Source organism: Curcuma longa, chromosome 6 (genome assembly GCF_044706935.1).
Source record: "Curcuma longa cultivar G26 ecotype Majalengka, Jawa Barat chromosome 6, ITB_CL_G26_1.1, whole genome shotgun sequence".
Classification (NCBI taxonomy): domain Eukaryota; kingdom Viridiplantae; phylum Streptophyta; class Magnoliopsida; order Zingiberales; family Zingiberaceae; genus Curcuma; species Curcuma longa.
In genome coordinates, this window is record NC_133866.1 from 5,116,158 (window position 1) to 5,666,389 (window position 550,232).

At 38.2% G+C, this 550,232-nt stretch overlaps 86 protein-coding genes, 2 long non-coding RNA genes and 12 pseudogenes across 113 annotated transcripts in view; 48 read left to right on the forward strand and 52 right to left on the reverse strand.

Annotated features, from left to right (window-relative positions):
- The window catches only part of LOC141830412 (organelle RRM domain-containing protein 6, chloroplastic-like), a 2,985-nt gene extending 2,470 nt beyond the window's left edge, over positions 1–515 (reverse strand). Inside the window, exons 1-2 of the mRNA XM_074717844.1 lie at positions 340–515; positions 1–98 (exon numbers count right to left, since the gene is read on the reverse strand). The exon at positions 1–98 is cut by the window's left edge and continues 21 nt beyond it. Coding sequence (XP_074573945.1) covers positions 1–70 — 70 coding nt within the window. The 5' untranslated portion in view covers positions 71–98; positions 340–515. The remainder of the gene's footprint in view (positions 99–339) is intronic.
- A 1,220-nt stretch (positions 516–1,735) lies between these two features.
- On the forward strand, positions 1,736–2,599 carry LOC141830411 (myb-related protein MYBAS2-like). The gene is made up of 3 exons (XM_074717843.1): positions 1,736–1,860; positions 1,951–2,080; positions 2,160–2,599. The coding sequence occupies exons 1-3, from the start codon at positions 1,740–1,742 to the stop codon at positions 2,434–2,436; spliced, it is 528 nt and encodes a 175-aa protein (XP_074573944.1). The 5' UTR covers positions 1,736–1,739; the 3' UTR covers positions 2,437–2,599.
- A 1,646-nt stretch (positions 2,600–4,245) lies between these two features.
- On the forward strand, positions 4,246–8,531 carry LOC141830410 (serine/threonine-protein kinase AFC1-like). Its single transcript, XM_074717842.1, has 12 exons — positions 4,246–4,426; positions 4,711–4,885; positions 5,628–5,654; positions 5,848–6,001; positions 6,084–6,132; positions 6,222–6,336; positions 6,492–6,583; positions 6,711–6,867; positions 6,981–7,045; positions 7,770–7,867; positions 7,976–8,087; positions 8,203–8,531. Exons 1-12 carry the CDS (start codon positions 4,313–4,315, stop codon positions 8,362–8,364), a joined length of 1,320 nt encoding a protein of 439 aa, XP_074573943.1. The 5' UTR covers positions 4,246–4,312; the 3' UTR covers positions 8,365–8,531.
- Positions 8,532–9,979: 1,448 nt separating this feature from the next.
- Positions 9,980–12,316, reverse strand: LOC141830416 (caffeoylshikimate esterase-like). The gene is made up of 9 exons (XM_074717846.1): positions 12,253–12,316; positions 12,121–12,162; positions 11,926–12,022; positions 11,800–11,832; positions 11,583–11,729; positions 11,381–11,511; positions 10,895–11,032; positions 10,717–10,815; positions 9,980–10,381 (listed from the first exon to the last, which is right to left on the reverse strand). Exons 1-9 carry the CDS (start codon positions 12,253–12,255, stop codon positions 10,091–10,093), a joined length of 981 nt encoding a protein of 326 aa, XP_074573947.1. The 5' UTR covers positions 12,256–12,316; the 3' UTR covers positions 9,980–10,090.
- Positions 12,317–15,934: 3,618 nt separating this feature from the next.
- Positions 15,935–18,060, forward strand: LOC141830415 (exocyst complex component EXO70H1-like). The gene has a single exon (XM_074717845.1). It carries the CDS (start codon positions 16,091–16,093, stop codon positions 18,020–18,022), a length of 1,932 nt encoding a protein of 643 aa, XP_074573946.1. The 5' UTR covers positions 15,935–16,090; the 3' UTR covers positions 18,023–18,060.
- A 2,383-nt stretch (positions 18,061–20,443) lies between these two features.
- LOC141830689 (serine/threonine protein phosphatase 2A 57 kDa regulatory subunit B' kappa isoform-like) lies at positions 20,444–22,993 on the forward strand. Its single transcript, XM_074718108.1, has 3 exons — positions 20,444–20,664; positions 20,870–22,076; positions 22,454–22,993. Exons 2-3 carry the CDS (start codon positions 20,916–20,918, stop codon positions 22,820–22,822), a joined length of 1,530 nt encoding a protein of 509 aa, XP_074574209.1. The 5' UTR covers positions 20,444–20,664; positions 20,870–20,915; the 3' UTR covers positions 22,823–22,993.
- A 924-nt stretch (positions 22,994–23,917) lies between these two features.
- Positions 23,918–24,468, reverse strand: LOC141830692 (uncharacterized). Its single transcript, XM_074718109.1, has 3 exons — positions 24,365–24,468; positions 24,236–24,278; positions 23,918–24,153 (listed from the first exon to the last, which is right to left on the reverse strand). The coding sequence occupies exons 1-3, from the start codon at positions 24,434–24,436 to the stop codon at positions 24,014–24,016; spliced, it is 255 nt and encodes an 84-aa protein (XP_074574210.1). The 5' UTR covers positions 24,437–24,468; the 3' UTR covers positions 23,918–24,013.
- Positions 24,469–25,420: 952 nt separating this feature from the next.
- On the forward strand, positions 25,421–26,467 carry LOC141830962 (protein LURP-one-related 5-like). Its single transcript, XM_074718413.1, has 2 exons — positions 25,421–25,871; positions 25,943–26,467. The coding sequence occupies exons 1-2, from the start codon at positions 25,608–25,610 to the stop codon at positions 26,363–26,365; spliced, it is 687 nt and encodes a 228-aa protein (XP_074574514.1). The 5' UTR covers positions 25,421–25,607; the 3' UTR covers positions 26,366–26,467.
- A 1,807-nt stretch (positions 26,468–28,274) lies between these two features.
- Positions 28,275–31,859, forward strand: LOC141831149 (uncharacterized). 2 transcript variants are annotated; one of them, XM_074718569.1, is made up of 10 exons: positions 28,275–28,419; positions 28,632–28,798; positions 28,911–28,975; positions 29,269–29,309; positions 29,629–29,717; positions 29,793–29,906; positions 30,642–30,719; positions 30,918–30,983; positions 31,320–31,400; positions 31,503–31,859. In XM_074718569.1, the coding sequence occupies exons 1-10, from the start codon at positions 28,275–28,277 to the stop codon at positions 31,608–31,610; spliced, it is 954 nt and encodes a 317-aa protein (XP_074574670.1). In that variant the 3' UTR covers positions 31,611–31,859. The 2 variants fall into 2 exon arrangements, with proteins under 2 accessions (XP_074574670.1, XP_074574671.1); XM_074718570.1 differs by having other exon boundaries at positions 28,284–28,419; positions 31,323–31,400.
- A 599-nt stretch (positions 31,860–32,458) lies between these two features.
- Positions 32,459–37,644, forward strand: LOC141830831 (uncharacterized). 2 transcript variants are annotated; one of them, XM_074718272.1, is made up of 10 exons: positions 32,459–32,721; positions 32,972–33,063; positions 33,408–33,515; positions 33,612–33,694; positions 34,180–34,313; positions 35,396–35,445; positions 35,522–35,614; positions 36,361–36,452; positions 36,801–36,907; positions 37,446–37,644. In XM_074718272.1, exons 1-10 carry the CDS (start codon positions 32,476–32,478, stop codon positions 37,485–37,487), a joined length of 1,047 nt encoding a protein of 348 aa, XP_074574373.1. In that variant the 5' UTR covers positions 32,459–32,475; the 3' UTR covers positions 37,488–37,644. The 2 variants fall into 2 exon arrangements, with proteins under 2 accessions (XP_074574373.1, XP_074574374.1); XM_074718273.1 differs by lacking the exon at positions 35,522–35,614.
- A 2,083-nt stretch (positions 37,645–39,727) lies between these two features.
- On the forward strand, positions 39,728–42,523 carry LOC141831044 (uncharacterized). Its single transcript, XM_074718487.1, has 9 exons — positions 39,728–40,030; positions 40,118–40,305; positions 40,394–40,575; positions 40,651–40,935; positions 41,004–41,062; positions 41,142–41,178; positions 41,290–41,361; positions 41,569–41,893; positions 41,973–42,523. The coding sequence occupies exons 1-9, from the start codon at positions 39,934–39,936 to the stop codon at positions 42,357–42,359; spliced, it is 1,632 nt and encodes a 543-aa protein (XP_074574588.1). The 5' UTR covers positions 39,728–39,933; the 3' UTR covers positions 42,360–42,523.
- Positions 42,524–43,035: 512 nt separating this feature from the next.
- LOC141831215 (uncharacterized) lies at positions 43,036–43,810 on the reverse strand. The gene has a single exon (XM_074718627.1). The coding sequence runs from the start codon at positions 43,771–43,773 to the stop codon at positions 43,279–43,281; it is 495 nt and encodes a 164-aa protein (XP_074574728.1). The 5' UTR covers positions 43,774–43,810; the 3' UTR covers positions 43,036–43,278.
- A 2,645-nt stretch (positions 43,811–46,455) lies between these two features.
- Positions 46,456–49,964, reverse strand: LOC141830882 (putative monogalactosyldiacylglycerol synthase 3, chloroplastic). Its single transcript, XM_074718330.1, has 8 exons — positions 49,507–49,964; positions 48,995–49,167; positions 48,303–48,464; positions 48,074–48,215; positions 47,775–47,999; positions 47,615–47,677; positions 47,437–47,511; positions 46,456–46,991 (listed from the first exon to the last, which is right to left on the reverse strand). The coding sequence occupies exons 1-8, from the start codon at positions 49,825–49,827 to the stop codon at positions 46,722–46,724; spliced, it is 1,431 nt and encodes a 476-aa protein (XP_074574431.1). The 5' UTR covers positions 49,828–49,964; the 3' UTR covers positions 46,456–46,721.
- Positions 49,965–51,041: 1,077 nt separating this feature from the next.
- Positions 51,042–54,516, reverse strand: LOC141831162 (glycerol kinase-like). The gene is made up of 3 exons (XM_074718578.1): positions 54,234–54,516; positions 52,980–54,162; positions 51,042–51,404 (listed from the first exon to the last, which is right to left on the reverse strand). Exons 1-3 carry the CDS (start codon positions 54,368–54,370, stop codon positions 51,159–51,161), a joined length of 1,566 nt encoding a protein of 521 aa, XP_074574679.1. The 5' UTR covers positions 54,371–54,516; the 3' UTR covers positions 51,042–51,158.
- A 1,153-nt stretch (positions 54,517–55,669) lies between these two features.
- Positions 55,670–57,438, reverse strand: LOC141830486 (putative glycosyltransferase At5g25310). Its single transcript, XM_074717911.1, has 4 exons — positions 57,235–57,438; positions 56,956–57,170; positions 56,415–56,745; positions 55,670–56,347 (listed from the first exon to the last, which is right to left on the reverse strand). Exons 1-4 carry the CDS (start codon positions 57,436–57,438, stop codon positions 55,670–55,672), a joined length of 1,428 nt encoding a protein of 475 aa, XP_074574012.1.
- A 633-nt stretch (positions 57,439–58,071) lies between these two features.
- LOC141830773 (vesicle-associated membrane protein 711-like) lies at positions 58,072–62,355 on the forward strand. The gene is made up of 4 exons (XM_074718201.1): positions 58,072–58,381; positions 60,163–60,353; positions 61,483–61,646; positions 62,051–62,355. Exons 1-4 carry the CDS (start codon positions 58,165–58,167, stop codon positions 62,139–62,141), a joined length of 663 nt encoding a protein of 220 aa, XP_074574302.1. The 5' UTR covers positions 58,072–58,164; the 3' UTR covers positions 62,142–62,355.
- Positions 62,356–66,191: 3,836 nt separating this feature from the next.
- Positions 66,192–67,205, forward strand: LOC141830358 (calmodulin-like protein 6). Its single transcript, XM_074717798.1, has one exon. The coding sequence runs from the start codon at positions 66,305–66,307 to the stop codon at positions 66,968–66,970; it is 666 nt and encodes a 221-aa protein (XP_074573899.1). The 5' UTR covers positions 66,192–66,304; the 3' UTR covers positions 66,971–67,205.
- A 3,369-nt stretch (positions 67,206–70,574) lies between these two features.
- LOC141830614 (putative protein phosphatase 2C 55) lies at positions 70,575–74,320 on the forward strand. Its single transcript, XM_074718018.1, has 5 exons — positions 70,575–70,729; positions 70,997–71,699; positions 72,076–72,400; positions 72,991–73,140; positions 73,740–74,320. Exons 2-5 carry the CDS (start codon positions 71,095–71,097, stop codon positions 74,022–74,024), a joined length of 1,365 nt encoding a protein of 454 aa, XP_074574119.1. The 5' UTR covers positions 70,575–70,729; positions 70,997–71,094; the 3' UTR covers positions 74,025–74,320.
- Positions 74,321–75,636: 1,316 nt separating this feature from the next.
- LOC141830615 (nuclear transcription factor Y subunit B-3-like) lies at positions 75,637–76,277 on the reverse strand. Its single transcript, XM_074718019.1, has one exon. The coding sequence runs from the start codon at positions 76,126–76,128 to the stop codon at positions 75,637–75,639; it is 492 nt and encodes a 163-aa protein (XP_074574120.1). The 5' UTR covers positions 76,129–76,277.
- Positions 76,278–77,796: 1,519 nt separating this feature from the next.
- LOC141830658 (UDP-arabinopyranose mutase 1-like) lies at positions 77,797–80,230 on the reverse strand. The gene is made up of 4 exons (XM_074718073.1): positions 79,798–80,230; positions 78,726–78,976; positions 78,467–78,635; positions 77,797–78,335 (listed from the first exon to the last, which is right to left on the reverse strand). Exons 1-4 carry the CDS (start codon positions 80,131–80,133, stop codon positions 77,994–77,996), a joined length of 1,098 nt encoding a protein of 365 aa, XP_074574174.1. The 5' UTR covers positions 80,134–80,230; the 3' UTR covers positions 77,797–77,993.
- A 1,895-nt stretch (positions 80,231–82,125) lies between these two features.
- On the forward strand, positions 82,126–85,550 carry LOC141830659 (glycerophosphodiester phosphodiesterase GDPD6-like). The gene is made up of 8 exons (XM_074718074.1): positions 82,126–82,206; positions 82,444–82,622; positions 83,355–83,538; positions 83,889–83,963; positions 84,047–84,156; positions 84,258–84,476; positions 84,646–84,801; positions 85,104–85,550. Exons 1-8 carry the CDS (start codon positions 82,194–82,196, stop codon positions 85,344–85,346), a joined length of 1,179 nt encoding a protein of 392 aa, XP_074574175.1. The 5' UTR covers positions 82,126–82,193; the 3' UTR covers positions 85,347–85,550.
- Positions 85,551–87,425: 1,875 nt separating this feature from the next.
- Positions 87,426–88,568, forward strand: LOC141830660 (protein CHLORORESPIRATORY REDUCTION 7, chloroplastic). The gene is given in 4 exon segments (XM_074718075.1): positions 87,426–87,547; positions 87,715–87,777; positions 87,779–87,838; positions 88,238–88,568. Coding segments are annotated over 4 exon segments (456 nt in total). The 5' UTR covers positions 87,426–87,487; the 3' UTR covers positions 88,511–88,568.
- Positions 88,569–88,952: 384 nt separating this feature from the next.
- On the forward strand, positions 88,953–92,664 carry LOC141831007 (small ribosomal subunit protein eS19-like; annotated as a pseudogene).
- A 7,767-nt stretch (positions 92,665–100,431) lies between these two features.
- LOC141830487 (uncharacterized) lies at positions 100,432–102,524 on the forward strand. The gene is made up of 2 exons (XM_074717912.1): positions 100,432–100,812; positions 102,249–102,524. Exons 1-2 carry the CDS (start codon positions 100,432–100,434, stop codon positions 102,474–102,476), a joined length of 609 nt encoding a protein of 202 aa, XP_074574013.1. The 3' UTR covers positions 102,477–102,524.
- LOC141830437 (protein CANDIDATE G-PROTEIN COUPLED RECEPTOR 2-like) lies at positions 100,980–107,333 on the reverse strand. 3 transcript variants are annotated; one of them, XM_074717871.1, is made up of 6 exons: positions 106,834–107,333; positions 105,554–105,745; positions 103,273–103,622; positions 103,117–103,198; positions 102,928–103,022; positions 100,980–101,092 (listed from the first exon to the last, which is right to left on the reverse strand). In XM_074717871.1, exons 1-5 carry the CDS (start codon positions 107,125–107,127, stop codon positions 102,945–102,947), a joined length of 996 nt encoding a protein of 331 aa, XP_074573972.1. In that variant the 5' UTR covers positions 107,128–107,333; the 3' UTR covers positions 100,980–101,092; positions 102,928–102,944. The 3 variants fall into 3 exon arrangements, with proteins under 3 accessions (XP_074573972.1, XP_074573973.1, XP_074573971.1); XM_074717872.1 differs by lacking the exon at positions 100,980–101,092 and having other exon boundaries at positions 102,813–103,022; positions 103,273–103,375; positions 103,460–103,622; XM_074717870.1 differs by lacking the exon at positions 100,980–101,092 and having other exon boundaries at positions 102,813–103,022.
- Positions 107,334–108,963: 1,630 nt separating this feature from the next.
- Positions 108,964–117,524, forward strand: LOC141830436 (uncharacterized). Of its 3 annotated transcripts, XM_074717868.1 has the most exons (5): positions 108,964–109,054; positions 109,123–109,614; positions 113,263–113,376; positions 113,475–114,118; positions 117,045–117,524. In XM_074717868.1, exons 2-5 carry the CDS (start codon positions 109,123–109,125, stop codon positions 117,295–117,297), a joined length of 1,503 nt encoding a protein of 500 aa, XP_074573969.1. In that variant the 5' UTR covers positions 108,964–109,054; the 3' UTR covers positions 117,298–117,524. The 3 variants fall into 3 exon arrangements, with proteins under 3 accessions (XP_074573969.1, XP_074573970.1, XP_074573968.1); XM_074717869.1 differs by having other exon boundaries at positions 108,970–109,614; positions 117,057–117,524; XM_074717867.1 differs by having other exon boundaries at positions 108,973–109,614.
- Positions 117,525–118,437: 913 nt separating this feature from the next.
- LOC141830843 (small ribosomal subunit protein eS19-like) lies at positions 118,438–120,680 on the forward strand. The gene is made up of 4 exons (XM_074718288.1): positions 118,438–118,623; positions 119,582–119,672; positions 119,782–119,965; positions 120,356–120,680. Exons 1-4 carry the CDS (start codon positions 118,534–118,536, stop codon positions 120,414–120,416), a joined length of 426 nt encoding a protein of 141 aa, XP_074574389.1. The 5' UTR covers positions 118,438–118,533; the 3' UTR covers positions 120,417–120,680.
- Positions 120,681–121,834: 1,154 nt separating this feature from the next.
- Positions 121,835–125,049, forward strand: LOC141830948 (tyrosine-protein phosphatase RLPH2-like). The gene is made up of 4 exons (XM_074718398.1): positions 121,835–122,399; positions 122,645–122,712; positions 122,813–122,992; positions 124,764–125,049. Exons 1-4 carry the CDS (start codon positions 121,868–121,870, stop codon positions 124,947–124,949), a joined length of 966 nt encoding a protein of 321 aa, XP_074574499.1. The 5' UTR covers positions 121,835–121,867; the 3' UTR covers positions 124,950–125,049.
- Positions 125,050–125,593: 544 nt separating this feature from the next.
- LOC141830488 (flavin-containing monooxygenase FMO GS-OX-like 9) lies at positions 125,594–126,931 on the forward strand (annotated as a pseudogene).
- A 914-nt stretch (positions 126,932–127,845) lies between these two features.
- Positions 127,846–129,677, forward strand: LOC141831042 (flavin-containing monooxygenase FMO GS-OX-like 9; annotated as a pseudogene).
- Positions 129,678–132,736: 3,059 nt separating this feature from the next.
- On the forward strand, positions 132,737–134,734 carry LOC141830947 (flavin-containing monooxygenase FMO GS-OX-like 9). The gene is made up of 7 exons (XM_074718397.1): positions 132,737–133,277; positions 133,342–133,412; positions 133,503–133,661; positions 133,754–133,836; positions 133,905–134,040; positions 134,132–134,308; positions 134,461–134,734. The coding sequence occupies exons 1-7, from the start codon at positions 132,743–132,745 to the stop codon at positions 134,578–134,580; spliced, it is 1,281 nt and encodes a 426-aa protein (XP_074574498.1). The 5' UTR covers positions 132,737–132,742; the 3' UTR covers positions 134,581–134,734.
- Positions 134,735–136,408: 1,674 nt separating this feature from the next.
- On the forward strand, positions 136,409–138,513 carry LOC141830946 (flavin-containing monooxygenase FMO GS-OX-like 8). Its single transcript, XM_074718396.1, has 7 exons — positions 136,409–136,976; positions 137,040–137,110; positions 137,215–137,373; positions 137,549–137,631; positions 137,700–137,835; positions 137,936–138,109; positions 138,275–138,513. The coding sequence occupies exons 1-7, from the start codon at positions 136,454–136,456 to the stop codon at positions 138,392–138,394; spliced, it is 1,266 nt and encodes a 421-aa protein (XP_074574497.1). The 5' UTR covers positions 136,409–136,453; the 3' UTR covers positions 138,395–138,513.
- A 1,261-nt stretch (positions 138,514–139,774) lies between these two features.
- Positions 139,775–141,960, forward strand: LOC141830943 (flavin-containing monooxygenase FMO GS-OX-like 9). Its single transcript, XM_074718392.1, has 7 exons — positions 139,775–140,379; positions 140,444–140,514; positions 140,635–140,793; positions 141,034–141,116; positions 141,184–141,319; positions 141,439–141,615; positions 141,824–141,960. The coding sequence occupies exons 1-7, from the start codon at positions 139,803–139,805 to the stop codon at positions 141,941–141,943; spliced, it is 1,323 nt and encodes a 440-aa protein (XP_074574493.1). The 5' UTR covers positions 139,775–139,802; the 3' UTR covers positions 141,944–141,960.
- A 2,337-nt stretch (positions 141,961–144,297) lies between these two features.
- Positions 144,298–146,663, forward strand: LOC141830944 (flavin-containing monooxygenase FMO GS-OX-like 9). The gene is made up of 7 exons (XM_074718393.1): positions 144,298–144,993; positions 145,058–145,128; positions 145,248–145,406; positions 145,633–145,715; positions 145,783–145,918; positions 146,036–146,212; positions 146,410–146,663. Exons 1-7 carry the CDS (start codon positions 144,459–144,461, stop codon positions 146,527–146,529), a joined length of 1,281 nt encoding a protein of 426 aa, XP_074574494.1. The 5' UTR covers positions 144,298–144,458; the 3' UTR covers positions 146,530–146,663.
- A 2,183-nt stretch (positions 146,664–148,846) lies between these two features.
- Positions 148,847–150,746, forward strand: LOC141830490 (uncharacterized). Its single transcript, XM_074717913.1, has 6 exons — positions 148,847–149,205; positions 149,302–149,554; positions 149,639–149,702; positions 149,766–149,860; positions 149,979–150,054; positions 150,166–150,746. Exons 1-6 carry the CDS (start codon positions 148,847–148,849, stop codon positions 150,744–150,746), a joined length of 1,428 nt encoding a protein of 475 aa, XP_074574014.1.
- A 540-nt stretch (positions 150,747–151,286) lies between these two features.
- Positions 151,287–153,359, forward strand: LOC141830945 (flavin-containing monooxygenase FMO GS-OX-like 8). The gene is made up of 7 exons (XM_074718395.1): positions 151,287–151,821; positions 151,888–151,958; positions 152,081–152,239; positions 152,457–152,539; positions 152,609–152,744; positions 152,863–153,036; positions 153,210–153,359. Exons 1-7 carry the CDS (start codon positions 151,287–151,289, stop codon positions 153,327–153,329), a joined length of 1,278 nt encoding a protein of 425 aa, XP_074574496.1. The 3' UTR covers positions 153,330–153,359.
- Positions 153,360–155,686: 2,327 nt separating this feature from the next.
- LOC141831187 (mavicyanin-like) lies at positions 155,687–156,536 on the forward strand. Its single transcript, XM_074718604.1, has 2 exons — positions 155,687–155,962; positions 156,040–156,536. The coding sequence occupies exons 1-2, from the start codon at positions 155,752–155,754 to the stop codon at positions 156,387–156,389; spliced, it is 561 nt and encodes a 186-aa protein (XP_074574705.1). The 5' UTR covers positions 155,687–155,751; the 3' UTR covers positions 156,390–156,536.
- A 772-nt stretch (positions 156,537–157,308) lies between these two features.
- LOC141831154 (CSC1-like protein HYP1) lies at positions 157,309–166,229 on the reverse strand. Its single transcript, XM_074718573.1, has 10 exons — positions 165,862–166,229; positions 165,569–165,724; positions 164,267–164,330; positions 163,781–163,990; positions 162,713–162,901; positions 161,586–161,884; positions 159,555–159,831; positions 158,355–158,627; positions 157,886–158,119; positions 157,309–157,646 (listed from the first exon to the last, which is right to left on the reverse strand). Exons 1-10 carry the CDS (start codon positions 166,140–166,142, stop codon positions 157,497–157,499), a joined length of 2,133 nt encoding a protein of 710 aa, XP_074574674.1. The 5' UTR covers positions 166,143–166,229; the 3' UTR covers positions 157,309–157,496.
- A 544-nt stretch (positions 166,230–166,773) lies between these two features.
- Positions 166,774–169,214, reverse strand: LOC141830674 (subtilisin-like protease SBT1.7). Its single transcript, XM_074718092.1, is given in 2 exon segments — positions 166,774–167,500; positions 167,502–169,214. Coding segments are annotated over 2 exon segments (2,274 nt in total). The 3' UTR covers positions 166,774–166,939.
- A 665-nt stretch (positions 169,215–169,879) lies between these two features.
- On the forward strand, positions 169,880–171,103 carry LOC141831270 (uncharacterized). Its single transcript, XR_012602027.1, has 3 exons — positions 169,880–170,064; positions 170,441–170,539; positions 170,828–171,103. It is a non-coding gene; the product is annotated as an uncharacterized LOC141831270 (long non-coding RNA).
- A 2,101-nt stretch (positions 171,104–173,204) lies between these two features.
- LOC141830491 (uncharacterized) lies at positions 173,205–177,025 on the forward strand. Its single transcript, XM_074717914.1, has 4 exons — positions 173,205–173,324; positions 174,457–174,651; positions 174,745–174,917; positions 174,996–177,025. Exons 1-4 carry the CDS (start codon positions 173,205–173,207, stop codon positions 176,983–176,985), a joined length of 2,478 nt encoding a protein of 825 aa, XP_074574015.1. The 3' UTR covers positions 176,986–177,025.
- Positions 177,026–178,488: 1,463 nt separating this feature from the next.
- LOC141830912 (uncharacterized) lies at positions 178,489–180,428 on the reverse strand. Of its 4 annotated transcripts, XR_012602003.1 has the most exons (3): positions 180,388–180,428; positions 178,776–180,011; positions 178,489–178,504 (listed from the first exon to the last, which is right to left on the reverse strand). XR_012602003.1 is itself a non-coding variant. In XM_074718359.1 (2 exons), the coding sequence occupies exon 2, from the start codon at positions 179,988–179,990 to the stop codon at positions 178,926–178,928; it is 1,065 nt and encodes a 354-aa protein (XP_074574460.1). In that variant the 5' UTR covers positions 179,991–180,011; positions 180,388–180,428; the 3' UTR covers positions 178,556–178,925. The 4 variants fall into 4 exon arrangements, 3 of the variants coding, with proteins under 3 accessions (XP_074574460.1, XP_074574462.1, XP_074574461.1); XM_074718359.1 differs by lacking the exon at positions 178,489–178,504 and having other exon boundaries at positions 178,556–180,011; XM_074718361.1 differs by lacking the exons at positions 178,489–178,504; positions 180,388–180,428 and adding an exon at positions 180,276–180,289 and having other exon boundaries at positions 178,556–180,011.
- A 414-nt stretch (positions 180,429–180,842) lies between these two features.
- Positions 180,843–183,939, reverse strand: LOC141831220 (uncharacterized). The gene is made up of 14 exons (XM_074718633.1): positions 183,856–183,939; positions 183,667–183,744; positions 183,406–183,577; positions 183,143–183,223; positions 182,903–182,985; positions 182,705–182,817; positions 182,508–182,612; positions 182,296–182,405; positions 181,941–182,202; positions 181,776–181,859; positions 181,630–181,680; positions 181,472–181,543; positions 181,323–181,385; positions 180,843–181,042 (listed from the first exon to the last, which is right to left on the reverse strand). Exons 1-14 carry the CDS (start codon positions 183,863–183,865, stop codon positions 180,995–180,997), a joined length of 1,332 nt encoding a protein of 443 aa, XP_074574734.1. The 5' UTR covers positions 183,866–183,939; the 3' UTR covers positions 180,843–180,994.
- Positions 183,940–187,246: 3,307 nt separating this feature from the next.
- LOC141830642 (LOB domain-containing protein 25-like) lies at positions 187,247–188,439 on the reverse strand (annotated as a pseudogene).
- A 1,486-nt stretch (positions 188,440–189,925) lies between these two features.
- On the reverse strand, positions 189,926–191,660 carry LOC141830641 (myb family transcription factor EFM-like; annotated as a pseudogene).
- Positions 191,661–200,333: 8,673 nt separating this feature from the next.
- On the forward strand, positions 200,334–202,508 carry LOC141830617 (L-ascorbate oxidase homolog). The gene is made up of 5 exons (XM_074718021.1): positions 200,334–201,003; positions 201,072–201,420; positions 201,493–201,870; positions 201,983–202,061; positions 202,179–202,508. Exons 1-5 carry the CDS (start codon positions 200,397–200,399, stop codon positions 202,377–202,379), a joined length of 1,614 nt encoding a protein of 537 aa, XP_074574122.1. The 5' UTR covers positions 200,334–200,396; the 3' UTR covers positions 202,380–202,508.
- A 267-nt stretch (positions 202,509–202,775) lies between these two features.
- Positions 202,776–207,031, forward strand: LOC141830949 (uncharacterized). The gene is made up of 7 exons (XM_074718399.1): positions 202,776–202,923; positions 203,006–203,171; positions 203,523–203,581; positions 205,326–205,444; positions 205,533–205,770; positions 205,858–205,981; positions 206,718–207,031. The coding sequence occupies exons 1-7, from the start codon at positions 202,864–202,866 to the stop codon at positions 206,801–206,803; spliced, it is 852 nt and encodes a 283-aa protein (XP_074574500.1). The 5' UTR covers positions 202,776–202,863; the 3' UTR covers positions 206,804–207,031.
- A 1,207-nt stretch (positions 207,032–208,238) lies between these two features.
- Positions 208,239–209,275, reverse strand: LOC141831147 (transcription factor RAX3-like). Its single transcript, XM_074718567.1, has 3 exons — positions 209,080–209,275; positions 208,843–208,972; positions 208,239–208,766 (listed from the first exon to the last, which is right to left on the reverse strand). The coding sequence occupies exons 1-3, from the start codon at positions 209,213–209,215 to the stop codon at positions 208,397–208,399; spliced, it is 636 nt and encodes a 211-aa protein (XP_074574668.1). The 5' UTR covers positions 209,216–209,275; the 3' UTR covers positions 208,239–208,396.
- Positions 209,276–212,827: 3,552 nt separating this feature from the next.
- On the reverse strand, positions 212,828–219,510 carry LOC141830935 (nuclear matrix constituent protein 1b-like). The gene is made up of 8 exons (XM_074718385.1): positions 219,355–219,510; positions 218,243–218,452; positions 217,004–217,257; positions 216,397–216,667; positions 216,238–216,321; positions 214,197–216,103; positions 213,793–214,066; positions 212,828–213,134 (listed from the first exon to the last, which is right to left on the reverse strand). The coding sequence occupies exons 1-8, from the start codon at positions 219,508–219,510 to the stop codon at positions 212,985–212,987; spliced, it is 3,306 nt and encodes a 1,101-aa protein (XP_074574486.1). The 3' UTR covers positions 212,828–212,984.
- Positions 219,511–223,011: 3,501 nt separating this feature from the next.
- Positions 223,012–224,007, forward strand: LOC141831009 (putative BOI-related E3 ubiquitin-protein ligase 3). Its single transcript, XM_074718460.1, has 3 exons — positions 223,012–223,073; positions 223,150–223,402; positions 223,496–224,007. Exons 1-3 carry the CDS (start codon positions 223,018–223,020, stop codon positions 224,003–224,005), a joined length of 819 nt encoding a protein of 272 aa, XP_074574561.1. The 5' UTR covers positions 223,012–223,017; the 3' UTR covers positions 224,006–224,007.
- A 4,301-nt stretch (positions 224,008–228,308) lies between these two features.
- Positions 228,309–233,272, reverse strand: LOC141831194 (guanine nucleotide-binding protein subunit beta-like). The gene is made up of 6 exons (XM_074718607.1): positions 232,957–233,272; positions 232,774–232,868; positions 230,705–231,126; positions 229,726–230,089; positions 229,517–229,630; positions 228,309–228,831 (listed from the first exon to the last, which is right to left on the reverse strand). The coding sequence occupies exons 1-6, from the start codon at positions 233,060–233,062 to the stop codon at positions 228,796–228,798; spliced, it is 1,137 nt and encodes a 378-aa protein (XP_074574708.1). The 5' UTR covers positions 233,063–233,272; the 3' UTR covers positions 228,309–228,795.
- Positions 233,273–233,768: 496 nt separating this feature from the next.
- Positions 233,769–236,745, reverse strand: LOC141830648 (glucan endo-1,3-beta-glucosidase 7-like). The gene is made up of 4 exons (XM_074718057.1): positions 236,534–236,745; positions 235,234–236,255; positions 234,868–235,153; positions 233,769–233,929 (listed from the first exon to the last, which is right to left on the reverse strand). Exons 1-4 carry the CDS (start codon positions 236,598–236,600, stop codon positions 233,895–233,897), a joined length of 1,410 nt encoding a protein of 469 aa, XP_074574158.1. The 5' UTR covers positions 236,601–236,745; the 3' UTR covers positions 233,769–233,894.
- An 80-nt stretch (positions 236,746–236,825) lies between these two features.
- LOC141830649 (uncharacterized protein At1g01500-like) lies at positions 236,826–239,685 on the reverse strand. Of its 2 annotated transcripts, none has more exons than XM_074718059.1 (3): positions 239,470–239,685; positions 238,181–238,983; positions 236,826–237,484 (listed from the first exon to the last, which is right to left on the reverse strand). In XM_074718059.1, exons 2-3 carry the CDS (start codon positions 238,874–238,876, stop codon positions 237,251–237,253), a joined length of 930 nt encoding a protein of 309 aa, XP_074574160.1. In that variant the 5' UTR covers positions 238,877–238,983; positions 239,470–239,685; the 3' UTR covers positions 236,826–237,250. The 2 variants fall into 2 exon arrangements, with proteins under 2 accessions (XP_074574160.1, XP_074574159.1); XM_074718058.1 differs by having other exon boundaries at positions 238,181–239,017.
- A 4,058-nt stretch (positions 239,686–243,743) lies between these two features.
- LOC141830492 (L-type lectin-domain containing receptor kinase SIT2-like) lies at positions 243,744–244,658 on the reverse strand. Its single transcript, XM_074717915.1, has 2 exons — positions 244,529–244,658; positions 243,744–244,467 (listed from the first exon to the last, which is right to left on the reverse strand). The coding sequence occupies exons 1-2, from the start codon at positions 244,656–244,658 to the stop codon at positions 244,052–244,054; spliced, it is 546 nt and encodes a 181-aa protein (XP_074574016.1). The 3' UTR covers positions 243,744–244,051.
- Positions 244,659–245,790: 1,132 nt separating this feature from the next.
- LOC141831188 (putative disease resistance protein At1g61300) lies at positions 245,791–248,778 on the reverse strand (annotated as a pseudogene).
- A 4,804-nt stretch (positions 248,779–253,582) lies between these two features.
- Positions 253,583–254,538, reverse strand: LOC141830357 (serine/threonine protein kinase OSK1-like). The gene is made up of 4 exons (XM_074717797.1): positions 254,242–254,538; positions 254,006–254,166; positions 253,779–253,837; positions 253,583–253,682 (listed from the first exon to the last, which is right to left on the reverse strand). Exons 1-4 carry the CDS (start codon positions 254,389–254,391, stop codon positions 253,672–253,674), a joined length of 381 nt encoding a protein of 126 aa, XP_074573898.1. The 5' UTR covers positions 254,392–254,538; the 3' UTR covers positions 253,583–253,671.
- A 1,833-nt stretch (positions 254,539–256,371) lies between these two features.
- On the reverse strand, positions 256,372–257,896 carry LOC141831049 (putative disease resistance protein At5g43740). Its single transcript, XM_074718491.1, has 2 exons — positions 257,567–257,896; positions 256,372–257,399 (listed from the first exon to the last, which is right to left on the reverse strand). The coding sequence occupies exons 1-2, from the start codon at positions 257,838–257,840 to the stop codon at positions 256,372–256,374; spliced, it is 1,302 nt and encodes a 433-aa protein (XP_074574592.1). The 5' UTR covers positions 257,841–257,896.
- A 6,284-nt stretch (positions 257,897–264,180) lies between these two features.
- On the reverse strand, positions 264,181–267,226 carry LOC141830686 (disease resistance protein RPS2-like). The gene is made up of 2 exons (XM_074718105.1): positions 266,887–267,226; positions 264,181–266,714 (listed from the first exon to the last, which is right to left on the reverse strand). The coding sequence occupies exons 1-2, from the start codon at positions 267,158–267,160 to the stop codon at positions 264,181–264,183; spliced, it is 2,808 nt and encodes a 935-aa protein (XP_074574206.1). The 5' UTR covers positions 267,161–267,226.
- Positions 267,227–271,313: 4,087 nt separating this feature from the next.
- Positions 271,314–274,517, reverse strand: LOC141830685 (disease resistance protein RPS2-like; annotated as a pseudogene).
- Positions 274,518–279,078: 4,561 nt separating this feature from the next.
- LOC141830897 (disease resistance protein RPS2-like) lies at positions 279,079–282,095 on the reverse strand (annotated as a pseudogene).
- Positions 282,096–288,950: 6,855 nt separating this feature from the next.
- Positions 288,951–293,484, reverse strand: LOC141830989 (disease resistance protein RPS2-like). The gene is made up of 3 exons (XM_074718439.1): positions 292,339–293,484; positions 289,645–292,171; positions 288,951–289,086 (listed from the first exon to the last, which is right to left on the reverse strand). The coding sequence occupies exons 1-3, from the start codon at positions 292,610–292,612 to the stop codon at positions 289,071–289,073; spliced, it is 2,817 nt and encodes a 938-aa protein (XP_074574540.1). The 5' UTR covers positions 292,613–293,484; the 3' UTR covers positions 288,951–289,070.
- A 19,066-nt stretch (positions 293,485–312,550) lies between these two features.
- Positions 312,551–315,586, reverse strand: LOC141830837 (disease resistance protein SUMM2-like; annotated as a pseudogene).
- A 3,783-nt stretch (positions 315,587–319,369) lies between these two features.
- On the reverse strand, positions 319,370–322,465 carry LOC141830819 (putative disease resistance protein At1g61300; annotated as a pseudogene).
- A 2,942-nt stretch (positions 322,466–325,407) lies between these two features.
- LOC141830917 (uncharacterized) lies at positions 325,408–328,234 on the reverse strand. The gene is made up of 2 exons (XM_074718365.1): positions 326,215–328,234; positions 325,408–325,699 (listed from the first exon to the last, which is right to left on the reverse strand). The coding sequence occupies exon 1, from the start codon at positions 328,155–328,157 to the stop codon at positions 326,391–326,393; it is 1,767 nt and encodes a 588-aa protein (XP_074574466.1). The 5' UTR covers positions 328,158–328,234; the 3' UTR covers positions 325,408–325,699; positions 326,215–326,390.
- A 477-nt stretch (positions 328,235–328,711) lies between these two features.
- On the reverse strand, positions 328,712–329,095 carry LOC141830493 (auxin-responsive protein SAUR78-like). Its single transcript, XM_074717917.1, has one exon. It carries the CDS (start codon positions 329,093–329,095, stop codon positions 328,712–328,714), a length of 384 nt encoding a protein of 127 aa, XP_074574018.1.
- A 2,175-nt stretch (positions 329,096–331,270) lies between these two features.
- LOC141830904 (uncharacterized) lies at positions 331,271–340,618 on the forward strand. The gene is made up of 10 exons (XM_074718352.1): positions 331,271–331,584; positions 333,296–333,401; positions 334,055–334,128; positions 335,552–335,638; positions 337,167–337,221; positions 338,044–338,105; positions 338,240–338,332; positions 339,246–339,307; positions 339,615–340,029; positions 340,288–340,618. Exons 1-10 carry the CDS (start codon positions 331,420–331,422, stop codon positions 340,456–340,458), a joined length of 1,290 nt encoding a protein of 429 aa, XP_074574453.1. The 5' UTR covers positions 331,271–331,419; the 3' UTR covers positions 340,459–340,618.
- A 64-nt stretch (positions 340,619–340,682) lies between these two features.
- Positions 340,683–343,813, reverse strand: LOC141830905 (putative ribose-5-phosphate isomerase 4, chloroplastic). The gene is made up of 10 exons (XM_074718353.1): positions 343,633–343,813; positions 343,386–343,513; positions 342,525–342,594; positions 342,231–342,335; positions 342,050–342,145; positions 341,907–341,963; positions 341,453–341,570; positions 341,179–341,245; positions 340,926–341,011; positions 340,683–340,829 (listed from the first exon to the last, which is right to left on the reverse strand). The coding sequence occupies exons 1-9, from the start codon at positions 343,780–343,782 to the stop codon at positions 340,930–340,932; spliced, it is 873 nt and encodes a 290-aa protein (XP_074574454.1). The 5' UTR covers positions 343,783–343,813; the 3' UTR covers positions 340,683–340,829; positions 340,926–340,929.
- Positions 343,814–344,122: 309 nt separating this feature from the next.
- Positions 344,123–346,253, reverse strand: LOC141831211 (uncharacterized). The gene is made up of 2 exons (XR_012602019.1): positions 346,164–346,253; positions 344,123–344,398 (listed from the first exon to the last, which is right to left on the reverse strand). It is a non-coding gene; the product is annotated as an uncharacterized LOC141831211 (long non-coding RNA).
- A 386-nt stretch (positions 346,254–346,639) lies between these two features.
- On the reverse strand, positions 346,640–349,983 carry LOC141830964 (uncharacterized). Of its 2 annotated transcripts, none has more exons than XM_074718416.1 (5): positions 349,838–349,983; positions 348,928–349,692; positions 347,938–348,017; positions 347,504–347,768; positions 346,640–347,420 (listed from the first exon to the last, which is right to left on the reverse strand). In XM_074718416.1, the coding sequence occupies exons 2-5, from the start codon at positions 349,673–349,675 to the stop codon at positions 347,155–347,157; spliced, it is 1,359 nt and encodes a 452-aa protein (XP_074574517.1). In that variant the 5' UTR covers positions 349,676–349,692; positions 349,838–349,983; the 3' UTR covers positions 346,640–347,154. The 2 variants fall into 2 exon arrangements, with proteins under 2 accessions (XP_074574517.1, XP_074574516.1); XM_074718415.1 differs by having other exon boundaries at positions 348,928–349,715.
- A 1,293-nt stretch (positions 349,984–351,276) lies between these two features.
- Positions 351,277–353,474, forward strand: LOC141830811 (reticulon-like protein B8). 4 transcript variants are annotated; one of them, XM_074718242.1, is made up of 6 exons: positions 351,277–351,422; positions 352,052–352,237; positions 352,341–352,521; positions 352,590–352,731; positions 352,798–352,867; positions 352,971–353,474. In XM_074718242.1, the coding sequence occupies exons 2-6, from the start codon at positions 352,060–352,062 to the stop codon at positions 353,138–353,140; spliced, it is 741 nt and encodes a 246-aa protein (XP_074574343.1). In that variant the 5' UTR covers positions 351,277–351,422; positions 352,052–352,059; the 3' UTR covers positions 353,141–353,474. The 4 variants fall into 4 exon arrangements, with proteins under 4 accessions (XP_074574343.1, XP_074574340.1, XP_074574342.1 ...); XM_074718239.1 differs by having other exon boundaries at positions 351,279–351,437; XM_074718241.1 differs by having other exon boundaries at positions 351,279–351,428.
- A 3,503-nt stretch (positions 353,475–356,977) lies between these two features.
- LOC141830966 (uncharacterized) lies at positions 356,978–358,548 on the reverse strand. Its single transcript, XM_074718418.1, has 2 exons — positions 357,302–358,548; positions 356,978–357,116 (listed from the first exon to the last, which is right to left on the reverse strand). The coding sequence occupies exon 1, from the start codon at positions 358,489–358,491 to the stop codon at positions 357,319–357,321; it is 1,173 nt and encodes a 390-aa protein (XP_074574519.1). The 5' UTR covers positions 358,492–358,548; the 3' UTR covers positions 356,978–357,116; positions 357,302–357,318.
- A 1,412-nt stretch (positions 358,549–359,960) lies between these two features.
- LOC141830963 (WPP domain-associated protein-like) lies at positions 359,961–364,471 on the forward strand. Its single transcript, XM_074718414.1, has 5 exons — positions 359,961–360,044; positions 360,630–362,844; positions 363,365–363,491; positions 363,610–363,711; positions 364,049–364,471. Exons 2-5 carry the CDS (start codon positions 360,800–360,802, stop codon positions 364,100–364,102), a joined length of 2,328 nt encoding a protein of 775 aa, XP_074574515.1. The 5' UTR covers positions 359,961–360,044; positions 360,630–360,799; the 3' UTR covers positions 364,103–364,471.
- A 2,580-nt stretch (positions 364,472–367,051) lies between these two features.
- Positions 367,052–369,035, forward strand: LOC141830965 (patatin-like protein 3). Its single transcript, XM_074718417.1, has 3 exons — positions 367,052–367,922; positions 368,559–368,621; positions 368,726–369,035. The coding sequence occupies exons 1-3, from the start codon at positions 367,083–367,085 to the stop codon at positions 369,026–369,028; spliced, it is 1,206 nt and encodes a 401-aa protein (XP_074574518.1). The 5' UTR covers positions 367,052–367,082; the 3' UTR covers positions 369,029–369,035.
- A 147-nt stretch (positions 369,036–369,182) lies between these two features.
- LOC141830967 (uncharacterized) lies at positions 369,183–375,555 on the reverse strand. Of its 2 annotated transcripts, none has more exons than XM_074718420.1 (9): positions 374,687–375,555; positions 372,803–372,932; positions 372,233–372,720; positions 372,057–372,137; positions 371,842–371,943; positions 370,453–370,566; positions 370,291–370,371; positions 370,086–370,157; positions 369,183–369,710 (listed from the first exon to the last, which is right to left on the reverse strand). In XM_074718420.1, the coding sequence occupies exons 1-9, from the start codon at positions 375,014–375,016 to the stop codon at positions 369,450–369,452; spliced, it is 1,659 nt and encodes a 552-aa protein (XP_074574521.1). In that variant the 5' UTR covers positions 375,017–375,555; the 3' UTR covers positions 369,183–369,449. The 2 variants fall into 2 exon arrangements, with proteins under 2 accessions (XP_074574521.1, XP_074574522.1); XM_074718421.1 differs by having other exon boundaries at positions 371,842–371,979.
- Positions 375,556–380,698: 5,143 nt separating this feature from the next.
- On the forward strand, positions 380,699–402,899 carry LOC141830651 (187-kDa microtubule-associated protein AIR9). Of its 2 annotated transcripts, none has more exons than XM_074718067.1 (38): positions 380,699–380,778; positions 381,276–382,081; positions 382,240–382,305; positions 384,528–384,593; positions 384,713–384,784; positions 384,862–384,927; positions 385,023–385,085; positions 385,171–385,236; positions 385,980–386,079; positions 386,639–386,740; positions 387,157–387,380; positions 387,472–387,586; positions 388,134–388,254; positions 388,346–388,521; positions 389,928–390,063; positions 390,340–390,440; positions 390,535–390,582; positions 390,674–390,858; positions 390,970–391,087; positions 392,708–392,835; positions 393,009–393,177; positions 393,544–393,662; positions 393,784–393,952; positions 394,197–394,281; positions 394,357–394,430; positions 394,530–394,649; positions 395,729–395,924; positions 396,015–396,136; positions 396,232–396,436; positions 397,302–397,375; positions 398,626–398,764; positions 398,839–399,020; positions 399,453–399,608; positions 400,192–400,323; positions 401,389–401,447; positions 401,980–402,012; positions 402,093–402,224; positions 402,436–402,899. In XM_074718067.1, the coding sequence occupies exons 2-38, from the start codon at positions 381,281–381,283 to the stop codon at positions 402,610–402,612; spliced, it is 5,097 nt and encodes a 1,698-aa protein (XP_074574168.1). In that variant the 5' UTR covers positions 380,699–380,778; positions 381,276–381,280; the 3' UTR covers positions 402,613–402,899. The 2 variants fall into 2 exon arrangements, with proteins under 2 accessions (XP_074574168.1, XP_074574169.1); XM_074718068.1 differs by lacking the exon at positions 380,699–380,778 and adding an exon at positions 381,085–381,189.
- Positions 402,900–404,461: 1,562 nt separating this feature from the next.
- LOC141830619 (hydroxyproline O-galactosyltransferase GALT2-like) lies at positions 404,462–408,718 on the forward strand. The gene is made up of 7 exons (XM_074718022.1): positions 404,462–405,432; positions 406,221–406,453; positions 406,629–406,919; positions 407,625–407,753; positions 407,854–408,027; positions 408,192–408,299; positions 408,392–408,718. The coding sequence occupies exons 1-7, from the start codon at positions 404,559–404,561 to the stop codon at positions 408,596–408,598; spliced, it is 2,016 nt and encodes a 671-aa protein (XP_074574123.1). The 5' UTR covers positions 404,462–404,558; the 3' UTR covers positions 408,599–408,718.
- Positions 408,719–408,753: 35 nt separating this feature from the next.
- Positions 408,754–410,271, reverse strand: LOC141830494 (PAN domain-containing protein At5g03700-like; the record flags this gene model as incomplete). Its single annotated transcript, XM_074717918.1, has 1 exon — positions 408,754–410,271. A coding segment is annotated over one exon (1,422 nt), but the record flags the coding sequence as incomplete, so codon positions are not given.
- Positions 410,272–411,834: 1,563 nt separating this feature from the next.
- On the forward strand, positions 411,835–418,065 carry LOC141830745 (ubiquitin carboxyl-terminal hydrolase 25-like). 2 transcript variants are annotated; one of them, XM_074718169.1, is made up of 10 exons: positions 411,835–412,297; positions 412,415–412,916; positions 413,006–413,081; positions 413,167–413,259; positions 415,682–415,768; positions 415,866–416,280; positions 416,350–416,686; positions 416,956–417,084; positions 417,348–417,480; positions 417,602–418,065. In XM_074718169.1, exons 1-9 carry the CDS (start codon positions 412,132–412,134, stop codon positions 417,466–417,468), a joined length of 1,926 nt encoding a protein of 641 aa, XP_074574270.1. In that variant the 5' UTR covers positions 411,835–412,131; the 3' UTR covers positions 417,469–417,480; positions 417,602–418,065. The 2 variants fall into 2 exon arrangements, with proteins under 2 accessions (XP_074574270.1, XP_074574269.1); XM_074718168.1 differs by having other exon boundaries at positions 415,866–416,686.
- A 183-nt stretch (positions 418,066–418,248) lies between these two features.
- LOC141830820 (F-box/kelch-repeat protein At1g30090) lies at positions 418,249–419,923 on the reverse strand. Its single transcript, XM_074718253.1, has 2 exons — positions 419,804–419,923; positions 418,249–419,670 (listed from the first exon to the last, which is right to left on the reverse strand). The coding sequence occupies exon 2, from the start codon at positions 419,571–419,573 to the stop codon at positions 418,332–418,334; it is 1,242 nt and encodes a 413-aa protein (XP_074574354.1). The 5' UTR covers positions 419,574–419,670; positions 419,804–419,923; the 3' UTR covers positions 418,249–418,331.
- Positions 419,924–421,611: 1,688 nt separating this feature from the next.
- On the reverse strand, positions 421,612–424,870 carry LOC141831157 (uncharacterized; annotated as a pseudogene).
- A 125-nt stretch (positions 424,871–424,995) lies between these two features.
- Positions 424,996–429,098, forward strand: LOC141830768 (outer envelope protein 39, chloroplastic-like). Its single transcript, XM_074718193.1, has 11 exons — positions 424,996–425,219; positions 425,315–425,381; positions 425,450–425,485; positions 425,582–425,726; positions 426,151–426,309; positions 426,615–426,685; positions 426,764–426,842; positions 426,969–427,084; positions 427,173–427,320; positions 427,859–427,928; positions 428,450–429,098. The coding sequence occupies exons 1-11, from the start codon at positions 425,186–425,188 to the stop codon at positions 428,605–428,607; spliced, it is 1,083 nt and encodes a 360-aa protein (XP_074574294.1). The 5' UTR covers positions 424,996–425,185; the 3' UTR covers positions 428,608–429,098.
- A 1,531-nt stretch (positions 429,099–430,629) lies between these two features.
- Positions 430,630–434,464, forward strand: LOC141830816 (uncharacterized). Its single transcript, XM_074718248.1, has 9 exons — positions 430,630–430,769; positions 431,500–431,750; positions 432,308–432,422; positions 432,550–432,627; positions 432,718–432,838; positions 432,927–433,504; positions 433,650–433,771; positions 433,918–434,007; positions 434,111–434,464. Exons 1-9 carry the CDS (start codon positions 430,743–430,745, stop codon positions 434,214–434,216), a joined length of 1,488 nt encoding a protein of 495 aa, XP_074574349.1. The 5' UTR covers positions 430,630–430,742; the 3' UTR covers positions 434,217–434,464.
- Positions 434,465–435,301: 837 nt separating this feature from the next.
- On the reverse strand, positions 435,302–446,671 carry LOC141830643 (ubiquitin carboxyl-terminal hydrolase 8-like). Its single transcript, XM_074718048.1, has 13 exons — positions 446,560–446,671; positions 446,205–446,438; positions 444,023–444,164; positions 442,272–442,331; positions 442,075–442,170; positions 439,889–440,227; positions 439,580–439,720; positions 439,292–439,462; positions 438,687–438,944; positions 438,452–438,600; positions 436,910–437,446; positions 435,999–436,272; positions 435,302–435,805 (listed from the first exon to the last, which is right to left on the reverse strand). Exons 1-13 carry the CDS (start codon positions 446,649–446,651, stop codon positions 435,695–435,697), a joined length of 2,604 nt encoding a protein of 867 aa, XP_074574149.1. The 5' UTR covers positions 446,652–446,671; the 3' UTR covers positions 435,302–435,694.
- A 790-nt stretch (positions 446,672–447,461) lies between these two features.
- Positions 447,462–459,246, reverse strand: LOC141830725 (histone deacetylase 15-like). 6 transcript variants are annotated; one of them, XM_074718150.1, is made up of 18 exons: positions 459,128–459,246; positions 457,692–457,735; positions 456,288–456,868; positions 456,104–456,209; positions 454,607–454,668; positions 453,375–453,450; positions 453,160–453,224; positions 452,800–452,855; positions 452,284–452,407; positions 451,996–452,121; positions 451,806–451,856; positions 450,974–451,042; positions 450,560–450,668; positions 449,985–450,064; positions 449,353–449,435; positions 449,241–449,286; positions 448,373–448,538; positions 447,462–447,898 (listed from the first exon to the last, which is right to left on the reverse strand). In XM_074718150.1, the coding sequence occupies exons 3-18, from the start codon at positions 456,810–456,812 to the stop codon at positions 447,765–447,767; spliced, it is 1,878 nt and encodes a 625-aa protein (XP_074574251.1). In that variant the 5' UTR covers positions 456,813–456,868; positions 457,692–457,735; positions 459,128–459,246; the 3' UTR covers positions 447,462–447,764. The 6 variants fall into 6 exon arrangements, with proteins under 6 accessions (XP_074574251.1, XP_074574248.1, XP_074574250.1 ...); XM_074718147.1 differs by lacking the exon at positions 457,692–457,735 and having other exon boundaries at positions 456,288–456,589; positions 456,698–456,868; positions 458,970–459,246; XM_074718149.1 differs by lacking the exon at positions 459,128–459,246 and adding an exon at positions 458,970–458,997.
- Positions 459,247–459,518: 272 nt separating this feature from the next.
- On the forward strand, positions 459,519–462,783 carry LOC141830303 (proteasome subunit beta type-2-B-like). The gene is given in 4 exon segments (XM_074717753.1): positions 459,519–459,641; positions 459,643–459,761; positions 459,856–459,979; positions 462,296–462,783. Coding segments are annotated over 4 exon segments (615 nt in total). The 5' UTR covers positions 459,519–459,602; the 3' UTR covers positions 462,629–462,783.
- Positions 462,784–464,894: 2,111 nt separating this feature from the next.
- On the forward strand, positions 464,895–469,783 carry LOC141830841 (protein tesmin/TSO1-like CXC 2). Of its 2 annotated transcripts, none has more exons than XM_074718286.1 (10): positions 464,895–465,161; positions 466,324–466,493; positions 466,575–467,274; positions 467,611–468,056; positions 468,133–468,207; positions 468,349–468,529; positions 468,632–468,727; positions 468,803–468,869; positions 468,940–469,102; positions 469,175–469,783. In XM_074718286.1, the coding sequence occupies exons 1-10, from the start codon at positions 465,108–465,110 to the stop codon at positions 469,530–469,532; spliced, it is 2,310 nt and encodes a 769-aa protein (XP_074574387.1). In that variant the 5' UTR covers positions 464,895–465,107; the 3' UTR covers positions 469,533–469,783. The 2 variants fall into 2 exon arrangements, with proteins under 2 accessions (XP_074574387.1, XP_074574388.1); XM_074718287.1 differs by having other exon boundaries at positions 468,349–468,523.
- Positions 469,784–470,075: 292 nt separating this feature from the next.
- LOC141830495 (leucine-rich repeat extensin-like protein 6) lies at positions 470,076–471,211 on the reverse strand. The gene is made up of 2 exons (XM_074717919.1): positions 470,703–471,211; positions 470,076–470,640 (listed from the first exon to the last, which is right to left on the reverse strand). Exons 1-2 carry the CDS (start codon positions 471,209–471,211, stop codon positions 470,076–470,078), a joined length of 1,074 nt encoding a protein of 357 aa, XP_074574020.1.
- An 18,395-nt stretch (positions 471,212–489,606) lies between these two features.
- LOC141830496 (uncharacterized) lies at positions 489,607–492,470 on the reverse strand. The gene is made up of 3 exons (XM_074717920.1): positions 492,276–492,470; positions 490,403–492,217; positions 489,607–490,305 (listed from the first exon to the last, which is right to left on the reverse strand). The coding sequence occupies exons 1-3, from the start codon at positions 492,468–492,470 to the stop codon at positions 489,607–489,609; spliced, it is 2,709 nt and encodes a 902-aa protein (XP_074574021.1).
- Positions 492,471–493,043: 573 nt separating this feature from the next.
- LOC141830497 (uncharacterized) lies at positions 493,044–496,750 on the forward strand. Its single transcript, XM_074717921.1, has 4 exons — positions 493,044–493,112; positions 493,507–494,476; positions 494,577–494,635; positions 496,187–496,750. Exons 1-4 carry the CDS (start codon positions 493,044–493,046, stop codon positions 496,355–496,357), a joined length of 1,269 nt encoding a protein of 422 aa, XP_074574022.1. The 3' UTR covers positions 496,358–496,750.
- A 944-nt stretch (positions 496,751–497,694) lies between these two features.
- On the forward strand, positions 497,695–499,780 carry LOC141830343 (agmatine coumaroyltransferase-2-like). The gene is made up of 2 exons (XM_074717784.1): positions 497,695–498,591; positions 499,289–499,780. The coding sequence occupies exons 1-2, from the start codon at positions 497,695–497,697 to the stop codon at positions 499,778–499,780; spliced, it is 1,389 nt and encodes a 462-aa protein (XP_074573885.1).
- Positions 499,781–505,364: 5,584 nt separating this feature from the next.
- Positions 505,365–507,555, reverse strand: LOC141831041 (protein NUCLEAR FUSION DEFECTIVE 4-like). Its single transcript, XM_074718486.1, has one exon. The coding sequence runs from the start codon at positions 507,466–507,468 to the stop codon at positions 505,522–505,524; it is 1,947 nt and encodes a 648-aa protein (XP_074574587.1). The 5' UTR covers positions 507,469–507,555; the 3' UTR covers positions 505,365–505,521.
- A 2,333-nt stretch (positions 507,556–509,888) lies between these two features.
- On the reverse strand, positions 509,889–512,339 carry LOC141830859 (putative WRKY transcription factor 21). 3 transcript variants are annotated; one of them, XM_074718302.1, is made up of 4 exons: positions 512,240–512,339; positions 511,047–511,807; positions 510,834–510,959; positions 509,889–510,580 (listed from the first exon to the last, which is right to left on the reverse strand). In XM_074718302.1, exons 2-4 carry the CDS (start codon positions 511,790–511,792, stop codon positions 510,433–510,435), a joined length of 1,020 nt encoding a protein of 339 aa, XP_074574403.1. In that variant the 5' UTR covers positions 511,793–511,807; positions 512,240–512,339; the 3' UTR covers positions 509,889–510,432. The 3 variants fall into 3 exon arrangements, with proteins under 3 accessions (XP_074574403.1, XP_074574402.1, XP_074574401.1); XM_074718301.1 differs by having other exon boundaries at positions 511,047–511,818; XM_074718300.1 differs by having other exon boundaries at positions 511,047–511,866.
- Positions 512,340–513,991: 1,652 nt separating this feature from the next.
- On the reverse strand, positions 513,992–514,711 carry LOC141830498 (protein FAR1-RELATED SEQUENCE 5-like). Its single transcript, XM_074717922.1, has one exon. It carries the CDS (start codon positions 514,709–514,711, stop codon positions 513,992–513,994), a length of 720 nt encoding a protein of 239 aa, XP_074574023.1.
- Positions 514,712–516,059: 1,348 nt separating this feature from the next.
- LOC141830656 (putative WRKY transcription factor 74) lies at positions 516,060–517,938 on the forward strand. The gene is made up of 3 exons (XM_074718072.1): positions 516,060–516,809; positions 516,897–517,022; positions 517,255–517,938. The coding sequence occupies exons 1-3, from the start codon at positions 516,061–516,063 to the stop codon at positions 517,400–517,402; spliced, it is 1,023 nt and encodes a 340-aa protein (XP_074574173.1). The 5' UTR covers position 516,060; the 3' UTR covers positions 517,403–517,938.
- A 2,670-nt stretch (positions 517,939–520,608) lies between these two features.
- LOC141830908 (protein NUCLEAR FUSION DEFECTIVE 4-like) lies at positions 520,609–522,835 on the forward strand (annotated as a pseudogene).
- A 5,272-nt stretch (positions 522,836–528,107) lies between these two features.
- On the reverse strand, positions 528,108–529,973 carry LOC141830878 (agmatine coumaroyltransferase-2-like). The gene is made up of 3 exons (XM_074718325.1): positions 529,077–529,973; positions 528,264–528,773; positions 528,108–528,179 (listed from the first exon to the last, which is right to left on the reverse strand). Exons 1-2 carry the CDS (start codon positions 529,971–529,973, stop codon positions 528,282–528,284), a joined length of 1,389 nt encoding a protein of 462 aa, XP_074574426.1. The 3' UTR covers positions 528,108–528,179; positions 528,264–528,281.
- Positions 529,974–530,942: 969 nt separating this feature from the next.
- On the reverse strand, positions 530,943–534,026 carry LOC141830879 (uncharacterized). Its single transcript, XM_074718327.1, has 3 exons — positions 533,078–534,026; positions 532,919–532,977; positions 530,943–531,485 (listed from the first exon to the last, which is right to left on the reverse strand). Exons 1-3 carry the CDS (start codon positions 534,024–534,026, stop codon positions 531,315–531,317), a joined length of 1,179 nt encoding a protein of 392 aa, XP_074574428.1. The 3' UTR covers positions 530,943–531,314.
- Positions 534,027–534,429: 403 nt separating this feature from the next.
- On the forward strand, positions 534,430–539,344 carry LOC141830804 (uncharacterized). Its single transcript, XM_074718231.1, has 10 exons — positions 534,430–534,596; positions 535,042–535,171; positions 537,000–537,138; positions 537,211–537,423; positions 537,503–537,647; positions 538,211–538,361; positions 538,435–538,544; positions 538,627–538,724; positions 538,849–538,918; positions 539,083–539,344. Exons 1-10 carry the CDS (start codon positions 534,504–534,506, stop codon positions 539,167–539,169), a joined length of 1,236 nt encoding a protein of 411 aa, XP_074574332.1. The 5' UTR covers positions 534,430–534,503; the 3' UTR covers positions 539,170–539,344.
- A 320-nt stretch (positions 539,345–539,664) lies between these two features.
- LOC141830382 (1,4-dihydroxy-2-naphthoyl-CoA thioesterase 1-like) lies at positions 539,665–542,023 on the reverse strand. Its single transcript, XM_074717816.1, has 3 exons — positions 541,777–542,023; positions 541,514–541,705; positions 539,665–539,923 (listed from the first exon to the last, which is right to left on the reverse strand). Exons 1-3 carry the CDS (start codon positions 541,915–541,917, stop codon positions 539,768–539,770), a joined length of 489 nt encoding a protein of 162 aa, XP_074573917.1. The 5' UTR covers positions 541,918–542,023; the 3' UTR covers positions 539,665–539,767.
- A 347-nt stretch (positions 542,024–542,370) lies between these two features.
- Positions 542,371–549,298, reverse strand: LOC141830380 (serine/threonine-protein phosphatase PP2A catalytic subunit-like). The gene is made up of 11 exons (XM_074717815.1): positions 548,957–549,298; positions 547,893–547,949; positions 546,751–546,834; positions 546,573–546,644; positions 546,075–546,146; positions 545,785–545,825; positions 544,804–544,870; positions 543,229–543,420; positions 543,056–543,145; positions 542,866–542,973; positions 542,371–542,650 (listed from the first exon to the last, which is right to left on the reverse strand). Exons 1-11 carry the CDS (start codon positions 549,050–549,052, stop codon positions 542,585–542,587), a joined length of 945 nt encoding a protein of 314 aa, XP_074573916.1. The 5' UTR covers positions 549,053–549,298; the 3' UTR covers positions 542,371–542,584.
- Positions 549,299–550,232: the final 934 nt, after the last annotated feature.

Consider the following 550,232-nt stretch of genomic DNA (forward strand, 5'->3'; position numbering starts at 1 on the left):
TGTACTCTCGGTGGGAGAAAAATGTTCTTGCAGGATGGATAACTCTCCTCGAGATTGTATTACTCCACATAGTTTTTAACTTCCCACTTCACCACAACCTATTCCATCAGCAAAATGAATCCTAAATTAGGATTTGGAAAGAGCATAGTTATCAGAACCAAATCGGAAATCAACAAATCCAATCTTATCACATGAATAAAGATATCAAGCCACAAAGGTGGATGCGAGATTGCAGTTACAATCTATTGTAATGCACCCAAACCATCAATGTCTACGATTCATTTCATAGCAAATGGATGCGCAAGAAGTTCCATGAGAAGCCGGGTAAATGAAACTTACAAGAGCGATAATGTTCTATTGATTCTCCAGTGACGGCGGCGATCTCAATCGGAGGTAAGCTGCGTCGGAGTGGTTGCGAGATGAGCAACGGTTGGCGCTGCGAGCAATCCTCGGCGATGATCCGCCGAGTATGGACGACGGCGAGCGGCACGAGTCGAACTCTTCGAAGCGAGAGGGCGGCGCAGAAGGCCGACGGCTAGGGTTTATGGATTACATAACATCTCGATTAAATGGACATATTTGCCCTTCTTGTCGTGCGTCAAAGCAAATAAATAAAGGGGTACAAATGTAATTTGGTTTTATATTCATCTTTAATATAAAAATTAAAAGAATGTCTGTAATTATTTATTTAAATAAATAAACTAAACGCCCATAGGAAAATTTATAAGTGGATTGATATTTTAATATTTTTTTTAAAAAAAAACATCATTTTAACTATATAAATAATTAAATATGCTTTTTTTATTTTTCCTTTATTTTTAAATTGTTCAACTTACTTTTTAAAATTTACAGAATTTTTAAAAGCCGTATTTAATTTTTAAATGAGTTACGCCTTTAGATACAAATTCACTTTGTAATTCACAATTTAAAATAATTAAAAATAAAATAAAATAATTACCATCGTCTTCTACCTGGAGGCCACAGTACGGTCCGATGAGGAAGCAGAAGCAGAAGCAGAAGCTGCAGCAGCAGAGCACTCGTTGGTGCCGCCTGACAGCAATTCTCACTCTGTCCACTCATCCATGAAAGGTCCAGTGCAACTTACCACGCCCACGACCAAGTGGCCACTGCCACTGACCACGTTGATCTCCTTTTCCTTGCATTTCCTTTCCTCGTCGCCATTGATGACCAACCACGAACGCCAGCTGGTTCATGCCTCTGCACAAAACCCTCAAGCAAGCACCGAGCGTGATCAACATCAACAAACCACCTCCTGTAACTAGCTACCTAGCTAGCTAGCTACTTTCATGCTTGAATCGAAGAGGATGATGACACAGTGCCCTCCACGATATCTTATCACTGCTCCGTGTGTCTTCCGAGTGGAGACCAGGAATAGTTCGCCAAAAACTGATGATGATTAGTGCGCAAGATCTGCCAAGGAAGTCCACAAAGATGACAGTGACCACCTGATCAGTTTAGTGGAGTTGAATTAAGTTTTCTATCATTTACTGCGAGCTAGAAAGCTTTGGTGGGGTGCAACGTGAGTAGGGCTTGATGAGGATTCCATAAAGCCACCATGCTTCCAGAATCTAGCAAATCCGAAACATGCAAGATAACACAAAGGAGAAGAAGAAGCATCTGTTTTTCCGCGTAATGCCAGTCGCTAGAGGCCAAGAGAAGGCGGCTATAAGTAGGAGAGCCGTGACGCAGTGGCTGATGCAGCGGAGAGCTAACCGGCGATGGCGAAGGAGTCGGAGGAGATGAGGAAGGGGCCGTGGACCAAGGAGGAAGACCTGCGGCTCGCGTGCTTCGTGGCCTTCTTCGGCGAGCGTCGATGGGACTTCATAGCCCGAGTTTCAGGTCGGATCGATCGGAACGTTCATGGCTAGCTAGCTTTTGCAGACTGCACTGACCTTGTTCTTGAGCAGTCGCCTTGTCTGGTTTCTGCAGGTCTCAATCGAACTGGAAAGAGCTGCAGGATGAGATGGCTCAACTACCTCCACCCCAGCCTCAAACGAGGCCGCATGACGCCTCAGGAAGAGAGCCTCATCCTCGAGCTCCATTCTCGCTGGGGCAACAGGTTTAATTTCTTCTTCGTCCCGAGCGAGCTCGTCGGAGAGCTTCGACGTGGACTGACAACTCTCTCTGACTGTTTTCAGGTGGTCGCGGATCGCACGCAGGCTCCCCGGCCGCACCGACAACGAGATCAAGAACTACTGGAGAACTCACATGAGGAAGAAGGCGCAGGAACAGAGGAAAAGCCTCTCTGCTTTCGCTCCGTCAGCTTCTTTTCCGACGCCGGTCTCGCCGAGCGAGCCGCCGCCGGAATTCACAGATCAAGGCCGGCTCAGCGGCGCTTGTAGCTGCTCCATGGATCAGATATGGGATGAGATCGAGGTGTCGGAGGAAATCGCTGCACTGGTCTTCCATGGATGAAAGGATCGAGATCAAGAAATTGAAGTTAATAATGTATTATTTGACTCGAGCTTGATTTGTAGAACAGATTTGTTAGTTTTGAGCATGAGCAAACGTATGAGCCAGCTCAAAAGCCAAGATTTCTCTCCATCTTCTTCTTCTTTTTGTCACTATTAACGCTTTAAATTAGTGCATCTTTCAGTTCGCCTTTTGGCGTTTCTAAGGAAAGTGACTGAAACATCTTGTAGATAAAATAGAATTAAGTGGCTTGTAAACGTCTAGTTTTCACTTTGAGGATCTTAGATTTAGATTTAGATTTAGATTTCTGTCTTTGATAAATCCAATCATCGTTTTTTAGGATCAGAAAAGTCTCCTTAAACAGTTGATTCGTAGTGACTGAAATTCAAATCCACTTATGAAGCAATGGCAATTCTTGGGCAACAAGCGCGTATCAGTTTTGCTGGAGAGCACGAGAGTGAAAAGGCTCCACTCATCTTTTTAAGTATATGTCGCTGATTGAGGTTAAGTTCACAGAGACAATCACTGTCATGAATATATTGCAACGTTAACGTATCATCGTTCGTCATTATCAACTGTAATTTTTTGATTTACCTCTTTATAGATGATCGTGAAGAGTGCGTTTCACTAAAATGACAGATTATACTTTTACAGAAGAAAGTACCATCGCATCATAATTCTTGAATGATGTAACATCGTGATTGCAAGTTACACTATAAGCTCATTTAGAGCTGTCAAACGGGTCAATCCATAACGGGAGATCAATCTGTCAAAAACTCATCATATAGCGGAGCGAGACGGACCAGCCCGTCAACTTGACGGATTGAAAATTTTTTAACCCAACCCAATTTAAGATGGATTACGGGTGGGTTAGGCGGACCAATCCGCGGACCTATCAAAAAAATATAAAAAATATTAAAATTTTTAAATTTGGATTATAATTTAAATGTGTCATGTTTAAAATTTTAAATTTAGATTATGATTTAAACTAGTCAAGCCCATTAATTTATTAAATTTTCTCCTTTAATTTTAAATTAAAAAATAAATTTTCTCAATCTGCGGATCAATCCATCCAGGTCGCGGGCCTAAACGGGTTGACTCACCTAAACTTATCTTAAAATAGTTTGATAAAATTTTAACTTAATTTATTTAAATTATTCGACGGAGCTGACCGATCTGATAAATCTAACTTAAATTAACGGGTCTAAGTCCGTTGAAAATATTAAACTGACTTCAATAAAAGAGCAAAAAAATTATTATTTTTATCTAATTTGATCGAATAAAAAAATATCAAACAATTAGTCAGTCAAAAATAATTCATCTATTTTTATACAATAAATAGAGGTTTTTCATAGCTTTTATTTTCATCCTTTCAGGTTTTTATTTTTAAATATTAATTTTAACCAAAGCTGCTAATTATTCTAGAGTAAGTTTTGATCAAAATTATTTTAAAATGTCGTAGTAAAATATTTAGAAAAGTAATAAATAAAGTGTAGATGAAAGATGGCAAACTTGGATTATAAAAAAGAAATAGAAAAAGTAGTTTAAGTATTGGATTATAAATAAAGTGCTGATTTGATAATTTTGAAAAAGGGAGGCCAATAAAAAAGGCCTTTTTTAACGGATGCGAATCCGATAGATCTCGGATTTGGATCGCGAATGAAATCTAATAATCCGATCCATGTGACGGAGAACTACGGTTGAGAGCCCACGTCGAAGGTTATCTTAACTATAGTTAGGTTGGGAGCCGAGTAGGGTTTGGTTTAGTGGGAGTGGAGAATGGCAACGAGGGCATCCTCCAATCTTCTGCTCTTGATCTCTGTTCGCCTTGATTCCACCTCCGAAGTGGTCCGTTGTTGCTTTTGTGATTGGATCTGAGATGCAGATCCAATGGATCGCCGAGCTCCCACACGCGGCCGCGGACACGCGCCCGCGGAAGAGGCAGAGATTGGGCTGGGATGTACCAGTACCGCCTCCGATCCCCCCTCCCCAGGTCTTTTACCCTTTGCTGATTTCATGATTTCATATTTCAATCTGTCTTCTATTAAATCTAGCGATTTATTATGTAGTCCTGATCCCTGTTTGTTATATTCTTCAATCTGAATTAGTTTTTTCTTTGTTAGTGTAAATTTTTCCTTTTTTCTATCCTACTTGCTTACTGGATCACTGTATGCTGGCAGGAAAGTTTTTTTTTGTTTGTTTGAAGGTATTGTTTGTATATTTCTCTCTGAATTATCGGATTTGGAAATCAGCCATTTCAGTGGATTTGTTTTGCAGGTTTCTCTGTCATTCTACTGTTGGAAGGAAGCTATGCACACGGCCAATAGTACTGCTCAGTTCTGGCAATCCTTCTATAATAGTGGAGTTCCTCGATATGCATCTCCGCCCTGGAGGAGAGACAACAAAAATGGCCACTATATTTTTAGTGTTGGCGAGAATCTGACAGTGAGATGTAATTTTATGGAACTTTGCATTTATGCTCCTGACAACTTTGCATAATGAGGGATTTATCTTATTGTCAGATGTTTATTTTCTGCTTGGCATGAGCTTTTAAGTTGATTTTTTCTACTTTGAATCTATTTGTGCCTAAACCACAAATCAGGTTGTTGTTGGATGTTTATGATATAAGTTTTCAGTTCCCTTTGAAATTCCTTAACATATCATCACACAAGCTCTCCAAGCTACTTTCTCAATTTTTTGTGGGATCTCACTTGTTGATTCAATAAATTACCTTTTATGACAACAACTCTTTTGGAGAACATCAAAAACCAAAGCTCTGCTGACCTTTCTATCTATACAAGGATGGAACGGTAGAAGCCTTTTGTGTCCCTTCCAATCACGAATTGGGGCCTGACAATCACTAGCCATTTTGCTTTTCTTCCATGCATCCTTCCTTCATAGTTTGGTTCCATATTACGGTGTCCTAGGTGTAGAGTAACCACAATCAATCTATCTCGAACTTGGTGGTTAAACTCTACTGCATAGGGGAGGTTCTGCAGAAAGGTAGTTGAATGCTAAAGTGATAAAAAGAAGCTTAACACCCCTTTAACGAAGTCTTATAATTGTTTTCTTAATTTTTTACATAATCAATCTTATTTTAGATTTTTTTTCTTTCATTCTGAATGATTTATTTCTTTGTTTGTACTTGTTCAAATAAAAACTTGATATTAACATACATCTATTATCCTATGCAGACAGGATACTACGCAAAATGGGTGAAGGTGAGCAACTCTTTTGCTTTCTATCCTCGCTAACAAGAAAAGACACAAGATGGACAATCTTTTACTCTCTTTCTCATCCGGTTTAGATGTGCAAGAGATGTGAATGTGATTGTAGGGATGTAAACAGGAATTTGAGTTAAACTATTAAACTTTCTATTTATTTTCATTGTCTTATGCATTGTCTAAACTGCAGGAACATTTGGACAAGTTCTTGAATGTTTGGACTTGGAAAATCAAGAACCAGTTGCTATAAAAGTTGTGCGTTCACTTCAGAAGTACCGTGAGGCTGCAATGATTGAAATTGATGTGCTGCAGAGGCTTGCAAAAGCAGACAGAAGTGGCATTCGGTACGTCAAGCATTCGGTTGTTTAGCAATACGTTGAAGTAGGACTTTAAGATGTATGCATACATGTGGTTTTGTCCATGCAGTTGTGTGCAAATACGGAATTGGTTTGACTATCGTAATCATATATGTATAGTAAGTACATATGTATTTTTTAACTTAGATTTCTTCTGTCCCCTCAAATGTTTCTTCTGAACATTTGTTTATGCTTCTGATCACAACAGGTTTTTGAGAAGCTTGGACCAAGCTTATATGACTTTCTTCGGAAAAATAGCTACCGCTCTTTCCCCATTGATTTAGTCAGGGAACTTGGGAGACAACTTCTGGAGTCTGTAGCATGTAACTGTTTTGGTGCTTCAGTTGATTTTACTATTCAAATTTGAGGAGATACTAATTTGACCACAGTGTGGTGCTCAATTATATTTCCATACTTGTGGATTTGTTTAATTTAGGTACAGTTTTCTTAACATTTTCTTTTTTCGTTCGTGTTACAGTTATGCATGACTTACGGCTAATTCACACTGATTTGAAACCAGAGAACATTCTTCTTGTCTCCTCTGAATATATTAAGGTTCCTGATTACCAGGTGTTGTAGTCAGTCCTACGGAGGATACACATGCATTTTTTCCTTCACAAAATTTGTTTGTCTCAACACTATTGTTCTTTCATTATTTATTTTATTGAATTTCTGCCGATGTTTTTTGCTTATGCAGGTTTTATCACGGTCTCCTAAGGATGTTATGTTGTTCAAGAATCTTCCAAGATCGAGTGCCATTAAGTTGATTGACTTTGGAAGCACAACATTTGAACATCAGGATCATAGTTATGTGGTGTCAACTAGGCATTATCGTGCTCCTGAGGTTATTCTTGGTGAGAGCTAATGATTTTCCCTTTTTTGTCATTAGTTATTTGCTAATATTTATTGTTATATATTTGCAAATAATTAGTTAAGATATTGTCCTCCCCCTGATACTGTTTTTCAGGACTTGGTTGGAATTATCCCTGTGATATGTGGAGTGTGGGTTGCATTCTTGTTGAGCTTTGCTCGGTTAGTTTGTTGTCACTCATCGACTCTCCAGTTTCTCTTTCCTACTTGGTTTCACATATGCTTTTTTGAGAAAATTTTATTGATTGACACTAGAATTTGAAATGTGATCTCCAACCACTTGCATTAGTTATATTTGTCGCTAGCTAGTCTCTTCTTTTTAGCTTTCATTGAGGAGCATCTCTGTTTAAATTCATGTGACAATATTTGTCTTTTTCATCTCCGTGCACAGATTTCCTCAGAAGACATACTTCAGATTAATTATTATGACTTCTTCAACTCTATTTTGAAATTGAGCACGTATTTCATTCATGTAAACATCAAATTTTTTAGCTCAGCATACTCGGACACTACTGAATTTCTTTTTTCAAATTAATACAAAAAACACCAAGGTTATGCAAGATATGGCTTTCGATAGTCACAAAATCTTCACTTGCATTGTTCATGCATATGTTGTTTGACTCTAATTGTTATCAAACCCTAAAATTATGTTAATGCTGGAGCTTTTTAGACAGTAGATTGTGGGATTGCATTTCTGTTGTTTTCCAAATCTCATGAAATGGGTTGTGTGGTAAGAGTGAAACCACCACATTAGTATTATAACTGTGATTGAATGCCTTAACTCTGTTGTGTGGTTAATGCAGAATTATATGAAAATCACATATAAAGTTTGACTAAGTTTGTGTTTAAAGGCATCTAAAGTATGATGTTTGGTCCTGATAATCAGGGTGAAGCACTTTTTCAAACTCACGAAAACTTGGAGCATCTAGCTATGATGGAGAGGGTGTTAGGACCCCTTCCACAGCACATGGTTGTTAAAGCTCAGTAAGTATATAAATATGTTACTTTATGCAAATTTTGTTGCATGTTGGGATTTGAAGATGTAGTAAAATTTATGGGAATCATACTTTTTTGCCTACATTTTCTTTGTAGCCGGCATGGTGAGAAATATTTCAAGCAAAGTCGAGGATTACGATTAGACTGGCCTGAAGGGGCATCGTCTAGGGAAAGCATTAGAGCAGTTTGGAAATTGCCTCACCTTCAGGTGGGGTGTGGTTTGACCTATATCTGTTTGGAATAAGTTTGCGTCTTCAAATATTTTTCATTCCACGACATTGGGATGCATATTGTTTTGACTAATAACTGATAACTTATCACAGAATCTAGTCATGCAACATGTTGATCATTCTGCTGGTGATTTAATTGATCTTCTGCAAGGGCTTCTCCGTTATGATCCAACTGAGCGTCTAGGAGCACGAGAAGCCCTCAGACACCCCTTCTTTAATCGAGAATGGAGAAGATATGGTCATTCTTTGAACTAAGGATTTTGCCCTTATTTTCTAAATCTAGTTTGTACAAAAAAACTGTCAAAAGATTCAGGTTGAAGCTAAGTAAGTGGTAGCCAGCAATTAACTTCTGTGCAGGCAAAAGTTGTACAATGATTTTGTCTCGATTGAATTAATACAATTCAATTTCTCTCTGTTTGATCTATCACTGTCACTCAGTGAAGTGCAGATCATCGCTGCTTTCCATGCCAGAAATTAATCAAATATATACTGGATCAAGGTATGGCTATGGCCTCTAGTGTTTTATGGATGAAATTTTAGCTCTGTGCTCCTTTTATTGCGACCAGCCAGACATGGATGAACATTTGTATCTGGAGGCTGGAGTGATTTGTTTGTAGTATCCCTTTATTGCAAAATTGGCACAAGGTTGACCAAATATTTTATTGTGGCGTCATAACTACATTTGCAGCAAGCTATGGACCATTTACTTGATTGGTTGTGGCTACAAGATATGTTAAATGTCAATTTCAATGGAATAAATTAGCCTAAGGTGGATATGATATTTGTGCAAGGAAGCTGGAATTCTGATTCTTGGATTATCAGCTCATTTGAAGCAGGTATAGATCCATTTACTTAATCTTTTGTGGCTATTCCATGTGTTATTGTTGTTAATGACAATCGATGTTTGTTTTATTTATTTATTTATTTTCATGTAGTCTCCATTAAGCCCTTGTATTAACTCATGCGACAGAAAACTTTCTAGTTTGTTTGGAACCACCGTGTCCTATTGTTGTCTTTATACAATGATTCTTCCAAAGAAGAATTCATGTTCTTTCAAATTTTGAGAACAACTTCAGAACTTCTGTTTGTGGTAATGTAGGAGTCACAGCTTTGCTTATCATTAAGATCCTGAATATGTTTTGATGCATACGTTCAACAAAATGTCTCATCTGCTAATTTCACAGAACTTTTTTTTTGTGTAGATAAATTAAATATGTTCTTCAAACTTTGCTATTATTACTGTCTCTATAAACTGCCTTTTGTCACGGCGACAGTATCTATCGGTCAGAAACATTGTACAATAGAACAGATTTCTAGTGCATTACTCAATGTGCAAAACATGCGCTGCCCTTGGTCGGTTAGTCGCGTGAATCTTGCTCCTTGAGAGACAATTATGTAATGTGTCTTCAGTTTCTGGATTTAGTGCCAAACCTTGTGGAAGCAAAATCTCAAGATAGTAAGCAGAAAGAACAAGCTTATTATTGAGGTTTCGTTGAGTTGGCAGATCTTTCATCGTCCTATTGTGTTCCAGAAGAGTATGAGATTGTGTTTCAGTAGGAAGTTCTTGTGATATCAATCTTTCTGTAATTTGCTCATTTTACATTGAAGTTCATCTTTTTCTTTAGGTTCCTATCAGCCTAATGGTAATAAGCAGAGGAGCAAGTGGTATTGGAATTTTTTCGTTGCGAAGAACTGGACAAAAATGGATGATCTTTCTTCAGAATGTGATTTACTTAGGTATGTTTATCATCTTCTACAAGATTCAATCATGGAATCCAGAAACTGTTATGATTTTACTAAGTTATAGAACTCAGATGTTTAGTAGTGACATAAATGAGATTAAGAAGAGATCATCAACTTGCTGTAAATGAGATTGGAAGAAACATAAACAATGAGTGGAATTTGAAAAGAAAATGTTAGATGAACTTTTCATGTTATTCACTCTTTTTGAGCTTTTGATTGAAATAAATCATTTAACCAGTCAGATGTTCTTGCTCAACAACAGGCCGTCGTGCATCGCCTTCTGCTCCATCTCCGACGACCTCAAGTCCTCCGAGGAAGCCGATGTCCTCTCATCGAGCCAAGCAACGATGTCGGAGAAGACGAGGTCGATGCTCTCCGGCGGCTCCGCGGAGGTGAGGGCGTGCCACATGCCCGGGTAGAGCTTGAATGTCTTGTCCTCGCTCATTGCCGTATCGTAGAGCAGTTTGCTAACGGATGGATCAGTCACTGTATCGTCGCCACCATGGACGATCAAGAAGGGCAAAGAAACCTGCAAATTTATATTTTTCAAATTTAATATATTATTATTATTATTATTTTGATAGAATAGACAACATAAATTCTTAGCGTTGACAATAAATTTAATGAAAATGAAACAGAATTATGAACTATATCTTTGTTTGCCGCCCGGCGTTGACCAAATCAATCTTCTCATGAACGTATTAAATTCTCTGAGTCTTTCAAGATGCCGTGAGAAAATTCTCTTCTTTTATTTTTCTTGGCGTAATATACAATTCAAACTTCTATAGAATTTAATTTATGAAATTAAATATGAAATTAATTTATTTTTATTTTTGAAAAAAATAAGTAAAAATGAAAAATTACCTGGTTGAGGTTCTTCTCAATCTCCAAGCTCACCATGAGCAACTGATGAGCCGTCTTGAGCCTCGGCCTCCCTTTGTAGCAATACGGGTTCGCCCGAATCTAACCACAAGGTGCGACGATAGACTTCATCATATCTAAATATGTATATATCATCAAATTTGTAGATAATATCCTTTACCTCTTGTCTTTTTTCCATGGATTTGAATGCGACATCGATGATATCTTGCATAGGAACTATTCTCCATGTCGGAAATAGACTGCTCAGTCGACTCAAGATGCTAACCACCATCGGGTGAGGCTTCAACTCATCAGCAATCTATCGATAATTACGGTTAAATTTTAATATCATTGCATTATTTGATGATAATTGTAACAAAAAAGGACAATAAATAATTATCAAGATATTTTAACGATCAAGTTGTTCATAAATTGCGTACGAGTAAAGCTCCACTTGTGTTTGACTTTGACTAGTCAACAATTAATTAATTAATTAATTAGTAGTACTTTATCATAGATTAGTTGTAATTTTAGCATTAAGATATAGATTAGTTAACGTGTGATAATATTTAATTTGTCTTCTAGAGTTGGCACATTTAATGCTCAGACTTTGCTAATGAAAGTAATTAGCTAAAATTATTATTATTATTATTATTATTATTATTACCTTGCACATCGGAGCAACGAGAATAGCTCCGTTCCAAAAGGACGGCTGTTTTCTATGAAGTAGAAGAGCCACGGCTCCTCCCATAGACTCTCCGAGCAAGTATCGCGCCTTCTTCTTATTTTTACCTTTTTCTACGATAATTGTTGTAACTCAAAATCAAATTAAAACGATAAAAGATAATGTTTTTTTCACGAATTCATACCGCAAACGCTAACGAAATACTCGAAGCAATCGTCGACTACATCCTTAAAGCTCGGCACAAAGCCTTGCAGCCCAGACGACTTGCCATGCCCTTCATAATCTATGCCATGAACTTGATACCCTGCCTTTGCTAACCTCATTCCCGTGTCTAAAAAATAAATATTAAAACAAAATTAGTTAATTTTTTTAAAAATTAATTAATTAATTAATTAACCTACCTCTCATGGATATGCTGCACTCCATCGCATAACCTTCAAAAATATTTATATATTAATTTAAAAATATGAATAATAATAATAATAATAATAATAATAAATATGTTTATTTAATAATTATATATATACCGTGGCACATAAATATTAATGCTTTGGGGTCGTCTCCGTTCGCCGGCAGCCATCTGCAGGTGAAGAGCTTCAGGCCACGATGGTTTTTGATGAACTCCTGAAACCATAAATAATCACACAAACGATCGAGAAATTGAAATAAATCGAAGGAGAAAGAAGAAGAAGAAAGATGAATTATTAATTAGAATTTCTGACCTCTTCGTATTCGATGGCGGCCTGGTCGCTGCTGTGAGTCGCCTGCGAGAAGGAATTTTAGGGTTAGTTTTAGGGTTTAGGGCAGAAAAATAGAAAGGAGAGGAGGAGGAGAGGAGGAGGAGGAGGAGAAACCATGCGGAGGGCGATGAAGAAGAAGGGTTGAAGATTTGGGAGGGTTGCGGAATTTGAGGAAATATATTGGTGGAATGGAAGGTTCGTTTTATTTCTTTATTTATCTGGCTATTTATTTTTATTTTATTTTATTTTATTTTGTGCTTTTATTTATTTCCTTATAAATTAATTATTAAGTTTATTTTATTTATTTATAGAGAGAAATTAAGGAGGGACGAAATAAAAATAGTGGAAAGATTTAAAAGCTAATTTGTGGGATAAAAAATAAATGAGCTGGGAATTAATTTTGTTCCAAAAAAACTAAATAAATGTTTTTTCTAGTCAAAGGGCTCATCCTGTTGGAGACGTTGAATGGTTCGTGCCTTCGTGGGAACTTTAAACACAATTTTAATTAGAAAAATTGAATTCAACTAAAAAAAATTATTGGACATTTTAAAATGATTTTTTTATTTGATAATTTAAATATGTAATTCTTCGAATTGATTAATTTTGAAGATGATCAATTTGACACATAAAAATTTTTACATCGACCACCAGAACTGAAGAGTACACGTGTCAGACACATAACATTGAACATTCACCGTTCAAAACCCACCGTAAGCATAATTACTTTTTGGTGGAGATTCAAACCGTGATCCTTCAGTTTGTGCCACTTTTTATTTTAGAACTTTTAAATGAATAGTAATGAAATTATGCTATCCAATTCTTCTATGAGATCTCGTATCAACAGGAACTTCATTTATCGAAATGTCCTTTATCTATTAATTATTATTCATTTCAATCAGGAACGGTCGAACCGAGCTAGCTATTGGCGATAGCGATACCCCTCTCTTATTTCATTTTTTTAATATAAAAAATGTAAGAGTATAAAAATAAGAAGCGAATGAGAGGGTGAACGAAGAGCAACAATATAATACAACTATCCTCTTTGACATAAAGTCATAAACATAAATCTTTCGTCTCCCGATATGAAATTCCTGATTCCATCTTGGATTTCAACTTCTATTTAGGGTAAGTCTAAACAAAATCATAATAAATTAATATAAAGAAAAAAGCTAGGTTTTAAATCCTAAGGACACAAATATTCTAGAAATCGATTGCGTAAAAGAAGAATGATAATTTTAAATAATTTTTTTTTTTTAAAAAACATGTGGTGAGATTCGAAATGGAGGAGCTTACACGTTCAACAACATAAAACCACACAAAAATTTACATTAAAAATATTTTTAAAATATATAATTTAAAATTTTAGCCCCACTTAATAATTTTTAGCCTATCTAATTGTTCCATAAATTAATTTAATAAAATAATTTTCTTAATATCAATTGATGTACAAAGTAAACTTATTTGGGTCAGTCAACCTGCCCGAGCTAGTTTATCACCTTATAGATGAGAACATTCTTTTTGGGTCCCATCCGAACAACTCTTTCGATCTAGCACTTTCACAAAGGCACCCCGCCTTAGCAATTCTCTTCGATCTCAATCTCTACCCTGATGAGACAATTTGCAACAAAAATGACTCCTAACCAATTCTGCAAAAAAGTGGAATCCGTCATCTTAGCGGCCCCACACGGTCGGACCCACGACTATCTGTGAAGAGGTAAATCGAGAAACTGTAGTTGATCACGACGCAGGAGGGTATTGTCTAGCTTCATCAGGATTCGAACCCTTGTCCTCTTCTGCAAATCTGCTGCGTCGTAACCAACTCAGCTATGCCCCGGAGGCTAAAATGACTCCTAACCAACAACCATATCAAGTTAGGCGCATGACTCTGTTATCGTCCCCTCCTACATGGCTGATCCTTTTCTATCAATTGGCTCCCCGCTCGCATGGTAGCCCACATGGATCTCTCTCCCTTCTGGCTATATAAGGACTGATGGAAATGAGTAGATGCATGATTTTTTCTTCTCATGTAGAGCTTTTCTTCTTCCTCATTCGAGTTCTTTCATTCTTTTATCTTTTCTTTGTAAAATATTAACTTGATCGTCAGAGGAGTCATGCTAACGGTATCGACACCCACCAACGAGTGTTGATGGGTAAGATCACATGGTCGAAGGCAGTAATGAAAATGATTTAAGAAATGGAGAAGCCTCATGGTTTGACTTTTTTATTTGGCTAATTTGTGGATAAGAATAAATGAGCTGGGAATTAATTTAGTTCATAAACAAACTAAATAAATGTTTTTTTTCTGGTCAAAGGATCTTCTAGATTTTCTACTGCGCCGTTGACTTTGACTTTTCGTAGGCTCCTCGTGTCGGCAGGATTCGTTGAACTTTGAACACAATCTTAATTAGAAAAGTCCAATTAAACTAAAATCAACTATTGGACAACACGCTTAATAGTGAAATATTATTATTATTATTCATTAATTGTTGCATGTGATCTTCAATGACGTGTTTTAATTAAGAAAATAATCTTTTATAAAATATAAAATAAGATTATAATAGATATAATGTAGTTTGATTTTTTTTTTAGAATTTCGTATTAACGAGGGTTTCGTAAATCAGAATATCCGTTATCTATTAATTATTTTTCATTTCAACTCTATTATTGTAAGTCGACTCACAATCAAAATAAATTAATATAAAGAAAAAAAGCTAGGGTTTAAATCCTAGGCCCAATTTTTATTGGGCCCATTATTTTTAATATATATATAAGTGCATATTCTTAAGGCCCAAAATATCCTTATTGGGCTTTCTCGGCCCAATCTCTTTATAGTGAATCTTTGTAGATGTAAAATTTCATAGAAAAATAATGTGTGACTTTAAATTTAATAATTTTTTAACAATAAATTTTATTGTAATTCAAAGGCAAAAGTAATGTGAAATATACTTCTACTATATTTTGTTAAATTAATAAATAATGATATTTTGAATCAAGTTTATCGACTAAACTTTCAAATAAATAAATAAAAAGCATTTGGATATCCAAAGCTTCCACAATTTGTTCAAAAAAATAAATTCAAATTAGCATATAAACATCAACCAAAATAATAATTGTTATAAATTATAAAAATGATAATTCAAACTTTTTTCATGAAAAGAGTTTCATCAAAACTTAATTGAAAGTAGATTTTGTAAGTTGTCAATAGGATTGTGATACTATAGAGAATTAGATAGAATTGTACGATCCTATTAAAAACTATATGTTCATTCCATAAAAGGAATATCATAGTGAGAATCTAAAAAAGGATACGATATGTTCATGCCATAAAAGGTAGAAAACTCTCAGATGAATCTTTAAACGAAGACAATTTCGTCTTAACTACACATCTCCGCGGACTATATTGGATGTAAGATTATTTCACGTTCGAAATAAGAGAGTCAAACTATATGTTAACCACATGAGAGTGACACGAGCCACTTAGACCAAGTAGCTTGAACAGATCAATGGCTTCTAGTTACTTGAGACCTCAGGAATCATCCATGGAGGATCATCACAAAACACCAAAGTCCAAAACTATTGCCTCGATTTTCAATTCTCCATGAACAAGTCCAAAAAAAATACATTTTTAAGAGAAAAAAGACAAAAAAAAAAAGAAAAAGAAAAAGAAAAAGAAAACAGAGACGTTCACGAACTATTCTTGTGGTTCTTCTTTCAACGACGCTTCCTTCCTTCCTTCCTTCCCTTCTCTCGTGTTGTTTATAAATGGAGTCGCGGATTGACCGGTTGAGCTGCAGATGCTTGTCGATCTCTTCTTCCACTGCTTCGTCGCCCACCAAAGTTGTGATTTTTGAGCTCGATTTCGGGTTTTGAAGAAGAAAAGGAGAGATTTTTGAACGTTGTTCTGTCTTTTTGCGGTTTGATTTGTTCTCCGGCCGTCGGCAGTCGATCGGAGATGCCGCGGAAGGGAATGCGCGGATTCTTCTCGTCGTCGGGTCACTCGGAGCAGCGGCGGCGCGACGGCCGGCCAGCCGAGCGCTCCGTTTCGCCGTCACGCCGCACGTTCTCGGACACCATGATGGAGGACAGCATCGCCTCTGCGGAGGAGATCATTGGCCGCTGGGGCCAGGATGTGGCTGGCTCCCTCTTCTCCGCCGCCGGCCGGCCCGACTCCGTGCACTTCCTGCGCGCGGCGGCGGAACTTCACCGCTCCATGGTTTTCTTCTCCGCTCCCTCCTCCGCGGAGTCCGCCGCTTCGCCGGAGGAACGATCCGCAGCGTTGTTCCGCGCGCACGAACTCCTCGCGGCCGCCATGCGCCGCCTCGAGCGTGAGATGCATCTGCTCCTCTCGGCTCATCACTTCGTCATGAACCCCGTCGATTCCCTCCGCCTGCAATATGCCTCCTCTTCTGATGCGTCCGACGTCGAGGATGCCGAGGTGGACGGCAGCGCCGAGGCAGTGCGAGACATCCGAGCGGTGGCGAAGACGATGATCTCCGCCGGCTACGGCAAGGAGTGCGTAAGGATCTACGGTACGATGCGCAAATCCTTCGTTGAAGAATCCATCTATCGATTGGGATTCGACCGCAAGAAAGCTGACGTACACAAGCTCGATTGGGCGGTGATCGAGCCCAAAATCCAATCTTGGCTCGCCGTCTTCCCTGTCGCCTTCAGAACGCTCTTCTCCGGTGAGCGCTCCCTCTGCGACTACGTCTTCAAAGGCTCCGACGCAATTCGAGAGTCCTGCTTCGCGGACATCACTGGCGACGTTGCTGTCCGAATACTCTCCTTCCCCGAGTCGGTAGCGAGGTCGAAGAGATCGCCGGAGAAGATTTTTCGGCTCCTCGACCTCTACGACGCCGTCTCTGAGCACTGGCCGGATATAGAGACCTTATTCGCCTTCGAATCCACTGCTGCGGTTCGGTCGCAGGCGGTCGCGTCTCTCCTCCGGCTGGCGGAGGTGGTACGGGCGACGCTGGCGGACTTCGAGGCGGCGATTATGCGGGACGCTTCCAAGTCCGCCGTCCCCGGCGGAGACGTCCACCCCCTCACCCGCTACGTCATGAACTACGTCGCCTTCTTCTCCGACTACAAAACCGCGCTCGTCGACATCTTCGCTGACTTCCCCTTTCAGGCACCATATACTCTGCCCGAGTCCCTGTTCGACGCGACGGCCGTGGCGACGCCGCCAGTATCCGCGCCTTCGTCCCCCACCTCCACCGTGAATTCCTTTGATGAAAATCCATGGAGGTCCTCCCCCTCTTCTCCCACCGCCGCCGCAGCTGGATCGATTGCTGCACGAATAGCATGGCTCATTCTCGTTCTCCTCTGCAAGCTCAATGGCAAGGCGGAGCACTACCGAGAGGCGGCGATCTCGTACCTCTTCCTCGCCAACAACCTGCACTACATCGTACGGAAAGTAAAAGAGAACTCCCTGGGCGTTCTCCTCGGCGACGAGTGGGCGGTGCGGCACGCCGAAAAGGCGAGGCACTATCTGAGGAGCTACGAGAGGCTCGCGTGGGCGAAGCTGGCCGATGAAATTCCCACGGAGACGGCAGACATGACGGCGGATGAAGCGGAGAGACGGATGCGGCGGTTCGACGACGCGCTGGAGGCAGCGTGCAAAGGGCGCGCGGTGGTCTCAGACGCCGAGATGAGGGAGCAGGTGAGGCAGTCAGTAACGAATATGATCGTCCCGCCGTACCGAGTCTTCCACGAGAGGTGCAAGGCGGCGGCGAGGTTCTCGCCGGAGGACGTGAGGAAGAAGATCGACGGGGTCTTCGCCGGTTCGAATGGAAGCTCTTCGTCGCACGGTTCATCTGCTTCCGGTTCAGCCCATGGTTCGGCTGCTTCCGGTTCATTAGGGAGACCGCACCGGTCCGAATAGAATTAAATAAATTTATTAGACAAAAATTAAAATGTTAAAAAAAAAATCTTCAAATTCCTTCACGAAAAGGATCTGCTCAGTTCGTCGCTCGATCGATCATTCGATCGTTATCTGAGAAGCAGCGCGAAGGCATAGCGATCGGTGAGACGAGTTGGTAAAGTTCGATTCTTTCTCTCTCTGGTTGCTTCGATCGAATCAAACTATCCGTTCGCGAATTTAGGGTTTAAATGTCGTTCGTCTACTTCCTGTCTCGCTTTTTGTTCTGAAAGTTTGAAATTTTGGTGCGCAATGGTTGAATCAAGGATTGGGATCTGGGTTGATGTGCCCTAGCTAAGTTCATTCTTCTATGTTCTTCTGATTGTTCATCGCAAAGTGTGTCTGCGGTCCAAATCCGCATAAGAACTTGTTTTCCGGCGATGAATGCTTCAAAATCGTGGATTTAGGGTTTCACCCGTCGTTATTCTAAAAGTTTGATTTTGGTCCGCAATGCTTTTGAGATCTGGAATTGCTGTGCCCTAGCTAAATTCATTCGTCTCTGTTCTTCTGATTGCTCCAGATGAGGTCTTGTTTTCAAATCCGAAGGAGATTTCAAAATCGCGAATTTAGGGTTTCGTCGGCTGTGTGTTCTGAAAGTTCGATTTGTATAACGCTCAAGAATCGGGATTGCTTTGCCCTATAAAAGTTTAATTTTCTCTGTTCTTTCGATCTGTCATTTCCGAATTCTGTACTCCAATTCGCTAGGAGTTCTTGTTTTGCTACACTTTTTCGTCGTCAAAATTCGGAGATAACAACTTTTTCTAAGGATAAATCGAAAAATTATAGTCGATCACGATGGAAAAAATATTATCTTGATTTTGTTGAGATTCGAATCTTTGCCCTCTTTTATAACTCTATTTCATCGTAATTAACTCAATTATGTCTCGGGAGCTTAATCTCGAGTGATAAGCATAGAGACATGAGGTATTTGAGGTTTTAGGGTTGAGTCCTCTTAGCAACATGTAACTGTGTTATTTCGGCAGTAGACTCTTATCAACATAATGGTATCGTACTTCCATAAAATCCTTTAGGAGTTTTTTTGATATGGAGCCGTTTCAACGGTAGAACCGATCGCTCTTATCAACATAGTAGTACCGTGCCTTTAAAAAATTTCTTAGGGATTTTTTTTTGATATGGGGTCGTTTCGACGGTGAGACCGATCACTATAAAAAGTTTACTTAATACAATTTGAAGTCGAAGTGTCTTATTCAAAGTGGTAAGCATGGAGACATGTATTGTCTGAGATTTTGGATTCGAGTTCTTTTAGGTTGAGGTGTTATTTCGGTAGTAGGCTCTTATCAACATAGTGGTATCGTGTTTCCAAAAAATCCCTTAGAAGGTTTTCTGATATGGGATCATTTGACGGTGAGGTGGGTTACTATAAAAATTTATCCAATATAATTTTTAATCTGTCATTCTAATCTTATATGATCGATTTCATAATCATCTATAAAAAATAAATTAAAAAATTATAATAGACTACTAAAAAAAATATTATCTCAATTTTATTAAAATTTTTATCCACTTCAATCAATTCAATTATGTTTTGGAGCCAACCGTCCTTACCATTGGACCACAGCCATGGGCAAAATAGGCACGGTCACGAATCAAAAGCTCGGGGGCAAAATTAAAAAGTGACCGTATAGAACGGACAGGTCCGTATAAAAACGTAAGCAGACACTGCGTCCATGTGTACGTTTTCTGTGTCTTATCACATCATTAAGGTTCTTTGTACGGACAAATTTAACCCAAACAACAAAAAGTAAAAAAACTAGGAAAAAGGATCCATTTTTATTTATTATCAATATAGTATTTTATTATTATTTTAATTTATTTTTATAAAAAATATTTTTTATTTTAAATAAATATATATAACAATTATGATTGTTTTTAATAAACTAAGTACAAGCTCTCGAGATCCATCGACTAATTATGAGATAATCAATTTGGTTCAATAAAAAATTTATATGGACCATCAAGATAACATTAATAAAGATAAATTTTGAAAAAAAATTAAAATTAAAAATATGGTAAGATATTATTTTGATAATAATAATTTTAAGCGATTCCAATACGCTTTTTTTTTAATTTTTTACATTAAACTTAAATAATAATAATAATAATTTTTAGCAATATATTAATCGTTTTTTGATAATCTGCCACTCAATTTGGTTGAAAATTTAAAAGAAAAATATTTATTAATTATTTTGATCCTAAATCTAACAATTATATCCGCAATAGAGGGCGTTTTGAGATCTCTTGTTCAATATTTCAACGGACCAGATGCCTTTGATTGCGTACGAGATGCATCTCGGCCGTCCATTTGCTCACTTGTGTCTCACTCTTCTGCTGCTGCTGCTGCTTATTTCTGGCTCGCTTCGCCTCCGCGGATCCCGAAAGGAGAGCGGCGGGGGATCGAAGGCGGCTCCAGTCTCTCCGTTTGGAGTGGGAATCCGTCGCCGGATCTGCGAGCTATGCTTCGGATCGAGCTTTTCTCGACAGATCGGTGAACCTTTGCCCGGAAAATTCGTGGAGCCGCTTCCTCCGGCGATTCCTAGGGTTTGCTGGACTGTGATCTCGGCCGCTTTTTCCGGGCGTGCTTCCAGGTGCAGATCTGGATTCCAGTTTGCTGTCTCCGTTAGTAGGCTGGTGTTGATTGTGTTTATCTTTGATATTTATGCCTTTTCTGCTTCCCGATCTGGATTCTGCGTTCACTCGTAGTGTGATTATCCTGGTTTGATCTGAAATGCTAGTCGATGCACCTTTAATTCCGGGATTTTAGTGAAAACTTGTGGCTTTTCCTAGCGTCAGATTAGGTGTGGGTTCGGTAGCGGCGGTGAATCCCTATTCTGGCACAATGTGGAAGCAACTTCTCAGTAAAATACCTCGAAAGTCCTCCAAATCTGATGCTTCTTCAGGTTCTCTTCGTGGCCATGGCGGCGGCAATGGTGTGCCTCGGGGGGACGGGAACCAGATCCAGCGGACAAGCAGTGGTAATGTGCTTCCCTCCCGTGCAACCACAGTGAAGAGAACAGCTTCCGCTATCTTCCCTTCTAGCGTTGTCACCAGCATTGAACCTCTGCTCACATTCAAGGATGTTCCTGCTGCAGAAAAGCAGAACCTTTTCCTCAGCAAGTTGAGTCTCTGTAGTGTCATCTTCGATTTCTCAGATCCAAACAAGAACTCGGAGAAGGAAATGAAGCGGCAGGCGCTGGTAGACCTCATTGATTATGTTGATTCAGGGACCTCTAAGTTCACCGAACCGATTATCTCTTCTAGCTGCAAGATGTTTGCTGCTAACTTGTTCAGGGCCTTCCCTCCGAACACGCGAACCAGCACTAGTAGTGGGGAGACTGAGGAGGAAGAACCAATGTTTGATCCTGCATGGCCTCATTTGCAACTGGTTTATGATTTGTTGCTGAAGTTCATAGAGTCCTCATCGTTTGATGCTAAGATTGGTAAGAAATATGTAGATCATTCATTCATTGTGAAATTGCTCGACCTGTTTGATTCTGAGGACCCCAGGGAAAGGGATTGCTTGAAAACCATCTTGCACAGAATCTATGGAAAGTTCATGGTACATCGCCCGTTCATACGAAAATCGGTCAGCAATGTATTTTACCGGTTTGTGTTCGAGACGGATAAGCATAATGGGATTGCAGAATTGTTAGAGGTTTTCGGTAGCGTCATCAGCGGGTTTGCACTGCCACTGAAGGAGGAGCACAAAATATTTTTGACGAAAGCTCTGTTACCTCTTCATAAGCCAAAGACATTAGGTGTTTATCTTCAGCAGCTAACTTACTGTGTGACACAATTTGTGGAGAAGGAGCCTAAATTGGCAAATGTAGTGATAAAAGGGCTATTGAAGTACTGGCCGATAACGAGTAGTCAGAAGGAAGTCATGTTTTTGAGCGAGTTGGAGGAAGTATTGGAGGCTACCAACATGGTGGATCTCCAGGATTGTGTGGTTCCATTGTTCCAGAGAATTTCCTTATGTGTCACCAACTTGCACTTCCAGGTGATAAAAACTCTCTCCCTTATTCCTTTCGTTACTTCCCTTATGCATAGACTTATTTTTTCGACGCTCACTTTATGATTTCTTCATAGTTGATATGGAATGCAAATTGGGATCTCACATTTGCACTAGATTCATGTTCTTCGTACGAGCTTTAGAGCAAATTCTAGTGCTTCAGATAATGTGTCATTCATAATCTTGTAGTGTGGATTATATTGTTTTAGTTATAAGTTGCTCATAGACTCTCCTATGGTATGTTATCGTTAGTAACCTTCTCTTCACCCCTTTATGTTAGAGTGAAGTTTGTATCATCAGTGAAAACTATTCAGCACCTGCTTTTGAAGTTGTTTCGATTCTAATTGGTCGTGAACATTTTGTAGGTCGCGGAGAGAGCCCTATTCTTGTGGAACAATGACCATGTGGTTAGTCTGGTTTCGCAAAATCGACAAGCAATCATGCCATTGATTTTCCCAGCTCTAGAGAGGAACATCCAGTGTCACTGGAACCAAGCTGTTCTCAACCTAACACAAAACGTGAAGAAAATGTTATCAGAGATGGATCCAGAACTCTTTTCGGCTTGCGAAAGGCGGCACGAGGAGGATGAAGAGAAGCGGGAGGCAACGGAGGAGACACGGAGGATGGTCTGGGAGCGGTTGGAGACTATTGCATCGTTCCAGTCGGTAACTGGGAACACTCCTGTCCTAGTAAGACCCACAATTACCCCATCGATCACTGCTGTTCTTTCCTGAAAGTATTAGAAACCCTGACAGAAATGAGTGTAGTTTTCATGTATCCCAGTGCTGGGTTTCTTCTCATGTCACTATTTCTGAAATCCTTTCGTGGATGGTGATGATGCTTGTAAGTAATGCAACCATTTTGTGTGCTTGGTGTTGTCGAAGAGCACTTGTCAATTTGCTTTATCTTGTCGATCGATGCCTTGCTTTATCGTTTATTCGAACCAAGTTAAACTTGCGCTTACTATTTGTGAATAACAATGAACAAAAAAATAACATTCTCAAATTTGTGTGTCATTTTCTTTAGTAAAAAGTGGAATCCGTCATTTCAACAATTCTATATGGTCGGTTTTACTTCAATGATTCTATATGGTCGGTCTTACGATCATTTATGAGAAGATAAATCAAAAAATTATAATTAATTACGACGGAAAAAAAAATTATTTCGATTTGTCAAAATTTGATTTTGTTTACTTTAATAAATCTGTTCCATTGTAATCAACTTAATTATATCCCGAAGGTCATGTTTGTGTCCCAATTGCAATGAACTTGAAACAATGACTAAATAATAATCCATTAGAGAGGAGATCTAATAAGTTGCAATCCTTGAGTTAGCATGAAAACAATTCAAGAAAAATAAATGAAGTTATAAATAAGCAAACATGTATAAAATAAAAGCGCAATTCTATACATTACAAAATAAAAATCTTATCATACACTAGAAAAAGAAAGAATTTTCTTTACGTTTAATCTTCTACAAAAGGTGAAATCCGCCACCTTAGCGGTCCTATACGGTCGGCCCATGACCATTTGTCGAACTGTACAAGTCTGTTGCTCATAACCATCTATGCCCCGAGAACTCTTTATGTTTAATCGATAGAACATATAACAGTTAGATCAGGAAGATGAATTAAAATGAATGAGACTGCATTCTGCTCACTCTATCGAATGACTAAAGTATCCATCTTGGTTTTCTCCAGGTAATATCCTTCTGCGTCGTGATCAATTGTAATTTCTCGATTTATTTCCTTACAAATGATCGTGGAGTCGTGTGAGACCACTAAGATGTCGGATTTCAACTTTTTGCAGAAGAAGTATCCATAAATACTTACTGCTGTTTTAACTTTGCTCACACAGTGATCGTGAAGAAGTAGAGCTTCAAAACGACTGCAAGAGCCAGCTGGAGCAGAAATATTCCGGCGACGATTAGGAACCACCTCTCCCCAGATGACACAATGTGTGTGCGAAGATTAAGCGCGACAAAGGTTGCAGACATGAAGGGGGCCGGAAGACAGGGATCTTCCCCTGGGATTCCGAAGAAGGAGGAAAGGTCTGAAGGTTGGACTCTGCGGCAAAAGACCAAGCAAGAGGCTAGCGATTCGAGATAGCAATTCGACAGAATATTGCGTCCGTAGGGGTCGATCTAACCTTTGAACTTGAGGGCGACGTGATCAGCACCGGCGACAACGGCCTGGTCAAGAAGAACAAACGAGATCCCGTAAGATCTGAAAGGAGAAGAGAAGAGGGATCAACAGGAAAGAGGTACTGGCACCGTACCGGAACGGTTCCAGAGACGTTGGTGCCGTTGTTGTCGTCGCCGATGGAGGCGTAGCCGCCGCTCGACATCATCTTCGTTCTTCTTCCGGGGACTCGCCGTCGAAGGAAAGCTTTCCAGATCCAGTCCAGCAGCGAAGCGAAGAAGGGACCAGAACAAATAGACCGAACCGGAGTCGAACCCAACTTAGCCAGACCAAATGCTTCGCTCGTATCAGACCGAACACATGGCGGTTTAATCGAACCGCGATGACTAAACGGCTCATGCCTCGCTCGTATAGATCAGGCGGCCTAAAAGCTAGTCAGGTTCAGCCGGTTTGAACCAGTTGGTCCAATAATTATATTTTTCCCACGTGACGTCTCATCCGAAGTATGTTGCGGTCACGTTTCGTACTGTGGGTCCCATCAACTGGTGGATAAATATATCAAAAATATCAACAATATTTTTATATAAAAAATAAAAAAGCATCTTTTTATTAAAATTATGAAAAAAATGTCTTTTTTAGATTTATTATTAACATAATATTCTGTTTCAATATATTTTTATTTTAAACATACTTTTATTAGTCAATATTACAGCTGTCAACATTATATTAAAATTTCACTTATTAATTAAATTTAAAATCATTTTAAAAGCATTTAAGCATAATTATCAACCTGATAAATAAACAATTTTTTTAAATAATAAATAAATTTATATTATCTCATGATCAATTAAATAAATTTAAAATATAAAAAATTTAAATAATTAAATAAATTTAAATGGAGAGATAACGCTTAAACCAATAAAATTAAGTCAAATTTAAATTCATAAAAAACTTAAATTAAATTTAAATAATTATTTTAATGATTAGATTTGATTTGACTCATGGAATAAGCTTAAACACCACGTAATATGTTGCGTGCGTTTTTCGATTTATCTTGATGGTCGATAGAAAATTTTCGTGAGACCAAATCGATCCTCCAAAGATTAAGTCAATACGACTAATTGAAGTTTATCATTTTAAACACCACGTAATATGATTTGGCTTGACTAGTTTACGGCCCTACGTTGAAGTGGATTCTGCACCACACTACACTCGAAGACTAGCCACTGATTTCACAGCCTCATATTCCCCTACTGCGGCGGCGGAGGCGGAGGCGGCATCGTCCACTCTGCTTTCGATTGTGCTCTTGATCGGCGGCTCAAACTCCGTCTTGCTCTTCCTGCGATCATCCGATCCGCACACCTCTCTCCCCGCAGGCCATGGAGAAAGCTTCGGAAGCGTCCGAGGTGGCTGCGGGGGCGGTCGTCGGAGAGAGATTTTGCAGCGAGGCGGAGCGGGAGCTGACGGTCCGAAAGACCTCCGTCTTCTTCTACGGCGATGGCTTCGCTGCCTACGACCACGCCACCGGAGATCTGGTCTTCCGCGTCGACACCTACGCCCGCAGCGGCTCCCCTGCTTTCGCCGATCGCCAGATCCTGCTCATGGATCCCTCCGGCGATCCCATCCTCACCCTCCGCCGCAAGGTCCGATCCATCGATCGATTGCAATTCTAAGTTAGAATCGATCTGAATTTTTCCCCCCTTTTTCTTTTCAGTGGCCGAGCTTGCATCAGCGGTGGGAGGCGTTCCTGGGGGAGAGGAAAGAGGGGCAGCGGCCCCTTTTCACGGTGCGGAGGTCTTCCATCTTCGGCAGCGATCGGAGCGGGTTCGAGGTGGAGGTGGACTCGAACGGGTACCGGATTGAGGGGTGCTTCGCGAAGCGGTGTTGCCGGGTGATCTACGAGACCCGCGGTGGTGGCGGAGGAGGAGCGGCGGTGGTGGTGGCTGAGATCAAGCGTAAAGTGGATACTTTGTTGCACGTGGTGCTTGGGAGAGACGTGTTCTCGCTCTGCCTTCGTCCGCACTGCGATTCCGCCTTCGCGATGGGTCTCGTCGTCGTCCTCGACCAGATCACCGGCGACGAGGCCGAGGAAGAAGTGGAGCAGGTAGATTCTCCGATATCAGAGTCCGCTGGTTAATGTTGTAGATAATTATGGTAAATTACAGGGACTTAGTTGATAACTCCGACAATGTTTAATTATATTTGAAATTTGAGTGTTTTTTTTTAAAGTTTTTTTAAATGAATTTTTAAATCGTGTTTTAGGTTTTAAATTTTCGGATTTGGTACAAAATTAATTTGAGATAAATAAATAATTTTTTAGAGTAAAATTGATTAAGTTTTTGAAGTAGAGTTAGATATGTGTTTCACCCACCTATTGTCTATTGACTTACTCTTTACTTAAATAGGGATTTCAAGTTCAGAAATATTTTTTATTTTTTTCAATAATTTTACATAGTCGATTTCATGATCATTTATAAAAAAATAAATCAAGAAATTATAATTCATCGGAGAAGGATAAAAAAAAAAGAAATTCACGATCTTGAACAAGTGTGTGCAAATAAAATATTTTTTATTTTCAATCACTAGCAAAGTAATTAGAACTTTAAATGAATATGAGTAAATTTAATTTTCTATGTGATAAAAATTTATTTAGATTCATTTAATAAATATAATATAAAAAATTTTAATAATTTTTTAAATTAAATAAATAAATTTGAATATATTTATGTTTAATTTATTAATACTAATAAATAAAAATTATGAATAATTCATGAATAATATTTACGAGTAAAATTTATAAATTGTATTCCTCGATAAAATCTTTTTTAATATAATAAAAAATAATAAAAATTTTAAAATAAATAAATAAACTTATATTATTAAATTTAATGACTAATCAAATAAATTTAAAAATATAAAAATTTTAAATAATCAAATAAATTTGAACTAGGTGCTCAAGAATATATAAACTAATAAAGTTCAAATTAAACTTAAATTAAATTGATGATACTTTACCTGTTGTCCTATGCGTATTATTATTTATGATCAAGTGTACTTCAATGTGTCATTACTTTTGAATATTTCACATACTTTTTAATAAAAAGTAAAATTTATCGTCTTAACAGTTCCACGTGATCGATCACACGATTATATATATATACATACAGAGGTGATATTCTACACTACTCCCGTGCGCGACACAGCCATCCCCTCAGCTTCCGGCCACCGTCGCTGCGCCGTCCGATCACTGCCGGCCGCCAACCGTTAAACTGGGCCCGTTCGACGCGCCACTCGTCGGTACATCGTCCGGCGTCGGATTCCGATCTGATTGTGGCTAAAATCTGACGCAATTTGGCCGGAAACACGCCGGTAATGGCACGCAGCGTTTTCAGCGAAATCGCGATCGGATTCCGACCAAATCGCGGTCGGATTCCAGCCAAATCGCGATCGGAGATCGGCTGGGGAAGGACCGACGTGTGATGGCGGTCCTTCCCTGGCGGGTCTCTAATCGTGATTTGACCGGAATCCGATCGCGATTTGGCCGAGAACGCCGTGTGCCATTGTCGGCGTGTTTCCGGCCAAATTACGTTGGATTCCGACCACAATCCGGTCGGAATCCGACACCGACCGACGCGCCGACGAGTGGCGCATCGATCGGGTCCGATCCGACGGTCGGACGACGGGATGACAGTAGCGGGTCAGGCAGAGAGAGCACTGTGCATTCCCACATTTGGACGGTCAGATCTGCGTGATCACGCGTGATTGACGTTGATCAGCCTGGCGCGCACGATCATGCACGGGAGTGGCGTGCCGAATATCAATTCTGTATATATATAATATTTCACATAATGACGAGCCAAATAACATATAATATATCAAAATTATATATATATAATTTAATTTAATTTAATGAACGAAATATTCATTAATTTATTTAGCGTTTATTGATAAGCTGTCAGCGAACACGTGACGAAGGCTTGGTCCTCCATCGAGAAGCTCGAGGTATTTCTTTTCCCCTGCAGCAAACGGAAGTAAATCCCAATCGAATGCCGAGAGTTCTAAGTTTCTGCCGATCCAAATCCATCACAATCCTTATTTGGATCTTCACCGCCATTCTCTTCTACCTCACCCTTCGAATCTCCATGCAGAACTCCAATTCCTCAACGGCGCTCATCGCATCGTCTGATTCCGGTAACTACTCCCGATCATTTGTTCTCCGTTGGAGTAGAACTCATAAAATTTTGGGTTTTTATGGAGTATCTCACTTCTGTTTGAGTGAATTCTTGGAATCGTTTGTATAATCTTATTAGTTAGTGATCCGAAGCCGTCAAAGTCCTCGCTTTTCCTATTTTTACTAGGTTTCTTCGGGAGAATAATGGTACATTTTGGTGTGCATGGAGTAGGATCTAGGATGTCGATCGCGGAGCGGCGGAAGCTTTTGTACGATAAGATGGCTAAAGATTTGGACGAGCACGGCGCGGCATTTTTGAAGGGCGGAGAGACTTCGCAATCACTGTCGATTTCGGAATTGTTTGAGCTGAAGAATGGTTCTGTTACTCCGGTTTTGAAGGTGAAGCCTACATTTATGCCTTCGATGAACTGGCTTCTTGAAAACAGTATTGGTTTTTTTTTCACCATCTATCTCAACGCCCTTTCTCTTCGCATTCATTTTGTTTTAACAGAAGGCGGATCCACCAGTTCGAGCAACAGTGCTTTATCTCAGCAGTGAATACTCGATTCCGATCTCGTATGTACTTTTTTTTTTCTCATATCGATTCCCAATCAAACTTTCAAAAGAAATAATTTTTATCAAATTTGGAAAAATCAAGCAAGTCAATATGTTATGATCAATGATTAATGATGCAAGTTAAATTCTTTAGATTCTGGACTAGCGTTACCATTCTGTTTACTAACAAAGGGATTACTTGTCTTTATTTGAATTTTCTGTGCTTTGATTCTTGATTAAAGTGTGCCAATTTTAGTACAAACAGTAGGTTAGTTTCTTCCTAAACTAATTCTTTGGTGTCTTGCTTCTGGCAGGAAAACTGTCAGAGAAGTCTTTCTTCCATACTTCGACAGTGGTAATTAATCTAATTTACAACCATTTTGCAATGGTTAGAATTGATTTACGCAAGCTAAAAATATCCCTGAATTGTGTTCAATTTTTTCACTCGTTGATTCAATTGCTTGTATCTATAGTTGAAGTGTCATTAGAAGGCTATGTTTACACTATTCGACTCCAGAATTAATGCTGCGATCCATCTGAAACACCACACCAAAAGTTGCATGAGTTTGTAGTATATATGTTCCTAATGTCTTGTCAAAACTGAATGTTTGATATTTTATAAAATTTACATTTCTTGGTGTCATGTAACCAACAATTAACTTTAACTGTTTCAGTTATCTGGTTTCAAAATATGAGCATTTACCACTCGAGCATGTTTCATGCCTCTCATCATCTGATACCTATAATTGCAACAAATGACCAGGTACTTGAAACTTGTTATGATCCTTGTACATATCTGCAAAAATTCTTATATTGATATCATGCATATTTTCTTGAGATTGAAGCTGAGGCAAATAGTATTAAAAGTGTTGCGAAAGCTGTATGTCCCCTGAAAATTATCTTGGATAGAGTTGTGTTGACATCAACTGGCGTGCTACTGGGATGCTGGCAGGTCTGTCTCATCCTTTTTGTTCTTCGCCTTTCATTCTTAATCCTGATATAATTTAAAAATATTTTTGTACGGCTTAACTTTGCTGGACAATGTTAATGCAATTTTTTGTGAGCTATATAAACTTCATGATAATTCTGGTCATATGAATGTGGTGTTTCATCTAGAGCTGTTGCTTATACCGCTAGACATTGCTCCTTATAATTTAGTTTGGGCGTTGCTCTTCATCCTTAACGATCCACTCTCATCAAATACTGGTATTCCCATGCGATGTGTCTCAACCCATTCTACCTAGAGTGCTTAGGTCTCAATGAAGTTTACCAAAGAGTTTGTACTGCTTTATATCAAAGTCTGATAAAAGCATCTCAGTGTTATTGTTAACAGTATGCATGATTAAAAGAACAATCAAAACTAAAAGGTGCAAAGTAACTTCTGCTATAGATCATGTAAACTCCCTTTTGGCAAAATAATTCGCAATCAGTCTATCATTCAACCCTCTATAAGTTAGTGCTTGATCCATTTTTCTTCCCATTGGCAATCTCTATTTAATAGATTCTTAAAAGTGTCTATGAACGATCTTGATAGATCAAGTGATGGATGGGCAAATTACTAATGCCTTATCATTTTACTCATAAGATGGACTACTTAGTGTGGCTACAATTATTCCTTTTATTGCTTATGAGCTAACCTTTACCTTTGATTTATCTTATCTACCTTTCTGTTCTCGTAAACTGCTAGGTCGTCTCAGGTACTGATCCTACAGTCATTCGAGAAAAACTGAGAGCTGCTCTTCCACGTGCACCTGAGAAACAACTTGTAAGAAGATGCCTGTTTGTTGTAGTCTAATAATTGGTTCATTCATCCTTTATGTGATGATGCTATGAAGGATTGCATTGAACAGGAGCCAATCTGTCTGGGTTCTACTTAATGATAATAAATTCACACACGAGCCATGTTTTCTCAGTCTCATGCTATTGTGTCATTCCATCTTTTAACATTGTTTTCATCGTACAGTACGATTCTCTTCTACTTCACACTTCATTTGCAAGAATTCTTGGGCACCCCAAAATCTTATTTGAGGTAACACACTGTTGGTTTATGTATCAATCTTATGGAGTTACAGTGTTCTGTTCTTACCGTTCTCTGCTACATTCTATTCCAATGAAAGCCATCAGTCATAGTCGGTTACAGTGAAATATCCCTTGTACCATACCACGGCCAACACCGAACATGGCAAAAAATTAGACCAAACATAGATAGAATTGTTGGTTTGTTATAGAATACAGTGGTTGCCTCTGATTACAACTGCCTGATTTCATTTGGCCATGGGGATATTATCTCACAAAAATGTCTCATCTTAAACTCATTTCTTCAGTTGTATCTCCCCTGACAATCTACTCTTTCCCTTTTGCAAAGAAGCCTGAGAAGCCATCTGATAGCCTCCAGTTGTATCATGAGCTAGTGGATCAGCTCAACAAGAAACTTCAAGGTTTCGAGGTAAAGTTACTCTCGCATCGACAAAGATCCAGTGTGCTGAATTTGTTGTTTGCTACTTAAGTTTATGTTCACTTGCATCTCCACTTATTATTCTCTGTTCAGGCAACCGTTTCGGAGCTTTGGTTCGTCGAAGAACATGATGTGCTAGCCTTAGCATTGGATGGAAGAATGAAGATAAGGAAATTCCCTCTTGGTTGCAAACAGAATTAAGACGAAGAACTTCCCACATTCTATGAACTTGAGATTCTTAATGAGATGACAACCTCTCCTGCCATTACCCTACCTCAAAAGGGTGGAGCAAGTTGAAGCTGATGAGGAAAGAAGCATTCTTCAGTTAGAGGCATAGAGAATACCAATGTCAAAATATAGTGGCTTCACTGGGAGCTTAAACGAACTAAATCGAGTTGAGTCGAATAGTATAAAAATATTATTATTATTCAAGTTTGATCTTGAAAAGTATATGTGATATTCGAATTTGATTCGAAGTTTGAAAATGCAAATAATTGTGATTGGAGCTAATTTCACAATGAAATTTGAGCTTGAGTTAGGTTTGCATTGTTCAAATTGATTGGAACAAAATTAAATTTTAATTTGAAATAATTTAAATTTGAAGTTAGTTTGAGTTATTTTAATTTTAATTTGAGGGAACTAGTTCATAACTAAGCTAATAAAATATTTATTAGTTTAAATTTGACTTGAATATATTTGATTCGAATTTGATAATTTTAAATATAAATTAACTATTAGTTTGTTATAATCTATTGAGATATCAAGATTTTATTTTATTTTTGATAATTTAGATATTAAATTTTTATAAATTAATTAATTGATTTTATGAAATTAGATAATTTTATGAGTTTTTTAAATTCTCTAAATTAAATATCACGGGTTAAATTTAAATCGTCGTTATTTAGGGAGTCCGTGGTTATTTTTTTTGGATGGAATTTATATTTTCGAAAGTTTTAAGGAAATAAATATAATTTCCCCCCTAAATTAATTAATATATAAAATTTTGGACCCGGGGTCTGATCGAGACGATCGACGCCTCTTCCAGAGAGTTCCTTATCTCTTCTCCATGGCTTCACTTCTCTTCCGCTCACCTCCGCCCTCGGCGGCCCGGCCAAGGGTCGTCGCTGCGAGAAGCCGCACGCTGCTGCTGCTGCTCTTCGGTCCTTCTCGCACCGCGTTTCTACGTGAATCCAAATGGCTGCCGTTGTTTCGTAGCCGCGACAGCAGGAGACCTCTCTCGACTGCCATTACCACCACCTGCTTCTGTAACGCCGATGACAAGTTGAAGTCCGCATCTTCTGATGGCTATCAGGTCTGATTCTTCCTTTGCTGTAGAAGCCGGTTCTACTTGTTCTTCTTTGCCCCTTTTATTAGATCGTCTTTCGTTAGATTGTAATTTATAACTTATCGCACATTATGAAAAGGAGCTTGTTTGGAGATTGAATATTTGAAAATTGCAATTTGCAGTTAGACCTTTGCTGGCTACTTCTGCAATTGTCTGACTAGATTCGTGCAGTTGTATTATCCTTGTGCCTTAATGCAGTTTTTCTTAGTAATTGCAGGATTCAAATGTGAAATGGCCGGCCCTTCGCAGGTGGGATGTGCCATGGAGTTGGCAAACTATCACGCTTACAATGATGGCATGCGGACTAAGGTATGCTGCAGCTTAGTGTTCAGTGCCTGTTATGGCATTCATTTGTTGGCAATCTTCTGGTGTATATCATTGCTCAATGGATCCTTTTTACAAAATTATTCTAAAAATTGTCGTGCCACGATTTTGTTCTTGTAATAAAAAGGTAAAAAGGTTGTTTTTAATTGAATACCTGTTTATAGCATTTGTTTTTTCTAAAAAAATGCCGTGCCACAATTTCTCTTTTTGGATTGAAAAAGGACAAAAAATGGTTTAATTGCCTTCCACTTTGTCACCTTGAGTTGTATTTGTATCTACTGTTTGTTTGATATATGCCGACCGATAGAAGTTGAAAATGTTCCAGACAGCTTTGTCCTTACAGGGTTAGTGGAGGCATCACTATTGCCATATCTTGGTTTCCAAGGCAGGGAAGTTAGTTTGGATGAGAAAGCAGAACTTTTGTTTGCTGGGCAATTGTATGAGTGGATATCCTCCATCTGAGTTTCCATATACATTTTGTTTTGTTTCTGTTTGAGTTGTAGCTCTTATCATATATTTGTATTATTGGACAGCTCTGTGACAGCAGTTGTGCTAGGGGTGATGTATGGTATCACCAAGAGCTTTGAGCCACTTCCAGATGATCTCTTTTGTTATGGTGAGATCACATTAATCTCGTGTTTCTCAACATCATATGTGTGCTAAGATATACATCATTGTAATAAAGTCAATATGCACTAATATCCTCAATTGGTCTAACAATTGCATTGCAATAAATATAAAAAAATTTGAATTTTCTCCAAAAACAATGAAAAAGAAAAATTTGTTGCAGTTATATGTGAACTTGATAATTTTTTTTCTGTCCTTATTAGGTTTGATTGTTTTTCTTACTATATTATTGGCTTATGAGGATTATTTTCCACGTCTTAATTATTAGGACTGTTCTATCATTGCGACTTAATCCACAAAATAAGTTGATTATTATGGGTAGTGCATGCTTTTTATTTCAAACATTACAGCAGTTCTGGTCTTCACTTAAGTGATGTCCGAAATTGTTCTTCAAATAGTATGAAATTTATGAAAAAGGAATTGAAACATGCTCATCAACATAACTATCTGATGGGTATGTTATAAATTTCTCAGATCTCAGGAGACCATTTGAACTACGGGATGGTTGGCTCCTATGGGCAGGAATCGGTTTCATGGGTGCACTACTTGCTATTGCTCTTACAGGAGTTGCCTTGAATGCCTTTCATGGTGAAAATCTACAACGAGAGGTTAGATGTTGTATATGATCATCTGCTTTGAAGGATAATAAAAAATTATTTTCATTGTATTTTTCTAAATTTTGTTTGAAATATTTAATTTACTTGCTGGTTGTGCAAGCAAACTGTAGCAAAGGTAGGTGGGAAGAAGATCCACTTTCTTGACTTAGTAGGTACGTGAGACGAGTTCCCAAATAAATTTCCAACTCTACACTTTCATAACGCCAAAATCATCTCAAACATTTGAAGGAGACAGGATGAAACCTCTATCCCAGGATGAGCTCTAACTTAGACATCTTGGTCCTGATGTTGTTGGGAATAGAATGCTGGTATTTTGATAGGTTCTGAATCCCAACTGAACATGAATTCCATGGAAAATGAACAAGAGACAGAGAGAGGTAGGTGCTATGTTACCATATTTATAGATGGTTACCTCTCCAAATGTGGCTTGCCCACTTTGGACGTTGCAGAAGTCTGTGGGTACAATTGACAATCTCAAACAGAAATATGTCATTGAGCTATTACATCAAGTGGCACCGATATCATTCCTTGGTTTCCTTGCTTATTGCATCAACATTTCAATGCCAGCCTCATTGGAAGCCACAAATACAAAAAGGGCAGCTCGGTGCACGAAGCTCCCGCCATGCGGGGTCCGGGGAAAGGATCTATTGTACGCAGCCTTACCTTGCCTTTGGCAAGAGGTTGTTTCCAGGATTTGAACCCGTGACCTCTAGGTCACATGGCAGCAACCTTACCGTTGCGCCAAGGCTCCCCTTCATTGGAAGCCACAAATACATTCTTAAAAATTGCTTGCGATGGATTTCATTATGGATGAGAACTAGTAATAGCACGTAAATCTTCCTGTTAACAAACAATTGTAGCTGGTATTTAATAATATTAGCGATGTAGATCTTGATTTTAATGCCATACAATTCTTTTGTTATGTTTCTTGCAGTCGTCAATTTTTTGAATATTGTTCTATCGGTCTTAACATCTGGCTTTTATACAATTCTTTAATGTGCAATATTTGCACTAAAAATCAATTTAAATTTTTGTTCAAAATTTTCTAAACTTATTGCATAATTGTGTACCAGACTGATGCTTTAGTTCGCTTATTGCCATTGATTGGCTCTTCAGTTATCAGGTATGGCGTTCTGCATCTTACTTTTTCAATGAAGATCAAGTGAATGTCTGATTATGTAAAATCTGGTTTATGATAGCACTGCATGTCTGGTGGGTATTACTGGTGTTTTAGCCCCGGTTCTTGAGGAGACTGTCTTCCGGGGGTTTTTCATGGCGTCTCTAACTAAATAGTATATTCCTTGTTCCATTTTTTCCTTTCATAATACTTGTTAATTCCAACTCCCAATATGTTAGTGATTCAATTATTGTCATAAAGTTTGATCAACTGATTCATTGTTGACAGTTGTCACTGAGCTATTAGTTTATGCAAAATGTCCATAGATAACTATTCACCGTCGAATAATATGAACCTGACAGATCAGATCAATATCACCATCTGAAAGCATCACACAATAAGAGAGGAGGAGACATGTCCTACCCTGACTTGTTCCAAAATTTCCTTTGTTATTCACAACAGTTCACATTTTTCTAGCACTTCATATAGCATCATCAACTGATATTGTAAACTGCATTTTATCTAGAAACTAATGGTACATTTGTTTCACGGAAGGTATTGATAAATAATAAACTGGATTACAGGAATTGTCTATCATGCTTGCCCAGACCATTTTGCTAGATCATAATATATATTCTTTGGAGAATTGAACAAAGTAAGAATATGTATTTTTTGAAAAATGGAATGGAGTACGAATAGTTATTCCTTCGAATAACTAAGAAAGATAATTAGAGAATCACAATTCCAAGGGAATTGGTATTCCAGGTTTATTTTTGTAATTATAAATATATTATTCTAGAGTTCACAGGGAATAGAAGAGAGAATTCTATGAACCAAACACACCACAAAATACTTTTCTTTTTGTGTGTGTAAAATGTATACTAATTCTCAACTCATACTAATTTTTCATTTTGTATGCAGCCTGCCAACGCCAGTTTCTGTGATTATAAGTGCTGCAACATTCGCTCTCGCGCATCTAACTCCTGGAGAATTTCCTCAACTGTTCGTTTTAGGTTAGTAATTTAATTTAGTCGGGTATAGAACCACTTAAACTAAGTCAACAAGGGCTCGATGCCTGCATGTTTATCAGTATTTGCGTAAACCATGAGCGGCTTGCCAAAAAGATCTCAGTAGTCACAACTGGATAGTTTTGGTTATCCAAGTATTCCTATGTTTTCTGTGCAAAAACTTACCTGAAACTTCCTGATAAAACTTTCTCAATTTGTTGAGTTCCACATCAGCTTAATAGTCTGTATGCTAAAACCTTTTGATGAATTGATAACTGTATATGCGTACAAACTTAATTTTCTGTAAGATTCTTTGTTCTAAAAAATTAGTCTGCTTGTTATTGCATTGGGCAGGGGTGGCTTTAGGTTTTTCATATGCTCAAACTCATAATCTACTAACACCGATCACAATACATGCACTTTGGAACTCAGGGGTGATCTTATTGCTCACATTTCTTCAGGTACACCCTACAAGTGATTTGTTTTGTTGTTGACTCTTTGCACTGTATTCATTTTAATTATCATAGCTGTGTTAAAATCCTTTTCTCCTCTGTATAGTCCTTTTGAAAATTTGCAAATGAATGTTATAAAATATTTCTGTAATGCCTATCCCGTAGATTAAACAATAGGCGAAAAACCAAAAGTAGGTTCCTTTTTCTTTAGAATCATGGTTCCTCTTTAGGCAAAGTTTTATTCAAGTTCCCAACTAGATTAAAATAGATCAAACTGTGCTTATAATTCACTAGATGTTTCAAAGTTACCGAGTAGATGTTCGAACTGAAGCTTAAGTCCTTTTCAGAAAATGCACTACTGTGATCCTGTGTATGAAACAAAAACTTTCCTTTGATCTCATGTATGATAAACTCTGGCTGTCGAAGTGTGAACAAATATCCCCTTATGATAAATTTAGATAATAGATTGTAAAAGAAGAGATGTGTCGACTACTTTTGCTTCGAAAGATATCGAAGTTGTTTCCTAACTGGGTTCTTATTTGTACAGCTTCAAGGATACGATATACGAGAATTACTACAAGCACCTTGAAGCACTGCCTTTTTGGTAATGGTTTGGGCGTTTAAATTAAGTATAGTCGAGGAGTTAGGTACCTTAATTTGCTGAACAATAGCAACTCCAAAGAACATAGAATTTGTAAAGCAATGTACAGTAATGGCTAGTTCAATCATTTGTGAAACCATCAACTGCTTGCCAAGTGCAATCATTTGTGAAACCATCAACTGCTCGCCAATGTGTGTTGAATAAATTATCCCTGGTGTATGGTTGAATTGGTTACTATAAGATAGATTTATTGAAGCGGATAAGGATTGAATATTGATGAAGTTGAGACAATGTCTTCTCCTGTAATGGTCAACTGTAATTTTTTGATTTACTTTCTCACAGATGATCGTGAGACTATTGGATGGTGGATTTTATCGGTTGAAGTGCATTGAATAAATTGAATGGATAAAATATAAAATTAGGGGTTTAAAATTTTTAATTTTGATTCAAGTAGAGTCGAATTTAATTTAATCGAATTTGAATTTTTAAAATTGAGAGATCTAATTAAATAATTAATATTTTAAAATAAAAAAAATAAAATTTTAAATTAATTGAATTGAATTTTTAATGTTGATTGTTCATTCCGATGGAATTTATCATCTCAATGGTCTTACACATCATTTATAAAGAGGTAAATTAAAAAATTATAGTTGATCATGATAGAAGAGGATATTATTTTAATTTTATCGAGATTTAATTTTTATCTATTTCAATAAATTTGTTTTGTCTTACTTAATTTAATTATTTCTTGAAGATCGATTGTTCACTCCTAATCTTTTAAATATTTGTCTGATGAATCTTTGTACTCTTATTTCTCTATTATACATGTATATATATATTTTTGACTAAATAAATTATAAAATATTGTGGTAGCTCAGCGCCAGAGCGGCCAGACCACGTCACATGGATACAGCTGGAAATAATACACAAAATTAGAAAAGACTTAAGACTTACTTTAAATAATACTAATCGGTTTCTCCTCCGTTTCACACCTGGCCAGTGGTTGCATCAAACAAAAGGGCTCCATGTGGGTCCTCCAGTATACCCGTCATCTCGCCGAGACTTGCGTCTCTGAGGACGCTGTCGGCTGTTGTTTATAGGTAAACAACTGCGCCCACGAAGGCACCGCCACGCGTCCAGGTCACGTGTCGCTCGCATGAGGCCCGCAAAGCGGAGTACCTGTCGCACTCAGCAGTGGTATGAGAAACGGTGGGCTCCGCCTGGTTCGAACCGTACACGCGCCCACGTCGAAGGGACCCACCTCGCACCGTCCTTTTCCCAGCCTCCAATTCAGGCGGGCAAAATATTTAAAAAATATCAAGGGGCTAAGTGAACTTTTCTCTGCCGATAACGCTCATAATTAATTTTTCTGGGGTAAAAATCAAAACAGACACTTTTTTTATTTTCATTTCAAATATTTTTCAAAATATCTATTTTAACTGATCAATTAAATACTAATATAACATTTTTAATCAAAATTATTATATTTTAAAGTCGTTTTAATGAAAAATTACTATAATCTTAATGAACTCAAAAATAATTTACAAAGAAAATTTAAAATACCATGTCATTTTGATATTTTCAATTTAAAATCTTTTTATAATAATAATAAAACATTTATTTTTCTATCCATCCATCCACTATCCAAATCCTATCCGGGCCTTATAATTCGATTTCATTATCACAAAACCTATCCACATCACAACTCTCTTGATTCCCAAATATCACACATTTTATAAAATTAAAAAACAATTTTTTTAATCAAATTAATTTTGATCATTCAAGCTCATTCTAATTAAAATTTAATAATTTCTTCCTATCCTTTAACATTTATCCCTCTACTTATATTTTAAATATTTATCTCTCTTACAAATCTTGATTTATATTTTAAATATTTTTTTAAGTGCTTTTTGCCAACATAAAGCATCCCTTGCAGACTTAAATTAAAAAAATCTAAATATTTCACTAATAAAACAAGTAATTAATTAATAATTAATAGACACCATCTCGATATTTCACTGGCACGCGTTTATGTGATCGCGAAATTCCATTTCTGCCCCTCAAATCTGTTCGGCAGGTATCCATCCATTTTAAAATACAGTGGCAAAGAGGTAATTTAGTTAACACGCCAGTGGCCGACATGTAAAAGCACAAACCCCAAGCCACAAGGGTCTTTTCCGTAATTAAAGCGACTTTGCTCTCTCTCTCTCTCTCTCTATCGCTCTCTCTCTCTCGTGCTTTTCCCAAAAGCAACGGAAAGCAAGAAGAAGAAGAAGCCAAGCGAAGGAACCCTGGAAACCTGCTCCATTGCGGTGGTAGGATCGAGGACAGCCCCTCTCCCGGCCCCAAATCCGCTCTCCGCTTGCGGTTTCGCCGCCTCTGGGCTCAAAAAGGCGTCGTCTTGGACCGCCCAGCGGAGCTCCACACGTTGAGCATGGCGGCGCTTCCTAAACCTGCAGCAGCTCTTGTTCTTCTCTTGTTCTTCCTTCCTTTCGCTGCTTGCCATCTCGAGAAACTGACGTCCTTATCAGGTAGCAATCCTTTCTTGGAGGTAGAAAAGGAAAGTAAAAAAAGAAGGTTTTGAGCTTTCTGTTGCTAAGTGTGGAGGGTTCGCGTAGGTGGAGGGCTGCGAGATGGGATTTTTCTACCGAGGAGATCCGCCGCCGAGGCGCCTCCGGCCGACGACGTCGTCGTGGACAATAGCTCCTTCGTCTTGGCTGCTCCGAGGACGCACAGGAAAGATCCGTTGGACGGATTCAATCGCTACACTGGTGGTTGGAACATCAGTGAGCGGCACTACTGGGCCGTGAGCTTCTTGACATCTTCGTCTTGTTCTTTCGCTTCTTGATCGGTTTCTTCCACCGCATCTTTGTGTTTGTGTCTGTGATTGTCAGTCTGTTGGATACACGGCGGCTCCGCTGTTCGCCATCGCTTTGGTGTGGTTCGCCGGATTCGGGCTGGTCTTGCTGTTCATATGCTGCTGGTTTTTATGCTGCCGTCGCCGGAGCTACTCCTATTCCCGCGTCGCATACGCACTGTCCCTCATCCTGCTCATCTTGTTCACCTGCGCCGCAATGTAAGAACACTAGATCTCGCCTTAGATTCGCTTGGTTTTGGAAATTCATAAGCTGAGTGGTGATGTTCTGTACAGCATTGGATGTGCAGTTCTGTACACAGGACAGGGGAAGTTCCACAGAAGCACTTACAGAACTATGGACTACGTTGTCGGTCAGGCGAACTTCACAGTGGAGAACCTTCAGAACTTCTCAGACAGTTTGTCCGATGCCAAGAAGATCACAGTGGATCAGGTGCTCCTTCCCTCCAATGTCCGAGCTGACATTGATGTCATTGAAGCAAGGGTTAACAAGTCGGCAACCCAACTTGCTGATCGAACTTCAGACAACTCCAGGAAGATTCGGCGTGTGCTGGATGGAGTGTAATGATAATTGAACTTCTCTTTTAGTTCGAAAGAGCATGCCTAAGTTCTGTTCTTATGCATTGCAGGAGATTGGATTTGATCATAATTGCCGCAGTGATGCTTCTCTTGGCGTTTATAGGATTCTGTGAGTATCACATTTAGGGGAAGAATTTATACCTTTTTAGTTAGATTGCTTACCGATTTCGATTGGTTTTATCGTGCAGTGCTCTCCATATTTGGATTGCAGTACATTGTCTCCATGTATGTGATACAACTTACCAAAATCTACATGTTCTATAGTTGAATTGCTCATAATTTCTCAATCCAAGCATAACGGTCGTCGGTTTATTTGTCTTATGTTTATTCGTGCAGTTTAGTAGTCGTCGGGTGGATTCTAGTGACTGGTACATTCATTCTGTGTGGTGTCTTCCTCATATTACACAAGTAAGTTCATGTACTACTATACTTGTTTGATACATACACAAGTAACTTTGTTTATACAAGCTACAAGTATACGGTGATTGCTCGATAAATGTTTATCGTATGGTGATACTTAAATGGAAACTTAGGTCTAGAAAAGAAAGTACCAAGAGTATATCTTTTAGTCGTTAAGGCACTCTACATTAAGTGTTTCTATTGGGATCTTACCAGTGTGGTGGCTGATTCATGTGTTGCGATGAATGAGTGGGTCGAGCATCCACACGCTCATACGGCTCTCGACGATATTCTTCCTTGTGTCGATGTTGCCACTGCCGAAGAATCCTTGAATCGAAGCCGGGAAGTTACGTCCCAGCTAGTTAATGTTGTCAATCAGGTGATCACCAATGTTTCCAACCAGAACTTTCCTCCTCAAATGAAACCTTTGTACTATAATCAGACCGGCCCGTTGATGCCTCTTCTCTGCAACCCATACACACCCGACTTGAATAGCCGGCCATGCTTTATCGGAGAGGTCGACTTCAACAATGCAACACAGGTAAAAGCAATTGCAAACTAGAGAAGTAGCATATATGATTTCGAAATTGGAATGATACCAATGTATCTTTGTGATGTAGGTTTGGAAAGGCTATGTTTGCCAAACTAAAACCGAATCAGGTTCCGATGTTTGCACGACGGTTGGCCGTGTCACCCCGAGTATATACAACCAAATGGCAGCGGCGGTAAACGTCAGCCGAGGGTTACACTACTATGTGCCGTTCCTTACCCAGCTAGAAGACTGCACTTTCGTGCGTGATACCTTTTCAGGGATAAGCCAGAACAATTGCCCTGAGCTAGAGAAGAACAGCAAACTGGTGTACATAGGCCTGGTGATGGTTTCTGGCGCGGTGATGCTGTCCTTGATATTCTGGGTGATCTATGCGAGGGAGAGGCGCCACCGCAAGTACAACAAGCAGTTTGTCGTTCGATCGGGACCGCCGATTCCGCAAGAAAAGGCACCATAAGAAGGAATGTTTCTCTAAAATGTTTTCATGGCTAATGAATGTCTCATACAAAGCTTGGTAGCATTGTGATGATTAGAATAGGTTATGAGATTTCATGTATGTCTTAGATTCTATAGATATGCTCGGGAAGTGCTTAACCATTCGACGGTTCTTAGAGGTTTAAATGTTTCGTTTCGTTTACATTCGCTTTAGTTCGTTCGAAGAATCGATAATCGAAGTAGTTTGGCACTTAGGGTTTGGTGTGGTGATAAGAGTCTGAGTATATTTTCAGATAATTATGATTTATTTCTTATTATTGATGATGTTGGATCGTTATGCAAGACATATCTAAGAATTGAATATTAGTTTATAATTTTTTTTCAATAAAAGGTGAAATTTGTCATATGAACAGTTTCATGATCATTTATAATGAGGTAAATTGAGAAGTTGTAGTTGATTATGATGAAAGAGGATATTGTCTCGATTTCGAGATTTCTTGTCCACTTCAGTAATTCTAAAATATTTAATTATAACAAAAATAGTAGAAGTGGTTTGAATGATTTTTATTTTTTTTAGAAGAAAATAAAAATTCCATTTCAAATCTTCAAAGTTTATTTTCCTTTTTGAAGATGCCTTTTACGTTATTAAATTATTGAAATATCCTTAAAATGGTTTTACTTTCATCATTTCACCCCCTTAAAAATTATGTTATTTCATTCAATCTACAATTTACAATTCTTTGTCTCTTCTTCCTATAAAATTATACGAAAAGCCCCTAAGAGACGTATAAATTGCGCTGTGAGTCGTGGAGGGTCCTTTATGCGAAAATATGAACTATAAGGACTCGACTATGAAGGGCTTGTATGTGAAAATATGGAAAATAAGTGTACTAATGTGAAATATGTTCGTCATGGCCGGCCATCTGCAACGTCGCTGCTGGTCAATTTGGTTTGAGGTCCTGAAACATGGAGTCCCACCTGATCTCGGCGGCGTGCTTCACCGCCACCGCAGCAGTCGGACAAGCCACTCTAGCTCCGCCGCCGCTGCCGCCGTCCGCCACTACCATCTTCCTTTGCCTCTTCAGCATGTTCCCCCTGGCCGGCGCCGGCGGCGGCGCCGCCACGGCGACGATCGCGGAGGAATTCCGGCGGAGCAGGGAGTAGCTGAGATACTTGGCTATGGAGCTCCTGGCGGCGGCGAGGAACCTGGTGAAGCGGCGGAGGCCGGAGTGCTTCCTTTTCTTGGCGAGCTTCAGGATCTCCAGACGGTGCTTGGCGATGGAGATCCCCATGCTCTGCAGGAACTCATGGTCGAAGTGGGGGATGTCGTCTTCGCCGAGCTGGTTGCCGGAGAAGAGGAGGGAGAAGTGGTAGACGAGGTCGGGATCGAGGTCGGCGTCGGAGAGCCAAGAGTACCAATCCATGGATGGATTCATGGAGTGGTCGAAGGAGAGGCAGGTTGAAGAAGAAGAAGAAGCATGGCGGTAGAGTGGAGGAAGAAAGGTGGTTGATGGAATTCCAATAAAGAAAGGGGGGTAAGTGGCATTGGTTGACTTACTGTGTCGCCATCGATGATGCTTCTTTGCTCAACTAAAAAAATCTTTATTTTTTTAAATAAAATAAATATTCAAACAATTAGTTTAAGCTAATCGAGCCGTGTAAGTAAGTTTCTTATTATCATCGCCATCCGAACATAATTGAGTTGGTTATGATGGAACAAATTTATTAAAATGGACAAAGGTCGAATCTCGATGAAGTCGAGGCAATGCCCTTCACTGTTGTGGTCAACTGTAACTTCTTGATTTACCTCTTCACAAATGATTGTAAGACTGATCATGTGGGGTCGTTTGGGTGATAGATTCTACCTTTTATTAAAGTATTATCTAAATGATGTCTATCAATTTGATGGATCTAGAAAACTCTAAATCACTTCAAATCAAAATGAACGTACCATTGATAATCTTTTTAATGTATTTGGATCTGAATTCAATATTGTAAATTAGGAGTAGTAAATTTTTAAACTTATAAAAACTCGATAAAATTTATCACAAGCTCATTAAAAGTCCTATGACATTGATACTCATTAATCAACACTACTAATGAGTTTAAAAACTCTCTTAATTTGAAAATTCTTAAACTTTTAAATTTTCAAATAGTATAGGTCCATGAGTTAGTTTCTAACGACGGATGATTAAGAACAAAATTAATATACTTATAAAACCTCCTTAATATATCTATGCCTTTAAATCTGTATTCAATAGCATATATTAAGAACAATGGATTTTTTAATTTAGAGGAGTCCTCTCAATTTAATTCACTATTCTTAATTTACGCTATCGAAGACATAAATATATTAAGAATTTACTTATGAACCTATAGAGAAAGAGGAGTATTTCAAAAATATAATACATGATTTGAATTTTATGATAAAAATTGAGTACACGATTTAGATAATATCAAAACTTATACGATTCATCAATCATACCCAATTATTAAGATCATTTTATAGAATCCACTATCCAGCATGTCCATACAATTGGCTCCATGTCAATTATTAAGATCATGGACAATAAAAAAGTTGAGTTAATACTCAAGTTGGATCGATAAATACTTTTGAGTAATTTTCTTGTAAAAGAAATTTCTCCTTTGCTTTGAAATGAAGCTATAAATTCGGAAAAGATCAACAAATAAAATAATACTCAAATGAAGGTTTAAGCAATCCACTTGCGTACCGACTTGTTTACCTCTTGAAGACATCTTCGATTCGACTAGAGAGAAGAGCATGGCGTAAAAACAAAATTCTCCCTTGCTTGGATATGAAGATATAAATTAGAAAAACATTGACAATTAGTTTATGGATTACAAAGTTGAAATAAAATTAAAAAGTTAAAAAATCCTTTAATACTCTTACAGAATTGCTAAATCGTGCAGGCATCCCACTTTAATTTTTTAATAAAAAAGAACGTCCCATTTTATTATTCTATTATATATATTTACTTAAATATCCTCTAATATTATTCTGTTCAATACAATTATCTCTTATCTAAATCTCTTATAGATGGCACATGAAGAGTCATATTTTAACGGACCATAACTTTTAACTCAGCGCGGTTGGTATCTAATCTAAATTCTTTCAAAAACCTTTATTTAGTACGGGATAGAACTCATACTCACTTGTGGATCCATCAGATATCATTTAGTATTTTTTTAGAGGCTTCAAATATTTTTTTTACTATTTATAGTAATTTTTTATTTTAAAAATTTTAATATTTTTGATCATTTCAAGTTAAAGTTTGATTTAAAATCTATTTATACGCTTGTTTATCTATTTTGACTAATTTTTGATTATTAAATAATTTTTTTTTGACAAAAATTTTTCTTCATTTTTTCAATTTCTCGTGTTTATTTTCTCTACAATTCTTCTTTAATCTTTCGTCTTCAGAATAATCATTATTTTATCCGACGTCAATCTTCCATTATAATAGTTATGTTCATAATTGCTACAACATGATTCAACTCATTGCTATAGCAATTAAAAAATCATAATTACTACAATTATAAATAATTATAATTGTAATAACTACCAAATCGTAATTGTTATAATATGATTTTATTTTAATATACCAAAAGAATATTTATGTCATTTTATGCTCATTTGATAAAAAATAAAAATAGAACACAATGATTTGAAAATAAAGTACCTTTTTGATTTTTACCCAATAAAAAATAATATCATATGTTTATCACTACATTAAGTGAAACTTAATGTAAATAAATAAAAGGAAAAATTAGATAAAAATTCTTGATCACTAAAATTCAATTATTTGGTCAACTAATTTTGCTGAATGTTAGTTGTTGCATTAGGCCTGTAACATGTGTTAGGTGAAGAACATCAACAAAATAATAAAGGTGGATAATAAATTTATAAATAACAACAAAAAAATGACATCAACAATTTCTTCATACAACAGAAAGAATGCACCTAAATTCTAAAACCTCAACTAGAATTTTGCCTAAAATAGTTTAACAGCTAGCCTTGAATGAAATAATATAATGAAATGATCATATGAACAACATGAAACCTAATGTTTCAAGTTACCATGAATGAAATAATCAAATTAACAACATGAAACCCAATGATACATTTACATGAACATATTTGTCGATACATTTAAGGAAAAAAAACAGCATGCAATTCAGATAAAAGAAGAGAGAGTCTGTCCTAAACAACTAAAGGATAAACAATCTGGAAACTTAAAGCAGATTTAGCACAGGGCAAGCAAACCTGCTTTGAAGGCCAAAATATTTGACAATAACTGTACAAGCACAAGCAGCAGCAGCAGCAGCAGCAATTTGAACACAAGTCGATCGGCATGTATCCATATCACACCGGTTGCGAGAAGGAAGACGTCAGGGATTCGGAGATTTGGGATAATTGGGATAATGGCCCTTGCTGTTGGGCGAGCTCGTGGATGTCCCTTACAATGTCAAAAACTGCATCAGGTTGAGCCAGTTTCAGGGCATTTTCTGACATTTTCTTGAGCTCCTCAGAGTCAGAGCTGAACCAGCGAGCTACGAGAGTAGCTGTTTGCTTTGAGCTTTTGGAGAACACCCCGGCTCCATTTTCAACGACGTAAGGGACATTGCCAACCTCCTACAAGATAGAACATAGCTTTTGGAATGAATTCCTCGATCGTTAAAACAAAGATACTCTTCTAAAGATCGGCTTATATTGTTTACTAATGACTGTTGGCTAAGAATAAGGAATAGATCACACATCCTGTAGCTCTACACCGTGATGATCGCTTGGCTAGCATCTGAATCTGATGGGGAAGTGAATACTTCTCCAATTATTTAAACTTTGTGGTGCAAAAACTTAATGAATGCTGGAAGTAAAATGGCAGTTACACTTTTGCGCTGTTTGATTAAGCAAGGCCAAAATAGTAAATCAATTTCATGCCTTAGGATTTTATCTACATGAAAACTAGGGTTTCACTTCGTGTCATCATCGGATCCAAACCATTAATGCTACTATTTGATAACACTAGCCAGTCTATATCTAGGAACCTTTAGATGCAAACCACTAATTAGAAACAAACCTGTCCGGGAATGAAATCATTTAGGATAATAGGAAGACCCCTTATCAAAGCCTCTGCAATTGTACCAGGTCCAGCCTATGAAGGCGAGCAACAGGAAACATCAGCAACAGAACAGAGTGATTCTAAGAAGAAGAAGAAGAAAAAAAAAGTAGCTACAAAATGACAATAGATTTTATACCTTTGTTATAATGCAATCACAAGCTCCCATCCATTTCTCCATTTGGGTTACAAATCCATTTACCTGTCATCACCAATCAAGTTCTAAGTGAAATCCAAAAAAAAGAAGTTTTAAGCGAAGGCTAAATTAGATCCCTCTTGGTAAACAATTATTATAGTACCTTCACAGGTATCTTCCACTGAATATCCTGTAAAGTAGCCCTTAAAGTTTGATTTCGGCCACAGATGACAACAAGTTGCCCGATTGGTTTGCCATGCTCATTGTCAAATAGTGATTCACCAAGGGCCTTTGCTGTCTTCTTAACTGGTCCCATTCCCTCACCCCCTCCCATGAGTAAGACCGCAGGAAGGTCAGGATCCATCTCAAATTCTTTTCTCAAATCACTCTGTAAAGAAACAAGCCAACTAAATTTCTGCACATAATGGCACTAGGCAGGGGTAGAGAGATTTGACAACCAACCTTGACGAGAACTGCACGACAGAAAGAAGGTCGAATGGGCAAACCAAAAACCTGGATTTGTGAAGGTTCTAGGCCATCCAGAGAAGCCCTCTTTGCTACTTCCTCAGAAGGGCAATAGCATCTATTGACACCAACATGGAACCTGAATAGGTAACAGTGCACCAATTTGGTTAAGGATAATGATGCAGAGAGGTAGACCGATACCTTGACATGGACACTTAAGACTCACCAGGTGGGGTGGCAGGTGTTGAGGTCTGTAATGACGGTAACAAAAACAACTTTTTTCTGAAGGTTCTGCCATTTCAGCACCCACAAAGGGATGTGCTGCATGAGGGGATGGACACTAATAATTATATCAGGTTTATACTTCTTCAAACCAGCTTCCACCTTCCTTCAGTCAAAAAGTATAAATGATTTAGCATGCAGCATTTGTTTACTGGAATTATTCTGAACGTAGAGTATTCTACAGAAACTTAAATCCTAAATTAAGCTCTAAAGGCGTATCAATCAGATGATGTAAGACCCACAAAGAAGTGAAAAACCTACAAGAAACAACTTGGCTGACAAGGACAAGAATTAAAATATAAGCAATCTGAAGAACTAGCAGAAGCATCAAATATTTAACAATGGACGATCAACAGCGACAAGTTAAGCCCTCAAAGAAGATAAATGATGAACAAGTATAATTTGGTTTACAAAAGAAGATCCAAAACTCAATCCTAAAGTTTGATTCATCAAATGGTTTTGTTCTTTGGTTGACTTAATTTAGTAGACCAACTTGTTTATCTTTCAGAAAAGCATTAATTAGACTAAGTCGCTGACCACAAATATCCCGTGGTAGACGTGCGAGATGCATTTGCGTGCGTACAGCTGACTCAGGATCATTTTAAAGTCATAGGGGACACGAAAACAGTTGCTTACTTAGCATAGAAGGATCCAATGGCGGTGAGATAGAGATTATGAACCCAACGAGGAGATGTACTGTGGAAGGCCACCTTCCAAAGCTGCGCGTGCTTCACCAAGAACTTATAGGACCTTTCCATGTCATTTAGAGGCCATCCGGCGTGCTCCATAAACAAATCCTTCACGAGGACCTGCACCAAGGAAGGACACTCAAAATGAAATCTTCCTTGCAGATACACACATTGTTTGATCAAAGAAACTTGAAACAGGAAAACACAGTCTTGTCATCTCCCGTAAGCAAAGGCAAGAAGAAGGTAAAAAAAGTAAAAAGAGGACAATAACTAATGAATTGAACAAACTAATCAGGGAGAACCAGAATGCAGGACGGCAGAAGATATCGATCGAGCGAACAATTTCAATTTCTAAAATCGCTAGAACAAAAGTAAGCTAGCTATGACAGCAAATTGGACCTTCGTGAGGCAAAAATAAAAAATCGAACACCAGATCGCTACGAAGGGAGCGAGATCTACCTTGTACTCATCTCCGAATTCGATCCGAAACGCGTCGCGGATGGCCTCGGCGGAAGCCCGGTGCCCGCCGCCGGTGTCGCTCATCAGGATGAGCACGTTCTTGGTCCGATCTGCCCCGATCTGGGCCATCTCCATGGTGCCTTCCTCCTCCTCCCAGAACCCGACGTCTCCGTCGTCGCCGCGGCTACCGCCTCTATCGGCATCGCCCCACGCGAGGCTCTTCCGCTTCCGCCGCCGCCGCTGCTCGGCCTGGTAAGCGAGCATGGACTGGATCACCACCTCCCGGATCGTCCGCCGCGGCGACGCCACCGACGCCGCCATGGGCAAATCCTGAGCCGCAAAGGCGTCAGCACCACCGCACTCGAGATCGAGCGCACGCGTCGGTGGCAGCGGAGAAGATGGAGGATCCGCGGAAGGACTCGAGGGAGGAGATCGATCGTCGGATTTATCGCCGTTGAATCGAGATCGACAGAGGCCAAGCTGGAACAGCGAAGCGGATTCGAAGAAGATATCATTGAGCCGAAGGCATTTATTAGATTCTTTGGTTTATTCCTGGAATTTCTTCGGGAAATATTACAGATGCCCCCCTCAAATATCTGATATTTTCACTTCACTCTCTTTAAGTTCATCCTTTTTTCATCGTGCCCTTTAAAGTTTTGAAATTATAGAAAAAAAATTCAAAATTTTCACCTACTCATGAATAGTAATGGACTTAACTAAAATATGGAGCAGAGTTACAGAAGATGGCAAGGATTTGAATCTATACGAAGCCGAGACGATACCCTCTTCCGTTGTGATCAATTATAACTTTTTGATTTACCTCCTCACAAATGATTGTGGAACGATCGTGTGGGGTTGTTGGGATGAGTGACAGATTCCACCTTTTTGCAGAAGAAAAGAAAGCACATTATTTCTATTATTTTGAAATCGACTCCAAGTGGAGTCGACTAGCTTAGCAACAACATCGAAGAAGCATGAGAGAACAACATTACTTCCATGTCATACAAGTCGTAAAATCGACTTAGCAACAATATCGAAGAAGCAAGAGAGGACATTCTTGTGGTGTAGGGCAACCACTATTTGAGTTTATACGTATAGAACTTGTTAATTCATAATACAATCAGATCTACTACTACGATAATGTTACTAGATCTTGTGATTCTTTTCGAGTTCATAAAAAGGACAGCCCGGTGCACAAGGCTCCCGCCTTGCGGGGTCCGGGGAGGGAATCCAATGTATGCAGCCTTACCCTACCTTTGGCAAGAGGCTGTTTCCAGGATTTGAACCCGTGACCTTTAGGCCACACGGCAACAACCTTACCGTTGCGCCAAGGCTCCCCTTCTTTTCGAGTTCATATGGTTAGAATTTAGATATTAGAATTCAAGATTAAGAACATTTCTTCACTTGTCGGGCATTCGATACACCAATACCAAACAAGTATCTTACTTCAAGAACACAACATCAATTGATGCTATTTCTCACTTTTCAGGAAAAGAAAATTGAACTGATGTTGCATTATTATTATTTTTCTCCAAAATAAATAAAAACAAAAGACCAGTTCATAATGTATCAGATTCTCCAAGAACAGAAATTTGCAGAAGCCTCATGTTCATAGATCAACAGCTAAATGGAACCATGATTCTGGTGATAATTTATTCAGAATAGAGATCAGCCAAATCAAAAGTTCTAGACACAGCCTTGCACCAAGATTCATTCCTCTTCTTTCTGTTCTCTTCGGATAATTTCGGGGAGAAGATTGTCACCTTTTTTTCATGTCTAGAGGCAAATATCTGCTCTTTAGTCCACACACCGATAGCTAGTCCAGCTGCAAACGCAGCTCCGAGTGCTGAAGTTTCGATATCTGCATATCGAACAACTGGCATACCGGAAAGATCAGCCTACAGTAGAATTAGAGAAATCGTCATTGTTGATACAGGTGCAAAAACAGGTATATATTAGCCAAGTGAAAGCTAAAAATGGAAGGATATTGGTTTTGTTTTAGTACAATCGAAATCAAGAGATTTGAAGAACACAAAAGACTACTCTCCCTGCCCTGAAATAAAATGATGTAAAGACTATGCAAACATGAAACAATGCAGAATGAATTCTGAAAATGGTACTTCAAATGTTCTAAAAGTGTTATTGAAGTTATTTCATGAACAACTTTGTAAGACACAAAAGATCACATAGCGTTTTAATTTCTCATAAGCTGCAAATAAACAAGCTTGCATCAGCTATAAAGCAAAATGGTAATTTATGAGAGGATTGTCGTAGTGTATGGCTTGGACTATTTACAGAAGAGGGGTGAATACATGACACCTATAAATTAGAACTCTTTCTTGCAAATGCACAATTGATGTGTGTTTAATTGTTTGTGTCAAGTATAAAGACAGTGGAAACAAGAATAATACAATAAGAACGATATTAACATGCAAGTTAATGTGATTCGAAAGAGGTAATGAGATAACTCTCTTAGAATTAACAGGTGACTACTTTCCTGTCAAATATAACACATGATACATAAACTAAGTAAAAGAGAGTATCAAGAGTTTGAGTTGATACCTTCAACTTTGTCCAAGCCCTCCGGGAGCTTGGAGTAATGTAGGCATAGCAAAGGAAGAGATTCAAGTTCACTAAAAACCTCTAAGTCATCGAACAAAATCCAACCAAGTTGATTGCATCAAGTCATCATAACAACTTGATGACGATAAGTCAGCGGCTCATGTGCTGAGCCCGCAATAGGAAAGAGCCAAAAAAAAACAGTGAAACAATTTCAACTATTTAAAAGGGGTAAAAAGGCCAAAACATTTCAGTTTAGGGCATTTTAATTTTTAGCATAAATTACCAAAGGTCCCCTTTGATTTTTCCTATTTTGAAGTATTTTTATGATTTTTTGTATCATTTAAATTTTTATTGAATTCTTATTCTTTTTTGACCCAATGGGTTTGAACCCATGCCAAGCCATGTTGATGAATCATGCCATTTGACACATCTATATATCAATACCATTCAATAAAAATAAGTAACATTTACCAAATGCATCAAATAACATAGTGCAAACAAACCATTTGGGAGTATAGTTTCATTACCAACACAGCAACACTAGTTAAATCATCACAATAAGTATACATTTAGTTATTCCAAAAAGAGACATTTTGGAGAAAAAGAGAATTCTTATAGGTTCAAAACTTAGCGAATTATAAAGATCAAAGGTTTAAGAAAGTGCAAAATCAGGTCTTCTGATAATGATGATGCTTTGATGAAATGAAAGAAGGTAGTGATTTTTGTCTATTCTATGCAAAGTTACAACCTAAATAATTAGTTGGTAGCAGTTCAACAAATTACTAGGAATGGAAATAAGAATAAACATTTCAATGCTACTTCTAATTGAGATTAGAAAAAAAACAGATTTTTAGACAGAGTAACAGAAAGGAAAAGTGGCAAAATCTTTAGAGTGGGGCAAAGTATTGAACCTGGATTTGCATCAGCAGATTGTTCAAGGTGGCGATGCCATCGACGCGAAGCACTAATTTTCGTTCGTCAGTGTAGCCATTGGCTTGTGCATCCTTGCGCATCGAAGTGAGCACGTCGTTCACCTGAAAGCAGATGCTTTCAAGCACTGCCCGTGCTATGTGGCCTCTGTTGGTGAACCTGGTGATTCCCATGCACACACCGCGCGCGTCGTCGCGCCACCACGGCGCCAACAGCCCGTTGAACGCCGGCACGAAGTGCACACCTCCGGAGTTCTCCACGAGCTCCGCCATCGCCTCGACCTCCGCCGCTGTCCGGATGATGCCCAGTGCGTCTCTTAGCCACTGCACGGCCGCGCCAGCGACGGCTATAGAGCCCTCCAGGGCGTAGTCGGCGGCGGCCTCGGGACCCAGCTTGTAGGCAACGGTGGTGAGGAGGCCATGCGGGGATTTCACAATATGCTCGCCGGTGTTGAGAAGGATGAAGGCGCCGGTGCTGTAGGTGCACTTACCCTCCCACTTCCGGCACGCTTGGCCCAGCATCGCGGCGTGCTGGTCTCCGAGGCAACCGGAGATGGGGATCTTAGCAAGAGGCCAGCCGTTAGCGATAACGCCGACGGTCTCCGAGTTGCTGACGATTTTAGGGAGTATGCTGATGGGGATGCCTAGGGCGTCGAGCGTGGCGGCGTCCCATTCAAGAGTTTGGAGGTTCATCAGCATGGTCCGCGCCGCGTTGGAGCAGTCGGTGACGTGGACGCCCCCACTGCATCCGCCAGTGAGATTCCAAATCAACCAAGTATCGATCGTTCCGAACATGGCATCGTCGGAATCGACAGCATCCCTAACGGTGTCCACGTTCTCGAGGAGCCAGATGAACTTGAGGGCGCTGAAGCAATTGCTGATGGCGAGGCCGCAGGAGGGGACGAAGTGGGTGCGGCCGCCGGGGAGCTGGGAGATGAGGCGTTTGCATATGTCGTCGGTACGGCTGTCCATCCACACAACAGCATGGTAAAGGGGATGTCCGGTGGAGCGGCTCCACACCACCGTGGTCTCCCGCTGGTTAGTGATGCCGATGGCGCGGAGGCCGGCGTCGACGTTGCGACCGGCTGCCGTGGCCTTCTCAACCGCCTTCTCCATGCACACCCGCACGCTCTGCAGGATCTCCATCGGGTCCTGCTCCACCCATCTGCAAGCAATCATCCCACCTCCATGATCGACGGATCGACCCGTACAACAACGAGATCAGGAATCACATACCCGGTTTCGGGGTAGAACTGTGTGAACTCCATTTGGTGGCAGGCGACGGGCTTGACGTCACGGTCATAGATGATGAAGCGAGTGCTAGTGGTGCCCTGGTCGATGGCTCCTATGAAGACATCTTCGGCGCCGGCCATCTCCGTTGCTTCGATCTACCAATAATCCAATTTCTAAGAATCTGAGGACGATCGATCGCAACAAATCGATAGATTTGAGACTTCGATCTGTCTGCAAGATTCAAACCCTAATTTTTGTCGATGGAGAAAGACGAAGAGGAGATTCGAAAAAGGGGGATCAGAGTCGAGTGTGGTGGAGGCAAACGAGCAGCCGAGAGACCATTTAAATAGGAGGGGGAACAAATCATTTTTGCACTCAATAATTTAATTATATTTTTATTATATTTTAAAATATTATACTTTGTTATTTCCATTATCTCCAATAAACATGCATATTTTAAAAACCGATTTTGATATTATGCACGACTCGTGTGCGCCTCGAGCGCCACCCAATCCACCGTCCATCACGCAATCACGTGACAAATCTGACTGTCCAAATGTGAGAATGCACAGTGTTTCTCTTCGACCCCCACTGCTGCCGATCGCCCTCGCCGTGCCATCCGGCCAATGTCCACCGTTGGCCCGGCCACGATGGATGCGCCACTCGCTGGCGCATCGGCCGGCGTCGGATTCCAGTCAGATTGTGACCGAAATTCGACGCAATTTGGCCAGAAATGCGGCCGGCAGTGGTGCGTGTCGATTTTCGACTAAATCGCGATCGGATTTCGACCAAATTGCTCGCACGGCGGTCCTTCCTTGGCCAGTCTCCAACCATGATTTGGTTGGAATCTGATCGTGATTTGGCTGGAAACGTGCGCGTGCCAATGCTGATCGCATTCAGACCACAATCCGACGGAATCCGATGTCGTCCGACGCGCCGGCGAGTGGCGCATCGATCGTGCCCAGCCGGCGATCGGTGGTGGCCAGACGGCACGACAAGGGCGGCGGCAACGACAATGTGTCGGCTGTGTCATTCACGGGGTCACGCGTAGAATATCAAAACTCTTTTAAAAATACCAAAACTCTAAATTATTAAATATTTATAGGCAAAACTATTTTAATATTAATAAAAATTGATCAAAAATAGTTATGCTCAAAGTTGCTTTAACTTTAATCAAAGTTATTTCAATTTTTAAAATATGTGATGTCATTTTAATATTTTTTAAAAATGAAATTGATTTTATATTTTGTTATGGAATAAACTTTTATTTTTTAAATGGGAAAATTTTATAAAATTTTTCTTAATAAAAACTTCAGATAAGTCAAATGCTTTGAGACAGGAATTAAAATAAATTCTCAATCAAAAAACAAGAATTTTTAAAAAGAAAAGGAGAAAATAAGATAAATTGTGTTTTTAAAAAAAAATAAAGAAAATTTTTATTAGAGAATCTTGATGTTGAGTCGCCGGAGCCACACGGAGTGCAGGATCATATGGAACACGTCGAACCTCTTCGCCGGCGAGTTCAGGACGAAGTGCCGCTTGACGGCCTTCACCCCCTCCCTCAGCCTCCTCAGCTCGGCCACCGGAAGGGCCTCCAGTATCTCCCTTAGCCTCGGCAGCTCTTCCACCGCCACCGCCACCGAGAACGCCTCCCACCTCAGCACGTCGCTGAACGGCAGAACGTAGCTCTCCGACACGATCACCGGCACACACTCCGCGTACACTGCCTCCACCACGCGGGGGCTCGCCACCTCGTACCCGCTCGGGCACAGGCAGAATCGCGACTGCAGCAGGAAGGAGTAGTAGTCCTTGCCGGCAATGCCGCCTGGGAGGTACTCGAATACCGGCATCTCCGGGTCCTTCCCCTTCCACAGCCGGAGGAGCTCCTGGCGGATGGGCCCGTGGCGGCCGCCGGCGAAGAACGCTAGGTAGGGCCGGGCGGTGAGGCCGGGAGCCACCGGCTTCTGGAGCTCCACCGGGATGTAGCCGTAGTAGAGGTTGATCTCCGGGATGCTGACGTCTTTCCGTGGATTGAATCCTTCGGAAGTGTTCGCGTTGCAGAGCGCTCGTATCGAGTTCTCGTACAGCTCCCGGTTGCCTCTCGACGCCGACGGCCCCTGCAAATCATGCTTCATCATAATTCAAATTCCTCTGTTTCGATTCCTCAGTTGGAGTCGTACGCACCCAGTCGTGGCAGGAGAGCATGAAGTGGTCGGCGCCGGCTGAGCGGTTCCAGAAGGGGTGGTTGGAGGCGATCGAGCGGACGTATCCGGCGACGAAGCCCCTGAGCTTGGTTTCGTGGTGGAGGAAGTGGACCATGTTGGTGATGCTGAAGGGGAAGAAGAAGGCGTGGGCTCTAGCCGGATTCCTCGTCCGGACGCCGGAATATTCCATTTCGGATATGAACCGCCCCTCGGTGGTGTAGATGTTCTTGCAAGGGCCGTCGTGCACTAGCGGCGGCTCGCCTTCGTCGTACACGTACACCTTGAACCTCCTCTCCATCTCCTCGTAACTCCTGAAGAATTCGAATCATCATTCATCACAACATGAATCGAATCGACGTAAAGTCGAAGCATTTCTTTTAGGATCTTTCTCTTCTCGCGTGGGAAGTCATGAATCTTTCGTTTTCGAGTGGTTCTTCCTTTTGGAGAAAGAACTTTTCTTGCTTTTGAAAAGGGCAATGATTATTCTCAGAACAAGAACGAAAGAAACACAGTTGGCTCACCGGAGGAAAGCGATGGGATTCCGGTAGACGGCGGTTGAGAGCGGCGCGTCGTGGCCGGGAAAGCGTAGTAGACGAGACGACGACGAGTTTCCTCCGGAAATTACAACGCTTCTAATTGCGGCCCTCGCCATGACGAGCTCCTCCTCCACCCTCCCATCACCGCCGCTTCCAACGCCCAGCTTCTTCTTCTTCTTCCTCTTTCGAATTCTCTGCTCCTGTAGATTAAAGGACAAAGAATTGGATATACAAAAGACGATATAACAACCCAATACTACTCACAGCGTTGCGTCCGGCGATCGCCGGGGAAGGTGCGGGCGAGATGGTCCCATGATTGATTGCGATGCTTTTGTCTTGGAGATTCACGGAGATGAGGCCGTGGTTGATGGCGAAGAATGCGAGGATAGGGAAAGCGGCGACGAGGATGAGGAGGAGGGTGGGTCGCCGGAAGCCGCCATGGCGGGGGCCCTGCTCCAATCTCTCCATGGCGCGCGAGGTCCCCTGCTTCGTCTCTGTGGAATGTAATTTATATTAAGAAATAAATATTTGGAAATATTTCATTTTTAAGAAATTAAATATTGATTATATAATCTTGAATATTGACCATTTAGACCCTTATACTTACCTTAATTCAAAAAACTCCATATGATTTCAAGATTATAAAAATAGTTTTTTGGGAGATGAAAAACCGTTCTTTATCATTTTGCAAGAAGGATTTAAAATCTTTATATTAAGGAATAATATTAATTTTGTAATGTTGCATAAATATGATTTTTAATAATTTTTAATTTAAAACTCAAATAATTTTTTAAAATAAGTTTGATATTCATTGATTTTCTATGAAAATATTATTCTCCATTTGTGGGGACACACCTATCAATTAAATAAATAAATTTATAAAAATATAAAAATTTTAAATAAATTCAAATCATGTATTCATAAAAAAATAGCTAATTTTAAATAATTATTTTTAATAACTTAAAGTTGGTTGGTCGTTTACTGCCTTAATTAATATATTAATTTGGTAAGGGACGCTAAAGATGGGTATGTTTCGCCGCAGGCACATTATACCTTCTCGATCTCGCTGTGCCGCGCGAACCAGGAAACAGCTGTTCTATTTCTGTATTCTTGCTTTTGACTGTTTCCCTCCCTCTTCTTCCTCCTCTCCTCTGCTCGTCGACAACCAGATCGGAGAGGGGAAAGGGAGGAGACATGGCGATCCTATACGCTCTGGTGGCGCGGGGATCGGTCGTGCTGGCGGAGTTCAGCGCGGCGGCGCTGAACGCCGGCTCGGTGGCGCGGCAGATCCTCGAGCGGATCCCCGGCGCCGAGGACACGCACGTGTCCTACTCCCAGGACCGCTACATCTTCCACGTCAAGCGTACCGACGGCCTCACCGTACTCTGCGTTGCCGATGATGCCGCCGGCAGTGAGTCTTCCCTTTTCCTTGCCTCCTGTCCTTCGCTTGCGTCGATTCCATCTGTGGATGCTTCTCGATTGAATAATTATCGGGTTTATTACGTTTTTTAATTTAATTTGGAGGAGAAAAGATTCGTAGATTGAAGGGAAATCCATACAAATGTTCGCTGTCCATAAGGAAGTAAATTAAAGGAAAGCAAGTAAAACTTTTAATTTCTAAAGAGAAAGAGGTCTCCTTTTCTCCTTACCGAAGTTTAATTGGTGCCCTGTTGCCCTATTGCGTAGGATCATCTGTTGTCGTATGTGCAGCAAAAAAAGTGGTTTTTGGCATTATCAGCTAGCCAATTTGACATCCAGATTGAATCCATAGTTCTAGATTGAATCTAATGAATCAAAAGATATCTGTCAAATTAAGTTTCTGCGACTACTCTGATGTATCCTTGTGCAGGTTATTCTCTCTCTCTCTCTAAGCTCTTCCTCGACGATTAATTTATCTAATCTCACAATTTGAAAGTTTTAGATTGAAAAAGGGATCAGCACTTGACCACGAGAACATATTATTATTCTCACGCCACTGTTTGAATGAAGGTAAAATTCAAGTACAATAGGCGAACATTAACATAAGTAGGCTTCAAATATATCCCGTTTGTATCAACCTAGTAGTTGTGCCACACAGAATTGTCAACTTGTAATTGGGTAGGAAACCTCTACTCACATTAGAATGGATTGAGACTTCTTGCAGAAAACAGATATATGACCAGAAAAATTGTTTTACTATGTCTAATTTGATAGAAGCTGCAAGTGATTCAAATTGAAATTTTGAGTTCTCTACATAACATGAATGGTCATTGAGTAATATTTTAGACTTTCCTTAATAAGTTTAGGCATCTATCAGCCTTAATGCTTAGTTCAAGAAAAAAGAAGTTTGAGTAATCAGCCAGAATCCTACCAACTCACCTTAGCAACAGAACTCCTGTATGTCAGATTTGGACCAGCAAAGCTTTTCAGAGAATTCTCACCGGGACACATATAACATTGTTGTTGTGGAAAGCATTGCAGACTGATCCAGAAATTGTAGGCAAAAGATGCTGTCAATAGAATGGACACAAGTGGTGGTGCAATAGTGTCTAGAGGAATATGGGTATCTAAACTTGTTTTAAAAGGCATGACTGTTCACTGTCCCAAACCAAGATATTAGCTTAGAACTCATAGCTTCCTGTTATGCAAGAGACTAAAGCAGGAACTTTTCTTTTTTTTTTAATTGTCATAGTAAAATTTTCCAACTTACTCGAGAAAAAACTTGTTGATTTATTCTACCAGTGTGTCACTTGTACCAAATTACCAACCTTAGTTTAAGTTCGTGTGGGCTGTCTTTGTGTTGAATTTATTATACATATTTAACTTTCCTAGGATATTTAAATCTTAAGACTTGGTGTATATTACAATTACAACGACAACCAGTATCGATCAAGCTTTCATGGGATGGTTCGTTTACTGTAAAAAATACTAGATCAACTTTTCTTTGTAAATCATGGTTTGTGGTTGAACTCACATGAAGCTCATTACTCTTCTGCTAATTTTCTGCTAATTAAACCGAAAGGTCTGTGGATTAGTATCCATTTTGGTTTAAAATGTACAGAAAGTAGAAGTTTCCATGGTATATCTTATTTGCATGTTCAAGTGATATCAAATTTGGGTTGTGAGTATTTTTTGTCTTCAACTTAAATTGCATCTTTAAAGACAATATTTCAAGAGGAATATCACTTTCATCGAAGTGAATGGTTCATGTAGGAAGAATCCCATTTGCCTTTCTCGAGGATATTCATGGAAGATTCGTGAAGACATATGGTCGTGCTTGTCATACAGCACCTGCCTATGCAATGAATGATGAGTTCTCTAGGGTCTTGAGTCAACAGATTGACTACTATTCAAATGATCCTAATGCAGATAGGATGAATCGCATCAAGGGTGAAATGAGTCAGGTAGAGTATTTCATTAGAAATTGATACAATTTTAAGTGATGTTCTGAATTTTCCTTTATGCTTATATAAAGCAAAAATGATATTGTTACTTCTGTTTGTATCTAACATCAAACCATATCAATATATATTTTTTATTTTATTTTTCATATCTAATGTTTTCAGATTAAGATAAGATATTCTGTTTTGTGTGGTGACTAGTGAGATGATCTTAAGGCACTAGTAAATATCATTGTACTTGCCTGGTGTCAATTTAATGCTCATGGTATGAATGTCACAGTGCATAGAGGTTCATCAGTCTCTTTTCGATGTATGTTTAATTCTTAAATACCCGTGGTAGAGATGATCCAGCTTTGTCACCCATCTAATACATAAATATAATGTGATTTCAAGGGGATCAACAAGACATGTCATAAAAAATACAATATTCTGGCTCTGTTATCACTCCATTAGTTCAATACCGTTCAAGGTCTACAAGGTAATATTTGGTTGGTTACCACATAGTACATTTATGGTATACAACCATGGATGCTATCCTCACTTGAAAACCTGTTCAATTATTTTTTGTTAAGAACTAATCGAATTAAGAAATCAACCACAGATATGTCTTTTTTTTTTCCACAGTGAAGACTTTTCAGTAGAGTCTGAGAAGCTAAACAGGTAGTGTCAAATATCTTCATTATGATCAAGACTTGTTTGTCCTAACTCTTCGGGACGGCTACATGGTCTTATCCCTTAGTCGATCTGTAGAATTGAATAACACAGAGAAAAAAAAATAGTTCACAAACGGTTTCATTATCATCATTGCCATAATTATCAGAATCACCATTAAAGTCACAGGTTTTCACTCAATATCACTGAGACATGATTTTTGCTGATTCTTTCACAGGAAATTAATGAAAGAACGAGTTGGATTAAATCTTACGAAGAATGAGTGAACGAATGAATTGTATTGAATTATATGCTTTCACCATAATTTTGTAACTTTTGACTGTTAATAACTTAGTTTAGATCATCACAGTTTGTTTTTTTATATTTATTTAGCCCTGAAACATTAACAACTTTCTTTCAGTTGGACCTTTTCATCTTCTTGAATACTCTATGGTTCCTCTAATGGCTTAATGTGTCGTAGGTGCGCAATGTTATGATAGAGAACATTGACAAAGTGCTGGAAAGAGGGGAGCGATTGGAGTTGCTGGTTGACAAAACTGCAAACATGCAGGGGAACACAATCCGTTTCAGGAAACAAGCACGTCGATTCAGGAGCACTGTATGGTGGAGAAATATTAAGCTAACGTATGCAAGTTACAGTCTAACTTTTTTCAATTACCGTCTTTTGCGCATTCAAATTCTGTCATGTTTTCACTTTCACTGTTTCATTTAGAGGGAAATAGGAAGAGCTAGGCCCGGTGAGTTAGGGATATAGTTGGGCAATTGGTATTCAACTTGTCACTAATGGATTTCGAGTGTAATTGAGGAGCTATAGTTTTGTCTGAAGAACAAATATAAGATACATATTCATGGTGTTCCGGCGAGTTACCTGTATTCAATGTATCCAGACTTAATGTGATTGTGTGAGGTGTAGTCATCCAAATTCACCACCGTATCATAGAATTATGGAAAATTTGTGTTTCAAGAACTAGTTTTTTCAGTTTGTACTTTCTCGAAACTTCATCTTTTGCCTTGTATACATCTTGCAGGATTGCACTCATTCTACTCATCCTGGTCATCATCTACTTGGTGCTTGCATTTCTCTGCCATGGGATTACTTTGCCAACTTGCATCAGGTAGAGCTTGTTACATCTTCTTTCTTATGTATATCCGGTGGTAATGTGTAATTTGTAACCCGACGAACATGAATATCGGTTGCGATATAGCTCGATCGGTTTGAGTTTTCCCTACACTATTGGCATTGCTATGTCAACCTATTGACATATTGTTTGTGCAATTCCCTTGCGGGGAGGAAGACTTATATCTACAACATGTTGTACTATTTAGTGATGAACCATTGATGGACCTAGCAGAGCTCTATCGCGAAAGCGATGATGAAAGTGATATATATAATCTATAGACATTAGAAACTAATTAAAGTGATGATGAGTGAGTTGAAGATGCACAGGAACTGCAAGTCACAAACTAAACCTCGTACGTAATATTACTGTTTGTTTGCAGTGATTAATGAAGGAGAGCAAGTGCATGAGTGGGTGGTGGGTATAGATGAAGGGCCAGATAAGAAGATGGCGACTGCTCACTGCGTCGGCACTGTACCAGCTCCGGCATTGGCCACGATTCTCGCGTTGGCCATCGACGACCACAAAATCCACCCGGCCCCATCGCCATCCCCAGTAATGGACCAATCATTCAATTCATGCATGTCATCCTTCCCTATCCTCCATAGGAAACGCCATGCCACATTGCCATCTCCTCCTATATATATATATATAATTTTGATTAAATTAATAAATAATTTTTTGATATAAAATATTATATATATATATAGTATTTGTTTTATTATGTTAATTTACAGTAATTGAGAGTCCACCTAAAATTATGAAATTTTAAAGGCACATCTAATTTTCAGATTTCATTACTCAAGAATTTTATATTGAGGGGATAAAAGATATGTATTTAAATGGAGAGAACGGTTGTGTAGTCCCTTCATTCGTTCTTTATTTTTATATCCTAATATTTCTTGTATTAAAAAAATCTAGGGGAAGTAATTGTCACCATCACCTCCACCTTAGCTCCGTGCCTAGACGTACGCACTTGTTTTCATTTTATCTCTTTCGTCAACTACTGTAGTGTTGTTTAAAAAAAATGATAAATCTCCAGTGAACTCAGTCTAGTGGTCCAGTCCCATAGAAATTTTCCATTGACCACCAGGATAAACGGAAGTTTTCCACCGACCACATCATTACCCCGGGGGTAAATCGGGAAGCGCATACGGCAGCCAACCCGAATGTCCTACCCAGCATTACCTCGGGGACAAAATTGATAAATCTCTGATGATCCGGTCCCACAGAAGTTTTCCACCGACTACCAGGATAAATTCGCATAGGCCCGGGTCCCTGTGTCACAATCCGGATGTCCTACCATTGCATCATTGTCCCTGAGTCACAACTCGGATAAATCCCAATCAGTCTTGGACCATTGCTTTGGGGACTACAGAAATTTCCCACCGATGTAGGGAAATCAAACGCATACAGCGGTCAATCCAGATATGCTCAACATCCTTTAAAAATTAGTTACCACTTGGAAGAAAATTTCTACAAATACACCGTAGTTAGGATTTGAATATATCACTATTTTGGTATTGATTTTTAAAAATCAATATCACTCCGATGTTGTATTTTAAGAAAATACTATTACGATGTTGTATTTACAAAAAAAAAATTAATAGTATTGAATTTCAAAAAAACACTATTTTAGTGTTAATTTTTAAAAATTAACACTATTTGATGTTGGATAAATTTTAAAATCAATATCATTATGGTATTGTATTTTGAAAATCAAAATCACAATTATGTTATTCTTTAAAATTCAACACCATAATCATTGCCAAGAGGAGTAAAATGAAAAATAAGAGAAATCTAAAAGTTAAGATGCATTTTTTTTTTTGAGAATTACACAAATTGTAAAAAAAATATTCTTCTGACTATTCTAATAATTAGAGACTATTACTAGGAAATACTATTTCTCTTTTGTTTTTTTCTCTCTTTATAGAAAACAAGATCTAACAGTCAAAAGATCAAAATCTGGCGGAATCCAATCGCAAAAAAAAAAAAAAAAAAAAAAGAGAGAGAAAAAACTACAATAAAATTTATAATCTCGATCGAGAGCAAGCACAAGGAAGCAGAGTCGCATTCATGGGACCTATGAACAGGCTGTTCTTCCTAAATTATTTGGTAGGGAAGAGTACGTGCGTAGATCTGCTCGCTGGATCTACGTACTCAATTTCAATCTCCATTTCCACCCTTTTATCCATTTTTATCTCCACAGTTCCATGCACCATGCAAAAGGCCAACGTACCAGCTCCACCATGGCATCGCAATAATCATGAAGCTCGGTGGTGGTCAGTAATGGCGATCCATCTGTTTCCTTTCCAACAGGTGCTATAAATAAAATGCCAAAGAAGAAGAAGAAGATCAGAAACCTGGAAAGATCATAAAAAAATGATTGCAGCAGTTTGATTCCACGATCGAGCCTGCAGTCCCCCAGCCGCCTCTTCATTGGTTTCCACAGCTTTCTTGAACTGTGAGCGTGCGTCCTGTTCTGTTCTTGAGCAGTTTGGGAAGAGTACAGTTCAAGAAAACTGTGGGAATTCATGCAGAGGCTGCAAGAATCAAGCCATGGAATTCCACTAGGTATGTTTAATTTGTATGTATGTTCTTGATGTTCAGTTAATTCTTGATGGTGTTTCTGATTTAGATTTTTAATTTTCTTTCTTACAGAACGGATATGAGAGTTCTTAAGCTATTATTATATTTATTCCATTTAAAATACAATTAAATGCATGATGATTTTTTTACTCTGAGTATTTAATCAGTTTATGATGAATGCAAGTGTTAAGAAAAAATTATATTTGAAATTAGAGAATTTTTTTGTTCAATTATTTATTTATTTATTTATTTTTGGTAAAAATCAAATGTGCAAAATTAATTATTAGAATCGTGACATCTCATAAAAAAATAATAATAATAATAAGCACTCTATTATTTTGTTATATAGAAATATGTTTAAAAATAGATTATTTCATAAGGATCACTTCAAAATAGTAAAAAATAACCATAACATTATTATAGCATCACGATTATTTTAATTATGTTAAAATAATTTTGATTAAATTAAATTTTTTTAATTTTTCGATGTAAAAATTCTTTATATATAATATAAAAGTGTTATATATATATATATATTATGAAGTTGGCTAAAAAAAATAATTTAGTTTACTTTAACACACTATAGAAGTTATTCCTTTTGGGTCAAGGCACGAGCCAAGTCGCTCTTGAGATATAGTCTCAATTTACAAAAATTCATTCAAATTCGTTCGATTAAGTTAACAAACCAAACTTAAGTCTAATTTCGAGTTCGAAAATATTATCGAGCCAAACTCGAACTCAATAGTATTTGGTTCGTGAACTCATGAATATGTTTATTTAGAGACTCACAAACGTGTTCTTTAAAAGCTCGTTTATCTCACGAACATATTCGTTACAGAGATTTGTATATTATATATATAATAGCTAAGCTTGAACTAAGTTTCGTTTAACTTTTAAATAAATCATTTTCCCAAACTGAACTTGAACTAACCTCATTTAACTTTTAAATGAATCATTTTTTATCAAACTCGAGCCGTTTATAAACTATTTAATTTCATTACGAATTAAACTCAAACTTAAGGATTAAAACTTGAATCAAACTCGAGCCAAGCTCCAACCCTCTATTACCTTGGCTATTCAACTCGGCTCGGTTCGATTACACTCCTATGCAAAATTAGTCTGAGGTGTTCTTATAACTTTTTTTTTTTAAAAAAGAAAGACAATTCTAATAATTAGGAGGGCTTTTTTAATTATTGCCATATTTCAATTAACCGGCCCAACTAAAACCACTAATTGGGCCTCAACCCGCCCCATAAAGTACGGCTGCTGATCACCACCAGAATCCAGAAGGCACGAATCGCGATGGGAGGCAACGGCTGCCACACGTTCGGGCCATCGACGGCCGGATGCTGCCGTCCTCTCCCGCCACTGGATCGGCGGTTATTATGGTTTCACGCGGATTCGTGGTCCGCGCGCTTTTCCCACGACGCGGTATTCCTTACCCAAACAAGTCATAAAGTCGCTTTTATGATCCTCTTCCTCTTCCTCTTCCTCTCCTTCTTCCTCTTCCAATTAAAAATGCTCCCTTTCTCCCTATCTCGATAGATTCCTTGTTGAATTTCTGTTCCTGTCGCCATGGAGTTCCTCGTCTTGGTCGCCGTCTTCCTCTGCACCTGCGCCGTCATCCACTACCGCCGCTTCCTCGGCCGCCCCAAGCTCCTGCCGTGGCTCTCCTCCCTCCTTCCGGCGGCCGCGTCGCCAGAACTAGTAGAGAAGCAGCAGGCGGCCGAAGAGGAGGAGGAGGATGATGACGGCGATTCATCGATAGAGGATGATGGAGAGCGCGAGCTGGAGCGGATATTCTCGACCTTCGACAAGGACGGCGACGGATTCATCACGGCCGGCGAGCTCGAGGAGTCGCTCCGGCGGCTGGGCCTAGCCGTCACGGCCGAGGAGACGGCCGCCATGGTGGACCGGGTCGACGCCAACGGGGACGGGCTCATCGACCTGCAGGAGTTCCGCCAGCTGTGCGCGGAGATGATGCTCCAGGGAGAGGCGGCCGCCGGAGAGGACGACGAGAATCTGAGGGAGGCGTTCGGCGTCTTCGACGGGAACGGGGACGGGCTAATCACGGCGGAGGAGCTGGCCAAGGCGCTGACTTCGCTGGGGATGAAGCAGGGGGCGATGCTGGACGACTGCAGGGAGATGATTAAGAAGGTTGACCGGGACGGCGATGGCAAGGTTGACTTCGGCGAGTTCACGAAGATGATGAAGACGAAGGGCGGGAAGAAGCTCTTCTGATGCCTTCCTCTTTATTCCATGTCTATTCTGATATCTGACTTGTGCTGACCTTCCTTCTGATCTCTGTAACTGCATCAACTTCTTCAATCCTAACTCTTTCCATAGTCCTTCTGCTGCTTCTTCCTCAACTTCATCATGTACATTACTGCTGGTCGAAATCGATCTTCATGAGCAGTCTAGCAAACTTGTAATCGAAGGTAGTTGATGAGAAATTTATGGTGTGTTGCTGTCAGAATAGCCATTGCAGCATTTCAACAGCTCCTCCTTGCCTTGCAAATGCAAGATGGGACCTGGAGAAATTATTGGATGGGCCAGGGTTGGATTGTATCCATAATTTTCTTTTTCTTTTGCTTTAAGCAAAGAATTTATTCTCTGAACAACAAGCTTTATGCACGAAGAGAGACAGCTTTGCAAATTGGATCTCTTCTTAGAAGTAATCATAAAGTGTCTTAGTCACACAAAGAGACAAGATGATAAACTCAGGGAGCTATGAATCGATATCGTTTGCGTTTGCTCTAGAATCCTTTTTTTCGGATATGGAACTGCAGCTATCATCAGCTGTTTCAGGCTCAAACATATCATTCTCCAAACTAGATAGCTTCTCCTTTGGGATCCCCTTGAGAAGAGACTACTTCAGTCATTGTTGGTCTCTTCTATACTGCTCTGCCTACCAAGTTGTAGGCTATAAAATACCTATGTAAAATTTTTTTTGCTAGGCTAGAGCCCAGAACAGCCCTATCTTAGATCCGTCTCTACCGTTAGGTATCAAGAGATAGAAAAATCAAAGGAAAAGACATGATTCTGCAGCAAGAGATGAAGCTCCATAACTATAATCCTACCAATCTTGTCTAAAGAGCTCAACTAGTTGCCTTCAGCACAAAAACAACAAATATAGCATACATCTTGTGTTGGATTGAGGAACTAAATATTCCTAACTTATAGGATGTTACCATTTGAAGTTCAGTGCTGCGAAATTGCTACTTACTGAACCTTGTAGCTAACAAAGTTAGTTGCAGATCATTATTTTCTGGTCAATTGCAAATATTCTTGAAGTTAGAAATCCAATTAATAGACAACAGTTATGGATCACACTACCTATCTACCTAGTTGGCATGGTTAGTAGCATCGAAGTTAATCTGAATCATGCACATTGGAAGGTAGAGTACCCATTGTGATATCAAGGAGGTAGTGGATATCACATTTGGAATTCAGATGCCAACTAGGGATGTGAGAAAGTCTATCTCAGATTATGTCCCTTACTTTGAGAAGGTGTCATCTCACAAGTAGCAAGATGGAAGTTTTTACAACATTATTTACAATGAAAGGTGAATTTGTGATACAAGAGAGTCTATAAGATGGTTCAAGTAAAAGAAAGTTGTTCAGAAATGTATTTCATTTTTCCAATCTTAAGAATGCCCTCTACATGCTCATTCCTGTTATCTCACATCATCTCCCTGAGCCTTGTTTCCTTGGAAAGATGGGAAACTGAAAGGAAATGTAAATACAAAAGGCGGAAAAATGGAGGGGAGGGATGATAAGAAAATTATGGTTCGATCGAGTTGTCTCCTTGAACAAATGAAGAGGGTGGATAATTTCTATATGATCAGCAAGTGTGAATTAGCTCTTTGTTCCATTTTGGGTGAATGAGTTATGAAGAATAGATGCTCCCTCTTCCCTCTTTGTTTGTCAATGGACATAAGCAATAAAGGATTCATCCTTCGACTTAACTATTGCTCTTTATCCTTCCTTCCAGTTATCCCTTCCTAATGAAACAGACCCTAAATCTTGAGAAACATGTACCAACAGCTATAAATTGATCATCTACTCCTGCAAATGTAATTTTTGTAGAAAGATTTTAATTCAAACAGGTCTTGCTCACTGTAACAGGAGAACACTTCAGAATCACTGAAACTAAAATTTGGGCAATATTCAGAAAGAAAGAAGAAGAAAAAAAATCAAGGAAGAGAAACAATGGGATGATCTATAGTACCGGAGAACCATCCCAGAGCTGCCCCCAATACACACTGCCAAACCCCCCTCCCCGATCTTGTTATCGTAGTTGAAGTTGTTGGTGGCAGACTGCAGCTCTTTCAATGAGAAAACTCTCCAACCTGTGGAGTTCTTCTTCCCCGGGTCCTGCTTCACACCAAAGTAACAGTTTTAGGTCATGAAATCAACGAAAGCCTCCAAAGAAGCACCAATGGCGGCCCCTTTTCAGCGGTACCCACATAAAGTGGCAAAATACCTCTCAGCAAATCTGCCGCAGCAGAAAAGGGAGTGGAAATCCATCCCTTAACCTCCCGAAACGCCGACTCAGAAACAAATTCCAATCTTGCCAACTTTCCAGGTTCTTTCACGAGGCAAGTCCCAAACTGGAGCGTTATGCGCGGCAGCATTGCAGCGGAAGCCATGGCGAGCGAACAGCAGCTGCCAAACTCAACAAAATGGAGGAGATGCGAAGAACAAGAGGGATGGCAATCGCGAGAGGAAGAAGAAGAAGAAGAAGAAGAAGAAAAAGGACGAAGCCGACCAATTGGCTTAAAGAACTGCAGAAGCAACAGCGACAATTTCCACGGAGACACGTGGCACTCGAAAACAAAGAACTCAAAATTATACCCGATTTTTGTTTTTTAAAATATTCGATTAGTTTAAAATATATATTAAATCTTTGAGAAAAATTGAAAGACTATCCTAAATTATACGAATAGTCAAAGACATTCATAAGATATTTTATATAAAAAATAACTCTTATTTCAAAATTATTATAATAATTATGCAATAATTATTTTAATATGTAATAATTAGTCATTAACTGCTGCAAATATATAATAGTTAATTAAAATTATTATATATAAAATATTACTCTATCAACTTAATCAAAATTATAAAATCAATTCAAATAGATATTACATATACTTGAACTTAAATTTTAAAATTTTAAACTCTAAAACTTAAATATTATTATATTAAAATATTTTTTAATCAATTTAAATAAAATTATTTAAATTTTATCAAAATTATTTTAAAATTAATATTTATTAATAATTATTATCATACTGTTATAGTAGTTATCATTATATATTATAATAATTAATCACAGTTATTTTAATAGTGAAAATAAAGATTATTATAACGTTTATAATAAATTATAATATTATATTAATTATTATATAAAGTATTTTAAATGCATTGACACTAAAAATTATTATAATAGTTATTCTGTGTGATAGCTATTTATGGGTAAAATATACAATCTGAGGTATCGATTTAACTAGGATGTTTTTTTATTTTGATTTTTGAAGTTATTAATTTTTTAAAATCTAATTTAAAATAATTAATAAATTAGGAAAAGTAATTATTGGCATATAACTTTAGGTTATGATGTCATCGACGCGTACGTTAAGTCCTACTCGGTGGATGTTAGCCTGAATGTCACCAGATACTTCATTGGCTTAAAGCTTGGCCCCCACGAACTCATGCGCATTCACGTCCAGGTAAATTTTAATTCGTTTTGGTCCGAATGGCGTTAGGGTTTCCGGAACGGAAGGTGCTAGTCATGTCAGCGCTGCGGAAGGGTCAAAGGCGGCCATTAATTGCATCGCATTCTTCTCGCCATCCGTTCCTCTGGCTCTGGCCACTGCGCCTCCACCTCAAATCCCTTCGACGCCATCCGTTCCTCTCTCTCTCTTGCCCTCTTCCCTCGGATACAGGGAGGCGAAAGTAGCAGAGGAGGAGCTAAGGAAGTAGTCAAGTTGGCAGGTGCTTTTTTAACCTCCAATTTCCGAATTTGTTGAAGTTTCTTATCGTTATCGAGGTAGAAGGTTCTATGATTTAGCTGCAATCTATATCTAGATGGAGGAGTCTGTTCATTTTCCATATTTTGAAGAAAACACATTTGTCGTTTTTTTTTTCCGTAGTGTTCGCAGTCAATCTTTCTCAACAATGATATGTTTTCTCCAATTTAATGGGAAAGATTGATTTTTTTCTTTTGTTGCATTGTAAAGCTACAATCTTTTCTTTCTGCAGCTGGTTATTCGATCCAATTTTAGGTCACTCGAAGTTTCCGGTTATGCGAGATTTCCTGCTTTGTTGTTCTGCTCTGCCTGTGGCTAGGGCGGGGTAAGATGCCATCGACATACCTGTCGAAGCACAAAGGCTTGCAGACCTCGTCGGAACTCCTACGTGGATGTGGCCGAAGCTTCTTGTTCGGAAACACCCGTTTTGTCCTCTCTGAGCCTTTCTCCACCCTTGGCCGCCGCCCACCTCAGATATTTTCTTCACCTGCTGTTTCCGGACAGAATTTCACCAATCATATTTCACAGCCTGTGCGGAGGTTTCCTTTTTGGTGGAATATCATGTCTGCCCGCAGTGCCTTTTTGAGAGGATCCGAGTTGGGCTCCCTCCCTATAGCAAATGGTAATTCAAGACCTAACCACAGCTTGAACAGCATGATGAGGTTCAGTGTCTGTTCTCCTAATAAGAGCCTCAACTTCTCATGGAGAGCAAGTGGGAACTTAAAGAATCAGGAACCTTGGGTTGCTAATATTGCCTACAGATATTTCTGGTCAAATACACATGACATGAATTGGAGATATAATTCTTCAGTGGAACCCAAACATCAAAAATTTTTGACTTCATGTTCAGCACCATACTCAGCTGGTGCAGCTCCGGATTTGTGTGCGGCTGTGCAGGAGGAACAGATTCAGAGTTCTGTTGATTCATCTGAACAGTATGTTATTATTGTCATATTTTTTTGTTCTTTCATTTTTCATCATTTAGTGAAGCGCTTTTTAACTGCAAATGCTCATTATCTTACATTGAGCTCTATGCAAAGCTATATTTTTCTAGTAGTAATATCTTACATCTTCCACTCTAATGAGTTCGATTTTTCTATGTGATTTAGTTATTGTCATTGAAGATCTCTATATGATTTCAACTTATTTTCTCTTATTTTGTCATCTATTAGATTTAGCCCCTCCAACTAGAGACATAGAGTTGAAGAGTGAGAGAGAGCTAACAAAGATTTTCGTTGTGAAATTTGTCTCTCTTCTGCATTAACTTGGCTTCTAGGTACTTGCTTGAAATTCTACTACTTTCTGTTACAGAAAGAATCAAGACGATAAATCCTTGAAGCTGCTTTCTGGATCTTGTTATTTACCTCACCCGGCCAAGGAAGATACTGGAGGAGAGGATGCTCATTTTATTTGTAATAACGAGCAAGCCATTGGTGTGGCAGATGGTGTTGGTGGATGGGCTGATCTTGGTGTTGATGCTGGACAGTATGCTAGAGAACTCATGTCTAACTCAGTGAATGCAATTCGGGATGAGCCAAAGGGTTCAATTGATCCCTTAAGGGTTCTTGAAAAAGCTTACTCAATAACAAAAGCTAGGGGCTCATCCACTGCATGCATTATTGCACTCACTGACCAGGTACACTAAACACTTTGCAAAATATTTTTTTTTTTGAAATTGTTTTGTTGTGCACTTTTCTCAGCATAACTCTTTGAGATGCATTTTGCACCTAAATTAAAGAAAAATAGTAATACACCTACCTTCTGATGTTTAACATGATCTTTGGCACGGTATCATTGGGATTGTAGACTCTATATTTATAACTCTTTGGTTCCCCAACATTTTTCTTTTTTCTTTAAATCTTTGTTATATAGATTTTATATTGATTGTTTTCTCCTTTGGTGCTCATATAATTGAATGAGTTCAACCTGTAAGATATTCTTAAGATTTGGATACCCAAACTGGATCAAATTGAGATTGGACCAAGCATTTTGGTACCTCTAATTGTTGTGGTTTTTATCAAGATGATCTTATTGTTCATTAGTTTGTACTAAGCGACTTGATTTCCTAGACAAGTTTTACAAGGAAATTACATGACAGAGTATCCTATTTCTCTATAGAAGATCCATTCGATACATAGCGGCCTGTTTGACACCCATTATTATACGTGACAGAGTATCCTATTTAACAAGACCATTATTATGAAGCTTCTGCTTTTTGATTTACAGGGCATTCATGCTCTCAATCTAGGAGACAGTGGATTCATAGTTGTGAGAGACGGCTCCACGCTCTTCAGATCACCCGTTCAACAGCATGATTTCAATTTTACTTATCAGCTGGAAAGTGATAATGGCAGTGACCTTCCCAGCTCTGCACAGGTAAGTTTTGGTGCCCAGTTATTGCAACTATTTACCGGGTTCTACGGTTATTATAAATAGGTACTGAGCACTTTGTGTTCAAAATGTTTTGATCTTGTTGTTTTCTTTGATTAGCATATGAAAAGCTTTACCTAGGATATCAAATTGAACAGCTAGATTTTAGATTTGACTGAACATTTGGACCATGGTATTAAAAACCCTTTCATGCCAAATCGCGCAGGAGAAATTTATCGTTCTGCTTGCTGACTAGCATGTGAAATAGGCTCAAGACCTGGAGCATGAAGAGAGTGTCATGCTTCCATGATAGAGCTTTTGCGAGCTACCCTCTTGACTTGAAACTGTCAACTCGCGTTGTAGATATTTACAATTTTCTCTTGGTAGTTTGTTATCTCAAATCATAGTGTGACGATGTATGGTTAAATGTGACCTTCTGAACTAACCTACCAGTTGTCTTTTAAACTGGCCTTGTTACACATTTAGTAACTATTTCGATGTATTGTTGGTCTCAAATGAAAAAGACAATGAGGGATTCTAACTCATTCATTCTAGACATATAACTCAAATCAAAGCTAACTGTTCTATTGTTTACATGTTATCAGATATTCAACTTTCCAGTTGCATCCGGTGACATAGTGATTGCTGGAACCGACGGCCTGTTTGATAACTTGTACAACAACGAAATCACTGCAGTCGTCGTCCAGGCCACTAGAGCTGGCTTTGGCCCTCAAGTAACAGCTCGGAAGATTGCTGAGCTTGCACGCCAGAGAGCGCAAGATAGGAACCGGCAGACTCCGTTCTCGGCAGCTGCTCAGGATGCCGGTTATCGTTACTATGGAGGGAAACTCGATGACATTACCGTGGTCGTTTCCTATATCACTGGCTGATGCTCGACTTAGGACACTTGCGTCTTGCAAACTGTACAGGGAGCTCCTGGTGTTGGAGTTGAATTATAGTAAGTTTTTTTTCTTAGTCGATCACAATCCTTCACAAAAATGTGCCAAAAACTAGCTGGTTGTCGTTATGTTTCGACTAGTTGAAGATTTTGAACGATGAGGTTTCACAAGTTGAAGACACAATTAGTAAGTTAAGGTCATGGACATAAACAAACATCACTTATATTTTAAATGTATCTAATAGATAAATTATATATAGGGTAAAAGTCAAAAAGAGGTTTTTTTTATCGAATCGTCAAAGGGTTGTCCTATCTTGATTTTTTTTATCAAAGGAATATCCTTCAGCAAAAGGTGGAATCCGCCATCCAGCGACTTTACACGGTCGGTCTTACGATCATCTGTGAGGAAGTAAGTCGAGAAGTTGCAGTTGACCACGATGATCAAAAGAATATCCTATCACTTTGTAAAGTGATACAACTGTCTTTTAGTATATTTATCTCTTATGTAAATTTTGAATTGTTTGGGCACATTGTAGTAGTTACGAAGTCATTGCTAAATAGTTATAGCAGTATGTTATAACATAGAAAAAAAAATTTAGATAAAAGTAAAAAGAGCTTCCTTTTTTATTAAAATTATTCAAAATTTTTGAAAATGATTTAAATAATATTTTTTGAGTTTGAAATTAAGTTGATTTGATATATATAGACCTTTCAAAATTTAGAATTTCAATTGGAGTAGTTATTAAATTATAATTACTATATATATATATATATATATATATATATATATATATATATATATATATATATATATATATATATATATGATTTTACTTATTTTTTATTATTATTACTTTCATTTAGTTTGACTTTAAACTCTAAATGGTTTGAGGGAATGGGGCCCAATTCTGAGAGCCAACCATCTTCTCATAGTGCCAATGTCTACCCCTCCCACTTGACCCACTTGAGTGCTTGCACTAATTAAGGTTAAGTGGGGGTTGGGCACTTCAAATTGGACAGTTCTTCCCACTCTCAACCATCATTTGTTGCTACAAGTTGAGTCGATCAATCGCCAAGGATAACAAAAGTCTTATACGATTCCTATCGATATAGGTTTCATTGAGTTTTCTACTTATCGATCTGATTCAACACGCTTTTGAACAAAATTCTCATTCGATCGGTTGAACCGAAAAGCCTTATACGATTCCTATCGGTATAGGTTTCATCGAGTTCTCTACTTATCAATCCGATTCGACATTACAAGTGCTTCCGAACGAAATTCTCATTCGATTGGTTGAACCAAAACTCCTTATGGCTTCCGGTTCATACACCCAATTCGGGCATGACCAAATGAATTATGATATTTATTTATTTATTATTATTTTTTAAAAATAAATATTTATGACGACGGCCGGCCTCCAACTTGAAGTTGTGGGTCAACGTTTCTTTTTCCTCGTGATTTTTGGTAATTTAGGGGGTTAAATGGAAAATGTCTTACCCCATCTAAGTAATTAATTAGTAAACTTAATTAATGCGTAATTTTTTTTAAACTCAAATGATAACACTTCATTAGTTTGAAGATTAAGGATAAACACAGTTACAAATCATATTTTACCGTGTCTTCCACCATCATTAGCACCTGCCATGTGTTGGAACGGCGCCGCCGAGCCGTACATCTGCCGGCCACCGCCGGCCACCGCCACCATTCCGCCATTGCCGGAGGAGGAGGAGGAGGCGGCGGATTTGTCGCCCTCCGTCTCTCGGAATCGCCGGAGATAGGCCCTGAGGGGCTCGACGTAGTCGTCGAAGCCGAGGGTGGTCATGGCCCAGAGGAGGTCGTCGCCGTTGATGGTCTTGCGCTTCTCGCGCTGGCACTTGTCGGAGGCCTCGCCAGTGACGAAGCTGATGAACTCCGACACGCACTCCTGCACCGTCTCCTTCGCCTCCTTCGACACCTTCGCGTTCGCCGGCAGCGCCTTCTTCATGATCCGGCTCACGTTCGCGATCGGGAGGAGCCGGTCATGCTCCCGCCCCGCCGCCGATAATCCGCCGCCACCGCCGCCCTTTCCGCCGGACTCGTTGTCGGAATCCGCCATACAAGTGATTAATTATAACAGAGGAAGCAGCACTGATCGAGCTCCTTCAACGATCAAGGACAGGATTAATTTAAAGGAACCGAGTGAAGAAAACGAAGCTTTATAAAATTAGATGAGGAATCCGTGGAAGCGATCAAGATTTGATCGGGTCGTCGTCCGTCCGTCGTGAAGAATTCTTCCTCCACCTCCTCCGCCACAGCGGCCGTCTGCGTGCAAAAAGAACAGAGCGAGGAAGAAATAAGCGGCGTCGTATCAGAGAAAACTTCACTATAGCCCTGAAATTTTATTAATTTGATATCTATCACCTCAGTTGGCCTATAGGGGTGTAATCGAACCAAACCGAGTCGAATATTAAAAGGCTCGAGCTCAAGCTCGGTTCATTTTTTCCTAAGCTCGAGTTCGATTCAAGTTTTAATTTTTAAGCTCAAGCTCGGCTCGTAATGAAATTAAATAGTTCGCGAATGGCTCAAGTTCGGTTCAAAAAAGGTTCGTTTTAAAGTTAAACGAATTTAGTACGAGCTTAGTTCGAAAATAGTTTGTTTAAAAGTTAAACGAGCTTAGTTTGAACTTGCCTCATTAATATATATATATTCGTGAGTCTCTTAACAAATACGTTCATAAGCCTTTAAATGAACATGTTTACGAACACGTTCGTGAGCTTTTAAATGAATATGTTCACGAGTTCACGAACCAAATACTATTAAGCTCGAGCTCGACTTGATAATATTTTCAAGCTCGAAATGAAGCTCGAGCTCGACTCGTTAATTTAATCGAACGAACTCAAACGAATTTTTTTTCGAACTGAGACTCAAATAACTCGTGAGCAACTTGGCTGGTTTACACCCTTGGCCGAGCTCTTGACGCATGAAAAAGATCATCAAAATTGCAGGAGTATAATGCACTTTCGAAACTCTGAGGGGCTATTGAAAATATTTAAATTCAAGGGGGGCGCAACGTCAAATTCTGTCTACGTAATAATTTATAGGCTCGTGGAACCACGAGAACCGTTCGTTCCGCGAGAAGAGACGACCGCGAAGAGCCTCCTCAGCCGTCGATCGAAAAGGTGATCCGAACCGCCCAACGGGGGTGGGCCCAGAAAGTCGGTGAGGAAGCAGAACGAGACAACGCCGGACACCTGAGCGACGTAGACCTGATTTTTCTAATATTTATTGGAAAATATATTTTAAAAAATACTAGTTTTTATATACAAAATATTTTTAAACAATTTATTAAAACGCACTTACTTAATGAAAATGACTGATATACAAAAATAAATAAACACCATTTACTTAGATTAACAAATCGCTTTTGTAAAAGGTAGAATCCGCCATTCAACACGGCTCCACACAGTCGGCTTCATGATCATCTATGAGAAAATAAATCAAGAAGCTGAAGAACATTATCTCAACTTCATCAAGATTCAAATCTCTTATCCATTTCTGCCACTCTATTCCATCGTAACTAACTCAGGTATATCCCAAGAGCTTAGATTAACAAATCGCATAAGTGAAATCAAAGATTATTGATAAGATAGCAAAAGTGAAATATCTAGATTAACAAAAATAAATAAATAAGAGTGATAAAATAGCCATGCAAAAAATAGCAATTTTCAACCTCATTATCATCAATTTTTCATTGATGTTCTTGATGAATACAACACCATTTACATAATCTAAAACAACAGATCTTTTTATTGCCAACTCAAGTGTGAATAATAATACAATAACCCACCTGTAAAAAATTCTGAAGCTTCAACTTTAACATGATCAAAGGAAAGTATTATAGATTAGAGTTGCACATGCCAAGCATGGATCAAAGACACTACCAAGGTTGCAAATGTTTGGTGAGGCTAGAGTTTGCCTATCCTACTTCTTGGCCGTGCCATTGGCGGCCGGGGCTGGAGCTCCGGCAGGGTTAAGCTCGTCCCAGGCTTCGATCCATGTGACCATAGCATCTGCGAGCTTGGTGAAGTAAGGGTCGATCTTTCCGAGCTTCTCCTTTACCTGTTTGGAGAGCTCAATGTAGCACTTCTGGACTGTGGTGCAATCCTTTGGGAGGGAAGCAGACTGGAAGAAGGGGATCAACTCTTCTTGCCAAAAGATCCCTTTGTACTCCTTTTTCAAGTTGACAAATGGGTTGCTGGCCTTGCTGTGCCAAATGTAGGGTAAGCCAGTCTTCACTCCCAGCCCCAAGTGATCGCAGATCACCTAGAGTGCCGTCAAGTATGCATATGTTAGATTGCTCGAGCAGATAGGTTTGCGCAAGTGATTCACATATTGATGAAACTGATTCATGATGAAATAGAACAGGAATGCTCAAACTAATGAAGAAAACTGACCTTGATGCACCATCCAGCCCACATATCATCGTAGCGTCCGATAGGTTGGCCATCGCCCATAAGGCCAAAGTACATGGCAGGGCCAATGAGCTGTCGATCAAAAGCCAGATTCATCCCACACATGGGGAACAAGGTTCCCTTGGGGATGGTAAGAACAGCATCCACATACCTAATAAAACACCACATTGTTGCAGACTAAGTTTATGTGACAAATGGAATCCTCTGGCTGTGAGACAATAAGATCAAGGGAGTTTGCTACCTGGAGTTCCTCTCGCGAGGCTTTACGAGCTGAGTGGGAGCGTCATAGTCAGGAATGTTGAGCCAAAGGCCATGAGAAACAGCTGTGGGAGCACCTTCCCTGAGGCTGAAAGGATATCCACGAACAAAGTCTGCACCTTCTCGGTAAGGGTCATACAAGGTGTTGAAGAAGTAAGGAGTAGAAGGGCTTAGAAGATTCTTGATGTGCTGTTCCAGTGCATTGATGTCTTTGCCAGAGGGATCTTTAGCAACCTATTTAAGATGATAGACAAAAGATAAATAATGTTTTAGATACAAGAAGCAAGGATTGCCAAAAAAACAACTAGAAGTAGTCTGCAACAGTTGTATCTTCGAAAAACATAAACTTTTTATGCAACAAGCTAACTGTGGATTATACAGCATTCAGCTATCAGATTAGATAACAGTTATTCAAAGTGTAGGTACATCTTCCAAAATCGAGCTTTGCAATCCAGGATAAGAAGGAACACAAAGAATACAGATCTCCTGATGATATATGATCAGGAAATTATGATTAAGTAAAAGAGACTAAAGATAACACCCTCCTAGCTCACATGATTTTGCCAGACTTGAACATTTTTTCCCATTCTTTATTTACTACTCCCACTCTTGCACAAATTGTTGCACGAATAGATAGATCTATCTCAGATTAAGCATTCAACACAGAATCGATACTTATTTGGCATAACCTCCACATAGAATTTTAGAAAATTAAATTACATAAAATCAGATCTATGTGTTTTAGTACTACCTAATGCTGTCTGCAAGCCATTGTTCAGCCAATCAAATCATATAAATGACAAAGAAAAGCATAAACAAGTTGAAAATCGTCTCTTTTCTCAAACATAGCTATGCTATCTGAATTATTTAGAAATATAGTGAACAACACTAGATCTAACTGAAGCATCGCCATCTAATTAGGTCCCAGGTTGTTTAGAATGAGAAACAAATTTGAAATAAAAAAATAGGGAAAAAATACATGTCGCGAAAACTCAGATCTATAAGCAAAATAAAACGAGAATCAAAATCCGTTGATGGATCTAGTGTTAACTTACAAAGCAGTCGTCGTCGATGGTGTAGATGTACTTCTTCTTGGAGACCATGTAGCCGAAGCAGCGGCATGCGGAATCCTTGAAGGAGATGCAGTTGGCCTTGGGGCCCAAGATGCGATTGATGTCGTTGCGGTTGTAGAGCTCGTAGTCGAACCCCTCCGGCACGTTGATCGTCTTGCTCGGGTCGCCGTCCTGCACGATGATCAGGTGGTAGGGCTGGAAGAAGGGCCGCCACATTTCCAAGAAATCCAGGTTCCGGATGGTCGGGATCACGATGTCGAGCTCGTCCTTCAGCAGAGGCGTGCTCGGCACCGACGCTGCTGCCTCCTTCGGCGCCATCTCCGCCGCGCGCTCTCTCCTCCTTGACAGATCGAAGAGGAGAACAGAAGGATCAAACGAGAAATCGAATCGAAAGAGGGAGATAAAAAATGCGATCTTTCTTTTGCCCTTCCGATACTCCGCCCGTAGAACGGATTATATAGAACCCCTGGCACGTGACGCCACGTGACATACCTTAGGATGAATCGCCGGTGTTGTCGGAGACAGAAGCTACGACACGAGAAACGACTTGAGCCGCGTTTCAAGGGAAAACGGTGCGCGTGGGTCACGAATCTGCAGCCACGTGTGAAGTCGTAACTCAAATCATGGGAAAAGTCGGGATAGGGTCAATGTAAGCTACCTAATAATAGAAGAAAAGTTTTATTAAATCAAAACCATTAAAAAAATATATATACAATTTTAATAATTAAGAAAAAGCAATAAATACACTTTTATATTTAAATTAAAATAAATATTACTAAATTCCCCTTTATATAATATTAATTTCTTTTCCACTAGAAGCGTACCTAACGTTGACTTGGTATTTTGGTAGGATGCAAACCACTAGTAATCCATAAAGTCAACTACAAGCCAAATTGATGTGAAATATGGACAACCAATTCATGATTATTTTCAAACTAGTTTGGCAAGAACAATACTTATTTGAATTCCATTTGTAAGTGATTATCAAACATAAAATGAAGAAAGAAAAACTTTCAACTCTAAGCATACTAATATTCTTGCAAGTTTGAATGGTAATTAAAAAATTCTATAGAAAAAAAAATAAAGAAATAGCTTAGTAGTTTATTAACTTAGTAGTTTATTAACTAACTATTTTAAAATAAAGAGAAAGTAATTTTAAGTTTTTAAATATATTTTTCATAAAATAAATATTTAAATTTATTAAAGGTGGATAATAAAAAAATATTCTGTTTAATTTATATTAATTTAATTTAGTAGGGAAAGTTAAGTAAAAATTAAAATGACATCCCAAATTATATAAATCTTCAAAATGATATCTCTGTTTTAAAAAGAAAAATTAAAAGGGCGCTCCATTGTATATTTTATCTCAAGATTATCTTTAGCTTTAACTCTATTATAGTAGTCACAACTAACTATTATAATATATAGCAACTAGTTTAATAACATTATAGTAACTATTAAATAATTATTACAATTATGTAATAGTTACTCATTAGTTTTTATAATTATTTTAAAATGATCTTGATCAATTTAAAATAATTTTAATAAAATTTAAATAATTTTTATCAAATTGATAAAAAATATTTTTAATATAATAATGTTCAAAGTTTAAAATTTAATTATAATTATTATTTTGACCCACTTAAAATATTTTTGATAAAATTTAAATAATTTTTTAAATATAATAATATTTTATGTATAATATTTTTTTATCAAAGTAAAATAGTCCATTTTTAATATTATAATAATATTAACATAACAGATATTTTTAAAGATTTTTTTAGAAAAAATGCTTTTTTGATTATTTATTTAATTTTTGCCCACGAAAATTTGTATTTTGTTTCTTCTCTGGTCGGTGCTGGCCAGCTAATTCGAAGTTGCAAATAAAAAAGTTTTATTTTATTATTTAGCAATATCAAAATTGACGCTTCTTTTTTAAAAATATCCATTTTATTTTTTAAAACTTAATTAAAATTAAATCAACTTAATTAAAATTGATTAAACACTATTGGAAATACAAAACTATTAATCTTTTATTATTTTTCCAAAATAAAATATCTTTTTAACAAAAAAAAGGGACACTTTTTTAATTTTTGTCCAATATTATTTATTTTGTACTACTGAAAGAGTTTATTTTGTTAAAAACGAGATTTTATAAAAATATCTTATAATTTAAAAATAAATATTTTTTTTTTATAATTCATGATGCGCCGCATTCGTGATCACGAAAAGTTGAGCGCCATGATGACGGCGCCCAATTATTTGAACCCATGCCGAATCTCCAATGGGGAACGTCGTCCAAGTTGGGGGTCGCCCTCGATCGGAGACGACAAGGGAAGAGCGGCCAGGGAGGACGATAGAGGAGGAACGACGTCGAAATGAGTCCTCTCTGTAAGCTCTCGATTCGCCTTCTTCATCTTCTTCGACGAGATTTTTTGTGGAAATTTGTACGGAAGCTCAAGCAAAATCGGGATTTTCGTTGTTGTTGGGCTAAAAGATTTCTTCTTGAGGGTTCCAGGAGTTTCTTTCGATCGATTGTGTGTTCTTATTTCTTCGAAATGCAGACGACCAAAGTTACCTGTTTTTTTTCTGAAAAAGAAGATTTACTACATTCTCTACGTTCTACAGGGGCTTCCAGCTTGATTTTCTTCTCCTTGTTCGTGGGATCTCACGGGCGGGCACTCTATCCGCTACCAAGCAAACAACAGCACAAAGCAAAAAGTCCCTTGCAGACATCGAGGCCTTACAACATTGCTCATCGTGGATCGAATGGAGAGATTCCTGAAGAAACAGCTGCTGCTTATATGGTAATTTCTATCCGACTTGAGCTAATAAGAGTCCAGAAGAATAGAATGTAAATTTCGCAAGTTACGGAATCGATCTTAGATTATACTTGGAAGTTTTCAGGATCTATAGATAGATAGATAATTTGTTATAAGATCATCTAATTATCCTTACCCATATAACAGTTGAATATAAATTCTTTTTGAATATCTACTTATTTGGAGTTCTATGGCATTGGCTCGAGCAGTATAGTTTGGAATAAGTAGAAGAGACTGGATCAGGCAAATAACTAAGAAAATGTGGGTGATTCGTAGCTAAGTCATCAAGCATCTGAATTTATCCTTTATCAGCATTTGCTCTATGTTGGCTGTCATACTATTTTACAGATGAGAATGTTTTTTTAGTCAAGCAAACATTTCAGTAAAAACAAAGGCAACGATATGTTAATATGTAGCTCACGTATTTGACAGTGCAAACAACTCTAGACAACAAGATACTTGGATCATTTTTGCAAACATATGTAGCTCTAAGATGTCAACAAAAGTATGTGTTTTATTTTGAAAACCAAATGTAGCTCAAACATGCTAAAGAACTAAGTGAAGTTATTTTTGAGTAATAATTGCAATACTTGGTCAACCTGAATTTAGTTTGATAGCAAATAAGATTCGTATAACTAGATTTTTGTAATCGATGTTGTTCAGTTGATTAATTTGAGTTCACCAATTATTTGGTTCTCAAGTGACGTTTACTTGCAGAGAGCTATCGCAGAAGGTGCTGACTTCATAGAATCAGATATTCTTGCGACTAAAGATGGTCAATTGATATGCTTTCATGATATGACACTCGATGCTACAACTGATATTGCCAATCATTCGAAGTTTGCTAATCGCAAAAGAACCTATGAAGTTGAAGGGTCTAATATGACTGCTTATTTTGTGGGCAAGTGTTCCTACATTTCTTCTACTTCTGCTTTAATTACAAATTTATTTTTTTGCGTATAATATCTAGCTGTTATGATCTTTGTTTAGATTTCTTGTATGGTAATACTGGAACTGATGAAATTTTATGATAAACTCAACTACTTAAACTTTTTAAGCTTGTTATACTAATTGTTGTCAGAAACCGTTATGTAATGAAGCCCTTAGATGCTAAAATTTGCCTTTTATGTACTCCAGTTAGATCTTATTCAACAGAACTACTGAAGTAATTCTGTGGTTTGTTATACTTGTGTCACATGAAGCATATAAACAACTGCAATAAGTGACATTATCTCTTTGACTTATTTGCAGTGGATTTCACCCTTGCTGAACTTAAATCACTAGGGGTGAAACAGAGGTATCCATTCCGAGATCAACAATACAATGGTAGGCTTACTAGATTATTGCGAACTCTAGAGATTTTCTATTGTCATATCTGTGTCACTAACATTATCCATTATGTTTACCAGGAAAATTCTCAATTATCACATTTGACGAGTTTATTGCCATTGCGCTTGATGCCAACAGAATTGTTGGGATATACCCAGAGATAAAGGATCCAGTTTTCATCAACCAGCGAGTCAGTACTTTTTTTACTGTGTGGTTTCGACGGCACCTTGTTTCATAAATATGAGATTTTCAGCTAAATATGGTATTCATCTTCATTCACCAATTTTATAGGTCAAATGGCCCAAGGAAAAGAAATTTGAGGACAAGTTCGTAGAGACTCTACAGAAGTATGGATATAGAGGTGCATACATGTCAACTGAATGGCTAAAGCAACCAGTGTTCATTCAATCTTTTGCTCCAACTTCTCTAGTATACATTTCGAACCTGACGGACTCTCCAAAAATATTCCTCATTGATGATTTCGACACACGAACAAAAGATACAAATCAGGTTACTTCCATCTGAATAAGGACACATTTCCCATATTTTAATTGGTCATTGCTCATCTTTTAATTGTTTGACATCATCCATGTTTGGATAATGTTGGCTGCATTCTTACACCTCAAAAGGGTGAGAGTTCAAATTAAAATAATGACAAATCTTTTGGATTCTTTTGTAGTCATTCTGGGAAATTACTTCAGACAGCTATCTCGAATATATCAGAAACTACGTCGTCGGTATCGGGCCTTGGAAAGACACAATCGTTCCTACACAAAACAAATATTTGACTACACCCACTGATCTTGTTGAAAGAGCCCATGCACACAACCTTCAGGTATAAGTTTTACTTTTCCCATAACATAAACACCAGTGTTTATGCTTGATATCTGCCTGAAATCTGCTTGTCTAGTTTCTCTTCTTCGATATGGATTCTGCCTAGACATGTTCTTTGGAATATACAAAAATGTTTTTAGAATAACCCAATGAATATTCAATAATGTTTTCCATTGGATCTTGCTGATTGCAATCTTTCAACAAATGCTTTTTTCCTATCCTTGGGATGCATTCGTATTGTTTAGATGATTTGTAACTTCCTACCATAAATCATAACGTTTTATGTTATGTATGCACTTGTAGGTACACACATACACTTACAGGAATGAAAACTCTTACTTGCACTTCGATTTCCATCAAGATCCTTATGCCGAGTATCAGTACTGGATCGACAAGATTGGAGTGGATGGATTGTTTACCGACTTCACTGGGAGTCTCCATCAATACCAAGAGTGGGCATCTGCATTTGCGACAAACGAAGCAAGTGCATATGGCTTATTGCATAAGATTTCACTCATGATCTCCTCATTCAAAGGAAAAGAATGAAGATGAGTCATGTTCTATCATGCATCAAGCTTTACCCTGGACTCGTTCTATGATTTTCTTAGAAGTAAAGTTCATTCCAAGATGTGTCTGTGAAACAAGTGCCAGAAAGTTGATTTAGATTTGGCTGAATTTTTCGACAAAAGTGTGTTGTGTGGTTGGCTGCGAGTGCAAGTAAAGCAATCAGAGATGCTCAAGTATTGATTTACAAAGGAAGAATCAGGTAACATAAGACACTATCCTAACTGTTTGGTATTCATTCAACACTTATCAAAGGATGCACTTGCCATTTATGGATTTCCTAAAATACTCCTGTTAAATCTGCCTAAACCATTAGCTGACTAAAGGTGATTAGTCGATCGATTAGTCGATTGAGAAGTGACTCCAATTGATTGGAATCATATTTAGGCAGCTAATTGTGAACAAATACTTGACCATAATGCTTGGCCATCGAACACTTTGGGCAAAAGTGCTCGACGGTCTTGAAGAAGACCTTGGATTTGCGCAAGCATTCAACTGTGCAGTTGTCGATAGACACAACTATTTTGGATCAAAAGTGGTTTATGATCTTAGAGGTCTTAGATTATTATCAAATAGGCATTGTTGCACTCATAAGGTTTCTTTAAGTTTGCCAATGTTTTTTTTTTAAAAAATTTGAAGCCCTTTATCTTTGGTCAAAATTATAATCATTAAACTTTTAGTAAAAATATATAGGGTAAAAATAAAGAAGGCATCCTAATTTATCAAATCGCCATATGGATATCTTTAAAAAAAAAAGTTAAAAAGACGCTACAGTTTTTTAGGGTGTGTTTGATTTTAGGAGTATTGTTAATAATCTTAATTATCTATCTAAAATTATTAAAGATAATTTTGTTTGATTTAGATTATGATCGATTTTTAAATAATGTAGCATTATTGAATGCGATTACCTTGACAATATAAGGTTTTTTATGATTTTAGAAATTAACAAAAAAAAATATAATTATTTTTTAATTTTAAAATTGAGTTAATTGAAATGTACTCTGAAACTTAATTGAAATTAAATTAATTAATTTAATAAATTTTAATTTAAATATTTATAAATTTAAAAAAGATAATTTATTTTAAATTTAAAAAATAAAATTAATGAATTATATTTATTAAAATACATATAAATTTATTTTAAATTTTAAAAAATTATAAATAAATTATATCTATTTTTTAATATTATCAATTTATTATCCTCATTAATATTAATATTATTAATTTAATTTATTTTAAAAAAAATTAAATTAAAGATAATATAGTAAATATTAAATTGGTTATATTTTATTCCTTCCAAATAAATAAGTTAAATCAAACAATATTAAATTATATTTTATGCCCCATAATTTTGATTATATGATTATTTGATAATCATATAATCAAGGTTATACATGATAATTTAAATCAAAGCATACCCTTATTTTTAATATTATTGTAGTAGTTACGATTAGCAATAATTGTAAGAGTACTTACTCAATAGCTATTATAATATAAAAAATTAATTATTTCAATTAACCAAAATTATTATACACAAATAATATTATATCAAAATATTTTTTTATAAACTTGATTAAAATTATTTAAACTTTATTAAAATCATTTTAAATTAATAAAAATTATTTTACATTAGTTAAAATTAATTTAAAATAATTATAAAAACTACTTAAGTATCTGTTACACAGTTACACAAGTTACTAAATAACTATTACACAATTATAACTAAATCTTAAATCTTTAATTTAAAAAATCTTAAATTTTAAACACTATTATATCAAAATACTCTTTATCAATTTGGTCAAAATTATTTTAAATGGATCAAAATCGCTTTAAGTTCCACAATTGTATACATTATTAAGTAGTTGTTATAATGCTATAATAATATTATATTAATTATTAACTATTATATAGTTACAGTATAATAGTAGAGTATCTTTTTAATTTTTAATTTTTTTTAAAAAAAGGCATATATACCATTTAACAAATTTGAGATACCTTTTTAATTTTTTTCATATATATATATAAACTTTATCTTCCTCTTTCCTTTCAGGGCCTCTCATTATTCCACAGATCAGACAGCTTGCGGCTTGCCTGCAAAGCTGGGCGAACACAAGATCAGCACCATGGAAACTCTGATGGAAACCAAGATCATCACCAACATTTTCCCAAAAATTTCCAGTAATTCTTTTTATTCTCTCTCTCATTATAATCTTCCCTTTCTGCTAGCTGCAGTTCTTCTCATGAAGCTTGTCCTTCTTTTCAAATTTCAATTATACTGTTAAAAAACTTAAATAAATTTCTTCCTGAGTTGAAGTTCTTCTTCCTAATTATCATGCTGCATGAACTTCGATCTTCTGCAGGTAAACAGGCTTTGAGATTGTGCAGACAATCTTCAAACGTGTTTACTTCGGTTACTTTCATTGCAAGTGCCACAAGCATCGTCATCGTCATCACATGAGAAGCTTCATGTAAAGGTCTCTTCTTGTTACAAGTCCCTAGCTAATTCTGATCTGATTTCGTATTCCTAACAAGTAACTATGTATTATGAATGACAAAAACAAACCGAATCATGACTCGAACCAACCGATTCAGTTAGTCGGATTGAGCCACTCGATTAGACCACTCAAGTCGAGTGATGTGGACAAATAAGTTAATCGAGCCAAGAAAGTTGGAGAAGAACAAAATGATCATGCTAACTAGTTTGGATGGATCAAGTGGACTTGGTGAATCAGGTGGACCATTCGAACTAGACGAGTCGAACAAGTCAATAGTCTAGTCCAATTGATCGATCGAACCAAACAAAAATTTTTCAAATATATATGTCATTATTACCGTAACATTTTGATCAACTAAACTTAGAAGTACTTGACCAGGTTTGTGCGGTGAGGAGGAGAAGAGCTTATCGACAATCTGATACTTATGTTCTAATGGAACCCGGCAAGGGTGAAGAATTTGTTTCAGAGGATGAACTGCGAGTGAGGCTGAAGGGCTGGCTTCAAAATTGGCCTTGCAAGGCTTTGCCACCTGATCTTGCTAGGTTCGACTCGATTGATGATGCGGTTTCGCACCTCGTGAGGTCTGTTTGCGAGCTAGAGATCGACGGTGAGGTTGGCTCGATACAGTGGTACCAAGTACAACTAGAATGAAGCGCATTCGATGCACTAGTATCATGTAATCTGAACAAAGGGTTATAATAAATGTGGATCATAGTTTACGAAGTCGATAACCTTGGCACTTACCACTTTTGAACAAAGGGTTTTTTCGATTCGAATTCGTAATCATAAGATTATACAATAATAATTTTACTATTACATCAAAACTCGACTTCCTTATAACAAATAATGGTCACAATAATTTTCCAATTAATATACTTGCTTAATTCAAACTAATTTTATATGACTATTTTACCCTTCAAATGGATCTATATAAGCGAGGGTATTGAGGTAATTGTGGCTCAATCCTCGCTAACTGTAACGGTCAACTCGCCCTAGGTTCATTTTCGAGCGTCGCCACGCCGCTTGTCCCTTTCACGGTCGCGCTTCCGGAGCAGAGGCAGTCGGCGGAGACGACGCCAGCAGCAGCAGCGTCATGGAGAATCCGGTGTCTAAGACTGTGAAGGACGTTTCGCCCAACTAATTCGTCAAGGTCTATGCAGCGCGCCTCAAGAGATCCGGCAAGGTTGGATGCGTCTTTATTTTCTTGTCTTAGTCTGGTGGCAAAGATCGTGTTTTTGTGTGATTTATCCTTAGTTTTAGGGTTCTAAATATACACTTCTTGTCAAAATCGTGCTTTATCCTTGATTGCTGCATCCTTAACTTGCATATAGTTCATGTTTTCTGTTTTTCCTGGTCAAAAAGATCTTTTTTTGGTTCATCTGTGTAGGAACTCGATTATTAGTACGTTGTTTGGGATGTGTCAACTGTTCGCAATGCCATTCCCTAGCTATTCGTTGAATTGTTCAGGATGAGATGGTAAGGAAAGTTGAGAAGTCTGGAATTATTGGTTTTGTGCTTCAGATAGCAGAAACAGAATTCTTAGGCACATTGTAGGATTGACAAACAAGAATCCATCATATATTTCTGGTCAGTAAATTGTTAAATAAAAAACAATTTAGAATTATATATCTAACCAATACTATCTGATGGTAAGTTGGTTGAAGTGAAACAACTAAATCCTATCTCGAAAGTCAGAACAAATTCATCATTTGCTTTGCTATGTATGCTAATAGTGTTCTCTAATGTTGTGTTTCTTGGCGAAGTTGAACAGAAGTAATTTAAGTGAGGTGAAATATGAGATGTTCTTTCGACTTCAACACTTTGGTTTGATTTTTGGCTGAATAAGATGGAGAATTTGGAGCTGATTAAGTTCCTTGTCTTCCTCCGGAGTGTACTTTGTTTCACTTGTCTTCAATTTTTTTTCTTTAACCTCTTCCTATCCAAATGAAACATCAAGAAGACAACAAAATGTGTTTATTCTACTTCTTAGATAAATATGTCATTATTGATTTGAGTTTCTCACTTTATATGAATTAAAATTCAATGTTATTTTGGTTCGTTACTCTTGGATACACTTTCTAACTTTTCTGCTGATTCCACTTGCTTACTCTGTTTATTGATAGCTGGAGCTTCCTGAGTGGGCAGACATTGTAAAGACTGGAAGATTCAAGGAACTCGCGCCGTATGATCCTGATTGGTTTTATATCAGAGCTGGTAAGAAATATCACACAAGGAAGACTACTTCATCCACATTATTTTCCATCTTTGGGTGAATTCACTGTCTTATATACTTAATGTCTCTATTTTTTTATTGTTGCAGCTTCAATGGCAAGGAAGATCTAATTGAGGCGGGCATTGGAGTAGGTGGTTTTCAGAAAATTTATGGAGGCCGCAAGAGGAACGGAAGTCGCCCTCCCCATTTCTGCAACATTCTGCAACAGTGGTAAACAATCAATATCATTGAGATTGATCCTAAATGGTAAGCAATCTCATGCCTTCTCATTGCTTTCATTTTATTAGGACTTTGCTCATCAAGTTCACAATGTTTTGGCCATCTTCTCGACCTTGAACTTGATTTTACTCGAGCGAATGCTGAGGGAGAGGAAATTGAGTCAAAAAATGTAATCCTCCTACACAATCTAGTGAAATATAGTTTGTGCCATCAATTGAAGTTCATCTTCAAGGATTCAGGTGATGTGATTGTGAGCAACTGCATCATTCCATCTTAAGAAAAACTAATTGAATCAGAGTTTACCATCTGTGCTGTGTTCTATAATATCAATATATATGTTTCTATAACTTGTTTTACACTGCAGTGGACGAAAAATTACTTCGCAATGGTTGCGAGATCTCGATCAGGTTGCTGGCCGTGTGTAGCTGCTACTTTACAGTTCCAATCAAGTGAAGCTATTTTTGCTTCAGCTTTATGCTCCAGGTCTGTGTACTCTTCCATAGCTGAGATACTTGATTTTTGCATATTTGACTCGATCTGTTTCTTTGGTTTGGACTGGTTTTTGCAAATTTTTATTAAAATATCTCGATTGTTTTTAGATTATTAAAGTAAAGAAATTAAGGGCATGAATATTCTATGGGTTTAGTGATATGGAGAAGAAGGTGAACTAACTAGCACATAAAACGAACAATATTAAAATAGATCTCTAATTTTCAAACCAAACATGGCGCATAGAATTCTAGGAAGCCAACCAACTATCTCTACCCCATAAATCTCCCCTATAAATCTCCTCAATTGTTCCACTTCTTATCAAGCTCACAACCTCAACTCCCTTCCACTACTCCATGGCTTTCCGGTTTGGCCTCTTCACCATGGCAATTTTGGTTGCCAACCTCGGCGGATGCTACGCGGCTCGGCGTCTCCTTGACACGACGGTGGCACCCCCCGTCTCAGCCATCCCGACACTACCAGCAGTGCCACCTGTGCCAGCCGTTCCACAACTATGCCACCAATGCCTATCAGCCGCCGATGCCGGCAATGCCAACCATTCCAACGCCATTGATGCCGACAGTTCCTCAACTACAGACACCGGCACAACCGATGCCAACGATTCCAATGGTGGGAGTGCCACCTTTGGCTTCAATGCCTACCATCCCAATGGTTTCATCGCCGCCAATTCCAACAATCCCTTCCATTCCTCTCCTCGCCCCACCACCGGCGACCACCACAACCCCATGACATCCTATCGAGCAAACTACTTCGAGCATGATTATGTATCTTCGCTAGTTTGTTTTACGAGTGTTTACATTGTCGGTAGGATTGTGACGACATTATGAAATCTTGTTCATGGATCTTATTTACTTGTATGGCATAAGAATAAATACCAACTACTCTTTTCTCCTAACTATTGTTCTACATCGTTATCTTTTTAAGAAAGGGTTAGCTAAGTGAACATATATAGATTTCGATCGAAAGCATGAAACAAGCAAAGCCGGTTTCGCCTTTCTTGTGAAACTAGAAACAGATGAAATGAAATGAGCCATTCCTTAAAGTTATAAGGACCAATAATCTCATGTTCACATAATTGTCGTCTCAATCTCCCCCGAACCGTTTAGTCATTTCAACTCTCGCCCATCCGATTTGGCTCATATCAGTCCCATTGTCCGACCCATCTGACTCGCCTGTTCGATCGACTTTATCGAAATGGAAAGAAAGTGTACTGAAATAGACATTCAAATTGTTACATCTAGTCAAGTGTGAGCAAACAAGAAAACACTGACTAAAACAACCAGAATTCTGGTCCAGATTCTACTGAAAGACAAATGAGAATGTAGGTGACTTCTGAACTACTTGTTATCGATCGATATCGTCTTTTGACCTCCGTAAACTCGGATACAACGTTAAGCTAATTTGACCAAACATTTCGTCAAACATGCCATTTTGAATCTACAAACTTTCCCACCAAACCTCCATCTGCAATTGCACAATTCATCTTGGAAGCCAACCAACAATCTCTACCCTTGCAACCTTTCTCGCGATATAAACACAATCACTTTGCTCTGATCCATGGTTTCCTTTTTCAGGCTCCTTGCCATGGCACTTCTGATAGCTAACCTCATCCCCTGCCACGCGGCTAGGCACCTCCTCGACACAATGCCAACTGCTGCTCCTCCGGTTGTCTTGGTGCCAATGCTTCCAGTCGTGCCGCCGATACCAGCCATTACGATGCCAATGCCTGCGGCGGCTCCATGATTCAGAGAGACTTTGAGCTTGATGTATGCAGTGAACTTTAGTAGCATTCCAGTTTGTGGTAGATACATTTGTGAAAGCTAATTCTAAATAAGAGAGAATGTTTCTTCACTAGTTTGCAAAGAGTTAATTGGAGTCGATACCGTGCAGTTTATGATGTGTTATCGCGGTATCTTATACACTATCCGAACTGAAATCTGTTCACAATCGATCGAGCAGTCAGAGCTTCATTCATTTTCCGGTGTCTGAGCCACCCTTGCTTGAACTGAGCTAGGAGACTACACCGAACTACGAATTGATAAGGTGATGGATGTCAAGGCCCCTAACTCTACTGCATCTTTGCTAGATCCACTAAATAGAACAATCGTGAGTTGTCATGGATACCGCTAGGCGATAAAATCCCACAATCCAACTCATCTGATTTGTGTAGTCCAATCTGTTAGTATCTCAAATAGTCGAGGGGGATATTGTTGGAACTCCAAGTGGTGTGTATCACAGTTTTAATGTTTGGTCAAGTAAGTTTAAGTTAGGCCTTGCTGTGTTTCTGATATGCATTTGAGCGTGCAGAGACTTAAGAGAACACATAGATATCCGATGACTCGGGATCCAGTGGAGTACGATGAAGGGTGGTATGAGGCACACGATAGATTAAAAAGGACAAGGAGTATCAGAGACAAGTAGACTTGAAGCAAAAATTGCAAGCTAGAAGGATGACATGGGAAGGGAGCCGACGGATTTGGTGCATCTGAGGTACGAGGAGCTTGACGGAAGAGTACATTTGTGAAGCGAGAACAGTGCACAGGAAGTGAGCCAGAAGAGCTTAGTGCATCTGAGGGATGAGAAATCGAGAGGAAGTCTATACAAGGTAAGCTGGTGAGCCGAGTCGAGTCAATTGTATTTGGGACGAAGGTAGAGATTCAACTTAGGCGAATTTGATTGTAGTCGACTTGAGTCAAGGTTCCAAGTGATCGGAAATGGTTTCGAGAGACCTAAAACCCGAGCGACCATATTTGATCTGAATGACCCTATGCATGTACACTTATCCTTTGAACATGTTTGAGATTCGGTTGGTCCGAGTCGACTGAAAAGACCTCTAGACGACTGAAAGCACATATGGAGTACAAGGTCAAGACAGACGGTTAGAGATCCGAATTGATCGGGTGTCTAAGCAACTTGAGATGGTTTGGACGACCAAAAGGGTGTCAAGTCAACCAGATCAGATAAGGGCGACCTATTCGTGAATGAGGTCGAGGTGTTGACTGAGCAAGGTCTGAGAGACCAGACGAACTTCTAGGCGATTAGAGCAGTGTCAAGTCATCAAATCTACAGTTAATTAGAGACCAGAGGCTATAAACTAAGCTTGAGGCTTGAAGGCAAAATACCACACAACTATACTCCGAATTTATACTCTGTATACTATTTTATCAAAAGACTCCTCCTAGTGTTTTATTGTTTCAAATTTGTATAAGAGATTTTTCCACCTTCGCCACTTTACAGAAGACGAGAAAATTAATAGATGACATTATGCATAAACTTTGAGAGTTATGAATCAAGTAAAATATTTCATTCCTTTGTGTACATGTTTTATATTATTTCTAATGCGGATATCTTTGCTAAGTAATTTTTTTAAAAAAAAAGATAAAATATTTTTAAATTACAGGCACGTTCCTAAATGCTCAACTACACTATCACAATCAACTCCCTTTAATGTCTTTCAACATATTCACTCATCTTAACTAGTTGGCCTACCCTACCAGTCAAGAATGACCAAGTTGCCCATCTTCTGACTAAATCTCTAAGACTTCAAATTGACAACCAATATTAGTATTCAATAATGACACAGTAAGTTCTATCCTCTATAACTTTAAACCATCAAAGATCTTGTCTAGGATTCAATGAAGGGCAAATGGCAATGTAGGTGACCTTTTGAACTACTAGTAAACAATCAATATCCATTGTTGACCTTCAATCAAATCTTCACTCTTTCCTACCAAACCATGCCTTGTAATTGCACAGCTCATTTTGGAAGACAACCAACAATCTCTACCCTTAGCAACCTCTCCAATCCTTCCCTCTATATAAACACCATGACTATGCTTAACCCTCACAGCATCTCACTGTCTTAGCTCTTCTTTAGATCATCTAAGGATCTAATCTACTTTACGTGACTCTCTCGTTCATGGCTTCCTTTTTCGGCCTCTTTGCCATGGCAATTATGGTAGCAAACCTCGGGCCCTGCCATGCGGCTCGGCATCTACTTGATACAACACCCGCTGCTGCACCACCGCCTGTCGTCTCGGCGGTCCCAACTTTGCCTATGCCAACACTTCCAGCAGTGCCACCGGTACCTGCCATGACGATACCGATGCCTACGATGCCAACTTCAGTGCCGGGGGTGCCAACTATTCCGATGCCCACCATTCCAGCAATACCAACAGCAGGAGTGCCACTTTCAGCTCCCATTATTCCAGCCATCCCCAATGTTCCTTCGATTCCGGCCATCCCTTCCATCAGCACTCCACCTCCTGCAGCAGCTCCATGATTCATAGCGACTTCGAGCTTAACGTATGCTGTGTCTTTTAGTTTATTACAGTGTCGTAGATTTTATATGCCTTTGTGACGAATCTAGTCATTACTATGTCGATTTGGTGGTGGTATTGTTTGTGTATCCGCGTGAATTTGTGTACTGATCTTCATTATGCAATAATACTCTTCCTTATGAGCTTGCAAAGAGAGAACGTGTTATCTCCCTATCTTATCCCTGGATGAATGAACAGCTTCTAGTTTATCTGAACTGAAATCTGTTTGCGGTCAATCGAGCAACCAGAGCTTCTTTCATTTTGAGGCGTAAACGGCTCTTGACACGATAGCCCAACTGTCTTAATAGTTCGAGCACTGCGACCGTAAGATGCCCTATATGGAATTGAACCTTGGGTGCTGAATAATCCACTGTGGCTCTTACCTTGGGTGTTTGAACCATCCTTGCTTGCTCTGTTCTAGGAGGCACCTTGCGTGGGCTAATCCACAAACATTATTATCTAAGTTTACTAGACTACACCGAACTATTAATTGATAAGGTCTAACTAGGGTACTAGCATCCCATGATGGATGTCGAACCCCCTAACTCAACTTTGTTTTCACTCAAACCGCATCTTTGCCAGATCCACTAAATAGAACAATTGCGAGTTACTATGGATATCACCGGGCAACGAAATCCCACAATCCAACTCATTTTGCCTGTGTAGTCCAATCGGTTAGTACCTCGAATGGTCAAGGGGGGATCGCTAGAACCTCAAGTGATGTGTACCACAGTTTTGATGTTTGATCAAGTAAGTTTAAGTTAGACTTTGCTGTGTTTCTGATGTGTTTGAGTATGTAAGGATTTAGGATAACACAACGGTGTCCGATGATTCAAGATTTGATGGAGTACGGGAAAGAGTGGTATGAGACACCTAAGAGACTGGAAAGGATAAGGAGTATCAGAGACAGTTAGACTTGGAATAGAAGACATAAACGAGCGAGAAGGATAATACAGGAAGGGAACCAACGGGTACATGGAGCTTGGTCGGAAGAGTACACCTGTGAAGCGAGAATGACGTACGAGGAGTGAGCCGGAAGAACTCAATACATTCGAGGGATGAGAAACCAAGAGGAAATTAACACAAGATAAGTTGGGGAATTGAGTTCTATTTGAGACGAGGGTAGAGACTCAACTTAGGCGGACTCAATTCTAGTCGACTTGAGTCAGGGTTCCAAGCGATCGGAATTGATTCTAGGCGATTGAAACTCGGGTGATCGTATTTGATCCGAGTGACCCTATGCATGTATACTTATCCTTTGAACATATCTGAGATCCAAGCGATTTGGGTGGCCTGAGATGATTTGGGCGATTAGAAGGGTGTTAAGTCAATCAGATCGGATAAAAACAACTTATTAGTGGATGAGACCGAGGTGTTGAATGAGCAAGGTCCGAGCGACTGAAAGAGCTTCCAGGCGATTAGAACAGTGCCACGTCAACAAATCGACAGTTAGAGACCATAGGCTTTAAAAGTAAGCTTGAGGCTCGAAGGTAGAATACTACACAACTATACACTGAACTATAGGCTCTAAAAGTAATGTAGAATACCACACAACTATATTTATGAATTTTATACTCTATATACTAGTTTCAATTTTGTATAAGTGATTTTTCCATCTCCAACACTTTACTGAAAAGGAAAAGGAGAAAATTAATGGACTGCGCCGTGCATAAGTTTTGGAGTAGCAAATCGTGAGGATTGCGAATCAAGTAAAATATTGTGTCCCTATTGTGTGCATATTTTATATTATTTCTAATATGTGCATATTTACTAAGTAATTAGCAAAAAAAAGATAAAATATTATTAAATTACAAGTAGGATATTCACCTATTCCTTCTAACGATCCTAAGTGCTTAGCTACATTATCACAATCGACTCCCTTTAATCTCTTTCAACACATTCACTCATCTTACCTAGTTGGCCTACCCTACCAGTCAAGAATGGCCAAGTTGCCCATCTTCTGACTAAATCTCAAAGACTTCAAATTGACAACCAATATTAGAATTCAATAATGACAGAGTAAGTTCTCTCCTCTAGGAGTCCATGAAATCAAACACAATCAAATCGTAGTCCTACTAAGATGAAACAAAAAGCAGAACAAAGTATGTGTGATAATTTCAGATTTACTTGAATGTTGTAACTTTAAACCATCCAAGATCTTGTCTAGGATTCAATGAAGGACAAATGGCAATGTAGGTGACCTTTTGAACTACTAGTAAACAATCAATATCCATTGTTGACCTTCAATCAAATCTTCACTATTTCCTACCAAACCATGCCTTGTAATTGCACAGCTCATTTTGGAAGACAACCAACAATCTCTACCCTTAGCAAAGTCTCCAATCCTTCCCTCTATATAAACACCATGACTATGCTTAACCCTCACAGCATCTCACTGCCTTAGCTCTTCTTTAGATCATCTAAGGATCTAATCTACTTTACGTGACTCTCTCGTTCATGGCTTCCTTTTTCGGCCTCTTTGCCATGGCAATTATGGTAGCAAACCTCGGGCCCTGCCATGCGGCTCGGCATCTACTTGATACAACACCCGCTGCTGCACCACCACCTGTCGTCTCGGCGGTCCCAACTTTGCCTATGCCAACGCTTCCAGCAGTGCCACCGGTACCTGCCATGACGATACCGATGCCTACGATGCCAACTTCAGTGCCGGGGGTGCCAACTATTCCGATGCCCACCATTCCAGCAATACCAACAGCAGGAGTGCCACTTTCGGCTCCCATTATTCCAGCCATCCCCAATGTTCCTTCGATTCCGGCCATCCCTTCCATCAGCACTCCACCTCCTGCAGCAGCTCCATGATTCATAGCGACTTTGAGCATAACGTATGCTGTGTCTTTTAGTTTATTACAGTGTCGTAGATTTTATATGCCTTTGTGACGAATCTAGTCATTACTATGTCGATTTGGTGGTGGTATTGTTTGTGTATTCGCGTGAATTTGTGTACTGATCTTCATTATGCAATAATACTCTTCCTTATGAGCTTGCAAAGAGAGAACGTGTTATCTCCCTATCTTATACCTGGATGAATGAACAGCTTCTAGTTTATCTGAACTGAAATCTGTTTGCGGTCAATCGAGCAACCAGAGCTTCTTTCATTTTGAAGCGTAAACGGCTCTTGACACGATAGCCCAACTGTCTTAATAGTTCGAGCACTGCGAGCGTAGGGTGCTCTATATGGAATTGAACCTTGGGTGCTGAATAATCCACTGTGTCTCTTACCTTGGGTGTTTGAACCATCCTTGCTCGCTCTGTTCTAGGAGGCACCTTGCGCGGGCTAATCCACAAACATTATTATCTAAGTACTAGACTACACCGAACTATTAAGTGATAAGGTCTAACTAGGGTACTAGCATCCCATGATGGATGTCAAACCCCTAACTCAACTTAGTTTTCACTCAAACCGCATCTTTGCCGGATCCACTGAATAGAACAATCGCGAGTTACCATGGATATCGCCGGGCAATGAAATCCCACAATCCAACTCATCTTGCTTGTGTAGTCCAATCGGTTAGTATCTCGAATGGTCGAGGGGGAGATCGGTAGAACCTCAAGTGGTGTGTACCACAGTTTTGATGTTTGATCAAGTAAGTTTAAGTTAGACTTTGCTGTGTTTTTGATATGTGTCTGAGTGTGTAAGGACTTAGGAGAACACAACGGTATCCGATGACTCAAGATTTGATGGAGTACGGGAAAGAGTGGTATGAGACACCCGAGAGATTGGAAAGGATAAGGAGTATCAAAGACTGTTAGACTTGGAGTAGAAGACACAAGCGAGCGAGAAAGATGATATGGGAAGGGAACTAACGGGTACAAGGAGCTTGGTGGAAGAGTACACCTATGGAGCGAGAATGACGTACGAGGAGTGAGCCGGAAGGACTCAATACATCCGAGGGACGAGAAGGAGGAAATTAACACAAGATAAGTTGGGGAAGTGAATTGTATTTAAGACGAGGGTAGAGACTCAACTTAGGCGGACTCAATTCTAGTTGACTTGAATCAGGGTTCTGAGCGATCGGAATTGATTCTAGGCGATTGAAACTCGGGTGACCATATTTAATCTGAGCGACCCTATGCATGTATACTTATCCTTTGAACATGTCTGAGATCCAAGCGATTTGGGTGGCCTGAGATGGTCTGGGCAATTAAAGGGTGTTGTCGTGTTAAGTCAACTAGATCGGATAAGAACAACTTATTAGTGGATGAGGCCGAGGCGTTGACTGAGCAAGGTCCGAGCGATCAAAAGAGCTTTCAAGTGATTAGAGCAGTGCCACATCAGCAAATCGATAGTTGGAGATCAGAGGCTTTAAAAATAAGTTTGAGACTCAAAGGTAGAATACCACACAACTATTCTAAATTTATACTCTATATAATATTTTATAAAGGCTCTCTTAGTGTTTTATTGTTTCAATTTTGTATATGTGATTTTTCCATCTCCAACACTTTACTGAAAAGGAGAAAGTTAGTGGACGACGCCATGCATAAGTTTTGGAGTAGCAAATTATGAGGATTGTGAATCAAGTAAAATATTGTCTCCCTATTATGTGCATATTTTATATTATTTCTAATATGTGTATATTTACCAAGTAATTAGCAAGAAAAATATAAAATATTATTAAATTACAGGTATGTTATTCACCTATTCCCTGTAACGATCCTAAGTGCTTAGCTACATTATCACAAGTCGACTCCCTTTAATCTCTTTCAACACATTCACTCATCTTACCTAGTTGGCCTACCCTACCAGTCAAGAATGGCCAAGTTGCCCATCTTCTGACTAAATCTCAAAGACTTCAAATTGACAACCAATATTAGTATTCAATAATAACACAGTAAGTTCTCTCCTCTAGGAGTCCATGAAATCAAACACAATCAAATCGTAGTCCTACTAAGATGAAACAAAAAGCAGAACAAACTAATATGTGTGATAATTTCAGATTTACTTGAATGTTGCAACTTCAAACCATCCAAGATCTTGTCCAGGTTTCAATGAAGGACAAATGGCACTGTAGGTGACCTATTGAACTACTAGTAAACAATCAATATCCATTGTTGACCTTCAATCAAATCTTCACTGTTTCCTACCAAACCATGCCTTGTAATTGCACAGCTCATTTTGGAAGACAACCAACAATCTCTACCCTTAGCAACCTCTCCAATCCTTCCATCTATATAAACACCATGACTATGCTTAACCCTCACAGCATCTCACTGTCTTAGCTCTTCTTTAGATCATCTAAGGATCTAATCTACTTTACGTGACTCTCTAGTTCATGGCTTCCTTTTTCGGCCTCTTTGTCATGGCAATTATGGTAGCAAACCTTGGGCCCTGCCATGCAGCTCGGCGTCTACTTGATACAACACCCGCTGCTGCACCACCCCCTGTCGTCTCGGCGGTCCCAACTTTGCCTATGCCAACACTTCCAGCAGTGCCGCCGGTACCTGCCATTACGATACCGATGCCTACGATGCCAACTTCAGTGCCGGGGGTGCCAACTATTCCGATGCCCACCATTCCAGCAATACCAACAGCAGGAGTGCCACTTTCGGCTCCCATTATTCCAGCCATACCCAAAGTTTCGCTGCCTCCTATTTCGATTCCGACCATCCCTTCCATTCCCGTCCTCAGCACTCCACCTCCTGCAGCAGCTCCATGATTCATAGCAATCAGTTGATATCTATGTTATGATTACTACTTAAATGTGTCATCTTGCTCATCATAATGTTATATTTGGTTCAGGAATGAAATTGATAAAGAAATAGAATAACTACAGAATGGAAATAGATCAAGGTGTGTATTCCTTTAATCACAACTTTCACTTACTTAGCTCCATCAAAACTACTAGTAGCTTGTTCAGATGGTATCTCCTATCCATGGTTCGTTCGAGCAGCTGGAGCTTCATTCATGATGCAGGTGTTGGAGTCCATTACCCTCTGCATTGTAACTTCATTACTAGTCAATCCTTGTCGACTAGTCAAGCATGGTCGACTTGCCGAACTTACCAATTATAATTGAAGAATAAATATTGATATTTGATAAAAATGGAGAATTTCATTCTCCTCTTTACCACTAGAGATCAAATACAATGGAATCTTCATCCCACTGAAAGAATTATTACATTTTAGATTGGCTTGGAGCAAGAGAATGAAATGGAATGATTCATTCTATTTCATAAACTTTACCTTTCTTAAGGCCCTGTTTACTCATAGGTGGTGGAATGGGAGGACAAAAAGAATTTGAAAGGACAGGATTGAAGAGTGATTTGGTGTTCGTAGATGTTGTTTACTTGCAGCTAATGAAGGAGCTGAGAATCCACTCCCTTCTTTGTTTACTCGAGTGAATCTTTAACTGATGAAATTGCCAAAGATAATGCTACCTTCATCAGCAAAAACATCAACATCTTGATCCCTTTTTTTTCTCATTTCACATGTTTTTTCTCATTCCATAAGACAGCAGGTGACACCCAGCAAGAGAAGTAACCACCTTCTTGGAGGCCTATGAGCTCTGTCCTATGCAACGCCGAGGTCACTGCCAGTTTTTCTCTGGCAGCTTCAAGCTCTACTAGTTCTCCAGGTCCAGATTTAACTTCATTTTTCCTGCAGATTCTCACTGTCTCGTCCCATGTAAATAAACCGTAAAGGAATAAAAAGAAAAACAAAGTAAACTTGAATCTGTTTAAGATTCAGTAATTTCCCTAACCATAATACATGATCCAACTTAAAGCACAGTTAATTACATAAATGCTGTTAAAACTTTAATTTCAAACCATCCAAGATCTTGTCCAGATTTATTGAAGAATAGTAATGTCGGTGACCATTTGAACTACCTGTAATCAATCAGCCATCAATAATCTCCATTGACCTTCCATGAAATTGTAATATCAAGATCTACTCGACTTACCTTTTTTATTCATGGGTTCTGACCTCTAACCTTGGGCCCTGCCATGAAGCTCGGAATCTCCTTCACACGATACTGACTGCTGCACCCCCTGTCATCTTGGCGGTCCCAACTTTGCCTATGCCAATGCTTTCAGTGGCAGTGCCACTGATGTTGGCCTTTCACAACTTTCTACGCCCCCAATATCAACAGTGCCAACAGTTCCCACAAGTTTCAGCTCCATCAATGCCACTGGTGCCTACTACTCCAATGCCCACTGTTCCAACAATACCAACCGCAGGAGTGCCACTGTCAGCTCCCATTATTCCAGCCACACCCAAAGTTTCACAGCCTCCCATTCCTTCAATCCCAACCATCCCTTCCATTCCCTTCCTCACTCCACCTCCTGCAGCAGCTGATTTAGAGACACTTTGTGTTTGATGTGTGTGTATGTCTTAACACTATAACAGAGTCTACTAGGTTAAGTGAGTATGATTGTAGTCATGATGGTGATGATTATTGGGTGATGGTTTTGTTCATGTGTTCGACGACTTGTGTATTAATTTTATGTTATGTACTAATAAAACAATTTATCAATATTATATTGGTAAGAACTTTACATGCCCATTTACTTTATTATTAAAATAACAAAAGCAACTTAAAACTAAGAGAACTTTCCCACATACTCTACTTACTAGCTTGGCCACCGACCTTGAAAGAATAATAGAGAAGTAGAAAAGGAGAACAAGAGAATTAAGAAAAGGACAACAGTTTTAGGAAGATAATATTGGAATGTTAAATGTGTCGTACAAATGCTTAAATTTATGAAATTTTGGGTTTTGTATTATGCTATCCGACGAATTTACAAAAGTAGAGTAAGTGGGCATAGAACCTATTTGTCTGATGTATTTAATCCCAATCATCATCAAAGAAACCTGCATCCTTCATTTCAGAGTAGTACACATTCTCCAAGCGCATATCTTCTTCCTGTAAAGCAAAAAGGAGAATATAATACCAGATATAAAATTACCAAAATAATCAGCTCAGATCGATGCAATAGAAAGGAATGTGAAAGAAAGACCTGGAAAAAATCTGCAAGGAAGACTACATATAGAAGTGGAAGATAAAGAGAGTGGTAGCATACGGTTGTTAGATTGAACAACCTACAAGAAACACAAGTCGCATTTGGCATCACATATTATAATAGACAAGGTTTTGAATAGGATATAATCAATACCATATTCCAAATCCAGATCCATTTGCAGCAAGCAGGCAGCCGAACAGGGACATTGTATTCAGCAACAACATAGCACAAACATAGTTGTAGAATGATGGTCTTGCTGCCAATGTGTACAATATTAATAACTGACAGTGAAGAAGCAACAAGTGTTTATGGTAGAACCCCAAAAGGAAACTAGAATTACCAGGTAATCTTTCTCTCCACTTTGAGTGATGCATAAAGAAAATGAAGCCATAGACTGCACTGAGAAGCAGCTTGTGGACAATCCACAAACCCCATCTTGCACGGTTTTCTTTATTATTGCTGTTTGCGAATAGAGGAACCCCAAAGCCAAATATGTAGATAGTCTGCAGAGAGAAGACCAGTCAAATTTTCCTTCTTTTTTGTATTTGGTGATGTAAGCACCATAATGAAGGCCTATGGATGACTAAGTAAACTACTACTGAAGATCACTGGACATTATTTTCTTGTTTACTTAGTTCAAGAACCTAACATAGAGCAGATGTGGTTCGTCCAAACCAACATGATCCTCCATGCATTATGAAGTCAGATCAAAATCAATACTCTCTTCAGTCTTAGCTAATGCTAGAGACTAACATTAATTGTAGTAGGCAGTGAATGGGAAAATACATGATACTTCTGAGCCAACCTAAGGCCAATTTATCTGTGGCATAAAGATGATTACAAAAAATGCTTCACAGGTAGTTGTGTGAAGTGAAATTGCTTTTGTGGGACTATACACGACATATACATGTCACAAAACATCAATATATAACACAACTACAAGCACTAGCACTTAGATAGTAGTAGAACATAAACACACTGTACACTACGGAACGAATAGGGAAAGATGCAATTCTGATATCTACCCATCTCAAATTAAGCAAGCAGATTCCACAGGAATAAGACAATGGCTTTGACTCAATAGAAGCAATCTGCTCAAAGGCACCAATTGGTTGAATTCATGGTTTTAAAGAACGGGTTAGATGGCCACTAGGCAGAATCGTACATGGACCACTTTGCCTAGGAGATAAGCAGAAGCAGATTTTTTAAAAGGTGGGCCAGGCGGCCCACCCAGGCAATGATCTAGTTTAGTGGGAAGAAAAAAAAATGGCTTTTTGAAATATTTGCTTCACTTAATAAGCCAAGCCTAAAACCTCTCCCTTCTCTTCTCCTCGGTTTTTCTATAGCCCAGCCACAATGAACTACATAAGCATACCTACTCTGCTGCATCCGAACTGACAGCCCTCCTCCCGGTGAAGATATCTGGCCATCTTCCTCCCCTTCTTATTCCTCACATTAGCTGCTCCCAACCCAATGCCCCTTCTTATGCCACAACAGCTAATTTTTGCATGTGTTTAGTAATTTTATTGTTTTTATATGTTTAGTATTTTTTGCATGTGTTCTTGCACTGCAAAATATGATTAAAAACTTACAATTATAAACTTGAATGCACAAGCCTATGTTACTAATATTTTAATGCCATCCACCAAGGAACTAGGCAGTTGGCCAACCGCCTTTAATACCTTAGTTGAATTCTCAGAAATTATCTGAAGTTGGCTAAGACATCAACAAGACTTTATAGAGTAGGCTTGACCATCCATTACTAGCCTATGTTTGATCACTTATAAAATGAATAACCTCATCTTATGGACAAGTAAGCAGTAAAATTTGTTAATTATCACAAGACAATGTTTCTTATCATTTGCAATATTCTATAATGTTAAAATTTTGCATCATTAGAAATTTCATGCATTTCATATTCCATTTTTCCTCATGTCCACCAATCATGGCAGACATGCTTCCCACATAGTTTTCTTCATCTTCATCCTCTTTACATATTTTATCTATTTCTCCTGCTATTAAGATTGTTTTGCTCATGAGCCAACATGAACCTTATTTCTAAGATCTTGATAGATATGCCAATTGGACATCCTTGAGCAGAGTTGGATTAGTTATTTGTGATCATGCATTCATTGCCTGACAGATAAGACATTTTTGTACATTTTCAAGAATACTAAAAATCTCAAAGCCTGACAGATCGTACATACAAAGTCATGGATTTAATTTTTCTATCCCAAATTCAACAATCAAATCTGTTGACTAACACAAAGATCCATCAGTAGTCACTTCCAAGCAATACTGTAATCCAAAAAATGGAAGTAATAACTTTGTCAAAATATATTCTAGCAGAACGTTTTTACCTAAAAATTATTATGTGGAGGGATTGGACAATGAGCACTACAGAGGAAACTTACTGAATAGAAAATTTGATTACCTTTAGTAGTGTATCAGTGGCAACAATTACTCCAGACACGACAAATGTACGTGTTAAAACATCCAATCCACCAGCATGACTTCCTTGAAGCAGAAACGCCAACAAGCTTATTTCCATGAATAACAACCCAGTTTCTGTAAACAAAGATAACATATTCCATGCAGATTCCTTTGCAGCAGTACACTGCCACACCTGCTTCCAAATTAAAAAAATGAAATAATGGTGAACATTAGTTACATGATATATAATGGCCGAGGTGAACAAACATGATGCTGATTGTCAGCTGCAAGTGATAACTGGAAATAGAAAACAAGGAATAAAGCCAATTTGCAGCAGAATGACCTAACAAATAAAAGCAGCTGCTTCACAACAATAACATACTATGCCTTTTTTGAGTCTCAAGTATGATAGATCTCAATTAGATTCTTAGTAGGCCATCAATTTTATCAGGAATTTCCAATTTACTTCATTTGCATAATTAGTATCTTTTTTAGGATTGTTCAATCAATAAATTGAAAATGTAACAGTGGATAATATATATTGTGATTACAGCTAAAATCAAGAATAAAGACTAGCATATCCCATATGGTGATGTATTATTCTCTCTCTATGTTCAATAACATATTAAGCTATGATAACAACATTGACTTAAGCATGGCATGTCATGTAACCCAAATATAACTTAATTAAGACAATCAGACCAATTGTATTCCATAACATGGAAAAATCAATTCCTATCCTTTCTCGGATACTTATGAATCAAATTCCTACATTATCTAACTTGCAGTAACAACTGACTTGTATGGAAATCTTGTATAAACCTAAGTATCTGGAAACTTTTCATTTCTTCCAACCAGGGCACAACATGGGCAAAAGATCACAGTCCAGCATACTGTATTTCCTTTGCAAAATAAAAATCACAGACAAGCATACTGTAGTTCACAGCCCATTTGAAAGTTCTCCTTTCACCAATGCTATAGCAACTGAATCATGATAAACAATATGCTTAAATAAGGTAACTGCAAAAAGTGCGGGTTTTGTTTCCATCGACCAATTAATGCAGTTAGGTGGCCTCAAATATATTTCATTGTCAATAAGTTCCTAGTCCTAATTTTGAAAACAAGCATCCGTGTTAGTATCTATTTAAAATTGTCATACACAAACACAAAGTAGGGGAAATACGTTAAAGAATGATATTTACATGATCATGCTGATTCCGAATAAAAGAAAGAAAAAAAACAAGTATGTGGCAGAAGTAACAGCAGCGATAGGTACCGCACCTGGACTAGGCACCAGAAGAGATTGAGGAGGCTGACAAGCCACAGGAGAGCATAGTAGGAAACCATCAGATAAGACTGACCGGACATGAGCTTAGCGAAGCTCTTCCGGGCCAGCGAAGCGAGGTAAGCGACGAATAGAACGGAGGGGACGATCAACGCGAGGTTGTACAGAGGACCATGGCAACCCACGAACCACGAGGGGGAGGGCGCCGGACTCTGGTCGGTGACCATTGGAAGACCAGACGCCGCGGCGGTGAGGGACATCTCAGCGAGCAGTTGCTCCAGCGCTCTCATATCTGAGAACCTGAGCCCGAGAACATCAGCGCCGAGACCTCTACTCTACCCTCGGATCGAAGATGGTCGCTGGACGGAGGAGAGGTGGCGGAGAATGGAGGGATCGGAAACCCTAATGCCGGATCCTTTCTTGTAATCGGCGGCGGAGGAGAAAGGGGCACGGGCACCTTTTTCTTCAACTTCGCCGACGAAAACGAAAACCAGTGAAACAAAAATGCTCTGAACTCGATGGGCGTGCCGACTGGCAATCAAGTTCGTACCCGTCTCCTGGATGGTCGGCGTAAGTGGTGCCCACGTAAGACTGTCCTAGAAGCTATCAACACGTGGGATGTTTACTTTTATACCCTTTTTATATTGTTTAGTCGGATACGCGGATAAAGGACGAAAAGGTGAAAAACAAACAAAAGTGGGGAGAAATAGAGAAGCTCCGCCGGGGTTAGATATATCTAATTAATCGGTAGTGTCAAATAATTTAAATTAATTAATTAAAATTTTATTATTTTCAGACGGAACCACGGTCCACGGCAGATTTGAATTATTTGATAAAATTTATTTTAAAAAAAATTAAAATTAAAATTAAATCACAATTAAAAATTTTAATTTAATACGTTTAAACTGTAATTTAAATTTAAAATTTTTAATATTTTATATATATATATTTTACATGTCCATGAGTTGGCCCGCCTAATTATTATTAGATTGGATTGGATTATAGATTTTTAATCCACCAAGTTAGTGACCCAACTCATCCTACCCTATCATATGAGTTTTTTTGGCTTATCACGGCTCTATTTTTCATTGTCTCGCTTTCTTTGAACCATATACATCTGCGCACGTCAGGGTGATCAATTAAGTTAGGCTCGTTAGGTTGTCAGATAATTTAAGTGAATTGTATTTAAATTTTATCAACTCATTTGAATATGAATTCAAACGAATTAATTTGTTTAGACCTGCGACATGCACAGGTTGACCTATGTTTACGTGAATCCACCTGTAGTGGGCTTTAGTTGACACGTGAGTTGAGAATTTTTTCTAGATTTAAAATTAAAATGAAAACCTTAATTAGTTTGTGAGTTTAACCTGCTTAATTCCCAGCCCAAATTTAAAATTATCAATTTGTTAATATTTTTTAGTGAGCTTATAGGCTTAGCCATTTAATCCGTGATCTAAATGTAACCTTTTATATAATTTCTATTTTTTGATTAGATCGTTAATGGATTCCTTTAATCCGTAATTTGTCTTAATTTAGATTGAATTTGAGATTTCTTAATCAATTGACCATTAATGGATTAAGATAGCGAGCAGGCCTCCAAGACATAGCTAAGTTGGTTATGACACAGTAAATTTGTAGAAGAGGACAAGGGTTCGAATCTTGACGAAGTCAGGCAATATCCTTCTGCGTCCCAAATATAATACATTTAAGAATAATTTTAAAAAGAATTGTACTACACTTCTAGAAAAAAAATATTACTTAAAATAATATAATTTTATTAAAATTATTTTAAAGTAGTATAATTTTAATCAAAATAACTCATGATTAAAATTATTTTAAGATGGAATATCGAGGAGTATTATAAGTGAGAGATTATTTTAATAATTTTGAAAGAAGAGTGTTTTTTTTAATTACATGAATAATTATGAATTTTTTATTCTGTAAAAAAAATTAAAATAAAGTTATTTTCTCAATATTTCAATAATGCTAAATAAGATTTTAAAAGATATTTAAAAAAAAAAGTGAAGGGAACTGAACGCTGTTTCTCCACGTGACATCCATTGGACTGCACGATGATCTCAGCCGTTACTGACTCATCCATGCGCACCCGTTTATTCGTCCAGTGGCCGGCCACTGCCATTCGATTTGGTTAGGGTTTCCTTTCTCCGTCGTCGTCTCCTCGATTCCCTCTCGATCTTCGCCGGGCCTTCTCTGGTTCCTTCGCTGCACCATTCTCTCCCTTCGTATCCGATCGGATCTTCCTGATCTGACTTTTTTGCCAGATGGTGAAGCTCCAGAAACCAAAGAAGAAGAAGCAGGGAGCCGCGTCCCTGACCCCGTCGAAGAAGATCAAGAAGAAGGAGAAGAAGAACGAGGAGCAGAAGCCGAAGGAGAATAATCGCCCAGAACCCTCGCCGGCGGACGCGGCAGGGACTTCCGTTGCCAACGCCAGCAGGGCGGCGGGGACTTCCGTTGCCAACGCCAGCAGGGCGGCGGGCAATGGGAAGAACAAAGAACCCTCCGCCGCGACGCCGGCCGAGAAGAGCTCGGGATTTATCTTCATGTGCAGCGGGAAGACGAAACCCGAGTGCTTCAGCTTCCAGGTATTTGGACTTCCCGCTGGAAAGAAAGAGGCTGTCGAGAAGATCAAGCCTGGCACCAAACTGTTCCTCTATGATTTCCAACTGAAGCTTCTGTATGGGGTTTATAAAGCTACCTGTCAGGGCGGAATGAACCTGTCTCCCGAAGCTTTTAGAGGAGCCTTCCCAGCACAGGTGACTAAAGTCGTGGAATTCTTAGCTGCATTTCCTCTTGATTAATTATTTTTTTCGCAGCACTGTTTATCAGCTAAATGCATGCTTATTGCTATACAACACTGATTAGCAGAATATTGATGACGATGAACTTGCTTATCAGATAATGAAGATGAATATCATTGCGCTGAACTATTTTTGTCCATTAAAATTTTATGGTTAGTATAAGATGAGACCTGTAAGCATGATATAATCAATGGAAACCATAGATTCATCCTTTAAAATAAGTAGATAGCAACGTTAGGATATAGAAATAACACAGTGGCATGCCTGTTGCTAAAATTCCTTTTATAAATGTGTTTTTTTGCTAGAGGTTGGCAGGCTTTCTGTTTTTTTCCCCCCCAGCATGTTGGTGATTAAAAAAAAGAAACAACACCTTTGATTTGCATAATTTTTAGCAGTAGAGTTTAAGGTTAATAATACATTTGATTTTTGGTCTGCATTGTCTATAGCCGTCAAGTTGGGTTAGGTCCGCCGGGTTGGCCCGCCCCGCCAAGAAATTTAGGTGGGTTGGGTTGAAATTTTATCAACCCATTTTAAGATGGGTTGAGGTGGGTTGGCCCGCCTAGGCCTGTGACCTGCGTGGGTTGGCCCGCGGCGGGCTTGGGTTGGCCCGCGGGTTGAGAAAGTTTATTTATTTATTTTAAAATTTAAAATTAAAGTATAAAACTTAATGAATTAGTGTGTTTCATCTATTTAAAATACAATTTACACTTAAAAATTATAATTCAAACTTAAAACTTTCAATTTAATCAATTTAAATTATACTTCAAACTTAAATTTTTTAATATTTTTAATATTTTTTTATTTTTTAACAGGCCCGCGGGTTGGCCTGCTTAACCTGCGGCCCGCCTTGAGTTGGGTTGGGTTGGAGATTTTTCAACCCGCTAAATTAGTGGGTTAGCCCGCCCCGCCTCGCCATATGATGGGCCTGCCATGGGTTAGTCCGTCCCGCCATGAGTTAGCCCGTTTGACAGTTCTAGCATTGTCTGATGGAGTTGAAGCTACACTTATTAGTGATCAACAAACTTTTAAGCATATGCATGCCTATAATGTTGAACCATTGCATAATTCATATGCAGTCTGCTAACACATGCTGGTTTACTTAAAAAGATAGTGTTAGTTATGTTGACAGTAATGCAAATGTGTCAAACAGAAAACATGAGTTTGCCTTTACTATATAGTCATCCACTTATTTAATTTAAGCAACAATGTAATGAGAACTTACTTATCTCACTTAGAATTATTGTCACTTAATCATTCTAACCAATTCATAAAAATATATTATATATGAATCCAAGCAAAACAATTGTTACAATCATAATATAAAAGTCACATGTTGACCTATGCATGATTAATATAATAATTGGGATTATAATAAATTTAAGATGGCTTTAGTTATATGATCCTTTTGTAGTCATAAGCAAATCTCATGCATCCTCATCGCAGAAGGTTATTTGGGCAGATAAAAGGCTTAAGTGAATGCTTTATAAAACTACTTTAGTTAATCTATTAATTCAGGAGTGTCTTTGTTTATAGTTTTAGTAGGTTTCACTAACAACATAACTGCGGACTAAAGAGGCCTTTATGTGAGGGACTCTCTGGAGTTTATGGGTTTAGTGGCAGTGTTTGTACCATGCCTATTTACAGAATCTTAACTAATATAGCAATTTGTATGCTAACATGAATTGTATTTCTTATTCCTTTTGCACCTCTTCCATTTATTTGTTAGTTTTTCATCAGGTGATATAAGTGCCTTAATTTTACCCCATCCCTTATTTACCTCTTTCTCTTCTCTCTTGAGCTGTTGATTTGTACCCAATTCCTCTGCAAGTAGCCACACTAATTTCACTCATAGAACATCATGTTCATGAATATCAAACATCACAACCCCTTCAAAAAGTCTTAACAATATTTGTGAACAAGCTTTATCAATTATGGTGTTGACCTTGCTATCTTGTTTATCACTCGGTTGATTTCAATTTCAAAAGATGAGTTTGTCGTTGTCTATCTTGAGCTATCTCCTTTTTTTGCTTCAGGCAGATGACAGAAGCTGCAAAATCTTAATAAATTTCTTCTCTATCATCTACATTTAGACTTTTTGAGTAATATCAAATTCTACTAATGTCTTCCCATTCTTAATTCACTGTCAGACTAGGCACTCAAAAATCTTACTCTCTCTTTTTTCTATGTAGCCCTTCTTAATTTGTCACTTAATCTTTACAAACTTCTGTGTCATATTGTATGTAGCTAAGGAAGAATACAATATCTACTCTTTTGAAAATTGGATCATCTAACAAAAGCTCTTGTTAAATTATCAAGTTCAATCAAATATGTTGCAACATATAAGTTTCTCAGTCATTGCATCAATTTTGTATCATTTCCATCCTTGTTGAGATTTGTTTGTATCACCTTATGATTTTGTTTTGTGGGAACTTCTTTTGGATAAGAAGTTGGACATCGGCTAATAGTTATGCTCTATCTTAAGGGGGGGGGGGGGGGGGGGGGGGGGGGGGGGGGGGAGTGTTAGAGTTGATAGCTTTATGAATATAGGTTTAGTTCTCTATCAGTGTTCTACAAAAAAGTGGTCCAACTGGTTGCATTTATGGATATCATAATGTATGCAATAAACATGATTAAAATAATAGTGCATGATTAAATGACAATAATTTTTATATACAAATAGTTTTGAAAGTATTGCTTTTCTATGTTAAAGGAAAATTAATTATTCCAAAATGAGTTTCCAATTATGTATATTCAAGACTTGGATGTAAAGCTACTTTCTTTGAAATTGTTTCATGGGGAAATATTTTCCTATCAATGTATAAATGCATGAATTGTACTAAGCCCTTTTTCCCAATTTCAAACTCATGCAAGAATGAAGATTTAGGGAAAAGAGAGATGAATGGGCTGAAATCTTGTGGAGCTGAGAGTATACCAATGAATGACAGGGAGTGGTGGGGGACCTGGAATGCCTTAATATCTATAAAAGGTAGAAAAAAAGGTCAATTGCAGTTTTTATCTCGCAGTAGGGTAAATCTTCAAAGATTTTTTTCCTGGATGCACTACCCAATATGAGACAGTCAACAAAACCCACTTGAAAATGAGTGATCCACGTATTGGGCCACCTATCATTCCTTATATCACCCAATGGTCCTTCTAAGAGTTAGCAGTTATCTCTGGAACTTTTTGATATAACCACTGCAGTAGTTGATGTGTTAATACATGCTGACATCTCAATTTCAGTCTTGCTATAATTGTCTTTCTTGGCTCAATTTTATGAGGTATTCAGTTCTTATTATGTTTGGATGTTATCAATTGATATTATAGTTTGTTACCACACGTTGTCTGTTTGCTTTGTTCGTGTTTCTTTGTTAAGGTAGTCTATGAAGCTTTAGTTTTCATGCTTGCAATTTCTAGCAGATGGTCATGGAAGACCTTGAAATCACTAACATTAAGCTCTCTGTGAACAATCAATTTTTATTGTTATATAACCTTTTCTCTATCATGATATTGCCAACTTAATGACCTCTTGTGGAACATTTAGTTGATGCATCACCATCCATCTAATGAGCGCATATCTATTGTGTCATAACTTCTTTGACATAGGTGAAGTTCAAGGTTTATAGGGACTGCGTACCACTTCCTGAGGTTACATTTAAACCAGCTATTATAGAAAATTATGACAAGGGAAAATTTACTCCTGAGCTTAATTCAAAACAGGTACTTGGAGTTCTTAGCTTCGTTTCAGTCATATCACCAAGATTACTTTTTTTTATATTTAAATTTATCATCTTCATATCATGCCAATCAAAATGTAGGTTCATAAATTGCTATCATTGTTTTATCCTGCAAATGAGACATCGCAGCCAGTACCTCTCCAGAATGTGTCATCATCCACCAAACATGGGGGTGGTGGGCATATCATGTCAACCAAATATAACAAAGATCGTCTGCATCAACCTCATTTGCTCCTTGAGGATCAACATAGGTTGGGCCATGTGCCACAAATTGCATCTATCACACCACATTTGCCTCCTGAAAATACCCATAGGTTGGGTCAGCTACCGCTTGTCACACCTCATTTGTCGCTTGAGGATCCACATCGGTTGGCTCATTTGACACATGGGCCACCTCATTTGCCCACAGAGGATCCATTAAGGTTGGGTCATTTGACACATGGGCCACCTCATTTGCCCACGGAGGATCCATTAAGGTTGGGTCATTTGACACATGACTCACCTCATTTACCTGTGGAGGATCCATTAAGGTTGGGTCATCTGCCACATGTAACTCCGGTGGAGTTGAGATATATTCGACAAGCACATGCAAATGATTCCTATGCTTATTCTGTAGAAGCTCCCTCTCTAATACCTCCAGCCACTCAACAAATACCTCTAGGCACTCAACATCCAGTTGAAGCTGCACGAGCTTACTATGTTGAAAATCCTAGTCGGGGTGAACGGTATGTAATTTCCATTATTTCTTTCTGCTTCTGTAGGTCCACTGCAATTCATAATGTCTATATGTGTATTGTTGGTGTGTTTGATTTGCAGGACTAGCTATTTTGCTTATGAAATCTTATGGACTGACCGAGTACAAATTGAATATGGACTCTCTCTCTCTCTCTAGTTATATTTGTTTTTCTTTTCAGCATTCCTAAGGATACATATTGATAGTATATTTTATTTTCCATTGAATACATATTTCGAACTAACTGGAGCTAGGCGATTAAGCAGGTCTAATGAACCAAGCAGGACTAGATGGGTGTTTTGAGTGAGTTGGACGGGTCGACAACCTGAGTGGATTGGGCAGGTTAGGCAAATAAAATGGCTTGGATGTGCTAGCTGGATTGAATAGGATGGATGAGGGAATGGATAGATCAAGCAAACTTGGTCAAGCGAATTGGGCAAGACAACTGAGTGGTGTGGGTGATGCAACCTAGGGGTGGACAAAAAATTGACACCTAATTTGGGTTCTTATCGAGTTTTTTGAGTTTTGATATAAACTCGGAAACATCAACTTAATCTACTTTTAATTATTAGTATTATGTAGGATGGAAGGTGGGCTTGCTAGATTAGGCATTTAGATAGGCTGGACAAGTCAGGTAGAACAATAGATTGAATGGGAACACAACTGAGCAATTTAGGTGGATTGGGCATGTTGAGCAATTTAGGTGGATCGAGTGGGTCAGGCTGAATATTTCTGATAAGGATAATTTACTATTGTGGAAATTAGTACTTATCTATTATTTGCAAAATTAACCAGACCTGTGGCTGGTAATAAATCATCTATTCTATTTTATTTTATGAACTGAACTAATAACTTTCATACTTATTTTCCATTCTTTCTCTTTCATTTCCTAGGAATAATTGTTCAATTCTTTGTCAATTATTCCATGAACCATACTTGTTCTATGTGCTTTTGATGCAACACCAAAATATAACTTTCACATAGCATTGACATCGAAATTGGCACGCATGGGGATAATTTTTTTATAAAACTGAAAAATCAAATTGTATGAAGGATCCCAACCTCTTTTGTAAACAAAATAAAACCAATACGTTAAACTTTTAAAAACTTAAATAACCTTTCAACAGTTTAACAAACCTATGAAATTTTAAAACCAAAAAGTTTTAAAATAAACCCTACGATTAAGCCCTAACTTTTAAACCACATCTTTTTCCCAAAAGGAGGATTCAATTTCATGTGAGTTACTAGTCTCTTTCTTCGCATATCATTTGCAAGTATAAAGAATAATTGCCTCCATCAACTTTGTTACACCATTTATTTGTTATCTTTGCTTGGTCAACCCTTCTAATTAAGTGAGGAACTAGTGTATTTTCTTTTCATTTTGATCCTTTGCCCTTTCTAATAAGGAAACAGTGGAATTGGTCATAAATACTCTCTGTGGCCCTTCTATAAAAAAATAACAGTAGGATTGGAGACTTAACTGTCTCTCTGAAAATCTGTGTATCTAATTCCAAAATTAAACTGTTCAAATAAGCGAACAAGTTAAATAAACAGATAAAGATTTTAAATGTAATTTAAGTAAGGGTGTCTATTATTTGGTTTAATCCAAAAAAAAAACAAATTGGACCGTATTTAAAATTTTGATTTGGTTTGACTTTTTTTTATTAATTTGGTTTGGTTTCATTTGATTTGATGTATTAATTATATAATTTGCTTAGGTTTCAATTTCTTTTTTTTTTAAAAAAAAATCAGTTTGAACTCAACAACTACAATATAATTCATAATGTTTTCATATTTCTATTCATGAAAAATTAATATATAGCATTTTTTTAATTCTAACTTAAAAGTAGGTTATAAATTTATTCCTTTAATTTCTTCATTACCATATGTGATGAATAGCTTCAATTATATATCAATTATTCTTCATTACCAATATTGGATGTGTCTAATACTTATATAGATAAAGCTACATGAATTTTATAGCCTTAACATTATATAAGATTTTTCAGATTGTATGCTGATTCAGTTTAAACTGAACTAAACCGAAGTGTTTGTAACCTTTTTTGGTTTAAAAAATATATATATATATATATATATAGATTATCCTTATTTGGCGCCATTCAATTCGAACCGAATGGACACTAATAAATTTATATATCCTCTTATTAAAAATTGAAATGCTTAAATAAGTGGACAAGTTCGATACAACAGGATAAGAATCAATGTTTCTCTCAATATGACTAAATAAGAAGGCTCAAATCATAAATTGTTTTTTATTTGCAGAATCACTTGATACAAATACTAAATGAATTCTCATGGCAACTTACATTTTGACCGTTGTTTTCTAATAGGCCTACCTGCATATTTGTTTAAACACCATTGTCGTGTTTATCGACATGAAAGAAATCATGAAACCTATTGCTATCCTATAATGGTAACCTTTAAAATCTTTATAGTAAAATTAAATGCTCTTGAATTTTATTAAACTAGACCAATTAAAGTAGGAATTTATATGTGAAGGTTATATTTTGAAATACTTGATTATGATTGACAATATTTTGGCTTTGGTAATAATATCAAATTAAAACCATCCCAGTTACATCAATTTTGTTTTATCATATTGAACGTTCATTAATTGCTCAACATCATCTATTTCCTATCACAAGCAGAATCATGCATGCAGGAATTTCCTGGAATAAGATTGTGTATTTTGTGGTTTGGTACTTGGAAGCAAGAATACACTATAGTTTGTTTTAGCACTAGATTGCTTTGATGCTTATTTACTAGCAGTGAAATACTCATTCTGGTATCTGAGTTGTGTTATCTTCGAGCCCAGTGACATTGTTCTAAGTATCTTTACCTGCCGACTACCGAGTTGCTATTTGTATTGAAACTTGTCTAACATTTTTCGATGCCAGTCTTGTTTACAGGTTAGTTCCTGAGAGAATTCCGGCTGATCCACACCCGCCAAGGGACTACCACACTGTATCCGCTAGAGATGGTGCAGCCATTTCTAGTTCTGATCTGAGGATCTATGAACGAGCTGTAAGCCACCGAGTGGCAGGATATGAAGATCCAAATGTGCCAACCAGGGCTACTACTACAGTGCCAACTGCACCCGTTTCTTCACGCTACTCGTTTGCGGGGGCAACAACAGTGCATCGCTCGTAGTCGTCTCGCAGTGTACTGTTAATGTGCTTGTTGTAATAGCGATGGCGCGAAGAACATCATTTTGAATATCTGCAATGTAGAGACCATGGCGTTTTAAACACTCTGGCATTTGGAAGTCAATTAGGTCTGATGCTTTAACAGCTACTCTCTCGTACCAGCTAACTGTTATTTGTTCTCAGTTTGCTATTGGCACTTAATCTAATACCCTACCCTTTTCTGCTTGTTAATTTTACAAATAGAATCTGTTGAATGAAATAAAAATTTATGAGAGTTCCAGATAGATTGAAGTGTTCTGTGTTGTTCTATATTATAACAGGATTATATCAGTTTTTTTTTTGATAATTTAGATATTTAATTTTTTTGACTGTTTAATGTTGGAGATGGTCAATTCCATTCTATAGAGGTTTGTTATCCGATATTAGACTAAATAGGTAAGTACAAAGTTAGTGTTTTTAAGATTGTCTTTCTAGGGCATAATACGAGGAATTGTGAATCTTGATCTAAATTTATGATTGAATTATTATTGTTTTCTTCTGTGAAAAAAAATCTGTTATTTTAGTGGTCTTTACGATCAGTTTCACTTCTTCTGCAAAAAAAAAAAGGTGGATCCGTCACCTTAGCGGCTCCACCCGGTTAAGTCCCATGACCATCTATGAGGAGGTAAATCGAGAAAGTACAGTTGATTACGATGCAGGAGAGTATTGTCTATACGATCAGTTTCATGATTATATGTGAGGAAGTAAATTGAGAAATTACAATTGATCACAACGGAGAAGAATTATTATTGCTCCTGTCATAATTGAGTTAGTTAATATGGAGCAGATTTGTTGAAATGAATAAGGGTTGAATTTTGACGAAATTGAGATAATATCTTTTTATGTGATAATTAATTATAATTTTTTTATTTATTTTATCATATGATTGTGGGATCAGAAAACGGTGGAGATTTTTTTTTTAATAATTAAATTATTATTTTATTTTAAATAAAAATTTTGAAAATAGGAAAAATATGAATATATTACCCTTTATTTGGATGGGCCCCACGTGGGTAACATTTATATGACTATTTTACCCATTCGAACTAAGAACGTGAGGGTATTAAAGTAATTGTGACTCAATACTCGCTACCCGTACTGATCTCTCCGCCCTAGTTTTGTTTTCGGGCGGCGCCGCTTCTCTCTTTCACGTTCGCGCTTCCGAAGCTGCGGCGGAAACGACGCCAACAACAGCGGCGTCATGGAGAATCCGGTGTCGAAGACCGTGAAGGACGTTTCGCCCCACGAGTTCGTCAAGGCCTATGCGGCGCACCTCAAGCGATCCGGCAAGGTCGGATACATCTTTATGTTCTTGTCTTATACACTTCTTGTCGTAATCGTGATTTTTTTTTGTATAATATTTTACTGTGGTGTGCTTTATTCCCTATTGTTGCTTACTTACTTGCATATAATTCATTTTTTTCTTTTCCTGGTCAAAAGATCTGCTTTTTAGTTGATCTGTGTAGGAACTCGATTGTTAGCATGTCGTTGCAGAAGTGTCAACTGTTCGCAATGCCATTTGCTAGTTATTCGTTGAATTTTCCTTTTTGTTTTTCTATTGAGTTTAATGGATTGTAGTGTTTCCTCGGATGAGATGTCTGGAGATTTTTCTCTATGTTTTCTCATTATAAATAGCGGAAACAGAATTCTTAGGCACATTGCAGGATTGACAAACAAGAATCCATCATATATTGCTGGTCGGTTAATTGCTAAACAAAGAGTAATTTAGAATTACATATCTAACTAGTACTATCTGAAGCTAAGTTGGTTGAAGTGAAACTACTAAATTTGACTAACCTGAGCTAATGATGGTACAAGTGCAATCACTTTCACTTTCTGTGTGTATGCACCACCAATCGACAAAATTGAATAACCGCAATCCTATCTTCAAACTTAGGACAATTTTTTCATTTTCTTTTAAGTTAATTGTTGCCCTTAGATTTAGGCTATGTATACTAGTAGTTCTCCAATGTTGTGCTTACTTGGTGGAGTTTAAGTGAGGTGAAATGTGAGACGTTCTTTCTACTTCAACACTTTGGCTTGATTTTTGGCTGAATAAGGTGGAGAATTTGGAGCAAATTAAATTCCTTGTCTTCTTCCGGCACTTCTTAGATAAATGTGTTGCTATTGATTTGAGTTTCTCACTTTTAACGACTTAAAATTCAATGTTATTTTGGTTCTTTATTCTTTCATAGACTTTCTTACTTTTCTGCTGATTTTTTCTACTTTCTTACTCCGTTTTTTGATAGCTGGAGCTTCCCGAATGGGCAGACATCGTAAAGACTGGAAGGTTCAAAGAACTCGCGCCGTATGATCCTGATTGGTTTTATATCAGATCTGGTAAGAAATATCACACCAGACAGAGCTACTTCATGCATACTGTTTTCCATCTTTGGCTGAATTCATATTCTCATATATATTTAATGTCTCTATTTATCCTTTGTGGCAGCTTCAATGGCGAGGAAGATCTATTTGAGGCAGGGCATTGGAGTAGGTGGCTTTCAGAAAATTTATGGAGGCCGCAAGAGGAACGGAAGTCGCCCTCCTCATTTCTGCAAGAGCAGTGGGGCTATCGCCCGCAACATTTTGCAGCAGTTGCAGACAATGAATATCATCGAGATTGATCCTAAAGGGTAAGCATCTCTTGCCTTTCCATTGCTTTCATCTTATCAAGACTCTTGCTGCTTGTCTTTGCCCATCAAGTTCACATTGTTTTAGCCATCTTTTTGACTTTGAACCTGATTTTGAGTAAAACACTCAGACGAGTAATAAAAGGACTAAGATTTGAATCTCAAATGAGATAAATATTTTGAAAGGTCGGGTTTTGAGCGTGCACAAGTTGTATTCTGAATTTATCCAGTAGACGAATCAGGATAAGATTTGTCATTATCTGTTTGCATATAATCTTAATACTAAATATCAAAAATACAAAGCTTGATCCAGAGTAGACTCAGTTTAACATCTATGCTGTATCCTATGATATTGATATCTATCCTAAAACCTTTTTTTTTTCTACACTGCAGTGGAAGAAAAATCACTTCCCAAGGGCTGCGAGATCTTGATCAGGTTGCTGGCCGTGTCTAGCTGCCACTTTTCAGTTCCAATTAAGAACACTATTTTGCTTCAGAATGATGCTCAAGGTTTGTACTCATCTATAGTCCAGATACTGTTTTTTTTCCTTCTTTTTTTGTGGCAGTTGATTTGGTGTGTTTCTTTGGTCTGGACGATCTCTCTTCTTTTTATAAATGCACTACTTAAATTTCTGATATTTTGTTTCAATCTACTTGAAACTTAAAAGGTCAATTCTGGAGCATCAGGGCACGATACAATGCCAGGGCTATTAGTGGATTCTTCATTGCATTATTCGATAAAGTATGTATATTCTCCATTTGATTATGAAGTATGATTATTTAGATCGATCGAGTTATTATATGATGGAGTGGTCGTGTTGTGATTTACAGTTCTAATATTCAGATGGAGCATGATATTTTATAATGATGGATCGATTGTGGAGGTTGGTTATCAGTTGGAAGAAAATTTGGATTATAAAAAAAAATTAATTGTTAGTCCGGCAGCATAGATAATATTAATTATTTGTTTTAGGATAATTTGAAAGTTTATATTAAATAGAGTCCAAAGCTCCAGTTCATATTAGTTTTCTTTTTTATGCCCAAAAAAATTAATTATTCAAATATTTTTGAATTATATCAGAGTTCTCTCTTCTTCAAGAGAATTGTTAGGAATTAATATTTCACTTTTACAAAAATGTAAAAAAATAAAGATGGAATTACTATAATTATATTATCTTATTTTATTTCTTATTTTTTATATTTAAGATATATTTGAAATTGATAACAGCTTTTAAATTAGTTTAATTATTATAATATCAAATGTACAGAAGAATGGGTAAAAATTAAATGGGCATTTATCATTTATAATTTATAAAATTGTCAAATGACTATTTTATTTTTAATTAAAGTCAAATAAACACTCCTATAATCTTTTAATGATTTTATTTTAAAAATACTTCTTAACCCAACTTTATTATAGTAATCATTCAGTAAAGTTACAATGTATTTACGATGATTTTAAAATTTATAATTTAGAATTCATATTCAAGTAATTGCTATATTATGTAAAAGTTATTGAGTAGTTATTATGATTTATTTAGGATGAATTTAAAGTTTACATAAAAGAAACTACTCCGTAATTGTTATAATATATATAAGTTACTAAATAAATACTATAATATATGTAGGATTTAAAATTTTAAAATAATATTATATTGAAATCATTTAAATATAGTTATTAATTTATTAAAATTATTTAAATTTTATGAAATCATTTAAAGCTTAAATATATTGGATAGAAATTTTTACATTTTATTTATTATAATCTTAAACATAAAATCTCTGATTTGAGTGTTTTTTTTAAATATATTATTAATAATTAATGGATAATTTTTATATATTATAATAAGTTATTCCCAATCCCAACGTAAAGGCCAAGAGTATCCCTAATTTCCCACCGCGAAGATGGCCGATACGGCCGCATCCGATGCCGCCGGCGACCGGACGGTGATCTGCATCGGGGACATCCACGGCTACATATCCAAGCTGCGCGACGTGTGGTCCAACCTCGAGGCCCTGGTCTCCCCGGACTCCTTCTCCACTTCCCTCGTCATCTTCCTCGGCGACTACTGCGACCGCGGCCCCCACACCTGCGAGGTCATCGACTTCCTCCTATCGCTCCCCTCCCGCTACCCCCTTCAGCGCCACGTCTTCCTCTGCGGCAACCACGACTTCGCCTTCGCGGCCTTCGTCGGCGCCCTCCCGCCCCCTCCCGACGGCTCCCCCTTTTCCGCCACCTGGGAGGAGTTCGCGCAGAGCGAGGAGCGGGAGCGGTGGTTCAAGGGGGAGGGATACGAGGCGATGCACGTGCAAGGCAGGCGGTGGGGCGGCGACATGGGCGGCCGGTTTAACCCTAAGAAAGGCATGGCGTACAAGGGCTCCATCTACGACGCTGGGCCGACCTTTGAGTCCTATGGTGTAGCTCACGGATCAGCAGGTCGATTGCTCGATTTTGAGTTCCTTCATCATTCCGAATTAAGCTTCAAATTGCAGTGCAACTTTTTTCTTTTTCTTCTTTCAATTTCTCTGACCAATGATTTTTTTTTTCCAATTCCAAGTTCAAAACTGCTTTCTTTGAATCTGCACTTGGCAAACTGACACAACAAAATCTGCTCTTTGAATCTACTTTTTTCTCCATTGACACGTATGATTCTTTCTGTCTCATTTGAACTTGTTTCACAGACTTGATCAAGGCAGTCCCTGATGCTCACAAAAAGTTCCTTTCAGAATTGGTTTGGGTTCACGAGGAGGTATTATAACTGTGATTCAAGTGAATAATTTGTCGCTAGATTTAACTTGTTCTTGTCGGGAATAAAAGGATTAGTTCTGGTCTTCTTCTTCGTTGCTTAGGATGGCATTCCAATTGACAGTCCCGAAGGGAGGATTTCATGCAAGTTGATAGCAGTTCATGCTGGATTACAGAAAACAAAACCTGTGGAGGAACAGCTAAAACTTTTGAGAGCAAGGGACACAAGGATACCAAAGGTGTCACAACTTAGTGGGAGGCATGATGTGTGGGAAATACCAGAGGTTTGCTAGCTTAAGTTGTTTTATTATTTTCTTCCATTCTTGCTTGGTCTGATGAACTAATTTGTCTGAGGGAATCCCTTTGATATCTACCAAAAGAATCGCAAACATGTTTACGATAGCAAATTCAGACAGTTCATTCTTCACATTTCAATCAAGTAATTCGTTGTGAGCATAAGAACTAAATAACGATTAATCTCTATTTGTTACAAGTAGAGTGAATTTCAACTCCAGAGGGAAAAGGTAGAAAAAACTTGAGAGACTAGGAACCTTGCCAATGTGCCTAATACAAGTTCCATTCCCCAGTCAAGTTGAACAACTAATTGGAAGATCTAAGTATCCTTATGGTAAAGAGTTGATGCCATGAGAGGAAACAGTTGAAAAGTCATTCTTGTATTTGATTTTTGTTAAGATTTTTAGGATTGTGATGCCACTGAGATATCAGTTGCTAAGGATGCGATATTTCTTCTGCAATTGGTTGCTAGAAACATCAGCACAACCACCTAAATTACACAATAGCAAGCAAATTATAGAACATGAAGAAAAGATCACAAAAAAAGGAAAAACTAGATTGAATAAGAATCACAAGTTTAACATATTCAAAAGCTTGTTTACATTCATGGTTGTAGGAAGAGGATTCTATTATGTCATCATCATTATCTCACATCAGTTGTATTCAAATGCTACATAACACCTTATGAGAGATGGTTTATCACTTCTTTTATGAAACATGAAGTTCGGAGCATTGTTACATAATAGATGTTGCATCAACCAGTTTGTTCTAAGGTAAAGATTCAGCTTGTGGAAGTACAGTATTGATTATATTAGGTTACTTGTGTCAACATGAATTCTCCTTGGATCGGTGGCATTGCCCTTTCGCCTCCCAACAGTCGTACGCCACCCTCTAAATCCCACATAATTACAAGTAAAATCTATCTTTATTTTCATATGCTTCTTATGAAACAAGTTTCAGAATTTGATATGTGAAGTTTGTAATGTTTATGGAGCATTATTGTGATTCAATTACCTTGCATAAATTTCAATGGAGGGATACCCCAAATAATTGGGTTAAACACAACTTGATGACACTAATTACCATCTAATTCCTGATATCATCAAAATGCTCAATTATCAGTTTCATTAAGTTTTACTGTGAGATACATGTGAATTTAGATTAGAATTTCTTGGTTGAGAATCTTGAAATAGTTCATTAGCTTTAGAAGCTTTGCATCTAGATCTTGCATCAAGCTCTATCCAGGTTGATATCATTATTCTAAACCATCAAATAAGCACCCCTTGGCACTTACTACAAGGATTTTAGCCAAGGAAAATATCTTTCCTTCTCACCTTGTGTACTTATGTGGAAAAATAAACAAAGATTACATTCTTATTATAATGTATAATTTATTCCTAAACAAGATATTAAATTGGGTCGAACTAGCAAACCAAATACTAGTTAACTAGAATGTATCTTTTTAAAGGTTTGATGGGGAGCTCATTGGGCTGAGCAATGTGTTTTTCATCAAATTTTGGCTAATCAAATGCCAGTAAATTGATAAAATGACAGCGTAAGTAACTCAATAAACAAAATAGAGATGCATTTTATATCTTGTATCATAATTTCACATATCTATGTTGATGATTCAATCTGTAGCTAATACATGCAACATTGGCTTACTTCCTTCTATGATTCCTTCTCATCTGTTGACTTACTTCCTAGTCTTCTTTCCTTTTGCTGCTATATCATTAGTTCTTGTTTCCAACTCAATTTCAGGAGATATCTGAGAAGCCAATTCTAGTGGTGAGTGGCCATCACGCAAAAATCCACATCGAAGGCACTCGATTCATCATCGACGAAAGTGGAGGGTTGGAGCAGTTGCCTGTGGCTGCTATAATATTCCCTTCGAAGATGATCGTCCGCGACACTGATAATCTTGTGTCCAGAATGAAGGATACCTAGAGGCCCCTTAAGAAATATCACAAGTTTGATAAGTAGAGCTGTCGATTCTATCGAACAACTACAATTTTGATAAGAAAAACTCACAATCTCCCTCTTTCTATTTATATATTTAAAAATTCTAAACCTTTTAGAATTATTTGTTTAAGATTGATAATTTTATGATCGAAAAGGTAAATTAAAAAGTTACAATTCTTATCTATTATAATAAATTTATTTTGTGATAATCGACTCAATTATCTTTTCGAGTTTGAATTATTTGTTTGAAAAAATAATAATAAATCTTAGTCAGTCGTATTGACTCAATCTCTGTGGGTGATTGATTCAATTCCACAGAAGTTTTCCATCGGTCATCAGGATAAATCGAGAAGCGCACGTAGTGGGGTGATCTTCAGTCCTATGGAAGTTTTCCATCGGCCATCAGGATAAATCGGGAAGCGCATTAGTTTTCAATTCAGAAGGAAAATTTTTATAAATACGATCCATATTTAGAGGAAAATTTTTATACTGTGAGTGTCTGATAACAATCTGGATATCCTTCCGTGGCCTTGGGGCTTGAATTATTCATTTGAGCGTGCAGCTCGAGGTGCTATTTGTTAATAATAGTAAAAAAAAGTTTACTGATCAGTTGGCCATCCACGACATGCATGCGACAATTTAAGGCACGTTTGCTTCGTCACCGGAGCAGAGGATCGATGCCCATGGCTTCAGACACAGTGCAGTCGTCCAAGCAGGTCTGCCGTGGTGGTCGTTGGTGGTTCGATCAGTGGACCAGAGATTGCTTGGAGCTTGTTCATGTAGCCAAAGAACTCCATATAAGTACTAAGCACGACGAAATCCATGAGAAATTAGTGAAGCCTGTTTCCAAGTATGCACATCTGCACTGGCATCAAGAGGTAATTGTAGGAGTTCTTTGATCGATAACACGAAGATAATGATCATTAGTACAAAATAAAGAATACAAACATGGTATTATATTAAGTGAAATCTGAAAGAAATGAGACCAAATTGAGTAAGGATAATCTATTTCCTTCAACAGTAAGGGTATGAATCATATCAGCTGTGATTTTGTTTCAGATTTGTGAATGACTGCATGCACATGTTGCAGATTGAGTTGCTTTGTGAAGATGGAACTGTTCTATTTGCTGATGGTTGAAGTGCAGTCGCCGATACCATTCTCTACTGTACTGGGTAATTAAGATCCACACTCGATTCAGAATTTGATAGGAATTGTTGCGTAACTTCTCTTTTGATTGTAGGTATTCATATTCATTCCCATTTCTGGACACCGAAGGAATCATCAATGTGGATGAGAAAAATATTGGACCTTTGTATGAACACACATTTCCTCCCTCTCTTGCTCCATCTCTTTCTTTTGTTGGGATTCCAAACAAGGTGACATTTTTGCTCCGAAGTTAATCCATCAAAAGATCATTTTTGTGTTTGAAGTTGATGCTCTTTGACTGATCAATGATGCAGTTTGCCTTGTTTCGATTTTTGGAGTCACAAGGGCGATGGATAGCTCAAGTGCTCTCCGGGAAGAGGAAGCTGCCGGCGGCAGATGAGATGATGAAGGCAATCAAAGAAGTCGAACGCCATCAAGAGCTCGAGGAACCAAAAAATATCATACAAGAAACTGCTGAAATATTGGAGGTAATGACTTCTCTACAAGTTTCAAACAACTCGTAGGTGAGACTGAAAACTGGACTGACCAAGAAAGTTGCAAGAACTAGCAAAAGGAAAGTTTTGAAAGAGGAAATTTGCAAATGATAAGCAATAGCTTGAATTTTGGTAATGTTCTTCTTGCGTTCTTCAATCATTATACAGTTTGTTTCTCTTGATTTTGTTTTCTTTTATTGTGATAGGATTATGATAGGTACGGAGATCAATGTGATTTTCCACACTTGGAAGATTGGAGAAAAGAGATCATTATGAAGTCCTTCGAAGATTCTATCAACCATATTGAAACATTCAGGGATGAGTAGCGAGGATGGTAATTTGCTTCGAGTGGTTCTTCTTTCATCTTTGAATTTTTCTTGTATCATGATGCCTTTTGGATTCCTTCATTATTTATTATTAGGCTATGTTTTTTTTATTATATCCTCTATAAAAAAAGATAACTTTATAAAAAAAATAATTATATATATATATATATATATTAATATTCTCTCACTTTCTTTGTCCTTATAAAAAAGATAATTTTATAAAAAATGTTAATAAAAGGGCATCAACTTTCTCCTATTTAGTGCTCTCAAATGGATCAATCCGTAATGGTTTAAAAATTTATCATACTATGGGATGGGGTGGGTTAAGGAATTCCTAAATGAATCTAAGATAGATTTTGGATTAGACTGCTCAATCCATAAGTTTGTTAAAAATAAAATTTTAGAAAAGATTTAAAAATTTAAGTTTGGATTATGATTTAGACGGATAAAATTTATTAAGTTTTTTATTTTAATTTTAAGTTTTGAAAGAAAAAAATCTCAATCCGTAAGCCAATCAAAGGTCGAATTGAGTATGACTAGCTTTAGTGATGAATAAATTATGAAAGGGAGTTATTTAGGGTCGAATTTCGATAAAGTCTAGGTAATATTTTTTTTTATCGTGCTCAATTATAATTTTTCAATTTATCTCACAAATGACGTGAGATTGATCAATCCAAATCATTGGAACAAATTTTATTTTTTACTAAAGTGGAAAGTAGTTATTTGAAGAACTGAATATTTTATTAGAAAATAATAATAAATATTTAAATAGGAGCCTTAGTACGAGAATTTAGTATTGTTTGTTGGCATGTGTTAATTAGTGGCAGATGGAACAGTAGGAAATCAGCGTCCACGGTCCATCATGACAAATTGAAGCACGTCTGCTGCGTCCCCGGAGCAGACGATCGATGCCCATGGCTGTCGACACATTGCAGTCGTCCAAGCACGTCTGTGTCGTCGGCGCTGGGGCCTCCGGCCTCGTCTCCGCCCGTGAGCTCCTCAAGGAAGGCCACTCCGTCGTCGTGCTGGAGCAGAACCACGACCTCGGCGGCCAGTGAGTGGCTCTACCAAGACGCCGACGCCACTGCCACAGTTCACAGGCACAGCAGCGTCTACGCCTCGTTGCGCCTCAACGGGCCCAGAGCCTCCGTGGAGTTCAGCGACTTCATGTTCACTCCCGTCGATGGAAGAGACATCAGGAACTTCCCCGGCCACCGCGAGCTCTTCCTCTACGTCAAAGATTTCGCCCGGTGTTTCGGTTTACCCGAGCTCGTCGATGACGGTGAGTTCTTGGAAGAGATTTTTTATGCGGTTGTCGTCGCCACCGGTCATTTCTCCCTGCCCAGGCTTCCAAAATCAGGGGTAAAGTATTCACTAAGTTCTTTAGGTGATTTCTCCACCCTGTTACCTTCTTCTGTGTTCAGGAATGGAGGAGTGGAAGAGGAAGCAGCTTCACAGCCATGTCTACAGAATCCCAGATCCATTCCAAGATGAGGTTGTTCTTCGATCTATTGCAGAGAAATAGTTAAAACAGAAGAGGATTAAGAACAATCCCTCTTTTTTAAACACATTTCTCCTCTGAAATAGAATTCACTATTTGTTGTAAATTTTTGCAGGTGGTTGTGGTCGTTGGTGGTTCAATCAGTGGACCAGAGATTGCTCTGGAGCTTGTTCATGTAGCCAAAGAAGTTCATATAAGTACCAAAAACGTCGAAATCCCTGAGAGATTAGTGAAGCCTGTGTCCAAGTATGCACTGGCACCGAGAGGTAATTGTAGAAGTTCGGGAGAAAATGTTGTCTTCGATCGATAACACCCACGAAGATAATCATAATTAGTACAAAATAAAAATCTGAAAGAAATCAGAACAAATTGAGTAGGAGGTTAAGGATAATCTATCTTTCCTCCGACAGTAATGGTATGAATCATATCACTGCATATGTTGCAGATTGAGTTGCTTTGTGAAGATGGAACTGTTCTATTTGCTGATGGTTCAAGTGTAGTTGCAGACACTATTCTCTACTGTACTGGGTAACTAAGATCCACACTTGATTCTGAATTCCATAAGAATTGTTGCCTAACTTCTCTTTTGATTCTAGGTATTCATATTCATTCCCATTTCTGGACACTGAAGGAATCATCAATGTGGATGAGAAAAAAATTGGACCTTTGTATGAGCACACATTTCCTCCCTACTTCGCACCATCCCTTTCGTTCGTCGGGATTCCGAACAAGGTGACATTTTTGCTCCAAAGTTAATCAGCCAAAAGATCATTTTGTATTTTGAAGTTGATGTTCTTTGATACCATATACCAGTGTCATTGGCTAATGTTATATTAACTAATTAATGGTGCAGTTTACCATCTTTCGGTTTTTCGAGTCACAAGCGAAATGGATAGCTCAGGTGCTCTCCGGGAAGAGGAAGCTGCCGTCGGCAGATGAGATGATGAAGACAATCGAAGAAGTCGAGCGCCATCAAGAGCTTGAGGAACCAAAGAATTTCATACAAGTAGTTGCTGAAATATTGGAGGTAATGGCTTTCTTTCATATTTCAAAAGGAAATTTGCAATTGACAAGCGTTAGTTTGATCACTGATAATGTTCTTATTGTGTTCTTCAATCATTATACAGTTTTCTTGATTTTGTTTTGTTTTCTTGTGATAGTATTATGATAGGAATGGAGAAAAGAGATCATACTGAAGTACTTGGAAAATTGTTTAACAATATTGAAACATTCAGGGATGAATAGCAAGGATGGTACTCTGCTTCCTTGAAGTGGTTCTTGCAAATTTTAGAACTCAGTTTGTGATCTCTGTGAACTTTCTTGTATTGTTGTTATGTACATAGTCATCGATCCATTGTGGCTTGTGAGAATAAAAAAGATAATGATGCCTTTTATTCCTTAACTTTTTATTATTAGACTATTTTTTATCAATTGGGATCCTTGTCGCAATAGACTCCCGTCATAAATTTATGACAGAAATCTGGACCGTTCGATTTTAAAATCAACGGCCGATCGCTAAACCCTTAAACCCTAAACCCTAAATCTTAAATCCTAAATTCTAAACCCTAAATCCTAAACCCTAAACCCTAAAGTAAATCACCCATTCAATCTACGGCTTGGATTTAATCTTAATTTTAAAATCGAACGGTGCAGATTCCCGTCACAAATTTGTGACGGGAGTCTATTGTGACAAGCAACATTTTTTATTTTTTATTATATCCTCTATAAAAAGATAATTATATATATATATATATATATAAGTTAATAACAGCATTTTCTCACATTCTTTATCCTCTATAAAAAGATAATTTTATAAAAAAGTAAATAAAATATATCTTATCAGGTAGCCATCAATTTCTCTCCTGCCATCAATAAAATATATAAAAAGAACACTATGTTTGGATGGAGTGAGGGTTATTAACGGAAGGGAAAGGAAAGAGAAGAAAGGAAAAGCGAGGCGAGGGGAAATAGAATATTTATGTTCCCTTTGTTTGGAAGAGATGGAAAAGTTTATTTGGAAAGAAAGTAAAGGAAATAAAGATTAAATATATAAAGTTACAAATATACCCTCACTTTTTAAAAATAAAACGTATGTAGAGAAAGGATGAGAAACTATAAAATTCTGTCAATATTGCATATAAAAGTTGGGATATAGAAGGTTTTAAAATAGATAACGTATGCTTTTTGAATAAGTTTCCTGTCATTAGAGGAGGAGGAGAAAAAGAAAAATATTAAGATTATCTATCTTTGTCCTCTGGAGTCTTGTCCTCGAAAAGATTTGCGATGAGGGTCAACACTGACGCTGACATCGTAGAGTGAGAGCGATTGAATACTGGATTATGACGGTGTGTGTTGTGTGAGGAGCGATGATGCAAAGATGAGATATTTACATATATGAATTAATTTAAAAATTAATATTTTAAAATAGAGATAAAATTGAAATAAAATAGTTTTGAGTTTCCTTTCCCCTTTTTTACATCCCAATCAGAGTATAAAAAATTCTAACGATTCATAAGCATAGAAGAGTGAGCTTTATCCTTCTCTCCCCATCCTCTCCTTAGCTCAATCCATCCCAAACAAGGGTTAAAATTCTCTTTATCCTTATTTACCCTCCCCTTGCCTTTCTTCCCCTCACCTCCTCAGCGTAATCCCACATAATTACAAGGAAAATCTATGTTTATTTTCATTTGGTTCTTATGAAACAAGTTTCAGAATACTTTATGACACTAATTACTATCTAATTACTGATATAATCAAAATGCTCAATCAGCGGTTTCATTAAGTTTAACTATGAGATAGACACACGTGAATTTAGATTAAAATTTCTTGGTTGAGAATCTTTAGATCGTTCAATAATCAAAACAGATTTGCATTTTACTTCTTGTATCATAATTTCACAAATCTATCTTGATGATCCAATCTGTAACAAACACATGCAACATTGGCTTGGCTCATTAGAAGGAGCCATTGTGATATATTTTTATTGTTGCAAACTCAGACTTCGTATTCTTCCTTTGACTGCTATGTCACTAGTTCTTGTTTTCAGCTTTAGTCAATTCTCGTGTCAAGCCTTTTGTGCTGATAAAATGGTTTTTCAGGAGATTTCTTGGAAGCCAATTCTAATGGTGAGTGGCCATAGCTACAAAATCCACATCGAAGGCACTCGATTCATCGTCGATGAATGTGGCTGCTATAATGTTCTTGTTGAGATCGGCTCTCGAACGAGCAGCCGAACATTTGGTTAGGAAGTTGATCAAAGTGGTATCCACGGGCAACGAAAGATAAAGCTGGGGGATTCTAAGGCGCTGCTAAGACTTGTACAACAAGAGAGAAGAGGGTGAGAACGGAAGCCAAAGGTGCCCTGGCTCAATCGTTCCGACACTCAAGTCAGTTTTCTCCCCGGAGAAGCAAGAGGAGTGAATCTATGAGTGTGCGTGTGCGGGCGTACCTGTCTCCCCCAAAAGGAGGGGAAATATATGGATTATGTAATAGAATGACAGAAACATGTTTTATCTTCATTAAGAAGAATATTTCTAAGTGGAGATTTATTCAAAGGAGATGTTTCATCATGGTAAGGAAAATATCTTATCACTGCCGCAATAGCGAAAAGACTTATTACTCATGCTAATTAATGGGATGATAAGTTACCTACGATATCACAGGATTGTCGGTGTCCTTCTGGCGATGGCAGGCCCCGCTAAATGAGGAACTGAACAGAAAGGAGTTGGTTGAGCGTCAAATAGGGCACCAAGAGAGTGGAGCATGGTTAGCAAAGGGAGCCCGAGCCGAGGTCGACTGGGGCCAAGACAGAATATGATCCGGAGGAGCCTAGGTGGAGTAGTCTAGAATCGGAACTCGGAGTCGGATGTCGAACCAGAGTTAAACTTTGAGAGAGGTCGAGTGTGAGATCTCGAGCTAAGCCGAACGCCGAATCGGGTATTTGACCCGACCTGAGCTACATCCCGAGTCAAGCTCGTGAGCCTAATTAACGGAATACTGAATCGAAGTGGCCAAGTCGGGGCATGAAACAAACCCAGTCAATCCTCAAATCATATTTTCCTTCTAACGTGTCATCGCATCAAATTAAATCTTGATCTTTTTTGACCCAGTCCTGCCGATCCATAACATATAATATTCCCTTTGAAGACGATCGTCCGTGATTCTAAACCTTTTAGAATGATTGGTTAAGTGGAATAAAAAAAAATTGTTAATTAATAGAATAAAAAAGTTTATAGAGCAGGTGGAAATCACACACATGGGGCAAATTAAAGCACGTCTGCTTCGTGGAGGAGGCAGACCGCAGACGATCGATGGCCATGGCTTTTGACTCATTGCAGTCGTCTAAGCACGTCTGCGTCGTCGGCGCTGGGCCCTCCGGCCTCGTCTCCGCCCGTGAGCTCCTCAGGGAAGGCCACTCCGTCGTCGTGCTGGAGCAGAACCACGACCTCGGCGGCCAGTGGCTCTACCAAGACGCCGGCGCCGGCGCCGGCGCCGCCACAGTCCACAGCAGCGTCTACGCCTCCTTGCGCCTCAACGCCCCCAGAATTTACATGGATTTCACCGACTTCATGTTCGCTCCCGTCGAAGGAAGAGACACCAGGAACTTCCCCGGCCACCGCGAGCTCTTCCTCTACCTCAAAGACTTCGCCCGGTGTTTCGGGTTAACCGAACTCATCAGCTTCAACACGGAAGTAGTCCACGTCGGCACGGCGGCAGCGACTGGCAAATGGATTGTGAGATCGAGGGACAGGAGAACTGAGGACGGTGAGTTCATGGAAGAGATCTTCGATGCGGTTGTCATCGCCACCGGCCATTTCTCCCTGCCCAGGCTCCCAAAAATCAAGGGTAAACTATTCACTAAGCTTTTTACGTGATTTCGCCACTCTGTCACCTTCTCTTCCGTGCTCAGGAATGGAGGAGTGGAAGAGGAAGCAGCTTCACAGCCATGTCTACAGAGTCCCAGAGCCATTCCAAGATGAGGTTGCTCTTTGATCTATCGCAGAAACAACAGAGGATTAAGTATAATCTCCTTTCTTTGAAAATGAATCCATTACTTGCAAATTTTTGCAGGTGGTGGTGGTCGTTGGTGGTTTACTCAGTGGATCAGAGATTGCTCTGGAGCTTGTTCGTGTAGCCAAAGAAGTCCATATAAGTACTAAAGATGTCGAAATCCCTCATAAATTTGTGAAGCCTGTGGCCAAGTATCCACATCTGCTCTGGCACCAAGAGGTAATTGTAGGAGTTCAGGAGATAATCTAGTTCCTTCAACATTAGCTGTGATTCTGTTTCAGATTTGTGAATGACTGCATTACATGTTGCAGATCGAGTTGCTTTGTGAAGATGGAACTGTTGTGTTTGCTGATGGTTCAAGTGTAGTTGCCGATACCATTCTCTACTGTACTGGGTAATTAAGATCGACACTCGATTCAGAATTTGATAGGAATTGTTGAGTAACTTCTCTTTTGATTGTAGGTATTCATATTCAGTCCCATTCCTGGACACCAAAGGAGTCATCAACGTGGATGAGAAGAGAATTGGACCTTTGTATGAACACACATTTCCTCCCTCTCTCGCTCCATCCCTTTCTTTCGTTGGGATTCCATTCAAGGTGACATTTTTGCTCCCAAGTTAATCCATCAAACGATCATTTGTGTGTTTTGAAGTTGATGTTCTTCGATACTGTATCTGTAATGCTGCAGTTTATCATCTTTCGATTTTTTGAGTCACAAGCGAGATGGATAGCTCAGGTGCTCTCTGGGAAGAGGAAGCTGCCGTCTGCAGAGGAGATGATGATGAAGGTGATCGAAGAAGACGAACGCCATCAAGAACTTGAGGAACCAAAAAATATCATACAAGTAATTGCTGAAAAATTCGAGGTAATAGCTTCCTTACAAGTTTCAAACAACTCATAAGTGAAACTAAAAATGAGATAGGAAATTTGAGTTTGAATATTGGTGATGTTCTTCTTGTGTTCTTCGATCGCTATACAACTTTCTTGATTTTCTTTTCTTTTCTTTCCTTGTGATAGTACTATGATAGGTATGGAGATCAATGTGATTTTCCACACATGGAAGATTGGAGAAGAGAGATCATTCTGAAGTCCTTCGAAAATAGCTTTAACAATATTGAAACATTCAGGGATGAATGACATGTTGAGAATCAACCCCAACCTATCAATGGATAAATTTTATGGATAAAAATATTTTTCTATCTAATGGATACGGATGACGACTTGATAAGAGATCGAAATAAATGTATGGTAGGGAGTGTTTCTCTCATTCAATGAATAAGAATGAGACTTTTCTATGACTAGGATTTATTTTTATTGAACGATGTAGATTGTATGGTGAGTACTCTCTTGCATTTAGTTTTCATTCATCAAAAAAATATCAACTTATGAGTTAAAGTGTGAGTTGTTCTTTTTCTTCTTTGTCTTAAAATTGTAAGTGATCCACAAAAGTGTGCGGTGTAATACAAGTAATTTATTTACTTGTTTAATTGTCCAATTCTCTACCTAGCAAGGATTGCATGTTGAAAAATTGGAAATGAAAGAAGACCTCCATATCCAAGCTTAGCTTAGATGTAACTCGTTTCTTTTGGGATGTGAAGCAGTGTTAAACCAAAATACTCAACAAGCATAAGCATTAGCTCTCCCTAAAAGGGAGATGATCCAGCCGCACCTTCCAATATGGCTACCTTGTTACGATTTCACTCCAGTCACTAGCCTCGCCTTCGGCATCCATCTCTGCGAATTTCTCTTGTACTTTTGGTATTTACGTTGTCATCGATCAATGAAGTTAGAATAATACATAGATAATTATGCCTTTGGAGTCCTTAAGTACTTATAATTAGGTTATTATGTTCTGTATGGGATATTTTTGATATTTTCATTTTAAATTTTATATATATATATATATTTCATTTGTTGTCTATAAATAAAATTTTGAGATGATTATTAACCAACAAATAAAAATATATCAACGAACACTTTGGTAGATTAATATAAGTGTAAGTAAATAATTTTAAACATTTTATGGATCTAATGTTGCTTAAAATTAGTTTTCATATTTATTAAAATGATAATAATTCACAATTAAGATGAAATGAGTCGGATTTGGTTTAGATTGGACGATTTTAAAAAGGGTATTGCTCGACTTCTTTTCGAAATTCGAACCTTGCCCACATTTCTACAACTCTGCTAAATCGAAAAACTAACCAACTTAGCTATGTTTGGGGGCTTCATCTCTCTAATTTTATACCTAGGATGATTAGCTATCTTTATCTTCATACTTATCAAAAGTTTAAATATCTTTTATATTAATAATTAATTTTATTTTATTTAACTATCAATTTATTTCTCATTTAATAATCAACTTTTGAAAAAATCTTCATATCTAATCGCGAGAAGATACAGTGCTCACGATTTCGAAAGAAGAAAACCTAATCGCGCTTTTGCCGAGCCCCCCTCCCCCCCACTTCATCTGCACTGAACCGAACTGAACCTGAACCAAATCTAAACCAGAACCCAAGCTTGAACTGAATCCAGACTTGAACCAGAATCTGAACCAGACTTGAACCAAATCGGATTTCTTTCAAATTAGGTTTTTCTTGAACTATTGAATTGATTTTCTTAGCTCAATTTCAATTTTTTATAATTGAGCTTGATTGCGATTATCCAAAAAATTATTATCTTTAAAATTTCTTCAAATATAACAAATTAATACTTATTAATTATCTTAAATTAATAAGAAATAAGATAAAAATTTTAAATTAATCCAAGTTAAAAAAATAAACTAATATGATCAAAATACTATAATATAATTTTAATTTATCCTATCCAAAAGTGGTATAGTTTGGTAATTTCCCTCTCTCTATATATTTAAAAATTCTAAACCTTTTAGAATTGTTTGTTCTAGTGGCGTGCACAGCGAGCTGCTATTTGTCCATTAATGGAATAAAAAAGTTTATAGATCAGGTGGAAATCACGTCTGCTTCGTCATCGGAGCAGACGATCGGTGCCCATGGCTTTTGACTCATTGCAGTCGTCTAAGCACGTCTGCGTCGTCGGCGCTGGGGCCTCCGGCCTCGTCTCCGCCCGTGAGCTCCTCAGGGAAGGCCACTCCGTCGTCGTGCTGGAGCAGAACCACGACCTCGGCGGCCAGTGGCTCTACCAAGACGTCGGCGCCGCCACCGCCACAGTCCACAGCAGCGTCTACGCCTCCTTGCGCCTCAACGCGCCCAGAGCCTCCATGGAGTTCACCGACTTCATGTTCACTCCCGTCGAAGGAAGAGACGCCAGGGACTTCCCGGGCCACCGCGAGTTCTTCCTCTACCTCAAAGACTTCGCCCGGTGTTTCGGGTTAACCGAGCTCATCAGGTTCAACACAGAAGTAGTCCGAGTCGGCTTGGCGACGCCAACTCACAAATGGATTGTGAGATCAAGGGACAGGAGAACTGATGGTGGTGAATTCGTGGAAGAGATCTTTGATGCGGTTGTCGTCGCCACCGGCAATTTCTCCCTGCCCAGGCTTCCAAAAATCAGGGGTAAAGTATTCACTAAGCTTTTTACTTGATTTGCCACTCTCTTAGCTTCTCTTTTGTGCTCAGGAATGGAGGAGTGGAAGAGGAAGCAGCTTCACAGCCATGTCTACAGAGTCCCAGATCAATTCCAAGATGAGGTTGTTCTTTGGTCTATTGCAGAGAAGGATTAAGAATAATCTCCTTTCTTTAACACATTTCTCCTCTGAAATTGAATTCATTACTTGTTTGTAAATTTTTGCAGGTGGTGGTGGTCGTTGGGGGTTCAATCAGTGGACCAGAGATTGCTCTGGAGCTTGTTCATGTAGCCAAGGAAGTCCATATAAGTACTAGAAACGTTGAAATCCCTGAGAAATTAGTGAAGCCTGTGGCCAAGTATGAACATCTGCACTGGCACCAAGAGGTAATTGTAGGAGTTCAGGAGAAATTGTTGTCTTTGATCGATAACACGAAGACAATGATAATTAGTATATTAAAGGAAATTTGAAAGAAATCAGACCAAATTGAGTAGTGGTATGAATCATATCAGCTGTGATTTTGTTTCAGATTTGTGAATGACTGCATTACATATGTTGCAGATTGAGTTGCTTTGTGAAGATGGAACTGTTGTGTTTGCTGATGGTTCAAGTGTAGTTGCTGATACCATTCTCTACTGTACTGGGTGATTAAGATCAACACTTGATTCAGAATTAGATAGGAATTGTTGCATAACTTCTCTTTTGATTGTAGGTATTCATATTCATTTCCATTCCTGGACACCAAAGGAATCATCCATGTGGATGAGAACAGAATTGGACCTTTGTATGAACACACATTTCCTCCCTCTCTTGCTCCATCTCTTTCTTTTGTTGGGATTCCAAACAAGGTGACATTTTTGCTCCAAAGTTAATCCATCAAAAGATCATTTTATGTTTTGAAGTTGTTGTTCTTTGATACTGTATTATATTAACTAATTAATGCTGCAGTTTATCATCATTCGATTGTTTGAGTCGCAAGCGAGATGGATAGCTCAGGTGCTCTCTGGGAAGAGGAAGCTGCCGTCGGCAGATGAGATGATGAAGGCAATCGAAGAAGTCGAACACCATCAAGAGCTCGAGGAGCCAAAAAATTTCGTACAACTAGTTGCTGAAATATTGGAGGTAATGGTTTCCTTACAAGTTTCAAACAACTCATAGGTGAAACTAAAAACCAGATAGGGATCAAAAGTTACAAGATAAGCATTAGTTTGATTATCAGTAATGCTCTTCTTGTGTTCTTCAATCATGATACAATTTTCTTGATTTTGTTTTCCTTTCTTGTGATAGTATTATGATAGGTATGGAGATCATTGTGATTTTCCACACATAGAAGATTGGAGAAAAGAGACCATACTGAAGCACTTGGAGAATTCTTTAGACAATTTTGAAACATTCAGGGATGAATAGCAAGGATGGTAATTTGCTTCCTTCAAGTGGTTCTTCTTGCAAAGTTGACAACCCAATTAGCCATCTTTCTGAATGTTTCTTGTACTTTTGGTATTGTATTTATAACTAGACTATTCTGTATGGGATATTTTCGCTATTTTCATTTTAATTTTAATTTTAATATTATATATATATATATATATATATATATATATATTTCATTTGTTGTCTATAAATAATTTTAAACATGTTATGGATCTAATGTTGCTTAAAATTAATTTCCATATTTATTAAAATGATAATAATTCAACTATTGTGTGAAGAACTATGTGCTAAGTCTCAAAACCAAAACAAAATATAAATGTGATAAAAAAAATATTAAAGAGTCACACATAAATTTACTTAAATTATTAAATTAAAATTTAGAAATTGAAAAATGGAATATTCTCCTATTTCTTTGGATGGGCCCACATGGGTAAACATTTATATGACTATTTTACTCATTCGTATGTAAAAAGGTAGAATCCGCCATCCCACACGGTCGATTCCACGATCAACTATAAGGAGGTAAATCGAGAAGTTGCAGTTAACCACGACGGAGAAGAGTATTGTCTCGGCGAAACCCTTGTTCTCTTCTGCAACTCTGCTCCGTCATAAACAATACAGCTATGCCCTCGGGGCAAAAACTATCTGGGTAAATTTTTTATAGTGATCAATACCACCGCCAAAATGACCTCATATTCAGTCAACAGGCCCACTGCCGAAACACGATTCCATTGTGTTGAAGGTCCCACTGTCGAAGCAGCACCTTCAGTCAACAGGCCTATTGCCGAAACACGATTCCATTGTGTTGAAGGTCCCACTGTCGAAGCAGCACCTTCAGTCAACATGCCCCCTCAAGGGGATTTATTTATTGCTAGGGAAACTTAAATTCGAAATCTCACATTGAAATCTCACATGTCTCCATGCTTATCATTCGGGATTATTTTATCCATTCAAAAAGTTCCTTTCGGAATTGGTTTGGGTTCACGAGGAGGTATTATAACTGCGATTCAAGTGAATAATTTGTCGCTAGATTTAACTTGTTCTTGTCTGGAATAAATGGATCAGTTCTGGTCTTCTTCGTTGTCACTTAAAATGCTGTTCCAATTGACAGTCCTGAAGGGAGGATTTCATGCAAATTGATGGCAGTTCATGCTGGATTACAGAAAACAAAACCTGTGGAGGAACAACTGAAACTTTCGAGAGCTAGGGACGCAAGGAGAAGACGAACCCTGATATGCAGGAATTTGTGAAGATAATAAAATCAAATGTGTGGTTTTGTGATTCTTTCTTTCTCTCCATGTATTTAAAAAGTTTGAACCTTTCCAGAAGAAAAAAGTTTATCGATAAGGTGGAAATCAGGGCCCATGATCCATCCACCACGTGCATGCGACAAATTAAAGCAAGCCTGCTTCCTCACCAGAGCAGACAATCGATGGCCATGGATTTTGACACATTGAAATCGTCCAAGCACGTCTGCGTCGTCGGCGCTGGGGCCTCCGGCCTCGTCTCCGCCCGTGAGCTCCTCAGGGAAGGCCACTCCGTCGTCGTGCTGGAGCAGAACCACGACCTCGGCGGCCAGTGGCTCTACCAAGACGTCGGCGCCGCCACCGACACAGTCCACAGCAGCGTCTACGCCTCCTTGCGCCTCAACGCGCCCAGAGCCTCCATGGAGTTCACCGACTTCATGTTCACTCCCGTCGTAGGAAGAGACACCAGGGACTTCCCCGGCCACCGCGAGCTCTTCCTCTACCTCAAAGACTTCGCGCGGTGTTTCGGGTTAACCGAACTCATCAGGTTCAACACGGAAGTAGTTCACGTCGGCATGGCGGCAGCAACTGGCAAATGGAATGTGAGATCAAGGGACAAGAGAACTGAGGACGGTGAGTTCATGGAAGAGATCTTTGATGCGGTTGTCATCGCCACCGGCCATTTCTCCCTGCCCAGGCTCCCAAAAATCAAGGGTAAAGTATTCACTAAGCTTTTTACGTGATTTCACCACTCTGTTGCCTTCTCTTCCGTGCTCAGGAATGGAGGAGTGGAAGAGGAAGCAGCTTCACAGCCATGTCTACAGAGTCCCAGAGCCATTCCAAGATGAGGTGGTTCTTTGATCTATTGCAGAGATAGTTATAACAGAAGAGGATTAAGAGCAATCCCTCTTTTTTAAACACATTTCTCCTCTGAAATACAATTCATTATTTGTTTGTGAATTTTTGCAGGTGGTGGTGGTAGTTGGTGGCTCAATCAGTGGACCAGAGATTGCTATGGAGCTTGTTCATGTAGCCAAAGAAGTCCATATAAGTACTAAACATGTCGAAATCCCTCCGCAATTAGTGAAGCCTGTGGCCAAGTATGCACATCTGCTCTGGCACCAAGAGGTAATTGTAGGAGTTCAGGAGATATTGTTGTCTTTGATTGATAACATGAAGATAATGATAATTAGTACAACTATAAAAAATACAAAGATGATATTATTTTAAGTGAAATCTGAAAGAAATCAGACCAAATTGAGTAGGAGGTTAAGGATAATCTATTTTTCCTTCAACAGTAATGGTATGAATCATATCAGCTGTGATTTTGTTTCAGATTTGTGAATGACTGCAGTAAGTATGTTGCAGATTGAGTTGCTTTGTGAAGATGGAACTGTTCTATTTGCTGATGGTTCAAGTGTAGTCGCCGATACTATTCTCTACTGTACTGGGTAATTAAGATCGACACTTGATTTTGAATTCCATAAGAATTGTTGCCTAACTCTCTTTTGATTGCAGGTATTCATATTCATTCCCATTCCTGGACACCAAAGGAGTCATCAATGTGGATGAGAAAAGAATTGGACCTTTGTATGAACACACATTTCCTCCCTCTCTTTCTCCATCTCTTTCTTTTGTTGGGATTCCATACAAGGTGACATTTTTGCTCCAAAGCTAATCAGTCAAAAGATCATTTTGTATTTTGAAGTTGATGTTTTTTGATACTGTATCTGTGCCATTTACAGATGTTATATTAACTAATCAATGCTGCAGTTTGTCATCGCTCGATTTTTAGAGTCACAAGCGAGATGGATAGCTCAGGTGCTCTCTGGGAAGAGGAAGCTGCCGTCGGCAGCTGAGATGATGATGAAGGCAATCGAAGAAGTCGAACGCCATCAAGAGCTTGAGGAACCAAAAAATATCATACAAGCAGTTGCTGAAATGTTCGAGGTAATGACTTCCTTATAAGTTTCAAAACAACTCGTAGGTGAGACTGAAAACCAGACTGACCAAAAAAGTTGCAAGAACTAGCAAAAGAAAAGTTCTGACAAAGGAAATTTGCAAATGATAAGCAATAGCTTGAATTTTGGTAATGTTCTTCTTGTGTTCTTCAATCACTATACAATTTTCTTGATTTTCATTTCTTTTCTTTTGATAGTATTATGATAGGTACGGAGATCAATGTGATTTTCCACACTTGGAAGATTGGAGAAAAGAGATCCTCCTGCATTACTTGGAAAAAGGTATAAACAATATTGAAACTTTCAGGGATGAATAGCAAGGATGGTAATTTGCTTCAAGTGCTTCTTCTTGCAAAATTAGAAACCCAATCAGCCATCTCTATGAATTTTTCTTGTACTTTTGTTATTTATTCTTTATGGGATATTTTTCCTATTTTCATTTTATTTTTTTCATACATATATATTTATATATTGGTCGTTGTTTATTAAGAAAATTTTGAGATGTTCCATATGTTGAAAAGTGAGATTTAGTAGAGGGCTAAATTAGAAATGTTGACCATATATATATATATGGTCAACATTTCTAATTTAGCCCTCTACTAAATCTCACTTTTTAACAGATGGAACATCTCAAAATTCCGGCCGCTGGCTCAGGCGCAATCGACGTGCCGCTCGTCGGCACATCGATCGGTGTCGGATTCTGATCGAATTGAGACTGATCGCGATTTGGTCGGAATCCAACCACGATTTGGTCGGAAATGGCGCGCGTCATTGTCGGCCGCGTTTTCGATCAAATTGTATCGAATTCCGACCAAATCGCGGTCGGCGACCGACCAAGGAAGGATCGGTGCCGCAATTTGGTCGGAATCCGACCACAATCCGGTTGGAATCTGACGTCGGTCGAAGCGTCGGCGAGCAGCGCGTCGGTCGTGCTTGGGTCGATGGTGGGTCGATGGTGTCGCATAGCACAGGTCGTGCAGTATATCATTTCTCTATATATATATATACTATAAAATAATGTCATCATGAAAGCATAAAATATAAAAGTTGAATTCAACTATTACCATTTCTTAATGTAAAGATCGTTGATTGTGTTTTTGAATTTGCTCTGATGGTCGATAGGAAATTTTTGTGAGATCAGGTTCGTCACATCAGGATTACTCAGATTGTAAGATATGAATATCTAGATTATCAAAAAAAAGTTAATCTATCCAAGGCATGATGACTATTCAGATTGTAAGATATGAATATCTAGATTATAAAAAAAAGTTAATCTATCCCAGAATTTAAGATGTTGGTTGTTAGGTGAGAAACTACTCGTACTTTTGAATTTATTCAGTGGATGAATAAGAGAAAGTTGCCTATCTTCAAGATTAATTAGGTTCGTAAAGATTGGATTATAAAAATGATTAACTTATTATCCATTTTGGCTCCTTTGCATTTAGATGTGTCTATCAAACTAATCCTGTAAGACCTATTGTTGGATCACTAAGTATCCCGTTCATAGAATCAATTAATCTTGGACATGATTAATCCGATCTCATGAAAATTTTTCATCAATCATTAGAATAAATTCGAAAGTATTCATAGCGGACGACCCAACAATCTGATTTTTTTGCCCTAATCTCTTATCAAAGAAATTCATAGAGGTACTATAATTCCGCAGTTGAGATTCGAATCGTAAATATCTGAAAAACTAGAGAGGTACTATGGTTCTATCCTAGCTTTGGAGCTTGGATCAGCTCATCTTGTCTATGCTCTCTATGGTCGATTGCAATCAAAGAATGTTGGATATCTGGGTTAGTCGTTGCGTGCATTTTCTTATTTACCCTGCTAACCGATAGGAAACTTTCATGGGATCGGATCGGTCATCCTTAGGGATAGTCAATGAGATTAACTGTGATTTATCTTTTTTTTTTCTATGGTCGATCATTGGATCACTTTGAGTATGCTCCTCACGAAGTCGATATAAAAGGGCATCGACTTTCCTATCTCTCCCTCTAGAGCTGTCAAACGGGCCAACCTATGACGGACGGGCTAACCCATGGCGGACCCATCATATGCGGGGCGGGGCGGGCTAACCCACCAATTTGACGGGTTGGGAAATCTCCAACCCAACCCAACTCAAGGCGGGCCGCGGGTTAGGCGGGCCAACCCGCGGACCTGTTAAAAAATAAAAAAATATTAAAAATATTAAAAATTTTAAATTTGAAGTATAATTTAAATTGATTAAGTTGAAAGTTTTAAGTTTGAATTATAATTTTTAAGTTTAAATTGTATTTTAAATAGATGAAACCATTAATTGATTAAGTTTTATATTTTAATTTTAAAATTTAAAATAAATAAATAAACTTTCTCAACTCACGGGCCAATCCAAGTCCGTCGCGGATCAATCCACGCGGATCGCAGGCCTAAGCGGGCCAATCCACATCAACCCAAGCGGATCTAACCAAACTTAACGGCTATACCTCCGTCCCACTGCCCCCTTCAGCGGTCAATCACGACCTCGCCTTCGCCGCCTTCGTCGGCGCCCTCCCAACGGCTCCCTTTGTTCCGCCAGCATGCAACAAATTAGAGCAAGCCTGCTTCCTCACCAGAGCAGACAATCGATGGCCATGGATTTTGACACATTGAAATCGTCCAAGCACGTCTGACTTGTGCGGTGAGGATTTCTACCGCCGCCTCCCGCGGTGAGATTTTCGGACTGCGGTGAGATTCCCGCGGTGAGAACATAAAGTTTACAGAGCAGTTGGAAATCAGCGTCGACGATGCATCCACTACATGCATGCGACAAATTAAAGCACGTTGCTTCGTCACCAGAGCAGACAATCGATGGCCATGGATTTTGACACATTGAAATCGTCCAAGTACGTCTGCGTCGTGGGCGCTGGGCCCTCCGGCCTCGTCTCCGCCCGTGAGCTCCTCAGGGAAGGCCACTCCGTCGTCGTGCTGGAGCAGAACCACGACCTCGGTGGCCAGTGGCTCTACCAAGACGCCGGCGCCGGCGCCGGCGCCGCCACAGTTCATAGCAGCGTCTACGCTTCCCTGCGCCTCAACGCGCCCAGAACCTCCATGGAGTTCACCGACTTCATGTTCACTCCCGTCGAAGGAAGAGACACCAGGAATTTCCCCGGCCACCGCGAGTTCTTCCTCTACCTCAAAGACTTCGCCCGGTGTTTCGAGTTAACCGAGCTCATCAAGTTCAACACGGAAGTAGTTCACGTCGGCATGGCGGCAGCAACTGGTAAATGGAATGTGAGATCAAGGGACAGGAGAACTGATGATGGTGAGTTCGTGGAAGAGATCTTTGATGCGGTTGTCGTTGCCACCGGCCATTTCTCCCTGCCCAGGCTTCCAAAAATCAGGGGTAAAACATTCACTAAGTTCTTTAGGTGATTTCGCCACTCTATTGCCTTCTCTTCCGTGCTCAGGAATGGAGGAGTGGAAGAGGAAGCAGCTTCACTGCCATGTCTATAGAATCCCAGATCCATTCCAAGATGAGGTGGTTCTTTGATCTATTGCAGAGATAGTTATAACAGCAGAGGATTAAGAATAATCTCCTTTCTTTAACTCATTTCCTCTCTGAAATTGAATTCATTCCTTGTTTGTGAATTTTTGCAGGTGGTGGTGGTAGTTGGTGGCTCAATCAGTGGACCAGAGATTGCTATGGAGCTTGTTCATGTAGCCAAAGAAGTCCATATAAGCACTAAACACGTCGAAATCCCTCAGCCCTTACTGAAGCCTGCGTCCAAGTATGCACATCTGCACTGGCACCCACAGGTAATTGTACGAGTCCGGGAGAAATTGTTGTCTTCGATTGATAACATGAAGATAATGATAATTAGTACAACTAAAAAAATACAAAGATGATATTATTTTAAATGAAATCTGAAAGAAATCAGACCAAATTGAGTAGGAGGTTAAGGATAATCTATTTGTAATGGTATGAATCATATCAGCTGTGACTTTGTTTCAGATTTGTGAATGACTGCATTACATGTTGCAGATTGAGTTGCTTTGTGAAGATGGAACTGTTCTATTTGCTGATGGGTCAAGTGTAGTCGCCGATACTATTCTCTACTGTACTGGGTAATTAAGATCAACACTTGATTTTGAATTCCATAAGAATTGTTGCCTAACTCTCTTTTGATTGCAGGTATTCATATTCATTCCCATTCCTGGACACCAAAGGAGTCATCAATGTGGATGAGAACAGAATTGGACCTTTGTATGAACACACATTTCCTCCCTCCCTTGCGCCGTCCCTTTCTTTTGTTGGGATTCCACAGAAGGTGACATTTTTGCTCCAAAGTTAATCCATCAAAAGATCATTTTGTGTCTTTAAGTTGATGTTCTATGATACTGTATCTGTGCCATTTACGGATGTTATTAACTAATTAATGCTGCAGTTGATCATCTTTCGATTTTTTGAGTCACAAGCGAGATGGATAGCTCAGGTGCTCTCTGGGAAGAGGAAGCTGCCGTCTGCAGAGGAGATGATGATGAAGGCAATCGAAGAAGACGAACGCCATCAAGAACTTGAGGAACCAAAAAATATCATACAAGTAATTGCTGAAAAATTGGAGGTAATAGCTTCCTTACAAGTTTCAAACAACTCATAAGTGAAACTAAAAACCAGATAGGGATCAGAAGTTGCAAGAACTATGCAAAAGAAAAGTTTTGAAAAAAAAGGGAAATTTGAGTTTGAATATTGGTAATGTTCTTCTTGTGTTCTTCAATCACTATACAATTTTCTTGATTTTCATTTCTTTTCTTTTGATAGTATTATGATAGGTACGGAGATCAATGTGATTTTCCACACTTGGAAGATTGGAGAAAAGAGATCCTCCTGCATTTCTTTGAAAAATGTATAAACAATATTGAAACATTCAGGGATGAATAGCAAGGATGGTAATTTGCTTCAAGTGTTTCTTCTTGCAAAATTAAAAACCCAATCAGCCATCTCTATGATTTTTTCTTGTACTTTTGTCATTTACATTGTCAATGATCAATGAAGTGAGAATAAAAAATAGATAATGATGCCTTTATTATTAGGCTATTCTTTATGGGATATTTTTGCTATTTTTATTTTATTGTTTTCTTGATTATATATATATATATATATATATATATATATATTGTTTGTTATTTATTAAGAAAATTTTGTGATGTTCCATATGTTGAAAAGTGAGATTTAGTAGAGGTATATGGTTAAACCATTTAAGATTTTTTTTTTATGGTTTAGGGGTTGGATTATAGTATTAAATATAAAAAATTTTAAAATAAAAATTATTTTTTATTTTTTAAATTTATAATTAAGTCATTTAAGATTTTCCCTTTAGGGGTTGGATTATAATATTAAATATAAAAAAATTAAAATAAAAATAAAATATATATATTTACTATTTCATTCGGAATTTTTTTGGGCGTTTCGATTCTGATATCGTGCGCAGTCGTGTATTTTAAAACGCGTAGTATATATATATATATATATATATATATATATATATATATATATATATATATATATGGTGCACCATTTTCTGAACCTAAGAACAACAATGTCTTCAATCTCAATCGTTTGCACAATGTCCTGATTTGGTCTTCCTTTCCGAATAATTTCTTAGGATATATGGTGCATAAGCTCATCTTAGGCGCTCCCTGTGCCCTTAGGGTTTGAAATTCAAAGAGTGTAAGAAATTTAGTTCCCTCATTCAAACCACTAAGATCGTTCGACCATTATATAGGTCGTTGATTGTGGTTTCGAACTTACTCTAGTAGTTGGTAGGAAATTTTTATAGGATCGGATTGATCACGTCAGGATTACTCGGATCGTAAGATATGGATTTCTAGATTATTAAAAAAAATTATCTCCGATAGATGCAAGGCAAATTACAGGGTATTTTCCTCTAGTGGGATAAAAAATTTAAGATGTTGGTTGTTAGGTGAGGAACTACTCGTGCTTTTGAATTTGCTCGATGGGTGAATCAAGGGAAAGTCGTTCATCTCCGAAATTAATTAGGTTCATAAAGATCTGGATTATAAAAAAAATAACTTATTATCCATTTTTGCTCCTTTGCATTTAGATGTGTCTACCAAACTAATCCCATAAGACCTATTGTTCGATCAACAAGTATCCAACTCATAGAACCAATTAATCTTGGACATGATTAATCCGATCCCATGGAAATTTTTCATCAATCATCAAAGTAAATTTAGAAATATTCATAATGGACGACCCAATAATCTGATTTTCTTTAGCTCAATCTCCCATCAAAAGAAATTCATATATTCGTAGTTGAGATTCGAATCATAAATGTCTGGAAAACTAAAAAGGTACTATGGTTCCACCCTAGCCCTTGAGCTTGGATCAACTCAAATGCGGCGAGCAATGTGTTTTTCATCAAATGTTGTCTAATCAAATGCCAGTAAATTGACAAAATTGCTATGGTTCTTCTTAGCTGTTGTATTCCTTTTGCTGCTATATCGTTAGTTCTTGTTTTCAGCTTTGCTCGCAGTGGCGGAGCTACTAGTGGGCCAAGCTGGGCCATGGCCCAATCTTTGTTAGGACTCGGTAAAAAAAAACCCCGACGCCCTCTCCAACCACGAGCGCAATCGCAAGCGCCGCCTGCTCCAACCGCGACGCCCAGTCTGGTACGATTGAAGCAGTGGTGCTGCAATCGCAAGCGCCGCCTCCGCGCCCACAATGCCCTCTACTCCGCGACGTCGCTGCCGACGCGCGTGACGCTGCCGCATCCCACCACGACCCTTGCCAGTAGCGAACGCTGCCTGCCTTCGCCCGATTCCGCCTGCTAGGTTTTTCGTCGATCTCCTCCTTTAGTATTTTCTCCATTTTCTCCTTCCGACAGCAGTAAAAACCAAAACTCTTCCTCTGTTTTTCCTGTTCAGCTGTGCCCTCTTTTAACAAAAATTGCCTCTTCCAGCAGAAGTTGTGTCCTCTTCCAGCAGAAGCTGTGTTTTGGGCGAGCACAGCAGCTAGAGCCACTGTGGGTTATTGTTGGAGTAGCCCGAGGCTCTTTTCTCATTCCCCTTCCTTGTTTTTCTAATCGGAGGTATATTTCACCGATTTCTATTAGGATGGACAAATGGTTGATAATTATTGATTTGTAGGTAATTGATTGGGATTAATTATGATTTGTTGTATTTTGAGTTGTTTGTGTTTTATATTTCTTGCTTCTTTTCTTTTTCAGAATTAGATGATGGGGAAGAATAAAACTCTGCATTCATTTTTCAAGAGAAAAAGAGATGAGATGGACTCAGAAGAACAAGTAGATGCTTCTTTTCCTCAAGTGCACGAGTCTGATGAAGTTTCTCCCATTATTTCACCATCAAATATTGATACTAAGAGTCCAGAAAAACAAGAAGAAGTATCCAACAGAGGTGAAGTGATATTTAGAGGAATTGAATTTCTAGAAAGAGATCCTGGACTAAGACCACAAATTTGGGAATATCCAATAAATCAAAGGGATGAAGTTCGCAGGACTTACTTGAAATTAGGTCCTATGCAACCACAATTGGATGAGTATAAACCATCTGGTCCACCAGGGCATAAACACAGGTTTCAATATTCATGGTTTAAGCAATATCCATCTTGGTTGGAATATTCTGTGAGCAAAGATTGTGCCTATTGCTTTGTTTGCTTTCTTTTTAATAGCAATTTGAATAAGAGATCTGGATTTGATGTCTTCACTGTACAAGGTTATTCTGATTGGAAAAGAGTGCGTAATGGAAAGAAATGTGCATTTCTAACTCATGTTGGCTCTAGTCCTTGTTCTAATCATAACAATGCTTTGAGATCTTGTCAAGATTTGTTGAACCAATCTGGGCATGTGGAAAACATCATCAATGTGCACACCAATAAAGAAAGAGAAAAGAATCGCTTAAGGTTAAAAGTTTCAGTTGCTGCTGTCAGATGACTTACTTTTCAAGGTTGTGCTTTCCGAGGTCATAATGAGTCAATTCAGTCAAGGAATCGGGGGAATTTTCTGCAGTTAGTGAAACTTTTGGCTGAATTCAATCCTGAAGTTGAAAAGGTTGTCATGGAAAATACTCCAGGTAATTCTAAATACACTTCGCCTGATATTCAAAAAGAAATTTTGAGTATTTATGCTGTTGCAGTATGTAAGCATATCCGAGATGAAATTGGAGACTCTAAGTTCTCTATCATTGTTGATGAAACTTGTGATGTTGCAAAAAGAGAGCAAATGACTTTAGTACTTAGATTTGTTGATGGAGCTGGAGTTTTGCAGAAAAGGTTCAATTCGTGCTGATGGAGATACTGTTTTTGGTTATCTTGTGTCTTTTGAGTTTGTGTTTATCTTGCGCTTGAAGAAGGAAGTATTGGGAATTACAGATATGCTTTGTCAAGCATTACAAATGAAGGCACAGGATATAGTAAATGCTATTCGTATAGTAGCATCTACAAAGTAACTTCTCCAAAATATGAGGGAAGATGGATGAAACTATTTTTTCATGAAAATTAAAGAGTTCTGTGAAGAGCATGACATTGATGTTCCAGATATGGAACAAACTTACATTCTACGTGGTGGACATGCACGTCGGCAGCCTGATCATTTTACCAATGAACGATTCTTTCGAATTGAAGTTTTCTTGGTTACAATAGATACTCAGTTACAGGAATTGAATTACAAGTTCAATGAAAAAGTAATGGATCTTTTATCTATTATGGCTACTTTAGTTCCGAGAAATGAGTTTAGATCCTTTAATGCTGGAGAGATATGCAAAATGGTGGAAAAATACTATCCAGAGGATTTCAGCCTACAAGATAGGTATGTGCTAGAGAATCAGTTGAATCATTTTGTTTTGGATATTTCTCAAGATGCTGAGTTGAGAAAGATTGGGACAATTACAGAGTTGTGTCGATGTTTGGTTGAAACTAGTAGACATACTGCTTATAACTTCGTTGACAGATTGCTTCGTCTACTTGTTACTCTTCCAGTTTCCACAACTAATGCTAAGCAAGCATTTTCTACTTTGAAGATTATTAAGATAAGATTACGCAGTAAGATGGAAGATGAGTTTCTTAGCAATAGTTTGCTTGTATACATAGAAGGTGGAATTGCAGAGAAATATTTATGATGATATAATTCAAAACTTCAAGAATTTGAAGACACGAAGAGTTGATCTTTAAGCATTTCTTAAATAATTATTTACTTTTTATTATAATCTAAATATATTTATTATTTTTTATCAATTTGTTAAAAAAAATTTAGTCCACCCTTCGAAAGAATCCTGGCTCCGCCCCTGTTTACTCGATTCTTGTGTCACAACTTCAGTGCTGATAAAATGGTTTTCCAGGAGATATCTGAGAAGCATGACGCCAAATGTACTGGTGATGTGGAGGTAAAGTAGGGTCAACATAGATTCCACGGGGCGTGCCAAGTTCGATCGGTCAAGCCGAGCACTCCGACGCCGACCGCCGACCAATCGAGTCAATCTGACTTGTGCGGTGAAGATTTCTACCGCCGCCTCCCGCGGTGAGATTTTCGGACTGCGGTGAGATTCCCGCGGTGAGAACATAAAGTTGACAGAGCAGTTGGAAATCAGCGTCGACGATCCATCCACTACATGCATGCGACAAATTAAAGCACGTTGCATCGTCACCAGAGCCGCAAATCGATGTCCATGGCTTTCGACACATTGCAGTGGTCCAAGCACGTCTGCGTCGTCGGCGCTGGGGCCTCCGGCCTCGTCTCCGCCCGTGAGCTTCTCAGGGAAGGCCACTCCGTCGTCGTGTTGGAGCAGAACCACGACCTCGGTGGCCAGTGGCTCTACCAAGACGCCTGCGCCGGCGCCGGCGCCGCCACAGTTCACAGCAGCGTCTACGCTTCCCTGCGCCTCAACGCGCCCAGAGCCTCCATGGAGTTCACCGACTTCATGTTCACTCCCGTCGAAGGAAGAGACACCAGGGACTTCCCCGGCCACCGCGAGCTCTTCCTCTACCTCAAAGACTTCGCCCGGTGTTTCGGGTTAACCGAGCTCATCAAGTTCAACACGGAAGTAGTTCACGTCGGCATGGCGGCAGCAACTGGTAAATGGAATGTGAGATCGAGGGACAGGAGAACTGATGACGGTGAGTTCATGGAAGAGATCTTTGATGCGGTTGTCGTCGCCACCGGCAATTTCTCCTTGCCCAGGCTTCCAAAAATCAGGGGTAAAGTATTCACTAAGCTTTTTACTTGATTTCGCCACTCTGTTATACCTTCTCTTCCGTGCTCAGGAATGGAGGAGTGGAAGAGGAAGCAGCTTCACTGCCATGTCTACAGAGTCCCAGATCCATTTCAAGATGAGGTTGTTCTTTGATCTATTGCAGAGAAATAGTTAAAACAGCAGAGGATTGAAGAATGGTCCCCTTTTACTTAACACATTTCTCCTCTGAAATTGAATTCATTACTTGTTTGTAAATTTTGCAGGTGGTGGTGGTAGTTGGTGGTGCAATCAGTGGACCAGAGATTGCTCTGGAGCTTGTTCATGTAGCCAAGGAAGTACATATAAGTACTAAACATGTCGAAATCCCCGAGAAACTAGTGAAGCCTGTGGCCAAGCATGCACATCTGCACTGGCACCAAGAGGTAATTGTAGGAGTTCGGGAGAAATTGTTGTCTTTAATCAGTAACAGGAAGACAATGATAATTAGTACAAATAAAGAATACAAAAATGATATTATATCAAGGGAAAACTGACCAAATTGAGTAAGGATAATCTAGTTCCTTCAACAGTAATGGTATGAATCATATCAGCTGTGATTTTGTTTCAGATTTGTGAATGACTGCATTACATATGTTGCAGATCGAGTTGCTTTGTGAAGATGGAACTGTTGTGTTTGCTGATGGTTCAAGTGTAGTTGCCGATACTATTCTCTACTGTACTGGGTAACTAAGATCAACACTTGATTCGAAAATCCAATAGGAATTGTCGTGTAACTTCTCTTTTGATTGTAGGTATTCATATTCATTTCCATTCCTGGACACCAAAGGAATCATCCATGTGGATGAGAAAAGAATTGGGCCTTTGTATGAACACACATTTCCTCCCTCTCTTGCTCCATCTCTTTCTTTTGTTGGGATTCCAAACAAGGTGACATTTTTGCTCCAAAGTTAATCCATCAAAAGATCATTTTGTGTTTTGAAGTTGATGTTCTATGATACTGTATCTGTGCCATTTACAGATGTATATTAACTAATCAATGCTGCAGTTTGTCATCTTTCGATTTTTTGAGTCACAAGCGAGATGGATAGCTCAGGTGCTCTCTGGGAGGAGGAAGTTGCCGTCGGCAGATGAGATGATGAAGGCAATCGAAGAAGTCGAGCACCATCAAGAGCTTGAGGAACCTAAAAATATCATACAACTAGTTGCTGAAATATTGGAGGTAATGACTTCCATACAAGTTTCAAACAACTCATAGGTGAAACTAAAAACCAGATAGGGATCAAAAGTTACAAGATACCAAAACATTAGTTTGATTATTGATTATCAGTAATGTTCTTGTGTTCTTCAATCACTATACAATTTTATTGATTTTGTTTTCTTTTCTTGTGATAGTATTATGATAGGTATGGAGATCATTGTGATTTCCCACACATAGAAGATTGGAGAAAAGAGATCATACTGAAGTACTTGGAAAATTGCATAAACAATTTTGAAACATTCAGGGATGAGTAGCAAGGATGGTGATTTGCTTGTCGTGGTTCTTCTTGCAAATTTGAAAACCTAATTTGTCATCTCTGTGAATTTTTCTTCTACTTTTGGTATTTACATCGTCATTGATCAATGAAATGAGAATCAAAAATAGATAATGATGCCTTTTGAGTGCTGAAGTATTTATAACTAGGCTATTCTTTATGTGATTTTTTGCTATTTTCATTTTATTTTTTTACTCGATTATTTATATGTATTTATATTTCATGTTTGATGAACACTAATGTAACATTCACACCAAGGTTAACTATTCCACTTAGATATCTCAATCAGACTAATCCCACAAGAATTATTGTCACATCAACTAGCTACATTTACATTTTTATTTTTTAATTTTTGATAATTCATCTATTTTGAATTGATTAATTCTAGAGGTGATCGATTTAGTCCCATAGAAAATTTTCATTGATCACTCCAGTCGTACAGAAGTTATCTATCGATCATTAGGATAAATTTGAAAAGTGTAAAGTGATCAGACACTTACAGTTGGTTTTTTTAAGAATCAATCCCATTCAACAAATACTCTAGTTGAAAATTGATCTCCGCTTACATTGTGCTTAGGGGTGTTTCATCTTTGATTTTGCATTTCAATATAAGGTGAAATTTGTCATCTTAGTGGTACAACACAATCGACTTCACGATCATGTGTGAAGAAATAAATTAAGAAGTTGCAGCTGACCATTATAGGAGAAGACATTGTTTTGAATTTGTCGAGATTCAATCTTTGTTCACTTTTGTTCCATAATAACTAATTCAATCATACCTCAAGGACATCTTTGATTTTGCACAATACACTGTTCTTGCAAAAGATGGAATCCGCCGATTTTGCACAATACACTGGCATGGTTGGCAAGTGTCATAATTGGATTATAACATGTATCATAATATAATAATAATAAATGCTATAATTCAATAAAATTCCAAGAATTTGATTGGGGTGTCATAAGTCAGAATATAGCTGTATTGTACATTAATACATTAGGTAGGTGGCACAATTCAATGATAGTAGATCGTATAGCTCAATAATAATACATGTATTGGAGTAGACAAGTGCCATAGTGCAATATGTGAAATCAAACTTCTCTCCCCTTCATTTTCTTCTGCAAAAGGTGGAATCCGCCACCTTAGCGCCCCACACGATCGGCCCCACGACCATTTGTGAAGAGATAAATCGGGAAACTGCAGTTGGTCACAACGCAGAAAGGTAAGATAAAGTTTCAATTATTGGATCAATATCTTACTTAGTAGGGGTGAGCAAGATCTTGATTAAATTGAAATAATTTGATTATTTTTTTAAAAAAATCTTGATTATTTTAATTTAGTTGGTTCAATCATAGTTTTAAAATTTTAAATTCAATTAAACTAATTAAATTAAATCAGTATCAATCAACTATTATATTATAAGTAATCGATTGTTATATCTGAATCAAACAAATGATAGTGCAACTCAATTGATAAATCAAATTGATTCGATTATTCAATTTGAATCGACTGATGATATCATTAGTCAATTGATAAAAAAATTTAATTAATTAATTTTTATATCGATTTGGTTTGTATGATTTTAATAGTAAAGTTCGATCGATTTGATTTATTAAAAAATTTTGGTTAATTAGATTTTGATTTTTGAATTTGATCGGTTTGATCAATTTATTTTTAATCAAATTATTGACCCCTACTCACCATCGATCACAAATCCTATCGAGTTCATTACAAAAGGTGCTTCTGGGACGTAACTGAATTGGTTACGATGAAGTAGAGTTACAAAAGAAGGTATGAGTTTGAATGTCGACGAAATTGAGACAATACCCTTCTCCGTCATGGTCAATTGTAATTTCTCGATTTACTTTCTCATAGATGATCGTTGGACCAACCGTGTAGAGCCGCTGAGATAATTTCACCTTTTTACAAAAGAATTCATTACGAAAGGCCCCCTCTACGAGATTTAGGGTTTCAAATTGCCCCCCATTGGAAAACAACAAAGAAATCAGAGAGGAGCTAGAGCAAGCATCTAGTCACGTGACTCCCCTTTTAACCCCCCACTGCCATGCCACTGCACAAAGCAGGAGCCCCTGCAAGAGCCATGTGATCCATGTTACCCCCCTTCCTCCTCCTCCTCCTCCTCAAACCCTATCCCACACTCACTCACTTCACCACAACTACAAATTACCCTGCAAGACCCATGTGATCGGTCGGCTGCCGGAGCACTGTCATCGTGATCAATCGATCATCTTCAAAATTTAAAAAATTATTAAAAAAATAAAATAAAATAATAAATAAACACTCCATCTTTCTTTGTCTTCTGTCACTTTTAATTCCACTCTTTTCCTCTCTTCTCCGTCGCTCTCACTCAGACTACACAGAAGTGCAGTGAGCAGCGTGAGACATGGCCAAGATCTGCAGACCAACAGCCACAGCAGCCACAGCAGCAGCAGCAGCAGCTCCGTTGGTTCTCTTGGTCTTGCTCTGCCATCAGCTCCCCTGCATCGACGCGTTCAACCGCTTCACGGTCGGCGACGGGAAGGGCTGGATCCCCAACGTCAACTACACCGTCTGGGAGAAGAAGCACCGCCCCTTCCACGTCGGCGACTGGCTCGGTATGATCGTCGTCGTCGTCGTTATCAATCTTGTTTGTTGAAAATTAATGCTTAGGTTCGTCGTCGGTTGTTCCTAGTGTTTTACTACCAGCCGAAATCGGCGGACATTGTGCGGGTGGACGAGGACTCGTACGAGAAGTGCGACGCCTCGAACCCGATCTCCAACTACAGCAAGGGGCGGAGCTACGCCTTCGAGCTCAACCACACCGGCCGGTACTACTTCATCTGTAGCTACGGCTACTGCTACCAGGGCATGAAGCTCAGCATCAACGTCGAGCCCCTCTCGCCGCCCTCCTCCCCTTCCTCCTCCTCCTCCAAGAAATCCTCCGCCTCCTCCTCGTCCGCTGTTGCCGCCGCCGCCGCCTCTGCTCTTCCGGCGGCGGCCGCCGTCTCGCTGCTCCTGACGCTGCTGATCCGGCTAGTGTAGCTGAAATTGAGCGATATTGTGTGTGCAAACGTAAGGAACGAGCAAAATTGTTGATTTATTTGAAATTTTGTTGTTGATTTGTTGTGATGTGGTTTGTATCTTGATGGATTTTTGGATTTCGAAGTGTTTGTTAGATTTGATTTGGATGTGACAAGAGTTAAATTATTGCAGTTTGCTTTTCTTTACTTTTATAATATGAAATGTTTTATATAAATTTGTAGAAATTAGTTATGAACTGAAAATTTTAAAATTTTATTTTGATTTGATTTGCTTTACTTTACTTTACTTGCAGAGATCATTAATTAATTGTATATAAAAATATATAAATATATTCTGTGTTCATGTCAGAGAAGACAGCCTGGCACAGTTGCCAGGTGATCTGGAGCTGTCGGCCAGTAGGCCCCACAAGATTAGACCGGATTGGAATATTTTTGACCTTTATATTTTTAAATGAATATAAAAATCGCTCTTTTACTTTTTATTACGATTCAAAGGACATTTTATCTTGTTTTAAAAAAAACTTTTCGCATTTTAAAAATATCTTATACAAAACCTACAACTTTAAAAAAAATGCTCAAATATTAAATAAAAATGAACATAAAAGGCATCCTTTTATTTTTACCTATTTATATATTTACATTTTTTAAAATAAATATTAAAATATTTCATTATTTTTTTAAAAAAGTATATTAAATAAAAAAAACAAACAACATACTAAATTAGTTATAAAATTTTCAATAGAAATTCATTCTTTTATAAAATTGCCTTTTAATATTCTGGAACTTCTTATATATTTTTTAAAATAATTATTAATATTCTTTTGTTAATATATCTTGGACTAAACTCCTCTATCTAAAATCAAATATAATCTAATAAACAAGGAAAAAATCATCAATCTCCAAAATTAATCTGGCAAAATTTAAACACCTAACAATTGCAAGGCACAACTTATTGACACCTCTGCGATCAACAAAAATATGTTCACAAGAACATGATGATTATACACAATCGCCATCAGCCATGAACAGTAGGATTGCTTAGTACAATAATTCCCAAATGGAAAACATATACAAGCACCATTACAGCCTATTGAGTTCTTGAACTTTTTCATGAGAGTAAGGGAGAAGTATGCTCACCATCCGAGCTCAAATGACGAATAGGCATCAATGCTGGATCGCGGTACACAGTCACAAGCTCGTCGAAGAACTCAGCCATTGCGGGCTCGCTCAGATCTTCTCGATCTCTTTTTATCAAAGTCTAGAAGCAACAAGAGACCCAACACACTAAGTATGTTTTTATCAGTTAAAGAAGTTTACTTTAAAGGAAACAAAAACGACCGATGTGAGGACACTGCCCGCAAGACATTGAAAAGGGAAGATTTCTGCTTCGATCTTCAAATATTGTGGAGTAACATCATTTATGTAAATTTTATAGCCTGAAGTAGAACAAGAGCACACGTGGAACAAAGCAATAGATCTTGCGAAATACGAACATACCTCGGCGGAGAATTTGCGGAAAACAGGAAGAAATCGCTTTCGGCAGTAGTCATTAAACAAAAGGGTAAGCACTGGAAGAGGCACAATTAAGATTGCAGCAATGGGTAGCTTTTTAAGTCCAAATATACCAACTGCAATGATGTGCATGAGCACCAGAGAGAAGATGGTAGAATTATGCACCACAGGCCAAAACCTGCCGCCTGTGTCATATTTGGGTTGGTAAACATCTAACAGCTGCAAGAAATTCCAACTCCAGAAATCAATCATAATATTCATTGATCTCAAGAAGTTATAGAGATTGGCATTTATCACAAGAGTAACCATGGTTGATGTTGGCTGACTGCCTCTACGCGACAACTATGGTTTTATCTTGGTGTGGATTGGCACACAGAACTAAAATATAACAAAAAAAAATGGTAGAAGGGACATTATATTAAGAGAAAGTTTGGATATATAGTATGCCATTAACCTGATTCCTGTAGATAATGTAACCGATGCAGAAGAAGACCAAGATAAACGGCAGTATCATTGGAGCTAAAAGAAAGTAAGTGAGCCCAAGAAGCACAAATAATAATATCCTTGGTATTTCACTGTAGTATGGGATAGATGGTATCTCAAACTTGTCATCTTTGCTCCTGCAACAGTGCCTTGAAAAGAAATCACTGATAAGAGGGATTGTGCGATTGAGTTTCCAAGATAAACTAGTCCATGATGTTACCACATAAGCAATGAAAAATGAAGCCTGGAAAACAAGTAAACAATTTAGTAAGTTTAATTGTCAGCTAAATTCTCTTGATGCAACTGATACTGATGTGAAACTGCAATTAGCAAAAATTAAATCATTGTCATCAAATGGGAGGATAACTAGTTGTGCCTACCTACATAATCCATGCCTACAAATTTAGCCAAAAGGGTATATAAATGATGATCACGTAGAAGCTTCTCTCATTTCAACCATCCATTGTTTATATCTTAATCAGTTTGTCGGATCACATAGAAGCTTCTCTTGTTTTAACCATCCATTTTTTGTCTTATCAAAGTTTGTCTCGGCAATTCAAGATTCAAAGTTTAAATCTTGAATATGGTAAATAAGTTCATCTAGCACTAATGTAAAGAAAAGAAACTTAAATCAATGGCTAATACTTGATGTAAACCTATAATTATAGAAAATTTAATTATTATGCATTATCATACATGTATTTTTATCACATTGTTAAAAGTACCATATATTTTAATCTTTGAAATGCCTAAATAGATGTTTAGAACTCTACCTTAAACTTTTCAACGTCAACAGTTATTAAATAAATACCAATATAGCATCTATAGGTGAGCTTCTTGTCATAAAACTAAATTAGTTCTCAGAAATGTTTGTTCCATCTATTCTTCTTTCATTAACTCCTTTCCAAATTTTTGGAAGGAATTAATATGTTGCATAGATTAAGTTATCCAGCAATCATAGTATACTAGTTTGGTTGGAATTAATAGAAGAAGATTATATTATCAAGAGCGAATAGAAATCAGTCTAGATCTATATGACACTACTATGAATTTATGATATCAGAATGACACAATTATGGTCATTATTTTAGAAACAAATCTGAACCTTCTAACCAATGTAAAAATCATCACTACAAAATGGATGTTTGCAAGACAAATGTAGGGCTTTTACCTGTGCAGGCACTGCAACAGCTAACCTTGAAGGAATAGTTTTTGGATCAAATAATAACTCTATTTGGCTTGTAACTGATCCGGTGAGCACATTTGCAAAAAATAGGAACCATATTGTAAACAAAAGCATTTTTTTGCATGCACTTTTCTCAATCTGACTAACAGCAACATATCCTTGCATTGCAGAGAAAAGCTTCACAATAGGTGGTACAAGAGCTGACACCAGGTGAAGAATTAGGCTCGGTAGATAACCTGTTACAACCTGACTGATGACAGTTCTGCAAGTATACAATTTACACATATTAATATTCAAAGAAAAAAATAGATAGTTTCAATTTATAATATGGCTCAATCGACTAGAAAGCAGCAGTAACAGTTGATTAGTACTCCCTTTCAGTTTAACTGTATGATATACCCATCTAAAAGGTGTTACTATGTTAATTGAGAGAAATAAGCTTCATAAGGATTATTTAGTTAGCAACCCATTGATTAACAGTCATTGAGCTAGTAAAATGAGAAAAGATAAAGGGACAGAGGGTGGGTGCCTAATGTAATTTGTGTATTAAAAAAAAATTGTAGTTCAAAATTGCAACAGCCTATGCCACAGGATTTTTTTTTTTTTTTTAAAAAAAAACTAGCCTATAACCCCTGCTTTGTCGCCAATGATGGTCAAAATCAACATGGAAACAAGAAATTTATTGTAAGTTTAACACAGAAATTTGCAAAAAAATATCATCTAAGAAAGGTATGCTATCTTAACTATGCAAATATATCAGATGAGTTAAACCATATCAATAAACAAACAGTTAAAGGAAACTGAATCCTCAGCATTAATGCACAATTAGCAGCAGGTTTATCATGCCTGAGAGTCTAGAACAGAATTCAAGCCGCACAGAAAAAGCTCTCAGAATGTCCCACAAGATTTAAAGAAATCAGAATTAAACAAGGAGTTGAAGCTTAAATGAGATGAATAACACAATTGGGTGATTTGTCACAACTTACCTTCAAATAATTTTGATAAACTCTTTCTAGGTGTACGATTAAATTAAGTTAACCAGAAGCCTCATCATGCGTTTCAATACTACAGGAGCATGTAAGATGAAGAATTAAGACATCTTGGTTTCTACACAAGAAGCATGTAGTGGTAAGAAATCAAGTCAAACCTTTTTCAGTTTGGGTCATTGGCAGGACCGGAATGATCTCATGCTAACTTGTAAGTAGGAATGACAATTTCCTCCGAACCCGATGGAGGATCTAAATGGAGGGTATCGAGGGATTTTTTAGACCCGATTGAATAATTGAGTAATAAGATATGGGGAGATATGGGTATGGAGATAGGTCTAGTAAAATTCTCCTTGTCGGTTTCTCCCCTCGTAACCTATAGATACTTATTCTGTTTGTTGAATTATGTTTTTTTTGGATATAATATTAATTCTTACTTTTGTTGAATGATGGTAGTTGGATGGAATGAAGAAAAGTATTAGTATAGAGAATATCCGATCCTTTGATGGGTATGGGGATGGGGATGAAAATTGAATATCCAATAGGGATGGGGATGGGGGTGGAGGATATGGACTCCGACCCAAATCCGATCCATTGCCATCCCTACTTGTAAGGACCCTCATGGCCATTAATCCATGCATTTGCCATTGGAGCATTATAATCCATCATATCAGCATAACTAAATAAAGGAAATTTTCATGAACCATAGTGAGCCTCAATCTGCAAGGCATAGGATGTTACAGGAGATAACTTGTGGGCATGGACAGAAATATCAAGACAGATCTAGGCCATGTTTGTAATTATTGGATCCATATGGATCACTCATTCAGCATATCAGAGTGGGATTAAATTACATGCCCATCACTGACCAAAAAAATTACATGACTAGCAATCCAAGAAATAGTGTAAGAGCTAGCATAAGGATAGATATGCCGTTAACTTTTCTCACTAGAATGAAGAACATATATAGGTAAGCACAGAATCCAATAATAGCACTATAGCGAAAAGATGATTAGCTAGAATTACCTACATTTTCAATATCTTCCCCAAAAAAGGAAACAAAGCCTCCAATTCCTCCAAGTAAGTTAAACTTTGAACAAAAGCAACCACTACAAGGAACAAAATTACTAATAGAACTGATGCCACAAAGACGATCAACTTGGAAATCCATCTTTGCATGAACGATGTAGAGAAAAAGGGCCAGTACACATCGCGAGGCTCAGGAGCCCATTCTGTCACCCATTCAGTGGGATTGACAGATTGTTGGATGTGAAGAGCCTTAGCTGCACCATATCGAGATTTGAAGAAAACAAAGGCAGCAGGGACTTCCTAAATTTTTATTGTTAAGGAAAATAAAGTTAGAACAACATGAAGTAAGCAAAAAGTTACACTTGAAGATATTTGGACAGAATGTATAGTTGAATAAAGTCTCCATTTTTGTTAGGTCTTATAAATGCAAAAAAAAAAAGACTTAAAAGGGCATTAATCAAGCATTTCCTGCATGTCAGTTCAATCAATAGGCCTCCGTTAAAAGGACACACACAGAGGAAGACTCACCATGAACACACAAAATTTTAATTAGATGTTAGTAAATATTTTGCATGGATTACCATAGAGTAAGGTTCTGATTCAGTTAGAAGCAACTAATGCAACATGATTTGTATTTGTAGATCAAAGCCCCATCTTTGTTGACGACAATGGATATACTCTATTCATATAAGTCCAATGAAAACATACTTAGTGGTAGTGGTCAGTACCAGCTGCACTGCTGGACTGAAGAATAACCTTGATGTTTTCTATTCTGGGTAAAAGGGAAGAGTGGGTCTCTAAACTGCTTGCAATACCAGCAATATACCAGCACAACAAAGTGTAAAGACTGGTATGAGAACAGTACTTAAAACCTTGCATGTAACATCTCTGAGCTGACAGTAAAACTTAATGTGTAAACTAAATGAAATGAAAGTAAAACAACCTAAGAAAACTCGAGGGATAGCATTATTCAACTTAACCTAAGAAGAAAGACAAACATGCACTAGAAAATGTAGTAACACCAGGATGGGTTTAGCTAATTAAACAAACAGTTGTTAACCCTGCTTAAAAATGTGATTACAATCTTGATATGGTGGGTGCACTGAAATTCAGTAGAGAAGGCTGTACCTCTCTCCGTGAGTCCGACTGCACTAATCTGACATTCTGTTCTATATCTTCCAATTTCTTGGAATAATCACGCACAAGATCAGCATGTTTTCCAAACATCCCAAAGAAGCCACTACGATTTTGATTTTGTGAGGAACTGGAAATTGATTTCAGATGGGTGAGTTTCCTATAGACCTTCTCGGCATCTGTCTGCAAAGCAATTTGTACAATGTCATTACACTAGAAATATGAATAGTAGAGCTAAAGATAAGAAAATGAAACAAAAGGCTTGCAGATCACAATCAAAAATAGATGCAGAAGCAGAATCTAAAATGTATTCTAACATTCAGTAGCACAGTGAGTTTGGCAGTCTTAGGTCATCAAGCACATCCTTGCACGTAATAAAATTAAATGAATGAGCTTCAGCAGTTATCAGTCTATCATAACACTACCGATGAACATTTTTCAAGTTCTAGCATTGTTTAGAACTATAAGTTCCATGTATTGGTGGGCCTGAAATTGAAGGGATCATTGGCTACGTGCTCCCTTATGTTTTATTTAGCCTTCATGCAAATATTATATTTAGTTTTATTGTGATCATGCCTTTTATTCTACATTCCTAGTTAATATAATATGCTGGATTAGATGGTAATGGAGTTATTAACCTAGTGGGTTAGCCTCACATTAGAGTTTTATCACGAATCTATAAATTCTCATGTAATTATCTCAATAATGATGCAATGCATTGTTCCTTTTCCCCAACTTCTACAAAAATGACCAAGTATTGTGAAGTTCTCTATTTGATGAGTGTCCACATGATTAATAACTATTTTCTAATTTGAAATAGTCTAGCAACATATCTAGGTCATTCACCAAATTATATAACCTTAGATCTCATTCAACTAATACAAAAAAGGGGGGGCGCATAACTGAATCATTTTTCAAGAATTACAAACTACTAAAAAATTTAACAGTCTTCATTCATCATCATACAAATCTGTAGCATATTTAACAGAGTATCGTAGAAGAAAAAAAAAGGTAGGATTAACTCATTGATATCAATCAAATTTTTAACTTTTTTTTCCTTACTATGAGACCTTGAAGCTTGCTTGTTCGGCAAACCACAGTATTGGACAAGTAGTCTGATGGATGATACTCTGTAAAAAATGCTTGAACGGTGTCACTTATAGAATTCCCAGCATGCAAAGGAATATCACGAATAAGGACAGTAAAATGTTGTGGCTGTGGTTTTGAAGCATTAAAGTAAGCAATCCTCTTCTCTGCTATATATTTATACTCCTGCAGAAGAAAACAAAAGGGTACTGCACATGAGTATTTAGAGAAGGGTAACCCTTTACCAAGTAGCAGAAACATAAATATGAAGAACCTATCGACCACAGTTCCACCTTTAAGCCATCTATATATATATATATATCTATATATAGATAGATATATATATAGATAGATAGATAGATATTACATAGATAGATACATATATGTAATGGAGTTATCAGGAAAAATAACTTTAATAAGTGAAGAGGGTATGTGAAGCAATTCAGTGAAAGTGACACTTACAGCATACAGAAGGTAACACATAACGCCTGTTATTATGTATGCAGCAGAAAAATGACACCATAACCTGCCAACAAATTCTTAACTTTAACAAACATGGCTTCAACAAAGAATGAGAACAATACAAATGCTTCATATTGAGATGCCCAGAAAAAGATAAAAGTTAAAATCCATGGGAGTTTGCTGAGGAATTTTAAGATCTGATTGGAAAACCAGTTTCAACAAACATTAAGAATAAAAACTAATAATTTAGCCAGATAAAATTGTCACGTACAATGATACCATAATCTAAGATTTATCTGAGTTAAAAATAGAATCATAGAACAGAGTCACTCGGAATGTTGAAACATTGACAGATGTGCATTAATAATACAATTTTCCAAAATAAAGGGTAAAAGAAATTAAGAAGTATACTTTTTCACTCTATGGCAAATGGATTATCAACTACACGTGTATATTATGTAGTAAATCTTACTAGGAAACACAAAGTAAAGACAAGCAATACTTACAATCCAATTTAGAATAAGTGCAAAAACATCTGTTACATACATGATATAATCAAATTCATTATTTGGAAGGGGTTTTTTTTGGCCAACATTTGAAACATCTAACAAATGCGAGCGTACACTACTAGCTTATAATGAACCTATTGAGTTGCACACCAACTAAAATTCATTGTTTCAAAGCAACATGCCTAACATAATCAATTACAATGGAGTAGACTATAGATATTTTACATGGCTTAGCAGGTAGCATTTATCCACAAAATTCATCATAATAGACAGAATATTACTAGAAGTAAAGAAGACAAACACTGAATCCAGTGATCAAAACATTTTTGTAAATGGGAGTATTTAAATGTGCTACTACTATCAAGATAATAACAACAAACTGACCCATAATATTTGGGATTTTTTAAGTGTAAAGTATCCTTAGTCAAAAGCTCATAGCTTGGTGCTTTCCCCTTTAGGCTAATCTACTATTCAATCAAGGAGGCCCTAGCTTTAACCTAAAAATCTTTGGACCTTCATTTTCCATTCACATGCAGCTAAATTGAATGCACCTTTCTAAGTTCAGCACCCTATGGAATGGAGAGGATCCTAACTGAAGCTTCACATGAAGCTCATTTCCACCAATTATCCACTGAAATGCTCGTTCATCCTAGGATAAAGGTATCTCACTATTTCCATAGGAATTTGTATATTTGTACTTCTGCGTATGATTCTGCCCTTTAGTAGAAGAAATGTACCACAGATGTACAGCAAGAGGGAATCGAAAGAAAATTGTTATGTAAAAAGAGCTTACCAATTAGAGCCATCCTTCACATTTGAGATAGTGAACAAATCAAGAGACTTGTTGGGAAGATCAGAAAAGTCGATATCCCGAAGGTGATCCCCCAAGTAATTAACAGGAAGGAGAACAAATATTCCTATGATTGCAGCAAGAGAAAAAACCCTCAAGCTGCACCAAACTCAAAAAACAATAATTCAACAGAATTAAAACCAACCAACAAACCCAAAAATACACCTATTCAAAAGGGTTAGTCAAAGTTACAGCACCAAAACAAGATTCTGATGCAATATGAGAAGAAATTAAACCTGAACACGAATATGCGACTAAAGACGACTCCATCGAGGCCGCACGAGTTGTAGAGGTCTTCCTCGGTGGGCTGCCATGCCCTACGCACCCATCCGGCGGAAGGCAGCAAGGTTTCGATGCTGAACCGGCCGCGGAGTCTGGCGCGGCCCTCGGCGACGAGCCGCGGGGCGTAGACTTTGACGTTGCACGGCTGCTGCCGGAGCACAGAGTAGAGGGCGAAGAAGAGGACGCTGAGACCAAAATTGATCCCCACCGACGTCAGAAGCGCCGAGACGATCATCTCGATCCTCAACAGCAGATCTCGGACCCCTTCCCTTCCGCTCAACTCTCATCACCAGGCTACACCACGCCGAGGCTCCGAGCGGCGACACCTACAAGCCACGACTTAATTCACGAGAAGGACCAATCCGCTGACGTGGCCAGTTACGACTAGACGGAGGGAAGTAAGTAACTGCGTGGGCACGTGGCCCGCACCATTTGCCAAAATGCCCCTGTAAGTATCACTATCGGTAAAATACCCTCATTAATCACGTTAAATTATCAAACCGACAAAATTGACTATAGTCAACAGAAAAATAATAAGAATATTATTCTTATTTTTTTAATTAAAAAATTGTCCACATCGATACAGACAGTACCAAGGATAGAGTTTAATTACATCAGCGTCAGATGCACGTGATGCGCATGTGCTACCGGCCACTCTCGAACGGTGTGACAAGTTCACGCTGCCCCAAAACAAGTTTGAAGGGGTACAAATTATATTAAGATAAATAAACAAGGGGCGAAATGGAATTTTTAAAAGTGTGCGCCGTGGCACGTGGATGCTTTGTAATGATGAAACAAAGCTTTAACAAAGAAAGTTGAGCCTTCTCAATAAATAAATATCAGATAAATTTTTTGGAATTATTAAATAGATCTAAAATTAAGCATGTTAATAAAAACGCACACAAACATTAAAAACATTTTTCGTTTCTTGTTTTTATAAAGCACCGTAGCTTATTAATAGGCTTCGGTGCCGCGAGGCGCTCGGCCTATCGGGACCGTACATCACGGGTGGCTGCTTTTCGTCGCGAATCTTTAGGTCCACGTGAAGGCCAACGGGCTCGCGACGACGTGTTTCCCGTCGGTCCACTCGAGTCGGCCGAACGCGGCGGAGCCGGACGGTTGCGACGCCGCGGAGAAGCTCACCGTGTAGCTCTTCTTCTCCCCCGCCGCGGCGAAGCTCAACTCCTGCGGGTCCACCGCCACTTTCGCCTCCGACGGCGCTGTGACTGTCACCTTGTACGTCCCCGGTGAGCCAACGTTGGTCAGTGTGCGTGTGTGCTTTACCGTCGTCGTCGCCTGCGCCGCGGAGCTGCTCGCCGTGGAGAATGCGACGGAGAATGAGGGGTAGTTGAGGTTGGATACGGCGTAGGACTTGCCGGCGTCGCAGGTGACGTTGGGCCGACGGGAGACGCTCGCGATCTGGAGGGTCGTGTAGTTTAGGGCGCAGAGGAAGTCGATGTAGTCGTCCGGCGAGATGTCGTAGACGAGGCCGGGGTCGAGGGCCTTTGGCGGATCTACGTGGCCGGCGCCGAAATCGAAGGGCGTGGCCTCGTGGCCGGTGGCGACGTCGAGGATGCCGTCGCCGTTGGAGTAACGCGGCGTAGGCAGTTGTCATTAGGGCAGATTTGATGGCGCTAGGGCTCCAGTCCGGGTGCGCCCCCTTGAGAAGAGCCGCCAGGCCGCTGATGTGGGGGCACGACATGGAGGTCCCGGAGATGATGTTGAACTCCGTTCGCCGCGGATCTGCCGCCTGCCCCGTCGGGCCGACCTGCCCTGTCCAGGCTGCGAGGATGTTCACGCCCGGCGCGATGATGTCTGGCTTCAGGATGTCGGGAGTGACGGCGTTCGGGCCGCGGGAGGAGAACGCTGCCACCACCGGTGACGGCATGATTCCGACTTTGGTCCCTCCGAATGCGATCGTGGCTGACGGGCTCGGATCTGAGAATATGTAAGACTTGATGGCGTCTCCAGCCTTTTGCCCGACGGCGCAGGCAGGGAGGAGGTGAGCGTCGGCGACGAGCTCCTCTCCGTTGGCGGCGGTGTTAGCGAGGATCATACCGGCTCCGCCGGCGTCACGGACAACAAAGCCCTTCTGCACACGAGCATTGATGCCGCGGTCGCAGAGGACGATTTTTCCGGCGACTTTTTCAGGGATAAGTGTCCCCTGCATACAGAGGTTGCCGTTGGTGGCGTTGGTGGCGTTCCCGGCGTAGATGAAGGAGTAAGGCGAAGAGGAGAGCGGCTTCCCGCTGTAGAGTGAGACGCCGGTGAAGTTTTTGCCGTTGCCTAGCACGACGTATGCAGGGAAGTCGCGATCGAGCGTGCCGGCTCCGACGGTGGTGATCCACGGCGCCAAGTTGGAGAGTGTTGAAGCAGAGGGACCAGCATTGCCGGCGGAGCAGGAAACAACAACCCCTTTAGCCATGGCATTGAAAGCCCCGGTGGCGATGCTGTCACGGAAGTAGTCCGCCGTGCCGCCGCCCAGCGACATGGACAGAACGCCGCAACCGTCCTCAACGGACTTGTCGATAGCAGCGAGAATGTCGGAGCTAAAGCACCCACCGAGCCAGCAGACCTTGTACACGGCGACGCGTGCGCGAGTGGACATGCCGCGGGCGGTGCCGGCCGCGTATCCGAGCAGGTTGGCGCTAGGGACGGTGGATCCCGCCGCGGTGGAGGAGGTGTGCGTGCCGTGGCCATCGTTGTCCCGCGGCGACCTCGACTCCCTGGTCTCGTCGATGGGGCCAAGGGCGGCCTCGTACCCCCTGGAGAAGAACCGCGCGCCGACGAGCTTCCGGTTGCAAGCGGCGGCGGCCTTGAAGTCCTTCCCCTCTTCGCAGGCGCCCTTCCAGCTGACAGGAACGGGGCCGAACCCGTCGTCGTCGTAACTCTTCCGCTCGGGCCACACGCCGGTGTCGAGCACCCCGACGACGATGTCGCTGTTGACGTCGGACTGAGGGACGAACCCCTCTCCGTGGTCGATGCCGAGGAACTCCGGCGTGCGCGTGGTGTGGAGCTCGTAACGGACCTCAGGGTAGACGCCGAGCACACCAGGTAGGCCCTCCAGGCCGCTGGCCTCCGCGGCGGTGAGCCGAGCGGAGAAGCCATGCGCAACAGTGTCATAAGAATAAAGGATCTCAGCGGTGTCGGAGACAGCCCGTAGCGAGGCGTCGTACCAGTGACCGTGCTCCACGAAGGCCGCCGGCATCTGAGACTTCGCCATGTGGACTATGTAAGTCCGCTTCTCAGCCTCCGCCGCTGCGAAGCAGCAAAGCAACAAGAGCGCGAAGAGGCAGAAGGAATCCATGGCTCCTCGCATGAGCTTTGGACGAAGGAAGAAGAAGAGGCGTAGATAAAGGGAAGCCTCCTCACGCTTTTGTTACCGCTGGCACGGATAACCAGCGGTGGCCAAAGAGAGATTTTAAAAAATATATAATTAATTATTTAAAATAAATAAAAAAATGATAGTATTGCACACGCCTCTTTAGCCTGTCAGTGACAAAAGATAAAGGGGGCAAAGTAGCAGGCAACCTTTTGTGCATGAATAGAATCCTAATTTTACTGACCTTTTAACATTTTATTTGTGTTTACTAATATTTTTTTTTTCAGGGATTTTCAGAGAGCTCGACCATGAAGCATCATTATACTTGCAGGAAATACACAAGGTGAGTTCCATATTTCTTAAGTATGCTTTCTTGTCCTATAGGATCCCTACAAGAGACAACAATACTTGCAATCAGTTAGCCAACCTGTTCATTGCATATGCATTGATTGGAAGGTTGAAACTCTATTTTCAGTAGATTTCATATAAATTTCATTTTTACGACCTCACTGCCATGCACGGCACGTGCTGTCCATGTGAAGGCCAATCTGTTCATTTGTCGTATTGGGTGGGAAAGGTTTTGTGTGTATTATTGGACCGCTCGCTGCCGGCCTGCCGCTCCTCGCCTCGCGGCTCCGGGCTCTCTCCTCGCACCTCGCGGCTCGCCCCTCTGTCCTCACCTCGCGGCTCGCTCTTCGCCTCGCGGCTCCGGGCTCGCTCGAAGCCGTCGCTCATCCTCTGATCCTCTCCTCGCTCGCTGCCCGCTCCTCGCCTCGCTCGAGCCTCGAAGCCAGAGATCGCATCCTCGCTCTCTGCATCCTCGCTCTCTGCAAGGGTATTTGTAATAATGTTTGCTAAATGTGCTTCACAATCATCTTCTTGTTTTCTGTTGACTTCTTTAAAACTTGTTTAACTTCACACCAAAATGTAAACTAAACCATTTGCAAAAGCGACAAAGTAGCATGTACCTGTGCAGTATACCTCCTATTAGATTTTGTGATTGTGGATCAAAGAACACACTGAAGTTATCTATATTCAACAATTGGATTTCTATGCATTTATTTGCTTGCAGTTAGAAATGACTGGAAGTAGGTTAGTGCAAATGTTGTGATTGCAACTTCACGTGAAAATTTTATTTATAAATTCATCTTTTTATGTTATGCAATGATTGTTTAAAATGTTTTAATTGAGGATTTTATTTCTTCTAACAGTTCAAAGACCGTCCACAAATTTTGACTGAAGAGATACCTTTGTGAAGCAGTGAAGATCCCCAAGCCTCAGCCACCCGTGGAGCTGCGTCTCTATATTAGGTTTTATTGTTCTTTACTTATTGCTTATTACTTATTGCTTATTGCTTAGTGTTTATTGTTTAAAATTATTCTTCATCATGAAACAATTATTTGGTTATCAAAAAAGACAAAAAAAGAAAAAAGAGGACCCTATGCCAGTTTGGTAGTTCATAGAACTAGCAGAACTAGAAGATATGTAAGTTTCACAATGCAAAACTTGTTCATTCCATTCAGAATCCAGCAAGTTGAGTTTGCAACCAATGTTTAATCTCATTTCAAAACATTAAGGATGTGTCATGATCATTGCAGAGGGATACAATCCAAGCAGCCACAGGGTTTGCACAAAGAAATCAACTACCTGAGCGCTTACAAGAACAAATGATCTCATATCTTGGTTTGAAGTTCAGAACAAACTCAGAAGGGATCCAACAGCAAGAGACGCTGGATGCTCTTCCAAAAGCCATCAGATCCAGCATCACTCACTATCTTTTTTACTCACTTGTTCAAAGGGTGTACTTGTTCTATGGCGTTTCTAATGACCTGCTATTTCAACTGGTAACCTTCATAGTTTTCTAACTCCGGACTTTGCCTTATTATCAGAAGATAGATATAGATATATTGCTCTAGTATCTCATCTTTTACATATTTGAAGGTCTCTGAGATAAAAGCTGAGAATTTTTTTAAAGATGGAATTAGTTGTATTATGAAATTTTATTATGAAATTTAGGAAGGTTAAAATTTGTCCTCTATCAAATGGTATAAGAATTAAATTTGGTCATGTCTTTTTTGATTCGCTTAATCAGGGTCCAAAAATTATAGTTTCGCCCAGGGCCTTTGGACAACCAGGACCGGCTCTGATTATTGGGAGTGACTTGATTAGGAGGACAGTCAATGGAGTGTCGTTTGGATTTTGACTTGAAGGAGGTGATTGTGAAGTTTCTTGTGCTGGAGGAAGACATTACCCACACGAATTTCTTGAGAATATAAAATCAGTAAATTTGATCGATCTCCACGTGTTTTTACTAAGAGTTTGTGGAATGGGGTTGAAACATGTAGGGCTGGCTAACTCAATCATTGCAAAAAGTATGTTCCATCAATTGATCAATGTTATCTCTTTTGTTTTCTCTAGTATGAAATCTAGCTGTAATCCCAATGTGGCTGTGGAATGGACTCTATCAAACAAAGGAGAAGATTGAAAATTTCACAACTCGGTGAAGGTTATAATAATATATATACTCATCACCCTCAATTGAGTTGTGATTATTATGATTGAGTTGGTTAATCATGATCAATTATAGTTTTCCGATTTATCTCTTCACATATGATCGTGAGGGTGATCATGTGGAGCCTATAGAGTGGCAGATTTCATATTTGTTGAAGAAGAGTTAATTAATGTGGGACAAATTTACTGAAGTGTATAAAGGTTTAATCTCGATGAAGCTGAGGCAATACCTTTCTCAATTTACCTCCTCATAAATGATCGTGAGGCCGACCATGTGACACCGTTAGAGTGGCGGATTCTATCTTTTACTAAAGAGTTGTGATCAGTGTTGATACTCTGGGATCACATATATAAGGCCACGAGGATCGAAATTAGAGAGCATTCGAGAGTCAAGTTTGGAGTTGGGGATAGAGTTGGAGGTATTTGGCACTCAGAAATGGGAATCGGAGTCACTTGGTGTTTGGGAATGGTAGTAGGAGCTTGAAAGTACTTAAGAATTGGGTTCGGAGTTAAAAGGTGCTTGAAAATAGACAATCTTATGCTCACATTTTATTACTGTATTCTCTACGTATTTTATGCTACTTTTCTATTATTTTCTATTCTCATCTAACTTAAATATCGAAGGGCTTCATCGGGACTAGAGCGACATTCTCTCATTTCATATTGATTTTAGAGCATATCTAATAGTTAGAATTTTAAAGGGACTTTTTTATAATTTCCAATATACCACATAAATGTATAAAAATTTATTTTTTTCATAATACAAAAATCTTCTCTCAAATCTTATTATTAATTAATTACTGATCTCTTCCACATGATTAATTTGGAAAGAAAAAAAATAGATTTAAAATTTCAATTATTTCTCTTAACTAAAAATCTCAAATCACACCCGATAATAGTTAGAATTTTTTTGTTCAATTTTTTTAATTTCATAAATCTTTTAAAAATCTTTTTTATAGATAAGAAAAATTCTCTTATTGTGAATAAAAGTAAGTCTTCCTGGTGGTACCCAACTGCGGGTCCGTTGCTTTCTTCGAGCAGCCTGGCGAGTACAGGGCACGGGTATCAACGAACCGCCGAAGGGAAATGACTTTTATGGGCGTGTGGGCCCCGCTCGAACGGGTCCGTTGCTTCCTTCGTTAGCAAGGCGAGTACAGGGCACGGGTCAACAGGGAGGCGACGAAGTAAATGGCTTTTCGCCGTGTGGGTCCTTCGGTGGGGCCACGCAGCTTCTTCTCGTGTGACGTGGCGGTGCAAATTTGATTAAATACGGAATAGGGAAGGATCCAAATCCGTAACGGCTAGTTTTGATTTTTAAAAAAATAAAACAAAATCAACGGGCGTCTCCGCCGCCTCCGTTCAATCGGCGTCATTAATCCCCAATTTTGTTTCTAGGTTTTTAGCGGAAGAGCCTTGCGATTACGCGTCTGCTTGCTTCCGTTCGATTCGTGAGCTCGCTTGGTCATGGAATCCGGCGATGCATTCCCCCGTGATGGGGCGGCGATGAAGCCCTCCGTCGAGTCATCGGCGAAGGGCTCGGATCTCGAAGCGCCGGCGTCCACCGTCACCGGCAGCGGAAGAAAGGTCAGTATCGTCGACCCTAGTCCCTCTATTTGCCTTTTGATCTTAATCGGATTTTAAAGTCGATTAACGGAGTTGAATCACCGAGTTGCCCTCATTTTTCTTCTTGATTTCTTGGTCTCATCCCGCACCGATTGATAGGTCTCTTTTCACGGACAGATCTTTAGGATACAACCTAAATCTTTGTTGGAGCCTAGAATCTACAGGAGTAATAGGGTTTTATTGCAGATTTTGGCATTACCAATACCATTGACGATCATCGTGCCATTGTCAAGACCTAGTTGTTTGATAGCCTTTTTTCCCCGACAGAGACCAGATTTAGAAGAGTTGAAATGATACAGCACAAGAGAGCCTATGTTTGTTTTGTAGTTGTTGGAGTATCACTTAGTGTTGTTTGAGCCAGTTCATTCCCTCGACTGTCATCAGGATCATTAGTGAGTTCTACCAGTCTTTAGGAATGAAGCTGTACCAGTTTCTTCACGATGGAATCACTGGCATTCCAGTCCACAACTACGGCAGATTTAAAACTCTCCTTACATCTGTCCTTATTGCAATCTGTTTATCTCGTTGGCTACTCAGGGTCTTCTCTAAGACTGTAGATGGACCTTTAAGTTTGGTTTGATTTAACATCTTCTAGCGTTTTTTCCCCTGTTGGTTAATCTTTTCAACAAAACAAAAACAAAATATTTAGTGAATTCCAAGTCTCCTACTAAATATGTCTATTGTTGAAGGTGATAGCGTGTGGGACTTCCAGTAATAGGTCATTCCATTTTGCATCTGTGGCTTGGTCCCAAAGCCTTGCATTTGATAGTTGAGGAAGTCGTATTCATCTGATTTATGGTAAAAAACATTGTCATAGAAGCTAAGCTAACTCAAACTTCCTTCCAGAAGTTAACTGGTTTTCTTTTCCAAATCCAACAGGAAGGATGCTAGACAATTAGACAATATCCTTCCACATATAAGTGAATTTATCAGTATCTGTTGTTTATCAGTAAAATTTAGTTGTTCTAATTCTAATTCTCAGATTTGACACTCTTAATGACTACGACATCGAGTCGCCAAATCAACTGAGATTCATTATTCATGTTGTAGCGAAGAATGAAATAAGTCCTACACTAGCAATGTTTATATACAGCAGCAAGATGGTACTGACATCGTATTACTCGTGCAGAATGGTGGATCAAAAGACATTGGTTCAGTTCTCAATTCAATTAATAAATCTGCATCACAGATTAAGAAGCCTAATCACAGGAAAAATGTTTCACCATTGAATTGGTTTCCACGGAAAAGGGCAGATTCATTCCTGAAGAGAAAAATAAAGCATCTACAGGTACTGTTAATATTCATCGCTAATCTTTCCTACATAAATCACAAGGCAATATACTGTCAGATTGAGATAAAGAGTGTTTGTTTATTCACATAGGAGATTGCAGGAATGAATCTTTCCCTTGATGAAACTCTGGGAAATGCGAATCCTCATTATACTAGGATTGCAAGGGAAAAGATTGCAGCTCGAGAAGCAGCCCAAAAAGCCATGGAAGCTCGGAAAGCTGCATTGGTCGAAGCATCCTGGTGTAGAATACTTGGAGCAGCCAGGTAATATCTTAATCAAAATAGCATTGGCATGAACAATAGCTTAAGCTTAAGCAATTGAAGATGTGCATTCCTATCCAGGATTAATAGTAAAGAAGCAGAAGCGCGATTACAGAAAGCAGAGAAATGCGCGGAAGATGCCTTCGAGGCTGCCAGATCGATGGGAGTAATGATGTATGACAGGCCTGACTCCCAAAGGAGGCCATACGAAATAGAAACATCATTAGGTATTGGGGGAAAATCCACCCACAAGGTCACTGCTGCTTTTGAAACTGCCTTTGATGTAGATAAAGAGGTTGCTGCAGCAGTAAAAAGAGCATTCGTGATGCTTGCAAATTGTTCCTCTTCTTCAAGTAAAGAAGAATTTAGGAATTTGCTATGTAAAATCAGTCAAAATCCTGATACCAACCGTTCAACTGAAGGTCTATTGGATACATCTTCTGAGCTTGAAAGTCATCCTGTAGCAGAGAATGCGCAAGAGTCACATGGCAGTGATGATGCCACCAACCCTTCAACTGAAGGTCTACCAGATGCATCTTCTGAGCTTGAAAGTCATCCTATAGCAGAGAATGAGCAAGAGTCACATGGCAGTGATGATGCCAACAAGAAGAAGGCCACCGGGATGAAGCAAACGAAACGTAATACCAGTTTGCTTTCAACTAGTGATGGCAGCAGCAGTTCTATGTCACCAACAAAGCTCACAAATAGCATGTTTGACAGGCTAAAATGCTTACATGAAGATGAACTTTCTTCTCTAGCTGTTATAGTTGCAACTTGTGGACTAAATGCTGCTCTTCGTGAAATGAAAAGAACCAAAAGCAATGATGTTGAATCAGTTAGCACTGAAGTACCCAGTCTAGACAAGTTTCTGGTAAAGCACATCTCAAAACTCGAAAAGGAAGTTCAAGAAGCAAGGAAAAGTAATGCTGCACCAGAGGATAACAGAAAGTTTGGAACATTGGAAAAGCAAGGTGCTGCACTTGAGAACCCTGAACTAGTTAATACTGAGGTACCCAGTCTAGATAAGTTCTTGGTGAAGCACGTCTCAAAATTAGAACAAGAAGTTCAAGAAGCAAAGAAAAATAGTGCTTCACTAGAAGATCAAACAATGTTGGGAACATTGGCGAATGAAGATGTCAAAAGGAAGTTATTGGATCATGAATCAGTGATCACCGAAGTACCCAGTCTAGACAAGCTTCTGGTGAAGCACGTCTCAAAATTGGAAAGAGAAGTCCAAGAAGCAAAGAAAAATAATGCTGTGCTAAAGGATCATAGAATTTTAGCCAAATTGGAGAATGAGGATGTTGAAAGAAAGTTATCTGAAATACATGAAGAAGGGAAGAGTATGAAATCAAACCTCAATAGTGAAATCCAAACTGACATCATGAGAACTGAATCTATCAGTGTTGCACCATCATGTGACAACATCCTGACTCAAGAAGGAGAGGAATGCAACAAAGAGAACAGAAAGCAGATTCCTATCAAGCATTTGCACAAGACAGATAAATGCATGTCTCGAGTTGAGCGAGCTAAGATGGAGGTCTTGAAGGCCTTTTCTAAAGGTGATGATGACACACTCGGGACAATAGGCCTTGATAAGGTTCTGATCAAACCAATGCATAGGTTGGCAATGGAGAAAATACAAACTGTGGAATCAAAGAGGCATGACACTGTGTCCAAAGGCCCTGTTAAAGATGGAAACAACATTAGTTTGGATAAGATCTTGCTAAAGCACGTGTCTCGGCTTGAGAAGGAGAAACAGGCACTGAAAGCCACTGAAATTGTAAGAAAAGGCAACAAAACCAAACAACAAGCTGAAGAATTGCCCGGTTTAGATGAGATTCTGGTGAAACACCAATCAAAGCTGGAGATAGCCAAGCAATCTGCAACTCAAGAGCCAGCAGATTATGTCAAACATGAAACTCGTAGAGAAGCAAGGAAGAAAGAGTTGGAAGCAGCATGGGGTGGCTTGAGTTTGGGGAGTTCCATGCGGCCTCATCTATCACGGATCGAACAAGAAAAGGTAAGCTTAAACTCGTTTCATAAAAGCCTAGTTTCCACCCAATTATAACTTTGTTTTCCTGTAGGCTGCTTGGAGGAAGGCCGAGGAAGAAGAGGGGGTACACTAGAAATCGAGCTACAAGGGAAGAAAACTCACATGCCGATTTCACTGTGCATTCTTGTTCTGGAGTATCATTTGGTAATTGTTTCACTTAGTTGAAATCCATCAATTCTTCTGATGGTTTACCTAACCTTCTGTTAAACAATAGTGCAAACCTTTCTATGGCATTCTGATGACTTCCAGCAGAAGAATCTGATGAAGTATCACTTTTAGGTATCAAATGACCTCAATTGTAGACGATCAGATCTCATTCTGATAAACAATAGTGGAAACCTTTCTATTGCAAGTCATGTTACAAACTGTCGTATATACTCATGCATATACTCTTATGTACTCCTCTCAATAACAAGATGCTGCTTGATGGTAATATTTAGCTTCTTCGTAAGAACTTTATAGTGAAGCATGCTTATGATGTATGAAAAATTCTCATCAATGTAGGATTCTAGAAGGATCGAACCACATTAGATTTATTGTACGCAGTCTTATCCTATATTGTAAGAGATTATTTTCAAACTCATGATCATAAAGTCACATGATAGCAATTTTACTATTGCAGCAAGATTCTATTCTCATACATGTAAGCTCATGCTGTAGATAAAATTGTCTAATGGAAAGCAGCATGGTGAAAATAAATAACATCTTTATTAATCCATGATAGAAGATCTTGTTTCTGAATCTTGCCTGTATCAGCAAATGAAGAATAAAGAATATAACAACCTTGATTTGAAGTATTAAAGTTAAACAAGATATATAAGTATTACAGTAACTTATCAATGAAGCAAAAAAATTTTGTGTTGATCTCATTTGAGTGCAGCAAGAACTCCCACAACTAATATCAGCAGCCAAACTAAATTGTAGGAAATCAAAAGGGTGATACCAATTCAAAACTGCATCGGCATCTTTTAAACCCTGCCGAATCTGAATCTTGGCACTACTTTGCTCCGAGATAGTACTGACACTGCAACTAAAATTCCAAACCTTGATTGAAACAAGAATTCACAAAGTATGCGAAAGAGGTAAATGTGCTTCATCACTGTATATCATGGATGGTGTAAAGAAGCATACATATATTTTCTCCTCCACAAGAAACAATCACTAAATAGTTGTTGAGAACTTCAACAAGAGGAAAAAAAAGTCAGGTATTAGTTGTGGTTAAGCAGATTTAAGTTGGCTCAAACACAATAAACCGGCAGCTTTAAGTTGGTATCTCACTAGTTACATTTTTTGAATGATCCTCTGAAGTAGATCAATATGCAGGGTTTGGCTATTATTTCTCAAGGATTTTCTTGAAGAGCATAATAAGGTTAGGGAAGGCTAATTATTTCAATGAAGTAATGATAACTAAACTTTGACAGAATAAGACAACACAATTGAATGAGAAATGAATATTACCGCGCCGATGTTAGATTATTGGAATTCATATTACCTTTGTTTTAAATGGTCACTGCAGAAAGTACTCCATATCCAGCTACACAATAAGTAAATCAAGGGCAATTATGTTCCAAGAAGAATAGAAATGTAGTGAATATCCATCCTGATCTCATTAAATCAAAATAGAATGCCTCGTATAGTTTCAAAAATGAAACAACAGGTGAAAATTAACCTATCATTTACATGCATAGCTCATTCTCAGAAATCACTATGGACTTAAAATTTCTTGTGAAATGCTTTCGAATCGAAATTTTTACAGCCTAATTTGACAAGGATGTAAAGATCTATCACAAGAAATCAGCACAAACCTATAAGGAAGCAGGTGTATGTCATTATCCCTTATGCCATGTTCCATGAAGCTGGGTTTCAAAATTCAGATGCCTAGAATTTCCTTTTCACTCAAGAGGAATGGGATCCTCAACTTGTATTGTTCGGAATCACCGTGAAGAAGTCGGATTTCAACCTTCTGAAAAATGCAGGCGCATTCTCTCGAGCTGTAAGGGCCAATCGCCTCCGAGTAATTCAGGATCCATTTCCATTGCCAATTGGAAATCATGCGAAGAAGTATAATAGCGCCCGCTTAATGTTTGCGCTTGATCCACTTGCCATAAACCTTTCATGTTAGGCAAAATACTTCTATCTGCTCGATTCATCCTATTCGAACTACGCCTTGCTTTAGCAAGGTCCGCGCAAGGCTTGATCAACCTCCTCAAGAATGCATCCATTCCGTGATTTAATGCATTAGCACAATCAACTGACAAACCGAGGCCCTGAACCTCCAACTTCCGTTCCAACCAACCCCTCAAGGCCCTTGAGTCTGGTAGTTCTGAAGTACGATAACAGCTTTCGCGAATATTTGACTGATCAACTCGAAAGCTCGATGCCAAACCACCGCGAAAAGACTTGCAAGAACGATCACCGGCAGTTGCCGGAACGCCCAGTGGAGGTCTCAAAGGACTTCTACTTTGAACACTCGGGCTACATCGAAATTGATCGACCTCTTCCCCATCTTCGACAGATGTTAGTGCTTTGCTGCCGATAGATATCAACTCCGGGGCACTTTGCTGCTCTCTGGACCTCTGTAAATCACAAGAATTTGCTGCTTCTTGAACATGTCCTGGAGGAATTTTTCCGTAAGGCCCAAGAAGGCTAGAACGCTCAGCCAATCTTCGGTCCCTGCTGTTTATGGATCTTCCCCTCCGAGGAGATGGAGGGAAGGTTTCGCCGAAGCCGGAAATTTTCGACGTGCGCGAATTTCCTGTAAGAGTCTCTCTGCTAGGCGGAGCAAGCGCGAGACAAACATTGCTGAGGATCGATCTGATGAACAAATTATGGAGGGCAATATTTTCCTTCCCGATGATACTGTAGCATAATTTCTCAAACTCCAGCTTGCTGAGTCTCGAGGTGAGCAATCTCTTGAGGTTGTAGAAGTACTTCTCTGCTCTTTGGCGGCCGAGCTTCCTGAACAGCTGAGATTTGAGCTCGCAAGTATCAATTCGGGAGAACTGCTTGCAAGTCGCCATTTCAGAAGAATCGAAATGGGTCTGCACAGAATGTAGCAGAGATCAAATAAAACATATGAAAATCAGTCAGAAGAACAGAAACCAAGTCAAATTTGGCTGATCGAGAGCATGGAGCATAGTTTTCAAGATGGAGGCTGAGGGATCGGGAAAACAGCGATCGCCTTCGAGGTAAGAGATAAACGACATAAGCGAAATCTAGAACAACATAAACGGCTTCAAAACCCTAGATCAATCCAAATCGTTCCGAATTTCCGAGATGGAAGCCGGATTGCACAAGAACCCTACCGGGAAAAGAACAAAAAAAGGAACGAGCGCAGCAACCGGACGAAGAGCAATCAAAAAAAAGGAAAAACAACAGCAAACGAAGTGAAATCGAATGAGAGTAGAAAAATCTAACCTTGCAGACGAAGATCTCGCAGATTTCGCAGCCGATCGCCGAAATCGTGGTAAAAAAGTTACAGAATTTGGCCCCCTTTTCTTAATCATTTATAGGCCGTTTTTCAGAAAAATACCTAACTATTTTATAAATGTTAAAACCCTCCTCCTTTCACATTAGACTCCATTTAAAAACATATTTTAGCATTTCATAATTTATTTTAAAAAAACATTTTATTTTTTCCAATTTAAAATTTTATGTTTACATCATCAATCAATCTGTCTCTCTTGATCATTTTAATTGACAAATATAAGAAAAATAGTTTTTAAATATGATTCATAATTCAATATATTAGCAAATGATATGTTATATTTTCAATGTTCTTAGCTTTTTCATTATAGAAATTAATTGTAACAATTATAAAACCTCAACAAGTTAATTCTTTATAAAAATTTATCAATATGATTGTCCAATTTCTCACTACAACTATTAGAGCATACAAACTCACAACCTTTAAAAGTGTAAAAATAAAGGCAAGAAAGAATTGAAATAATTGACATTGAATATTAGAATTTTAGAAAGAATTTTTTGTTTGGAGATGTCTTCTTGTTCTTCTGAGTTTGCCTGCTCAATCCTCAATGTCATAGTTATCTTGAAACAACAAGGATTGTTTCCTCTGCACAAATTGTAGTTATCATAAGTTAGAATTGAGAAGATATCGACGATATGTCGCGAATTAACAACAATTCAGCATGATGAGGCTTTGTCTGAAAGTTGCAAAAAATAGACTGGAAATTGAATCAAAATGAACGGATCTATATAAAATATTTGTCGAATTCAACCAGTTCAAATGGTTACTCAATCTGTCCAGTTTTCATAACTATGTTTCTCCCTAAAGAAAAAGTATCCCTTTTCAAAGTTGTATATAGAGCTTAATTCTAATAAGTAAACTTTACCTGAGCAGACATTTTTCTCAACTGAGTTCTAGCCTTCTGGTCAAGATCAAATTCTCCAAAAACCTACATGTAAAATGAAATTTATTCTCAACTGAGTTCTAACAACATTGGTTGATGTGTAACAGATTTGAGTTTTGCAAATAGCTCACGGTTGGTCGAGGCAATGGCCTTTCTGTAATCGGTTGCTCAATCTTCATTGCATCGAGTAGCCGATGGTTTCTCTAATGGATATAGAAACAAGGCAGAAGGTTTTTTTTAAATAAAAACATAATTGAAAATTGGTTCCTGTTACACATCAAATACTCACCTTCATGTGTTTCGAAAAATTCCTTCCAAGAAGTTTTTCCACATATCTTAGCTATAAAATCGATAAAGGTCTTAATTAGAAAAAGAGTATATAAATGTGTGAGAGAGGTCAATTTAGAAAATATAAAGCAAAGACAGAAATCAAACCTGTAAAATTTGCTTCCAAGTTGACACCCTTGGAATTTGGTACTTCTTTGAAATCTTTGTGAAAACTTCTTCTGAAGCACCATTCTAGAGAGAAATATCATACTTGGTATCGCTTTATGAATCGTGTATAATAATTGACAAATCATAGAGCCGTAGAAGGATCACCTCAATATACAAGAGAATACCCTGAAGAAACTCTTCCTCACCATTTTTAGCATTTGTGTTGCTTCCATTGTTAGGCCCCTTGGGGAGTTTCTTGAATTTCTCAGACAATTGACTTTTTAGTGAGTCAATTGATGTACCAGAATTTTCTTCAGAGAATTTATATAGTCTGTCGATATCTAAAATAAGGGCTAAAACTTCTGCAATAGTCACACACACAGATTGATCCTCCTTTTCAATTAGGGTGTAGAGGAAGGAAATTAACCTGTGTGCCATTGAAAATGTTAAATTGTGCAAAAAACCACATGTAAATATATAACTCGATAAAAGAAGAATTGTTTGTTAATTATATATATACCCTTTCCAGTTCGTAGGATGAATTCTCCACTCATCGACAAATGTAAGGAGAAATGTCCAAGCAGATAGTGCTGCAGATAACACAGCAGGATGAGTTTCACCGAGTTGATCCTGCATTTAATGAATTAGAAATGGTATGGTTTGATGAACTAAATAAAACAAGCAATAAATTTATATCCAACTGTTTAGATAGACAATATTATTGCTACATACACTGGGTTTAGGACAAAAAATTTCCCATGAAAATTTCATAGAATCTTGCAGTTCATCTGGATCCGTCGCCCCAAAAGAGCATATCATAGCAACGCATTGTAATACCTACATAACATTGAAAAACTAAGATTAATATAAATTTAGATATTATGGAAAAAAAATTGGCGTATAAACATCAAAAGAGAGTACTTTCATACAAGTATCTTCACAGTCTTGCTTCCTGATTTATAGGCTTCACAAAGTGAAGGAATTGTTTCTTTCATCAATTCGTGTGAAGCATCCTCGCAGTCAATATTGACTGCCAGTAACCCTATATATATAAAAACATGATTTAATTTTATTCATAAATAAGAGAAAAAGAAATTAAAAAAAAAAAGATATGTATTAGCACTAACCAATGAGACGGCAAGCTAAATGAGATTCAGCTGTTGTGCCTTTTTTAATTAATTTTGAGGACCAATATGACATTGTAATGTATCTATTAACAAGAAAAAAAGAATAATTAGGTTGAACTGAAGAATCTCCATGAAAAAAAAGGCTAATGAATGATAAACAATTATGGAAGAAATAAATAGATAAACTCCATTAGCGCGGTTCTTAAAGATAGGATATATAAGAAACAAGGAAAATCTTACTTGTTTTTTGTAAACTCAGTGAGCACTTCAGTTTCATATGCCATAACAAGCTTTTCCAAAGCTTTCTTTCTATTTGAGACCCTAGATTTGGAAACATAAAAGTTAATAATCAGAAAAAATAAAATACATTAATTTTTAAAATTTTGAAGATAGAAGTAGCTAGTTATTTATAGTCGTCGTACATGTATAAGTAGAGAAAACACAATAGAATTCATCAATAAATTGGAGATTGATAGATATCTCATTGAGAAAATAAATCTTACTTATTGAGGCTTAGATCATCTATGTACTTGCTATAATGCGAGAAGCTGGTAGAGGAAGGAGAAGTATCAGCAGCAACAACAGGGCGATCAAAATAACCGTTTGCTTCAACAGGTGAATAAGGTTCACATGGATTGTCCCTCATCAAAAGCCTATGCTCTTGACCAATTGCCTCTGTTGGATCAAAGGCAAACAAGTACCAATAACATAATACAGCTGTTCCCAAGCAACACATAACAAAGAAGGATTGACAAATCACTCACCAAGCCTTTCTTGAGATTTATTTCCCCTAAAGAAAGCCTCTTGCCGCTTGAATGCATTGCTTTGTGGATTCAAATTTTCTGCCAAAGTGAAACAGACAATTGGATCATAACTGATGGAATTGAAATTTTCATGGAAAAGAAAAGGGAAATACAATCTGAAATATTCAAGTAGAACAAGGATATACTTACTTCTGCCCATCTCAACTGAGGACAACGAAAGAGAAAGATCAAGATCCTATGTTCCAATCTGAGACACAAACAAGTATAACTGACTGAGATCCCGATTATCCTGCAGATAATAATACCTAATATCAATTGACGTCGAACGAGATAACGATTATCCCGGACAATGCTCTAATACCAACTGACGCTGAACGAAATAGCGATTATCCTGCGGGCAATATTGAATCCGTTAGTTCGACTACGAACGAAAAAAATAATCTTCTAAAACCTGTTGATTTGAAAGAATACCTGGAGATAAGAAAATAAACCGTCAAAAATATTATTAAATCAAAAACTTCTTCTTTTAAACATAAACTCATAAGATGTTTATATAGACCTAACAATTCTAAAAATTTTAACATACAAAAACTTCTAAACGGACTTCAAATATAAAATCTAAAAGAAAATTTATAACAAATTCAAAATTCTAAAAATCCTAAACGGACTTAAATATCTTAAAAATAAAAAATTTCAAAACTAATAGAAATTTTCAAAACTATTGTAAATATCAAAAACTCTAAAAATTATTAAAAATAAAAATTATAAAAAATAATAATAAAATCTTCAAATTATCCCGCATCAATAACCCTTCTAAATAAATCTAATAAACAAAAGAATAAATTTTGATTGTGCAACTTGCAACAGAAAAGCATAAATCAAACGACAAGTTTTGAATTTTCGATCGCGAGAACTAGTATAAGTCGTCCAATGTCACCACAAGAAAAAAAAAATTGAGACGAAACGAGAACTACAGGCGAAGGGAAATCACCAAGAGAGGGACGGTGACACGTCGGTCGACGATACCCCCTCGGCTTCGAATGATAGACCCAGAATTAGGATGCCGGAGGTGGCGCGGGTGGCGGAGGGGAGCTGCGGCGGCCGCGGCGCGGAGTCGGCGCGGCCAGTGGAAATTTGCGATGCGGGCCGAGCGCAGAGAGACGGACGAGGGTTCCGCTTGTTTACTTGAACAGATTTGCTTAAAATGCCATAAATTTGTCTCTAAAATTAATTCCAAAATATTTAGGGTCATTGCCATAAAAAAACATTTAATTTTTATCTTTTTTATACAATTAAACTTTGACCAAATTTTATTTAAGTGAAAAAAAATAAATATAAAAATTTATGATAGTTTTAAAAATTATATAGCATATTTTAATTCAATTAAAACTTAATTGAATAATATTTAATAATATTAAAATTATTTAGCCACACTTTGACACTGTATTACTTCCCTATTAGAATAATATTTAGTAATTTTAATATCGATTAATTAGAATTTACACATGATTATCTTTATTTTAACACTTAATTAATTAAATTTTTATTGAATAGACAAGAAAGAAAAAGACTACAACTACAATAAACCCTAAAACACTCAAAAGAATTATATAAAATTAAAATTTTAAATAAGATAAATATTTTAAAAGATCGGTTGCTTCTTAATTAAATTTTTATTGAATAGAAGACAAGAGTATAACTATAATAAAATACACAATTTCAAAGAAAAAATATCCATAAAAAAGGATTTTAAGAAGTCTTCTCAAAGTGAAAAAAAAATAATCAAATAACTCTTTAAAATCAAAATTCTAAGACTAAAAAATATTCATAAAGGATTTTAATAACTTTTCTCAAAGTGAAAAAAATCAAAATTCTCTTCTTCTTCTTTGTGGTGATGATAATTTATAACTAAATAGAAAGATTTTTTTGACCCGATTAAATGATCAAATAGTCGGCTAGGAAGATTTTTGGATTTGAATATGGAGCTAGGAGTATGATAAAATTCTATCCATACTAAACTCGAATTATATATATATATATATATATATATATATATATATATATATTATTTATTTATGGTTAAGTCATTCAAGATTTTTCTTACGATTAAGTCATTTAAATTTAGTGGTTGAGTTATAGTATTAAGCAAAAAAAAATTCAAAGCAAAAAAAATTTTAAATGTTTATGGGGTGTGCAAAATTATTATCCTGCACTCTTTATCCCATACACCCCCCCCCCCCCCCCCCCCACCCCGCCGCCGCGTGAACAACTAAATTTTTATTGGTTTGAAAATTTTTTGTGTTTAATACTATAACCAACTTTTAAATCCTAAAAACAAAATCTTAAATGGTTTAACTAGAAGTAAAAAAATAAATTATAAAAAATTATAAAATGATACTACTCTTATTACAAGCGTCCGAAACACTTTCAGGTGCCCTGAATTTTATGTCGCGAATGTCGTGCACATATAGACGCATAGAATATCACCATATAAAATCATTAGGACCTACAATTTTACCAATAATAAAAAACATATTCAATTCTCTAATAGATATAAGGATGGGATATGGAGATGGAGATAAAAGTTGAATACCCAAGGATAATAAAAATAAAGATGGATATAATAAATGAGTACGAAGATAAAGGATATAAAATCCGACCCAAATGTAACCCATTATCATCCCTACTTCTTCATATATCTTCAAACTTCCATGGAGGCAAAAGATATAATATACCCTAATTCACCCCTACGGATGTGATGCTAAAGGAACTATAAAAAAATCAAGGAGTTAAAATTTTAAATAGGATAAATTACTTGAAAATATCTGTCAAATCAGCGTACTGACGATCATCTTCTTCGCTGAAACTGTTCAGTATTCTTATTTGTTCCTGAAGAAGAAACTCTCCATTCCTAGCTAGCTAGTTTCTGCCTTGTCCTCTCCATTTCTTTCAATTCTTGAATTAATATAATTAAATGTATTAATTAGAACTGAACTGATCATATATAATTACTATGATTGTAAAAAGCTACTGCGTCTGCAGTACTACTGTATCATCATCAGCAACCATGAATGATGATCATGATTTGTTTCTCTGATGAGTGACCTGATCAGTCAGTGCTTTGGAAGTCATCGATCGACTTTTATGAAAATCTATGTGAGTTAGCACGAAAAGGAAAAGGACAGATTAATTGCAACCAAAGTCAAAAGATTATGCTGACAAAAACCATGCATTCCACCTTCCAGTTCAAGTCCTTCATATCAACTGCTTCTTTCTGACTCAATATAATCTTAAACAAAAACCTTCAGTAATTATCATTTCAGTATCTTTTAATTTAACCCTAAAGCCATATTTACTTTGATTTAGGTTATTCTCGTTCCATGTATTTCACTCTTTACAACACAAATCTTTAATTATTATGTTAATGAAAGAAAAGGAAACAAAAAAAAATCTAGATTATGACATCTTATTTTCAAATGGAAATGGAATAAAAAACACAATAATTTGATTTGATTAAGGTGGCTCTAAAAACTTTGTTCTGATTAGAGAGACAATTTTGAGATGAAACCAACCATATTAATTGATCTTAACTAATTAATTAATCTCTCCAGTTACACAGGGAATTAATTAAATAATTATTGTACTAATCAACTAATTAACACCTTCCCTGACTCTCAATTGCTCAATTCCATAGCCATAGGGCCACTCGATCTGCTCGGAACCGGGGAAAGCAACCAGCTGCGGCGGCCCGGCGTCGCCTCCGGCCATCATGCGATCGTCGAACGCGTGGTGATGATGCTGCAGGAAGCCACCGGCGGCGGCGGCGGCGGTGGCGTTTCGGCATCTCGGCAAAGGGCACGACGGCGGGCGGGAGGGGGTGGTGCTGGAGGTGGTAGTGGTGGTGGAGGTGGTGAGGGAGGAAGACGGCGGCGGCGGCGGCGGGGCCGAGGAAGACGGCGAGTTCCTTCTTGGCCTCGGCGAGGCTGCGCTGGATCTCGGCGAGGCGGCGCTGGAGGAGGCAGATGTAGCCGACGCAGCCGTGGACGGGGTCTTCGAGGCGCGCCGCCGCCTCGTAGACCAGCGAGGCCACCGCCTCCTCGCGCCGCTCGGGGACGATCTCCTTCAGCAGCTTCCCGACGTTGCTGGCGCCGAACACGCGGTGCACGCTCGCGAACTTCTCCGGCTGCTCCGGCGGGAAATACGGCGCGAAGATGCACCCCGGCGTGCACTTCCGCCGCAGCAGCTTGCACGCCGCGCACGGAGACGACGACGAGCTCGACATTGCCCCGATCCGATCGACGACGACTCCACTGCCCAAAGAGAAGAAATTAATTAAAGAACTCGAAACATGAAGCTATACCTAGACTTAGGGTTTCCTAACATCATCTCTGTCAAAAAAATTGCTAATTTTGGAAAACAAAATCTATCCTGTGGAGCTAGAGATTTATATGGGATCTATAGCTAGGGTTAGGGTTTCATTAGTGGATATAGATTCGAGAAGATCTCAGAAAGAAGAAACAAAAAGAAAAAACATGATCCAAAACAAAATCTTTGCCTTAAAAATATAATCGAGATCTAACTCAGCCTCTTAGATCTATATATATATATATATCATAATTGACAATTGAAGAAAAAAAAATCTAAATATAAAAGAAGAAGAAGAAGAAAAAGAAGATTAGGGTTTAATTGTGACCTTGTTGGTTGGATGATTAGATCTCCAAGGAATCCGGCATTGTGAAGGAGATATTGGAGAGAGGTTGGCTTTCAGATCCCAACAGCTATTGAGAAATAAAACGGCGAGCTTGACCTTTTATTTTAGATTTTTTTTAAAAGATAATAATTACAAAAGAAATATCAAGAATAATATATAAATATTTTTATTTTTTTTGGTTTATCCACATTATATGATGTGGACTTGATAGAAGTGGGTATGGTTTGATCTATCGATTTGAAACCGATGGATCAATAATTGAAATACAATTAAATTTATTAAAATATTAAAATTCATATTATCATTAGCAAGGAATTCTATTTTTAAAGCTTAATCATTAAGTAATATGTATATTTGTTTAGATTTAAATTGATTTTTCTCAATTTAATTTTCTTAGATATATATTAAATTATAATATCACTTTCATATATGCTCCGACATAATCATGTATAGTTCATGCAGGTTCCTCTCATTTATTAAATGGGACAATTACAATTCCTAAAGCATGTCTCATATATTTATTTGTTTGTTTTTTTTTTTGTGCAAAGGAGATTCGAAATACACTCAATGATCATAGTCGAAGGCATATATTAGTCTTATACTTAATTTGATGGTGAAGGCTATACGATTTTCATCGAAATTAGGGTGAAGGAGAAGGCGAAATTTCGTTATGTCAATGGAGTTCTAAAAGAGCAATAGGGTGTAAAGTTGGATTGGTGACTTAGTTTCCTTCATTTCTCTCAACCGCTAGTTTTTCGATCTCTAGTGTTTAGTTAAGGTATGTTGTGTCAATCTCTACCACTAATCTTATTATCTCTTGATGTGCTTTTGTTAGCGAGGGAGATAACATGAACTATTGAAACTTGAAGCGAGTTTGTTCGCGAGTTGAGGGCTATATTAATGCCAAAGAAGTAGCACTCGTAGGAGTGAACAAAAGTTCGATTAAATCGAACAGACAGATCGAACTAATCGAATTTAAAAATTCAGTTTGATTATTTTAAAATTTTAATTTTTTTAAAAAAAAGTCAATTAATTCCATTTGATTTCAATTTTAAAATTATTTATTCGATTAAACTAAATTAATCAAAATAAAAAAATAATCGATAAATTTCTAAATAAATGAATTTATAAATTCCTAACTAATTGATAAATTTTTCATAATACTTAAAAAAATTTCATTATTTCAGTTAATTCGATTTTCGACCGAATTAACTGATATTTTATCGGTTCGATTTATTCAAATTTTATTTAAAAATTTAATTAGTTCAAAAAAATTCAATTCAATTTTGATTAATTCAATTTAGTTCAATTTTAACCGAATACTCAATTCTAAACACTCATGGCTATGTTGAATAAGTTTAAGGTAAGGATTGTTATAAGTATTGACGTTAGTTTAGCAAGATTTAGACTAATTTTTTTTTAATCTTTTTAGTTTCACGTTCTAAATCAAGAACAGCTTTGATCAGTTAATTAGATCCCAAAATTTGATCTCCAAAATTATAAGCATTTTATTCTTAGTAAAATGGCAAATATGTAAGATGTTCTTTTTCTTTCTTTCTTTCTTTTTTCTTTTCTTGTTTCCATGCAAAACAAAAGTTTGGGCAAAATTGTTCTCATTTTTTCCCATAATTTTGCTCCAAATCTATATCGGAGAGCCACAAAACATACTAGAACACCAACAACGATCCTCTCTTCCAACTACACCTCTCAGATTTCTAAGCTTCAGCTGTAAATTTTTGTTCAAGATCTCCAGTTAAAGCTTCTCTCGGACTTCCCGTCATCTTCCTCGCAGCTATCTCCGCCGGCGCCGCTGGAGATAGCCAAGTGAAGAGGACTTTGAGGAGAGCCAGATTGGGAAACACAAACAGTGCTCTGGTGTGTTGAGGAAATGCAGTTCTCAGGGTGACTCCAGAGATCTCTCATCGATAGAACTGCCTTATTGGTACCAGCTGATGAGGCATTAGGCATCTTTCTTATGTGTAATCTGTATTTCTGGAGAAAGAACAGGAATGAAGAATTAACTGAGAAAAAAATGGAAGTTTTGAGGAAAATGTGCAGAGATTGAAAGGTACCTGGAGGTGGCTTTTCACTTCGTCGTTGGTGAGATTATCAACGTTCATCAGTTCTCTGATGTGCTTTGGAGTTGCCACTGCATCATGAACAGTTGGTGATCAGATGGTGGAAGCTGTTTGATTGCTGCAGAAAGGGGGAAAAATGGAGCTTTTGATCATTAATTGTCTAAAAATCTTACCTTGAGGACCACCGAGTTGCTGGAGAGCTAGGACGAAGCGGCGATGCAGCTCCGGCGACCAGCACCGCCTCGTCTTCCTCGGAGCATGCTGCAACTGCAAGCTAAGGTGCGCGCCGCCGGTTGCCGGTGGGGCTCTGTCGGTGTGCTCGGAGTGTTCGTCGGCCGTCGAAGAGAAGGAGAAGGCAGCACCCTTGACGGCGGGGAATGATAGAAGAGAGAGATCACACGGCGTCGTCGAGGGCTTCGACGCCTCCTTTGAGCTCTTAAACGGCAAGAATCCCGCCGGAAAATGGTAGATTTTCGACTCCGAGCAATCGATCGCCTTCTCCTCCATGAGATCTGGCCTTCCATTTCTCTGCAACCAAAACCAAATTATTTATCTGCTAAAAAAAACATCAATCCGGAGAAAACGCCGCTCAAGATTCTTCCTTTGCACCTCATCCGCGATGCTTTTGCCATCATCATCGACCTTGTCGTCGGCGGTAGAATTAGGGCTCCAGAGCTGGGCGGAGCTCATCCAGTGTGTCTTATCCTTGCAATCTGCTTCAAGCTTCATCCCGTTCCCACCTTCCTCTTCGCAATCACTCCGAATGGATATGAATTCCTTGAAGCTGTGCCTCAGTCGCTCTCCCGGGCAGCGTTCGAGCTCCTTCCTCAACAGCTCAATCACTGCTTCCCAGCAAAAATCCGCATGAGAAACTACTGAAAAACTCCAAATTTCGAACCGAAATTACCGCCTAGGGTTCAAAACTCGAAAGGGGGAAAGAAGAGATTAAGCACCTTCGGTGAGGAGGAGCATGCAAAGGGGGAGCTCGCGCTTGAAAACCTCGATCTTTTTCCGCTCCTCCAGCAAGCTCCTCACCGACTCCTCCAACTTGGCCACCCCGCCGTCGACCGCAGCCGCTGCCTCCTTGAGGAACCCGCCGGCGCTCCTCGTGGCGATGAGCTTAAGATCCAGGCCGACCTCCGTCGCAGCCGACCCCATCGGCGTTCGCCTCCAGACTCTTCCCCCCTCCGCCGACCTCTCCGAGAACGAGGGCGACGACGGAGAGAGAAGGGGACGTGGTCCATTTTATACACAGGCGAGACTAGACAGACCGGTTCGAGCCAAGAAATGGACCGGAAAGAACCGGATGCGACGAGCCGTTTGCGTTCGTAACATGTTACAATGAGGCGAAACGAAACCGATACTTGCTCGGCGCCGAATATAACGATTTACACGAAAATTGTCAAATAAAAATCACGATAAAAAATAATATTATAAATAAAAATGAAGTACGTTTTTTGGGTGTAGGTGATTAATTTATGAAAAAAATATTATTAATTCAAATTTTAAACTAGAACTTTGAGGAATAAAAGAGAGAGATTCTTGGAGGAGCTGTAAGGATAAGTTCATCCTCATCATCAAAGATTCTCTTGTCCTTTTTTTCTTTCCTTTTTCAAATAATAATAAAATTATCATTTTTTATTCTTACTATAAAACATTTCAGTGAAAATTATAGACATTCAAATAATTAATAAAGTTTCAATGGGTTAGGAATTAGTCAAATAACATCAACAATTGATCTAGAAAACCAAATAATTTTCATTTATTTATTTATTTTTCAAATGACCATATTGCATACTATTCTACTCAAATATAATTGCAACTAGGTATGATATTGACAATCTTGGTTTTGGAAGGTGGATTCAAGATCTTGATAAAAATTTATTTAAATTTGTTCACAATATTTTAAGGATTATTAATTAATTCAAACACATACATAGAATGAATGGTCAATTTGTTCACCTTTTTGCCATTAAAAAAAAGACTTTCCACTTCAACTAAAAGGTTCTTTTTGATTGATGATGCTTCTTTATTAATTAATGATCAATAATTAAGATTTAATTCTGACTAAATCAACAACTAAAGAATAATCCTCCATATAAAATCCTACAATAGCCATGAGGGGCCCTCCACTCACAATGTTGGAGAAGAAACACAAACTTTGTAATCTTTCATATGATCTTCTTTGACTTTTTAACTTAATGCTCAATGGCTTTGTTGAAGTCCGGAATCTATTCTCTTAGAGTTCCTCCAACCATATTTTTTATGTATTTATTTAAAATATGCTCATAAGAATCCAAGGTCAAATCATATCTAGATAAGTGGGTCACCAAATCATGTCCAACTTAAACAACAAGCTCAACAAGAACATTGGTTTCTATGCTAAGGCCTATTCTTGTTGACCATTTCTATTGTGCTTAACTTTAGAAACTTGTGGGTCAACTCCAAGTTACATTTGGCTTTGCATGTGGTGAACCACATTAATATCTATAATTTAGTTGAATATAGATGGTTTATATATAATAAATGTATTAATATTTTTTTAACCTTATTTTGTCCTAATTATTTATTAGGAGAGTAAACCTAATGCACAACACCACCTTGCTACTTCTATAACTTTTTAGTGAAAAGGGGACATGAGCCATGTGGGTTATATATTGTTCTTGTGCAACAAAATAAAGAATATTCCACCAAGAGGTTGAGTGATTCTCCCATAACAATACTAAGAATACTTGTAGCAATAAAGAAAAAGTGAATCTAGAAAAATATGAATTGAAAAGTATTTAGAGTTGAGAGGCTCAAGTTTGAAAACACTTGCCCCTCATTTGTTGTAAGAAATTTGACTTTGGAATTGTGGATAGGACCTTAAACAAGTTAAGCCGAAGAACTAAACTTTGAGGTGTTTAAGCTTGTTTGATAAGGTAATTGAGCTAAATCAAATTGAGTCTAAAATGAATTAAGCCATTAAAATGACCATTCAAGTTAAATGTTATCAAATTCTCAATTCAAATTTATTTGATTATTTAAATTTTTATTTATTTGATTAGTTATTGAACTTGATAATTCAAATTTATTTATTTATTTTAATTTTTTTTATTTATTTAGCACGTTGATAAGAGTTTTATTAATAAACATAATTCATGAATATTGTTCACGAACATTAACAAGCTGAAAATATATATGTTAAGTTTATTTGTTTAGTTTAATGAGTTATTTAAACTTGTTTATTTAATTGATTTTGTATGTATTGAATGAATATAAACACTTATCCAATCGAATACCAAATTTATTTATGTATGTTTAATTTATTTACAACCCTAATATGGGAGACAAAGAAATGGTTCAAAACTTTAGTGGAGTTGAGGCTGTTAAAACTTGAAGGACCCGGCTAAAAGGTGTAGTCTTTTTTATCCAAAAAGATAAGTGAGATTCTTCCAAGACAACAAATATGTGTGGCCCCACTAAGAATATTGGAAATCAGTGAAGTAAATTTCATAAGTTGTGTAGAAATTTTTTACATGCAATGATACCAAGCTCCTCTTGTTCATGGGCTAAGATCCTTCATTTCAAAAAGATAAATGAAGTCAAGGTCAATTGTTAAGAAAACTAACATAAAATAAAATATTCAAGCAGATAAGATTGTTAATGACTCCATAAACTAATAGAGCAACACATGGATAAGAAGAAAAATTGGAAGTAATATTTTTTTAACATTGCTCAGACTATTAGATTTTAAGGCAAGCAAGAGATTAAGCCTCAAAGTCTATCTCTAACTTGCAGGTTTATGATTAATGATATCATATTTCTTTAATGGCATAGTATAATCAAACTTTAAATCTAACATCAATAAAAATGCAAATGCCCTTAAATTTAGTTGGTGCAGCTGCTACTGTTCATCAACTTTTGCTGTCAGACTTTAGAAGTGGGAACAGCATGCTACTATTTACATCAATCAAAAACTTACTAAATTCTTAAGAATTTTAGACAAAAATTAGAACTCATCAACTCCTATTGTCTTTTTTATGATCCATTATATTTTTACCAAATTATTTAATAGACATGGGTTCCAGGGACCATGCAATCAATTGCAGCACTAGAATCCACACTTGTCCTTCACTGAACAAAAGAATCCAAGACTTGTATGTCTCACAGAATATTGACTGATCCACTGTAATTATTTTTTCAAGGCAGCAGAGAGACATATAATGATACGGGAGCATGAAACTGAAGCAGGCGGAAGCAAAATATGCTGTTGAGTAATAATAACCTATTTGTCTACCTGTGAAACTTTGAGGCTTTCAGATTTCTGACTAGCTTCATCTTGGATCCATCAAAGGACAGCCATTAATGGCAGCTTGCTTTATCAAGCACCTTAGCCTTCTGCTGTCCAGAAAAAATATATTAAATGAAGAACAGAAAGGAAAGTTGAGCAAATGTAGTCACAGAGATTATAGTCTTACATGCAATGATCAATCACTTCAAAAGGTTCATTGGCTGAAGCCATTAGTGCTGCAAGTATATCTGCGATCTATCTATCCTTGGCTATTCACAGCTATCTCTGTAACAGTACTCGGCAATAAATTCATGCAGAAACTTACAATTGCAAACAGTAAATGTACATACCATCTTCTATAACTAGTCTGTTGGCTAAACACTTAGACAACTAAACTTACAAAGTCTCTCCTTTTTTTGGAATTAAATTATCATTTAATTCGAGTGAAAAGTGAGAATTAGATTGCATGCTTGCATAGAAACCTTACTTTTGTTTTGTTTCCAACCTATCAAGAACATTATAGTAATTGCAAAACACATGGAGGCTAACAAAACAAGAGTAACAAAACTGCAAATGAAGCACATTTTGGAAGGATCAAACTGGTAAAAAGGCTGGCCTTTCGGTCCTAGTTTAGTGACCCAGTTTTTAAAACATTATTTGTGAAAAAACGGGGACCAAACCTGGGCCTCGCACTAGAATCCTGTCCCAACAAAAGATGAGCTGTAGCAGTGGAGTTACTGAATAATTCACTTTTGACTTGTGCGAAGCTTTGTTTGGCCTTTGGAGAAAAGCAAAGCAAAGCACCATCAATGGTGTGAGGAACCGTAGCCTCAACCTTATCCACAATGCAGTTTTCTTTTTGACTTCTTTTCCATTGTGGTTTGCATAATCCTCCCGTCCTCCACCTCAACCTGCATGATCTTTGACATTGACAATCTTTTTAATCCCTACCCTACCATCATCAATCCTGTCTCCCAAGTATTTTTCTAGAGCAAAATAGGAAACTCAAGAGAGCCTTGTAGGTGGCAGCTAGCTAACAGGAAAAGGATGTCCACTCAAGGCCTTACTGTTCCCGCGCAGAAACGAGCTGTCTCTTATCCATCAAATTCAAGCAGTGCAGTGGATCAACTTCCACAGCCCTTGCATTCCGTGCATGGTCATGCATGCAACCAAAATATACGGCTTTCAAACCTCAAGTGGGACACCAATATCATATTCCTTTTCATATTAATAGTCTGTTTGGTTTATTTCTCATGCATTACACAGAATAAGGATTCATTGTTCGGTTATAAAAATAACCTTATAATATTAATTTTAGTAGAAATTTTATTTTTTCAATTCATAAAAAATAACTGTTCCTCTATTTTAGAATTCTTATCTTTTTTTTCTATAAGTTATAAATATTTTTAACATTTAATTTAATCTTTCAATAACTATATGTTATGAGTGTGTGACTTAGATTTATACTTATCATGTTAAGCTAATTGGTTGAGTCAAACAGACTAGTTGAGTCAATCGTGTTTGGTAGATCAAGCGAATTGAATAGGCTAGATGATGGATTGGTCTACCCAAGCAAATTGATTGGATCAAATACACTATAAGTTGAGTAGAGGGAGGTGGATTAGGCAAGCTAATTGTGTTGAGCTAGTTATGTAAGTTGAAGTGAAATGATTAGTCTAGTCATGTTGGGAAAAACTAAGGAAATCAAATTAGTTAATTAATTAGATCTGTCAAATGACATGGATCAATTAATAAGGAATAAGACAGAATTTTTTTATGTAGAAATAGGAAAATTAATTTTTTTTTATCTATTCTCTATAACATTCCTATAAGCCAAATATAAGATCATATATTTCGTTGCATTAGCCAAATTAAACAATACTATCTTGTTTGTTTCATTCAGAATAGCTGTTCCATCCATTTTCTATTTCATTGATGAACAAAAAATACCGGAAGCAAAAACTAATGAGATTCACCATCCTAATTAGAGAAAAGATAATACAAAAAAATAGTAACGATGGAAGATTTATTGACTCCTCAATCAAAGATAGATCTTAAATTCCATTCAGGACCCACTTCACGTGGAAAGGAATCTGCCTGTTTCACTCGTCAAATTCATTGCACTACCAAGCTAAAGATAAGAAACAACCAAATTGCAACTGAAAACATGTGCAGATTCTGTCTACCCATCTCCACAGGGATCTGATCGATCTTGTTCTGAATTATGAATGAGAAGAGAAGAATCTAATCTTAGTTGTGCTGCTATTGGTTATACCTACAGTGCAGAGGACAGGTCTGAAAGATACATTTCATGGTCGGTCATGTCATGTTAATATACTAAAATGAGAAAAAGTCAGAGAGAATCTAAAGCTAAAATCCAAGGAAAGATTCAAACGATTAAAACATGCTGTTTAAATCACAATGGAAGTGTACATCATGAATCAGGTGACTTTTGGTTCACTGACCATTCTATGGAGAGATTTTGGATGTGGGATTAGAAGATCGACAACTTTTGGATCACTAACCATTCTACGGAGAGATTTTGGATGTGGGATTAGAAGATCGACATTAGCAGCTAATTTTTAGATCTTGGGAGAATTTGTCAATGAGTTTAAAAATCTTGGAGGTTTGATGAGCTATACCTGTGTCAGATCTCTCTCCATATGAATGGTAGCCAGATGTGAAATTCAGAGGTGCATATGGATACCAGCGAGAACTGAACACAATGTCTGCACAAAAATAGAGAGATGTATAACACTTGTCTACAACATATGTACTTCCATTCAAACAACCACAAATAAGTTCCAGCATTTGTCAAAAGGAAGTTATATATATTTGATGCTATTTTTTGGTAATACAAACTTACAGATGCTTAAGAAGGGCGATGATTAAGCTATATAGGAATCTTTTACCAAACAAAAAGTGATGAAACTTCCACAGGTCATGACATTTTTGCATGAGTTCCAAACCTTGCTAAACTAGGAAAAACATCTACTGATATTTTCAGCCTAATAGACAATCAGCCAAGATTCAAGCATGACAATCTGTGGCTATTATCTAGCGACTATAATGATTAATCAGCAGTCTTTTTGTAACAACCACTCAACCTGTTTACCTTGGTCTGAGTTTGACTAAATTGTAGATGCTTGCATATACTACACATTTATCACATTCAATTATGTTTAGAGAAGGAAAAATAACTGGAGTACATTCGGGCAGTAGAAAAGTAGTGGCCTAACAGAAACCTTACCATTTGAAAATGGAAGACTATATGACCAACATATGCTGGAAAGTTTTATAATCCACAACAAAAAGGAAAAAAGAAGCTTCATCACTAAACTTCATCTACAATTTTGAATGAGAAACATCCTACCCACAAATTAAAGCATAGCAACTCCACCAGCAAATGACAGATTTTACCTTAACAACTTGACAAGGATCAGTCTGTGGTCAGTTAATAAATAAGTTTGAGCATATGCTCCAATACAGAGATGAAGAGGCGAGCGAATATGGATATTGTTAACCCGGTACATGCGCTCGAACTCCTTGAGGAACTGATCCAATCGCTACAAAAATAGATTTGGATTAATAGGAAAATTTTATTACATGCAATGAAACAACTAAAATTTATTGATTAAAGAGGTTGCTCACGCTTGCTCATTGACAGTATTATCTCCGTCTATTGTTTAGGTTTTGAATACATTTTCTGTATTGATATTACCAATGGTCCCTGCTGTTAATTGCTTGATAATCTGTTTTCTAAGATTTGAGTACAGAAGGTTATCTTCAGTCTAGATAGGAAATGGTCCGTACTGATAATCTAGATAACCTTCAGTATCTTGTCAGGAAATAAGATTTTCAGGCCATGACAGTATCTTGTCATCAAATGGCACAAAAAAATGGCACACCTGGTACAAATAAGACATGGATATGTGATTGTATCACAGTATAACAAACTTAGCAAGTTACAGAACATATCAAGATTATCCTGTTTGTAAACAAGATATAACCAAATTTTAATGAATAAAAAATACTGTACTATTGTATCTTAAGCACCATGGCAGGGATAACTCTAAAAACAAATATATTTTTCTTCAAATGTTTAACGTATTTAAAAAAGTGTTATAAATAGGTTAAACAGATCATCCTATAAAATAAACATGAACACAGGTCTATTAAATGGTTTAAGGTTCTTTCCAGTTTAAATAAACATCTCAACTTTTTGACACCATACATGTTTAGTTTTGCAATTTCTTTCCTGAATATGTTCATTTTTATTTTCTCATAGATTATTGCAATCATGCAAAGTGCAGATCACTTTTTGATTCAACAAGACATTAATTACTTTAATTCCTTCAAAGGGTGGAGTCTATTAGACTCAAGATTTTAACCATAAAACCTCACATTAGATCAGGACAGATTTTGCAAAAAAATTGTTTATTTTCATTAATCGGCCAATGACTTTTGGCAAATTAGCTACACTCCTAGGATAAAAATGACGAGAGATTCAATCTCAATATACTGTATAATTGAGTGCTTATCTTGATTTTGAAAGAAAAAGACAAAAAATATACAATGTAAATAGAGAGTTCCTATTTAAGATTTTAAATATGGGAAACACATAGAATGAGCATCTAGACAGTGTTTTAAACAAATATTGTGCTAAACACTCCAAAATTTAAATACTTGTATGGATCCTTGTGTTCAAATTATGATAGATAAGGATGATCTCTTTTATAACCGAAGCAGATAGCATAGGTTTGTTTGAAAGCTTAACTATCACAATAATTACTGCTGATAAGTCCAGAAACAAGATTAGTCCGGCTATTAGTAATTGTTGCCCACTCTCAGTTGCTTTGTTTTTTCAGAAATCTTTTTAGACAAGCGATAGTGCGAGAAGACATTAACACAAACATCAACAGTGCAGAACATCTATAATCACAAAACTTGGCAATTGATACTCGACTTAATAATGCTATGACCCTTGAACTTACTAATCCACTGGTTTTCACCAATTTATGAATTACCTCCAACAAATCATTTCACCCAGCAATCTCAGATTGGTATTCAGTAGCCACACATCAGAGAGAGAGAGAGGACAAACCCTAAGCAGTCGCAATCAACGTGCCGTCAGAATCAAACATGGCGACGAAATCCAAAGAGAAATCGAGGTTATTAACTCACCTTCTACTTCTTCTCGCTCTTCCTTGAGCATTGCTGCGGACGACGCCGAACTTCGTCGTGGAGAGATCGACGCGGGCGGAGCGGCGGCTCCTGGAAGCCCTCCGCTTCGAGCGCCATCGCGGCCCATTTTTTTGTAACGTTTAAAAAAGGGCAGGGATTTTAAAATATACAAAAATCTTGGGCTAAAGTGAAAAGTCCGCACGAAGGAAGCTTCTTCCTGTTTGGAGCCAGCTTCTTCTTCCTCCTCTGAGCTGTTCCTCATCACGCGATGATCGCGCCATGAATTCTAGCGGTGGAACTTCAATTCCCACATGGTTCCTGCCAGTCTTACAATTCCCAACGCCGCTAGTTTCGTCATGCACGGACTTCACCTCCTTCCCAACGCGTTAATCCAATCCTCTGCTCCGTATCTGTCGCCTCTGTTTTCTTCGCGAGCGCGCGAGCTTTAAAACCCCTACCAACCCCTCTCCTTTCTCCCATCACGATGAGTCTTCTTATCCTTTTTCTGGTTTCGGCCTTCCTTTCCGGCGCCAGCGCCGACGACCCCTACCGCTACTTCACCTGGACCGTCACCTACGGCACCATCACCCCACTAGGCGTCCCGCAGCAGGGCATCCTCATCAATGGCCAGTTCCCCGGCCCCCTCCTCGACTGCGTCACTAATGACAACCTCATCATCAACGTCGTCAACTACCTCGACGAGCCGCTCCTCCTGACTTGGAACGGCATCAAGCAGCGGAAGAACTCGTGGCAAGATGGCGTCTTGGGAACTAACTGCCCCATCCCTCCCCGTCGCAACTACACCTACAAGTTCCAAACCAAGGATCAAATTGGAAGCTACACTTACTTCCCCTCCACCGGAATGCAGAGGGCCGCCGGCGGCTTTGGCGCCTTGAACGTGCACCAGAGGCCGCAGATTCCGGTGCCGTACCCGAAGCCCGCCGGCGACTTCAGTGTCCTCGTCGGCGACTGGTACAAATCCGGCCATAAGGCGTTGCAGAGAACGCTGGATTCAGGGAGCCCATTGCCATTCCCGGATGGTCTCCTCATCAACGGAGCACAAAAACCCAGCACCTTTACTGGCGATCAAGGTAAGTTCTCTGGCTCAAATTAAGCACCAAAATTATTGAATTGATTCTAATTCGATCAAAATTTGCAGGGAAGACTTATCTTTTTAGGATTTCCAACGTCGGCTTGCAGAGCTCCATCAACTTCAGAATCCAAAACCACAAGATCAAGCTTGTGGAAGTCGAGGGATCGCACACGATTCAGAATATCTACGATTCACTCGACGTCCACATCGGGCAATCTTTGTCTGTCTTGGTGACGCTGGATCAAGATCCTAAAGACTACTACATCGTTGCTTCCACAAGGTTCACCGGCCGGAGAGTCCTCACAGCCACCAGCGTCCTCCATTACAGCGACTCCAAGTCCCCTGTTCACGGCCCGCTCCCCACCGGCCCGGCCTTCGGGTTGCATTGGTCCATGAAGCAAGCGAGAACATTTAGGTGAGAATCAATTCCCTCGATCGATTACAAGTGAGATTTCTTTCGACTGATAAAAGTCTCTTTTTTATGGAGGTGGAATCTGACGGCGAGCGCGGCGAGGCCGAATCCCCAAGGTTCCTACCACTACGGGAACATAACCAGGTCGAGATCAATCAAGTTACGGAACTCCGCGCCAGTGATCGCCGGGAAGCAGCGATACGCCGTCAACGGCGTCTCCTTCGTCGTTCCCGGCACGCCTCTGAAGCTAGCGGACACCTTCCACATCGCCGGCGTCTTCACCTGGGACAGCCTCCCGACCGCCACGGCGGCGAATGCCGGAGCCGAGCCGCCGGTCGCCGCCACGCCGGTGGTGCGGTTCCAGCTCCACGACTTCGTGGAGATCGTGTTCCAGAACACGGAGAACAGCATGCAGACGTGGCATCTCGACGGGTACGACTTCTGGGTCGTCGGGTGAGCTCTTTTCTAATAAAATTCTTAATAATTAAAAATAAATAAATCGAATTTATTTATTACTTTTTTTTAAAAAAAATTGATTTTAATTATTTTTTATTAATTGAAGCAGTTACGGAGCTGGAGACTGGACAGAGAGACTACGAAGACGATACAATCTAGTTGATGCTATCACTAGACACACTGTGCAGGTAAATAATAATAATAAATATAATATATTTCTGTTTTTTATTATGAATAATTAATTTGATTATCGTATTAAAATGTTAATTATGAATATTAATATATATATATATATATATTTATAGGTTTATCCAAAGGGGTGGTCTGCAATTTTGGTGTCATTGGACAACCAAGGGATGTGGAATTTGAGATCGGCAATGTGGGGAAGACAATACCTAGGCCAACAATTTTACATAAGAGTTTGGACTCCGGAGAAGAGCTACGCGAACGAATACGATATGCCTACGAATGCCCTCCGTTGCGGGAAGGCAATTGGTGTTTCTTGATCGCTAGCCGTAAGGAAGAGAGTAAAATTGTCGATGAGTCAAGGCTTGTATCTTTATTGTTTGAAGGTGTTGTGCAATTGGATATTTAGAAAAGAATTTTTTGTAATCTTGTCGAGCCTTTTGCTTTAATGGATGGTAATTGAGATTGAAATAGATTCAAACATATTTTAAAATTTTAAAAAATTTTTTTATTAAGTTTTCATAATTTTCACTAATTTATAAAGAGTATTTTAAAATAATTTTGATTAAATTAAGTTAATATTTAGAATGGAAAATGTGATGGCCTCTGTCTTGATATTATTATTGTTATTTTGAGAAAATGATAACAAGGCCCTTTTGATTTTGCCATTTATAGTTTGGTCCCTCTTAGCTGACCTTCTTGTCTCCCAAGCAAGAGATCGAAAACGAAGCAAGCGCGGTGAAGCTATAAAAGCTTTCGATCCGGCGAGCGAGGCCAAACCTCTCCTCTTCTCTCTCTTCCGCCATGGAATTCGCCCTCGAAGAAGGACGTCACATCTCCGCCGATTGCCCTGTTCTCCTCCTGGTACGCTATCCTCACTCACTTCCTACATCTCCTTCTCTGGATTTTTTGCTCCAATTAGGGCACCTTTGCTGTGATTTTTTAGCCAGGGCTGTCGATCGGCAACGTGGGGCAGTTGGCCATCGATCTCTTGATCTCGTCGACTGCGGCCGAAAGAGTTGGCTTCCTGGATGCGCTTTCCTTGCTCCCTTGCGTTGGAAATGATGCTTACGGTCCGGAACCTTCGGGGCTGCTCTCCCTTCCCCTTGAAGGTAATCGCTTCTTCCCAACCTTTTTTTTTTCCCCATCAAGTATTCTCTTTTCGTTGCGGCTACATGTTTGTGAGAATGCCTATTCATTTAATTATTTTGACATAGTCCTGAAAAGTATCAACGGCCGTTCTGTAGTTTCATTTCCTGTAATTAGTATCTACTAGATTTTTTTTTTACTGTGTCGTTCTGTTGCTGGTCTTATTTCTTCTTTCTCTGATTTCTATCAAATAATTGTATGCTGCCATTATTTAGATTCTGGTCAAAACAGTAAGTAAATTCAGTGAAACTGCGTTGATTTTACTTGGTCTCTGGATGTTTATACTGATCCTTCAAGCTATCTTCCTTTCACAGTTTATGAATCTACGCAGCATGCTTTATCTCTTATCCAGCAAAGGTCTCCAGTTGTCAAGGTGATTGGGCTTTTTAGTCAGTTTTTAGTTGTAATCACACTGAAGTAGTAGTGCGTAATAATTTGTTATTTTTTTCATACATGAAATATCAGAATTTGATTGTTTTTCTATATATTTGTAAGCACATATTAGCTAATCTGAACATTTTATAATTTATTACATCCAAATCTTACTATTAAGTCTCTTTTTCTTTTGAAGAATTTGCATATTGTAGGCTTTAATTGGAATCCTCACTTTTGATTTAAGAATTCTTTTCTTATTTATTTATTCAGTTTGTCTTCTAAAGTTTGGTATTAGCCGACCCCACCTAGTGGGATAAGATTTGATTGTTATTGTCGCCGTCATATTCTAAAGTTTGGTATAATTCTCAATGTAGTCCCTTCGCTTCTAGTTGTCTCTTTTTGTCCCTTGGTTAAAACTTTTTCATCCTAATTTCTTTACCCTTTTTATGTACTCTTCACAAGATCATTGAGAGTAATTTTTTTTTGCTGAAGTTATATTATGGCAGGCGCTCTAATGTTTCCTCACTATTATAGTGATATTGGATATTTTCATTGTAAATCTAACAACCTCTGTGTTGAATCAACATCAATTATTGTATGAGCTAATTTTAGGATCAAACAAATCTTTGGGGAAATTAAGCCTCTTGTATAGCTGTGTTAATAACAATAGCTGTGCTAGGAATATTGACACTGATATTGTAATAGTGACAGCACCAATTGGAGTTTTTTGGAGGCCTTCTAGTAATCACCCAAAAGAGGTTCTAAACTTTAAAGAAATCGTCATCAGTAGTGTAGTTTAGGAACAAGAGAGCTAGTACCTAGTGGTGTTGGAGATTTTTTCTTTTACCTAAATGTGGATGCTAATTTTATCATTTCATTAGCATTGTACACAACACAGCTTAGAAAGTTAAATATTTCCAAGATGAAGATCTTGTAGTAGCTCCATTGGCACTAGGTTCTGTGCCCAGTCCACTATGTAAGGATTTTTGAGGCATGAGGATTCATACCTCAATTATTTTGTTGGTAGATATCTAGAAAATTACATATTGTAAGGTTCTGTTATACTTCTCTTTTCCTTCAAATATTAGACTTGCTCACTCGCACTAGTGTTCATATAACAAACAAATTCTCTGCTACAATCATAAGGTTCTGTTCTGTCTGTTCTGTTATGCTATCAATTGCTATTCTGGTTGGCCTTTCCCACCTTTTTATTTTAAACTGCTGAGATGATATACGTCAGTTCTCTAGGTTGCCCTGTCTTCCAATATTCTCAATTGTCCTATATCAGCACACTATTTTTGCTCATTTTAGTTTAGTGTGAATGATTTAGATTAGTTAGTATGTATGAGTCTCATGTTGAGATTTCTAAACAGACTTTATTTTCTTCTCAATTGTAGTATATTGGGTATTTAGGAAATAGTCTGGTGTTTGTCCCAGTGTATGGTGAAAGTTATGTGAACTATAAAAAAATATACTTGAAGAATGTGAAAGCCTTCACATGATAGAATAATGCATAAATACATCATGAAGAAACATAATATAAAATTTTGCTTTAAGTCATGGTTTATATCTAGTATATATTTTGTTTATATTCAGCACGATAGATCTTATGCCAAAAATATTTCAGTAGCATGACTCTTCCTAAAATTGGATAAACTGAAGGGCACCTGCTGTGCAATGTGGCAGTCGTTGTTGCTATAGAATATATTGAGATGAACATCATCATTCTATGTCTTGGGCAGGGAATGATGGTTGAATTTTCTAAAGAAATGGCAGACTTTGTGTCAAGCATCGGAAAGAAACACATTGTTATTCTTTCAAGTTTAGATTCTGGTAGAATGAAGAAAATTGTTGCATCCAGGTACCTGATCTTTATCTTTATATCTGTTTACCCTTTTGGATTTCCAGCCTCCTTTATTTTTTCTTTTGTTACTTCTGTGTCCATTCAGTGATATGCAGGTATACTACATTTCAAGTGTGAACAGTGATGGAACTGATTCTGAGTGCGAGAGGTTAGGATTTAAGAGGCTGGAAGAATATGATTCAACTCAGAGACGATGGGCATATCTCAATGAACTGGCCGAAGGAAAACTGGTTCAGGATGATGAGATCAATCTTGAAGAGGAATTGTTTGATGACGACTATTATCCTGGCTTACCATTTGCTGCCTTATTATCTTGTTGCAAGGTGCTCCTTTTGCTAACCAATTAGATGACACTTTCTCCATAACAAGTTTTTTCTGGACTAACTTAATGTTTGGGATGTTGGACATAGGCTAAAGGTTTGAAAGTGACTTGTCTATTGTGCTACTGTTCCGAGGGGGACAATATTCCTGATTCCTTTCAATTAGCTGATGCAGCTTGCAAACTGCTGAACCTGAGCCCAGATAAATTCTCTGGTGAGTGTGCCAAATCAATATACAAATTTTCATATCGCTTTTCTTTCTTAGTGTCATGGTATGCATCTTGGATCAACTAGATCTGATTCAACTATTTGGGTGGATTCCAAGATCTTGGGTTGCCTCCATACCGTTTGTTGGTTGCATTTATATATGGTTTTATGAATACATTTGGTGTTGACTATTTGTACACCCCAGCATAGCCATCCTTCTATTGCTTATTGTGTTGATTTGATCAACATCTTTTACACCACCCATTACGGTCTCTCCTATTCTGTTAGGATCCATGATAAATTGGGAGCAATAGCAATATTAAGAGTCTTATCATGCGTAAAAAATGGAATCTGGTTTCGTGATCAAGTTCATCTTTAGATCGTGCGTTACTCTGATGCAGATTGGGTTGGTTCTCCTAGAAATGGTCAAATTGTGTTCTCTTGGGAGGTAATTTGGCTTCTTAGGAGGACAAGAAAAAATTTGTTATAGCTAGAACGAGTACTGAGGTAGAATATAAGGTCATGTCTCTATCAATATGTGGGCTTGTCCAAATTAAACAACCGAGATAGAATATGCCTCTAATCTGTTCCCCATTCAACTCGATCTATTCCCCTCTAGCCAATTCTCCAAACCTCGGTCCGAACTAACTGAAACAACTAACTTACTTTCATACATTAAGTTTCATCTTGTAAGAACGCACCCAATCTATTGATACTGAAGCTCTTATTGCTGTTTACTGCAGGTGATGCTAATGCACAGGGTGGATGGATTGTTCCTCTGTCATGGAAAACAGTTTACGGTCCTCCGCCCGATATGTCACTGTTTTAGACTGAATTCATCCACCACAGTTAGTCATTTGTTTTTCCTACAATGCTTTGCGGCACTAGAAATGGTTTAATCCCTGGGAGTGTTCCTTGTTTGTAATGAAAGTCGAGACACGAAAACCGTAGAATTAGTAGAAGGATGGATTTATGATGCATCCTTCTACGTTTAGGTTTACTAAACGTAGATTCGATGTTGTTCATAGCATATAAATTAGTAGCCATCAACAATGGAGCCGAAAGCCTTTCCTTCTGTATGATGTTCAATGGGAGCAGGAATGGGAGAGGTGGACAACAAAATGTTGAGCTTTCTAAAGGAGGTCAAGGTCGTGGTTGTGATCGGGGTCATGTTTGGCGAATGCTAGTGCCAAGATCACAAACAAGTGACAAGGTCAAGCTCATGGCAAATAAGATCATTGCGAAAATAAAATTGTAGCACAAGTGGGGCACAAATAGTATAGATCTTTTCTTATGAGTTTAAACATACTAGAAGATTAAAATTTACCCGTCTTTCTTTTGTAGGGTAACAAGAGTCGTCGATTAAAATTTATCATCGTGGGCTAAGTCATCACTAGTGACTAACTAACCAAAAGAGTATGGGCACTAAATTAAATTGATGAACAATCGAAGTCAATGTATTGAAAAGTCATGATCAGAAATTTGGGTAAACCACCAAGAAATTTTTTGAATGGCATGAGGGCATGCATTTTTCAAAAACACTGTGCTCGATACAACTAGTAGCCGCTAGATTTGATTTGTTTGCCATGAGCCATTTTTTTAAGGAATGTGGCTGATACGACTTCACGTAGCGCGATACGATAGAAGGCAGTGAGTTATCGCGACTAGAATTAATGGAAGGATACGATGTGTGATGTGGTCGATGCGATTGTCTAGCTTGAGTATGTTGTTACTTCGTTATGATGACATAGCAAATCATCTAAAGCATATAAAGAACATGCCATAACAAACTTGATGATATACGAGCATACGAAGGATTTTGGTCACACATTCTTCTTCGATACAACTTTCGAACATACTCTTTCAAAATGATTAAAAGAAAGAGTACAACATTGATGTTGTTCTTTGAAATCTAACACTACAGTGATATTGATGAAAAGAATAAAATGATAAATAAGTACACTCTTTGAAAATTTTAAAAATTAATACCGTCACACACATCAACATCCCTATCGACTACTCTACCATCGATATTCATTTAAATCAATCACATTACTCTATTATTATTGATGAATATTCCTTCCACATTAATTTTGTAGACTAGTGCAAAAACTTAGACTACTAATTTTCATGCCAAATTAATTAAGTTAATTTATTGTCTTACTTCACATAATCATGCATTTATTACTACAAGGAAGCAAGTTAAGCATATTTATACTCAACTAAGTAATATCAATATACCACTAATCAAAATCACTAATCACTCAAGGATAGAGCCACTCTAATATTGCAATTCTCTCCATGTATGAGTTTATTAACCCTAAACATCCACATAATTAATAAATTAACCATGTACTAATTACTATTTAAAACCTCCACTAATTAATTACCCTACCACATGCCCATTTGCAGTACTGGTCCCTCAGTTCATTGCCGCCGCCGGCGGCGGCGCCACCGCAGATGAACTCTCATCGCCGAAAAGCCAACCCATCTCCTCCAAGCTGAACTGGAGCAACTCGTCCAGCTCCGACATGAGTCCACTCGCAGAAGAACATCCTGATGAATAATTACCGACAGAGTCTTCGCCGCCGCCGGCGGCGGGAACCACTGCCGGAGATCTGGTCGTTTCTCCGTTATCCATCGAGGCAGGAGGAGAAGGTTTCACCTTCCGGGAGGCGGCGCCGCCGCCGCCGCCACCGCTCCCGAAGAGCCTTTTCTTCAACTTGGTGTTCCAGTAGTTCTTGATCTCGTTGTCGGTTCTTCCAGGCAATCTCGTCGCAATAACCGACCATCTGTTCAAATCAAACGAAATCACTATCAATTCCGAATAGTTCTTGATCTAGCAGTCGGTAATTAATCGCCGGTCACCTGCTGCCGATGCTGACGAAGAGGCTGCAGATGATGTTGTCTTCCTCCGCGGAGAAGTCGCCGCGCTTCAAGTTCGGCCGGAGATAGTTCAGCCACCGGAGCCGGCAGCTCTTCCCGCACCGTTTCAGTCCTAATTAAGCACCACCAATTAATTAATTAAGCAACAAACTAATTAATTGGGATGATTAACTAATAAAAGGAATGGATTAACAGGGAATTAAGCGACTAATCACTCACCGATCTTTTGAGGGAGGGCGATCCAGTTGCCGCCGGTGCCGTGCTGCTCGATGTAGGACTTCAGCTTCTCGTCCTCCTCCGGCGACCAGGGGCCTTTCTTCATGTTGGCCTTGTCGCAACAAGGGGCTCGACCCATCGTATCAAGTCGTGTTTGTCTCAACTATTTATCACCATCCGATAGGATAACAAACTCGTGTTTGTCTCGACTATTTAATATCAATCGATTGATAGCATAACGATATGATATGCTATCGAGTGATCACTTGGGTGGTTAGTGTTGGTGATCAACTAAGAGACTATATATATATATACAATGATATTTAAAATTTAAAGTCCTTTTAAAATTTAAAATTTATATTATTTTAGGATTTTTATTATTAATAATGTTGAATTAACTAAATGATGATATGCCAAGTTTGAAATTATGATAATATTATAAATTTTCTTTTTATGAAATTATTTAGGAATTTTTGTACTTGAAGTTGAAATGATGGGGACTTTACAAATAAACTAGGAATTGACTAATAAAAAAAGAGGATCAATTCGTTTTTTCAGACAAGACATTGATTGCTAAACTGATTGAACATGGAAACGTTTTCCTCATCGTCTAGAACATTAAAAGGACGTCTTAATTTTTTATTCCACTTCATTCATAATTTGTATATAATTATTCAATTTATTTTTAATATTATTTTTATTTAAAATTTTCATCTAAATTCTAAATTAATAAGACGTGGTATAACAGCTACGAAATCTTAACTGCTAAAATATGAATATTAGGATATCTCCAATAAGGAGTATTTGATGGGGGATATTTCTTCAAATATCCCTATATATGGAGGAGATATTTAGGAAGAGATAGGAAATCACTGGGCAACAAGTTTTACCCGATGATTTCTACTTATTTTATTATAAAAAATAATATAATAAATAGAATTAAATAAAATATTATTTCTAGTTAAATAAAATAATTTTATTAAAAATTAATTTTATTTAATATTAAATTAAAAAATTAGAAATTATAAGTAATTTTATTTAAATATAAATTAATAAAAATGACAGTGGGACCTATAAATATTTAGTTATTGAGATATTTAATTATGATATTTGAAAGTGAGATATTTGATAGATGGGACCATAAATATTTGGTTTGTAGTATATTTCATTGTAAAAGTTGGGATATTTGAGGAAAGGAATATTTGATTGATAATGTGGATGTGGGGACCATAAATATTTGGATGAAATATTCAGTAGTATTATGGATCCCCTAGATGAATAATATTGAATCCATATTGTAGCAACTATAAAATCATAACTGCTATAATATAAATATTTTTGAACAAATTAAGTATGTGCTGTAATAATTAGTGAAATCGTAACTACTACAACATGTATAATAGATACAAAATCGTATAACTATTATAATACGAAAAAAGATAATTAGATAATTAGATAGAAGATAATAATAAAAATAATATTAAAAGATAATTAGATAATTATACATTAATGATGAAATGAGATGAGATGTTTTTTTAATTAAAAAATCAAAATGTTAATGATTTTCAAAAAATGAAACGCTCTAACTTTTACCCATTTTATGTATCTTTAAATTATTATAAGAATTATTGAACATGAAATTAAAAAATGTTTTTCCTATTAATTTATTAACTGTACTTTAAGATTTAATAATAAATCTTGGATATTAAAAGAGGACAACTTCCAATTTACTTAGTTATCTACACTTATCACTGTCCAATGGAAGAAATATATATATATATATATATTAGCAAGTGATGTATTATTATTATTATTATTATATCAAGTTGTTTATAATCCTGACAATAAATATCCCTTGGCGTCCACGTAAATGAAATCCATGTGTCATTTTAATTAAGTTATATATCAAATTCTTAGAAGATTTTGTTCTTCCTTTGAAGTCAAGTTAAGCATAAACAAACACAAACAACCAAAATTTAACATAATCTAAGTATATGGGCCTAACTAATCTAACTATATGGGCCTAACTCTCTTATTCATTCATTTATTGATAAATTCAAAAATAAAACGACTTTTCATCCTACAATCAACTAAGGCTATGTTTGGGAGGAGGTGAGGGAAAGGGAGAGAAGGGTAAGGAAGGGGAAATAGAATCTTGACCCTTGTTTGGGATGAAGTGAGTTAAAGAGGGGAAGGGGAGAGAAGGGTAAGCTTTCCCCTTGCATGCTCATAAATGGGCATAATTCCTTACACCCCAAATCGGAGTGTAAGGAAGGGGAAGCAAAATTTAAAAGTCATTTATTCCAATTTTACCCTTATATTAAAATATTAAATCTTTGTCACAAATTTATTAGAAAAATATAACTCAAGAGCGTTAACAAATTACGTTACCCCAAATAAGGATATTTTTCTTGGAAATATTACGTAATATTTTTTTGGAATATTACGTTACCTTGTTTGTTTGGGAGCGAATAATTATTTTCAAATTACGTTATATCAAATTTGGGGTATTCCAAATTTGAGATAATTTTTTGGAATATTAAGTTACCTTGTTTGTTTGGGAATGTTAATTTGTTACCCCAAATTAATTTCTTGGAATAGTTATTTTCAAATTATTATAGATTTATTTTAACAAATAAGGATATTTTTGTAATTTTATATATTTAACCTTCATTTCCTTTCCATTCCTCCCAAATAAGGTACCACATGTTACGTTAATGAACCTTCCCTTCCTCCCAAACAAGGAAAACATAAATACTTCTCTTCCCTCATCCAAACAGAGTGTAAAGCATCTTAATTTTGGGAAAGAACTAGCCAACCGTGTTAGTTCACTAATGAACTTTGATAAAAACACTTTTCTTTTTCTCCAATCTTTTTCAACCCTAGAAAACCACTCTCCAAAGCCCACAGAAAGTTACCCATGGAATGATGTAACTCCATGAATAAAAATGATGGTTTGGTCTTGAGTAGTAAAAAAATATATATATATATTTTAAAAAAGTGATTAATAGATTTAAAAAATTTCAAATCACTTCAAATTAAATTAATATATTTCTTTTTTTTTTAATATAATGCCCTCATATCTTATCTAAATTCGACAGTTAAATTTTTAAACTTATAAAAATTTAATAAAATTTATCATAAACTCATTATAAGATCACTAACCAATACCATCAATGAGTTCCTAATACTCTCATAATTTAAAAAATATTAAAATTTTAAATTTTTAAATGATATAAATCCATCAATCAATTTCGTCTAAAAAGCTTCAAATTACTTCAAACAAAAATCAATATACTCATGTAAGTCTCTTTAACAGTATAAATTAAGAGTAGTAAATTTTTAAATGAATTTTAAAAAATTAAATATGAAAAGAAAAATTTTGACCAGAGAGGGATATAACATATAAGGGATATAACGAGAATGTGATTAGTGTTTTTGAAATGATGAAAGTCTTTGTCGGCTACTTTTCACGATTTAATTAAGTTGTAGAATTGCGTGGCCTACTTTGTAGAATTGATCCTAATTCAACCAAGTAAACAACTAAGTCTGCTTCGAATGAATAATCGTGAAGTGGACACCACCACTGCATTTATAGTGAAGAACTTGATGTCAACATGCATTTTGAGTAAGGTTTACGTGACATCGCAATCATTTGACAGGTCACCAACATGGAACAGTTGAGCAAGTAGCAAAAAAACATTCAAACTTTGTTATAGTCATTAAAAAGATTCTGAAACAAATAAGGGACTGTTAAATACATCCTAAACAACTAGGTTGTGATGCAAAGAAAAGCTAAGATATGCAGCATAATGACGACCATTTACAGGCTTTAAAAAGGTTTAAAAAAAAAGTTAACTGCAGAGTTTGTTAGCATCTAACCTCTACGATGAGCATGATCGAGGCCATCAGGTTATAAGGAAGTTCCAGAGTTTTTGTTTCGCAGATGATGGTGTTCCATCATCATCATCCTCTTCATCATCTAATTCATCAGCATCTTGGTCGATCTCTTGCTTGTTAAGCGTGTGATTATTCTTAACAACAAGATCGCTGGCAGGCTGAAATGCAAGAAAGAAATTTGTCACTTAACAGTAAGTCTTGGAACACAATTTCTTCTTTATCTAAGCATATAGTTTGGGCAAGATAAGCAATAAAAAGAATTATAAGCAAATTAAACGTATATTTTGACATGTGGTGAATGCTTCAATCATGAACATCATGAACAATGATGTTTACAGTAGCAAAGGATACTGTCCAAAAGTGATCGAATTCGAGTAATCCTTGCCAAATTAGTGAACATATGTTCAGTTGAGTTAGACTCCCTGTTCGTATAGACCATGAAAAACCATGCAGTCTGGATATACATCACCTGCTAGGTCAGATACTGAATTATAGTTTAGTCTCAATTGAGGTTTTTTCTATTAGGAATAATGTGTATATATTAGTGTAATTTTCGTCCCTCTTGCTGAATAATATTACTATATTATTATCGATTTGGTATCAGAATGACTGAATGAGTGAATCTAGGATAGCTTATGGCGAAGGTGCAGGTTTGATGAAACTGCAGCCCACCCTTCCATAGCACACACATTTTCTTCCTCCCTCCCTTTGTGTTTATCTTTCTCTAAAGACAGTCATTCCAACTCCCATCAATAAGGAATATCATAAACCACGAAAAGACAACTGAAGAAACAAAGGATAAAAAAGAGAAATTACCACATTAACCTCCTTAGATTCTCCTTCAGACGCATCCTTCCTCTCTGTATTAATTTTATTAGCATCTTTGATAGGCAAAACTGCTGCATCTCCAGAAAGTGAAGTGCGCTCAAATTCACAAGTTGTCCCATTTTCTACGACGTCAAATTTTGGCACTGTCATTTCAATCTGTGGCTCCTGATCTTTGGAAATTGCATATGGCTCTTCCGAAGTTGATTTCTGCTTGTGCAGCACTGATTCAAATTCCTTGCTTTCTAGTTGTGATTCAACCTGGCTTTTCAGTTGAACAAATCAATTTAGATTATGATGATGGTTTATAACATCAAAAAGAAACAAACAAATCCCTTTGATATGTGTATATGCTTAATCAACGTGGATAAAACATATGTAAAGAAAAGAAATACCGGTTAGAAGAATTTCCATTTTGCCTAGCTCTTTTCTGTGATTTCAGAATTTGTTCAGAATGAATATCTGCATTATTGTCAGATAACATGTTGCTCGGCCTTTTATGGCCTAACCATGAATTTACACTGCTCAAAATTGTTGATTTCTGTACAAAATTCTCAAGTGGTTGGTTAGATCTACCACTATTTGTTCCAATGACAAATGGGCTTTGAGCATCAAGAACTGGTCGTGCATCAGGCATTGGATTCTGCCCATCCAAAGCATATTTCACACCTTCAATCTCTCCTCCGTATGCCTTTGCATGCCCATTATACCTGGTCTTCTTGGGTGTAATAGATAAATCCTGAAGATTATCTACTTTTTGAGCATTTATTTGTTTATCGGCAACATTATTATTCAGATGAAAACTTACATCTGTTGATCTGAAATCCCTAAATTTCTCTTGCAGTTTGTTCTCCAGCTTCTCTGTATCCAAATCTTTATCAAATGAATGCTTGAATATCACCTCGGTGCATCTCCTGATCCAAGGTTTAGTATCAGGAGAGGTAGAAATATTTTGGGTACTCTGAGAAGCCAACTTCTTCATACAATCACCATTTCTAGTAATCTCTCCATGTGAAGCATCACAGCTTTGGTGTTTCTCTAGGACAGTAGTCTTGCATTTATCAATCTGCACATCAGATAATGCTCTATTTTCAGATTCAATTTGCAAGTCCTCCAAATATTTAAGGCGTTGAATTTTTTGATTAATTTCTTCTCGATCAGCATGCAGTAATTGTCTCTGTTTTTGCAGCTTCTGACATTGAACATCTAATGCTTCTGTAAAGCTCTTGATTTCAGCCCACTCTTTTTCTCTCTGTTCACGGTCCTGAATGATCTCCCTGTTCTCAGTGTTAAGTTTTTGCATCTCCAGTGCCACGTGTTCCAACCGCTTTGCAATAATTTCCTTTTGAGAATTTATATATTGAAGCTCTTTGGTCTTCTCTTGCTCAAATGCTTCTTCCCTTTCTCTCAAGTATGTCTCAATTTCTTCCCTCTTTTTCTTGATACTATTTTCTAATTCCTTCCTTTGAATATTGATATCTCTGACAAACTCATCCCTTTCATGCTGAATCTTAACAAACCAATCTGAATGTTGTCTATTCATTTCTTGGACAAATTCCTCCCTCTCACTAGACAAATGCTCACTCTCTCTCTTGAACTTATTATGAAGGTTGTCCTTCTCCAGCTTAATGCTTTCCTTTTCTTTCTTGAGGTACTGAGCTACTGCTTTTCTCTCTTCCTCAAGCCTTTCTGCTTCTTTTCTTAGGTCGTCTGTTTTTTCTTCAATAAGTTCCCAATCAGACTCAAATTTCTCCTTTTCAACTTTCAGTCTTTCAGTTTCAGCAAGAAGTATTAGTTTCTGGGCTCTGAGACTATCAATTTCTCCTTTAAGTTCATTTTCCAGAACATGCAACTTATTTCTCTCTCCTGTGGTGATTTCTAACCTTTCTTCCAAAAGAAGAGTCTCTTTCTTCTTATCTTCCAAACTAGCTTTGCTTTTCTCAAGATCTACCTTCAGCTCAAGGATACTTTCACTTTCCTTCTGCAGTTTTTGAACTGCAGCCTCTGCTTCTCTTTGTGAACAAATTAAACTCTGTTCTTTCTCCTCCTGCAATTTCAATTTGTTGGCAACATCTTCTTGCTTCTCAGCTAACTCAGAAAGCTGCAAATCAACAGCACGTTCTCTTTCACTAATAGCAACTTCTCTAGCAGAGAGATCAGCCTCCTTAGCCTCAACTGCAGATTTTTTAGCCTCCAGTTTGTTCTTCAACTTTAGGTACCGCTGTTCAATTTCATTTTCCAACTCACTTTTTCTCTTCTTCAAAAGAGCTTCATGCTCCACCTTAATTCTTTGAATTTCATCCTGCAAGCATAATAATAAAAGAATTCAACACCTAGTACTGAAAGAAACTAGTCATAATTGTTAAGGCTTTCTATACAATGCAACAGAAACTTTAAACAAAAAAGGGTTAAACCCCAGAACCAAGAATTCATCACCTGTTCTTTGCACAAAATATTTTCCTGTAAAACAAGCAACTCCTGCTCTTTTTTAGCAAGCTTTGTTTCACACTTAACAATGGCCTGCAAGAATGAACCAATAACACAATGAAGAGCTAAAGAAAATTAAAAAGATTATTTTATAAGAAACTAACAGACCTCTTCTCTAATTGCTAGTGCAGCAACTTCTAAATCAAAGTTGGATTTTTGTGCTTTTAGAGTTCGAGCTTCTTCCTCAAGATTAGTCTTTGCTTCCTCCAATTCTTTCTCAATGCAATTTAACTCTTTTGTCCTTTCAAAGATGAATTCCTCCCTCTGATTTAACAAGATCTGGCTTTCCAGTAATCTCTCTTGTTGTTGATGCAGAGCCTTTTGGCTCTCATATAAGGCTTGTCTTTGAAGATTCATCTCGTTTTCCTTAGTATCACACCTATAATATAGTTGAGTTGAGAATCAGAAAGACAAATAGAATCTGCTAAACTATACACAGAAAATTAACTAGATATTTTTGAAATTGAAATATCGATACACAGCAACATATTCAACCCAAAACTAACAGAGCATATGTTGCGAGTGGCACGACCAGAATAAAAACAACAAAAGTGAACACATCTTTGCAAGCAATTTTATTTTCCAGAAATATTGGATGAGAAAATGCCAATATGGGAAAACAGAATGTTATTGACGATTGGTTTTACAATGATGAACGCAAAGAAGCTCCTACATGAAAGATCATTACTGAAAAACAACCAGAAGAACAACTTACTCAAACTTAAAAGTAGCATGACGCCTCCTGAGATCATCTTCCCGAGCTGAAATATCATCTAATGTTCTTAATGTAGAATTGCGTGTTCGGGCTGATTCTCCTTCCAAAGATTCTGCTGCAAGTATCTTTCTTTCAGCCTCAGCCAATTTTTGTTGTGCTTCTTCCATCATTGTCTGAGCTTCGGCAATCTTGCATTCATAATCAACCTTTCTTTCAGCCGATTCCACTAGATTGTCATGCAAAGCCTTCTCAATCTACATAAGACCACATACACAAAATTCCAACTCTTTTACATCAAAAACCAGCATATTGTACATAATATTAGAGAGCAACAATCAAGGCGTCACATCTATAGATCAAACACTGATGAGTTGAAGGTGTAGTAGCCATGAAACTTTGGTTGGTGATCCTAGTCGAGCAGCTGAAGCACTACATCTATGTAAATAGTGGGGAAGAAGGGTTGCTAATATCTATGAACTGGGTCGACGAGAGCGAGTGATGGTGTACCTATGATCAGTGAAAGAGACATGGAGGACTAAGTGTCACAGTTGACACGGTCAGGGATTGACATTAATGTGCACTTCTTGTTGTGTGACTTCCGGGTGTTCAAGGTGCTAGTGAGCAGCTACCTAGGGCTCAAAGATCACAAAGATGTACCTGAAAGTGGAGGAGGTGTCCAAGGGCGGTGGAAGGATAAGCTTAATGAAGGTCAGCAAGCTCATGAAGGCAAAAGCCTTGAGTTTTGTAAATAAAATTACACAAAATTGACCTTTTCATATGGTGTGAAGAATCAAATTCAAAGTTTTCAAGTTGATGTAAATATGAACTTTGTCAAAAAATAATAACGATAAATAAATAAATAATAGTAAAGTGATGTTGCCATGCTACAATTCAAACTATTTAGCACAGTAACATCTATCAAGTAGATGGCTCCTTCACAAATTACTAAAAGATCAATATTGTAATTTTATAGAAGTCAATTAAGGAAAGTGATGATTAATAAGGAATCATTCCAAACCTTCTGAACCAAAGCATAGTCAGACTGTTGAATCACCAATCACAAGAACAACAAACACATGTATTTTAATTCTAAATGCATGTTTCTGTGGGATGTCACATAAGTGGTATAGTTTGAATAAGAGAGTGCAGAAGTGAAACAACAGAATTGCAAAGAAAATTGTGTTTCTTTTGTATACTAGTATAATCTCAAGCAATAGGCTTCAGTGAACATGTACTTACATTTGAAATGCACTCTTTCTGGATCCCCAAAAGCTTTTCAAGGCTTTTTTCTCGTTTCTGAGCTTCAGCTAAAGCAGATAACAGTTTAGCTTCCTCTCGCTTGTATACCATCTCAGTTGATTCTGAAGATGCTTTAACTTGCTCATATTTAGAAAGAAATTCCTTTCTCTCCAAAATAAGAAGCCCCATGTGGTGTTGATAGTCATAAATCTACCATATACAAACAAATAAAAAAGGAATATAAATAAAACAGTCTAACATAGAAAGAAATTGATGTTCCAAAACATAATGCAGCATAAGAAGTTAGAGACTCATGTCATCAGAATAATATGAAGCATTAACAAAAATGACATCTTACAGTTCAAAACTAAACTGAGAAAATGCTAACGAATTGCAGCAGCAATGGCCGCTTCTAGTGACAAATTCATTCTGTGACATATTAAATATGGCAGCATAGTTGCTGTGTGATAAATGCTTATGCAAGTTATCTGGTCTATAAGAAAAGAATTCAATCTCCTCAAAGAGAATCAAACATCTAACAGTGATTACCATCCAGATCATATATAAATATCTACAAACATATAGAAAAATCAGGCAAAGATTCTGGTGGTGAAAATAAAATAAAGGAAAATCAAACTTCGAGCAATGCATGATAACCATTGTGTAGTATTCAATAGTAATTCTCCTGATGTTGGATCTCTCCAATTAATAAGGAAATCATGTTATAGGGGTGGCTGAAACGATAGATAAAACTTCCATTCTTTACAAACGCATGACTATCAAGGTGGACAAGCTTGGCCAGATGATATTAGATTGAGATGGGAAACCAGAGGCTAAAATTGCACAGAAATTATAATTCAACACAAATTTGGGCAAAAAATAATACAAAAAAAAAAATCTGTTTGCAACTGGAAATCCTCATACACACGCAGACAACCCTACTCGAATACGCACAATGCATGCCATAGTTTTCCAAGATAACTAAATAAATGCCCACTCAAAACAGTGTAGTTCTAAACATTGTTCCAGAAAAAAGACCTTACTAACTCGTTAGCCTTTGCATAACTGAAACCTAGTGTACAACTCAAGAACAAAAGAGCGAGAGAAATCACCTCGGTTTCCAGCTTCGTGATATAAGCTATCAGTGCGGCCTTATCCCTCTTCTTCACGGATTCCTCGTCGAGGCCGGCATCCCTGAGCCTCTTCCAGATCGCGTCGTCCCCGAGAGGAGTCTTGGCGACATCGACGGCGACAGACGCCGGCGTCATCCCTGCCGACCGCGGGCTCGCCGTATCGACGTCCGACCGGCGCAGGAGTTAAACCCTAGATCGGAGCGCCGGCGAGTACATTTGGTCCAATGTTAGACATGCCTTAAGATTCGTGCAAGGACGTTAAAAAAAAATCTGATGGTTGAAGTGAAAAAATATAAAACTTTGTAAGGAAAATGTGAAGTTTTAGAGGGTGAAATGAAAAAAAACAAAAACTTCATGGGGACAAAGTAGAAAGTAATAAGAGTTTAAGGAGCAAAGAGACTTTTTAAAGAAAAGTGAAAACTTAAGAAGGCAAATAGAAATTTTGACAAATAATTTAAAATTAATTATAAAAAATATGAATAATTATAAGTTCATGCTACTACTATTTCCACAAACAATTTCATAAACAATAAGTTGTATTTGAATCAAAGTTTCAAATTGAAATACAATGTGTTATCTGTATTCTCGAAAATTTATTGAGATGGTGGTAGTAATTCTACTTGGGCTAGGGGAGTTTAAGGATCAAAATTGCATGAGAGAAGGGAAACCTATTTGAAAGCTCATAAAGCCTTTGCCAAAGGTTCTCCAATGCAGAGACACCTCACACGACTCAAATTAATGGATGGGTGGAGCCGCGAAGGAACTCGATTCGGGCATTCTCACTATAGGTGCCTGATTAGGGTATCTAACCTTAATACAATGGCAACAACAAGTGGAGAGTGGGCTGCACCATGGCAAATAAAGTTAGCAGTTGCATGATGAAAAGACTCAGATGACCACTACATATGTCACCAACTGAACTGATACCTTTCATAGTGCCATCAATTGCTTGAGGCCTTTGCTAGTCTTTGTAATATTCATAGAACCAACCTTTGACGAGTTTGATCTCCTGATCTCTCTGTTCTATGCAAAGTGGTTTTAATTGAGCATGAAGATGTATTACAGAATGTATCAGGTAGAACACTGTCTTCAATTTAAAGAATAAGTGCACCTGCAACAGAAGCATTAATCTTGGAAATGTTCAGGTAAGATGTTTCAGTTGATAACTCGCATTTGGGATGTAGCTTCTACTGGATTTGCAGGCAAATGATCTGATAGTAATATTAATTGCCACAGTTTGATTTGATGGATAACTGGCTGATTATGTTGATAGTTGACTCTACGGTGCAATAATTGCTCAAATCAAGCTGCTTCTTTGAGCAGTTGTGAAGTTGTAAATGAAAAGCAGTCTTTGTTATGATTGCAGCTCTGACAATGACTTGCAGCTTTCACTTTTCACCTTAGTTCATGTAAATAAGTTGATGATCAGTGTCAGAAATCACTGAATGGATGTCTCTGTAATGTTAGCACGAATCGATGAACGAATTTACATTAAAAAATTAGTTGTTTCAGTAATATGAATGGCTCTGTACTTCATATGCTTCAACAATTCTCAAACTAAATCAATTCTCTGTATCATCCTTCATTCAAAGAGAGGATCAACCAAGCATATCATGGAGCACTAGAAGCTGCAATATATGAGTAGATATCAACAGCAGTATGTTTCTTATCATAAACTGGGAATCATTTAGTGGCAGCTGATTCAGTATCCAAGTTGGAACGCACTGGAAGAAATGCCTGAGTGAAGTTTCAATAGTTTTCTCAGTCTTCTTTCCATATCTTCGGTACAGGGAACCCCTTGTTTTCGTTCTATCATTGGACAAACATTTCCATCAACTCTTGTGACTGATCTTGATTTCAATTGTTCAGTCGTCTCAATTACTCATAGTACTCCAACAGTGATGGATTCATTATTTTTCTACCAAGTTTAGACAGTTGAGTGAAACATAGGATATTGCTTCCATCTGCCAAGACTGTAACTTGTCATGTTGATAGGATAAGCATGTCAAACAGTGCCTTAACTCTTAACAGCTCTGTTTCTTTCAATCTGAAATGCAAGAACAGTGACTATTCAGACCTACCAGCTTGAATGAACATCATCTGTCATACCCATGAACCGTCCAGCCAACACTTTCTTGTTTTCTCAATGATGCAACAGGCATCGAAATTGTGCACACATGGTCATGATCAGGACTGCAACTTATCACTGTTGATGGAAGCTTGTGACGGAGATTGGGGAGCATGAGGGCCCCTCCGTACCATGCATCCACAGGCAGCTTCCATGTTCTCCACCTTCCAGTCTTCTGCCTTTTTTTATTTTCCTTTAGCCTGACCATCAATGACCACTAGAACATCATTCTTTACCTTTTGAGTTCAGCAATTACATGATATCTTTGATTTGCTTCTCGGATTGATTCTGCTTGCCTTTTCTATAAGAAAATAATGGTTTGCAAGCACAGCATGTTTCCATCGACCAAGGATTGAAGGTCTCTGAGGGAGGCAACAAGCTTGCTGTGGCCTCTTTCCATGCGCCTTTTGCTCAGAACATGGCACCACCTTGGCTCTCAGTACCTGCCAAAAGCCAGCGTCAAGGTGAGCACACATGGCTAAAGGAAGAAAAAGACTAGAGAAAACAATGGTAGGGTAGTAGAACAAAGGCAACATGGTAGGGCTGGGACACATTCGATTAGTGGCACTCATCTTTAGGCCTGATGGGTTGGGTTAAAGGAAGAGAGGTGTGCCCACATAGTCAAGGTGCTTCTAGTTGCCCCTCAAAGCCTGAGGCATCATCAGCCCACTTTTCATCAGCTTCTTTGGATGCTGAAGTTTGATGTGCACAATAAAGTAGATCAAATTCTGAAATCACTCTTAATGGCCTGTAATTGCTTTGAATCTTGGATGAAGAATTGAAATGGAAGGACCACTGAGTTGGAGCTTGGCATTGATGTTCAACTAAGTTTGGAGAATATTCTCCATGATGATGCTGCATGAGCTGCTCTGACAACCCTCGTAAGATAGTTCTTGAAGGGAAGGAACCGCCCTGCTGCTACCTAGCTGTAATACGCTTAAAACTTTCCTAAAGACCACCATTGGTAGGGTAATGACCACTGCAGTCTGCAGCATCTGATTCAAAGGAAACACGTACCCATGCAATCAACACAGTCAAAATTCAATTCTAAGTCCTCAGGAATCAGCAGCATTTGGGTCGATTCACTGTCCATCTTCTGAGTTGTTTCTTTGCGACGAAGGAGAAAGGAAATGAATTGAATGAGTGTGGATGTTGCAGGGTTGGTGTGAGCGTGACTCATCAGGGGGGTAGAAGTAAACGTAACTTGCCTCACGAGTTACTCGGCGGTGGTCAGGAGGGAGGGGTCCCCACGGGCGGCGCGGCCGCATTCACGGTGGCCACGGGAGGCAGGCGTCCCCTTGCGTCCGTCGCCAGCCACGCGTCTCCCGCCGGTGCAATGCACCTGGTGATTCCGGTCTCTCTTTTTTCCTCCTTCGAATATGGAAAATATAATAATTGCCCTTTTTCTTTTTTGCCCCTGCCTTTTTCTGAATTCTTTGGCTTTGCTCCCCGAGACCAAACCCCTAAATAAACCCCATCCCTTCCCCCACCCACCCACCCACCTCAATTGCCTCATGTCTGTTGAAGCTCACCACCTTCGCCTCTTCCCTTCCCAACTCATCGTGAACGGGTAATTGAATCTCCATCTCTCTGATCTCTGGTCTCTTCTCTTCGTGCATGAAGCCGGCTGATCGAATCTTTTGCAGTGAGGCTGTCGGCGGCGTTCATCAGGATCAATCTGCCATCTACAACATGCAGTTGGGATTTGCTGCGCTGCCGGCTGGACCTTTGGCTGCCGCCTCGACCTCCGAGAGCAGCCTCACCTTCAACAACCTCCCCGCGGGTTCCAGTAAGCGGCCGCGGGAGTTCTCTGAGCACGCGCTTTCCTTTCTCGGCGAGGATTTCTCCGCCCTCGTCCAGCAGCAGATGCTGCACGTCGACCGCCTCATCCTCCACCATGTAACTCGATTGATTACCTGCTAAAAATGGAAACTTTGTTGTTTTGGAAGCAGGGGAGAGGGGGCAATGAGATTTTTATGGATTGTGTAACAGGTGGAGAAGGTGAGGATTGAGTTGGTGGAGCGGCTGAAGCGGTTCCTGCGGCGGGTGCTGGCGGCGGTGGAGGAAGGGGTGTCGAAGCGGCTGAGGGCGAAGGAGGAAGAAATGGAGAGGCTGAAGAATCTGAACTGGGCGCTGGAGGAGCGCGTCCGAAGTCTCTGCGTGGAGAACCAGATGTGGCGGGAGGTGGCCCGGAGCAACGAGGCCACGACCCACGCGCTGCGGGCCAACCTGGAGCGGGCGCTGGCCGCCGCCGCGGAGGCGGAGGCCAAGGCCGAGGCGGCCGTCGACGACGCCGAGTCCTGTTGCTGCGGCTGCGGCGGGGGCAATGCGGAGGAGGGAGGGACGAGGGCAGCGTGCCGGCTGTGCGGCGAGAGGCAGCCAGCCGTGCTGCTGCTGCCCTGCCGGCATCTCTGCGTCTGCGCCGCCTGCGGACCAGCGGTCGCCGCCTGTCCCGTCTGCAACTGCGACAAAACCGGCAGCGTCCTCATCAACATGTCGTAATCGACTCGTCCTCCATGAATGTAAGAAAAAAGCAATAAATTTACATACAATTTAGCAGATTGAATGTTACACTCAATCCGATCAGCGATCAACATTAAGCAATCGCCTACGCATGCATCGTCGTCCCGAAGAAGAAACGGGATAAGATGCCACGTGGAGGATCTCTCAGATCCTACACGTGGCGTATGATGAGACATATCAAATCAGGCAAATTAATTTTCTGAGTTTCATTAATTTCAAATATTTTTATATAAATTTAAACTCCTCTATTTAGAGACAGTGACGGGTAAAGGAAAAAACAAAAAAAAAAGAGAGAAGATAATAAGTCGATGATAAAAAATAAATATGGAAAATGATTGATCATGTAGGACCGAAAGTGAAGACAATGACTAAAGAAGAGCGTAAAGAGCTATAATATAAATAAATAAATAAATTTGTCAATAATTGTCAGAGCAAATCTTATATAGAATTTTAAAAATAGGATGAAGAAAATAATTCTAATAATAGGTGCTCTTTTAATTTCTATCAATTTATTTTTATTACCGTGTTTGACACCCACTGCAGCGTGTAAAGTTCGACCGGGCCGGTCGAAACACGACACGCGCTCTCGTGGGGCACCACGTGACCGCCACCGAATGGGAGCGGCGTACGCCTTGCGGACCCACGTGCGCGGGAGGCCTCGCGCACGCGCCACGCAGCTCCCCCACCCGGGCCCACCGGTCGATTCCATTCGAGCCGGAATCGAAGACCCGGTCCAGCCGGTTCGGGTTCTAATACCATTGAAGAGTGAGCACTAGGTCTTTACCAACCTGATTGTAGACACCTTTGACGATAAGTTCTTCTCCATCTTGAGATGCGAGATTTTGCCTTCATGTCCATGCTCTCGTTAGGCCAGTGGCAGTAGAGTGGAACCTTCACCATCAAATCCAAAGAGATGAGAATTTTTATCAAGCATTCATGGTGCCATATGAAGATCATGACAGAACTATTTGCAGAGAATTTATTCAAAAGAAAGAAATTAATGACTTTGAACTCCATCACCTAATCTACAATTCAGTTGTAGTACATTCAGAGCTCTCACAAATTAGGTTAGAGGTAGAATTCCACATGCAGCAACCCCACCAGTCCCTAGTGCCCCTCCCAACCAAATCCCTGCCAATCAGTGTGTGGACTTTCAATGAGCTTGGCATGTTCTCACATTTGATGCATGCATGGATTCAGTGAGGAGTAAAAGTTGAATGTTGGTTTGTGGATTTGATGAAGCATGAAAGTGACCATTCATGTGCTCATTGGACAGAACATTTAAGTGCAACCACACCCTCCACCACCAGCACAAAGTGCTGTCATATTTCAGGACTGCATATTTAAACAAACCTAAAGAGGGGGAAAGCATCCTAATCTTGATGGATGGAACTCACTCACCTCTCATGTTGCTATTGTGGGTCACAGAGCAGTTGTGTCCACGCCATTTTCTTCTTATCGTGGACTTTCAGGCAGCTTGTATCAGTTCCTAGATGCAATTATCACATGTATAGGGGACTGTTATTATTAGTTGAAGTAATGAATTAAGCATGGCATATGGCTTCTCAATCAGGACAAAAACAAACCCCACTTTGATAACACAGACATAAACTTTACTAAAGGATCTTTGGTCCTTTCACTTTTTATCAATTTTGTTTGCCAGGACTAAAGATAAAGGAATAGATAACAGCATGGTAATTCAGTCTGTTTATGAAAGATCCAAAGATTTCCCCTCCACTGCTGTCCAATTTGTAGAGAAAATATGCAAAGATTGATTGAGTAACCACTTCCTCATCTCCTTTTAAAAGTAAAGAGAAGAATTGAAAAGTTACTTCTTTACCATTATGTCTAGTCCACATATAGAGATGAGTCACAAGATGTGACTTCTAGGAATTTATGATCAAACATGGACCTAGAACTAAGTAGATGAACATTTAATTTATCAACGTGAAGTTGGAGGAAACTTATAGCATGTATGACAGTGTGGCATTATTGCAGTTATCTTTGACAAAATCATACAATTAGTGACTTGTAATGAATAGTATACACTATGATTCACATGTAAAATAATAATAAACTTATTAAAAGGAATAAAAGAATGAGACCGAAAGGATTAAGTTCTTAAACTATGCATAAATATTAAAAGATCTTCCTCCTAAATGCCTTGACATTTTGGAATTATGATCAAACATGGACCTAGAACTAAGTAGCTGAACATTTAATTTATCAACGTGAAGTTGGAGGAAACTTATAGCATGTATGACAGTGTGATATTATTGCAGTTATCTTTGACAAAATCATACAATTAGTGACTTGTAATGAATAGTATACACTATGATTCACATGTAAAATAATAATAAACTTATTAAAAGGAATTAAAGAAGTGAGACCGAAAGGATTAAGTTCTTAAACTATGCATAAATATTAAAAGATCTTCCTCCTAAATGCCTTGACATTTTGGAATTATGATCAAACATGGACCTAGAACTAAGTAGCTGAACATTTAATTTATCAACGTGAAGTTGGAGGAAACTTATAGCATGTATAACAGTGTGATACTATTGCAGTAATCTTTGTCAAAATCATACAATTAATGATTTGTAATGAATAGTATACACTATGATTCACATGTAAAATAATAAGAAACTTATTAAAAGGAATAAAAGAAGTGAGACCGAAAGGATTAAGTTCTTAAACTATGCATAAATATTAAAAGATCTTCCTCCTAAATGCCTTGACATTTTGGAATTAAACTCTCTCTTGGAATTTAAGAGTTCTAACACATGTATTAAAAATGAAGAGAATCATACGAATGTGGTATTATTCAATACGATTTGATACAAATTTTATTTTATATGATTCTAAGGTATAAAAAACTATTAAAAAGTAAATAAAACCAATTGAAAGTAAAGAATTGACCTAATTTACTAGAAATTAAATTGAAAGCATTATTACAAAACTTGAAAAGAATGAATCTCAATGGTACTCTTCACAAGGAGACAATTGTCTATAGGCAAGGTCGATTCAACACAAAATAAGTCTAGCCAAAGCCAAGTTGATATAAAATATGACAATAAGAGTGAAAATTGTACTTCACTCTTAGAAGTTATGTGCTCTAAAAGTTGGCGTAAAATTGCATTTTAATCGATAATCATGGTTTTCTATGGTAGACAATTTCTTGTTCACAAAGACCATATCATTCATATCTGGTATACAATTTGGTCTTCTAGGAACAACACATGTGACAATGTTAATCATCAGACATGTAAGCAATTCATCAACAACCTAAATGTCATTCTTCAATTCACCAATTTGCACCAAGGATTTCACAACCAAAGCATATTAGAAGGAAAGTTGCAGAGACGCTATTTATTCAACATGATGAGCAGATAATGCAAACTATGTTTAATCACATCACGCACCTGTTGACCCAAATCCGCCGTCGCCCAATCGAGTATCAACGGTGCAATCCTCTCCCCGGGCTTCACCTCGAAGTCCACATCAGAGTGATTGAACAGCGTGATCTTGGAGCTGCAACACCACCATTTCCAAACTGCCATCAGTAAGTAAAGCTCCCACATTTGACATTTCATCGAACAGGTGGGGTACTGGCATTACCGATGCGCGCGTAGGTGCCACCGGGAATGGCGACGCTGGGATCAGTTGGGACTAGGACCTTGCTCGAGCAGGCACGACCGCCCTGCATCAGGAACGAAGAGCGATAAGAAGCCCGATCGGATCGATCCAAAGTCCAAACGGTCCGTGGGGGAACTTTTCGGTACCTGGAGAGGTCGTAGCCGGCCGAGAACGGGGAAGCTCGCGAAGGAGAGGGCCGCCACCATCGATGGAGTAGGAGGCCATCGCTGCGAAGAAGAACGGCGAAGGCTGGGTTTGGGGTTGAGCCGTTGAGATTGGCAGCAATGCTTCCCGCCATGGCGTTTTCCTTTTATTTATTTATTTATTTTTGGATTTTTTTAATAAAATATATCTCTTATTAATCTCCATCAACGATTGTAATTATCAGATTTCTCAACCAGACCCATGTAACCGGTTCATTTGGTCGAACCGAGTCGAGTCGATCGGCTTTCAAAACAACACACTACAAACTATCACAGTAGAAACAATACACACCCAAGTTCTAGAACCAGATGAACAACATAGAGCCGAATTCAAATAGTCGAGACAAATGATCCTCGTGACGATTACATAGCATAGCATACATGTTTCGACATTCCCGAATAAGATACGACTACACGAAAAAGAAGAGCAACACACGAATGAATAATTACATAAGGATACAGACCTTGTGACGATATGACACAATAGGCATGATACATGATATCAAATTAGACGACCTATAAACCAATTGATTTCGTCGAACCGGCTAGTTCGGTTCACTCAGCAAGATGACCACATACAAAGTGTCACAGTTAAAAACAATAAAAACCCGAACTCAACAACCGAATGTAGCACAATATTTAGCTCAATCTAGAAAGTCCGAAGAAACAACTTTACGAGAATCATATCACACAACACGCAAAGAATTCCCGATGCTTTGAGATACATGAACAAACACAGCCGAGCATACAATAACAGATATGAACAATCACAGAAGGTTGCATCGATCCTAAGAGCCTGAGATGATAAGCAGACGTATGTAATGGTTTAGGACCCTCCTCAATGAAACTCTTACCCCAGAAACAAAGTGTATGCAGGAATGCAGCTTCTTCGGCACCATATCTGAGTATCATCATTGTCAATGGTAAGATTCAGATAACCTTCCTGTGTCCACCAAATGCCCAAATCTGAAAAAAAAACAAAAAAAAAAACATAGTCCTTATCAATTGCATCGTAGATGCTTTTGTTTTGGTCGAACGACAGGTTGAATTTGTTGAAACTTTGCGAGGGAAAAAGTGTCGTTTGAGATGAGAAGAAACAAGAGCTACTTCTTCTCCTTGTCTTCAAAAGTATTGACTATGGTTAAGTGGGCAAAGGGGGGGAAAAAACTTGTTTCTTCTTGTACCGTCGATAAATACTTAACATGGTGGTTGTTGTGTTGAGGAAAAGATACAAGGGAATATAGAAGTCTGCTAGCTATAGTAATCAAATTATGACCAGTAAAATCTCACACCATCAATGTGTCGTCCATCTAATGCACGACGGAGCTAGTGGGTAGTCTTACCGACATTAGAAACCTAAGAAAAAAGTAAAGCTATTCCTATGCACCTTAAATCGGAGACACAAGATACAGCATCACTGACCAGCATTTCAGGAAGCAATCCTAGAGAAATGGAAACATGGTCACAAGCGAAAACTATAACCTGAAAGTTTTAAGGAATTATGGTTGTGTTTAGATTTCTCATGCTCTACTACGACAAACAATCTATATAAGAATCATCAGCAATCTGTATATGGCAATTGGTCATCTTCAAGTATTTGAATCATATAAACTATGCATACAGTTTAAAAAGGTGGATGCGAGAAATTCACCTTCAGGTTCTTGTCCCAACTCCCTGTGCATAAAGCACTGCCATCAGAAGACAAACCTAAGCAGCTAATGCGCGACTCATGAGAATTTTGAAGTGTTCCCAAGTTCAAAACCGCCTAAAGAGAAATGCACATGCACAAACACAAATTATATCATGGTTAATTTTGCTGAAAACTATGCATTTTTTAGGATGGCAGGAAAGTGCATTTACCTCACCCACTAGTGTATCCCAAACATAACAATCGCCACTGGAATAACCAGCAAAGAGTAGCCTTCCGGATAAAGAAAAGGCAATAGACGTGACAGTTGGGACAACATTGTCATCGCCATCATGCTGTTGACGGTAAACTTGAAGCTGATGTCCAGTTCGCATATCATATAACCTGCATGTGCTGTCATCTGAACCAGTTCCAAACCTCTGCCCATCAGGGAAGAACTTGACAGTGTTAACATCGCCTTGGTGACCATGATAAGTCCGAACTGCACGGCTAGCAATTCGAGTATCCCATAACCGTGCAGTTGCATCGCAGGAACCAGAGACAAACATGTTGGAGTTTGAACTGTTGATTGAGACACTGCAGAAATAAACAAAGAAATTGCATGTCAGAATGTAGATTTAAACTAGATTATTAGTACAACTGACAAATTTCATTTGACTTTTCATATCCTACATATTTTCTTTCCATCAACCAGGATAGAAGCTCGTTGGAGCGAGGGGCATTTGGGATTCAAGTTGGTATGTTAAATTTAAATTTTACATCTTTAAATCTTCAAACTTATAGATCCTGCATGATAGTAATTCATATACCGAAACCTGTTTTGATCAGTGTTTTTATACATGAAAATCCTTGAGAATAAATTTTCTTCTCCAATTACTTTTTTGATTTATAGTTTTATTAATGTCTCTGATGATCCATCATTCCATTTGCTAGCTTAAAGTTCTTATAATATTAATCACAGGTTCTAACCTTGACTGAAGTATTAAACAGCTAGAAAAATGTACCATGCTGAGGTAACTTGTATGTTAAGCTTCTGATATCATGTTTAATCAATTCATACGGGCAGAGGAAGTGACAAAGCTATCAAGAAAGAACTACACCCAAATGTGTGGTTATGGCAAATAGTTCAATTGTAAGTTTGGAAAATGCTACCTGAATTAGTTAAATTGTGCCTTTATAAAAGGATATTACCTCAACACATCAGCTGTATGTCCGGAAGGAAATTCTCCACCGAAAACAGAAATCCTTTGGCCAGTTGTGACATCCCATAGAACACATGTTTGATCACTGGAGCTAGTAATCAACCGAGACTCATGATCAGGAACATACTGACAAGAATACACATAGCCTTTGTGCCCAGTAAGTACCCTTGAGACAGAAATGTTGTCTCTTTCAACACGAGAATTGAGATTGAAAATAGAGCAGGCGCTGTCAAGACCTCCACATGCAACAGATTGCCCATTTGGTGCAAATGCACAGGTCATAACCCAGGGGCACTGAAGCTTTATAGCATGTGTCTTCTGACTCGTTAAAGCATTCCATACAATCAGACGTCCATCCTGAGAAGCACTAACTATCCAGTTCCTTTCAGGTGCCCAGTCCAATGAATAAACCTGAATTCTTAAAATATAACACATTGGTTCGCAATCTAAAACAAAAATGATAAAAATGTAAAATTTGAGACAAATAAAGTTGTAGAATGAAAAGAAAATACTAGGTGACTGGCTATTCTGAGTAATTCTCCACCCTACAATACTGTTACAATATATAAATAGTATGAGCAATTCAACAGCTTGTTATGAAAATAGCAAAGAGAAATTCATGTAGCAAGGAGGGGCAATGAAGCTGGACAGAACCTGTTTCTCATATGGTTCCCAATGCCAACCTAAGAGAACTGCTATCCATAGTTGCCTCACCTTGTTCAGAGTCTATCAAATAAAATATTGTCCTTGCTTCAATTAGTAATAGACCCAATTAGTTTTTTCCCTGGCTGCACCCACCATCTTATTAAGTTTCAAGTAGATTGAAAAGTATGTACATATAAACTACAACTATTTTTTTCAGAAAAGGGCTAGAAATAAAAAGTGTGTCACTTCATATACTCATCTAGAATATGTTAAACTTCATCTTTTTTTTAACTAATTTTATATAGTTTTATGCAAATTGCTTATCAATTGGATGGGACAGTTCTGCGGACAGATAAAGCAATACGGAATATGTCTCTTGCTATGAATGGTTTCCTAACATAGCAAACTGAGCCAAACATTAGCCTGGGTGACATCAGTCAAACATAACAAAGAATCAAGCTAGGTTGGGGCCAGCACAATACAGGCCTAATCTGTAGCACTGTAGCTAAACTTTAAACTAACTAATGTGTTTCTATCATTCTTCAAAAATAATGGCCAGGTAATTACAAATCTACAATCAGTCAATCAGCCAGTAATTACAAGTCTCTCTCAGATGGAGCAAAAGATACGGTTTTTAAACTCACCAATTAAAAATCACATGGATAGAATGCCTAAACATGCCAGTATGTACATCTCTACCCGAAAAGAACTTAATGCTCACATTCAGTCAGTTTCAATAAAGAACGTAGTGGACTAAGGTATCCTCGAGTGTCACAACGAGATTAAAACTTTCCCTCCATATGCATAAACAAAATTATTTATCTACAAACACTTGATAGGATTACAAGCTATTGTGAACTAGAATGCCAAAAAAAATCACAAAGGAACTACAACTCCTAGGTCCTGTAAAATGACAGAATAACAGGAGAAATAACCAGTCCCCAAGAGAATAGGAGGAACATTATTTCATAACTATAAACACATTAGACTAAACCCTGATCATCAACACAACTCTATTAAGTACCCAAATTTGAGAATCTTATTGCAATATAACTGTTCTTAGCTCTTCAATTTTTTCCTCTATCATCCAGATTGGATTAAAAGAAAATACCAACTACAACTAGATTATCAAGATTTTCTAACAAAAGGAAAACTAGTTTTAAGCATTACCATCAGGAGTCTACTGTTTTGAATTCCGAGATTTCGAAAGAAATATTTGTGCTAAAATGAAGACAAATATTTAGGAAAGTGTTTAGTTTTGTTCACTTTCGTGACACTTTAGAAACATCATAACTGCATGTTATAGAAAGTTTCTAAAAAGTCTCTGGCACCAACGAATCAAATAAGAAAAAGTAAAGCAGAAACTCAACAATTTCAACCCTCACCAAAAATAGCCAAGAAAAATCAACCAACCTTGCCAGTGTGACCCTGCAAGATCCTGCAGCAAACGAGATCTGTGGGGCTGAAACTAATTGCCGATGTCCCTTGGCTCTTAGCATACCCAGCCACTGAAGCATGCACGCAAGCGTAAGACTAGAGGGCTAGTCATATCACATGTAAGAAAACCAGAGAAACACAAAAAGAGAGGAATCCCACCATCAGTATCGAGAAGCAACTGCCTCCTCTGCTTCAATCGCTCCCTCAGAGAGTTCACCGTAGCCGTTGCATCCGCGTGCCGCTCCTTCAGCTCCGCGACCGACATCGATGAAGCCCAACCCTAGCTCCAGCAAAACCAAACCGATGAAAGGGAAATCCAGGACCTCTTGTGATGCTTAGCCTCCCCGTGAGCTCGATCGGTGCCCTAATCACCTGTTTCAGTAGCAAAAATCACGCCTTGGAGGAGCAGGCCGCCAGAATCGACCGAGCAAGAAGGCGGAGAACGCAGCAAGGCAAGTCAAGGACGGGGAACGGGAAGAAGAAGACAGAGTGGCACTGACGTCAGCGAGACCACTAGATTCAAAGTCGACGGGGCGCAGTGCGGACGTTTTCCGTGTGCCGTGCGTCGCGAGCCGCAGATAATCATCCTATGCGAGAAGATCAGATACACTCGCTCGAACGAATCTTAAAGCGAACGAAATTACAACATTTGTGAGAGATATACACATAAATTTGTAATCAAAACCCAAAAAAGAAAACGAAATTACATGAGTCCATCAGAGTGAGAGATATACACACAAAATAATACTTCGTATTTTAATTGTAAAAATTTATCTCGAAAAATAATTTTAATAAAACTTCTTCCTTTATATGATGTGGTGTATAATTATTTTATGATAGTCCAAATAATTTTTACATCATACAACAATAAATCTAGAAATTAAATAAAATGACAAAAAAATATTTTATAAATTATTTTATCAAAGCTATTAAATTCTAAACTAAAAACTCAAAAAAGTTACACAAGCATCCAAGAATAATTAATAAACACCATTTAATTAATTTCATACTCCACACCTTCTTCTTCCATGAATTTAAACCAAACAAAAAAAAACTTATTCCTCTTTTTTGCCTTCCTCTTCTTTATCACCTTCTTCTCATTGGCCTCCATTGTAAACACACTTGGAGTAACCTATTTCCAAATACAAAATAAGAAAATATTACAATAAATACATTTTAATTATATATAAGTATCTACACAATTAAATGAGCATTTTGTATGTTTGGAATAAATGGATTTTTAAAAAATAAAAAAATAATATCAAAATATTTTTGATATGGAAGCTACTTAAGGGTATCTTGAAGATTTTGGAACTGTAAGGGATTGTTTCAGAGAGAAAATAAATCAGAAGGGTGAAGTGAAAATTTCCTAATCTGATTTAGTAATATTTAAAGATATAGTTTTGCTATGCTGCGCGACAGGGAAATACACTAACCGTGCGCGACCCCCAGCCGCTGCCACCGCCGTCGCCGCACCGTCCTGCCACCGCCGGCTCAGGGTGCGATCGACGCACAACTCGCCGGCGCACCGTCCGACATCAGATTCCGACCGGATAGTGATCGGAATCTGACGAATTTGTCGAAAATCACCGAATTCGGCACCCGACCATTGACAACCAAATCGCGACCGATTTTCGGCCAAATCGCGACCAGAGATCGACCGAGGAAAGCTACAATTTGGCCGAAAATCGGCCACAATTTGGCCGCCAGTGGTTGCGTGTCGGATTTGGTGATTTCCGACCGAATTCGTCGGATTCCGGCCGAAATCCGATGCCGGATGGTGCGCCGATGAGTCGCGCGTCGATCGCGCCCGAGCCGGTGGTGGCCAGACGGCGCAACGATGGCAGCGACTGGGGGTCGGGGGGGGGGGGGGGGGGGGGGGGGGGGGGGGGGGGGGGGGGGGCGGAGTACTGTACATTCCTAGATTGGGACGGTCAGATGCGCGCGTGATCACGTGATGAACGGTGGATTCGATGTCGCGCGCAGGCGTGTAGAAACACGCGCGCAGCATAGCATTCCTCTTTAAAGAGATAAGGGCCAAATTATGAATAAGAGATCGGATCCACGTACTCGGGTCGTCGGTGGTGAGGACGGCGGCGCCGCCGAAGTCGCAGTCCAATGGTTGGCGGCCGGAGACCTGGTAAAACTCGTTCATGGCGTACGCTGCGTGTGATCGGACGGTGTTCGGATCTCCGCACGCCCCTCCTTCCTGGATCGGACCGCAGTCCACCGCCGGCTGCCCACAAGCATAATCCAGGCTCGCCTGCAGCTCCGCTTCCGTCGCACCCTGTTTCGGCACGCACCACCTCTTCCCCTCCGACCTCTTCGGCGTCGGCGCCGGCACCGACGAGTTCCCCTGCATCCCATCACCGTCATATGCCGTCAAAGTTCAATCTTGCCCAAAATTACGAGATAAAATTTTCGATCTTTCCTTACCTGGGAAGCAGGGGCGGCGGGGGCGGGGGCGGCGGAAGACTTGGCGAGGCCTGCATCGTAGGTGGGCGTGAGGTCGGGGCGGTAGAGGCCGAAGGAGCGCTCGGAGGTCGGCCCGGGCTTGAGATCCTCGTCGTAGAGAGCGAAGATGAAGGTGTCCACTGGCTTCCCCGGTGCCGCTGGCGTTCCGGCGAGGGAACGCAGATGCGCCACCAGGCCGCCATTGTACGCCTGAGCGTTCTCCACCGTCGCCCCCTCTTCCCCTGCGTCTCCCTTGTATGGCCAACCAGTCTCCGCCACCAAGATCTCCACCCCCGGGAATCCCGCCGCTGCGATCGCCGCCCGCACTGCGTCCACCTGCGCGTCGAACATGTTCATGTAGGTCGCCCCCGATCCGGCGTCGTGCCGCCCGGGGTTGGGCTGGAAGAGGCAGAAGGCGAGCGTCTCCGGCCGCGGGTCGCTCTGGTACGCGAAGTAAGGGTAAGGATTGATCATGAAGGGGCTCGCCGTATCATCTAAGAAGGCGAGGACGCCCTTAAGCGCGGGGAGGACGTCGGCGTGAAATGCGCCGGAGGAAGGCGGCTCGGAGCTGGCGAGTACCGACATGATGTTGACGGTTGAAACCTTGATGCCGGCGGTGGAGGGGGAGGCGGCGGCGAGGGCGGTGCGGAGGTTCTGCATTGCCGGAAGGAGCTGAGCCGCGAGCGTTGAGTCGCCGGAGCTGAAGGCCTCGTTTCCGACGGCGACGACGGAGATGGAGGTGGCGGGGTGGAAGGGGAGGACGTTGGCGGAGACCCAGTTGGCGGCGGCCATTGGGTCGGAGGCCAGGGCGGGGATGTCGCCATTCGAGGCGCCGATGACGACGGAGATGCCAGTGCCGGCGAGCGCGCGGAGAATGTTGGGGTCCGCGCCGTAGAGGCGGACCTTGGAGATGGTGGTCGACTGGAGTAGCTGCGCCGTCACCGCTGGTGGCGGGAGATTGTCTGCCACCTCGCCGTAGTTAACTCCGATGAACGACTGCGACTCTACAATTCCACCATTAATCCATCAAATTTACATCAGAAATCAAACTTTCTTCTCCACATTCAATCTCTCGAACTCAAAATCATCACAAAACTACTCGAAATCCCGATCAAAACCCGCTTTTTACTGCCTGCAACTGCGCAATCACTGGAAAAAGCTAACAAAAAAACGCGATTTTGAAGATTTAAAAACTTGAAATTGCACAACACTAGTTCAAAGATCTCAACTTTTTGCCTAAAAAACATCTCACAGCTTTGGATAGAAAAGATAGAGAACTCACTAGCAAAAGGGAGGGCGAGAAAGAGAGCAGCAGCGATCACGAGGCATAGGGAAATCCTGGAAGCCATGGCGACGAAAGCTGAGAGCTCTTTCGCTGCTTTGAGGAAGAAAGCTGAGAGCTCTACTAAAATGGGTAAAGAATCTTCAAGATTTACTAATATTATCTGACAGAAAAAAAATTGATGTGGAAGATGAAGAAGAAGAAGCAAGGAACCAGATCCCTGAACAGTGATTTCAAAATTTACCAATCTATCTTACAGAAAATGATGCTAAAGATGAAGAACAAGAAAGGCTTGCAAAAAATTACTTTTTTATTGTCATAAAACATTGACCTTACTGACTCAGGGATGTTGCTTCCTATTTACAGTTCTAACAGATGAGTTCTAGGACACAGCAAAAACTTTACCAAACAAGTTTTGCACAAATATGTCAAAATGAAAGATTATTCACCATATAGCATTATTCAAGTTTTTGAAAATTAATCAGAAACTAAAACTCTGCCCTAAAGTGAAACTCCTCTATGCTCTGAAACTATGAACTGAATCAAGATAGAAGATTTCAGCATCCAACTAAAGAATGAGGAAGTGGCACCAACAAGAATTTTTCTTCAGCATGGGGAATGCATCTCAGGGTTACTGCCCTGAATTTGTGCCTTACTTGTATCACATCCAAAGTTTGAAGCATGACAAGCAAGGCACTAGATGCCGCCAAGGTCTATTCAAAAAAACCGCCTTTTGAAGCTTCGACTGGTAGCTTGGTATGTGCGAAAAAGTAAACCAACACCGATTCCGATACCGATACAAACACCAACGCTGATCCCAACTCCAACCTTAACACCTTCGTTAAACCATGAGAGTTCACCATCCTCGTCCACGTAATCTGCACTAGGTTGCAAATTCTCATAGTCCATGTCTGTGTTATTCTCAGACATGCTGTCTCCGTGTCCTAAACCCTGTTACAAGTTAAATGTCAAAGAGAGTGATCAGAAATAGGCAATTCAGCACCTCAGCTCATGGAGTATAAGAATCGTTTAGCCGTCCCTAAATAGTTATCGCATACATGGTTGGATGACGACAATAAATCATATTATCAATAAGCTAAGACAAAACAAGCACATAGACTCCAAGAACTGCCAAAATGACTTATATGGAAGCAGAGCCAACATATATATCATTTTAATTCAATAAAATCAATGTTAACAGCTTATCTGGCATCCTCTGATTTGAGAATAAGATCCCTGCCATAATCATGTGAGAATGGCATACTATGTCAATACATATTGATGAAGTCCTGTGTAGATCTTTTTTTCATGTTCTGTAACATAATTAGTTAGTTGTTGAATCTAGTTTAAGAAAGAACATAGTGTTCTAGTGAAATTAACACAAACTAGAGATATTTAGTATTTCAATGTTCTAAAAGTAGTAATATACATATGTATGTGCTAAACTGAAAAGTAATATTTATATTTGTCTCACTGAATAGTTAACAAAAGACCAAGAAAAATACAACATAGAACTCCTCAGTTAATCAAACAGAAAAAACCATGCTGCATGATGCAAAGTAAAAAAAGACAGTGATAACGCAGTTAGTATCATGGAAAGGATGATAAATTTGTTGGACTTCATGTGTGGACTACTGTTTACGTTACCTGTGAGACATCTTTAAATGGTAAATCTTTCTTTGCATCTGTGGAGTTGTCATCGGGGATTGAATTTCGCATTAGCTTATTTCGGAGTTCGGTTCTGCCAGAAAGTTTCAGAGTCTTAGTCAAGATAATGGGAGACCCTGATGAACACCCAGTAACATAAACCTCAATTAGAGGTGCAACTGCAGAAGATTCTGAACTCTTAGTCTTATCCAAAAAGCGAAAGGCAGCTGATGGAGCAATCTGGCATTTGATGCCCCACTTGCTTTTATTTATCTTTGCTTCAGCACTGAAACCATTATTATCTCCTAGCTCCAACACTCCACTAAGCAACATATCATCTCCTTCCCAAACATCAAACCTAACACTTCCAGTCATCCTTATGCAATCTGTCCAGACAAAAGTAGCTTCTTCTGACTTCTTATCCATCCTATCTCTTCTAAGCAAGCAGGAAACACAGTCTGAGTTAATACCACTTCTTCTTCCATTAACTTCCAAAATGGTCTCTGGAGTCAAGGAGGTATGCTTGATAGTGAGATGCTCAGGTGTCGATTCATCAACCTTGTAATTGCTCAATCTCACATAGAAGACTTTCAAATCAAGCCAAGGTGATGACTTGGGAAGGTAAAGAGGGTGGATGATGATGTTCCTATTATCCTCATTCCTATGGAACTTGGGCAACTTGTGAGCAGAGCCCATGTCGAAAGTGAGCTTTTCCCTCCTATATTATTCTTGTATTTCCAATTAATAACCACCTTTTTGTCATCGATAGGAAGATGAACTCAGTAGATTTGATGCTTCTTCATCTGATTATTCAAACAGTTGAAATAATCGATAAAACTGCAGATTTAAACAACAACCTCGAGCAATCAAATATCTAAATAAAAAGGCGTTAAATTAACAATAAAGAACATTCAATATTAGAAAAAAAAACAACTAAAAACTATTTTTTTAAATGATCTCTTAATTACACACATACCAGAATAATCAAAACAAAAGAGGATCGGGAGTAGAAATCAAGTAAATCATATCCAAAAAGGCAAAGCAAAGCGATCGAGGGCATCTTATACTCATCCAGCTGGGAAGATGCGCTGATCTCAACGCTGTTATTCCCCGAATGGACCAAAAGCAAAAGACAATACATCACCAATAAAATTGCAAATCTTCGTTAAATTACAAAAGAAAGGTAACAAAATCCAAACAGAAAACTGCGACGGAAAAACTAATAATTTGCGATTTGCACGAAATCAAAAAGTTTTCTAAACAAATCAAGAAAAAAGCACCGAGGTTACCAGCAAGGCGACCAATCTCTCCGCTGAGTCCCAATTGATTCTCCAAATCACGGGCTCGAGGATCATCCACGCGTGGTTTTGAACAGATCGACCAAGCAGTCGATTGGGGCTGCAAGGCCACAGATTCTTCTTCCAAGTGGATGGAGGAAGAGCAGGGAAAGCGACGGCTACCGGTGGAGGCAAATCGAGGACGAGGAGTTGGCGGATTTGCCGACGTCGGCTAGCAATATTCTCTTATGTCGTGACCAACTACAATTTCTCGATTTACCTCCTCATAAATGGCTATGGGATCGACTATGTGAAGCCACTAAGATGACAGATTCACGACCTTTTTCAGAAGAAAAGAAATTATTTTCTCAGACGATACTCATGCAAAATAGTAATTCGAAAGATATAGATGCAATTATGCAATCTAATGGACTGGGCCCAGTTCTCAAGTTGGGCCTCTTCCACATCAGAATTTAAAATTCAAATAAATATAATTTTATTTCAGATTTTTTTTTAATTTTAAAATTTGAGTTGCGCCTATGTCTCTATTTTATATTTTTATTTTAAATAAATAAATATATATAGAGAGTTTTGATATCCTATGCACTTAATGCATGACTCATCCGCAATAGAAGTACTGAACGTGCCGAAATAATAATAGTGATATTTTTTATTTTTTTATTTTTTTGACTTATGATTAAATCATCTAAGATTTTCCTTTTAAATTTTAAGGATTAGATTATAGTATTAAATATTAAAAAATTTAAAATTAAAAAAAATTAATTACTCATGAGATACGCCAGATAAGAAGTGTGGGATAACAACCCAACACATATCCATGAGTAACTAAAATTTTTTTATTTTAAAATTTTTTTTGTACTTAATACTATAACTCAACTCTTAAATCAGTAAATCTAAGGCAAAATTTTAAATGACTTAATCATAAGTCAAAAAAATAAAAAATAACACTATTATTATTTCGAGCGTTCTGAATCTTCTGTCGCGGATGAATCGCGTATTATAAGACGCGCAGAATATCTTCTGCAAAAGCTGGAATCCGCCACCTTAGCGGCCCCACACGGTCGTCCCACGCGCGGAATATCAAACCTATATATATATATATATAAGTATTTTTTTTTGTAATTCAAATATATAACTCTTACGATTCAACCCAACTTCACAGAAGTTTCCCTATCGGCAGCGGCGTAGCCATGGGGAAGGGAGGAGGGGTCACCATCCCTTGAGATTTAAAAAATAATAATAATACTATATTAATTTCTCTCTTCATTTCTTCTCCAAAATAGTCTCAAACTCTCACAGTCATTTTGACCAGTTGATTCACCACCTTTCGTCATTGAAAAATTGAAATTGACTATATATTTGAAAAATCCTCGACCTAAGCTATATATTGGTACAACTTTTGCGAGGAAACATGGTGACTTAAAATTAGCTCATCGACCCTCTTCTCTCATCGAAATTGCGCAACACAATTCTTGTCGTCATCGTGGATTCTTATTATCGAAAATCATAATTTGAGGAAGCTTAGATTCAATTTCAGCACTTAGAGTGAGATTTTGGAGGATGTGGTGTGTGGTGAGTTGAAGTGGAACCTCGATTATTAATTCAATTTTTTAGCATTTTGGGTTGGAATTTTTAAATTTTAATTGATTAAATGAGTTATATTGTGTTCTTGAATAATTATTGAAGAAAATAACTCTGAGAATCTATAGATCTTATATCAACTAGAACTAAAGATTAAGGTCAAAATTTTCAAATTTAAGTTTGTTTTCAGTTTCTTAAATTTAAATTTTAGGCTTTTAAATAGTAAAAATCGACTTACACTAATGTTTGGGAGTTTCAAAATTTTCAATATATATTTTTTAAGTATTTTCAAGTTTTTAAAATTTGATAATTCAATTTTGGAAGTGTGTTATAATTTAAAATATAATTTTTAAAAATTATTGTACGTAGTTGTGACGTAAAAATGTAAAATTTAGGATTTTTATGAAATTTCATTTGCTATTTGTTTCTAAATTATTGGAAAAAAAATAGTCATTAAATTAGGTGATTATATATTTCTAAAATATTATATTAATGAATAAGTAGGTGAAATAACAATGTTAAGGTATTTTAAAAAAGATGAGAGTTGAACCTACTTTAAACTCGGCATCTCCCCTCCACCACCTTCTCCTCCACCACCTCCTAATGATTCAAATGAATATCCTTAGTGATCTACTAGGTTCTTAATGCTAAGGTTGGTGAAATCGGAGATCTTCTCCGAGGTATTCTAGCACCTTCTTCGTGCGACCTAGCAAAATCATCACTACAGCTTTAACAATTAATCATTAAAGTTCACTTCAACTCAATCCCTATTTAATCCATTGGTTCCAACCTATCCCAACTCATTTTATTCTAATTTAGTTTAAATTTTACTTAATCAATAAATACCATTGTTAACTAGTCAATTAATCCATAGATTAAATGTTAATTAGTCCTATTAACTAACTTGATAATTAACTAACAACTACTTAGTTAATTAATCCATCAACTTAACATAAACATTATTAAACTAAACAATTAAATTACTGATTACACTATAGTTATCAATTACTACAAATTCTTAACTCAATTAACCAAGAACTAATTATTAGATTAGCAAATCCCCAATTAAACACATTAATCAATCAAATCTTAATTAATCAATACCTCAATTAATTAATCTTGTTAATTAATGAGTCAGTCGCGCGGCTCGTCTTCTCCACGTGAACAGAGCAGATCACGGGCGGGGAGGGGGTGCGCGGCTGCTCTGCTTCGTCTTCTCCGTGCGGACAGTCCAGAACAGGGCGGCACTGCAGGGCGGCGACGTTGTGGAGGGAGGAGGGTGCGGCACGGGGTGGTTGGAAGTCGACGGAAGGCAACGGGCGCTGGTCTCCTCCACGCGAGCAGGCGACGGGCGGCTGCGATGCCCTGTCTTCGGTACGCGGACGGCGACGGCGGCGCCGTCGGACAGAAGGAAATCCCAGTGAACCGGTGGCGTCGGTTTCGTGTGAGGAAAGGGGAGGCGGCGCGTCGCGTCGCGACGGACGCGAGCAGAGGGGAAAGGAGGTGGCAGCGGCTGCTCCTCCACGCGGCGGCGGCGAAGGGCGCGGCGGAGGGTTCCCTAGGGTTTGGGATCTCGACCCCTCTTATAGTTCTCTCCGCCTCGGTCCGTTCCGACTTCCTCGTCGACAGACTCGGGCGGCAGCGGCGTGGTCGTGCGAACGAAGTCCGCGTGGACGTGCGGGCGCGGAAGGAGTCGGGCGGGTAGTAATAACGAGGAGTGCACAGTAACTTCTCCAATTAAATCTAAACCTACCGATTAAATCCATTATACCAATTGAACCGAACCGGTTTAAATTTTGGTTCACTTGGTTTACTAAACAAACGACCTCCGATTTGATCCAAACAAGTTTTGTTGGATTCGTCTTTGCGAGACAAACCTTTTTATCCATTTTATTTTATTAAACTCTCTTCTATTGTTTAACTAAAGTATGTTTATTAGAATTTTAAATCTAATTAAATCCAAAAATAGGGAGAAATAACTCGGGTGTTACACCCAGCTACGGCGTATTTGCAGGAATTTTCCTCCCAAATGGGGAATGCAATCAAAGGATGTTGGGCATCTGGATTGACCGCCGTATGCGCTTCCCGATTTACCCTGGTGGTCGGTGGGAAACTTCTGTGGGACCGGGCCGACCACCCCCAGAGATGTTGACTACTGGGATCATCATTTTTTTTTAGGATTGGAGCTCCCAACATTACTTATTAGTTCCTTCATTTTAGGACATTCACTTATCTCTAGAAGATTAAGGAATGACAGTTGCAGAACACAAGAAACATCCTTCAACTTGGGGCAATCCACAATGTGTAGGTCGTGAAGGTTGTTGAACCAAACTCCATTCAACCAAAGTTTTTCCAATTGTCCTAGTGATTCAAAATTGAGAGTCTTCAAACATCTAAAACTTAATTCGCAGTCCACACCTTTGTTTCCTGAGGCATCTGAAATACTTAGATACTCAAGGTTGTCATTTACTCTATGACTCAATAGTAAAGTAGTGTACACGCCATTCTTTGGAAATTCTGAACATTTCAATTTGCGCACAGTGAGGTTCCATACGGAGACATTTGATAATATGTTCAGTCTTTCAACTAGATTAATGGCAATTCTCAAACTTATTTGATGGCATCATCTGAAACGTACCAACTCATCCCACCACTGCTCGCATATAGGATCTTCATCTATTATATTTAGCCACTTGAGCATTGATAAATTAGATATTATCCCATTAGATACAGTCTCAAGATGAATACACCTTAGAAGCAAGTACTCTAATTTGCAGAGGCAATCAAACTCAAACAGCAAACTTCTAATATAAGGGTTAAGCAAGTTTAAATATTAAAGCTCAGTTAAGCTACAAATCTCCATTGGAAGCTTTCTTATACCAGTTTCAGAGATATCCAAGTATGTTAAAAGAGGCACGTTTATGAACAAAGTTGGAGGTATCCTCGGCATATCGTTATGATGGAGAATCGAACACAGGAAGCTCTCTGCATCTTAGTCCACCCACGCTTGCATGACTTGCTCGCCGACAAGGCTCAAGTTCTGGAAAACACCAGTATCGTCGGAGAAATAGCCGGTGGAGACGGAAACGTTGGACGCCACGCTGTTGATGTCGATCCCAACGTGATTGTCGTCGATATCCTGGACATCAGGATTGTAGATGGTGTCGAGTTCGACGGCGAAGACGTGGTTGGTGGAGTTGCCGTCGTTGTTGGGATTGAAGAGGCCCAAGTACTGACTCCCCAAGGCGCCGGAGAAGTTGTCGGTGCGGGAGATCACGAGGGCGAGCCCGTTGCCGCCGATGTACCTGTCTTTGAGGATAGTGGAAGGCGGAAGTGGCGGAGAAGGAGACGACGGAGCCGTTGAGGGGAGCCCGGAATTGAATCGGCGACGGGTAGAAGGCGTGGCCTCTCATCTGCCTCGTGTTGTTGGTGAGCTTCAAGAGGCCGCCGGGGGTGATCGTGGCGGTGCCATCGAGCGTGAGGTTCGCTCCCCGGAATCCGTTGAAGGTGAAGTCATCTCCGTCGCCGGCGGCGCTGTGAAGCAACAGGAGGAGGAGGAGGAGGAGGAGGAGGCGGCTGAGGAAAGTGCTGTGACACATGGTGCGAGTTTCAATCTGTGGAGCAATCTTGACAAATGTAACTCCACGTTGCCTTTCGTGGAAGGAAAGAAAGGAAGGAGATTGGATTGGAGAACATCAACATCAATGAGGTAGGTCGATTAGATTTTTGACTGAATTATAATTTATTAATCTACTACTTCCGATCGGGAGGGGACAAAAAACTGTACCAACCAAATACCCTCTGCGATTTTCAGTCGGGCGTTCAGACTTCATGCGAGAGCATGGAGAAGGAATAACTAAGTCAGCATTTCTCCTCCTCTGTTCGAATGCTGCAAGAGAACCTTTCATCTTTCATAGATAATTGATAGAAAATTCTTTATGAGAGCGACTAATTTGGTGCCAAAATCAACTAACAAAAGTTGATTTGTTCCTATAAAAGTAGTTTTAGAAGCATGGTTGAATTAGTTAGTGTGAAACAAATTTGTTGAAGTGAATAAGGGTCTAATCGAAAACAAAAATATCATAGTAGCCAACTATAACTTTTCAATTTACTTTTTTATAAATGATTGTGAAATCGCAAAATAATTGATTTCATCTTTTGTTGAAGTTCATACAAAAGTAAGAATGCGAATACAAAAATATTATGAAAGCAAAATGCAAAATAACATGATTATTTCTTGAAAACTAAATAGATCAATCTCATCGCAAATTAAATTAAATTAAATTAAAGAAGATAAAATAGCAAACACCTTCATACCCTCAAAGGCCCAAGCTTCTTCTTGAAATTGGTCATGAATTTATCAAAACTAGTAAAACACCTCCCTGTGAAAGAGACAAATGGAAAGATTATACAATTTTGCTTACTTTATAAAATACTAAATCAGTTTCAAATGCTCATTTCTTTCACATAAACAGAGTAGATAATAAACGATTTGGTATGAAAATATATATCAGAAATGAGTATTACCTAAAATAAAGGGTGAGTGAATCCTTGTGCCTTTTGTCATGACTCTATCAAACTAGTAAAACACCTCCCTGTAAAAGAGGCAAATGGAAAGATTATACAATTTTGCCTACTTTATAAAATACTAAATCAGTTTCAAATGCTCATTTCTTTCACATAAACAGAGTAGATAATAAACGATTTGGTATTATATATCAGAAATGAGTATTACCTAAAATAAGGGGTGAGTGAATCCTTGTGCCTCTTGTCATCCCAATCCAAGCTGTTCCACCATTCTTTTTCACCTTCAATCTCTTTCAACATATCAGTTTGAAATGGTAATTTTTTGAGCCTTCGGCAATAGAGCACACGTATGTATTGCAAGCAGGGAAAACGGAGTGGTTGATGTGAAATGCTATGCAGATTTCTCATTCCATTCAAACTCAACATCTTGATGTTAGATGTAGAACCGGAGTTCCCAACATTACTTATTAGTTCCTCTATTTCGTCACAGTTTTTTATATCTAAAAGACTAAGGTGTGGCAGCTGGAGAACCCAAGAAACATCCTTCAACTTGTTGCAACCACAAATGTATATGTCGCGAAGGTTGTGGAATCCAAACTCGAACTCGAACTCCAACCCACCTTGAGTAAACCAAATTTTTTCCAATTGTTCTAGTGTTCTAAGACTGAGAGTCTTCAATTGATTGAAATCTGATGTCCAATTCAAATCTGCAAGCATCATTAATTGGTCTCCTGGGACATCTGAAATTTCTAGACCCTCGAGGTAGTTACTTATTTCATATTTCCATCGTAAAGTACTCAGATTGTACTCTGGAAATTTAGAACTACCCAATCCTCTCACAGTGAGGTTCCATACTTTGATATTATATGGGAACATTTTTAGTCTTTCCAAGTTAGCTGGATTAATGGTAATTCCTAGACTTAAATAGTGGCATCCTTTGAAATGTTTCAACTCATCCCACCACCACTCACTTTCAGGATAAATTTCTCTTATATCCAACCATTTGAGCATTGATAAATTAGATATTGCCCCATTGGCTACCATCTCAAGCTTAGTATCCCTCAAAAACAAGTACTCTAATTTGCTGAGGCAACCAAACTCGGCCGGTAGTCTTGTAATACTAGTTTCAGACAAATTTAAATATTGAAGCTCAGTTAAGTTGCCAATCTCCTTTGGGAGCTCTTCAATACCTAAATTAAGAGAGAGATTCAAGTATGTTAAAAGAGGCATGTTTGTGAACAAAGTTGGAGGAACCTCTGACAGATAGTTACTATGGAGATTCAACATAGAAAGTTTTGGAAAAGTAGAAGCTCCATGGTCATGTAAAGATGTAATCTCATTGTCCATGAATGATGCTCGCTCTGTCTCTTGCCATTCCTCTTGTCTAGGCAAATGGCTCAACCCAATTCCAACTTTGACAATCCATTTTCTTGCATTCTTCTTCAACATCAATAGACAATCCATTTTCTTGCATTCTTCTTCAACATCAATACATGTCTCGGATGACATCATGCATCTTTACATGTTGAGCTTCATAATAATCCTGCGGTCTAGAGGAGTACTCTAGTAAGGAATGCATCCATGAGAGCTTCCAAATGGGAGCATCCTTCGTTGAAAGCTTTATTGATTATATAAGATTTATGGATTATGCCACAACCTATCCAACACGGTATCAACTCCTCAAATATGTGGATGTCGTTATCTTCAGGCCACAAAGCGCAACACAAAAGACACTCTCTTAACGAGTCATTTAAACTGTCATAGCTTAGCTTGAAGGCATTATACATTACAGCTGAATCTTCTGATGGACCGATGGTTGCCCACTCATGTTTATCCCTTATTTGATGGAGAGCATGGTTCCAAACATTTTGAGACTTTTTCCCTAACATGGCCCGGGCAACCGTGATAAGAGCAAGCGGAAGACCTGCACATTCTTTAGCAAGTTCTTGAGCAACGAACTTGATTCCTGCATTTGAGCTAAGAACATTCCTCTCGCTATTCTCCTCAAAGAGTTTCCATGCTTGTTTTTGATCAAGGCATTTGACTTTGATTTTCTTTTGTGCTTCCATTTGTGCACACACTGTCTGACTGCGGGTTGTGAACACTACCACTTTGCATTGTTGTTGTTGTTGTTGCTGTTGTTGTTGTTAGCCTTGCTCAGTAGCTGAGTGTGCCATCCCCAACAGTTGAAGATCCACATGTTCCCAAATGTCATCAAGAAACAACAAGCATTTCTTGTTCTTCAAGTAGCTAAAGAGCTTATAACCACAAGTTTGTTCATCGTCATTCTCCTGTAGTGTTTGTAGTCCTAGATTCTTAGCAATATCCATCTGGAGCTTTTTCAATTGGCAATCTTTGGATGCCACAACACAAATGACACGATCAAATATGACATGCTTAAGAAGATAGTGATGTTGGATGCTCTTCAATATAGTAGTCTTACCGACACCACCCATTCCGTAGATGCCTATGATGTTGTCTTTCCCACCATCTATGTAGTCCACAATGTCCTTCACATACGACCCAATCCCAACAGGTGATCAGTATAAGATGGGAAGCGACACGATGGGTTTGGAATCCCATCTGTGGCAATCGGATCCAGTGCATCAACTCGGCTCATCAATTCATTAGCCTCGATGATCTTCTTTGCCACTCTTCGGACGATGGACCAGCAGTTTGATGACTCTCCGATGGGGACTTGATCTCTTGCTTCCTGTGTTTGACTCGATGTGCCACTAGCTTGATTGAAGCAACCTGACGAAACAAAACAGTAGACGAAAACAATAACTTTTTTTTCTCTCTTTATAGATAACATCCAGTAGTAGCTCGTATGGATCAAAACACAAAGAAAGACTTGCAATTGAATTCTCATGAAAATTAAAGCAAAAAGGTAAATATGCACGGGAGAATACTCACTCATGGTTTGGAAATTCTGATTGATATCAGCAACTTGGCCTTCCAATTCCTCCACCTTCTGTAACCATTGGTTCACTTCGTTGGTTGGAAATTTCCCCTCGCGCTCCGCCTCGTCGATCTGGTTCTTGATGTCGTCGCCCTTTTGCCTCTCAATCTTTCCATTTCCTTTTCCAACTTCTGGATGCCAGATTTTGGCCTGCCCAATCGCAGCGATGCCCACAGCCCGCTCAGGCAACTGTTGACGTCTACGTTGAGATTTAGGTTGACGCACGCCATGGACGAAGAGAAGTTAACTTTTAACAGCTAGCAACCAGAGATTATTTGCCTCTTTTGCAGAGCAAATAAGGGAAGGGAAGCAAAGCACAGATGAAGAAACTAGTCGAGAGATTGATTCGTTTATCAAAAACAACAAAAAAATACTACTGATTAAAACTTTTCAAACATTCGTTGACTCAACAATCAGAATTATCGAATTAATATAAGCCAATATGATTTTAAAAACAATAATTTTGTCAAAGATGTCTGTCTATGCATCCACAATTATAACGTTTTTTTTTGCAAAAAGGTAGAATATATTTTATGATAGCGGTGGACATGAATTTACTTAGAATTTATCCAATTCAATTTCATCGTCATGCCATACGTAAAAATTTTTGAGAGAATTTATTTAAAAATTATTTAATCTTGAAAATTTTGAGTTGGATAAGAAACTTTTGGAACTCAAACACTCATATTCCAGGACCATACGAACCTATTACATGAAATGCTCTAAAACTAAATCAAGCCAACTATTTGTCAGGAGGTAAATCGAGAAACTGTAATTGATCACGACGCAGGAGGGCATTTATTGAAGAGTCTGGCTTCGTCAGAATTCGGAAACGAAGAGTTTAATTCAAGATTGTCCTCTTCAGTGGTACAAGATTTTTCTAAAACTCATTCCCGATACCTCTCAAGGAAAATTTTGAATTGGATCCCAACTTAGCTATGCTTCCTACCATCATGTCAAAGGCAATTATAACATATTAATAAATAGGATAATCAATTAAATTAATTAATTAAAAGCAAATAAAAGTACGTATTTCAAAAATGTCCCCTGAAATATCAAAATCACCTTCGTTATATATTATGAATTTATCCAATTCAATTTCATCGTCATGCCAGACGTAAAAAAATTTGAGAGAATTTATTAAAATTTTCTTAAATCTTAAAATTTTTGAGTTGGATAAGAAACTTTTGGAACTCAGAGAAATTCTTATTTTGCCCTCAAGTTTTATATATATCTTTTAGATTTTTTAAAAAAGATTAAATACTTTTTAATGTTTTTAAACTCTCATTGCCTCGCCGCCTTGTTAGCGCGCATCTAAAGTTAAATATAAAAATCAGAATTATTAAATTAATATAGTCATTTTATTTTGATTTTCTCGGCATTAAGTTAAATATGAAGTCAACACGAATTTAGAAATTATATTGTTGGTCAAAGATGAGCTGTGATGCCTGTCAATAAGGTGATGGCACAAATTATGAGAATGCATACTTTAACAATATCGAATATCATCAGTTCTACTCCCTCAATTATTTGATCATGAGATGACGAAAATGACAATAAAATCTAAATATTTGATGATCCAATATATGATGATGATGACAAATAAGTGATCCTTGACGAAAAAGAGATAAACCTAAAAGAAACATTAATCAAAGATTAAAAAAGTCCATTTTATCCTGACGGTAATCAACAACGTAATTCAATTATCGATCGTCTCAATTTCCATTGTCTCATTTTGTCCCAATTTATTCAACATTCAAATAAGACTATTACTCAATCTTCAACCTCTTGAATTACCAATGAAGTGATGCAAAGTCTCTTTTCTGGACCAAACATATTTGATGCAAGTCTGCCAATATCCATGGTGGAAGATGTTGTTGGGTTTCACTCTTCTCGATTTTGGATAAATGTTCACTCCAACACATTTTTCAAGGGACACAATCTGGATGTCTGTGCAAATACTTCACATCAGCTTCAAAGCAAATACCTATTGATATATATATATATTTCCAGAAGTAGAATTCCTAAAAAGTATGAATGGGATGGTGGGAAGGGCCAAGACAAAGCTCATTTTTCAACTCTTAAATGTGGACGGTGAGGAACCTCCCACGAATCAAACTTACAAGGCTTTTCTCATTGTTCTTTCTTACTATCAAGTCATTTGCTTCTGACGATCAAAATTTGCAACTCCATATTTCTTTAGTGACTGATGCTCACGGTCTTGGCCTCGGAGTTTATGCATCTGATTTTTCCAATGACAGTCCTGAGAGTTACAAGTATAGTTTTGTTTAGAATCAACAGATCTTATGGGTCACACAAGAGCAGTAAAAACCGTCATGCTGCTAGCAACATTGGTTCCTGATAATGTTGAAGAGGTTGAATTGGCAGGAATTAACCTTGAGAAAAGAGAAAGAGAGAGGAAGCTGCTCCTAGCTAGATGACATTAGGACCTTATCAGGTGATTCACTCTGAATTGTGTTCACAAGAGAAAAGTGGTGACTTGTCGATCATTACCGGTGGAAAGTCTTGTTTGTGGATGGATGCCCGGAGAGGATGCAAATTGATATCAGATCATCCAGGATAATGTTCAACATCTATCTCTGTAAAATAATATTGATCCGCTACAAATGCTTACGGATAGCAACAATTTATTTTCAAAGATACAATGACGACGTATCAAAATAGTAGCACTTTACATTTCAAGACCAATGAACTTTTTCGTAGGCTTTTTGAACTCTAAATACACAAGATGAGATGTATGCTTTAATGGATAAGTTGAATCGATGATCTTCCAGCATTTGGAGGGATATATTTATAGAAAGTGAAGAGGTAGAATACTCTTTGGTAAGTAGTTGTGACCTTTGGGGTAGGATTTATTTGAGCCGTTCGATCTAGAGGGTTGTAACCCTTTAGATCGCCCTTTAATCACATTCGTTGGAGAGTTGTAACTCTTCAGATCTGGAGAGTTGTAACCCTTCAGATCTCTTTTTGTCATCAGTCGTCAGATCTGGATCCAATGATTCATTCGATCTGACGCTTCAAATCAAGTCTTATCACCAACGGTCAAATTGTGACTTTTCATGATCCAACACTCCAGATCGGGTCACATGCGATCCATCACACCTCTTTGATCCAACGATTGTCATCCATTCACTCAGTCAGCAGTCCAGTCATCCCTTCTTGCCCACCCGAATGTCACATAGATACCGCCATGTCACATGTGAACCTGACGCGTCACCCGAGTGCCACGTAGGCACTGTCATGTCATCTGGAGCATAAATTTAAGCTCCTCAATGCTCCTCACGACGACGAGTACGTGCGAAGGGCACTAACAAAGCGCTCATTGCGCACGTAGCGGGTGGCGGGCCGTGGGCTCGCAGGTGTGAGCACTTGCTCGCCCGTGAGAAGAAAGCACATAGTTTTTAGTGTTAACTCCATTAACAAAAGGGAAGCTCATCAAATTTTATCGATGTGGGACTATTCTCCATGCACTTTCTTCTATAGCAATAATTAATAATTAATTTTATTCTTGACTAACTTTCAATAATTAATCTCTCATTCATCTTTAATCGATTTTGAGCAAATTAATAGTCCAGATCTATCTATGCGAAACGTAGATTTCGATTTTAAAATCAATTTTGACTTTTATCAATTCATGACACTCTGATTTTTTTACAAAATCGTATCGATCCTTTGAAGACAAAATATCCAACAAGTCTTATTCTGGTGCGAGGTCTGAGCAAAGATCTAGGAAGAATACAGCAGTCCATATTTCAGAGGCATGTTTGCCGAGGGCTTTGCAAAAGGCTGCACAGCAACACGTCTAATGGAGAAAGAAAAGAACAAAAGTCCATCTTTTGCTATTTTGTCGTTAGAAATTGCCTACCAAATGCAAAGTCCAACATGCTATTGTCAGCTTGAATGCTCCTCCTAAATGGCGAAAAAACCAAATGCTTCGTGTGGATGCCAAGCAAGGTGCGGTGCACCAAAGGATGGAAATGCACCACTTGAACTTTTCCAACATGCTATTTGATGACATCTCATAGTTCATAGCGAAGGAAGATCTATCTATTGAATTAAATTTGATTTTTGTCTGAATTATAATCTATTAATCTACCACTTCCAATCGGAAAAGGACAAGTAATTGTACCAATCAAATGCCCTCTCTAATTTTCAGTCTGGCGTTCAGACTTCATGTGAGAGCATCGAGAGGGAGGTCAACATTTCTCCTCCTCTATTCGAATGCTGCAAGCCTATAAAGATGCTTCTCACCTAAAGATTGCTGTCCCTGAGCCGAGTTCGTGCCGGGCTCGGTAGATCCAGACCAAGTTCGGGCTGGACCGAGCTGTGCCTGATCCAGCCAGTCACTTAGCAGATTAAAGCATTGTGACCAAGAAAAATGGCTGAAATTTTCTGTACTTTAAGGGTTTTGCACCAAGCTGCTTCTGGACTTTGCATCAACGTATCAGATCAAATAATACTACAGACAAAAATCACTACAAGAAAAATGTCATATACCCACGGTAAAAAACCGTAGGTAAAAGCATGAAAACCGTGGGTATAGACCTCAAAAACTTATACCCATGGGCGTTTATGTCCGTCATATTTAATATACCTTTACCTACGATTTTTTTGCCATGGGTATAACATATAATGACGGTATCCATTACCATCAAAAAATACTTCGAATTATACCTATGGATTTCATTACATCACTATAAATTTTAGTGACAGAACTAAAAACTATCACAAATAATGACTAGATAATTACCGACAACCTTTTTTCTGTGGGTATAACTTATAGCCACATGATATTTTTCTGTGGGTATAGATTATAACCACAATTTTATTACAAAAAATTAAAATTTAGAATTCAATTTATATAATTAAATTTACATAAGAATAACAATCATCTTTAAAAAGACTCTAATTATATTAAAAGTAAATCATATCCATAAAGTTATATGTATCAATATTACAAACAAACAGAATCATCAAATCAAAAAAAGTACATAACATGTTATGCTCCCATAAAGTATATATATATATGGTGCATACAAAATATAATTCTAAAATATGATAGACATGAATCACCAACAATCAACAAAATGAGCACTTCGCTTCTAGTTATCACCTGCAAATTAAATTATAATGAAGCATTAATATAAGTGAATGTATTTAACAAAATTAACATCAATCTTATTGAAAGTTAATCAAATTAAATACTTACTATATTTATGATCTTCATGAACTTTGAGATCCTGAATTGTTTTGATCCTGAATTTTGAACTAAGATAACAATTTTAAAAAGTATGCAAATTAGTGTAACAGTAAATGAATAATACAGGAAATTAAAAATATAATTGGAATTTATATTGAAGCAAATAATTTTATATTGCATAGAGAATAAGCTTTTCAAACAAATTATAAATGAAATTTTATATGATGTTAGCATACCTGTTCAACTGCAAGTTGTAAGATGTTTTGCACATCTTCTTAAATAAATTTGGTATGTTCTCATCATCAAAGGGAAGGGTCCCACAAAGAAGAGCATAAAGAATGACACCGCAACTCCACACATCTACTTCAAGCCCTGCATAAAGTTTTCCAGAAATGACCTGCAATGAACAACTTGATATCACAATGAAAATCATCTGAAAACAAAACATCAAAAAGGTGGAATATATAAATACCTCAGGAGCAGCATAATTTGGGCTTCCACAGCTAGTCTTCAGAAAATGGCCATCACGCATGACATTACTTAAGCCAAAATCAGCAATTTTAACATTACACTTTGAATCCAATAATAAATTCTCTAGTTTCAAGTCCCAATGAACAACCATGTTTCTACGGCAATATTCAACATCAGATCTGATCTATTTGCCAAAACCATAGATATTTGGCCAAATATGAAGAAAGAAAATCAGTAATGATTCAATTTTTGGAGAATAGACAGATCATGCAATAATTAGTTGTTACATTTGTTCGAATATATTTAAAGCAGACATCAATAATATATAGTAAAATGAATCTGCAAAGTCAGAGACAATGAACAAAAGATTAAACTAAGGGTAAATTTTGGGATGGTTTGGATAAGAAATATTGGATTTTTGAGATAGATATTGACCAAACTTTAAAAATACAAATAATAAACATTAGATAGAAAATTTCATGAGGATGTACATATCAGGAAAAAGCAAGATTTTTTCAAGTACCTGTTGGAAGATGTAACATTGTGTAATTTTTGCTACGAAAGTATCTACCATTCCTGCTCCAGATGTAACAAGTTGCAAATTTATGCTACCCAACTTAAAATAGTAAATATGAGTCTTCTATTTGGTGTTTATGTCTACAAAGTACCTGGAATCTTGTTAATTAGCATGCGTGCTTTCTCAGCATGCTTAAGCGTTAGGTGTGCTCCCCTTCCAGCATTATATCTATTCTCATCCTACAGTATATCACACAGATATAGAAATCACAATGCATAGGACTAAGCTACCATTTGAATAATATTTCAGACCCTATTATACTCCTCCAGCCAAACTAGAGATGGAGTTGGTTCATACAAAAGTTGACAACACAAACATACCTGATCACTTATTAGTTCCTTCATTTTTGGACAATAGCTTATCTTGTAGAAGATTAAGGCATGGTAGTTGTAGAATCCAAGAAACATCCTTCAACGCATAGCATCTAGCAATATATAGTTCACGAAGGTTGTAGAGCCGGAATCTATTCAATGAAATCTCTTCCAATAGTACTAGGCTTTCAAAATGGAGTCTCTTTAAACATCCGAAACTTGATTCACGACCCATGCATGCCGCCAATACTAATCTTTCTGCAGAATCTGAAACAAAATTCTTGATTAATGCTCATAGCTTCAAGATGCTCACTTACCCTGCAGCTCCATTGCGGAGAAAGTTTTGAAATATTGTTTCCATTCCAAAATGAGTTCCCATATGGAGATATTTGCTGGTAACATGTTGAGTCGCTCAATGTTATCTGTTGTAGCATTAAATGTTAATTCCCACACTTAATTGATGGCATCCTTTGAAACATTTCAGCTCATCCCACCACCACTCAGGTGTAGGAAAATTTCTCTTATATCCAACCACTTGAGCATTAATAAATTGGATATCATCCCATTGGGTATACTTTGAAGGCCATTACGCTTTAAAAGCAAGTACTCTAATTTGCACAGGCAACCAAACTCAACCGGTAGTCTTTTAATATGAGTGGAGGACAAGTTTAAATATTGAAGCTCAGTTAAGCTACAAATCTCCTTGGGAAGCTCCGGTATTAAACATCCACAAAGATCCAAGTATGTTAAACGAGGCATGCTTTTGAACACACTCGGAGGAATATCCTGCAGATAACTGTTACCTCGGAGAATCAACATAGAAAGTTTTGGAAAAGTGGAAGCTCCATACTCTTGTAAAGAAGTAATCTGATTCCTCATGAATGATGCTCGCTCTGCTTCTTGCCATTCTTCTTGTCTAGGCAAATCACTCAACTCCATTCCTGCTTTTACAATCCATTTCTTTTGTTCCCCTCCAACCTAGAGACCATCAACAGTGCCATGTCTCGGATGACATCATGCATCTTTACACCTCGATCTATATAAGGAAAGTCTCTGTCATTACATTCCTCTAGCAAGGATGCGGCCACGAGAGCTTCCAAATGCGAGCATCCTTTAGCGAAAGCTTCATTGATTACATTAAATTCATGAATTATGCCGCAACCTATCCAACATGGTATCAACTCAGAAAATTTATGGATCTCATAATCTTCAGGCCACAAAGCGCAACACAAAAGACATTCTCTTATGAGTCATTCTCTAAACTGTCATAGCTCAGCTTGAAAGCTTTATACATGATGAATGAATCTTCTGAAAGATCAATGGTTGTCCACTCATGTTTATCCCTTATTTGATGGAGAGCTTCCTTCCAAGCTTCCCAAGACTTTTTCCCTGACATGGCCTTGGCGACGGTGACAAGAGCGAGCGGAAGACCTGCACATTCTTTAACAAGTTCTTCAGCAACAAACTTAATTCCAGCATCTGAGCTGAGAACATCCTTGTTGCTATTCTCCTCGAAGAGTTGCCATGCTTGATTTGGATCCAGACATTTGACTTTGATTTCTTTTTTTGCTTTCATTTGTGCACACACTGTCTCACTGCGGGTCGTGAAAACCACAACTTTGTGCATCTGTTGTTGTTGCTGCTGACCTCGCTCAGTAGTCGAGTGTGCCATCCCCAACAGTTGAAGATCCACATGTTCCCAAATGTCATCGAGAAGCAGCAAGCAGTTCCTGTTCTTCAAGTAGCTAAACAGCTTATTACCACAAGTTTGTTCATCGTCGTTCTCCTGCAGTGTCTGTAGTCCTAGACTCTTAGCAATATCCATCTGAAGCTTTTTCAATTGGCAATCTTTGGAGGCCACAACCCAAATAACACGATCAAATCTGGTATGCTTAAGAAGATAGTGTTGCTGGATGCTCTTCAAAATGGTGGTCTTACCGACACCGCCCATTCCGTAGATGCCTATGATGTTGCCTTCTCCACCACCATCGATGTAGCCCACAATGTCCTCCATATACGACTCGATCCCAACAGGCGATTGGTGTGAAATGGGAAGCATCACGGTGGGTTCCGGAGGCCCAACTGTGGCAATCGGATCCAGTGCCTCAGCTCTGCTCATCAATTCATTAGCCTCGCCGAGCTTCTTCGCCACTCTTCGGATGATGGAGCAGCAGTTTGATGACTCTTTGATAGGGACCTGATCTCCTGCTTGTTGTATTTGACTAGTACCGCCAGTTTGAGTTTGATTGAAGCAATTGCAACTGAAGCAACCTGATGATCGAAACAACAACTTTTTTTTGTTTTTCTGTCCTCTCTTATATATAGATAAAAACAGTACGTAGTAGCTCATATGCATTAAAAACACAAAGACTTGCAATTGAATTATATTGCAGTAAAAAAAAAGGCAAAAAGATATATACGACAGAATTAATACTCACTGATACTTTGGAAATCCTGCTCGACATCAGCCACTTGGCCTTCCAACGTCTCCACCTCCAGTAGCCACTGGCTCACTTGGTGGGTCGGAATTCTCCCCTCACGCTCTGCCTGCTCGATCTGGTCCTTGATGTCGTCCCTTTTGCCTCTCAAGATTGCCATTTCCTTTTTCAACTTCTCGATGCCAGATTTTGGCCTTCCCAGCCGCAGCGATGCCCACAGCCCGCTCAGGCAACTGTTGACGTCGACGTCCAGATTTAGGTTGATGCACGCCATGGACGAGGAGAAGGTAGCTAGCAACTAGAGCTTGCTTTCTTTTGCAGAGGAAGCAAGGGAAGGGAAGGGAAGGGAAGGGAAACAAAGATGAAGAAACAAGTCAAAAGAAAGGTCCTTCATTGCATCGACACTCGTGCCATGCCATGTGATTGCACCCATCTCGATATTGACCAGCTTATACAACCTTGTTTAATTAAATTTATGAAGCTCGAGCTAAATTAATTTGAGCTTTTTATCATTCAACTAATGTTATCATTCTTATGAATTTATTAAGCATTTATCTAATTCATAAAATCTATATTATTTTTTATTTTTAATGAATAATTTTAGCAAATAAATTTATAATTAAATTTTACTTAAATTAATAAGTTTCTTCATGTTAACGAACCAAATTTATTGGTGTTAAGTTTATTTATTTAATATTTTTTTTATTATTGAATGAATATAAATGAGATTTATCAGCCAAACACTAAATTTGTACATAAACATTTCATTTATGGGTGGGTAGCGAAAATGACTTCATCACATGCTTAACTCGTGCGGAGGTAGGAATCTCAATTTGGATGAGTCAGTTTAGGTTTGGATTGAATTGAAATAAAAATATTATTAAAAAATATCAATTTGAATCTGATTCGAATTTGAAATTAACCTGAACCCCTAAACATGAACCGTATCACTCGCATAATTTAAAAAATAAATATTTTTTTTTGATAATTCTTCATTTTTATCTTAGTATTTTATCAGTGTCATACTAATATTACATAATATATTTTGATTTTTAAAATAAAATTTGATTTTTAATTACTTGTAAAAAAATCTCGTAACCCTTAAATTTGAATCAATCTACATATAGTCGATCGAATCTGAAAAGTCACAATTCTAATATGATTTTTTTTTTCAAATTGGAGCTGATTGGATTGACGGATTGGATCACACCCTTATGCGGAGGGACATGACACGAACCCAATACGAGTTTAAAATAATGAATGCATGCCCAATTAATTACTTGGTGAACCAGCCAAATTAGGAATCCAAGGATGCGACCATCCTTGACCAGAACGGTGAATCTGATGCCACCTGCTATCCCAAAAGGCTCGGATCCTCGATGTCCAGCTTTGGGCCACTGTCGGAATTAGGGTTCAGGGTGAAGGGCGAGGCTTCAGTGGCAATATACGGAGAATCGATTGAGAAGGCTGAAGAGACATACAGACTTCTGTAAAAAAGTAGAATCTGCCACTCCAACGGTCTCACGACTATCTGTGAGAAGGTAAATCGAAAAGATATAGTTGACCACAACGAAGGAGGGGACATACAGACAAACTAAGAGAAGGGAGAGGATCAGAGGAAGAGATCTATAATTATCATGATTGATTTAGTCAGTCACGTGTTGACTATTTCCGCTGGTTCAATTTGATATGCAAAAGTCAATACGATCGACCCGATAGAAATCAATTGAAAAACTTCAAATGCAAAACATTTACTCTTAATTGTGCATTTTAATTTCTTAAAATTAGCTAGAGGAACGTGTCTAAGGTATCTAAGGCATTACAAAATGAGTCCATGTCTCTAGTGAAAAAAAGTCACTCCTTATATGTATATGTTCACAACATCTATGCTTGTGACATATTATAAACCAATAAAAAAAATCTTAAAACTTTCAATATGAGACTAAATTTCATTCACAATAAAATCTCCTTCTTCCTTTCCACCTCTTTTCCATTCATATTTCTAACATCTTCTTCTTTTGCTATATGTCTTTATTTCAAAAACCTTTCTCGAGTTGCCTTGAATCCCTCTTTTCCATTGCCAAACAATTCATCCTCCTTATCAAAATCTGGCTTCTCTTGTTCTCTTTTTTCCTGGCTCTTAAATCCAAGATCGATATCCTTAGTATCATAACCAGCATCTCCGAACATTACATTCATCTTCTTTTCATTCTCCTCTAGGTCAAATTCCTCCTCCAAATCATCTTGAATCCATCCAAGTCATCTCAGGTGTTGAAGCTATAGTCCTCCGTGGTGAAATCTAATCATCCCTAGAACAAAGTTTGAGATGAACCGAAAGGATTAGAAACTGACTTTTCATCTTCTTTTTATCTTCTCTCAATCAGTAATATTAACTTTACCCTATCATGTGATCGGTGCAACTGCTCCCATCATGTTGATGCTCAGCCTTTGAGTTTAATGACAACCAGTTTAACTTTCACACGATTAAGTACTCCCTTATATTCAAAAATTTTCTGCACTTCGTTTATCCAATCAACAAATTCCTCTGCTTCTAACATACAAAAAAACTTGGGTAGATCAATCAGAAAAATCGAAATCTACATCAAGCTCCTCTTGACCACGGTCGTTCTTGGAACTAAGCACAATTTTAATATGGGTTTTTGAAAATGAAACTAGAATCACGATAAAGATCTCACGATCTTTAAAATCCTGCATCGTCAAACACTGAATTAATTTTACGACTTACATCTATAAATTCTCAATCTTTACATCCTAGATGTACAATCACAGTGCATGGTTTTCTCAATCGAAACCTGTCTGTCACGACCACGATGATAAACCATTGAAGAAGATATTGAGGCTCTGATACCAATTGATATCGGACAGATTAACGATCTTCCTATGGACGATATTGAAATATTATTCATAAAAAAGTCTCTTTAATATCAATTAAATAATTATTTAAAGAGTTAAAAATCCTAAGATATAAAAGATGAAAATAATTTGAAAACAATAATAAAAATTATTCAGAGGCTCAGGAAGAATTCTTGGAGAATGAATTAATGTTGGAAAGATTTGCTTGCTTGTGTATGAAAAGATGAAAGACAACGCTCTATTGCTATACGTTGATAATGTTACGTTGGTTGATTGATCCATCGTAACCAATTCTGTTCTATGGTAACCAACTCAATTATGCCCCGGAGACATAAGGTGCCTTCTCAACATGGAAGAATTGAATCTCAACTTCAATGAATTCAACAAATTCATAGATGCATTTCCTTCAATGGAAGGTTGGTGGGTTGCTCGCTACGAACACTTTCTGAAATGAAATTGGATTGATCATCCTCAAATTTAGCGAGAAAGAATATGCTCTTGATTCTTGATGTCTCCTAAAATATTAAACTTATGTTCATTATAATTCATATAAAGGATGGGCACGAGTCTAATCTGATTTTAAAATACTGAATACATGCTCAATTAAATTAATTAGGAGTCAAAATAGACTCCGATCATATTTAGATACTTGTCGAACTGGCCAAAGAATCCAACAATCCGGTCGTCTTTCACCGGAATTATGAACGGGTTGCCTTTTGCTATCCCGAAGTTGGTCTTAAATTCGAGATGAGAGATACAAGTTTCACAGCAGTATTCAAACTGCAAGATCGATCAATATATATAGTGGTCAAGACTAATTAAGATATAAACATATATATAATCTGTAAAACTTGCAATGAAATACAATCCATGTAGCTAGAATATTGTTGGCAACTTCACGTACCGTGTTATGGCAGCTACCGCCGTCGCCGTTGTTCCGGTCGTCGACGTAGGAGACCTCCAAATTTGTCCCATCTCATAATCTTCAGGCCACAAAGGGATTCAAGTTTCCTATTTGATGAAATGCTAAAGATCCAAATTTCTTATCTGCGTGATGATTCGAGATGCCTCAGAGAGCTTGTTAGCTCTCTCGTACGCACTCGCTGCCACCAGGTGCAACTCCTTCTTGTCGATGTTCGGATCATCCTTCAGCCTTTCTAGCAGTGCTTCCAAACCTGCAAAATCTCTCCGGGCGCCCAGGAGGCTCATCATCTGGAAGTGCACCCTGTCTGAGAAAACACAACCTAGTCTTCCTTCATCTCCTGGTAGACGGCGTCAGCCAGGAGAAGGAAGGGGAAGGAAGGAGAAGGAAGGGAAAAGAAAGAGAAGAGAAGTATTTAATCTTTCCTTATTTGGGAAGAAGGGAAGGTTCATTAACGTACTATGTGGTACCTTGTTTGGGAGGAATGGAAAGGGAATGAAGATTAAATATATAAAATTATAAAAATATCCTTGTTAAAATAAATCTGTAATAATTTGAAAATAACTATTCCAAGAAATTAATTTGGGGTAGCAAATTAACACTCCCAAACAAACAGGGTTAACTTAATATTCCAAGAAATTATCTTAAATTTGGAATACCCCAAATTTGGTATAATATAATTTGAAAATAACTATTCGCTCCCAAACAAACAAGGTAACGTAATATTCCAAAAAAATGTTACGTAATATTTCCAAGAAAAATATCTTTGTTTGGGGTAACGTAATTTGTTAACGCTATTGAGTTTTATCTTCTAAAAAATTTGCGACAAAGATTTAATATTTTAATATAAGGGTAAAATTGAAATAAATGACTTTTAAATTTTTCTTCCCCTTCCTTACACTCCGATTTGGGGTGTAAGGAATTATGCCCATTTATGAGCATGCAAAGGAAAGCTTACCCTTCTCTCCCCTTCTCCTCCTTAACTCACTCCATCCCAAACAAGGGTCAAGATTCTCTTTCCCCTTCCCTACCCTTCTCTCCCTTTCCTTCACCTCCTCCCAAACAGAGCATAAGTCGAGCATGCATCGGAAAACAGAGATATATGAAATTATAAATAAAATATATATATATATGAATTTATAAATAAATTTAAATTATATTTATTAGGTATATTTAAGACAAATTAATGATAAATTTAAAATAAATTTTGAGACAGAATTTATAAATGAAATTATATATGAATTTATAAATAGATTTAAATTATATTTATTATGTAATTTGAGACAAACTAATAACGGATTTAAAATAAAATTAGAAAAGGAATATGTATTTAAAATTAATTTTATTTGATAAATTAAAAATAAATTTATAAATAATTATTAAATCTATTTTTGAAATTAGAAACAGAATATATCCGTTTCAAATTTAGACACGGGGTTTTTACTAACGAAATTTTGAGTCAAAATATTCTATCTCAAATTTATTTTAGAAACATAAAAAGAACATTCAGAGACAAAATTTTTCATCTATGAAACTTTTCTTGTAGTAAAAGGAAATGAAGAAATTAACATTGAGGTAATTAAAGCAGCTTAATTATATTTCACCTCTTTTCTTATAAACTCAATAGTAATAGTTGTTCCGTACAAATCAATATTTTAGAAATTGAACATGAATTTTAACTTAATTTTTTGGAGTAAATTGCAATTGAAAGGTCAAATCAATTTCTGGAGGTGTTTTTCCTTTTATCGGATGAAATATATTGTCGATAAAAACTAAAATTACTAGGCAAATTTTTGTAAACATATATAGGCAATAAGTTAACGAAAAGAACTTCCAATTAAATTAAACTTATCCAAACCACATAATTAACAATTTAAAGTCTATAAACATTAATATTAAATAATAAATCAAACCATGCCATTTACATGCTAGGCCATCATGCATCGTAATACTTAATATGATCAAATGGTGGATATCAAACAAAACTAAAACTATAACATTATATGAAATGAAAATGATTCATGCATGATGAAATATAGTTAAGAAGACTTTATAGATGATCAAATTTAAAACAAGATGTTTAATTAACTATCTTGCAATCATCAAGCAAATTTAAATACATATAGAAGCAACACTTCAAAGAATCCAACCATTTGAAACAGTAAATGCATTATATCCTCCTTGACTACAAGGCCCACTTCATTTCAAAAATCATCATCATGATCGCCGTGCACCAAATGCCTACAAAAATCACAAAATTTTATTAAAAGTAATAGATATTGGAGCAAATTTTAATTAAACAGTTGAGTAAGATCATATAAGATCATATAATGTTTTAATAATATTCATCTATATAGAATAATATTGACAATAAGATATATATTTTCCCTTTGCTACAACATTGGAATATTTAATCAAAGCATAAATTCAATGGAATAACCTATTATTTTTTATATTATAGATCAAGATCATGGTTACATGGGAAATAAGACGAAATTGAAAATTAATTGCTTCTCAAGAACAAAAACTTGCAGCGGTACGTAGTTTAAACTGCTATTTAATTACCAAAATACCTAAAACATGGCACTTCGTTTTTATATTTATCAAAAACATTTATTTTCTAAAACAAATTCCCTAAATTGCCCTTAAAAGATTATCAAAGGACAGGACCTTTGGCATGCATCTGAAACTATATAATGTTGCCTACTTCATAAAATATTAAACCATTTAGATATATCTAAATGTTCATTCATTTCATATATATAAGACAGAATAAAATAGAATAGATAATAAATGATTTGGTATGAAAATATATGTGTTACCTAAAATAAGGGGTGAGGGAATCCTTGATGCTCTTGTCATCCCAATCCAAGTTGTCCCACCAATCTTCATCACCGTTAATATGTTTTAATCTGCAGTTCTTCAATATTTCAACTCCAAATGATAAATTTTTGAGCTCTGGGCAACAGTTCACATAGATATATTCCAAGTAGGGAAAATGGAGCTGCCGGTTTGCAATGCGATTGAGATTCGGCATGAAGATCAAGCTCAACCTCTGGATGCTAGAGCTGGAGTTGGAGTTCTCTACATCAGTTATTAGTTCCTTCATTCTTGGACATTCGCTTATGCTTAGGATACTAAGGCATGGCAATTGTAGAACCCAAGAAACATCTTTCAACAAGGGGCAGTTAAAAATATCTAGTACACGAAGATTGTAGAGCTGAACTCTATTTAATGAAATCTCTTCCAATAGGTTTAGGGAATGAAATTGGAGCTCCTTTAAACATCTGAAATTTGATTCGCTACCAATGCTTGCAGCCAACACTAATCTGTCTAATCTGATATTCACAATGCGCAGACACTCAAGCTTGTCACCTGTCCTGCAACCCCATTGTGGAATACCCAAATCATAGTTTGGAAGTTCTGAAATCTGTCCATACAAAGTGAGTTTCCATATCGATACATTTGGTAACATATTGAGACGCTCAATGTTATCTGGTGTAGCCTTAATGCCAAGTTCCACACTTAATCGGTGGCGTCCTTTAAAACTTTTCAGCTCATCATACCACCACTTAGGTGCAGAAAAAATTTGAGTTATATCCAACCACTTGAGCATTGATAACTTGGATATCATCTCATTGGGTACAATCTCAAGACGAGTAGCCCTTAGAAGCAAATACTCTAATTTGCTCAAGCAACCAAACTCAACCGGCAGTCTTGTAATAGGATTTCCGGTCAAGTTTAAATATTGAAGCTCAATTAAGCTACCTATCTCCATGGGAAGCTCTGCTATACAACAAAAAGCGAGATCCAAGTATGTCAAATGAGGCATGCTTGTGAACAAACTTGGAGGAATTGTTTTTGTTTTCCAACCTCTGTCACCACGGAGAATCAACATAGAAAGTTTTGGAAAAGTGAAAGCTCCATAGTCTTGTAAAAAAGTAATATCATTCATCTCCCAAAATGATGCTCGCTCTACTTCTTGCCATTCTTCTTGTTTGGGCAAATCACTAAACCCAATTCCTACCTTTACAATCCATTTTCTTGTGCTCCCCTGCAACTCAGAGACCATTAATAGTGCCATGTCTCGGATGACATCATGCATCTTTACACCTCTATCCTCATAAAGTAAGTCTGTCTCAGTACATTTCTCTAGCAAGGATGCTGCTATGAGATCTTCCAAATGCGAGCATCCTTTGGCGAAAGCTTCATTGATCACATTAAAATCACGGATTATGCCGCAACCTATCCAACAAGGTATCAACTCTTTAAATTTGTCGATCTCATAATCTTCAGGCCACAAAGCGCAACACAAGAGACATTTTCTTATGGAGTCATTCTCTAAACTGTCATAGCTCAGCTTGAAGGCTTTATACATGATGAGTGAATCTTTTGGAAGACATACGCTCGTCCACTTATGTTCATCCCTTATTTGAGTGAGAGTGTCATTCCAAACTTCCCAAGACTTTTTCCCTGACATGGCCCGGGCGACGGTGACAAGAGCGAGCGGAAGACCTGCACATTCTTTAGCAAGTTCTTCAGCAACGAACTTAATTCCAGCATCTGAGCTGAGAACATCCTTGTTGCTGTTCTCCTCGAAGAGTTGCCATGCTTGAACTGGATCTAGGCATTTGACTTTGATTTCTTTTTTTGCTTTCATTTGTGCACACACTGTCTCGCTGCGGGTCGTGAAAACCACAACTTTGTACAGCTCTTGTTGTTGCTGCTGACCTCGCTCGATAGTTGAGTGTGCCATCCCCAACAGTTGAAGATCCACATGTTCCCAAATGTCATCGAGAAGCAGCAAGCAGTTCCTGTTCTTCAAATAGCTAAACAACTTATCACCACAAGTTTGTTCATCGTCGTTCTCCTGCAGTGTCTGTAGTCCTAGACTCTTAGCAATATCCATTTGGAGCCTTTTCAATTGGCAATCTTTGGAGGCCACAACCCAAATAACACGATCAAATCTGGTATGCTTAAGAAGATAGTGTTGCTGGATGCTCTTCAACACGGTGGTCTTACCGACACCGCCCATTCCGTAGATGCCTATGATGTCGCCTTTTCCACCATCGACGTAGCCCACAATGTCCTCCACATACGACTCTATCCCAATGGGCGATTGGTGTGAGATGGGAAGCATCACGGTGGGTTCCGGAGGCCCAACTGTGGCAATCGGGTCCAGTGCCTCAGCTCTGCTCATCAATTCATTAGCCTCGCTGAGCTTCTTCGCCACTCTTCGGATGATGGAGCAGCAGTTTGATGACTCTCTGATAGGGACCTGATCTCTTGCTTGTTGTATTTGACTAGTGCCGCCAGTTTGAGTTTGATTGAAGCAATTGCAACTGAAGCAACCTGACGATCGAAACAACAACAACTTTTTTTTGTTTTTCTGTCCTCTCTTATATATAGATAAAAGCAGTACGTAGTAGCTCATATGGATTAAAAACACAAAGACTTGCAATTGAATTATATTGGAGTAAAAAAAAAGGCAAAAAAAGATATATACGGCAGAATTAATACTCACTGATGCTTTGGAAATCCTGCTCGACATCAGCCACTTGGCCTTCCAACGTCTCCACCTCCAGCAGCCACTGGCTCACTTGGTGGGTCGGAATTCTCCCCTCGCGCTCTGCCTGCTCGATCTGGTCCTTGATGTCGTCCCTTTTGCCTCTCAAGATTGTCATTTCCTTTTTCAACTTCTCGATGCCAGATTTTGGCCTGCCTAGCCGCAGCGATGCCCACAGCCCACTCAGGCAACTGTTGACGTCGACGTCGAGATTTAGGTTGATGCACGCCATGGACGAGGAGAAGCTAGCTAGCAACTAGAGCTTTCTTTCTTTTGCAGAGGAAGCAAAGGAAGGAAAGGGAAGCCAAGGGAAACAAAGATGAAGAAAGTCAAAAGATTGGTTCTTCACTGCATCGACACTCGTGCCACTACGCCATGTGATTGCACCATGTTTACAGCTTGCAAAAGGACAGCACAAGACTGCCACTTCACTTAATTAATGGATAAAAGTCAAATATCATCCAGTGCCACTGGATGATTGATCAGCTAATACAATAACTACTTTTGACCAGGCTGAAAGAAAGAGAGACATCTCTTTTATATACTCAAGAGATAGACAAATTAAGAGAGGTCTTTCATTTCCATGATTGGTTTAATCACAAATAAGAGTTTCTATATCAAACAACATTATATATCACCATTTATTCCTTCTCTTTAATTTCTATATCTTTTATTCTTTTCTTTTTTTTTATTTCTCCCACGACCGAAAGAATCATTTATTTTAATCCAATTATTATTATTTTTCTTAAGATGTAGAAATTAAAGAAACTTAGATAAAATTTTTGAATATTTTTTTAAAATTGAACGTGATTTTGCAAATTGACTTTTTCTTTTCTTTTTTTTTTAAAAATACTGTTTTGAACATACATTTTAGATCTGAAGGTAACAATGAAATTGCCGACACCTTACCAGGAGGTGATCGAGTAATCTTAGTGCATAGAGAGGGAAGGAAATTAAATAGATTTTCGTCCAAATTTTGATGGATATATAAAAATTGAAGAACAACATTAAGTCAATACTAATTGAAAAACAAAATTATGACTTGTGATTGCACAAGTTTACAGCTTGCAAACGGACAAGACAATTATTATAGTGCATGTGCAGTGATAAGTACAGCATATATTATTGCACGTCTTAATTTAATATTACCAAACATTATTATTTTTCCTATTTAATAGGACTATAATATTATCTTTTATTATTCTTGTTTCTTGTCGATCTTGTTCTTGCCTCTCAATCTTGCCATTTCCTTTCAAATTTCTGGATGCCAGATTTTGGCCTGCCCCAACAGTCCACTGTGGCAACTGTTGATCGATGTCAACATTGAGATTTAGTTTGATGCACTCCATAGACGAGGAGAAACTAGCAACAAAAGATTTGCTTCTTTTTCAGAGTAAGGGAAAGGAAGCAAAACAAAAATGAAGTAATTAACAGTCAACAATAATGAGAATTAATTAATATAATAGGAGATCATTAGTGGTCGTTGTTTTAAGCTCTATTTTGCCTTTCTTTCAACGATGTGCATGCATGCATCACTTTTGATTGGCAATTACCTTTGCTTTGTATTATTAATTGCTTTATGGCAACCACTTCTGACCTAATTTTATTAATTAATCGGTTAAATAATTAAAATTATAAAAGTTGATGAACATGAGTTGGTTGCACAATAATTAAAAAAGTTTGATTCTTCCCATCCCTCCAATAACTGAGGCTAAGGGATAATATAAAATAATTTTTTAAAAAAATAATAAAATTGTTCATCCACATCCATATAAAGAATAAAAAGATACTCTTAAAGCTTATTGTATTTCAGAAATGCTCCCCAAGATATCAAAATCTTGTAGTAAAGGTGGGCACTAGACTTGGTGAATGTATTTGATTCTATTTCATTTCGATAGACAAAAATCTTCAAGAAAATTTATTAAAAAAAATTCTTTAGCCTAAAATTTTTGAGTTAATTAGATTGGTTGAGTTTTTAGTTTTTAGGGTAATTTAGTTAATTAGTCTCCTAGGAGAGAGATATAGGACATGTATTCCTATTTAGTATTTATAATTTCCTTGTTTGTTTTGACACTTTTGGGATTGTGTTTGGGACGCTTTTGATAGTTCAACCGAGGATCAGAGAGCAATTCTCAAGAATCAATGGATTTGCACCAACAAAGACAGGTTTTGTCAGAAGAAAAAAATTTTTTTCTGTGATTAGGAAGGATTTAGACACTAAAAAACTCTTCAGTAAACTAGTTAGTTTCAAAGAAGTTTGGTACCTAAAGAGAAATATATACCGTCGAAAAGATCATGTCTTTTCAGATTCGAGTGGAAGAGATGACTTCAGTGGAAGCAACAAATTCAAATGATGATGGTTCAGTGTTGTGCATCAGACATGTTCTAAGAACCAATGCCTCCGAGAAGAACACAACCGATCATATATAAGAACATGGTTTTGGAGCTCAACCAAGGAATTCACAGCAATCAGTTTGCTTTGCAGTTCTTCTCTCTTGTTCTATGATCTGTCTCATGGTTTCCACTTCAGAAATCAGTTTGAACACTTTTGGAACAAAAGAAAGGCACTTGTTTGCTTGATTCTTCACCCTTTACCCACAATTTTTTGGTCCCTCAGCTCAGATGATGAGGATGAAGCTAGCTTACTGTGTGTGACATTACTAACTAAAGAAATGGAGGCTTAGCTCAATGCCAATGATTGAGCTCAAGGAAGATTATGCTGTGCGCATACAGATTATTGTCACTACCTCTTTAATTACCTGTAATTTAACATGTTTAATTTCAGTATCCTTTTTGCCATTGTGTAAGCATGGAACACTTTGAAATTTGATCATCATCAATATTTATTGGTGCAGATTCAGAAATTTTCTGTGGAAATGCATTATGTGCATCAATTGCTACCCTGTTAGAAATTAAATGCAGTGTCTACTTCCCAAGTCTTGCTGCACCTGAATTTAGGATGAAGCTTGCTTGACAACATAATTATTAATGTATAAGCAAATCATCATTTAAGTGAAATTAATTTGTCTAGCTAGCTATATGACAACTATTGAAGCCTAGATTTTTAGTTGTTTGAGAGCTAGCAAATGAAAAGACAATTTATTAGAGCAAATGATATATATACTAGTTCATAATTAAGTAAAGCGAAGAGGATAGAATTGACGACAAGATTTTAAAAATATCGAAGAGGTGTCGTCGTAATATCGCTTTAGATACATGTCGAAATAGCCAAAGAATCCAACAATTTGACTTTCGGAACAATTGCAACCTTCTTGCCCAAGATAGTGGTAGAAGTAAATTAACTAGCAAATATGGAAGGAGGCTAGTTATGATAAAGCGATAGAAGGTAAGATCATTTGTGGTATAATTCTTAGATTACAAAGTAGTGGCGAATATTATCACAATTCACAAATAAAGAGATTATCCATCATATATATAGGGATGAACTATCATATACTCATGTGATTTTAATCTAAATGTTTATTTAACTATCAAAATTCATGACCAATCTCAATCCTATCGTTAAAGACATATATAACTGCATTTAATTTGATAGTGTTTTATATAAATCATTGTGTTTCTACTTTAATGGCTTCATTTCAAAGGAAATGAAGAAATTAACATTGAGGTAATTAAAGCAGCTTAATTATATGAAGAAACCATATAATTAATAAAGTCTATAAACATTAATTAAATTAAATCATAAATCAAACCATGTCATTTACATGCTAGGCCATCATGCATCGTAATTACTACAATCTTTTTTGTAGTAATTAATATGATCAAATAGTGATATCAAACAAAACTAAAACTATAACATTATATGAAATGAAAATTCATGCATGATGAAATATAGTTAAGAAGACTTTATCGATGATCAAATTTAAAACAAGATGTTCAATTAACTATCTTGGAATCATCAAGCAAATTTAGATACATATCGAAGCAAACAAAGAATGCAACAATTTGAAACATAAATCAATTATATATCCTCCTTTGATTAAAAGGCCGACACTTCATTTCCAATCATCATCATCGCCGCCCGGAGGCCTACAAAGATCACAAAATTTTATTAAAAGTAATAGATATTGGAGCAAATTTTAATTAAACAGTTAGAGTAAGATCATATAATATTTTAATAATATTCATCTATATAGAATAATATTGACAATAAGATATATATTTTCCCTTTGCTACTACATTGGAATATTTAATCAAAGCATAAACTCAATGGAATAACCTATTATTTTTTTATATTATAGATCAAGATCATGGTTACATGGGAAATAAGACGAAATTGAAAATTAATTGCTTCTCAAGAACAAAAACTTCTTAAGCGGCACGTAGTTTAAACTGCTATTTACCAAAATACCCAACATGGCACTTCGTTTTTATATTTATCAAAAACATTTATTTTCTAAAACAAATTCCCTAAATTGCCCTTAAAAGATTATCAAAGGACAGGACCTTTGGCATGCATCTGAAACTATATAATGTTGCCTACTTCATAAAATATTAAACCATTTAGATCTAAATGTTCATTCATTTCATATATATAAGACAGAATAAAATAGAATAGATAATAAATGATTTGGTATGAAAATATATGTGTTACCTAAAATAAGGGGTGAGGGAATCCTTGATGCTCTTGTCATCCCAATCCAAGTTGTCCCACCAATCTTCATCACCGTTAATATGTTTTAATCTGCAGTTCTTCAATATTTCAACTCCAAATGATAAATTTTTGAGCTCTGGGCACCAGTTCACATAGATATATTCCAAGTAGGGAAAATGGAGCTGCCGGTTTGCAATGCGATTGAGGTTCGGCATGAGGTCCAAGCTCAACCTCTGGATGCTAGAGCTGGAGTTGGAGTTCTCTACGTCAGTTATTAGTTCCTTCATTCTTTGACATTCGCTTATGCTTAGGATACTAAGGCATGGCAATTGTAGAACCCAAGAAACATCTTTCAACAAGGGGCATCCAAAAATATCTAGTACACGAAGATTGTAGAGTTGAACTCTATTTAATGAAATCTCTTCCAATAGGTTTAGGGAATGAAATTGGAGCTCCTTTAAACATCTGAAATTTGATTCGCTACCAATGCTTGCAGCCAACACTAATCTGTCTAATCTGATATTCAGAATGCGCAGACACTCAAGCTTGTCACCTGTCCTGCAACCCCATTGTGGAATACCCAAATCATAGTTTGGAAGTTCTGAAATCATTGTCATCCATACAAAGTGAGTTTCCATATCGATACATTTGGTAACATATTGAGACGCTCAATGTTATCTGTTGTAGCATTAATGTCAATTTCCACACTTAATCGGTGGCGTCCTTTAAAATTTTTCAGCTCATCATACCACCACTCAAGGTGCAGAATAAATTTCAGCTATATCCAACCACTTGAGCATTGATAACTTGGATATCATCCCATTGGGTACAATCTTAAGATCAGTACCCCTTAGAAGCAAATACTCTAATTTGCTCAGGCAACCAAACTCAACTGGCAGTCTTGTAATAGGATTTCCGGTCAAGTTTAAATATTGAAGCTCAGTTAAGCTACCTATCTCCATGGGAAGCTCTGTTATACGACAAAAAGCGAGATCCAAGTATGTCAAATGAGGCATGCTTGCGAACAAACTTGGAGGAATTATTTTTGTTTTCCAACCTCTGTCACCACGGAGAATCAACATAGAAAGTTTTGGAAAAGTGAAAGCTCCATAGTCTTGTAAAAAAGTAATATCATTCATCTCCCAAAATGATGCTCGCTCTACTTCTTGCCATTCTTCTTGTTTGGGCAAATCACTAAACCCGATTCCTACCTTTACAATCCATTTTCTTGTGCTCCCCTGCAACCCAGAGACCATTAATAGTGCCATGTCTCGGATGACATCATGCATCTTTACACCTCTATCCTCATAATGTAAGTCCATCTCAGTACATGTCTCTAGCAAGGATGCTGCTATGAGATCTTCCAAATGCGAGCATCCTTTGGCGAAAGCTTCATTGATCACATTAAAATCATGGATTATGCCGCAACCTATCCAACAAGGTATCAACTCTTTAAATTTGTCGATCTCATAATCTTCAGGCCACAAAGCGCAACACAAGAGACATTTTCTTATGGAGTCATTCTCTAAACTGTCATAGCTCAGCTTGAAGGCTTTATACATGATGAGTGAATCTTTTGGAAGACATATGCTTGTCCACTTATGTTCATCCCTTATTTGAGTGAGAGTGTCATTCCAAACTTCCCAAGACTTTTTCCCTGACATGGCCCGGGCGACAGTGACAAGAGCGAGCGGAAGACCTGCACATTCTTTAGTAAGTTCTTCAGCAACGAACTTAATTCCAGCATCTGAGCTGAGAACATCCTTGTTGCTGTTCTCCTCGAAGAGTTGCCATGCTTGAACTGGATCTAGGCATTTGACTTTGATTTCTTTTTTTGCTTTCATTTGTGCACACACTGTCTCGCTGCGGGTCGTGAACACCACAACTTTCTGTGACTGCTGTTGCTGACTTCGCTCAGTAGTCGAGTGTGCCATCCCCAACAATTGAAGATCTACATGTTCCCAGATGTCATCGAGAAGCAGCAAGCAGTTCCTGTTCTTCAAATAGCTAAACAACTTATCACCACAAGTTTGTTCATCGTCGTTCTCCTGCAGTGTCTGTAGTCCTAGACTCTTAGCAATATCCATTTGGAGCCTTTTCAATTGGCAATCTTTGGAGGCCACAACCCAAATAACATGATCAAATCTGGTATGCTTAAGAAGATAGTGTTGCTGGATGCTCTTCAACACGGTGGTCTTACCGACACCGCCCATTCCGTAGATGCCTATGATGTCGCCTTTTCCACCATCGACGTAGCCCACAATGTCCTCCACATACGACTCTATCCCAACGGGCGATTGGTGTGAGATGGGAAGCATCACGGTGGGTTCCGGAGGCCCAACTGTGGCAATCGGGTCCAGTGCCTCAGCTCTGCTCATCAATTCATTAGCCTCGCTGAGCTTCTTCACCGCTCTTCGGATGATGGAGCAGCAGTTTGATGACTCTCTGATAGGGATCTGATCTCTTGCTTGTTGTATTTGACTAGTGCCGCCAGTTTGAGTTTGATTGAAGCAATTACAACTGAAGCAACCTGACGATCGAAACAACAACTTTTTTTTGTTTTTCTGTCCTCTCTTATATATAGATAAAAACAGTACGTAGTAGCTCATATGGATTAAAAACACAAAGACTTGCAATTGAATTATATTGGAGTAAAAAAAAAAGGCAAAAAGATATATACGGCAGAATTAATACTCACTGATGCTTTGGAAATCCTGCTCGACATCAGCCACTTGGCCTTCCAACGTCTCCACCTCCAGCAGCCACTGGCTCACTTGGTGGGTCGGAATTCTCCCCTCACGCTCTGCCTGCTCGATCTGGTCCTTGATGTCGTCCCTTTTGCCTCTCAAGATTGCCATTTCCTTTTTCAACTTCTCGATGCCAGATTTTGGCCTTCCCAGCCGCAGCGATGCCCACAGCCCGCTCAGGCAACTGTTGACGTCGACGTTGAGATTTAGGTTGATGCACGCCATGGACGAGGAGAAAGGTAGCTAGCAACTAGAGCTTTGTTTCTTTTGCAGAGCAAGTAAGGGAAGGGAAGGAAAGCGAAGGGAAACAAAGATGAAGAAAGTCAAAAGATTGTATTGGTTCTTATTGCAACGACACTCGTGCCACTATGCCATGTGATTGCACCATACATGTTTACAGCTTGCAAAAGGACAGCACAAACTGCCACTTCACTTAATTAATGGATAAAAATCAAATATCATCCAGTGCCACTGGATGATCAGCTAATACAATAACTATTTTTGACCAGGCTGAAAGAAAGAGAGACAAATTAAGAGAATTTCATCTCCATGATTAATTGATTTATATACATAAAAGCATAAAAGTTGATTGGTTAAGTAATTAAAAGCATAAAAGTTGATGAACATGGGTGGACTAAGCACTCAATAAGAGTCACATGATCAAAAGCACAATCAAAAAAAAAATTCCCCTAAAAAAACAGTTGGTGATTCATCCCATCTCTCCAATAATTGAGGCTAAGGGATAATTTAATATAAAATTAAAGATGCTCTTGAAATCTTATTTGTTGTATTTCAAAAAAAAATAGCAAATAGCAAAAGGGATAGACCCACTTTAAGTTAATTTTATGCCTTGACATGATGTGAATGCACCACTTTAGCTTTTTAATTTGCTATTATTGCATTATATGTGCCAACCACTTCCATTATGTGACCTTATAATTTAATTAATTAATTAAAGACATAAAGCTATGAGAGTGGACAAGCATGCATTTGGTGAACATGAGTGACTACACACTCAATTGAGACTCACTTGATCAAAACTACAACTAAACAAGTTACTCTTTAACATAGATATAGGTTAGCAAAAAGAATATTTGAGTGAACTTGTCTAAACAATAAGCATTAATGCTAAATACAAATATAAATATAACTTAATTAATTGACTCAAAAAATATTCTTGGCATGGTCCAAATAAGTCTCAAGTGCTTAATGATTCAACTCTTGTGTAATTACTCTTGTAGTATTATACACACTTTATAACTAGCAAAAGGAACAGCAATAAGAGAATATTTGTTTCTTTTAAGAGAATTCAAAGTCCATTTATGTTTATGTTTATTGCTTTTGTGCGCAAAGATGAAAGAGCCCTCTCAACTGCTACTTTGACAATGTTACGTTTGGTTGACTTAAATAATATATAAGATGTTTGTGGAAATAATAAGATGGTTATATTTATATATATATTTATGCAAGGGTTTGTTTGTTTGTCTGTCTGTAAAAAAATTTAAAAATAATGTACATCAATTTTTTTTTTTTTTGCAAAGAAAAGTAGTTTTATGAGAGGGCTTGTGGATTATGGGAGAAGAAGATTCATTTTATATCACTTATATTAATCATCAATCAGTTTAAGTTTAGGTGGCTCCATGTTGTATAGTTCGATGGATGAAATAAGTGTTTGTTATTAGACCTCAATCGACTATTCTTGCTTAATTGAATTGTGCTAGCTAGTTCAACCAACAGACATGTTAGTTTAATGGTCATATTACAATAAAATTAAAACTCTGTACGTTCATTGATGAAAAATATATATGAACAGCAGCATCATTAATATATATAAAGTCATTTTAATTTGATTTTCTGAACATTAAATCAATACTAATTTTAAAACAATATTATGCATGCCATGTGATCGCACAAGTTTACAGCTAGCAAAGGGATAATAGATAGGACAATTAGCATAATTGCACGTCTTAGTTTAATATTACCAAATTAAAAATTATTATTTTTCCTATTTAATATATAGGACTATATTAATATTATCTTTTATTTTTCTTGTTTCTCGTCGATCTTGTTCTTGATGTCACCTCTTTTAATTACCTCTCAATCTTGCCATTTCCTTTTCAAATTTTTTGATGTCTTTTGCCTAGAAACTAGCAACAAAAGATTTGCTTCTTAATTTTTCAGAGCAAGTAAAGGAAAGGAAGCAAAACAAAGATACGATGAAGTGATTAACAGTAGTCAACAATAATGAGAATTAATAGTGCATGTCATTATCATCAACAAGAGAAAAAAAGGAGACCATTATATTAGTTTAATTAATTTTTCTGATTAAATTTAGAAGCAATATTCTCAAGTGTCTAATAGATATATCAACACTTTTGATTGGCAATTACCTTTGCTTTGTATTATTAATTGCTTTATATATATGACAACCACTTCTGACCTAATTTTATTAATTAATCGGTTAAGTAATTAAAAGCATAAAAGTTGATGAACTACGCACATTCAATGAGACATGATCAAAAGCACAATAATAAAAAGTTTGATTCTTCCCGTCCCTTCAATAATTGAGGCTAAGGGATAATATAAAATAATTCTTTAAAAAATAATAAAATTATTCATATTCCACATCCATATAAAGAATAAAAAGATGCTCTTGAAACTTATTGTATTTAAAAAATGTCTCCCAAGATATCAAAATCTTGTTCATTAATTATATATATCTCATAGTAAAGGTGGACTTAGACTTGGTCGAATGTATTTGATTCTATTTCATTTTGATAGACAAAAATCTTCAAGAAAATTTATTTAAAAAATTCTTTAGCCTAAAACTTTTGACTTAGATTGGTTGAGTTTTTAGTTTGTAAGGGTAATTTAGTTTCCTATTAACTTACTGTTTACAATTTCGTTATTTGTTTTGACACTTTTGATAGTTCAATCGAGGATCAGAGAGCAATTCTCTAGAATCAATGGATTTGCACCAACAAAGACAGATTTTGTCAGAAGAAAAAAATGATTTTTCTGTGATTAGGAAGGATTTATTAATACTAAAAAGCTCTTCAATAAATTAGTTAGTTTCAAAGAAGTTTGGTGCCTAAAGAGAAATATATACCATCGAAAAGATCATGTCTTTTCAGATTCGAGTGGAAGAGATGACTTCAGTGGAAGCATTCAGTATATATATTAATTCCTTCGCATCTGTTTATCCCTTTTAGTTCAAAATATAATTACTACAACGTGTAAATTATTTAAAATTGGGGGATTTTTTTTTAAAAAATGTGGGACTTGTGTCTTCCTCCGTTTTAGTATTATTATAAGATATATAGACATAATATTTTGAGGAAAGCCAAATATATTGAAGCCAAGATTTTTAGTTGTTTCAGAGCAAATGAAAAGGCAATTTCTTAGAGCAAATTATGATATGATATACTAGCTTGTTCATAATTAAGTAAAGTGAAGAGGACAGAAAGAATTGACGATAAGATTTTAAAATTACTGAAGAGGTGTCGTCGTCGATAAATATATCATATATATACTCATGTGATTTTAATCTAATTAAATGTTTATTTAAATATCAAAATTCATGACATGACCAATCTCAATTTAAATATCATTCATCGTTAAAGACATATATAACTGCATTTAATTTGATAGTGTTTTATATAAATCATTGTGTTTCTACTTTAATGGCTTCATTTCAAAGGAAATGAAGAAATTAACATTGAGGTAATTAAAGCGGCTTAATTATATTTCACCTCTTTAATTTCTTATAAACTCAATACTAATTGTTGTTCCGACGTACAAATCAAATTTTTGTAAACATATATAGGCAATAAGTTAACGAAAAGAACTTCCAATTAAATTAAACTTATCCAAACCACATAATTAACAAAGTCTATAAACATTAATATTAAATAATAAATCAAACCATGTCATTTACATGCTAGGCCATCATGCATCATAGTAATAATTAATATGATCAAATGGTGGATATCAAACAAAACTAAAACTATAACATTATATGAAATGAAAATGATTCATGCATGATGAAATATAGTTAAGAAGACTTTATCGATGATCAAATTTAAAACAAGATGTTTAATTAACTATCTTAGAATCATCAATCAAATTTAGATACATATAGAAGCAACACTTCAAAGAATCCAACCATTTGAAACAGTAAATGCATTATATCCTCCTTGACTACAAGGCCCTTCATTTCAAAAATCATCATCATCATCATCATTATCATCATTATCACCACCACGGCAAACGCCTACAAAAATCACAAAATTTTATTAAAAGTAATAGATATTGGAGCAAATTTTAATTAAACAGTTGAGAGTAAGATCATATAATGTTTTAATAATATTCATCTATATAGAATAATATTGACAATAAGATATATATTTTCCCTTTGCTACAACATTGGAATATTTAATCAAAGCATAAATTCAATGGAATAACCTATTATTTTTTATATTATAGATCAAGATCATGGTTACATGGGAAATAAGACGAAATTGAAAATTAATTGCTTCTCAAGAACAAAAACTTGCAGCGGTACGTAGTTTAAACTGCTATTTACCAAAATACCTAAAACATGGCACTTCGTTTTTATATTTATCAAAAACATTTATTTTCTAAAACAAATTCCCTAAATTGCCCTTAAAAGATTATCAAAGGACAGGACCTTTGGCATGCATCTGAAACTATATAATGTTGCCTACTTCATAAAATATTAAACCATTTAGATCTAAATGTTCATTCATTTCATATATATAAGACAGAATAAAATAGAATAGATAATAAATGATTTGGTATGAAAATATATGTGTTACCTTAAATAAGGGGTGAGGGAATCCTTGATGCTCTTGTCATCCCAATCCAAGTTGTCCCACCAATCTTCATCACCGTTAATATGTTTTAATCTGCAGTTCTTCAATATTTCAACTCCAAATGATAAATTTTTGAGCTCTGGGCAACAGTTCACATAGATATATTCCAAGTAGGGAAAATGGAGCTGCCGGTTTGCAATGCGATTGAGATTCGGCATGTGTCTCAAGATCAACCTCTGGATGCTAGAGCTGGAGTTGGAGTTCTCTACGTCAGTTATTAGTTCCTTCATTCTTGGACATTCGCTTATGCTTAGGATACTAAGGCATGGCAATTGTAGAACCCAAGAAACATCTTTCAACAAGGGGCATCCAGAAATATCTAGTACACGAAGATTGTAGAGCTGAACTCTATTTAATGAAATCTCTTCCAATAGGTTTAGGGAATGAAATTGGAGCTCCTTTAAACATCTGAAATTTGATTCGCTACCAATGCTTGCAGCCAACACTAATCTGTCTAATCCGATATTCAGAATGTGCAGACACTCAAGCTTGTCACCTGTCCTGCAACCCCATTGTGGAATACCCAAATCATAGTTTGGAAGTTCTGAAATCTCGTCATCCATACAAAGTGAGTTTCCATATCGATACATTTGGTAACATATTGAGACGCTCAATGTTATCTGCTGTAGCATTAATGTCAATTTCCACACTTAATCGGTGGCGTCCTTTAAAACTTTTCAGCTCATCATACCACCACTCAGGTGCATGATAAATGTGAGTTATATCCAACCACTTGAGCATTGATAACTTGGATATCATCCCATTGGGTACAATCTCAAGAAGAGTAGCCCTTAGAAGCAAATACTCTAATTTGCTCAGGTAACCAAACTCAACCGGCAGTCTTGTAATAGGATTTCCGGTCAAGTTTAAATATTGAAGCTCAGTTAAGCTACCTATCTCCATGGGAAGCTCTGTTATACTACAAAAAGCGAGATCCAAGTATGTCAAATGAGGCATGCTTGAGAACAAACTTGGAGGAATTGTTTTTGTCTTCCAATCTCTGTCGCCACAAAGAATCAACATAGAAAGTTTTGGAAAAGTGAAAGCTCCATAGTCTTGTAAAAGTAAATATCATTCATCTCCCAAAATGATGCTCGCTCTACTTCTTGCCATTCTTCTTGTTTGGGCAAATCACTAAACCTAATTCCTACCTTTACAATCCATTTTCTTGTGCTCCCCTGCAACCCAGAGACCATTAATAGTGCCATGTCTCGGATGACATCATGCATCTTTACAGCTCTATCCTCATAAGGTAAGTCTGTCTCAGTACATGTCTCTAGCAAGGATGCTGCTATGAGATCTTCCAAATGCGAGCATCCTTTGGCGAAAGCTTCATTGATCACATTAAAATCACGAATTATGCCACAACCTATCCAACAAGGTATCAACTCTTTAAATTTGTCGATCTCATAATCTTCAGGCCACAAAGCGCAACACAAGAGACATTTTCTTATGGAGTCATTCTCTAAACTGTCATAGCTCAGCTTGAAGGCTTTATACATGATGAGTGAATCTTTTGGAAGACATATGCTTTTCCACTTATGTTCATCCCTTATTTGAGTGAGAGTGTCATTCCAAACTTCCCAAGACTTTTTCCCTGACATGGCCCGGGCGACGGTGACAAGAGCAAGCGGAAGACCTGCACATTCTTTAGTAAGTTCTTCAGCAATGAACTTAATTCCAGCATCTGAGCTGAGAACATCCTTGTTGCTGTTCTCCTCGAAGAGTTGCCATGCTTGAACTGGATCTAGGCATTTGACTTTGATTTCTTTTTTTGCTTTCATTTGTGCACACACTGTCTTGCTGCGGGTCGTGAACACCACAACTTTGTGCGACTGCTGATGTTGCTGACCTCGCTCAGTAGTGGAGTGTGTCATCCCCAATAGTTGAAGATCTACACATTCCCAAATGTCATCAAGAAACAGCAAGCAGTTCCTGTTCTTCAAATAGCTAAACAGCTTATCACCACAAGTTTGTTCATCGTCATTCTCCTGCAGTGTCTGTAGTCCTAGACTCTTAGCAATATCCATTTGTAGCTTTTTCAATTGGCAATCTTTGGAGGCCACAACCCAAATAACATGATCAAATCTGGTATGCTTATGAAGATAGTGTTGTTGGATGCTCTTCAACACGGTGGTCTTACCGACACCACTCATTCCGTAGATGCCTATGATATCGCCTTTTCCACCATCGACGTAGCCCACAATGTCCTTCACATACGACTCTATCCCAACAGGTGATTGGTGTGAGATGGGAAGCATCACGGTGGGTTCCGGAGGCCCAACTGTGGCAATCAGATCCAGTGTCTCAGCTCTGCTCATCAATTCATTAGCCTCGCCGAGCTTCTTCGCCGCTCTTCGGACGATGGAGCAGCAGCTTGATGACTCTCTGATAGGAACCTGATCTCCTGCTTGTTGTATTTGACCAGTGCCGCCAGTTTGAGTTTGATTGAAGCAATTACAACTGAAGCAACCTGATGATCGAAACAACAACTTTTTTTTGTTTTTCTGTTCTCTCTTGTACATAGATAAAAAAACAGTACGTAGTAGCTCATATGGATTAAAAACACAAAGACTTGCAATTGAATTATATTGGAGTAAAAAAAAAAGCAAAAAGATATATACAGCAGAATTAATACTCACTGATGTTTTGGAAATCCTTGTCGATATCAGCCACTTTGCCTTCCAATATCTCCACGTCCTGCAGCCACTTGCTCACTTCATTGGTTGGAATTTTCCCTTCACGCTCCGCCTCCTTGATATTGTTCTTGATGTCGTCTCTTTTGGCTATCAAGTTTGCCATTTCCTTTTTCAATTTCTTGATGGCAGATTTTGGCCTTCCCAGCCGCCGCGATGCCCACAGCCCGCTCAGGCACTCGTTGACGTCGAGATTTAGGTTGATGCACGCCATGGACGAGGAGAAGGTAGCTAGCAACTAGAGCTTTCTTTCTTTTGCAGAGGAAGCAAGGGAAGGGAAGGGAAGCGAAGGGAAGGGAAGATGAAGAAACAAGTCGAAAGAAAGGTCCTTCATTGCATCAACACTCGTGCCATGCCATGTGATTGCACCCATCTCGATATTGACCAGCTTGTACAAACTTGTTTAATTAAATTTATGAAGCTCGAGCTAAATTTATTTGAGAAAGGTCCTTCATTGCATCGACACTCGTGCCATGCCATGTGATTGCACCCATCTCGATATTGACCAGCTCGTACAACCTTGTTTAATTCTTTTTATAGACTCAAGAGAGCTAAATTAAGACGAAACCAAAAGAAGAAGAGGTCTTTCATTGTCATGCTTGGTTTAATTTGTTGTAAGAGTTTTAAAAATCTCATAGTAGTGTTTTATTCAATTAGATAAGCAAAGCCAATACAATTCCCACTTGTGCTATTTTTTTCTATCTTCTCTTTTTATTATTATTTCCTTCTCTTTAATTTCTATTTCTTTTATTTTTTTCTTTTTTATTTCTCCCACAACCGAAATAATTATTTAGTTTAGATCCAATTGATATTATTTTTTCTTTTCATAATATTATCTTTTTATTTTGCTCGTCAACTGTCTCTCTATATTTTATTTTCGAAATAAACAATTAAATATTAATGAGAAGAAACTAAAAAGATACCAAATTGAGTATTAAGAAAATGATAACAGAGGATTCGACGTTAAGAGAGAAAAGTTTTTTTCCTAATAAATGTCCTAGTGAAACATACATTAGCAATAAAAAAATCTAATAATTTATTTTTCATTAAAACTTTCTTCGTGAAATTCGCCGACTGCTTATATTTAATATTGTCCTTTGTTTTTCTCAACAACTCTCTAATACCAAGTCAAGCAAGGTGGAGCCACCCTTGAGCTAGGGTGGGCTCCAACCTCACTTTTTTTTATAAAAAATTAATGATTTTTAATTTTATTTTATTTTTAAATTCTATCACAAATCTCATTGGTTATCCTAAGTAGTCAGGCCTAGATAATTTTGAATCCGGACTACACACCTAACCTAAATAGTTGAAGATTCGATGTTGAAAAAAGAAAAAATGCCTTCAGAAAAGTTTTTTTTCTAATAAATGCCCGAGTGAGACATCCATTAGCTAAAAAAAATCTAATAACTTGTTGTTTATTGAAATTCTTATTTACTTTAGATCCAATTGCTATAATTTTTTTCTTGTTATGATCTGTTCCTATTTAATACTATCATAACATTATCTTGTTATTTTTCTAGTCAACTCTCTCTATATATAATATTTTCAAAATAAATAAATGCCTGAGTGAAACACATCCATTAACCAAAAAAACACGAGTCTAATAACGTGTTCTTCATTGAAATTCTCATTTAGTTTAGATCTAATTGCTATTATTTTTCTTTTTCTTGGTTGATCTCTTCCTATTTAATATGTCATAACATTATCTTTTTTCTTTAATTTCTCGTCAACTCTCTCTATATTTAATATTTTAAAAATAAACAGCTAAATATTAATAACTATCTAAAGGATACCAAGCCAAGTATTAAGAAAATGATAACTGCAGAGAATGAAAAAATATCCTTAGAAAAAAAATTTCTAATAAATGCCCGAGTGAAACATCCATTAGCAAAAGAAAAAAAAAACCTAATAATTTGTTCTTCATTCACTGAATACTTAAAACAACACCTAACCAAAATATACACAAACATAATTTTGTGCAAAAACTGAGATGAAAATTCACATTCTATTTGAAAAATATCTTTGCTTGTTTGTAAAAGATAACATCCAGTGAAGAAGACCTTAAATAAATTTATTAGTTTTTAGTAAATGGATGGTCAACCAATTTTGATGTTAATTTGGTGTTTTCAAACTAGTTATAATTTCCTTTGATCTAATAAATTATCGACCACTAGATAAATAAGAGAAGTATATATGAGTTTAGCATGACATCCCAATGTCATTGGTAATTTAAATTTTATGAACGTTCGAAAATATCCAATGTGATGCAGGCCATGAACGAGAAGAAGCTAGCCAGCAACTAGAGATTTGTTTCTTTTGCAGAGAGCAAGTAAGGGAAAGGAAGGGAAGGGAAGGGAAGGGAAGGGAAACAAAGATGAAGAAAGTCAAAAGATTAGTTCGTTATACCCGACAAGAAATGAAAAAAAAATCCCTTTTAGTTGTAGACAGGTAAAATTAACTCAAATTAAAATTATTTTAATTTGATTTTCTTAACATCAAGCCAATAAATAAATATCTGTCTATTGCATCGACAGCGCCACTGTGCCATGTGATTCCACCTGTTTAACAAGAGGACAGCACAATAACTGCGACTTCGCCTAATTTAATTAACGGACAAAAATCAAATGTCATCCCACTTGCTAATCAGCTAATACAACAATTATATATTATACGTGGCATGGCTGAATCGGTCATCATATAATAATAGAATTATCACAATAATTAAGGATGGAGTCCCGTTGAAGCCATGTGATACCATACCCTCCCACATGACAATCTGTTTCGATTTCCTGTTGCTTTCTGGCATAGCTGAGTTGGTTACGACGCAGTAGACTTGTAGAAGAGGGCAAGAGTTCGAATCCTGACGAAGCCATGCAATACCCTCCTGCATCGTGATTAACTGTAATTTCTCGATTTATCTCCTCACAACTGGTCGTGGGGCTGACCGTGTGAAGCCGCTAAGGTGGCGGATTTCATCTTTTGCAAAAAAAAAAAGATACGAAGGATATGAAAATTTCATGTATTTTTTTAATATTTTAAATCAATTTAAGATATTTAAAATTCTGTTAAAAAATTTTTATCTTAAAATTTTGAATCTTTTCAAATAATTATTTAATTAATATTTAAAATAAAAATTTGATTTAATAATATTTTTAACTATGTTATTTATTTTTTAAAATTCTTCCGAATCAATATATTTTAAAAGATTGATTTGGATGTTCATAATCGAACCAATAAAATCAATATAGTATCCCATCCCGTACGTTGGTATCAGAACTTATCCATTTCAATGGAGGAAGACTCCAAAGATATAGAGCCAAATTAAGATAAAACCATGAGAAGAAGAGGTCTTTCATTGTCATGATTGGTTTAATCAATCGTAAGAGTTAAAAATCTCATAGTAGTGTTTTTTATTCAATTAGATAAACAAAGCCAATACAATTCCCAGTTGTGCATTTCTATATCTTGTGCATTGTCATGATTCTGGTTCAAATCAATCGATCGAATCAATTTGAGTAAAAAAATATATCTCTGAACGAGCTATCAATTTGAGTAAAAAGATACATTTTTGAATGTGCTTCGTTTCACACCAAAGATCATCCCGTACCAATATCTAAGTCAAAAGTTATGACCTTCAAAAGTTTGTTATGTCGTCTCCAACTTTCTTTACATGACATCCAATTATCCTTGATCTGTCAAGATGCCCCATTGCCTAACATATGGTTAATCTTGACTTGTCAAGACTTCATCGTTACTTGACATCTGATCAATCTTGACCTACCGAGACTTCCTCATTGCCTAGTATCTAGTTGACCTCAATCTACTAGGATTTCATTATTGCCTAGCATCCAATCAACCTTAATCTAGCGGGACTTCAAATCACCAAATGTTCTGTCAACGTTGACTTACTTGGAATTTCTCGTTGCCTAGTATATAGTTGACCTCAACCTACTAGAACTTCATTGTTATCTAGCATCCGTTCAACATTGACCTACCAAGACTTCAAATCATCAAGTATCCGATCAACCTTGAACTATTTGGACTTTCCATCTTGTGCTAAGTGTTTGGTCCTCCATGATTCACTTGGACTTCTCATCTCATGTCAAGTGTCTGATCCTCTATGACCCACTTAGACTTCCCATCTCATGCCAAGTGTTTGATCTTTCATGATCCACTTAGATTTTTTATCATCAAGTCTTCAATCAATCTGACCTACTCGACACCTAACTAATATATTAATTAAATATTAAAATCTAATTTAAATCAAATCAAACTTGATCAATTTGGTCAATTTTGATTGAAGTTAATTGCACTAATAAATTATGCTAGCTAGTTCAACCATACAAATTTAATGGTCATATTATAATAAAAATTCTGTAAATGCGTTAATGGAATTATCTATTGCTTCAGATATCTCAATCATCAACAACAGAACCATTAATATATATAAAGTCATTTTAAATTGATTTTCTGAACATTTAGTCAATACTAATTTTAAAATAATATTATGCATGCCATGCCATGTGATCGCACAAGTTTACAGCTAGCAAATTAAAGGGACAGGACATTTATTGTAGTGCAATTGCATAATTAATTGCACGTCTTAGTTTAATATTACCAAATTAAAAATTATTATTTTTCCTATTTAATATATAGGACTATAATATTATTATCTTTTATTTTTCTTGTTTCTCGTCGATCTTGTTCTTGATGCCGCCTCTTTTGCCTAGAAAAAACTAGCAACAAAAGATTTGCTTCTTAATTTTTCAGATCAAGTAAAGGAAAGGAAGCAAAACAAAGATAATGATGAAATGAAGTGATTAACAGTAGTCAACAATAATGAGAATTAATAGTGCATGTCATTATCATCAACAAGAAAAAAAGCTAGGAGATCATTAGTTTAATTAATTTTTCTGATTAACTCAAGTGTCTAATAGATATATCAACACTTTTGATTGGCAATTACCTCTGCTTTGTATTATTAATTGCTTTACATATATATATATATATATATGACAACCACTTCTGACCTAATTTTGTTAATTAATCAATTAAGTAATTAAAAATATAAAATTAAGTTGATAAACTACGCACTCAATGAGACATGATTAAAAGCACAATAATAAAAAAAAGTTTGATTCTTCCCGTCCCTCCAATAATTGAGGCTAAGGGATAATATAAAATAATTCTTTAAAAAATAATAAAATTATTCATATTCCACATCCATATATATAAAGAATAAAAAGATGCTCTTGAAACTTATGGTATTTCAAAAACGTCCCCTAAGATATTAAAATCTTATTTATTAATTATATATATCTCATAGTAAAGGTGGACGTAGACTTGTTCGAATTTATTTTAAAAAATTCTTTAGCCTAAAACTTTTGACTTAGATTGGTTGAGTTTTTAGTTTGTAAAGGTAATTTAATTAGTTTCCTATTAACTTACTGTTTACATGAAATTTCGTTATTTATTTTGACGTTTTTGATGATAGTTCAACCGAGGATCAGAGAGCAATTCTCAAGAATCAATGGACTTGCACCAACAAAGCAGATTTTGTCAGAAGAAAAAAAATGATTTTTCTGTGATTAGGAAGGATTTAGACACTATAAAACTCTTCAGTAAACTAGTTAGTTTCAAAGTTGTTTGGTGCCTAAAGAGAAATATATATATACCATAGAAAAGATCATGTCTTTTCAGATTCGAGTGGAAGAGATGACTTCAATATGGAAGCAACAAATTCAAGTGATGATGGTTCAGTGTTGTGCATCAGACATGTTCTAAGAATCAATGCCTCCGAGAAGAACACAACCGATCATATATAAGAACATGGTTTTGGAGCTCAACCATTCAAGGAATTCACAGCAATCAGTTTGCTTTGCAGTTCTTCTCTCTTGTTCTATGATCTCTCTCATGGTTTCCACTTCAGAAATCAATTTGAACACTTTTGGAACAACAGAAAGGCACTTGTTTGCTTGATTCTTCACCCTTTACCCACAATGTTTTAATTTGGTCCCTCAGCTCAGATGATGAGGATGAAGCTAGCTTACTGTGTGTGACATTACTAACTAAAGAAATGGAGGCTTAGCTCAATGCCAATGATTGAGCTCAAGGAAGATTATGCTGTGCACATGCATACAGATCATTGTCACTACCTCTTTAATTACCTGTAATTTAACATGTTTAATTTCACTATCCTTTTTGACATTGTGTAAGCATGGAACACTTTGAAATTTGATCATCATCAATATTTATTGGTGCAGATTCAGAAATTTTCTGTGGAAATGCATTATGTACATACATCAATTGCTACCCTGTTAGAAATTAAATGCATTGTCTACTTCCCAAGTCTTACTGCACCTGAATTTAGGATGAAGCTTGACAACATAATTATTAATGTATAAGCAAATCATCATTAATAAGTGAAATTAATTTGTCTAGCTATATGACAACTATTGAAGGCAAGATTTTTAGTTGTTTCAGAGCTAGCAAATGAAAAGACAATTTATTAGAGCAAATGATTGTGTTTCTACTTTAATGACTTGAATTCAAAGGAAATGAAGAAACATTGAGGTAATTAAAGAGGCATAATTATATTTCACCTCTTTAATTTCTTATAAACTCAATACTAATTGTTGTTCCGACGTACAAGTCAATATTTTAGAAATTGGACATGAATTTTAATTAATTTTTTGGAGTAAATTGCAATTGAAAGGTCAAATCAATTTCAAACTGTGGCGGTGTTTTTTCTTTTGATCGGATGAAATTATCGATAAGCTAAAATTACTAGGCAATTTTTGTAAATATACGCAACAAGTTAACGAAAAGAGGTCCCCAATTAAATTAAACTTATACAAACCATATAATAAAGTAAATGTTAAATCAAACCATGTCATTTACATGCTAGGCCATCATGCATAGTAATAATTAATATGATCAAATAAGGATATCAAACAAAACTAAAACTATAACATTATATGAAATGAAAATGTTTCATGATGAAATAATGTCAACAAGACAATATCGATGATCAAATTTTAAAACAAGATGTTCAATTAACTATCTTGGAATCATAAGCAAATTTAGATACATATTGAAGCAATAAAGAATCCAACAATTTGAAACACTAAATGCACTATATATATCCTCCTTGACTAGAAGGCCGACACTTCATTTCCAATCATCATCATCACCATTCAAAAGGCCTACAAATATCACCAAATTTTAGTAAAAGTAATAGATATTGGAACAAATTTTAATCAAACAGTTAAGTAAGATCATATAATATTTTAATAATATTCATCTATATTAGAATAATATTGACAATAAGATATATATTTTCCCTTTGCTACTACATTGGGATATTTAATCAAAGCATAGACTCAATGGAATAACCTATTATTTTTTATATTATAGATCAAGATCATGGTTACTTGGGAAATAAGACGAAATTAAAATTAATTGCTTCTTAAGAACAAGAACTTGCAGCAGCAGCAGTTTAAACTGCTATTTACCAAAATACCCAACATGGCACTTCGTTTTTATATTTATCAAAAACATTTATTTTCTAAAACAAATTCCCTAAATTGCCCTTAAAAGATTATCAAAGGACAGGACCTTTGGCATGCATCTGAAACTATATAATGTTGCCTATTTCATAAAATATTAAACCATTTAGATCTAAATGTTCATTCATTTCATATATATAAGACAGAATAAAATAGAATAGATAATAAATGATTTGGTATGAAAATATGTGTTACCTTAAATAAGGGGTGAGGGAATCCTTGATGCTCTTGTCATCCCAATCCAAGTTGTCCCACCAATTTTTACCACCGTAAATATGTTTTAATCTACAGGTCTTCAATATTTCAACTCCAAATGATAAATTTTTGAGCTCCGGGCAATATTTCACATAGATATATTCCAAGTAGGGAAAATGGAGCTGCCGGTTTGCAATGCGATTGAGATTCCGCATGTCTACCAAGCTCAACCTCTGGATGCTAGAGCTGGAGTTGGAGTTCTCTACGTCAGTTATTAGTTCCTTCATTCTTCGACAACTCCTTATGCTTAGGATACTAAGGCATGGCAATTGTAGAACCCAAGAAACATCTTTCAATGAGGGGCAATCAGAAATCTCTAGTACACGAAGATTGTAGAGCCGAACTCCATTTAATGAAATCTCTTTCAATTGGTATAGGGTAAGAAATTGGAGCTCCTTTAAACATCTGAAATTTGATTCGCTACCAATGCTTGCAGGCAACACTAATCTGTCTAAATTGATATTCACAATGCGCAGACACTCAAGCTTGTCACCTGTCCTGCAACCCCATTGTGGAATACCCAAATCATAGTTTGGAAGTTCTGAAGTCCAGGGTCGAAGCAAAGTGAGTTTCCATATCGATACATTTGTTAACATGTTGAGACGCTCAATATTATCTGGTGTAGCTTGAATATCAATTTCCACACTTAATCGGTGGTGTCCTTTAAAACTTTTCAGCTCATCATACCACCTCTCAAATGCAAAAGAAATTTGAGTTATATCCAACCACTTGAGCATTGATAACTTGGATATCATCCCATTGGGTACAATCTCAAGATTAGTAGCCCTTAGAAGCAAATACTCTAATTTGCTCAGGCAACCAAACTCAACCGGCAGTCTTCTAATAGGATTTCCGATCAAGTTTAAATATTGAAGCTCAGTTAAGCTACATATATCCATGGGAAGCTCTGTTATACAACAAAAAGCGAGATCCAAGTATGTCAAATGAGGCATGCTTGAGAACAAACTTGGAGGAATTGTTCTTCTTTTCCAAACTCCGTCGCCACCAAGAATCAACATAGAAAGTTTTGGAAAAGTGAAAGCTCCATAGTCTTGTAAAAAAGTAAAATCATTCATCCCCCAAAATGATGCTCGCTCTACTTCTTGCCATTCTTCTTGTTTGGGCAAATCACTAAACCCAATTCCTACCTTTACAATCCATTTTTTTGTGCTCCCCTGCAACTCAGAGACCATTAATAGTGTCATGTCTCGGATGACGTCATGCATCTTTGCACCTCTATCCGCATAAAGTGTGTTCGTCTCAGTACTTTTCTCTAGCAAGGATGCTGCTATGAGATCTTCCAAATGCGAGCATCCTTTGGCGAAAGCTTCATTAATCACATTAAAATCACGAATTATGCCACAACCTATCCAACAAGGTATCAACTCTTTAAATTTGTCGATCTCACAATCTTCAGGCCACAAAGCACAACACAAGAGGCATTTTCTTAGGGAGTCATTCTCTAAACTGTCATAGCTCAACTTGAAGGCTTTATACATGATGAGTGAATCTTTTGGAAGACATATGCTTGTCCACTTATGTTCATCCCTTATTTGAGTGAGAGTGTCATTCCAAACTTCCCAAGACTTTTTCCCTGACATGGCCCGGGCGACGGTGACAAGAGCGAGCGGAAGACCTACACATTCTTTAGTAAGTTCTTCAGCAACGAACTTAATTCCAGCATCTGAGCTGAGAACATCCTTGTTGCTGTTCTCCTCGAAGAGTTGCCATGCTTGAACTGGATCTAGGCATTTGACTTTGATTTCTTTTTTTGCTTTCATTTGTGCACACACTGTCTCGCTGCGGGTCGTGAACACCACAACTTTCTGTGACTGTTGTTGCTGACCTCGCTCAGCAGTCGAGTGTGCCATCCCCAACAATTGAAGATCTACATGTTCCCAGATGTCATCGAGAAGCAGCAAGCAGTTCTTGTTCTTCAAATAGCTAAACAACTTATCACCACAAGTTTGTTCATCGTCGTTCTCCTGCAGTGTCTGTAGTCCTAGACTCTTAGCAATATCCATTTGGAGCCTTTTCAATTGGCAATCTTTGGAGGCCACAACCCAAATAACACGATCAAATCTGGTATGCTTAAGAAGATAGTGTTGCTGGATGCTCTTCAACACGGTGGTCTTACCGACACCGCCCATTCCGTAGATGCCTATGATGTCGCCTTTTCCACCATCGACGTAGCCCACAATGTCCTCCACATACGACTCTATCCCAACAGACGATTGGTGTGAGATGGGAAGCATCACGGTGGGTTCCGAAGGCCCAACTGTGGCAATCGGGTCCAGTGCCTCAGCTCTACTCATCAATTCATTAGCCTCGCTGAGCTTCTTCCCTGCTTTTCGGATGATGGAGCAGCAGTTTGATGATTCTATGATAGGGATCTGATCTCTTGCTTGTTGTATTTGACTAGTGCCGCCAGTTTGAGTTTGATTGAAGCAATTACAACTGAAGCAACCTGATGATCGAAACAACAACTTTTTTTTGTTTTTCTGTCCTCTCTTATATATAGATACAAACAGCACGTAGTAGCTCATATGCATTAAAAATACAAAGACTTGTAATTGAATTATATTGGAGTAAAAAAAAAGGCAAAAAGATATATACGGCAGAATTAATACTCACTGATGCTTTGAAAATCCTGCTCGACATCAGCCACTTGGCCTTCCAACGTCTCCACCTCCAGCAGCCACTGACTCACTTGGTGGGTCGGAATTCTCCCCTCACGCTCTGCCTGGTCGATCTGGTTCTTGACGTCGTCCCTTTTGCCTCTCAATATTGCCATTTCCTTTTTCAACTTCTCGATGCCAGATTTTGGCCTTCCCAGCCGCAGCGATGCCCACAGCCCGCTCAGGCAACTGTTGACGTCGACGTCCAGATTTAGGTTGATGCACGCCATGGACGAGGAGAAGGTAGCTAGCAACTAGAGCTTTCTTTCTTTTGCAGAGGAAGCAAGGGAAGGGAAGAAAAGCGAAGGGAAACAAAGATGAAGAAAGTCAAAAGATTATATTGTTCTCCATTGCATCGACACTCGTGCCACTATGCCATGTGATTGCACTTGTTTACAGCTTGCAAAAGGACAGCACAAACTGCCACTTCACTTAATTAATGGATAAAAATCAAATATCATCCAGTGCCACTGATGGTCTCAGCTAATATTCCAATTACTGCCACTTCTTTATTTCTCCCACCTGTGCTGTCTGGAAACGGCATTTTCACTGCCGTCCCCGTTTCCGAAACGGATGGAAACGTTTCCACGGATGGAAACTTACCTGAAACGGCCGGCGTCGAAATCGGGATTTTATCTCCCCGTTGCGGCACACGAATCAGCGCGCAGCTTCCAACTCCACCCTCCGCCTCCCGCCGCCTTGCCCTCATCTCGCCGCCTACCTCTCAGGCGACGGCGGTTCAGGGCTCCGATCGCTCCACCGCTGCCTCCGCCGGCGGCCTCCGCTCGGTCGGCCTGAGGTCCGCCGCGACCCACGGGAGGTGCCCCGCTGCGGCGCCTGCCGAGTTGGGGGTGCCCGGTTGTGCGCTTGCGTGGCCTGCGCCGCCGTATCCTGCATCCGCCACGCGCCTGACCACGCGGCGGCGCGCCAGGTGCACGAGATCGGCGTCGACGTCGACCGGGCGGAGCTGTTCGGCCACCCCTTCTTTTTTTGTATGATTTTTGTCTTCAGACCCAAGATTTTTTGCAGCCGCTGGATGGGCGAGAGCAAGGGGGAGGGAGAAGCGGGGAGATGGCGGCGGAGAAGCCGGTTACTGCGGGAGGCGGAGGGTGGAGTTGGAGGCTAAAAACTGTGTAGGTCAAGGGATATTTATTGTCAGGATTATAAACAACTTGATATAATAATAAATTAATAATAATACATCACTTGCTAATTAATATATATCTTTCATTTGGACAGTGATAAAAGTAGATAACTAAGTAAATTGGAAGTTGTCCTCTTTTCATATCTAAGGTTTATTATTAAATCTTAAAGTGTAGTTAATGAATAGGAAAAACACTTTTTAATTTCATGTTCAATAATTCTTAATTTCAAGTTATATATCAAATCCCTTGACCGCGATGCCTGTCGGGTTGGAGGCTAAAAACTGTGTAGGTTTTCGTCGTTTCCAAAAGTTGGAAACTTCAACTATTGCCGTTTCCCGTTTCCGTTTCCGCGTTTCCCGTTTCCCGTCTCCAAGTTTCCAGACAGCATAGTCTCCCACGATCGAAAGAATCATTTAGTTTATTAGATCCAATTGCTATTATTTTTCTTTAAGATATAGAAATTAAAGAAACTTAGATAAAAGTTCTAAATAATTTTTAAAATTGAACATGATTTGGCAAATTGACATTTAAAAAAACAAACGGTTTTGAACGTACATTTTCGAATTGAAGATCATGTCTAGCAATGAGGTTGTCGACACCTTACCACGAGGTTTTCGAGTAATTCATTTGATTAATATAGTTAATTTATATGCATATTTTTTGCTCAAATAACTTTTGATATATATTTAACATCTAAAATCTAATCTATTAGTTCAGTTTAATTATTATTCTATTGCCTAAAAAATTTAAAACGCTTATTTTATGACTCAAAAGAATCAGCGTCGTGCATGCTCATAATTAATTCATCACCTTCTGCATTAATTCTGACAAAAACAATATATATATTTGGACAAAGGTTTTTGATTGTTAATTGAGCTAGATCAAATGGAAACTGATCATATATCTTCTTCAACAGAAAAAATATAATTAAAACTCATGAAAAAAATATGAGCAATTTGTGTCAAGAGTTAGTATATATTGCGGATAGAGTCAATTAACTGATCATAAATATAATAAATAAATAATCACCAAAGTGTGACAATTTACCTAGTTTTAAAAATTCTTAGATCATACGCTATATTTTAAATTTTACAAAAGGCTATATATACTTTTTTTTTTAATTTTATAAATAATCACCACTTTTGATTGTCAATTACCTTTGCTGCTTTGTATTATTAATTGCTTTATATACATAAAAGCATAAAAGTTGATTGGTTAAATAATTAAAAGCATAAAAGTTGATGGACATGGGTGGACTACGCACTCAATGAGAGTCACATGCATGATCAAAAGCACAATCAAAAAAAAAAATTCCTAAAAAAACAGTTGGTGATTCATCCCATCTCTCCAATAATTGAGGCTAAGGGATAATTAATATAAAATTAAAGATGCTCTTGAAATCTTATTTGTTGTATTTCAGAAAAAAAACAAAAAACAAATAGCAAAAGGGTTCGACCCACTTTAAGTTAATTTTATATGCCTTTAGATGATGTGAATGCACCACTTTAGCTTTGTATTATTGATTTATATGTGCCAACCACTTCCATTATGTGACCTTATAATTTAATTAATTAATTAAAGACATAAAGCTATGAGAGTGGACAAGCATGCATTTGGTGAACATGAGTGACTACACACTCAATTGAGATCACTTGATCAAAAGTACAACTAAACAAGTTACTCTTTAACATAGATATAGTTTAGCAAAAAGAATATTTAAGTGAACTTGTCTAAATAATAAGCATTAATGCTAAATACAAATATAAATATAACTTAATTAATTGACTCAAAAAATATTCTTGGCATGGTCCAAATAAGTCTCAATTGCTTAATGATTCAACTCTTGTGTAATTACTCTTGTAGTATTATACACCCACTTTATAACTAGCAAAAGGAAAGAACAATTGCCTTTGCTTTATATATGACAACCACTTGCATTATGTGACCTAATTTAATTGATCAATCAATTAATTAAAAGCATAAAAGCTATAAGAGTGAACATCATGCATTTGATGATGAACATGAGTGACTACACATCAATGAGCTAGACTCACATGATCAAAAGCACTATTAAAAAGTTGTCTTTTATTCTAATTAACTTGATGTGATTATTCTCATACCTCCACTAATTGGAGGCTAAGGAATAATATAATATAAATTATTTTTTAAAATTAATAAATTATTCATCCAAATTCATACAAAGAATACAAGTGTATATATATATATATATATATATATATATATATATATATATATATATATATATATATATATATATATATATATATATATAGCAACTAGAGGAATCAAGGGAAGAGAAGAGAAGCAAATTAAAGATGAAGAAAGTTAAAAGAGTGGTCCTCCATTGCACCGACCCTCGTGCCGCTATGCCATGCGATTGCCCTTGTTTACAGCTAGCAAAAGAACTGCCTGCCAGTTCGCTTTAAATACGGCAATCTTAACGATCGCCTAATTTAATTAATGGAAAAAAAAAAAACAAATATCATCCAGTGCCACTGCCACTGGATAATACAATAACTATTTTTGAAAAGAGACATCTCTTTTATATACTGGAGATAAATTAGGAGGTCTTTCATCTCCATAATTGATTTAAGAAAAAATAAGAGTACTTTCTAATTGATGAATAAAGTCAATACAATCCCATTTATAATATTTTTCTCTCTCTTTTTAGTATTATTTCCTTCTTTTTGATTTCTATATTTTTCTTTTTTTATTTATTTGAATTAAAAAAATAATAATAAATCTTAATTAGTTTCATGGACTCAATCCCTGAAATGGTCGATCTGATCTCGAAAGTTTCCCTCCGACCACTAAGATAAATCAGGAAGCACATACGGTGGTCAATCAAAATGCCCAGCTTCCTTTGATTGTGTTCCCCATTTGAAAGAAAATTCTTATAAATATACTATAGCTGGGAATCAAATCGTAAATCTCTGGATCACAATCTGGATGTCCTACCGTTATACCATTATCCCGTAAGATCATAAAGGAAGTTAAGAATCTACTATCGAAATAATCATTTTGCTATAAGCCAATACGAATTTAAAAATAATATTCTTAGTTAAAAAAAAAATGTTAGTCTATTATATCCACGCACGTACTATTAAACCACGCGGTTGTGCGGCTTTACAGCTAAGCTAGAGGAAAAGACAATTTAACCGTACTACAATACCATGTGATTGCACAATGTGAAAGGACGATCAATTTAATTAATTAATTAAAATCAAATAAAAATACATATTTCAACACTGTGCCTCAAAATATTAAAATCACCTCCCTTATATTTTATTATAGAGATGGGAATTTATTAAAAATTTAATGAGCTTAAAATTTATAAAATTGGATCGGAGTAGTTTTTGGTTTTTATAGTTGTTTAGAAGTTTTGAAAATTTTAAATATATATCTTTAGAATATTATGTTTCTAAGTTGATTGAAATAATTTGCTATTGCATGTATAATGATAAAAAAAAACTTTTGAGACTTATATCCTTTAGATTTTTTTTAAATAAATATTTTAAATATTTTTAAACTCTACTCAATGTTTGTTAAGCCTCTCGATGTGAATCATAATTGTTATATTAATTTATTTATTAAATAAAATAATAATATTTAAGTGAAGTGAAAAAATATATTTTAAAAATTATGGATATTTTTTTTGTTGAAATTTATTTTTCTATTCGATGAACGTATATGTCAATTTATCACCTACGATGAATAAATTCAATAAAATCCCTGTTAAAAAAAGTCCGTCTATTATATTCAGGCTTGTACTATCAAGCCACGTGATTACACAGCTTTACAGCTAAGCTAAAGGAAACGACAAATAAACGGTACTACTATGCCATGTGATTGCAGAGCTTTGAAAGGACAATCGATTTAATTAATTAATTAAAAACAAATAAAAGCACATATTTCAAAAATTACCCTCGAAATATTAAAATAACCTTCGTTGTATTTTATGAAAGGGATGGGCATGAATTTACTTGAATTTGCCCTATTTTTAGAGAATTTATTAAAACTATAAGGAGTTTAAAATTTTTAAATTGGATTGGATTATTTTTTAACTTTTATAGTTGTTTAGAAATTTGATAAATTCTCAAGTTTGATAAATTTTATAGTAACTAGAGATTTGTTTCCTCTGCAGAGAGCTAGTAAGGCAAGGGAAGAAGGGAAGCAAAAACAAAGATGAAGAAACTCAAGAGATTAGTTCGTTATACCGACAAGAAATGAAAAAAAAAAATCAGACAGGTACAATTAACTTAAATTAAAATTATTTTAATTTGATTTTCTTAACATCAAGCCAACAAATAAATATCTGTCTATTACACCGACAGTCGTGCCACTATGCCATCTGATTGATAGCTAGCTAACGAAAGGACAGCACCATTACTGCCACGGAAAAAAATTAAATGTAATCATATAATATAATAATAGAATTATCATAATAATTAAGGATGGAATCCGATGAAACCATGTGGGACCATACCCTCCCACATGAAAATAGGTTTCGATTTCCTAATCCCGAAATATAACTGAATTGGTTTATATTTTAATATTTCTGTTAAAAAAATGTATTATGTTTTAATTTTAAATTTACTTAAATAATTATTTAATTGATATTTAAGATAAACATTTAATTTAATAATATTTTTAACTATGTTATTTATTTTTTTATTTTTTAAATTTTTCTAAATCAATATATTTTAAAAGATTGATTTCAAAATTTGTAGTCGAACTAACGAAATCAATATCACCTGTAAGATAATCACTATCCCGTTCAATGTAAATTTGTATCAGAGCTTATTAGATTCGATGGATGATCATTGTGATCGTAATCATGGTCGTAACAGGCATATTCCACCTGAAAAAGCCATACACTATGATCTTAGCGCTCAAGACGAGATTTTTAATTTACCGAGAAAAGTCATAAACTTAACTCAATGGCTCTTTAAAGGTCTAAGTTACCTTATCCTAATTCGGATTCCACTTTTCAAAACCCCTATAACAATCACGGAAATCATGTTCAAGAGGAATGACATGGAGATATTAGGGTTCCAATTGATCTTCCTGAGTGTTCTAGTACATTTCAAATTAAAGGATTTGTTGATTGACTTAACAAAGTGGGGAAAAAAAATTATTACAAGGAAGTACATAGTTGTATGAAAGTCAAACTGATTGTCATCAAACTTAAAGAGTGAGTATTGGTCTAGTGGGACAAGTAAAGTTAAGCCAAGATCATGATTGGGAGAAAATGAAAAAGAAGATGGAAAGTCACTTTTTCCCTTTGAATACACTCAATCTTTTATCTCAACTACTTCATACTTTGAGGCACAATGCAAGTTTTCAACGTGGCCAAGTAGGTAAAAAATCACAGAACCAAAAACTAATGATTAGGAGCGATTAAAACTGTTAGTTAGCTCATCCTCAAGATTCATATTCTATCCAGCCATCCTCACAAGGCAACAACAATATGACGAAGACATGGAAAGCAAGATTGTGGCAACTGATAATATAATTTATGACGATGATTAAATATATGAAGTTGTCGATGAAATTGGTGATGACGTGTTGCGAGTTTCATGCACCGATAATTTCCCCGACGAAGGCGCCATTGGTGGAAAAGTTGAAAAGGAAGAACTTTCATCCTTGGGTTTTGTTCAATGCACAAAAAAAAAAAAAACCAGGATATGCAATCAACTAGCTAGTTCAAATGAAAGAGTTAGTAAGGCTGTGAACAATCAATTTCTCAATAAACCAACCTCTCTGGTCTATGTAGAACCTACTGTATCATCTAAATTGGATTCTTTTAATAGTGATTCTTTTGTATCAAAGGTAATGGTGAATATCAACAAGTGGATTGAATTGTTGACTATGGGTCGGACAAACATTTGATAAAAATCAAGGAATCCATACTAACCGCAAATCTCACTTTCAAGATCATTCTGTCAATGCTATAACATCCCTAATGATAAATTATCACTGGTGTATATGTAAATTAAATTTATTAATTTTTATAATACATATATATCCTTGTTTTATTATTAATCTATTTTATTATATTTTTTACGTGATTTGATACTGCTAGTTAGATATTTTAGATATTTTATAGGTTGTGATTATATTGTGATTATATTGAGACATTTAATATATTATCATTATATTCAAATATTTGATATTTGTGTTTGTATTGTGATTTAATTAGTTTAATTTGAGATATTTGATATATTGAATATATTTATTAGTTATATTTGATATGTTGTGATCGGATTGATTTAAGATATTGAATTTGTTAAGTCGTTGTATTGATTTAACTTGTATCGTTATTGGATTGTTAAAGATATTGAATTTGTTAAGTTGTTGGATTGGTTTGTGATTGTAAAGTTGTTTATTGAAGTTGTTGAATTGTATGTATTGTCAAAACCATTGCTTATGATGGTTTATGGCTATTTATGAAAATATAAACAAACAACTACGATAACTGTAAGAAATTGTAAAAAATTATTAGCTATTAGTGATAAAATTTTTAAATTTTCGTTACTAATTAGCGACGGACATTTAAATCCATCGTTGTCGCTAAATTTAACGATGGAATTAAACATCCATCACTAGATCAGAGGTGGAACAGTGATGTTGGATAGAATAATGACTATTCTGGATGCGAAAAATTAGAGGAGAATTAGGAAGAGTTTAAGAAATTTGAAAAAACGAGTAGAAAGCCACAACGACGCCGCTTCTAGGATTTTTACCAAAAAAAATATTTAATCAACCAAAACTTCTTCTTCCTAAACATCAATTCATAAGATGTTTATATAGACTTAAATCCTAAGAAAAATGCCTAATAAAAAGAAAAATTTTAACAGACTCGAAATCCTAAAAATTATAAACGAATTTCAAATATAAAATTTGAAGAAAAAAATTTTAACAGACTCAAAATCCTAAAAATCCTAAATATATTTCAAATATAAATTCCTAAAAAAATTCTTAACAGACTCAAAATTTTATAAATCTTAAACTGATTTAAAATCCTAGAATATAAAAAATAGAACTTTTCAAAACTTCTCTAAATACTAAAAACTCTTAAAAAAACTAAAAATAAATATTAACAAAATTAATAATAAAAATCTTCAGATCATCCTACATCAGGAGACCACGGATTGACCATCTTCCTTGTCGGTAATCTCAATTGTCCTTCTTCAAGACCTAAAAGGGAGGTTAGTATAGTCTCGAGTTATTCTCGTCACAACTCGAAGGGAAATATAGTTGTATCAGAAGACATAAACTAATTATGTTGTTGTATGCTCCTGTATCAAACAGTGCATTCCGTTTATGGTCTTACAAAAAAAAGGGCAGCCCCAGTGCACGAAGCTCTCGCCATGCATCAAACACCTTGCCTTTGACGAGGCTGTTTCCAAGATTTGAACCCGTGACCTTATGGTCTTACAATGAAATTTTAATTACGTGGTTAATTAATGACGGAATATATAATGTCCGTTGCTAATTTTAGTAATAGAAATTTAAATCCGTCTCTAATATTAGTTACGGAGTTAAATTTTCATCTATAAAATTAACGACAGACATTATATATTCTGTCACTAATTAACGATAGACATTATATATTCTGTCACTAATTAACGACGGAATTAAAATTTTATTGTTAAATGACGTTAGCGATTAAATTTTAAAGATGAGAAAAATCGATTGCTAAATGTTGTTAGCGACATATTAATGACATTTTGTCATTATTGCTGATTATTTTTTTAGTGAATTAACAACGGGAATATGATTTCTATTACTCATTAACGACGAAGATATACTAAATTCATTTTTTATAAAAAATTTTTAATTTCTGTTGCTAAATGATTTTATTAACGATGAAAATTTTTGTTGCTAATCTTGTTAATTCTTGAAGTACAATCAATTTACCTAGCTCCTAGGGGTCTAGTTGGATCTATCAAGGCAAGGCAAGTTGTTACGTTACTATATGTATCCCAATAAAATGATTCATGCATAAAGTCAAGTTTGATCTACAGAGGTAAACAGATATTTAATTTGACTGCCTGTGTAGAAATGATGATTACTGATGAAAAAAAATGATGCTACAAAATATTGAATTAAATCTCAGCTTGCTCATCTTTATAATTAAATAATTAATTTCTGAGCCCACAATCTCCTCGAGTTGCACAAAATATTTTGTTGAGGAAGAAGACTCTAAATCTAGCGAATCTATCTCCTTCCGGTCCTCACTGTCAATCAGGGGCGGCTCAAGCTCACGGAAGGCCCTAGGCGAATTTTTTTTTAAAATGATTGTTATTATTTTAAATAATGAACTATCTACTAACAATTAATAATAGAACAGAAATAAATATTTACTTTAATAATGAACTATCTACTAACAATTAAAAATAAACAGAAATAATTTACCTTGGTAGTCCGTCAAACGATCCACTGCCCTCGAACGATTCGTCAAAAGACTCGTAGAACAGCTGGATCAAACACAAAAAATTACTATCTAAAAGCTAAATCTCAACAATAATAATATTGAAAAAAGTAAAAGAAACTACCGGATCGGCTTTGACTGTTTGAGTAAACAGCAATCAGACGAACTGTAAACAGCAATCCGAAGTCCAAAGTCCACAAGGTATCTATGAGGTTCATCAAGTTTGAAGATGATCAATAATGCAAAGTTTATTCACATTGGCTTTGTTTGAAGATTTTACTCACAGAACAGGTTGCATGGCCATTGATTAGGAAATATAAAATATAAAACAAAGATTATTATCTTTGTGCCACAATCTACAGGATTTCTCTTCCAGTTTTAGTATACAAAAATGTGATGCTTAACTATTACTTTATCCTAATTTCTTTTGTAAGGTAGTCTATGATAAGGATCAAGACAAGAAGAAGATAGTGCTAATCATAGTCAAGCAAATTGCATAAATCATATACCAGTATGAGCAACTATGCTTATGTCCATATTTCTAGGCTCCAACATAGGTACTCAGTTGATTAAATTTCTAGGCATGGCAACTCAAATATCTTTTTGAAACAAAAAAGAAGAGAGATTAAAATTAGAAAAGGTAGCGTACTCAAATTCTTGATTATTTTTTCCTAACCAATCCCACCAGTTTCAATTGAATTTTCAATATTCTAATCATAATTTTTTGATTGATCATTTAATGTTACAAATTTAACAAGACAGTATTAAGGACCTAGTAAGCCCCTCTAAGAATTAATAGAATCACTATGTAGCATGAAATTAGCAAGGCCCTATGCAAATTTCAAGATGTTGTGTAAACAATACTTAAACCATTCAAAAGCATCTTATGGTTTACCAAAAGAAAGTATTCTATTAGGGTATTAATGATGTCAAAGTGTCAAAGTGAGCACAATGTAAGGCAAGCCAAACGCAAGCCTACACCATGAAAACCCTAATAAGGAGTTGATTGATCATGCCCAAAGAACAATCAACAATGTCCTCATGGTCTAATTTGGATTAATAGACTTGAGGATCAATACCTCAACACTGATGATGCATTAAGAAAAATGGAGAACCAACCACTTTCGAAGAAAAAGGTGACGGCCAGAGGGGCGAGCGGCGAGCCTCGCGGTTTCGCCGGCGAGGAAGACGGCCAGAGGGGCGAGCGGCGAGCCTCGAGGTTTCGCCGGCGTCGGCGAGGAAAACCGTCGAAGAAGACTAGAAGAGGGCTCGTCGAACGGACCGGACGGAGGTGCTCCGTGCTGTCTTGCGCCTCAGGGGCCCTCGCGTCGAAGAAGTGGTTTCGCCGCCGTCGGCGAGACGGCGAGGAAAACCCTCAGGGAGATCGCGTCGGCAGGAGATGAAGCGTCGAAGTGTCGAACGGCGCGAGATCGGGAGGAGAAGGAGAACGCGTCGTTTCAGTTTGATCGGATTTTAACCATTTATTATTTATTATCCCTAAATAATTTAAATTTTTTTGGGCCCCTTTTAATCCTGGGCCCTAGGCATAGGCCTTACCCGCCTATGCCTAAAGCCGGGCCTGCTGTCAATGTCGCTTTCTTGATTCTAAGATCTTATCTCTAATAGATTCTTTTATATAATGCAATCTCTCCTGGGTACGTGTATCAAGCACAACCTATCTCGGGGCATAACTGAATTGATTATAACAGAACAAAGTTACAGAAGTAGATAAGGATTCGAATCTCAGCGAAGCCGAGACAATGTCCTCCTCCATCGTTGCTAATTACAATTTTTCAATTTACAGATGATCATGGGATCGACCGTATGAGACCGCTAGGATAGCAAATTCCACAAGTGTATCAATCACAACCAATATAATTAATTTTTTAGAGTTGTGTTACTTCATAATATTGGAGGTCATTATCAACAACAAGAAAAAAAAAATCAATAGGTGGTGTTGTTCTACGGCTCAAATCCCTATTTTAAAAATTGGAAAAAAATTTTAAGTAATTAATTTTTTTAAATTAAATTGGAACGGGAAAGTCAGATTAATTTCAAACTATTGCAGTGTTTTTTTTATTGGATGAATTTGTTGATTGGCTCAAATTAGGAGGCAAATTGTTTGAAACATAGATAATAAGTTAACAAAAAGAAGATCCAATTAAATTTGTCTAAACCATGTCACTAATTAGGTGCCATCATGCATCATGCTATATATAATCCAATGGTGATATCAAACAAAATTACAATTGTGACATTATATGAAATAAAACTACTTAGGAACGTGTCAAAGACTAAGAATCTACAACCAAAAGAATTTCAGATATGCAAGAGTATTATTAATTAAGAAATACAAAAATCAAACAAAAAAATTAAACATTAGAATGATAAGACTTTAATAATATAATTGTTATGAGAAGTTGTCTAGACTTTAATAATGTTGACCAAGTCAACCAAAATATAATTTGAGCAATTGCATTGAAAAGAAATAAATTATTGCTATCAAGAGGTTAATATTGTTTGATCGAGTCAACCAAAATCTAGTTTGAGCAATTGCATTGGAAGGAAAGAAATAATTGCATTGTCATCCACCTAAAAGATAAGTGACAAAGTAATAAAATTGTGATAATTTTTCAAAGGGTGTATTTAGTTTCCGAGAGGAACATTGATTGTTAGAAATGTTCTAGATTTCCACAAAGAAAAGTAGTCTCATCTGAGTAAAGTGGGGGACTTTTGGACTATGACAGAAGAAGAAGATGATGATGAATCACTGTCAGTCATCGATCAACTTACTTGGCTGCTACTCATATAGCTTGTCTAGTAGTACCTGGATCTATCAAGGCAAAGCAAGTTGTTATATATGCTACTTGTATTCCAATAAAATTATCCAAGATATTAATCTATCAAGTCATGGTTAAGTTGGATTATGAAGGTTAAGTAGATATTTAATTTAATTGAGTGCCTGTGTCAAAATGATATGTTTACTGGTGAAAAAGACAACACGCTACAAAATATTTAAATCTCAATTAGTTGCGCCTCCAGATATCTCATCCTTGTAATTAAGCAATTAATCAAAGTTTCACAAAATGTCAAGGAAGATTCTATATAGGAAGACGACACACTCTAGATCTACTAAATCTATCTCCTTCTATCCTCATGGTTTATTTTAATTTGTGCTCCATAGATTCAATGTCATTATTTTCTTGATTGTTAGATCTTGTTATCTCTAATATAGGGATGAGGCTTTTTGAGAAGACACAATTAACCACATTTTATAGTGTTTTATACCATTATGTTTCTGCCTTAATGGCTTGATTTCAAAGGATATTAAACGTTCCGAGTCAAAGCGGCTTATAAATATTTCACATCTTTTCTTGTCCGTGGCAAAAGGTTTCACCTTAGCCGCCTCTTCAAGACAACTTTACATTTCTTGAAAGGGAATAAATTACAGGGGACTTTGTCCAGTAATAATAGCACTTTCAAGAGCTAAGGCGGCATTCCACACCCATTAGAAATCGATGTGATCAGACTTATTCATAACAACACCATTGAAGGATGAGACTTTTCACGTCTTTTCTTATGAACTTTTTAGTAGTTGTTGTTCCAAACTTCAAATTAATATTTTTAAAAAATTGGATATAAATTTTAATTAATTTATTTGAGTAAATTGTAACTGTTGATTGGATGAACTTGTTGATCGGCTCAAATTTACTAAGCAAATTTTTGAAAACATATATAGACAATAAGTTAGGGAAAAAAACACTTATTCAAACCATATAACAAAGTTTATAAATAATATTAATATTCATGTGAGGCGTTCAGGATCAACATATGGGTCAATATATGAGAATTAATAGTGCATGTCATTATCATCAACAAGAGAAAAAAAGGAGACCATTATATTAGTTTAATTAATTTTTCTGATTAAATTTAGAAGCAATATTCTCAAGTGTCTAATAGATATATCAACACTTTTGATTGGCAATTACCTTTGCTTTTTATTATTAATTGCTTTATATATATATATGACAACCACTTCTGACCTAATTTTATTAATTAATCGATTAAGTAATTAAAATAAAGCATAAAAGTTGATGAACTACGCACTCAATGAGACATGATCAAAAGCACAATAATAAAAAAGTTTGATTCTTCCCCTCCCTTCAATAATTGAGGCTAAGGGATAATATAAAATAATTCTTTAAAAAATAATAAAATTATTCATATTCCACATCCATATAAAAAACAAAAAGATGTTCTTGAAACTTATTGTATTTCAAAAATGTCCCACAAGATATCAAAATCTAAGCACAATAATAAAAAAGTTTGATTCTTCCCCTCCCTTCAATAATTGAGGCTAAGGGATAATATAAAATAATTCTTTAAAAAATAATAAAATTATTCATATTCCACATCCATATAAAAAACAAAAAGATGTTCTTGAAACTTATTGTATTTCAAAAATATCCCACAAGATATCAAAATCTTGTTCATTATATATATATATATATATATATATATATATATATATATATCATAGTAAAGATGGACGTAGACTTGGTCGAATGTATTTGATTCTATTTCATTTTGATAGACAAAAATCTTCAAGAAAAAATGTGGGACATGTGTCTTCCTCTGTTTAATTAGTATTATTATAAGATATATAGACATTATATATTTTGACGAAAGCCAAATATATTTTATGTGTTACCTAAAATAAGGGGTGAGGGAATCCTTGATGCTCTTATCATCCCAATCCAAGTTGTTCCACCAATCCTCTTCGCCGTGAATTTTTTTTTAAATCTGTTCTTCAATATTTCAGCCCCAAATGATAATTTTTTGAACTTGGGGCAATCATTCACATATATATATATTCCAAATAGGGAAAATGGAGCTGTTGACTTGCAATGTGTTTGAGGTTCGGGATGTTGTCCAAAATCAAGCTCTGGATGCTGAAGCTAGAGATGAAGTTGGAGTTCCCTACCTCACTTATTAGTTCCTTCATTTTTGAACAATCACTTATCCGTAGAAAATTAAGGCATGGTAGTTGTAGAACCCAAGAAACATCCTTCAACATATAACATCCAATAATATATAGTTCACGAAGGTTGTAGAGTCGGACTCTATTCAATGAAATCTCTTCCAATAGTTTTAGGCCTCGAAAATTATCTTTAAACATCCGAAACTTGATTCGCGACCCATGCATGGCAACAACACTAATCTTTCTAATTCGAGATCCCCAATAACCATAGTTTCAAGATGGTCACTTACTCTGTAGCCCCATTGTGGGGTGCCCAAATCGTAATTTGGAAGTTTTGAAATATTCTTTCCATCCAAAGTGAGTTCCCATATGAAGACATTGGGTGGAAACATGTTGAGTCGCTCAATATTATCTGTTGTAGCATTAATGCAAATTCCCACACTTAATTGATGGCATCCCTTGAAACATTTCAACTCATCCCACCACCACTCAGGTGTAGGATAAATTTGTCTTATATCCAACCACTTGAGCATTAATAAATTGGATATTGTCCCATTGGGTATAATCTGAAGGTCATTATGCATTAAAAGCAAGTACTCTAATTTGCACATGCAGTCAAACTCAGGCAGTAGTCTTTTAATAAAATTGAAGGACAAATCTAAATATTGAAGCTCAGTTAAGCTACCTATTTCCATTCTGAGTTGATAATTACGTTTTCACTATAATAGTACTTAAAACAACACCTAACCACAATATATATATATACAAACATAATTAATTTTGTGTATAGAATATTAATTGTTGACTAACAATATGGGTAAGAGTTAAGCAGGGAGGGAGTTGTATATGACCTTACAGCAACAACAAGAGAATATTTGTTTCTTTTAAGAGAACTCAAAGTCCATTTATGTTTATGCTTATTGCTTGTGTGCGCAAAGATGAAAGAGCCCTCTCAACTGCTAGTTAATTTGACAATGTTACATTTCGTTGACTGAAATAATAATAAGATGTTTGTGGAAATAATAAGATGGTTATATTTGTATATATATTTATGCAAGGGTTTGTTTGATTGTCAGTCTGTAAAAAATTTTAAAAATAATGTACATCAATTTTTTTATTTTTTATTTTTGCAAAGAAAAGTAGTAATTTTATGAGAGGGCTTGTGGATTATGAGAGAAGAAGATTCATTTTATATCACTTATATTAATCATCAATCAGTTTAAGTTTATGTGGCTCCATGTTGTATAGTTCGAGGGATGAAATAAGTTGTTTGTTATTAGACCTCAATCGACTATATTCTTGCTTAATTGAATTGTGCTAGCTAGTTCAACCAACAGACAAATTTAATGGTCATTGATCCGATATGGGTCTTTGACGATGACATGGATAGTTTATAAAGATGGATTTAAAGAAATGTAGAAAGGTGGAGTAAGCATAGTTATCGGTTAACTTTTGAAGATTAATTCATGAATCCAAGTCCGACCTCCTACTTCGGTCTCAGCATGTTTCCTGCATCATGTGTCGACCTCCTGCTCCGGTCTTGACATGCTTCCCGCATCATTTGCCGACCTCCTGCTTCGGTGGACTGTGCTGACTTTAGATGTGAAAAAGATCAGTTAAACATCAAAATACAATAAACAAAAAAAAAAGAATCCATTATTTTTTTTATACCAAATTGTATACTACAAGTATGTATCTAATTTTTTTAAAATTAGATTAGAGCCCAAAATAACTCAATCTTATGTAATTTTTTAAAAATTAAATTAAGCCCAAAATAGCCCAACTAATTTTTTTTAAATTAAATTAAACCTAAAATAGCTTAAATGGATCTTTATCAAAAATAGGGAGAGAGAGGTTTGAACTCTCGACCTTAGGAAAGATAAAACCAACTGCTAGCCAACTGCGTCACCAACTCCTTAAGATATATTTATCAATGATATATTATTATAAGACTGACAGGGCTGGGCTATGCCCAGGACAGCTCTTACTTAAATCCGTCTCTCCTGCTTCGGTCTCGGCATGCTTTCCGCATCATATGTCGACCTCCTATTCCGGTCTTGGTATGCTTCCTGCAGTATGTGCCGACCTCCTGCTCCGATTTTGGCATGCTTCCTGCACCACGTGTCGACCTTGTGGCACGAGCCCTGGTGTTCGTGTGGAATTCTTATCTTAACCTTATCGTAAGAAAGATAATGCTCTCTTATAATTCGGAGGTCACAGGACCATCTATTACAGAAATATAGGAGCATATTCTCAAAACACAAAAATTAATGGAATCTTTCTAGATAAGAACAGGTATATCAGAATAAATTTTAAATGAATATTAATATTTCGGATATCAACTACTATAAAAAGGTAATTCATGCCTATGGGTATAGGTATGCACACATCAACCCTAATCTCTTCAAGTCATTAAACTCCTTCCTCGCGTCGAATCCTAACTTGAGCGTCAGAGTAGCTTGCCGCAATCCACTCCGGTGTCATTCTAATTTTTTTTTTGTATGTTTGCAAGTCTCTTCTTATCTCTCTGCAACCTTATCTCAAGAGTATACACGTCGACAATCCTTAAACTGGTATTGGAATCATCTACGGTGTATTGTGTCATATTACATTAAAATTAAAACTCTGTACGTTCATTGATGAAATATATGAACAGTGGCATCATTAATATATATATAAAGTCATTTTAAAATGATTTTCTGAACATTAAATCAATACTAATTTTAAAACAATATTATGAATGTCATGTGATCGCACAAGTTTACAGCTAGCAAAGGGATAAGGGATAGCATAATTGCATGTCTTAGTTTAATATTACCAAATTAAAAATTATTATTTTCCTATTTAATATATAGGACTATATTAATATTATCTTTTATTTTTTTATTTCTCGTCGATCTTGTTTTTTATGTCGCCTCTTTTGCCTCTCAATCTTGTCAATTCCTTTTCAAATTTCTTGATGTCAGATTTTGGCCTGCCCACAGTCCACAGAGGCAACTGTTGACGAGGAGAAACTAGCAACAAAAGATGAGAATTAATAATGCATGTCATTATCATCAACAAGAAAAAAAAGGACATCATTAGTTTAATTAATTTTTCTGATTAAATTTAGAAGCAATATTCTCAAGTGTCTAATAGATATGTCAACACTTTTGATGAGAATTAATCGATTAAGTAATTAAAAGTAAAAAAGTTGATGAACTACGCACTCAATGAGACATGATCCAAAGCACAATAATAAAAAAAAATTTGATTCTTCCCATCCCTCCAATAATTGAGGCTAAGAGATAATATAAAATAATTCTTTAAAAACTAATAAAATTATATTGGATATTGGGCCTTAAAAGATCAATACGATTTTGTGAAAAATCATGATGTCATCAATCGATGAAAATCGAAATCTACATGTCGCTAGATTTAGAATATTAATTTGCTCAAAACCAATTAAGAGTGAATTAGAAATTAATTGTTCAAAGTCAGTATAGAATAACATTAATTATTAATTAATGTTATATAAGGAAGTGCATGGGAAATAGTCCCACATCGAAAAAATTCAATGAACTTCCTTTTCTTATTAATGTTGTTGTGTTAATGGAGTTAACACAAAAGCACATATGTTCTCTTCTCATGGGCGAGCAGGTGCTCGTACTTGGAGCTTGTGGCCCGCTACTCACTCATGCGTGAAATGGGCACTTTGTTAAAAAAGGTGTCTATGTGATCCAAGGGGCAGGGAGGAGATAATTGGACTGTTGACTGGGCAAACGGATGATAACCATTGATCAAAGAGATATGATGGATCGCATGCGATACGATTGGAGCATTGGATCACGAAGAGTCGCGATCTGACCGCTGGTGATGATGCTTGATCTGAAACGTCAGATCGAATGCTTTATAGCCTCCTTCAACAATATCCCACAATCTTTAGATCTAGATCTGATGGCTAAGGGTCACAACCCTCCAAATCAAACGACCCAGATCGATCCTGCCCAAAGGTGATGATGGTTGATCTGAAACGTCAGATCGAATGGATCTTTAGATCTAGATCTAACGGCTAAGGGTCACAACCCTCCATATCAAATGACCTGATCCTACCCAAAGGTCACACAAGCTAGTTCATATATAATTAAGTAAAGTGAAGAGCACAGAAAGAAAGAACTGACGATAAGATTTTAAAATTACTGAAGAGGCCGTGTCATCGCCGATAAATCTATATATATATATACTCATGTGATTTTAATCTAATTAAATGTTTATTTAAATATCAAAATTCATGACATGACCAATCTCAATTTTTTTTCAATCGTTAAAGACATATATAACTGCATTTAATTTGATAGTACTGTTTTATATAAATCATTGTGTTTCTACTTTAATGGCTTGATTATATTTCAAAGGAAGTGAAGAAACATTGAGCTAGGTAATTAATTAAAGCGGCTTAATTATATTTCACCTCTTTTCTTATAAACTCAATCGTACGTAAATCAATATTTTAGAAATTGGACATGAATTTTACTTAGTTTTTTTTGGAGAAAATTGCAATTGAACGGTCATATCAATTTCATACTATGGCGGTGTTTTTTCTTTTGATCGGATGAAATATATTGTCGATAAGCTAAAATTACTAGGCAAATTTTTGTAAACATATATAGGCAATAAGTTAACGAAAAGAAAAGAACTTCCAATTAAATTAAACTTATCCAAACCATACAATAAAGTAAATGATAAATCAAACCATGTCATTTTCAGTAATTAATATGATATAATCAAATGGTGATATCAAACAAAACTAAAACTATAACATTATATGAAATGAAAATGCTTCATGATGAAATATAGTTAAGAAGACAATATCGATGATCAAATTTTAAAACAAGATGTTCAATTAACTATCTTGGAATCATAAGCAAATTTAGATACATATATGAAGCAACTAAAGAACCCAACAATTTAAACACTAAATGCACTATATATATCCTCCTTGACTAAAAGGCTGACACTTCATTTCCAATCATCATCACCACCACCACGGGGCCTACAAAAATCACAAAATTTTATTAAAAGTAATAGATATTGGAGAAAATTTTAATTAAACAGTTGAGAGTAAGATCATATAATATTTTAATAATATTAATCTCATATAGAATAATATTGACAATAAGATATATATTTTCCCTTTGCTACTACATTGGGATATTTAATCAAAACATAAACTCAATGGAATAACCTATTAATTATTTTTTATATTATAGATCAAGATCATGCATGGTTACATGGGAAATAAGGCGAAATTGAAAATTAATTGCTTCTCAAGAACAAGAACTTGCAGCAGTAGTTTAAACTGCTATTTCCCAAAATACCCAACATGGCACTTCGTTTTTATATTTATCAAAAACATTTATTTTCTAAAATAAATTCCCTAAATTGCCCTTTAAAGATTATCAAAGGACCTTTGGCATGCATCTTAAACTATATAATGTTGCCTACTTCATAAAATATTAAATCATTTAGATCTAAATGTTCATTCATTTCATATATAAGACAGAATAGAATAGATAATAAATGATTTGGTATGAAAATATATGTGTTACCTAAAATAAGGGGTGAGGGAATCCTTGATGCTCTCGTCATCCCAATCCAAGTTGTTCCACCAATAGCTCTTGCCTTGAATCATTTTTAATCTGTTCTTCAATATTTCAGCCCCAAATGATAATTTTTTGAACTTGGGACAATCCATCACATATATATATTCCAAGTAGGGAAAATGGAGCGGTCGATTTGCAATGCGTTTGAGGTTCGGGATGCTGTCCAAAATCAAGCTCTGGATGCTGAAGCTAGAGATGGAGTTGGAGTTCCCTACCTCACTTATTAGTTCCTTCATTTTTGAACAATCGCTTATCCGTAGAAGATTAAGGCATGGTAGTTGTAGAACCCAAGAAACATCCTTCAATGTATCGCATCCAATAATATATACTTCACGAAGGTTGTAGAGCCGGACTCTATTCAATGAAATTTCTTCCAATAGTTTTAGGCCTAGAAATGTGAGTCTCTTTAAACATCCGAAACTTGATTCGCGACCCATGCATGGCACCAACACTAATCTTTCTAATCCGAGATCCCCAATAACCATAGTTTCAAGATGGTCACTTACTCTGCAGCCCCATTGTGGGGTGCCCAAATCGTAGTTTGGAAGTTTTGAAATATTCTCTCCATCCAAAGTGAGTTCCCATATGAAGACATTTGGTGGTAACATGTTGAGTCGCTCAATATTATCTGTTGTAGCATTAATGTTAATTCCCACGCTTAATTGATGGCATCCTTTGAAACATTTCAGCTCATCCCACCACCACTCAGGTGTAGGATAAATTGCTCTTATATCCAACCACTTGAGCATTAATAAATTGGATATCGTCCCATTGGGTATAATCTGAAGGTGATTACGCATTAAAAGCAAGTACTCTAATTTGCACAGGCAACCAAACTCTAGGCGGTAGTCTTTTAATACGATTGAAGGACAAGTCTAAATATTGAAGCTCAGTTAAGCTACCTATCTCCATGGGAAGCTCTTTTATATCACAAAAAGCGAGATCCAAGTATGTCAAATGAGGCATGCTTGCGAACAAACTCGGAGGAATTGTTTTCAGACCTGCTGTTGCCACGGAGAATCAACATAGAAAGTTTTGAAAAAGTGGAAGCTTCATACTCTTGTAAAGAATAATCTCATTCCTCATGAATGATGCTCGCTCTGCTTCTTGCCATTCTTCTTTTCTAGGTAAATCACTCAATCCGATTCCTGCTTTTACAATCCATTTTCTTTTGTTCCCCTCCAACCTAAAGACCATCAACAGTGCCATGTCTCGGATGACATCGTGCATCTTTACAAATGTGTTACCAAAATAAGATAAGTCTGTGTTACTAGATTTCTCTAGCAAAGATGCAACCACGAGAGCCTCCAAATGTAAGCATCCTTTGGCGAAAGCTTCATTGATCAAGTTAAATTCACGGATTATGCCGCAACCTATCCAACATGGTATCAACTCAGAAAATATGTCAATCTCATAATCTTCAGGCCACAAAGCGCAACACAAAAGACATTCTCTTATGGAGTCATTCTCTAAACTGTCATAGCTCAGCTTGAAGGCTTTATACATGATGAGTGAATCTTCTGGAAGTCCAATGGTTGTCCACTCATGTTTATCCCTTATTTGATGGAGAGCTTCCTTCCAAGCTTCCCAAGACTTTTTCCCTGACATGGCCCGGGCGACGGTGATAAGAGCGAGCGGAAGACCTGCACATTCTTTAGTAAGTTCTTCAGCAACGAACTTAATTCCAGCATCTGAGCTGAGAACATCCTTGTTGCTGTTCTCCTCGAAGAGCTGCCATGCTTGAACTGGATCCAGGCATTTGACTTTGATTTCTTTTTTTGCTTTCATTTGTGCACACACTGTCTCACTGCGGGTCGTGAAAACCACAACTTTGTGCATTTGTTGTTGTTGCTGCTGACCTCGCTCAGTAGTCAAGTGTGCCATCCCCAACAGTTGAAGATCCACATGTTCCCAAATGTCATCGAGAAGCAGCAAGCAGTTCCTGTTCTTCAAGTAGCTAAACAGCTTATCACCACAAGTTTGTTCATCGTCATTCTCCTGCAGTGTCTGTAGTCCTAGACTCTTAGCAATATTCATCTGGAGCCTTTTCAATTGGCAATCTTTGGAGGCCACAACCCAAATAACACGATCAAATCTGGTATGCTTAAGAAGATAGTGTTGCTGGATGCTCTTCAACACGGTGGTTTTACCGACACCGCCCATTCCGTAGATGCCTATGATGTCGCCTTTTCCACCATCGACGTAGCCCACAATGTCCTCCACATACGACTCGATCCCAACGGGTGATCGGTGTGAAATGGGAAGCATCACGGTGGGTTCCGGAGGTGCAACTGAGGCAACCGGATCCAGTCTATCAGCTCGGTCCATCAATTCTTTAACGTCGCTGAGCTTCTTCGCCACTCTTAGTAGGATGGAGCAGCAGTTTGATGACTCTCTGATAGGGACCTGATCTCCTGCTTCTTGTATTTGACTAGTGCCGCCAATTTGAGTTTGATTGAAGCAATTGCAACTGAAGTAACCTGACGATTGAAACAACAACTTTTTTGTTGTTCTGTCCTCTCTTATATATAGATAAAAGCAAGCAGTACGTAGTAGCTCATATGGATTAAAACACAAAGACTTGCAATTGAATTATATTGGAGTAAAAAAAAAAGGCAAAAAGATATATACGGCAGAATTAATACTCACTGATGCTTTGGAAATCCTGCTCAACTTCAGTCACTTGGCCTTCCAACGTCTCCACCTCCAGTAGCCACTGGCTCACTTGGTGGGTCGGAATTCTCCCCTCACGCTCTGCCTGCTCGATCTGGTCCTTGATGTCGTCCCTTTTGCCTCTCAATATTGCCATTTCCTTTTTCAACTTCTTGATGCCAGATTTTGGCCTGCCTAGCTGCAGCGATGCCCACAGCCCGCTCAGGCAACTGTTGACGTCGACGTTGAGATTTAGTTTGATGCAGGCCATGGACGAGAAGAATTAAGGTAACTAGCAACTAGAGATTTGTTTCTTTTGCAGAGCAAGTAAGGGAAGGGAAGCAGAACAAAGATGAAGGAACTAGTCAAAAATTGGTTGTTATAAACGACAAGAAAAGGAAAAACAAAACAAAAAACTTTTGCACATGTTTACAGCTAGCAAAAGGACAGCACAATTCTGAGTTGATAATTAAGTTTTCACTAGAATAGTACTTAAAACAACACCTAACCACAATATATATATATATATATACAAACATAATTTTGTATATAACATATTAATTGTTGACTAACAATATGGGTAAGAGTTAAGCAGGGAGGGAGTTGTATATGACCTTACAGCAACAAGAGAATATTTGTTTCTTTTAAGAGAACTCAAAGTCCATTTATGTTTATGTTTATTGATTTGTGCGCAAAGATGAAAGAGCCCTCTCAACTGCTACTTTGACAATGTTACGTTTCCTTGACTTAAATAATAAGATGTTTGTGGAAATAATAAGATGGCTATATTTGTATATATATATATTTATGCAAGGGTTTGTTTGATTGTCTGTCTGTAAAAAAATTTAAAAAATAATCTACATCAATTTTTTTATTTTTTTTTTTTGCAAAGAAAAGTAGTTTTATGAGAGGGCATGTGATTATGAAAAAAGAAGATTCATTTTATATCATTTAATCACTAAGCAGTTTAAGTTTAGGTGACTCCATGTTGTATAGTTCGATGGATAAAATAAAGTGTTTGTTATTAGACCTCAATCGACTATATATTATATTCTTGCTTAATTGAATTGTGTTAGCTAGTTCAACCAATAGATCTCAAGTTAGTTTAATGGTCATATTACAATAAAATTAAAACTCTGTATGTTCATTGATGAAAAATATATATTGCTCTAGATATCTCAATCATGAACAACATCATTAATATATATAAAGTCATTTTAATTGATTTTCTGAACATTAAATCAATACTAATTTTAAAACAATATTATGCATGCCATGTGATCACACAAGTTTACAGCTAGCAAAGGGATAGGACAATTAGCATAATTGCACATCTTAGTTTAATATTACCAAATTAAAAATTATTATTTTTCCTATTTAATATATAGGACTATATTAATATTATCTTTTATTTTTCTTGTTTCTAGTCGATCTTGTTCTTGATGTGCCTCTTTTACCTCTCAATCTTGCCATTTCCTTTTCAAATTTTTTGATGTCAGATTTTACCTGCCCACAGTCCACAGAGGCAACTGTTGAGCAACAAAAGATTTGCTTCTTAATTTTTCAGAGCAAGTAAGGGAAAGGAAGCAAAACAAAGATAACGATGAAGTGATTAACAGTAGTCAACAATAATGAGAATTAATAGTGCATGTCATTATCATCAACAAGAAAAAAAAGGAGATCATTATATTAGTTTAATTAATTTTTCTGATTAAATTTAGAAGCAATATTCTCAAGTGTCTAATAGATATATCAACACTTTTGATTGGCAATTACCTTTGCTTTGTATTATTAATTGTTTTATATATGACAACCACTTCTGACCTAATTTTATTAATTAATCGGTTAAGTAATTAAAAGCATAAAAGTTGATGAACTACGCACTCAATGAGACATATCAAAAGCACAATAATAAAAAATTTTGATTCTTCCCATCCCTCCAATAATTGAGGCTAAGGGATAATATAAAATAATTCTTTAAAAAATAATAAAATTATTCATATTCCACATCCATATAAAGAATAAAAAGATGCTCTTGAAACTTATTGTATTTCAAAAATGTCTCCCAAGATATCAAAATCTTGTTCATTAATTATATATATCTCATAGTAAAGGTGGACTTAGACTTGGTCGAATGTATTTGATTCTATTTCATTTTGATAGACAAAAATCTTCAAGAAAATTTATTAAAAAATTCTTTAGCCTAAAACTTTTGACTTGGATTGGTTGAGTCATTTTTAGTTTGTAAGGGTAATTTAGTTTCCTATTAACTTACTGTTTACAATTTCCTTATTTGTTTTGACACTTTTGATAATTCAATCGAGGATCAGAGAGCAATTCTCTAGAATCAATGGATTTGCTCCAACAAAGACAGGTTTTGACAGAAGAAAAAGAATGATTTTTCTGTGATTAGGAAGGATTTAAATACTAAAAAGCTCTTTAATAAATTAGTTAGTTTCAAAGAAGTTTGGTGCCTAAAGAGAAATATATACCATCGAAAAGATGTCTTTTCAGATTCGAGTGGAAGAGATGACTTCAGTGGATCTGTTTATCCCTTTTAGTTCAAAATATAATTACTACAACGTGTAAATTCTTTAAAATTGGGGGATTTTTTTTTAAAAAATGTGGGACTTGTGTCTTCCTCCGTTTTAGTATTATAAGAAGATATATAGACATAATATTTTGACGAAAGCCAAATATATTGAAGCCAAGATTTTTAGTTGTTTCAGAGCAAATGAAAAGGCAATTTCTTAGAGCAAATTAAATGATATATATACTAGCTTGTTCATAATTAAGTAAAGTGAAGAGCACAGAAAGAATTGACGATAAGATTTTAAAATTACTGAAGAGGTGTCGTCGTCGATAAATATATCATATATATACTCATGTGATTTTAATCTAATTAAATGTTTATTTAAATATCAAAATTCATGACATGACCAATCTCAATCGTTAAAGACATATATAACTGCATTTAATTTGATAGTGTTTTATATAAATCATTGTGTTTCTACTTTAATGGCTTGATTTCAAAGGAAATGAAGAAAGGAAATTGAAGAAATTAATTAATTAAAGCGGCTTAAATTATATTTCACCTCTTTAATTTCTTATAAACTCAATACTAATTGTTGTTCCGACGTATAAATCAAATTTTTGTAAACATATATAGGCAATAAGTTAACGAAAAGAACTTCCAATTAAATTAAACTTATCCAAACCACATAATTAACAAAGTCTATAAACATTAATATTAAATAATAAATCAAACCATGTCATTTACATGCTAGGCCATCATGCATCATAGTAATTAATATGATCAAATGGTGGATATCAAACAAAACTAAAACTATAACATTATATGAAATGAAAATGATTCATGCATGATGAAACATAGTTAAGAAGACTTTATCGATGATCAAATTTAAAACAAGATGTTTAATTAACTATCTTAGAATCATCAATCAAATTTAGATACATATAGAAGCAACACTTCAAAGAATCCAACCATTTGAAATGCATTATATCCTCCTTGACTACAAGGCCCTTCATTTCAAAAATCATCATCATCATCATCATCATCATTATCACCACCACCGCTGCAAAGGCCTACAAAAATCACAAAATTTTATTAAAAGTAATAGATATTGGAGCAAATTTTAATTAAACAGTTGAGAGTAAGATCATATAATGTTTTAATAATATTCATCTATATAGAATAATATTGACAATAAGATATATATTTTCCCTTTGCTACAACATTGGAATATTTAATCAAAGCATAAATTCAATGGAATAACCTATTATTTTTTATATTATAGATCAAGATCATGGTTACATGGGAAATAAGACGAAATTGAAAATTAATTGCTTCTCAAGAACAAAAACTTGCAGCGGTACGTAGTTTAAACTGCTATTTACCAAAATACCCAACATGGCACTTCGTTTTTATATTTATCAAAAACATTTATTTTCTAAAACAAATTCCCTAAATTGCCCTTAAAAGATTATCAAAGGACAGGACCTTTGGCATGCATCTGAAACTATATAATGTTGCCTACTTCATAAAATATTAAACCATTTAGATCTAAATGTTCATTCATTTCATATATATAAGACAGAATAAAATAGAATAGATAATAAATGATTTGGTATGAAAATATATGTGTTACCTAAAATAAGGGGTGAGGGAATCCTTGATGCTCTTGTCATCCCAATCCAAGTTGTCCCACCAATCTTCATCACCTTAATAAGTTTTAATCTGCAGTTCTTCAATATTTCAACTCCAAATGATAAATTTTTGAGCTCTGGGCACCAGTTCACATAGATATATTCCAAGTAGGGAAAATGGAGCTGCCGGTTTGCAATGCGATTGAGATTCGGCATGTCGTCCAAGCTCAACCTCTGGATGCTAGAGCTGGAGTTGGAGTTCTCTACGTCAGTTATTAGTTCCTTCATTCTTGGACATTCGCTTATGCTTAGGATACTAAGGCATGGCAATTGTAGAACCCAAGAAACATCTTTCAACAAGGGGCAGTTATAAATATCTATTTCACGAAGATTGTAGAGTTGAACTCTATTTAATGAAATCTCTTCCAATAGGTTTAGGGAATAAAATTTGAGCTCCTTTAAACATCTGAAATTTGATTCGCTACCAATGCTTGCAGCCAACACTAATCTGTCTAATCTGATATTCAGAATGCGCAGACACTCAAGCTTGTCACCTGTCCTGCAACCCCATTGTGGAATACCCAAATCATAGTTTGGAAGTTCTGAAATCTCGAATCCATACAAAGTGAGTTTCCATATCGATACATTTGTTAACATGTTGAGACGCTCAATGTTATCTGGTGTAGCATTAATGTCAATTTCCACACTTAATCGGTGGCGTCCTTTAAAACTTTTCAGCTCATCATACCACCACTTAGGTGCAGGATAAATTTGAGTTATATCCAACCACTTGAGCATTGATAACTTGGATATCATCTCATTGGGTACAATCTCAAGATTAGTATCCCTTAGAAGCAAATACTCTAATTTGCTCAGGCAACCAAACTCAACCGGCAGTCTTGTAATAGGATTTCTGGTCAAGTTTAAATATTGAAGCTCAGTTAAGCTACCTATCTCCATGGGAAGCTCTGCTATACGACAAAAAGCGAGATCCAAGTATGTCAAATGAGGCATGCTTGAGAACAAACTTGGAGGAATTGTTTTTGTTTTCCAACATTCTGTCGCCACGGAGAATCAACATAGAAAGTTTTGGAAAAGTGAAAGCTCCATAGTCTTGTAAAAAAGTAATATCATTCATCTCCCAAAATGATGCTCGCTCTACTTCTTGCCATTCTTCTTGTTTGGGCAAATCACTAAACCCAATTCCTACCTTTACAATCCATTTTCTTGTGCTCCCCTGCAACCCAGAGACCATTAATAGTGCCATGTCTCGGATGACGTCATGCATCTTTACACCTCTATCCTCATAAGCTAAGTTCGTCTCAGTACATGTCTCTAGCAAGGATGCTGCTATGAGATCTTCCAAATGCGAGCATCCTTTGGCGAAAGCTTCATTGATCACATTAAAATCACGGATTATGCCGCAACCTATCCAACAAGGTATCAACTGTTTAAATTTGTCGATCTCATAATCTTCAGGCCACAAAGCGCAACACAAGAGACATTTTCTTATGGAGTCATTCTCTAAACTGTCATAGCTCAGCTTGAAGGCTTTATACATGATGAGTGAATCTTTTGGAAGACATATGCTTGTCCACTTATGTTCATCCCTTATTTGAGTGAGAGTGTCATTCCAAACTTCCCAAGACTTTTTCCCTGACATGGCCCGGGCGACAGTGACAAGAGCGAGCGGAAGACCTGCACATTCTTTAGTAAGTTCTTCAGCAACGAACTTAATTCCAGCATCTGAGCTGAGAACATCCTTGTTGCTGTTCTCCTCGAAGAGTTGCCATGCTTGAACTGGATCTAGACATTTGACTTTGATTTCTTTTTTTGCTTTCATTTGTGCACACACTGTCTCACTGCGGGTCGTGAAAACCACAACTTTGTACAGCTCTTGTTGTTGCTGCTGACCTCGCTCGGTAGTTGAGTGTGCCATCCCCAACAGTTGAAGATCCACATGTTCCCAAATGTCATCGAGAAGCAGCAAGCAGTTCCTGTTCTTCAAATAGCTAAACAACTTATCACCACAAGTTTGTTCATCGTCGTTCTCCTGCAGTGTCTGTAGTCCTAGACTCTTAGCAATATCCATCTGAAGCCTTTTCAATTGGCAATCTTTGGAGGCCACAACCCAAATAACACAATCAAATCTGGTATGCTTAAGAAGATAGTGTTGCTGGATGCTCTTCAACACGGTGGTCTTACCGACACCGCCCATTCCATAGATGCCTATGATGTCGCCTTTTCCACCATCGACGTAGCCCACAATGTCCTCCACATACGACTCTATCCCAACGGGCGATTGGTGTGAGATGGGAAGCATCACGGTGGGTTCCGGAGGCCCAACTGTGGCAATCGGGTCCAGTGCCTCAGCTCTGCTCATCAATTCATTAGCCTCGCCGAGCTTCTTCGCCTGCTCTTCGGATGATGGAGCAGCAGTTTGATGACTCTCTGATAGGGATCTGATCTCTTGCTTGTTGTATTTGACTAGTGCCGCCAGTTTGAGTTTGATTGAAGCAATTGCAACTGAAGCAACCTGACGATCGAAACAACAACTTTTTTTTGTTTTTCTGTCCTCTCTTATATATAGATAAAAACAGTACGTAGTAGCTCATATGGATTAAAAACACAAAGACTTGCAATTGAATTATATTGGAGTAAAAAAAAAGACAAAAAGATATATACGGCAGAATTAATACTCACTGATGTTTTGGAAATCCTGCTCGACGTCAGCCACTTGGCCTTCCAACGTCTCCACCTCCAGCAGCCACTGGCTCACTTGGTGGGTCGGAATTCTCCCCTCACGCTCTGCCTGCTCGATCTGGTCCTTGATGTCGTCCCTTTTGCCTCTCAAGATTGCCATTTCCTTTTTCAACTTCTCGATGCCAGATTTTGGCCTTCCCAGCCGCAGCGATGCCCACAGCCCGCTCAGGCAACTGTTGACGTCGACGTCCAGATTTAGGTTGATGCACGCCATGGACGAGGAGAAGCTAGCTAGCAACTAGAGCTTTCTTTCTTTTGCAGAGGAAGCAAGGGAAGGGAAGGGAAGCGAAGGGAAACAAAGATGAAGAAACAAGTCAAAAGAAAGGTCCTTCATTGCATCGACACTCGTGCCATGCCATGTGATTGCACCCATCTCGATATTGACCAGCTTATACAACCTTGTTTAATTAAATTTATGAAGCTCGAGCTAAATTAATTTGAGCTTTTTATCATTCAACTAATGTTATCATTCTTATGAATTTATTAAGCATTTATCTAATTCATAAAATCTATATTATTTTTTATTTTTAATGAATAATTTTAGCAAATAAATTTATAATTAAATTTTACTTAAATTAATAAGTTTCTTCATGTTAACGAACCAAATTTATTGGTGTTAAGTTTATTTATTTAATATATTTTTTATTATTAAATGAATATAAATGAGATTTATCAGCCAAACACTAAATTTGTACATAAACATTTCATTTATGGGTGAGTAGCGAAAATGACTTCATCACATGCTTAACTCGTGCGGAGGTAGGAATCTCAATTTGGATGAGTCAGTTAAGTTTGGATTGAATTGAAATAAAAATATTATTAAAAAATACCAATTTGAATCTGATTCGAATTTGAAATTAACCTGAACCCCTAAACATGAACCTGTATTACTCGCATAATTTTAAAAAAATATTTTTTTAATATTTTTTTTGATAATTCTTCATTTTTATCTTAGTATTTTATCAGTGTCATACTAATATTACATAATATATTTTGATTTTTAAAATAAAATTTGATTTTTAATTACTTCTAAAAAAATCTCATAACCCTTAAATTTGAATCAATCTACATATAGTCGATCGAATCAGAAAAGTCACAATTCTAATATGATTTTTTTTCAAATTGGAGCTAATTGGATTGACAAATTGGATCACACCCTTATGTGGAGGGACATGACACGGACCCAATAAGAGTTTAAAATAATGAATGCATGCCCAATTAATTACTTGGTGAACCAACCAAATTAGGAATCCAAGGATGCGACCATCCTTGACCAGAACGGTGAATCTGCTGCCACCTACTATCCCAAAAGGCCTGGATCCTCGATATCCAGCTTTGGGTCACTATCGAAATTAGGATTCAGGGTGAAGGGCAAGGCTGCAATGGTGATATACGGAGAATCGATTGAGAAGGCTGAAGAGACATACAGACTTCTGTAAAAAGATAGAATCTGTCACCTCAACGGTCCCACGACTATCTGTGAAAACGTAAATCGAAAAGATGCAGTTAGCCACGACGAAGGAGGGGACATACAAACAAACTAAGAGAAGGGAGAGGATCAAAGAGATCTATAATTATCATGATTGATTTAGTCAATCACGTGTTGATTATTTCCGCTGGTTCAATTTGATATGTAAAAGCCAATACAATCGATCGGATAGAAATCAATTGAAAAACTTCAAATGCAAAACATTTACTCTTAATTGTGCATTTTAATTTCTTAAAATTAGCTAGAGGAACGTGTCTAAGGTATCTAAGGCATCACAAAATGAGTCCATGTCTGTGAAAAAAAGTCACTCCTTATGTATATGTTCACAACATCTATGCTCATGACATATTATAAACCAATAAAAAAAATCTTAAAACTTTCAATATGAGACTAAATTTCATTCACAATGAAATCTCCTTCTTCCTTTCCATCTCTTTTCCATTCATATTTCTAACATCTTCTTCTTTTGCTATATGTCTTTATTTCAAAAACCTTTCTCGAGTTGCCTTGAATCCCTCTTTTCCATTGCCAAACAATTCATCCTCCTTATCAAAATCTGGCTTTCTCTAGTTCTCTTTTTTCCTGGCTCTTAAATCCAAGATCGATATCCTTAGTATCATAACCAGCATCTTCGAACATTACATTCATCTTCTTTTCATTCTCCTGTAGGTCAAATTCCTCCTCCAAATCATCTTCGAATCCATCCAAGTCATCTCGGGTGTTGAAACTATCGTCCTCCATGGTGAAATCTAATTGTCCCTACAACAAAGTATGAGTTTAACCAAAGGGATTAGAAAGTGACTTTTCATCTTCTTTTTATCTTTTCTCAATCAGTGATATTATCTTTACACTATTATGTGATCCGTGCAACTGTTCCCATCACGTTGATGCTCGACCTTTGAATTTAATGACAACCAGTTTAACTCTCACACGATCGAGTGCTTCCTTATATTCAAAAATTTTCTCCACTTCATTTATCCAATCAACAAATTCCTCTGCGTTCTAACGTACCAGAATTTTGATATGGATTTTTGAAAGCGAAACCAAAATCACGATAAAGATCTCATGATCTCAAAATCCTACATCACCATACATTGAATTAATTTTACGACTTATCTTAATAAATCCTCAATCTTTACATCCTAGATGTACCATCACGGTGCAGGGCTTTCTCAATTGGAACATTTCTGTTACAACTACGACAATAAACCTTTGAAGAAGATGTTGAGGCTTTGATACCAATTGATATCAGACAGATTAACGATCTTCCTGTAGATGATATTGAAATATTATTCATAAAAAAATCTCTTTAATATCAATTAAATAATTATTTAAAGAGACAAAAATAATTTTAAAATAATAATAATTATTATTGAGAGGCTCAGGAAGAATTCTTGGAGAATGAATTAATGTTGGAAAGATTTGCTTGCTTGTGTATGCAAAGATGAAAGACAACGCTCTATTGCTACGTTGATAATGGTACGTTGGTTGATTGATCTGTCATAATCAATTCTGTTCTGTCATAACCAACTCAATTATGCCATGAGGATATAAGGTGCCTTCTCAACATGGAAGAATGGAATCTCAACTTCAATGAATTCAACAAATTCATAGATGCATTTCCTTCAATGGAAGGTTGGTGGGTTGCTCGCTACGAACACTTTCTGAAATGAAATTGGATTGATCATCCTCAAATTTAGCGAGAAAGAATATGCTCTTGATTCTTGATGTCTCCTAAAATATTAAAATTATGTTCATTATAATTCCTAGAAAGGATGGGCACGAGTCTAATCTGATTTTAAAATACTGAATACATGCTCAATTAAATTAATTAGGAGTCAAAATAGACTCCCATCATATTTAGATACTTGTCGAACCGGCCAAAGAATCCAACAGTCCGACCGTCCTTCACCGGAATTGTGAACGGGTTGCCTTTTGCTATCCCAAAAGGTCCATGCTGCATTCCGAAGTTGGTCTTAAATTCGAGATGAGAGATACAAGTTTCACAGCAGTATTCAAACTGCAAGATCGATCAATATATATAGTGGTCAAGACTAATTAAGATATTAACATACATACAGAAATGATCTCCTGAGCGCCTCCTCCGTGCGCGCCTGTGAACGTCGTCCAATCCACCATTCATCACGTGATTGCACATAGATCTGACCGTCCAAATGTGAGAATGCACAATTCCACCCCCGACCCGCTGCCGCCGCACCGTCCGGCCACCGCCGGCCCAGGCGCGATCGACATGCCGCTCACCGGCACATCAGTCAACGTCGGATTCCGACGCAGGCCGACACGCTGGCGAGCGGCCCGTCAATCGCACCCGGGCTGACGGCCGGTGGTGGCCGGATGGCGCGGCGAGGGTGGCGGCAGCACCGCCGCTCACAAGCGCGCACTCGGCGGTGGCCGGATGGCACGGCGAGGGCGGCGGCAGGAGGCGCTCAGGTGGTCATTTCTCAACATATATAATATGTAAAACTTGCAATGAAATACAATCTATATAGCTAGAATGTTGGCAACTTCACGTACCGTGTTATGGCAGCCACCGCCGTCGCCGCCCAGTCGATATGTTTCGACGCTTCTCCGGTCGTCGACGTAGGAGACCTCCAAACTGTGGATCATTTCCTTACCCATAGACATAAATTTGTCCCATCTCATAATCTTCAGGCCACAAAGGGATTCAAGTTTCTATTTAACGCGAAATGCTAAAGATCCAAGTTTCTTATCTGCGTGATGATTCGAGATGCCTCAGAGAGCTTGTTAGCTCTCTCGTACGCACTCGCTGCCACCAGGTGCAACTCCTTCTTGTCGATGTTCGGATCATCCTTCAGCCTTTCTAGCAGCGCTTCCAAACCTGCAAAATCTCTCCGGGCGCCCAGGAGGCTCATCATCTGGAAGTGCACCCTGTCTGAGAAAACACAACCTTCTTCCTTCATCTCCTGGTAGACGGCGTCAGCCCTGTCGAACTCCTGCAACTTTCCGTAAGCATTTAGAACTGTTGCGATCATCTCTGAGTCGGGGAAGTAACCCACTGATCTCATCTTCTCGAAGACCTCTATCACGTTGGTGTGCTTCCTGTTCCTGGAGAATAAGTCGAGCATGCATCGGAAAACAGAGATATCCTTGACCTCGCCGGCGTCGGTTGCTTGCCTGAAGAGCCAGGCAGCCTCCTCCACACGGCCGGCGTTGGCGAGTATCTTGACGGCCGTCTCCTTGGGGATGTTCTCCGGGTGTTTGAGGTCATGGAGCAAACGCCTTGCGTGCCCGACGAGGCCGGCCCTTTCGTATACCACGATTATTGTTTGATACAATACAGGATCGATTTCGACTCCTGAGCTCCTCAGCTTCTGGAAGAGTTTTGCAGCCCGATCGAGCTTGCCGGCCTTGGCCCAGATGGAGATGATGGTGGAGTATGTGATGGCGTTGGGCTCGATTCCTTTCTTTTGCATTTCTTGGACCAAGTTGCCAGCTTTCTCGTGCTCTAGAGTTTTGCCGTAGATCTTGATCATGGTGTTGTAGGTCACCACGTTCTGCTCGATGTCCTTGCGCTGCATGAGGCGGAAGAGGTGGATTGCCTCGCCGAAGAGCTCTGCGTCGCCGTAGACGCGGAGCATGGTGTTGTAGGTGACGATGCCGGGTTCGACCCCAATCCGCCGCATGCTCCAGAAGAGGCGATCCGCCTCCTTGGCCATGTCGAGCTGCCCGTACGCGTCGAGCATGATGTTGCAGGCGGTGAGGTCAGGGGCCACGTGGCGGGTCCGCATCTCGGAGAAGAGGGAGAGCGCCTGGAGGAAGCGGCGCCGGCGGACGAGGGCGGCGAGAACGGTGGAGAAAGAGATGGCGTCGGGTGCGACGCCGGCGGCGGACATGTCGACGAGGAGGAGGACGCGGGCCTCGCGGAGAAGGCCGGCGAGGGTGAGGCCGTGGAGGGCGGCGTTGAAGGCCCTGAGATCGGGATTGAGCCCGGCGGCGCGGAGGCGGGTGAAGAGCGCGAGGGCCTTGGCATGATCGCCAAGGCGTAGGGCTAACGTCATCAGCGTGGTGAAAAGGGGCAGGTCTGGGACAACGGAGTCGGCATCCATGAGAGGGAGGAGGGAGAGCGCGGCGTCGAGTTTGCCGGCGCGAGCGAGGGCCGCGAGGATAGTGGAATAGGTCACGGGATCAGGCGAGGGGCGGCGGAGGCGGCGCATCTCGTGGAGGAGGCCGAGGGCGAGCGGAAACTGCTCGGCGCGGACGACGTTGCGGAGGACGACGTTGAAGGCGAAGACGGAGGGCGGGTAGTCAGCGGCTTCGAGCATCCAGTCAAGGAGGGCGACGGAGCGGCGGTGGTCGGACTCGCGTGAGAGGAGCGAGACCATGAAGCGAGGGGAGAGGCGGTGTTCTCCGGATCGGTCCCCGAGGTAAGGGGACATGACAGCGTGGAGCTCCTCCGGCGAGGTGGTCTGGCTGAGTTGGAGGAGGAGGGAAGCCATATCGACGGTTCGGTCGATGTAGTCCGGGCGGCTGCGGCGACGGCGGCGTGGATGGAGGTCGGGGTTGCGCCATACGTCTCGAGCGGTGGCGGCGGCGGAGAGGGCGGATCCGGAAGAGACACGAGAGTAGAGAGGAGGAGGAGGAGGAGGAGGATAGCGATGGCGACAGCGCAGAGGTTGAGGATGGTGGAGAGGAAGCAGAGCAGGGGAAGCCGCCATTTCCGGTCCGCGAGGTCCGGACCATCCATCGTTTATCGAATCGCTCCCGGTTTGGCCAGCCCGGTAATTTTGCAATTTAGCCCCTCAATTATTTACAAACAGGAATAGGTTTCGGCAACATTGAGATTAAGATTTAAAATTTTTTATTTTATAACAAAAACGGAAAACAAATTAAGAACCAAATCCAAGTCATTAAACTTAAAGAGGCTTAAGCAGAATCATTAAGTGAACAATTATAGTCAAGAATGAACAAACAAAGCAAAACTATGAACAAAAAAAAACAAACGATCAATCATAAACATTTATATATAAAACAAAATTCATGGGAAAAAAAATCAACAAGTGTACAGCTCAGCTAACTCTTCCACCGTGTCCCCCGCCACATCAGCCGCCGCGTTCTTCAACATCCACAGCAAGTGGTCGAACAGCACCACCTCGCACCGCACCCGCACCTCATTGATGCTCGATCGATCGATCAATGTGCTCACCAATGGGTGATCCAAGTGCCTCTTCTCCACCGAGTACCTTCTTCGAGACCGGCCTACGAAGATTGTGATCGTCGTCGCCGCTTCACCGTTGTCTTCCAATGGCTCGAGGTCTTGATCTTCTTCTTCTTCTTCTTCTCCTCTCGTGGATTTCGATCTGAGGCTACTGTAAGAGGAGGTCCTCTTTAGCTTTGAGATGGAGAGGCTCTTGCACTTTCTTAGAATGGTGTTCATTGTGGCTTGTAAGGGGGTTGGGAATTGAGGGGGGCTTTTAGACTTTAGCTTGTAACTTGAGGAGGAAACAAGGGTGGCTTAATATGCACACTAATATCTAACTAGTTAGGTGTTACATCACTTTTCGTGTGTCGTCTAATTAATCGAATGGAGCATGGGGCCTAAAATACCTAACTTAGAAGGGTGTGCCGAGGTCTCCCGGAGAATCATAGTTATCGATCGAGCCCTTAACCTAACAAACTAACGAAATAATTTATCTCTATTTCTAACTTAGACCATAAAGTTGTGGTTGATCGATGGAGCCCTCCCTAAACCTAACAAGGACACAAAATTTAATTTTTAAATTTGGATTAAAGAAGATTAAGTTTGGGGGATGTTGTTTATTATGGGGATGATTGGTGTTAGGTTGTGAAATATTGTATCTATAACAATGATTAAGGGAGTGGTTAATTTGCTTAGTTTTTAAGTTAATTGTTGGGTTAGCTACTAAAAGTGGTTGAAGAATTGAAGATATTTGGAGGGAAGTGTTTTAGTTAAATACATCGGTTTAGATAACTAAACTTGATATATGAGATTGATGCCAACAACAAGGGAAATCATGGTGTCATTGATTAATTATTGTTTCTATATATGTACATTATTAATTATTAATTAAGATCTTTTGTTAGTAGGTAGAATTTAGCGAACATAGTTCTAAAAATGTAATCAATTGATAATAGAATTTCTTGTTATTACACGAATCTTTTTTGTTTTATTTTCTTTAATAAATAGATAATTAATTGGACTCGTTTTGATTGAGAGATCATATTCTTAATGTTCTAACTCTATATCCTATTTATGAAGTTTAGTATTCAGATTGATATGACATGTAAACATCTAATTTAAATTATATTAGTAAAATATCAAAGGACAAAAACCAAAAGAGTTTTTTTTTTAATCATCAAAAGGCATCTATTTTAATTTTTTTCAAAAGGCATCTCAACTCCTTATAAAATGGCACAAATATCATGCAGTATACTATTTACTTCTAACACATGTATTAAGCAAATAACGGATTATAACAGTTACGAACTATAGCTATTACAACTGTGTGATAACTCAATTTAAGGTTATACAATTGTAGCAGCTATAATTTCGTAATTACTACAACTGGGATGTTCATATAATTGTAGCAATTATGAAATCGTAGTTGTTATAACGTGAATGTTAAATAAGCAGGTTGAATTTATATTGTAGTAGTTACGAAATCGTAGTTATTACAACATGTGTAGGGTTCAAAAAATTAATTATGAGAGATTGTCACGGGTAGATACAATCAGAGATGTCATAACTTTTAATTCAGGTTAAGCCACAAGATACATAATATATTAAATTGAAGATCATTCAAAAACCTACAATTGATTACAAGGTAAAATTTGTAACGATCTGATTTCAAACAAAAAAATTAAATCATTTAAGAAGCTTCAAATAATTTGTCTTTTTTAAAAAATACATATTTTCATATTGTAGTAATTATGAAAATATAGCTGCTACAAATATGTAGCCATTATGAAATCATAACCGCTACAATATGTCCGATCCATTCAGTATTTAGATATAAAATATATACTATTTTACTAGGGGTGGGCACTTTTTAATAAAAAATAATTAAAATAGAGTACTCCAATAACAATTTTGGGAAAAAATCTTTTTTTTTATCTAATATTATATACTGTGATTAAACTTCAAAAAGAAAATTAAAATATTTAAAAAAGTCAAATAAATAATTTTATAAAAAATTGATAATCCCAGTAGCCACATCTCTGGAGTGGATGGCCCGGTCCCATGAAAGTTTCCCACAGACCACCAGGGTAAATCGGGAAGCGCATACGGTGGCTAATCCAGATGCCCAGCATCCTTTGATTGCGTTCCCCATTTGGAGGAAAATTCGACCACCAGGGTAAATCGAGAAGCGCATACGGCGGCCAATCCAGATGCCCAGCATCCTTTGATTGCGTTCCTCATTTGGAGGAAAATTCCTGTAAATACACCGTAGCTGGGGATCGAATCGCGGTCCCTGAATTACAATCCGGATGTCGTTGCACCATTGCCCCGAGGACCAAATAAATAATTTTATAGGTTCAAGAAGAATAGTAAGCGTAAGGTAAAATTGGGGCTAAAACTAATAACCAAAAGACGATTCCCGTTTGCTCACGGAAGAGACCAAATCATTGATCTCGAATCGAAGCTTGAGAGAGAAGAAAGAGCGAGCTGCAGCCGCCGGCCGTAGATTCCGTCCATAGCTGGAGGACGACGGCTAACTTCTGTCGTCCTTCCTAGCGAGGATGGATTGGCGGGGGCGGTTGAGCTCCGTCTTTCCCCTTAGCGATTCGATCTCTAGGCCCCTGCTTACCGTGCTGCTCGTGTACTCCTTCTCGTCGCAGTTCCTCCCCATTGAGCCCTACCTCGTTCCCTACTTCACTACCGTCAAGGACTTCACCAACTACCAGGTACTGCCTGCGCTGCCGAATTATAATTGCGGGCCGTCCGGTTGTTTTTTGCGCGCAAGTTGGGTTTTTGCTTGCTTTAGGGTTAAATGCTTGGGTTTTTACTGATGACTTATTGGTAATAGTATTAATCGAGTAGTTTCTAGCAAATTGTTGCTGTTATGAGCTGAGACGAGAAAGGTCGAAGTGACTCTTGAATCACTACTGTGCTAGCTTTTAATGATCGAGGGCAAATCACTTACATGATGTACATACTAGAGCATTATTTTCAACTCTTCCTAAGAAATCTTCTGAGACGTAATAGCTAAACTATCCAACTTTTGTTAAGTGCGAGATATGGAAGTAACTGTAAGCACAAATCTTATCAGGCTACAATGTCAAATTTCTTAGTTTGAATTATAGTTTATCCAGCCTCCGATAGTTCATTTTGTTGCTTTATTGTTTGAGTGTAGATGAATAAATTTATCACCTTTCAACCTTTAAGTTCCACATGCACTTCACAAGTTAGGCTTCGTTGACCTGTAAATGTCAGTAATAAAACTGCCCTTATTGTTGATATAGAGTGTAGAATTTACTCAAAATTGGGGGTTTAGCTTCCTATATTTCAGCAAGGAAAAAGGACTCAGCTCTTTCCTTGTTTTCTTGGTCATGTTATCCTTCTACCCTCCTCTCATAGGATGTTTGCTTGAACCAATTTACTTTTGTATCCTTTACCAAGCCTAGTAAATAATCGTCATTCTCATGTGAAGTTGATTGAGTGCAATTTTACATATAAATTTTCCATTCTATTCATTTCCTAAACCTGAAGTCTGATTGACTCAGACATCTGTTCAAGTCAACTAATATACTCTTACAAATGTATGCTAGTTCTCATTATACCTTTATTTGATTAATTATCAAAATGGGTTTCATGAAACAATAATAAAAACTAAAAATAGCTGAATTGAAGAATTCTTAGTTTTCTTTTGGTCTGTGGTTCATTAGTGCGTGAAAGCATTATGGATGCTTGAATGTCTGTGTCATCAAGTTAGTCACCTCAAGATTGAGGATAAGCATTATGATCCTTTCATAGTTCTTTTGCACATGTTGTGTATATATAATTTCTCCTTAGTGACCACGCTCTCCATGTCAAAGCAAATCATTATTAGGAATGACCATCTATTGGTTGGCATTCGCCAATTCTATGCTTCTTGTCATGTCATGTACCATGCTTCTTATCAAAGCAAACAACTATTAGGGACGGTCATGTCTTGATTGAAGCAAATTATAAAGGAAAAAAGCTTATCTTTAAACGAGCCAGGAGTAATTGATTGAAGAGTCAAAGGATTATGTTTAGAAATGTATAATGATAGAATATAGATTCATGATTAATCATAGATCGACATGGTCACACATTTATTGACCCATATCCTATGTCAATACGAGCCAACATTATATGGTACATGCTGGTTGGGACCAGGATTAGTCTGATACGAGATTTAAAACCTAGGTCAGCTTTCTCATTGTTTGACATTTCCACCATCTTTATTATTGTTTATTTGTTGCTTTGATAGGTTTGTTATCTTTATATGTGCAATGACTATCTGTTTGTGAATGTTGTTTTATCGTCCTAGATTTGTTTTTGTATGCTGAGTTTGTTGATTTTTTTAACCTTCCAAATTGCTGAATGTTAAAATTTAACCACTGCCTTACGATTTTCCTGATAAATTTCCAGGTCACAAATTTCATATTTCCTGTAAGTGTCTATGCTCAACTTATATTTACACTTATCATGGTGCCCGCAAGCTATTACCTCTCTCACAAAGTGATGATAATTATAGGTAAAATTCAAACTTTTCATCTTTCATTAAATTTCAATATATGTCAGCTATTATGTGAAAAAGGAGTAGAGACACCAGCCATGTAATTCTCTTGTTTTCTTTACGAGATAAAAGTTATATTGTTAGAAACTAGGAAGTTTTGTTTAAAATAATTTCTTGGTAACAGCATTTGATTTACTCTAGGATTTACTTTTATTTTTTTAGCTTGGAGAAAAAGAGAATTCTCTTAATATATACAACATTGATGAGAATCTCATATTTCTCATGTGTACTTCTAGGATCCTTGTCTAACACCATGGTGGTTTTTCTCCCCTCTTGTTTCTTAGTCCTTTTGGGTTTCATTCCTTTTCTCTTTTGGCTTCTTGTTGCATGCGTTTAGATGGATTTATTTTTATATTCTGTGCTATCTGCTAGTTCTACTGTGATCAACATGTAACCAAAAAGCTGATCCACATAAATATTGTTTAAGAGGTCAACCTAGTTGTCGTTTCAGGTTGACAAAAATCAATTACAAAGACATCCATATAAACGTGATGGATGACTATTATAACTATAATTCTATCTGGTACTTTCTTAATGTCCATAATGTCCAATAACATGTTCTCTTTCTTATCAATTTAAATTTCTGCTGATCAGAGATGCTAGTATTTTAGGTGCTTTTGGACTATCTCTGACATATCTGATAGCATGGTGTGGACAATCACTTGTGGCTATGCAAATTATGCAGGCAAGTCCTTAGTTAATGATATTAAGTTTCCATTCAAGTTGAACATTATTTCTTCTCAACATTATTTACGCTGATAAAAATTTGAAAACCAATATTATGCTGGTATATCCATGTCTATTTCCCCCTTAGATTGGTTGATGTAAATTTGATCCAAGATTGAAAACCAATAATGTTTACCGTCCTCATGGCGGCCATCCTAGTTCAAATAATAATGGGGGATTTCCAGTTTGTTTATAAAGTTTGCCTTGGTTTTTAGTTTACCCTTAAATTTAGTCTCGTGTGAGTTTCCCAATGAAGTTTACAATCTGTGATCAATTTTCCATGATCGTTAGCTTTTGAATGGACTACCTAGACCAGTAAACTGTATACACATGAGCCAAGTGGCATTTTCTTGAGAAAGTTGATGGAAATTGTGATCGGGAATAACTGACATGGGAAAGCAAACTTCCATTATTAATTAACACATTTGCATGCTTAGGGGGAAATCACAAATCAGGACATACTTTGCAGGGAAGTTGAAATTTCCATCTTGCTGCAATGAATTATGATCAACATGATTGATCAATCACCACCCTGTGAACTATTCAGATGAAATATTTTGGTTTAATTTTGGGTTTTTTTTTCTCATCCTTGTTGAATGATTACAACCCTATGCCAATATCTATGAGAGGATGTTGTCATTAGGTCACTCTTGCTAGCTTTTCACAAATTTCATTACATTTGCTACAGTGTCCTGGGATCCTAGACTGAACATAGACATAAATCTAGAAAGGACTTATTTACATATACATTATCAAAAGTAAACAAACAAACAAACAAATAAATAAAATCGAGAAGGGAAAGTCATAATGTTTGTATTTCTAGGAACTTGTGTCTAATGAGAAGGTCTCTTTCAAACTTATGCCTTATAATCTAATAATTACTCCAACTCTGCTGATATTAGAATATTGCTTATTACTTACCATTTTGCAAATATGAATTTTATTGCACTTACAGATTAGTTCTTGTATAAACAAGGGGGAAAAAAGGATGGAAATGATCAACAAGGAACTAGATTCAATTTGATTTATCCTATACTGTATTTCTGCTTTAGCAAAGTGTTGGAAGGCAAGTGCAACATTTGTGGCAAGGCACCTTTGTTATTTTGGGCTTTCTATTGCGCTCATGTCTATCCCAGCAGTAACTGTGCATTGAGTGCTATAATAGATAAAGCATTAAATATCTATATCTCAATAATATGAACAAGAAATGGAAATGCTATGATTGTTCTTGTTTTGGAGCGTTATTTGTTATGCTAGATTAAGCTTCTTTTGTGTAAATAGATCAAAGGAAAAAAAAAACTGTGGTTTCAACTTTCAAACATATGCTTCACTGTTAGAATAACGTTTCATCTCACTGATTTGTTAAATCTTCTTTCTGGTAGGTTATGTATGGATTTGCAACATCATCACGGCTGGTCTTCTCGTCATATATTTTTCTTCTTGTCTTTGAAGAAGATTATCAGATAATGGTACATTAGTTAAAATATGTGAATTTTCCAGTGTCAACCTGTTGCTAGTTTATAAAGTAGGCAAAAGAATTACTCCCAGAAGTATCGAAATGCTCTATTCTTTGCTAGCCTAATATTGGGTTTCTTTAGTCTTGAATCCACTTAACGACTGCTCAAGTATCATCATATGCTCACTCACTTTGATCTTTTGTAGTAATTCTGATTAACTATATATCGTAAACTCTCTTCCATTGCCAATGTATTAATCATCTTTAAGCTCTTTATTTTCCTTCAAAGAAGTTTTCTGTTATGAATTTGATTTTGCTCCATTAGAAACTATCTCAAACTTGACTACTGCACTGTAATCCAAATGGGTGATCTGTGGGAAAAGGATCGTGGGCTGGTATCACTTGACACTGGATGCATGTGAAATTGTTGTAGCATCAAACAATTTCTTCCTTTTGTCTAAGGTGGTTAAAAAGGATTTTTAAAGCATTGCAAAATAATATAGTGGTCGTAATAATTGTGTGCTTGACCATCATTTCATCGGGTATTAGTATCATATTCTAGGTGTGCTCCTTTCCTTTTATGTCAGATAGATTTTTTCCTGTTATTTCCAGACAAATGTTCAGCTGATCCCACCTAGTGGGATAATACTTGGTTGTTGTTGTATTTCCAAACAAATGTTCCTGCCTATGGGAATTGTTATTGTTGTTCCTACATAAAATTAGATGCTGGGAATTGTTAGAGCTTTTGTTCCTACATGAAATTAGATGCCTAAATATATGTTTTTAACTTATATCTTGAGCTCTTTAAATATAGCTAAGGGTTTTTCATCCTATTTATTATTTTACAAATATAGAGTTTTGTTCAAATTTTGGAGTTTGGAAGTACCAATTGCATGCACCATGATATTCCTGTTAGCATGTTTTCTAATTAACCAAATCAGATAAGTTTTCAGAACCTATCACAAAGTTTAGCAGATGATGCACACTTTATAGAAGAGTTATTTTCCTTTATAAACCATATTGATCATAAACTTTGGTCTATGCTCATCTGCATCGGGATAGAGATGTAAAATCCAACTGCCTCTAGACAGGGGCTAGATTACTATATCATGTTTACTTGTATGGTTAATCAGTGACGCATACTAATTTCATGTGGCATATATGAACAAAAATACCAGAAAATTGACAAGTAAGCGTGAGCCTATATCCTCTCTTTGTAGTTATTGTAAATGATGAATTTCCATGCTCAATTGTAATCTATTAGCAAATATGCATTTTGTTCTCAATCCTTTCAAAAACATTCTCAACAATTGCTTCCCCAAACTAGTAATGGTAACTCTATCATCTTTGCTTACACATTCATGGAGCTTACTTCTGCTGTAATTTTCAACTCATCTACTGTTATTCATGTTGTCCTTTTTGTGCATGTTTCATGGAATATGTTTGTATTTACTTCCTGTAGCAAAATACTTCTCTATGCAAATCAATGCTCCGTTCAGGCGAGCATCAAAACTCACTGATTTATTTTGTTTCATTTGCAGACCAGCTTAACTCAAACAGTTTCACTTTTATCCTTTGTGCTAGCTTCAGAATTGGGTATGCAAGTATTGGCTATACCATGCCTCTTGAAAATTTTGGCTATTTCTTAATTCTTATCATAACAATAACAACCACTGCGAGCAAACCATTATTTCCTTTTTTTCCATAATTCATAATTTATCATGGTTCATAATTGGTTGGTTTTAATTTTTGTTCTCTTCTTAGTTTTGGTTACAATATTCTCTGTACTTATGTGGAAAATGTAAATTTTGTGTTGGTTTTTATGCTTTGTTTTAAGACTTGAAACCTTGTTGGTCTTTATGCAGTTTTATTTTAAGACTTGAAACCTTATATCCATGACATTCTTTTCTTATATTCAGTACACTTGGTATGTCATCCAAGGTAGTCAGATTGAGTTCCTACCTCGGAACTGGATGATGTTCATAAATTTAGATCATAGGATCGGGGCATCAGATTGTAAGATCATACGATTTAATTAAATTATTTCAGAATTATACTTAGACATTTATGATTTACCATATCTGACCGCAAAAGACACATTTAACTATTTAAGTTACTATACTTGGGTTAACCCCATTCCATAAGTACAATGAATTTAATTTAGGTTTGCATAAACTTTTCACAGATGTGAATGGTATATGAGAGTTTACTCAAGTTTGAATAAATTAGCAACCACCTGAGGTATTCATCTTATCTATAATCTACCTGGCTTTGTACAGTTTGTTCTACCGTTATGCTCTGGAGAACATGCCTTCCTAAAGATCAATAATCTAAAAGATTGTTGGCTTATGAACATATGCCTGTCAGTTTTATCAAATTTTGTAAAATATTTTGTTTTTGGCTATTTTCTCATTATAGGTCAGTTGCTTGCTCTTACGGATGCTTCATACGAGATATACTTCATCATTTCACTTGTTGCGGTATGTGTACACAGTTGTTTTAACCATCCAAACCTTCGACGTTGGAATAATCACTTTAATAGTTTTAGTTTTTTCTCATTTTCATGACATTATGATTTAGTGCTTGCCTGAATAATTTGCCATCCTATTTGCAGCTGATTGTTTGCTGTGCCTCTACTTTCCTTCTGCCTGCAGATAGTTCTTCGCGTTCATTGTCTTATCTGACTAGATTTGGGAATCCCAGCAAGGTGAGCATTTGATAAAGCAACATTGATTTGTTATTGTCAGGTCTCAAAAAAACATTAAGAATAATAAAGCTTTTGGAATTGACGGGAAATTTGTAAAAACTTTAATCTCACATCTAGCTTTTGGAAGGAGTCATGCAGAGCCGTCATGCACAACAGGCATCCATTGGACTTCCTAAATTGCTACGCAGGATGGCCTGTTCATGGACTGTTGCACACACCAATTTTGGATCAAATTTGAAGTGGTGTGACCCAACTGGTCTTGGTGAATCAGCACGGTGACTACCATATTTAGATCATTGAACCCATCTAAAGGTCCAGATCAAATTTGGCTAGATATAGCTCAAGAGATACAGTCCAAGGACATGGAGTGGCCAATATAAGTACTAGAGTGGATTAGATAGACTCACTTCAAATTAAGAATTGACTGATTCTAACCCGAAACAACCTTTCTTTCTCTTCCAGCAAATCTTTTTTCTCACTGTAGACAAAGTTATTGTCATTGAAAATGCACACTAAAGTAGATCAATTCCTATGACTTTGTTCTCGAGTTGGTGTGACTTCTTCCTCAATAGTGAAAGTTGCTAAAAGGAAATCAATCTCATTGTAGTCCAGATAAAATTTATTGGATCCTAAATTTGTTTTGGCAGCACCTGTGAAGTTATACTTTCTTTACTTCTAACCAATCCTGCAAATCATGTTTACAATTTTCTCATTTTTGGAGAAATCGTTCTATTAGATTGTTTTATTCCAAAGCAACAGACTTTCATTTATTTCCACACTTGCTATGAGTTATACTTAGGATTTTCTATGATGGAATAAATAAATCTCATTGCTTAAGTAGAGACTTAGTTGACTCTTTCTATCCGAACGTTCTTTCCCTGACATGGATGTGCCTTTTTTAATTTGTCAATAGGGATGGACTGCTACACTGAAGGAAACGTGGGGTGGTAAGAGTTTAAAGATTCTCTCTGCGTGGTTAGTTCTCGTAACTGCAGCATTAAGTAATTCTTACTTCAAGTTTTGATCAGCTTTATACAGAAATCAAGTTTTTCTGATGTGATTAGCTTGACAGTTTCCAGTCCACCAAACCGATTGAGAAAACTCATGCATTCATTATTACAACCAATTAAAAGAATGAAATGAATGCATTCTCTTTTATTTTTTATGGATCGCACTTTAGATGGTTCTGAATACCAATTTCATTTGCTGAGTGTTGAAATATTAAGAAATAGATCATCCAATTCTTGACAATTTTTTAATTATACTGTTCTTCTTTCAACAGGTGGGCACTTGCATTTGCAGGAGTTTCCTTAGTGCAAAACTATGGCACAACTCTCTTTGATGCCATTGATTCCCATTCAAAATTCAATGGACACATTTTAGCAATATCTGAAGCAGGAGGGAGTCTTGGATCTTATTGTGCCATTTATGTCGACAAGTTTTCCTATCGGTCACGCCAGTTGATATATGTTCTGGGATCATTGTTCATGGGGATCATTTGTGTGGTCATGGGAGTTTACACAAAGATTTGGGGAGCATATCTCTCTTATGTGGTGATTTGTACAATCTACCGAACATTTTCTTGCCTTGTGAGCGTGCAGTGTGGACGACTACTATCAAATGGGCACTTCATCCTTCTCTTCTCAGTCAATAACTTTGCTGGGCTTCTAATTGAGACATTGCTTCAAGCTGCAGTTGTATGTATAACTCTTCATGCAATGTTTCATTCCTGGATAATTTTGGTTTGATAATGATTCTTTTGTCTGGTTACAAAATGAATCTCATGAGAATTATCATTCCCTCTTCATCCTTGTTTAGTTTTTGTGTCATCCAAGAAATACTTAATCTCATATGTTGAAATTGTTGCTCCATGAACTAAATTAAAGAATATCTAAGAAGAGTATCAATAGATGAATTTCCCCCCTCATAGTTGACTTGTTATTTGTCAATGGCAGGAAGTTGCGGGTCTATCAATATTTTCACAGTTTATAGCCTTCTCTGGTTTGTTCTTTGTGGCAACAGCTATCTTCATTATCTTTTCCTGCACAGACTACAGAGGAGATGAATCAAATAAATATGTGCTAACAGAAACTGGACCTGAAGGCATCCTTACTGCTGATACTTAATAAATTCATTCTAGAACCCCTAAAAGCTTCAAAGGTAAACTTCTGCAAGGAGCTGCTAATTTTTTCTTGGTTTCATCAAGGACCCATTTGTATTCCCAATTCTGTATTTTCACTTATAAATCTTATGTGAACAACAAAGTTCTAGAGGGAAAATTACGATTTCAATTGTAAATGCACAATATTATTGCTGTAGTTTTCAACAGAATTACAAGAATTTTTTGCTGTAGTATTCCATCATAGTTGCCCCAAGAATACTAAATCATTTATATACTAAAAAATAGTTGGACTCTTAAACAAAGGGAATGATGCCTCTAATATGGTACAACTCTTCAGAGCTTGCTAGAACTCTAGCACATCTCAATCCTATGAACCTGCATTATGTTAGAAGTGATTTCAGCTATCTGAAATTTTGCTGTGCCAGGAAAAAAATACATTCTTTTTTGGTATCCAGATTCTAGATAACATACATCATCATAAGCTGTCAGGAGTTTGGTTTTTCGACATGTTGTCAACAACTTCTAATCCTTCCTTTGAAGCAATTATCACAGTGCATCTGCAATGGTAATCAAAAGAAGGATAATATATGACAAGATTAGAGTAATTAACTTTTGCAGGAAGACAATACTTAATTTATCAGAGAATCTCTGTATCATAGCAGTTATAAGTCTATGTCAAACTCAAAAGGGAGAAAATATTCGACAATGGTCAGAGAATACTAACGGAATGCGGCATATGATTCCATGGTCCACAACACCATCAACTTGATCCAGGCTTTCTGCAACTTGACCTGTATGGTACAGAAAAAAGGAAAAAAGTTACACTAAGAATGCAATAATAAGAAACAAACATCAACCAAGTTCCAATCTCTAATGCCATTAATCATTAACAAGCATCTATTGTAACTATAACCTTGTGTTTTATGCTCTATGTTATTCCCTGAAGACAAGAAACAAACAGTCTTGGTTAGATGGAATTTGTGAAAAGAGGTATTTACCTAGATCGAGTATAGGAGATGTGAAAATGACATCAAGAACATGGTGCCCTTCTTTAGTAACTAATGGGAAGTCGCCCCCTAGAGGACCTGCACCTCCAGATAGTGATCTTCTCCACACCTTTGCAACAAACCAAGAATACGAAATCTTGCACAGCTATAGTGTAGGTAAACTCACAAAAGCAATCAAAACATTGATATATAGGAAACAAGATGCATTTTTTGTTCATTCTTTTTGTCTTTGTTTCTATTGTAAGTATTCTCCTATTTATTTCTACATCTCCTTTTTGATGAAGTTTTTGGCATTGTTCATAGAATAGTTCTGTTTGACAATCATGGTTCATATATTTGAGTGGCTAGTTCTACATATCTGGACTCATGGTGATCAATATCGAAATAATCCCTCATTCAGTGGAAATATTCATTCCCAATCTGATCATAGCATGTAAAACCATACCTCGGCATCTCCAAGAAACAGATCGTCTATTTGTTCAGCAGTTTCCAGCCAATTACCCTGACAACCACAACTAAAATCTTGTTGGCTATCTCATTCACACTGCTTAGATCTACAGCATTTTCGCAATCAACAGAAGAACATACACTAGTAATCAGGACTGGAATAGATCCACCAAGTTCACCAGTGTATTGATTCTCAGTCACAATGTAAGCAACTCCACTAGCTCTCTTTATAATTGACTGCATAAAAGCACACCAAATCCACAGAACAAATATTGTAACATGAATACAATTCTAGTGATAGCACATGGTAAGGAAGATTTACCTTCTCTTCGATTATGGACTCACCACCGTCCAATTTTCTCCGACCAATCACAGCAGTTAATGTTCTCTTATCAATTAGATCGGCATCGTCAAATGCAAAATCAATCTGAATTAAAACCAGAAGATTATCCACTTAAACTGCTCTAATTCGATGGCATGAAATTTTAATCCTTACAGAAGGAACATGATATAGAAGTTACATATTGTACTAGAAAACACTTTCAAACATGAAAAATACTCACTAAAACAAACAGATAAGTATTCAACATATTTGGCAATAAGAATGTATGCACACTTGAAGATTTTCTTGGTAATTGTCCAGTGGAATTCCTGCCATTGCTGCTTTACTTGCACTAGAAACAGATCTGTAAAATGAAGACAACAACAAATGTGTAGTGGATAAAACATGTCATTGCTGAAGTTTAACTGTTAAATAATAGCACAGAAACAAAATAGCCAGTTAAGTCAGTAATAACATCTAGATGACTTGGGTCCTTTAGTGTAGGATTTTAACTTTGCATAAGCAATCGGTTTGAATGTGCTCGGTAAAACACTTAAACCTGTAAGTTAGTGATGTAGGTAAAGTTGCTCACTAATCTCAGGTAACACGCATATGATTTTGTTCGAAGCTTGATCATTGGAAAACAAACACACATCCAGTTAATCTGGTTAACAAGGAAAGCTGTTATAGCTCTTGTAGCGATAAGCTGGCTCAAAAAGGACTCCTTTGCAGAATAGAGAAACAAGTGACAGTAACCACAAACACTAACCAGTTTCAAGCAAGCTGTTTGTGACTCTTCTGACCTCAACTCAGCTCACTCCGACCGAGCTCGAAGCAGTTCGGTCGAGCGAAACCCAACCTGGCTAAACCCTTCCCAACACATCTTCTCTAGCTAACTTCCCCAATTGGTTTTTAACCATAATAGATAACTAAATTCGAAGACTAGCACAGATAGCTATTGTGGTTTTAAGTTTTAACCATAACATTTAGCTTCTTCATAGACACCAAGCTCCTCTTTTTGTTTTGTTTGAGTAGTAGCAAGTTAACCTTTGCTGGCTCATTACTAATGCTTAAAGTATGAAGCATTAAGTATGGGAGAAGAAGGAAATGAGCCATCAAATGCTTCAGGAAGGAGAAGGAGGAAGGAAGGCTCACGTTGGGACTCCGACGACGTCCTTGAGGCTTCCCTCTCGTAGTCGCTGGCCCAGATACTTTATGGCCAATCCGGAGGCGCGTCCCGACCCCAATCCCACCACCATCCCGCTCCTCACATGCTTATCCACCTTCACCATCCACCGGATCCAACACGGTTCAGTCGATCGGAAGGAAAACCTAAAAGAGAATAACAAGACGGCAGGCAATCTCCCCCCAAAGAGACGACATTCGTGAGAGAGTCGCTCACCGTAAGCTTGGCGGCCGCGAGGAGGTCGGGACTAGTGCACGCCACTGGGTGCCTCTGCCTGAAGAAGAAGCCGGCGGTATTCCGGCGGCGGGGAAGCGAGGAGGCTGGGGCGGCCCCGGAGAAGGATGCGGTGGCGACGGCGTGGACCATTGGCGGTGGCGGAGGGTTCGACGGAGGCTTATCTCTTTGGATGGATGGAAATGGAGCGGAGTGGCCGCTTCCCAGTTTGGCATGGCACGCGACTTAAGACACGACCGATGAGGTAAAACCCATCAGCCTTTTTCTATTTTCTGATTTTTTTCTATTTTATTTCTTAAAAAATAATAGTATGATCTATTAACTTGTCTCACCACTTAAATTATATGCAATTATGATTTACTAAAATATAATTTTATACTACAAATACATCTAAAGGATGTGTATCATTTCCTTAGCTTTAAGAACATAATGGTAAACAAAAAATCTTATACTTAACTCATGCAAAAATAGATGAAGAAAGGTTGCTTGACAATTTGCAGAAGTTACAGAATGAGAAGATAAGATAATTTTAGAGTCTGAAACCAAAACATTGTCATGAAGCACGAAAAGAAAAGAGTGACATAATTATTCTTGCTTTCTCCATCAGTTGGAGAAGGATCAAAGGACCCAATCACACCAATGACAAGGAAGAGCAAGATTGGTTGTTCTTGTTATTGCGGATCTACTTGGATCTCTGCCTCATCTTTCTGCGTTTCCTCTTCAGCCTCCTCATCCGCTTCTTCTTCCACTGCACAAAGGAGGACAAGTTTAAGGGTAAGTAATCCAAAAAGTATCGAAGTAACAGTCAGTTAATTGAAGCTCAAGCTGGCATTTTTAAAAGATGAGCAAAACTGATACGAAGAGAAAACAAGAAGAAAATTAGTCTTTTGATGACCAGGCAAGATGAGGGTATCTCAAAGAAGTAACACTTCATTAAGGTTTCCACAAACTAGAGTTGTCAGCGAGATATCGCTTGAAGTTCCTTCACTGGTTATCCTCTTCTTCCCTCTTTGATTCCTCCTACTGATCGATCAACACCGCACCACAGACACATCTTGTTCAGGTCAAACAATGAAACCTCAGAATGGAACAAGATTTCCAACCTAAGCTTCAGTTAAATTGGGGATTGGAGACCAACCAGACCGGTTGAGACAACAAAACATCTCAATTGGACCAGACTTGAGGAATTGCAAATTTGGGGTTGACGAATCAAGTACTCAACCCCTACAAAGCTTAGAAAATCATGAAAAACCCATAATGTACATTTCAGAAATAGAAGGATTTCTTGGTGCCATCCTCCAGGAGAGTGCAAGTGATTTCTCAGTGTTTGAAAAAGAGTGTTGGCATATTTATGTATATGCTTATGAAACTTAGAGAAACACGGAATACTACAATAACATATCAGAAATAGAAGGGTACTGCTACTTCAATAAACTGTCAAAATGAAGCACCATCAAAGTGATGTCTTAGTATTCAGACAACAACTCAGTGTTGATCCTTATGGATCTTAGAAAAACATGACCAAGTACAATGGGAAGAAAAAACATTGCAACTTGAACTGTAAAATTAAGCACCATAATCGAGGAGAGTGCAAGTGATTTCTTAGTATGCAGATGAGGATTAAGTGAACAAGATAAATGCAATATGTAGGATGTTGCAATTCACTTTTTCTCTATCATATAACACTATTGTTCCCTCCCTCAAAGTAAACACAGAATAAGTATTTACGCTTTCAAGTTGATCTTTTTTCAAAATTACTGCACGTAGCAAAATCATTACGCTATTGGAAACTAACAACAATTTACATAAATTAATTGATTGTACAAGAAAAATAACAGAAAAATCTATGATACACAAATAGCTTTGAAAATGATTAACCCAAAACAAAACATCTTGTTCATAGGGAACAGAAATATAAAAATTGAGTTAATACTCCACCACTTTGTCAACTTTAAGCCTTAGATGCTATCACTAGCCAAAGATCATATCTTCATATGAAACAAACGATAAAAAAGGACTTTTTGAACCCAATTCATATGTAGCTTTGAAAATGATTAACCCAAAACAAAACATCTTGTTCATAGGGAACAGAAATATAAAAATTGAGTTAATACTCCACCACTTTGTCAACTTTAAGCCTTAGATGCTATCACTAGCCAAAGATCATATCTTCATATGAAACAAACGATAAAAAAGGACTTTTTGAACCCAATTCATATGCAAAAAGGATCCACCCAAAAAAAACCTAGTGGAAGGGGCGATGGAGAGTTAAAAAGGATCGATCCTAGAAAAATCACGTTTGTAGGTAACATAAATATATTTTAAAAAAATGAGTTCATACTTCACCATCTTCATCAACTATAAGTTTTACATGGTATCGCTAGCCACTAATGAAAGAAACTAGGTAACAAAAGGCTTTCTTAAACCCAATCCATAAGCAAAATCGATCCATGCAAAGAAATCTATCGCAACGGGATGAAGGAGAACTGAGCCGTGATGCCAAAAGGTCTCACCTTTGCCCTCATCGCTGCGTCAGCGTCGTCCAACCCCTAACGTATCCCCTCTCGCGGCGATCGGCTACTTCTGATATGCGAAGGTTCTTACCATTCGATGGGTATTTATATAGCTCACGGATAACCCTAATCAGATAAATTAGGAAATTTGGGCTACTGATGGGCTTCGGCCCTACCAGAGGTGGGCCGGCCTTGTAAAAATTGGTCTCATCTTGATTTATGACTATGTTCTTGAATAAAACTAAATCAATTAATTCTTTTACGATAAGGTGGAATCTATCATCCTAGCGGCTCTATACAGTCGACCCCATGATCATCTTTAAAAAGATAAATCGAAAAACTACAATTGACCACGACAGATAAGGATATTGTCTTGGTTTCACCGAAATAAAGCAATTAATTCAATCAACTAGAAGTAAGCTAAACCAGTAAATTCAATCGACTAAAAGTGAATGAACCAGTCAGCTCAATCTAGTAAATAAAATAGATAAATTCATCTATAAAAATGGTTACAACATCATATTCAAAAATACAAAACACTCTCATTACAACAAATGAATGGGATAGATCTCACCTTTCACACACAAAAAGATGACAAACAAGTGTTTTTCTCTACTCTAGATACATAACAAATTCACTAAATTACAGTTTCAATGAATTCAGTGCTGAATTAGATTTCCTGCTTTCATTTGTCAGTAACAAACCTGAAGAGAAGCTGATGGAGAGAATGAAATAATTGTTTGTGAGCTCCAGAACATGGTGTTTGTTTGTTGTACCAAGAATGTGTTACAAGTGTGAAACTAGAACTGAAATGGTTTGGGAATGTCATGGATCTACCGTGCTCCGATCCAATAGCCTCCTAATGATATCGTTGTTCTATCCGGTGAAACCGACAAAAAGGACTTCAAAGACTAGGTGTGATCGGCATGTATCATATTCAGAAACTCCTTTGCTGAGGTATCATACTCAAGACTCTTAGATATATGAACTTTCATATGGGCATATAACCTCTGCCTTGCAGCCCGCTGCGTGAAAATGTCCGGCTCAAGAAGGACTTTCTATTTATAGACCAGCTCCTCCTCATGGCGTACCGCCTTCGCCAAGAAGTTATCCGCGCGTAAAGCAAAGGAAAAGAAACGACGATTAGAATCAGAAGCACAATCAAGCCGCAGAGGATCAAGACATTGCGAAATCCATCTTCCAGCCCAGGATATTTCTGGGCTGTCCATGGCACGCCACCAACGTTCATTCCGAATACTGTAAAACAAACCAAAGGCGTCGCATTAGCATTGTCATACAACAATTAAAAGATCTTCAGTAGGAGGAGAAAGAGGACTTACTTCCTGTTACTATAGATAAAGGAAGAAAGATCATAGAAAGGAAGGAAAGATAATAAAGCTTCCGATTTATTTGTTCAGACTGCCAGCTATCGAGACCAGCTTGAATTGCAGTGACCCGATTTACTATAAATCCCAAATTCTCTTTTAACCTCCTAAGACGACCTATTAGTTCTTCGAGAGCAACAATATCTTCATTTGCAAACCAACTTTTGGTTGAACATTTCTCCTTCACACGCGGGAATACTTGTTCACCATGGGATACAACCTGGATTATAACACGATCGGGAAAGAACACTTAACCAAAGCAATGTAAGAGATTAATTTCATGTAAACATGAAACATTTATCGTCCAATTGGTTAGCTAAGTAGGTAGAGAAAAATGTTGACAATGTCAAATAGCAACTAAGGATCAATCAAGATAATAACACACATACTTGTAGCAGGCGCTGTAAGTTCAAATGCATTTTGGGAAATCTTCGATCATCCAACATTTGCTTCTTCAATGCAGAGCCACCTGCACTAAAAGTGATTACTCAGAAGTCTCTAGGAAATATATCCGGCATATAGCAAAGATATACAAAATTGCTACATGAACACCCAAGTAACTAATGGAATCAAACCATGTGGTGTCCATGACCGCAACTGCAAAGCATCCAAACATCATGAAAAAGTATTGGTTAAATTGAATACTTGAACCCAAGAATCAGAAACAAGTAACTCATCGCTTATAGGTTGCAGAGCCGCTACTAAATAGTCCACCAATGGCATTACATGAGAAATTAACCAGGTGAATGCAATCAGTTTGTTGTGTTTGTATTCATACATGATATAGCACTTTTGGAGGATGACTTTGATACTAGACAGGTAAAAACAAGTCCCTCATCATCTCTATATGCTCTCAGATCAGATCTCAATTCCATCTCATAACACTATTATGTTGCTAATTGCATTACTTTCCTAGCTTTTTGAATTTCTTAAATTTTGTGTAAAGAGAAAATTACTAGGATTCTACTCAACCAATCGAAACAGGATTTGACTAATATGGTTAGAGTTCCATGCATAAATCTAAGAGACTGGCCATTTCCTCCCTAGTAGCTCCGAATTTTACCATATACGATATGGTGACATGATCAAAGTCTTGGTATATCTAGATTTACCTTGATATAGACATATATTTCACACTCAGCTCTAAATTATTCCCTCACTTCTTCTCATATCATCGAACAACATTTTTCAGTATACAATTTTGGGTAAAACTTCTTAGTTTCTAAAGTTTCTCCACAAATCAAGCTTAGAGTTTATTCTATTTGTATTCTCATCGATTAGCAAAAAATTAAAGCTAAGACCTTCCACATCAATGATAACATTGTCCTACAAGTATATGAATGATAATCTTCTACAAATTAAAAAGTAGAAGCAATTACCCTTGTCTAGTTCTAGCTCCACTGAATCCAATTCCATCTCAAGCTTCGTCACGATATCTTGGACATGGTCGACATGCGTGTCGATAATGTGCACAACAAGGTTAGAAACTCTGTGAGGAACTGCATTATCTGCCTCTTCTGAGTGGTTCATTGTCAACAAAAATTCAAGAACATGCTCCCGAATGACAATGCCGCTGCGTCCATCCTCTTTCTTTGCCAAACCCGGGCCTTCGACGCTCGGGATCTCCGATAGAAGCGACTGCCCGGTGGGCGAAAAGCCCAATCTTGGAACCCGTCCGAGGCTCACCGTTATGACAGAGTTCTCAGTGACCCTGGCAGCCAGCCGCATGGTGAAACTACTCGCCGCTGGACCCGGAGAATTCACCCGGAAGACGAGGGCACCGTCAACGTGTCCGCAGAAGGGGCCATTGCTGATTAGGGTTAGGATGTCTTGGAGCTTCAACGGGGGGCATAGAACATCGATGAGATACTGAGCAGAGACAGCCAACTTCTGGTTCCCCTTCGGGAGCTCCAGCTGATACCAGCAGAACTCTCGCCCGTGCCCTTCCTTCAAATCCCATTCCTTGTTGAAGTAGCTGCCCAATCCATCGAAAAGATAGGCTTTTTGCCGCACCGCGCCGGGGAAATGGGGGAAGTGCCGAGGCTCGCGCACGAGTGGCTCCAAGGAGGGTGGTTCCGCCTCCACATCTTCCCCCTCCGTCATCGCGTCGTCAGCAACGAGCTCCATCGCAGTAACACCGACGACTAAAGAGCCATAAAGATTCAATCTTTGGGAAGAAAACCAATCAAGAAAACCAGATTGAGGGAATGCGGAAACTATCCCAATCAAAACGAAATCTCGCAACAATAAACAAGAAAAGATTGAACTTTTAAGATGAAGAACATCAACCTCGTTTTAGGCGAAAAATACGCCGAAAGGGTCGGTGGAGGAACTCGCTCGTCGAAGGCGACAAGGGGCCTTGGACATTGATCTGCCGTGGAGATCGAGGAAGCTCACGGAGAGAGAAATGGCGAGAAAAAGGTTCGAAAGGTCGTCGTAATCGGCACCTTCCTCGATGTTTCCTCCTCCAACGTTACGCCGACTAATTTAGGAATAATAATAAGTGGATTATATTTATAAATAGTTTTTAAAAATATATTTTATCAATAATTAAAAAATACTTTTAATATTCAATACATTATTTTATGTAAATTAAATTACAAAGATAATTTTAACTCAAATAATTAAGTTTTTTGATAAATCGAGCAGTAGTTGTAAATGATCCAACGTTGGCAAATAAATTTAATGTTCGACTTATATGAGTTTATTATATTCACATATTAATTAAATTAATAAATTTAAAAAATTTATTAAATTAAAAAAATAATTTTGAATATATATGTATTCAATTTATTAATATTTATGAATAATATTTGTGAATTATATTAATCAATAAAATTTTTATCAACCTACTAAATAAGTTTATATTATCAATTTTAATAATCAATCAAATAAATTTTAAAAAAAATCTAAAGGAATTTAATGTGTCAATTACTTTAATTCATAATTAATAAGACAAATATAGGCAAAAAAAATTACAAGTCTACTGAGATCTTACCTTTTTTTTTAATGATCGTTGAAAAAGGAAAATATTTATTAAAAATCTTGAAGGAAATATAAAAATATTAATATTTATAGGCAACAATGTACCATGCCAACCCAAGTGAAAGACAAGAGAATAAACATAGTAAACTAAGCTTAACTCCATCCTAACCATAAAATTTAAATATATAGAAATTAAATTTAAAATTATTGAGAAAACACAATAACAAGATCAATTACTTGACTTTCTTTTATATTAAAATATTACTCTTGACACACATGCTTATCAAGATGACCTGTATTATTAATTAGATTTAACATATTGTCTTCTCATGAATGATTGAACTTATTTAATTCCTCAATCATGCCCATGTTTAGTTTAGATCTTCTGCAGAGTAATTTGTTTATATAAAAAAAATCTGAAAGGAATCACATTTCTTTTATCTGACATGATCTTCAGTAAAAGGTGTAAGAAATTGATATTTAACATTGTTGTTTTGAACAATAAATTTATACATAACCAATAAAAGAACAAAGAAAAGGGAGAAAAAATATTTGAAATCTCTGCCATGAGCATAAAGATTCTGAGCTTGGATCCGGGTGGGTGTAAAAATTCCTGACAGTTTTACAGCATTAAATGCAGGAAAGAAGATGAAAAGTATCAGGAACAGGGACCAGTAGCAACCACTTATTTCTCAAGACTGATTTATTGAATTAGTGGGCACCAAGAACAAAGCATCACAATCACATCACCCACTGCCCCTGTTTGTTGGTTTCATCTTCTTGTGTTTATTGGTGAGCAGCCCTTCTTCCAACCTACCTGCCCTTCAACCTCACCTTCATCACTCAATCTCTCCTAATTTACCTTCTTCTTCTGCTGCTTCTGGTGGTGGTGGTGGTGGTGGTGGTGAGTCTACTTTGCTCATTTTTTCCCCTTTTTTTCTTGGGCTTTTTGCTCTTGTGGTGGATTCAGGTAATATTTCAGGTCGCTTGTGTTTTCTTTGGTTGGGAGTTCTTGGTTAGAAGTCTTGGAACTGTTAGTGGTTTTATTTTCTTCATTTTTTTTTTGTTTTTGAGGGTAAAACTTTGCATGAAACTGCTTCAGGGAGTTGAAAGATTTGTGTAAAGGTTCAGATATGGTTTCTTGATTAAATACTTTTTGTGATACCTAGAACAAGAGCTTGTCTGTCTGATCATGTTCTTGGATCAGACCAAAGAATTAAAATAGCAAAGTGGAATAGATATGCTTTAGTGCCTTGAATAAACTAATTTGAGCCTTTATTTTATCATTTAAATCACATCTCAAAGGATCTAAAACTGTATTCTTGGATGAAAACTGCATATCAACCAAATGAACAGTGGAACCCTAATCCCTCTAAACTCTGTTTTCACCACAAGGCATCAACCCATTTTCAGATTTTATCTAGTTAAAACATGTTTTGAAAGGTTTATCTATTGATTTATCTGTCTTGTTGCTTAAAGAATCAATTGAGAACCTTGTCGAAAACATTGTTGGAACAGGAAACAAAATGTCTAAAAACATGATGGAGAATGCAGCTGAAAACCTTATCAGCAACATTGTTGAAACAGTTTCCGACGCAATCCAACATCAAACATCCAAACCTGAGCAAAATAGGACTTCTGCCCGAGTGAAAAGGCTATTCGGTCGCCAGGAAACCATCCATAGGATCTTTGGTGGTGGACAATGTATGCCACATTGTATCCATAATCCCTTTGCTAACTAACTTTCGGGGATGTATATCCTTACCGAGACAGAAGTGAACTAAACATGAGTTCTTTGACCTTGTAGCTGCTGATTTGCTGCTATGGAGGAACAAGAAGATCTCATCGAGTGTCTTGACCGGTGCCACAGCCATTTGGGTTCTCTTCGAATGGCTGAACTACCATTTCTTGACGATGTTCGCGTTTGCGCTCTTTGTCATAATGCTCGTTCAGTTCGGTTGGTCTAATATCTCCATCGTGTTGAATAGGTACTAAATATTCTGATCAAAACATGCTTGTTCAAGTTTATCGATAGCTGAAACTTCAATTCTTGCAGATCCACAACTCAAGTTCCTAGAGTTGCTATTCCTCAAGATGTATTTGTTAACGTTGCTACTTCACTAGGTGCCCAAATCAATCAATTCCTGAACTACATTCAAGATGTCGCTTGCGAAAGAAACTTGAGGCAGTTCCTAGTGGTATGTTCTTTATCGATCTTCATTACGCTTCGAATTGTAGAATGAACCAAATGAATTCCATTTCAGGTTACAGCAAGTTTGTGGGCTGCTGCTATTGTAGGAACTTGGTGCAATTTCCTAACTGTTATATATGTCGGTGAGAATTCCTTTTCGATTTCGGTTAACATTTGGCTCGAGTTCAGTGAGGATCATACGACGATAGACTCGTTACTGAAGTTCGACAAATCTGGTATATGCAGGATTTGTTTGTGCTCACACACTGCCAGTTCTGTATGAGAAATATGAAGATGAAATTGATGAGTTCTTGTATAAGCTCCTCGGACAAGTCCAGGACCGATACAGCAAAGTGGATGTGAGTGTGCTGGGCAAACTTTCCAAGGGAAATCTCAAATCCAAGAAGGATGATTAGATCGGAGAGTCGGTGATCGGTATGATGTAATATTGTCGAATAAAATCGAAAACCTCCGACCGAATGAGTTCGAACAGGATTGGAAACTCCTTTGTGAAGAAGAATCCATCAAGATGACAACTTGGAGGAGGATTTGGTGACAGTAGATGTTTTGTTGACGAAGCCATATGAAACCATTCAAATTGCTATGTGGACAAAATATTTAGATCAGATTCGTGTGGCTTCCTCATTGTCAACTAGTATTTGTGTGTGTGTGTTTTCGATTCTTAGTCTGATTTAAGTGAATGATGTATCATTAGCAGTTGTGTTTCTCTCATCTATTTCAGATTTGCTATGTCAGAACACTCCTTTTAGTCCATGATACTCTAACTTGAGTAACCAATTCAATCTTGTCCCTGGGACATGATTGAGTTACTTACTGCGGAGCAGATTTGTTGAAGTAGATAAGAGTCGAATTTTGACGAAGTCGAAGTAATATCCTCCTCCGTAGTGGTCAATTGTAGTTTTTCGATTTACCTCTTCATAGATGGTCATAGAACCGACCGTGTGAGGCCGTTAGGATGACAAATTTTATTTTATTATTGACATGCTGAAGAGTATAAGTATTCGACACAAATGTAACAAAAATATAAGAGTTAGAGAGTTGATATACAATGGGGTATAAAAGAGTGTCCATATAAGTAGGTGGGTGGGGGCGGGCAATACTATTTTACTAACTAGCTACTTCATTTTCTTCTGTTTTTTCTTCCCCAAGCATGACTTGAACATTGAAAGTTCATTAGAATTTATCTTTGCCTCCCTTCTAACTCTTTTCGGTATTCACAACTTCACAACTTGCTTGTTCCCTATAAGGAGAGTTCTAAATCTCATGTCAGGTGGTCGTTGTTTCAAGAGATCTTCGACGGAGCCGAACGTCCCTCTAGCAAACCTCTCTCACCACCCTAGGGTTTCTCGTTGCTTGACGCCCGATCAACCCAGTCACTCGCCAACCCGACTAACCGTCAACCCGATAAGGAGACTCTTAGCCCACAGCAACCCAACCTGTTCATGATGCCCTGCCCTGATTTCTCAAAGAGTATTATCTACAGCTTCATCAACAAAATTATTTGAAAGTGTAATAATCTAATATTTACCATGGCTAAAATCTCATCCAACTTTTGATTATTCAGTGCAAAGAGGAGCCCACGGAGACTCTTATCTCACCATATCTGTACTTGAACAAAATCCTCAACTAAACAGCAATCTCTGTTTGCCCTTCAAGTCCTCATTGTTGGCACCAGAAGATTGAAAGAGACTTAACAGAGAGTGAGGACCTGCAATAGAACATGGCTAAATAGCTTGCAATAACATAGCATTTAATGTTTGATTCAAGGTTCAAGATTTTAAGTGGTGCCCAAGTTCTTAAGTTTCAAATTTTGATTAGAATGATATTATTTTGATATCATGTGTGATATTAATGGTATGAATTGAAGATAGGAAATAAAAATACTACTTAATTTAATGTGTGGACTAAGATAGATAAAATTATTGATTTTGATAATATAGACAATGACTACTCTATTTGGTTGGCCCAGTCTGTTTATTACACTCATTGGAGCCATCAACCTCAACCTATCTAGCCTACTCAAATAAAATATAGTAATCATGTAACAAAGATTTAAGAAAGATAATAGAGAAATAATATTCTATAAAAATTGATATTTTAAACTCATTTTATAATCACATATAAAATTATTTATTCTTGAGGGTTTATATGGGATAGCATGACTAATCCTATGAACCAAATGCACAATAAAAGAATGAATCAAAAGCAATTAACATTGAACCATATATAACCTTTGATATATAATGAAATGACAGAAAAAACAGATTGAGATTAAGTGAGTTACTCTAGCAAAATTGATTGATCATGATTATTCCAAGAAGCAATCAAAATCATATAAAAATTGAAAAACTTTACCATTTTAATGCCATACTATTCCAAAATTTGGGATACATCATGAATACATTTTAACTTTTCTATTCCCACATTACAGAACATTCTTGATCCTTTCCTATTCTACCTTTCTAGCTCTAATAATAATCTGGCTGTCATTATCTTTCAATAGAAACAAAGTTAAATGATAAGCTGCACTAAAACAAGATTACACTGTTCAAAGTTGCATCATGGTTTAGAAGTCCATACGTAATTGTACATTTACAGAAAACTTGCAGACCACTGCTGGAGTTTTGGAGCTCCACTACGAAAATGAGAGTGCATAAATCATAGTTGTACAAGAACTGAAGATCCTAACTTCTGTTAGGATTTAAAGGCGCTTAAATAAATGTGCCCAACTTAATTCTATAATCCGCCAAAATCTTACCATGTTCTACAATAGCAATATTGTATAAACGATAACCAAAAGTTAAGATTTTAGTAGATCTATGCTTAAGAAGCCTGCAATATTACTTTATGGGCATTTTATCAAAAAGAATCCTTCATAATTGGCGTTATATATGTAAGACATCAAGTCCATTTTTCCACATAAAACCCTTCCAAAAGGTAGAACAAGGTCATTTGCAAACCAACTTCTATAGTAAAAATCATAATTTGCAAACCAAAAGGTTTAATTTTAGGGCACCTCAAATTCAACATTTTAAATTTCAATAGTTTTACTACAAGTACATTTGTAAATCAATTTGTACTTTTCCATAGAGCAAAATGATTTACAAATAGACTAGCCACTGTAATAATCACAAATCATATTACGTTCAGCTTTAAAACATCCCAAGATCAACAATCTCACTTTTTAGGTGGCAAAAATGTATTTTTAGCCCTCAATCTTGTCACAAGTTATGTTATTTAGAAGGAGAAATCACAGTCAAAGGCATTATCAAAAAAAAGATTTGGAACAACTTTTAGTACAAAAAAATTATAAAGACTTGTTTTAGTAACTATTAATTATGATAGTCGCCTTTGGGTAAACTGCTCTTACTTTATTGGTTTCATCTAAGCTAATGAGTGATGATGTTAGCTAGCTGATCAAGCAAGGATGCTCCTCTCACTTAAACAAGAATGGTGAACCATGATATCTCTATATTTAATGGATGTTTCTTTGCGAAATCATTAATTATTTCAGAAACATATCAACATGTTATCTAAACTAGACAAAACAGACTTGCCACCTTTTAGATAAAATAGACAAGAAGTGGCATTCTGAAACTAGGCAACCCTGATTCCAAGTGCACTGGTTCATGATATCTAAATATCATAAGCTATGTCTCTACCAAATGACTATGCAACTTAAGATGGTGCTCAGACTTACACTAACAGTTACCCTGGTGTAGCATATGAATACAGTACAAGGATTGCCTATAATATTTGGTACGGATGGACATAAAAGATGTGAACATGAAGCAAGAAGTATCATAGGAATTAGAAAGTGGAGCACTCATTCTCCAAAATTGAGCACTTCTAAAGATTCCACAGGACAGCCCAAGTTCAAAATCAAGTCATCTGTGCACTATTTTAGTCATGGTAGGCCTTTTTAAACGGGAAATTTTCTATTTTGAATTTCTAAAAATAAGTAATAAAAATTTTACAAAAAAACTCACATCATCGATCTCTTAAAAAAAAAACAATTTTGTTGCCCACCTGAGGGAGAGTCCAAACGAAGAGCAAATAAAATAAGCGGAGAAGGGAATCTCTGCGCCCAGAAACAAGGGCAAGCAGGTCTGTCACTGAAAAGCCTGCTTACAGGTGCAACAAATACCGAGAACAAGACCCACTACAGTACGAATCCAACATTGACTCCACCCATTAATTCTTAACGCCGATACATGAAATTCATCAATTTTTCTCCCACATAAAAAGATGATATCTTCAACTTTGAAATCGACGTAGAAAAAGCTATACAACGGAATGTAGTATGCCGACACATCAAACTGGACATTGTCACGTGGAAACAGTAGCAACAAACAGGCTTTGCAAAGAATTCTGTTAGATATCGCCCAGAGAACAAAGCATATCAAGACTAATTCCAAGATCAAAATTTGAAAGATTAGGAACGCTAAAGCATCGAATGAAACGTCAAACAATAATAGATCTGCAATTATACACGGCTAAATTTGAACAAGCGAAGCAGAATCAACTTTTATACTGAAAAAGTAGCTTTTTGTTACCTAAAGTTTGATTCAGTTCAGGCTTTGTCGATGGTATGGCTTCTGCTGCCGCTGCTGTGAGGATTCCACCTCGCGGCGGAGACGTCCTTCTCTTTCTTGTGGGGCGAGAAGAACTGACCGAATCCAAATACGGAACCGGGCTTCGACGAGACTCGGAGCGAGCCAACCGGGATTACGTTGAGCACAGGCGCGATTCGGACATTGGCTGAGTAAGACCGCTCCATCGCCCTATAGGGCTTTCTCCGGAAGTGATGACCACTGACGCCGGCAGCAGGAAAGCTTCCTGGGCTGCTCGAGCTCCGCTCTAGCGCCTGGAAGACTACCTTCCCAGACGCGTTCATCCGCGGGCTATCGACAGAAACTCCCCTCGACGGAGGCGCCGCCTCCCCCCGACGCCTTACCGGACTTCGGCCTGTCCTTGTCGCGTGGTTGTTCGCCAAGCTGGCGCCCCTTGTCTGGGATGCCCGCACTGGGGTCGTGGCCCGGGCGAGGGAGATCCGGTCGTGCACTCGCTTTTCGAAGTCGAGGGAGAGCCGCGGAAACTCGTCGTGGTCAGCGCCCGAGGAGGAGGACGAAGAGGAGAGTGAGCGGCGGGTGGATACGGATACCGGCTCGGCCTCCGAGTCGCGGAGAAGCGGTGTGGAGATGGAGGAATCGGCAAGGGAGGGCTTCTGATGGCGGTGAAGGAGATGGAGAAGCGATTTGGTGCTAAGATGCAAGCTCCTAGTAGGGGTCGCCTGCACCGCCTTCTCAATGCCCGGTTTAGGGCTATTCGACTTCTTGAGACCAAGTAGCTCCCTCCACCGGCTTGAACACCTCGGCGCCTTGGGCGACTGCGCGCAAAGCTCGGATCCGAGAACATCCGCCACCCGACGAGGCCGCTCCGCCTCAGGAGATCGGATCTCCTCCACGTGAGCCCGCGCCGCCGAGATCTGGAGCGGAACAAGCTTCCCGTCGGAGAAGAGCTCGTCAGCAGGCAACATGGCGACGGGATCTTCCGGGCGGAACTCGAAATCGGGCGCTAATTCCAGGCTCACCTCCCCATTGTCGTCCGACACGGAGGGGTCAGCGTCTTCGTGGCTGAAGGAAATCCGGGGGCTGAGCCAGCCGAAGGCGGAGCGAGAAGGGGCGAAATCCAGGAAAGCGGAGTCCGTCAGAGGAGCAGAGGCGTTGACGCAGGTGGAGGCCATCGCGGGGCATCCGACGGCGAGGGTTTCCGGCGGTGATGCGGCGGCGGAGGAAGACGAGAAGCCTCGACAGTGCGATCCGATCAGTATAAACAAAGGGTCATATAAATAAGACATATTTTTTACTTTGCCCCCCGAAAGTTCACTCCGTTGTAAATTTACCCTCATAACTTGAAATTTTATATTTTGTGCTTGGAATTTAATAGGACGTAATAATATAGCTAAAATTACTCAAATAAAATTGTAATTTTGATTAAAATTATTCAATAATATTAATTAAAATTGAAGTAGTTCTTTGGTGATAATATAAATTAAAGAGGTTCTTTTAAAAATTTTATCCAATTTAATATTGAAAAAACATATTCCAATTATTTTCTTGTCTTTTGCGTAGTGGACTTGTGGGCCCGTCTCTCTGACTCCTTGTCCGTACGTCGACCGCCACGATGTTGACGGGCCGTCTTCCTCGAGTCCGCCGCCGCCACCTATTCGCCCTCTCTTTGCCGTCCGATCGAAATCCGACGGCTGATATAGCTCGCGGCGCCGATAGCCGCCCATTCGCCGAAGCGTGTCCATCTAGGCGACGGGCTCGATCAGCCGTTGGATCGAACTGCGTGATGGTTCCGAATCACGAAGCATTTGCGATTTTAAAGACTTTATATAATTAAATAAATAAATTTTAATTAAATTAGCAGAGGTGATATTATGCGCGACCCCGTGCGCGACACAGTCGACACCTTCAGCTTCCTGCCGCCGTCGCCGCGCCGTCCGGTACCGCCAACTGCCGGACCGGACCCGTTTGACGCGCCACTCGCCGGCGCATCGGCCGGTGTCGGATTCCGACCGAATTGTGATCGGAATTAAGTGCAATTTGGTCGGAAACACGTCGGTAGTGGCACGCGGCGTTCCCGGCCAAATCGCGGCCGGATTCCGACTAAATCGCGGTCGGAGATCGGCCGGGGAAGGACCGTCGTCGCACGCCGATCCTTCCCCGGTCGGTCTCCGGCTGCGATTTAGTCAGGAACGTCGCGTGCCACTGTCGGCGTGTTTCCGACCAAATTGCACCGAATTCCAATCACAATCCGGCCGGAATCCGACACCGGCCGACGGCCCCGCGAGTGGTGTGTCGATCGGACCCGGTCCGACGATCGGAAGTGGCCGGACGGCGCAGCGGCAGCGACGGGGTTGGGCGGCATAAGCACTGTGCATTCCCACTTTTGGACGATCAGATCTGCGTGATCACATATGATCGACGGTAGATCGGCTGGCGCGCACAATCGCGCACGCGAGAGGCGCGTAAAATATCAATTCTAATTAAATTAGTGCCGTTGAATAAAATAAAATTTTAATTTAATTAAATAAAAATAAATGGGAGCAAATTACAGCAACCGCTTTCCTCTTCGCTTCCCTGCGACAACTGCTGCTGCCTTTTTGGTTCCCTCCCTTTCCCCTGTCGCTCTGCTGCTACTGTCGCCTTTCTCTCTGCCCTAATAAATCGCCGCTCGCGTACGAGGAGGCGAAGCCCGCCGCCCGAGGCCCCTTGCCTATGTCGGCTCCAGGTGCCCTTCCAACCGATCATCTCATTACTATGCCTCAATCTCGGAGTTGACTCGACCGACGGTGATAATTGGGCGTTGCATTCGCATTGAGATTTACGTTTCTGGGTTTGGTTTTTGGGCGAAGTAGGTCTCAAAGTCGAGATCTTTGGATGGTAGATGGTGTATTACCATGTTCCTACTTCCTTCCCGGCATGACTATGTTTTTTCGTTTTGAATTCCATTGGTAATGAATTGTTCTTCGTGAAATTTTGGGATCGAAGTTTGTCTTTTTTGTAGTATTATGGATTATCTTGGGTAGTGTGGTGGTTCTTCCTGGCATATCTAATCTATGTTCTTTAGTTTTGTGCTTTCCCTTATTTCCTTTTGAATTCCGTTGGTGATGGATTGTTCCTGGTTCTTGGTTTCTGGGTAATTTTTTGTTATCTTCTTGCATTTTCTCTTTGAGTTTGGCATCACTTTGAATAGGGATGAAAGGAAGTGTTTCTGCATCTTTTTCCAAATTTTGCTACTTTTGAGCCAAAGGTTCATATATGTGAAGTTTAAGATTTGCAATTTAGTGTGTAATTTTTGTAGCTAGAAATGCAGGTAGTAAACAAGAGCACTGTGATTGTTGTATGAGATTCAGTCATCAAAGGAATGGTTGATGCTAAAGTTGACAGGGCTGCCGAGAAATTAGCTCTTAAGAATTTGCTTATAAATCTGGTGTAGCTACTGATCAAAATACTGAGCCTCTTATAGTTTTGAAAACACCCTTGATGATGGAGGAAGATATTGATGAGAGGAGATTAGGGTCATGTATGGGTTGTTCGAGTGCTAATGGAGAATGCATTGCCAATGGTAGGATAATCAGATTAAAAGTTATGGTGGATGATCACATTCAATGGTTGAAGGAGGGCCTTCAACAGCTGAAGAGTCTTGATAGGATGAGTAGAGGACCAATTAGTTCTCGCAGCATGTCGAATAAAACTATTGAAAAACTGCTAGAAGTGGATCAAAGGGTGGATGCTTTGAGAGATGTATTTGCTGTAGGTTTTGAACAGATTAATGCCATGATTTGCTTAAAGAAAGATGTGTTAGATGAACTTGAATTGAAACATGAGCTTGACCGAGAAGTTAGTATTATTGTGTTCCAAGATTACATCAGAGGTCTTCGAGATGAATATGAAACTAAGTTGTATGGTCAAACAGTCTTTATCAACAATTTACACAAGAATGCACAGAAAAAAGTTTCTGAGCTCAATGCATTGCATGATGAACTGCATGTTATTTTGGAGGAAGTAAATAGTCCTGAAAATTTTGAAGAATGGAGTGTCACAAAAAAGAAAGAACATTTTCCTGTGAAAGTATTAGGAAATCACAATTTCCCGTTGCAGATTGAGGAAAATGTTGAGACGACGAGAGGAAAATCTGAGGACTCAGGAGATCAGACGTTGGACATTGCTCATCTTCCTCAAGTGAAGAAAATGACAAAGGAGGAATTGCTTGCTTATTGCAAAAATGAAATGACAATGATGAGGAGAAGACATGACTCGGAATTGCTAGAGAAAACAGAGGAGTTGTTTAGGTTTAAGAGGGAAATACTCAAAGAAAAGGGTTCTTTGCCTATTCGGAAGGATAAGGAGCTTGAACATATAAAGAAACAAGTAGAACAATTCGCTTTGAAGTTGGATAGACTTCTCAAAGAGGAGACATTACCTCAACTTTGTAACCCTGAAGATGATTTACAGGGCTTTAAGGAGAGAGAATTTTACCTTCTTTCTGAAAATAATCGCCTAGAAAGGATGCATATGAAGAAAACAAACGAGCTTAATTGTCTGTCATCACAGCTCTCACATGTAGCAAACCAGATGTCATTCTATTCATCCCTAGAAGCAAACTACTCAAAACAACTAATGAAACTGGAAAGTCAGATTGATGATGTAAAGATGGAATCTTACTTGAATTCTAACTTGTACAATACTGTTTTAAGAGGGTTGATGGATGAGCACCAATATATATTGCATGATTTTGAGGTCGAGATTGAATCTCAGCTAGATATCTATACTGGTATTTTTAGTGGGGTGATTTTTGATGCTATCTCAAATATGAACCCTCCAATGCTAAAATCTCATGAAGAGAAGAAGTCTCTTGAGGCATTAGTTTCAGAAAAAGATAATGCATTGAAGTTGAAACTCCAAGAAAACGACAAATTGAAGAAGGCTATATCATCAATTTCATCAGCAATGAGTGAAAACGAAAAGTTAAAGACGTCTTTTGAGGCGTTGTTATTGGAAAAAGAGAATGCCTTGAGGTTGGAAATTGAAGAGAGACACAAGTTGAAGCAAGCCATGATGTCACTTTCCTCATTGTTTGAAGAAAAAGAAAAACTAGCTTTAGAGGCACAAACGGTATTAATCCAACATAAGGAGCAGCTTGATGCTGTCTACCAGGAACTCAGCATGCTCAGGGAGCTAAATAGCAAACAAGAAGCACAATTGTCAGGATATAAACTGGAATCCCGATCATTGAAAAGTAGATTGAATGAGACATTGCAGCAAATTCATCATTATGAACTTGAGACGGATAAACTTAAGGAGAACTTTAAAATTGCATCAGATGCTTTAAAAGATGTAGAAGAGCAGAAAATCATGCTTCTAGGAGTCATTGAAGATAATCAGAGGGCATTTTCATCATCTTTTGAAAAGGACAAAGATCAAGTAAAGCAGTTGGAATCTATCATCAAGTTTACGATGGAACTTTCTACGAGTTTTGCAGATTTAGAAAGACTTTTGATAGATGGTACTAAAAGAAATGATTCTAGGTGTGTATTATTTATTTTCTCTGAAATTATTCATGTTCATATGCTCACATCAAAGTAGAACTGACTGTTGGTAGACTTCATAGTTTGCACACAAGTTGAAGAGAATAGAACCTGAAATTTTACATTGCTTGATAATTTGTGACGTCTTTGGGACATCAACAAAGCATTGAAAACTTGATGAGTTGAATATCCTAATTATGCTCTCATATATATTGACTTGATTCTAGCCCTGGATTCAACTATTTAATATGTTTGAGAATGAACTGTTTGTTATCTATCAAACAAATCTTCTTCTTCCTCTTACCCATATTTTCATTTTAAAAGAACAACTGCAAGATTTGTTCCTCGTAGATCTTCACCAATGTACAAAATCCCAACCCATGAATACACACGCAGCAAGTTGCATGATTTTTCAGGCCTTACAAATGATGTCCTAGTTTAAAGCTGACTCCGTTGATACATGTCAGCCCTTTTGGTATACATTATTGATTGAGAATGAATGTCCTCTTACCATTTACAGGTTGAAGTTACTGAATCATCAATTGAGCCAACTAGTGCAACTGGCTGATCAACAGAAAAAGAAATGCTTGAGGTACAAAACTATGCTTGAAATCAGATGCTCTGACTTGGAGAAGGCAGAAACTGAGGTATATGTTTGTAATTATTTTTCTCATTTCTCTGTGTATAATAGTATAATTTTTATTTACCATATTTATTGAATCACTATAACAGACAACTCGTTCCATGTATTTCTTTCTTCCCCAGGTTGATCTTCTAGGTGACGAAGTCGAGGCACTTGTGGGACTTCTTGGAAAGATATACTTAGTACTTGATCATTACTCCTCAATATTGCAGCATTATCCGGGAGTAAGACTGTTTGCTTGTGATTTACTAATGTCATATTGTCTCTTTTGAGCACTGAGAACTGAATCGAGTGAGTTTCACACCTCAAACTGATTACTGACTTTGAGGTTGCCCAAAAACCATTGTTCTTAGTATCAAATAGGCACATCCTTATTTTGCTTCTTAAATGAGACTTTGCTTCACTGGAACCACATTCCATATGCAGAAATATCAAATTGCTCACATCATGTCATTTAACATAATGATTAATCGAATTGTATCTATTTGTAGTTCATATATAACAAGGTATGTTTACTTTGCAGCGAATTTGATAGTCTAACTATTGATTTCATTCTTAAAGGTAATGGAGATTCTCAAAATGATTCAAAGAGAATTAAATGGACGAGACAATTAGAGGCTTTGCCAAACCATCAAGTCTCCACTGGGTTTTCTACAAGAAGTACCAGTGATTCAGCTTGAGGCATCGACCAGAATCAAGATAAGGGGTTCAGTCCAGTCCTAGTTGCGATTGTTATCATTTCAGTTTCAGACAGTTGACCAGTGTTTACTTTTCACTGTCTCATAGATATTCATATTTCGACCGAAAAGGATGAAGCAATGAGCTTGCCGATGCGACTTGATCTCCAACAAATACGGATAATGTGTGTATTCTCGTGTGCTTTTTGTGTAACTGTCTATATTTGTTCACCACAACAATTTTTTTTTTCATGTATGCTTTTGTTTCTTCAACCCATATGCTCTTATATATGTAAGTCTTTTGTATATGATACTCATTCTAATATATGAATCAATTTTGTGGTAGGCAATGATTATTCATGTATTTGTGATAATATAGTGCAAATTTGATCTTCAAAGGAGGAAAGATTACATTAAAGATATTTCGCAAAAATTTTTAAAAATCTTTTAGGATAAGAATATTTATTCAAAAAGATTAAAAAATACAGAAAAGAATAATTCTTCTGGTGTCTCTACACTTATCACATTTAAAAAAAGGGGTTGACTTCTCACCAATATTGATAGTCTATTGTAACAACTTAAAAGTTTGACCGACAATATCCACCATGACAATTGACCTACAATTTCAAAAAATCATTTTCTAGCAAATGTCAATGTCGATCATGAATCTATCAAATCAAAAAAAAATTGCATGTTTTGATGGGCAATCAATATCCATGCATCAAGCAACTTGTTACCTACAATATTGAGCAACAAGTAGGACATGTCTACTCTTCATGACGGCATTATAGCAAATTACACAATAAAATTTGTCTGGATTGACCGCCGTAAATAAATAGAACCACCCCCATACTGGGATTATCATCAATATTGAACTAGGGCATGCCTACTCTTCATGAATTATAGCAAATTAACATAAAATTTGCCATGAAAATAAATAGAAATCATACAATCATAAAGGGTATGCACGAAGCTCCCGTCAATATTTAGTTTATAAAAGGATTTATTGTACAGAACCTTAAATCTATGAGTCACACATTATACAATCAAATGAATTAAAAAATAGAAATCAAGCAAACAAATCAATTTTATTTGAATTCAAAGTCAAATAGTAGTTGACTATATGAAAAATAACATAATTTCTAAAATAGAATCATAAAAAACACAATTATTATCTAAGCCAGATGTAGGCAATTAATACTAATCTATTACTTGAGGAGGAGCTTCCAAGGCAAGCAATTAATTCTTGTGATTAGGATTTTCACAAAAGGAAATAATTAAAAGTTGTTTGATTAATAAAGAAGAATAAAACGGATAGGGCATCATAAGCATTCATATGCTCTTTTCATATGTTTGTAGGGCTATAAGAAGCAAGAGAGACAAAAGAATTCATACACCCCTAAGTTTATCCTCTTTTCGGCGAGTAATTTAGGCACTTTAATTAGGTCTTGTCCACCTTGAGCAAGCTCACCTTTGAGCCAACCTCAACTTACACCTTGGATGAAGTAATTAAGTTCATCTCATATGAGCTAAACTCATCTTTAGGACATCAAATCCACCTCAATAGCCTTTTAGGGCACCTTTATCGACCTATATATAGGCGTTTCGAGTGAACCGCATAAGCTCTCACTCAATCTTGACTAGACTTAACTTATACTCGTCCATTCTACACGATAACTTAAAAATATATGAACATTGCATGAATCCAATAACCTATAAAAGGATGCCTTCTCTTCAATATGTATTAACATATCATTGAACTGAGACATTCCTTATAATTCTCTACACTCAAAACCAAAGAGCACTAGTTAAAGAATCTGTAGTTAATTAATAGAATTGTTTGATGAGGATAAGATCATGTATATTAAATGCATGCAACTTGTTTTACTTTGTGTATTCAACTGGTTTTGTAGGCGTGCATAGCTTTTATAAATGAGAGACAAACCCTAGTGCACTTGCTATTTTATATGTGCATATGATTAAGTACACATCATGATCATGTCATCCTTGTTAATGAAAGTTGATATTAACACCACTGTTTAAGTGTTAATTGACAAGATTAAGCTTCAAACTTTTGGTTCACTACTCAAATTATAGAACCAATTAGTTCAAAGCCTGAATCCCCAAACAACAAGATTAAGTCATGAAAAAAATGTTTAGAAATAAGTGAGGAATAAAGTGATTGTCTTAATTTTCTAAGACTCCTTGTTTAGCACCAACCCTTCATACATACTTTAGTTAATCTATGCATGTACCTAACCTTCAATTAATCACATTTCTAATGCCACAAAATTAGTGGAGTATGATGAAAAAAATAGTATAAAATAATTAGAATAACATTAATAAAAGTGTACTAATTAGTATTAAGGATGGATTTGTTGTCCTTATTGTAGTTAATAATTGATTTCCTTGTTGTTTTTGCTCCCTATCAACCCTTCAAGTGGAGACTTACCTAAACCCTAAAGTTAATTAAGAACAAACTCATTTAATTATTAACAAACATAGGATTAAGAGAGCATAATCTTACCTATGCAAATTCTATCATAACTAGGTCCACACGTGTATTGAGCACTTCTAATTAAATATTGTATTTATCCTAAAATTTAAGTAATAAATTAAGCATGAAATTTATTTACCTCATAATTACTGCCAACGTACACGTGGCGCACTCTGGTCTGATCAAACGCATCTCTGCCGTCCGATCTCATGCCATTGATTCACGCCCCTTCACTCAGAAAATACTAGCCGTCCGATGAGAATCGAGCGGTCCAAACGCCATCACGTCCACGGGGTGCGGCTATCCTGCGCGCCTTTCTCTATTTAAGCGGCCCCCGCGGGTCTACGGTCCGCCACCGTCGCATGGTCAATAAACCCGGTTTGACTCGGTTTGGACCGGTAGCGGCTCGATAGCTCCTCCGATGGCATCGATGGACGCCGACAAGCTCAGCTACGAGATCTTCTCCATCCTCGAGAGCAAGTTCCTTTTCAGCGGGTCTCCGGCGATCGCCGGAGTATCCGGGGGTAGGGTCCGCATCCTCTCCATCGACGGAGGGGATTGCCCCTCCGACGCCCTTCTCGCCGCCGCCGCCCTCGCACGGCTCGAATCCTCCCTTCGTGTCCAAACAGGCGATCCCTCCGCCCGCGTCGCCGACCTCTTCGACGTCGCCGCCGGATCCGGCGCCGGCGGCGTCCTCGCCGCGATGCTCTTCACCAAGGGCCCTGACGGCCGCCCGCTCCTCTCCGCCGCTAAAGCCCTCCGCCTCCTGGCGGCCGAGAGCCGCCGCCGCCGCGGGCGCGGATTCGGCACCTGCGGCCTCCTCCGCCGCCGGCCGGGCGGGTTCTTTCGCCGGGTGTTCGGGGACGCGACGCTGAGGAACGCCGTGAAGCCGGTGCTGATCCCCTGCTACGACCTCGCGACGGCGGCCCCCTTTCTCTTCTCGCGGGCCGACGCGGTGGAAGCGGACGGGTTCGACTTCCGGGTGTGGGAGGTGTGCGCCGCCACGTGCGCCGGCGCCGCGGCGGTGGAGCTCCGATCGGTGGACGGGCGGACGCGCGTCTCCGCCGTTGGCGGCCGCGTCGCGATGGCGAACCCCACCGCCGCCGCCATCACACACGTTCTGCTCAACAAGCAGGAGTTCCCCTTCGCCTGCGGCGTGGAGGACCTCCTCGTCGTTTCTCTTGGAGCCGCCCCGGCGGAACCCTCCGCCATCGGCGGGGCAGAACTCCTCCGGATCACCGGCGAGTGCGTCGCTGACATGGTACGGATTCTAAATATTTAAAAAACATTAAAAAATCAAAAAAATTCAAACTTTAATATCTAAAATAATAATTTTTCTATCCTGCGCTCCTTACCCCGCGCCCTCACTGTTGTCGCCGCTGCCGCTTCGCCATCGGCCGCCGCACATTCCCGCACCGGATTCCGGCCAGAAAGTGGGCGGAATCCGATGAATTCGACCACGATCGGCGGTCCTTCCTCGGCCAGTCTCCGGTCGGAATTTGGTCGGATTCTGACGTGATTTGGCCGGAATCGGCCGATAGGCACTGGCAGCCGATTTCCGACCAAATTCCGATCGGAGACCGGCCGAGGAAGAACTGTCGGCAGTCCTTCCTTGGTCGGTCTTCGATCGGAATTTGATCAAAAATCGACCGCGATTTGATCGAAATCACCTGCCAGTGTTGAGCGACCAATTCCGATCGAATTCGTCGGATTCCAACCACTTTCCGGTTGGAATCTGGGGTCGGACTGTGCGCCGACGAGTTGCGCGTCCATCGGGCGTGATGCGGCGACCGACGGTGGCCGAACGGCAATGCTACAGCGGCGAGGGGTCGGTTGGGAGGACCACATGATAGCAAAATTCCTAAAATAAATATCTAAATTCTATTTATTTGAACAGGTGGATCAAACCGTGGCCATGGCATTTGGAAATCTCAGAACAAGCAATTATATTCGCATCCAGGTAGTTCACTTATTTTAACTCAAAATTTAATAAATTTAAAATCTTATAATTGCAATTATGGAAATCATAATTAAATAATATTTTCTAATTAAAATTCCTTTTAGGCCAACGGCTTCATGTCTGGAGATTGCTCATCCAAGTCGAAGAACTTGTTGCAAACAGTGGAAGACATGCTTTTGCAGAGAAATATGGAGTCATTCCTCTTCAGAGGGAAAAAGATCTCTCAACAGAGTCATGCAGACAAGCTCGACCAAATCGCGGTCGAGCTGATCGAAGAGGAAGAGAAGAGGAAGAAGAGCTCGATCCCAATTGTGGTGATTAAGCAAGCAAGCACATGTCCCTTTAGCCGACCGGGCGGGGTGTCTTCCTCCGCAAAGATGAAGCTCAGTGAACCTTACACAATATAAGCAACAAGCTTTCTAAAGCATAACTGTGACAAAGGCACAGATTAACAAGATTAGCAAGCCTGCCTGTTCTGAGGCAAGGACTAGCATCACACCTGGGACAACTATGCTAGTTCGAAATGAAATTTCAAACCTAGACATTGACAAGCCATCAAAGTTGCTCTCGGCCAACTAAACTAATGCGTGTAGATGCTAAAACAGCTAGCCTAAGACCTATTTACAGATTAGCAAACTGTGGATGTTTTCTGTTTGTGTAGCCATGACAGATTCGATACCTGTTTTTCATGATACAGAAGCTTACGCGTGTGAGAGGCACAGAAGCTACTCGGGCATTCATCGAAAGGAATGGATTCGATCAACAATGAACTGCTGCTTCAACTTCAGATGCCAGTAATCTATATGTGATCAAAGAATCTGTTCGAGTTTATGGCGATTTTCGCCATGCTCTGATGCCTTTGTGGTTAATGTTGAACGGCCAGCTTTTTCGCCGCTTTGGACTCTCGGAGAATATTCCAGACGCCAAGGCCTGCTGAAACCACAGCTCGAACTCATCGTCCTCGATGATCATCTTGGCATCCAAACCCCAGGGATATCTCAGGGGGTCGGATCGCAGCCCCATTGCGTCCAAGCCGACCATGTTCACATGAAAGGTTGGCCCATGAGTGTTTGCCTTGCATTCCATTCCCTTCATACAACACACTTGCAAAGTAAGAAGACCGAAAAACAAAACAAACAAGACTAGAAACAAGAGCAATCACTGGCAAAATATTATGTAATGTATCAAATTAATGATATGTTAAATTTGTTTAAATTAAAGTTTGTGCAAGATTCATTTAAAACATCAAAAGTTTATCTTAAATTTAACAAATTTTCCTTTTACTACTGCAACGACACAATACAAGACTGCTAAGCGGTTCTCATTTCAACAGAAAATATATATTATTCTCTGGTAAGTTTTGTGATAATGAAAATTTTAACCGGTTATGTATGGAAGATCTCACTCATCAAACCCTTTATTAGATAAGGCATCATTGGGTAAATTAAATATCCATACACTGACCTGACAAATCGCCCATTCAGAAACATCAAAAATTTTGCTTTCTGCACACACAAAAGCTCGCGGTATTTCCACCTAAAAAGAGAGATTAGGAATGTATAACCTTTACTTACAGATAGAATACACAACAGGGAGAAAATCAAGATTGAAACAGACAAAATTTGGAGAGTGTAAAGCAAATCTGGATGTCATTAAACATGATAAATACCTTGTGAGGTGTCAAGACCGGCGGGTAGCCACTTTCTACCCACCCATCACCATCTTTGGCCTGATGATACTGGGAGCAACCCTGACAAATAATATTTCATAAACGGGATGCAGAGATGACAAAGTGCACAAACAAAGTGATAATTATAGATTGGCCTCCTACCTGACACCACCTTGCCCTACTTTTACTTCTATTGGTGCATATCCATATGTGAGAATTTCCACACTTGGTGCACTCAATATGCCTGGATTCTTCAGCACGGTATTCAACACCATCCTGTGATGGAAAGGCAACCAGATTATTAAGCTAATTCTTCAAATCCAAACTGAAAAAGGATAAACACTATGAATGCGGGAAAAAAAGCAAGAGAACAGGACGAAGCCACATGGAAAACTAAATAAATAGTAAGGATAGGATAGGCATACAGTAGTTCGAAACATCAATAAAGCATAATTTTCATGTGCAGATAAACTTTAAGATTCAGTACCATAGATTGCATTTCAATCAAATTGATGCGCTGCATGGGGCTGTATGCAAAATCTAAAACAATCCGTGATGCCCACAAAATATCTGAATTATAAAATTATTTTCACAACGAAATGTTATTCCTATAATCATTTGAAGAAACCACATTGAAGATACATCATAATAAGAAAATGTTGTGTTCGCTACACCAGACAACTTTACTTAGCATTATCATGACCAATTTCATGAATAGTTCAAGGCACCCACACCACTTGGTAGGTGAGCTGTGCGTCAGCCAACAAAGAATGATTAGGCACACTAACAGACTTCAAGCACTAGACCTGTGTACCAACTGTTCCATTATCTAAGGGATTTGTCAATTGACCAGATCCATTTGTCTAGTCATTTCTTCTCCTAGGCTCACATATCCTTGCTCCTATCACAGTGAAAGGATATGGCATGGGAGCTGAGTGAAGGTTTCCCTACAATCCTAAGAAAAGAAACTAGATATGGGTGAGTTAAGAGAATGCCTCAGCCTTAAAGGTAGCTTGGAGCCAAGAAGCTTGTCTATGACATGAGATTGACTCCTTGTACAGTTTGCCATCACTGTTGTACCTTATCTTCAAGGGAAATATGCCATGGAAGGTGCTAGGATGTTTGCTCTTCAGGTGCCTCGGGAGTCCTTAAGGAAATAAAGGGAAATCAATCTTTGATCAGACCCTGAAGAATTTTGGCAGCTCCTCAAGAAAATTAACTTGTTCACTTGGCTCCATCTAGTTAGCATTCAACTCCTTTACATCACAGCCCTTGTTTATCAGTGAAGTGATTTATTGGCTGTACTTGATGGTACAAGGAAGCATACAGGCAGTATATGATCAGTGGACACTATGGAACTACCTCGAATTCAAAGAGTAACTAACTTGACAAGCAAAATGGTTATCATCTTAAAAAAAACGTGCCACATTATAAATATTTCTGCAATATTAGAAAATGTATTATTCCATGAGACATGAGGTGATGGGTAGCATATTTCATAAATAGAAGCCTTAGATTAAACATATTCACATGCATCATGATGAATTATACCTCCTGAGAATGAGAGGTACCAGAACTCTGACACACGCCCCCAGATTCTTCCTTTCTTAACTGTTCATCGTAATTTTTCTTTTTTATGAAATCTGAAAGGACCTGAAATATCTTGCTTGTTAGTTGCCTAACTGTTGACTGAGCATTTAAAAAGAAAGCAACTAATACTGGTCAAGAGTTATTGTTTCTCTTCAAACGTTGTTGATATTACTTGCCTCATATGCACACTGAAGCTTTTTAAATGATTCACAAGCTAATGGACTGTTTGGATTCTTGTCGGGATGAACGAGCAAGCCCTAGGAACCCATGAACACAAATTAACATACAGTTACTGTGAATCAGATGACTATAAAAAAAACATTTTGTTGTTAAACATTATCAAGTTGCATACCTTTTTATGGTATTCTTTCTTCAATATCTTAGGGTCAGAATTCACATACTTCAGGAGGCCCATAACTTCATAATGGTTTGAACTGTTCGTTATCCTTTTCATCTCAACTAATGAAGCTGATTCAGTCATGACAACGTTGCTAGAGGAAGCATTCTTATGAATGTCTGAAAGATTTGATGCGTTCGGTATTGTGCAAGATGATTTGAGAGGTGGCACTTCTTCAGCTTCTTTAGATGGAGGGGTATATTCCTTGTCAGCAGAAGCATCTTCTGAAACCTTTTCAGGTTCCTTTTCTTCTTGTACACAAGTGCCTCTATTGGTACTCTCATATCCTTGAAGTAGTTTGTTCAATATACTGTTGGAAATAAATGATAGGTTAAACGTCAAATAAACTCCATGCAATCCAGCACGGGCATTGATGACATGAACAGCATAAGCAGTTGTCATTAAGATCAAGAATCGAGCATGGTTAAGGGAGAACATATAACCTGCAAACAAACAAACTCAGTAAGCTTGGAAGTATTACAAATATTAAATTGAAAACATAAATGGGAAAATGCTTCTGCAAACCTCCGGCCATTAGTAAAATTGTTGTTATCCAAAAGTATCCATACAGCCACATAAGTCCAATGCCATAAAGCCCAACAATAAAAAGACCAGGTGTGAAGCCCAAATGATGAATAGCTGTGGCTGCGGATCCCTGATATAACAAATATACAAATTAATTCTTCATAGCAAACTCAGATACTGTAATCCAAGTGAAAATAATTATGAATGAAAATCATAAACACGACAATACTGAGCTAACAAGAGTTAGATACATGGGTCTTTCTCCAATCCGTAAGCATAGTCAAACTACATTTTCATTGATAGGTAATTTAAATCCCTTTGAGTTGTTTCAACCAAAGTTTCCTTAGTCTAATTAATAAAGTAGGTAGTATCTATATCAGTGATCCAACTTTTTTAATCATAGAGCTGGTTTGAGTTCTTGGTAAGTTTTCATTCCATCTTAACTATTTTTTCTCAATTCCAATCTATGCAACTATGACAAATGAGATTTTTTGTATCTTCTTTTTGTTGCTAACTCATAACCTTACAACCTTTATAATTCTGATGAATGCTACATTAATATTGTGTATTATGCTATAACACTCAGCATACTAAACCTTTATCTGCTAGTAGACAAGCAGGAAGTTTTCAATGCTGAGTACTTGATGAATAATAGACAACAAATAATTGTGACACAATTTTCCATAAATAAATTCATATCAGCTCTAGTGACAGTTTTCAATGCCCAATGTAACATCTTTTGTGTTCTTTGTTATTTGACAAGAAAAGGACAAGTGAATAAATTAAGAATTTTCATTGCAAAGGGATTTATTATAAGAGTGGGCTCGCGGGTAGCTAAATTATACACATATTTTCCCGGATCAAACACTACATACTGTTAATATAGATATAAGAAGTGGTTTGGGCAGAGATCTAAGAATCCAATGCATGCAGGCAAGAAACGATGTTGGTTTGAAATCGCCTTAACAAAGAACAACCAAATTTTGTAATGTACATCTGCATACATTCAAAAAACTAACCTATCAAATTACATCAAATTGTTAAGTAAACTCAAGCTAAAAGATCCAATCTTCACTAGGTAGCCATTTTAATCCAAATAATATTTTATTTATGTCAATAGATGGAGTAAAATAATTTTTCAATCAAAACAAAAAATCGCAAATGCTTGGAAAGACGACAATGATACTTGTGGCATCACAATCCATAATAGACAATTTTACAGTTAACCTATTATTGTACATTTATTCAGTTCATGCAAGCCATTTTAACAATTGGCAGCCATTTCGATGCAGCTTCAGCCAAGGCTTAATAAATATTTCCTGTGACAAATAGCTTCATGAAAAGCATATTATGTCGCCGACATTTTAGTCTCAAACAAGCAAGGGGAGGTGCATCATGAGCAAACCACCATAAAGACGTTCAAAATACAACTCATACACACACAATGTTCTTGCTCTCAGAAAATTTAAATCAGACGCTGTGACTGTACTACCAATTCCAGTAGGGAAGATAAGAATAGAGCCAGATCAATATATCATTGATCCAAGGTGCTGAGACATGAGAATATGATACCCACTTGACAGTGAGCATCTGGCATGTCAAAAATTACTCATGACATTGTTAAAGCAAACTAGAGTCTTACTGGCACCATAAAGACTCACCAAAAAGGCATCAGAGCAGCAAAGACTTATCTATGCTCTAAAAATAGCTATGAACTAAAGATGAGAAAAAGGAAAGGTAATCAAACTTATCCCAATCACATAGACAGAAATGAACCATGTTACATGACCACTTTTTGTCCAGAGATGGTAAACTAAAATGGGTGATGACAGCAAATAAAAGCCTTTGCAAAGCACAAAAATAATATGGATAATTGGAACAAACCAGACTTAGAAGCACATAAAAGAGAGAAGTCGTCGAAGTCGAGCAAAGCAAGCAACTCCACATAATGACAAAAACAGCCGCCGAACCCAAGGTAAACAGGGACCTCAGACCTCCCACGACGCAATTACTCCATTGCAATAGCAATCTAAAAAGAAATATTCCTGCAATCGTGCACCAGCTATAAAACAATGGCCAGTGGCGATCAATCAGAAGTCCAAGTTTTTCCCCTATACAGTTCGCAGCAACTCGGACATCTAAAGAGAACTGCTTCTGATATCGAACCCATATCCACCCTTGCTTGAACAAGCCTATACCTCGCATTGAAACCATAATAACAGCAAACAGATCACATTCCTTTTGGGGGAAAAGCCAAAACTGCCTCGCCCAGAGAAACCAGCGAAAACAGCACAGCGCGGCTTCCGCAATCTGAATCACGTTGCCAGGGATCCCGACAATCTTCTCATTTCCCGATCATCATATCTACTCCAAGGATCTTATATCGGACGGTTCCATTAAATCTCTGTGCTCAACAACTACTCCCATTCAGTAATCAGCCAAAACGAATTTCCCAACATGAACCCAAAAAAAACAAAAACTCCTCTTTCTCCTTCCACCGACGGAGGGCATTGGGTGGCAACCGACAGCCAAATCTGATGGTCTTCCTCCCGAACACTATCAAAAGAGGAAGAATCGCAGAATGACGCACGGGAGTCAGCTCAGCCCTAACTTCACCTGCCGTTTCAACTGCTTCTCCTTCGGCGTCAGACGCTGCTCGTGATGTAGCTAAGAGAAGGGAAGGAAGGAGAGCAATGGCGCAGATGGACGATACCAGAAGAGGGGAAGGGGAAGAGGAAGGTAGAGATCGAAGCTTGGAGGAGAGAGAGAGAGAGAGAGGAGGGTCACGTGGTAAGGGTTTAATGTGATGAGCTGATAGCGTGTAAGGAGAGGGCAAGAAGCTAGAAAAAGAGAAATGATTAAATATGCGTAAAAATCAAAAGACGCTTAATTGGTTATCGTTAAGACGGTACTTTATATTATAATTATATTTTATTAAAAAGTTTTTAGATTTTCAAAATCAAAATGATTTCTTTTTTCTAAATCGGACTTTTATTTTTTTAATCAAAATGAATATTATTGAATCATAATTTAATTATTTAAATATCATTCAAATTTATTTTATACTATTTTATATTATTATTTTCTATCCAAATTTTAAATCATAATTTTTGAATCAATTTGTAACTATATAAATATCTTTGAAAAAATCACATTATAATTAAAAAATATTTAAATAAATGTAAAAGACAGAATAGTAAAGCAAGACATCTTTTTAATTTAAAATAGATGAATTTAGAAAAAAAATGTTATCTTGTTTTTTTAATTCAATTTTCTTTCTAAAATATTATTTTTATACGACCAATCTAATGTTAAATTGTTTTTGATTAAAAAAAATATGGAATATTTATTATGTTTGAAGATATAAGTTAAAGCAAATTTTAAAATGTTGAAGATAAAATGTAAATATTTTAGGGTTGTAGATGAGTCCAATTGTGTTAAGTTTTATATTATTTAAATTTATTTAATAAAGTAATAGAGCCACATTAAAAACATAAGCTTACCTTCCTTTATTTACTAGATGAGTTAGGGTTAAATTCGATTCATTTGTAAATTATAAAACTCTTAATTTTAGTTTATTTGATAATTTTAAAGTTTTAATTTTTTAAATATATTTAGTTGATAAGTGAATTTATTTATTTATTTATTTTAAAAAATCTTTATATGTATTGAATAAAAATCAAAAATATATTGAATTATAAAAGGATACCTTTTTCATTTATTATCAAAACAATCTCCTATCTCACCTCACTTCTATACATTTTAATTTTAGAAATTGAGCACTATTAAAGGAGCTATAAGATAATAATTATTTTATAATTATAGCAGTTATAATTTTATAACTATTATAAATACATAATTATAACCATGTTATAAATACTACAGCATAATGTCAACTGGTATTTGATCATAAATAAATTATCTATATTATAACATCTATGATTTACCGTTGTTATGACATAATATTGATTTGTGCATGGATTCGTATTAATTAAAAATAAAATATTTGTATTGCAAGAGTTATGAGTAAGTTGTTGCAATATAATGTTATTAGTTTTTATCATAATTAAAGTATTACTATAATATAATATTAACCAATACTATAATAAATTAAATAATTATATTACAATGTTATAATATAATTTATTAATCAGAATTGAAATATCAATTTTATAATGGCTAAATAAATAATATTTATATATAATATTATAAAATTTAAAATATTCATCATAAAATTTTTATTAATATAATAAATACAAATTAAACTCATTAATCAACTTTAAAAATATAAATATTTCAAATAATCAAACAATAAATTTAAACGATACAAAGATTAACTTAGGCCCTAAATCTAATGTAATGTCATGTCACCTACTCTATTTTGGATTGCCCACCCTACCTGCCGACTCGGTCAGTAACCGGGGCCCGCAAAATGCCAAACCCATAACGCTGTAATGGCTTGAACCGTAACGTGGGTAGGTCGAAACTGGGGACCAAATCAAGAAAAGCCACCCACCTTCTTGTAACCTAATGCGGCCACGTGTTTGTTTAAGAGATTATTAACGTCAAAGTAGACTCGTCGATTATTATTATTATTAAATATTTAATAATAAATATAAATATGTGTTAAAGATATCTTAATAATTAATATTATACATTACATATTACTTGTGCGTAGATAGAGATGAAATAGTAAACATATGTAATGAAGAAGACAATAACTAGATAAAGTATTACTTTGAGGAAGTCTTGTGATATTTAATAGATATAATTATATCATTAATAATTATGTATGATGCTATTAAAATATCTTTTATTAAATATAAAATTGTACATTAAAAACGAAATAAAGACTTAGTTTGAGGTTCTTGTTTGGTTCATAAAAGCCCATTTGATCAATCCAAACATAAGGTGATATCACCTTTCATGCACGGTCGGGGCTCCCTTTGTAGCTACCTGAGCTATTGCTCGGGGGTCCAATGACGTCGAAAAAAAACTTAGATTTATGGATGGAAAAAAAGAAAATTTAAGAGAACGAATAAGGTAGTCCGAGGTGTACCGTCGATGTAGCTTAGAGTTCGGGATCAATCCGAGTAGATTGTTCGGGTTGTCTCCGCCATTGTTTTCATAATGATATATGGTTCCATTGTTGCTTTTGAAATTAGAGGAAGAAGTAACACATAGTTTTATAATTTTCAATTAAGCCCTTCATATTATCAAGTATGTATTCATTTACATATCTTGCTTGGACAAGGCCATAGTTGACCGATATGAAACTATCATTTACCTAATGCTCGATAGACATAATCGTCATTTTTACTTTCTCAAGAGTCTCTTAGATTGAATAAATATTTGAGTGATAACTTTAGAGGAGAATGTTTTGATCCGAGTGGTATTTTGATGTATTATCAAATAAATTTAAGTTAGATCTTATTGTTTATTTATATGTGTGTTTAAGTATAATGACTTAGGAAAATATATAGGTACGCGATAGCTTAGGGGCATCACAGAAGATGTAATCGATTAAGAAGGATGACACGGAAAATGAGTTGATGGGCTCGGTGCATCTAAGGCACAATAAACTATGGAATATTACTTTGGTGGAATGAGAAGAACGTACGTAATGCATTCAAGGGACGAGAAGAGGGGAAAAAGATTGCTGAAGGCAAACGGAATTGGATTCGGACAAACTATTGTCCAGGTGGTCAAAGAACCATCTAGGCGATCGAAGAAGACAAGATCAATGAATGGTCAAGACTAAAGGTCGACCATCTTCTAAGTGATCGGAAGCCATGGCTAAGTCATCCAACTCTGTTGTGAGAACGCCCACGTCAGCAATCTCCAAATGAAAGAAAGAAGCCTCTAGGTAATTGAAGGTCGCTGAGTCATCCAGAGCTGCTATCGAAGTGAATTAAACCTAAAGGTGCATCAATAAAGATCCAATTGATCAGAAAACTTTCAGGCAATCAGAAAGTGTTACATCAGTAGAATAGTCAGATCGAAATGAGATATATAAAATGAACTAAAGCTTGAAGAACAAAATACAACACACTCTTAAATACTTATACTTTCAGTTATTTATTTATTCTCGTACTTATTCTCTACTTCTATATCGTTTCTGAAGATGAGAAGATAGAGGACAAGTGTATTTCATAGTTATTGAGCTAACAATTTGTGGATTGCAAATCAAGTAAAATCCGCGTCTTTTTTCTCTTATTTTTTATTTTTTTGATTAATTTATATATGTCCTTACTAAATCATTACCCAAAGAAAACGGAATTTAATTTGTAGATTTTATTATTCATCTCTCTACTCTATCAATCCGAACTACTCATGTTTACAGGACAAACATAGAAAAGAATCCGCTTTAAATAAGGAGGACTAGTACTAAAAAAAAAAGATGGAAAAAATATATATAGCGACTAACTCCTATATATTAAGTGAAAAAAAAGCTCACAAGGCACCGCATATATTCATATAATACTCTCAATACTAATAATAAGAAAGAAAGTATGGTGCAACCACCAATTTCTAAATCACTCAAATAATTATTTTAATTATTTCGCAGGTAAACAATTTGTCATTTTTTAAAAATTTAATTAATTTATATTTATTCTGTTTGTCTTGGTGCTGAGTTGGCAGATAAGTTAGAAGGTAGGTAGGACCCATGCTTTAAATTGATCAACTTGCTTTAAAGATGCTGTTACAATGTCTAATTCATGGCCCATTTTTTCTTTTATTTCTTTTTTAAATAAAGTTTTTATATTTATTATTTATTATTCTTCGACAAATTCCAAGCATCAGATTCCATTATTCTCTCAATTTATTTATCTATTTATTTATAATAAAATATAATCAATACTTATTCTTTCACTTTAGTTTAAGACTTACACTACTAAGTACCACACAAATACTTCATCTCGATCACTTTTATACTAGTTTCGATTGTTTCGTCTTCATTTCTAACCGAATCGATCGATCTCTTATCGATCGGTATGCTTAACACTTTCTTTTAAGTATGTTAAAATCAGTGTTTGTTAAAGATAAGGAAGCAAAATTTGGTGACATTTCATCTTCCTCCATGGCTTAATTAATCCTTAACCATGCTTAGCGCACCTAATACTCAATTAAGCGGGCCACGACTCGCGCGACGCTGTAGTCTGACCTACCTTCTCTGCGATTGGAAGTAACCGTGGGGCCCACGCTCGACGGTGAGCCTGTGCCGCAGCATCGGATTCCAAATCGCGCCGAATGATCTGGAGCGTAGATCCGTCCGCGGGATCAAACTGACGGACGAGATCGATCAATTCGAATCTCCGCCTCGGCTTACCCGGCGGTGGGAACTAATTTCTCGACACAGCTGTCACCTCGGTCGGAGCACCGGGCGGTAACGTCACCGCCACTAGTTGCTCACCTAGTCGCATCTTCGTTAGGTCGTGGGTTGCATCGCGTGCATGGGATCTTCTCCAAGTATCGTTTCAGGAAGTGACGATACCAAGGACGGCCTGAACGACGCTGATTGGCTCTGCAAGGAATTGTTCTTGTTGGCCATCCGCGAGAGTAAGTTAATTACCGACAATAGGGGCAATTTGGTAAATACAAGTCTACTTTTTTCTTTTTTATAATTTAAATCCCGCAGGGGGCTGAGAGGAAACTTCCACAAAGTTTCTTATTCATCCCTTTATTTTTAGAATTATCAATTCGGTCCCTTCACATACCTTTTTGATGGTTTCTGTCGTCCTTCGAATTTGAAAAATGAGGGAGGAATTGATAATTTTCATAAAAGTTTGGGTCTAACTGAAAACCGTTCTGAGAATTTCACTCGTGTAATTATTTTCCAGATATTATAACACTTCGATGCTTCCGTTCGTCTCTCTTTCGTGTTCTCATCTACACTGAGATTGTACGATCTCGCAGCATTGTCGACGATGAGTAGATAGGGTTTGTCTCGGCGCAGGAAATAGCGAGCCTCGGAGGTGAGATCCTGCTAGTTCAGTCTCTTTTGTAGCTTATTTTGTACTTACATTTCTTATATATATGTATGTGTATGTTTCTTCTCGTGGAGATCGGTGTAGCGGTGTTAAATCCGTCATTCAGGATCTGATTTCACTCGTAAACGCGGAAAACTCTGACCTTGCTTCTGTTTTAGTGTGTTTTCTAGGTAGATTTTGTGTTTGCAGTTGATTTGTGGTTAGGCCGGATTTGATTTTTTTTCCTTGTTAAGTATGTTGGATTCGTACTTAAACATATGTGTTTTCCTTTTTTTTTGATGTACTAGAGTGGTTGTGGCAGTGTTATGAAGGAAGTCGAGTTCTTCGATTCCGCATTTTTATTTTGGGAATTTGTTTGGAGGAGTTTGTGCACGCTGTGTTTGTTTGGTTCTTGAGGTATAGTAACTCTGAAAACGTCAAAATGGTAGCTTTTCGTCATTGAAATTTTTGGACTTGGATTCAAAAATCGTTCAACTTTTCAGTGGAGATGGAGGTGCTTGCTGACAGCCACAATGAGGATAGCTCCAGCAGGATTCAGCCGTTGACTTCATCGGGGCAACGGGTGGAGTCTTCAGCCGAAGTCCCCAAAAAATCATCAAAAGTTGTAAAGCCAAGTGGAACGGCCCTGACCTCGAGAACATTTGATACTATTTCTTCCATGAATAAGCGAAAACAAGGAGCTGCACAAAATGATATCAGTTCCAGTAGGTCTAAAGTGACTGCAACAAAGACTGTTGTGAGCTCGAATGTTGCTCCATCACAGAGGAGAAATAGCACAGGAGATGTACTACCAAAACGGCCATCTTCGGCATCAAAATTGAAGGAAAATGGAACAGAAAATGGTAAAAAAATTGTTCCTTCAGTTTCTGATCCTGGGAAGAAAAGTAGCCTTGAAAACAGACGCATGTCACTGCCTGCTACTACAGCACGTTCAGAGACTATAAAATCATCTCCTGTATCTCATTTATCCTCGAAGTCTGACATTTCCAAAACAGATGTTGTGCGGAAGACATCTACCAAACCATCAGTTTCTTCCTCGAGGAGGGTTACCTCTTCAGCAGTGGATGGGTCCATTGGCCACAATAATTTAAGAAAAGTTACTTCTAATACTTCTCCGTCAGCAGCACATTCGCCTTCTTCTACAGGCAACTTTAAGCTGCGCTCAGTGTCTTCATCCGTTGATAGGGGTTCGTCTTCGTCAAGCCGAAAGAAGACTTCAGCTCTAGAGGGTCGGGATTCTCGCTTCATGATGCTTCCACAGGTGGATGTCAAGGCTGGGGATGAATTGGTTAGTGCTGAATATCAGATGGGTTCCGCATTCGCTTTATGGCTGTTTTTGTTTTCTTTTTCTTGATGTACATAGCACAGGGAATTTCTGGATTCACTTAGTTATTCAACACAGCTCATCTCTAATCTTCATGTTGTTGAATTTCAATTTGTTTTCAGCGACTTGACTTACGAGGACACAGAGTAAAAGCTCTAAATGCATTGACTTTGCCACCAAGTCTAGAAGTGAGTAACAATTATGGATGCTTAGGCATTTAGTTACATAGACAATGACTACTCTTTTTGCCATTCTATTTTTAACTCTGAATTTTCTGTTCTAAATATAACTATCTGGATATCATTTCTGTCTTTGCAACCTATAGTTTCTTGTGTATTCTGTTTTCACAGTTCTTCACACTGAATGATGTTCAAAAAACATTACTGTCTATAGAATGGATATATTTCATTTGTAGCATGAGTTTTGTTAGGTTTGTGGGCCAAGAGTTCACCTGGAAATGTTTTTGGCAGATGCAAGAAACTAATTTGTATTGGTTAAAAGTCCAGTTGAATACTTAACCTTCTCAAGTCAGGTTAGGTTTAGGTAGTCCGAATTTTATTTTTAGTGGTAAAATACATACTCTCTTAAGTATAAGCTAAATTCATTGACCCATTACCAGAAGTCTTGTAGGATTGTGCGATTGCCACTGGTCTTATTGATAAAAGTCATCGATCAGATTGTGTTTGAAGGTAAAGAATATGTGGGAGAATAAGAACTTGATTCAAGTTCAGATATTTGGTTGCTAACCAGCTTACTTAATTCTGTGAAAACCTAATCTTTTTTATAGGACTATAATTTGCTCTCATGGTTGAGTAGGACTAAACTTTATCTGGTGAACAAAATGCATGCCAAAGGCCTATTGGTTTTGCAATATTACACCCATGATGGAGGATTGAATTAGAATGCGTAACCTAGAAATGCAAGGGAAAAGCCATATTCCAAACTCATGACCTCTGGAAGGAACTCAGTTTTTTATTTTTATTTTTATTTATTTTTGTTTTAAGTTTTAACAACAAGCACTAAGTACCCTACCCACATCTATCCCTGTTCAAATGAGTCTTTGCTTGTCCTATTTAAGGGATTGAGTTAAGCCAAATTGAGTCTATTAAAGATTTACATCCTTAAGGCTGTATAAATTATGGGTTGTTGGATGAGAAAATGTGCAAAACAGCATTTAATTGAAGCTGATAAAGAGAAAAATAAAGTTCTGCTAATACAGGGACTGTGTATCTTATATATTTCATTCATACTGGCTTGTAAAATTATTGGTCTCCTTGTTGCATGGAGATTCCTTAATCTAAATCCATCACTTAAGGATGAGTCCAGATAAGCATATGGGGATTCTGCACTTTAGGTGGTATAGATTTTGCATCATAATCAGATTTATGAATAAGATTGCAGGGTTCATAAGTTAGTAAAGTTACAGTTCATATTTTTGAAATAAATCCAAGAGCTCCAGTTGAATATTTATGGAAGAATTAGAAGGTTGCAATGATGCGATATATGTGCTTGTTATATGAGGTATTTCTAGAAAATATTGACAAGAAGATTTTACTGGTTTTGAACCAAAATCTTTTGTGACAGAGAATATAGCTCAAGTTTTTGACATTTGTTTACCATGACATGGAGAATAATTAGGATAATTGCAGATCTAAACATGCTTATTTCATTGAGGAAATCAGTGATATAGAAGATTGTATCTATTGAGTGTCTTAGTAACCCACCATTGCTTCCTCTAGAATTGGGATTTGGTACTTGGAAAACAAACCTCTGGATCAAATACACTTAAGAATCACACTGATGTTCATATTCTTGCTATGTTGCGGCAAAACTTGCATTGAGCCCAGTACAAGAATGTGGCTCAAATTAAGTTTTGTGGGTAGGAATTTCAAGGCATTGTTGGTGCATTTGAGCTGGTAAGTCATAAGTGCATGTGTGTAGCACCTATGGAAATGCAGCTTTTGTTGATGGTTGACACATTTTTCAGCTGATACAAATTTGCACAAGGATGGCTCACCTTTTGGCTCATATCTTATATGATCTCTCTCTTGTTATTTTTTATTTTTTTAACTAATAGTTTCTATAATAGGGGATTGAGCCCAATGACATAGGAGGATCCATGTAGTCAATCCCACTTAGTGGAGATAAAGGCTTTTGTTGTTGTTGAACGAATAATCTTCTTTTGTCTGAATAGATACATAACTGTTATCTTTTCATTTTCATTATTCTAATGTTTGATTAAATGATGTAAAGGTATTTTTTGTACCAAATCATATTTGCTAACAGATCCATCATGGCCTTTTTATTATAACATTATTCTTTTAGATTGATCTTAACAAACATAAAATGAAGAAAATCCAAGTTCTCTAACGATTGACTTGTTCTTCATATAATAATATTCCACTTGCAGTTTGTTTACCTTAGGGACAATCTTCTATCATCAGTGGAGGGAATTGAGATATTAAAAAAATTGAAGGTACTAATTTGGAATTTGTCTTTCCATCAATTTGTTTAAATAAAATGAAGCATTTAACTATTTGGCTTGATCTCACATCTTATTGGATTATTATTGAGTGGGTAATTTCCAACTTATAGGTACTTGATCTGAGTTTTAATGATTTCAAAGGGCCTGGTTTTGAGCCACTTGGGAATTGCAAAGGTCTCCAGGTGTGACAATGAGTTCATATGTTGTTTTTCCCATTGAAATTAATACATTGATGTAAGTGGCTTTGTTATTACTTCAGCAACTCTATCTTGCTGGAAATCAAATAGCATCACTTGCTACTCTTCCTCAACTTCCAAATTTGGAGGTATCTAGATATCATCACATTCAATTAATACATGTTATCTCTTCTGGTAATGTGGGGTTGTTATCACTCAAAATAGATGACTTCTTTCCTTCCAGTTTCTTTCTGTTGCTCAAAACAAGTTAAAATCACTTAACATGGCTAGTCAACCTCGACTGCAGGTGAGCTGAGTGTGAGGCTTAAGTGTATCATTTTTCATGTTACAATTCGATCACTGTTTTTTTTCTGTTTCTGATACTTATCCAGGTGTTAGCAGCTAGCAAAAATAAGATATCAACTTTGAAGGGATTTCCATATTTACCTGTTCTTGAGGTGAGGTCTATCCATTGATGTTATATCGCTTCTTTTAGTTATGCTGCTTTCCAGACTGGAATGACTGAAAGATAAAGTAGAAGGTTTCTAAGATTCATCTTAGGACTGCTTACATGAGAATTGTCATTTCTTGTTTGAAAAGAAAACTTTTTTCTGTTTAGAGATGCTGTTTTTCTTTATTTTCACTTACATATTTTATTTTGTTTCATCAAAATGCATTTTTCATTGATGTAGCTACCTCATGGACATTACCTTGTGAAAGTAAAGTTTTGAAGATGGGATTTGAGCCGAACACCTTGCATGGAAATAACTTAAATTTTACCAGTCTTACTAGTTGGCATATCCATTAGTTGTCATCTGTATAGTAATTAGTGACAATGAAGGGATTTTCTTTCTATCACTCAGGAAGTTTAGTAGAAACACCAGCACATTTTGAAAAAGTTATATCCTTGACATATACTTTCAGACAAAAGCTTAGATTTCTGATGAAGTGAATTTATGGTGGTTGGAGTAACAATGGTTTCTTTATATAAGTTTCTGATCAACACTATATTGGATTTTATTACTAGACATTATAAATTTCAATATTTTCTGTTTGTGCAGATTATGATTGTTTTCAAATGTTCAATCAAATTTGTTGCAACACTTAGGATGCATGTGATAGTATATTTCTCATATGTTTGAAACTTTGGATAGGCAATACTTAAGAGTGAGTTAGGTGAAATTTCAAAATGCATTTGCAGCATCTGCGTGTGGAGGAGAATCCTATACTGGAGATGCCTCACTTAGAAGCAGCTTCAATATTGCTCATTGGCCCTACATTAAAGAAGTTCAATGACCGAGGTATTTTGCAAATTTTTTAATCTTAGTACATTGATACATATCTTGCTTGGTATCTTCTTTATCTTATCAGATTAATTAGAATTCCTTATAACATATTGGAAGATGCTCTGTTTGTTTTTGTATTACTCTTACTAGTCTTGCCTCTGGTTTTCTGTTTATTTTTCATTATTTTCTTCAGTTTTGCTGAATGTTAACGTCTTACATTGAATGCTTGCTTGCCATCTTCATCATCTTATTTTCCTTTTTATGGCTTAATTCAATGCTTAAACTAAAATGTAATTAGGCTAGTTGATTCCGCTGGTCACCATCTCTGGTCTTACTAAATTATGCATATTTGCCTTCAGCAGCTGTTTCCATAGAAATTTCTGTAGTAGGTTGTCTGAAAATCTATTAAATTTTTTTTACTTGGGAAAATTCAACTGTTGATGCATGGTTGATCAATGACCTGGTTGGCTATTCATTAACAATGGCTAAATGTTCATAAAGAGTATGACTTGATGTTAATTAATATTAAAGACGAAAATTAATGATCTGTTCTACTTTTCTACATACATTACAGATCTTTCTCTTGAAGAAATAGAAGTTGCAAAGCAATACCCTGCTCGTACAGCTTTGTGCATTAGAGATGGTTGGGAATTTTGCCATCCAGACCTTGCTGATGGTATGAATAATTTTATTTTTAATTTCTTGTTAATACAACTTTGTGAGTCTAACCTTAGTCATTGGTCCTATTTGAGATTATTAAGCAACTTTATTTATTTTGGAAACTTGTTGGATAGTGGAAACTGCAGTTCTAGATATTTTTTTTAAACTATTAATGCTCTTGGACTAGCTTTATTTTGTATGTTTATCCTGGTGCCAAAAGATTTCTTCAAACTGTAGGTGGTGTTTATCTAGTAATATTTGTTTTTGAATTCTTTAAAAACCTTCTCTCTGCCATGTTTGCCTATATTGCTGGTAAGTAGTTTGAAATTCTTAACCAGACACTTGCTGAAAGACTGCTTAAACAATGTTTGTATAACTTTGCTAGCATATTCATGCTTTCCCTTCTGTATAATTTTTTTTCCTTTTGGACAGTATCAACCTTTTCATTCCTAGTGGATAAATCGAAGGATAATCTTCCTCCTGGCTACATACTTAAACAAGCCTCTATTGACCAACCATTTGAAGATGATATCTGCCATTGTCACTTCAAGTTTGCAAACATTAGCTCTGACTCTGAGCTAGCCCTCAAGTATCAGTGGTTCATAGGAGAAAGAACTCTTTCTAACTTTGAGCCTATTGCAGATGCTGTGGGCGAGGTACAAAGCTGATTATTTATGACTTTTAATTCCTTTTCATATGTATTTATCTTGATGTAAACTATTAACATTTGGTGCCTGTAATAATAAGGTATACTGGCCGAAGCATCATGATGTTGGAAAATATTTGAAGGTTGAGTGCACTCCAATTATGAATGGCGTTCAGTACCCTTCTGTTTTCGAAATATCTTCACTTGTTTCCCCTGGTATATCTCCTGTAGTATCACATTTTTGTTTAACTTTTCTCACCCTTCCACTTGAGAAAAGTGGTCCTCTACTTCTATATGTAATGCATGCTAAGAGAGTGTCGTGCTTCTCTGTTGTGATTGAATGGAATTTTGAACCAATTTACTCATGGTTCCAGGTATCATCTATAAAATATCTTACATCTATTCAACTTCATTTGATACTTATTATGCTCTGATATAATTGCAACAAAAGCTCATAACAGAGTAGATTAAAAATATGATACTTGAAAATACGATAAAATTCATCTTTAATAACTAATATATCTAACAATTGAACTAGAATGGTTCAGGCTGTGTCAACTTGTGCTTTTGGCAATTCTATGAGCAATGATTGACTTCCTTTTCACAATCCAATAAAATCCTCTTTACATATCTGTTTTTAATTCTTGAATCCAAGATATAATTGTTATTGCTATATTAAATTTAGCAATGTTTTATAATCTTGTTTCAATGCCACACAACATTGTGTTGCCATGACATCCTCTAATTACATTTCCTTGTCCAGGAACTGGATATCCTAAAGTTTTAAATTTGAGTGTGCATGGTGAGCTTGTGGAGGGAAATGTGATAAGAGGTTCTGCTGAGATTGCATGGTGTGGTGGAACTCCAGGTAAATGTGTGGCAAGGTGAGCAATCTAACTACTATAAAAAAATGGTGTTGCTATAGCACTGATGTTGTTCGGATATTTTTCCTGAACCTTTGAACCTATTGGACAGCTGGTTGAGAAGAAGATGGAATAGCAGTCCAGTAGTTATAGTTGGAGCAGAAGATGAGTATTATAAATTAACAGTAGATGATATTGATTCAATTTTGGTGTTTATGTACACCCCAGTTACTGAAGAAGGTGTCAAGGGAGAACCACAATATGCAATGACAGACTTTATTAAAGCTGGTATTAAATATATCTTACATGTGACTACCATGCCTTGCTCTTTCTCCTGTGTTTTTTATATAGGTTGGCCTGCTAGTATAGAGTGCAATGTTGCTGTGTGGTACATGTGGATACATGTTATTTTGTTTTCCATTTTTGTCTATTGCTTGACTAGATTGAGTCGACCCCACCTAGTGGGATAAGACTTAGTTGTTGTTGCTTGACTAGATTGTGCTGTTGTTATGAATGACAATTCGTGTGGTCGCATATGCATTAATATGCAACACTTTATCAGATCAGATGTACATTGGTCACTAGCAGATTACTCTTTGGTTTGCAATTGGCTTACCTAGGCTGCAACACTTCACATGCATGCTACTGTAATCTTTATTTTTCCAGCCTAACTTATTAATAATAAAATATGTACGAGGAATGTTACTAATCTGCTTTACGGTTGATTTAATTCAAATATAGTCTATCAGCTAGATGATAAGGAATGATTATTTAGTGGTTTGAACTTTGAAAAAGAATAGGTCATACTTGGTTTGGGTTGACACTTGTGAGAGTTGCAGAAGCTTCAAAAACTAATGAGCTCTCTAAATCAAGTAGTAGAAACTCCATATTCACTAATTTGTCATGACTGAAATTAATAGATCACAGTGTTATTCACATGAAGGGAATGGAGAGGAATCCAATGATTATGAGGAATTCAATGATGTCTATATTTATTAACAAGAGTATCAATTCAATATCGTTCTTGAAGTTTCCCCCCCCATCCGGTATACTACATGTTCTGCCAATTGGAAGTGCCATAATCTTAGATACTATTTCCATTTTTTATCCATTATGCCATCAATTATGGATATAGTCGACATTAAATACTTTGTCGATAATGAGTGCACATGCATCAGTATTCATCTACATATGCTGCTTGGCTACTCTTCTTAAAATGTTAGTTGCATGTATGGATTTAAGTAGCTGCTGATATTTTTTTAGGGCTATGAGGGATTCAAAATTCTCATTTGCAGAACTGGCAGTTATATCATAGTTGTCTGATTTTTTGTTATCGATATTCAACATATCTCTCTAGTTCTTTTAAAAGGACAGTCCGGTGCATGAAGCTCCTATTAGTACGGGGTCCTAGAGAAGGGTTGGACCACATTGAGTCTATTGTACAAAGTCTTATCTTGCATTTTGCAAGAGATTGTTTCCGCAACTTGAACCAGTGACCTCAAGGCCATATGGCAACAATTTTATAGTTGTGCCAAGGCTCTCCTTCATCTCTCTAGTTCTTTTATGTTTTAAAAATCTGTAATTCATAATTAGTAAATAACTTAAATATCATTTAGCTTTATGTTTTTCTTGCACTTAATTTTCAAGATGCTTGAAAGGTAAAACACTAATGAACTAAATTCTTTTGCTTGTAGCTGCTCCATCAGTGAAAAATGTGCAGGTTATAGGAGATGCTGTTGAAGGAAATATAATAAAAGGTGTTGGAGAGTATTTTGGTGGTAAAGAAGGTCCAAGCAAGTTCAAGTGGTTGAGAGAGAGCAGAGATTCAAGGTATCACATATTTTGAAATTCAATGCATTCCTGATAAAGCTACATATTATTGCATTCATTCTCATGCATGCATTTTAAAATTGTGGTTTTGAAATAGATGTACTTCATTATAAATCCTAGTACACTAGTTACATTGCTCGTGTAATCTTAATTGCGGCATGTGAATCTGATTATTCTAGGTTAACAAGTCTGATTGCCTATTTTTAGTATTTGCAAGAAAATTTTCTTCAACTATGCAATGATTATATGGCGTTGCTTTTGGCTTGACTTGGGCAGTATTCGTGAACTTGCATCATCTGGTACCAATGAGTATATTGTAACCAAAGAAGATATTGGAAGAAGACTCTTGTTTGTTTATATTCCCATTAATTTTGAAGGTAAATTCCTGAATTGTTTTTCTGGCATCTTATTTATTCTTCTAAATTATGATTCTCTACATAGTCTTACTGATTTGTCTTCTTTATCTTTTAGGTCAGGAAGGAACATCAGCATCTTCCATAACAGAGATTGTTAAGCAAGGTACATGATAAGCTTCATTGTTTCTAAACACTTAAACAGCATACTTTATATTAGTATCAATTTTCCCTATAAACTTACCTTTCTTTTGCAGCACCTCCAAGGGTAACCAATTTGAAGATTGTTGGAGATCTTAGAGAAGGGAACAAGGTGACTGTTACCGCCGCTGTTACTGGGGGAACTGAGGGATCTAGCAGAGTCCAGTGGTTTAAAACAACCTTCCCGAAGTTGGAAGGTGAAAATGGTCTTGAACCACTTAGTGCTTCTAAAATTCCAAAGGTGAGGTTTTTCCCAATTGCTGATATCTATTGCTGGTGAATGGTTTTTTCTTCTCTTGCTCAAATCATGCCGTCAGTTTGTCTACGAAGATTCATCAGTTTGCTTTCACAGGCATTTCGTATTTCACTTAGTGCTGCTGGTCATTACCTTGTTGTAAAATTTACTCCTATGTCTCCTGATGGTGAAGCCGGTGAACCAGCATATGCCATATCTGAAAAAGTTGTTGAGAGTAAGTCGCATGGTTTATATGATAGCTTTATTTTCTTAAATAATTTATTAGCTAAAGCCAAACCTTAATGTCTGTTAGCATCTGCATGCATCTGTCCTTTTGTGACAGCATTGGCATTCATGTTTGGTCAGTGAGGTTCTTTAGTGTATACATAACATATACGGGTCTGGTGGCTAATTGCTAGTTGTATTGTACCTATCCATGCCAATCATGGTAAGATTGTTGGTCCCACATAAGGCTAATAGCTTACTTGGAAATACAATTACATCATGTTACCATTCTTTTAAGATGCAAGTTCTTGGCTTTTATTACTGCAATGTCGAAATTATTTTTAATTGTAACTAAGAATTGAAGGAGATTAAGAGACAGTGGAATAAGTAGGTTTGAGTCTAAAAATCCTTTAGAAGGGTTTTCTGCCTCAATTGAGATCGAAACTTTTATATACCTAGTGATGGACTACCCAATAGCAGCACAAGTGCTGATACTGCTGGAAGCAATAACAGCTTCATTTGCAAGTTATAACTGCTTCTAACTCCAGTTAAAGCAGATCATATCATAAGCTACCTTTGATTTTAACTAATGTATTGAATGTTTGGATTTTCCTTTTTAAAGAAGTGTAAGATTGGAGAGAATTTGGAAGGTAAAAACATCCATTATATATATATTTTTGACAATGCAACATCAATTTGCATCTGTCTTCTACCATACAGTTCACTTATGCCAGGTAAATACTATACAAAGCTTGTTCCTGGTTGTCAACCAATCTATTGGAAGTCAATTTCATCCTCTAGAAATGCTCATCAGAGACCTAAATGAACTTTTTCTGTGACTATCATGGTGGGAGTTAATTTGTTTAATGGCATGGGCGAGATGTGTTTTTCCACTCTAGACTGAAATCGAAACTAAATGGACACATGGAGAGGCCCTAACTAAAACCAATTAGGTTCAGATTTAAACCTAAATTCACTCAGATTTGAATTTAGGTTGGCACATCCAGCCCATGCCAATTCGTGTTCAGTGTTGGCACAATATGATACTGAGATGGTACCATTCTGGATTGATACTGAGGTTAAAACTATCAAAATTGCTAAGTCTTGTGTTGTGGGTTCAGTTTCACATGGGTATTTAGATTTATGATTTTATCATTTCCTATATATGCGAGAATTATTTGTCTTTTCAATAAGATGCAATATCTATCCTTATTTTTTACAATTGAAACCCAAATTTTAAACCTTTCTAAGCGGTGTCTACTCTGTAATATTGATACAACACTGGATGCATGCTGTGATAATTAGTATTGAATCAACCATTTCCAGTAATGAGTGTTTAAATCTGTTACATTTTTTTCTGTTTATTTAGTATCTCTGTACGTTTAGAAAACAACCTCAAGTGCTGGCTTGCTTTTTGACGTGATGCATTTGTGTTGAAGAACATTGAACCATGTTGCATGATTTGGATCTACTGTAACATGGAGCTCAGTGTTTCTTGCTCTGATTGCAGAAACATTAACGCAGTGTAGATTTGTGTAATCAACATTATTTTTTTTATCATGTCTTCCTCAATCTTTTGTGATTTCATGCTTCATCATGGTAGATAATTGAGTTTATGATTTTGTTGTAGCTCTTCCACCAAGTCTAAATTTTCTGTCACTCACTGGTAACTTCTCTGAGGGTGAGATAGTGACAGCATCATATGGTTATATTGGAGGACATGAGGGGAAAAGCATGTACAGTTGGTATCTTCATGAAGTATGCCTTTGCTTTTTCTTCTTTTAATGTTTTAAGTGCCTGGATATTTATTTGCTTATATTCTGAATTAGAGTCAGTTTAGTCTCACCTATTATATATAGCATTGCGTTCAGCAGCTAAAATTTCTATATTTTTATTGGCTTATTCTTTATTTTTATTTTGAACCCTTGCAGAATGAAACTAAGAATGGTTTGCTAATACCAGAAGCATCAGGACAACTTCAGTATCGGATTGCAAAGAATGCTATTGGAAAATTTATTTCTTTTAAATGTACACCTGTCAGGGATGATGGTATCATTGGAGAGCCACGGACTTTCCTCGGGCAAGAAAGAGTTCAACCAGGTGCATGGATTTCCTTTGTTTCTTGGAATATTTTACTTAATTGATGTGTTATGTTTTGTTGAAAACATTCGACTTGAAATCCCATTATTTGGGACAATGAATGGATATGTTATGTCCACTACTAAACCTTGAAGGAGAGCAAGTGTGCAAATATATATGCTGTCACAGAATGATGAATTTAAGGATAAAAATGTTTACTTGATCGGATTCATAGCAGTTAATTTCATTAGGCAATACTTAGCAGCTGTGGATATTCTAACAATTATTTCCTTGCTTGCTACAAATTACAAAGAGATATTTATTGAACTGAGAAAGCTATAACAATAAATGCTATAAGCCAGGATTCTAAAACTGTTTAATTCATAGGTAGTCCACAAGTGCTTTCTCTGAAAATAAGTGGTGAGGCTATTGAAGGAACGACATTGGTTGCTGAGAAAAAATATTGGGGCGGAGAAGAAGGGGATTCTGTAATACAATGGTTCCTGGTCAGTGGATGGCTTTATACATTTTAGCGATATAGCTTTCTCTTGGGACTTCTTTTCTCTTTGTGGTTTAAATATTGACTTTCACCTCTTACATTTTATTAAGTTGCTAATCAATTTGCAGACTAGTCCTGATGGAACGAAAAATGTAATTGAAGGTGCTACAACTTCGTCATATACACTGACAGTCAGGGATATTGGTTTACTTGTATCTGTTTCCTGCGAACCTGTTAGAAGTGATTTGGCTCATGGCCCTATTGTTACTTCAGAATATGTTGGTCCTGTTGTCCCTGGTATGTTTATTCTTGAAAATAGCAAATATGTATTGTTTTGCTAGATGTTTTTCGACATACTCAAATTTACATATAGCAAGGAAAGAAGTAATTCAACTTACATTGACACATTATTCTCTTACTCTTTCATACCTTGTATGAACCTTGAGATTGGAACAATCAACCTAATTGGCTTTGCTACATTATGGGGATGCTTGTTTCTTGTTCTCAGAATATTCCAGACATCATTAGATTTATTTTGCAGGTCCTCCATCTTGTCGATCACTGGAGTTTGTTGGGTCAATGATTGAAGGAGGCTGCGTAAGATTCATTGCTGAATATACTGGAGGGTGCGACCATTTCTTTTATTTCCATTTGACTTAAAAGCAGTTCCCTTTGGTGATAAGTTTCTTCTTTGTTTGCAGTGAAAGAGGAAATTGCATCCATGAATGGTTTAGGTTGAAAAATACTAGCATGAAAGATAAAATTGATGTAGATGGTGGGTTGCTAAGAATTCCAAGGCACAGTCAACATCACCTAAAATTTCTTAAAGCTTCGGGCTTTGACTAATCTATGAAATCAAATTTTGTTTCTACAGATTATCTGGATTTAAGTATTGCTGATGTTGGTGCACTGATTGAGCTTGTCTATACACCTGTAAGGGCAGATGGACAAATTGGGTCTCCAAGGAGCATCATTTCAGATATTATAGTTCCCGGCAAGTATTAAATTATATATAGATTGCACTAATTCAAGAACAGGCATCAACTTTGAAAGTTACAATTTGCTGGTACATTTAATCAAGTCTGTTTATACTAATCCATGCCAGCTCATGGTATGGCTCAAGATGTATCATATTCATTACAAACTGCCCTTTCCCTTTTATCCCTAAAGGCCTATTTACTGATGAAGTTTTAAGTTTAAATTGAATGAATTAGAACAGAAATGAGGTCAAATTGCCATGGGTAGTGGATAATTTACTTTATTGTAACAGGCTTTCTAATGGTAACTAATTTCTAGAAATCTGTCCTGTTGTCAGTTGATAGTGAATGACAGTCAAATGTTCAAGCTAATAATTTTTAAGGTTGTTTTAGATTTATTGGCTTTTAAAAACTTGTACTGTGGGTGAAATTGTTAGTTCTTTTGCCACACTTGGATCATCATGATGTAAGCTGAATCACTCGTGCTCAACTCAAATGAGCACTTACTAGCACAATGTTGGCTAGAGGTTCCATATACTGATTTGTCTTAATTTTAAGTTGGGTTATTGTTACCCTGTTAGAATAATTATTGGAAAATTAGTCCCATATGGACTAGCTTATCTCTTGTATTGTTAGAGTATAAAGGTGCAGCATAACACCATCTGTTTAATGACAACAATTTTCTTCTCTCCTTTCAGTGTGATACTTCCCCTGGCTGTTCTACAGACATTTCTTGTGGGTGTCCTTGATTGAGAGAATAGGGAGCTAAAATTTTAACATCTTAGAGTTTTTTTTAGTTTGGATATCACCCACTAAGACCTTGTGACGTGTAAAAATTCTTACTTTATAATGTGTTCATTTCATCTATTCATTTCCTCAGTTCAAGGGGATAATTGATTGGCTAAACCATGTCAAGTTATCTGTGTCTTGTATTTCTCATCCTCTTCTACTTTCTGGTTGGTATCTTCATCTCTCCAAGCATCCCATGTCCTTTGAAGATGCTATAAGACTTGCATTTTCTTTTATTTTTTTGCAGTATCCATGAAATAAAATTCTTGTAATTGGCTTATGGTGTCTTCTTGTTTCTTTTGTACAGCGGATCCTAAAGGCATTGAGCTTGTCTTGCCAAGCTGTTGTGAGGATAAGGAAGTTATTCCTCTGAAATCATACTATGGTGGGATTGAAGGAACTGGGAAGTATATTTGGTACAGAACTAAAGAGAAAATAGACAAATCAGAATTTGTGAATAAGGCTGCAATTTCTGATGGTGCATTGGTTGTTGGAGAAGCTTTGTGAGTCCTGCTTTAGACAATATTCTTCACTTCTCTCAAAGATATGTTGCAACAATTACAATTAACTAAATCTTTAAAATGTGGAACTAGAACATATACGCCCTCACTTGAAGATGTAGATTCCTATTTGGCCCTATACTGGGTGCCTACACGAGCAGATGGCAAACTGGGTGATCCAGTTGTTGCATTTAGCAGCCACCCTGTCATGGCAGGTATCCTTATCTAAATTATGCTATTGTGTTTTCTTCTATGACTGCGCCTCTTATTTGAGTCTTCATTCCATATTTGAAACTGATGATATATGCAGCTCACCCATCTGTTTCGGAAGTATGTATAAAAAAACTTAGTTTGGGTGTATATGCCGGTGAGGGAAAATATTACGGTGGATATGAGGGATCAAGCCTGTATAGTTGGTATAGAGAAACTAAAGGAGATATAGTTCTTATCAATGGGGCTAATTCCACCACATATGAGGTTACAGATTCAGATTATACTTGCCGTCTGTTATTTGGGTACGTTTTTATTGTTTTTTCTTTGTAGGAATTTCATATGGTGTTATTAACTTGTATCCTGAACTTGAGAGGCTTAATATCGCTTGTACTATTCTATGTTTTTCCAATTTAGTAGTCTTGAACTTATGAACTGCTTGTGGTCCTCGGTGGTTGCAAAATCTATTCATGACATATGTTTAGTGTCTTGAAAAATTGGAATACATTTGTGCCTTTTTAATATATGATGATAGGAACCTTACTATCTAATCATTCCATCAATTTTATTAGGTGCAACTAAGTGCATGTCCCTTTTGTAAACGCTTCTGGTGGCAAACTGGTGGCATGATCAACATAGTAATCTGTGCAAGCATTTTTCTTTTTTCCGTATTGCATTTGGTTGTTTATTGTTCCTCAATTGTGATCGCATAGTAGATAGCTGAAACTTCTTCTTTTGGCACTTGTGGAAATTGAAACTAATGGTACTATATATGTATATTTGTCAAAATATGTTCATTGAAGGTGACTAATTTGAACTGAGTGAATTGGGTATATAAATTGCTCGTAGTCTAGTTGACTTATTTGTAAAAAGGTATGAGCCAAGATTATCAGTTGATGATTCATAAAGACGGGTCTTTATGATGTGTCAAAAAATCATTTGTTCTGGCCAGGGTGTATAAATCAGGTTATAGCATTTTGTTCTTATAGTTCATGCTAGAAATTGAAAGCATGCAATGAACTTGTTTGAGAATAGTGGGGAAAAAATCTAATATATTTAGCAGCAGTTCAGTTTTTTACATTGAGTGTGTTCTCCATTTTACCTTAGTGGAGTACTCCAGGAATAGACAATCTGATCTTTGAATATTGATCCTAAAAAGTTGCTTGGCAGCTATACTCCTGTTCGGTCTGATGCACTTGTGGGAGAGCTCAAGCTATCAGAACCCTCTGATATTATTCTTCCAGGTATGTTATGTCATGTCCATGGTGCAAATACAGTTTCCAACTATTTAGTGAATTCATATGCTGTGCTGGCTTCCCAATCAATTCTCATTATTCAAACCATGTATCCCAACTATTTAGTGTCCCTGCATGGACCCTTATCTCTCCATTAAACTCTACTAGTGATTCACATCATTGACAAGTGACCATCTAGCCATATGACAAATACAGTTCAGAACCATGCTCATGGTACACTTTTTTACTACTTGGCTAGTACTAACACAATGCCGAATCTTTTTCTTTTTAGGCTCACAACTTGGGATGTTATCAATATTCTTCTTCACTTTCCAAGAAATGAACTTCGAAAATGAAGGAGTTGGTGTACCATAACATGAATTTCCGTTTTTGTGATATCATGGTTATAGCTGTACAATTGTGAAATAAACATAATCTTTTCGCATATAAAATTTTCTATTTTATTGGCTTCAAAGTTGTATTAAGTTTTCAATTTGCTGAATATTGGTAATGTTGCTATCAGCCTTCCATTTGCCCAAGGAGGTTAAGTTGCTCAATAAGCATTCTATTTGCAGATTTATGGTTTGACATCTCATCATGGTCAAGAGATATTAAAATGAAACTATGAACCAAATTGCCAGAGAGTGCAAGCCAAAATGTATGGGCTTTGCATGAACAATCATATTGTGGATGGTTAATGACCTGCAATCAGTCTATGCTTGTTTATAGGTTGATCTAATAGTTGCCAAAGCTAGACCTGTTTGGGAAGCACCCAGTATATGGTATGGTATAAGTTAACCATGTTGTTGACTTAAATGTAAATCATAGATTGAAATTGTTGTAATTTTATAAAAAAAAAATTGCTGCTTCTGTCATCTTATTCTACAGTTAGCTTTGATTGGTCTATTTTAAGCCTCCATATTATATTCTTGTGGATTCTATCTCAACCTATGTGGGTTTTTGATATGCCAGAGGTTTTATCCCATGCAGCTTGTAGTTGTTTAGATATATTTGATCCCTTTGCTTAATCATAATATGCTGTGCATCAGCTTCACTTTTGTTTGTTTTAAAGTTACCTTCTGAGGCATCTTTCCATTTCATATCAGGTTTCAAATGGAAAGTGCACTATTGTCCTTGTTTTATTAAATTTGTATTATGTTTAGGACATGCAAAACTTAAATTGTTTCTATTCCGATATTTTAATGCTGATTGTATGCTCATCTTCAACTATTAATAAACACATTATTTCTTTCTGGTAGAGGAACCAAAAATTGAGGCACTTTGTTTTAGAGGGAAAGAAGTTGAAGGAGAAACACTTACAGCTGTTGAAGCAATTCCTAAAAGTGACATTCAGCATCATATCTGGAACAAGTACAAGAAAGAGATTAAATATCAATGGTATAATTCCAGTTCAAATTATTTGCATTTTACAAATTGATCCACAAGATTGTTAACTAATAACTTGATAACAGGTTTTATTCAAATGGAGATAAAGAGCAGAAGTCCTTTGAACCACTTGTATCTCAAGTGTCTTGCTCGTATAAGGTGCGGTTTGAGGATATAGGCCGAAGTTTGAAATGTGAATGCACCATCACAGATGTGTTTGGAAGAACAAGCAATACTGTTTCAGCACAAACGTCTTCTATATCACCAGGTGTCTTTTTTACTCTTGGCATTTATTAAAACTGACAGAAAAATTGCCTTCAAATTTGATATGCATATATATTGTGCTGCCTTTGACCTTGCACTATTAAAGTGATTGCTTGTAGCTCGTATGCCATGATTTCAGCTTTGATGCTAAGTGATCTGGGAATAGTACCTCAGATGGCAAATAAATTTCTGAGATGAGTCAATTTATATATTTTCATTAACCCATAGTTTTGCTCAATTGTATTTCATACTTGTTTTAAGCACTGTCTGGAAAAAATATTATTCTTTTATTGGCAGATTTATTACTATTTAGAGTTTGAATATGGCATTCAAAAAACTCTTGACCATCCTCCAATTCCTCATTTTAACTAAATTTATTTCAACAAAATGAAATAATGTTATGTCTGCTACATGAACACTACTTTGCTGTTTCTAGGGATACCCAAGATTGATAAGCTGGAAATTGAAGGAAGAGGCTTTCACACAAATTTATATGCTGTTCGAGGTATATATAGTGGGGGTAAAGAAGGCAAGAGCAGAATCCAGTGGCTTAGATCAATGGTTGGAAGTCCTGATTTAATCTCCATACCAGGTAAACCAAATATACTTAAGAAAATAATTGAGTTCCCTCTTTTCAACGATCTGTTTGTTTCATTGAAAATTATTTTTTATGAAACATAACTTCTGTTTATTATGTTGTATTTGGTCAATGGAAAATGTTAGGAAGAGAACATCTTTAGCCAAGTGAAATTTTTGCACTAATATTTTTCAAAAGGAATCTTAAATTATTTGACTATTGTGAGTTTTTTTGTCATTTGATTTGGTTCAACCAATAATGATTTGAATCGTCCAGTTACAGAATTGTTGAATATTCAATTTGGCTCGACCAGCTACTCAATCAGTTGTGTGAAAAATGTCTACAAACTTTATATATCTCGAATTGTTCAGGATTAAGTGTTTATGGGATTTTTCAAAGTTGTTTCCCTCTGTGAAAGACGAGTACTATGTTTATTCTTCTTAGTTTAAGAGAAGATTATGGAGTATTGGTCCTTATTTTGTGACATTCCTGTGCAAGCATAGCAGTAGGTGTTGTTTGCAATGCTGCTGAAATATTCTTTATTTTTATTTTAGTTTTTCTTAAATCATCTTTTTCATATGAGCATCCCTCAATACAGGGGAGACAAGTAGGATGTACGAGGCCAATGTTGATGATGTAGGATACAGGCTTGTAGCAGTTTATACCCCAGTAAGGGAAGACGGGGTCGAGGGACAACCTGTTTCAGCATCAACAGATCCAATTTCAGTTGGTATGCCTTGTCCAGTTCAATAGAAACATCTTTTTATTTGCATTTGCCCATACTAACTAGTGTCAATTACAGTTAATCTCTCAGTATGTCAATTATGCATTTGCTATTTAAATTATTTTATTGCTCATACTTTGATTACTAACATGCCGATATGGTTAGTTGCTCAACATGTCCATTTTGCAATTGTCGTTTGCATTTCTCGTATTGAGTATAAATGACTTGGAGATTGTTCAAGTAATGACCAGTAGTGGAAACTTTGATCCTTACTATCGTCACTACTTTTCATCATTTACTAATACACATTCACCAAATTGTCTCTAAAAGAAGATCTACTGTATTACTGCTACTATGATGTCCAAACACAATGATGAAAAATACGCAATTAAATAAAGGAATCATGCTCCTAAAGTCCCTATCACTTGTGTATGGATAGCTGTTTACTTCTTTCTTATCTTTGTCTATGTTTCTCGAGGGTTGAAGGAACAAAATTTCAAATGGACCATACTCTTATTAGGTAATCCGGTCATGTGAAAGATGGATGAGACAAATGATAATGTACTTTTAGCTGTAGACCAACTACTGTGACTTGCAAGTTGATCTCCCAATGAACTGAAAATGATTTGCTCTCTTATGCCTGTGACGTTAATGATAAGTTAACACAAATGGAAAATATGTAGGTGATTGTTTATCATGGCGAATTGAGAAAATATCTGAGGTAGGTGCAGAAATAATTGGAGATGAATTGGGAAGGAATCAGACCAAATTGGATATGAGGATCAGAGTGAATCTGGTAGGAGATTGAAAAAATAATATCCTTTGATCATTGTGGAGGTTGAACCTTTCTTTACATGCAATTATTGTTCGTGGGACACTGGACGAGTCTTGTTTCTAACACCCAGCATCGAACTTCTGTATTCTATACACGAACCCACCGATATTATCTTAATCTTTTAATATGCAAAGCAACAACGATAAGCGCTTCTTCTGGGAATGACATGAGTGTTCAATTCTGTCCAAGTTGCTATTCTCATCATATGCTGAAATAAACTCTTTTTCCATTTGCAGAGCCTGATATTTATAAAGAAGTGAAGCAGAAACTAGAACTAGGATCTGTGAAATTTGAGGTACTGAGTTTCACTCCTGAAAATTCCGTCTTATTTTCCTCAATCTTTTTCTCGATTAATATGTACCATGAAATCATTTGGCACAATAGCAGATTGAGTTTTGAATTATTGTTCATAACAATTAACTAAGCAATGGCTAAACATGAGAAAACACTGCAAGAGGTCTTTCTTGGTTCATTTCCATGATGTGATTAACGATACTACTCAAGGAGTCATGGTTGTTTATAGCATAACTTCAAGTATGTCAGTAAAAATTTTAGATTTGTTTTCGGAGAAGTGATAAAAAAGGCAAATCTTTTGAAAAAATAATTCTACATGTTAAAGGCATCTCAAACAACTTTCGAGTACTGCAATTCGCACATCATACTAAATTATTTTGTGGCAATGATTTTTTTACATATCAATAATTTTCGATTGTTGTAAGTATACGTTTCCTCGTCATAGCAAGCTTGGCCTAGTTTCGATTACGAATCTGTTTTGTGGGCATTTTGCTTTGTTTGAAGTTGACGTGCTTCCTGTCTACTCAAAACAGGTACTTTGTGAGAAAGACAGGTCTTCAAAGGAGGTAATTGCTCACTTCGAAATCCCTACTAATGATCATCTTCCTCAGCTAATTGTTCTTTCATCAAATTGTCACTCTCACAGGCTCCAGGTGCAGGAAATCTTGAAAGAAGAATTCTAGAAGTTAACAGAAAAAGGGTCAAAGTTGTTAAACCTGGTTCTAAGACTTCGTTTCCAAATACCGAAATTCGCGGAACCTATGCCCCTCCTTTTCATGTAAGTCCTCAGCAGCAAGGTCGATGGCATGTTATAACAATGCTCGTGCAAACTCATCGACATGTTTCTTGATCTTCAGTATTTTCGATCTTTAATTAACGATACAAAGGAACACTACTTTCTCTAGAACTGATAATTGACCGTATAGTAAATTATGCAAATGATGAACACACTTCTGTTTATGGTTAACAATCTCATTGTTCTTTTGCAGGTTGAGCTATACCGGAACGACCCGCACCGATTCAAGATTGTAGTCGACAGCGACAATGAAATGGATCTGATGGTACAAACTAAGCACGCGTGTGACATCATTGTACTCGTGATAAGAGGCTTCGCCCAGCGATTCAACAGCACTTCCCTCAATTCACTTCTGAAGATAGAAACTTGATTCTTGTGTCCTCAAACTAATTTCATCGTACAGTGGTGATCTTGTTTCCGAAGGTTGTTGTGGCTCGTGAGCATCCATTGGCATTGCGACTTTGATCTTGTGTATGATCGATCGATTTGCCTGTGGATGCTTCGATCCAAAGGATGTGTTTTCTTTAGCAAGAACTTGCTTTGTGCAGATTATGATTTGTAGCTTTTGGCGATGATGTGTGTATATAGAATGTCTTAACAATGGAAGATCATGCTTGTGAAGATTTGAAGTGAACTCTGTCCATTCGAAAACTATAACTAGTTTCATATTGGTTATGCATCGATCAACTTAATGTAAGGTATCTGACTTTTTTCAAATAGATAGTTGTGAGTTGGTTTGTAGTGTGAGCAATTTCTTCGAGTGCGATATGTGGCTTTGGTCGTGCTAGTCGTTCGAAGTTAGTGAGATCGATACAACATGCCTCATTGCGTTCACCTTCTTTTGATCTCCTCTACTTTCAACATGTGAAGCTTCTCGTGCTTTGCTTCTCTTCGAATCGTTTATCTTAGCATTTGTTTTGCGTGTTTCTCGTCTCGATTAGTGGCTACTCTTCTTCGACTTCTTTTAAGCTCTTTTGAACTAACTTTGCCGCCAATATAACTCGCATGAGACAGTGAGTGTTAAAATTACAAAAATGCCCTTAACTGCTGACTTTGGTCAGCCTGTTAACAACAAACTATAATTAATCTCACTTAATTAATGGACCTAATTAAATTAAATGACTCTTTACCAGTTTCATTGGGCCACAATCCTCCCTTGCTTTTCTACCTCCCTATTAATTGGTGAGAAAATCAGGTGGGCCCCACGTTGTGTTTAATTTTTTTAAAAAATAATTTAGATATTTAATCCTTGCCATTCATTAATCAGATTGATTCAATTTCACAAAAATTTTCAATTGACCATTAGAATAAATTAAAAAGTATAGATTGCTTATGAAAGACGATTTAGTGTAATGTACCTTGAGTGAGATTTAAACTGTCATTGCACCGTAGCTCTGGACAATCCACCTATTGATTGGTTGATATTCAGGTGGCAACTTAGCTAAATCCCAGAGGCATAGCTAAGCGAATCCTGACGAAGTCAGGTAATACTCTTTTGGCATTGTGATCAATTGTATTTTCTCGATTTACCTCTTCACAGATGATCGTAAGGCCGACCGTGTGAGATTCTGCTAAGATATATTTATTTATTTATTATAAAAACCTCATGTGTTCTTGAGATTAAATTTTTCTTAAAATTAAAATATATATACTTAGAGCATTCATATTCATATTAATGTAGGATTATACTTATAATATTAAAATTATTTTAAATATATGTCAATATTTAATTCTTTAAATATATTAATATGGATGAATATATATATTTATTTATTTAATATAAAATAAGAATGATAAATAATGAATATTAATATTAAAATAAACATGAGCACATATTAATAAAAAAAAGTATGTGACGTGACATATAGATCCTATATTTAAAAAGATGATATATATTAAAGTTCAAATTAATATGGATATTTTGAATATATCTTGAATTTATGTGCAAAAATTTTATTTTTATATTTTAAAAATATTTTCTAAAGCGTTTTTTTAATTTTTAACGAAATTTCAGTTTTTTTTAAAAAATTATTTTATTTTATTTTTACCTAAAAGATTGTAAAGAACCTTTCTTTAAGTAGACGTTATAGTTTCTGAAAAAAATTAAAACTCCCCCACCTTAATTGCATAATTAAAGACTAATAACCGCTTAATCCATCCCGACCCTTTAATTAATCTTCTCGAGTTCCGTCCTTTTCCATTTCGCCTCCTTTCCTTTCTCTGCCCTTCGAATCCGATCCCCCAAATCCCTTCTCCGGCGGAATCCATGGCAGCGGCGCTCTAGATCCGACCACCTCCCCGCTTCCGGCGCCAGCGATGAAGCGGAGCAAGAGCAGGGACTCCCTCCTCACTCGGCGCCGGAAGTTCCTGCTCTTCGTCCTCGCTGCCGCCCTGCTCTACTTCCTCTTCATTGCGTTCAAGTTTCGCCTTTTCCTGGACGTCGGCCTAGAACTGCCGGTAGATGATGTCAGGAGCGGACTGCATGGATCGTCCTACCTCGGCGCCGCTCAAGAACGGAAGTTGGAGGATGGCCGGAACTTCGATGCCCCACTTAAGCCAAGCGAGCACGACGCCCTCTACCGCGGCTCCGACCAGGCGTTGCGCGAAGGGTATGGTCGTATCAGCGGTGGAGTGATGCGGCAGTACATGCAGGGCAGGGGTCGGCAGAGAAGAGGGAATTTCTCGGAGTTGGAAAGAAAGGCGAAGGAAGCGTGGGAGGTGGGACTCAAGGCTTGGGAGGAGGCTGAGAACTACCACCCCCGCGTTGACTTGAAAAACACCGCCGTAATTCAAGGTAACCCGGCGTCTTCTTGCCCATCATCGACGTCGATGAGTGGCGATGTGGGCGCGGTGAACAGCGAACAGGTGATGTTTCTCCCCTGCGGGTTGTCAGTGGGGTCGTCGATCACGGTGGTGGGTACGCCGCACACCGCCCATAAAGAGTATGTGCCTCAGCTTGAGCGACCAGGAGAAGAGAATGGAACTGTCCTGGTGTCCCAGTTCATGGTAGAGCTGCTTGGGCTCAAGTCAGTGGAAAATGAAGACCCGCCCAAGATTCTTCATTTCAATCCGAGGCTGAAGGGTGACTGGAGTGAAAAGCCGATCATTGAGCACAATACCTGCTACCGTATGCAGTGGGGAAGAGCACATCGCTGCAATGGGGATGCTTATAAGGACGATGATGAAACTGGTAAAGCTTTATAGCTTGTATCTTGCTCTCTGTTTTACAATGATACGATTATTTTGGTTGTATTGAGTCATCTTGTGAGATGCACTTTTGCCTGCACAAGAATATTTTTTTTTCTGTTGCGAGCTTCCTTTCCTTTTAATGATTCACTAAGAGAGGTACTGAGTGATTTTATCAGATATAGCTTCACACTGATACAGTTTTACCTGTCAAAAACCTTTTTGGTTCATCTTCACGGGTATTTAATTGTAGTTTCCAGCATTTTGTTTGTTCTGTGCTTATAGTATTTATTTTTCTTCGACTTAAATATTTTAAGTAATTAAGTTTCTAAGTCAGAGGACTATGACTAGTTCATTTTGCCATGAAAGGGCATTGTATTATTGTTTTCTAGTTCTGATGTTTGCTGTTGATTTGGTTAATAGGACAAGTATGAAATTTTTATTTCCCCCCAAATTATGGCTTATTTGTTGAGGATGATATCAAAAGTTTCTATTAACCATGATTTCTTACCACAATTAAGCACAGTGTTCGAGCATTGACAATTTAAGATCTTGCACATCCTCAGTGGAAAATTATAGTAGTCCTTAAAGATCGTACATAATTCCTTTAGTGTTGTTACATTCAACATTATGATACTTTACATTTTGGAAAAAAGCATACTTTTGTTTGTCATTGCTATAACTCTCATTCCATGATTCGTGTTCTGTTGCATTTTCTAAATATTGTTGTGGTTAGGCATACTCCTTATTTATTTCGCCTAAGATCCGCAATGTTCACTTATTGTTTTGTAGTCGATGATTTTGTCAAATGTGAAAGTTGGGAGCATGAGGATACTACTAACCTGAAAGAACCAAAAACAATTTCATGGTTGAAGAGATTCATTGGACGTGCGAAGAAGCCAGAAATGAGATGGCCTTTTCCATTCACAGAGGGTAAGCTTTTTGTTCTAACAATTCAGGCTGGGGTTGAAGGATACCATATTTATGTTGGTGGCCGACATATTTCTTCTTTCCCATATAGGACGGTATGCACCTTTTGTCTTTCTTCTTTTTCTTTGAAGTTATTATTTCCACTTGTAATTTTGGCACAAAAGATTTGAAGGAACTAGCTTTGCAAATATGCTTGCTTCTTGAATTGGATCAATTCCTCTAGTGCATTCTATTTTTGAGATTTATCGATCTTGTGTGTACTGGGGACAGGGATTTGCCCTCGAGGATGCAACTGGTTTAGCAACTAAGGGAGACGTCGACGTACACTCAATATATGCAACTTCTCTTCCAACTACTCATCCTAGCTTCTCTGTTCAACAAGTTTTAGATATGTCAGAGAGCTGGAAGTCCCCTCCACTGCTACAAAGCTCTGTTGAACTTTTCATTGGTATATTGTCGGCATCAAATCACTTTGCTGAACGTATGGCTATAAGGAAAACCTGGATGCAATATCCTGCAATAAGATCATCCACTGTGGTTGCCCGCTTCTTCGTTGCACTGGTAAGTTGTTGCTTTCCTCAGAATTTATGCACACTTATGTTTTGGTAGTTGAAAACTGACATGAAATGCACTCTCAATCTAACCTTATACAAGTGAACTAATAATCATTTAGACAATTTGGCTTTCACCTACCATGAGGCTGTGTACAAGAGATACACATTAACAATTATGGCTCTACCCTTCCATTGTTTTCCTTAAGATTCTGCTGAAGCCTCTACTAAGTGGGTTTAATTAAATGAAAATTGTTCCGCGGTGTAAGATTTTATAGGATTGCCACTTAATTGAATGACAAGCATTATGATTTCCTCTTGTTGCTTTTGTTTGTTTATTTCTTCTTAGAACCTGTTGATTCGGAATTGCCTATATTAATTTTAGTTAGGTCCTGCACTCTTTGCTCAGTACTTTCAATCAAAGTTTGTCATGCTCTTCATTTTCTCAGAAGAAATTGGATCTTTCATCCTAATATGTGCTTGCCACTGATTCCTAGCAGTTCATCACATGCTTCATGATCATTTCTCATCCTGCGAACACTGATAGTTCAAAACCATCTCATAGGATCTATTACAACTACTAGATTTATATACATTAAAGACATTATTGTTGTATGTTAAGCCGATTTATCCAACTAAAAACACATGTATGCATGATGCATCACATTAAAATCATTTTTTTTCTGATACCTTATATGAAAAATTGCATCATCAGAGTCCTAGGAAGGAGGTAAATGCAGCATTGAAGAAAGAGGCTGAGTATTTCGGAGATACTGTGATTTTGCCATTTATGGACCACTATGATTTAGTGGTTCTCAAAACAATAGCAATTTGTGAGTTTGGAGTAAGTCGAAACCCTTCACTCTTTAGAACATCATCTATCGGGTTTGCGTAGAAAATGCTATCTATTATAGAGTATTAATTCACCCATCCTTGTTGTGTAGGTCCAGAATTTGACAGCACAATATATCATGAAATGCGATGACGATACATTCGTTAGGGTGGATGTCATCGTGAGAAGACTTAAAGGGGTTGCTCCTCATGCATCTCTTTACATGGGCAACCTAAACATCTTGCATAGACCACTCCGAAGTGGGAAATGGGCAGTTACATTTGAGGTAAGTGAATTCCCTTTTTGTATGTGTGTGCGCGCGCGCGTGTGTTCCTCTGTCAAAATCGACTAACATACATAAACCTTTTTACGACTCAGATGCCGGTTGTCGATTTATATCATTCAGATTGATTTTGAATCAACTCATGTGATTCTAATGATGCATTACAGGAATGGCCAGAAGAGGTATATCCTCCATATGCTAATGGACCTGGATACATCATTTCAAATGACATTGCCAGATTTGTTGCATCCCAACATGCTAATCAAAGCTTAAGAGTGAGTTTGGTGACTCGAGTCTCTAGAATTCCGTATCGTCCGATACTTCGAACATCTTCGGTAATGTTTCGCCTAACACTTATCATCGGCAGCTATTCAAGATGGAAGATGTGAGCATGGGCATGTGGGTAGAAGAATTCAACACCACAACAGCCATTCAGTACTCAAACAGCTGGAAGTTCTGCCAATATGGATGCATCGAAAACTATTACACAGCGCATTACCAGTCGCCCCGGCAGATGCTGTGCTTGTCGGAGAAACTCTCCCGCGGCCTCGCTCAGTGTTGCAACTTCAGATGAGTCTCACCGATCGCGCCAATTTTGGTACGCTGGTATAACCCTAGCTGTTGTATAACCCTGCTCTCACAATTACTACAAGTAATGTATATCCATTTTTGATTGATCAAAAGACCCTCCAAATCAGTTTATACAATTGAAAAGTAGTCTATGCCCCTTCGTGGATCATAGTTGAGTTGGTTACGATATAACAGAGTTGTAGAAGAGGACAAGAATTCAAATCTCGATGAAATTTAGAAAGAATCCAGTATTTCTTAACCGAATTGGGATCCGTGTTCTTCATTGTTGAACGTGTTGGAGAGCTCAATCAACTGAGACGATGCCGAATTGAGATCCTTGTACGCCACCGGCCTCCGCCCTCGCCGCCGCTTCCACACGCCGAATCCAGCAACCGCCACCGCTCCGGCGAACAAAACGCCGCCCACCGCCAGCATCGCCTTCTTCACTCTCCTCCCACCGCCGCCGCTCGCCCTCACCTTGAAATACCCCACCTTCCTCTCGTTCGCCGAAACCAGAGTGATCGGGTAGTCCAGTCGATAGCAGTACCCCGACGCGTTGTGGTAGATCGCGCCCCAGCAACTGCAGTTCCTCTCGCAAGAGTCCTCGCACTGCTCCAGAGACGCCACCTTCCGATGCGCCGTCAGCTCGTCGTTCGCCAGGTCGACGCCCTTCCTTCTCAGGATGCCGAACGCGTTCGATCCGGCGGCGCAAAAGTCGCCGGCGACCGCCGGCGGGCATTCTCCCTCCTCCCTTAGGCAACTGCAGCCGCCATCGGCCGAGTTGCAGAGCCCATAGGCGCCGCAGGATGTGGGGATCTCGCAGCGGTCGGCGACCGCCCGGAGATCCTCGATCCAGATGGAGCCGTTCCAGTAGTAAGCGCGGAGGTTGCCGTCGGATTCTAGAGTCAGGCGGCGCAGCCCGCGGATTCGCCGATTGAAGGTGTTGAAGGGGAGCACGTCGACGGGGGCCGTCTCGGTTTGGTACATCCCTAAAAACCCCTCGCCCACCCGCGCGTAAATCGCTCCCCCGCCGGGGACGATCTGAGCCTTGGCTTCCAAGACGCTGTGCTTCCAGTACATACTCGGCGGCGCTCCTCCGGGTAAATCCATGTAAAGAGCGAAGTAGCTCTCCCCCAATTTCATCGAGAACCTTCGATCCCTAGAGAAAAGATCGCTTACAGAGGAAAAGTTTTGACCTTGGACGAGTGTATCAGACGGAAAATCGAAGCTCTGCCAAAGAACCAATACGGACTCCGCCACCTGCTTCTGCATCTGGATATTCGACGAGTTGAGGAGAACCACCCGGTCTCCGGCGTCTACCGGGGAAGTCGACCAGAGCACCCCTGCTTCGTCGTCGGACAGGACGAGGCATCCGTTGAAAGATAGAGAAACGGAGTCGGCCCAGCGTACGCGCCGCGACACGGAGGCGCTCCAGAGCGCCGAGGAGGAGGCAACGTGGAGGACGGCGAGGTCGAGATTCGAGTGCTCGGTGCGGAGGAAGCCGAGGGCGAAGACGCCGGTGGGATCGGCGAGCAGGGGCTGGAACTGGGAGTAGGAGGAGGGGTCGTGGGCGGCGGAGAATCCTCTTCGGATCTCGTCGGACGCGACGGACACGAACCCGGACGCTATCGCGAAGTAAAGCAGCAGCAGAAGGATGGAAGAAGGAACTGGAAGTCGCGATTACGGCCGCCATGGCGGAGGCGAAGAAGGCGACCTCCCCTCTCTCTCTCTTCATCAGTTTGACCAAAACAAAGGTTAGTGGTGAGGTAGTGGAGAAAGTAGTCTAACTCATTTTTATTTTTCTTAATTTTTTTAAAAAAGTATATTCTTTCATATTGTTTTTGGGTCGATCCCCAACTATGACATATTTATAAGAATTTTCCTCCAAATGAGGAACGCAATCAAAGGATATTAGGCATCTGGATTGACCATCGTATGCGCTTCCCGATTTACCCTGATGGTCGGTGGAAAATTTCTATGGGACCGGGCCGATCATCCCAGGGATTGAGTCCATGAGACTGACTAGGATTTATCATTTTTGTTCCCGGGATAATGGTGCAACGGTAGGACATCCGGATTATAATCTAGGGACCCGCGGTTCGATCCCCAGCTAGACCCGACCACGGTTCGGAACCGCCGGTTCGACGGTTCGGAACCGCCGGTTCGACGGTTCGTGGGAGGTCGACCCTTAACCTTAACCGCCCAAGACGGTTACGGTTCACGGTTCGGAACCGCCGGTTCACGGTTCGGTTCACGGTTCGCCACGGTTCGTGACGGTTCGAGATTATTATATTAAAAAATTTAAAATTTAAAATTTATATTAAAAAAATATTGAAAAAAAGAGAAAAGTCGATGTAATTAGTGGTGCATATTTCAAGACCGGTGAGAATTGCGTTCGTTCCCCATCAACAACGTCTTAATATGGATTTGAATTAAATAAAGTATATATATAATTATATTAATTTTATAAATAAAAAGTGTTGTAGAACATTGGTGAGCATGTAACTTCTTAATATGGATTTGAATTAAATAAAGTATATATATAATTATATTAATTTTATAAATAAAAAGTGTTGTAGAACATTGGTGAGCATGTAAGCATGCATGTTCGATTCCCAGCTGTTGCAATGTAGGTGTTGATTTTTGAAAAAAAAATAAAAAAATCCAGAAAAACCCAAACCGGCGGTTTGAACCGCCGGTTCAAGAGGGCTTGAACCTTAACCGGCCCGGCAGCCTGCCGGGCCGGTTACGGTTCGGCCCGGCTAACCGGGTCAACGGGCCGGGTCCGGGTTTGACCCGGTCCGGTTCCGGACCGGGTCCGGGCTGGACCCGGCCCGATGTGCTTCTCGATTTACCCTGGTGGTCGATGGGAAACTTTCGTTGGATCAGGCCGACCACCCTCAGGGATTGAGTCCATGAGACTGACTGAGATTTATCAAAAAAATATATTCAATTTCACTATTAAGATAATCATTATTATCACTTATTTGATAATTGTCTCAATATATTTTTCTACTTGCTTAAATCAATAATTTCACAAATTAAATTTTTTTAGATTTAATCAAAAATAGCATTATACAGTGAGGCATGAACACGTGGCGTGCATCTGACGGGTGAGACGAACGTGAGTCCTCCCCGATGCCTGACACGTGGGCTAAAAACTAATGCAACCACCCATGAGTAACGACTTAATGGCCACCTGCTCGAAAAATGATCCAAGCCTCTTCGTTTCGGCTCGTCTCTCTGATCGCGTCACTAACGCGGCTCTCGCGTCTGTTTCCCTCGCCCCGCCGCCTCGCTCTCCTCCTCCTCCGCCCCCTTTCTCCGCCTTCTCATCCTCCTCTTTCTTCCAGAGCCAAGCGGCGTCGTTGAGCAGCACGACAAATCTGCGGTGCCGGGGACTGTTGCGGCAGACGTGGCGGCGGAGGCATCGGAATTGATGCGGTCGGATGAAGATAGGGCGGAGGATCGCAGCGCGTCGACGAGAAGGGGAATCGCTACTGGATCCGCTTTCTCTGGCCGCCTCGGCGGTCGTTGATGGCTCTGCAGATGACATGGCCCGCGCGCTCCCGCAAGGGGGGCGCCGCCCCTCTCGGCCTCAAAAACCTGGGCAACTCCTGCTACCTTAATAGCGTTCTCCAGTGCCTCGCCTACACCCCTCCCCTCGCCCAGTTCTGCCTCTCCTTCCGCCATTCGTCACTCTGTAAACCCTAGCCCCCGCCCTGCCCCATCTGTTTGCCCTAGTTTTCTTTCGGAAATTTCATGCAAATCCTTTGTTTGTTTGTTTGGAGAACTAATTTTGGTTTTGTTTGCTTTTCAGGCAAGTCGGTGTTCGCGAATCGGGAGGAGTGCCCGTTCTGCATACTCGAGCGGCAGATCGCTCGATCCCTCACTCTTGACGGAGCGAATACCACCGAAGCGCCATCCAAGATTCTGAAGTGCCTATCCCTCTTCGCGGAGCATTTCCGTTGGGGGCGTCAGGAGGACGCTCACGAATTCCTTCGCTATGTGATCGACGCATGTCATAATGCCTGCATCAAGATCCACAAGCAAAGTGGTGGTGGTGGAGCCAGTGGAGGGGTCGCTAATGGAGATTCTAAGGTGGATGAGCTCTCTGGGCCCAGCACGGTGATGAAGGAGATTTTTGGAGGGGCGTTGCTGAGTCAGGTGAAGTGCCTCTCTTGCAAGGGGGATTCGAACAAGGTGGACGAGATTATGGACATCTGTCTCGATGTTTTCCATAGCAGTTCCCTGAAGGATGCCCTAGCTCGATTCTTTCAGCCTGAAGTATTAGATGGCAACAATAAGTACAGCTGCAGCAAGTAAAAGAGTCATTAAGTCATTTATTTTCTATCATAATACTATAAACTATGTCAGAGATATTTATTTGTTTTTTGTTCCTTCCTATCAGTTGTAAAAAACTCTCGGTAGCCAAGAAACAGATGTTTATACTTCGAGCACCAAATGTTCTAGTCATCCAACTTAAGGTGATAATTTTGTTTTTGTTCTCTACCGCAAACATACTAATTCTATTACATGGGAATCTTAAGGGTAAAATTCATTTTCTTGTAGAGATTTGAAGGCATACATGGTGGGAAGATTAATCGGAACATTGATTTTGATGAGCTTCTTGGGCTTTCAAAGTTCATGTCCAATACAAGTCAGGTTTGTTTATGCTGCACTTGTAGTTATATTCAATTTTGGCAATTGAATGAATTATTCTCAGCAGTAGTGCTTTTATGTAGAGTTGGTAGTCACCAATGTAAGCACATAAGTGAAGGTATCCACAACTTCTCTCAAACTATTAGATTATTGCCAATCAATGCTAGTTAAAATGGTCTGTAATGCTTTTAGTACGGATGGTTCACCCTACTGCATGGTTTGGATTGTCGGTCTTGTTACCTAAAATACCAATTTGGTTCAGATTTCATAGATTTTGTATGGTTTGATCTACTTTCTGAGTTTTGATCGATGCTTGACAGGTGTCTATAACCCTTGAACTAGCACAAACCAACTCTTGGATAATCATGAGTCTAGTATTCCTCATGGAGTGTTTCTGATATGATTACCATTTCTTCCATCATTTGTTTCTAGGTCGATAGTAGCACTTATCTATTAGATATAATGCATTGTCTCTCAGTAATTCTGGAAAGTTTCTTTTTATGAAAGATATAGGATGTTGATGTTTAAATTGTCAAAACATCCTAATATGATATACAATTTCATCTTGATTTAATCATCTTCCCATGTTTCATATTGTCCTCTAAAGTTCCATGACTCAAAACTGATTCATCTGATTCTTGCTGTTTTAAGCTTGATTCTTTCAATGTATATGGAGACCTAACTAGTCAGATGTTTTACTGGCCTTTTCCACTTTAACTCTTAGGCCTTGATCATGTGCCCAATAAATTGGGAAATGTTAGATTGAGCATGGCCAATCCATATCCAACTCAGCCATGCCGATTTTTCCAACTATAATCTAAACCATTTCTAATCTTGCTAACCAGGCTATTCTTTGTACACTAGTTTTGAGTTCTGAGCCAAAGTTCACCAAATTTTTTAGCATGATCTGCATGTTGGAGGTCAATATATGCTTCCTATTGTGAGAATCTTTTGCTACTGACTAACAAATCAAGTCTCCAGTTGTTGGTTCTATTTCAAGAAACCTTGAGAATTCCTTTGATTACTAGGCAGTGCATCACATGCCTCTTTCTAGGGATAAATTTTGTCTATGTGGGCCTTGAGATGTCATGAATGTCTGGAATCTTAAGCGTGGAAGATTACTACTGAGTGGTTGAGTGACAACTTTAATATCAAGCTGGAAGCGGGAGGATGTAGTCATTAAGATTGGTTCAGGGCTTAAGCTTTGTGGATCATGTAGTTCAAGGCTCCCTAAGAATTGAGTTTAAAATTGTCTATGAATGGGACATAAACCTTTTAGCTTGTGAGTTATAAGATATACTTTTCCTTTTAGCATAGAAGTCTGATAGTAGTGCCTTTAAATGGTTAAATATCTTTTAGACAACATTAAAGTGTTTGTTATGGAAGTTTATATCAATAATAGTTAGGGCTATAAATGAACTAAGCGTTTGTGAGCAAGCTTAGTTCAATTTGGTGAGAGCTTATCTATGTTCGTTCAATATAGACAAGGTCAATTAAATGAATATGCTTAAACAACTCATTAAATTAAATAAAGAAGCTTGAACACATATTTGTTCGGCTCATTAATGTTCGTGAATAAAAATTGTGAATTGTTTATGAATAATGTTAATGAACAATATCAACGAATAAAACTTGTGAACCATATTTATCAATAAAATTTCTTATTAAACTTGTAAATAAACAAAGAAACTGTTAAAATCAACAAACAAGCTCTCAATATCAAGATCACTAACCAATCAAAAATGTTTAAAAATGTAAAAATTTCAAACAAACTTGAATTATGAGCTCAATGACATTTAAACAAACCAAGCTCAAGCCAAGCTTGAACCAAACTTACGCTCAAGAAAAAGAAAAGAACCCATGCATGAACAATCTTTTAGTAGCCTGGTTGATTTTAGGCTTGGCTCTGTTACTTCTATTAAACAAGCTTGAACAGCACAAAACTTGACTCATTTATAGCCCTAATAATAGTGAATACTAATATGATAAGGCAGTAAAGTCTATTGACCATTTTTCTTCTTCAACCTCTCAACTTTTCTTCACGCAAACAGAAGGACAACTCTCTAGCTACTACATTCTCCTGCAACTACTTTAGAAGATATCTTCTGGTTTATTAGATCTTTTGCAGAGTTTCTCAGTGGTTTGAACAATGAGTTTCCTAAGTGGCATCATTTGGGAGATGCAATAGAGGAAGTATCCATCAGTGTGTAGATTACTTGAATTATATGGGTTGATATGCCGATTCTCATAGAATTTTTCTCCTTTTTTTTTCCGGCTAGAGCAATGACCAATTGCCTTTCTGCCCTTTCCTGATGGGTATATATATATATATATATATATATATATATATATAACCTTTAGACCAAGCATTTTTATCAAGGCTATTTGGCTATCATATTTCTAAACTTGAGTTATCAAATCACAGGATCCGGAGCCAGAGTACAGTCTTTTTGGATGTATAGTACACTCAGGCTTCTCACCAGAATCGGGACATTATTATGCTTACATTAAGGTACTTGTTAAATTGCATATTCAATCTTTGACATTCTATTGGATGTGTATTAGTGATAGCTTTATTTATTCATGTTTCATTTTATTTACCTTAACAGGATGCTTCTGGTAGATGGTTCTGTTGTAATGATGCCCATGTTTCACTTTCAAGCTCACAAGAAGTTTTGTCTGAGAAGGTTTACATGCTTTTTTATATACGCACTAATTGTTCCCCAAAGCCAAACAAATCTGATTTGTCTTGCAATGGATTCAAACCTTCTATTGTAAATGGTAGCAGTGTTGAAAGCCAAAAGACTGCAGAAACTTTAAAACCAATGATTGCTAATACCAACGGGGCATCTTCTACGAATAATGGTTCTGCATTGCTGAAGAACAGTAAACCATTTTCATCTCCACAATTTAAGCCCATTAATCTGAAGAACCTTGAGACAAAAAGGACTTTCCCAAATGATAATGGGAACCTTAATATTCAGAAAAAAAGAGCTATTGGGGAAGACACAACATCACATGCATGTAATTCCCTTAGTGAAAATAAGATGTTGCAAAAATTTGAGACATTGACAACTTCTAATCTTGATGCAGCTAATGTGGATGTATCTCCTGATATAGTCAGGCAACAAAATAAGCATATGCCCCTTTGGCCAAATGGAAATCGGTGCTCTCATCCATCAGACAGACACCCAAACACAGAGGACACTGAGTCTGCAGCAGCTATAAGAAAAGGTTCCAGTAATTCTAGTTCACCTAAACTGAAGATTGACAAGCTTCATAAAGTTAATTCAGAAGTACATAATACAAAAAGCAGAGAAAATCCAGATACGAGCTCTAATGGTGCTTTGCCAAGGAAAAATGGCTTATGCAAGCATCAGCTGTCATGTGAAAAAAGGCATTCTCGAGAAATTGAAAAGTTCAAAGAATTGTGAGTATTTCTTCTTCGATGACGGAACTAAGAAATTTCAGTTATGATAAGCCATTCTAGCTGCTGTGCCCTCGTTTTGCATCTGTTAATGCCATTGTTTGCACCATCATACACCAAAATATCTACTAGTTGGAACCAGGTGTAAATAGTTTTCATATTGTTGGTCTAATGGGATCATGAAAAGTCGCTGATGTGATACTTGACCTTGTTTTTACCTAGTCTTTTCTTTTTCCATATTGTGCTCTGCTTATCATGATAGTGTTTTCTAGGCTCTCTGAAGAAGCCTCTTCCGAATTGCACTCATGTGGATGGGTGGATAGAGTTCAAGACTTTATGCGAGCTAAAAAAAGACTATGCATGCAAACAGCAGACGCCTCTTATGATAAGAGTTCAACAAGGTAAACATCTGCTGAAATTTTGCATACATGAGTTAGAATATCTTTGAGGAATTTTCCAATTTCAAGATGATGTTTATTTTACACACTAACTCTATTGTTACTATGCTACTAAATGATGTCTTTTTTGATATTTGACAGATGTTATATTCATGATTTGTTTCGTATGCTGCTGCTGTATTTATTGTCAATTGGATGGTTGTAAAATATTTTTATAATTATTTGATTGCTAAATACAATAATTTTAATTTGCTATCTTAATGCAGGAAACAATTGATAAGTGATGCAAGGAAGACTTTCATCTTGCAAATTCCTGAATCGCTAAAGGAGCGCCTCATCGAACGCCTCAGATCTTTTAGTCAAGAGACACCTCTTTTGGATCCTTGAATACGAAATAAGGTATGGTTTCTAGTTCACCCAAGCCTGGAACTTTGCGTTGAAAATCTGTTGTTTTTTTGTAATATATATTTTGATTGGCAATTTATCTATCTCAAATCTAAATAAATGTTTGGTTATCCAGTCTTAATGTGCTGCAATTTGGATGATGGTTGGACATAAGACCCGACTATTCCAAACTCAAAGGCTTACATGCGTCCACGATTATATATTCTTTTGATACCTGAAGAATGTCAAAATTTTTACGGTAAAATTCAACGGAAACATCGCCTGAAGCTTCTAGTTCTTCAGATCTTCATCAGTAGCTCTTGCTCCCTCCATCAGTGAGATTCACAATTTTGACATCGAAATTTTTTTTGTACTTGGAGGCGTCAAATTGAGAGTTACTTACCCCATGTAAAGTATCCTTTTTTGTTAACTTTGCCAATCATCTCTTAGAGGATCTCCTTTTCGATATCTTGTGTTGTTGAATGTTTGAATATGATGAACGCAGTCATTGAGCTACATACATCAAGTAAATTCTGCCACTTATTTTAAGAAATTCTCCATGTATGCTCTCTTCCCTCCCTGTTGTGTCGTTATGTTTGTATGCTCACCATTTTAACAGCATTCGAACTAATATATTGAAGCTCTAATCATTCGAAATGGCGTGGGTATTTTATTTGTTTTGATGCATATTAAAAAATCTACATGTGATAAGGAGGATTGTAATGGGTACATTAGACTGTTGGAGAAGATATTACAAAGTTCATCGAGCATACTTGATACACGGAGAAGAACCAGGAATATAATTTACATTTGTCCAAGGCTTTACATTTTATAGTGTTGCGTTATCATATATACAATAATACATATCAAGCATACAGAACCTGAGCACTGGATGGTGTCAAGTCGCTGAACTCCGGCAGCCCATCCACTTCTCGCCACCGGACAGCAAACTTGTGCTTCTTTGTTCTTCCGTCGGCCCTGTAGAAACCTTCATCATCCACCTGGCCTATAGCCACATGAAGCCCTCGGCCAACAACCACAATCTTCGAACCAATGGCAGTTACTGACAGCGGCTTGTGAATTCGCTCGGGCATGGAAGCTCCATCGACGGCATCCCAGGAGTTTGACTCAGGATCGTAGACCTTCAATCGCATCCTCTCAAGCTCGGAGATCACAAACAGATGCCCGGAAATGACGACGCTGGAACCCGTCCACCCTTCTCGCATTCCGACAGACATCGTCTCCCAAATGTTGGATTTTGGATCATAGACCTGCCCTCGAGGGAAGGACACAAATGGCCACACACAACCTTCAGTCACATACAGTCTGCCGTCGAAGACGGCAGAATCATAGGAGGCCATGTTCATGCCCATGCTCGCAATGGGGCACCAATTCCCGCTGATAGGATCGAGTGCCTCGGCCGAGTCGAGCTCGAACTGGTCCGTGCTATACCCTCCGGCGACATAGACCCGTCCATCAATCACTCCGCCGGCGAAGAACGATCTTGCAGTGAGCATCCGACTCATTACCGTCCACCGGTTTCGGTGAATCTCATACTTCAACACCAAGTGGAGGGGGCAATCCATGTCGGAGACCAGCCCCCCGCAGACAAGGAGTGTGCCGTCCGGCGGGATGGCAATGCACCCGAACCCGCGAGGACAAACACGATCCCGGCACGGCATGGCCGGAATAGTGTGCCAAGACAAGTGAGTGAGGTCCAAGACCTGCCATTGGATCTTCCCAGTGCACCTGTGGAAGGCCAAGGTGAAGAGCCAGGGGTCGCTAAACCCTAGAGCCTTCCTCTGGCTGAAGAAGCACTCTTTGTTGGCGAGCAGCCGGTGCCACCGCCGGCAGACCAGACGACACGACACATGGGTGGCCACGGGGAGCCTGAGGAGGCAGTTCAAGGCGACATCATCAGGAAGGCCGGGGATTAGGGGAAGTGACTCCGCGGCTGGTTCTTCGGACACTTTCGACATCGCCGGAGCTGGAAAATAGGGCAAAGGTGAGGGGGTCATGGCCAATCTAAACTTGGGAGTTAACTTCATTTGGGAATCCCCAAGCTTGTGCACAGGAGACAGGTGGGATGAAACCCTAACCCTACGCATGTCTGCCTACCCTCCAAGATTAGAGCAACAATCCAGAATCCCTAACAAATTTGTACTCCTGTCCTCGATCTTGGAGCTCCAAAAACCCTAATCTCTTCTTCAGTCAACAAACCAGAAACTTCAGCAACCCTAAATCCTTCGAGCAACATAGAACAAGAAAACCACATACGGCTGCTACTAACTGAAAAAATTGCAGCTGAAAATAAGAGGAGGAGAGGGTCGAATCTCACAGGAAAATGAGAAGGCGGAGGCTCGTGGAGGATCAAAATCACATCTTGGGCTCTTCTTCCTGCCAAAGGAGGGATCTTGATTGGAAGCGCAATCGAACCTGGAAGAAAAGGGGGAGAAGGAAAAGGCCAAAGGGTTTGTTGAAGTTGCTTTCTTGCTTGAGCTGTCTTATTTATAATGACAAGGTCTCATTGTTTGTGCCAACCAAACTGTCTGTAGAAGACAAGTATTGTTTTGGAGAATTACCAGAAGAATAATAATATTTTGAGGGGAGGAAAATGTTAAAATAAAGGATCATATAAATTAAACAGAGAGGATGAATCATAAATTTCCATGTTTTCAATATGATGATATATATATATATATATTTGGTTCTAAGAGTGAAGTTTAAATTTAATTGAGATGTCTCTGTAGAGACTAGTTTGTTTGTTTTTTTAATTATATAATTTTAAAATTTTATTAAACCATATTAATTGACTTATCTCTTCCTTTATATTTATATGTTTTTTTTTACCCGAAGATATGATTAATAGGATCGTAAACGAGTTAAATTTTATGTTTAAATTTATTTTTTAATTGATAAAATAATCTGAGTCAAGACGACTTAAAATGGATTAAGTTGTTGAGATGATGATTTAAGTTTTTTTATGGGTTTAAGTTTGATTCAAATTTAACTTGAACTTGATTAGTTTAGATATTATCAAAATTCTTAGTTTAAGGTTATTTGATTATTTAAAATTTTTATAATTTTAAATTAATTATTAAATTTAATAGAAGACTGTATATTCATTTTAAAAGTTTATTTATTTATTATATTAATAAGAATTTTATTGATGAATCTGATTTATCAATTTTATTCTTAAATATTATTCATGAACAATTCACTTCAATAAAAAATGGAATTTGTTATCCCAGCGGTTCCACATGATCGGTCTTATGACCATCTGTAAGGAGGTAAATCAGAAAGATACAGTTGGCTACTACGAAGAGGGTATTGCCTCAGCTTCGTCGAGATTCGACCTTTGAGCACTGTAGCAAGTCTGTTCCGCAGTAACCAATTCAATCATGCCCCAAGACATTTATAAACAATTCACGATCCATATTCATGAACATTAATTAAGCGTATTTGCGTATTTAACCTAGTTCATTTAGTTTAATAAGTTATTCAAGATTGTTCATTTAATTGACTATATGTGTATAAATAAATTATTACCAAATTAAATATCAAATTTGTCTATGAATATTTGATTCATTTATGGTCCTACATATTTATGGTCCTACATATGATTGAAGTAGAGGTAATTCTTGCCCCTGGGACAACAGTGAGATGGCTAAGTCTGCCTACAATAAATGATCATGCATTTAGAATTCAAAATTCAACTAGGACAAATTTATAAGAATTTTCTTTTAAATGAATAATAGATTCGAGAATGCTAATTGTTAGACGGTCCTCTTCACTTCTTAATTTATTTTGATAGCTAGTGGAAACTACTCTTGAATTTTATATACAGGTTGAAGTGTTATTGATATTTATGAATTCCATAAAAACTCTTTAAAGTTTACTAATTTTCTAAACTTAAAAATTTTAAATTATCAAAATAGCATTATTTTAAAAATCGCCATATTTCAATGTGATTATACTAGAAAGTATATAGTAAATAGCTTTATTGTTTTATTCGGCTCAATTTCATAATTATTTTAGGATCACAAAAATATTTAATGGCTACTGATAGTTCCAACTTATTTGGAGGAATTTGAAATAACTTGTTTTTGCATGAAAAGAAAATGCCACAAATAGATCCATAATTTTATTTATTTATTTTCAACATAGCAAAACACAAGCAATTAACATTAATCCCAAACTTATATATACATCCGTGAGTCCTGAACAGAAGGGCTCACAGATCAAAATGAAGACAACAAGTGATGTTCTTAGTTGTTCTTCAGACTTGTTCTTCACTAGCACACCTATTTCACTACACAAAATGTGTGTATATACAGCCACCAAAATAGCAAAAGTTTATCCTTTTTGTAAGTTTGGACATTTGCGAGCCCAATGGCCATGCTTGCGGCACTTGAAGCACTTGTTCGAGCCAGAAGATTTTGTTCCCTATGCCAACAGAGGGATCAATCGACGAGGAAGACAGCTTCTTGGGGCAATCCCTGACCCAGTGACCTTCTTCTCCACATCTGAAACACAAGTTTGAGGAAGTCGAAGGAGGCGGCTTTCCGGTTGTGTTTTCAGAGGTATCAGATGAAGATGGCAAGCGGTTGGGACAATCACGGTGCCAGTGACCTTCCTCTCCACATCTATAGCAACGTGAGTTGTCTCTCTCGTTAGACAGTTGGGTGCTCGTGTTCTTGCTAAGCTCCTTGCTAGTCTCTTGATCTATAACAGTAAGTGAATGTTGGGCTGCCCGATCACAGAGCCATTTGAAGAGATCACAACTCTTTCCCTGAGTTGAAGAGAATGCCACAGATAACATTCAGATGGAAAGAATAAGCACAAATGACAATGATTCAGAAGCAGTTTATATTCCAGAGAAATATCGACGAGGGATAGATTAAGTCTTCGTCTAAAAAATGAAACTAAGAGGAATTATTGAATCATAACTGGATGCATCAAAAAGTTAGTTACTTGCACTGACACTATTGACAGCAGTTAGCAAATCTAAAGTGGATTATGTAACTAACAATACTGTGGCAACAAAGAGAAATCATCTTTCTGTAGAAGCAATAAGTGAGTTAGCAAAAAAGGAAGCTTATAGGTCTATCCTAAACGAAAATTCCAATTACATTCTGAGAAAACTATCAGGACCTGAGTCAACTTGCTAATCAGGTATACACACAGACAAATATCCAGGTAGAGAACAATTGGCTGGATCACTAAAATAAGTGGCAAATATTCATTGAGGTTGTCACAGATGAGCCATGTTAACTCATTTACATTATCTTGTTTGTATTTTGATTAAAATTTTCAGTTTTAAGCTTGGTTTTATTTGAGTTCAAAAAGTTGTGATCTAAGTGATAATATATTCTCAATATAATAGACTCAAATAGGGCTAAATCAACAAAATGGTTGATATGTTCCAACATACCTAGCTTCTGCAAGTTTCTTTTCTTTAGAGAGCTTACCCAAGGCCCACATTAACCCTGTTCCTCTAAATACATTATGCCTTGCTCTATTTAATGTAGAGGTTAGTATTTTTCACTCTGGGGTTTTAACTTATGGGTGAATTCTTGGTTCTTGAAGTGTTAAACCTAGTCACCTTCTTCGACAGCAAGTTTCCTAATTATTTGAAGCATAATTTCCCTTCTCCCTTTTCATCTAGCCCTGGATTTGTTTATTACCTTAAGTATTTATGTTCTTTCGCTATATTGCTTATCATGAATGCCTAGTTGAAATATTAAACTCTTTCACAGCGAGCATGCTCTTGCTTTAATCCATGCTTCCCTCTTATACATCAATAATAGCAACATTTTCATGCAGTGCTACAATTGGAAATTTTGAATCTATTAAATGGTGCAAAGAACTTCAAATCTCTAACTCAAAATTTTAAGCTAGTAAAGGTATAAAAGGTACAATTCTAGCCCAGATCTTTGCTTATATGGAAGCAAATTTCAAAACTTACAAGTTAAGGATCAAAACTGTAGCCCTTTTCTGATATCAATTTAAGGACCGAACAAGAATATTCTAAAGAACCAAGTTCAAATTGCGCAGGTGTTAATATCTCAAGCCGATTGTCAAAAAGATTAAAGAATCCTTACATTTTAAATATTGTTCAGAAGAAACATATAGATTTTGCCATCCTTGAACTTAACTAATAATCATTTTCGGCTGTCTTTGAGAGTTAACGAACCAGAATAGAAACATTTTTTTGGCTCTAACCAAATACGATAAAATTTAAAGGAAAATTTTTTACCTAGCATGGTTCAGAGACAATCTCCATATATTTGGTTTCCCAAACATCACCTGCATGGCATGAACAAAGAATAGAACAGGATATACCATCAAAGTTTACTAGATTTAACAACATAGACATTTGATACAGCAAACCAGATACGAAAACCGAATACAAAAAGAATCTGTATGCACAGGTAATTTACAATGATTTTGGCATACCTTAAATACTGGTGTAGAATACTTGTTAGAGGCCTTTTGAGAAGGGGCTGGGCCTGGATTTGGTTGATCGCACCACTTGAAGAAGTAGCAGCCACCATTATTCTAAATGAAAGATTAATCATCAAAGAACCAACTATTGCATAGCAATTAGGGTTCATAAATAGTTCTTAGGCTACCAAGTAGTTGGTTGGATGGGAAAAAAAGACACCTTTTGGATCAATGGCAACAAAGAACGACGAGCTTTTAACACTGAGTGTGTGTTCTTGTTCTTTTTGCAGAGGATGAAATGTTATCTTGGAGAAAACATATTCAATTTTCAGTAAAAGTTTATCTGAGCTTTCATTTCCGATTCCTAACTGGAAAATACCTTAGCAGAGAAACACGAAACAATTGTGAAGGAGAAGCTTGGGGAATTAACGGATACTCACCGGCGTGAAAGGACAAGAATAGAACTTCCGGCCAGGGTTCCTAGCCGTGTTCGAAGTGAGAACCAAACATTTCCCAGATCCACAAGGGCACGCCATGTCCGGCACGCTGCCGTCCTCTGTGACCACGGGAGCCGATCCTCCTCCCACCTCCTCTTCGAGCCCGACATCGCAATCACTGTCCCGGTGCCCTCCCAGGCCGCACCTGGAGCAAGGACCTTTACCGGGTTGGGGGCAAAGCGCGACCTTGTGTGCTCCCTCCTCGGCGGCAGGGCCGCCCGGCGTCGGAAAAGTCGGAGGAAGAGACAAGCTTCCGGCGCTTGACGCTCCCACTGGAGGTCGTGGCCTCACCAGCCTCCTCCACCGAAAGGACAGTAACAGCGTCGTCTTCGACCTCCTCGATCACCTCGGCGTCGCCGCTGCTACCTTTCGTCGCCATAGATTCCCGCAGGGTTCGCGTCTACCTGGCGAAGCGGAAGCGCCGCAACCTGGCGCCGGCTTCGAGGCCGACGGTCCTTCTATCGTTGGTAACGGCTGCTTCACGTTACGAGACATCACGAGCGTTTTATCCATTATACCGATACAACGGAATGTATCGGTCTGAACCCGAAACGACGCAAGATATCGTGTCGTCGGTGGCCTCGTCGCGGCCAAGCGAAGCGATTGCGCATTCGCCTCATCCCCTCCCACGGAAAGCATCGCCGGACCTCGATCAAATCGGCACCGAGCGCCTTCGCACCTACTCGTCACTCTGCAGCCTCTCCGCCAGAGTCCACCGCTTCACGCCGATGAGCGGAGAGGGATATTTTCGCTAGCCTTTGAGCTCGTGCGTGTTGATGGGCGCGCAGAAGAGCATTCAGGCTGGTAAAGGTTAGTTCTTTGCTCGACCTCTGCATCTTATCTGTCTTTTTTTTTTTTTGTAAATCTGATCAAAGATTTGGCGCTCGTTCTGTGGATTAACTCAGCTAAGATTGATTTCAATGTGGATCTCACCCAGAATCTTTGTGGAGCCTTCTTGTTGCCACACATAAGGTCGATTTTAACTCGAATTGCACTACTTGTGAACGTACATTAACATAATGTTATTTTTCTTTGTTTAGGTATTCTAGAAACCCATTTTCACAGGTTTTTGCAAGGTATTTTTCGATTGTTTTGCAAAAAGGTTGAGTTTGCTACTTGGAAAGTTGGCTAATGCTATAGTTTAATGTTTTGGATTGTGTTTGTTGTTTTAGGCTTTCATTGAAGCACCCGAACCTCTTCGGAAGAAATGAAAAGTTGGATATATTCTGGGACAAAGGCCTTGACGATTCAAATATTCTCATTGCATTCAGGCGCCCAAAGCCTGACTGGTTTTGTCCGCAGTCATTTACCTTTCAGGTCAAGTTTTACTTTTCCCTACATTCTCGATCAACTGTTTTATGGTTTCTATATGTATGTTTTACTTGTCAAACTTAAAGGTGTGCCTAAATCATCAATAACAAGCTTGTGACCCCCAAACTATCTGGTATCAGTGGCATGGAGCTGATCCTTTCATTTACCTCTACTTAAAACTTAGTTCGAAACATTTGAAAAATCACTTATATTACATCAAAAAGAGTTTTCTTTGGTTCTCACTACCTCACTTCGTTAACCTCAAATCATTTTTTTTTAGTTTGAACAAAAGATAATTAATTTGACATTTAGTTATATCCAAGTGCTGAAAGTGCTATCTATTATTGTGCACTATTTGGGTCTTCTCTTCATTTTTGGATATCTAACACTTTATTGACCTAAACATGTTTTTTGCTTAAATGTGATTCAGCATTCAGTGGCTCCTGAGATTGCAGTTCATGGGTTGCCTGTTGATCATTTCTCTCGTTCAGAGAGTGGTGATGTCAATCTTTGCCGTTTCTCAGCAGGTGTAGATTTCAATGAGCCTTCTACTTCCCATTGGTGCAGCACCACAAGCATCAAATTTGAGGTGTTCATCAGTTATCATTCTTAAAAAAGATGATTATTGAGATTTAAAGTATATAAACCAATTAAAATCTAATTCTTGCTGCTTTGTATGTTAGAGTATGTGACACCTACTTGACATTGAAGATATTTCTATCAATAATGATAGATAACATTATCAGTTATCCTTTTGGACTTTATCATTAAATTAGGATCCATATTCAGCTTAAGAATTTTCTATTCTTCCTTTTATTCCTAAATTCATTATTTTGTTTGGAGAGCCCTGGACAATAGTATCACATATTATTTCTAATTCATATCTCTATTCAGCATGTTCGTCCTCTCGATAATGATGGTCTCTCCATAAACATGGATCTTGATGGTTTTCCCATAACTTCCAGGTATCTGAAATTTCCTTACAAGGCATCACTCTGGAAACTAGACTTCATTTTGCTCATCAATATTTCCTTGTTATTCAGTGGCAGGTCTTATGATAATATGGTAGTTTTGAAGCAAGAATCACAGTATGCAGTTGCTAATGACAATAATTTTACAAGAGTGAGTTAGATGAAATCGTCATCTATTTCTTCCAAATGTAGTAGTCATCCTAATAGATCTATATCAACATTACTTTGTGTTATTCCCAACTATTTGGGCCATCCTAATAGATCTAATATTCATCAGTTAAATTTTCAAATGGAGCAAGGACTACCTCTTTTGTCCAAATCACTCATTTTCAATCGATTCAAGTTTGTTGCATCCAAAGGATTTAAATTAGGGCCCACTTTTTTGGTCACAAGGTATTTAATTGTTTCATTACCTTTTTTCTTGTTCAGATTTATGGATTATCGCAAACAAATCTTAACAGTCTTCTTTTCAATCTCACAGTCTGACAGGTGGTTCCATTGTAGGGGACATGGCACCATATCAAGCATTTGCGATTGGTGGCATTGATAGCGTCCGAGGTTATGGTGAGGGTGCAATTGGCTCAGGAAGGTCATGTCTGGTTGCTAATGGTGAATTTACTATTCCTATGGTACGTGAATCAAGCTGCTCTGTACAATCCTTTTTTTCTCTGCAAGAAAGAGTTTGCGCATGAAAAATACTTATCATTGTTGATTGGGCTCATGTTATAAGCGGAGGAAGATTCTCAGAACATAATCTTCCACTCTATTTGTTCATATTCGTAAGCTTGGCTAAGTAGCTGAGCTAATCTAGAAGGAAGTTTTATCAAGATAAGTACAAAAACACTTGCAAGAACAAGTGGTTGGTTCATGCACAGCCCTGCCTATGCTAGGTTCTTCTGGATTTTACACGCAAACCGTATATGTACGTTCCGATGCTGGAGCTATCCTTTGCGGCAAAATTTATGTGATTATGATTCTCTTCTGGCTACATCTACAGATGTTAAAATTAAAATTCCTCAGGGAATGTTTAAAGTAGTTAATACATAAAAGTCCTGACCACAAGATGCTATCTAATTGTTTTATGATGTAATCATACAATTACTGTCACTTGGATTTTGTTAATTTCTTCTTGAGAACTCTTACCAAGAACACTTTTTTTTATGGTAGACCAAGGAATTGGAAGGTGCCGTCTTCATGGACTTTGGAACTGACTTGGGGTCTGCTCGTCATGTCCCAGGTATGTGTTTGCCTTTTCGTATCCATCACTGCACTACAATGGAAAAACTTATGTATTTTTGTTTGACTGTAAGGTACCTTGTAATTGCCTAGAGTCTAGACATTGTGACCATAATCCGAAATTCCCATTCTAAATGGAGCTGGACCAAGGGGATCATACATTCATACAAAATATTTCTTCATCACACTTCCGATTCACAATCTGTTTGTATAATCATCTTCACCCGCCAATACATTTTTCACGGATAATCATCTTCTCGATAGATAACATTTGGAATCCAGTGGCACCATAGTTGAGTCTTACAAAGTTTAAGTTGAACAGGCAGAAAACAACAATTCACACATGCTAGCAGACTTGTCGATGTTTTTTGTTCTTTCTTTAGAGATTTTTGTGAATCTATAGCTCATTCTTTGCTGAGAATGAGCTTGCATTTTTATCGCTCGGTCCATGTTGAAGCGTCCCTTGATTGTTTTGGCATAGTTGGGCTCCTACAATGATGTCTTCTTTCTATGAATGTTCAGGTAATCCCGCGCTACGACACCGAAAACCTGGCTCTGGACTGGGTCTTGGCTACGGCATCCGTTTCAACTCACACTTTGGCCAATTTCGAGTCCATTACGCCATCAATGCCTTTCGACAGAAGACCGCCTATTTCGGCATCAGCAATGTCGGATCCTGAGCTCTCACACAATCACTGAGGCAAACATTCCTTCACCTGAAGCCCGAGTGTGAGGGCATCAGCAATGGTTGATCTTTGGATACTCATTTCAACTGTCGACCCAACAATTTTTCTACAATTTAAGCGAGCAAACTGTTCGTGTGGTGTCTTATATCACGAAAAAGAAGAAATCCATGTCTTGGAAACCAGTAGCTTGCGAGCAGTTCTACAGAGGAAAGGTTACTCATTGAAGACTCCAGTTGTTATGCAATCTGCTTTAGATGCGTCTTCTTTTGTGTAATAGAACAGTTTTTCACTCTGGTTTAAGATATTTACTCGATAAATACGATCGACTATGTCTTGGTGGATTAGCTCTGACTAACACTTGGATGGATGCTATGCGAGATGTCTAGAGTCGTCGCGATGACACTTGCAAGTGAAGATGGACTCACATCTCGTTTTGCCATGTTATTTATGATTTATGATAGACAAGAGGTTAAGTTGTGTTTGTATATTTGATGGTGATACTTTGATTGAGGATAATATTTATTTCTGTAAAAAGGTATAATCTGCCACTCTAACGGTCCCACACAGTTGGTCTTACAATTATCTGTGAGGAGGTAAATCGAGAAATTGCAGTTGATCACGACGGATGAGGACATTATCTTGATTTTGTCGTGTAAGGATAATATTCATGAGAGTACAAATATATGTATACGACACTATTCCTTAGATAGTTATCGATATTTCATCATATATAATTACTTACCTTTGGACATGTATATGTTTTGTGCCCTTATATATATTTACCTTCATTAAAAACTATTTACTCGATAAATTCATATATATATATATATATAGAAATTATTGTTTGCTTTATATTTTTCAATCTCATTCTCTAGAAAATGAGAAGTTATTTTTTAAGAAAAATAAAAAATAATAAAATATCATTCTCTAGAAGATGGATGTTGAAGTTTCATCTGATGAAGAAGAGTCTTCTGATGAAGAAGAAACACGTATGTCTTTATCTTATGAAGAAGAGTTTTCTGATGATAAGTACATGGGAGGTGCGGCTTTGCAATAGAAGATATATACTATGTCATTTTATAATGTTTGTAAAGGTTGTGTGAAGTTGGTGGATAGTTTGTATAGTTGAAAAAGCTTTTATCCTATAGTGTGATACATGTAAAGAGTTTGAAGTCATGTAATGTTGTATTATAGAAGATAAGGTTTGACCCCTTTTAAAATGATTTTTCTTTTTTAAGGAATAAATATTTTTTTACTAAAAAAAACATTGCCAACAGAAGATGAATGATGGTAAGGTATTTTCTTATATTGCATATGAGAAGTTAGATTTAACCCCTTCTTTTTAATTTTTTCTTTTTCATGAATAAGATGGTCTTTTTATTAAAAAAATTATTTTGTTTATAATTTTTCATATTAATAAACCAAACGTATTTTTCAATTTTCTTTTTTAGAAAATAAAAAATAATATATCATACAAAATATATTTTCTATTTTCTAAAAATTAAATAAAAAAAATAAAAAAACAGAAATAGAAAATAAAAAAAAAAAGAAAATAGAAAAAAAATTTCAAACTAAATGTATTTTTCTAATTTTTTTTCTAGAAAATAAAAAATAATATATTATACCAAACACACTTTTTATTTTTTTAAAAATTAATCAGAAAACAAAAAAACAGACAAAAAATAAAAAATAGAAAAAAAAAAAAATTCCACACCAAACACTATATATATATATATATATGTATTTGAATATTAATATTAATAATAAAATAATTATAAATATATTCCTTTTTAAATGGTATATTTATATTTAATATATATCTGTTAATTATCCGATGAATTTTCATGTTTGTCAGTCCGCTCGAGCACCAATTTCAACTCCCACGTGTCAATATCTTGGTCATCTCATTGCTGTTGGTCGAAATCCTGGCCGTTCCGCTTTCTTCGCCGCCTCATGCCGCCTACAAATACCGACGCGATCCCTGGGCCCCTCTCCATTCCTCTCCTGCGCCTTACTCCAGCAACCGCTCGCGTCGCGCCGGTGCCCTAGATCGCCCGTCGCCTCGCCTCTCGATCGCCGCCTTCCTTGGCTAGATCTTCCTCCGGGGGAACTCCGCTTCTGTTGCGACGATGTATAGATCGGCGCCCAGGGAAAAGGTGAGGAATTTCCCTTTTCCTTTCAGGTTTCAGATCTGCTCTCTTAATCGATGCGATTTTTTGAAGAATTGATGGGGTTGGCCTTGTTGTTTGTTTTTGGGGGATATTTTATCTGTTTTTCCTTGATTTTGATTGTATTTTTGTTCGATCAGATTGGCAATTAATGCGTGATCTAGTTCTTATTTCTAAATATTGAAAATTTTGGTTGAGAAAATTGGGCGTTTCGTGTTATAGAACGATTAGGTCCTTTCTGGACCATGAATTTGATCTTTATCAAAAAGGAAGTAACATTTTTCCGAAATTGTAAAGGATGCGTGCAAAAAGGAAAAATTTTGTCTCCAATTTTGTTAAGCCATTATAGGAAGAATATAGTTAACCATATCATCCGGTTAAAGTCAAGGTGGATTAAGAAATGATAATAGTAGGATGTCTTTTAGTTTTATATTTGATCTCTGGTTATTTTTCAATATTTTAACCATCTTGATTCAATATGAGTTTTTTCTTATTGATTCCCAATAATCCTAAAGTCCCATCAGTTTGTACCCCTTTTTTATGCAGTCTGAAATAGATTTCACATAAAACAAATTGTGAGCCATTATTAAAATTTGCAAAAAAAAAAAAAAAGAAGTGAAAAATGCTTTTCTGGTTGCTTCTCTCAAGTGTTTACCTTATAGTGTTTATATAAAACTGGATATTTGCTAATTCGTTAATTTTTTTGATGATTTGGCAGTATTTTCATCATAGGAGTGAAGGGTATGATGAGTATGAAGAAGACTATGATGAATATGAGGAGGAAGCATCAGAACATGATAGAGAAGAGGAGCCCAAACCTCGAAAGCCCACCAAGGAAGAACAAGATTTTCTTAAATTGAGAGAACAACTGAAGGACCAGATTAGAAAAAAAATGAAACGAGAAAATGCGAGTGCATTTGGATGTTCTTCTCAAAGTCAACAGAGTAAAAGAACAAATAATGGTAACAAGTAAGTAATTCCATATTTATTCTTGATCAAGAACTTCTGATGCAATCTCTATGTTTTGATTGTGTTGAAATATGTGGTTGGATAAAATTGTTGGGGCTTGCTTATAACAATACTGATTCTTTGAACTATGATTTTTGTATATCTGTGTTTATCACAAACTGAACACTGGATACAATAGTTGTATTTTACAGTGCCTTAGGAGGGAGACCAGCGATGAAATTTTTGTTATTTTCTTAATCTGTGCACAGAGTTGTCTCTTATTCTCATCGCTTCATGTGCCCCTTTTGCTTGTGTTAAAATACGACAAATGTACACATTGACTACTCCATCATGTATTATTACTTTGGAAATTAAAGCAAGTTCTTATTTATATTTTGACTCAAGAAAATCCATTCTTATGCATATTGTAATACCTAGCCTCTTGATCTGGAAAATACTTTTATTTTTATATTTAAGTTTTAATCCTCCATATATATTTCCACTTTAGTCGCTATAATCTTGTCTATTACAAAATTGAATAGTTCTGATGTTTTTTTGTCAATGCCATACTTCTCTAGATTTGGCTCCTTTTTCGGTCCTTCAGAGCCTGTCATTGCTTCAAGAGTTATCGAAGAAAGCAAGTCCATTAGAGAGACAAAGCATATTATTGAAAACAGATCAAGTTCTGTTATTGTAAGTTTCAGGCCCTTATTTTTTATTGTCTCTTGTTTCTATCTGACTGTTAAGGCATTAGTTTGATTTATGTAGCATAAGGATTAATAGTATCAGTAAAAGATTAACTTGATCCTTTTTTCTGCAGCCGAAAAGAGAAGGCTCATCCTCGGCTGCAACTATATCGAATCATCAGCATTGTCAACAACCAAAAGTTGTAAATGAGGTAGCAGCGGTTTGACTTAACCTCATTGTATGCTATTTGTAATGTTACCGACAAGTTATGGTTATATATGCTAAAACATCTATTTTGCAGATAAAAAGGAAAGCACAAGCGCTAAAAGACATGCGTGATTACTCTTTTCTATTGTCTGATGATGCTGATCTTCCTGATGCAAAAGAGGAGAATAGACCTAGGAGTTCGGCTCCAAAAGCTAGTATGAACCCTGCTTAGGTTGACTTATGGAGGCTTAAGCACTTTCATTCACGAATGATTTGTACTCATGTTTTCTGTTTCAATGGCAGATGGTCAGCCTGTTCAACGACCATCACCAGCGCATAGCAAGTTGCCAATGAACAAATCTGTAAACTCAGCCTCCATTTCCAATGGATTGAGGAAAACAGATCCAAGCAAACAACTTATGCAAAGAAAGACTGGGCCAACAAGAGAAGCTCCAGTCAACCGACCAAAGCCAGCTTCAGCAGAATCTAAGACAGGCATGGTTGGAAATGCTTCTGGCAAGTCTGTAGGGAATAATACGATGCAGCGTAGGGTTCCCGGGCAGGTTGTCGGTTCAAATAGGTCTGTGCAGGTTGTCAGTTCAAATAGGCCTGCGCAAGTTGCCGGCTCAATTAGGCCTGCACAGATTGTTGTTTCAAATAGGCCTGCACAAGTTGTTGGTTCAATTAGGCCTGCGCAGGTTGTAGGTTCTAATAGGCCGCCTAGCAAGGTAGCAAATGATCCAAGATTGAAGAAGGATATTTCAACTGTAAGACAACAACTTCCACCCCAAAGGCATCACCCTGAACAGAGAAGACCTACTCAAGGAACTGATCAGGCCAGAAAAATAGTGAAGCAGCCAATGCCTCCTCCAAGACCACAGGTTCTATTCTCTTCCTTGTCAACAATCTCATAATTGACTTCTCATGTCCTCTTGACGATGTATACATACTGATAACTTTTATGATTATTTTGGCATTGTCATGTGCTTATTTCATTCCTGACAGCATTTTTTTGATTTGGTGCAGCCTTCGAAGCAAAACTTGTCCCGCAGCAACTATGATGAACGCCCAAAAAAGAGACCTGCACCAAGGAGTTTAAGTGACGATGACGAAGATGATTATCGAAGTCTCATCAGGGGAATGTTTAGGTATATAATTGAAAACAGACCAAGTAATTTTGCTGCTTTCTTTATTTTGTTGCTGCAAGATCTAGTTGCTGTTTTCTTCAGTCTCATCAAGTAATTTTGCCGTTTTCTCTGGCTGTGCAATAACTCTCTTCGCATCTTTTATGCAGGTATAACCCCAACAAGTATGCAGGGGATGATGAAGATGACAGTGATATGGAAGTTGGTTTTGATACGATACAGAGAGAAGAGAGAAGAAGGTACACAGTTTATTTCTTTACCCATAATTTGGATTAGTGCAAGCTAAGGTTTGTTTATTCCACTGATTTGCCAACAATCATCCCTTTTGGACAATGTCTACAGCTCCTTCATTGCCAAAAAGGAGGATGACGAGCAGCTTCGCCTAATCGAAGAAGAAGAGGAGCGCGAAAGACAACGGAAACAAAGAAAAAAAGCACGCATGGGCTAGTTGATGCCCCAAGGAGTCAAAATGATCTCTGCAGTTTATCGAGCAGATCATCCCAGCCCTGCCCATACAAGGATGACTGTTCAACCATTCAGCAAGCACATTCTTGTTTTGGCTTCTGATTCATGTCTTGGAGAGCAGCTCCGTGCCGTCATGAAGATCGATTGATCTATTCGTTCGACATTAACAGAAAATTGGGTTGATTTTGTTGCATGTTGAAACGATACTTAATTTCAGTGTTATTAGCCATTCATCATCATCATCATCATCGTTAACGATCCGGTGACTGGCATTTGTTGGTTGTGGAAAAAGGAAATAATGGTTTCAAAGGATTGAAATCATTTTAGTAAAGCAAGGAAGAATAAAAAGATAATTTCCGGCGACTGGCCGTCTCTTGTGCCATAGTATTTGTGATAACTAGAGATTGTTTACCTGTTTTGGAATGAACCAAATTATCAAATTAAAATTGGTTTTTCTTTGTTTAATTCTGACTGGTCTGCAGGACACTGACGTCTATTTGAAATTTGATTGACAATATGCCATTTTAAAATAATATCAAATAAATACAATTTGGAATACTTAAGATGAATATTTTTTTAAAAAAAAAGATAACAAAGTTCTATATTATAATGAATATTAAATCTGAATTTTGTAAAATTATTTTTAAAATATATAACAAAGTTCTGACATTAGGCCGGTTTAATATTGGTTCCCGAAGATTCTCCCTCAACAAGAAATTGAATGATTTTTGTACACCACAAATCATTTCAATTGTAATTTTTCACTCGAGAAGAGATGTGATGAGATTGTAAAAAATAAAATGAACTTAGATAATAAAAATTTAAATCTCACTCAAGATTCATTATAATTTGAAATTTTTATGATGATGAACTACCCATGAAAATATATCATCTTCAAAAATAATCATAAAAATTAAATACTTAAATTATCAAAAAAAAAAATCATCCTGTAAATAGCTTCAAAATCTCGTCACAATCATTACAAACCATGAAATGGAGAAAAACCTTCAATCCAACTAACAATAGTGAATGAATCAAAACTCAAGGAGAATTAATACAACACAACAAAAATACATGGTATGATAACCATAAATCTCCCCCTTGGACGTAAAAGAATTTGAATTATGGGCGAGAAAAGGAATCAAAAATCAAAAACTATAACTGGAAAAAAACAACAACAACAACAAAAGATCATTCACATTTGGATGATCAGAAGTCTAAGCTAATGATTGGGAGAAAAGCAATATTTTCCCCACCCCCGTTGGATTACCAATCTGATTCCAGTGACCATTTGGGTCATCAATGATTGCTGTCAGTCACATGAGCCCGTGTGCTTGCATACGAAGAGCCACGTCAAAAAGGGACGGTAAATAAATGTTTGCACCTCCAAAAGGGTCAGGCGACTGGTCTGGACAATGTGCAATTGCTCGGTTCAAGTGATTATATATGATCTAGTTTGCATTAAGTCCTCCTGTAAAACAGAACATAAGCTGCTGAGGTTTTTATGCTCTCCTCGGCGATGGGGATGACGTTGCGGTCATCAAAATCATACCAACGGTTTTCTCCCTCGTGCTGCAAAAAAGAAAAAAAAAATGAATCAAAATCCAAGGGGAAAGCAAAGAAACTAGTATGAATGTTAATGGAGATCGGTCTTGTTCGGCCTCTGCCTCTATATTTACGAGGAAGAACATTTTCATCCAGTGTTGCATGAGAGATAACGAGCTTGAAATCATAGATGGAATTTATTTAGTGGGCATGGACTTACATATACAAAAGCAGTATAGTGACCACCTCCCATATTTCCGTAGTGATTGCTCACAGCATACAGTTGGTAGTTGTTGGATATTTGCTCTGGCGTGCCAGCGATGTAGTTTGTCAAATCCAGATCACGAATAGGGAAGTCTACCAATGTCTCAAGCTTGTTTTTCGTATATCTGGTATATTGGAACCTTTTTAAATGAATGACGAGAACTTCAGGCAACCTCCAGAGATCTAATTTTTTGGTAGCTTGCTGATGCTTCTTACAACTTGGGCAATACCTGTTATACATGCACAAACACAAAAGTGCACAAATACAAAAGTGCTAACAAAAATGTTTGCAAAAATCACGTGGATATATGCAGACAAATTAGCATCGATATCTATTCACAACTATGTAAGTGTTCTTAAGAATTCACATTCCAGATGATGGTAGAATGTATTTATTCCAGACACCAGAGCAGTTAAGTGAGGCCAAGATCTTTCTTACTTAGATATGATCTTAGTGTCAGGTAGTTTCTAAATTATTTTCATACGTGATCAATCAATGGCAAGTGTATTCAGAGTTTCTAACATGGGTACTGATTATACATGTAAACCAGATTTTTATATCTGATGTTATTGTCTATATTCTATAATTGTTGCAAGTAAGAATACTTTATTGTTAAAACATACTAAAGATTACTATTTTGCAAGAACATTTACAAATGCATATGGCAAATTTAAACTTACTGATGCTTATGATTTAGCAAGAACAAGTAAAGGCGATTAGATTCAAAAACAGTTTTTTGAGGAAAAAAAAAGTGGTGCAAAGCTGACATGAAGCTCAGTAGCCAACCATGATGCTAGACCAAAGCAACTGACATTATTAACATGCTTCTGCCTATTGAAGTGATATTGAGGAAAAAACATACTGACCACATATCTTCAGGGCCGAGTGGTTCCTCCTTGAGGAATGCTTCTAGGCATGCATACAAAGTACAGGAATCTTGAGATCTTTTTGGAAAAAGTCGGAACTTGTAGATCTCTGGCAACGTGTTCAGAAGATTTGTATCATATTGTTCCAATACTTTACTCTTCCAACAGACTAGCACAAATAAATGCTTGGACGTTGTAGGCAAAGATGTTGGCTCGTCCATTTCTATTTTTGATTGCATGATTTTACTCTTTTCATCTGTTAAATGAAATTCAAATTCACCCCCAGTATCAGAGACATCTGCCACTTCGTTAGGCATGCATTCACTTTCAGCTTCCATATTGAGATTTGTCTCAGAGGAGATGCTAGTGCATTTATCTTCTTCATCATCTAACCCAGAATCCTTGCTCTTTCTAAATGGACTCAGAAGCTTCAGAAACAGCTTGCGAATGGTAGATCCATCAACCACATCTGGCAGTGTTGTCACAAGAGGAACTCCAAAGCCTTTCCAATTTGTTCTTTTGCTAAGAATATAATGCCTGAATTGCAGTGTTTGATCAGAAAGGCATGGATGAAAAGAAATATGCAATCATTCCAGCAATCCATTAAACATGCAATTAGATAGTTCATAAAAATAGGAATTTCCATAGTTTGCTGGCCAAGACTGAATTTATAAAGGTATGTAGTAAACTAGCAATTCCAGCCATGTGTTCTGGCATTTTCAGGAGGAGAAAACACTGAATCTTAAGACATGAAGAAAAAGGACATTAACTACTTGTGGAGATACTAATACCCCATAGTGTTTGGTTCCATGTAGACACAAGGTTTGAAAAACATGAACGACTTTATTGTTGTCTGGGAATTCTTATACAAAACATGTATATATATTTATCTCTACTAACATTGTGCAAAGAAACTCCAATCCAAGAGAATGTTTCATATGCACTAGATGAATGATGTTGAATTACTTGCACGTAACAGCAAATATCTCCTCAACCTCAACAGAAGTTGGCACACATTGCATCGATGAATATCTATAAACCTTGGAGAGAGAAATGAAAGAACCCTTCCACCCAGTATCAAACTAATGTGCATCTGGTATAGCCAAATAGGCCAGTATTGATATAGGTTCATACTTGCAACTTAGGTATTCAAACTCAGGTATGAGATCCAATATAGATGTTGATCCAAGTGTCTGATACAACTATTTCTAAATTTTTTTACAGGGATCAATAGAGAATTGAGTGTACAGTTGAAGTGTCAATGTTTGAGTGTTGGTGTCCAACACGAGCGCAAAGGGAATAAATGAAAAGTCTAGGCTTGCAAAACTAATAGAATATCACCATTAGTCAGACTGATAATCAAAGGGCAGAAACAATGTGAAACCACTTGAGAAATTTGCTGAAGGTATAAAGAATCCTGTACAAGATTAGTGCAAGCTTAATATCTTAAAAAGAGCATGAAACATGCACATTCAATTTGGATAACAAACAAGGATTTCAAATGCAAAAGGGAGCAAAATTAATAGAGAACAGAAAGCTTACTCTTCCAATCTTTGGTGTACAAAAACCACCAATGGAGATTTTTCAGCATCTTTTGGTAGCCGATATGCTGCTAGGCGATCTTCATCTCTAATCAGGGATATTGAATCTGATGGCTCATCCAGAAAACGGATAATGCAATTAGCATAAACCTGTGGATGCTTGCCTTAGTTAATTAATACTAAACTAAAAGTTCATTGATTGAATACATCAAAACATTTTTTTGTTCAGAACATACCTCAGCAATCAATAGACTCTCATCTTCTTTCAATGAAGAAGCAACACCTAGTGCCCGAATAAGGTCCTTCAATTTCCCCGACTTGGGCACATTAATTGTGTAAGTTGATGGCTCAATACTACCATCGGTACTGAAAACAGTAACAGCCATTGTCCTCATTGTTGTTGATGGCAGTGGCAGAGACAAATACATGAAGGGATCAAATGTTATGGACACTTTACTGCATACAGGACAAACTAAAGTCGACTTATATTGACCCTGTAATGTTAACCAAGAACAAGAAACTCCAATTACTAGAGATCAAATAAGAAAGATTTGTATGATTAGTAAAAGTACATTACCCACAAAAAGCATAGGATACGTTTAAGAAAGCATAATGAAAATGAATTCTTTCAGAATGTTTTTGCAACAAAGTGAGAACTGAAAAGTATAATCAATAATCCCAATAGGTCACACATGCCATAAGAAGCTTTGACATAAACAGAACCAAATCAACTGCTGTATCACCTCGATTTCTATATTTCCTAATAAATATTGGGAGATCAGATTTATAATGTAGATCAATTGGCCAAGATAAGCATTTAGCGCAGAACTACAGGACTCACCTGGCAAATATCAACTATGATAGAATCATTTCGAGCTAAATGATTTCCCCAGTATTCATCAGCAACTTCTTCATCAGAACGACCAGATGCATCTTTAGCTTCAACATAGGGCTTGTGTTTGACACGATTCAGATCCTCATGAAGTCCATCTAACAGAAAAGCAAGAAGCTCCTATGAAACCAAGCATAAATGTCAAAATAAGTGTTTATTTCATCTAACAATTTCCAATTTTTAAGTTATAATTATGGAGACTCCAGATCAAGTCGCCAGTAACCCACAATTGAATACCTGTGAATCATGTTGGTTAAAGCCACTAAATTGTGGAGCAAATCGAGCAAGCTTCCCCTTAAAAACATGAGGAACAACAGGCGATCTATCTACTGTGCACAAGTTCCTTAAGAGATCCCCAAATGCCATAGCAAGCTCTCCCTGTGTAGAAGTACAGGCTTAGTGAAGAATATAGTAAATGAAGAAACTTGATTGAGCAAAACTTGCACCAACCAAAAACACAAATGTTGCTATAAGAGAAAGGCAAATATTTATTTAAATTAGAACTACTATATTCAATTAGTATGAATCGATCAAGCACTGACATACCTTCATGCCTAATGGATTTTGAGCATTGATTTCTTTACGATAATTTCCATGAAAGTATTCCACAAGCTTCGGTGTATGCACCAAACATTGCAGAGAACTGTTCATGAAGCATGTATTTCCAAGATTGTCTAATCCTCTCAGTCCAAACAGACCACCACCTTTGAGGCTCCCATTCTGCAGATCCGAGTCTGAATATCCTAAGCTGCCATTGCACATAAGAGGGTCACCATAACAGGAACCAGTCAATTTAGACTGATCTAGTTGTAGGTTGTCCTTCTTAGCTTCACTTTTACAGATCATGTTTTCTAATAATGCAGAGACTTGCACTTCCAGAACAACCTGTACAGAATAACAGAGTTCACAAAAGCACAAAATTTTCAAGTCTGGTAACATATTCACTTACAAAGTGATAACAACAAAGCAACTAATTTGTTTTTAGTTTATCTATTAAATACAGTACAAAAGAAAAGAAATGCATCAAAGAAAGTCAATCAAAACTCTCATCTTTTTTTATAGAAAGTTAGATAGGGCTCTCTAAACATCTTGGCACCAAAACTCTTAATTATCTTATCTAACCAAGTGTCTACAGAACTTTGAACATGTTGTTACTACGGATTATTATCCTAGTTCAAGCCATCCAATATAGGTGGGTTGTTCTAGCGCAAGCTCAAGTTGAGATGAGATCCAGTATGACACTTATGATTCACTGGTATTGGCTTGGCTATGTTATTAGTGAAACATGTTGGGAGAACAAAGTAGCTATCAGACATGTTGGAGGAACAAGAGAGGCATGGTTGCCTGAAAATGGTGGGTGGACCAAGTGAGTTGGACATATCGAATGGATCACAAGGATCGAGCATGTCAATGAAAATGGATCAGTTACAAAGTCTGAACAATCTGACAAGCTGAGCAAAATTAACAGAATAGGCAGACTAGAAGAGCCAGAAGAGACAGGCATACAAAACAGGTCAAATGAGTCTAGTGAAGCAGACAAAGCAATATATGTGGTGGGTATGATGTACTGAACAAAGAGCAAGTGTTGTATAAGCCAAATAGACCAAGAGGACAAGTTGGCTGAGAGAATCAAACGAACCAACCATAAAATGAATTATTCTGGTTCTCATGCCATTTCATTAATGCAACTAAATAAGATAATTGAATGTTAACAGTATGATAGGATAACGATGCAATGCACCTGTGTAAAAAGGCAACAAATTTTGTACCAATTTTAAGCTTGTATGTGGCAAGAGAATTGTACTAAAGCCCTCCCATAACGAGTTGTTGAAAAAGGAAACTAGGAATGCCAATCAACATGGCTGATATTGATGGCAGCAAGTACAAATACACAAGCACATACAGAAAGAAGTGATGCTAGTTCTCATCACGTCAACAATAAGCCCTGAAAGAAGTGATGTTAGTTCTCATCATGTCAACAATAGGCCCTTATGAGGCTTACAATGAATAGGGGTTACACCCAAAACCATACTGGAGAAAATTAGAGCCTACCAGCTAGTATGGAAAACAATGAAATCTTACAACCACAGCTAAACTTGTCAATAAATGAGTATCAGGAGTCTACAAATATAGGCTTACTATTCTCTTCAATAGTTGCAACCAAGTTTAGCCCCATATGGTGCATTGTTGTGTGCTGGTAGTTTATAGACTTAAATATTTTACAAGACTAATGTTACGAGTCATTTCTATCTGGGGCAAAATGCTGCAATTTCGATCGTTAAACATCACATGCTGCCAATCAAGAATATTTCCAAGAATTTTAGGCTAACAATTGAACTACAGACATTAAAGGTATGTCAAGCCTTAAATGGAGAAGATTCATGTTTATCCAGAACACATGAAATAAATTTCCATGATCTATTCAAGGCTTTAATGCTTCCCATCATGGAACTTATGCATTGGACTTCTGCTCCCAACTAAAATTAAAGGTAGACAGTAAAAGCAATAAACCAGAGTTAAATAGCTTAAGCTTATGTACTACACTTTCAAGTAATCTGCAACTTGGTAATTCATAGGCAATGATACCTGGCCAGGTAACCATCACCATCTTTGATATTACCATAACAAGTTAAATAAGAAAATGACATGACACAATCACTGCACATTAGAAAAGTTAATCAATGAAGATAAACTAAAAGCAGACTATAATCAAGCAGTGAAAAAGAAGTTACCTCTTGATCTGATTTCGAATTACAATCTAGAGGAACCCTGTTCCATTCTTCCATTAATATCAAATTTGTTCGTCCAGAGAAGTCCCATATGCGAACCTACCCCAACAAATGAAAGTGAAAAAAAAAAAAAAAACTCAGATGTGCTACATTTCCCATAAGGACAGAAATGAGGATATATCTCTCAAATGTACACATACAGGTTCTGAATCAATGCCGAAAATCTTGCTTGCCCTTTTGTAATTTTCAACAGCATTGTCCTATATGACAAACACATTTGCATGGTTAGAGAGCAAAAGTATATCCTACTGAAAGAACAAATTAGTTGGGAACAAAAGTACTCATGTACAAGTGTAGACCATTGAATGCTCTTTGCATTTGCTTCTTATAGTAACTATTTTGATATTCAAATTTAATGATTAAGAGAATCGTTCTATTCAGTAAACACAAGGAAGCATAAAAGTATGAACTATGCAATACTAAAGAAACCATCAAAGACATGATAAGCTACTATAGTGACCACAGATGCAGTAGATAACTGGACATGACAAGTTTCCGATTCCAAAAGAGTCAATTGAAATGGAAAAAGGAAAGCCCAAGAGATTGAGGTGGTTTGGGAGCACATTACGAAATTGCCTTTTGGTCTCAAAGCACTGTGTGATGCAAAGGAGGTGTTTGGAAAGTACATGTTCAAAGTGTAATTTCATAAAGCACCATTTTTCCCAAGCATATTTCACAATGCAGGTTAGGAATGCACCCTTTTTCCAAAAAAAAAAAAATTAAAGCAGGTGAAGAGTTACAGAAGAAAATACTTTCCCAAAGCAACATTTAGAATACTATAAAAATGAGCATAGAATGACAAAATTATTAGCAATATATAAGAAATACTATTATTAAATTATAATAAAATCTATAATTAATATCATAATATAGAAATTATTATAAAAAAAATATTTAAATGTCAGTAATAAAAGCAGATAATTAATATATAATATGCAAAAGAAGAAAATATTTAACTGATATTTTTATCAATATTGTGTTAGTTAGGATTCCTATAATATTTTATTATTTATAAATAATTTACTATGAGATAATACTATAGTTTTCAAAAATAATATATAATCAGATTTTATATATATAAATTAATACAATCAAATTTTATAATCTTATAATTTTTGGCTATCACATACTACATTAGAATGATATTTGTTGTGAAATTATATTTCAAAATATTTTCAAACTGAAATTTTACAATTCAATTATTCTTTTTATAATTTTTAATAGTCTATATTATTTTTATATAAATAGTATTTTAAACAAAAATCTATCTTATCCATAACTAGAAAGTTAATTAGAAAAATATATTAAGAAATTAATCAGTGTATTCATACTCAATGCAATTAAGATGGCAATGTATATTCAACAATATATACTATATATTTTATTATCTTTATTATACTGATGCTAAAAGTGCTTTGTAAGGGTAAAGGTGCTTTGTAAGGGTCCTTTTAGAAAACACCATGAGTTGGTAAAAAATACTTCTCAAAGGTCTTAACACATGTTTGAAATGCCAAAGCAATGAAAATCCCACACTAAGGACCCTCAAAGCACTTGTTCATACTTGATAATTAGCCCCAAGGAATAATTGTAAATTATCAAATAGTTATTTGATAGGTTCGTAGCAGTTGATATTCTGTTTCCTGTTCATTAAGTATGGGAGCATCTTCTTAATAGTGTTTCAGATGGTTTATCAGAGATTTATTTTCTAATATAGAAAAGTGTTGATACTCAACTCCATACTCAGTCTCATATGAGAGTCAACAGAATGGGGATTCTGCTAGTTTTCTTAGCATGTGACGATTATATGATTCACAATCAATAGTATGCAAGCAAAAGAAGAATAACACCACAATGTTCAAACTGAAGATGAGATCAAAGTATCGACAGACACCTTTTTGCTAATCTTCACTACGAGAATGTTTGTTTCCCGGATAACTGAAATCCTTAGAATCAAAGGATAAGCATCAGTTGTGCTATCTTCAGTGAACAGAAAGCTCCCATTTGTCTTCACAGTCAAATCACTGTCAGTATGCCTGCAGAAAAACCTATTAACAAGCTACAAAGAGGAAAAAGAACCTAATCTTTTTGCAGTGTAAGAGTAATATGAATCAAGGATTGAACTTAATATGAATTAAGCTTGTCATCTGATTCAATCACATCAGCATCCAGTATGAGCAAAACCCACACCCCAGAAAAGTACTCATTTAAAAAGAAATTTCTACTCTCTTAAACGCATGGTCAGGATGTCCTGACCTGCCCATGTAGGTCTATTGGAGTAGGCTCCAGCTTTACATACTCCCTAGTCTCAAAATGTGTTCACATTTGGCTCAAATAGCATGTCAAGGAGAATAATAGGCTAAGACAACTTCCAGGTTAAGTGCCCATCTAGGAGGGAAGTCCCCATTTAAGATGTGAACTACAGAAGCAGGAGCGTGCTCTTTATCAGACAACAAATACAAAATAAATGAGAAAGATTCTTGATGGAGAGGAAAAATAACTTGTTTCATGCACAAAGCACAAGGCGTCTAATAAAACTTTGGTATAGTAGATAGCATGTACAAATGGTATTTGAACAAGGCTCTCAGAAAGAGAAATTAAGAAAACTTTTTTTCATTAATAAATCATGAGAGAAATAATTAAACACAATTGTTAGCTGTTTGCTTAATTGCATTGGCAAGATAACAAGGTCATTTTAAACAATATGACTACAGAACAATTTAGAGATTGGATCAATTGGTAAAATATCTAGTTGAACTGTAGAAGCACTTAATTAAAGAAATATATTTCAAGCTCATGTCAATATACTTGTCTTGTCGTAGATGCATCAAAACTTCTATATTGCCTTACCAAGTTAGAGTCAACTGCAAGATCATGGTTTATTGGTCATGTTAAGTTGTATTAGAAGAGATGACAATGGTTGGAGTACTTGTGAAACTTCCGTTATCCATGACAAAGAAAGCCAATACTTGTAACAGTGACAGGTAATTGTGATTTATCCATTCCAAACTCATTTAACATGTATCTATATTTGATTAAATGGGCAGTGAGTGATACCTGAAAATGCCCATCTATTGCCATCCCAAACACTAAGCCTCATGTTGACCATATTGCTAGGCAAGAATCATGACAGGCAAAGTGTGAAATAATATTCAAGAATCGTCAAATATCTAGTTTAGCCATTGAGCATAAGTTGATTGAGAAAAAAATATTTTTGGTAAAGTAGGTGATTGTGTACCCTACTCATCCTGTGTATAAATTAAACCCCTTGGCCATTGTTGTTTCACAATTTAAAGTAAGATGAATTAATTATCAAATTCAACATTCTATCCTCTCAAGTGAAGATTTAGCAAAAAGATAAGACTTTCTATATTTATATATTGACTTGCATTTAAGTGAATCAAACCACTCTAGTAAAGTTCCTTTCACGCCATCATCCAGCCATTTACATGGAAGCCCTTCTGATGTCTTGACACCAAAAGGAATGGATTTTATCTCCTGCTTACTGTTTTGTCTTCTGATTTGCTTATTCGACAATAGTAGCTGTACATTACTGTACTGTGATTTAGTATAGTCCATCAAGAAAGCAGTATGGACTCTATTATCAAAGCGCCTATGATACAAATGCAAATACACCTTTCCTACCATCTTAATCTCATGACAAGTAACATTCTCTAATGGCCTTTAGGCCACTATATATTTGCTTATCTTCCCAATGTTTAATTACATATGTGATGAGCTAATTGCAACATCAAGTATCAGTGCTTGACAGTGAAAAACTGAAGCTAGGCTACCAATAATGCCTGGTGAGCTCTCTAGTATATTAGCTGTGCACCTCAGGCAATGCAAGCCTAACCTAAATTACTTGTTTCCCAAAAAGACACACTTGGATAAACCCTAACCCAAGCAAAACACTTCAACGATTACCAAAATACTTGAAATGATGGATAGTAATTACTCACTGGAGAAACCAAAATAAGGTGGTCATATGATAGACCAATCTGTAGAAAACACTTCAAAGTTCGATCAAGAAATTCTTTATAAAATGCTTCAAGCAGAGCTAACAATGTCGATACCTATTGAGCGATTGCGCCCACAAATCTGAGCCAAGCAAAGCATAGCACCGCCCCCGACTTCCATCGTCTTCATCCTCCCTCAAATCACCATCTCGCCGGAGATTAAACACCAGATCCGAGCTAAATAAGTTGTTAATGATCTTCATGCCATAGGAAGTTGGTGTCTGACACGCGGCATAGGGAACCCCCCTCAGTCCACTCCCCGGCTGTGGGTCCTGCGCCTCCCTCCACCACCTGGCCGTCGACCCACTCAAGAAATCAATCTTAAGGCAATAAACAGCGGAGGGATCCGAATGAACGGAGAGATCAAGAATACAGAATAGAGGACAGTCAGGGATCGGCGAATAACAGTTACCTGTACGGGACGAGGTAGACGCGGCCGTCACCGTCGGAGACGGGCGGAGAATCGACGGCGGAGGGAGACGCCTCGGCTAAAGATTCATCCATTGTGGTGGAAGACTCTCCCTCGATCCGGAAGAGCAAAGTGGGGCGAAGCGGCGGCGGAGGCGGCGACAATGGCGGTGCGACCAAGGGCGGAGGAGAAGAAGAAAGCGAAGAAAGGAAGGAGAAGGGAAATAGTTTAAGGAAGAGGACAGATGCGGAGAAAGGAGAGAGAGAGAGGGAAACAAAAGGCCCTCTCTCATTCGCTTTCTATAGTCTTCTACAATAAACCTTGACGCGGAAACCCAGCCTTGTTTTGTACCTTCTTATCATTGGTTAATATCCAGGAACAAATGACGGACATCACCACCAACCAGAGGCTTGGTATCGCTGTGGGTGCGACGCAATCATGTCGAAGGTAATGATTAACGCATCGAGGTATGAAAACACTTGGACTGTTATGATTGGATAGTAAGTGTCCGTATTGGTCATGTGTGGGTCCCGAGACTTGTGGCGAATCATCGCATGGGTTTGAGTGAACATTCAGTGACGGGTAAAAGCTGCGGGATGTGATAATATAAGCAGCACATCCCGCTTGGGATATTCCGTTATATCGCTCGATGATCCGTGTCGCTGTCACCAAAGATGGTACCAGTTGGCATTTACAAGCACGAAACCGTTGACTTGACCGTCTTAATGGCCATCCGAAATAGGAAAAGGCGGCTCATTCGATTATCTTGTTTCTTAATTTGGAATTTAGTTTACGCGTTAGCCCTTTATATTCGATCAGTAGGGGGGGCCCACTAGAGATCAAGCTCTCATTTGTTCTTTTCCCTTTTGTATTATCTCCAATTTCTTATTTCAATTTACTCAGCGTTGTTCAAATATCTCTCTACTAGTGTTGAAAGTAAATCTCCAACTTGTTCTTCATAAACACGTTAGAAGCATCATCGAATGCAGAGCGATGGGCGTAGATCTGTTAACGAAGGATTAAGCACGACCAAGCTTGCAAAAATAAAATAGGCTACACCTGAAACACAGTTGCGTCGATCAGGACTCAGTATGTTTGTGGCATAAGGCTCGTAGCTAAACATGAATGAGCAAAATCGAAGGCAAAACTGGACAGATTAATCTGCAGCTGGTCGATAGAGATTTGGAAGGCTGGCTAGGATTGCAGCATCAACCAAGTCCTCTGAACGATAGATGCCTCCTAGGATATGGCTGGCCGTAAAGGCGTTCGTATATGAACTTCTTGCTTCTCCATTTCCACCACACTGGACCCAATGGATGTCGCCGCCTTTTAATCTGATCTCCTAACAAGAGAAGAAGAAAGTTTCATCCATATAAGACACCGCCCAGTATGAACTTTCTATAGATCTTCTGGTAGAAAACATGTACAAATTTCTAAAACATGAAACATTACCGATGAGTTGAAATTAAGCCAATGAAACAATCAAGCAGTTTAACGAATATAGCGTGGCATGTGAGAGTCATACAACAATCACGAGACTCTTTTCCATTTAAACCACGCATATCCTAATTGTTCTTTCTTTATTGAATAATAGATCGAAAATAATTGACACTGTTAACTTAGTTCACAGGACGAGCGCATAATACTACATACGCAATCCAATTCAATCTCCTTGTTGGATAATAATTCAAGAAATCTAAATTTTTCCTCATGAATTCCTATGAAAATATATAATTTATTCAATTCAAAATCAAAGAATGATAAAAAAAAACTAAGCTGTAATTTAATCAACACAGAATTCAATGTAACCACTCACTGATAGGAGAAATAACGGTACTCCATTGGGATTGAAGCATCATAAAGTTTGGTTTCAAAATTGGCCAGTACTTCATCTGAATTTGCATTACTTGCAGAACGGTTTGTAGACCTGCTTTCGATGGCATATTGTCAATCTGACCGCTAGGACTTTCACCCAGTAACACCTGCAAAATAAGAGAGCATTTCTCTTCTTATGCTTGGTAATCAAAGACCAAGCACACTATGCACTACTAATCTGAGAGACATTAACAAAATAACCATGCACTCTTTATTTGAATGAAAACTAAAAGAGATCAAGGAACTTTACCATGATCACAAATATAGTTTCTGCTAAAGAAAGGTCAACACAATTTATTCATGTTTACTTAAAAAAACATGTTAATAGATAGATCTGCTAAGCTCATTATTCAACAAGAATGATTCCTAAATCTCTGACCATTAAGAATAACTATGTTTGGTACGCAGGCTTCCAATTTAAGCTTACAATTTTTTTGCACTTGCACTGGACTGAGTATATATAGTTTCAACAGATCATTGGTGGTATTTCTTTGTGGATATAGGAATAAATAGCATAAAAAATTATTTATTCAATCAGTTTCCGAAAAGGAAGTAATAGACTTCATAATATGTTTCCCATCAAATAGCATCGAGGACTTGGATCTCTAGTTGGTTATTTCTTCCATTTGATTTTAGTATATCCCATCATCACATTGATATGATATCCAAATGCACCAACAAATTAAGAGAATTCAAAAAAAGACAAAGACTAGCACCTACTAGATAAATCTAAAAATAAACAGGTACACTTTCATACAAACTAACAAAAATACAATGCTAGTGGAGTTCATCAAATGTGACAAAGATACCTTGACCACTGCAGTAGCCGACGAAGATATTGAACGAAGATTGTAGCTGCAAACAGAACAAGAAATAAGTTTACAGTTAACATGTAAAACTCTACTATGTAGAGGTACCAACCCTCCTTCAAGGATGACCAGCAATTTCCCTTGAGAGAGGCTACTAAGCATGTGTGTCATCTGAGCATATCCAGCAGGAGTCACCTATTACAAGTGCACAGGCTATTAACTTTATAGTGCAACTTCATTCTATTTTCACTAAAAACATAACACAGTATAATTTTACAATGCATAATAATCTTTGGCCTCCTGAAACGACATTAAAATTTTGATAATAAAGGCGCACAATTTAGAGACATTTTGCACAATGTAGTGATGTTCTATCTACACCATTTAGTAATAAAAACAACTAGCAATGGACACTATGAGACATTTATGTACAGAGAGATTAAAGAAAGTGTACTTGATACAAAATATCGTTCAACAATTCTTAATTTCATTTTTCTTATTTAAAAGAGTGAAAGTACTTATTAACTGTAACTCAAATTGTTCTCACTTTCCAACCTCAAAAATTAAAATGTAAGTTCAACTATAGCAGAAACAAAGTTATTTCAATTTAATATAAGATTCTAAGTAAACAGGTATTTGAAAGGAACAAAGACAAAATGGAATTCCAGGGTAAGTTTTAATTAGTGCCTAATATTTCACGAGCATAATCTTAAAATGTAAAAGAAAATTATAAATAGCCCTTACATCGCAACAGCCAAGAGGATCACCGCGCGCTGCATCAAAGCCTGCTGAAACAATTGTAATATCGGGCGCAAATTGAAGAGCTGCAAATAAGCATAGCCTATTTGTCAGAGAGGGCCAAAGAAAACAGCGTTCAAGTAAATAAGTAAGATAAAAAGAAAACAATAAACACATGATCAGCAAATGAAACAATTTGCAGCTTGGCTCAGGGGGTTCAAATGTTAGACAGAAGAAAGAAAATGTGAACTTGATTCTATCAAAATGTAAAACTTTGCAGACATTTTTTTTCTTTCTAGACTCCCAATTAAAGCAGACCATATAAAGGAAAATATTACTTTTATGTAGCCCCCACATGCCAAGATAAATTGTTTGATTGAGAACAAGGTAACTAGAGTTTTGGATGTCTCGTGCTTATATTTGTAATACTATAAATGAGTGTTGATAGCTCCAAATCATGCTCCTGTTACTAGAAAGAGAGTTTAAATCCATGTAACCAAAAGACAGCAAAAACCTTGATGTTCTCATCCATATGCTCATACAAGTTATCAACAAATGACAAGGAGAAGTAAGAAAATGACCTATTGGAATGACAACATGCTGAAATGCAAAAACGTAATCATTATCTCCCACGCCTCCACAATTCCAAGGTATGTTTACAGAAAATCCTTCACCATCCATACTGCCAACCTGCAAATAGCAAATGCCAATAAATACACAAGCTATCTTATTGAAGTACTTATGGTGCCAATTTAGAAGCAAAACTAAACACAAAAATGCTAGAAGAATTGTGCCTATCAATTTAAGTCTCTTTTGCTACTCTCTTCAATCATTGTGTCTATCACTATAAATTTGAATACTAATGGCATAAACAAATATATATACATATATCAAGAACTTGAATACATCATTTATTTACTCTCAAAAAATTATATATCTCCACTTAATTACAAAATATAAGGAATTTTCCTAATTGAATTTTGTGGATTAAGTACCTCATCAACTGCTCCAGTTCCAGGATAGAACCTGCCATTTTCATGCCTATGCAACGATATGTACAAAACCTAAATATCAAATAGAAGTTATTAGCTGCCAAGCGAAACCCCAGATGATCAAATTGAGAAAATAACAGAGAAGTTAATTATCACGAATGGTTATGCAGTGTGGCAGAAATTTAATACATTATTATGTATGCTATGCTACAAGTAACCAAGTCACAACATCCCAGTTTGCTCCATCTCCTTGCATGAGCATGCCTCTGCAACTCTACCTCCAACTTCAGTTCAAATTCCTCATGATTCAGCCATAAATAGAAAAGGATAATATATATTCTATTATCTGTCTACCCAGTGATGAAAACATGAAACAGAGTAACATAGTATGGAGGTAAGCCATTTCATTGTTTTAGAAGTAAAAGGCCTTGCATGGAAGGACGAGTTTGAATAAAAGAAATAAGGGCCTCTCAATGCTTTGATATAGAGAGTTTTCTGTCCTCCCTCCCACAAAAGTTAGACTACAAGTTATATCAAAGAAACAAAAAGATATTTTGAAACCATTTTACAAATTTTAATCTACATTAAAATGTTAAAACTGGAGGAAGTTGATTTAATTTGAGTTGAAGCCATGGGAGGTAAAAGGAGACACAAAAGCTAGCTAAGTGAAATTACAAGATCTACGAAATAGGGATATTCAATGGAGGGATAACATCTTTGTAGCCAATGCAAAATAATTGGGACTAACATGGCTTGTTGATGTTGCACAAATTAAAATTGGATGTATTTATCAAGCATTAAAAGTGGAGTTAAAATTACTCATAAAACAACTAACCGATTTGTTGTGGTAAAATATCTCTTGAGTACCATTTCCATGATGCACATCCTGCAACCAAAATATGAAAAGAGGTCTTAAATTGAAGGAAGGAGTATCCCCTCTTGTAGCTCAAATGTCATAGAAATTAATAAATTATCTAACTGAAAATTAGCAACCAAAGACTCCATAGAAAAGGAAAGAATGTTACCCAATCAACAATCAAGATTTTCTTCGCGCCAGCACGCTGAGCAGCTAATGATGCAACTGCAGCATTATTATGGAGGCAAAAGCCCATTGCTTGTGAAACACCTGCATGATGCCCAGGTGGTCTAACCTGACATAGATTATCAGACTCATCAAATAAATTACAAAAATAGAAAGCAGAAAAGCTTATAAAATTAAACATTAATGATATTTTTCTTGAAAGTAGCCAGGTGAATAACAGAAGAATCATCAAACATTGCAGATTGAAAAGCAAAGAAACTGAACCACATACCAAAGCAAAACCATTCTTGGCACCACCAGACAATATTGTGCAAGCAAGGTCTGCACATAATCCTGCTGCAAGCCTAGCAGCACGAGCTGAATGCTCGTTGGCGTAAGTGTCAGAAGTAAAGTAACTGTCAGTTAAAACCAAGGGGAAATAATCATATTTTGGAACATAAATCTGAGTCTATGCCAATTATAACTATAATATTTGGCATTTATCTGATCATCATTAGAATGATATCAAGAAATGCACTCACTGCATAGTTTAGATGAGTAGATTAAGTGTGCTAAAACAAGGTTCAAATTGTATCATTAGATACTAAATCAATAATAAAGAATGGAAAATAAACTACATTTGCTGCAGTTGATTTAACTGAAAAAAAATTGAAGCAAATGGAAATGTTCAAAGAAATTCATGCTACAGTGAGGAGAACTTTGGCAATAAGAAGCAGATTAGAGTTGCAAGTGCGCTCCATAAATAAAGCAATGTTGTCCCACAAGTGAAAGCAGAGAGTGTAAGTACCTTGCATGCATATGACATGTATATTGAACTGCTTCAATGTGATCCAAAGTGTGAACCTGCAGTTCTCAGTAAGCATATGAAAAGGATTCATATGAACAAATCTAAAAAGAAATCATTTTAGATGAAATTAATGTGGTACATACTTGACCCAGAAAATGCAACATAAAAGAACATGTTCTAAGTAGAATACCTTCATAGCACGTCTTATTAACCAAGAATAATTTTTTAGATGTCTTGAGCCTCAACAAGTACTTAAATAAGAGAAACTATACCATATTATCTCAAAAATAATTTTCCAGTGAAAACCAGTGATTACTAGCATGTAAATGTTCATAAAAGCTATTGCAATTAATTGATTACCTGTAAAAGTTCTTCTTTTGTTATTTCTCTAGCTGGTATTGAATAGCATTTGCCTGGGAAAATCCCTGAATTTATATGGAAATTACAGTTAGGCCAAGAAGCATCTACAAAGGAATAAAGGACTAATACTAACCTAAACAAAAATTTGTCCAGAAGGGGGAAAAAAAGCAAGCAACAATGATAGCTATAAAGAATTCCTCTACGAACAGAATCACCTGCAGCAGCAAGGTCAGATGCAATTGCTTTAAGACGATCAGGTCTTTCTGGGTGAGGGTGTGACTTCATATCAACCTAGGACAGCAGCAAAAATAACAAAAGGACATAAGAGAGGTAACATAGAGAACAATAACAAAAAACTTAAGGTGTCCCCCAGGCTCACAATAAAAAAATATCTGACTATTGAACAATCAAGAAATAACACCTACAAAAAGTTTGTGTACTTGCAAATAGCTAGGTATATTCCTGATTACATGAATATTAGTTAAAATGGTATGTAGAACATCAAAGGGTATCAATAAATTACGGAATTCGACAAGATGCATTAATTAAAGAAGGTTTTAGCAATAAAGGAAAAGGAAACTTCCTTATGTAATTAAAATTGATCTAAATAAACAGGTATTACTAGTGATAGCTTTACCAAATTGAATGACAGGAATAGATGTGTGGGACAAACTCCTACTATTTAGGATGCCTGGCTTAGTTGGACACATATATCACAGGAACTTTTTGAAAAAGACAAAATGAATGAGTTGCTTTTGTTTTCCGACAAAATATTATTTCAATTATATGCTTGAGGAGAGGCATATTTTAGAAAAAGGGAAGTAAAGTTATGCGCTTCAGATGAGAAGCCTGAATTGGTTGGCTCTGCATCATCAAGGAAGAGAAGTAATGCCATGAAAATGTTTGCAGCAAGTGGCTTAGTTAAATATTTTAGATTTATGAATAAGTCATTGTGTAACAAATTAATCAATTTTAATCGAAGAGTTCTTACAGGAGTATGTCTACCGTGGGACTGTATTAGAAATGGTTCAGTATTTTATGGAGTGATTTAAGGAATTTTATAGAATTGAGCAAAGTTTAAGATTTTGACCAAGTTTATAGTAGTTTAAAAAGTTGCAAACTTTAAGGCAATAATTTCTCAATGAGAAAGAACTAAATTTAATCCTGATTACTTTCCTTCTTCTTTATCCTCTTCCAAGAAGATCTAGGCTATCTCCTCTCAGCAAATTTTTTGCATTCTCTCAGCTGAAGAACATTGGTCATCCTCACTTTGGGTGCATGAGAATTAAGGGCATAAACATTTTTACAAACAATATAAAGCAAATTCCAAAAATCCTAAAGAAGCCCGCACTGATGTGAGTTAACAGATGCCCTAGCAAAAACTCAGACAAACTAAAACTGAAACATTAAAGGAAAATGCAACTGTACAGTTAGCATAAGTACTAACCTCTGAATGGAGCAACATTCTCTCATCAAACCCAATAGCCGTTCTTGATTTTGAGCTCAAATCTGCAGGAACATTGTACGCATATAAGGAAAATATTATCAACAAGGTAGCTCACTGCAGTTGTTCAACAGAAGCTTATATGTCTCAACATATCTATCAAGGCAACAACAGTTGCACAATGGAAGAAGAAAGCTTCTAAGAACAGTAGCAAATAGGAAATCTTGAGTTTAGAGCATTCATTAATGTAAAAGACACTACCAACTAGCTTTGTACAAAATAAAGAAATGTCATTAAATTCATCTTCGTCAAGCACTGACTGATTATCCCAAATATTTGGGGTCTAAGAGTTAAGATTCATAACAATAAGTCACTAAGATATCGTAGACAACATGAACAAGTATATTATCAAATTTTGTGCCCTAATTCAACCAGAGGCAACGAACATCTATAGTTTTTGCAATAATTACTGGGAGACAATGTCCCCTTTTTTTCTTGTTTAATCACAATATGCAGCCACATGTAAGGATAAAAGTAGATACTTCAAGTTCAATCTACAATATTTTCTTGCACAATTTGCAAGATTCATGCACAAATTACATGAAGATATTCCAAAGGATCAATTCTAAAACATCATTTTGATTTTGTGATAAAAGCTTTTTGGTTATATTAAAAAACAAATACACTCATGTTCTCGTTATTGATTTTGATAAGGGACTATAGAGCTGTAATTAGGAAACAATATGGATGTAGTGAAATCAATTGGAGGCATTAAAAGGGTAGCCCGGTATACGAAGCTCCCAATGCAAGGTCCAAGAGAAGAGACAAACCATATTAGGTCTATTGTACGCAATCTTATTCTGCATTACAAGTTTCCGCAACTCAAGTGACCATAAGGTCACACGGCAACAACTTTACCATTGTATCAAGGCTTCTCTTCAAATCAATTGGAGGCTTTCAGAAAAATAATTTTAAAACATAAGGGGCATAATAATATGTGTAACATCGATTAGGCCTTGCTTTTTTATAAATTTAGTCTCACAGCATCTCATCCTCAGTTTAAAAACTTCAAATTGTTTCCTAAAGCAACCAATGGCACAGTCTCAACGATTCTTATTTAGGGATGTTTAAACCAAAATCAAACCAAATAGGACTTTGCATTATATGAGTTCTGTCATGCGCCATAAAAAAGATTAGAAATTAATAAAGCAACTGTATTCTTCATTGCAAAACATGCATCTCCAGAGGTTCATATTTCAAAAAAGTAGCAAAGAGTTAGTTCCTTCACAAGCTTCAGGAATAAAGCTATTAGTAAAATGCAGCTAACAACTGAATAGAAAATTGACTGCCCAATTACATTACACCATTCCAAGTGTGTGTCCAAAGCAAGAAGGATGACAACAGGCAATGCAAAGCCTGATTACTGAATGACTCATGAACATACTAGATTCAATAACAAATTATATAGGAGTTTGTGATCACAAGTAGACCAGAAGATACCTTGGTGGTTATGACTTCCACCAGAGTTAATGGCCAGCTTAATTTCTTGCTGTACAGGAGGTCCAGAAGGCCTAAGCAACTCGCATTCTCTGTCCTCCCCACATACCTTCAAAAAAAGTAGCATGTGCACAAAGCCAAAATTTTGACAACTAGTGAATAAGGTACAAAGTAAGAGTAATCACACCTCACAATGGCAAACATCATCAAAGTTTGGCATTGTGCAATTAGTACAAAACCATTTTCTGATGAGAAAAGGACTGACAGGCTCCCAATCACTATCATCTTCATCATCCTCATCATACTCTTCTTGCAAGTACAGCTCTTCTAATGTACTGTTCTTTTCATGTTTCATACACTGTTGCAGGTGTCCAGAACAGTGTGCATCACAATAATCATGTTCCTCGTTAAGACAAGCTTTTTCAGAAGTATTGGTAACACTTCTCACTTCAGATATTGGTCTATGCACTGGAGTTTCAGAGGGAAGATCTAATTGATTGGACATAGCAATTACTGAGCCATGATTATGATCACTCCCTTTATGAAAGTATTCGCTCAAATTTGCAGAGCCATTAACACTCTGAGAAGGGAATTTACCATGGGACTCATAAGAGCAATTTTGACATTCCCCTGAATGAATTTCATTATGAACTCTATTCTTGCCACAAATCTTTTTCCCTTTTAAACTTGTACAAAGTGTCTCAGAGGCCATCCAAATGCCAAAAGCTCTATTTGGTTTGCAAGTATAATTGCAGTTATCAAAACAATCTGAATGAACAAAGCAAAAATGTTAAGTCATGAAAAAAGGAGAAAAAAGTCAGAGCAACAACAACAATTGGTGTTAATCCCAACTATTTGAGGATAGCTACATGGATCTTGTTTCGTCCTCAACCTCTATAAAAGACTATTCCACTGATAATATGAAAAGAATAGTTTTAATTCTTCAAATCACTTTTAAAATGGGAAAAAATAGTTTAAAAGAAAAGGAACACAAATTTTGATGCAATGTAAAAAATAAGAGGCAGCATTATGAACTTTAGAAATAGTGTGGTACTAGATATTCATCATTTTCCCATTCAACTATTTCCTATAAGATGCCAAGCATATGTGCATCAAAAGAGATACACTATCATTAATTCAATGTGAAATTATTTTATAATATGATGTCATCATATGTTCTCCATTCAGATCAACTGTGAATGGGAAAGCCTCAATGGAAAAGTTAAAACACTGATTCCAATTGATGATGACAAAAAAGAAACAAATAAAAGAACACTGAATGATGGTTCAACAGGTCCTCAACCATAAAATAGTAGCTGTAATGGTGTGAGCACCGCAAAATCATAACAAATGCATAAGTATATGACTATTTGGTGGCACAAATACAAATGAGAGTATTACAAATGAGAGTATTCCTAAATCATTTTATGTACATGAAATTTCTGGATAATGAGGTTGATGAATTGATGATGATTAATGAAGTTTTATCAAGTGTAGTATTATTTTGACATTTGTCTATTATTCAAAATGTTGATGGCTAACTGCTAAATGTTGAATGAATAGCTCAAAGGGTTGCCATTAGAATACCAACCTCTCTTAAATGTCTATTGCATTCCAACTCCCTCTCCAATGCCCCTATACCAATTGCAGAAAACAATAGAAAAACAACAATTATACTCCAATTATCCATTCTACCATTTTTATCAAATGCTTCACAGCCCCGTTCTTCCTGATATGCCTATCAGAAATTAATATTTGCTCATTTTTTACCTTATCAAATATATACATACATTAAGCCAAGTGGAAAATTGATATATTTGGCCATTTAGATATAATAAGGGGAAATAAGGCTATATTAATATCAAGAATCACTTTTAGGCATCATGTTAGAACCTATTTCATATCATTGTGGCATAGCGTGTAAGAGAGGGTGGTGTAACTTTGCAGTAAATCACACCAAACTTTCATTTCCTTCTCATATCTCCCCCTCAGATATGAAATATGAAAAATATGACTACCTAAAACAATTAGCAGAAGTTATCTTTACAGCAAGTTGGAATTTCTGAGAAGCAAGATCACAGGCGACAAGAAACACCAGATTTTGTGAGATCTATGCAATGACAAATTAATTGATTTCTCTATATCATCTATCAACCGAATATCAACCATTCACTTCATCAATTTAGTGGCAAAAAAATATTAAGTGTGGTCAAGTTCAGAGTTAGAACAAGAATTAGAGAAAGAGTCTTAAGACATTTTTTCCCTACTTAAATTGGTGGAGTAGTACGACCAGTACCCATTTGGCAAATGATGTCAACAAATTGATTAATCAGGTGTCAGCCACGTCCTCAACACATCACCAACTTAACAGTGGATGGACAGAATGATAAATAATAAGACTTAAAACTAAGTGCATATTTCCTTGAAGAGAAGTCAAAAAAATGAATTGAGAACGAGAGACAAGTCTAAGGATGGAGTTGTTATTTCTTGCTTCCTTTCACAAATAAAGGAGGGATATCTGTAAAGATAATCTAAATATTCATCCTTTGTTACTCATATACCCAACATCAAACGGAGAGTTATTAAAAAGTGATGCATCCTCTCCACTTGCATTTGTTTCTTACCTTCCTTCAAAGAGACAACTGAAAAAATAATTTTCTTATCATCTCGCACCTCTACCTTTCCGTATTTTCTATATATAAATCATTTCAATTCCATATCTTCGAGGAAACAAGGCGAACCTAAATACAATCTAAAGGTGGGAATAGGTTCGAACAAATCTAAACACTGTGATAGATTCGAAATTTCATACAAAAATTAACCAAAAACACACATTCAAGAAGCTCAACATATAGCGACGCGTTCGAACCCTTCTGCGTCGAGGATCTACAGGTTAAGATAACACCAGATCTAGTCACATCTAAAGACATAAAACCAGCACATGCTTGCCTCAGATCTGAAAACCCTGAAATAACATAAAAATAAAATAAAAAATAAATCAAGAAGACAAAAAGGAAAGGATCTAACTATGTATAAACTGGATCGGATTTCTAAGATCCGAGATCGAACACGGCACGAAGTGTCAGGATGATCGGCGACGGGATCATCGACCGGGAAGGCGGCGGCAGTGAGGGCTACACTGGACGATGAGGTTTCGGAGGATTAGGATGGAAAAGGAAAGAAAGGAAGTCAAATGGTTTTAAACCTTCTGGATCGTTAGATCTGATCCAACGGCCTGAAGCAGTTCAATAGCACTGAATCATCCAATTCCGGACCGGTCCATTATTCACGCCAATCTGGCCGATCCAATAATTGAACCGGTCAAACCCGATTTGAACCGGACCGAACCAATTTCTACCTTGTTCCCCAAGGCTGCTCTCTCTCGCCTCTCCCTGCTCCTTCACATCGATAAATTGCCTTCCCCTCGCAGATCATCTCTCGTAGCCCTTCCTCCTCCAGCGCCGCCTCCTTCTCCGGCCTTCTGAGGAGATCCAAGAAAGGAATGGAATGCGTGTTTGGACTTGTGGGAGATGGCTTTGCGCTTGGTGGTGGCGGACAGCTCCGCCGTCAACAGTATCCTCGTGCACAAGTCCAACGAGGATAAGGTCATGATCCTCGACTCTCACAAGCTTCTGGGAGCCTCAGGCGAGGCAGGCGATCGGTACGCTCTCTACTCTCTGTCTCTTTCTGTATTTCTCTCATTAATTTGTGTCGTTAATTCGATTGGCCGACGGACGTTGATCTGTGGGTTGCAGGGTTCAGTTCACCGAATATATCCAGAAAAACGTCCACCTCTACGAGTTCCGTAATGGAATTCCACTCAGCACTGCTGCCGCCGCCAACTTCACCCGCGGTGAGCTCGCTCAAGCCTTGCGCAAGGTACGGACCATCGCTTCCTCTCTTCTCCTAGGATTTCTTCTAGGGTAAGGATAGGGCTTTCATTTTTTTCTGATGCGTGGTTGGATCTTTGGATTTGCTTCTCCCTCAATGTGTAAACTTGATTTGCAAGGGTTATTTACTTGCATTTTGTTGTTCTAGACTTCTAATCTGTCAATCTCAAGGAAATTAGAAATCTAGGTGAATGGTGTTATCTAATTGTATCATTTTATTTTGGTAAAAATCTTCATTTGGGGACATGGATAATCATCTCGAAAGGTTAGACCTTGTGATGATCCAGCAAGATTTTAGCTACTTTCCAATAATAATTATAATAGTGCCTTTAGGAGTTTTACAGAAGAGGAGTGAGGAAAGGAAGGAGAATGAGAGGAAGTGAAGGAAAATGAGTGTTTTATTTAGATGATATCATCAGGCAAGTTCTAAGCTCTAGTCTTGGAAATGTTTTCCGGCTTCTAGCACTCTAATGTCCAATACAACATTAAACATTGATCTTATGAAACCAAGCGGACCATTATAGTAAACATGGCCAAGTAAAGTTCTATGAAATCAAATAAACTTTTTGCTTTTGTCTCTTAGCCATGTTAATGACAATGATTCTGTTAGGGCAACAAAGAGGGTTTGAAATGCAAAATAAAGGAGGTATATTAAAAACTAAGTAGTATCCCTGTCTTTTCTTAGCACATCAACTGGAAAAGTTCACATCACTGATGTTTAGGACAATGCAACTTTATTTTAAAAGAGGCTCCATGTTATAGCATATCCTTGTGTTTCCCATATGTTTTGAATTGGATATAGAGTTCACCATAAATTAAGGCCTCAACCATATCATGAAGTTGGAAAAGAAAAACAATGTTAATTTTGATTTTCTTAGTCGCACATTCTCATTGGTTCACCATCTTTCTAGAAATTAACAAGGTTGGACAACATAAGGATTGAGATTATAATGTACACTCCTTTGGGTAAAAGCCCTTGCACTTGTCTATTGTGCTAACTCTCTCTTCATATGATTTGTTACATAAATGAGTTTAGGATATTATCTATGGATTTCATGCTGAGGTGACAAACATACAAAAATTTTGGTTTAGCATCTAAATCAAGAGTCAATTAAGGATTAATAAAGCAGTGTAAATCCCCTAGCAAAAATATTGTCAAAGATGTTCATGAGCTATGGAACACCAAATAGCTTTTTGTTTCATATAAGCAAGACACACATCCAACCTACTTCTGATGCCTTCTAAAAAAAGATAAATGGAAATTGATTGCTTGAAAATCCAATGCGACATTAAACCCCTATAAGATTCTAGATGCATCCTTTGAGTTCCCAAACAAATTTAAGGTCCTATGGACCTTTTTTGGGAGGTCCTAGAGCCTTAATATATATACTAATCTCTTCAAAATCCTTAAAGTAACATTAACTTATTTAGATTTGTCGTTCATCTGTGCCTGGTGAATAGTGAGTTTCTTGTGACAATGCTGTTCAAGTTTAAACCTAAGTGACATTTTAAGAAAAGTCGAGCGGATAATTAGTTGCATTTATTCGAACAAAATGAACTGGGAAGGCTTAGAAGTGCTTATGCAAAAGTGCTGTGACTTTCCTTGTGCAAGATTGCGCATTTACTATTATTGCATTTTACATGGATGAAGAAAGATCTCTGGAGGCTTGGATTGGGAATTGGATGTTTATGATATGTTGAACAAGCGAGTCTTTCTTAGTGAACAACTAGGTGTTATGTCGAAGGCACAAGTAATTTTCTTAAAATCTCTAATTTTTTGTGCAAAGGTACAACTTGCTTTAGGATTACACTGAGATAGTTAGCCCATTAATTTGGTAAGCATAAACGCATTGTTCGTCAAACAACACCACCATCTACTTTTACTGTCTAAGACTACATAAATTTTGGCATAAGCCTATTGATATTTCAATACTCTTTTCAACTCTAGATCCAAACTAAAATCCTTGGATCTTACTCCAATTTCGGTAGGTATCATTACTAGTAAGTTTGTTGTGACTACCATTTTAGCCCCTTCAATTGGCATAGCTCAATTAAAGGGATGCATAGGAAATGGTCGGAATATCTCAATTGGTTATGTCATATCTGTCCATGCTCATTTAAGCTCCAACGGTTTCACAACACCTGATCTCTGTGATTCGTCAATCAAGTTTCTGATGTATAGTAGGGAACTATCGACAAAATGTTGCTAGACTGTTATTGCAATAATTATTTTCTCTGCTCTCTTTGTTAGGTTCTTGTTTGTTACAGTTTTAACCCTAGTTTTGTTCATCCATTGCCTTCCCAGAGCCCCTACTTTGTTAACATTCTGCTAGCTGGATACGACAAGGACATCGGCCCGTCTCTCTACTACATCGACTACATTGCAACTCTCCACAAAGTAGACAAAGGTGCATTCGGCTACGGATCCTTTTTCAGCTTATCAATGATGGACCGACACTACCACAGCGGCATGTCACTGAAGGAAGCCGTCGACTTGGTCGACAAGTGCATCATAGAAATCCGATCCAGACTGGTTGTTTCTCCGCCAAACTTTGTGATCAAGATCGTCGATAAAGATGGCGCCAGGGAGTACGCCTGGCGCGAGACGATCAAAGATGCTGAAGAGCCTACTGCTTGAGAACTCAATGATGTAACATGTTTCTAAGTGAATTGCAATGTGTGGAGCAGACATACAGGCAGTCTGAAGCTTGCTTCTTCCACTTCTTGTTGAACCATTTATCTTTCTCTGTCACTTTAAGTAACATTTAAGCTCCAATGCTCGGTTAATCCTTTCTTAAATTGTTTAAAGAGGTTAGCTCTGAATATTTATGTTATGATTTAAGGGGAAAAAATATCAACTATGAAAGGCAAAATTTTGAAGTAATTTTAAATTGGAAAGTAAGCAATCGGGGTAAAATGAGTTGTTTTTTTAAACTGTTACTTTGACCTAACAATCTTAAATTCATGAAGTAAAATAATGAAGAATGGTTGCAAGTTCAATATGGTTGTCGAGCAAACATAGAAGAATAAGACAAATGCAACTTGGCTTGATGCCTTCGATAAATATAGGATTCTGAGCTTAAATATGAAAATTTTTAAAAATATCAAAATAACCTTCCCAAATATTTTTTACCTCAAAAAAGGTCAAACATTTCTTTTTTATATTTTAAATATTATGAATTGTAAAATGCCGAATAATTCTGGTTGTTATTGATTAATTGGCCATAATTTGACCTCCTCTCACTTCACGTGACGCAGCGTGGCTTGCATGCATGCACGTTCGTTGGTGACCGTCGCAACTATCCACGCAGTGTCACGCTTTTCCTCCCTCCGAAATAAACAGGTGGGCCCAAAGCCACAAGCGGCTGCCTCAATGGAGATGGGTCGTGGGACCCACTGCGGGGCCACCAACTACTATCGTCCTGATGATACCTTGCTTACTATGGAGTATCCACGGCATATACTCACCCTCTGTTCCCTCCAACAATGGAATGAAAAAGAAACTCTCGGAGTATAACTGAGTTAATTATATCCTATATGATTGATCCATCGATCTGTTGCGCCTCCTCCTGAGTGGTAGCATAGACACGTTCAACCTCTGTATTGAACGGTTGTGCAACATGTAATGTCTCTAGGAATCTGAGAGATAAAGAAAACTGAGTCTGCGAAGGTAGCATATATGACTGAGGTACGATTGGTAGATACTGTTGAGTAAAATTATGATGGAGCAGAATTATAAAAGAATGATAAAGATTCGAATCTGGACGAAGTCAAGACTCATATCCTTCTCTGTCATTTCATCAAGATCATATATTCCTCTATCATAGTTAATTGTAATTTTTTTATTTATATTTTCACATATGATTATGAGATCGATCGTATGAAATCGTTGAAATGACAGACTCTATTAAAAAAATGAATTTAAAGCCGAAGAAATCCCTAGAAGAAAGCAAATGATAATATACGACACCTAAGTGGATAATGTACGAACCTCAAAATATGTCATAATAATAAATTGCTATACTAACAATACAAAAAAATTGCATAAAATCTGTTATGCGGTAAAGAAGGCTGCCAACTGCATGCGCAAAAATCCGTGCCCGCGTGTCGCTCATAGTCATCGTAACGGCCGGGAAATTAGTCGAATCAAATCACACCCCACGATCCGGTAAACTCGTACGCCCGTCCGTAAATAGCCACGTCAGCGGGCCCCGCCAGACTCGTCCACGTAGGACGCCAGGTGCGCTTTCTCGGTACGTTTCGGCGTCGGCTTCGGAAAAGCAAAGAAAACGTCTCCGTTTACGCAGTCGTTTATTTCGCGCCAATGACGGCGTTAGAGCCGGAGGAAGAAGAGGGACGGGAGTTATGGCGTCGCATCACGCTCTTATTCTCACCGCGCAGGCCTTTAACACGCAATCATGACGTATTTATGAGACGGTTTAATTATTTTTTCCTAATTACTGAATAATGGGATTAAAAGTGTATTTAAATAATATAAAATTAAAAAAAAGATTGAATAGGCATAATGGGACCGATAGACGAAGGGCAAATTGAAATTATACACGTGTCCCAAATATGGTAACTTCCGGTACGAATCGAAGGCGGCGTGGGCCGAACCAGCGGGGCGAGCGCCAAATTAAAGGGCGGAAAATAAAGCAAGAAAAAGCCGAGAGTGTTCTTACCTGCTCTCGCTGTCTCTTCCGATACTATTTAATTCTTTTACCGCTCGTCCTTGTCTCGAGACGGAGATTCTTGGTCATTGATAAAGTTTTAATTTTTACCGAAAGTCGACGATCGATGGCGAAGTGGAGAGAGGTAGATGGCGATGATGATGATGGATCGGTCCGGGCGGAGCGGGATTGATATATTGGATTCGATTGGATTGGATTGGGATCAGATCGAGGTCGAAGAAGAGGGTGAAAGCAAGAGGGCCCAAAAGGGGGGCGAAAAAAATGGAGTTCCCGCCCATCGACCCTCTTGAAATCTGGTAGAGCACAGCCGCACAGGAGCGGGGGCAGGCGAGGCAGGTGACCAAACACGAGGAGAGGGATAGAAGGGAAGAGGAGGAAGAGGAGCGAACTCGGAGCACGCGTTGCGGTGGAGGGTACGGGGACGAGATGGACACGCCGGAGCGGAGCAAGGTCGCCGGGACGCCGATCTCCAAGTTCGAGGTGATCTGCGACTCACGCGGCTTTTTCGATTTGAGTTGCATGATTTTGGGGCGTTTTGCTTGTTTTTCCATGGGGGATTTGTGGGTCTGTGTTCCTTTTTTTGTGAGGGATTGTGGGTTCCTATTGGGTCTGTTTGCTTTTCGCTTGGTCTTGGTTTCTCGAAGGGAAAAGTTGTATTTTTTTTGTTTCTTGTTTCGGCATTGGCTAATTGGTCGTATTGCTTGGGGAGACTTCAATTTGCAATTGATGCCTAGGTGAAATTTATACTTCAAGTTCCTAACTCTGTGTATTCAGTCCCATTCTGCGTCCTTGAAGACTGATTCAAGTGTTATTTATGCCAAAATTCTTGGCTGTCGGTTCAGCGCTGTTTCTTCCTCGAATTATCTCTGTCTAGATGCGAAAAAAAGGTTGTGTTTTTAAAAAAGTTTAGTTTGCAACGCTTATTTGGGTTACATTTGGAATATTTGCTGCTCATTATTCGTCTTCACTGATTTTTAGACGTTTTGAGGACTGAAACCTTGCCTTACAGATGCAACAACAACAATTTCGGTTGAGTAGCGCTGTATTCTTCCTTAATTTCTCGCGATTTGATGTGAGAACTTTGGATTTGTGCATTTATCTCAAAACTGTGGTTCAACTTAATTAAGGCTCGGTTTAAGTTCGCATTTGTTCTGTCTTTGCATCGCTTTCTTTCCCGTAAAGGCGTTGGCTTTTGTCATCATGTGAATTTCTTTCTTCAAATTTGGCTTCTGGGCAGAGAGATTGCTTGGCCCTTCCAAATCAGGACTTTAAATGGTTGATCTTTTGTGCTTCGTTTTGTTGGAGATTTTGGACCCTGTGGTGAAATTTGTTGAGTTACCACTTTATTTTTATTTCCAATATGTTTCTTTTGTGTAATAATGGAAGATGTCAATTAAGTGCTCTTGGTGCTTGTTGGAACTTTTCTATAATCCTGATGAGCAGATCATCCTTATAACAAGAGTTTTTGCTGGCTAGAATTTCCCCCTTTATTTTAGCAACTAGTAAAAGTGTTCATATTATGTATGCAATTGATATACTACATCTGGTTGTTCTCACACACTTCATTATCTTTTTTTTTAATGCTTTATGCTCTTTGATTTTGCCCATTAGCTTAGTTTTTTTTTTCTCCTCTTTTTTGCAGGATTCACCTGTTTTCAACTTCATTAATAATTTGTCTCCAATACAACCTGTTGAGCCACAAGATTCATTGCATGTTGCACAAACGTACCAATCACTGAACTTTGCTTCTCTATCTTCAATATTTAGTTCACCACATGTCAATCCTCCAAGGGAAACTAGGTCCTTTGGAAGGTAATAATCAAGTTCGTATTCCTTCAGTTTACATATATTTCAATATCCCTATTTCATGGCGGTGTTTATTATTGTACTCAGGGTTCCTCTCACAAACTCCATTAAAGAGGATGATGCATCGAATAATGCTGATGAAAATAACTTATTGTTGGAGGTTTCTGATGTTGTTAGGCCTACAAGTGCACAGGAAAATTGCATGATAGCATGTTCACTCAATGAGGCTACTGTTGATCCTCCTGATCAGTGCCCTAGTACTTTTCCTCAGCCTACCCAATATGACTCTGGTAGTCCTGATCATAACATGACACCTTGCCATGGTATTAAAATGGATGATGAGCTATACATTGATAATACTTCGGTTGAGCTTCACCTGATTCAAACTAGTGTAGAGCGGCGCAGAATTTTGTTTGCTATGGGAAATGAGGTTCAAGAAACTCATTCACTTGAGCTGACCAAAGATGAAGCATTTGGGTGTGACTGGGAAAGTTTAATCTCCGATGACGGTGAAGGATTGCTGATCTTTGATTCCTCCATGGAGTTGGAAGCCCAAATGGGAGAAACTGAGAAAACTATGGACAATGATGGGAATATATTTGCTTCTCTATTGACAAATTTCACAGAGAATGCTGATTGTCTACAGAAAATACAACCTGATATCTCCCATGGTTCTTGTGTCCATAATGTCAGCAATGACCCTTCATCAAGTTGTACTGAAGGTTGTAATATGGATCATGAACCAGATTGTGCTGAAAAAGTGCTGCCTGATACTTGCCTGGATCAGGTAATGTTGGTGACCTGTCTTTGGAAGAAAAATGAATTTTTTGTGTTTAGACTTATTGGCAACATGGTGCCCATTTTTTCATCACAATTTATATGTTTTTTCTTTTGTTATAGTTTGTTCTTCTTTCAACTGTCTGTTTGTATATATTTGCTGCTATGATCTTTAAGATTTTGTGTTTGGATATCAAGATTTTGTGATTTTAGATGTTGTATAAATTTGAGCTCTTCACATTTTTGGTTGAGTGAATTTTGAATGGAACTTTGTATTGATGTGTGGGTGTTCCTTCCTCTATAGGAGTTGAACTTACTGATTACTGTATTGTCATTCACCTTGTAGGTAGACATCCACCAACAACGAGGAATGCTTAGACGGTGTTTGGTTTTTGAGCTTGCTAGTGTTTCTAAAAAGAATCTCACACCATCTACTTCTTCCTCCAAAGGCAAGAGAATCTGTGGAGCCAACAATATGAAGCTTAAAACTACTCCATTACGTGCCTTGTCCGGGATTGGGTTACATTTGAATGCCCTTGCTACAACATCGAAGGATAAAATGGTCAAACAAGATGCACCAGCATCTGGAAAACAAGTAATCAGCATCCCAATTGATCCTCTTATATCAGCAACAACTGAGAGGGAAAATCCAACAAATTCCTTATCTGTTGGAAAGGATTCTGGCCCTGAGGATAGTGAAGACCATCTCCAAATTGTTCCTTATGATGATTCAAAGGATGCAACCATTAATAACTGCGAGGAGTTAACTCAAGGTAGTCCAAAGAAGAAGAGGTACGTCGTACATGTTGCTTCATCTATCTCTTCTTGGCTGTAACTATATCAATAGTAATGGAAACTCATGATCCAGACGCAAGTCACAAAGTGGAGGCGATAGTGAAGGATGCAAGCGTTGCAACTGTAAGAAGTCAAAATGTCTGAAACTGTGAGACTCTCATGTCAATTTCATTGATTTGTCTTTGAACCTTCAAATAATAGATGACTCTTTATATTCAGCATGCTTTCTACAAGTACTTAATTTGTTCTGTCTGATATAATTGACTTGAATCTTATACATCTTATGTAGCTACTGTGAGTGCTTTGCTGCTGGAGTTTATTGTTCTGAGCCGTGTTCATGCCAGGGGTGTTTTAATAAACCTGTCCATGAGGAAACTGTCCTGGCTACTCGTAAGCAGATAGAGTCACGCAATCCGCTTGCATTTGCCCCGAAAGTTATTCGAGCATCTGAATCTGGCCTCGAAGTAGGAGTAAGAAGAATTTCACCTGCCACATTGCTCTTCTATGGATATATTATTGTTATTCTGTAGTTCCTATTGATTTTAATGAGATCATATCTTGAATACCTCTAGGATGACGACAACAGGACTCCTGCTTCAGCGCGACATAAGAGAGGATGCAATTGTAAAAAATCAAATTGCCTGAAGAAATATTGTGAATGTTATCAGGTGTTGTAACTTTTGAGGATCACTTGCTTTTTCTGTTGTATGTTTTCTGATCCAAACATGTTTTGTTTTCTTTAGGGTGGAGTTGGGTGTTCAATTGGTTGCAGATGCGAAGGATGCAAGAATCTATTTGGAAGAAAGGATGGTGAGTATCAATTTGCACCATTTACTTCAAACTTTCTCGACTACTCTGGTTAATTCTGGTCTTTTGATAGGTACTCTTCCAAGTGTGGAGGGAATTGATCAAGCCGAGAAGGAAGCTGATGCATACATTAAGGAAGATGATAAACTAGAAGATGGACAACAAAGCACAAGCATTCAAATTGAGCATCATGCTCCTGCAAACATTTTGCCGGCCACACCTTTACAAAGTACCAGGTGAAGGAAGCATTTCTGTGCTTGTTTCAGTAGCTTATTTTCTCATCTGACAGTGGAAGCTTTATCACTCAGGCTACCGGTCGAAATGCCATTCTATTCGAGTTCAAAACCTCCACAACCGATTCGGCTTTCAATCGGACGCTCACCTGCACTCTATGGTGCTCACATGATTCGGAAACCCGAATTCGTTCACCTGCAAACTAAGCTGGATAATGTCACCACAATTCTTGAGGACGATGACACTCCTGCAATTCTAAGATCCACTGCAACTTCCACCACCGGCGTTAAGGTTGCTTCCCCCAATGGGAAGAGGGTTTCACCTCCACACAACGGAGTTGGATCGACGCCACCGAACCGCAAAGGCTGCCGGAAACTGATACTGAAATCAATCCCCTCCTTCCCGTCTCTAAGCAATGATGCTGAACACTGATATCAGTTTAGCTGATCCATTGTAGTTTCAGTCCTACTGTTCCATTGTGATTGTGAATGTGAATGTGAATGGACTACTGAAGTAGTCCACAAGGCTCATCAACACCTCCACGAACCTCAGGTTTTGAGCAGTTCATCGTCGAAGATTATACAAGATAAGTTTAGTTTCAGTTGCAAGAACCATCAGTACTGTAATACTTGTTCATAAAGTGCACTTGTAGCATGAATTCCTTCCAGGTTTATTTATAAAGTGTTCTTGTAAACTGATTGTGAGTTTCCTCTTCTATCTTCAGATTATTCTAGCCATCACTATTAGTATGATTTTTTAAAAGATTTGATTGTTCTTAAACCTTGTAAATTGTCATGTAAAATTCCTCAAGATCAATTTTATGACAAGATACAGGAAGATTTATTATTTCCCAACTGCAATTTGATAACTGATGCGATACAGCGTCCCTGTTCTCTTTACAAGTTATAATTACTCATGGAGCTTTGGCGGCGGCGAGGACGGCGATCGACTTTATGCATCCATTGGAGTCAAGTTTTAACAGACGGGCGGCGGCTTCGCCAAGAAGGCGGCGCATTCTTCCACCGGCCTCTGCTCCGGCCGCTCTGGCAAGCAGTTCTCACGGTCGTCCTTGTCCTGAACCTTCGAACACACCTCCGGCTCGCCGCAGAAGTAGTTATCGGAGAATGTGAAGTTCATGAGTCGGGGCAGCTCGCACACGGACGCCGGCACCTCGCCGGAGAAGTTGTTGTGCGCGACGTCGAGCTGCTCGAGCTTCTTGAGCCGGCCGAGGGAGGCGGGGAGGTGGCCGACGAGGGCGTTGAAGCCGACGTCGAGGACGGTGAGGTTGAGGAGGTCGCCGATGGCGTCGGGGAGGCAGGAGGAGAGGGAGGCGTTGAGGAGGAGGAGCTCGGTGAGGGTGCCGGCCATGGCGGAGATGGAGGTGGGGAAGCAGCCGGCGATGCGGGTGTTGGCGAGGACGAGGACGGAGACGGTCGAGTTGCCGAGGTTGGGAGGGAAGCTGAAGCTGAAGTCGTTGTCGTTGAGGAAGAGCGCGTCGAGGGGGAGGTCGAAGACTCGGCTAGGAACCTCGCCGGAGAACCTACAGCTTTGGATTTTACGTGAAGGGACGGATCGAACAAGATTGGCACAAGCAAGATTTACCTGTTGAAGCGAATGTCGAGGAACCTGAGCGCGGGAAGGTCGAACACCACCGCCGGGAACGGCCCCTCCAGCTCATTGTTGCTCACGTCGAGCTCGAACAGCCTCTCCAGCTTTCTCAGCGCCTCCGGCAGTCCGCCGGCGAAGCGGTTGGAGTTGATATGGAACAGCGCGAGGTCGGCGAGGAGGCCGAGCTCCTCGGGGAGCTCCCCTGCGATCCGACCGCCGTTGAGGTCGATGCCGGCGACGGTGATCTCGTCGGGGTCGTCCGGCGCCGCCGCGCAGAAGACGCCGGTGTAGTTGCAGACGTGGGGCCCGCACCAGTGGATGGTCAGGTTGGTGGGGTCCTCGGTGATGACGTGCTTCCATGCCTGTAACGCCACGTAGGCCTTCTCCAACCGCGGGTTCGATGGCGGCTGCTCGTGGGAGAAGTCGTGAGGTGGGTCGTGTTCCAAGGGAGTGACGAGAAGCGGGAGAAGGAATGTGGCAATGGAGAAGAAGATGGTGCTCATTTTGTTAACTCTATTTGTGTAATCAAATAGACACAATCTTTTGCTAGATATATATAGAGATAAAATTCATTATTTTATTAAACCTAAATTATTTTTATAAATTTTCATATCATTAATTTACACATTTTTTTATTTTATTTTTATTAGTAGATTTACATATAAGAAAGAAATGGAGTCGCCTTCACCAACAAACATGGATAAACAAGGTGTACTTATCAACAACTAACACTCTACCTTTCACTTAGTACTTTAAATAGAGTAATGGTAGACATTTGATTTCTTTTTAGAATAATTAAAAGGGCGTTCATTATTTATATAATCGCCAATTGGGCGTCTCATTTAACACGAAGAGAAATGTAAATGCTCGCTCTCGGAACATAGTTGAGTTGGTTACGACGTAGTAGAATTGCAGAAGAGGTCAAGGGTTTGAGCTTCGCCAATATCCTCCTACGTCGTGATAAACTACAGTTTCCCGATTTACTATCAGCCTTTCGGCGTTGTGACCAACTATAGTTTCCCAATTTACCATCAGCCTTTCGGAACCCGAATTAAATTTGATGATGATGTGAATTGAGGTTGCAACTAATCGGGCCACAGAGCCGGCCCTGGGCCAGGGCAACCAGGGGCTGGATTTAGGGTTATGCCGATCCCCCGTCCTCCTTTCGCACATCTGCACCGCCTAGCGATCGCGTCCTCCTTTAGCTTTTTTTTTTTCTTTCTTTTCTCTTCGTTTATCGCGGGCCGATTATGGGAACAGCGCGAGGTCGGCGAGGAGGCCGAGCTCCTCGGGGAGCTCCCCTGCGATCCGACCGCCGTTGAGGTCGATGCCGGCGACGGTGATCTCGTCGGGGTCGTCCGGCGCCGCCGCGCAGAAGACGCCGCTGTAGTTGCAGACGTGGGGCCCGCACCAGTGGATGGTCAGGTTGGTGGGGTCCTCGGTGATGACGTGCTTCCATGCCTGTAACGCCACGTAGGCCTTCTCCAAGCGCGGGTTCGGTGGGGGCTGCTCGTGGGAGAAGTCGTGAGGTGGGTCGTGTTCCAAGGGAGTGACGAGGAGGGGGAGGAAGATTAGGAGGAGAAGGAATGTGGCAATAGAGAAGAAGATGGTGCTCATTTTGTTAACTCTATTTGTGTAATCAAATAGTCACAATCTTTTGCTAGATATATATAGAGATAAAAATTATTTTTATAATTTTTCATATCATTAATTTACACATAAAAATTTTATTTATTTTATTTTTATTAGTAGATTACATATAAGAAAGAAATGGAGTCACCTTCACCAACAAACATGGATAAACAAGGTGTACTTATCAACAACTAACACTTTACCTTTCACTTAGTACTTTAGAGGGGCCCTTTGTTGAAGTTCCATGTGATTTTGTTTTCTTTGTAGATCAAATTGGATTGCATTATTAGACTTTGGATGGTACGACAAACGCAAGATAGATGCTCAAGGGTAGTCGATCCCTTTCCTTCTTTAGGCATTGGACTATTGTTGCATAAGGTGACGATGTGAGGGTATCGAGCTAACCTTTTCTTGTTTTCTAAGGTAAAACCTACAATAAGCCTTTGGGGTTCATGAGGAGACAATATGTGATATTTCATCCCCATCGTGGAAATAATTATGCAACCCATAATTATTTATCAATAAATAATTATCCTTTTTATTATTCTATCAATTTCAGCATTATGCAAATTACTAATTGTCCAAAATATTCTTACATTATTGATCATTCGACCATAGCTTTTACAATAATAATTTTATATCATTTTGATTTTACTTCTCTAAATGATAATTTAATTAAATAATATTTTGAATAAAATAAATTTTGATAATAACTTTGTTAGAAATTTATTTCAATTTCTTAGGTATTTTTCGTATTCTTATAATTTAATTCTTATGCTGGGAAACGTTGATATATAATTGATTTTTATAGTAACAATGAGATTTACTACTTATATATTATTTAAAAATTATTCAATAAAAATAATAAAATATTAATATTTGAATGCAATTAGATGATTATTTTTTTAAAAAAAAAAGTTAAATGTTAAACGAGTCGTAAACTAAAAGATGGAGAAGAAATTGATGTCATAATAAAATATAATTTAATAACTTAATACTATTAGCAATGTAGAATTATATAGATTTTTTAATCGGAGGAATATTTAATTTCCTTCATTTTATTTGACATAAATTGTATTCTAGTCAATTACTAATGGTAAAACATTTTTGTAAAAAGTGTTTAAGGGTACTATGAGATTGAAAATTAAGAAAACTGAATATAAACAAATTTAAGGTATTTAAGGGAACTATGCAATATAAATCTAAGGTATTTAACGACCTATGAATATGAAAAATAAAATCCATTAATTGATTAGAAATTCATCCTTTTCCTAATATTAGTTAAAAAGTGAAAAATAATATAACAATTTAAAAAAAAAACATTTTTGAGGGGGTTCCCCCTAAAAAGGGACTGGTTTTGAAAAAATTATCATAAATCTGGAATTCATGATAAAGTTTCAGAAGTTGGAATTTTTATGATCAGATTTAAAATTTTGAATACAAGAATCAAATTCAAAAAATTTGAATCTCAGATTCAAATTTTATAACCTCTTTCAACACAAACCTTGCTCAAGTTCACATGAAATAAACATTTCTAACACTCAAATATACGTACACACAAAGCAAATCAACATGGAATGTTCTTGAAATGTCTACTGTTTGAATATCAAAGTAATAAAACACCCAAAGTGAAGTATTTAATGATATCAACGAATTTTCAATTCATTCTCCAACCGTAGACGTTTTTCTCGGAAGCTGTGTAAGACTCTCATATCCAGTTTCACTTTGAAAACCAGGGAAGGCACCTGCAGCAGCTCTGCAACAAAATAAAGATATTCATTAAACTATGACCAATATTACAACAAATCTTCTTTGTAGTGAATATCAATCAAACCATTGCGGTAAAATGGCAGTGTTCATAAAGCTTCAATTGCAGAAAGTAAAGCCTCTGTAAGCATGATTCCTTCTACAATCGGGACAGTTATGATGTGCAGCAATTACTAGTCAAATGCAACTATGACTGTAGCAGATCTAGTTAGTTGTTGCATTTGAGATTTCTATTGTAAAGATCGCAGTCTAATTCCTGGATCTGTATCCGTCCGTGACTATAAATTCCTAGATTTATTACATTAAGTCAAGCCCCTCCCAATACTCCATAGCCCCAAATCCATATAATTTGCCATGATTTGGGATCGACATCAAGCATGTATTTTGGTTAAGCTAGGAATGAGATTATGGTAACCTACTCATTAAAAGATGCACCAGCAGTTTCAAAAGTTCTAAAGCAATGTAAAGGAAGATTTGTTTTCAAGATAAATAACAAATCTATTCTCATTCTTATCGAAGATATGTTTTCTTCGTCAACACAAGAAACCCAGTGATGTAAGATGCTTGCAAAACACTTGTACAAGTGACAAAAAGCAACGTCAATAAGAGAAACCAGTTGTCTTTCGATATGATTTTGGCAATGATTATTAGCATACAGATAAAAACAACTAAAGGGCAAGACGCTTAGGGATTCTAAATACAACTAAAAGAAGTTGACACAAGATTTGTTTGCAATAGTGAGCAAGACAGATATAAACAAGGAGGTTATGTCAATGTTGAGTCTACCACTCTTGATATGAGACAATAAAAGTTGGCTCCATTCTCAGGAGTGGGGTGTGAGCAGCAGTAGAAGCCTAATATAAATGAAATTTAACAAGCCAACAATTTGACGATCACAAAAACAAAAAAACTTCACAAATTGCACCTGGTTGGCAGGTCCATCCGACAAAGGAACAGAACTAGGATTCCCTAATTCCATCGAGTTTGAACTGGGAGAATTGGTTGTTTCTGATGCTTCTGATGTTGTGGATGAATCAGGTACGGGGACAACCGATGGACAGTGGAAAAGTTAACACTTTTCAAATGAAATTATTGAAGAGAAATTAAAAAGTTATTACAATGCTTACAGAGCTAGGATTCCTAATTTCATGAAGTTTGCACCGGGAGAATTAGATATTTCTGATGCTTTTGATGTTATGGATGATTAAGGTATGCGGCCAACTTATAGACTGTGGAAAAGTTTAACAACACTTTTCAAATGAGAAATTATTGAAGAGAAACTAAAAAAACATGCTTACAGAGCTAGGATTTAAACTAGGAGGATTAGATATTTCCGATGCTTTTGGTGTTATGGATGATATGCAGGCAACCTATAGACCGTGGAAAAGTTTAACAACACTTTTCAAATGAGAAATACTGCAGCTCATCTAAAAATTGACTAGTATAAAGGAATTGTAATAAAATACTCTTATATAAACAAATTATAAATCATACTATTGATAAACAGACTCCCTTAAAGTTGTTATTTCTTATATAAACAAGAATAAAGGAATCATAATATGAATGAACAGGCACTCTAAAAATTGTGATTTCTTATATAAACAAGCTAAGTACAAAGGATTCATAATATTAATAAACAGATACACCAAACAGAAGGGAAAAGAAGGCGACTCTCACCTGTTGTTGCTTCTTGGCGCACGGGATGTGGGGAGCCGACGGCGGAGCCTGCTCGGGCGATTTATCCGGGTTGATCCAAAGTTGTGGACTAGGAATGTCGATTTTGATGTTGCTAGCCGGGCTAATCTTGGATTTGACTGTCATCACTTATGCTCTCTTTACTCTAAGGCGTGGATAGAGAAAGAAAAGGAATCCCTGCAGAAAAAAATCCTTTGAAGCGAAGGAAGAGAAAGGAAAATAAAACCGAGGGATGAGTAATGAATCACTGCAGAAAGGTAGATGGAAAAGAAAGAGAAATCGAAAAAAACAAAACAACGGCACTACTGCGTGAGCAGCCGACCGTGCCGCCCTGCACGAGTGGCGACGAAGGTCGCGCGAGCAGCAGATCGTGCCGCCCTACGCGAGCAGCCGTGCATCCGAGCTCAATTCTCGGGTTCATCTGCGAATCAAGCGATCGCTTTGCATAAGCACTTCTAAGCCTTCCCAGTTCATTTTGTTCGAATAAATGCAATTAATTATCCGCTTGACTTTTTTTAAAATGTCACTTAGGTTTAAACTTGAACAGCATTGTCACAAGAAACTCACTATTCTCCAGGCACAGATGAACGACAAATCTAAATAAGCTAATGTTACTCTTAAGGATTTTGAAGAGATTAGTATATATATTAAGGTTCTAGGACCTCCCAAAAAAGGTCCATAGGACCTTAAATTTGTGTGGGAACTCAAAGGATGCTTCTAGAATCTTATAGGGGTTTAATGTTGCATTGGATTTTCAAGTAATCAATTTCCATTTATCTTTTTTTAGAGGGCATCAGAATTAGGTTGGGTGTGTATCTTGCTTATATGAAACAAAAAGCTATTTGGTGTTCCATAGCTCATGAGCATCTTTGACAATATTTTTGTCTAGGGGATTTACACTGCTTTATTAATCCTTAACTGACTCTTGATTTAGATGCTAAACCAAAATTTTCATATGTTTGTCACCTCAGCATGAAATCCATAGATAATATCCTAAACTCATTTATGTAACAAATCATATGAAGAGAGAGTTAGCACAATAGACAAGTTCGAGGGCTTTTAACCAAAGGAGCGTACGTTATAATCTCAATCCTTATGTTGTCCGACCTTGTTAATTTCTAGAAAGATGATGAACCAATGAGAATGTGCAACTAAGAAAATCAAAATCAACATTGTTTTTCTTTTCCAACTTCATGATATGGTTGAGGCCTTAATTTATGGTGAACTCTATCTCCAATTCAAAAACATATGGGAAACACAAGGATATGCTATAACATGGAGCCTCTTTTAAAATAAAGCTGCATTGTCCTAAACATCAGTGATGTGAACTTTTCCAGTAGGCGTGCTAAGAAAAGACGGGGATACTACTTAGTTTTTAATATACCTCCTTTGTTTTGCATTTCAAACCCTCTTTGCTGCCCTAACAGTATCATTGTCATTAACATGGCTAAGAGACAAAAGCAAAAAGTTTATTTGATTTCATAGAGCTTTATTTGGCCATGTTTACTATAATGGTCCACTTGGTTTCATAAGATCAATGTTTAATATTGTATTGGGCATTAGAGTGCTGCTAGAAGCCGGAAAACATTTCTAAGACTAGAGCTTAGAACTTGCCTGATGATATCATCCAAATAAAACACTCATTTTCCTTCACTTCCTCTCATTCTCCTCCCTTTTCTCACTCCTCTTCTGTAAAACTCTTAAAGGCACTATTATAATTAATATTGGAAAGTAGCTAAAATCTTGCTGGATCATCACAAGGTCTAACCTTTCGAGATGATTATCCATGTCCCCAAAGGAAGATTTTTACCAAAATAAAATGATAGCCAATTAGATAACACAATTAACCTAGATTTCTACGATTTCCTTGAGATTGACAGATTAGAAGTCTAAACAACAAAATGCAAGTAAATAACCCTTGCAATTCAAGTTTACACATTGAGGGAGAAGCAAATCGAAAGATCCAACGACGCATCTGAAAAAAATGGAAGCACCCTAGGAGAAGAGAGGAAGCGATGGTCCGTACCTTGAGCAGCGAGCTCACCGCGGGTAGGAGACTTGCTTGATGGCCGAGTCTAGCCGCCCGGGGAGAGGATGTGGCACGAATCGGAAGGCTAGGGGACGGCCTCGTGGCGACAGCGTCGGAAGCCGGCGCCGTTGTGCTGGCTGCGGCTATGAACGGAGCGAGCTTCTGCGTCCTACGCTGGTTGTCAGTTTTATAGGAATTTGAACTGACAAAGGGCCGAACCCACCAAATTAAGAATTGTGACTTTCTGTGTCCTTTTTCGATGAGCGAGTAGCAGCTGATGGGATAGCTATCACATCTTAAGAATTTGAACACATCTCGACCCTTTGTCCTTTGTGTTCAGCTATCACATCTCGACCCTTTGTCCTTTGTGTTCAGCTATCACAATTCTTAAGAATTTGAACACATCTCGACCCTTTGTCCTTTGTGTTCAGCTATCACATCTCGACCCTTTGTCCTTTGTGTTCAGCTATCACATCTCGACCCTTTGTCCTTTGTGTTCAGCTATCACAATTCTTAAGAATTTGAACACATCTCGACCCTTTGTCCTTTGTGTTCAGCTATCACATCTCGACCCTTTGTCCTTTGTGTTCAGCTATCCCATCAGCTGCTACTCGCTCATCGAAAAAGGACACAGAAAGTCACAATTCTTAATTTGGTGGGTTCGGCCCTTTGTCAGTTCAAATTCCTATAAAACTGACAACCAGCGTAGGACGCAGAAGCTCGCTCCGTTCATAGCCGCAGCCAGCACAACGGCGCCGGCTTCCGACGCTGTCGCCACGAGGCCGTCCCCTAGCCTTCCGATTCGTGCCACATCCTCTCCCCGGGCGGCTAGACTCGGCCATCAAGCAAGTCTCCTACCCGCGGTGAGCTCGCTGCTCAAGGTACGGACCATCGCTTCCTCTCTTCTCCTAGGGTGCTTCCATTTTTTTCAGATGCGTCGTTGGATCTTTCGATTTGCTTCTCCCTCAATGTGTAAACTTGAATTGCAAGGGTTATTTACTTGCATTTTGTTGTTTAGACTTCTAATCTGTCAATCTCAAGGAAATCGTAGAAATCTAGGTTAATTGTGTTATCTAATTGGCTATCATTTTATTTTGGTAAAAATCTTCCTTTGGGGACATGGATAATCATCTCGAAAGGTTAGACCTTGTGATGATCCAGCAAGATTTTAGCTACTTTCCAATATTAATTATAATAGTGCCTTTAAGAGTTTTACAGAAGAGGAGTGAGAAAAGGGAGGAGAATGAGAGGAAGTGAAGGAAAATGAGTGTTTTATTTGGATGATATCATCAGGCAAGTTCTAAGCTCTAGTCTTAGAAATGTTTTCCGGCTTCTAGCAGCACTCTAATGCCCAATACAATATTAAACATTGATCTTATGAAACCAAGTGGACCATTATAGTAAACATGGCCAAATAAAGCTCTATGAAATCAAATAAACTTTTTGCTTTTGTCTCTTAGCCATGTTAATGACAATGATACTGTTAGGGCAGCAAAGAGGGTTTGAAATGCAAAACAAAGGAGGTATATTAAAAACTAAGTAGTATCCCCGTCTTTTCTTAGCACGCCTACTGGAAAAGTTCACATCACTGATGTTTAGGACAATGCAGCTTTATTTTAAAAGAGGCTCCATGTTATAGCATATCCTTGTGTTTCCCATATGTTTTTGAATTGGAGATAGAGTTCACCATAAATTAAGGCCTCAACCATATCATGAAGTTGGAAAAGAAAAACAATGTTGATTTTGATTTTCTTAGTTGCACATTCTCATTGGTTCATCATCTTTCTAGAAATTAACAAGGTCGGACAACATAAGGATTGAGATTATAACGTACGCTCCTTTGGTTAAAAGCCCTCGAACTTGTCTATTGTGCTAACTCTCTCTTCATATGATTTGTTACATAAATGAGTTTAGGATATTATCTATGGATTTCATGCTGAGGTGACAAACATATGAAAATTTTGGTTTAGCATCTAAATCAAGAGTCAGTTAAGGATTAATAAAGCAGTGTAAATCCCCTAGACAAAAATATTGTCAAAGATGCTCATGAGCTATGGAACACCAAATAGCTTTTTGTTTCATATAAGCAAGACACACACCCAACCTAATTCTGATGCCCTCTAAAAAAAGATAAATGGAAATTGATTACTTGAAAATCCAATGCAACATTAAACCCCTATAAGATTCTAGATGCATCCTTTGAGTTCCCACCCAAAGTTAAGGTCCTATGGACCTTTTTTGGGAGGTCCTAGAGCCTTAATATATATACTAATCTCTTCAAAATCCTTAAGAGTAACATTAGCTTATTTAGATTTGCCGTTCATCTGTGCCTGGAGAATAGTGAGTTTCTTGTGACAATGCTGTTCAAGTTTAAACCTAAGTGACATTTTAAGAAAAGTCAAGTGGATAATTGGTTGCATTTATTCGAACAAAATGAACTGGGAAGGCTTAGAAGTGCTTATGCAAAGCGATCGCTAGATGACCCCGAGAATGGAACTCGGATGCACGGTTGCTCGCGTAGGGTGGTACGATCGGCTGCTCGCGCGACCTTCGTCGCCACTCGCGCAGGGCGGCACGGTCGGCTGCTCACACAGTAGTGCTGTTGTTTTGTTTTTTCGGTTTCTCTTTCTTTTCCGTCCACCTTTCTGCAATGATTCATTACTCATCCCTCGGTTTTATTTTCCTTTCTCTTCCTTCACTTCAAAGGATTTTTTTCCGCAGGGATTCCTTTTCTTTCTCTATCCACGCCTCGGAGTAAAGAGAGCATAAGTGATGACGGTCAAACCCAAGATTGTTTCCCGGGGGCTCAACGGCGTTGGAAAGGAGATAAACTCGGAGAAAAGAAAAATCGGCGTTCGTGGCTGGCTCCGCCGTTGGCTCTCCCACATCCCGCGCTGCAGCTTTTCCAATCTCCCCAAGGAGCAACAACAGGTGAGACTCGCCTTCTTTTCCCTTCTGTTTGGTGTATCTGTTTATCAATATTATGAATCCTTGGTACTTAGCTTGTTTAATTTCTCTTCAATAATCTCATTTGAAAAGTGTTTAACTTTTCCACTGTCCATAGGTTGGCCCCGTACCTTATTCATCCACAACATCAGAAGCATCAGAAACAACCAATTCTCCCAGTTCTGTTCCTTTGGCGGATGGACCTCCCAATCAGGTGCAATTTGTGAAGTTTTTTTGTTTTTGTGATGGCTGAATTGCCGGTGCTTAAATTTCATTTATATTAGGCTTCTACTGCTGCTCACACTCCTGAGAATGGAGCCAACTTTGATTGTCTCGTATCAAGAGGGGTAGACTCAACATTGACATAACCTCCTTGTTCATCTCTGTCTTGCTCACTATTGCAAACAAATCTTGTGTCAACTTATTTTAGTTGTATTTAGAATCCCTGAGCGTCTTGCCCTTTAGTTGTTTTTATCTATTTGCTAATATTCATTGCCAAAATCATATCGAAAGACAACTGGTTTCTCTTATTGATGTTGCTTTTTGTCACTTGTACAAGTGTTTAGCAAGCATCTTACATCACTGGGTTTCTTGTGTTGACGAAGAAAACATATCTTCGATAAGAATGAGAATAGATTTGTTATTTATCTTGAAAGCATATCTTCCCTTACATTGCTTTAGAACTTTTGAAACTGCTGGTGCATCTTCTAATGAGTTGGTTACCATAATCTCATTCCTAGCTTAACCAAAATACATGCTTGAAGTCAATCCCAAATCATGGCAAATTATATGAATTTGGGGCTATGGAGTCGTACAAGTAGAAGCAGGGGCGGATCCTAGAATTAGAATTGGGAGGGGCTTGACTTAATGTAATAAATCTAGGAATTTATAGTCACGGACGGATACAGATCCAGGAATTAGACTGCAATCTTTACAATAGAAATCTCAAATGCAACAACTAGATATGCTACAGTAATAGTTGCATTTGGCTAGTAATTGCTGCACATCATAACTGTCCCGATTGTAGAAGGAATCATGCTTACGGAGGCTTTACTTTCTGCAATTGAAGTTTTATTAACACTGCCATTTTACCGCAATGGTTTGATATTCACTACAAAGAAGATTTGTTGTAATATTGGTCATAGTTTAATGAATATCTTTATTCTTTTTGCAGAGCTGCGGGTGACTTTGCTGGTTTTCAAAGTGAAACTGGATATGAGAGTCTTTTTCTTCAGCACTTCACACACACACACACAATTTGGAAAAGACTTGTTATCAAAACGAAGAAAGATATGCTGCAGATGTGTTGCTTGTAATTTCCTTTAAATACTGTAACTTTTGGATGAAGAATTTTGGATATTCCATTGCATGTTCTTCCATAGACGCCTTTTTTTTCTCCATCTTAATCATTAATCAAGAGGCAAAAGGTTATATGTTGATCTCGATTGTCCCATACAATTAGCTGTTTGTAAAAAGATAAATCACAAACAATTGGCTCTGCAATTATTTGTAAAATGATAAATCACAAAGGATTTTAGGGACAATTGGTTCAAGCCAAGTTCAGGTTAAACCGGTCCGGTTCAGCACAGGGTTTATAAGCTTCGCCGGTTCACACGTAGAAGGGGGCTTGGTCACTGTTGTTTCCCTTTAATCCAATGTTTACTGATGGTATTATCTGCGGTTTGCAGCAGGAGATAAAGACAGAGGATGAATCCGAGCCTCCGTCTTCTCCGATCGCACCTCGCCGTGAGCAGTTTGTCCGGCGAGATCCACTTCCCTGTTGGCGTGACTCCACCGACATGGTACTTGTTTTCCCTGTTCAGTGCTGATCCGGGAAGAAGAATCCATCACTCTGTTTTTCTCCGCTTCTCCTCAATTTGGTACCGATTGAGAGAAGTCACTAATTCTAACTTAACCCTAGTTTAATCTGTTTCTTTTCTTCTGATGTTAGTTGATTGAATCATGAAAAACCCCCCATTATTCTTGTTCTTGCTGTTGGTTTCGGTTTGTGTTGAATGAACTGTTCTAGCTGTTGGTTTCGGGTTGAATTGAATGATATGTTGTTCCCGTCAAGAACAGCTTCTGGGCGCGCGACACGTCCTCAGTACCACTGTGCAGGGGAGACGGCGGAGGGTGGACGAAGATCACCGGCGACCTGCGATCACAGACACCGTGAGAAGGAAGGCCGGCGGACCGGCGCGACCACTCCGATGCTTAAGTCAGCGACGGGAGGAGAAAATGAAGAAGTGAAGATGACGAAGAACTGTAGAGCATACCTGGCCCCTGTGAAGGGGCTTGCCTTATATAAGGAAGAGGAGGCCCGTACCACGGGTACAGTAAGGTGGAACCTCACCGTTGAGAGTACATTTCGTACTGGTGAGGAGTGACGCCTTTAATGAGGGGGTACACTGTTGTCAGGAGCGTACTAGGCGGCGGCGCGGCGGCGTTGCCATACCCAGTGGAGGGGTTGTCAGCTGGAGTGGTCAGTAGGACAAGAAAGGGAGTGGTCAATGACAGAGAGTACGACTCGGCCCCGACTCCCCGGGTCGAGTCGGGTACGCTGCTCAATCGGGCTATCCAGGAGTCGGCTCGGCAGGGTGATCCGTATCCTCTACAGACAAGCCGGGCTATCGGGCTTGGATGGAGACTTCTTGGGCGGTTACCCCGGGACCTCGGATTTGGGCCGGAATGCCCCAGTCGGTTGTTCTCCGGATGGTTGACTCGACTCGGGCGCTTCTCTCGGTCGGATCCGTACCCGTATCCTTACGACCGTAACACCAGCCTTCCCACTAGTCTAGTCGAAGGAGACGTGTGTTCGACTGACTAGACCGAGTCCGAGTCGAGTTGTGCCGGTTGATATTCCTGCAATAGGCCACCAGTGCGGGGCTGCCACGTGTCGGGGGGACATTGGATGACTCGGCCGGCAGGCACGTGATCGGCATGGTGCGGATGACTTCCGAGGCACGATTTACTGCGGCGGGGTGTCCGATGGGACAGCCGAATCGTTGCCATAATGATGAGGGATCTTGCATCGGAAATGTGCATCATCGGACGGTGGCCGGTGGATCCCGCCTTTTTCCTTCCGTCTGATCGGACGGCTGTACTTCGCTAGGGTTAAGTATAAGTAGGAGGGGGTAGGCACACTGCGCCTCCCTCGCCGTCTTCCTCTTCTTCTCAGCTCTCTCTCTGGTCTTCTCCGCGTCGCCGTTTTCTTCCTCCCTTGCACCAAGTAAGCTCTCATCTCTTGCTGAGTCCATTTTTCCTTCCCTAGCAGAGTCGTTCTAGGTCTTCTCTGGTCTGTAGAGATGGTTTCTGAGGAATCTGCACCTTCTGCGGCCACACCGCCCGCGAGCCCATGGTATGAGTCCACAGTCAGCACGTTTACCGAGAGATCCCGCTCGAAGCTTCGCTTGAAATATGAGATCCCGAGTCAATATAGGATAGAGGTCCCCGAGAGTCACCAGCGTCCCCATACTCCTCCACCCGGTTTCGTAACCTTTTTCCAGGGTCAGCTAGAGGGAGGACTCCGATTCCCGATTCCCGCCTTCTTTCAAGAGGTGGCCGAGTACTTCCAACTCCCCTTGAACCAACTTGCTCCGAACTCCTTCCGACTCCTCTGTGGAGTCGTCCTAGTTTTCCGAATGTACAAGATTCCCTTAGATCCCGCAGTTTTTCATTTTTTCTTTTACCCGAAGAAGATGACGAAGGAGGGTGTGTTCTTCTTCAACTCGAAACCGGGTCTTCCTTTCTTAGTCGAGTATCCGACTTCCAACAAGGGTTGGCATCCGCAGTTCTTTTACATTTCTCCCCCGAGTCCTTTCGAGTTCCCGACTGAGTGGCAGACGGAGCTTTCGGCCTTGCCCGTCCTGAAGCCTTATAAGAAGAACAAAGTCTACACAGAGGCTTCCGAAGTGTTGAAGGGCCTTCAGTTCGATGTCACCAAGCTGGTCGGGGAAGAGGGGCTTCTCTTCCGAGCCGGCTTGAGTCCCATTGCCGCCGAGCTTCCGGCAGCACTCGGTAGGTTATTTCTCGACTCGTACTTCTGTAATTACTGACTTAGCTTTCTTCTTCTTTTTTGGCAGACGACATTTGGATGGATGCTTCAAAGAACAAGTGCTTGAAATGGACTCGGGCGGCCTTGGAGGCGCTGGTGACGCCCAAGAAGCCGACTACCGCGGAGGCAGCTGAGACCTCAACCGCTCCCGAGCCCGAGTTGGTGGAGCCGCTGGCAACGGTGGTGCCTGAGGGGGAGGGCCATCTCCCCGTATCCGCAGGACCCGAGACCTCCACTCGGGAAGGAGAACCCGTGATCGCGGAGCCGGGGGACGCGCCTCTTTCGGCCAGAAAGGGGAAAGAAACGGCGGAGGGGGAGGGTCGATCGAAGAAGTCCTCCTCTTCCCACTCCAAGAAGAAGCACCACCGTTCCCGCTCGCCCGACCGCGAAGGGAAACGTTCAAAGAAATCCAGCCCGATTCGCCGCGAGGAGAAGCGGCTTAAGAAGTCCAAAGCGTCAAAGGGGCATCTCCCCGCTTCGAGTGCTGCAGGTGCGAGCGCGCCCGACCAAGGCCAGGAAACCACAGCCCCACTACTGCCGACTCCGCCCGAAGTGGTTGTCGTAGACACGGGCGTGGTGGGGACACCGACTCCTCCGACTGGAGCGGAGCCAACGCTGTCCGAACCGACCGTGCCGGCTGGAGTGACCGGGGCGACTTCGGCACCCCTGGCTGAGGGGCCACCCGAGGGAGTCGTGTCCCCGCCTGGAGGTTCCTCCTCGAGAGCTGCTGGGCCGACCAGCTCTGGGTCGGCTGGTTCGGGGCTCACTCGCCCATCGACGGCCGGCGCCGACTTCTACTCGCTGCCGCTGACCCGAGTGGCTGCCGATGAGCCCTTCACCCGGGAGGAGGTGAGGGAGATGATGAACCAGGTCAGGGCCATACGGAGCAGTGACTCCTTCCGGGGGTTGAATACCTCCGAGCTGAGTTACCGGGGCAACTTCAACATTTTGCGGGTGAGTCCTTCTGATTTCTCGTAATCTGGTGTTTTCTTGTGCACCTTCGCCACTAACCGTTCTTCTTAAACAGATTTGGGTCGAGCATATGGAGATGCACACCCGCTTCCTTTACTTGAACCGCCAGGTCAAGGCGATGGACCAGCAGATGCAGGCGCTGCAGGTTCGAGATGCCGAGCGCGTGAGGGAGCTGGCGGAGGCAAAAGCGGCTGCAGCTAAGAGCGGAGAAGAGGCTGCTCAATACCGGGCCGAACTGCTGAAGGCCCAAGAAAAGGCGGAGACCCTCGAGCAGCAAGCGGCCTCGGCTCGGGCTAAGGACCAGGAGGAGATTCGGCAAGTCCGAGACCAACTGACTCGGAGGAGCAAGGAATTGTCCCGAGTTCTCGAAGAGTCGGCCACATGGAGAAAACGGGCGGAGGACTTGGCCGAAGAAAAGAAAGCTTTAGAGGGTGAGTTTGCCGCCTACAAGGAGGGAGAACCCGAGCGGGTAAAGGCGGCCCAGGAAGCCTGGCTGGCGTCGCAAGAGTACTTCGATCAGTACCAGGAGAAGACGGCCCGGATGCTGGAGTATGGCTATGATGGGGCGCTGAAGCAGGTGTACGAGGCGGGCCTATTTCCGGAAGGGACTTCGTTGGAGTTCCTGGATATAAACAAAGTGTGGTCGGAGCTGCCTGAAGAGGATAGGAGGGGCCGTTAGGCAATGTAACTTTCATTTGGTACTTCGCTGCTTTTTGTACTCCCTTACTTCTTTGAAGTTGAATGAAAACCTCTTTTGCCTTGTCATTTGTCTGGCACCCGTGTTGGATCTCGAACTTGATGTTTCCGAAGGACTAACTCGACCCTGACTATGCCCGAGTCGAGTGAGCTTGTACCCTGAGAAGGGCGATTGTCGAAGGAGCAGGTCCGAGACCTGATTGCTCGATCCCGCCTTTGTCCGAGTCGGGAGAGTTTTGACCCTGAGAAGGGCGTTTGCTGAAGGAGCAGGTCCGAGACCTGATTGCTCGATCCCGACTATGTCCGAGTCGGGAGAGTTTTGACCCTGAGAAGGGCGTTTGCTGAAGGAGCAGGTCCGAGACCTGATTGCTCGATCCCGACTATGTCCGAGTCGGGAGAGTTTTGACCCTGAGAAGGGCGTTTGCTGAAGGAGCAGGTCCGAGACCTGATTGCTCGATCCCGACTATGTCCGAGTCGGGAGAGTTTTGACCCTGAGAAGGGCCCTGAGAAGGGCGGGAGAGTTTGACCCTGAGAAGGGGAGCAGGTCCGAGACCTGATTGCTCGATCTCGACTATGTCCGAGTCGGGAGAAGGGCGTTTGCTGAAGGAGCAGGTCCGAGACCTGATAAGGGGACTTGCAGCCGAGCCGACAGGAGTTGAGTGATGCCTGAAAAAGTCATTTCATTATCAGACCTGCTTACAACCAAAGATACAGGCGATCATAAGAAAGAAGACTTCCAAGCAGTTGCGGCGGCTAAGTCCGGTAGGGCTGAAGGTGAGTGGCGCTCCATGGTCGCACCAACTCCTTTCCGGCCTCGTCCACTAGGTAGTATGCGCCCGAGCTGGTCTTCTTGACCACCCGATATGGGCCTTCCCAGGGCGGCTCGAGCTTGCCGACGTCTCCCACGGGTTTGACCTTCTTCCAAACTAAGTCTCCCACTTGAAAGGTTCGAGGGATGACTCGCCGATTATATGTACTGCACATGCGTTGCCGGTAAGCAGTTAACCGAGTGGCCGCTCGGTCTCTGGTTTCGGATATGAGATCCAGCTCCATGAGTCTCCGGCTGTCGTTGTCGGCGTCATAGTGTTCTCGCCGATCCGACTCGACGCCCACTTCCATGGGAACCACAGCTTCCCTGCCATACACTAAGTGGAATGGGGTGAGGCCTGTGCTTTCTTTCGGGGTAGTGCGGTATGCCCAAAGGACGCAGGGCAGTTCTTCCACCCAACTCCCTCCTTCGTGATCCAGCTTGGTCTTCAGTCCTCGCACTATTTCCCTATTGATGACCTCGGTCTGTCCATTACTCTGCGGGTAAGCCACCGAGGTGAAGGCTTGCTGGATGCCGAGTCCTTTGCACCATTCTTGGATCTTTTTGCCTTGAAACTGCCGCCCATTATCCGAGACGAGTCTACATGGGATGCCGTATCGACACACGATGTTCTTCCACAGGAACTTGAGCACCACGTCCTCAGTGATTCGGGCCAAGGCCTCAGCTTCGACCCACTTGGAGAAGTAATCTACTGCAACCAGTAAAAACTTCTTCTGCTGAGGCCCCATCGGGAAGGGCCCGACTATATCCATCCCCCATTGGTCGAATGGGCACGAAGTGGTAGCCGTCTTCAACTGCTCTGTCGGATGTCTTTGGAACGGCTGATATTTTTGGCAGTGGAGGCAGGTAGACACCAGTTTCGCCGCATCCGCTTGGAGAGTTGGCCAAAAGTAGCCGGCCAGGAGGACCTTCCGGGCCAAGGATCGTCCTCCCGCGTGATTTCCGCAACATCCTTGGTGGGCTTCCTTCAGCACGTATTCAGCGTCTTCGGGGCCGAGACACTTGAGCAGTGGACGAGAGAAGGCTCGGCGGTATAATTGCTCTCCGATCAGTGTGAATCGGGTAGCGCGTCTTTTGAGGAGACGGGCTTGCTCGGGGTCGCCAGGTACTTCACCGGTTTGGAGAAAGGTGAGTATCGGCTTCCTCCAGTCACCCGGGTCGGCTGTCTCGGGTGGATGATCTATCTGCGCTATCCAGGCTACTTGTGTGATCGGCCCTTCGTCCGTCCATTCAGTAACCGAACTCGCCAACTTGGCTAGCTCATCGGCCTTGTTGTTTTCGGCTCGAGGGATCTTGCTGAGATTAACTTCCTTGAACTCCATCTTTAGTTTTGCGAAGGCCTCAGCGTACCGACGGAGTCGATCATTCTTGATCTCGTAGTTTCCTTCTACTTGCTGGGACACCAGCTGGGAGTCCGAAAGGAGCTGCACCCGGGTGGCCCCGACTCTTCTGGCCGCCTGCAGGCCCATGAGAACCGCCTCGTACTCGGCCTCGTTGTTTGAGGCCTTGAAACCCAACCGTATCGCCAGCCGAATTTCTTCTCCTAAGGGAGAGACCAAGAGCACTCCGACTCCGCTTCCTTGCTTGTTGGAAGCCCCGTCGACATATGCCTTCCATTCTTCTTCAGCTTCGCCTTGGTGTGCTTCCGCGAGGAAATCTGCCAACGCCTGAGCTTTGATCGCTGCGCGGGGTTGGTATTGGATGTCATATTGGCTGAGCTCCACTGTCCATTTCGCCAGGCGTCCCGAGAACTCAGGCTGAGTAAGCACTCTTCCCAAGTTGCTGTTTGTCAAGACGGTCACCGGGTGAGAGAGAAAGTAAGGGCGAAGCCGCCGAGTCGACAAGACTACCGTCCACGCCAGCTTCTCCAAACTGGTATATCGGGTTTCGGCGTCTTTCAACAGCCGACTGAAGAAATACACCGGTTGTTGGCACTGTCCCTCATCCTTTACCAGCACCGAGCTGACTGCCGAGTCGGTGGTGGAAAGGTACATCAAGAGTGGTTCCCCTGGGAGCGTCTTCGCCAATCGGGGGAGTTGGGTCAGATAAGCCTTCAGCTCCTCCAGGGCTCGGTCGCAGTCGGCATTCCACTGAAACTTCTGAGCCTTTCTAAGAACTTTGAAAAAGGGAAGGCTTCGTCCCGCCGAGTGAGAGATGAATCGGGATAAGGCCATGATGCGCCCGACCAGCTTCTGAGCTTCTCTTAAGTTTCGGGGAGGGGCCATTTGAGCTAAGGCCTGTATTTTTTCCGGGTTGGCTTCTATTCCTTTCTCGGTGACTATGTAACCGAGGAATCTCCGGCCCGAACGCCGAAGAGGCACTTGGCCGGATTCAGCTTGAGCCCGTATTGCCTCAAGGTGCTGCAAGTTTCCTCGATATCGGCTATAAGGGAGTCCGCCCGAGTTGTCTTGATTAAAATGTCATCGACGTAGACTTCAATGTTTCTTCCTTGCTGTTGTTGAAACACCCGATCCATCAGGCGTTGATATGTGGCCCCCGCATTCTTTAACCCGAATGGCATGACAGTGTAACAGAAAGTGCCGTCGGCTGTTATAAAGCTAACTTTGTCCTGATCGGTTACATCAAGTGGAATCTGATGATAGCCTTGATAGACATCTAACATACATATGTATTCAAACCCGGCCGTAGAATCCACTAACTGATCTATGCGGGGCAAAGGGTAGCAGTCCTTGGGGCACGCCTTGTTGAGGTCTCGGAAGTCCACGCACACCCGCCATTTGTTGTTCGGCTTCGGCACGAGCACAACGTTGGACAGCCAAGTCGGGAAGTGCACCTCCTTGATGTGTCCCGCCTTCAGGAGCTTCTGCACTTCTTCGCGGATGACCTTGTTCTGCTCGGGCCCGAAGTGCCTCCTCTTCTGCTTGATGGGCCGACTGTCGGGCAGGACGTTGAGTCGATGAACCGCGACGGATGGAGGGACGCCCGTGAGATCCTCAGTTGCTCCATGCGAAAACATCTTGGTTCCGGAGGAGGCAGGCCCCGAGACTCTCCTTCAGTTCGGGCGGCAGGTCTGCTGCTATATGGACCAGGGTCTCGGCTCGATCTGGACAAACCTGTAAGGTCTCTTTTTCTCCGAGGTTCGTCACGGAGGGGGCTTCTTGCACCGAATGAATCCCGTTGTCTTGCACCTTTCGGTTCTTCCTGGCCTCGGTCCGGACCATGTCCACATAGCACTTCCGGGAGGCCAGCTGATCTCCTCGGGCTTCCCCGACTTGATCCCCCACCGGGAACTTCATCTTCTGGTGATAGGTGGAGACCACCGCCGAGAAGGCGCTGAGAGTCGGCCTTCCCAGAATAACGTTGTAGGCGGATGGTGCGTCCACGATGATGAAGGGGACGCGCCGGGTCCTTTTCAGCGGTTCTTCTCCCAGCGAGATGGCTAGAGTGATTTGTCCGAGTGGCCGTACTTCATTCCCCGTGAACCCGAACAGGGACGTGGTCATAGGCGCCAAGTCGGCTTTGTCAATTTGCATCTGCGCAAAAGCTTTAAGGAATATGATATTTACCGAGCTGCCCGTGTCGACGAAGACTCGGGCGATGTTGTAGTTGGCGATGGTGGCATGCACGACCAGAGCGTCGTCGTGCGGAGTTTCCACGCCTTCCAAGTCATGAGGGCCGAATCCGAGGATTGGTCCTTCTTCTCGCGACCCTTTACCGACACCGCAGACCTCCAGCTGTCGGCTATGGGCCTTTCGGGCTCGGTGGGAATCGCCATCAGTTGCTCCCCCGGTGATCATGAGAATATTACCTCGGGAGGCGTTGTTCTGGTTGTGGCCGGGGGAATCTTCGTGGTGGTGGGACCTCGGCTCTCGGGGAGCTTCCTCTCGGGGAGCCGGTTCCCCTCGCCTTGGCGAACGGTCTCGGTGCTGAGTGGACCGAGGAGAAGGGGGCCGTGATCTGGAACCAGCCCGCCCGGCGGCGGGCCTTCCTTGTCTTGGGTTGGGGGACTTCTGCGTCCGCTGGTCGGCGGCCAAGCGCAGCTCTCGGGCGTACTGGTGGCATTCATTAGTGTCGTGGCTCCTCGATTGATGGTAGGCGCAAAATCGAGGAACCCATCGGGAGGCGCCGGCCGGGGGGCCGGGCTGGTTATTCACTTCATGGATGGTTCGTTGACTCTGTTTGGCCGGCGTTGAAGTGCGATCCGAGTCGGACCTAGGCAGCAGCTGAGGAGCCGGCTTTCGGTCGGCTCGGGAGACTGGTGGAGCATTCCGATGAGTGGAACTACTATGTCCGGGTTCAGTATCCCGACGCCGCGCGGATTGTGCTTCTTCCACATGGATGTACTTGTCGGCGCGGCTGAGCAGAACATCGAAGTTTTCGGGAGGCCTTTTGATTATCGACCGGAAGAAGTCTCCCTCAGTCAGGCCTTGAGAGAAGGCGTTTACCAGGACGTCAGAAGAGGCGGCAGGTACCTCTTGCGCTATTTGGTTGAATCGGCGCACGAAGTCCTTTAGAGATTCTCTGGTTTTCTGCTTGGTGGCAAAAAGGTCCATGATGGTCTTGCGGTAAGTTTTGCTAGTGGCAAAGTGTCGCAAGAAAGCGCCTTTCAGGTCGGCGAAAGACCAGATGGAAGATTGCGGCAGCCGATTGAACCACCTTAGTGCGGATCCGGCTAGCGTGGTCAGGAAGACCCGACACTTGATAGCGTCCGTATATTGGTGCAGCAAGGCGGCGTTCTCAAATCGGCCTAAATGGTCTTCAGGATCGGTGTTCCCCGTGTAGTCGGAGAACTGAGGCATTCTGAAATGCCGAGGCACTTCCTCTTCGAGGATTCGGCGCACGAAGGGAGAGTTTTCTAAACCTCTCCCTTCTCCTGTCCCTGGGCCTTCTTCCTCGAGCGGGGTCTCTGCTCGGCGTTTGTTCTGCGGCTGATTCCATGGAAGCATCATAATAGTCAGCTTCCTCCAGGGGCCTCCGGGAGGGAACTCGTGGAGCTTCAGGCGGGGCAGGCTGTTGCCGAGTGGCGGCAGGGGGAGCCTCCTCGACCCGAGTGGGCACTCGCGAATGCTGCGCCGCGGCCTCGTGTTGGCTTCGAGTGACGGCGAGAACCGCCGTTGCTATTCTCCGATCTAACTCTTCCTGCGTCAGAGTGATGAGCTGAGGCTGTGGCGGTTCACCCATGGGCGCGTCTTGATTCGGGACTTGTTATTTTCCCACAGACGGCGCCAAAATATGTTCCCGTCAAGAACAGCTTCTGGGCGCGCGACACGTCCTCAGTACCACTGTGAGGGGAGACGGCGGAGGGGTGGACGAAGATCACCGGCGACCTGCGATCACAGACACCGTGAGAAGGAAGGCCGGCGGGACCGGCGCGACCACTCCGATGCTTAAGTCAGCGACGGGAGGAGAAAATGAGGAAGTGAAGATGACGAAGAACTAGTAGAGCATACCTGGCCCCTGTGAAGGGGCTTGCCTTATATAAGTTTTCATCATAGTATGAATGTTCCATGCATCTTTCTTTTCTTCATAATGAACATTCATAACACATAACATAGTGCTTAATCAACGCTTTAAACCTTATCTTTAGGTTTGATTATACTTCCTTCATAAAACATGACATTATTAACCTTAAACCGACCAAACAGTGGATTAATAACCCTCTTAATCGATCAGGAGATCGATCGATAGACCTTGAATCAATCTAGGGTCGATTCGGTTCAATTTTCCATCACAGAGACCTCTGTAATCGATCACATGGTCGATTACAGGGGTTTAATCGATCAGAAGATCGATTGCTTTACTTCGGAGTTCACAGTAGGCTGGGTAATCGATCAACCGATCGATTACAGCCTTGTAATCGATTAGCCGATCGATTACAGCCTCTTAATCGATCGGGTGATCGATTAAGAGTCGCGGATTCCGTTCCTCGTTAAAGCGTGTAATCGATCCAGTGATCGATTACCCGCATTGGTAATCGACTAAGCAGTCGATTACCATGGTTCTGTTCTCGGGTTTCTAATGTTCTGTCTCATTACACATTTTAACAATTACAATCTAACAGCATATAGTAAATAGAGATCTAGCATGTGAGATCCTAACCCTAACACAATATAGGAATCTATGTTTTAACACAAATTTACCTAACTTAACATCATATAATGAGCATAACAATAACAGTCTGATTTAAACAGAAAATACCTTAATCTATAACAAACAGATTCATCCAACAAATTCTAAACCTGCCACTCGCCCAGTCCACTCTTCTTCGAAGAGCTCCGTGGCCAGCCAGAGCTCCGCCGCCCACGTCAACGGCGAAGGTCGCCGAGGCTCCTTCTTGCTGCCACACGGGCGAGTTCCAACCCTACGTACGTCCTCCTGGGTCTCCCGCCTCAACCTCAAGCTTCTCCCTCTTCCCCCCGCCGCACAGCCCCCGATTCCCGATGGAAGGAATCTCCGGAAACCCTTCGATCACCCCGGAACCACCTTGGACGTCGCCACCATCGACACCACCCGGATGGCGATCCCTAATCTCGATTCGCCCTTCGTCGCCCGCGGCTACTTAGATCTGTTACAGCGGAGGCTCCTCCCCCAGCCTCGGTCTCCTCCTCCACCGTCGCCGCCGCCGCATCGGATTGTGGTGGACTGCGGAAGAAACGATTCGCTCAATGGGTTCGGACCCTTTCAGTTTAGGCCAAGCTCAGCCCTTCCTCGAGGGGGACCTGGACGCCTTGCAGGTGGCTACAATGGCGGTGGAAGAGTTCTTGTTAAGGACGATTATGGTGAGGTTAGTGGTTGTTTTCCTCTCTTTAGCAAGATGGCTCACCTCGGGGAAGAACTCGATAGGGAAAGAGAAGTTTTTGGAGCTGGTAACGGAAGGGAATCTGTTCCCCCGCGCAAGAAATCTGATAACTGGAATTTGTTCTCCCCCTCGAGGAGGAAACTTGATGGGCGTAATCAGGTTCCGGTATCTCCATTCTTTAACTCTGCTCACTTGATAGATAGGAGTAGAGGAACAAGAATTCGAAGCACAGGAATCTTGGAGAATCGAGGTCGAATGAGACCTCCAAGTAATTGGGATTCGCCATTGCCTCTTTCCTACTTACCACCAAGTGGGGTTGAACATTTACCATCTCGTAGAGGATTCGAACGACAATTCCCAATTGATCCATGGCGAGCAAGCACTTCTGGTCAGCATTTTTTGGGAGGATAAAACTTCCCTGAGGCATTTGCTTTAATTCGAATAGTTTAGCTAAATACTTAAAGTATCAAATCTGTTTTCCTCCTCAGGCACTGGACCTTGTGATGCTGTCGGTGACGGCAAGGCTTCTTCAGTTAGAACATCTAGTGTAAGATCATGTTGTCTTTACCTTACTGCCTTAAATTTTATTGGTGGTAATAACTATATAACTTAATAGTGAATATATTTTCTGTATTGGAACTTCTGCATATCTACTTGATATAGAATCAAAGGAAGAAAATTGAAAAATAGTGGAGGAAGAAGATAAGTAGGAACATTAGGTTTAGGTGTGAAGGAGAATGAGAATCATGAATCCCTAACTTAGATCATTCAACTAGAGCTCTTTCTTACCTCAAGAAAGTTAAGAAAACCAATGGTATAAAAAACCTCAAACTGGCTCTGCATATACAATAGTGACACTCAGGAATCTGACACTTGAAAGAATTTCAAGTTTGATATATAAATATAAAATAGCAATATTCATTATCTGAAAAAGCAAAAGAACAATCCAAATATCTGTCTCAAATTCACTCAGTTTAAACAGAGTGTGATTTCACTCGATTCATCCAGTCTCTAGATTAAATTGCTGCTCCCTCTTAATTTGGGCAATGTTGTTTTTTCTTATTTTCTATTTATTTTTATGGATTTGGATAGGATCATAATTGAAATAAAGACCAAAGGTAGCTTTCAATATAGGACATGGATATATCTACACACTGATATGCCACTTTGCAAGACAGTAAAGATTTGATAAACATTGACATAAAAAGATACAGTAATTTAGCAATTTTATCATATAATACTCCCAGGCCAAAAATGTCAGAGATTTTGTTGTCTATATGTATGTGCTCATAAAGGTTGTCAAAAGGTAAAATCAACATTTTGTTGTCATGTATATTTATGTGCTCATAAAGGTTGTCAGTGCATTTATTGAGTTCATTTCGAGAATCGTCCAATGCATTGAAACCATAACTGAAAGCTGTATTCCACCTCATTGACATAATTATGTGCCTGTATCCATCCTCCCCTTCATTGCAAATACAAAGGATCAAAGGTCCACAATTCAGATGGGTATGAATGGCTAAATTTCAGTCCTCTCACCTAGAAGCACATGAGAATATTCTCAAGAAGCACATGAGAATAGCATGTCAGCACCTCACAATGTTTTTACATAAACTGAGTTAGATCGAGCATACATGCACAGGGCGGGTGAGAGATAAAATAGGTTACTTAGTGCATTTATTGAGTTCATATCGTTCGTATCTTAAGATTGGATCGTCCAATGCATTGAAACCATAACTGAAAGCTGTATTCCACCTCATTGACATAATTATGTGCCTACCTTATATCCTCCCCTTCTTTAGCAAATAAGAAATCAAGGAACACGTTGATTATAATCGGGCACTAGCAGCATAATAGCCCACAATTCGGATGGGTATGAATGGCTATATTTTAGATTTTTCATGTGTTAATCTACAAGATTGATCTGCCAATCACCTAGTGATATTCTGGCATACTGAACCTTATTCTGATTTGCAATATTTATTGTCGACTTTCAACCAGAATGCATATTGATTCCTTTATCTTCCATTTCTCTTTATTTAATCTGAAATTCCAAAAATATATGACATGAAACCTACTGTTTCTCTCTCACTGGCAGGCTTTTCAGGTCTTGCATCAGAAAACTGCAGCAAACCATCTTGACACTACTGTCTGCGCCAATGATCCAGAAAAACCTGCTTCACTGTGGAGCACGAGGAAATTTAAGAGAACTGCTAGTTTTGATGATTCTCTTCCTCTAAAGTTTAGGAAGTTGGGTGGTGATGATTAAGATCCAAATTTCTAAACTCAATGATTGGGACCAATTGATCAACTGAGGGTTAATTGTATGGAAGTCAACCTTCAAGTATGGTCAGCATTCTGAGCTACCAAAAGAATTCAAGACTTGATCTTCCATACATCGTAAGGTCCGTGAATCTTCCCATTTGCATTAGTAGTACTACAACTATAAATGTGGGGTCGAGCTACAAATGGGTTCAATAAAGTTTTATGGTCTTAATTTGTATCTACAACCTTCCCATGTTTGATATAAATATCGTTTTGCATGAACAGTGAAGCTATAAGTGAGCAAAACCGAAGTGAGTTCATCTGTGTTTGTATTTGTTTTAGTAAAGGAGCTCGAGTTAAGCTCAATATTAATTGATCTCCAATTTTTATGTTCAAATCTCTTTTGTATGCTTCTGTTAATGATATTGCTCACACAGGAATTTCTTTAGATTATTGAGAATATTCTGAAAACAGAAGATCATTACCTCTAACATTAGATTATACAGCAGCAAAGTAGGTGAGAATAAACTCACAATTTATCACAAGCTAGTTCAATTATAAGCCTGGTTGCAAGATCCTCCTACCAAAATTTACACCAAACAACTTAATTCTATAATCACCTTGTTTGCATCAAAGCGAATTGTTTAGGCATCAAATCAAATAATTTGAGTATCCTCATTCCCCAAAATATATATTTTTATTACTTAGCTCATACAATTGATTAATCTTATACAATTGATTAATCTTATGGAAGTTTTTCATCGGCCGTTCGGGAAGCATTCATGAAAGTTCATTGTTTAAGAGTCTAATTTGTTATGTCTGAATGACCAAACCACTGTATCATTGCCGGAGTCTCATCCAAAATATGATGTAATATGAGTTCTCAGAAGTCTCATCCAACACTACTCTTTCACATATTTTCTTCATGCACCAAACATTGCTCGAAATTAAATATACATTAATATATAATTTTCTGACATCAAATTCAAACTTAATAAGATGATTGTGTTGTCGTTCAAACCATATATATTACACACTCTTCACGTATCAACTAGTCAGGTACATATGCATCACAATGTCAAAAATAACCTTTATTTATTAATTATTCGCCCCACCAAACAAACACCAGAGTAAAAAAAAATCATCAAATATATTTAGAGTTTTGTGTTAAATTTATAATATGCATGCATGCATGCACACATCATGATTACGTCAAAATTTCCATTGCCCTTCGCCTTATTTAAGCTCCTATGCTCCAACGACAATTAATCACTTCTTCTCGCTAAATTTAATCTTAATTGAGGTATTTAATTAGAGTTTATATTAATTAAAATCTACGCAATGCCGGTGCCGGAGCAAACTTTCCCGGCGTCCACTCCGTCGAGGGTTCGAGTGGTGAGCTCCACCCTCGTGAAGCCCCTCTACGACGCTGGCGCAGGCGATCCACCGCCCGCCACCGGCCTCCGCGTCCGCCTCAGCCAGTTCGACAAGATCACCTACGACACCCACATCGCCGTCATCTATGGATTCTCCCCTCCGGTGGCCGTCTCCACTGCCGACATCGCCGTCGGGCTCGCCCGCGCCCTCGCGCACTACCGCGACTGGGCCGGCCGCCTCGCCTTCGACGTTGTTGAGGACGAGCCGTTCGTCCTCCTCAACGACGGCGGCGCTCGATTCGTGGAGGCGTCTTCGGACGCCGCCTTCGACCGGGCGGCGCTGACGAAGCCTTCGCCGGCGCTGCTAGCCCTGCACCCGCCGATCCACCCAGTGGGTCCCGAGCTGGTGCAGGTCCAGCTCACGAGGTTCGCGTGCGGAACCCTCACGGTGGGGTTCACGGCCCACCACCTAGTCGCCGACGGCCACGCGGCGAGCAACTTCCTCGTCGCGTGGGGCCGCGCCACGCGCGGACTCCCGATCGATCACCCTCGCGTTATTTACAACAGGGCCGCGCTCTTCCCGCCGCGGCGGCCGCCGCGCGTCGAGTTCGAGCACCGCGGCGCGGAGTTCGCCGCGAGGAAGATGTTCGGCGCCGCCAAGGAGGACCCCCGCAAGGACTCCGTGGTGGTGCACCGCACCCATTTCGGGAAGCAATTCCTCGCCGGACTCAAGTCCAAGGCGTCCGCCACCGCCAGCGGCGGCGAGCCCAGGCGGCCGTTCACCACGTTCGAGTGCCTGGTGGCCCACCTGTGGCGCGTAACTACGCGAGCACGCGGCCTCGACCCGCGCACCACCACTGAGGTACGTAATCTTCAAATTATTAATTAATAATATACTAAAAACATATTTATTAAAAATATTAATTTTTAAATATTTGGAAATAAATTTTTGAAACTTAAGGGGATATTTCAAAAAAAAAATTCTATCCTGCGCTCCTTACCCCGCGCTACTCGTCCGCGACAACCTGACCCCTCGCTGCTGCCGTCCAACCACCACCGGCCGCCGCGTCACACCCAATGAATGTGCAATTCGCTGGTTTCCGCACCGGATTCCGATCGGATAGTGATCGAAATCCGACGAATTCGACCGCGATTTGGTCGGAAAATCGGCTGCCAGTGCTGAGTGGCCGATTCCGGCCAAATCGCGGCTGAATCCGACCAAATTCCGGCCGAGGAAGGACCGTCGGAAGACGTCTCTGACCGGAATTTGGCCGGAAACCGACCACGATTTGGCCAGAATCGGCTGCCAGTGTCGATGGCCAATTCTGGCCGAATTCGTCGGATTCCGACCGGAATCCGGCGTCGGGCTGTGCGTCGGCAAGTTGCATGTCCATCAGGTGTGATGCGGTGGTCAGACAGCGATGCTCAGCGGCTGGAACAGGACTGGATCGGATGGAGCGCACAGGAGTATAGCAAAATTCATTTCAAAAATATGGGAAACTTAGAAGAGGCGAAATGCAAATTTCTAATCTAAATAATAAACGAGTTGCTGCGTCCAGGTGCGGATCTCGGTGGACGGCCGCGCCCGCCTCCGGCCGCGCGTCCCCGACGAGTACTTCGGCAACCTCGTCCTGTGGGCCCTCCCCCGCGCTCCAGCCAGTGATGTGTCCCATCGCCCTCTGGGCCACGCCGCCACCGTCGTGCGCGACGCCATCGCCCGCGTCGCCGACGACCGCTACTTCCGCTCCTTCATCGACTTCGCCAGCTCGCCGGCGGTGCGGGCGGAGGGCCTGGAGACGACCGCCGATGCCGTAGAGTGTGTCATGAGCCCCCACCTCGAGGTCCACAGCTGGCTCCGCTTCCCCTTCCACGACGTCGACTTCGGCGCCGGCCACCCCTTCTGCTTCATGCCGACCTACTCGCCGGCGGAGGGAATGATAGTGCTTCTTCCGTCTGTCGCCGGAGACTCCGCCGCCGGCATCGACGTCTACGTGGCCCTCTTCGACCACAACTTGCCCGCCTTCAACCAGCTCTGTTATCAACTCGACTAATTAATTAAATCAACAGAAGTAATTAATTAAAATTCCTATCCTTCTTTTAATTTCCATTAACTAAAATTCATTTATAAATTCATTTTTGTTTACACGATGCAGGAATTGGCAGCCACGTGGAGAAACCAAGAAAGCTACATAAAGAAATTAAATATTTATAATTTTGCATGTGGAGAAAAAAAAATTAAATCAGAAGGATAATGTGTTTTCTCTGATATTGTAAAAATTATTTCATATAAAAGACAAACTGTTCCATGCATGGAAATGCATGGATGGAGTAGCTACCAACTCACGTGTATGTATATATATATATATGTTGTTGTTAATTTATAAAAAAAATTAATGATCATGTCTTCTTTTTCAATTTAATTTGCTGATTTAAACTAACATGATTGATAATTATAATTAAACAAGATATGGAATGGAGATATATATATACACACACCAACTCTTAATTATGATAATCCATAAGATGGATTGATTAACTTATCAATTAAACCAAATCTTTGCTAGTCAAAACAGGCTACCTATAAAATTAAACTTGTTCAACTAATTAATTAACTTAATTTCCTACCATCTTCTATGGATTAGCTATGAATCATAGAGTGACGAGATATATATGTTATATGTAGTGGCCATTTATGTGTGTGTCATGAATTAATTAGTATGGTGGATGAGGATTGTGATATATATATCAGATGTCGGCCAATGATGAATAAGTAAGGTATTCAATTAAGTAATTAATTAGTTTTATTTAGGGTTGTAAATAAGTTATGTCAAATTAAATTTTGTGTTTTTTAAGCTTGATTTTATTTTTTTTATCAACTTGTAGGGTTGTAAATAAGTTAAGTCAAATTAAATTTTGTGTTTTTAAGCTTGATTTTATTTTTTTATCAACTTAATTATCTGAATTTGATTTTAATTTGAATTTATTTGATTGTTAAAATTTTTATACTTTTAAAAGTATTTAATTGGTTAGTATAGTAGTTTGATATTATAAAATTATTTATTCGTTTTGAAAGCTTTTTTGTTTGATGAAGATGATTCACAATTAGTGATAGAGTCAGGGATATTATAACGCAGGATTAAAACTATTTTAATGAAAAATAACAAAAAAAATCCAAATTTATACTGCAATAATCTTTACTCAGCAGTCAAAGTCAAAGCAATCTCAGGTGAGCTTATAACTGGCTCCATCTTTGTTCACAATCTTTATTGATCAATATTAACGAGCATAATATGTTGTTCTAAATTATTTATCTAATTTGCATATTGAATGAATATAAGTTTTTTACTCTTAGTATGGTGCAGCAATAAGACACTCAATACATACTCAAGCATTCATGATCCAAATCCCAGCTAGGAGTACACTATAAGATATTTTTCTCCAATTGAATGAAAAATCTAAAATATTGACTATTAAATAAGGAGTCACTTATGCTTTTGGATTTATTATTTGATGGACAAATTAAAGGGAAAGACTAATTGCCTCAGAGATTAGTTGAGCCCAATAACTAAATTAATTATCAAAAAAGAATATAAATAAATTTTTACTAAATAAATACAAAACTTTCTCACAAAAATTTAATTCACTTGCAATATTCCTATTTATTTATTATACATTAAAGATAATTAAAAATATTTTATTTTTCTACTATAAAATATTATTTTCTTTGTTTACTAGAGAGGAAGATGAGAAGGACATACAAGATGCTAATTTTTTTCTTCCATTGTCCCTTTCATCTTTTTCAAAGAGAATATTAACAAATAAATTGTCCTTTGAGATTTCCTTTTCCTACCGAAAAAATTAAATAAATATTACTGTCTACATTGATTTTCATTAACAATTAATAAACTGTGATCCTAAAAAAAAGAAAGTAGATTTGTTAGAATTTCTATTGCTATGCTGTTTTTCTATATGAGTGAGCTTAATTAATTAATTAAAAGAATATTGATTAAGCAAGTGTTAACTGAACAGGCTCCATGTTAATTAATTAATTAACAGATAAATCTTTTTGGGTAATTAATTTAAGTGACCAAGTGTTGACCTGTGTGTGTATAATTAAGCTAAGTAGTGGCATTATAAATTTAATATTATCATCATTTTATAAAGTCCAAATCATTAGGTGAAATAGAACCAAATGAGTAGGTTTTAAGTAAACAAAATTCTAAACCTAGATGATTAGCTAGCTTAAACCCTTTATTGACCGAAATCAGTGGCGTTTCTAAACAAAATAGATGACTACTCCCGATAAGAAAAATCTTCATGAGAAGAAAATATTGGAATACAATCAAAATCTAAAGATCCTGAGTTATAAGATGAAGATATCTATATTGGTACGAGGCCTTTTGGGTAAAGTTCAAAAATAAAACTATAAGGGCGTGAGCCTAAAGTGAACAATATATATATCATACCGTTTTAGAAATATATATGAATTTCATCGGATCTAACAGTGATATTTATGTGCAGTGGTACCATGTGGGGACTCTCATAAAGGAATGATTGGGGAGCTCTTAGTAAGGGATCTATTGGGACCGTTAAGGGTATGAGTCCGTTAGAATCTGGATCAATAAGGGGTCTGTTGGGACCGTTAAAGGGTTCTCAGTAGTCTTTTGTTTGAGGGGTAGATTGTTGGAATACAATCAAAGCCAAAAACAAAACCATGAGAGCGTGAGCCCAAAGTGAACAATATCATACCGTTTTAGAGATATATATAGATTCTATCGGATCTAATAGAAAACTCTTTTCTTTTACCGCTTTAAAGCGTTCTATCAATGAAAAATTTACAACACCATATGTGTAAGATCATCTTTAAAGAATTGAACAGTTGAACTACAATAACTGTGAAGTCTGAATCGACTTTGACACATGGATTAGTAGGTGGTGTGGTGCAATGAATTCAGCCGGGAAACTTGACTATTGAAGAAAACTATGGAGTCGGTTCATCGCAATGCTTTATTTTGTCAAAGATATAGAAATTAAAGAGATCAACATCAACAAGAAGAGGAAGAGGAAGAGGAAGACGAAGACGAAGAGTGTGCTGGACAAGATTACAACGTAACTTAGTGGTGGTTGGCCAGTCATTAATTTCTATATGAATTAGCTTAGAGAATCAAAGAACCTTCTTTAGGTCTCTTTGCTCGCGGAAAGGGTGGTTTTGCGGTCAATTACAATAGATGGATCAACCAAGTTTAATGTTGACGTAGCAGAAGCTATTGAATTCGTTGATTTGCGGATGAATACCGAAATAATTTTTCTAAAACCTGATGATTCAATGAAAGAATACAAGAGTTAGGCAAAGCAAACTTGACGGTGGAAATATTATTAATCAAAATAATTACCTCTTCTGCAAAACCCAAATTTAAAATGAAAGAAATATATAAATCTCTACACGTGCTACGATATAACACGAAAAGCATCTCATTTGGATACTCAAATTAAAAGTTAGTCTTTGGAAATTGCTTTGTTGTTTTCATATCAAATACTAATAAGCCTAGTTTGGTTCACATTTGAAATTACTCGAGTTTGGTTGAATAGATTCGATTCGGTTGAGTCGTGAGTGTGTATAGTTTGGTTGTGGTGGATTAGTTGACACCTTGTGGAACGAAAGAGGGTTGGTGCAATTGTGTGGGCTGATGTGGCTTGGTTGAGCATGTTTGTGATGAATCGGGTGGGATCCAAAGAGGCTAGTGGAGCTAGTGTCGGTTGAGTAGTAGTTCAAATTAAGGGGGGTCGATCGAAGATGTTGCAGGTGGAGAAAATTTCATCATCATTGTTACGGGCGTAAGATACGGAGGCGGATTCGATCGCGAAGGAGGCCCGAACCGAGTCAACCATCCGGAAGTAGTCGACCAGGGCACTACAGCCCGAATCCGAATCCCTGGGTAACCACCCGAATGGGTCCCACCCGAGTCCGATAGGCCGGTTTGAAAGTAGAAGATTCGGATAATCCCGCCGAGCCGACTCCCGGCCAGCTCGACTGATCAGTATACCCGACTCGTCCCATGGAATCGGGGCAGAATAAGACTCTCCTTCACTGACCACTCCCCTTCTTGTACTATAGTCAGATATCTGACACCCCCTCACTAGGTATGGTAATGCGCCGCCTAACGTACGCCCCCTACAAGCGGCGTACAAACAGCATTAAAGACGCCACTCCCTGCCGGTACGGAGTGTACTCTAGGGGTAAACTCCACCTTACCTCGGCCGTGGTACGAACCTCTATCTCAGTATATAAGGAGCGCCCCCTCTCAGGGGCCAGGTATGCTCTTCTGATTCTGAGCCATCTTTCCTTCATCATTTTTCTCCAGATCGTTGACTTAGGCATCGGAGTGGTCGCGCCGGTCACACCGGCCTTCCTCCTCACGGTGTTTGTGCTCGCAGGTCCCCGGCGATCTTAGGTGTCTTCTCTTCGTCTTCACCCCGGAGTGTTGCTGAGGAGAGGTTGCTCATCCAGAAGCGATTCTTGACGGGAACAATCATCATCATCATCATCATCATCACCATCACCATCACCATCACTATCACCATCACCATGTTTGTAACATGTTCCCTCGTTTGATGACTTCGAATTATCTTCAATAAGCTATGTAGTAAATGCACATCCAATAAGCTAGTTTACACATTTTTTTGTGATGATCCAAGTGTCTAGATTGCACCCGACTAATTCGGAAGATAGACAGTCTTCTGCTCTCATTCGCCTTCCGATTAAATTAGGAGCATAACTTATGCGCACTTAAAAGGTCAATCTCAATATTTGTTCCTATTAAAATTCAAACTCCAGTCTTCTTACTTGTCCCCTAAGTGTTTTATCAGTATTAAAAATATATCTAAGGATTTTCTAAGAAAATTATCTTCCAAACCCCTAAATTTTACTGCTAAAGATAAACTTAAAGCCCTTTGCATGTGGCTAAAGGTGAAGATGTTTAGTTCAGACGTCCCTCAATATCGATCCCATAACAATTTGAAGAGAGTAAATCATAATGATCGAGCGACCTTTTCAAATGGAAGGGATTGTATTCCCCAAGGAATTGTTCCTTTGGGGATTCGATCTCTCATAATCTACCACTGAATACTAACTTGGTTATGATTTAAAGCTCTTTGCATATATATCACACATATTGCTCTTAAAAGCCCATAACATTGGGCGCCCAATCATGAATGACTAAAAGCCCAAATGGTTCAACATCATCATCCATTCTTGAAGGAACTTTTATATATTTAAGCCAAGGGATCTCTCAATAGTTAAGATTCCTATACCCTTTTAAAATATATTTAAAAGCCTTCTTAAAATTAATTAAGCATGCTTAACAAAACCCTCCTACTTAATTAATACACTTTTATTGAAGTTGGAGTCAAATCTTAACCTTCAATTATCAAAAAAGGACAGAAGAAAGAACGTGAAGAAGTAGCATTGGCATTGCCCGACACTCAATCTTGAGCTTTACTCCTCTGCAAATGTCGGCCTCAAAATATTATTTATGAACAGAAAATCTTTCCTAGATCCACCAAATCTAACTGCCAAGTATCTAAAAAGATTATGACATCTTCTTCTTTCATTCTTCTCATCTAAACTTGTAAGCGTTTGAGAAAAAACTAGGGTAAGATTTCTTGGTTATCTTATTTTTCCATGTTTATATATCTTAGATTCTGTTTGGGATTAATAGATTTTCTTTACCTGGTATAGTAATTTGATTCTAACAAAATCTAAGTACTTAATTAGTAAAAGAGTTTACAAAATCTAAGTACTTAATTTTATTGTTTTGCTATTTCCAGGGCTCTCCTCTGTCGCCGGCGCCGGCGCCGGAGCCGCTTGTTTCTTCCTATCTCGGTCGTGGAGCTCTCCTTCGAAGCTGAACCATGCCGTGGCCGTCGTCTCCTGCTCCGCCGCCTCCCTTTGCTGCCTGAATTTGGCGTAGATGTCTCCTTTGTAGAATTCCTTCGTCCTCCACACCAGCACCAGCGACACCGCGGCGCCGACCACCGTGACCGCCGTGATTATGAGAAACGACATCCTGAAGCACTCCACGCCGATGCAGGTCAGGTCCCTGTCATCGCCGGAGCCGCCGAAAGCCTTTCTCTGCTTCCTCGCCTCCACGTCGTACAAGTGCCCTGCCACCCTCACGTTGAGGAGGTAGGACCCCAGCGGGCTGGCGGCGCCGCCGAGGTTGTACAGCGTCGAGTAGTACTTGAGCCCGAAGAGCTCGGATATGATCGCGAAGATCAACGGCCACTGCGCGCCGAAGCAGAAACCGATCACGACGGAGGCGAAATAGAGGGAGTTGGGAACGCCGAATGCGATGAGGAGGTGGCCGACGCAGGAGAGGAGGTGCACCGCCGTCAGCATCAGTGGCCGTGGAAACTTGAACTTGCTGAGAAGAATCTCCGACGCGAAGCCGGTGGTAACTCTGCCGGCGTAGTTCCAGATGCTGACGAGGGTAACGAACGTGCCGATGCTCCGCTTGGGGTACCCCAACGACTCCCCGATCTGCGCCAAGTTGTCGATCGCCGTCAGAGTCCCGCCGACGCCGCAGATGATGGCGACGAACAGCACCAGCATGTCGAGGCTCACCAGCGCTTGCAGAATCGAATAGTCCTCGCCGCGCGCAGGCGGCCGGAACATCTCCCTCGCGCACCGCACCACCGCTTGCAGAATCGAATAGTCCTCGCCGCGCGCACGGAACATCTCCCTCGCGCACCGCACCACCGCCTGCTCTTTCTCCTTTTCACTTCCCTCGGTGATGACAATCGGAGCCGTCGGCGATGGTGCTTTCTCGACGGTTATGCTGATCGGGGCTGGGTTTCCGAGGTCTTGTTTTCTCCGGTGGAAGGTATTGAGTTCTTCCTTGACGACGACGGCGAGGGGGAGAAGGAGGAGGAGGACTACGACTGTGGCGCTGATGTCGTATTCAGGGCGAGAGAAGTTGCCGGCGGTTTTCTCTACGACGATGGCAACGAGGAGGTAGGCGGCGAGGGCAAGGGAGATGTAAAGGAAGTAGAAGAAGGCGCGGGGAGTCTTCCCCCACGGCGAGGAAGCTTCGACGCTCATGATGCGAATGGTGTGGACGAAGACGATGGAAACGGCGGCGGGGAGCCAGGCGATGAGGAGGACAAGCGACTTGGAATCGTCGAAGTAGATGGCGTAGTAGAGCTGCGTGATGATGGCGCCGCTAAGGCCGACGAATCCCTTGAGCAGGCCGATGACGATGCCGCGGTTCGCCGGGAAATTCTTGACGCAGGTGACGAGGGCGCCGGTGTTGGCGAACGTTTGGGAGTTGGCGCCGACACAGATATAGAGGCACATGAGCCAGACGCGGGGTGGCGCGGTGCGGCCAGTGATGGCGAGGTAGATCATGAGGTAGCCGAAGAGGTTCATGGCGGCGCCGAGGGAGAGTACGACCCACGGCGGCGTGACCTCATTGATGAGGCCGGAGAGGATTCCGACGTTGGCGCCGAGGTCCTTGAAGAAGGAGATGGTGTTGAGGGTGGACTGGTTGTAGCCCAAGGAAGTCTTGATGTCCTTGGAGTAGATGGAGAAGATGTAGGTGGCGCCGGCGGCCGCCATGATCAGGAACGAAGAGAAGAACATGAACCACCGCCCGCGCACCACCTGAACAGCTAATCGGAAGTGGTCGAGCTTCATGCTGTCTCCAGAAACCGCGGCGGCGCCGCCGCCGGAAAAATCCATCTCTCACCTAGACTCAGTGGCGCTTGCTCTGTTTTATGCTCTGTTTTGGAGGAGAGAAAGCTTTAATGCCTTAAATTTTTTTAATATTAAATTTTAGTTTAATTTAATTATTTGGAGCAAAATAGAAGAATAAAAAGATAAAATTATTCGATTTTATTTATTTAGAACGAACTGTAAAAGAAATAATAAATTAATTCAATACACAAGCTTTACCACATAAAAAAACATCTTATTTATTTTAAAAATAATCCTTTGGTCCAAATTAATTATTTTTTTAAAAAAATATAATTTTAGATGCAAACAAAATTGAATAATGCCATAGGATTCCTCAATTTCTGGATAATTTGTCTACTCCATGAAGACGTGTTATAAATTCCATCTATAAATTAAAATGTCAAAATTTGTTTTTTTCCCTGATGAACAAATCAATGAGGAGATGTGATATTATATTGTGTGAATCATGTTTCATGAGTGTGACTTCACAAGTAACCAAACAAAAAACAGGTTGGCAATCTTGCATATCAATCTATACCACCAAAAAATTACAATTGTAAATTTTCTTTCGATCGATCTAACTGGTTCGATCGCACAAATACTTACGGTTGAACCGGAGTTAGTTATACATTGAAGAATCAAATTTAGACATGCCATCTATAATGAATCAAGGTGAACGTATACATGTGTGTTTGTGCCATTTGTATCATTCTTTGAGTAATCTGTGAAAGATGAAATCTTGGCGAGCTAATACAAGATTAACAATAACACATAATAATTATCATTTAAAATTAAATCCACAGAATGGTTGTCTGAAACATCATAAACAAATTCAGAACAATGATTATTCATAAAAGAATTTAGAGAACTTACTGTGTGGGACAAAAGGGGTATAGGCTAAATGTATATATTAGTTTGCTTATATTAACCTATCTAAACATAGAATGATTAATCAGGTTCTAAACATAGCTGAGTTGGTTACGACGAAGCAGAGTTATAGAAAAGACTAATCAGTAAAATCTGAGTGAAAATCAGATAAATATAGTAATCAATAAGCGAGACATAAATGTTGTTCTTTCTCCTTCATACTAAAGCCCGCCCACCTACTATTAGAATACAATTAAAATTTCATATTAGAAATATATAAAAAAGATCTTGAGATTATAAGATAGAAGATATCTTATTAATATGAGATTTTTTAAATATAACCTATAAAATTAAAACAGCTATGGTTTAGGCTAAATTTGCCCATATTCCATACAAAAAAAAAAAAGAGCTAACTTTAGCATGGTGAAGTAGAACGCCTAGAACAAGTAGAATTGAGATTCCATGAATGAATATTCAAGAGAAGAGAACAAAGCATCGAAGTAATACGAATCAACCGCAATGCGTATTATCAAAGCAAGACGACCGAATCCTTAATCGATTTCGATCCGCAGGAACAAAAAGAGAGCAAAAGATTCCTCTTTTCTGAAAGGGGGAAAAAATCGGCGACGGAAAAGGAATAGTCACCCGACGGTGAAGGGGTTGGAGGAGCCCTTGACGGGGAAATCCACCAATCTGGAGGCGGCGGACGCGGTCGCGGGCAAGGAGATGGTCGAGGTGGACGCCACTCCGAGGAATCGACCTCTGCAGCATCAGGCTGGCTGGGAACGCGGCGGCCGCAGCGAGGAGGAGGATCACCGGCGGTATCCGCGTCCCCCGCATGCCGACGACCATCCCCTCTCCTCGCGCCCTGGTCTTTTCCTATATACTAAATAAATATACATCTTTTTAGAAAAAAAATAGTTTCCAAATCGGGAAGGAAAGCTGACGTGGCTTGTAGACAAAGATATTGTCGGACGACGTGGAGACACATGATTAGGCACAAGATTTGACGGATTTTGTACCATATCTTTTTCACTACTGTTTTCTTAAAAAACAAAAACAAAAGGGTGAAATTTGGTTGTTATGAAGAAGAAAGATTTGAACAAAACAGTTTCGAAGATTGAGCGAAGACAAGATTTTGATTGGTTTATTCTAAAATAATCCGTGTTTCTAAAAATATCCCAAGTAATGAATTATGAATGTGATGCACTTGATTTTTGTCTCTCCATTGAACATCACATTACCTTCAACTTGTAGAATGTTTATGCATAGATGAATTGACATCGTTTTGCAATTTATGCTTCACTAAGACTTACCCTCTTTGATGTTTCTGGTCGCAGATATACTCTACGAATCTTGGTCGCCGGCATCATCAGCTTCTTATCCCCAAAGCATCCATCACCAAATCCCACTTCCCACAAGAACAAAAAACTAGGGTTTCCATGGTTTCCAACAAACAAAGTTGGTGGAGGTGGAAAAGCTAAGTGGAATCCTCTCATCTACTTTTTGATACACTTCCAACTAGTTTCTATGAAGTGATGATGCAATCAACCATGACCTTATTCAACAAGCCCCTAACATTCATTATGACTAATCGGTACGAGCAAAAGTTTTCTAATACTATGTCGAATTGAAGTAGAACATGTTCGATCGCAGTCTGATTAGTCACTTAGCATCCGTTCCACTCGTCGATGTGGGATCCATTGCCATAGAACATCTAGCTTAGACATTGGAAGAGGTTCATGGAGGCATGGCCTTTATCTTTGCTCTATCACACTTCTGGTGGACAACATGAGTGGAATGACCGAAATTGCAAACAAAGTGGAAACTCTTACCTAAATAAAGTGGAATGCAGAACCACAAAACTCCACTGCCTGACTTGTTCTCCATTGTCGACTTCACACAAGTTTTGCTTTCATGACATCAGTTATACTTCCCAGTTCTGGACCATTATACATTGACACTCTCGCAAGGAGGAAGGTGCTGGAACTTGGAGCAGCTCAGGTTCCAACCCTCAATCGGCGGTGTGATGGCCCAAAGAGGAAGGCGATATGGAAAATGTTCAAAGGAGGCAAATGTGAATGATGAAACCTTTTGAAATTTTTACGTCTGGGGAGACTGAGTAAGCAATTGGGCATGGTCGTGCTCGCCTTCGTAGGTGACGATGAGCATCGAAGGATCTTCCAAGCACCTTTCAACATGTTTCCTTGCAGGGCAGCAGCCCCGCGTGCCACTGCATTTGTAGTATCCCCTGCAAATGCAAATTTCTGCTTTTTTAAGACAAAATTCAGTTGCAAAATTATACAAACAAAGAATTAGCAGTTCTACACAATACAACATAGACATTTAAGTTAAAAGAAACTTTAAGCGAAAGTTCTTAAAGTTTGATGGAACAAAACACTCCAATTGCCAATTGTGCTTATAACCTTCTTGGTTTGTAATGAGTGTAGTAGCTCGGAGAAGAAAACAAGTAGATGAATGGAGATTGATGTGTGATAGAATACCTAGGATGGGGGGAACCCTTGATTGGCTTTTGCCCATACTTCCTCCAAGAATACTCGTCGGGAGGGATATCAGTTAGCTTATTACTGACAGCAGGAACCTTAATGGATCTCTTAACTCTTAGCTTCCTAAAGACAACACATTTAACAAGTGTTAAGTCGAATGGCTTCAACTGCAATTTCAATTCTGAATGATAATAACATCCATAACTTTACCTTCTCTTTGAGCTATGATACCCACCGCTTGTGGCACATTTGCCATTTCCATCTTCCCCTCTACATACACACCTCTGCTTGGGAGGATGGTGGGGGTTCACTGAGTTAGATAATGCTGGTCCACCAATCAGATGGAATGATTTGCCACCCAAGCTAGCCACACTATCCATGCTTAGCGACGACAAGAAGGATGTCGTTGTTGAGGACGGTGCATGACTAGAACCCTCAAACTTGAGGTTAATGACACTATTACTCCTTTGAAACATGTTCGCCTGAAGCTTCATCTTCTGGTGAAGCTGAAACCTTGGATCATTTTGTGGCTGGCGTTGAGGAAACTGGTGCAAACTCAACAGTAAGGCCTGTTGTTCTTGGTTCTCGAAGAAGCGCCTTTGTGATATTCGGGACATGTACATGGCACTTGAATCCAAGAGCTGTATTTTTCCCTCTAAAATGTTTCTTTGGAGGAGCTGTGTCGGGTTAGAACCGTGCTCCATCTTGGGCAACAATTGATGGTCCAAGAGGAGCTTATGATTGGAGGTGGATATAACTTTGTCGGCAACCCTAACTCTGCCATGGCCAGAACTCCTATCTAGCAAAGAAACTACCTTTCTGAAACCTGCAATGGCATCCCCTGTCTCAGACAACAAATTTCCAGACTGGGCTTGATCTTGAGGCCGGAAGATGAGGCTCAGGACTCTGTGGCAACTCTCCACAGCAGCTATATTAGCTTTCTCCACCTCCTCCATCTCAAAACCACAGCTCTAAATCAACCCTAAAAATCCCATTTTTAGGGCATCAGTGGATTAAGAGAAGTCCCAAACTGCAAATACTAAGGACGTTCTAAGAATCTAGCCGCCATACCAAAATAATAGATATTAAAAGATTGAGACGCAACAAATACATGATTGAGTAAGATGATAAGAGATCAAAACGAAGAACAAACAATCTCCACCAAATTGTTCTAAGTTCTAACAAAAGACGCTGTAGAAACCCAAACTAAACCGACTTCGGCATATTAAAAAAAATCATCAAGATCATATTTTGTAACGAAGTTGGACTGTAAGCATCAGAAATCAGACTCCTTGAGCTACGTTGCACGCAGTATAAGATTAAGCTCAAAAAATGCTAAGAGAGGCATCAATTCGAGCGCTGCGAGGAAGCAGGAAGATAAGAGATAGAACGAGAGAACTGACCGTGGGTTAAGATGCTGAAGAACCCTAGAGTTCGCTGCTGCTGGTCGCCTTCCTATGGCGTCGGTGAGGCTGGGAGTTGCGAAGGAAGCACTAACGGAGGAAGAGGAGAGGTTCGCTTCCTCTTCATTACCTTAATACGGGAGACGACAAGGACGGCATTGTTATATTTACTTATAATAGGGGTTTATTTTAAATTTTACCATCTTTTCATTTTTGCCCCTTGGTTCCACTAAATTTCCTGGATGACCCCTAATAATAGATGGTAGGGTGGAAAATAATTAACGAATTAATTAATTAAAAGGAAAAAATTGATAAAATGAACTTTTTTCTAATTAATTAAGTTAAAAATATGTACAAAGTTGCACTAATTATTCAATATATATATATATATATATACAGATATGATATACTGCGCAACTGTTTTGCGCGAGCCGTCCGCGACATCTGACGTGGCGAGAAGTTTCACTGTGCATCTCCGTCGACAGCGTGGCGCTAGCAATAAACAAACTTTCATCCCGCGTTTTCCAAAATCCCAAAATCCAAAATCGCGCGGCTGAATCTTCATTTGCTCCACGGCGTCGGGCGAAAATCGCTATTGGATCCCTAGCTTCCCTAGCCGGTACCAGACGCCACGAGAAGACGCCGCCGCCACACAATCTCGGCGAGCCGTCGGCGTCCATTTGGGGCGAGAAGGCGCCGCCCCCCTGGATTCGTCAACAGACTCATCTTCGAAGGTCCCTACCTTCCCTAGCCCGTACTAGACGCTGCGCCGCCGCCACACAATCTCTGGGAGCCGTCGGCGTCCATTCCCCGCGAGAAAAAGGCGCCCCCCGTGCCTTCGTCGGCCGACTCTTCTTCGTAGTTCCATTCTCTTGTTCTATTTATGTTTGGACAGAAATACTTCTGTTCCAATCTTATGTTCCATGTCTTCCTTCTTCGATTTCTTTCAATTTCTGGTAAATAATGTCAATTGTCAATTTTTCTTTAAAAGGTAAACCGGCTGGCTGGGAAACGGTACTCAAAAGCAGACTATCAACCTCCACTCGCCCTCCCTTATTCAAATGGTGGAAGCCCTCATCTGAGTTCGGCATTCCATTGGTCATACAGGAGAAGCTCAACATTATCCACACTACGCTGTATGCTTTCTTGATTCTCTATATTATCTTATCATTCTTTATAATTTTTTGCTATGGTTGATGTAGGCTGGTGCACTTTTATGGCTTAATTATTACCTTAAATTAGCAGATAAGATTAATAAAATGCATAAAACAGCAAGATTTAGAGAATTTGAAATGCATAATAAAATTAGTATGTTCTGTTTGTATAGAAAATAGAGTGAAAATAATTTAAATGTTTTGTCATCTTATCTTGTTTATGTATATTTGACTTAAATTATTATTATTACTATATGGTAATATGCAGAGGGTCAGTTAATCTGAATCTGACATTTCCCAACAATGGAAGGAAATCAGGGTAATGATGATCTATATACTCCTGAAGTAGCAGATGATCGAAAGCCAAAATTTGGGATGGAATTCACATCAATAGAGGAGGCATTTGCTTTTTACAACCAATATGCAAGAGAAGCCGGATTTAGTGCAAGGATGAATAATAGCAAGAAAGATAAGGTGACTAATGAAGTAGTTTGGAAAGCATTTGTATGCTATAAACAAGGACATACTGATGATCAACGGAATAAACAGACAAAAGGTGAAGGTGATCAACAAAGAAAGGAAAGACAACGTGGCGAAGTTAGAACTGAAAACATCTATTAAATCTTTTATCTGAATCAGTCTCATATTCATAGAAAAACCCAGGATTCTTCTCTTTTTCACTTGCAAATAGCTCAATTAGTGTTTCGGCATCAATACCTTTTTCTGCTTCTCTTAGCTCCTGCTCATAGTTTCTAATATCTCTTTCTGTGCAACCAACTAACTCAGGCCCTCCATACTCTATCTCCAATATTCGCATTTGTTGACAAGTTGGCACATTGGCCTCTGAAAACTGTTGTGTCAATTTCTTTTTTGCTGCTGAAACACTACGATGTGAGCGTAATAAATGGACCTTTGAGGGAGTTGAGAGTGGATGATTATGACTTTCCACAAACTTAGCGACCCTCCAATTACATCCAGTTTGGTTCTTTACAATTGAAATCATTGACTTACATCCAGTTCTAACTTCGCCACGTTGTCTTTCCTTTCTTTGTTGATCACCTTCACCTTTTGTCTGTTTATTCCGTTGATCATCAGTATGTCCTTGTTTATAGCATACAAATGCTTTCCAAACTACTTCATTAGTCACCTTATCTTTCTTGCTATTATTCATCCTTGCACTAAATCCGGCTTCTCTTGCATATTGGTTGTAAAAAGCAAATGCCTCCTCTATTGATGTGAATTCCATCCCAAATTTTGGCTTTCGATCATCTGCTACTTCAGGAGTATATAGATCATCATTACCCTGATTTCCTTCCATTGTTGGGAAATGTCAGATTCAGATTAACTGACCCTCTGCATATTACCATATAGTAATAATAATATTTTAAGTCAAATATACATAAACAAGATAAGATGACAAAACATTTAAATTATTTTCACTCTATTTTCTATAGAAACAGAACATACTAATTTTATTATGCATTTCAAATTCTCTAAATCTTGCTGTTTTATGCATTTTATTAATCTTATCTGCTAATTTAAGGTAATAATTAAGCCATAAAAGTGCACCATGCCTACATCAACCATAGCAAAAAATTATAAAGAATGATAAGATGCCGGTTTACCTTTTAAAGAAAAATTGACAATTGACATTATTTACCAGAAATTGAAAGAAATCGAAGAAGGAACACATGGAACATAAGATTGGAACAGAAGTATTTCTGTCCAAACATAAATAGAACAAGAGAATGGAACTACGAAGAAGAGTCGGCCGACGAAGGCACGGGGGGCGCCTTTTTCTCGCGGGGAATGGACGCCGACGGCTCCCAGAGATTGTGTGGCGGCGGCGCAGCGTCTAGTACGGGCTAGGGAAGGTAGGGACCTTCGAAGATGAGTCTGTTGACGAATCCAGGGGGCGGCGCCTTCTCGCCCCAAATGGACGCCGACGGCTCGCCGAGATTGTGTGGCGGCGGCGTCTTCTCGTGGCGTCTGGTACCGGCTAGGGAAGCTAGGGATCCAATAGCGATTTTCGCCCGACGCCGTGGAGCAAATGAAGATTCAGCCGCGCGATTTTGGATTTTGGGATTTTGGAAAACGCGGGATGAAAGTTTGTTTATTGCTAGCGCCACGCTGTCGACGGAGATGCACAGTGAAACTTCTCGCCACGTCAGATGTCGCGGACGGCTCGCGCAAATGAGTTGCGCAGTATATCATATCTGTATATATATATATATATATTTTTAACTTAATTAATTACTGCTTCCTCGCGGCGCTCGAATTGATGCCTCTCTTAGCATTTTTTGAGTTTAATCTTATACTTCGTGCAACGTAGCTCAAGGAGTCTGATTTCTGATGCTTACAGTCCAACTTCGTTACAAAATATGATCTTGATGATTTTTTTTAATATGCCGAAGTCGGTTTAGTTTGGGTTTCTACAGCGTCTTTTGTTAGAACAATTTGGTGGAGATTGTTTGTTCTTTCGTTTTGATCTCTTATCATCTTACTCAATCATGTATTTGTTGCGTCTCAATCTTTTAATATCTATTATTTTGGTATGGCGGCTAGATTCTTAGAACGTCCTTAGTATTTGCAGTTTGGGACTTCTCTTAATCCACTGATGCCCTAAAAATGGGATTTTTAGGGTTGATTTAGAGCTGTGGTTTTGAGATGGAGGAGGTGGAGAAAGCTAATATAACTGCTGTGGAGAGTTGCCACAGAGTACTGAGCCTCATCTTCCAGCCTCAAGATCAAGCCCAGTCTGGAAATTTGTTGTCTGAGACAGGGGATGCCATTGCAGGTTTCAGAAAGGTAGTTTCTTTGCTAGATAGGAGTTCTGGCCATGGCAGAGTTAGGGTTGCTGACAAAGTTATATCCACCTCCAATCATAAGCTCCTCTCGGACCATCAATTGTTGCCCAAGATGGAGCACGGTTCTAACCCGACACAGCTCCTCCAAAGAAACATTTTAGAGGGAAAAATACAGCTCTTGGATTCAAGTGCCATGTACATGTCCCGAATATCACAAAGGCGCTTCTTCGAGAACCAAGAACAACAGGCCTTACCGTTGAGTTTGCACCAGTTTCCTCAACGCCAGCCACAAAATGATCCAAGGTTTCAGCTTCACCAGAAGATGAAGCTTCAGGCGAACATGTTTCAAAGGAGTAATAGTGTCATTAACCTCAAGTTTGAGGGTTCTAGTCATGCACCGTCCTCAACAACGACATCCTTCTTGTCGTCGCTAAGCATGGATCATAGTGTGGCTAGCTTGGGTGGCAAATCATTCCATCTGATTGGTGGACCAGCATTATCTGACTCAGTGAACCCCCACCATCCTCCCAAGCAGAGGTGTATATGTAGAGGGGAAGATGGAAATGGCAAATGTGCCACAAGCGACCGGTATCATAGCTCAAAGAGAAGGTAAAGTTATGGATGTTATTATCATTCAGAATTGAACTTGCAGTTGAAGCCATTCGACTTAACACTTGTTAAATGTGTTATCTTTAGGAAGCTAAGAGTTAAGAGATCCATTAAGGTTCCTGCTGTCAGTAATAAGCTAACTGATATCCCTCCCGACGAGTATTCTTGGAGGAAGTACGGGCAAAAGCCAATCAAGGGTTCCCCCCATCCTAGGTATTCTATCACACATCAATCTCCATTCATCTACTTGTTTTCTTCTCCGAGCTACTACACTCATTACAAACCAAGAAGGTTATAAGCACAATTGGCAATTGGAGCGTTTTGTTCCATCAAACTTTAAGAACTTTCGCTTAAAGTGTTCTAGTTGTGTAGAACTGCTAATTCTTTGTTTGTATAATTTTGCAACTGAATTTTGTCTTAAAAAAGCAGAAATTTGCACTTGCAGGGGATACTACAAATGCAGTGGCACGCGGGGCTGCTGCCCTGCAAGGAAACATGTTGAAAGGTGCTTGGAAGATCCTTCGATGCTCATCGTCACCTACGAAGGCGAGCACGACCATGCCCAATTGCTTACTCAGTCTCCCCAGACGTAAAAATTTCAAAAGGTTTCATCATTCACATTTGCCTCCTTTGAACATTTTCCATTTCGCCTTCCTCTTTGGGCCATCACACCGCCGATTGAGGGTTGGAACATGAGCTGCTCCAAGTTGCAGCATCTTCCTCCTCGCGTGCGTGCCAATGTATAAATGTGAAACAATGGTCCAGAACTGGGAAGTATAACTGATGTCACGAAAGCAAAACTTGTGTGAAGTCGACAATGGAGAACAAGTCAGGCAGTGGAGTTTTGTGGTTCTGCATTCCACTTTATTTAGGTAAGAGTTTCCACTTTGTTTTCAATTTCGGTCATTCCACTCATGTTGTCCACCAGAAGTGTGATAGAGCAAAGATAAAGGCCATGCCTCCATGAACCTCTTCCAATGTCTAAGCTAGATGTTCTATGGCAATGGATCCCACATCGACGAGTGGAACGGATGCTGAGTGACTAATCAGACTGCGATCGAGCATGTTCTACTTCAATTCGACATAGTATTAGAAAACTTTTGCTCGTACCGATTAGTCATAATGAATGTTAGGGGCTTGTTGAATAAGGCCATGGTTGATTGCATCATCACTTCATAGAAACTAGTTGGAAGTGTATCAAAAAAGTAGATGAGAGGATTCCACTTAGCTTTTCCACCTCCACCAACTTTGTTTGTTGGAAACCATGGAAACCCTAGTTTTTTGTTCTTGTGGGAAGTGGGATTTGGTGATGGATGCTTTGGGGATAAGAAGCTATGCAAATAGAGCTTACGTCATTGCCCGCAACCAAGATTCGTAGAGTATATCTGCGACCAGAAACATCAAAGAGGGTAAGTCTTAGTGAAGCATAAATTGCAAAACGATGTCAATTCATTTATGCATAAACATTCTACAAGTTAAGGTAATGTGATGTTCAATGGAGAGACAAAAATCAAGTGCATCACATTCATAATTCATTACTTGGGATATTTTTAGAAACGCGGATTATTTTAGAATAAACCAATCAAAATCTTGTCTTCGCTCAATCTTCGAAACTGTTTTGTTCAAATATTTCTTCTTCATAACAACCAAATTTCACCTAAAAAAAAAAAAGAAGAAATCAGTAGTGAAACTGATATGGCACAAAATCCGTCAAATCTTGTGCCTAATCATGTGTCTCCACGTCGTCCGACAATATCTGTGTCTACAAGCCACGTCAGCTTTCCTTCCCGATTTGGAAACTATTTGTCTGAAAGATGTATGTATATATAGGAAAAGAGTCTAAATAGAGAGGGAGGAAGGGGAAGAAGAAACCAGGACGCGAGGAGCGGGGATGGTCGTCGGCATGCGGGGGACGTGGAAACCGCCGGTGATCCTTCTCCTCGCTGCGGCCGCCGCGTTCCCAGCCAGCCTGATGCTGCAGAGGTCGAATCCTCGGAGAGGCGTCCGCCTCGACCATCTCCTTGCCCGCGACCGCGTCCGCCGCCTCCTGATTGGTGGATTTCCCCGTCGAGGGCTCCTCCAACCCCTTCACCGTCAGGTGACTATTCCTTTTCCGTCGCCGATTTTTTCCCCCTTTCAGAAAAGAGGAATCTTTTGCTCTCTTTTTTGTTCCCGCGGATCGAAATTGATCAAGGATTCGGTCTGTCTTGCTTTGATAATACGCATTGCGGTTGGTTCATATTACTTCGATGCTTTGTTCTCTTCTCTTCTCTTGAATATTCATTCGTGGGATCTCAATTCTTCTTGTTCTAGGCGTTCTACTTCACCATGCTAAAGTTAGCTTTTTTTTGTATGGAACAATTTAGCTTATCGTCTAGTTTAATATGGGCATTTAATTTCAGGCTTTATTATACTATGGAATCTATATATATTTTCATAACTATATGATATTGTCCATTTTAAACCTAAGTGTTTATGATTTTTTTTGGACTATATCTAAAAAGTCTCATACCAATAAAATATCTTCTATCGTATAATTTCAAGATCTTTTTTATGTATTTTTAATGTGAAATTTTGATTGTATCTCAAAAGTAAAATATCTCTGGCTACCGATCATAGGTGGGCTCTAGTATGAAGGAGAAAAAACAGCATTTATGTGTTGCTTATCGATTACTAGATTTATCTTATTTTCACTGAGGTTTCCCTCATTAGTCATTCTATGCCTAGATGGGTTGATATAAGCAAACTAATGCATACATTTAGCCTATACCCCTCTTGTCCCACACAATAAGTTCTCTAAATTCTTTTATAAATAATCATTGTTCTGATTTTGTTTATGATGTTTCAGACAACCATTCTATGGATTTAATTTTTTAATGATATTCATAATCATTGTTCTGAATTTGTTTATGATGTTTCAGACAACCATTCTATGGATTTAATTTTTTTTAATGATAATTATTATTTGTTATTGTTAATCTTGTATTAGCTCATCAAAATGAAGATTTAATCTTTCACATATTACTCAAACAATGATACAAATGGCACAAATACACATATATATGTGACTGTATAAGATTACTGGGATGACGAATTTCATTTTTTTACTAAAGTGTTAACCTTGATTCATTATAGATGGCATTGGCCTCTAAATTTGATTCTTCAATGTATAACTAACTTCGGTTCAACCGTAAGTATTTGTGCAATCCAACTAGTTAGATCGGTGAAAAGAAAATTTAAAATTGTAGTTTTTTTGTGGTAGAGATTGATTTGTAAGATTGCCAACCTGTTTTTTGTTTGGTTACTTGTGAAGTCACACTCATGAAACATGATTCACACAATATAATATCACATCTCCTCATTGATTTGTTCATCAGGGAAAAAAACAAATTTTGACATTTTAATTTAATTTTTTGAGAAAAAAAACAACTTTTAGATGGAATTTATAACGTCTTCATGGAGTAGACAAATTATCCAGAAATTGAGGAATCCTATGGCATTATTCAATTTTGTTTGCATCTAAAATTATATATTTTTTAAAAAATAATTAATTTGGACCAAAGGATTATTTTTAAAATAAATAAGATGTTTTTTTTATGTGGTAAAGCTTGTGTATTGAATTAATTTATTATTTCTTTTACAGTTCGTTCTAAATAAATAAAATCGAATAATTTTATCTTTTTATTCTTCTATTTTGCTCCAAATAATTAAATTAAACTAAAATTTAATATTAAAAAAATTTAAGGCATTAAAGCTTTCTCTCCTCCAAAACAGAGCATAAAACAGAGCAAGAGCCACTGAGTCTAGGTGAGAGATGGATTTTTCCGGCGGCGGCGCCGCCGCGGTTTCTGGAGACGGCATGAAGCTCGACCACTTCCGATTAGCTGTTCAGGTGGTGCGCGGGCGGTGGTTCATGTTCTTCTCTTCGTTCCTGATCATGGCGGCCGCCGGCGCCACCTACATCTTCTCCATCTACTCCAAGGACATCAAGACTTCCTTGGGCTACGACCAGTCCACCCTCAACACCATCTCCTTCTTCAAGGACCTCGGCGCCAACGTCGGAATCCTCTCCGGCCTCATCAATGAGGTCACGCCGCCGTGGGTCGTACTCTCCCTCGGCGCCGCCATGAACCTCTTCGGCTACCTCATGATCTACCTCGCCATCACTGGCCGCACCGCGCCACCCCGCGTCTGGCTCATGTGCCTCTATATCTGTGTCGGCGCCAACTCCCAAACGTTCGCCAACACCGGCGCCCTCGTCACCTGCGTCAAGAATTTCCCGGCGAACCGCGGCATCGTCATCGGCCTGCTCAAGGGATTCGTCGGCCTTAGCGGCGCCATCATCACGCAGCTCTACTACGCCATCTACTTCGACGATTCCAAGTCGCTGGTCCTCCTCATCGCCTGGCTCCCCGCCGCCGTTTCCATCGTCTTCGTCCACACCATTCGCATCATGAGCGTCGAAGCTTCCTCGCCGTCGGGGAAGACTCCCCGCGCCTTCTTCTACTTCCTTTACATCTCCCTTGCCCTCGCCGCCTACCTCCTCGTTGCCATCGTCGTAGAGAAAACCGCCGGCAACTTCTCTCGCCCTGAATACGACATCAGCGCCACAGTCGTAGTCCTCCTCCTCCTTCTCCCCCTCGCCGTCGTCGTCAAGGAAGAACTCAATACCTTCCACCGGAGAAAACAAGACCTCGGAAACCCAGCCCCGATCAGCATAACCGTCAAGAAAGCACCATCGCCGACGGCTCCGATTGTCATCACCGAGGGAAGTGAGGAAAGAGCAGGCGGTGGTGCGGTGCGCGAGGAGATGTTCCGGCCGCCTGCGCGCGGCGAGAGCGATTCTGCAAGCGGTGGTGCGGTGCGCGAGGGAGATGTTCCGGCCGCCTGCGCGCGGCGAGGACTATTCGATTCTGCAAGCGCTGGTGAGCCTCGACATGCTGGTGCTGTTCGTCGCCATCATCTGCGGCGTCGGCGGGACTCTGACGGCGATCGACAACTTGGCGCAGATCGGGGAGTCGTTGGGGTACCCCAAGCGGAGCGTCGGCACGTTCGTTACCCTCGTCAGCATCTGGAACTACGCCGGCAGAGTTACCACCGGCTTCGCGTCGGAGATTCTTCTCAGCAAGTTCAAGTTTCCACGGCCACTGATGCTGACGGCGGTGCACCTCCTCTCCTGCGTCGGCCACCTCCTCATCGCATTCGGCGTTCCCAACTCCCTCTATTTCGCCTCCGTCGTGATCGGTTTCTGCTTCGGCGCGCAGTGGCCGTTGATCTTCGCGATCATATCCGAGCTCTTCGGGCTCAAGTACTACTCGACGCTGTACAACCTCGGCGGCGCCGCCAGCCCGCTGGGGTCCTACCTCCTCAACGTGAGGGTGGCAGGGCACTTGTACGACGTGGAGGCGAGGAAGCAGAGAAAGGCTTTCGGCAGCTCCGGCGATGACAGGGACCTGACCTGCATCGGCGTGGAGTGCTTCAGGATGTCGTTTCTCATAATCACGGCGGTGACGGTGGTCGGCGCCGCGGTGTCGCTGGTGCTGGTGTGGAGGACGAAGGAATTCTACAAAGGAGACATCTACGCCAAATTCAGGCAGCAAAGGGAGGCGGCGGAGCAGGAGACGACGGCCACGGCATGGTTCAGCTTCGAAGGAGAGCTCCACGACCGAGATAGGAAGAAACCAGCTGCTCCGGCGCCGGCGCCGGCGACAGAGGAGAGCCCTGGAAATAGCAAAACAATAAAATTAAGTACTTAGATTTTGTAAACTCTTTTACTAATTAAGTACTTAGATTTTGTTAGAATCAAATTACTATACCAGGTAAAGAAAATCTATTAATCCCAAACAGAATCTAAGATATATAAACATGGAAAAATAAGATAAGCAAGAAATCTTACCCTAGTTTTTTCTCAAACACTTACAAGTCTAGATGAGAAGAATGAAAGAAGAAGATGTCATAATCTTTTTAGATACTTGGCAGTTAGATTTGGTGGATCTAGGAAAGATTTTTCTGTTCATAAATAATATTTTGAGGCCGACATTTGCAGAGGAGTAAAGCTCAAGATTGAGTGTCGGGCAATGCCAATGCTACTTCTTCACGTTCTTTCTTCTGTCCTTTTTTGATAATTGAAGGTTAAGATTTGACTCCAACTTCAATAAAAGTGTATTAATTAAGTAGGAGGATTTTGTTAAGCATGCTTAATTAATATTAAGAAGGCTTTTAAATATATTTTAAAAGGGTATAGGAATCTTAACTATTGAGAGATCCCTTGGCTTAAATATATAAAAGTTCCTTCAAGAATGGATGATGATGTTGAACCATTTGGGCTTTTGGGCTTTTAGTCATTCATGATTGGGGGCCCAATGTTATGGGCTTTTAAGAGCAATATGTGTGGTATATATGCAAAGAGCTTTAAACCATAACCGAGTTAGTATTCAGTGGTAGATTATGACAGATCGAATCCCCAAAGGAACAATTCCTTGGGGAATACAATCCCTTCCATTTGAAAAGGTCGCTCGATCACTATGATTTACTCTCTTCAAATCGCTATGGGATCGATATTGAGGGCGTCTGAACTAAACATCTTCACCTTTAGCCACATGCAAAGGGCTTTAAGTTTATCTTTAGCAGTAAAATTTAGGGGTTTAGAAGATAATTGTTTTAGAAAATCCTTAGATATTTTTTTAATACTGATAAAACACTTAGGGGACAAGTAAGAAGACTGGAGTTTGAATTTTAATAGGAACAAATATTAGAGATTGACCTTTTAAGTGCGCATAAGTTATGCTCCTAATTTAATCGGAAGGCGAATCGAGAGCAGAAGACCGTCTATCTTCTAGATTAGTCGGGCGAAATCTAGACACTTGGATCATCACAAAAAAATGTGTAAACTAGCTTATTGGATGTGCATTTGCTACATAGCTTATTGAAGATAATTCGAAGTCATCAAACGAGGGAACATGTTACAAACATGATGATGGTGATAGTGATGGTGATGGTGATGGTGATGATGATGATGATGATGATGATTGTTCCCGTCAAGAATCGCTTCTGGATGAGCAACCTCTCCTCAGCAACACTCCGGGGTGAAGACGAAGAGAAGACACCTAAGATCGCCGGGGACCTGCGAGCACAAACACCGTGAGGAGGAAGGCCGGTGTGACCGGCGCGACCACTCCGATGCCTAAGTCAACGATCTGGAGAAAAATGATGAAGGAAAGATGGCTCAGAATCAGAAGAGCATACCTGGCCCCTGAGAGGGGGCGCTCCTTATATACTGAGATAGAGGTTCGTACCACGGCCGAGGTAAGGTGGAGTTTACCCCTAGAGTACACTCCGTACCGGCAGGGAGTGGCGTCTTTAATGCTGTTTGTACGCCGCTTGTAGGGGGCGTACGTTAGGCGGCGCATTACCATACCTAGTGAGGGGGTGTCAGATATCTGACTATAGTACAAGAAGGGGAGTGGTCAGTGAAGGAGAGTCTTATTCTGCCCCGATTCCATGGGACGAGTCGGGTATACTGATCAGTCGAGCTGGCCGGGAGTCGGCTCGGCGGGATTATCCGAATCTTCTACTTTCAAACCGGCCTATCGGACTCGGGTGGGACCCATTCGGGTGGTTACCCAGGGATTCGGATTCGGGCTGTAGTGCCCTGGTCGACTACTTCCGGATGGTTGACTCGGTTCGGGCCTCCTTCGCGATCGAATCCGCCTCCGTATCTTACGCCCGTAACAATGATGATGAAATTTTCTCCACCTGCAACATCTTCGATCGACCCCCCTTAATTTGAACTACTACTCAACCGACACTAGCTCCACTAGCCTCTTTGGACCCCACCCGATTCATCACAAACATGCTCAACCAAGCCACATCAGCCCACACAATTGCACCAACCCTCTTTCGTTCCACAAGGTGTCAACTAATCCACCACAACACAAACTATACACACTCACGACTCAACCGAATCGAATCTATTCAACCAAACTCGAGTAATTTCAAATGTGAACCAAACTAGGCTTATTAGTATTTGATATGAAAACAACAAAGCAATTTCCAAAGACTAACTTTTAATTTGAGTATCCAAATGAGATGCTTTTCGTGTTATATCGTAGCACGTGTAGAGATTTATATATTTCTTTCATTTTAAATTTGGGTTTTGCAGAAGAGGTAATTATTTTGATTAATAATATTTCCATTGTCAAGTTTGCTTTGCCTAACTCTTGTATTCTTTCATTGAATCATCATATTTTAAAAAATTATTTCGGTATTCATCCGCAAATCAACGAATTCAATAGCTTCTGCTACGTCAACATTAAACTTGGTTGATCCATCTATTGTAATTGACCGCAAAACCACCCTTTCCGCGAGCAAAGAGACCTAAAGAAGGTTCTTTGATTCTCTAAGCTAATTCATATAGAAATTAATGACTGGCCAACCACCACTAAGTTACGTTGTAATCTTGTCCAGCACACTCTTCGTCTTCGTCTTCGTCTTCCTCTTCTTGTTGATGTTGATCTCTTTAATTTCTATATCTTTGACAAAATAAAGCATTGCGATGAACCGACTCCATAGTTTTCTTCAATAGTCAAGTTTCCGGCTGAATTCATTGCACCACACCACCTACTAATCCATGTGTCAAAGTCGATTCAGACTTCACAGTTATTGTAGTTCAACTGTTCAATTCTTTAAAGATGATCTTACACATATGGTGTCGTAAATTTTTCATTGATAGAACGCTTTAAAGCGGTAAAAGAAAAGAGTTTTCTATTAGATCCGATAGAATCCATATATATCTCTAAAACGGTATGATATCGTCCACTTTGAGCTCACGCTCTCATGATTTTGTTTTTGGCTTTGATTGTATTCCAACAATCTACCCCTCAAACAAAAGACTACTGAGAACCCTTAACGGTCCCAACGGACCCCTTATTGATCCAGATTCTAACGGACTCATCCCCTTAACGGTCCCAATAGATCCCTTACTAAGAGCTCCCCAATCATTCCTTTATGAGAGTCCCCACATGGTACCACTGCACATAAATATCACTGTTAGATCCGATGAAATTCATATATATTTCTAAAACGGTAGATATATATATTGTTCACTTTAGGCTCACGCCTTTATGGTTTTATTTTTGAATTTTACCCAAAAGGCCTCGTACCAATATAGATATCTCCATCTTATAACCCAGTATATTTAGATTTTGATTGTATTCCAATATTTTCTTCTCGTGAAGACTTTTCTTATCGGGAGTAGTCATCTATTTTGTTCAGAAACGCCACTGATTTCGGTCAATAAAGGGTTTAAGCTAGCTAATCATCTAGGTTTAGAATTTTGTTTACTTAAAACCTACTCATTTGGTTCTATTTCACCTAATGATTTGGACTTTATAAAATGATGACAATATATTAAATTTATAATGCCACTACTTAGCTTAATTAATTATACACACACAGGTCAACACTTGGTCACTTAAATTAATTACCCAAAAAGATTTATCTGTTAATTAATTAATTAACATGGAGCCTGTTCAGTTAACACTTGCTTAATCAATATTCTTTTAATTAATTAATTAAGCTCACTCATATAGAAAAAAGCATAGCAATATAAAATTCTAACAAATCTACTTTCTTTTTTTTTAGGATCACAGTTTATTAATTGTTAATGAAAATCAATGTAGACAGTAATATTTATTTATTTTTTCGGTAGGAAAAGGAAATCCGAAAGGACAATTTATTTGTTATTTGTATATCCTTGTATGTCCTTCTCATCTTCCTCTCTAGTAAACAAAGAAAATAATATTTTATAGTAGAAAAATAAAATATTTTTTTAATTATCTTTAATGTATAATAAATAAATAGGAATATTGCAAGTGAATTAAATTTTTGTGAGAAAGTTTTGTATTTATTTAGTAAAAATTTATTTATATTCTTTTTTGATAATTAATTTAGTTATTGGGCTCAACTAATCTCTGAGGCAATTAGTCTTTCCCTTTAATTTGTCCATCAAATAATAAATCCAAAAGCATAAGTGACTCCTTATTTAATAGTCAATATTCTAGATTTTTCATTCAATTGGAGAAAAATATCTTATAGTGTACTCCTAGCTGGGATTTGGATCATGAATGCTTGGGTCCCTCGGTCCACCCGACCTACTAGTCTTTCCGACAGTTAATCCGGTGTACCATACTAAGAGTAAAAAACTTATATTCATTCAATATGCAAATTAGATAAATAATTTAGAACAACATATTATGCTCGTTAATATTGATCAATAAAGATTGTGAACAAAGATGGAACCCAATAAGAATACTTTTATTATGCACTCTCACCTGAGATTGCTTTGACTTTGACTGCTGAGTAAAGATTATTGTAGTATAAATTTGGATTTTTTTTGTTATTTTTCATTAAAATATTTTTAATCCTGCGTTGATTATAATCCCTTCTCCATCATAATTAATTGTGAATCATCTCCATCAAACAAAAAAAGCTTTCAAAACGAATAAATAATTTTATAATATCAAACTACTAACCAATTAAATAATTTTAAAAGTATAAAAATTTTAACAATCAAATAAATTCAAATTAAAATCAAATTCAGATAATTAAGTTGATAAAAAAATAAAATCAAGCTTAAAAACACAAAATTTAATTTGACTTAACTTATTTACAACCCTACAAGTTGATAAAAAAAATAAAATCAAGCTTAAAAAACACAAAATTTAATTTGACATAACTTATTTACAACCCTAAATAAAACTAATTAATTACTTAATTGAATACCTTACTTATTCATCATTGGCCGACATCTGATATATATATCACAATCCTCATCCACCATACTAATTAATTCATGACACACACATAAATGACCACTACATATAACATATATATCTCGTCACTCTATGATTCATAGCTAATCCATAGAAGATGGTAGGAAAATAAGTTAATTAATTAGTTGAACAAGTTTAATTTTATAGGTAGCCTGTTTTGACTAGCAAAGATTTGGTTTAATTGATAAGTTAATCAATCCATCTTATGGATTATCATAATTAAGAGTTGGTGTGTGTGTGCATGTGTGTATATATATATATTACTTCAAGAGATATATCTCCATATATTGTTTAACTATAATTATCTATCATGTGAATTTAAATCAGCAAATTAAATTGAAAAAGAAGACACATGATCATTAATTTTTTTATAGAATAACAACAAAATATATATATATAATTACATTGGTCTATTATTAGTTGGTACTACTCCATCCATGCATGGGCATTATCCTACTGATTTTTTTTCTCCATGCAAAAATATAAATATTTAATTTCTTTATGTAACTTCTTGGTTTCTCCACGTGGCTGCCAATTCCTGCATCGCGTAAACAAAAATGAATTTATGAATGAATTTTAGTTAATGGAAATTAAAAGAAGGATAGGAATTTTAATTAATTACTTCTGTTGATTTAATTAATTAGTCGAGTTGATAACAGAGCTGGTTGAAGGCGGGCAAGTTGTGGTCGAAGAGGGCCACGTAGACTTCGATGCCGGCGGCGGAGTCTCCGGCGACAGACGGAAGGAGCACTATCATTCCCTCCGCCGGCGAGTATGTCGGCATGAAGCAGAAGGGGTGGCCGGCGCCGAAGTCGACGTCGTGGAAGGGGAAGCGGAGCCAGCTGTGGACCTCGAGGTGGGGGCTCATGACACACTCTACGGCATCGGCCGTCGTCTCCAGGCCCTCCGCCCGCACCGCCGGCGAGCTGGCGAAGTCGATGAAGGAGCGGAAGTAGCGGTCGTCGGCGACGCGGGCGATGGCGTCGCGCACGACGGTGGCGGCGTGGCCCAGAGGGCGATGGGACACGTCACTGGCTGGAGCGCGGGGGAGGGCCCACAGGACGAGGTTTCCGAAGTACTCGTCGGGGACGCGCGGCCGGAGACGGCCGCGGCCGTCCACCGAGATCCGCACCTGGACGTGAAAAATGTAGTATGAAATTCAAACACACTCTATATAGTAGGTTTCATATTCATATAGTGAGCTCACATCTATGGTTGAATGTATCATGTTGAATTTCATACTACATTTCAGTATCGTTTTTCTTATTTATATTAAAAATTTGCATTTTGCCTTTTTTAAGTTTCCTTATTTTTGAAATATCCCCTAAAGTTTCAAAATTTTATTTCCAAATATATTGATTCATATTTAAAAATTAATATTTTTAATAAATATGTTTTTAGTATATTATTAATTAATAATTTGAAGATTACGTACCTCAGTGGTGGTGCGCGGGTCGAGGCCGCGTGCTCGCGTAGTTACGCGCCACAGGTGGGCCACCAGGCACTCGAACGTGGTGAAGGGCCGCCTGGGCTCGCCGCCGCTGGCGGTGGCGGACGCCTTGGACTTGAGTCCGGCGAGGAATTGCTTCCCGAAATGGGTGCGGTGCACCACCACGCAGTCCTTGCGGGGGTCCTCCTTGGCGGCGCCGAACATCTTCCTCGCGGCGAACTCCGCGCCGCGGTGCTCGAACTCGACGCGCGGCGGCCGCCGCGGCGGGAAGAGCGCCGCCCTGTCGTAAATAACGCGAGGGTGATCGATCGGGAGTCCGCGCGTGGCGCGGCCCCACGCGACGAGGAAGTTGCTCGCCGCGTGGCCGTCGGCGACTAGGTGGTGAGCCGTGAACCCCACCGTGAGGGTTCCGCACGCGAACCTCGTGAGCTGGACCTGCACCAGCTCGGGACCCACTGGGTGGATCGGCGGGTGCAGGGCTAGCAGCGCCGGCGAAGGCTTCGTCAGCGCCGCCCGGTCGAAGGCGGCGTCCGAAGATGCCTCCACGAATCGAGCGCCGCCGTCGTTGAGGAGGACGAACGGCTCGTCCTCAACGACGTCGAAGGCGAGGCGGCCGGCCCAGTCGCGGTAGTGGGCGAGGGCGCGGGCGAGCCCGACGGCGATGTCGGCAGTGGAGACGGCCACCGGAGGGGAGAATCCATAGATGACGGCGATGTGGGTGTCGTAAGTGATCTTGTCGAAATGGCTGAGGCGGACGCGGAGGCCGGTCGCGGGCGGTGGATCGCCTGCGCCAGCGTCGTAGAGGGGCTTCACGAGGGTGGAGCTCACCACTCGAACCCTCGACGGAGTGGACGCCGGGAAAGTTTGCTCCGGCACCGGCATTGCGTGGATTTTAATTAATATAAACCGTAATTAAATACCTCAATTAAGATTAAATTAGGCGAGAGGAAGTGACTAATTGTCGTTGGAGCATAGGAGCTTAAATAAGGCGAAGGGCAATGGAAATTTTGACGTGATCATGATGTGTGCATGCATGCATGCATATTATAAATTTAACACAAAACTCTAAATATATTTGATGATTTTTTTTTACTCTGGTGTTTGTTTGGTGGGGCGAATAATGAATAAATAAAGGTTATTTTTGACATTGTGATGCATATGTACCTGACTAGTTGATACGTGAAGAGTGTGTAATATATATGGTTTGAACGACAACACAATCATCTTATTAAGTTTGAATTTGATGTCAGAAAATTATATATTAATGTATATTTAATTTCGAGAAATGTTTGGTGCATGAAGAAAATATGTGAAAGAGTAGTGTTGGATGAGACTTCTGAGAACTCATATTACATCATATTTTGGATGAGACTCCGGCAATGATACAGTGGTTAGGTCATTCAGACATAACAAATTAGACTCTTAAACAATGATCTTTCATGAATGCTTCCCGATCTACGGCCGATGAAAAACTTCCGTAAGATCAGACCGATTACTCATAAGATTAATCAATTTATGAGTAAGTAATAAAAATATATATTTTGGGGAATGAAGATACTCAAATTATTTGATTTGATGCCTAAACAATTCGCTTTGATGCAAACAAGGTGATTATAGAATTAAGTTGTTTGGTGTAAATTTTGGTAGGAGGATCTTGCAACCAGGCTTATAATTGAACTAGCTTGTGATAAATTGTGAGTTTATTCTCACCTACTTTGCTGCTGTATAATCTAATGTTAGAGGTAATGATCTTCTGTTTTCAGAATATTCTCAATAATCTAAAGAAATTCCTGTGTGAGCAATATCATTAACAGAAGCATACAAAAGAGATTGGAACATAAAAATTGGAGATCAATTAATATTGAGCTTAACTCGAGCTCCTTTACTAAAACAAATACAAACACAGATGAACTCACTTCGGTTTTGCTCACTTATAGCTTCACTGTTCATCCAAAACGATATTTATATCAAACATGGGAAGGTTGTAGATACAAATTAAGACCATAAAACTTTATTGAACCCATTTGTAGCTCGACCCCACATTTATAGTTGTAGTACTACTAATGCAAATGGGAAGATTCACGGACCTTACGATGTATGGAAGAACAAGTCTTGAATTCTTTTGGTAGCTCAGAATGCTGACCATACTTGAAGGTTGACTTCCAGACAATTAACCCTCAGTAGATCAATTGGTCCCAATCAGTGAGTTTAGAAAGTTGGATCTTAATCATCACCACCCAACTTCCTAAACTTTAGAGGAAGAGAATCATCAAAACTTGCAGTTCTCTTAAATCTCCTTGTGTTCCACAGTGAAGCAGGCTTTTCTGGATCATTGGCGCAGACAGTAGTGTCAAGATGGTTTGATGCAGTTTTCTGATGCAAGACCTGAAAATCCTGCCAGTGAGAGAGAAACAGTAGGTTTCATGTCATATAATTTTGGAATTTCAGATTAAAAAAGGAGAAATGGAAAGGAATCAATATGCATTCTGGTTGGAAGTAGACAATAAATAGTGCAACTGGAAATCAATCAGAATAAGGTTCAGTATGCCAGAATATCACTTGGAGATTGGCAGATCAATCTTGTAGATTAACACATAAAAAATCTAAAATGACCATTCATACCCATCCGAATTGTGGACTATTATGCTGCTGATGCCCGATTATAATCAATGTGTTCCTTGATTTCTTATTTGCTAAAGAAGGGGAGGATATAAGGTAGGCACATAATTATGTCAATGAGGTGGAATACAGCTTTCAGTTATGGTTTCAATGCATTGGACGATCCAATCTTAAGATATGAACGATATGAACTCAATAAATGCACTAAGTAACCTATTTTATCTCTCACCCGCCCTGTGCATGTATGCTCGATCTAACCTCAGTTTATGTAAAAACATTGTGAGGTGCTGACATGCTGAGAATATTCTCATGTGCTTCTTGAGAGGACTGGAATTTTCTTAAACCTTTGATCCTTTGACAATGAAATATACAGATGTACATTCCAAGTATTTCTCCAATGACAACCTTTATGAGCACATAAATATAGACAACAAAATGTTGATTGCTAATTACTGTATCTTTCTTATGTCAATGTTTATCAAACTGTTACTGTCTTGCAAAGTGGCATATCAGTGTGTAGATATCTTGAAAGCTACCTTTGGTCTTTATTTCAACTATGATCCAATCCAAATCCATAAAAATAAGTAGAAAATAAGAAAAACAACATTGCCCAAATTAAGAGGGAGCGGCAATTTAATCTAGAGACTGGATGAATCCAGTGAAATCACACTCTATTTAAACTGAGTGAATTTGAGACAGATATTTGGATTGTTCTTTTGCTTTTTCAGATAATGCATATTGCTATTTTATATTTATATATCAAACTTGAAACTCTTTCAAGTGTCAGATTTCCAGAGTGTCACTATTGTATATGCAGAGCCAGTTTGAGGTTTTTTATACCATTGGTTTTCTTAACTTACTTGAGGTAAGAAAGAGCTCTAGTTGAATGATCTAAGTTAGAGATTCATGATTCTCATTCTCCTTCACACCTAAACCTAATGTTCCTACTTATCTTCTTCCTCCAGTATTTTTCAATTTTCTTCCTTTGATTCTATATCAAGTAGATATGCAGAAGTTTAATCCCTCTGACCTACTAATTAGGCCTAAGAGCATGTGATGGTGGGTTCTAATCAGAGATCGATAGTTGACATATCCAAAAAATGGTATAGACCATGAACTAAATACAGAAAATCTATTCACTATTAAGTTATATAGTTATCACCACCAATAAAATTTAAGGCAGTAAGGTAAAGACAACATGATCTTACACAAGATGTTCTAACTGAAGAAGCCTTGCCATCACCGACAGCATCACAAGGTCCAGTGCCTGAGGAGGAAAACAGATTTGACACTTTAAGTATTTAGCTAAACTATTCGAATTAAAGCAAATGCCTCAGGGAGGTTTTATCCTCCCAAAAAATGCTGACCAGAAGTGCTTGCTCGCCATGGATCAATTGGGAATTGTCGTTTGAATCCTCTACAAGATGGTAAATGTTCAACCCCACTTGGTGGTAAGTAGGAAAGAGGCAATGGCGAATCCCAATTACTTGGAGGTCTCATTCGACCTCGATTCTCCAAGATTCCTGTGCTTCCAATTCTTGTTCCTCTACTCCTATCTATCAAGTGAGCAGAGTTAAAGAATGGAGATACCGTAACCTGATTACGCCCATCAAGTTTCCTCCTTGAGGGGGAGAACAAATTCCAGTTATCAGATTTCTTGCACGGGGGAACAGATTCCCTTCCGTTACCAGATCCAAAAACTTCTCTTTCCCTATCGAATTCTTCCCCGAGGTGAGCCATCTTGCTAAAGAGAGGAAAACAACCACTAACCTCACCATAATCGTCCTTAACGAGAACTCTTCCACCGCCATTGTAGCCACCTGCAAGGCGTCCAGGTCCCCCTCGAGGAAGGGCTGAGCTTGGCCTAAACTGAAAGGGTCCGAACCCATTGAGCGAATCGTTTCCTCCGCAGTCCACCACAATCCAATGCGGCGGCGGCGACGGTGGAGGAGGAGACCGAGGCTGGGGGACGAGCCTCCGCTGTAACAGATCTAAGTAGCCGCGGGCGACGAAGGGCGAATCGAGATTAGGGATCGCCATCCGGGTGGTGTCGATGGTGGCGACGTCCAAGGTGGTTCCGGGGTGATCGAAGGGTTTCCGGAGATTCCTTCCATCGGGAATCGGGGGCTGTGCGGCGGGGGGAAGAGGGAGAAGCTTGAGATTGAGGCGGGAGACCCAGGAGGACGTACGTAGGGTTGGAACTCGCCCGTGTGGCAGCAAGAAGGAGCCTCGGCGACCTTCGCCGTTGACGTGGGCGGCGGAGCTCTGGCTGGCCACGGAGCTCTTCGAAGAAGAGTGGACTGGGCGAGTGGCCATAAACACGAATGGATAAGACGAAGAAAATGGAAAGGACGAAGGTATTTAATAGGGAGTTTATTTTACTTTAAACATTATAAAATTATAAAATATCTAAAATAATAAATATATATATATATATATATATAATTAAAAATTGATCATAGTTAAAGGTAAATTTATCAAAAAAAATTATTTATGAATTTTCTTTGTGACATTAAAAAATTAAATTTGTGTTAAGTTTATTTATAACTCGACTCGAATTGCTTGATGGGCTGGGCTTCCTTAATTATTATGGGCTTTGGAGCTATTACATATTTAATTTAGCCCGGTCCAATAGACTGGCTCACCAAACCGGGTCTTGTGCCGGACCGGTTAACCTGGCCATTTTAATGGTCACTGCTTTTACTCATCGTCTGTTTCCGGAGCTGCAGGTTTCGCCGTCGTCTCTGCGAACAAACCCTAGCTCTCTCCGCTTCTCAGCCTCCGCTCGCCGAGATGTCGACTTTCGTCCCTACGTCGGAGGAGGATCCGGTGCTCGCCGTGGTTCGATTCACTTCCGAGCTTTCCTGGGCCGACGCAGGGCCTGAGGTATGAAAGGAAATTGACCCTTCGATGTCTGTTTGCCTGCTTTTGGTTTTGTTTTTTTTTTGATAATGTGTTCTTCTGATCTGATTTGTTTCCGGCCTATGTTTGAGGTAGTGTATGAGGTTGTTGGTACTTTTACACATAGCCTACTTGATTCTATTACAGATTTGCGTTTTTTCGTTAAAGAGAAGAATCGAATTTGTACAAGAAGAGTTTTTGTTTGTGATTGTTGATGTTTTTGCACTTATGAACCCTAAAGGAAGGCTATTTTGTTAGCATATATGATTTGTGTACGTGGAAGTAATGCACGTTCAGTTCCTTGCGTCCTTGTTGTATTTTTATTTCGTTTTGATTAGTTTCAGATATCTTATTTGAGTTGTTGAGAGACAAAGTGACAAGTTGCTTGGGGAAGTTATGTCTGAAACTTGTTTCATGGGTTCCTTGCTAGGTTGCGGACACTCAGGTGAGTGGGTTATGCACGGAAGCGGAAGAGTTCATGCTTAGAGGCAGATGGCTGGACTTGGCTTCTCTCATCCTAACGACGGTTGACTTGATAACATCTCGTGTATCTGAGAAAGGTATTACTTTTGAACAAAACTTTAAGCATTCCAATGTGATTAAATGTCTGACTTTTTTTCTTCCAATACAAAGATCCTCCACTAGTCTTGTTTTATGAACCTTTTATTTTAGTCACCTTAATCTTGTATCTTCTGCAAGGGGGAAAAAAGAATGGCAGAATGACCTACAATCCTCGCCAATGAATAACCTTAGAGACGTCTTCTTGTTCCCTTTTCCTTGCAAGATAGAATTAACCTTGTGTGTAGGAATTCAAGTGCTTGGGTATTGTTTCTAAGATTTTAGATCAAGGACTTTCACGACAAAGCATTTTGTTTCTGTCAGGAAAGATCATAGTGCTTCTTATACGCAACACATAAGCCTCTGAAAGTTCAAGGTATTCATTCTTTATTTGACCAAACTAGAATAGGGAACCACGTTTTCACTTTCCAGATGTAGGAATTAGTAGACTTTTCAACATGTAAAAGCCCAAAAAACCTCTGATTATTGCTAATGATAGCTTAAGCATGATGAAAGGACATAGTATAGGTATTCCTGTGATGAAAAATGGTGAAAAGGATTAGTTTCCATGTTGTTTTATGAGAATTGGGAAAATCTTGATATCGAAGAGTAAAAACAAGCTATATGTTACAATTTGAAATTTGTGTATAGCTATGTGCCTATGTCATAATTATTCAATCAACAATTGATCATGATTCCAGAAATTTGCAAAATTCAAAGTAATATTCTACCTCATAATTTTTTTAAATTTGTAATTTTTTCCCTTACTGTTCATCCAATAATATTCACATTGATGTCTTTATTTACTAGACTAGTACCTTCTTGAATAAATTTTTATATTTAAAAAAACTTGTACTGAGAAATTGGCAATCATGTTCTTAAGACAATTATTTTCTTCTTTGTGAACTAGTATTTAAATGTTGGCAATTAGGAAACTACATCTATCAAAAATTAGTGCAGATGAGAATATTAAAATGGATATATGAGGGTATATGAAAAGGTAAAATTAAAAAAATATATTCAATAGCAATTAAGAGAAGCAAAAAAAAATGAAATTTAGAGAAAATAAGTGAAGATGTAATGGACATGGAAGATGTAAAGGACATGTTCCAATACTTATATATCTAGACATTAGACAAAGTGAATTTGTTGGACTTGGAGATGTAAGAGGTAGAGGAGGACCCAAAAAATTATAGTTGATGGAATTAATAGTGATTTACGAGATTTGAGTATTGTGATATAAGATCAATGTAACCTATCCCAAGTAAATGGAACTAAAAACATGGTTTTGTTGATGTTGATGTTTGAACAACTGGTGTTTGGTTTCCATGGCTCATACAAAGAAATGCTTCAAAGGGCATTTATTACTCAGTTATTAATTCTTGTGATGTATAGAAATAATTTTATCAACAGTTTTTTAGTATCAAGAAAAAAAGTATGTATGAATTGTTACCATTTTGTATGTATCTACTATTTAGCATAATCAATTGATTTTCATTGTTATAAACTTGCAACCTTCTCGAAATTCAAATTATTATGATAATAACACAATTATTATTAATATTTTTTTGTAAAGCTATCCTATAATTCCTTTGGTTATACAAATGAAAACATTTTATGCTCTATAACATTAGCTAAAAGTTAAGATATATCATTACATCTGACTATTTACCAATTTAGTTATTCATTGTAGCAATATCTACCTCACAATAGCTAACTCAACCATGCCCCGGGGGCACAATTTAGTGCAATGCTTCCTTGGTTGATTGAGAAATTTTAACTTCTTGTTTTTGCTCAAAACACAAATTCCTGCTTGTTTGTATATTGCAGATCTTGAGTGTATCTTCACTGTTATTTGCAATCTGGTAACAAGAGCCAATACCCCTGATGAAGCATTGGAGATGGCACAGTTGATATCTGCAAAAGTTGTCCAACAACCAACTGATAGACCAGCTTTGAGATTAAAGATGTGAGGTTTTCATTTCTTTCTCCTTGGGTTTTATTATTCTCTGTTACTAACAAATGCACTTGTTTGAACCAGTTTGTTCAATCTCTACAATCTGCTAGAAAACCCATACAGCAAGTTCTTTGTTTACACAAAGGCACTTGATTTGGCAGCCAGTGGGAAAGTTACTGAAAACATCATTCCTTCATTTAAAAAGATAGATAGTTTTCTGCAAGAATGGAACATTGGAAGGTTGGACATGAGGCAGCTTTTTCGGTCTATTTCTAATATTTTGAAGGATAACAAAAGGTGCAGAGAAAAAACCTATTATTTTTCTTATACTTGTCTCTTATCCGTATTTCTTAATGTTCTTGTTAATTGCTTGCAGTTTGGCAAAAGATTCTTTTGCCTTCTTGACAAGGTATTTAGCTACTTTTTCTGATTCTGGTGAGGATGCCTCTTCTATGAACGAAGCTAAAGAAGAAGCTGTTCAAGCTGTCATTGATTTTGTTAGATCTCCAGATATAGTGCAGGTATCTCATTTGAGCAATTTTGTGCATCCATTGGAGTTTGTGTACTCAGTTTAATACCTACTAAGGTAAAGACAGGAAGAGAGACAGTCAATAAGCAAGTAATAAATTCATTCTCAACATAACGAACCCCTTTTGCATCATACAGGAGACATTTTAAAAGTGTTTTAGGAAGAAATTATGATGGTCTTTGTTACTATTTTACCAGTTGATGACATCGTTATCTATTATCATTTGTTTATAACCATATTTATGCTAACCAAGTTGCAATAGTATCTAATCTCCTTTGTATCCTAATTTGATATCTGACCAAAATAAATAGAGTAGTCAGTACCCGTTAGAATTTACTCTTCCTAAAACTAAACTTTTAGAATCTGGAACACAATATTTTGTTGGTAGGCATAGGTTTTGGCGGCACAATAGAATTGTTTGCTTTTTAAGTGTTGCTATTTTGTGTTCAAAATTTTGCAATGCTGGTCTTGGAATTGTATTTGTGGCATTTATATTATAGGCATATGGTTTAACTTATATGTGAGCATATATTCCATGTTGCGATATTCTTGCAGTGTGATTTGCTTGATTTGCCCGCCGTAGCACAACTGGAAAAGGATGCCAAATACTCATTGGTTTACCAGCTTTTGAAGATATTCGTCACCCAAAGGCTGGATGCATACTTAGATTTCCATGCTACAAATGCAACATTGTTGAAAAACTACGGTATATGCTGCACATTTTTTCTGCCTGTCCTAGTCTTTCTACAATTCCTTATCTGACATCTGTGGTTCTGCAGGTCTAGTTCATGAAGACTGCATTACAAAAATGAGGTTAATGTCACTGCTAGATCTCAGTTCCAACGAATCTGGAGAGATTCCTTATTCTCTTATTAGAGACACTCTACAGGTAATAAAACGCCGAATCTGACAGGCAAGGTTTACACATTATGCTTGTCACAAGCTATTCTTAATTATTGTGTTTACTACAGATCACGGACGATGAAGTAGAATACTGGGTTGTTAAAGCAATCACCTCCAAGCATCTAAGCTGTAAGATGGATCAGATGAATCAAGTTGTGATCGTCAGGTATGTGAAATCCACTTCCTCCCTAAGTTCGATCGATGTTGCTAGAACTTGTCGGATGAAGCCCTTATACGGCTGTTTAATGTATCTATACGTAAACCCGATATGTTCTTTTCCTGATATGCAGCCGACATACAGTGCGGGTATTTGGTTTGTCAGAGTGGCAAAACATTCATTCGAAGCTTGGTGTTTGGAAGGTAAGAGTCTGTCCTTTCCTGTGTGATCTTGAATTAGTAGAGTCTCAGATATATTACAAGTTACAACATCTTTGTGATTGTTTCTTTAAAATGAAGTGGTTGAGGATTTCTGTTAAATTCAAAAGATTGTATCATTATTAATTTTCGTAAATTATCTTTTTCAGCGCAACATTGCAAATGTGATCAGCACACTTCGAGCAAACAAGATATCTGAAGGAGTACAAGGAGCGCAAGGACTCGCTACTCGTTGAACTTGTGCAAGTTTTTGAAATTTTTCTAGGAAGTTCATGTATTCTTCTTTGTTATGTTTGAGAAAGGATTCACTCTTTAAGGATTTGTTCATCATTCGACTTATTATGGTCAATGATATTATGGAGTTATAAATTTAGAAAAATTTTAAAGATCGAATTAAATGTTGATTTTTAACTCCCTAAGTATGAATTTGATTGGTTGACTTGTCAGTAATGTAAAGTTTATCTGTTTATGATCATTCGACTTACTATGCATGATTTGGACTAAAAATTCGTAAGATAAATAAACTTTTTAGGTTTCTAAACAACTAAAAATTCAGAACATTTAAATTTTTTTCTTTATTTTTCTTTTTTGTCAAGCAATCAATATGAATTCTTCCCTGAGATCAAACTAAAATCTATCTGCCTCTCTTTGCTAATCTCTACCATGGTACCATGAAATCAGATACCTAATCAAAAAATTCTACAAATATTTTGCACACCATAACAACAAACTTGACAAATGACCGTTGAACTTCCATTTGGTAGAGAATCCATAATGAAATTCAACTATTACACATTTATTCAACTTGTACATGAAATGGTTTAGTTTCTATGGCTACAACCTCGCATATTTTTTCAAAGTTTCTTCAGCTTCTTTTGCATGGTCTGGTACGGACATGTTTACTAAGAGGGTGACCCTTGCTGAGGATATCAGGACCCCCTTTTCTGAGCCAGACTTCACGTCCATCTTCCATAGTTGCACCTCCCACACCTTATCCAATTAATAACATCAAACAATTTCAATAACCATGCATTTGCTGACTGTTTGTATATTTTTTCACTTTTTTATGTTTATTTTTCAATTTTTGTTGATAAATGAACATAGTAATCATAAAGAGAGAAAAATGAAAATCATTTGATTAAAAAAGAGGTGGATATAATCAATGGTCAAGGATAAGAGTTGTATATATATATATATATATATATATATATATATATATACAATTTCAAATTGATCGCGGAATTTGATTTAGGGATTTAAGGTTGATCAGATGAACAATAGAATAAAATGATTAAATGTATAGAAAAACACCTAAATATATAAACTTCTTTCTTAAATTCTAAAATAGACCCCGGGTAGGCTAACCCATGCCTCCGCCTTTGAATATAGTCAAGTGGATCAAGGCAATAATAACTCGCAAATAATGAACAATTTTAGAGACTCTATATTTGTCATCATAAAGAATGGACCTGTCTACATTAAAGGGTGGTAGTATATAAAAAAAGGACTCTATAATGAACCTCTCCTCCATGTTAAAGGGTTGTGGTTTAGAAAAATGGAAGACTAATTTAAGCTGTCATGATCTCAATTAACTCTAATTTTTAATGATTGATTTTCTTGTCCCATTAGTCTGCCCACTCTACCCAACCTATAATTACTTCTTGTCTACTTCCATTGGTCCATTAACTCAAACCAGCCTAAACTGTTGCTTGGCTTTATCAGCAATTGAACCACCCACTCCACCTCTAGTGTCATCATCAATCCACCAAGTTTAACTCTCTAAATTGGCCTATTTGGCTTAATCTGCCAGATCGATTGAACTAAATGGATAATTCCATTCTAAATATTGTAATAAAAAAAAGGAATTCCCATTCCATTTCAACTTAAGAAATGGACCCTAAAGATCAATATATAGTTGGATAGCTCAACCTTTTTACTCCGAAAGATGCATCAAAGAATAGATGAATTGCATAAGAGTAAAAACAAAATTAAAAATAAATAAATAATTTCTAAAGACGGTACTTCCTTCTAACTGAACTCCTCGACAAACTTCAGAAGCTCCAGTTTAACCATAACCGTCCAGTTAACCAATAACCTCAGTGCTTAAATAATTTTTAATAATTTTAGAGGATCGATTTCACGGATATCAGGAACCTCAATGATACACTCATTAATTGTGATAATTACCCAAGCATACAGCCCAAACGTCCAACATCCGGTGGGTCCCTTGAGACCACGAGGTACTATTGGCGCGACGAGCGTGGATGACTCATTAATTGTGATAATTACCCAAGCGAGGGGACCGAGTGGCGCAAGGACTCTGTCGCCACCGTAACAGCGTTTGGTGGGAAGTGAAAGAGTGAACTAATGAAGTGTCCCATGGAATCAGATTACCTACATTGTTCTTAGGAAACCGGCGGTACTTTCTCACCCAAAAAACTACCCGCGGGGAGATTGGTTTTTGGCAAGTGTACACTTGGAAGGGAAAGAGTGGAAGACGACGGTACCCACGGTCTCCGGCGATGGTGAACGATAAGGATACGGAGTCGCCGGAAAAGTAGGGCGGATCGGGTAGCGTACCTGGATGGTCTTGCCGAGCTGGAGCGGCGTGGCTTCGACGAAGACGCGGTCGCCGGAGCGGGCGCTGCGGTGGTGGTTGATGCTGAGCTGAATCCCGGCCACCCGGCGGAACCCGGAGGCGACGTGCGCCCCGATGCTGGCCAGCGCCTCGGCCATCATGGCCGATATCCCGCCGTGGAGCACCTTGAAGGGCTGCCATCGATTCCAACCGTCCGTCAGAGGGAGGGCGAGGGGGGAAGAGAGGGGAGGGTAGGAATTAGTACCTGGCAGCAGGAATCGGTGACGGTGAGACGTCCATTGACCTTGGCGGGGGAGATGAGATCGATCTCGAAGCCGATGTTGTGGAGGGCGGCGTCGAGTTGGGCGGTCTTCGACTTGGCCGGCGGCGAGGGGTTGCAGGCCATCTCTTCGTCGGTGGATCCGTCGCGGGGGGAGGATTTTGTGGAGGGGAATCGGAAGGGGGAGGTCGTGGTCAATAAAGCGGATAGGGAGGAAAATGGAAGGTAGGTGCAAGTGGGCGATGAACGTGATACCCATTTTGAAATTTTGAACCGCTCCGCCCGGAGAAGGGTCGGTAGAGATGCCGATCGAACCAGACCGGTTCAAACAAGCTCCCGAATAGACTCGAGTTAGGCCTTCTTTCCGAGTTTAACTCGGGCTCAAATTCGGGCTTATCGGTCGCGACAAGGACACGAGTTAGACGCGCCACACAAACTCAACTGAGTTTGAATACGAGTCGAGTTGCCTGATACTAGACAAGGCAAATGTTTGATTTGAACATGATCGGCAAATGTTAATAGAGCTAACTCGAGTCCCTCTACAATATTAAAGAGCAGCAGAAGAGAATGATGGGAGAGGAGCCCTCAAAAATATGCGTGATGCTTCTACACTACCACACTTCCACCTCATTACTTTCAATGTGAAATGGATCGTAATAAACAGGCCGAAACTTACAAATAAAAACAAAAAACTAGCATCATAATCTTGAGGATTTTGAATCACAATCTTGTCTAGTAAGCATTACACACCGTCTGTCGTCGGAATCCAGCAGTAGGTTCTTGGCCATCTTGCTTAGAGGAAGTAGTCGGGCGTCCTTCGAGTGACATCGGGCTCTCCTCTCCTGGGTGCTGGGTCAAACTGCAAGAAAGATCAGATACTCTCAAGCTATGCAAATTTGATACACTACTTTCAGGTAGGCAAAGGCAAGAAATGATAATACAAGTAGTTGGCTGATATATAACCTTGTAAAAAGTATAAGCATACTATGCTTAGGCAAGAAAGATCATATACCAAAATATGACGACAAATTCACAAGATCAGGTTCATTTGAGGAGAAAATTCAGGTAACAGACCTGAATAAAGGTCTGTCCTTTGCATTCATCAAATTCCATTATTGATGCCATGTTCCCACACCGGTAACAATAATTCGGTGCGCTAAATATGGTAACCACCTTTTGTTCCTGTTATGCAGCCATAAAATTTACACTTGAAACTCATACAGGGAAATGAAACGGAAACAAGTTCATCAGCGCAGAAAATTACATGGCCCCAGTTATATCCCTCCATGACCAATTGATGAGCTCTGGCTATTAACTTGAGATTGTTGGTATGGTTGAATTGCTCAGATATGTCCTGGAAGATTCAACATGAGGCGGTAAAGAGAATTCGATCCACACAGCAAAACAGAGAAAATTAAACAAGCGCGGAGAACATACTTGGCCGAAAGTGTAGCCAGCGCCACGTGGAGAAATACCCCAACCACATCTGTCATCAGGATCAGACCACAAAAGATCACACATGGGCCCCTCATGAGGAACTTCTTGAACACGATCAAAGCTCCGAATGCTATCAAGAGTTTCAACATTAGGAGATAATCCACCGTGCAGACAAAAAATTTCAGATTCAACCTGGAAAAACAATATTGGGTAGTTTAAAAATAGGTAATTCGATTCACTACTGCAAAAGGAATTGTTGGAAGAAGAACACAAATCATCTAATAACTGGTCAAGACATCACCAATCAACTAAAAAGGGAAAACAAAATCATTTTTACTATACAGTATAAAACAGAATACTACAAACGGCTAAATATAAGGTGTGTATTGAAATGGTACGAATTGTGAAATCAAGTAGTTTACCATGAATCAGTTGTTAAAAGAGGCAGATAAAGAAAAGCAGATATTCCTTGACATAATATCCAGAGTAGCTCTCAGAAATGAAAACCGTAAATGTCTATCCACCTAATTGCTAGTGTGGACGACGGATGTTTAGAAATAATTGAATATAAAAAATAAAGATGAGATGATTGAAATATTTAACCTCTATGAGTCTCGTGTGCAGAATTTTCAAAGAAAAAAAACTTCATATATTTATGAAGGAGATCAATAACAAAAGGCCATGTTATTTTATCAACTTTAAATCAAACAGTAATCTCATACTATAAGATGAATCCAAATTCATGGACTCAACCATTTGAATTTTTCTTGAAAATTCAATGCATTTTGATCTTTTCTTTTTAGTTGTGCATTATTCTCCCAACTCTGATAGCCAATCAGTATCTTGGATACTAACAAACACCATAATAATTTATTGGTTTTGCATTTGGGTCCACCGTAAATCAGTAAAAGTAAACATTATTGATAATGTGTGTGTGGAAATTGAAATGTGTGGTTTTTGGTTTAAAGTAAACAAAATTGAACAAAACCAAATTAGTGTGTGTGTGATATTTCAATTTGAATCAATCAGTCAATGTATATATAGTTTGGCTTCGGTTTGAAAATTTTTCCTCATATCTTAAGCAAAAAATAAAACAACAGTTACTATTGCAATATCTAATCAAGCTCTCATGAAACAACAAGAACACCACAAGAAGAGGCAATTATAAGAACATGAACATAGGTAAATGGGATTCAAAATAAACCTAACCATTCCACCATTTTGACTCTTCAATCAGATAAAGACCTAACCCCAGCTTAGTGATTCCTAAAGAGGACCTAACACCAAAAGAGGATGATAAAACAGGAAAATCTAGCAAAACTTCTTGCACAATAAAACAAACCATTCTACAATAAGATTACTCATAGGCGCATATATGGTGGAGAGAAAGAATCTCATATTTATCTTGAGTTCATTAAGATCCTCAAAAGCAGAGAAATATCCAAATGAAAAAATGTGATATTATCTCAGTTACAATTAATATGAAACATTCATAACTAGCAGACTGTATACTCATAAATAAAGAATATTAGAGTATTCAGTAAGCTTCTTCAAGATATGTTGAAGAGTACGAACCAATGCTGTCAATGGGAGATAATCAAAAAGATCTGTGAAGGTCTTCCAGACATTTGCATTGCCATATCTGCAACAGAAATGAAATCCAATTATTATCAAAATTCTGACTGCAACTCTGAAAATTTCACAACATTAAAGGTCAAAGTAATTAGATCTTTGATGGCAATAACTTTATATTGTGCAAGCAACTTAAACATCTTTGCATGTCAAATGTGTAAAAATATGCAAACAAATCAATGTTAAACCTATTGTGTTGATACATGATATGGCATAGCATCACCAAGAAAATATAAAACATAGAAGACCGTGGCAAAACATATATTACAAATTAGTCCAAAAATAGGCATAAATTTTCCTTTCAAGAAATGTGTCCTTTTCTCTCTTTTCCTCATTTGTTGGAAAGGTGAAGGGAAAAGGAGAAATGAAAGTTTTTCAGGTACCAAATAGAAAACAAATATTTAATAGCATATTTCAATCTTATATGCCAAAGGCAGTGTACACCAATACCAAACTCAAGTGTCTAACTCTATTTGCTGCAAATCTCAATTGCAGCACCAAAACTGAAATAGAAGGAAAATGTATCCATATGACAGACCAAAAATAGTCGACCAGCATGGTTACTCTTGATCAAAACTTCAAGCATCAATCCGCAAAGTCATTTTACAAAATCTCATGCGAGCAAAGAGTATGAGGAGGAAAGTAACTCACCTTCATATTGATGTTACCATAGAAATACAAGATAAACTCAAGCATAACAAGCAAATGTATTGCACATGAAACACTATCAACTAACTCTTCTCTTCATACATTATTATCTAATGTCAGGAATACTTATGTAACAACAGAATACTTATGTAACAACAGATGCAATAGTAAAGGAGAATAAATAAATACAAATGAATAAAGTTTCTGTGGGGGCAGATATTAAGCTATAAAAAAGATAGTCACACAAATCTAAGAAACACACAAAGCACGGCTTACTTTCTCAGGCATTCATCATAAAATCCATAAACCTGGGTAATCTGCAATAACAGGATACAAAGTTATATTCTCAAAAAATATATGAGATGAACCTAAGCCTGATAGTTCGTCAGCAAGGCATGAAGTACAACAGGAAGAAATCAATGTTTTCATAAATACCACCTACCATAAAATAGGATATGAATATGTCAAATTGAAATTTTTAGGAACAATGATATTTATTATGCAAAGATTAATAGGTTAGAAAAAAATTAGCATAGGAAAGAACAACCAAAAATTATGCTATATACCTGACGACTCTCATGGTTTCCTCTGAGAATGGTAATTCGCTGAGGATAACGCACCTTGAGAGCCACCAAAAGCTGTTCATACAAAACCAGTTGATACATCAACATGTCATCAAGACTTCACTGTTTTTAGAAAATAAATACTGACAAATGCTAAATAAACAATTGTAGAAAAGTATTTTTTATGATAGCCAACTTATCAAGAACATAGAATACAAGATCAACAAATGGAAGGAAGAACATCTAGAAAGTGACATAGAACAATCAAGCAATAATGCTGTTCTAAGATAAGTTTGACTCTGTTTGTGACACTTTGAGCAAAAACTAGGGCTGGCTGACCAAAAAAGTATTGATTTTGTTGCGTGTAGCATCTGATGAACTTCCAACTAAGATTGTGCAATTTGTAATTTGAAAAAATATATATATCAAGAAGTATGTGAAACTTATTAATACAACATAGCAAGATATTCCATAGGAACGAGAACAAGACACTTTTCTTACCGAAACTGTCTCGACAGAATAGTACCCACGATCCACATAATCACCCATAAATAAGTAATTGGTATCTGGACACTGAAAAAGGATAAGATGTGATTAACTCCATGAACTCATTGGGATGATTAAATGGTCATGATAACTTCATTTAGTTGGTTCTTAGTTTTCTAACTCAAACAAGTACCTTTCCACCAATTCGAAATAGCTCTGCAAGATCATGAAATTGTCCATGAATATCACCGCAGATTGTCACAGGGCTTTTCACTGACTGCAATACATCCATAATTGTCACAAATATGCCAAAGGTGCTGACTAGAGCACTTAAATCAGAAAATGTAACCATGTGGTGAAGCTTGTCCAATACAAACTGTATTAAATCTTATTTGATATGAAAAAACTTGACTTCCATTTTAGAAAATCTCAAGTTATATTTAAAATGGTTAGATTCCACCAATCAAAAAACAAAATTTCTATTATTTAAAATAAATTTAATAAATCATTAATATTTATCTTTCTACATTTATATATTTAACCAATCAAACTAAAAATTGCTATACAATTCAACCCGAACAAAAATAAGTCATTTCAGTTTGGTTAGGTGGCTTCACTAGAACTTCAGTTCCTAAAAGGTATATTAAAAACTTTTTGGTTTTACTAAGTAGATCAGATCCAGTTTGTCTATAATAGATCGGGCAGTCCCAGATGAACAGATTTTATGAGGAAACACACGGCAAGGAAACTAGAAGGAAGTTATAAACAACAGGATCACAAGCACTGAAGTAGGAAGATCATTGATGTAGCACCAGAAGAAATATGATAAGTGTGTGCCTCAACTGAGTTGTGTGCTTCAGTCAGCGTCTCCCAGTGAGAAATGATTGTAGAAAATCAACTTTCATTAATCGGAAGATTCTAATAACAAAAGAGGTTTCTTTAAAAAGACTGAACCATGACCAATCATCCTTTAAATAAGCAAAATTTAACCTACACCTAAAATGCTTAATCATACTTGGACCTATTCTCTAAATAACATTTCCAAAATAGTATTTAAAATTACTAATTTGCAATGGCTTGATCAAAATAAATTTTACAAGCAATAAAAATTAAAAACTGAATTAAAATTTTCAAAGTCCAATTTACAAAATGTAAACCACATAAATCACCTATAATAAAGAATGAACAAGGCCAGCATGCTAGTGAACAACTTCAGGGAAATTCAAAACTATTTATACAAGCTGATCTCATTATCAAGCTGAAATAAAACAACTTTATACTTTAACAAGGGCTTTAACTAGATTGAATAGCTTACTTAAAAGAAGTAATGTCTACCTGAACATTGCTTTCTTCCATTAAAACCTCCTTAGCTTTCTCACAAAGCACCCTAACCTGAAATTTTATTAAAAAACAAGGGGAAAAGTTATAAATTTAGTTATTCACTCACAATCATAAACTGCAAGAAATTCCAAATATTCTTTTGATAGGGAAAAAAAGAACACTGAACAAACACTGGACTGCAAAAGCTAATGTTTTAACAATGAATAACTCATTATGAACTTTTAGCAATTAGCAAGATACAAGAAGGGAATAGAAGCATTTACCTCTATTCCTTGTTGATAGAACAAACAGTTAATGCATGTAACGAGAGGAGTCCTATAACTTGAGTAGCATTTCATAAATTTCCAGAGGCTTATGAAAAGAAATACAATAGAAACCTCTACTTATATTTTTGCTATAGAACTTTCAAGAAATCAGCTCAATCAAGAACTGAATTCTGAAATGACATACTGATCAGATAAACTTTTCCCATCGTGTCTAACAAATTAAAGCATTTATATAATTGTATCAAGGAGAAATGATTAAGACACATCGGTAATTGGATAAATGAATCATCCGACTATTCACTAACAAGTGCCACTAACCCACCTCATAGCCCATCAAAGAAAATCATCACAATCCATAAAAAAAAATGGACTGGCGAGTTCTACATTAGCACTTTCCTGTTTGGGAAGAGCTCGGATTTCTCTACAAACTCCATTATTTAAAGCTTGAATCAAAGGATACGAGGAACAATCCAGGGAACCGGATCAAAGACCTGCAACCGAACCAATTCGTTCCGAAGAAAGATAGACTAAAGATTAAATAGATCTAACGCCAATATCTACCATTTTACATATACAGATCCCAGTAATCACTAAAAAAAACATCTCAACCAAACCACACACCATAACAGCATCACAGATCTGTAAATTGCTAAACACCCACTCAACCTCAGATCTGTAAAGAATACGCATGAATCGAGCAGAAACTCCCCAAAACAAACATTCTGACCAGAGAAGGAATAAATCGAAGGAGCGATCGGACGAAAATAAGCGAGGGAAACGGCGAGATGTAACCTCCTGTTCGGAGAGCGGCTTGCACTGCATGAGCTGCGCGATCTGCTCGTCCAGGTTGCCATGGGTGTCCGAGGCCGGCACTGAACTCACGCTCATCTTGTCCTTATACCAGTCACCGCCTCTCTCGCTCGCGAGACGCCTCCGCAACCCGGAATTGGCACCTTATCGCTGCCTTTCGATCCCGACGAGCTCCTCCTCGCTCTTCTCCCTGGAGAACGACGAGCCGTAGCTTCGAACGACGACGAGGAACGTGGGAACCCTCGTTGATGGTGGAGCCTGCGTCGTAACCTGTGGATTTTGGGTTCGCTGTCGTGTGGGATTTGAGGCTCGTCGCACTGAAACAAGATCCGAGAATACGCTAGAAATGATACGAACCGTTTTCGATTTAAATACGATTAATATCGATAATTGAAAATCACATGAAACGCGATTGAAATTAAAAATAAAGGTTTCATTTTAACAGTCTAAAAGTTTGATCGATTTTATATTTATGTAATATTTTATATAATAAAGAAATAAAATAATTTCTCTTAAAATCTATTTGAGTTATTAATAATTAGAGATGATAAATGGGCAAAAATCAAGAGTGTCCTAGAGAAATATTATATGAGCGTTCATTTTTAAAAAAAAAAAAAAGTCAAATGGCGTCTTCTCCATGATTTTATTTTGAAAATACCATTATATCTAACATTATTGTATAAATTATCAAGTAACTTTTACAAGTATAGAAACATATAAAAGCGACTTACTATAGCTACTAAGGTACAATACTATAGCTTAATGTTATAAAGTGTTTAAAGTGACAAGCTATTGGTAGATAGTTTCTATATAACATATAAAAAGTAGTTGCTATTATAAAGTATTTAGCTTTTACAAGTGTAGAAGCTACCTAGTAGTTTTTACAAAGTATTTAGAGTGAGTTTAGATATTAAACTATTTGATAGCTTCTGCTTCTACAACATATAAAAGTTATTCAGTAGTTATTATAAAGTGTTTAGAGTGAATTTAGGAATTAAGATCCAATGTTATTATAGAAACTATTGAGTAGTTTTTACAACGTGTAGCAACTACCAGATAGTTTTTACACGTAGAAACTATTTAGTAGCTGTTACAACGTATTTAAAGTGAATTTAAGATTTAAAATTTACACCACTGTGTAAAAACTACTAAGTAACTGTTACAACGTGTAGAAGCTACAATAATTACTACAATGTATTTAGAATGAGTTTAGAATTTAAGCAACTACATATAGCTTTTACAATTGATTTAAAGTAAA

Bases quoted from the DNA above. Each gene is read 5' to 3' on its own strand.
- LOC141830436 (XM_074717868.1), top strand. From the start codon at position 109,123: ATGGTGAAGCTCCAGAAACCAAAGAAGAAGAAGCAGGGAGCCGCGTCC. The intron at 113,377-113,474 runs GTACTTGGAGTT...ATCAAAATGTAG, and splicing joins CTGAGCTTAATTCAAAACAG to GTTCATAAATTGCTATCATT. The intron at 114,119-117,044 runs GTATGTAATTTC...TTTCGATGCCAG, and splicing joins AATCCTAGTCGGGGTGAACG to TCTTGTTTACAGGTTAGTTC.
- LOC141830689 (XM_074718108.1), top strand. From the start codon at position 20,916: ATGTGGAAGCAACTTCTCAGTAAAATACCTCGAAAGTCCTCCAAATCT. The intron at 22,077-22,453 runs GTGATAAAAACT...AACATTTTGTAG, and splicing joins TCACCAACTTGCACTTCCAG to GTCGCGGAGAGAGCCCTATT.
- LOC141831044 (XM_074718487.1), top strand. From the start codon at position 39,934: ATGGCGGCGCTTCCTAAACCTGCAGCAGCTCTTGTTCTTCTCTTGTTC. The intron at 40,306-40,393 runs GTGAGCTTCTTG...TGTGATTGTCAG, and splicing joins GTGAGCGGCACTACTGGGCC to TCTGTTGGATACACGGCGGC. The intron at 41,179-41,289 runs GTATGTGATACA...TTATTCGTGCAG, and splicing joins TTGCAGTACATTGTCTCCAT to TTTAGTAGTCGTCGGGTGGA.
- LOC141830905 (XM_074718353.1), bottom strand. From the start codon at position 343,782: ATGGTCCACGCCGTCGCCACCGCATCCTTCTCCGGGGCCGCCCCAGCC. The intron at 342,595-343,385 runs GTGAGCCTTCCT...TTCATTTTACAG, and splicing joins GACGTCGTCGGAGTCCCAAC to ATCTGTTTCTAGTGCAAGTA. The intron at 341,571-341,906 runs GTATGGTTTTAC...TTTGTTGCAAAG, and splicing joins TGTTTCTTGGAGATGCCGAG to GTGTGGAGAAGATCACTATC.
- LOC141830357 (XM_074717797.1), bottom strand. From the start codon at position 254,391: ATGGTTGTTCATTGGGACTTGAAACTAGAGAATTTATTATTGGATTCA. The intron at 254,167-254,241 runs GTATTTATATAT...TGTTCATTGCAG, and splicing joins CAAATTATGCTGCTCCTGAG to GTCATTTCTGGAAAACTTTA. The intron at 253,838-254,005 runs GTATGCTAACAT...TTGTTATCTTAG, and splicing joins TACAACTTGCAGTTGAACAG to TTCAAAATTCAGGATCAAAA.
- LOC141830966 (XM_074718418.1), bottom strand. From the start codon at position 358,491: ATGGCCTCCACCTGCGTCAACGCCTCTGCTCCTCTGACGGACTCCGCT.
- LOC141830882 (XM_074718330.1), bottom strand. From the start codon at position 49,827: ATGGCGGCGTCGGTGGCGTCGCCGCGGCGGACGATCCGGGAGGTGGTG. The intron at 47,512-47,614 runs GTATAAAATCTA...TCGCCTTCATAG, and splicing joins GTGATTGCATTATAACAAAG to GCTGGACCTGGTACAATTGC. The intron at 46,992-47,436 runs GTTTGTTTCTAA...TCTATCTTGTAG, and splicing joins ATGATTTCATTCCCGGACAG to GAGGTTGGCAATGTCCCTTA.
- LOC141830963 (XM_074718414.1), top strand. From the start codon at position 360,800: ATGATGGAGGAAGATATTGATGAGAGGAGATTAGGGTCATGTATGGGT. The intron at 362,845-363,364 runs GTGTGTATTATT...TACCATTTACAG, and splicing joins ACTAAAAGAAATGATTCTAG to GTTGAAGTTACTGAATCATC. The intron at 363,712-364,048 runs GTAAGACTGTTT...TCATTCTTAAAG, and splicing joins TATTGCAGCATTATCCGGGA to GTAATGGAGATTCTCAAAAT.
- LOC141830651 (XM_074718067.1), top strand. From the start codon at position 381,281: ATGGAGGTGCTTGCTGACAGCCACAATGAGGATAGCTCCAGCAGGATT. The intron at 399,609-400,191 runs GTAAACCAAATA...CCCTCAATACAG, and splicing joins TGATTTAATCTCCATACCAG to GGGAGACAAGTAGGATGTAC. The intron at 401,448-401,979 runs GTACTGAGTTTC...TACTCAAAACAG, and splicing joins TAGGATCTGTGAAATTTGAG to GTACTTTGTGAGAAAGACAG.
- LOC141831009 (XM_074718460.1), top strand. From the start codon at position 223,018: ATGTCTGTTGAAGCTCACCACCTTCGCCTCTTCCCTTCCCAACTCATC. The intron at 223,074-223,149 runs GTAATTGAATCT...AATCTTTTGCAG, and splicing joins TCCCAACTCATCGTGAACGG to TGAGGCTGTCGGCGGCGTTC. The intron at 223,403-223,495 runs GTAACTCGATTG...ATTGTGTAACAG, and splicing joins ACCGCCTCATCCTCCACCAT to GTGGAGAAGGTGAGGATTGA.
- LOC141830437 (XM_074717871.1), bottom strand. From the start codon at position 107,127: ATGAGAGCGCTGGAGCAACTGCTCGCTGAGATGTCCCTCACCGCCGCG. The intron at 103,199-103,272 runs GTATTGATTATA...TGTTTCTTGTAG, and splicing joins GGATCTGGATTTGGAATATG to GTTGTTCAATCTAACAACCG. The intron at 103,023-103,116 runs GTCTTTCTTTCA...TTTGCTTTACAG, and splicing joins TCCTTGCAGATTTTTTCCAG to GAAGAAGATATGCGCTTGGA.
- LOC141830649 (XM_074718059.1), bottom strand. From the start codon at position 238,876: ATGGGCTCTGCTCACAAGTTGCCCAAGTTCCATAGGAATGAGGATAAT. The intron at 237,485-238,180 runs GTAACGTAAACA...AACTTGTAACAG, and splicing joins CATTTAAAGATGTCTCACAG to GGTTTAGGACACGGAGACAG.
- LOC141830947 (XM_074718397.1), top strand. From the start codon at position 132,743: ATGGCCATGGCTTTTGACTCATTGCAGTCGTCTAAGCACGTCTGCGTC. The intron at 133,278-133,341 runs GTAAACTATTCA...TTCCGTGCTCAG, and splicing joins CAGGCTCCCAAAAATCAAGG to GAATGGAGGAGTGGAAGAGG. The intron at 134,041-134,131 runs GTGACATTTTTG...GTAATGCTGCAG, and splicing joins TCGTTGGGATTCCATTCAAG to TTTATCATCTTTCGATTTTT.
- LOC141830935 (XM_074718385.1), bottom strand. From the start codon at position 219,510: ATGACGCCGGCGTCTGTCGCCGTCGATGTCGCCAAGACTCCTCTCGGG. The intron at 216,104-216,237 runs GTGATGAATTCT...TTATGCTTGCAG, and splicing joins ATATTTTGTGCAAAGAACAG to GATGAAATTCAAAGAATTAA. The intron at 213,135-213,792 runs GTAATTTCTCTT...CTTGCATTTCAG, and splicing joins AATCTAAGGAGGTTAATGTG to CCTGCCAGCGATCTTGTTGT.
- LOC141830343 (XM_074717784.1), top strand. From the start codon at position 497,695: ATGCCGGTGCCGGAGCAAACTTTCCCGGCGTCCACTCCGTCGAGGGTT. The intron at 498,592-499,288 runs GTACGTAATCTT...TGCTGCGTCCAG, and splicing joins ACCCGCGCACCACCACTGAG to GTGCGGATCTCGGTGGACGG.
- LOC141830745 (XM_074718168.1), top strand. From the start codon at position 412,132: ATGGCTCTGCAGATGACATGGCCCGCGCGCTCCCGCAAGGGGGGCGCC. The intron at 412,298-412,414 runs GTAAACCCTAGC...TTTGCTTTTCAG, and splicing joins CTTCCGCCATTCGTCACTCT to GCAAGTCGGTGTTCGCGAAT. The intron at 415,769-415,865 runs GTACTTGTTAAA...TTACCTTAACAG, and splicing joins ATTATTATGCTTACATTAAG to GATGCTTCTGGTAGATGGTT.
- LOC141830725 (XM_074718146.1), bottom strand. From the start codon at position 459,030: ATGTCTTTAGATGTGACTAGATCTGGTGTTATCTTAACCTGTAGATCC. The intron at 454,669-456,103 runs GTATCTTCTGGT...ATGTTCCTGCAG, and splicing joins TGGAAGTCATAACCACCAAG to ATTTGAGCTCAAAATCAAGA. The intron at 449,287-449,352 runs GTTGGTACCTCT...TTCTGTTTGCAG, and splicing joins CTGGTCATCCTTGAAGGAGG to CTACAATCTTCGTTCAATAT.
- LOC141830859 (XM_074718302.1), bottom strand. From the start codon at position 511,792: ATGGAGGAGGTGGAGAAAGCTAATATAGCTGCTGTGGAGAGTTGCCAC. The intron at 510,960-511,046 runs GTAAAGTTATGG...TGTTGTCTTTAG, and splicing joins TATCATAGCTCAAAGAGAAG to GAAGCTAAGAGTTAAGAGAT. The intron at 510,581-510,833 runs GTATTCTATCAC...TTGCATTTGCAG, and splicing joins AAGGGTTCCCCCCATCCTAG to GGGATACTACAAATGCAGTG.
- LOC141830944 (XM_074718393.1), top strand. From the start codon at position 144,459: ATGGCCATGGATTTTGACACATTGAAATCGTCCAAGTACGTCTGCGTC. The intron at 145,716-145,782 runs GTAATTAAGATC...TTTTGATTGCAG, and splicing joins ACTATTCTCTACTGTACTGG to GTATTCATATTCATTCCCAT. The intron at 145,919-146,035 runs GTGACATTTTTG...TTAATGCTGCAG, and splicing joins TTGTTGGGATTCCACAGAAG to TTGATCATCTTTCGATTTTT.
- LOC141830965 (XM_074718417.1), top strand. From the start codon at position 367,083: ATGGCATCGATGGACGCCGACAAGCTCAGCTACGAGATCTTCTCCATC. The intron at 367,923-368,558 runs GTACGGATTCTA...TTATTTGAACAG, and splicing joins GCGAGTGCGTCGCTGACATG to GTGGATCAAACCGTGGCCAT. The intron at 368,622-368,725 runs GTAGTTCACTTA...AATTCCTTTTAG, and splicing joins GCAATTATATTCGCATCCAG to GCCAACGGCTTCATGTCTGG.
- LOC141831149 (XM_074718569.1), top strand. From the start codon at position 28,275: ATGCCGAGAGTTCTAAGTTTCTGCCGATCCAAATCCATCACAATCCTT. The intron at 28,976-29,268 runs GTATGTACTTTT...TGCTTCTGGCAG, and splicing joins GAATACTCGATTCCGATCTC to GAAAACTGTCAGAGAAGTCT. The intron at 30,720-30,917 runs GTAAGAAGATGC...TTCATCGTACAG, and splicing joins GTGCACCTGAGAAACAACTT to TACGATTCTCTTCTACTTCA.
- LOC141831162 (XM_074718578.1), bottom strand. From the start codon at position 54,370: ATGGCCGGCGCCGAAGATGTCTTCATAGGAGCCATCGACCAGGGCACC. The intron at 54,163-54,233 runs GTATGTGATTCC...GATTGCTTGCAG, and splicing joins CAGTTCTACCCCGAAACCGG to ATGGGTGGAGCAGGACCCGA. The intron at 51,405-52,979 runs GTTCAATACTTT...ATTCTACTGTAG, and splicing joins ATCTGCTGATGCAAATCCAG to GCTGATCTTTCCGGTATGCC.
- LOC141830831 (XM_074718272.1), top strand. From the start codon at position 32,476: ATGGCTTCACTTCTCTTCCGCTCACCTCCGCCCTCGGCGGCCCGGCCA. The intron at 33,064-33,407 runs GTATGCTGCAGC...TGTTCCAGACAG, and splicing joins ATGATGGCATGCGGACTAAG to CTTTGTCCTTACAGGGTTAG. The intron at 35,615-36,360 runs GTATATTCCTTG...TTTTGTATGCAG, and splicing joins ATGGCGTCTCTAACTAAATA to CCTGCCAACGCCAGTTTCTG.
- LOC141830614 (XM_074718018.1), top strand. From the start codon at position 71,095: ATGCCATCGACATACCTGTCGAAGCACAAAGGCTTGCAGACCTCGTCG. The intron at 71,700-72,075 runs GTATGTTATTAT...TTTCTGTTACAG, and splicing joins TCTGTTGATTCATCTGAACA to AAAGAATCAAGACGATAAAT. The intron at 73,141-73,739 runs GTAAGTTTTGGT...ACATGTTATCAG, and splicing joins ACCTTCCCAGCTCTGCACAG to ATATTCAACTTTCCAGTTGC.
- LOC141830493 (XM_074717917.1), bottom strand. From the start codon at position 329,095: ATGAACACCATTCTAAGAAAGTGCAAGAGCCTCTCCATCTCAAAGCTA.
- LOC141830917 (XM_074718365.1), bottom strand. From the start codon at position 328,157: ATGGCTTCCCTCCTCCTCCAACTCAGCCAGACCACCTCGCCGGAGGAG.
- LOC141830658 (XM_074718073.1), bottom strand. From the start codon at position 80,133: ATGGCGCCGAAGGAGGCAGCAGCGTCGGTGCCGAGCACGCCTCTGCTG. The intron at 78,977-79,797 runs GTAAGTTAACAC...CATCTTAAATAG, and splicing joins CCATCGACGACGACTGCTTT to GTTGCTAAAGATCCCTCTGG. The intron at 78,336-78,466 runs GTCAGTTTTCTT...ACGGCACTCTAG, and splicing joins GGGCTGGATGGTGCATCAAG to GTGATCTGCGATCACTTGGG.
- LOC141830692 (XM_074718109.1), bottom strand. From the start codon at position 24,436: ATGATGTCGAGCGGCGGCTACGCCTCCATCGGCGACGACAACAACGGC. The intron at 24,279-24,364 runs GTACGGTGCCAG...CTTCTTGACCAG, and splicing joins ACGTCTCTGGAACCGTTCCG to GCCGTTGTCGCCGGTGCTGA. The intron at 24,154-24,235 runs GTTAGATCGACC...CTTTTGCCGCAG, and splicing joins CGTCGCCCTCAAGTTCAAAG to AGTCCAACCTTCAGACCTTT.
- LOC141830416 (XM_074717846.1), bottom strand. The intron at 10,816-10,894 runs GTAAAGGATATT...CCTTGTGGTTAG, and splicing joins CCATGGAAAAAAGACAAGAG to ATTCGGGCGAACCCGTATTG. The intron at 10,382-10,716 runs GTAATTTTTCAT...ATAAATTTGCAG, and splicing joins TTGAGAAGAACCTCAACCAG to GTTTCTTTGCCCTTCTTGAT.
- LOC141830912 (XM_074718359.1), bottom strand. From the start codon at position 179,990: ATGGCGACTTGCAAGCAGTTCTCCCGAATTGATACTTGCGAGCTCAAA.
- LOC141830495 (XM_074717919.1), bottom strand. From the start codon at position 471,211: ATGAGCACCATCTTCTTCTCCATTGCCACATTCCTTCTCCCGCTTCTC. The intron at 470,641-470,702 runs GTAAATCTTGCT...CCAAAGCTGTAG, and splicing joins CTCGACATTCGCTTCAACAG to GTTCTCCGGCGAGGTTCCTA.
- LOC141830656 (XM_074718072.1), top strand. From the start codon at position 516,061: ATGGAGGAGGTGGAGAAAGCTAATATAACTGCTGTGGAGAGTTGCCAC. The intron at 516,810-516,896 runs GTAAAGTTATGG...TGTTATCTTTAG, and splicing joins TATCATAGCTCAAAGAGAAG to GAAGCTAAGAGTTAAGAGAT. The intron at 517,023-517,254 runs GTATTCTATCAC...TTGCACTTGCAG, and splicing joins AAGGGTTCCCCCCATCCTAG to GGGATACTACAAATGCAGTG.
- LOC141830411 (XM_074717843.1), top strand. From the start codon at position 1,740: ATGGCGAAGGAGTCGGAGGAGATGAGGAAGGGGCCGTGGACCAAGGAG. The intron at 1,861-1,950 runs GTCGGATCGATC...TGGTTTCTGCAG, and splicing joins CTTCATAGCCCGAGTTTCAG to GTCTCAATCGAACTGGAAAG. The intron at 2,081-2,159 runs GTTTAATTTCTT...GACTGTTTTCAG, and splicing joins CATTCTCGCTGGGGCAACAG to GTGGTCGCGGATCGCACGCA.
- LOC141830943 (XM_074718392.1), top strand. From the start codon at position 139,803: ATGCGACAAATTAAAGCAAGCCTGCTTCCTCACCAGAGCAGACAATCG. The intron at 140,380-140,443 runs GTAAAGTATTCA...TTCCGTGCTCAG, and splicing joins CAGGCTCCCAAAAATCAAGG to GAATGGAGGAGTGGAAGAGG. The intron at 141,117-141,183 runs GTAATTAAGATC...TTTTGATTGCAG, and splicing joins ACTATTCTCTACTGTACTGG to GTATTCATATTCATTCCCAT.
- LOC141830768 (XM_074718193.1), top strand. From the start codon at position 425,186: ATGGGCGCGCAGAAGAGCATTCAGGCTGGTAAAG. The intron at 425,220-425,314 runs GTTAGTTCTTTG...GGATTAACTCAG, and splicing joins GAGCATTCAGGCTGGTAAAG to CTAAGATTGATTTCAATGTG. The intron at 426,686-426,763 runs GTATCTGAAATT...CTTGTTATTCAG, and splicing joins GGTTTTCCCATAACTTCCAG to TGGCAGGTCTTATGATAATA.
- LOC141830380 (XM_074717815.1), bottom strand. From the start codon at position 549,052: ATGAGCGTGAGTTCAGTGCCGGCCTCGGACACCCATGGCAACCTGGAC. The intron at 546,835-547,892 runs GTAGACATTACT...GATGTATTGCAG, and splicing joins TGGAAGAAAGCAATGTTCAG to TCAGTGAAAAGCCCTGTGAC. The intron at 546,645-546,750 runs GTACTTGTTTGA...ATCCTTTTTCAG, and splicing joins TATTTCGAATTGGTGGAAAG to TGTCCAGATACCAATTACTT.
- LOC141831194 (XM_074718607.1), bottom strand. From the start codon at position 233,062: ATGTCGGTCGCGGAGCTGAAGGAGCGGCACGCGGATGCAACGGCTACG. The intron at 231,127-232,773 runs GTTGGTTGATTT...TTAAGAATTCAG, and splicing joins TGCAGGGTCACACTGGCAAG to GTTTATTCATTGGACTGGGC. The intron at 229,631-229,725 runs GTAAATGCACTT...ATTTCTCTTTAG, and splicing joins GGGATACACTAGTGGGTGAG to GCGGTTTTGAACTTGGGAAC.
- LOC141830648 (XM_074718057.1), bottom strand. From the start codon at position 236,600: ATGGCTTCCAGGATTTCCCTATGCCTCGTGATCGCTGCTGCTCTCTTT. The intron at 236,256-236,533 runs GTGAGTTCTCTA...GTGGAATTGTAG, and splicing joins TCTCGCCCTCCCTTTTGCTA to AGTCGCAGTCGTTCATCGGA. The intron at 233,930-234,867 runs GTACGTGGATCC...ATTTGGAAATAG, and splicing joins CCTCACCACCGACGACCCGA to GTTACTCCAAGTGTGTTTAC.
- LOC141830497 (XM_074717921.1), top strand. From the start codon at position 493,044: ATGGTCGATTACAGGGGTTTAATCGATCAGAAGATCGATTGCTTTACT. The intron at 494,477-494,576 runs GTCAGCATTTTT...TTTCCTCCTCAG, and splicing joins ATGGCGAGCAAGCACTTCTG to GCACTGGACCTTGTGATGCT. The intron at 494,636-496,186 runs GTAAGATCATGT...TCTCACTGGCAG, and splicing joins CTTCAGTTAGAACATCTAGT to GCTTTTCAGGTCTTGCATCA.
- LOC141831041 (XM_074718486.1), bottom strand. From the start codon at position 507,468: ATGGATTTTTCCGGCGGCGGCGCCGCCGCGGTTTCTGGAGACAGCATG.
- LOC141831220 (XM_074718633.1), bottom strand. The intron at 182,613-182,704 runs GTATGAAAGTAC...AATGTTATGTAG, and splicing joins GCAAGACTGTGAAGATACTT to GTATTACAATGCGTTGCTAT. The intron at 181,043-181,322 runs GTAAAGTTTACT...CAATTTGTGCAG, and splicing joins TGAGAAAAATGTCTGCTCAG to AGGAAACAATCCTTGTTGTT.
- LOC141830358 (XM_074717798.1), top strand. From the start codon at position 66,305: ATGGAGTTCCTCGTCTTGGTCGCCGTCTTCCTCTGCACCTGCGCCGTC.
- LOC141830904 (XM_074718352.1), top strand. From the start codon at position 331,420: ATGGATTGGCGGGGGCGGTTGAGCTCCGTCTTTCCCCTTAGCGATTCG. The intron at 337,222-338,043 runs GTATGCAAGTAT...TTCTCATTATAG, and splicing joins TGTGCTAGCTTCAGAATTGG to GTCAGTTGCTTGCTCTTACG. The intron at 338,106-338,239 runs GTATGTGTACAC...TCCTATTTGCAG, and splicing joins TCATCATTTCACTTGTTGCG to CTGATTGTTTGCTGTGCCTC.
- LOC141831147 (XM_074718567.1), bottom strand. From the start codon at position 209,215: ATGGGTCGAGCCCCTTGTTGCGACAAGGCCAACATGAAGAAAGGCCCC. The intron at 208,973-209,079 runs GTGAGTGATTAG...GTGCTTAATTAG, and splicing joins CGCCCTCCCTCAAAAGATCG to GACTGAAACGGTGCGGGAAG. The intron at 208,767-208,842 runs GTGACCGGCGAT...TGATTTGAACAG, and splicing joins TTCGTCAGCATCGGCAGCAG to ATGGTCGGTTATTGCGACGA.
- LOC141831154 (XM_074718573.1), bottom strand. From the start codon at position 166,142: ATGATCGTCTCGGCGCTTCTGACGTCGGTGGGGATCAATTTTGGTCTC. The intron at 158,120-158,354 runs GTTAATGGCATA...AATTTCTTGCAG, and splicing joins ACATTATCTACAGGAATCAG to CTGTTAGATGTTTACCAACC. The intron at 157,647-157,885 runs GTATGTTCGTAT...TGTTGCTTCTAG, and splicing joins TCCGCAAATTCTCCGCCGAG to ACTTTGATAAAAAGAGATCG.
- LOC141830843 (XM_074718288.1), top strand. From the start codon at position 118,534: ATGGAGAATCCGGTGTCGAAGACCGTGAAGGACGTTTCGCCCCACGAG. The intron at 118,624-119,581 runs GTCGGATACATC...GTTTTTTGATAG, and splicing joins ACCTCAAGCGATCCGGCAAG to CTGGAGCTTCCCGAATGGGC. The intron at 119,966-120,355 runs GTAAGCATCTCT...TCTACACTGCAG, and splicing joins ATCGAGATTGATCCTAAAGG to TGGAAGAAAAATCACTTCCC.
- LOC141831049 (XM_074718491.1), bottom strand. From the start codon at position 257,840: ATGGCGTGCATCAACCTAAATCTGGACGTCGACGTCAACAGTTGCCTG. The intron at 257,400-257,566 runs GTGAGTATTAAT...TTCGATCATCAG, and splicing joins GCAGGATTTCCAAAGTATCA to GTTGCTTCAGTTGCAATTGC.
- LOC141830816 (XM_074718248.1), top strand. From the start codon at position 430,743: ATGTATAGATCGGCGCCCAGGGAAAAG. The intron at 433,772-433,917 runs GTATATAATTGA...TCTTTTATGCAG, and splicing joins CTCATCAGGGGAATGTTTAG to GTATAACCCCAACAAGTATG. The intron at 434,008-434,110 runs GTACACAGTTTA...CAATGTCTACAG, and splicing joins CAGAGAGAAGAGAGAAGAAG to CTCCTTCATTGCCAAAAAGG.
- LOC141830686 (XM_074718105.1), bottom strand. From the start codon at position 267,160: ATGGCGTGCATCAACCTAAATCTCGACGTCGACGTCAACAGTTGCCTG. The intron at 266,715-266,886 runs GTGAGTATTAAT...TTCGATCGTCAG, and splicing joins GCAGGATTTCCAAAGCATCA to GTTGCTTCAGTTGCAATTGC.
- LOC141830964 (XM_074718416.1), bottom strand. From the start codon at position 349,675: ATGGAGCTCGTTGCTGACGACGCGATGACGGAGGGGGAAGATGTGGAG. The intron at 347,769-347,937 runs GTATGTGTGTTA...GTTATAATCCAG, and splicing joins ACTTACAGCGCCTGCTACAA to GTTGTATCCCATGGTGAACA. The intron at 347,421-347,503 runs GTAAGTCCTCTT...TTTGTTTTACAG, and splicing joins TTTATCTATAGTAACAGGAA to TATTCGGAATGAACGTTGGT.
- LOC141830949 (XM_074718399.1), top strand. From the start codon at position 202,864: ATGGAATTCGCCCTCGAAGAAGGACGTCACATCTCCGCCGATTGCCCT. The intron at 202,924-203,005 runs GTACGCTATCCT...GTGATTTTTTAG, and splicing joins ATTGCCCTGTTCTCCTCCTG to CCAGGGCTGTCGATCGGCAA. The intron at 205,445-205,532 runs GTACCTGATCTT...GTGTCCATTCAG, and splicing joins AAGAAAATTGTTGCATCCAG to TGATATGCAGGTATACTACA.
- LOC141830841 (XM_074718286.1), top strand. From the start codon at position 465,108: ATGGACACGCCGGAGCGGAGCAAGGTCGCCGGGACGCCGATCTCCAAG. The intron at 468,208-468,348 runs GTGAGACTCTCA...CATCTTATGTAG, and splicing joins AAGTCAAAATGTCTGAAACT to CTACTGTGAGTGCTTTGCTG. The intron at 468,530-468,631 runs GTAAGAAGAATT...GAATACCTCTAG, and splicing joins AATCTGGCCTCGAAGTAGGA to GATGACGACAACAGGACTCC.
- LOC141830946 (XM_074718396.1), top strand. From the start codon at position 136,454: ATGGCTTTTGACTCATTGCAGTCGTCTAAGCACGTCTGCGTCGTCGGC. The intron at 137,374-137,548 runs GTAATTGTAGGA...CATATGTTGCAG, and splicing joins ATCTGCACTGGCACCAAGAG to ATTGAGTTGCTTTGTGAAGA. The intron at 137,836-137,935 runs GTGACATTTTTG...TTAATGCTGCAG, and splicing joins TTGTTGGGATTCCAAACAAG to TTTATCATCATTCGATTGTT.
- LOC141830492 (XM_074717915.1), bottom strand. From the start codon at position 244,658: ATGTGTCACAGCACTTTCCTCAGCCGCCTCCTCCTCCTCCTCCTCCTC. The intron at 244,468-244,528 runs GCACCGCCACGA...GAGGCAGATGAG, and splicing joins AGCGAACCTCACGCTCGATG to AGGCCACGCCTTCTACCCGT.
- LOC141830811 (XM_074718242.1), top strand. From the start codon at position 352,060: ATGTCTAAAAACATGATGGAGAATGCAGCTGAAAACCTTATCAGCAAC. The intron at 352,522-352,589 runs GTACTAAATATT...CAATTCTTGCAG, and splicing joins ATCTCCATCGTGTTGAATAG to ATCCACAACTCAAGTTCCTA. The intron at 352,868-352,970 runs GTGAGAATTCCT...TGGTATATGCAG, and splicing joins CCTAACTGTTATATATGTCG to GATTTGTTTGTGCTCACACA.
- LOC141830945 (XM_074718395.1), top strand. From the start codon at position 151,287: ATGTCCATGGCTTTCGACACATTGCAGTGGTCCAAGCACGTCTGCGTC. The intron at 151,959-152,080 runs GTTGTTCTTTGA...TAAATTTTGCAG, and splicing joins CAGATCCATTTCAAGATGAG to GTGGTGGTGGTAGTTGGTGG. The intron at 152,240-152,456 runs GTAATTGTAGGA...CATATGTTGCAG, and splicing joins ATCTGCACTGGCACCAAGAG to ATCGAGTTGCTTTGTGAAGA.
- LOC141830382 (XM_074717816.1), bottom strand. From the start codon at position 541,917: ATGGCCTGCAACCCCTCGCCGCCGGCCAAGTCGAAGACCGCCCAACTC. The intron at 541,706-541,776 runs GTACTAATTCCT...AATCGATGGCAG, and splicing joins TCACCGATTCCTGCTGCCAG to CCCTTCAAGGTGCTCCACGG. The intron at 539,924-541,513 runs GTACGCTACCCG...TAATTGGATAAG, and splicing joins AGCTCGGCAAGACCATCCAG to GTGTGGGAGGTGCAACTATG.
- LOC141830878 (XM_074718325.1), bottom strand. From the start codon at position 529,973: ATGCCGGTGCCGGAGCAAACTTTCCCGGCGTCCACTCCGTCGAGGGTT. The intron at 528,774-529,076 runs GTACGTAATCTT...TTTCACGTCCAG, and splicing joins ACCCGCGCACCACCACTGAG to GTGCGGATCTCGGTGGACGG.
- LOC141830773 (XM_074718201.1), top strand. From the start codon at position 58,165: ATGGCGATCCTATACGCTCTGGTGGCGCGGGGATCGGTCGTGCTGGCG. The intron at 60,354-61,482 runs GTAGAGTATTTC...AATGTGTCGTAG, and splicing joins TCAAGGGTGAAATGAGTCAG to GTGCGCAATGTTATGATAGA. The intron at 61,647-62,050 runs GTATGCAAGTTA...TACATCTTGCAG, and splicing joins TGGAGAAATATTAAGCTAAC to GATTGCACTCATTCTACTCA.
- LOC141830487 (XM_074717912.1), top strand. From the start codon at position 100,432: ATGGCTTCCTTTTTCGGCCTCTTTGTCATGGCAATTATGGTAGCAAAC. The intron at 100,813-102,248 runs TGATTCATAGCA...CAATATCAACAG, and splicing joins CACCTCCTGCAGCAGCTCCA to TGCCAACAGTTCCCACAAGT.
- LOC141830486 (XM_074717911.1), bottom strand. From the start codon at position 57,438: ATGGAGAGATTGGAGCAGGGCCCCCGCCATGGCGGCTTCCGGCGACCC. The intron at 56,746-56,955 runs GTGAGCCAACTG...CGAATTCTTCAG, and splicing joins AATCCCATCGCTTTCCTCCG to GAGTTACGAGGAGATGGAGA. The intron at 56,348-56,414 runs GTGCGTACGACT...CATGATTTGCAG, and splicing joins TGCTCTCCTGCCACGACTGG to GGGCCGTCGGCGTCGAGAGG.
- LOC141830410 (XM_074717842.1), top strand. From the start codon at position 4,313: ATGCAGATCCAATGGATCGCCGAGCTCCCACACGCGGCCGCGGACACG. The intron at 4,427-4,710 runs GTCTTTTACCCT...TTTGTTTTGCAG, and splicing joins CTCCGATCCCCCCTCCCCAG to GTTTCTCTGTCATTCTACTG. The intron at 7,868-7,975 runs GTAAGTATATAA...TTTTCTTTGTAG, and splicing joins CACATGGTTGTTAAAGCTCA to CCGGCATGGTGAGAAATATT.
- LOC141830989 (XM_074718439.1), bottom strand. From the start codon at position 292,612: ATGGCGTGCATCAACCTAAATCTGGACGTCGACGTCAACAGTTGCCTG. The intron at 292,172-292,338 runs GTGAGTATTAAT...TTCGATCATCAG, and splicing joins GCAGGATTTTCAAAGCATCA to GTTGCTTCAGTTGTAATTGC.
- LOC141830948 (XM_074718398.1), top strand. From the start codon at position 121,868: ATGGCCGATACGGCCGCATCCGATGCCGCCGGCGACCGGACGGTGATC. The intron at 122,713-122,812 runs GTATTATAACTG...TTCGTTGCTTAG, and splicing joins TGGTTTGGGTTCACGAGGAG to GATGGCATTCCAATTGACAG. The intron at 122,993-124,763 runs GTTTGCTAGCTT...ACTCAATTTCAG, and splicing joins ATGTGTGGGAAATACCAGAG to GAGATATCTGAGAAGCCAAT.
- LOC141830617 (XM_074718021.1), top strand. From the start codon at position 200,397: ATGAGTCTTCTTATCCTTTTTCTGGTTTCGGCCTTCCTTTCCGGCGCC. The intron at 201,004-201,071 runs GTAAGTTCTCTG...CAAAATTTGCAG, and splicing joins CACCTTTACTGGCGATCAAG to GGAAGACTTATCTTTTTAGG. The intron at 202,062-202,178 runs GTAAATAATAAT...ATATATTTATAG, and splicing joins TCACTAGACACACTGTGCAG to GTTTATCCAAAGGGGTGGTC.
- LOC141830804 (XM_074718231.1), top strand. From the start codon at position 534,504: ATGTCGACTTTCGTCCCTACGTCGGAGGAGGATCCGGTGCTCGCCGTG. The intron at 534,597-535,041 runs GTATGAAAGGAA...GTTCCTTGCTAG, and splicing joins GGGCCGACGCAGGGCCTGAG to GTTGCGGACACTCAGGTGAG. The intron at 538,362-538,434 runs GTATATGCTGCA...GTGGTTCTGCAG, and splicing joins AACATTGTTGAAAAACTACG to GTCTAGTTCATGAAGACTGC.
- LOC141831215 (XM_074718627.1), bottom strand. From the start codon at position 43,773: ATGAATCCATCCATGGATTGGTACTCTTGGCTCTCCGACGCCGACCTC.
- LOC141830643 (XM_074718048.1), bottom strand. From the start codon at position 446,651: ATGGATGAATCTTTAGCCGAGGCGTCTCCCTCCGCCGTCGATTCTCCG. The intron at 442,332-444,022 runs GTGTCTGTCGAT...TTTGTCATATAG, and splicing joins TAGTGAAGATTAGCAAAAAG to GACAATGCTGTTGAAAATTA. The intron at 437,447-438,451 runs GTAAGCTTTCTG...ACTGCAATTCAG, and splicing joins GTACACCAAAGATTGGAAGA to GCATTATATTCTTAGCAAAA.
- LOC141830490 (XM_074717913.1), top strand. From the start codon at position 148,847: ATGGGGAAGAATAAAACTCTGCATTCATTTTTCAAGAGAAAAAGAGAT. The intron at 149,206-149,301 runs GTTTCAATATTC...TCTTTTTAATAG, and splicing joins CCACCAGGGCATAAACACAG to CAATTTGAATAAGAGATCTG. The intron at 149,861-149,978 runs GTACTTAGATTT...TTGCGCTTGAAG, and splicing joins AAAGAGAGCAAATGACTTTA to AAGGAAGTATTGGGAATTAC.
- LOC141830659 (XM_074718074.1), top strand. The intron at 83,964-84,046 runs GTAGGCTTACTA...TATGTTTACCAG, and splicing joins CCGAGATCAACAATACAATG to GAAAATTCTCAATTATCACA. The intron at 84,477-84,645 runs GTTACTTCCATC...ATTCTTTTGTAG, and splicing joins GAACAAAAGATACAAATCAG to TCATTCTGGGAAATTACTTC.
- LOC141830415 (XM_074717845.1), top strand. From the start codon at position 16,091: ATGCCGCGGAAGGGAATGCGCGGATTCTTCTCGTCGTCGGGTCACTCG.
- LOC141830962 (XM_074718413.1), top strand. From the start codon at position 25,608: ATGGAGAAAGCTTCGGAAGCGTCCGAGGTGGCTGCGGGGGCGGTCGTC. The intron at 25,872-25,942 runs GTCCGATCCATC...TTTTCTTTTCAG, and splicing joins TCCTCACCCTCCGCCGCAAG to TGGCCGAGCTTGCATCAGCG.
- LOC141830879 (XM_074718327.1), bottom strand. From the start codon at position 534,026: ATGGCCACTCGCCCAGTCCACTCTTCTTCGAAGAGCTCCGTGGCCAGC. The intron at 532,978-533,077 runs GTCAGCATTTTT...TTTCCTCCTCAG, and splicing joins ATGGCGAGCAAGCACTTCTG to GCACTGGACCTTGTGATGCT. The intron at 531,486-532,918 runs GTAAGATCATGT...TCTCACTGGCAG, and splicing joins CTTCAGTTAGAACATCTTGT to GATTTTCAGGTCTTGCATCA.
- LOC141830498 (XM_074717922.1), bottom strand. From the start codon at position 514,711: ATGGAAGGAAATCAGGGTAATGATGATCTATATACTCCTGAAGTAGCA.
- LOC141830496 (XM_074717920.1), bottom strand. From the start codon at position 492,470: ATGGGTGAACCGCCACAGCCTCAGCTCATCACTCTGACGCAGGAAGAG. The intron at 492,218-492,275 runs GTTCCCTCCCGG...CCATGGAATCAG, and splicing joins CCCCGCCTGAAGCTCCACGA to CCGCAGAACAAACGCCGAGC. The intron at 490,306-490,402 runs GTTTGTCCAGAT...TCCGGAACCAAG, and splicing joins GAGAAAAAGAGACCTTACAG to ATGTTTTCGCATGGAGCAAC.
- LOC141830967 (XM_074718421.1), bottom strand. From the start codon at position 375,016: ATGGTTTCAATGCGAGGTATAGGCTTGTTCAAGCAAGGGTGGATATGG. The intron at 372,138-372,232 runs GTATGCAACTTG...ATGGGTTCCTAG, and splicing joins AGAAAGAATACCATAAAAAG to GGCTTGCTCGTTCATCCCGA. The intron at 370,567-371,841 runs GTATAATTCATC...TTTCCATCACAG, and splicing joins GTACCTCTCATTCTCAGGAG to GATGGTGTTGAATACCGTGC.
- LOC141830619 (XM_074718022.1), top strand. From the start codon at position 404,559: ATGAAGCGGAGCAAGAGCAGGGACTCCCTCCTCACTCGGCGCCGGAAG. The intron at 405,433-406,220 runs GTAAAGCTTTAT...ATTGTTTTGTAG, and splicing joins TAAGGACGATGATGAAACTG to TCGATGATTTTGTCAAATGT. The intron at 406,454-406,628 runs GTATGCACCTTT...TACTGGGGACAG, and splicing joins CTTCTTTCCCATATAGGACG to GGATTTGCCCTCGAGGATGC.
- LOC141830491 (XM_074717914.1), top strand. From the start codon at position 173,205: ATGGAATCCGGCGATGCATTCCCCCGTGATGGGGCGGCGATGAAGCCC. The intron at 174,652-174,744 runs GTACTGTTAATA...TTATTCACATAG, and splicing joins GAAAAATAAAGCATCTACAG to GAGATTGCAGGAATGAATCT. The intron at 174,918-174,995 runs GTAATATCTTAA...ATTCCTATCCAG, and splicing joins AGAATACTTGGAGCAGCCAG to GATTAATAGTAAAGAAGCAG.
- LOC141830820 (XM_074718253.1), bottom strand. From the start codon at position 419,573: ATGCGTAGGGTTAGGGTTTCATCCCACCTGTCTCCTGTGCACAAGCTT.
- LOC141831187 (XM_074718604.1), top strand. From the start codon at position 155,752: ATGGCCAAGATCTGCAGACCAACAGCCACAGCAGCCACAGCAGCAGCA. The intron at 155,963-156,039 runs GTATGATCGTCG...GGTTGTTCCTAG, and splicing joins CCACGTCGGCGACTGGCTCG to TGTTTTACTACCAGCCGAAA.
- LOC141830615 (XM_074718019.1), bottom strand. From the start codon at position 76,128: ATGGCGGATTCCGACAACGAGTCCGGCGGAAAGGGCGGCGGTGGCGGC.